At 47.1% G+C, this 576,716-nt stretch overlaps 9 protein-coding genes, 1 long non-coding RNA gene and 2 pseudogenes across 70 annotated transcripts; 2 read left to right on the forward strand and 10 right to left on the reverse strand.

Annotated features, from left to right (window-relative positions):
• Positions 1 to 20,601: 20,601 nt before the first annotated feature.
• On the reverse strand, positions 20,602 to 25,062 carry LOC100613641 (putative uncharacterized protein FLJ45177). Its single transcript, XM_024357511.2, has one exon. The coding sequence runs from the start codon at positions 23,534 to 23,536 to the stop codon at positions 23,045 to 23,047; it is 492 nt and encodes a 163-aa protein (XP_024213279.2). The 5' UTR covers positions 23,537 to 25,062; the 3' UTR covers positions 20,602 to 23,044.
• A 108,877-nt stretch (positions 25,063 to 133,939) lies between these two features.
• LOC472193 (uncharacterized protein encoded by LINC01558) lies at positions 133,940 to 143,041 on the reverse strand. Of its 2 annotated transcripts, XR_010158256.1 has the most exons (3): positions 142,221 to 143,041; positions 138,600 to 138,893; positions 133,940 to 137,031 (listed from the first exon to the last, which is right to left on the reverse strand). XR_010158256.1 is itself a non-coding variant. In XM_009452395.5 (2 exons), the coding sequence occupies exons 1-2, from the start codon at positions 142,459 to 142,461 to the stop codon at positions 138,850 to 138,852; spliced, it is 285 nt and encodes a 94-aa protein (XP_009450670.2). In that variant the 5' UTR covers positions 142,462 to 143,041; the 3' UTR covers positions 137,039 to 138,849. The 2 variants fall into 2 exon arrangements, 1 of the variants encoding a protein (XP_009450670.2); XM_009452395.5 differs by lacking the exon at positions 133,940 to 137,031 and having other exon boundaries at positions 137,039 to 138,893.
• A 1,998-nt stretch (positions 143,042 to 145,039) lies between these two features.
• On the reverse strand, positions 145,040 to 150,227 carry LOC134810396 (uncharacterized). The gene is made up of 2 exons (XR_010158257.1): positions 147,882 to 150,227; positions 145,040 to 147,186 (listed from the first exon to the last, which is right to left on the reverse strand). It is a non-coding gene; the product is annotated as an uncharacterized LOC134810396 (long non-coding RNA).
• Positions 150,228 to 176,036: 25,809 nt separating this feature from the next.
• On the reverse strand, positions 176,037 to 178,469 carry LOC129144349 (putative uncharacterized protein AFDN-DT). The gene is given in 2 exon segments (XM_054686508.2): positions 176,037 to 177,395; positions 177,397 to 178,469. Coding segments are annotated over 2 exon segments (765 nt in total). The 5' UTR covers positions 178,105 to 178,469; the 3' UTR covers positions 176,037 to 177,338.
• Positions 178,470 to 178,527: 58 nt separating this feature from the next.
• On the forward strand, positions 178,528 to 324,505 carry AFDN (afadin, adherens junction formation factor). Of its 37 annotated transcripts, none has more exons than XM_016956634.4 (35): positions 178,528 to 178,879; positions 217,769 to 217,964; positions 223,594 to 223,709; positions 225,429 to 225,589; positions 228,552 to 228,712; positions 233,585 to 233,742; positions 242,477 to 242,588; positions 244,127 to 244,294; positions 247,124 to 247,168; positions 250,143 to 250,237; positions 251,467 to 251,729; positions 257,264 to 257,333; positions 262,120 to 262,238; positions 266,056 to 266,117; positions 266,239 to 266,444; positions 268,371 to 268,391; positions 269,137 to 269,282; positions 269,609 to 269,703; positions 270,133 to 270,398; positions 272,055 to 272,198; positions 273,696 to 273,894; positions 277,795 to 277,898; positions 279,943 to 280,029; positions 297,615 to 297,680; positions 297,888 to 297,961; positions 298,427 to 298,545; positions 299,238 to 299,432; positions 300,381 to 300,472; positions 300,821 to 301,006; positions 303,707 to 304,708; positions 306,977 to 307,012; positions 314,955 to 315,089; positions 318,270 to 318,789; positions 321,634 to 321,718; positions 322,306 to 324,505. In XM_016956634.4, exons 1-35 carry the CDS (start codon positions 178,775 to 178,777, stop codon positions 322,457 to 322,459), a joined length of 5,763 nt encoding a protein of 1,920 aa, XP_016812123.3. In that variant the 5' UTR covers positions 178,528 to 178,774; the 3' UTR covers positions 322,460 to 324,505. The 37 variants fall into 37 exon arrangements, with proteins under 37 accessions (XP_016812123.3, XP_063669753.1, XP_016812135.3 ...); XM_063813683.1 differs by having other exon boundaries at positions 178,532 to 178,879; positions 223,597 to 223,709; XM_016956632.3 differs by having other exon boundaries at positions 178,533 to 178,879; positions 225,426 to 225,589.
• A 4,104-nt stretch (positions 324,506 to 328,609) lies between these two features.
• LOC104007081 (SUMO-interacting motif-containing protein 1) lies at positions 328,610 to 329,131 on the reverse strand. The gene is given in 3 exon segments (XM_024357514.2): positions 328,610 to 328,722; positions 328,725 to 328,887; positions 328,889 to 329,131. Coding segments are annotated over 3 exon segments (519 nt in total).
• A 120-nt stretch (positions 329,132 to 329,251) lies between these two features.
• On the reverse strand, positions 329,252 to 330,000 carry LOC112209533 (mucin-2-like; annotated as a pseudogene).
• An 866-nt stretch (positions 330,001 to 330,866) lies between these two features.
• Positions 330,867 to 331,908, reverse strand: LOC112209535 (salivary glue protein Sgs-4; the record flags this gene model as incomplete). Its single annotated transcript, XM_054686582.1, is given in 4 exon segments — positions 330,867 to 331,145; positions 331,147 to 331,304; positions 331,558 to 331,687; positions 331,690 to 331,908. Coding segments are annotated over 4 exon segments (786 nt in total), but the record flags the coding sequence as incomplete, so codon positions are not given.
• KIF25 (kinesin family member 25) lies at positions 331,655 to 404,568 on the forward strand. Its single transcript, XM_024357516.2, is given in 18 exon segments — positions 331,655 to 332,154; positions 338,129 to 338,132; positions 341,574 to 341,639; positions 347,101 to 347,183; positions 347,185 to 347,221; positions 349,706 to 349,763; positions 349,766 to 349,843; positions 352,542 to 352,645; positions 355,736 to 355,824; positions 362,139 to 362,175; positions 377,035 to 377,102; positions 389,670 to 389,744; positions 392,778 to 392,927; positions 397,537 to 397,713; positions 399,044 to 399,195; positions 400,953 to 401,135; positions 401,545 to 401,700; positions 404,309 to 404,568. Coding segments are annotated over 18 exon segments (1,755 nt in total). The 5' UTR covers positions 331,655 to 332,086; the 3' UTR covers positions 404,479 to 404,568.
• On the reverse strand, positions 351,814 to 352,493 carry LOC737088 (putative uncharacterized protein KIF25-AS1). Its single transcript, XM_003311588.4, has 2 exons — positions 352,208 to 352,493; positions 351,814 to 352,105 (listed from the first exon to the last, which is right to left on the reverse strand). Exons 1-2 carry the CDS (start codon positions 352,459 to 352,461, stop codon positions 351,814 to 351,816), a joined length of 546 nt encoding a protein of 181 aa, XP_003311636.1. The 5' UTR covers positions 352,462 to 352,493.
• A 10,861-nt stretch (positions 404,569 to 415,429) lies between the features above and the next one.
• FRMD1 (FERM domain containing 1) lies at positions 415,430 to 462,582 on the reverse strand. 24 transcript variants are annotated; one of them, XR_010158270.1, is made up of 15 exons: positions 439,715 to 440,068; positions 438,349 to 438,423; positions 436,239 to 436,329; positions 428,798 to 428,877; positions 427,498 to 427,574; positions 425,613 to 425,799; positions 424,345 to 424,500; positions 422,742 to 422,807; positions 422,519 to 422,587; positions 421,658 to 421,832; positions 420,611 to 420,907; positions 419,021 to 419,085; positions 418,521 to 418,589; positions 417,151 to 417,349; positions 415,430 to 416,983 (listed from the first exon to the last, which is right to left on the reverse strand). XR_010158270.1 is itself a non-coding variant. In XM_054686529.1 (13 exons), the coding sequence occupies exons 1-13, from the start codon at positions 439,925 to 439,927 to the stop codon at positions 416,741 to 416,743; spliced, it is 1,794 nt and encodes a 597-aa protein (XP_054542504.1). In that variant the 5' UTR covers positions 439,928 to 440,068; the 3' UTR covers positions 415,430 to 416,740. The 24 variants fall into 24 exon arrangements, 5 of the variants coding, with proteins under 5 accessions (XP_054542504.1, XP_054542507.1, XP_016812150.2 ...); XR_010158271.1 differs by having other exon boundaries at positions 418,510 to 418,589; XR_010158258.1 differs by having other exon boundaries at positions 420,334 to 420,907.
• Positions 462,583 to 526,211: 63,629 nt separating this feature from the next.
• Positions 526,212 to 529,356, reverse strand: LOC129144350 (NADH-ubiquinone oxidoreductase chain 1-like; annotated as a pseudogene).
• Positions 529,357 to 576,716: the final 47,360 nt, after the last annotated feature.

Below are 576,716 nucleotides of genomic sequence, written 5' to 3' on the forward strand. Positions count from 1 at the left end.
TAATCCCAGCACTTTGGGAGGCCAAGGCAGGCAGATCACGAGGTCAGGAGTTCAAGACCACCCTGACCAACATGGTGAAACCCCATCTCTACTAAAAATATAGTAATTAGCTAGGCGTGGTGGTGCGTGCCTGTAGTCCCAGCTACTCGGGAGGCTGAGGCAGGAGAATCACTTGAACCCAGGAGGTGGAGGTTGTGGTGAGCAGAGATCACACCACTGTACTCCAGCCTGGGTGACAGAGCGAGACTCGTCTCAAAAAAAAAAAAAAAAAAAAGAAAAAAGGAAATTATAGACTCTACTGGGGATAACATAAAAGAACATGCATTCAATGGGAGAACTGATGGCGATGAAATGAGCCAATGCCACCTGCACGCCGCAGAGTAGGGGAGCCCCCAGAACACAACCATGCATCTGTCTCCATCCACACACATGGGACCCTGTGGACCGGGGTGCACAGCACAGGCAACACACGTGAGGAAGGGTAGAGAGATGCTTCCCATTGAGCCAAGGACCATGCCTTCCTCCTGCGGGACAGTTTGTGATCACCATCACCCACAGGACCGTCTATGCACTGACCTGAGCGGTAGTAGTGTGGCTCACCTTGAGATTGTATTTTCTACATTTTTACAAAGCAAGTAAAAATAAAAGAATAAACATAAACAGAACATCTGGCGCCAGAGAAAGAAATTCAGACAATTCACAAAGTTGTGAAGGAGGGGAGACAGACACCTACAAGAATTTGTTACAATTGTTATAAACTTTCTTAATATCTCACTGTCTGGACACTTGAGTCATTAATTCACTTTTTATCACAGAAAAGTTTAATATTGGACTTTAATTTCTTCAAGTCTTTTTGATCAAGAAACCTCAATATTACATCACAACGTCAGATTTTTATCAATCCAACTTCCTGTAAGCCAACAAAGAATATTAGAGAATTCAATGGAATTAATAGTAAAAATCGTCCAAATGAGATTTTTAACTTTCCTCCAAATTTTAGGTCAAGCTGTTTCTTTAGTTTCACATTATTGGGGTGCCAAAGAGCCAACTCGTGAAGGCATCAACACATCTGGAGTATCCTGCACGTTAACGGGAATACCATGTCCACACTTCACTTCCACCTTCAGGGCTCCCACGGTGACTCCCAGTCATTGCTAGCCCAGGATCAGAAGTTTATATTTCCTCAAAAAACCAACACTGATCATTCAAAAAATAGAAAAGATTCAAATTTTGACTGAGTTTGGTAAGCCATGCCATGACTCCAAAACCGTTTTTGCATTTTGTGACCAATTTACAGAAACAGGAAGGAAGCACAGTCACATTCCTCCAGATGACTCAAGGAATAGAGTTTAACAAAACTCCCACAGTAGGGTGTGATTTTGTCAGAATACAAAAAAGCTGATCAACGGCTGCTTTTTCATTTGGACCTAAATAGGACTGGGGCCAGCGATTAGTTCTGGATTCCAGGGGCAGAGGAGAGCATGCTGACCGGTGCACACATTATTATTGTCCAGGGGCAGAGGGGAGCATACTGACTGGTGCACACGTTATCTCTGTTCAGGGTTAGAGGAGAGCATGCTGACCGGTCCACACATTATCACTGTCCAGGGGCAGAGGAGAGCATGCTGACCAGTGCACACACATTATCACTGTCCAGGGGCAGAGGAGAGCGTGCTGACTGGTGCACACATTATCACTGTCCAGGGGCAGAGGGGAGCATGCTGACCGGTGCGCACACATTACTGCAAGGAGAGCATGCTGACCGGTGCACACATTATCGCTGTCCAGGGAGAGAGGAGCATACTGACCGGTGCGCACACATTATCGCTGTCCAGGGGCAGAGGACAGCATGCTGACCGGTGCACACATTATCGCTGCCCAGGGTTAGAGCACAGCATGCTGACCAGTGTGCACACATTTTCGCTGCAGCTCATTGTAGTTATGGGGAGTTTTTCACTTTGCTTTTCATTTTGCAGCTGAATGCATGTGAGACAAATGTCCCTACCTGAAGGCTCCTTGAACTCCTGGCCCAGACCCTTCGATGACCACCGCCGTGAAGGTCATTGGTCTTCCAGGAAGGGAGCCAGGCCCCCTGGGCCTCTTTCTCCTGGGGTGTGTGGCTTAGCAGCCCCCACTGGAGCTCATTACTGAGCAGCTTCTCCCTAAGCCTGAGGCACCCCTCCCTTCCTTTTCTGTCTCCTCCTGTACCCAGTGATTGGCCACCTCCACTTTTTCTTGGGAGTTGGTGGGCAAGAAGGGAGGAGGAGTTAGATCATGGCCAATTCAACTCCTTTTGAGACATTTCAATAAATTTGAATAATTTATTTCAATAAGGAACTGTGCCCTCCTCCTTTGCAGCTCAGAAATGCTGAGATTTGAGAGTCGGTCTAGCACCCAGCACCGAGGCCACTCTCCGTTGGGTCTAAGAATCCCTTCAGGGCCTGGGAGACGCCCGAATGTGTCCTTTTCCAGAGTTCTTTGTACTGTTTTCCACTCCTCTTCCCCCAACTGTTCTGGAAACAAGTGCCAAAGTACATGCCACATGGAAGTAGCTGATAACCAGCTCCGTGTTTCCTGCTAAACTGGGACAATTGAAAGTTAAATTTTCACATAAACCATTGCCCCAGCTGGGGCAGACCCCAGGCCTGCCTGAGATTTATTTCTGCAAAGTCCTGGAAAACCCAGTAAACAGTATGAGAGTCCCCACAGTTGTGCGGTTGTGAGGAAAGCAAAAATTATGAAGCTGTCCACCAATAAAGGGACAGCCAGACACCCCTCTCTGCTTCAATGTCATGTCTGACTCTGCCCAGTGTGGCTACGTCTTTGGAAGTCAGTGCATCACGGAGCTGTCGCTGCAACAGGCTGTGGGACAGGTGACTCCAAAACTCCAACCTATGCCAGGAAACTCGATTCTGTGCTCACAACCTGCAGGTCCACAGTGGTTCATGTGATTAAAACTGGCCCTGGATAGGCCGGGCACGGTGGCTCACACCTGTAATCCCAGCACTCTGGGAGGTCGATGTGGGCAGATCACCTGAGGTCAGGAGTTCAAGACCAGCCTGGCCAACATGGTGAAACCCCGTGTCTACTAAAAATACAAAATCAGCTGGGAATGGGCGCGGTGGCACACGCCTGTAATCCCAGCTACTGGGGAGGCTGAGGCAGGTGAATCACTGAACCCGGGAGGTGGAGGTTGCATGAGCGGAGATCAAGCCATTGCACTCCAGCCTGAGCAAAAAGAGCAAAACTCCGTCAAAAAAAAAAAAACCCGAAACAAAATCAAAACCTGGCTTGGGGCAGGTGGCTGTTTTGTAAGCGAGGTTTGCCTGGTCTTGGGTGCAAGCTGCAGGCTGGGTTTAAGTCTTCTCCTAGTGCCTCTCATCCTCCTTAGACGCATTCTTCTCAGGAGCCCAAGGTCCGAGCCAAGCACACGATTCATTCAGAGCTTCTGATCACATCATGGCCACCCACACTCCATTGGCCAAGGCCAGTCACATGACCAAACCCAAAGTCTGTAGGGCAGGGAAGGGGGAGCGGAGGGCAGTATCTGCTGATACTCAGCTCAACACAGAAGGTCTGGTACAGCAGCTCCTCACTGGCTGGAAGGTTGAACATTGGTACACACTGTGAACTAACTACAAAATAAAATACAAATCTCGCAGGAGACGTGATCCCGCATGAGACGGCTATTCTACCCTCACCCACAGTAACAAGGCTGGGAAGGTCATCTTCAGTTGGCAGTGGACGAGGAACGCAGCACAGACCACGGCAAACCACAAATTCCCAGAAGATGATCTGAGTATCAGAGAGAGGCCCTTGGGAAGGCTGACGCAGACGTTCACAGAAGCTACCTAGGGTGAAAGGCAGGATCATGTCACGTAAAATTCTACCGGGAAAATGACACCAAACCCCCAACGACCATTTGATTCCTCTCTCATTTCTTTTAAGTACTAGTCAGAAGTGAAAACTTAATTTTCCTGTATATGTGAGAAAATACATTTACGTGCCTATCTTCTGATTTTCACCTTTCAAGATAATGTCCCAAACCAAACTGGTTATCACTATTTTTTTGATTTTCTGGTACTCTAAGCAAATTCACCGTAAGTGAATAACAAGGACCTTCCGAATACAGGTACAGAGCACAGGCTCTGCGACCAGGAGACTTTGGTTCCAATCCCCATGCGTCTTTGGTCACTGTGTGATGTCTGGTGTGTTATTGAACCTCTCTGGCTGTGTTCTCACCCATTCCTCATTGAAAGGATTAGATGGGGCGATATATTTAAAACAGAATTCCTAGCATGTGGTAGCACTCAGTAAATGCTAGGTGTTACTGTTAAGATTACTAGACCATTCTTGGCACTTAAACTTTCATATATTCTCTTTATTATTTTAGGACATCTAATTGTAATAAAGTTTATATAACTGAACTAAACAAATGTCCTGAACCAAAGCTGCCTACACGTTTCGCAGGATACCTTTACCGGGCTTTCTGAAACTTTTTTATGGAAAAAGATTTTCCTGGAACTTTTTCATGGAACTTTTGCTTTCCATAAGCAAAAGAGGATAAAAACACAGCAGAAATATGTTATTAATGCAAAAACTTAGCATGCACTGACAGGATATAATTAACTATCCTCCGAAGTTCCATGCAGCTGGGTGTAAAACACACGTGCTCTGCAATGCTGTGGGAAGCAGAAAGTGCTGTGACAGACAGAAGGGGGTGCTGGAATTCAGGCCGCCAACACGTGGAAGAGGGTGTCCCCCAGCCCTCCCTGCACTCCGTCCATCCCCCCGTCACCTCCACGTGTGCTCAGGACGGGAGCAGCTGTGGGCAAACACATGCTGTTGTGAAAAAAAAAACAGAGGGAAAGGAAGAAGTGGAGGTGGGGGGGGGGGGCCACTGCTTCTTACACCTTGCTACTGCAAAGACATCAGAGTCTATTCTGAATTTTTCAGCATTTGAAGTCAAACCAGTCAAAGTGCTAAAGCTAATTATGTGAGCAGGTGGCTGTCGACACTTTTCAGGGAGAAAAATATGTGTGTGAGTCCTGCCAGCCTTCACAGCCAGCGGGTCACCGAGAAGCTATGTGGGTGAGGCTGAGAAACCCACACAGGCAGTGAGACAGCTCAGCCCTGGGCAGGAGAGGGATCCCAGGCAGAGGGGGCGGCCTGGACAGAGCCATGGAGACACAGGAGAGCAGGGGTGTGAGTGTGAGACGGAGTGTGTGGTGTGTGCCTCTGTGTGAATGTGTGAGTGTATGTGGTGTGTTTGTGAATGTGTGTGTTGTGTGTGCCCTTGTGTATGTGGAGTGTGTGTGTGTGTTTGGTGTGTGCACGTGTGTGAATGTGTGTGGTGCATGTGTATATGTGTGTGCAGTGTGTGTGGTGTATGTCTGTATGTATGTGTGTGAGTGTATGTGATGTAGGTGTGTGTGCATGTGTATGGAGTATGTATGAATGCGCATGTGGTGTGTGTGATATGTGTGTGTGTGGTGTATGTGAGTTTGTGTGGTATGAGTGTGTGGTGTATGTGTGAGTGTATGTGTTGTGTGTGTATGTGCATGTGTGGAGTATGTATGAGTGCATGTGTGTGCGGTGTGTGTGAGTGTATGTGGTGTGTGTGCATGTATATGGAGTATGAGTGTATGTGTGGTGTGTGTGTGTGGTATGAGTGTGTGTGGTGTATGTGTGTGTGGTGTGTGTGTGTGGTGTGTGTGTGGTATGAGTGTGTGTGTATGTGTGAGTGTATGTGGTGTGTGAATGTGTGTGTTGTGTGCCCTTGTGTATGTGGAGTGTGTGTGTATGCGTGTTTGGTGTGTGCACATGTGTGTGTGTGGTGCATGTGAGTGTATGCAGTGTGTGGTGTATGTCTGCACGTGTGTGAGTGTATGTGGTGTGTGTGCATGTGTATGGAGTAGTATGAGTGCGTGTGCGGTGTGTGTGATATGAGTGTGTGGGGGTGTATGTGTGTGGTATGAGTGTGTGTGTGTGTGGTGTGTGTGGTGGGTATGTGCATGTGTATGTAGTATGAGTGCGTGTGCGGTGTGACATGAGGGTGTGTGTGGTGTATGTGTGTGGTATGAGTGTGTGTGTGGTGTGTGTGTATGTGGTGGGTCTGTATGTGCATGTGTATGGAGTATGTATGAGTGCGTGTGTGGTGTGTGTGGTATGAGTGTGTGGTGTGTGTGTGGTATGAGTGTGTGTGGTGTATGTGTCAGTGTATGTGGTGTGTGTGCATGTGTATGGAGTATATATGAGTGCGTGTGTGGTGTGTGTGTGCATGTGTATGGAGTATGAGTGCGTGTGTGGTGTGTGTGGTGTATGTGTGTGTGGTATGAGAGTGTGTGTGTGGTGTGTGTGAGTGTATGTGGTGTGTGCGTGTACATGTGTATGGAGTACGTATGAGTGCGTGTGTGATGTGTGTGTGGTATGAGTGTGTGTGGTGCGTGTGTGATGTGTGTGTGGTGCATGTGTGATGTGTGTGTGGTGTGTGTGGTGTGTGTGTGTGTGGTATGAGAGTGTATGTGTGTGGTGTGCGTGCGTGGTGTGTGAGTTTATGTGGGGTATGAATGTGTGTGTGAGTGTGTGTGTCTCTTGACCTGCAAGTAGCCCAGCGTTGCCTACACGTATGTTGCAAGATGGAAAAGAGCAGAAATGAAGTGGAGAGGGCAGAGGGAAAGTTAAAGGGGCTGTCCTGGAGGTCAGCGCTGACATGCAAGGCAAGGGATCAACCCTCTCCGAATTGGATGACAACGGGCACTCGTCCAGGAAAAGCACACGTATGTGCACATTCACACAGAGGCGCGTCCAGCATAATACAATCGGGGGTACTCACATACCACAAGCAAGCAAGCAGCTCCCGCGTTTTCGCCAGGCAGAGGGGCTGCGGGGAAGACAGCGCACCAGTCTGTCCCCACGGTGGGATGCAGAAGGGGACTCCCAAGGGGAAATTGAGAGGAGGATCCCAGGATGGCCAAGAGTGCCTCACCCCCACGACCACTACCATGAAAACAGAATGCACACTCCCCCCTCCGCCTCGCCACAGGCCCCCCATGACTTCAGACAATAGAAAGTGAGTTCATGGCAAACGCCCACGACTTAAGTTGCAGCTCAGAGGAAGCAGGCGTAAGCCGAATGGAAGGGGAAGAATCCACACCGTATCAGAACCACCAGGAGGGCTGGACGGGGCTGATAAGAAATCAGAGGGCCACAGGGAAAAGGAAGAAGGCGGCTCGGGGCGCTAGACCACAGCCCAGCCTGGGAGCAGCTAACCCATGGCCAGGCGGAAACCCCCACAGGCACTTCCCCAGCTAAGAGGATGTGATTGCCATCGGCCAGGGGAGGGCAGGTGAGGCGGGGCTGTGGTGGTGTTGCAGGAAGGGACGGAGAGGCCCCATAGGGAAAATGGGTAGAGCCCTCAGAAGGCAGCTGTCAGGGAAATACTCCTGCCCACAGGGGCGATGGTGTTGGCAACGGCATCGAGACCTGAACAGGCTGTGGTCCGGCAGAGAGGGGAGGTCGTGATGATACTGGCCGGACAGCGGCTCTGAATATGGCGCATTTGTGAGACGTCGTGGGCATCTATGGCATGTGTAGGACAAAGGCTGGTCATTCCTCCTCGCCTTCCCACTTTGACTTCAGATACGGCGTGTCATCTCCCGTCTTCCCCTTGCATATCTGGACGCCCGTTCTTTACTTTCTCCCCAACTTGTGCTCCTCTGCCTGGTGTTACATGTCAGAACTGCTAATGGCTTGATCCCAGGCTTTCTTCTCTCCTCATCCTACGCTGCTGAGAAATCTCACGGTGACTCCAATTACCCTTTAAGTGAAGGTGACTCCCCGACTCCTAACTCTGGCTGCAGCCTCTTTGGTAAGCTCAGGGTCTGTTCATCTAACCCTGATGTACAACCCGAAGTCAGCATACCCACGATGGAAGTGCTAACCTTTACGTCCCCCAACAGACGGTCTTCCAAGGTCCCGAGTGGGTACCTGGTGCCTGCAACCGTGCAGCTCTGCAAGCCAGACTGGGACAGCACTTTGGACGACTCCTGCAGCCTTGCGCCCAGCCCAGCTCGTGTCTGCGTGTTGCCTCCCAAGCGTCTCTGGAATTCGACCATCTCTCTCCAGCTCCACAGCCACCATGCTCATCCAAGCTCCCATGCCCATCGGTCTTCGTGAAGGTTCCTGCACCTTCCCAACTGCTCCCTCCACATCACTCTGCTCCCCGTGGAACACCTGGTGTGCTGCAGCCCGAGCGAGTTAGGAGAAACACGCTGCTCCCGCCCCACGCCACTGTCCCACTTCCTCTAACACCCGATTGCCCTGCACACTCGGGATGTGCAGGGCCCATGGACATTTTTTCAAGGTGGGGAGTCATCCAAAGAGAAACCTATAAGATTATTTAAACTAAACTCTGAGATTAACAAAACAAAAACAAACAAACAAAAAAACTCTCAAGAAAGCAGACTCTTTTCCACTGGCCAAGAACAGCAAAGCACACAGCCCAGACAGTGACCTCGGACAGCAGGACCATAGACAGGACTCCAAGAAGCAGAGCCCAGAATTAGAGACAGAAACCAGGCCACATTGTTTACAGCCTGGGACAGGCCCTCTCCTGAGGTTTGTTTAGTTACGTGATCCAGTAGTCCACCCACCTTGTTTTTCCTAAACCACGTTGACTCAGGTTTTCTGTAAAATAAACTAAAAGAATCACATTATACTTAACATGTAGCTGATCACAGCATTGACCTCTTGGCAAAATGTGTCAATAGCTTCCCATGACCCATGGTTCTTAGGATAAAAACTAAAACTCCTTAAAATGGCCGCCAAGGCCCTGATGGATCTGGGCCTGTTTACCTTCCCAGCCAAATGGCAAAGCTCTCTGTGCCTGCTCTCACCTCCAGTAACATTGAGCTTGCCTCTGGGCCTTCACACAGTCCTCCTCCAACACGGTCTTTGCTCCGGATGCTCCTCCTCACTGCTTCATCCCCTACCTCGTCCTAGTCATTCACCTTTTCCTCCAGAGAGGCGATCCACATGAGATTCCTGTCCCTTGCTTTCATAGAATCATGCTCCTTTCCTTCAAAACAATTTTCACCATTTATAATTAAATAATAGTTAGTGTGATTATCTGATTGTCTGCCTCCTCAGTTGCTAGACAGCAAACTGAGCAATGATTGTAGATATTTGTTTCTGCTCAAAACTGCATCCCCAGCACCTGACATACATGGTGGGTGCTGGAAAATGCCTAGTGGGTGGGTGGGTGGGTGGGTGGATGGGTGGGTGGGTGGATGGATGGATGGATGGATGGATGATGGGTAGATTGATGGGTGGACAGATAGATGCGTGGATGGATGGATGAATGGATGGACAGATGGACAGGCAGATGGATGGATGGATGGATGATGGGTAGACTGATGGGTGGACAGATAGATGCGTGGATGGATGGATGAATGGATGGACAGATGGACAGGTAGATGGATGGATGGATGAACTGATGGATGGACAGATGGACAGGTAGATGGATGAATGGATGGATGGATGGGTGGATGATGGATAGATTGATGAGTGGACAGATAGACACGTGGATGGGTGGATGGATGGAATGGATGAATATATTGATGTGTGGACAGATGGACAGGTAGATGGATGGATGGATGGGATGGATGGATTAATGGGTGGACATATGGACAGGTAGACGGATGGATGGATGGGATGGATGGATTAATGAGTGGACATATGGACAGGTAGACGGATGGATGGATGGATGAATGGATGGATGGATGGAGAGATTGATGGGTGGACAGATGGACAGGTAGATGGATGAATGGATGGATGGATGACTGCATTGATGGATGATGGATAGATTGATGGGTGGACAGATAGACACGTGGATGATGAATGGATGGATGGATGGACTGATGGGTGGACAGATGGACAGGAAGATGGATGGATGGATGGATGATGGATAGACTGATGGGTGGACAGATAGATGTGTGGATGGATGGATGGATGGATGATACATTGATGGGTGGACAGATAGATGGATGGATGGATGGATGGATGGATGGATAAATTGTCAAAGAACTTTGGATGGAGGAGTCAGAGACAGGAGCAATGAGAAGTTTCCGGCTTGAAATACCAGGTAGAGATGGTATCTAAGCTAGAAGGAGGAGAAAGGTGGGTAAGGAGGTGTTATTTGCATGTTACTATTTAAATGGAGGGGAAACCAAGTGAAATGAAAGTTTGGAGACATGTTTCCCTCAATCACTGAGAGAATCACTATTCTATCACTCATCCTCAAGTAAAAATATATTCAGATAATTTCAACCAGCCACAGTCTTTTCTCCACTGACTCCACAAACACACCTGAATCCAGATATTCCCAGGCCCATCTTTGTCGCTAGCTCTACCTGGCTCCTGTCACTGTGCCCCCTTTCTGCACCCCCCACCAACTTCACAGCCCTTCGAGCTGCCTGCCATTAATAACTCTGCACACAGAGCAATCCCTCTAAAACTTCACTAGACCCAAACAAGAAATGTTTATAATTTTACTTAATAAAGATAAATGTGAAAATCTAGCATGTACACAAATGAATGACTAAAAAGAGTGCTTTTGCTCAAGACTGAAAAGAACATATTGCAGTCTTGATGTTCTTAAAGATGAGTGCGATCACACAGAACCATGTATGTTGCCAAGTTAAGGTGTAATTTGAACATAGCATACCAAGATCTAAGTCAAGTCAGTGGTATTTTCAATGTAACCTAACTAGTTAATTTTAATTCCCCTTGGCAATATCTTCATGGTATATTATTTCTGATTATTCAAAAACAGGTGATTACAAAGACAGATTATTTTAAATATTCCATACAATGGGAAAAGTGTTTATTTTATGTTAATTGTTTAATTTCGAATTATGATTGAAGCTTTTTCTCGTGACATTTTCATCTTGGTAATGGTTGTTTTTAAAATATGGAAAGATTATGTGACACACCATTACTTTTAAATATAGTTTATACTGATGTTTGCTAGATGTAGACACAGAATTTATACTGGAAAATAGAGAGAGAAAGTAATACCTCCAAATAATTCAATTTTCTATAATTTCATGTCATCAGTATAGTTATACCAGGATCTCTAATATTGTCTTCCTAATCCAGCTAAGTAGTTTCTCCCTTAGAAGTCACACATTTAAACAAAAAAATAAAAAGAAAAATAAACAAAAAACTCCTAGTAACTGAAAATATGTACGGAAAGGCATTTGGCAACTCCACTTATGGCTGGAGCATAGAAATTGGAAAATGTTTAATTAAAATTAATTAATTAATTAAAATAAACAAAAAACCATGCTGCTCCATTCATCCACAAAGGGAGAGTTGGGACTGCACCCAGAGGGGAATGAAGGTGGAATTGCAGACTCACAGGATTACAGCTCCCAGGGGCCACCTGTGGAGCCTCGTTCTTCCTTCTTCCTTAATACTCAGGTTCCATAGCGTAGCTGAACACATGGCATCCTGGAAAAGAAGACAGCTCGCTGACATGGTTTGGATCTGCATCCCTGCCCAAATCTCATGTCAAATTGTAATCCCCAGTGCTGGAGGTGAGGCCTGGTGGGAGGTAATTAGATCGTGGAGGTGGATTTCCCCCTTGGTACTGAGTGGTGATAGCGAGTGAGTTCCCGTGAGATTTGGTTGTTTAAAAGTGTGTAACACCTCCCTGCTCCTCTCTTCCTCCTGCTCCTGCCATGTGAGGTGCCAGCTCCCACTTCACCTTCTGCCATGATTGAAAGTTCCCTGAGGTCTCCCCAGAAGCAGAAGCCGCCATGCTTCCTGTACAGCCTGCGGAATGGTGAGCCCATTAAACCTCTTCTCTTTATGAATTACCTAGGCTCAGGTATTTCTCTATTGAAGTGTGAGAATGGCCTGACACACTTACCCACCTTCCCTGCAGCTAAGGGCTGTGGACTGAACTGGGTCTTCCTAAATTCCAAAGCTCAAGGCCTACTCGCAGTGGGATGGTGTTTGGAGGCGGGCCTTTGGGAGGGAACTAGGTTTAGATGAGGTCGTGCAGGTGGGTCCCCACGATGTGATTAGGGTCCTTATCAAAGAGGAAGAGTCCGGAGCTTGTCTCTCTCTCTCCGCCTTCCTGAGGAAAGGCCATGTGAGGACACAGCAGGAAGGCCGCCATGTGCAATCCCAGGCAGGAGAAACGGACCACCTGATTCTCACCAGGTTCTCACCAGACCATGCCAACATCTGGATCTTGGGCTTCCAGGCTCCAGAACTGTGAGAAATAAATTCACCTTGTTGAAGCCACCCATCTGCAGTAATTCATCGTGGCAGCTTGAATTGACTAAGACACTGAGTGTGGTCAGAGGTGTGTGAAGGTGTGGTTAACAACTACAGTAGTCCCCCCACCACAGATTCAATTTCCAGTGTTCCTGTTAACTGAGGCCCCAAAATATTAAATGGAAAATTCCAGAAATCAGCAATCCACAAGTTTTAAATTGCACACTGTTCTGAGTAGTGTGATGAGGACTCTCACTGTCCCTCATCTCCTGCCCCAGAGATGAGTCCTCCCTTTGTCCAGCGGATCCACACTGTGGACGTTCCCTGCCCGTGAGTCACTTTGTAGTCACCTTGGTTATCAGATCAACTGTCAGAGTCTCCCAGTTCAAGTCTCCCATTGTTCAAGTCACTCCTGGTTCACTCAGTAATGGCCGCAAGAGACTGGCCATTTGGTTCTGCCAAGAAGAAGCCATAAAGTGAAAAGGTGTCAGTTCTCAATAAGCAAAGGAAAGAATCGTATGCTGAGGCTGCTGAGATCTACAGTAGGAATGACTCTTCTATCAGTGGAACTATAAAGAAGGAAAAGAAATTTGTGTTGGTTTTGCTGTTGCATCTCAAAAGGCAAAAGCTACAGCAGCAGTGCATGGTGAGTGCTTAGTTAAGTTAAAAAAGGCATTGAGTTTGTGGGTGGAAGACATGCACGGAAGCGTGTCCTGATAGACAGCAAGTGGGTCTGGGAGTATGGCTGTGTCAGGAGTCCACAGCGGGTCTTGGAACGCACGCCCCAAGGATACAGGGGTACCACTGTGCAGGGGTGTCCTCAAGAATGGCTCCCAGGGCTTACCTCCCTTCTTCTGGCTGCAGTGCCGGAGTGCGGGCCCCAGCTTGGGCTGTCATTTCAGACTGAGAGCTGGAAGCCATTGAGGTTGACTCAGCAGTGAGACAAAGGAGCCTGTACCCTGAAGCTCATATGCAGTCCCAGGCTGCTGCCCTATGATTGTGTTTAAGACAGTGGGGTGTGTGTGTGAGTGTGTGTGCGTGTGTGTGCAATGACCACTTGCAGCCAAACTCAATCCTGATTGACACATGGCCTGAGGACTGGGGCCTGGCTCCTTGCTCCTCTCCTTGGCCCTGTGTTCAGTCACTGCTCTGGAGCTGGTCTGCGAAGGGGCTCAGTGCCCTGGGAGGACACTTCCTCTTCCTGCTCCTGTGTGATGAGGTTTACAGGATGGCAGAGCAGCTTGGCAATCGAGCTGAAGTGTAGATACACACACACACATACACACATACACACACACATATACACATACATATGCACACACACACATATATTCATTTATACATACACACATATACATATACATACACATATGCACACACGTACATTCATTTATATATACACATATACATATACACACATGTTCATACATATGTACACATATATGTTCATATATACACACATACATACATATATACGCGCACACGCATATATTCATTTATATATACACATATACACACATATACATACACACATATACATACATACACACATATTTATATATACACATATACACACATATATACACACATATACATACATATGCACACACATATATTCATTTATATACATACACTTAAACATACACACACATACATATGCACACACATATGTATTAATTTATATACACACATACATATATTCATTTATATATACACACATATATTCATTTACATGTATACACAGATATACATACACACACATATACATACACACATATATTTATATACACACATATGTACTCATTTATATATACACACATACAGTTATATACATATACACATACCCACATACACACACATACATATATATACACACATGTTCATTTATAGACACACATATATTCATTTATATATACATGCACACATATATACATTTATGTACACACATGCCCACACACATATATATTTATATATAAAACCATATAAAATAATATATAAGTAATATACATAAACAATGCTTATATCGATATTTCTATTTCATTTCATTAATTCATTGGAAACTTTGTTCATCTGTTAACAGAAAGCAAGGTGACAAATGTCTGTGTATTCCAAATGAATCAGATTTCAAAACTGACTGATTCTATAACAAAAAGTCAAAAGGTAAACTGTGGCCACCTGAGACTTCCCCAGTTATGGTGAAGGTGGGTAATTGTGGGCCCAGACAGGGTGTTTACAAAGAAAGAGAAGCCAGGGGCTTAAAATAACTGCACGTGGGCTCCAGGCGTATTCTAAACTTGTGAAACAGCATGCTAGTCAGATGAATTTGGGTTGTGTGGAAAAAGAAATATTTAAATTCCTCTCTCTTCTCTGAGTGCTGTGGAATTCTATTTAATAGAGAAAGAGTAAAGCGAATGCCAGAGGGGTTGGTTCCAATATGAATATTAATTAAATGAACTGAACAATGTATACTGGGTCAAAGGGGCCCCCGATAGGTCCATTCTCTTTGTAAATCGTAAGAAGGCCCTTTCAGTTAAAAATTGTGAAGAGTTAAACTAGAAAGGGAACCATAAGGTCAGTCTTTTTCTGATGTCCTAAATCCATCCAACATCCTGAGATGTGCACTGTAGCCAACATGCTCCTCATCTCCTGGACATCAGTGATGTCGTCTCCAAGATCAAATGAGTCCAGAAAATTCCGAAATCAATTTCTAACGGGGCAACCCTAAATTGACCAGGGCATTCTATAACAGCACTGGTCCCAGCCTGGCCACGCACCCCAGGATGTGCTGGAGCCTGCTTGCACCAGCTCCTAAGAGCCAATTAGTAACTTCTGGGGAATGTTTCAAACTAGTTAGTCACAGCCATGGTGAGAAAATGCAGAATTAAGGACCGTTCCCACCCCTGCAACTACACAAAAAGCTAAAGTGGGCCAATCACAGTTGGTAGTGCTGAAACTGACAGCTTTCATTTAATCAATAAAATTTGTATGAGCTGACATGAGAAACCATTTAGGAGATCGTATCAGCTTAACAATGAATGTATGGAGAAAAGTGAGCAGGTTGAAAGGAGCCCCATTACCACACCATGGGTGGATTGTACCCAGAGACTGTCTGCAGATGTGAAAGCTGGGCAAAAACCACCAGAATGTCCTGTGGGCATGGGCTGGCTGCTCGGAGTGTGCAGTGAGTGTCCTATGTGGCTTTTTATTTGGAACTTGTGCAACTTGCCTCCTTTCTATCAGAAAGATTTATAACAGATATACAAAGATCCTCATAGGTACTTTTTTTTTCTGGAGAGCCAGTTGTTAAACATTTACCAGCACTGCTCCACCGCCCAACCCTCCTTCCCTCACCTCCTCCCACACACGCTCCTCCTGATGTAAAAATGCATTTTCTAGTATCAGCCGGGGACTAATCCCATCCAAGTTTGGAGCATCTTGGGGTGAAGGGTCCCTTGTCTTGCTTTGGAAGTCCTTCAGAGCCAGAAACATTTCACTTTTCATGGCGTGCCTGGAGGCTGGGAGGGTCACCGGCTGCCTAGAAACAAGGTTGAAGTTTTGGAAAAAAGCCTTATTCCTGCAATTGTTGATCCACAGATTTCCAGTGTTTCTTTAATGGGCGTTCTCCGGCCCCAGCAGCCTCGCAGGCGCTTGCTCACACCAACCCCACTCCAGGGCTTCAGACGCTTTTGAAACCGCCTTTTGGACTCATGCTCAGGGCTGGTGTGTGAGCTAAAGAAGTAACCCAGTCATATTTCAGAATTTTCACCAAAAATGTTATTACCCAGCATTATTTTTTATTTCATTTACCTGAAAAGCTCCAGACGATGGTGGCCTGTTTGTGCAGGAAAAATACAACTTCAGAGCTGAAAAGCAGACGCCGTGGAGGGCGGGGGCATGAAGGAAGGGGAGAGACGTCTTCATCTCTAGGACGCATCGTTCAAGCCACAGAGCTAACACACGGCAAACCTGGACCTTTCCCGCAGTCACGATCACTGGAGCACGTTCAGGGCCTGCAGGTGGTGATGGGCTGCGCAGTCGAGACCCTCGAGCTCTTCAACGTGCTTCATGGCGCTGTTTCTCAACCTGAGATTCAAGGCTCCAGAGGCCCCACTGGCCACTCCGCTTCCGGGACCCCTCACACCTCCCAGCCGGGACCTGGGGAGGCACTTGCGGGAGGCTGCGTTTGCCGTTGTGCTCTCTGGAGCTGGAGAACCACTGGGCGACTCTGCGTGACTCCTGCACCCACTGTCAGGACCCCGGAAGCCAACCGGTTTGGAGAAAAGGGCCCACTCCTCACCGCGCTCTCTGCCCGCGGCCTGGCGCAGGGCCTCACGGGGCTGAGATCCTGATCACCAGGAGGAGCCACACCTGGCGGAGCCCCTCCTTTACCGAGCCCATCTCAGGTGGCTGGTGAGGATGCGTGAAGGGGTAAACCGAGGCACCAGGAGGGCCTCCCAAGCGCTGGCTGGGCACTTTCCCATTCTTGTTTAGTCCTCAGGCCACCCGCCAGTGAGGCGCACCCCAGGCCATCCCCTGATGAGCCTCAGAGGTAACCAGGGAGATGCCCCTGCCCGTTTCATCCGTGCTGTCACTGCTCGCTGCCCCGTGAGCCAGCCTGGGTTCTGGGTGGCACCAGCGGCAGTGGCTCTGCCTTTGGGAGCCTGGGGACGGTGCTGGCTGCATGGAGCGCGGGCCTCTGCGGCTGCCACTCCTCCAACAGCCTTCAACACGCAGCAGCTCACACCAGCCCCTGGCTCCCAGGCCCCCTAGGCTCTGGAAACCTGTAGCCTCTCCCAGAGAGGAAGGGAGGTGCCTGAGGCTCTGCGGGACCACCGTGGGGGCCGTGTACTGTGCACAGTGACTCACAGGAGTCCCCTAAGAAGGCATGCAACTCCGCAGGACAGGCAGACCAGCCTCTGTCCTTTGCCCGAGGGAAGGAGACAGACAGCGAGGAGAGGATGCAGAGGAGCTGAGCTCAGAGCCACGAGTGTGTTATTGGAGATGATGTGTTGTGTGGTGATGGAGATGGTGTGTTTACAACACCTGAGGAGGCCAGAGGCTTTTCCTCACTCTGGGCACTCACTCCTCAGGGCCACATCTCAGCAGCCTCCTCAATAGCAGACCCCATGGGATGCATTTATCCCATGGCCTTGTACTCACCGTTCATCCTGTCTGAAAGTCCTGGGTGTGGAGTGACTGGTTGGTGGCTGGTGGGTGGGGTTTCCACTAGCAGTGGGTGACAGCACTCTCCACCAGCCGGGAACAGCCGTGTCCACACTGACCAGGCCTGTGGAGACTGCTCAGCCTAACCTTAGAACACATTTGTAACTGAATGCACTGTTTTCAATTTGTAAGGAATAATTAAAATATTAAAGTTGTGAAATGTGAACAACAACAACAAAAAACCTGGTGAGGTTATGAAGGCTCAACTGCACCAAAATCCTGGCCTCGAAACCAAAATCCTGACACTGACTCTCTTAGCGATGTTATGGGGGCTCTGCAAAGCTGAGAAGCTGAGTCCCACATGAAGACAAAAGGCCGCGCCCGGATGGCTTGTGTGCGGCAGACGGGGAGGCTCCTCCTAGTCACGCCTGAACCTTTGGTCTGAACTGGAGCTCCACGAAGTGACGCTGCCCTGGGATGCGGCGAACATCCGCCTCCCCCATGTGGCCGCTGCATCCTCCGGGGTGTCCTCAGGTGGAAACGCACCTGAGCTGACAGGTGCAGGATGCTGAGGGCTGAGTGTCTCTGGGAGCATATCAGATGCGAGAATAAACAGACAGTCAGAGATTGCCCTACCCCTGCCTGACGAGGAAAATCTGGAGTAAAATACATCAGTGACTCCTGCCAGGTCCGTGGGAGAGTCGTGCCAGGCGTTTGCAGTGTTTGGTGACAACCAAGAAAGAGCGGCTGTGACAAAGTCAATACTTCTCCACCCTCGGGTCCCCGCCCATCCCTTTCTGGAATCAGTGACTAACATTTCAGGGAGCCCTGAGGTTGCGAGCTGATCTCTCCTTTACATGGGGCCATCCCCTTTTAGAATGAGCTTAAAGCCAGGTACTTCATGGACTGCCATGACGTACAACCTGTTGCCATGGGACCCCTTTCCACTCTCGGGAGAGGACAATCCATGCTCCTGGATTCTAGAGCCATGCCTACCACAACGTTACAGAGAAGACGTCTCTAGGATTCTAGCCCTGCCTTTCAGACACGGATAATGTGGCCTGCAGATACCATCAGGCTCTTGTGAATACAATCATGAGGTCATAGTGTGCCCAAACAGACATGTCTCAGACAAACAGGAACCTGGGAAATGGCCACTGACATGGAGTCAGGTGCAACTTGCTCTCAGGGTGCAGAATGATTCTAGAGTCTGTGTTACGAAGAGAAGCCCAGATAGAAACTGGGGAACAGGTCCAGGGGGAGGTGACCAGGTGAGCAGAGCAGAGAATCCAGGACGGTGGCCAGAGGCAGGAGCAGAGCTGGGGAGCAGGCTTCAAGCTCATGCTTCCAGCACCTCTGCGTGTGCACATGTTATGTACGTGTGTGTGTGCATATGTGTGTACTTGTGAGCACATGTGTGTTTGCATATTCGCATGTGTGTGCACATGCATGTGGGTATTGTGTGCTTGTGTGCACAAATGTCTTCCTGTGTTTATATGTATGCATTGTGCATACTTCTGTGTGCATATAAACATGTGTGTGCATGTGTGCATGTCTGTGCACGTGTGTGTGTGTTTCTGGGAGAGAAGATCAGGCCAGCTCAGACTGCCTGAGTGAGCACTGTAGAGAAAGGCAGGGAAAATAGCCTTTGCCAGCATTCTTGTTTGTCCAAAATAAGGGAAGCGGTTGGATTCTGAAGGGCGTGCTGCTGTAATTCTCATCACCACTGTCCCCATCACTGTCTAATTCATGCAAACACTTGCCTGCAGCTGCTTCAGGAAAAGGCCTTTATTATCCCAGGCCCCTCCTCCCCCGCGCCTTCTGACCCACGTGCAGAGCCCTCAGGAGCCCACGTTTCCTGCCTATGTTTGTGGGAGCCTGGTGATGGGTTCCTCAACCTGGCCCTCCATGAGCCTCTTCAATCACTTCTCCTTCAGAGAATGAATAGCCTCCCACACAAACATGAGTGATTGGGAACCTTGGGAACTGTGGAAGTTTCAGCTTAAATTCTTCTCTGAAGTTTTTCCAAAGCCCAGCTGACACCGAGCGTGCGGATTTGAGGAGAAAAGGACTTACGTGTTTCACTTGAAACTTGCAAGCTTAGTTTCCTTCAAAACGTACAACACGTAGGCTGGATTCCTCCTCCACTGCTGATCCCCATCCCCCAAGCCACCACGGTTCAGATCCTGGAATTTAAAGGGGTAGTGTGCGCACACACACACACACGGATATGCAAACACGTGTGTGCTCACAATTACACACATGCACACACGTACATAACATGTGCTCACATACAGAGGTGCTGGAAGCTTGAGCTTGAAGCCTTCTCCCCAGCTCTGCTCCTGCCTCTGGCCACCGTCCTGGATTCTCTGCTCTGCTCACCTGGTCACCACCCCCTGGGCCTGTAATTTAAAGAATTTCTCATTGGCTGTGTGACGTTGGGCAACTGAATTAACCTCTCTGTGCCTCAGCTGTAAGATGGACATAGTAATAATAATGCCCTCCCTCTCAAGGCTGTGGTGAGAATAAAACAAGTAGATGCATTTGAAGTACAAGTGGCACCCACCGTGTGTCACCTGTGTACGTGCATGTCATTCTCCCCGTGTGACCACTGGGAACGTCCAGGCCCACGCCGATCTCCAGGAGGAGGATTGGGGCCGAAGTTGAGTCGGTCACCCATGGCCAATGATGTAATCAATCACGGCTCTGTAACGAAGCCTCCATAAACACCCGAGAAGACTGGGATGGAGGAGCTTCAGGGTAGCTGGCCTCATGGAGGGTGGCACCTGCGGCGGGCAGGGAAGCTTCACCCCTCCCCCAGCCCTCACCTACACATCTCTTCATTGACCGGTTCATCTGCGCCCTTTGCAATAAAGGGGTAAACGTAAGTCGAGCATTTCTCCGAGTTCTGTGAGCCGAGCTAGCGAATTAACCAAACCCAAGGAGAGGGTCTGGGAACCCTGATATACATAGAGCCAGCCGGTCAGAAACACACGGGCTTGCGATTGGCACCTGAAGTGGGGGCCTTCTCCTGTGACTGAGCCCTCAACGTGTGGGTCTGGAACTCATTCCAGCTGGACAGCGTCAGGATTGATTGAACTACAGGACCCGGGGCCCCTCCTGACGCTGCCCCTTTCGGAGGTGGGGACGCGCTTGTCTGGGTGAGCACCTGCTGGGGGTTTGACACTGGAAGACCTTCGAGGCAGCAGGAGGCTCAGGACCTCCCCAGAAGACCCTTCCCCTCTGACACTGGAAATACAAAGTTTCATTTCCACAAGCCCATGGTTTTGTGCTCACTCTGCACTAGGACGCAACACGGGGTCGGGAGAGACTGTGTGGAAAAATAAAACATGGCCAGACCCATTTTCTTACCAATTTTCAAGTAGATTTCAGGTATCAAACTATCATCTTTGTTTTTTTGTGCAGCAGGATATTAATCAGTGTTAGAGGGAGGGAGATTCTGGGACAGGCTGCGGCGCAGATGAGTCTTCAGGGCCGCTGAGTGACGCGAGCCAGCCACAGAGGACAAATCCCACCCAACTCTACTTAGGTGGGGTCCGAAGAGTTCTCAGGTTCATGGAGACAGGAAGGAGAAGGCAGGTGCCAGGGGCTGCGGGAAGGGAGGGAGTGTTTACCGACGACAGAGTTTCCGTTTGGGAAGATGAAGAAGCTCTGTGGGTGGAAGGTGGTGATGATGAACACACTTATTGCCTCCAAACTGTACAATTAAAAATGGTGACAAGGGCCCCAGTGTTACGTGAAGCACATTTCACAATGAAAATCACGCCTCATGGGGCCAGCCCGCTCCACTCAGAGAGGAGGAAGCTGCTCTTCCCCAGAGTGCGCGTTTTCAGGACAGCATTTTCAGATGTGCTGCGTTGCATGAGGACTGTGGAGAGTGTGAGAAGGGGAGGCCAGCCAGGCAGGGCCCACAGACAGCAGGGGTCAAACCATGGACATCTTTAGGGCATTTGTCCCTCCTGGTCCTTGGGAACAGCCCCAATTGTCCCCCTGGAGTGTGTCTGTGGCATTGAGCCCCCCTGGAGCGCCAGGGTTGGGGTGGGCAGAGTGCCGTAAGCTGGGTCTCTCAGTGGCTCCTCTCCTTCCAGCCAATGCACAATGCAGTCCAGCTCAGTCTCTGCAAGCCCAGCCATGGAGGACTCCACACAGGTACAGACCCATGACTGTCACTCCAGGTCTGCCGTGAGCCACTCCAGTTCACCGGCCAGCACCCCATCTTTAGACAGCGGGTGCGTAAGTCAGCCAGGTCCTGTGTCGCTTAAGCCTTCCTTCCTTGATATGTCCCAAAACGGCCTCTCGAGCTGCGGGGCAAGGCCTCCAGTCCTGCGTCTTGTGTTTGGGGAGCACATCAGCTTCCAGCGCAGCAAACTCGCAGTGCTTCCTCTAAATGCTTAGACTATGGCACAAAAGATCCAGGAAATGCCAGTGGCATTCGGTTCCCTCACTGTGTCCTCCTGGCCCTTTCCATGAACCTTTTGTTCTGACAGGGAGGACGGCCGGTGACCTGGGTCTCACACTCGGCCACTTGAGTGCCCCGTGGGCCTCTGCAGCCTCCTCTGTGGGCCACATGTGTGTGGTTTGGGCAGAACGGGAGACTTCACAGGCCTCTGCTGGGAGCTCGCTTGTTTATTTTGGAAGAATTGTTTGTCTCCGCTGCTGACAGTGCAGCCTGAATCCTGTTTTGTTATTTCGCCGTCCGCGTGTTCTGTCAAAGACCAGTGGCCTTCTGCCCTCATCCGCTGCCTGTTTTGTTATTTCGCCGTCCGCGTGTTCTGTCAAAGACCAGTGGCCTTCTGCCCTCATCTGCTGACCGCCTGACTGCACTAAGCAGCATTAGATGACATTTTTCCGTCACTGAATTTTTAGGTCAAGCCAGTTCTATCGCTGCAGAATAGATAACTGAACGGCAGCGTGACAGCCTTTGGGGCAGGGGGGCCGTCTATGGATAAGACACGTTTGTCTTTTTCCCAGGCACGCAGCCTTTGCCGTTACAGAGCCAGGGCTTCTCCTGAAGACTGCATTTCCATCAGCTGCACCTTGTGCAGGTCCCACCCCCTCATGCCCCTCCCTTACTCTAACAGGTGCAGAAGGGGAAGGAATGTCTGTGCTTTTCCAGGTTGCGTCCTTTCTGTAATGTGACTCACCTGTTCCGCAATCTTTTTTAAGCATTTACAGGCTGCGCAGAATTGCGGAGGATGAAAGTTTGACAGAGACGTGGGCTGACCTGAGGGAGTCATGGGCAGCAAGGCCAGTGACAAGGCAGAATACAAGAATAACTGCAGCGTAGGGACCGAATGGTGCACGCTGCAGCCTCCCGGGGGTGCAGCCAGTGGGGGATGAACACACCCGTGGTCCTCCACACAGAGGTCAGCACACATCCAGGTGCATTTCCAAACACACCAGGTTGGTGTGTCTGCCAGGAGCCCTGAGCAACCAAAGCCCACAGCGCCCCTCCCTGCCCCCAGCCCACCCCGTCCAGGACCCTCACCGACTGCCTACAGCCACTGAAGGGTAGAAGGGACCCGAACTTGGTCGAAGAGGAGGAAGCTGCTCTTCCCCAAAGCGCACATTTTCAGGACAGCATTTTTAGAGGCGCTGTGTTGCATGAGAGCTGTGGAGAGTGTGAGGAGGGGAGGCCAGCCAGGCAGGGGCCACAGAGAGCAGGGGTCAATCCATGGACGTCTTTAGGGTCTCTGCCCATCTTGGTCCTCAGGAACAGCCCCAGTTGCTCCCCATGAAGTGCATCTATGGCATTGGGGCCCCCCGGAGCACCAAGGTTGGGGCGGACAGTGGGGTCGGCAGAGCGCCGTGAGCTGGGACAGGAGGCGTCCCCTCTCCTTCCAGCCAATGCACTGGGCTGGACCCCCAGGTTTACAGAAAAGTGGGGCAGACCCTGGAGAACTGCTTTGTCATGAGATGGGGTGCTCACCCCCACCAGGCATAGCGTTCCTCCTTGCCCATGGTAGTGCAAGGACCAGGCCGTACCCATTGCAGTGTGGAAGCTGAGTCCATGCAGTGTCCGGTGGCGAGTGCTGTGCCCACTGGGAGGCTCGCCGAAAGCCATCCAGGAGGTCTGGGCTCCTCTGAGGCTGACTCGAGGGGGCTGCCCAGACAGAAAATCCTGGCCTTGCGATTTCAATCTCAGACCAACCCACCTGTGAACACTGCCTTTTCATGTGGACGTGGGGAATGAGGAGGAGACACGGCAAGCTTGGGATCAAAGGAAGAAGAGGCTGACCTTGAAGCCTCCTCCAGTAAGGGACAAACAGTCACGGCCTCAGCTGGCAGAAGGTGCTTGATAAACCACAGGCTCCTGCCCCCAGCACTCTGGCCCCAGGGACACTCAGACGTGATAGAGTCCAGACACATCCCTGAGAGCCACACCACACACCTCGCGCCCCTGTTGTCCCATAAGAAGAGCCCCTCCCGGCAGACAAAACCCTCTCATGTGTGACTCAACCACGCCATAAGAGAGGCTCAGGTGAGGAGGTTTAACCGAGAGGCCAGTCGGGCAGAGTCCTGGGGGAAGCCAGCAGCATCTGGCTGGGCCTTCTCCTGGCTGTCCCTGCCCCTCGGCCCCCAACTGAGACAGAGGGAGGCTGGGAGCCTGGTCCCCCGCCCTGGCCTTTTGGTGCAATCTTATCAGGAATGCGTGTGCCCTGTTTTTCCTCAGACACTCCACGGGAATGTGTCGAAACGCACAGCAACATGGCGTCCCCAGGGCTGGTGACACAGCCCCTCTGGCAACCTGGCTTCTGCGGCAGCTGGTGACGCCGTCTGCCCTGGGCCTCCATCCTGAGCAATATCACAGCGTCAGTTCACTGTCCCTCCCTGGAGGGACCTCCCCCACATGAAACCCTGCTCCAGAAGCATGGGTGGTCTCAGCCTGCATTCCCCAGGGAGAATGAGGTCTCTCCTTCTCCGTCCTGGGCTCCCTGCAGCCAGAGGGGTGATCAAGCGGCAGGAGAAGCCAGGAATGACCCCAAGGACACATTCGGGTGACCGGTTATCACCCTGGACACAGGAGGCATCCACACAGAGACGGGTGGACGCAGAGCCAGGCCCCCCAGGATCCTCATCCCTTCTCTTCCTCCTGTGGTCACTGGGGACGTGACCCAGGGACAGGCCCTTCCCCAGGAAGGCTAAGCACGAAGTCCCACCCTTCTTGCGATCGAGGCCAGCAACATTGGTGTTCATGATGTCAGCCAAGGATGGAAGCTCCAAATCGCTCACTGCCCAGACTTGTGAAAACTAAATGGCTGCCCTTTTCCTTGGAACCTCTTTTCTGAAAGCACACAAGAATCTTCAGTTTTCCACGGAGACCTGGAAGGAACTGAAAACCCAGGTTTAGTACAAGGAGAGCATTAGACATTAGAGATCTTACTAAATATTTAAGAAGGCTAAGAGTACAGCAGGCATTCTGTCTAAAAATCACAGGCTACAAAAGGAATCAGCGACCTTTGGTCCCAGTGACCCAATCAACGCTGAATCGCAGAGTCGTGTTGAGGGAGTTACAGACTGATGGTTTCTCCAGGACAGGCTGCATCAGAACGTAGAATACCAGTGTGACCGACCCAATGCACTCCTGTTCTTTTGAATTAAAAAATGACAAAATCCAAGTTGCTGTTCAAATCAGTAGGAAACCCAGCTGCTAAGGTTTATGGCAGTTGGGCCTGCTTGGAAGTCACAGTTCATGTCAATGCAAACTCATGGATACAGTGCAGGCTGGCCAGATTAAATAAAAGCTTTCCATTCCACTTCTATTCTGCAGTCTCATGCAGCCAACACTTTTCCTTGTTTAGTGTGGAAATGTTAGGTGCTCAGACCTGAGGCACTACAGTCACACTACAATCTACAGTCACACTATCATCTTCCGTCACACTACCATCTACAGTCGCACTGCCATCTACAGCCACACTGCCATCTACAGCCGCACTGCCATCTACAGCCACACCGCCACCTACGGCCACACCGCCACCTACGGCCACACTGCCATCTACAGCCGCACTGCCACCTACGGTTGCACTGCCACCCACGGCCACACTGCCACCCACGGCCACACTGCCACCCATGGCCACACTGCCATCTACAGCCACACCGCCACCTACGGCCACACTGCCATCTACAGCCGCACTGCCACCTACGGTTGCACTGCCACCCACGGCCACACCGCCACCCACGGCCACACCGCCATCTACAGCCACACCGCCACCTACGGCCACACTGCCATCTACGGCCGCACTGCCATCTACAGCCACACCGCCATCTACGGCCACACCGCCACCTACGGCCACACCGCTACCTACGGCCACACCGCCATCTACGGTCACACTGCCACCTACAGCCACACTGCCACCCATGGCCACACTGCCACCCATGGCCACACTGCCACCCATGGCCACACTGCCGTCTACAGCCACACCACCATCTACAGCCACACCGCCATCTACAGCCACACCGCCATCTACAGCCACACTGCCATCTATGTCCACACCGCCACCTACGACCACACCGCCACCTACAGCCACACTGCTACCTACAGCCACACTGCCATCTACGGTCACACTGCCACCTACGGCCACACCGCCACCTACGGCCACACTGCTATCTACGGCCACACTGTCATTTACACCCACTGCCACCTAAGTCACACTACCATCTACAGCTACACTGCCATCTTCAGTCTCACTACCATCTACAGTCGCACTGCCATCTACAGCCACACTGCCACCTACAGCCACACTGCCATCTACAGCCACACTGCCATCTACGGCCGCACTGCCACCTACAGCCACACTGCCATCTACGGCCGCACTGCCACCTATGGCCACACTGCCACCTACAGCCGCACTGCCATCTACAGCCGCACTGCCATCTACAGCCGCACTGCCACCTACGGCCGCACTGCCATCTACGGCCGCACTGCCATCTACAGCCGCACTGCCACCTACGGCCACACTGCCACCTACAGCCACACTGCCACCTACAGCCACACTGCCACCTACAGCCACACTGCCATCTACAGCCGCACTGCCACCTACAGCCACACTGCCACCTACAGCCACACTGCCATCTACGGCCACACTGTCATTTACACCCACTGCCACCTAAGTCACACTACCATCTACAGCTACACTACCATCTTCAGTCTCACTGCCATCTACAGCCACCCTGCCACCTATGGTTGCACTGCCACCCACAGCCACACTGCCATCTACAGCCACACTGCCATCTACAGCCACATTGCCACCCACGGCCACACTGCCACCCACGGCCACACTGCTGTCTACAGCCGCACTGCCATCTACAGCCGCACTGCCATCTACAGTCGCACTGCCACCCACGGCCGCACTGCCACCCATGGCCACACTGCCGTCTACGGCCACACTGCCATCTACAGCCACACTGCCACCTACGGTTGCACTGCCACCCACGGCCACACTGCCACCCATGGCCACACTGCCATCTATGGCCACACTGCCATCTACAGCCACACTGCCACCTACGGTTGCACTGCCACCCACGGCCACACTGCCGTCTACGGCCGTACTGCCGTCTACAGCCACACTGCCATCTACAGTCGCACTACCACCTACAGTCGAACAGCCATCTACAGCCGCACTGCCATCTATGGCCACACTGCCACCTACGGTTGCACTGCCACCCACGGCCACACTGCCACCCACGGCCACACTGCCATCTACAGCCACACTGCCACCTACGGTTGCACTGCCACCCACGGCCACACTGCCATCTACGGCTGCACTGCCGTCTACAGCCACACTGCCATCTACAGTCGCACTACCACCTACAGTCGAACAGCCATCTACAGCCGCACTACCACCTACGCCATGCTGCCATCTACAGCCACACTACCACCTACAGTCCCACTGCCACTTACAGCCGCACTGCCATCTACAGTGGTGCTAACATCTACATTCACGCGGCCATCTACAGTCACACTACCATCTACAGCCGCGCTGCCACCTACAGCTGCACTGCCATCGTTATCACGTGGGGAGGGACTGCAAGGCCACCCAGTGCTCTCCCACCACACTTCATGTTTTCCTTCCTTCACATGCCTCATTCTTGCATGAATGAAGTTTTCACACTGCATCTCTACTTCAAGAGAAACAAAGAAAAACAGTCTCACTAAACAAAATCACCAACTTCCCTGGCTGAGAGCTCAGAGCACTTAGGATCTAAATAGAAGACTGTTCCATGGTTGCTGTTCAACAGTGACATGTACCTGACACTACCCTACTTCGGGAGGTCAGGGTCCAAGGTAAACCAGAGAGGAATCTAATTAAGACTTGTTAATCAGTGAATAATCAATTATTGAAAATTAACCATTACATTCGTAGGAGAGTCTGGAGAGCAGTTCCCTAGGTGTGATGGCATGCTTTGACGGCAGCCTGCAGTACTGAAGACCTTGATCCCTGGTGATGGAGTCCCATTACAGTGAATGTCCCTCCAGCCCACACTACAGGGTAGGAGAACAAAATGAACAAAAAATCTAGATAAATCAGAATTGTTTCAGACTTTTCAGGAGAAAAAAAATCCAAGAATCCCAGAGACAGATTCCAGTTGAATTGGAAAATAGCAGGGCAGTCTCTCTTCTTATCCATCTGTCCCTCATTTACTCATGTTTGCACTCAGGAAACCCCCATGAAACAGCTTGCAGGTATCGAGGCTGCAGAAACGAAGGTGCATAACACAGAGGACTTGCTCTCCAGAAGGGCACAGTCTGAGGGCTATGGGGAGATGGACGAGGAAGAAGATATTTGCAAAACTAAACAGAAAAGAAGGGCTAATAGTCGCTGAACACTACATTTTTCTCCCAGCTCTGTCCTAAGGATTTTACTTAGAATATTTCATTTAGGCCGGGCGTGGTGGTTCACACCTATAATCCCAGTACTTTGGGAGACTGAGGCAGGTGGATCACCAGGTCAGGAGATCAAGACCATCCTGGTTAACACAGTGAAACTCCGGCTCTACTAAAAATACAAAATATTAGCCAGGTGTGGTGGCACACGCCTGTAGTCCCAGCTATTCAGGAGGCTAAGGCATGAGAATCGCTTGAACCCAGGAGGCGGAGGTTGTAGTAAGCTGAGATTGTACCACTGCAATCCAGCCTGGGTGACAGAGCGAGACTCTGTCTCAAAAAAAAAAAAAAAAAAGGAACATTTCATTTAACCCCAATAAGGTGGGTAGTATCATTGGACCCATTGTACAGTAGGAAAAAGGGACAGAAGGTGTGGGAGCTGGACCAAGGCCTCAGATCTAGTGGTTGGTGGAGATAAATTCAAGTCCAGGGCAGCCTGGATCCAGTACCTATGTCCTTGCCCTACACTCTCCTGTCTATAGAAAGGGTGTTTTCCATTTATTTGCTCACTTACGGGTGGCTCGTTGAGCTCTGGGTGGATAGGGATGCATATGTTATAATAGCCATGGTCCCTGTCCTCATTCTGCTTACAACTTTGATCAAAAAAGCTTCCAGAGATGAGGACATGCTGGAAAAGGACCCAGTCAGCCTCCTTCCCTGGAATTCCCCTAAGACATTCCTGGGTTTCTCATCAAGCGTTTGCTGACCGTGTCTGCATTTAGCAGATTTCAGGTTTTGGAGAGATTTCCTGCCACTCACAGTTAGTTATCTATTTGAAGGCAACTGCAACTGGGGAAAAGTTCCTTTTTGTATGAAGGTGAAATTTCCCTACAATTTCTACTCGTTGGTTCTTGCTATCTCTGCCCACGAGGACTCCATGGAAAAGATGTCTTCCTTCTTTTGTGCGTAACTTTGGGAATATTTGGAAACATTTCTGAGGTTTCCCGTATACCCTTTCTCTAACTCCTCCAAGCTAAACCTCAGAAATGCCCTCTCCCTGTCATCCAAGAAGTGATATCAGAATCTTTATCATTGTGGCCAGACCCTGGGGGTGGACTTAAGGCTAGTAAAGTAAAAGGAGATCTAAGCGTGGCCCGTGCTGAGCTTCCGGGGGTGGGCCACGCATGGCATGCATTCATTTGTGGACATTTCCCTGGGAACCTTACGTATTGGGTCCATGTGACATTCCCAGGGCTGCGGCTCACTACAGAGGGCTTGAACCTCATACTGACATTAAAGAAAGCTGAGTCCTGCCTTTGTATTTATCAGTGCTTTTTAATGATGGCAGAGCAGGCTATGGAGTCAGACTGCCTGAATTCAAAGCATACTGTGTAATCTTCAGCAACCTGCTCACTCTCCAAGCTGAGTTTATGCCTTTGTACGTGGGTTGGGAAATTAAAAGAGTTATGTATTAGTCCATTTTCATGCTGCTGGTAAAGACATACCCGAGATTGGGTAATTTATAAAGAAAAGGAGGTTTAATGAACTCCCCAGCTCCTCATGGCTGGGGAGGCCTCACAATCATGGTGGAAGGCAAGGGAAGAACAAAGGCACGTCTTACATGGTGGCCAGCAAAAAGAGAGATCTTGTGTAGGGGAACTCCTCCTTATAAAACCATCAGATCTTGTGAGACTTATTAACTGTCACGAGAACAGCACAGGAAAGACCCACCTCCATGATTCAATTACCTCCAACCAGGTCTCTCCCACAGCACATGGGAATTACGGGAGCTACAATTCAAGATAAGATTTGGGTGGGGACACAGCCAAACCATATCAAGTTCCATATATTTGTGGATGTGCATGTGTGTTTATATATACAGTATATAAATGTATATATGTGTAAAATACATACATATATAGCACTTATTAAGTGCTTGGTTCACAGTATGCACTCTGAAAACATTAGATATCATTATTATAGCACAAAATCATTCTAACTCAGTCGGCCAGACTCCAGACCTTGCTGCCTGTGCACTGTGCTCTGTGGCTTTGCTGCTTGGCCTCCACTGCTGCCTGACCATTTGATTCCATTGGGTGGGGTCAGCTCAGCTTTTCAGGTCATGCTGAAGTTTGATTTGTTATTCAAGTATTAACTCTGCCTCTAAGACTACATTTGAAAAGCATGTATTATTCATCTTTTTTCAAATATTGCATTTTCTTGATCTTGGATGTACTGTTTCATATTTTCATGTTTGTGGGGAGAAGGGTGCATCTCACATTACAACATGGGCAGTATTTTTTTTCCTGGAAAGTGATGATTAAGTCCTGGCTCTGTCTTACACCTGCTGATATCTTACAAGTGAGAAAATGCAGTCAGTTACAGTATTCACTGGGACAGGTAAAGGTTCTAAATGACAACACTTCTCTACAGCAATGGTTCTCAAACTTGGTTCCACAGCAATAGTTCTCACATTGGAACCACCTGGTGACCAGCAGTAAAATAAAAAAACACTGGTGCCCAGGGCTCACCCCCAAGAGATTCCGTGACTAGGAGCTGGGATGTTAAAAAGCTCCCCAGGTGATACGAAGGTGCACTTTGCACTAGACCCAAGCCAACTCTTCCCCCATCTTCCCCCTTAGCTTCCTTCAGAGCATATGTAAGGACCGTCAATAATTGCTGGCGTGATTAGCCGTGTCTGTGCCCCATCTCTTGAGGATAGGAGCATGCTGCGGCCAGTGTTTGGTGCATAGAAAGCACTCAGCATGCACTGCCTGGATGACCGTGTGGACTTTGGCCACTCACCAGCACTGTTTGCTGCTTTTTGCCTGTGTAAATGTGCGTGTTTACTGTTTCTGCTATGGCAGCGACTGCAGGACTGTGAACTTTGCCCTCATTTTTCACCGGCTTTATGTCCGCGAGAAACAAGCAGAGGAAGCAGCTGGGAAAGGCTGGACGGGAAACCGGAGGCCACAGTTTCCTCCCAACACCACTGCCGAGTGAAGATGTTTAGGATGGCATCAAACCTGGGGACCTCATCTGCACAGTGGGGGTCCTATCCACCAGAGGATATATAAGCCCCCTTCCAATTCGAAATCCTTTCATCACGTAGACTCGACGGCATGGAGTTAGCACCCCATCACAGCTTTATGACAGACCCGGTTTTTTACTACTTTGTGGCCATATCTACACAAAATGAGATACATAAAATGCAGTTGTAGGCTTGGTGTGTCAGCTCACACCTGTAATCTTAGCGCCTTGGGAAGCCAAGGCAGGAGGATCTCTTGAGGCGAGGAGTTTAAGACCAGCCTGAGCAACATGGCGAGATCCTGTCTCTACAGAAAAGTATGAAAAAATTAGTGGGGCATGGTGGTGGGCACCTGTAGTCCCAGCTACTTGGGAGGTTGGGGCAAGAGAATGGCTTAAGCCCAGGAGTTCAAGGTTACAGCGAACTATGATCGTGCCACTGCATTCCAGCCTGGGCAACAGAGCAAGACCCTGTGTCTAAAAAAATTTTAAATAAAAAGTTAAACCAGGATTACAGGTAACATGATCTTAGACAAAGGCCACTACCTCATCTCCAAAAGCCAGGCAGTGGCCCCAGGAAAGTGCCCTGGTCAAGTCCTCCCCTTCACAGGCAAGCCAGGCTGGTTTGGAACAAAAGGCAGAAGCTTTTCCTCCTATTTCTATTTTCCTATTTCTCCTGATCTTGACCCTGCCCAGGAATCCGAGCTGCCAAGTAGACGCCCTCCATCCCTCCCATTTATTCTGTCATCCACCCACACCCTGGCTTTCTTGCAGCCAGAGAGCTTCTTCCTGCAAGCACCAGCTGTTGAGCAGGACTGTGACAAAGAGCAACAAAGAGCCACAAAGAGCAGGCTGCGGGCGGGACCATCGGGACCATCACAGAGGCATCAGCCCTGCCCCGGAGTGGCTGCAGATGCATCCCTGAGGGAGGGGGCTGGGGTGCAGGTGCTCCCTCCCGAACAGGGGGTTTGTTAGCTTCATCTGCAAGGCCCTGAAGCCAGACTCTTTTCAAATCGTCATCATGTGTGCACCGTACACTCCCTTCTGACTCTGGGGGCCTGGGCGCCTGCTTAGTGCAGCCTTAAATTTTTTACGTACCAGTAAAAATACTGCATGTAAGATTCTGTTCCTAGGAGGATAAAAGGAAGGCCAGGGCTGGCTAAGTGGAGTCTTGACGGACTAAAGGTATGGGAAAATGAAGACGTGGACCTACCACGTTCTCTTCTACCTGGAACTTAGGATTTGTAAATTGCATTTAGATGTCATTTGTCACATTGGTAGGCTGTGGCTTAATACACTCACAAAGAGGATTTTTCCAAGTATTTAAACTGTGTAGATGCTGCAAAAAATCAGACTGAGGCAAAGCCCTGCAGCCAACCCCAGCAGCAAGAGGTGAGGACCCCTTGTCTGTCCTGGGCCCCACTCAGGCACTATCCTCATCTCTTAGAATAGTTTGTTACCTTTTCTTTCCTGAAGCCTCATCAAATGCAACTTTTTCTATGGCATTCAACGGACTTTTCCTTAAAGCAAAGATTACAGAGAAATTCTTATGCAAGTCAGAAAATCTGCTTATTATGGGTTTGATAAACCAAATTGTGTTACCTGTTTATAGACATAGATTTCTATCAGCCAGACGTGTGCACAGCACAGCACAAACGATAGCTACCCCTGTCGAAGTCTCTTTCTGTACATTTCCCAGCCACGCCCCCAGCTTGGGCCCCTGGGGTCACCTCCCACTCCGGCTAGAAAGAGAGAAGGAGACAGTGAATTCCTCGGAAGCCGCTCGCCCTGCACCCAAGCGGGGCTTGCACCACAGGCAGCCCCAGGAAAAAACTCTCCATTTCTTTCTCGTGGAGGCTCCAGAAGAAAAGCTGCGCATTTACCCGGCGCATTCTAACCGCCTTTGAGGTTCCCTCCGGCAGCCATGGGAGCCGTGGTGGGGCAAAGCCTGGGCTGGGAGACGCTGCAAGGCTCTGGGGAGCAGTGAGGCGCCGCGCCAGCTCCTCCGTTCCCGTCATAGCCTCACACGGGCTTCGCTGGACACGTCCAGGACGCAGCGCCGGTGGGCACCAGGCGTTGAGCGCCTGCCCCGCGTCTGTGCTAAGACCTCCCTTTGCATTATTGCATTTATTCCAACAATGGGGTGAGGTAGGTATTCTTATTTCCATTGCCAGAGTGAAACACTGAGGCTCATCCAGGGGCCGGTGTGGAAATCAGGGCTCAGCCCTGGGCCCCTGCTGCTTGGAGCCGGTGCGGTGGCCACCGTGACCTCACGCTTTCCCTGCCAATCGCTGTCCGCCGCATCCCGGCCTCCCGCCCCGCCCCCGGCCGCTTTCCAGGGACTGAAGCCCGAGTTGGTGCTGCGTGTCCCCGCGGGGATTATTTTCAAACAGCTCCTCCTGCCCAGGCTCCCACAGCGCGGCCCCAGGCCGCTGCACCACTTTCTCCTCTCACCAATTAAAGCCGAATCCAGGGCTCCTTAGCATATGAATTGAGGCGCATCGGAGCCCTCACTGCTGGGCCAGCCCCTCCCGGGCTCCTCCCGTTCCGGGAGGTCCACAGCCCAGCAGCAGCTGCCCCTGCACGTTGTCCCCTCCGTCCAGCATCCCGGGGCCGAGGAGACGGTGCCCCTGGCCGGGGGCTGCGCTGGCGTCAACTTCGCATGGGCAAAACGGGGTCCCGGGTCAGTGTTCACAGAGGGTCTCAAACCCTGCAGGACCCTGAAATTGTCTGGGATCCACACCAGTTGGAAGAAAAAAAGAATAGAAAACGCAGGGATTCACCTCCTCTGCAGGCACCCTCATGCCGAACACTAAAGAGGGTGATGTTGAAAAGGATTTGGAGATTTATGCAGGTCACGAGCTTGAGGAATTTTTCCATTGAATGCACCATGCCTTGGGTTTCCCGTTTCCCACTGAAAATCCCATGGCTGACACTTTTTTTATATCATTACCTTGGGAGATGAAGAAAAACTCATCTGTTAGGGCAGCTCTGTGAATGCAGATGCTTTCGGTTGTTTTGAATGAATGACTGAATGTTCTGAAATAAAGCAGGAAGGTGCCTGCGGGATAATGACTGGTTTCGCAACTCTTGGCCGGGAGCCTAGACCCCTCTGATAATCAATAGAAATGGATGTATATTAAATTTAGCAATAGAAAAAGTATAGATAGTTGAGTGTGCTACATTATTTTCCTATAAATTAACCCGTTACCACAGTCTTTAATTATCTTCCCCTTGCGAGGCATAAAGAAGAGACTGCTCAAGGATGGAGGGTTTTTGTGGTCTGAGGTCTGCAGACTGGCCGAGTATTCCAATATTAGTTACCACCCATCCTGGCCGTAGGCTCACCCTGCTGACCTGAGCAGACCCGGTGAAGAAAGCCACAACTTCTGCTGGAAATTGCTCCACTCTTCCATTAAGTGAGGATTAGAAAGCCCTTTGTGAGAATTTTGCCCAGAGTCTAAGTTGAGCACTTTGTCGCTTGCACGCTTCATTTTCCAGCATACCGTTCGCTCAGCTCAGTGTCTATCCGGGCACTGAAGGTTCGGATGCAAGCGCTCTCCAGCGTAGGGGCTGACCAAGTGAAATGCACACTGAGCAACCGTGCAGCTCCAGGTTCTGGCGGCTCTTCACAACCAGACATTCTCCCTGGAGACCCTAAGCTCCTCTTCCTCTGTTGGGGGAGCACAAAATACCCTATAAGGGCTGCTTTGCTGCCTCTGGCACTTTCTTCATCAGGGGAGTTACATCCAGATGTAGCTGACAGGTCAGGGCCCCTTCTCCTCCACCATGTCTCAGGGTTATCTTTTCCAAATGTAGGAAGTCAAGGGTATGCAGGCGCTCCAGTTTCCCTGCCTTACCCTACATATCCATAACAGACTTCAACACGAGAACCAGCGTTTCAGATGTGTCTAGCAGAGTGCCAAAGTCAGGCTGGAGTGTGCCCTGAAAGTCAGGGCCTTCTGAGGGACACAGACACGGTTTGTCTCCAAGGGGGCTGTGTATAAGGCAAATGCTGAGGCCTACAACCATGTGTTCTGAGACGGTGGCCATTACAGAAACAGGCAGTCCCCAGACAGAAGCACAAAGGGCAATCTCAAGGAATCAAGATCCGTAGGCAGGGACCCACACTGCACAATTTGGACAAAGCTAATGCAGAATGAACAGTACCGCCGCTACCCAGCGACAGTCGGGCTGATGTTCTAGGAGAACCACACGCTTCACACAGCAAGGGAGAAATTAGGCCGTATTTTAATCCCTTCCAGCTTCGTCCAGGAGGTGTTGTGATCTGAGTCACTCTCTTCCTCTAACTCCTAGCCCATCCGCAGTAATAAATAACTTTGCAGTGAATGGATGGTTTTCTTAGACCTGGGGGAACAATCCTAGTTTGATAAAGCAGCTCAGGAGCGTGAATGCTGAGGGGTCCGCCTATTAGCTGCCAAGCTCGGTAGCCAGGTCAGGCCCCACTGGAAGGGAAGGGGCAGTTGCCCAGGGTGCCTGAGGAGCAACCTGGCCCCTGTTCTCGGGTGGGAGAAGGAGCACCTGGCACTGACCAGCCCTGGAACTCCGCCTGCTCACTGGACATCACAGCACATGAGCGGGTGCTATGGATGGAATGTTTGAGTCCCCCAAAATTTGTATCTTGAAGCCCTATTTTCCAAGGTGCTGGTATTAGGAAGCGGGGCATTTGGGAGGTGATTAAGTCATGGGGGGCCTTGTGAATGGGATTAGTGCCCTGATAAGAACAGAGATGACCCATCTCTCAGCCATGTGAGGACACAGCAGAAGGTGCCATCCACACACCAGTCTGGAGCCCTCCCAGCCACGGAACTGCCTGGCACTTGGATGTGGGGGTTCCTGCGTCCCAGCCTCACAAGAACTGTGAGAAATCCATTTCTGTTGTTAAAACCACCCAGTCCATTGCATTTTTGTTACAGCAGCCTGAACTGACTAAAACAGCTTGAATAACAGAAATGGCAGGTTAAAAAAAAATCACTGTTCCTGGGCTTGCTCTAGACTAAATAGTTGGGGGAACCTAGGGATTAGGGAAGAGTCTAGAGAAAAGCCGCAGTTCAACGCCTGCCCATCTCCTTGCTTCTAGTGAAGGGGCTCAAGGAATATGACGCTCTTATTTGGGAAGGAATTCTGGGTCATAGAAAAAAATGGGCGGGCCAGTCCAGGAAGCGTGGAGAGAAGACAGTGAAACTGCTCTGTCGAGAACTCAGGAAGTCCCCCAAGAGAGAACGGGGGAGGTGGGAGGTGTGGGGTAGGTGGAGTGAGCCCCAGGGAGGAAGACCACAGTGATCCTTGTGGCAGAAATCCAAAATGTGGGGGTAAAGGAACATGAAAGCAACAATTTCCCCTTATGTCCTGCCCGATGCTATATAGTTGCTTCACGGCAGCCTCTTCACACCAGCCTCTCATCTTCATACCTTCTCTGAGGGTCTTGCTCACGGTGGCTTTGTCGGGAGATGCTTTGGGGAAGGAGGAAGCAGAGCAAAGCCCACCAGTGACACAGAGTGAACCATAAAGGTGAAGACAGCCATGCCCAGAGAACCAGGGATGCAGAAGTTCATGGAAGCTGGAGTTTGGGGCAGGAAGCATCTGGAAAAACATGAGTCTCCTCTTTGCCCTCCCTCGCCATCACCCCCAAAACATGGATATCCTCAGAAATATCTGGGAGGATCCTGGATTTCCCACATGCAAAGATAGGGGCTCAGGTCCAGAAGGCACAGCTGTGCTCAGGGTGCCTGTGTTTTGTGAACTAACTCAACAACAGACAGCACGAGATACACAGAGCCACGCTGTGGCTGGGAGCCCTGCCGCCGTCTTCCTGATCCCTGGGGCCGATGGCCAGGAGGGCTTTCTTACCAGGTGCTTCCCAGGAGCCTGGGAGGAGGTGACGCTGAGCACAGACACCACATCCTGCAGCCGTCCTTGGTCCCGTCTCAGCAGGCATTCCCAACAGAGACCCCACCGAGAGCTGCTGGGAAGGCAAGGGGATGTGGGCCGTCGTCATCAGCTAAATGGAGGGTGGCATTCTGCTTCTACCATCCAGCCAGTGCCACAGATCAAAGAGAAATAAGCTCGGCAATTTTCCTGCCATCATTTTGTTTTGAGATAAGGAAATTATCCACAATCCAATTATGAGGTGTAATGTCACATTCTTTTTTTTTTTTTTTTTTTGAGTGGGGGGGACACGGTCTCACTCTCTTGCCCAGGCTGGAATGCAGTGGCACAATCTCAGTTCGCTGCCACCTTGACCTCCTGGGCTCAAGCAGTTCTCCCACCTTGGCCTCCAAAGTAGCTAGAACTAAGCAATCCATCTACCTTGGCCCCCCAAAGTGCTGGAATTACAGGCATGAGCCACTGCACCCAGCCCATAATGTTGCATTCTAATGTGATAACAAATTGAGTCAAAGTGTGTCCATTTCCTCCAAATTTGTTTGGAACAAAGAAAGTCTTTCATAACTTGGTCATATTAGATACTTGGAAAATACAGGTTTGATGAACACAACCCTTAGTGGCCCTTCACGGAAGTAGTTGTGGCTGACAACAAACTCAACATCCCTGGGAATTTTGCTCAAAGAGTTGCCACAGTGCCAGGATGAGTTTAGGGGAATGCCACGCTGGCCACGCCTGCTCACCTCTGTCCATTCCACTGATAAAGGGCCAAGTCCAAAGGATTCCTGCCTTCTGTAGCTGAAATCTAAAAATGGAAACGCTCTGTGTGAGTCAGCATCAGACGTACAATTGGGATGTGTTCGCACAGCCGCTTCATTCCGGCCTGAGAACAAGAGCACTTTGTTTCCTGTTTGCTTAGGAGGTCAAGGTCCCCTGGCCGTCTGCGTGTGGGTTTCCCTGTCTCAGACAACTGTGCTGTGAAAGTTTCTTCAGTGCATGATACTGGCCCCCCTCCTGCCTCTGGACAGAAGCCTGTCGTTATTTTCACCGGTGAGGAGACATTTGTCCCCCATCACGCATGAGGGACAGAGAAGAGAACTCCTGGCATTCCACAGGGGATGGAGGGATGGGGGTGCAGAGCCACCCGCTGGCCCTCAGCCCTGACTCCCAGCCTCTGAAAAACAACTCTACGACAAATCCTCCTTCTGAGCCTCCACTCAGTGTGCACATGAGTGGCCCCTGTCAGCGGGAGCTCCATGGGATGCTTCTAAATATGGAAAAAGTGGAAATGGCATGTTGCCATGCAAATGTGGCCCCACTAGACGTTTGTCCCAAAATGGAGCATCCTAGAGTACCCATTCTTCATCTCTGCCTTGGGAAGATGTTCGCCCAAGCGCTTGCTTGATTTGCAAATAGAAACGTTGTCCCCACTCTTGTGTGCAGTTGAAAGACTTCACACTTGACAACTGAGAGTCCACTAAAGGGAGAAGTCGGACCAGCCCCCAGCCAAACACGGGAGAAAATAAGGACTTAGGAAAACCAGCACTGAGGCCTGGAGGCCTGGAGCTCCAAGGGGCAGGTCCCATGAGCATCCCGTTCCACGTGGTTTTCACCAGCCTAAGTCCCACCACTGGCACATTCCTTTCTGGAAAAAAAAAATCAATTTTCATGGCAGCTAAAGCACGATGCATAGTTCAGGATTCTGTGTCCATCCAGTGCTAGCTGCAGATCCAAGCCCGAGTCCCCTCCCTTCGGTGTTGAACATCCACACTGCACTGGAATGTGGTCAGCAGCATTCACAGTTGTATCTTTAAATGAATCTTGTTTCTGGCACTCAGGAGTTCATGTCCAGGAGGGCTCTGATGGGAGTCAACTCCATCTAGGAAAAGTAGAAACACCTGAAACATAGCACTTTGCAAATTTTAAAAAGAAAAGACATACCTGTATTAATCCATTCTTGTGTTGCTATAAAGAAATACCTGAGACTGGGTAATTTATAAAGAAAAAAGGTTTGATTAGCTCATGGTTCTGCAGGCTGTACAGGATGCATGACTGCGGAGGTCTCAGGAAACTTACAATCATGGTGGAAGGCAAAGGGGAAGCAGGCACATCTTCGCATGGTGGAGCAGGAAGAAGAGAGGGAGTGAAGGGGGAGGTACTACACACTTTCAAATAACCAGATCTCCTGACTCACTATCAGGAGAACAGCAAGGGGGGAATCTGCCCCCATGATCTAATCACCTCCCTGCAGGTCTCTCCTCCAATATTGGGGATTACAATTCAACATGAGATTTGGGTGGGGACACAGAGTCAAACCATATCAACACCGTTTACCCGACCCTAGCCAGATTGCAGCAGAGTCCAGACCCACCGCAGTGTTTGTTCAGCCTCAGGCCTTGCCACTGCCTCTGCCTGCTCCACCCTGGGGTGCTTGCCAGATAACGGGCAAAGGCAATGAGCACGGAGCCTGGAGGAGGGTCCCCGGGGAGTTCCCCTCAGCCACACCTCAAATAAACCCCACAGAAACCACCACCGTCTGGTTCTACCCACCTGGAATGTTTTCCTGCTCTTCTCTTTTTTGGCCCTGTCGAAACCTATCCCCGAAGCTCAGTCCAGGTGCAGTTTCCCAGGAGTACAGAGGAGGGACACTTACCTGCCAGGGGAGGGATCGCCTGAGCACACCTGCTCCCAGCTGCCCCGCATGGCCTCCTTCTCTCTGTGGCGACTTGTCAGTTAGCCATAGACTACCCGCACACAGCAGTGCTTGCATTGTGGTTCTAAGAAATGGTCTCTTTTTACTGTTTAACTTCTTTAATGCTCTGTATCTTGTGTCTAAAGTGGTATCTTGTGTTTTAAGCTTCTGGAGGACACAGCCCATGCTTCCCGAATCTTCCTGTCTACCCCACTTCCTAGGGTGCACCTAGCACATATGGGAAGTTCAAAAATTCTACAGGCTTCATTTTTCTGTTTTTTTTTTTTTTTCTGTCACTGAAATGTATTCCCGAGGGGCACACTTTCCAGGCACGCTTTTGACCTTAAAGGGAAAATTTCATCTTGCTGTTGCTCTCTGAGTTCTATTTTTCCCTGGCTTCCTCCTCAATGGGAACTTGGTAAGAAGCGGAGACAGCAGGAGCACCTCCCTTTCCTCCCAAGAAGTTAACATGGTTAACAACAGCGGCTCCATCCTCTGGTGTAACCTCGAGAGCAAGTGAGGAGCTCTGGCAGTCACCACAGCTACTTGAGCCTCACGGAAGAATCTTGCCTTTGGGGTGGCAGTGGCCACATCTCGGATGTCTCTTCCCCAAAGGCCAGGGTGGGGTGAACCCATGCACATGCCCCCCGTGGCCACCCCGTGCCCCAGGGCTCAGGGAGGGAGGGCTCCGGGAAGATTTTGACAGTGTAAGTTAGGGCAGGTGAGGGGAGAAAGGACCCGGAAGTCGGGGACACCTTTCTCAGGCTCTGCCCTGCACAGGGAGCTGCGAAGGACCAGCCTCCTGGCATCTGTGTGTGATGGTGCCCGGCACATCTGCTTCCTGCCCCAGTGCACCTCACCGGCCTGGGCACAGAACTGCTAAATGTGACTCAGGAAAAGGAACTTTCCCACATTGCTTCACCTCATTGATTTTCAACAGCAGGAAAAATTTTGCTCACTGGTCTGGCAAATAAATAAGTGGTTATATCTGAGCGTGTCTGTGTGTGTGTGCAGGTGGGTATACAGGTGAGTGTGTATCTAGGCATGTGTACATGCGACTGTGTGTGTGTGGGTGTGTGTGAGGGTATGTGTGTGTGCGTATGTGAGGATGTGTGCAGACTGAGTGTGTGTGAGCATGTGAGTACATAAGCATGTGTGTGCACATGTGTATACATTTGTGTGTGCTTATGTTTATATTTGTGTATTTGTGTGCATGTGTGCATGCATTTGTGTGTGCACACATCTGTATATACATTTGCGTGTTCACGTGTGTGTATATTTGTAAGTGTGCATGTTTATATTTGTATTGCATGCATTTCTGTGCATGTTTATATGTGTGCACGTGTGTATGCATTTGTGTGTGCATGTTTATATTTGTGTGTGAGCATGTGTATATGCATTTCTGTGAGCGTGTGTGTGCACGTTTGTGAATGTGTGTGGATGCATTTGTTTGTGCATATATGTGCATACAGTTGTGTGTATATTTGTTTGCACATGTGTGTATTTGTAGGTGTACATATGTGAATACATTTGTGCATGCACATATGTGTATGCATTTATATGTATTTATGTGTACATATGTGTATACGTTTTGTGTGTGCATGTGTATTTGTGTGTGCAAATGTGTGTATACATTTGTGTGTGCGTGTGTACATGTTTGTGCACATGTGTGTTAAAATCTGTGTGGGCACATGTGTATATGCATTTGTGTGTATTTGTGTATAATTCTAAGCATGTGTGAGCATGTGTGTGTGCATGTGTGTATATTTGTGTGTGTATACATTTGTGTATGTGTATTTGTGTGATTGCATGAGCATATGTGTGAGCATGTGTATGAGGGTGTGTGTGCTTGTGTGTGTACATTTGTGTGTGCATGTGTATATATTTGTGTTTGTGCACATTTGTGTGAATTTGTGTGTATATTCACGTGCATGTGTGTATACATTTGTGTGTTTGTATACATTTTGGGGTATATTTGTATGTCATTGCATGAGCACATGTGTGAGCATGTATATGTGGGTGTGTGTGCATGTGTGTGTACATTTGTGTGTGCATGTGTATATATATTTGTGAGTGTGTGTGCATGTGTATATTTCTGTGTGTATACATTTGTGTGTATTTGTGTGTGTTGCATGAGCATATGTGTGATCATGTGTATGAGGATGTGTGTGCATGTGTGTGAGTGGGTGTGTATGTTTGTGTGTATATTAGTGTGTATATGTGTAAGCATGAGTGTGTGTGCATGCATGTGTGTAGACGTTTATGTGTTTGCATGTGTGTATATTTGTGTGATTGTGTGTGTGTGTGTGTGTGTACACCCATCTTGTCCTTTGTCCCCCACTCGAGGACGGAGTGTGGCTGTGGCCTCCATTCTGACCCTGCTGCCTGCTGGCTGCCCTGGGACGATCAAATGGCAGCAGATGTCCTGCCTCGTTGTTGGCATTTTGCTCCAATTTGCTGGGCTTGATTGAAATCACTTCTTTTTATAGCAGTGTGAGATCTGGATTTTGTGATTAAGTGTGAAGCAGATTTCTCTCCTCAACGGTGAGAGATGCCCCGAGGTGCTGCAGAGTTAACTCAGATCCAGGCCCTTCTGGGGGCCAAGCCGCCCGCACCGGGAGAGCTGCGTTTCTTTCTTCAGCGTCCTGCCCTCCGTGGCTGCAGGATTTTCTTGGAAGGTGAAAGGCAGACATTTCGGGAGCCACTAACAGACTTCCTGAACCTTCACTGATGAGGAGTCAAACACTTCTGAGAGAGCGGCCGTGTGATCCAAAAAGAGGAGCCAGGATAAAGGAACAGATGGAGGCATGAGGTAAGTGCTTCTTAGCACTCGAAGAATCAGGAAGATTTTCAGAAACAGGAATTAGCAATCTGGAAGGAAAGCTCAGAATAACACGGTTGTTTCCTGCGCAGTGGAAGGCCTTGGGCTGCGCCTCCCTCCACCTGTGATCTGCATTAACGGGCCCCTTGCTGCAGGTGTTGGCAGTGGTAGTTTTCTAGACGGAACCTCACACCCCCGAATGGCTGTCAGTGTGTGTGTGGAGACTCAGGAGTCACCTGTGCAGGGCTTGTGAGTTTCCTAGAGAAAGAGACGGACCATGTTCTCAAAACTGTGCCTCGAGTCCACTCCTTCTTCATGGGTGTGCAGGCGCAAAGCCACAACCTCCACCCTGCTCTCCCTCCTGTGTCTCTTCCCCCGGAGTCTGTGCAAATACGGGTGTCTTCGCATCTAAGTGAGAGAGTCTTCGTGGGTCGACAGCACATCTGAGCTGTTGGTCACCTACAGCGTGCATAACGGCTGGCACTGGTCTCCCCTTTCTTGATATGCAGCAGGTAAGCATCTTCGCTGGAGACACACTGCTGTCAAATGGGAGTAGGACCCCTGGCTCTAGCAGCCCTACTGGCTGGAATCACCAGCTTTGTGCCTGGAATTTGGCTGCAGTAAAACACTCTTCTCTCCCGCAGAGAGGGCGGGATGGTGCCCACAGCCAGGGTGCCATGCAGCACGTTCTGCTTACACCTGCCCCAGATCATCTGTGGATGGAGTGTGGGTGCTGATCCTTCACGGGGGTCCTCCTGGAGGCACTGCTCACAGCAGGGGATGAGCTCATTAACTTAAATGCATTTCACGGGTCGGTGCTTGGATTCTCCAACCACGTGACCCTGCTAATGAAGGCACCCTGCAATCAGAACAGAAGCTCTGGGTTTGGACTTGATGACTGTCATCCAGAGTGAGTGCCATCACAGGGGAGCAATGGGCCTCTTTGCAGGGCACCAGGGAAGTGGGACGATGTCAGAACCAGGAGCCAGTCAGCTCCCACTGCACCTTCTTCTCGCTCGCACATTCCTGCACCTTTTGCTGGAAGATATTTGTCATTTAGCTACCTGGAAGGGATGAGATGAGGACAAATGGGGCTTATAAAAGAAAAGTTAAGGCCGGGCACCATGGCTCACACCTGTAATCCCAGCATTTTGGGAGGCCGAGGCAGGCAGATCACAAGGTCAAGAGATCGAGACCATCCTGGCCAACATGGTGAAACCCCGTCTCTATGAAAAATACAAAAATTAGCTGGGTGTGGTGGCACGTGCCTGTAGTCCCAGCTACTTGGGAGGCCGAGGCAGGAGAATCACTGGAACCCGAGAGGCGGAGGTTGCAGTGAGCCGAGACTGTGCCACTGCACTCCAGCCTGGGTGACAGAACGAGACTCCATCTCAAAAAAAAAAAAAAAAGAAAGAAAAAAGAAAAGAAAAGAAAAGAGAAAGAAAAGTTAAACTGCTTTTTTCTTTCCTGTACTGCATGGCTTTCTAGCTGACTGGTCTCCGGTCAGTGAATGGGTGCTGAGCTGCCACGATGGGTGTTTACCCCCCATTCAATCATCCTGCCCCTCGCTGTGTTCCTTTGAAAGCTTCCTTTCCCCTTCATCCAGGCTCTGATGGTGAGACTTCCTCTTAACCAGAATCCAGAATGGTGGAGCGAATCTCCCAAAACCATTCAGCACTAGCCCAGTGGTCCCTCAGAAACCCTCGTTTTGTAGGGACAGCCTCAGCCTTAAGGACCCCCAACAGTCTCAGAATCAGAGGGGGTGCCTGGTCTCCCTCTGGGGGTGCTGCCGTCCTCACCTGGGAGCCAGGGGCAGCCTGCAGCTCCACTCTCAGTGGAGGCAGCACGGAGTCATTGTGACGCAGAGTGAGGACACAGCCCTTGCCCTGTAACTCACGTGTTGAGAATTTTACAGATTATAAGGCCACGTCTCTACATCAGAGCTTCCACTCAGCCCTGGGGAGACCCTGCTGCTGGGGCCAGATCCAGCATGAGTGCCCACTCAGCACCCTGCAGCCAGGGGAGGCAGCAAGACTAAGCAGAATCCCATGGGCTCAGGCCAGTGGTTTCTAGGAGCAACGATCCAGGGCTCCCTCAATATCTAAGAACAGAGAATCCCCCACATCACCAAAGGAAGGCAGTGCTGGCTTCTGAGCTTCTGTGCATTGGGCACAGAAAAGAAGGCATGGTTTCCCTGCTCCTGCTTTTCGAGGTGGTCACCCAAGACCTGGCACAGTCCCCATTGTCCCTGAGGGAGGAGACAAAGCTTTACGCTGAGCACTTCCCAGCTATGTGCACTAGTGCGTGGCCCACCTCCTGACCCCACAGGCCAGAACATGGGAAAAGTCGGTATCAGGCAAGGGGTGTTTCCTCCCCAGAAGTGGAATGACGAGCCTGCCATTTGGCTCAAGAGTTTCAGGGCTGCAGTTGACTGAGGTTATCTGTGGACTTCATCACTGCTGTTGCCAACTGAGAATGTTTTGCAAGCTTGACTTTCACTGATCACTTAATATCAGACTTTCTGGGCCAACAGTGAATAAGAAGCTTTAAATGAGAAATCACTTTCTGTGTTTTTGAAGATGATATTTTGTTCTGAGTTTAAATGAACTCTTTTGACATTTGGTTCAGCAGAGAGGAAGCAGAGATGTGTGACAGGACAACAAATCTTGGGGCACCAAAATCACTAAGCTAAAGGGAAAAGTCAAGCTGGGAACTGCTTAGGGCCAACCTGCCTCCCACTCTATTCAAAGTCACCCTCTGTGGCTGGGCGCAGTATCTCACGCCTATAATCCCAGTACTTTGGGAGGCCAACGCAGGCAGATCACCTGGGGTCAGGAGTTCGAGACCAGCCTGAACAACATGGTGAAACCCCATCCCTACTAAAAACACAAAAAATTGGCCGGGCATGGTGGCGGGCACCTGTAGTCCCAGCTACTCAGAAGGCTGAGGCAGGAGAATCACTTGAACCCGGGACACGGAGGTTGCAGTAAGCTAAGATCGCACCATTGCACTCCAGCCTGGGTGACAGAGCAAGACTCTGTCTCAAACAACAACAATGATGACGAAACAAAGTCATCCCTCTGCTCCCTGAGATAAATGCAGATCTGATTGCCTCCTTTGGAGAGGTTCATCAGAAACTCAAAACAATGCAACCATTTGTCTCTTATCTACCCCTGACCGGAAGCCCCCTGCCTGCTTCCAGTCTTCCCGCCTTTGCTTCCAGTTGTCCCACCTTTCCGGACCAAACCCATGCTCATCTTGCATATATTGATTGATGTCTCATGTCTCCCTAAAATGTATAAAACCAAGCTGTGCTAGGACCACCCTGAGTACCTGTGGTCAGGACCTCCTGAGGCTGTGTCACGGGTGCACGTCCTTAACTGTGGCAAAATAAACTTCCTAAATTCACTGAGACCTGTCTCAGTTATTCAGCATTCATGGATGTGTGATGTCTCCTGGGTTCTCTGCGTTCCTACTCACCCCCTCCCCACGCCTCTCCACTGGTCTTGCTAGATGATAAATGATTGGCCTGCTCTAAGTCAGAATTTGCTCCCAGCCTCTGAGAGTTCCTCCCTCTCATCCACATGCACACTCTGAACTGAATGAGAGTGCCAGGACCTTCCCCCTGTTGTGTGGCAGTCTGTAATAGCAGTGTGCCATCTGCACCATCCGGGGAATCGATTTAAGGACCCAAAATAACCTGGTGTCATTTGCACTGTCATGATGTGCTGGTTGAAACTGCTGTGAGCTCTAAGCTTGGCTTCCGGTTTAAATAAAGCACCAGATTGAAGCATCTTCACTTTCTTTGCATTTACTGTCAATATCTCTAAGGGCCAAAGCTCAAATTTAAAATACCACACTTGGTCTGAAATCATCTTGATAGGATTAATTCATGTTTTTATCACTCTAAAGAAAATAATGTTGAAATATTCCAAATATAAAACTTAGGTAGAGAGAGAGGACCTTATTCACATCATCTTCCTGTTTCTCTGGGTTTGTTTTCTAAGCTGTGTTACATCCTTGAAAGGGCCTTCCAATGTCTGATCGCTGAACTGCCTGCCTTAAGTCTGTAAGACTTTCGTGAGATACTGTCATCCTGATCCTTCACAGGCAGTGGGCGTATGGCCTGAGAGTCCATTTGCAGAAGCTGACCACAGTGAACAGAGTGGGAATGCTGGACACTAACTCACTCAACTCAAGTGTGAGCCAGGGGCCCCGCGTGACCCAGATGTCCAAACTGCAAACCTAGGAGATCCTCTAGCGCACACCTCCTGGGACAAAGGAATCCAGAAGCTTAAGGACTCTGCGGGAACTGTAGCTTCTGCCTGCTACAACAAATCCCAGCAAGAGTTGGCTTAAAAACACAGATTAGAAATTATCAATATGCACCCCACGGGCCTTGATCTAAGAGGACAATTCAAATCTGACCCAGGTAAACAAAAGGCAGTGGCGAAGAATCCAGCAGTAAAAGCATTCCTAGGAAAAGACAGGCCAGAGTAGAACCTCCCCGTTCAAAGATGGATCCAACCCAGCAAGGAACGTGTAGAATGTTCCTGATCGGAAACAGAGGGGGGTGGGGACGGAGAGAGGGAGGGAGCAAGAGGGGGGAAGAGAAAGAGAAGGAAAGGGAAGGAGGGAGGAGAACAGAGGGTATCAGTATGACATGACAAACACAGGAATACAAAGTACTGTGGGAAAGAAGAGATACTTTTAAATAATACAAACATCAAGGCATAAGAGACAGAGTACTAGAAAAGGGAAAATTAAACTAGTTTCAGACTTATCCTCAGCAATCACAATTGCCTAAAACAAAGAAACAAGTGGAAAGAGGGACCGTAACCTCAAATCACACAGGCCGCCTGCGTGATTTGCTGCATTTACATGAGAATGCAACAAAGTGACCTGATCAAATACACAAAAACGTGGGTATTATAGCACTCATGAAACCCTTTAAAACATCTTGATTTGAATAATGAAGTCAAATAAAACGAGTGAAAACAAAGAAGTTCTACTTTTTTCTTCCTCTTCCTTTCTCCCTTTCTCTCTCTCTCTCTGTCTCTCTCTCTCTCTCTCTGTCTCTCTCTCTCTCTTTAATATTTATTAGTTCAGGCTGGGTGCAGTAGCTCATGACTGTAATCCCATCACTTTGGGAGGCTGAGGCAGGAGGGTCGCTTGAGGACAGTAGTTCAAGACTTGTCTGGGCAACACGGCAAGACCTCGTCTCTAAAATAATAATTTAAAAATGAATTAGCTGGGCATGGTGGTGGATGCCTGTAGTCTCAGCTACTCAGGAGGCTGAGGAGAGAGGATAGCTTGAGCCCAGGAGTTTGAGACTGCAGTTAGCTATGATCATGCTACTGAACTCTAGCCTGGGTGACAGAGCAAGACCCTGGAGACCCTGTTCTAAAAAATATTTAAAAATAGGCTGGGTGCAGTGACTCACACCTGTAATCCCAGCATTTTGGGAGGCCGAGGCAGGTGGATCACGAGGTCAGGAGTTCAAGACCAGCCTGGCCAACATAGTGAAACCCCATCTCTACTAAAAATACAAACAATTAGTCAGTCGTTTTGGCAAGCACCTGTAATCCCTACTCAGGAGGCTGAGGGAAGAGAATCACTTAAACCAGGGAGGCGGAGGTTGCAGTGAGTGGAGATCAAGCCACTGCACTCCAGCCTGGGAGACAGTGCGAGACTCCACCTCAATATAAACTCAGAGTTCCCTTACCTTCCTTTTTCTTCCTTGACGCAGTCAGGGTCAGAGGGCCTTGCAAAGCCGGAATCTCAGAGGTAGTCAGGACTAAGGAGAAGGTTCTAAGACCTATCAGACTTTTCTAAAAGACCAAAGGCTGTAAAAGGAATTCCATTTTAGAAGTGACTGAGATTGCTACCAAACCATTATCTTCTTCTGCCATGGGAACAGAGCTGGGGACAGGACCTGGCTACAGAACTAGGATGCATTTCCCAACCCCCTTGCTGCTATGGGAGATCATGGTGAGAGGCAAAGCCAGCTGGACTTACGGACCAATCAACACTGTAAAATGGACCAATCAGCGCTCTGTAAAATGTACCAATCAGCAGGATGTGGGCGGGGCCAAATAAGGGAATAAAAGCTGGCCACCCCCGCCAGCAGCGGCAACCGGCTCTGGTCCCCTTCCACGTTGTGGAAGCTTTGTTCTCTTGCTCTTCACAGTAAATCTTGCTGCTGCTCACTCTTTGGGTCCACACCACCTTAAAGAGCTGTAACACTCACCGCAAAGGTCTGTGGCTTCATTCTTGAAGTCAGTGAGACCAAGAACCCACCGGAAGGAAGAAATTCTGGACACAATGGAATCCAGTGCTCACAGTGAAATACGAGGGAAGCAGTACAACCTCTGCTCACTTCCTTAAGAGGGAGGCTCTGGCCTTCCCATTGGAAGCCACGTGTTGAAGGTGGTGGAGCTGCCATCATCCAGGTTGTCTTGATGACTTCTGGGAGCAGAGCTACCTGCAATTCTAGAACATTACCTTGGACTGTTCATTGAAATGTAGATATTTTTGTTACTGTTGTACTTTAAGTCCTAATTGCGGTAGATCATTTGATTATGTCAACTTTAATTTTTACCCTATATAGAGGAAAAAAATTAACACCATAAACTGCACATGACTTTTCTCTTAATCCAAGGGAATTACACCCAGGAACTTAAACATGTCACTAGGTTGGAGGAGAGCCCCTAAAGATAATTCTCCAGATTTACATTTTTTTCCTTGAGAAAACATCGTTCTTCCATCCTCTGCTTTGCAAACATTTTTGGATAGATCCAGCCCCTGCCCAGGAGAGTTGGCCAACTCCATGACTCATGTTCCCAGATCTGACTGATGGCACCTAAGAAAAATTCTAGTGCTCTTGTTTAACAAAGAATAACTACATGTCTAGAAATACATAATATAGTCAAGGTGTCTAAAGACTCAATGAAGGTATTAAATAGCAGATTAGCCAAGCAGCTCAGTGAACTAGAAGACAGATTAGAGGAGATTACTAAGAATGTAGCACAGAGGTAAAAGAAAATAAAAGACTGAGAGATATGGAAGGTAAGATGAGAGGGTCCAATGTATATCATGCATTCCATAGGAAGTTGGAAGATGAGAGAGAAGAAATTAACTAGGAGTTAATGGCTGAGAATGTCCCCAAATTAAAGAAAGTCATGGGTCTCAGATTGAAGGAGGTCATGAAATACCAGTCGAGATCCATTAAAATAGAATTATACCTGGACATATCAAGGAAAAACTGATTAGCATCAAAGACAAAGAAAAATCTTAAAAACAACCAAAGGCTGGGAGTGGTGGCTCACGCCTGTAATCCCAATACTTTGGGAGGCTGAGGTGGGAGGATCACCTGAGGTCAGGAGTTCAAGACCAGCCTGGCCAACATGGTGAAGCCCCATCTCTACTAAAAATACAAAAAATTAGCCGGGCATGGTGCCGGGTGCTTTTAATCCCAGCTACTCTGGAGGCTGAAGCAGGAGAATCGCTTGATCCCAGAAGACACAGGTTGCAGTGAACTGAGTTCACGCCATTGCTCTCCAGCCTCGGCCACAAGAGCTAAACTCAGTCAAAAAAGGAAAAAAAAAAACCAGAGAGAAAAGGCATATTACTAGTACAACAAACGACAATAATTTTTCTGGCAATTGGACTGACACCAGATTTCCCACAAACTATGTTGAGCTAAACTACTGTTTAATAGGGAGAGCAAGAAAGACATTTTTAGATGATGACTAGAAGAACTTACCACTTGTGGAGCGCTGCTGAAATGACAACTATGGAAGAGTTTCCTGAGTAAGAAGCAAATTAAAACCAGAAAGAAAAATGGGATTCACTAGGAATGTTGAGTAATGCGATATACAAAAATATTAGTAAATGTGAACATTGATGATAAAAAAATCAATAATAATAATAATAACAAAAACAACAGTGGCAGCCATGAAGACTCTAAGGGCTTAATAACAGCCTGAAACTACAATGCCAGCCCAGTAACAAAGAAGGTCAGTCAGGGCTGTAGATACTAAAGTGTTCTGAGGTCCGCCTGTTCTTCAGAGCAGGGAATGGATATTGGTTTTTTAGGTCTTATTATGTGCAATAAGCTAAAATTTTTTGAGTAAGCACTAAAATAATAGATACAACTTCTAGGCCCTGAAGGAAAAGAGGGAATAAAACACAATCATTTCAATCAAAGACAAAAAACTAAATACTTAAAAAAAAAAAAAAAAAAAAGGCAAGGAAAATCATGACAAATGGAGAGAACAGAATGAGGTGGTGGTGGGAAGTCCACAAACACGAAGAACACGAGAAATACACGCCGTCGCCACTCACCAGGTGAGACCGCCGTGGTCTCCTGTCACTGCACACAGAGGCACCGTCTGGAAGGAGCTTTCTGGGCCTCATCACAGATTCGGCAGTGGCAGATCTGACTGGGAACCTGCGAAATCATTGCCCCGGGGTTTCTCACTCAGACGGTCGAAAGACCATGCTTTGAGAAACACTGCTGAAACATGAAAGAAACAGTCTCTGTCCTTCGTTTGCAAGGCCTTCCACTCACAATAAAATCCGTATTTCACACAATTATGCAGAATGATGCTCATTTAATGAGTTAATTCTCACCCCCCTCCCAGTAGTGTGGCCCCATTAGTCTCAATGGGCCTGTTGGGAGTAAAAGCCGTGGCCTCCTAAAAGCTGCAACCATAGACCAAGACCAAGCTTTCTGCTTCCTTATAAAGGCCCATCTCAACTCCCCCGCCCCTTCCCATCCTCTGATGGGGGAGGGCAGGGCAAGGTGGGCGTGGAGCCTGGGGGTGCACGCTCACGCACATCTCTATGACCAAGCAACTTCACTCCTGAGGATTCGTCCAAAGAAATATTCACGAAGTCCACAAGGATTTACAGACAAAGATCTCTATTGTATCATTGTCTGTAATAGCAAAAATTGGAAAGAACCCAAATGTCAATCAACAGGGATTTGGTTAAATAAATCATGGTAGAGCCATGCAAGGCAGCCATTAAAAAGAATAAAATAGATCAATAGGCATTGATGTGCAAAGAAGTCTGAGACATATTATTAAGTTAAAAAAAATGTGCCAGAGCCATATGTAGAGCATGATCCAGTTCTTATAAGGATGAACTCATGTGCCCCCTTTGTCTCAGAACAGGCAGCGAGAAACAAAACGTGAAGGGTGTTTACCAGGCACTGGCTCGAGGGGCAGTGGAGATGATGGAAGTATTTAATTTCTGATCTTTTTCCATTTCTCCACTGTTTAGGTTTTTTTGTTTGATATTTTTAACTAGGCTGTATTTCTTTTACGGACAGGAAAAAAGCAATAAAGAGTTTTTTAATGTAAAGTTATCTTTATATGAGTTTTTAAAATTGCTATTGTTCTTTGTAATAAGAAGGGATTTATCCTGACACTTCTGGCTATATGTGATCTGTTTCTCTACTGAGAATCTTCATCTTCAGGATTATTGCTGTTACACGAACCAACAGGGCCACATTCTCCCTTTCTTTTCTCTCTTTTTTTTCTTTTTTTCTTTTTCTTTTTTTTGGACTTTTATTTGTAGGGGGAGGAGTATGGGCTGTGAAAGACACATTTGGCAAAGGATTCTTTTTGTTTTGGCAAAGAATTACTTTTTATCATATACTACAGGGTATCTTTTTCAGACAAAGCACTCAGAAATGCAAAACTAATTTCATTTATTATAAGATTTGTGCACACATGATTTATACTGACAGGAAACACTGAGATAATCGAAATAACTTCTTTACATCCTTCACAATCCTTACACAACATTCACATCCCACGAAAAGCTTTGTTTCATGAATGAATCACAGAATATTCTCTCGGTGATGGCAAGTCAGTGCCGTGGGTCCGTGAATGTTGGCAGAGCTGCACCTCTGAGGGCTGTCTCCAGGCGGCCACTCTGGAACTGCTCTCCTCCTTTGAATCACACCATCTGTGCACTCGGAGCATCTGTTCTGAGCTGCAGCCTCAGGGCGGTGGCCTTGCCCCTACCATCGTGGTGTGCCATCTCCTCCTGTCTGTTCTTTTAATATTTTAAAGAGAGCCATTGATTTTCAGCAGGAAAAGACTTTTTGCTTTTCTACTTTCCTGAGCAATAAGCTAGATGCAAGGGCAGAAATTTCTTTAAAGTGAGGTTCGAAGGTTGTAAACAGGTCTGTGTCCAAACTACCAGCCTCCAGTTCCTCTGCCACCAGAGTCCATCCTACAGGTCAGGGCAATGAGGTCTCAGGTGCCTCAGAGCTCACAGACCCTCGCAAGGAGTTCCCCGGCCTGTGCCCATCCCTACCCAGGGAACTGCAGGAGGGTAGAAATTGTTACCCATTTGGAGCTCTTATCACCTCCTAGGCACTTTGTGGTCACTATTTAATGTAACACCTACACCATAAGATAATTACAATTTCCCCCTCCTTTCCAGGTGAGGGAGTTGAGAATTAGGGCAATTAGAAGGCTTGCAGAGGTCATATGGTCAGTCTACACCGCAGCTGAGGTTTGAACCCAGGCTGCCTGTTTTTGGGTACCAGATGCTTAACCACCAGGCCCCGGGGATGGGTTGGTGGGTAGCCTGGAAGAGGACTAGTAAAAAACCACTTGCTCTCAGACAGGGATGCTCCAGCCTGGATCAGCCACTAAGCGACCCAAGGCAGAAGCAAGAGGCACCTTTAGGAGAAACACGCGAGTCCCAGGAGATGTCATGGCACCCGTGGGAAGAGCTGGGCGGTGTCATGGAGACCATCACAGCACTGCGACGGCAGTGTGGGGAGCCCAGCATGTGGGGGCTGCAGTGGCCCCCATCGCGTCTCCATCTATGTCACTCAACCACCATGATGGCCTGCGTGTCAGGCAAGAGCAGGCGGGGAGAGGAGAACCCTCTGTTGGTAGAGGCTCTGACATCAACAGGGCCACACGTCCCCCGCCAGGCAGCAATATTCCCCACACAGGCAGGAGCAGGCTGTGTGTGCCCGCAGCTGAGTACCCTGGGGCAGTGTCCAGAACCTGTCCCCACCAGCCCGGATGCCGTGCCTCCAGCCCCTCCCTCTGCAGCAACCAGGTCTAGGGTCTAGGACACAGTCCATCCCCCAAGCACTGGACGGCCTGCAGGGCAATACGACGTGGAGCCTGCTCTGCAGAACCAACTCTTCCTGCAAGCAGCCCAAAGCCTGGAGCTGGGAGACTGTAGACGGCCCCCTCCCTGGCTGCTGTCTAGATTCCCAGATCCAGCATGAAAGCAAGGCCCCACGCTGGGGGCTCTATGGCCCCAGACGGAAAGGCCCCACGCTGGGGGCTCTGCCACACTTGCCCTGTGAGTAGAGCTGGGTCCCCAGCCTCCACTGTCCGCTTCTTCCCCAACTAGAACACAGACGGAGGGGATGTGAGAAGTCTCCCGCCAGCTCCAGCCACAGGGACCACTTCTTCCTGCTGACAAAACCAAGACTGTGTTCAAATTCCTACCCATCCTCGCACCCTCTCATCTTGTGGGGTTTCCTCCCCCAGCTGCAGGGAGGCCAGCTGGATTAGCCTGACTGGCTGGTCCCCAGCCTGGCACACATCAGAAACATCTGGGGACCTGGCTTCAAGTGGACTGCAGGGCCCGCTCCGAGCTCTGCGGTGCGGGGGCTGCGGTTCTAACACGCTGTGCTCTGGGAGAGCCACGGCCATGCAGCTCAGCACCTGACGGTGCCTCCTCTGAGGAAAGTGCCGGGTCCTGGGTGAGGACGAGGCTCACATCAGCCCAGTCGGGCTAGAGAGGACTCAGGTTCCCCGTGGCTGGGGCTGAGTCCTGTCTCTGACACCACCCAAAGCTTCTTCTCATCTCTGACTGCAGGAGCCAGCCTGGGGACAAAGCTGGCCCTGGGACAGCAAGGGTGGGGACAGGAGCCCAGCCTGATGCCACGGCTCAGCCCTGGCTCATCCCCCTCCCACGGTGACACCCGCCCTGCGCTTCCTGCTTCCTGGTGTGTGAAGTAAGACATTTCCTCTTTTCTTTTAAAAGCAGCTTGAGTCAGAGTTTCTGTCTCTTGTAGCTGAAAGCACCACCTATTTCCTTTCATGGCTAAAATCCATTTACCCGCAGTCCTAGAACCAAAAAATCCAGCACACGACCGCTGGAGGAAACTGGAGTCAGCCACAGACCTTCCTCCGCACCTCGCAGTGGAGGGGACCCTGGATGAGGGGCCGTCCCCAGGGAGCTTCCAGGAGCCTGTGTCATCGGGAACAGAACGCCAGGCAGGGTCGTAAACCCTCATGTTTTTGTTTTAAGTTGTCCTTCAGAACCATTAGTACAAGGAAATGTTATCTTCTAGGCCTATTAGGAGATTAGGGGGAACAAAAGTACTGTATTTTAAAAGAAAGTACTGCAGGTCCATGATTTGGTAGTTATTTTTACTTAAGAAAAAATGTTATACTGAGTTTTTAAGTTGAAAAGTGAATTAACTTAAAAAAGTATAAGGTAAATAATGCTGTATGTGGTAAGAAAATACAGCTAAAATTATGGTGATGGAAAAAAAGACTAAAGTTGGGGAATTGTAGAGCATGAATAACACATCATAGATGATTGTGTGTCCCCTGTGGAAATGAGACTAGGAGCTGCCAAATAAGGAGCTGTGGAGAGCAGTGCGAATGCATCTCGCCTCGCCTTTACCTATCCCAGAGTCAGTGTGAGGGAGCGACTCGCAAAATACTCTCAGCACTCAGGAGAAAAGAGTCACACACAAAACATGCAGGTGAAGATGGCCTCAGGTTTCCACTGTGCAGTGCTGGGCACCAGAGCCCGATGAACAGCAGAGTCCAGAGAGGAGGGAAAATGTGGTCCTCAGGGCCCAGCATAGGCAAATCTTCCTCCCTGTGTAGACAGGCTTGTATGTTTAACATCGCGTTCTTGCCTGCTGGTCAATAAAGAGAACTTAATCAAAAGCGTAGGGATTACGTCAAATATGCAAGAGCATACAAAGTATACACCTTCCTGGGAAAATGAACTGCAAAATACATTCAGTCAACTGAGATAAGAAGCAAAGATTAGCTCAAAAATGTAAAAGTCCCGCTATAGAAATGTTGGCCAAGTCCCCGGAGACTGGTTAAAATAAGTGGCATAAGAAATTTCTACACATAAAAATTAGCCGGGCGTGGTGGCGGGCGCCTGTAGTCCCAGCTACTCGGGAGGCTGAGGCAGGAGAATAGCTTGAACCTGGGAGGCGGAGGTTGCAGTGAGCCGAGATCACACCATTGCACTCCAGCCTGCGTGACAGAGCGAGAACCCATCTGAGAGAGAGAGAGAGAGAGGCAGGGAGGGAGGGAGAGAGAGACAGAGAGAGAGAGAAAAGGAAGAAGGGAGGAAGGGAGGAAGGAAGGAAGGAAATTTCAAAATCTATTTATGATACTCAGTTCCTATAAAATCTACAAAATAAAAATTTGGCTAAAGAAACGATCAGGAACAGGAACCCCGGATTAAATGAATGCAAGGCCAGACGGGGAGCACGGGAGCGTGAGGAGAGTAAATGTCCCTCCGCGGCCTTTCTCCCAAAACACACACACACACCGCGTCTCATGGAGTGGTATTTCACAAATATGTTAGGTAATTATTTTGAAAAGCTTAAACATACACAGTCGTGTAACTTTAAATAAGCTGTGTGATGTTGTAAAATGACAAAGATAGTGACGGCAGAGAACATAGCCCATTCACAAATGCCAGAGTAAGATATGCCACATGGTACCCTAAGGAAAAAAGACCCAAAAAAAGATGCATGATGTGGAAAATAAGCTCTTTGGTTCGAGAGTATGTTTGATTCATGCTCTCCAATTCTCAAGCTTTAGTAATTGTTTTCTATCACCATACTTTTAACCATGTTTTCTTACCACATATAGTGTTATTTACCTTATGCTTTTTTTAAGTTGACTCATTTTTCAACTTAAAAACTCAGCATAGCATTTTTCTTAAGTAAAAATAATTACCAAAGCATGGGCCTGCAGTACTTTCTTTTAAAATACAGTACTTTTTTCCCCTAATATCCATTAAAATCAAACTATTCTGCATGCATTACCTGAAATGATTTCTCAAAACACCAATGATATGTCTTCCACACCTGGGAAACACTTGTCAAGCACTTAATAAATAGTACTTAATAAGTTTAACTTATTTGCTTTCTATTTATCATAGATCACAAAGAACAATGATGGCCAGGCACCATGGCTCATGCCTGTAATCCCAGCACTTTGGGAGACTGAGGCAGGTGGATCATTTGAGGTCAGGAGTTCAAGACCAGCCTGGCCAAATGGTGAAACCCCACCTCTACTAAAAATACAAAAATTATTCAGGCAGTAGTGGCACACACCTGTAATCCCAGCTACTTGAGAGGCTGAGGCAGGAGAATTGCTTGAGCCCGGGAGGTGGAGGTTGCAGTAAGCCGAGATCACGCCACTGCCTGGGTGACAGAGTGAGACCCTGTCTCAGTTAAAAAAAAAAAAAGAAAAGAAAAAGAAAAAAGGAAAACCATGGTTTTAGCAATTATGAGGCTTTTGAAATTTAAAGCTTTAAAAGCAGAGCCGACAATCAACCATTAAGAAGAGTAAGATGCTAAAAATTCACACACAAACACTTATACTGAAATATAGTCAGGTGTCACCTAATGATGGGGATCCATTCTGAGAAATGCATCATTAGGCAATTTCATCAGAGTGCACCGACACACACCTGGGCGGAGCAGCCTGCTACACACCTGTGCTGCGTGGTGGAGCCTGTTGCTCCAGGGCTGCAGACCTGTGCCCCATGTGACTGTGGGGAATACTGTGGGCAACTGAAATACAATGGTAAGTATTCGTGTATCTAAACATAAGAAAGGGACAATAGAAAATACAGTATCAAAGATTAAAAATGCTGCACCTGTTTAGGGCACTTAGCATGAATGGGGCTTGTAGAATGGGAAGTTGCTCTGGGTGAGTCAGTAAGTGTGTGGAGCGTGAATCTGAAGGCCCAGGTCGTGACCATAACTACTACAGGCTTTATAAACACTGTACACTTAGGATATATTAAATTTATGCAAAATAGTTTTCTTTTTGAAATAGTAGATTAACCTTAGATTACTGTAACTTTTTAATGTTATAAACTTAATTTTTTTTAACTTTTTGACTCTTTTATAACACTTTGCTTAAAACACAAACACATTATACAGCTGTACAAAATTATTTTCTTTCTTTATATTCTCATTCTATAAGCTTTTTTCTATTTTTTCATTTTTTTTTAACTTTTAAAATGTTTTTGTTAAAAACAAAGAGGCAAACACACAGTGGCCTAGGCTCACACAGGGTCAGGGTCCTCGGTGTCACTGTCTTCCCCCCCACATCTGGTCCCACTGGAAGGTCTGCAGGGGCAATGACACGCACAGAGCCGTCACCTCCTGTGATGACAATGCCTTCTTCTGGACACCTCCCACAGGACCTGCCTGCAGCTGCTTTACAATTAACTTGTTTTTCTAATTAGTAGGAGGAGTACACTCTAAAATAACAATAAAATGTATAGTATAGCACGCATCATCATTATAAGTACAATGTGCTGTGCACAACTGTACGAGCTATACGTTTATACAACTGGTAACGTAGTAGGTTTGCCTATACCAGCATCACCGCAAACCGTGAGAAATGCATTGTGCAATGACATCACAAGGCAGTAGAAGTCTTCCAGCTCCACGATCATCTCAGAGGCCCACCGTTGTCTGTGCCATCCGTCATGGACTGAAACGTTGCTAAGCGACTCACGACTACACAAAGAATAAGAGCCTCACTGCTTCCTTCTGCTGCCTGCTGGAGCCCCCATTGAGTGTGTGGTCAAGGGCACACTCCACGGTGAGTATGGGTCATCACTGCACAGTGTGTGTGTGGCCATGGACCCACTCCACGGTGTGCGTGTAGCCATGGAGCCCTCCACAGGGCGTATGTGGCCAGTGAGGAAGGCAGGCATGGTTCAGCTCCTGAAGGCCTGGGCTTAGCTCTCAAGGAACCGGGCTTGGACACATTTGGCCTGTGGAGGGCTGACCCTCAGCTCCTGGCTTCACACTGCCCCCATGCCCCACAGTCGGTAGCCTTTGAAGACATTTCAGGCCCCATGTCTGCCGTTCTCCCAGGCCCATGTCCCAGCCACGCCAGCCTCCTCTGTTTCTGAGCAAACCAGGCTCCTCCAGCCTCAGGCCCTCAGTGTTCCACGCTGTTGGTAGCTGCCCCCACCCATGCGATTCTTCCCTCCTAGGATGGTCTCATGCAGGTGTCTCTGTCTCCCACGCAGCCCAAATGCCCAGGGAAGGCTGAGCCTCTCTCAGTGGAGGGAGCCAGCCTCTGGAAGGCAGCCCCAGCTCCTGGCTGGGACACTGACTCAGCCCTGGGAGGGGAGGGGGTTCCAGGGAAACTCCTCCCAGCTCCGGAGAGACTCCTCCCAGTTCCGGAGAGACTCCTCCCAGCTCCGGAGAGACTCCTCCCAGCTCCGGAGAGACACCTCCCAGTTCCAGGAACGTGTCTGAACGTGGTTGGCTTGTTTTCCTCTGGCCACTGCCAGGACCCTGGGCGAAGGTTTGGCCAGCAGTGGAAGACATAGCACAGTGGCCCCAGCAGACCCCACGGTCAGCACAGAGCTCCTGCCCGGGGTCAGCCTGAGGCCCACCCTCCTCTGGCAGCTGTCGCTGGACCTGCTGCTTCAGACCACTGTACTCCAAGCTCCTGGTTTTACTGCCAAATGCACAGCACCAAGACAGCTTGAAATACTCTTTCACTGGTCTTGATGAGAATTCACCCTTCTTGAAGTGAATTCCTTCTCTCTCTTCACATGGTAGGTCCAATGTCTCCTCCTCAGAGTGGCCTTCTCTGAATCCTCTTTATTTCTGTCCCTCACAGGGAAAGCCCTGTTTATTTTGTGTCTCCACCACCCACACAGAGAAGAAAGGTCTTGAGAGGGGTGTTTGGTAGGGCCTCTCTAACCACAGCATCCTCAGAGCCCCTGAACTAGAGCTGGCCCAGGAAGGAGCAAACCAGAAATCTACTTTTTCTTCTTTGTTATTTCTTTATTTAATATTAATTGCAAACAAATTTGTAATTACAAGCATGCTAAAAAATCTTTTATTAAGAGGCACATACACACTTTGCAGCTTCCAGGTGTCTGAGTTTATTGTTCCATTTTTCAAAAGGCCATCACACGACCCTGGAGAGAAGCCCCCAGCTGCCGAGCAGCAGTAGGAGGAGGGCGAGGCCACAGGACGGCACGCGGGAGGCGCCAGCCACAGAGAACACGCACACGCCTGACGGCTCGAGCAGCACCACGTGCATATCCTTAAAGAACAGAGGTGCAGATCCGGGCAGGGCAAGCACGGGGTTGGTTAGTTCAGGAGCTCTGCGCGTGTCAGGCAGCCAGGCCCCTGGGTCGAGAGAGGCTGCGACGGTCCCACCGTCACATTCAGATCTGACCATCGCCAGTGGAAGAGGAAGAGATGTGTCCTCTTGGGCTGTTTTCTCGGGGACTAGCAAACTTTGCTCGGGCCCTGTCCACCCACGTTCCCACAAATATCAATGCCAGAATTGGGCCACACAAGCCTCCCGTGCTGGTGCCTGCGGCTGGCGGAGACAGACACGCACCACAGCAGGTGAGCACCATGCAAGTGGAGTTAAAATGAAAACACCTTTCTTCTAGAAGCATGAAGGAAACATTTCAAATGATGACGCTTTGTGCTGCTGATGGTGAGTGAAACAGAACTCTCCATCCATGGGATGTGGGCACACGACCCAGCTCCAGCTTCCTAGAAGGCAGCGGGATGGGTACAGGACGGGGACGCTGCCACCTGCCTTTGGCCCAGGACTCCCATCTCTAAGAATACATCTTAAGGAAAGAAGTAAAGTGCATATGAGCAAAAATATTATGTACTGATATGTTCATTGCATTAATATTTTAAAAATTCAAATATCCAAAATTGGAATGCTTATACAAATTTTGAACTATACAAATAACCCAATATTTACATGCTATTACACTGATATTTAAGAAGAGTGTTCATTAAAATGAAAAACAAACTTTTACCATTAAATGAAAAAAATTAGATACCGTATAATGTCTACACTTGAAAAAGGAGTATATAGAAAAATAAAGGCACCCCTGCCAAGTGTTAATAATAGTTTTCTCTGCAGGGTAGGCTTCCGGGTGATTTTCTGTATTTACACATTTTTAGCCCTCTAAATATTCTATCGTGAGGGCGTCTGTAGTTGCTATTGTTTCCATTATCAGTTATCTATTGCCACAGTGGTAACCACAAGAAACAACCACAAACCTCTGTGCACGTAACCACCAGCACTGGCGCCTGCTCGCCGTCGAGGTGGTGCTGGGGCAGGGCTGCGATCTGAGCTGGGGCGGAGGAGAATGAATGCATCTGCTCAGCCGGCTCGGCTGGGTGGCTTCCCCGAGCTTTGCCGAGCCCCCTCCCACGCCAGCTGGGCCCCGCAGAGACTCTCAGGGCCCCAGGCAGATGCTCGAGATGCTCGTGACAGTACAGGGCTTCGTGGGAACTGCAAGAGCTCACGGCGTCTTAGGCCTCGGCTGGGCAAGGCCCCCTTCCTACCGGCCAAAGCAAGTCAGAGGCTGCGCGGCCTCCAAGGGTGGGGAAGGAGCCCCTGTTGATGAGGGGAGCTGCGGTTCGTTGCAGCGACGGGACAGCAGGATGAGGACCTACAGCCAGCTTTACTTCAGTCCACGATTGAGACCCGGCTGCTGTTCTCAACAGCTGTTCCCACCATAGCCTGAAAACCCAGATATTTGCTGCCTCAGTTTCCATGGCCAGTATGGTAGTCACGTGGCCAGCTCTGGCCAATGAGACCAAGGGTAAGTCCAGAGGGGTGAGATTCTGGGAATCACTCTTCCTTCATGATTTAAAAAAACAAAAACAAAGGAAAAAAAAGAGGGAGAGAAAGAAGCGCACGAGACACCCCCAGCCCCCACCACAGAAGCCTCCCTGCACCCGGCCTTCCCATGTGGCCCTGTGAGGGAGGCCATAAGGCCCAGATGCAGGTGTGAACACACACCTGAAGAAGCCAGGAGAACAGCCCCGACGTGTCTCCTCCAGGGTTTTAGGGAAGAAATCAATGCCCACAGTTGAAGCCACGGTGAGCATGCCTCAGTGACTGGATTCCCTGTGCCTCTCAAGACATAGCACAGCCGGCATGTCCATCCAGGAAAGGCGTAACTAAAGAAGAAAGCATTTAAGCAAGAAACAGATAAGTCAAAGTCTTACAAAAATGAGAAGGCTCTAAATGATTACAGCATAACACAGAAGCTGCTTGGCAGTTTAGAATTTCACTCCCAGACAAAACTATAGTCAACTGAAGGGTATGACCTGGCTGACATGTTGTCCTGATTATTTCATGCTCTAAGTTTGCAGAAAGTGACTGTACATCACCCAGACATCTTACACAGCCCCTGGTCTGTGGAGTTTCCCGTGAAGACACAGGTGGCCTGGCATCAGGGGCACACCAAGAAAGTCGGCAGCAGGGAAGGGGGCTTCGTGTCTTTCTCTCATAGGAAAAAAGGAGCAAAACAACTGTCTGAAACTGAAATGAACACGGTGCCTTAAGTTCACTTTATTGTCAAGCAGAAAATGGTCTCAAGAATTGCAAAGGGAAAGGAAGGTAGGATTTGCTGAGAGGAGTATCACATCAAGAAACCCAGTCATCCGGGGAAAGTCGACACTTCCCGAATTCCTGTGTAATCAGTCACTGAAGAGATGGCATGATGAGCGAACTCTGGTCTATCCGAGGCCTGGGAAGCTGGCTCAGAAGCAGCAGCTGGAGAAACACACGTATGACAGCTGTGGCATTTTGCTAAATATGTTGTCACGATGCCCCATGGCAAGAAGGAAAGAGCTTAGCGTGTGATGGGGAGGGTGGAAGACACCCCACAGTGCTCGGGGGGAGGCTGAGCCTCTGCAGCCAGGTAGACCTCTTGACGGGGCAGAGCCAAGCCTCAGCTGCTTACGTCCAGACAAAGCAGGGGGAGGTGCCTGTGTTGGCCTTGGCCAAATGAGCATGTTTTATCTGAAACAGAATCCATAGGGTGGAGTTGCTTGACACTGGCCTCCTTCCTGAATACCCTCCAGGCAAGAGGCTGCATCTGGGCTGGTCCGGGGCCGCTGGACACCCACAGTGAGCCCAGCGAGGCAGCAGGAGCGCCAGTAGGACTCAGCGTTGGTCTCCCGGATTCAGAAATGACCAAGAATCGTGAAACATCTACGTATTCACCAAGGACACAAACAAGGCTGCAGCCATCTCAAGGAAGCTCCTGGAAATCTTCCTGCAGCCTAGAAAAATGTTACCTGAAGCACTGCAGGAAGATCCTGGGGCCAAGACAGGATTCCTGCTCCACTGAGACCCCAGCCCTGCAGGCTCCCATCCACACCCCTCCCTAGGCTGCCCTGGACCCATGGCGGGCCCAGGCACACCCCACAGCCGCAGGCACCCCACAGCACGGCGCCACATCCAGGGAGTGCCTTCCTAGGCCAACATCCTTGGGTGACACCTGTTGAATTTCGTTTTGATGATTCTTTCCTTTCAGGGTAATAACTTCTATACCTTTTTCTTGGCATGTTTCTGTAGCCCAGGTCCAGGAATAGATTAAGCACGAGAGTGTGTGGCACCTGCTCAGCAGCCTGTGTATAGCTTATGCTTTCTCTACTGTCCCACAGGAACCGTGTGCACCTCTGCAGGATGCAGACCCACAGGGGTGGGGACAGCAGGAAGAGCAAGAAAGGCACAGAAGGGAAGGCCAGTGGAGGCCCTCCAAGCCATCCCAAGGCAGTCTCCATTGTCGCATTCAGGCTGGGAAGGGAGGGACAGTGGACAAGGAAGGGGTCCTGGGAATAGCAGCCACAGGGGAGGAAGGAAAGGATGCAAAACTTCCAACAGAGCTGCTCAGTAGGGGGAAGATGTCTTTCCTCACCCATCCTAGGTTCACGGCTGAAGCTTCTATCACAAAAGACAGATGGACAAAGGAAAGTGCACATTTTACTTCATTTAAGTTTTATGTGACACAAGAGCCTTCATAAGGAAATGCCAACCCGAAGAAACAGGCGAGCCTGAGTGTGTTTCACGGGGGGTTTGGTGAAAATGGGACGGTGGAAGGAAAGAACAGAAGGAAGCAGCGTGATCTACTGGCAGCAAAGCGGGGGGACCTGGCAGGCCTGTGTGGCCCTTCAGCTCCCGAGCTAAGGACACTCCACTCCACATGATGGGGTGGCCACTTCTCACAGGCGGGGCTCCTAGACCAGCTTCCCGGGAGGGCCAGAGAGTCCTGCCTGACTTTTATGACCCAAGTCAGGAAAGGAGGAAGGAAGGTGAGTGTGGCTTCCTGCTTCTGCACTTTTCTCAAATAGCTTCAGCTGAAAGTATCGGGGGGTGAACCTCATCACCCATCACACCCCGCAGCCTATGAACCAGCCTGGCATCACCCATCACACCCCACAGCCTGTGAACTAGCCTGGTATCACCCATCACACCCCACAGCCTGTGAACTAGCCTGGCATCACCCATCACACCCCACAGCCTGTGAACCAGCCTGGCATCACCCATCACAGCCCGCAGCCTATGAGCCAGCCTGGCATCACCCATCACACCCCACAGCCTGTGAACCAGCCTGGCATCACCCATCACACTCCCCAGCCTGGCATCACCCATCACACCCCACAGCCTATGAACCAGCCTGGCATCACCCATCACACCTCACAGCCTGGCATCACCCATCACACCCCACAGCCTATGAACCAGCCTGGCATCACCCATCACACCTCACAGCCTGTGAAGCAGCCTGGCATCACCCATCACACTCCACAGCCTATGAACCAGCCTGGCATCACCCATCACACCCCACAGCCTGGCATCACCCATCACACCCCACAGCCTGTGAACCAGCCTGGCATCACCCATCACACCCCACAGCCTGGCATCACCCATCACAGCCTGCAGCCTATGAGCCAGCCTGGCATCACCCATCACACCCCACAGCCTATGAACCAGCCTGGCATCACCCATCACACCTCACAGCCTGTGAACCAGCCTGGTATCACCCATCACACTCCACAGCCTATGAACCAGCCTGGCATCACCCATCACACCCCACAGCCTGGCATCACCCATCACACCCCACAGCCTGGCATCGCCCATCACACCCCACAGCCTATGAACCAGCCTGGCATCACCCATCACACCTCACAGCCTGTGAACCAGCCTGGCATCACCCATCACACTCCACAGCCTATGAACCAGCCTGGCATCACCCATCACACCCCACAGCCTGGCATCACCCATCACACCCCACAGCCTGTGAACCAGCCTGGCATCACCCATCACACCCCACAGCCTGGCATCACCCATCACAGCCCGCAGCCTATGAGCCAGCCTGGCATCACCCATCACACCCCACAGCCGGTGAACCAGCCTGGCAGTTGCCGGACAGCACAACTCAGACGCCAGGGTTGCCAGTCCCCATTCATGTGGAGAGATGGCTCTAATGGGAACGGGTGGGCAGGTGCCCCTGGGGGCAGCCCCGGCTCCTGACAAGTGTCCATCTGGGGGGCGGCTCTTGAGTCCAGGGTGCCGCTGGGTGCCCGACACAGAGCTAAATCCTCGATATTCATCATCCTGATCCAAAGCTCTCCCACCTCCAAATAACCTCCCAGACGCCCTAGTGAAGGCCCTGGGGAGACGGGACGAGTTATTTTTAAAAAGAAAAGGAAAAAGAGAACCAGGAACATTGAGGGCAACGTCATCATCAAAGACGTTCTCTGGGGCTCCAGCAAGCCATGCTGGCCTCGTTGTACAGGCATCCCATGGTGACTTCAGGCTCTTCAATATCCTGTCTTCTCTCATGGAAGCTTACCACAGAGAGAGCGCGGGCGAGCAATTACCTCCTCCTAATTTCCATCACATCTTGGCACCTTCCATGCAGCTGGAGTTATCTTTGTGATGCACGCTTTTTATGAATAATGAGAGTCATCGGGAAGCAAGTGCTCACCAGGGGACAGACGCAAACAAGTTTCCATCCCTTCTCCCTTTCACACACGGATGGCAACCCCAGTTCCTTCACTGGGTCTTTCCTGGTGGGTTTTGCGGTCACACAGCCTGCGCCGTAGCATGTGTGCCTGCAGACCCCGCACCCGCCGGAGAGAGCCCAGCAGAGCCGTCTTAGTGATGCTGAGAGCCAGCTCCTTCTCTGTGTTTCAAGGAAAAGTTCCCAAAGAGACCTTGCCAAGGAAATGAAGCCTCACTACCTGGAATTTTCATAAAACGAAGGAAGAAACATAGAATTCTAGAAAGTTGGTTGGAAATGTAAGTATAATGACAGGTTTCAGGGGAGTTAGGGATCGTTCTGAACTTTTATAATTCTCAATATGATGGCATTATTATATACTAGGGGAAAAAATCAATGTGACAAAACCAGAATTAAACAGAAATGTCACGTGTTGATGTGCAAATTGGATAATGTGCACAATGAAGTCAGGTCATTAGAATTTCTCCATAAAGGGTAGAAAGCTAAGTCCAATCAATGTTTTTAAATAATTACTTCAAATTCTAGTAAGTGATGGCCTGTCCCTCTGGGTCACCTAAGTATGATCTATTAATAGAAGTTCACAAAAAAATGAGGAAGTGAAGAGTAATGATATCAGAAGTAATGATCTGAATATTTCATTTGTATGTTTTGCAGTTGAGGGTTGCTGCGGCGTAGGAGAATAGGCCGCGCATTTGAGGGGAAAAGAAGAATTTGGCTCCAGACTGGCTTCTCAAACAAGCCGTGTAATTACCCTGAGCCTGTGTGCATGTGGAGACGAAGCTGGCTGGGAGAGGAGCTGAATGACATGCGGGGGGCGGTGGGGGTCCTCTTTGCCTCCTTGGGGGTTGACTGCAGCTGAGGTGACTGAACAAAGTTCTTTATTTTTCCTGTAACCCACTATTTATAAAGCTTTCCACTTCTGGCTATTTTCTGAGCCCAGGTAGCTACTTAATTTATGCACTAGACATAATCTGGAAGTGGATTTTCATTTCAGGTAACCATGGCAGGCACATTGCCACCATCATTCAGGCTGGTAGCATCCCCACCTGAGGGGTAAGAGACCGAATCATGGAGCATTTGCACGAGTGGTGGACTCAGGATGGGACCCCAAGCCTTTTGCTTCTAAATCCACAGCTTGTTTCCATGAGAATTCACTTACTGAACTTGCACTGATGTGTTTGTTCACTGCATGTGTGTTGTCTACTAGGTGCTGGGCACAGTTGTGAACTGAAGAGAATCAAAATCCTTCCTTCGTGGAATTTGCATTCCAACAAGAGAAACAGATAAGGAGCAGGAAATAGGAACACAGTGTAGGGTGTGAACAGTGACAATAAAGCTGGCGGAGGTGCCAGGGAGAGTTGCAATTTGAAATGAAGTGGCCAGGGTGGGCCTCACCAGAAGCCGCAGCTGAGCAGGGGGGCTGAGCAGAGATGTGCTTCCAGGAGGACCCTTCTAGGCAGAGGGAGGTGAGAATGGAGAGATAGGGCCTGGGGAACTGCCTGTTATTCTGAAAGAGAGAGTAAGCCATTGTGGGTATCCCCTTCCTGAGAATAAGCAGAGGTTAAGCAAGGAGACTGAGAAATAGAAGCCCGTTGCATAATGGAGGGGGAATGAGGGTGGCTGGGACTGGTGAGGAAGTTGGAGCGGCAGCGGGCTCTGGGTCTGAACTGTGAAAGCGGAGACAGAATTTTCTGACAGCCTGGATGTGGGTGTGGAGAAGGAAAGGGGCCAGGGTGGCTCTTGGGTTGGAAGTTCCTCCCCTGGACAGGCTGGGATAGGGAGGCTGCAGGTGGCGCGGGCTGGGTGAGGGTCCTCGGTGGGTGCCAGCACAGCCGTCCCTCTCCCATGGACCCGCTGCCTGCTGGCTTCTGCCCGCCCCGCCTCACCCACCCCCAGCACTCAGTGCTCTCCTTGCCTCAGAGCCGGCCTGATTCTGCCAGGCCAGGTGCACTGCCAGGGCTAGGATGTGGATGGCAGGTGGCACGGGCTGGGTGGACAGGGAACACCTGTGAGCCCTCCCATCAGGGAGGCTGAGATGGGGTTCGGAAGATAGGTCCGGAAGAGACAGGCATCAAGGTCATCAATGCATGAAGGGGTTTAAACCCACAAGCCTGGACAAGACCACCAAGAAGGGAAAAACTAGGCCCCAAGGACTGACGCCTGGACCACGGCCACTGCGAGAGGTCGAAGGACCCAAAGGGGCAGCAGAGGAGGCAGACGTGGGCACGCTGGTGGGGAGGCAGCAAGAGCCCTGGAGGGTGGGGCACAGGAAGCCACACAGGCAGGAGGTTGGAAGCAGGCTTGCCAGGCACTGGCCTCCACTTCAGCCCACGGTGTCCTGGGCTGCACTCTTACTACTTACCCAAGTCCAGGGAGCCAGGACCCCTCCCACACAAGCTACGTGAAGCGGGTGACTACTTACAGATAGGCATCGAGGAACCGCAGGAGCCCAGGGCTCATAGCCAGGCAGTCCCCCAGGCTCAGGGAAGTGGCTGGGGCAGAGAGGTCTCATCTGAATGTGCTCTATTTGCACTGTGGCTGAGGACCCCAGAAAGCATCCCACCCTGGGTTTTATACCTTGGCGTTCCAGGACTCACTGGGATAAAGCAGGCAAGGCCATCCTGGTTTTGGAAGGGCTGGAACAGAGCGAGGCTATTGCAGCCAGCCCCTCCCATCTCAGGACCATGAATTCCCAGCATATTCTGCAGTGACTCGGGGGAGCACAGTGAGAGGTAGAGAGGGCTGGGTCTGTCTGAGGCCATGCAGGGGTCTCCAGGGGCAGAGACCTGTGTGTCAGAGGCTGGTGGAAGACACCTGGGAGGAAGCCTAGGAATTGAGCATTGTGGAAATGACCTTTACATTTTACATTATATTTAAAACACACTAAGGGTCCTTCTCCAAATAAAGCCAGACCACAGAAACATCCTGCAAAACCTAATAAAACGGAACAATAAGCAATCAGTGAAAACCAGTTTTAAAACACTACAGTAACATCCAGAAAAGAAAGACTAGCTTCATGTCATCATCTTTTAAAAGTGAAGTCCAGGAGGAAAAAGTGTGGGAATCAGCAACAGCCTCCTGTCCCTGAGAAATAGAACCTTGGGGAGGAGGGTAAGCGGATAGCATTCTGAGCTTTTTCACGAATAAACCTAAATTCGAAAAGAAACAACCGGTCAGCAGTTGAAGGAGAGTCTCTGGAGTTAAAGCCCTCACCTACCTCTTACCTCCGGGGAACCCCAGAGATGAGCAGGAGGAGGAGCTGGAGAGGAAAATGAGAGGACCGACTGACCGCAGTTGTCCAGGGCGGAATATTCTATAGCAGCAGTTGTCCAGGGCGGAATATGCTATAGCAGCAAACACATTAGGATGGAGGGAAGGAATTGGAAAGAGAACAAGACCCCTGCAGGCACAGGGATCCTCAGGACATCCAGGGGCAACTCCCCCCGCCCCATCCCCCTCTTTCTCTGCTTCCATGGGGATGGGAGGAGCCCACACAGGGGTCCTTGTGTCTGGCAGAGAACAAACTCTTTCCTAAATCGGGGCAATAAGCGGACACCCAAGGGCATCGCCTGCAGAACGGGCTGTGCCCTGAGCTTGCAAGAGTTCCTCCACCGTCCCAGACTACTAACAAAATTGCACAAAGATGAGAGCTTCCAGCTGTACCTTCAAGCCCCACCAGAGCAGGGAGGATACAGAACCCAACAGTCCCAGGGAAGTTTCACATTCTGTTTAGGCAGAGAGAAGACTCACAGGGCTTCCCACGTTGAGTGAGCTGAAAAGGAAGGAAAGCAGGAAGTGAGGGAGGGCGGCTAGAAGAGAGAAAGGCAGGCAGACAGGCACAGGAGTATCTAGACATAGTACAGCTGAGAAGAAAAAAAAAGAGAGAAATTGCATGCAAAATACAAAGGTTAAACCTACTGTTGCAGCATATTGCAAGAAATTTAAAAAAGCTTCCAATAATAAATAATGTGAAAGTTAGCTAAAAATAAAGAGAGTAAGAAGTCGCTGACAAAAGAATTCAAAAATGAAATGAGACAACTGGAATAAAATGCAAAGAAAAATTGAAGAGATAGAGAAACAAATGGAGGCTACTAATTCTTCATTAGATAAATAATACCTATATCAGAAACCACAAGGAGCCGGATAAACACAGCTAAATCCTGATTAGGTACATGCAGAAAGGGCTTATTGATAATCACAGATAATGCAATGAAAGAAAGGACAAGGGAAAAGAAAGGAATTTTAATTGGAACCACAAGAATATTTGAGCGGCTTTCTCTGAATTTTTATAGGTTTTAAAAAATGGTCAAAAATAACAATTCCATATGATTCAACCTAATTAAATATGAAGATGAGCCCAATACAGGGACAACTGGTATATCTGAAACAGAAATAAATAGAACGAAAAGAATATATAGATAAAATTGGAAAGATGTTCCTGAACAAACCAAGTCTGCATCTGCAGATTAAAGGGACATTTTTCTCCTGTTCTAGGAACAACCGGCTCACAACCATTCCTCATCGAGACACGCCCGAGTGGGGTCACTGAGTCTCCAGGGTGAGAAAATGTCATGTGAGTGTCCAGGCTGGGGAAAAGCCTCCTACGAGGCAGAGGTGTCCCCTGCCCAGCTACGCTCACACCAGGCATTCCAGGTCAGGTACCGGCTCCTCCTGAGGGAAAAGACACCCAAGAGTGACGGCGGACCCTTGAACAGCTCGTGGGGGAGCAGTGTCAACCCCCCATGCAATAAAAAAAAAATCTGCTTAACTTTTGACTCCTCAAAAATGTAACTCCTCATAGCCTACTGTTGAGCAAAAGCCTTGTTGATAACATACACAGTTGATTAATACCTATTTTATACATGATTTATATCATATACTGTGTTCTTAAAGTGAGCTAGAGGAAAGAAAACGTTATTAAGAAAATAGTGAGAAAGAGAAAAGACATTTACTATTCATGAATTGGGGATGGATCATCATGAGCTCTTCATTCGCATCGTCTTCATGCTGGGGAGGCTGTGGAGGAGGAGGAAGAGGAGGGTGGCAGAGGGGGAAGAAAATCCACATATAAGTGGACCCTGTTGTTCAAGGCTCAGCCATACATAGAACCTGCTAAGGTGTATTCTCAACCACAGAAGAATCCCATCACTATAGCACCCAGGAGCCCTTCTCGAGAAAAAAAATACTTGATGACAAAAATTTAGCCATACAGCAGTTGAATCATAAAAATGTTAAAATTCAGGCATGAAGAAGCTGGAATGAAAGAATGCTGAATGCATTTGAATATGGAAGGGTCTCAAATGAAATACATGGTAATTGTGGCACAGAACAAACTGTAGATGATATAAAATGCAAGTCTGTAAAAATAGTCTAGCGAACAAAAGTCATGGGGGAGGAAGAAAAGTGGGTAGGAGATATGAATTGTGCAAATTCAAGGGGAAGAAATCAACAGATCTTTATAAAGTTATAACATTAGATTAAAAAAAAAAAAAGGTTGACCCTAACCCCAACTTTGTAGCTTAACTTTTTGAATTTTAGATTTTTAGGAAAAATCACTAATATCACTTATAAAGAAAACACACATCTTCACTTATCCATTTCCTTCATGTTCAGTTTTAGATTCATTTTCTTTAGTTAAATACAAGTAATGTAAAATCGAATACATGATGTATTTCATTTGTGTAAAATTATTTCTATCTACTCTTCTGGGAGAATATACACATGGCAAAAGCTCTAAAATGATGTTTATGAAACATTAACCGTAGTGATTTGCAAGAAGTGTGGTGATTCCTCCAGAGCTAAAAACAGAACTACCGTTCAACCCAGCAGTACCATTACTGGATATATACCCAAAGGAATATAAATCATTCCGCCATAAAGACACATGTGCACCTATGTTCATACCAGCACCATTCACAGTAGCAAAGATATGGAGTCAACCTAAATGTCCATCAATGACAGATTGGACTCTAAAGATGTGGTATGTATACACCATGGAACACTACACAGCCAGAGTAAAGAACAAGATCATGTCTTTTGTAGGAACACGGATGGAGCCAGAAGCCATTATCCTTGGCAAATTAATGCAGGAACAGAAAACCAAACGCCACATGTTCTCACTTAGAAGTGGGAGCTAAAACATGAGCACTCATGGACACAACAAGGGGAACAACAGACACTGGGGCCCATCAGAGAGTGGAGGGTGGGAGGAGGGAGAGGAGCAGAGAAAATAACTATTGGGTACTAGGCTTAGTACCGGGGTAATGAAATAATCTATACCACAAACCCCCATGACAAGTTCACCTACATAACAGACCAGCACATGTACCCCTGAACCTAAAATAAGAGTTAAAAAAAAAAAGTAGTGATTTCCAGATGATGAGACTGGGAATAAATTTTTGACTTTTTGTACTTTCTGTTTTCTTGATCCACCCCTGTCCCCGGCCAACAAACAGATAACATTCTCCTAAGCAATAGTTATTTCCTAATGAGAACAGAAGGAGGTTCTCCAGCAGCAGCCCCGCTCCACTGCTCCTCGTGCCCACCTGGGCTCATCTCCTCCAGGATCAATTCACTCATCACCGTGGTTCACGGCTGGGCTGCTCCTCCCTCTCCACCTTCTTTTTTTAACACAGACCTTGTCCTCTCCAGCAAATTGACATAGTCTGGGAAGATACTTCTTAGTCAAAAATGTCCTTTTGTTAAGCAAAAGACAATAATTACACCAATGGAATACTGATCAGTGAAGAGGTGGCCTGGCTAAATTACAGTGTTTAGAACAAAACTAAACACAGCAACCAAAAGGACTTCGGTAAAGTAATTATGATTATCCACAGAGGTCTGACCTGGACACTGGACAACTCTTCCTTCTGCCTCCACCTCACCTGGGTGCTTGCGCCCGAGGGCACCTGCATAGAGCAGGCAACGCACGCGGCACTGAACCTTCATCCCCCAGGGTCCTGTGGAAACCTTGCTATGTGCCAGGCCCTACACTCAGCTCTGGATACACCAGGGCAAATGAAGCAGTCTAGCTAGGCAGACAACCAGACTGTCCAGGTAAACGGGCTGCCGTGTGGAAGCATATAACACACACGGAGCCAAGGCGTCTCGCACTGGGCCAGTCTAAGATGAGTCCAGGGCTGTGGAAAGAGGGTGGAGTGGAGAGAAAGAGGACACAAGGCAGATGGAACAAGGGGAGAAGCTCTGTACCTCACAGTCAGGTGCTCTCTACCGTGTATCCAATAGCTATTCTTCTCTTTCAATCACAAAACTCCTATATGTTAGAAACAGTAAGGTGCCCTTCTTAAGAAACTAAATTTCCTGGCTCCCTAGCAATAGAAAGTTGTTGGGTGGGGCTCCCAGGAAAGCCACTTGAAGGGGACAGATTCAGCTAGATGGAATGCAGATGTGATGGCTACAGCTGCAGCGCCATTTTGCAACCATGAGGAAATTTGGAGGCTAGAAGCTACACATTAAGGATTATGGAGCAGAAAGACAGAAAAATCTGGATCTCTAATAACAAGCAATGGGAGTGAGATGAAGGGCAACAAGCCAACCCCAGACTGCCTACCTCTGGGTTTCTTCTATGTAAAAGAAATATCAACATTTATCCAGCTGAAGACTCTCTTAGGTGGGATTTCTGCTACCTGCAGCTGAACCTAATCCTGAGTGATCTAGCTTAAAAGCCGTATTAAAAAGTTAGCTATTTTTAGCATGATCACCGTTACCCTAACTCCTCATCTATTTCCCTTGCCCTAGGCTCCTACAGAATTTATACTTTGCACTAAATAATTTACTCTGGAATTATTTGTATATTTATTATTTATTAACTAACTGCATGATGGAGTATTCCCACCCTACAATAGGCTCATAAACTCCATGCATGAAAATAAACATCATTTATCCAAGCCTACCTCAGGGCCAAGCACATGATAGGTGACATGGTGTGGCTGTGTCCTCACCCAAATCTCCTCTTGAATTATACCCCCATGATTCCCTCATGTTGTGGGAGGGACCCAGTGGGAGACAGTTGAATCATGGGGGCAGTTTCCCCCATACTGTTCTCGTGGTAGTGAATAAGTCTCTCAAGATCTGATGGTTTTATCAGGAGTTTCTGTTTTTGCCTCTTCCTCATTCTCTCTTTGCCTGCTGCCCTCCATGTAAGACAGGACTTGCTCCTCCTTGCCTTCCGCCATGATTGTGAGGCTTCTCCAGCCACGTGGAACTGTAAGTCCATTAAACCTCTTTCTTTTGTAAATTGCCCAGTGTCGGGTATGTCTTTATCAGCAGAGTGAAAACGGACTAATACAATGAGCTACTCCCTAAGTGCTGGCAGGACTGACACCATGATTCCCCTTCCTTTATCTGTCCTCTTGGTCACAGCTGTTTTGCTAAGAGGAGGGAAAGCATGTCTTGTGATCCACTCACCAGCCCTGTGATGAGGGTCTTATATCCACGTGGTAGAGATGAGGAAGCTGAGGCTCAGAGATGTCAAGTCACAGACCCAGGGTCACTCGGCAAGAAAGCAGCAGAGCTGAGTTTCACAGCCCTGAGCATGCTGGCCTGTCCACACCACCGCAGGGGCCTCCTGGAATTCACGGTGTCCATGTCCCTAAGGAACTAGTTTTACTCTGAGGAAGAGGTTTGGTGGGTGCACATTTCATTAGAGGGTGGGAACATGAAGATTATTTTTATTTTGCTATTTTATGTTCAATCTAAAACAGATGGAAAGTCTAATTAACTCCCACGCCTTGCCTTGCCAGCCCCAGGCAGTGGTCACCTCACGGAGGAACAAGAACCTAAGACCACATGGAATACTATGCAGTCATAAAAAAGAATGAGTTCATGTCCTTGGCAGGGACATGGATGAAGCTGGAAGCCATCATCCTCAGCAAACTAACACAGGAACAGAAAACCAAACACCACATGTTCTCACGCATAAGTGGGAGTTGAACAATGAGAACATGTGGACACAGGGAGGGGAAGATCACACACCGGGACCTGTTGGGGTGGTGGGCAAGAGGAGGGAGAGCATTAGGACAAATACCTAATGCATATAGGGCTTAAAACCTAGATAAGTTGATCAGTGCAGCAAACCACCATGGCACACGTATATCTAGGTAACAAACCTGCACGTTCTGCACGTGTATCCCAGAACTTAAATCAAAATTTAAAAAAAAGAACTGGGGACTTGCATCTCCATCCCTCCTGCCTGTCGCCTGGCAGACCCCGTCGCTGAAGGCAGCAGTTGGATTTGTCTCGTTTAGTCGCTGCCTTTCTCCTCTTTCTGAAGGATGAGCTGAGAGTTTCGAGTTCCACTGAGGCCTGACTGCCGTCTGGCCGCCTTCCTGGGGATGCACGCCGCGTGGAACCAGCTGGGTTTCTCTCACCGTTCCCCAGCACTGCCCAGACCAGAGGCGCAGGGAGAGGAGGGGTCAGCGGTTCCGCGACCACTCCTCCCGCTGTCCCTGCTCTCCAGCCTCTGCCTCTGCAGGAGCCCGCGGGAGCTGCCCCAGGCCCCCTGTCCCCCCCTGTGGCTCCCGTCCTGGTCGCCTCCCGGGGCCGCGCCTGCTCCCCACACAGCGCTGCCAGTGCTGGAAGGCGAGACTCTATCTGCTGTCTCTGCAGGTCTCCACTGTTCGCCTGTAGCAATGGCTTAACAAAATATCTGCTCTTTTTAATTAAACTTTGACACACCCTAAAGAATGCACCAAGGCCCAGTTGCCTACAGTTCTGGGCTCTGCACTTCCCCGCATGGTTTGTCTCTGACCCTACAACACGTTTTTTAAATTAGTATCATTATTAATGGTCATATTAATTTCCAGAACGGTCAATTTTCTGCCAAGCTTAAAATTTAGTAATAGCCTTTGGAGCAGAGGTTCGAATTCTTTCTCCGCGTCCTCTGGGACCGCTGACACGGACGCCCCAGGCCCGTGGACTTCCCTCTCCCACTCTCTTTCCTCCTGGGACCGCACCCGGGGCCTGTGGGCAGATTTACAAAATGAGGGAAAGGAATGTTATTGCTGACCCAGAAGAATTCTGTTCTAACACAAAGGAAAATAACTGAAATGGCAGAAAATCTTTCGACAGTAAGAGGCCCGGTCTGGGGACCCTGGCCTCCAGCACAGAGCTGCTTTGGGGGTTTTACATGGATGGGATCTTGTCCTCCAGTTGTCAGGCAAGGAGGGCGCACCGTGGCCCAGCAGTCCGCGTGGTTTTGTCCAGCCAGCGAGGTATCCCTTGCACTGTGTCCTGGCAGGAGAACCCTCTTCCTGCAAGGAGCACGTTGCGAGTCATTTGAGTGGGGCCAACTCACTCCCCCCATCACAGCCTTCTACCGGAGAACCACACGCTCCATTTCCCAGCACCCGCTGTGAGTTCAGGGGTGGGCACAGGCCGGGCCCCCTGAAATTCAGCACACAGCCCCGAGAACAGAAGAGACCTCTCTTTCTCTAGAAAGGTACACAGCACGACCACAACTGCAGACGTGAACAGAACAAAAGCCATCCGGCCGGGAGAAGCCTCCGAGAGAGGAGTGAGAGGCAGAGTAACGATTACCTGAGCCCTCAGATTCAGGTTGCCAGATGAGATACTGGGTGCCCACTTAAAGTGGAATTTTAGATAAAGAATGGAGAGGGGGCATATTTGAACTAGAAAAAAAATCATTCTTTATGTGAAATTCAAATTTAATTGGGTGCCCTGTTTCTTTTTGTTTTTTGTTAAGTCTGGCCATCTTAACCTGGATTCATCCGCGCCTGAAGCCAAACACACCCTGGGCGTCCCAGGAAGGAGCAGGGTTTCCTGCACTCCCAGCTGAAGGACCGTCGCTCCTGGGTCTTCTCTCCACAAGCAAGCAAGGGAAGAGAAAATGGCCCCAGGGCTCCATGAGCGCCAGCCCGAAGCAGCAGCGATGGCAGGGCATTGCTGCGTTGGTTTTCTCATACCTGAAGAAGCATTAACTCCTCCAGAAGCCTTTTGCAGAGAAGTCAAAGTACTTTTTTAAAAAGAAGAGGAGACAGGAAGACGGTCTTTAAAGTGAAACTCCTAATCTAACCCTATGATAAGAATGAAACCTAATTTTCCTGTCCACTGCTACCTGCTAGGTTACGTGCTGCATTTTAACTCCTTGTAATCCCCAGAAGGCAAAGGATATTAAAATCAATTTTTAAAAATTGTATTTGCAAATCACTTCCTTCTCTCAAGTGTTTCGTCACCTCTGTGGTCCCTGAGCAAACACACAGACAGCCCCCATGGTGATGGCAAGTGCGCACTGTGAGCGCCGGGTGTTTAAGTCAAATATTGATTCCGCCGCGTATTAACATGAATGCCGCTTTGAGTACCTCACTGCCCTCTGCCAGCCTCGGTTTCCTCATCTGTACAATACAGTGAATAACATTACCATTGTCATTTTGTGTAGTTCTGGGATGTTGTGCCTGGCCTGTGACAAGTCAGTACATAGTATTTATCGTTAAATGGCAGCTGCGCACACCTGCCACCACTTGGGAAGTTCTTGTCATGCTCAATATGACCTGAAGACTGGGGTGGAGTTGGGCGGCTGGGAGAGAACCGGACCCAGTTGCTTTCTGAGTTGCTGACGCCTCTGCTGACAGAGCACACCAGCCCACAAGCCGCCCCTCGCTCAGCCTCCCAGCAGCGCCGGACGTCTGCGTCATCTGCAAATTTGATTTTGTTTGTGGCACAATTTCTATTAGTTGGACATTTCAAACGTTGTCATTCTTTTATATCTTTTATCAATATCCTATTAAAAAACCAAAGCACTGACCCACCCATTTCACAGAGAATGGAGACAAAGAGTGAGTGTCCAGTGCACAGACAAACCACCTCTTTGTTTAATAGGTATAAATAGGGCGGGATCCCACTCTTCCACATTCTCATTCAGGCATTTGAGATAAAAACTCAGCCTTCCACTGCCTAAGTTCAGAGGGGAACGTGTTGCCCCATACACCCTGGGAACCAACTAGGGTCACCTGGAACACGCGGCTCCACAGAAGCCGCCAGGGTCCCGCCTCTGCGTCTCCCTCTGCTCTGTGCACCTCCCTTGGTTCGGTTCTCAAGACAGGCATCTGCAAGCACAGCCACGGGCTCCCCAGACTCTGGCTCCCCAGGGCAGAGGGGCCGCCTTTCCCTGAACCCCCCAGAGGACTGACCCAGGGGAGGGCTCCAATTGCTCCTCCTGGATCACACGCTCAGCTGCAGCCGGCTCTGGGACCCAGAGGAGGTGGCAGGAGTGACCCACCGGGACCTGGGTCGGCCTTGCTCTCAGAAAGTGCTGGTAGGAGGAAGCCCCACCCTAGCTGCTTGAGGAAGCTTCCTCTGGGGAAGAAAGTCCCTGGTCTTGGAGGACAGGAGGTGGAGGTGGGGCCTGGATAAAGGATGGCCGCTACCCGAGCAGACCCGGGCAGGTATCGAGGGACATCTGTTCCTGGGCACCCGCAAGAAAGTTTTTATTACGCAAGTTTCATGGAGTCATTTCCTTGTCAAAAGAAAACCTCACTTCACAGATGACTGACAACGTTGGTTCGCCCCCTACCCCGCCTCCACGGCTCCCCCAGCGCTGCGGCTGGTCTGGTTCGCTGTGTCTTCACTACCCCTCTCCACACTCACACACAGAAACCAACAGGATTAGAAAATAAACAGCACCGTGCTGGGGCTCGGTGCTACGTGTTTTCAATACATTCAGACTAAACACATTGCTCTGAAAATTACTTTATTTAATAAAAAATATGCTGGGGTTGTTCCTTGTCATAAATACTTAGGTTGTTTCCAATTTTTCACTGTTCAAAAAAATACACAGCAATTAATATCCCTGCATATAATTCACAGTATACATAGGGCAATCTTTTTGTCTATGACAGATATCGACAATAATTTCTGGCTTATATAGTATATATTGTTAAATAAACTGACTTTGTAATTTCAACTCAACACAGAGAAAGCTCCAGGCCTTGATGGCTTTTTTAATGAATTCTACCAAACATTTAAAAAAGAAACAACACTAAACTTACAATAAAACTCTTCCACGAACAGAAGAAGAGAGAAAACTCCTTTTTTCTTGTTGTTGTTGTTGTTGTTTTGTTGTTGTTGAGATGGAGTTTTGCTGTGATGGAGTTTTGCTGTTGTTGCCCAGGCTGGAGTGCAATGGCATGATCTCGGCTTACTGAAACCTCCACCTCCCAAGTTCAAGCAATTCTCCTGCCTCAGCCTCCCAAGTAGTTGAAATTACAGGCGCCCGCCATAGCCACCTAATTTTTTTGTATTTTTAGTAGAGACGGGGTTTCACCATGTTGGCCAGGCTGGTCTCAAACTCCTGACCTCAGGTGATCTGCCCACCTCCCAAAGTGCTGGGATTACAGGCATGAGCCACTGCGCCCAGCCAAGAAAACTTCTTAATGTGTGCTTATAAGGCCAGCACAGCCATTACACTAAACATCTGGTGAGAATATTACAAAAAGAAAAATCACAGGTCAATGTCTCTTTAAAACATAGACACCAAAAAAGAACCTGAATGTAACAACATAGAAAAAGAAAATACATGGCAACCAAATTAGATGTACACCAGGAAGGCAAGGCTGGTTTAACATTTGAAAATCAATGAATATAATTCAACCTATTAGTAGAATAAAGGAAAAAGCCATAGCATCATCTCAAATGTGCAATAAAAGGAATGTAATCAAATTTAGCAAACATTTATAATTTAAAAATTCTTGGCAAATTAGAAATAAAAGGGAATGTCCATAATCTGATAAAAGGTATCTACAAAGGAAAAGAGCAGTATTCACCCAATATCGCAGATAATACGGAATACTGAAAACTTTCCCTCTGAGCCTGGCAGTGAGGGAGATGCCTCTTTTGACACTTCTATTCAACACTGTCCTGGAGGTCCTTGCCAGTTCTATTAAAAAAAAAAAACAAACAAACAAAAAGGCAACCGTAAGGATTAGAAAGTAAGAAAAAAAAACCCTCTAGTTTTGGCAGATGACATAATTGCATATTCAGGAAATATAAAAGGAATAAATCAAATAAAATGTGCAAGAACTCTACATAGAGAACTTCCGCATGTTACTGAGATAAAGAGATCCAAGTAAATTCTGTGGTATTGGTGGACTGGAGCAATGGAACAGGAGAGTCCTGAACAAGACTCTCCTTGCGATGCTTGGTTTATGATAAAAGTGATTCTGCACAGCCGTGAAGAAAGAAGTATTTCTGTTATCTGTTGTGCATAACAAAGCATCCTAAAACTTAGCGGCTTAAAACAATAAGGTTTTACCTTTATTTTCTGAGAGTTGGCTCCACTGCACTAGGCTGCAATCCTAGGGACTAACCATGCTAGAAAGTTCAAGATGGCGCACTCACATACAGGAAGCTGGATACTGGCTGGGAACTCAGTGCCTCAGTTATCCTCATGAGACTTGAGTTTCTCAGTTTGCTTTTAAGAGGGAGGATTCCAAGCCTCAGGTAACAGAAACTGCAGATATCCCAAGCCCTAGCCGTGAAATCACCTAGCATCAGTTATGCACCATCCTGCTAGTCAAAGGAAGTCACAGATTTGTGTTCTTTTCTGCTTGTATATGACACTCCAATAAAAGTTATTTTTAAAATTTTAAACATCAAAAATTTTAGGAGATCAAATTTATCAATCTTTTATTTCTTTGTCTTTTGGGATCTTAAGAAGACCCATTCCCACTTCTGAAAACTGAAACATATTTTCATGTGTAAGTTTTAGAATTTTTGATATAACATTCAGTTATCTGAAAATTATTTTTGTCAATACCGTGAATTGGGATCTCTTCTTCCCAAACACATAAATGATTGTCCTGACAGCATTTATTAAATAACCCATAATTCCCCTTACTAATTTGAATGAGTCCGGACTCTTGACTTTAAACAATGAAAATGATTTTTTGAACCTGTATCACACAGATTCCAATCACTTCTCACTGTGTCTTGATATCTGATAGGGCCAATTTTTCACCTCAGTTCTTTTTCTTGACTATTCTGGCAACTTAAGTGTGCCTTGTCTTTGGTTTCACCAACCTTCAGCAACAGCACAATAGAAAAATATTTCATCATATGGTTTTACCTTTAATGTATATATACTTTGCGTAGAGAGTGTGACTCCTGCAAAGTGTTTTCAGGCCTCTGATCTTGTTTGATTTTCCGCAAACAGGGCATCATCACAGTCCTCAGGTTCACAGGTGGGAAAACAGAGAGAGAGGCTGCATGAATTGCCTGTGGTCCTACAAAGGAGACTCAGGACTTTGGGCCATTTGGTGGGTTCATGCTCATGGCAGAGCTGCCCTTCCCCACCCTCTGTCACATGCTGGTCAATGTAGCCCAGCTCTGCTTCAGATTGAAATGCTCACCAGCATCAAATTTTCTCTATCTTGGTAAATTGTACTTTGCTCTGTGTTCAGCTGGTCTCCAGGTAGGAGTGCCCTGATAGAGCATTCTCATTCCATACCACTGCTTGGGAACTGTACAAGTCTGCAAGATAACATGGAAATCCAGCCCCTGGGTCGCAATGCCAAGAGCCCTCTGAGATGCTGTTTGACGTTCCTCTTCCAATCCGTTTGAAAGGACCTGGCCCGTACTGACACTGTAGGTTCCTGAGCCAGCGCGGAAGGTTGCTCAGCCATTTAAAATCTGTCGGTCTCGATAGGAAATACAAAGAGAAAATGGAGGGTGATTGGCAGAGCAAATTGGATCTTCACTTGCCAATTCTCTTCTCATTTGCAAATATGCTAGTGAAAAGCCCAAAGCAGCCCTAAGCCAGTTTCATGAATCCAGCACTCCTGCCTGACAATTAGAGGCCCTCATCTGAAAATACTAACAAAGGAGTTCAGGCTTCTCAGCTGTTCACTCAGCTAGAATTTACCTTGAGTTCAAGAGAAGAAAATAAGTCCTGCTTTGGAAATGACAATTTGAGAGAACGACACCTTTCCAATTGTAACAAGACAGTGTTATTGACCCGGTTTTTGATATTATTATTATCAAACATAATTTAAGGCTGACCAAGAGTTCAGCTGAGGACACGTCCTTGCTAGGGTGGCTAAGTTTTCGTGTTTAGATAATCTCTTAAAGTAATTTCTAGAACATATTCTTTAAGTAGGATTGACTATAAATCAACACTGAAAATGCTGAAATAGAGTTGCGATGTGATACTAAGACCTAGACATTCTGAAATCTCAGCATCTTTCCCAGCTGTGGCACCAGCAAGCCAGACCCCAGGGGCCACCGGAATACTGGGGAAGGGACAGTGGCAGGAGGCAGAGGAGGCTGTGGGAGGGAGATAAGGAGACAGAAATAGGTCCTCTTTCTTCCCTTTTTTGTCTCTTTCTTGCTGTCCTTTTTAAAGAAGAAAAGAAATGGAAAACACTCACAAAGTGTTTCTCATAAATCAGGTAGTAAAGTTCATTCACTTATCCATAGCTCTGAGGTTCTGGAGACATGGCAGGAGCTAACAGAGCTGATGTCTCTCAGTACAGAATTAAACCAGATGCAGAAGGCCAACACAGGAGCGTTGTCCCCAATCCCAAGCTGTCCCTGCCATGAGGGCGCCCCAACTTAGTCGTCCTTCCTCTGACACCCGCCCCTACTGCATTGGTACCTGAAGATGAAGCTCTTCAAAGAAGGTCTGGAAAAACAGGCCTCTTGGTGTTTTCCACCCCACACTCCAGGGTGGCTCTGGGGCCTTTCTCTGGTTTTGTTCTTCATCTGAAACTGAAGGGCCATAACCATGGACTCTGGACTGCACAATGCATGGAAACCTCACGGTGATGGTGCCTTAACCAGCTTTGAACATGAACTCGATGTAATACCTTTTATTCAGCTATTAAAAATGATAACTGAGATAGATGAGAACTTCCCTCAACTTGATAAAGAATATCTACACAAACCCTACAGCTAACATCACACTTACTGGTGAGAAACTCAAAACTTTCCCCACTAAGACCAGGAATGAGGCACAGTGTCGCCTCTCCAGACTCCTTCGCAACATCATACTAAAAGTCCCAGCTAATGCAATAAACAAGCAAATAAAATATAAGGTATATAGATGGGAAGAAAGAAATAAAGTTGTCTTTGTTTACAGATGATGTAATTGTCTATGTAGAAAATCTGAGAGAAATGACCACAGAAAAAACACCTGAAACTAATAAGCAATTACATTAATAGCAAGGTGGCAGACTGCAAGATAATATCCAAAAGTCAATCATTTTCCTACATAACAGCAATGAACAAGTGGGATCTGAAATTAAAAACATAATGCCATTGATATTAGAGCACTTGAAAAAAAAGAAATACCTTAAGAATAAATCTAACAAAATATGCAAAAGATCTATATGAGGAAAACCACAAAACTCTGATGAAAGGAATCAAAGAAAAACTAAATAAGAAGGAAAATATTTCATGTCCCTGGATAGAAAAACTCAATATGGTCAAGCTATCAAGATTCTTCCCAACTTAATCTGTAGATTTAATGCAACCCCAATCAAAATCCCAGCAAGTTATTTTGGGGATATTGACGAACTGATTCTAAAGGTTATAAAAAGCGGCAAAAGACCCAGACTAGCCAACACAATATTGAAGGAGAAGAACAAACTTGGAGGACAGACACTACCTGACTTCAAGGCTTACTCTAAAGCTACATCTTACTCTAAGAACACTCTGGTATTGGCCATATATATATATATATGAGAGAGACAAACAGCTCAATGGAACAGAATAGAGTCTGAAAATATATCCACACAAATATAGCCAACTGGTCTTTGACAAAAGAACAAAGGCAATAAAATGAAGCGAAGCTAATCTTTTCAGTAAACAATGCTGGAACAACTGAACATCCTTCAACGAATGAATCTAAACACAGATCTCACACCATTCACAAACATTAACTCAAAGTGGATCATAGACATAACTGTAAAATGCAAAAAACTACACAACTCCTAGAAGGTAACATAGAAGAAAACCTAGATGACCTTGGGTTTGGCAATGACTTTTAGATACATCAAATCCATGATTTATGAAAGAAATAATTGATAAACTGGACGTGATTCAAAAACTTCTGGTCTGCAAAAGACACTGTGAAGAAAATGAAAAGGTAAGCCAGAGGCTGAAAAAAATAATAATTGCAGAGACATATTTAATAAAGGACTGTTATCTAAAATGTACAAAAACGTTTAAAACTCAACAATAAGAAAATAAACACCTCGATTAAAAAATGGGCCAAAGACCTTAACAAGTACCTCACTAGAGGAGATATACAGATGGCTAATAAGCAAATGAAAAGATGTTCAACCTCACGTGTCATCAGGGAAATGCAAATCTCAACAGCGACACACTTTACACATGTTCTAAAGCAGCCCAAATCCAAAACGCTGACAACACACGGATGTAGAGCGAAAGGAACCCTTTCATTGCAGTCTCGCGAGTTTCTTACAAAATGAAATGTACGCTTCCCATGCAATTCAGCAGTCCCACTCCTTCGTATTTACCCAAAGAGTTGAAAACTGATGTCCACACAAAAACCTGCGCAGGGACGTTTATACTGGCTTTGTACATAATTGCCTAAAATTAGAAGTAACCAAGATGTCCTTCAATGGGTGAATAAACAAACTGAAATACATGCAGACCATAAAATATTTTTCAGCACTAAAAAGAAATGAGCTATCAGTTCATGAAGAGACATGAAGGAAACTTACATGCATATTCCTAAGGGAAATAAGCCAATCCCCAAAGACTACAAACTGCATGATTCCAATTGTATGACATTCTGGAAAAGGCAAAACTATGAAGACAGTCAAAAGTGGTTGCCAGGGCTTTCAGGGGAAGGAATGAATCAGCAAAGCACAGACGGTTTTTAGGGTGGTGAAAACACCCTGTATAATACTAAAAAGATAGATACCTGCCATTATCTATTCATCCAAACCCATAGAATGTACAAACACCAAGAATGAGCCCTAATGTAAACTAGGGACTTGGGTGAGAATGATGTGTCAATGGAGGCTCATTGACTGTAACAAACGTAACCCTCTGGTTGGGGATGTGGATAGCCAGGGAGGCTGTGCCTGTGTGAGGGCAGGAGGTGGATGGGAATTATTTGCACCTTCTGCTCAATTTTGCTGCGAACCTAAAACCTTTCCTTAAAAAAAAAAGTCTTTGCCGGGCGCAGTGGCTCACGCCTCTAATCCCAGCATTTTGGGAGGCTGAGGTGGGTGGATGACCTGAGGTCAGGCATTCGAGACCAGCCTGGCCAACATGGTGAAACGTTGTCTCTACTAAAAATACAAAAATTAGCCGGGTGTGGTGGCACGTGCCTATAATTCCAGCTACCCAGGAGGCTGAGACAGGACAATTGCTTGAACCTGGGAAGTAGAGGTTGCAGTGAGCCGAGATCGTGCCACTGCACTCCAACCTGTGTGACAGAGCAAGACTCCATGTCAAAAAAAAAATAGTCTTTTAAAAAATCTGTTATTTGTTTAAGGCCTATTTTGTGCAGGCCACCAGGAGAGAACTGTGCATGCAGCATCTCAATTAATACGCACTTAGTCTGATAATATTAGATACCCTGTGTGTTTTGCAGATTGGGGAATTGAGGTTGAGGGACATTAGATTCGGTGTCTAAAGTGTGCCTGTTCATCATTCCTTTTGCGGAGCCCCTACAATGCTATGCGGAGCCGTCACCACACAGGTTTGTGGCTCCGCTTCCTCCACTGAGGATATCACAAGCAAGATCCAAGTAAGACTCATTTGGAGAGAGTTTCCTCTTCTTTCTGGTGTGAAGAGCGTGGGGCCCTGCAAGGCTGTGCCCTGGATGGTGGTCTCTCCCCAACGCGCAGCAAGGCTGCTGAGAGCAAAGTCAGTGTAGAGGCAAGAAGATGGCGAGAGACAGACCCTGTGATCTCCTTGTCTGAGCCCACGTTACAGGGATCAGACATGAGCAGGGCAGGAGAGGGCTCTCCCCCACCTGCCAGGAATGTCAGGCGACCGTAGGGTGATGGTTCACCGTTACCGACCGGGTGCGGTAGCTCACGCCTGCAATCCCAGCACTTTGGGAGGCCGAGGCGGGCACATCACGAGGTCAGGAGATCGAGACCATCCTAGCTAACACGGTGAAACCCTCTCTCTACTAAAAATACAAAAAATTATCTGGGCGTGGTGGCGGGCGCCTGTAGTCCCAGCTACTCGGGAGGCTGAGGCAGGAGAATGGCGTGAACCCCGGAGGCGGAGCTTGCAGTGAGCCGAGATCGCACCACTGCACTCCAGCCTGGGCGACAGAGCCAGACTCGGTCTCAAAAAAAAAAAAGAAAAGATAAGATAAATGGCAGCTGAAGCTAGGCAGAGACAATCTCCTGAAGGTCTGCAGCTGTCACACTAAAGTGTCAATTGAATGCAGGCACCAGGAAGAAGCAACTTCCCAAACAGATAAAAAGGGCTTCCAATAAAATCGCAGGCAGTGGGCAAGTGAGCCTGGGTGTGAGCAAAGAGACAACATGGCGGAGTCTGACCTTCCCGGGACACTCACCGGAAGAGGGAAGAAGGCCTCGGATGGGCATGCGTCCCACTTCCTAGCCCACTGCGCACGCTCACTTCCCAAGCGTGAGGAGGGTTCTGCGCAGGCGGGCAGCCCACCCTCAGGGAAGAGTCACGGGAAAGGGGGCGCAGAACGCCGAAGGTGGACCAGCGTAGAAAGTCCTAGGGACCAAGGTTAAACACCGCCCTTGACCTTCACGGTACCTGCTTGGATCTCTTCCGAATGTACTTTCTTTCCTGCTCTAAGGCTTTGTAATAAACTTCCACTCCTGCTCTGAAACTTGCCTCGGTCTTTTTCTGCCTTATGCCCCTCCTTCGAATTATTTCTTCTAAGGAGGCAAGAATTGAGGTTGCTGCGGACCCGTGCGGATTCGCTGCCAGTAACTCGGACACCTTCCACCCCTAACACACGGACACAATGGGCCTGCAACCACAATTCTCCTCCTGGCATTCAGTTGCACGAGCCACTAAAGTCTTCCCTTCTTGAGCTAGTTGGAGTTGGCTGCTGTGTCTTGTGCCCATGCTGACTAACACTGCTCCTTGTGCAGCAGCCAGAAGCAGAGCTGGCACCTGCACCAAGCCCGGCCCTCTGTGCCCAAGATTGCCACCTCTCCCGGGGGCACTTGGTTATTTGACCCCCTCCTCACCCCACGGGCTCTGTTACTCAGTGAACTCTATTTAATCAATGGATAATTTGCATTCACAGCTTTTCTTCATCAGCCTTTCTAAACTAATTCAATGAGTCCTTTAGCGGCACAGGCTCAGATCGCGGAACACACCAGCGGACTCGCCGTAGCCAGATGAAGCCGGCCATGGCGGCCTCGATACCGCAACTCTGCGGGCAGCTCTGGGGCTGCCGTGTCAGCAGGGGGACTCCCCCCACCTCCCGCTCTGCGGCTTGCTGTCCCCCTGACCTCACTGGCCCATTGTCCCCACTGTATCCCAGCCTCCTCCAAGAGCACCCGCCTCTTCCCGTACCTCACTCTGGGAGTTGGTCCAGGGCTAACTTCTATCCCTGCCTCCTGCTTCCTCCCTGCCTGGTCTCCTCTCGCCCCTCTTGAACTTCCTTCTAAGGGCTGCTGAGTCTCAAGTCAGTAACACTCGGCCCCATCCCTGCGAGGAGCTTCAGCCTCACACGCACACCTGCTACCTAACCATCCTCTCAAGCAGCCCACGATGCTGCAGATTCCACCAGGTCAAAACCGAACCCATCATCGTCCATGACCCCAAGTACCTTCCGCCTGTGCCCGGTGTGTTGTCCTAAACCGTTTTGTTGCTAGAAGCAGAGGATGCCCCTAACTCACCTTCTCCTTCACCATCCAACCCGATCAGTGGTCAAGTTTTATCATTTCTGCATCTTAACAATTTAAATGCATTAACTTGTCTTTATTCCCATAGCCACTGTAGGGAATGATCTCTACCACCTCTCACCTGCGTTCCTGTCTCTCCACCTCTCGCCTGAGTTCGTGTCTCTCCGCCTCTCGCCTGAGTTCCTGTCTCTCCACCATCTCTCACCTGAGTTCTTGTCTCTCCACCTCTCACCTGAGTTCCTGTCTCTCCACCTCTCACCTGAATTCCTGTCTCTCCACCATCTCTCACCTGAGTTCCTGTCTCTCCACCTCTCACCTGAATTCCTGTCTCTCCACCATCTCTCACCTGAGTTCCTGTCTCTCCACCTCTTGCCTGAGTTCCTATCTCTCCACCATCTCTCACCTGAGTTCTTGTCTCTCCACCTCTCACCTGAGTTCCTGTCTCTCCACCTCTCACCTGAATTCCTGTCTCTCCACCATCTCTCACTTGAGTTCCTGTCTCTCCATCTCTCGCCTGAGTTCGTGTCTCTCCACCTCTCGCCTGAGTTCCTGTCTCTCCACCTCTCGCCTGAGTTCCTGTCTCTCCACCTCTCGCCTGAGTTCCTGTCTCTCCACCATCTCTCACCTGAGTTCCTGTCTCTCCACCTCTCGCCTGAGTTCCTATCTCTCCACATCTCTCACTTGAGTTCCTGTCTCTCCACCTCTCGCCTGAGTTCCTGTCTCTCCAACTCTCACCTGAATTCCTGTCTCTCCATCATCTCTCACCTGAGTTCCTGTCTCTCCATCATCTCTCACCTGAGTTCCTGTCTCTCCACCTCTCACCTGAGTTCCTGTCTCTCCACCATCTCTCACCTGAGTTCGTGTCTCTCCACCTCTCGCCTGAGTTCCTGTCTCTCCACCATCTCTCACTTGAATTCCTGTCTCTCCACCATCTCTCACTTGAGTTCCTGTCTCTCCACCTCTCGCCTGAGTTCCTGTCTCTCCACCTCTCACCTGAGTTCCTGTCTCTCCACACCCTCACCTGAGTTTCCTGTGTCACCTGTTGTAACAGTCCTCTCTTAAGAGGTCAGCTGGTTAGGAAGCTCCAGTGTGAAAACCGTCCATAGGCATTGGTGGTTCACGGGACATTTTCCTTGGCAGAAACTTCAGTTTTACTGAGAACTGAGCTGGAAATGTACGTGTAAGCACAAGAGGCCTCCCAGAGCATTTGACCCAAATCCAGCACCAGTGTTGCATCCTCTTGCTGTAAAATAGGACATTTTTTCAAAAGGAGTGTGAAGTAAGTATTGATTCACAAAGTGCCCTGAAGTCCTTGGATACTCCTGTCCCTGAATTCCCTCAGTGGATTCCCCACCCCATCTCTCAGTGTTTGGACAAGCGTGGGTTTTCTGACCAAACATTTTATTCTAAACAATGGCCTAAATTCATCCCTGAGAGGCTGGCATTCAGCCTTCTGTTTTCAATCTTTTTGAACTCAACTGTGTACTTGGACTGAGATTTTACATTGTGCAACTTCCTGACAGTAACGTGCCATTACCCTGGGGGGTAAAGGGCTATTTAAGTCCAGACTCAGCCATTCCCATCAGCCACAACAGAGCCAGACCTCTCCGTGCCCCGGGAGGGTGCCCTGAACTCAAAATGTCCCTTGGCGATTGGGTTTAATAACAACATTTTCAAAGGCACTCCCCAGTCCACCATGGAATGTGGAGGCTGCCTCCTCTCCTGCCTCCGCTTTGCGGCACAGCTGTGGCTCTGGGTCCCACATGACTGCACAGAGTCAATGCCACGGGCGTGACCAGGGTGCCCGAGACCTCGCTGTGGTCTGGGTGGAGCCCCAGCACTCAGGGTGCAGCTGCGCAAAGATTGCAGGCGCCTCTCCTGGGGCCTGAGCTTGCAAGTGTCCTTTGGATGTTGGGATGGGACACCTGGCTCCTCAGCAGGGCACAAGGGGCCACTGTAGGAATAAAACTCAGAAAATCCCCCTGCTCACACTCAGCAACAGCCAGGCCCCCTTCAGTGTGATGCTGTGGGTGCTGACCTACAAATCCTCACCCAGACACCTGCCAGCCCTGGACCCCACAGAACGGGCAGGACGAAGATCCTCCTGGTTTGGGGAGAGGAAGTGACACCCGGGTCCCAGGACATCTCCGGGGTCCTCTGTCAGATACACACCCTCACCAAGCTGGCAAATAGTATGTGTCTCCATTTCACAGATGAGGAAAGTGGAGCCCAGAGAGCTTCCACGATTTTCCCAGGGTTGCAACAGAGCGAGGAGGGTCAAAAGGAGGATGGAATGGGCGTGGCCCCCAGCCCGTCCTTGGCCACCAGTTCCTTCCTCTGTCTCCAGTTCCAAAGGGGTCATCACAAAGCACTTTGAAAACCCCAGGGCTTCCCCCACCGACCTCCCCCACTGACCTCCGCCGCTGACTTCCCCTGCTGACCTCTGCCACTGACCTCCCCCTCTGACCTCTGCCACTGACCTCTGCCGCTGACCTCCACCGCTGACCTCCCCCGCTGACCTTCTGCCAACCTCTGCCGCTGACCTCCCCCTCTGACCTCCGCCACTGACCTTCCCTGCTGACCTCCACCGCAGACCTCCCCCGCTGACCTCTGCCGCTGACGTCCCCCACTGACCTCCCCCTCTGACCTCCGCCACTGACCTCCGCAACTGACATCCCCCGTTGACCTCCCCCGCTGACCTCCCCCACTGACCTCTGCCACTGACCTCCACTGCTGACCTCCCCCACTGACCTCTGCCACTGACCTCCACTGCTGACCTCCCCCACTGACCTCTGCCACTGACCTCCCCCTCTGACCTCTGCCACTGACCTCTGCCGCTGACCTCTGCTGCTGCCCTCCCCCGCTGACCTCCCCCACTGACCTCTGCCACTGACCTCCCCCTCTGACCTCTGCCACTGACCTCTGCCGCTGACCTCCACTGCTGACCTCCCCCGCTGACCTTCTGCCAACCTCTGCGGCTGACCTCCCCCTCTGACCTCCGCCACTGACCTTCCCTGCTGACCTCCACCGCAGACCTCCCCCGCTGACCTCGGCCGCTGACCTCCACCACTGACCTCCCCCTCTGACCTCCGCCGCTGACCTCGGCCGCTGACCTCCACCACTGACCTCTGCCGCTGACCTCCACCACTGACCTCTGCCACTGATCTCCCCCACTGACCTCTGCTGCTGACTTCCACCGCTGACCTCAGCTGCTGACCTTCCCCACTGACCTCCACCACTGACCTCCCCCTCTGACCTCTGCTGCTCACCTCCCCCGCTGACCTCCCCTGCTGACCTTCCCCACTGACCTCCCCCACTGACCTCTGCTGCTGACCTCCCCCACTGACCTCTGCTGCTGACCTCTGCCACTGACCTCTGCTGCTGACTTCTGCCACTGACCTCTGCCGCTGACCTCTGCTGCTGACCTCCCCCGCGGACCTCCCCCGCTGACCTCTGCCATTGATCTCCCCCGCTGACCTCTACCACTGACCTCTGCCACTGACCTCCCCTGCTGAACTCTGCTCCCTCTATTTGTCCAGCTCCAGCTGCTCAAGAGACCCTGCAACCCTGAGACCACCCCCTCTCCGTCAGCCCCATGGACAAAGTGAGCTCCTTCCCCAGCTAGAGAGGCCTGCACCCCCACCTGGCTTTGTGTCTGCTTTCTTATGTGTTTTTGTTTACTTTTCTCTCCTCAGTCTTTCTCGTGGATATTACTCATATTCCTTAACTCCGTTTCTAGTCCCTAAGACACTCTGGAAACATATTATCCTCGTCTGAAAGATTCCACTCATAATAAATTGCCTTGCCCTGAATGTGCTGTTAGAATCACAGGAAAACAGGTGTCACTGGAAGCTGCCCTGCCGGCCGGAATCCTGGAATAGGGCAACACCTGGAATGGGCCTTTGTTGGCTCCAGAGAATAGAAGCTGGTGGCTGTCGTGTGTGCCAGTCACCACTTACACTTGGGCATCGGCGTCTCACAGCAGTGGAAGATGCGTGCTTGAAAGTGAACGAACAGTCTTTCTTTCAGCCTTCTACTCCTTACCCCCTTCAGTAGGGTCTGTAATTTGAAGATCCATTTTGTATTTCACATGGCTGCTTGGTGGGTTTTGTAGAATGACCTGAATCTTAACCTTTTCCAGCCAAAGAACAGGCATTTCTAGAAGAGCTTATTGATGACAAAAAGGAAGAAAAAAAAAAAACCTTCAGCAGGATATTCCTCCTGAGGAAAATGACTTTTTAAAGCTTTTGCAACGCCAAAAAAATACAAATGTGTGGATATCACTTACACATCCAACAAAAGATGACAGCAACGTGGACTCGCCAAGTGGACGCCGTGGTCTCCAGGTGAAGCCACTTTCTCTTCAGCAAAAGAGAGGAAATGGAGGGTGATAGCTGCCAGCACCCACAGTGCTCCAGATGCGGCCTGGGGCGGGTGTATGCTCCCTTGCAGCTTCACACTGACCGAGGCAAACACTGCTATTGCAGCTCTTTTGAGATTAAACCACTAAGAATCTAAGAAACTAGATGACTGCCAAGGCAAACTCAGCTCCTCCTCACATGAGATCAGGGCGGAACCCAGACTGATTCCACAGCCCGCGCCTTCCTTCCCTGTCACGGCATCTTCTAGAGTTCTCTGGAATCCCTCTACTGAAGCTGAGCCAGAAATCTCTCTTGAGTGGAAGTGGAGCTGGTCCCAGGTGTGCCAAGCACCAGGCGAGGTGGCTGGAAATAAGAATTAGGTCACAGTCTCCCAGGAAGCAGGTGGGGAGGCTGCTCCCTCCTGACTGCCATGTGCACCCCGACTCCAGGGAATGGACAGTGCCGACCGTGTTCTGAGGGTGCCCCGCTCTTGGTCTGGTGCCAGCGCCTGCCTGGGCCTTGCCCTCTGCCTGCTGGGCTGGGATCTGATGCTGCGACCCAGCCCAGCACACCCAGTTCTGCTGCCCGCATAGCCAGAGGACTAGCAGACTTTGTGTGATGTGGCTGCTTCGCGACCCCCACTCAGAGAGGCTGACGGAGTGCGAGGGGCATGGCCCACGGGCCCACCGTGGGGTTGCAGGGCCAGGGCGCCGCCTGGCCTGGGCTGAGTAACGATGAGCTGCTGGGACAGTGGGGGCTGCAGCAGAGACCCAGGGTGGCTCTGAGCGTGGCTGCTGCACCTTCTCCCAAGCCTGGCCACTGCAGGGGACAGCGGTGGAGACCCTTCCATCCTGCAGCATTCCCAACACTGCACCTGCTGCCACTGGCGCACGCAGCACGCCAGGCAACAGGGACAGAGCCCACTCAGACAGAGCTTCCATCTCAAGCTTCAGCCTGGGACTGCTAATGCTAAAGTTGAGCTTTCACCATCAGCCCCAGTGCGGAGCCCCGGCAGGCTGCAGAGTCTGCCCAGCACCCCTAGTCAAGCAGGTGCCCAGTCTGGGATGAGAGCCACCCTGCATCTCCACGCAGCCCCACGTCCCCAAGTGTCAGGGTCTTATGTGGGCTGCGTCCTCCCTCTCCCAGTGCACCCCGCCAGGCTCCCCCCGTAGTCCGTCCTCCACAGGTTGTGCTGTGAGCTGGCCCCAAAACAAACCCTGCAGTGGGAGGAGCTGGAAGTCACCTGGGCTCCATCTCGCCTCCTCGTCTCTCACCCTCCACTCCATGCTCCTGGAGCTCTGGGCCCTCCTGGCCCTGCCTGCTGCCCCCTTCATTTGCCAGGCTGGCTTGGTTTTCATTTTTCATGTGTCCATGTGTCTATCATTTTCTCCGGGGGCTGCATGAGCTGCCCCTTCTTCTGGGCTCTAGAACATTTCTCGTCAGTAGGCTTGTGTGCTCATCTTCCCTATGGGACTAGAAATTCCTCCAGAATAAGGACCAGGAAGTGTTCATCTGTGTATCCAGAACCCAGACCTATGCTGAGAAGGAGATAGACATCCCATAAATATTTACCAAGCAAGCGAAAGAGAACACCGCCTCTGACTGGCTAGCAGACATACCTTATGTTCTTCTTCCAACAGGTGTGGATAATGACCAGGAGAGGTTTCCCAGGAACAGGTCCTCGGCGATGCTTCTCATCATCAGCCTCTTCCTCCCCATCATGACAGCCCTTTTGGTCCGGTGGGCCATCCTCTTCTCTTACCTCACCAGCATGGAAGATTTGTTGAGATGTATGCACTCTAGTTTTTATTATTAAACCAAGAGTTGCTTATGTTTCTAGATAGAAAAGTATAATTGTTGGATAGATTTTTCAAAATGCATTTTCCTGCCCAAGGGAATCACCGACCCGGAGGGTGTATTGCCGCCTGACAACGACCCACGTGTGCCCAGCACTGGGCTGCCTCTCGCGTTTGGCAGCCGGGTCCTGCTGACGCCTCTGCCCAGGGCTCTCCCACCCAACGCCAATGCCCACCCGGCCCATTCCTCCCAGGGCACCCTGAAGAGCACCCCCACCCAGCATGTGCTAGCACCATGGGGTGGCACACGAAGGGAAGAAATCAGTGTCTCATTCCTTAAGAGGCGCTTTAAAGTGTGTGAAAAGCATGCACTTGTGAGAGGAATCGCAAACAAAGCAACACAATGGGGCCTCTGCCTCCTCTTGCCAGAGAAACGTGTGCATGCACACGCAAACACACTTTTACAGATGCTGCAAACAAATTTTCATCAGCACAGATTTAGCTTAATAAATTATAGTGTCTTCCTATGACAGAACGTCATGCATTGAATCGTGTGGAGAAGTTTTTTCAGTATATGTTGAGTGGAAAAGCATGGACATAGTATGTACATGGCAGTCACAATTTGGGTGGAGTGAAACAGCCGGGAATACCTGCGATGACGGTGGGAGCTGTCTCTGGGGTCATGGGCACCTGTAGTTTTCTTCTTGTGCTTTTGTGCATTCAAATTTTTTTTCTACAATGAATTTGCACCATATAAAAATTAGGACAATGACCATATCACGTGAGAGACAGAGTGAGCCGACTTCCCTGTCAGGCCCAGCACCGCACGGCTCCTTCAGGGTATGAGTCAGGTCTTCATATCTTGGTATCTGCAGGGCTCAGCCCAAGATGTGTTTTTGAATAAATATATGTATTCAAAGGTCATCCTCTAAATATACCAACAAAATATGCAAAGAAAGTCTTACCTCAATTAACGTTTGGAGAAACTTTGATTCAAAAGCACTAGCTCAGGGCCAGAGGGAGCAAAGCTGAGAGTTCATGAGGGACTGGCCCAGAGAGGTCTTTCCTTGACTGGGAGATTGTGGTTTCCAGGCCACATAAGGAAAAGTCGTCTGGAGTTGAACCCAAAGATGACAAAAAGAGCAAAACACTCATGTGTTCTTTTTTTTTTCCTTTTTTTAATCAATATATAATTGATGTAAAAGGAAACATGGAGATCACATATGTTCAGCTCAATGTGTTCTCACGCTTGCCCAGGCCCATGTCACACCACACAAGGAAAGGCATAAAACACACTTTTCACCAAGCCAGAAAGTTCCCTTGGGCCTTTCTGATCAAATGCCCCGATTTCTATCCTTATGGCTTCATTTGCCTGTTCTTGGACTTCCCACTAATGGAGTCACACAGTGTACCATCTTTTGCCTCGGACGTCTTTTGCTTACCATCATGTTTCGAGGTGCGTCCACCCCGTTGCCTGGATCGGCATCCATCCCCTCGCTACTGGGTAGCCCGCCATGGTGTGGCTGCTCCCCAATTTGTTGTCCACATCCCGTGATTTGACGTGTGGACGGCTCCCGGTCTGGACTGCTTTGCACGTTCCTGAACGAGTTTTTCCAGGGAGGTATATGTTCATTCCTCCTGAGGAAGTGAGTACCCAGAAGGGAATTGCCAGGTCATAGGGAAGATGTGTTTGAGTAGAAACCACAAACAGTTCCCCAAAGCAGCTGTCTCACTGTATGCTCCCCACAATACTTCAGTCCTACTAATGGGTGTGAAATGGTATTTCCTTATGGCTCTGATTTGCATGTCTACGGTAGCTTGATGCTGAGCATGTTTTCATGCTTGCTACTCATGCACCATGCTCAGGTCTTCTGCTCATTCCCCGCCGGCTGTTCATGTTGTTCTGTTGAGTTGCAGGGTGCTTCACGTTGGACACAAGTCCCTTGACAGCTGCATCTGCTGCAGGTATTTCCTCCCAGTCTGTCGTTTGCCTGCTCCTTTTCTTAATGCTATCTTTCCATCAACAGAAAATTTTAATTGTCATGAAGTTCAATGTATCGTGTTTTCCTTTTATATTTAGTTTGTTTATGTCTTGTCTAAGAAATCTTAGCTTATCTCAGGGTCATAGAGATTTGTCTTCTATATTTTCTTCTCGAAGCATTAGGGTTCTAAAATTTGTGTTTAGGTCTATGCTCCATGTCAATTAATTTATGTGTAGAGAGAAAGTGTTCAAAATTCTTTTCTGTTTCCATACAGATATCTAGTTTTCCCAACAACATGTGTTTTAAAAGACTTCACTTTCTTTATGTAATTGACTTGGCACCTTAGTTGAAAATAAATTGGCCTTACATGCATGGGTCTATTTCTGGACTATTTTGTTCCAGTGATGTATAGGTCCATGTTTTTGCCAAACCCGGCTGTCTTAATAATTGTAGCTTTATAGTAAGTTGTAAACTCAGGTAGGCTAATGCTCCAACTTTGTTCTTTTTCCAAAATGTTTTGACTATTTTAGGTCCTTTGAATCTCCAAATAACATTTAGAATCATACTGTCAATTTCTACAGAAAAAACCTTCCAGAATTTTGAAAAACATTACATTGAGTCTATATCAATTTGGAGAAATTGACATCTTAACAATATGGAGTCTTCTGATCCATTAACATAGTCTACATCCCATTTATTTAGATCTTTTTCAATTTCTATTGGCAATGCTTTCTGAGATATTACATATATTTCACTAGATTTATTTTCAGGCATTTAATGTTTTTGATGCTATTTTAAATGGCAGAGTGGTTTTTAAATTTTATTTTATAACTGTTTATTCTTAACGTATGTAAATACAATTAATTTTTATTATTTATTTTGTACACCATGACGTTGTTAAATTCATTTATTCTAGAGAAGGTTTTTTGTACATTCAGTAGGGATTTTTACATGTGCCATAATGTGATTTGTGAATGATGACAGTTTTACTTTGCTTCTAACCTTTATTCCTTTTTACCTAACTGTCTAGATCCTCTAACATAATGTTAAATAGAAGTGATGAGAACAGCCTTGTTCCCAGTCTCAGGAGAAAACAATTGTTATTTCACAATTAAGTAGAATGCTTATTGTAGATTTTTAAAATATTATGGTTATTATTATTATTAAAGATGGGGTCTTGCTATGTTGCCCAAGCTGGTCTCAAACTCCTGGGCTCAAGCAATCCTCCAGCCTCAGCCTCCCAAGTAGCTGCGATTACAGGCGGGCACCACTGGGCCTGGCTCATGGTAGATCTTTAACAGATTCTCTTTATCACTTTGAGGAAGTTTTCTTCTATGTTTGCCAAACATTTTTATTAGGAAGTTTGCCAAATGCTTTTTCTTCATCTGTGATAAGATTGTATGGTTTCTCTCTTTTATTCTGTTAATTTATTTCCTTTACTTCAAGTAAAAACATATTGTTCGGCTTCTTAAGGGGCTGAGATAAGTTTTGGTAAGCTTGCATATCAGACCTAAAGTTCCTGTCAGAAACATTCTTTAAGGAGAGAGGCTAACATACAGCTCCAAAAAGATGGTATTGCCACCATGCTGGAGTTTGCCCTTTCTTGCTGGCTGCATTTTCTTTCAAGTAAAAGTGGTGGTGAGAATGAAGGCCTCTCTTCCTTCCTTTCCCTGTAGATCATGGGGTCAGAAACCTAGGGCTACTTGGCCCACCATGTTCTCTAAAATGGACCCAATGATGAGCTCTATGAGGGCAGAGTTATTTCTGTGCCTTGCTCAGAGGGATGTCTCCTGTACCTAAAACAGTGCTTGGCATGTTGTTTGGTTTAATTAATATTTGTTAAATAAATGAATGTGTGAATGAATGAGTTAGCGATTATGTGAATGAAAGATTATGATTAAGTGGGTAAAATGCAAATTATCCACTTGGGACACAAGCATGTGACTGAATAGATCCAAGCACCATATGCACGTGTGGCTGGGAGACCCAGGAGAGTCACCTCGCAGTTAGATGCAGGGAAAGGCAGGCACCCAAAGGGCTCCTGTTGCCTTCTTGGGTTTGAGGATGTCCACATGTCCATTAGTTTTAGTTAACCCTAACTCTTTCTGTTGCCTTCTTGGGTCTGAGGGTGTCCACATGTCCATTATTTTTAGTTAACCCTAACTCTTTCTGCCTTAAGAAAAAATAAAGGTCAAATGTGCTTATTGTCATCCACAGCAAGAGAAAGGGCAGTCGGGGGACTTTCCTGCTTCACACCAACAGAGTGGAGTAGGAGTGACTCCACTCACTATCACCCCTAGTGACTCACAAGTAAAATGTTTGCTTCTCAGCTCTGACCTTAGGCTCTGCCAGACCAGAAGTTCTCATTCCAGGGGGAGGAGGGCTCCCACCAGCAGACACAACAATGGTTCCATTGAACTGGAAGTTAAGACTGCCTGGCTACTCTCAGCTCCTGATGCTTCTCAATCAACAAGCTAAGAAGGGGCTCTACTAGTTGGGTGACAGTCCTGAATACTAGGAGAAATTGAGCTGCTACTCCACAATGGAGGGAAAGAAGAGTGTGTCTGAAATACAGAAAATTCCTTAGGGCATCTCATAGTACCACCATGTCCTGAGCTTAAGTTAATGGAAAACTACAGCAACCCAGTTCAGATAGGGCTACTTGATGGCCCAGACCCTTTGGGGATGAACTAGTAAAGAATCGTGACCAACTGAGGTGCTTAGTAAGGGTACAGGAAATACCGCCTGGGTAAAGGACAAGAGCTGTTACAAATACCAGCTACAACCTTGGGACCAGTTACAGCTAAAGGATAAAAGGAGTCTGCGTATTTCTTCCTTATTTTGTTATGAATATGTTTGCATGTATGTTAACACAGTATTTTTGTTTTCTTCCTTTCCGTCTTTTTTTTATAATGTAACATAAGATGAATTAATAATAATAAACTTCACTTGACTGTATTTAAGTTACAAGATGTCAAAAAAAAAGTGAACATCAACCAAGAACTTCGTGTCCTCTTCTGGGGAAAGAGCTAGTGTATTGTTGGTTGTACGAAACTGTACCACTGGGTGCAGAGGTATGATTTCTTGTTGTCTTTATATGGAAATTAAGTATGGTTTAAAGAGGTGTGCATGAGTGCCAGGTTGACAAGGGGAGGACTGTGATGGTTAGTTTTCTGTGTCAACCTGGCAAGGCTACCATCCCCATTAATTCATTCTATCAAACAACAGGTGTTGCTGTGAAGGAAGCCAATGTGATTAAAGTCCATAATCAGTTGACTTTAAGTAAAAAAATTATAACAGATAACCTGGGTGGGCCTGATTCAGCCAAAAGGCCTTCTGGGGAGACCAGGGGCCTCTCAGGTGAGGAAAGGCCCCTGGTGGACGGCTGCTCCAGCCTACTCAGCCTGGTGTCTGCCCTAAGATGCCGGACTCACCTCACCCCTTATTGCCCAGGCCAGCTCTCTGTGCTGAGTCAGTGTGTGCTTCCTACTGGCTCTGTTTCTCTCGTTGAACTCTGACTGACACAGATTTTGGCACCAGAAGTGTAGAGAAAAGCAAAATGACTGAAAGCTGAGAACCCATGGCAAAAAAGAAAGGACACTGAGCTCCATTTCACTTCAGAGAAATAGACCTGGGGACCCCCAAGCAGTAGGGACGGGGAGGTTTTTGCATCATATGGCAGAACGATTTTGGAACAATGTTTAAACATCCCTGTTATTGAAGCCACAGTGGTCAATAGCGCTGGACTCAGGCGGTCTTGAACCTGCACCCGGGCTCAACTTGGACAGAGGCACCGTCTCCAGCAGGAAGTACTCAGTCGGTGATGGCTGCCGTTGGTGATTGGTATCCCCCAGGGATACCATCCATACTTGTTCTGTTGACAGGGGCTTCTGAAGACCAGGATCTGTGACTCTCTAAAGAGACATGGAAGGTGGCAGAAAAACCTCCCTGGGCTCCCTAAACCACCCTCAGCTAAGCCCGCATCTTCGGGAGAGTCTGCTGTGTGGCACCTCTTTCAAGTGAGCCCCAACCATGCTCCCCAGGAAGCCTCTGCGTAGCCACCCGTTCCCGAGGCTCCTTTTGCTTGAAGAGAAACTTCCAAAGCCGTTAAGTATTCAGGAATGGGTGTCCTAAAGTCCGTGAAACTTGCAGGTTTGAATACAGAATTCAGTTTGTGTAAGCATATGTGCCTCTTTCCGGGGCAGGTTATACAGTTTTCGTCACATCCTCAGTTGGAACTGTGAAGTTGCCCAAGCCCCAGGAAAAAAAGTGAAGAACTGTTGTTGTTTATTCTTAGAGGGAACATGATTTGCCCAATTCCCCACCCACAAACTTCAAACCCTTCAGACTCTTCTGTGGTTTCCACTGTACAACACTAAAGTTTCCAGGCAGGCTTAGCCTGTCCTGGTGGTTGTGAGTTTTCAAATCCTATGCATCTGACTGCCACCTTAGATCCCAGGCTATTATTCTGCCGTCAGTTTTTCTTTGGGGCAAGAGCTGTGTTAGGTGACGACACACCGTGGAGGGTAGGGAGCTTATCTTAGGAATGCTCACATTATCTCAACGAATCCTAACAGGATTATCTCACCGATAAGAAAATTGAAGGACAGAGGGGTTAAATAATCTGCCCCGGGTAACATGCAAGCTGGGACTTCAAACCAGGGCTCCAAGATTCCAGAGATGATAGGCTTTGGATCTGGGCGAGAACAATCCAGCCTTCTCATTTTAGAAATGCCGAAGGCTAAGGACCCAAAACCGTCCATACACAGGACGTCACCCAGTGTGACATAGACGAGGCTGTGACCAGAGCCCCCCATCCAGAGCTCTCCCCAGCCAACCACTCCCCATGTGGGCAGCTCCAAGCTGGCTCCAGGCTTCAGGAGAGGAAGCACTTGCTGACTCTCTCCTTAGACGTGGACATGCTGAAGTGAATTCCAGGCATGTTTTCGAGATCTCCTCGGACTGCCTGGATCAGAGGCTGGGGTAGTTATCTCTGCTTGAAGTATCAGTGGTGGAAGCCTTCCATCGGCTCCTCCCTGCATCTTGAAAGAATCCCGGGGCATCTGGTGGCTGGCCTCGCTCCGAAGATGGTGGGGACGAAAGCCTCTGGCATACACATTTTCTTCAGGGGCGGCCAGCTGTAAGAGACATCGTCCAATCCAAGGGGTGGCAAGTTCATTGAGCACAATAACCCAACTCCGCCACTGAGTGTGTAAGTTAGAACCCTGCCCCCACCAGGACACAACTGTCTCTGAGGATGGTTGTCAAATGGCACTGTGGGAAGACTTGGGGACTGATCACCTGGAACTCAGATTCATGTCCCAGCTTCCCCATGAAATGCCTGCGGCACCCTGGACAAGCCGTTCTGCACACGTCTGTCAGATGTGGGACTGGGCTCGAGCACAAGCTAGGAATTCCATCCCACTGGTTGACTGCATTGCCAATATTTTAAATTATGAAATTTCGTTTAAAAATCCAAATTGCTGGTTTCTGCTTTAAAACAAGAAGCAGGAGCAGCTCCAGCAGCCCAGGCCCTTCCCTCCTGCCTCTCCCTCTGGGCAGTCCAGCCCCAGAGCCCTCCCAGGCTCCACACTCATGCCTGCTGGGTGCTGGCAGGTCATACCCATCAGACTATTGTCCACACATCCTCAGCCCTCCCGGCCAGAGCTGGGCTTCACGACAGACTGGCGTCGGTCCCACACAGCGTCCAACCCCTGCTGAAGAAAATGTTCCCTTGGCTTTGGGGAAGCAAAGTTGCTCAGACTAGCAAAAAAGAGCAACTCTACTTTCAGGGGAAATATGTACCCTGTCTTTTCCACATTCAACCATAAAAATGTCTGGATGTACTAAAAGTCTGCCACTAATCCATGGAAATGGAGCCAGGCATCTCTTGAATGACACAAACCAGGAGACATCCTCATGACTTTGCGTTTCCCTACGCTTTTCTGAAGCCAGACACCAATGGCGTCTCCTCATGGGATGGTGATAAAGGCAAGAATCTCAAAATGGGACCCATAACCGCAGCCTCTGCTGAACAAGCCCCACCCCGGCGTTTCTGTCTCTACCTGGCCTCACCTCCCCCAACCCCGAGCAGGCGTCTCGGACGAAGACGGACCCTGCCACTGTAGAGTGGCAATGTGTGTGCCGTGCCACACCTCCTTTCTCAAAACTGGCACAGGCCAGGGGAGGCTGGAAAGATGGCAGAGCCGTTTTAACCTGACTCGAAGAGACTCCAGGTTGTTTAGATTATTTTAATAATTGGATTTTATAAGACTTGTGCTCTGGGGCTTTTTTAGTGAAGAACAATAATTTTTAAATGAACCTTGAAAACTTCTATAATAGGTGGATAGAAAAGAGTCAGCTCTCCAAGTACGTTCCTTTTCCTGCCTCATCCTGTACAACCTAATCCTGCTGCTGTGCTTCCTCCTCGAGTCCTTCCAACAACACATGACAAGATATTTATCCACAAAGGATCTTAATCCCTTTTTGAGATTGCTTTGCAAACTTCCAGTCTTCAAGAGCTAAGTCTCTTATGTTTCTTGTTTGCCACAAGCTGGGCCCACAACGTACATGGAATCCTTGGGGAGCCGTTGCTGCCAGGTGGGCTGGAAAGGCACAGGGACTGCGGTGTTTGGGCCAACCTGGGCTGGACCTGGCGTCATGTCTTTGGACTGACTCAGGGAACATATTGATTAGGGAATGGAGGACCGGGAGGAGGGAGACACTAAGCCAGGTGCTATTAGCTGCAGTAAATTAACGTCCTCCTGCTGGATCCATTATTGATGGCCACGCCATGCATTTTTAAACAAAATAATGTATTTCAAACAGTGTCGATTTGTGCCTATTTACCGATTGGATAGGTGAATTGTTGTACTAAAACAATTTGAAAATACTTTTTTTGAATTAACGCAATGTTTCAGTAAAGAGACAACAAATTCTTACGTTTAAACACTTCTTATTGTGTTGTGTGTTATTGCGTTGACTCCTGTCCATGCTGTGGAAGGAAGGGAGGGAGGGATTGAAGAGGGAGGGAAGGAAGGGAGAAAGGAAGGAAGGGAGGGAGGGTGGCAGGAAGGGAGGGAGGAAGGAGGGAAGGAAGGGAGGAAGGAAAGCAGTAAAGCAGGAAGGAAGGAAGGGAGGAGGAGGAGGGGAGGGGAGGAGGAGAGGAAGGGAGGGGAGAAGGAAGGGGAGGGAGGGAGGGAAGGAGGGGAGGGAGGGAGGGAAGGAGGGGAGGGAGGGAGGGAGGGAAGGGAGAATGGAGGGAAGGGAGGCAGGCAGTCACACTTAATTTCTACACTCAGACTTGGCTTGGTGGTGTGTGTTCATGTGTGTGTATTGTGTGCACATGTGTGTACATGTGTGAGTGCTGGGAAGAAAGGGGAATGCATGAAAGAGACGGTGCCCAACTCCCTCTCCCCAGCAAAGCTCTCCCTCTCCCCAGCAAAGCTCTGCCTCCCTCCAGGTGGAGAACAACCCTACCCTATGCCTATGGGTACTTGTCACGACCCCGGTGCCTGGCACTGGGCAGACCCCAAACTCTTTCTCTGCTCGGCTTTCTCGTCTGTACCCCGAGCCTCACCCGTGAACCAAACTGAACTCACCACACACATCCAGCAAGTGCCCACTCCTGACTTCCAGTCCTGGCTGGGGTGATGCGGTTTTACTCACTTCACTGAACATGAAAATGTAGCAATGGTGTGCCAGGCGTGGGTGCACAGAAGGAAGTGAACCAGAGCCAATTCTGTGCTCCCGGAGTGGAGCCCATCAGCTCCAGGCACGGGGGAGACAACGACCTTGTGCCAGTGCTGTAGGGGACCTCCCCAAACCACCAAGACGCTGAGGTCCCCAATGCCAGGACTGCAGGGGACCTCCCCAAACCACCAAGATGCTGAGGTCCCCGATGCCAGGACTGCAGGGGACCTCCCCAAACCACCAAGATGCTGAGGTCCCCGATCTGAAGTGCCCAGCCTGAGCCTGGGGCTGGGGCTCCAACGGGAAGGGGATGCCCCAGGGTGTTCCCTCTCAGAGCCCTCTGACCTACAGGCCTCTCCCGGGAAGCGAGGAGCCTGGGGTTCCCTCTGGAATGGGAAATGCTGAGACCCCTGCAGAGAGTGGACTCTGAAAGGCCGAGAAGCATGTGTGGGTTGTTGCACCAGCCATGTGTTGCATCCTCTGCAACCAATGCTCTTAGCCATGGAGCAGAGGCCGTCGGGTCGGGCCCCACTTACAAGCACTGGCCACGTAGATGAGCAGGCACGGGGTCAGCGCCGCCACAGCCCCAGGCCCCAGGGAGCAGAGCTGGCCTGCCAGGGTCACGCTGCAACCAGCTCCCCAGGCCCCAGGGAGCAGAGCTGGCCTGCCAGGGTCACGCTGCAACCAGCTCCCCAGGCCCCAGGGAGCAGAGCTGGCCTGCCAGGGTCACGCAGCAACTGGCTGCAGCCCTTTGCTCCCAAACACCATTAATCACCCTAAAGACAGCCTTTCTTCCACTTGGAAAGATGAATCATTTTCAGGGCAGTGGGAAAAAACACTCCCTCAGTTTATTTGATTACTTGAAAACACAGGCGAGGCTTGGCTGATGAGAAAATGCTCAGGGAGTAAACCCAACTTCCATGGGCACAGCAAGGTACACCCGCGCGGAAAGTTATTACAGAGGAGGCCAGGGCCACGCGCTCAGGGCGGGTCAGCGTGGGGCTCGGACAGGCTCCAGGCGCACCTGGAAAGCCCCTGCAAGTTGATGTACAATGATGCTGTTATGTTTGTGTACATGTTTCTGGAGAGAGGGCCTGCAGCTTTTCAGATTTTCAAAGATTTTTGCCAACCCAAAAGGTTAAGAACCAGTTATAAAACATTTTCTTATGTTTTATGCAACAGGGAACATTTTAAACATACAGAAGACATATTCTTAATTCTAAAAACATTTCAGAGCAGACTTCTAAACAGTCTCCTGTAAGGAGCAAAAACGAAGCTGCCAGAGAGCATCTGTGTACACAGAGGTTCGTTAAAAATCACTGTCATATTCTTAGAACTTTGAAGGAAGAAAACTTAGAATTCAATTTTTTTTTAAATGACTACATAAACAGCCATATGATTTCATTTTATACTCACCTTGGGATGCCCAGTTTATATTGAAAGTTTCCTTGTCTTTCCTTTATATTCTACTGAAAATCCCCATCCGCATTTATCCAACCACATGCAGTGCTGCAGCTTCCAGACTCACACATACTGCTGCAACAGAACCTGTATGTTTTACTATATTTAAATGAAATGTCATATTGGTAACCTATAAAGTCAGTTTTAGTGTGTGTATATATGTATATATACACACATTTATTTTTCTTTGGGATGGAATTTTGCTCTCTCTCCCAGGCTGGAGTGCAATGGTGCAATCTTGGCTCACTGCAACCTCCACATCCTGGGCTCAAGTAGTTCTCCTGCCTCAGCCTGCCAAGTAGCTGGGATTACAGGGGTGCACCACCACACCTGGCTAATTTTTGTATTTTACTAGAGATGGGGTTTCGCCATGTTGGCTAGGCTGGTCTCGAATTCCTGACTCAGATGATCTGCCCGCCTCGGCCTCCCAAAGTGCTGGGATTACAGGCGTGAGCCACCGTGCCCAGCCCAGACTTAGTTAATTTTTTATTAACAATGCAAAATGTTCAGCAATATGTAAGCCACTCAACCTCAGGAAAATGACTTGGCCTCCCTGAATGCTGCCTTTTGTGGAAAATGAGGGTGCGCCTGCCTCCTGGGGTTGGTTCTGAGGCTAGATCGGGTGTGACTGGCGTGAGAGCCTGACACGGCACACAGCCGATAAACAGAAAATGTTTGCTTGCGTTCCTCATGAAGCTGGTAATTTTCCACCTTTTCTCTAGGAATGTTAGACTCCACACTGCTGCAACAACCTAATTTTTCCATCTTTTGTAAAGTTTAAATGCATAAATAAAAAATAAAATGTTAAGCTCCACCCCTCCCAACCATCTGAATGAACCCGGCAAAGGGCACTCCAGAGTTCAACTGAAAAGCTGGTTCAGGCTGTGATGGGAAGAGGGGGTGGGACAGGCTTCATCACGCCCACCTCCCTTTTGGAATTCAAGGAAAGCTGACCAGCATAAACATCAGTACAGACCTGAAGTTTGATAAGAAACACTGACCATCTCTTCTCTCTGAAGCCTGCTGCCGGGAGGGAGGTTTCATCCGCATGATAAAATCTTAAGTTGTCCCGACTTTCTGGACCGAACCAAGGTATTTCTTAAATGTATGTGATTGAAGTCTCACATCTCCCTACAATGCGTATAACCAAGCTGTGCTCCAACCACCTTGGGCACATGTCACAGGCCATGATCCCTCATATTTGGCTCAGAATAAATCTCTTCAAATATTTTACAGAGTTTGACTCTTTTCACCGACAAATGGGCAATGTGTTGTGTTTGCATGAGGAGCCCCTGGTTGAGAGCAAGTTCCCTGCCGGTTCTGCCCTCAGGTTCTTGGTGGCCGGAGACACTCCCCAGGGCGGGCAGCCAGCCTAGTGCTGGCCAGGGCTGTGCTGCTCAGCAAGGCCACAGAAGGGACAGAGCTGCCCTGCCTGCCAAGCCTGGGAAGCCTGCTCAGGTTGTTTACCGCTGGCCTTTCAGGAAGTGCTTTGGGAACAACCTCACACCTCTCAGGTCATCTGACTCTCAGTCCCACTGGGAGGGCAGCTTAACCTGTTTGTCTGCTTGTTGCTTGTTGGGCTGTGCAAGCAGTGAGGCTGGATTGTTGCCTCAGGAGTAAGTTACATAAGAGACTCTACATTACATTACATTACAGCTCTACAATGCACCAGACGGACCCATCTGGATTCTTTCGGGGCTCTTAGCCCTGGAAATAGCATCATTTCTTCAAACTGGTGAGTCCTCCTGTCTAAAATCAGGATGCAGAGAGTTGATGCCTGGCATGGCACAGGTATATTGTGGGAGCAGCCCTCTCCATTCATGCCAGAATTCTGGGCATTTAATTCAAGTCTCTCCAAAAGAGTGTTGACAGCTTTGTTCTCTCCTTATCCCTTTTCTCTCTTCTTCCTCCTTCTGACTGCAGGATGCTGGGCAAGGCTGGCAGGCCCGGGAGAGCCGGTGGCCAGCCTGGGTCCAGGAAGTGGGCAGCTGCCACACAGGAGCCTCCGAGGCTAGCTGCCTCCTAACTTCCTCACAGCACACCATTCTGCCGTCCTGAGTCTTCTCAAGGTTGGAAGGTGCCCAGATCCAGGGAGATGGTGCTGGCTCTTTGGTGGCTGTGGAGTGTCCAGACAGATGAGCTGGAATCCTTCAGTTTCTCTGCCTCTCCTGTCAAGTTGGGGTAGCACTGCTTGGACTCTTGCCCCTGCTGCATTGACCAAGCCTTGATGTTGCCTTGACCAAGCCTTGATGTTGCCTTCTTTGCCAAACCACTGGCCACGATGTTGCTGGCACAGCAGCCCAAAGGCAGCTGCTTGTCCGTCTCAGCCTGGCCCAGCCTTCATGCGGGCTCCATCTCAGCCATTGTAAAGCAAGCTCCTAGTTCTAGTTCTCCTCCCCCACAAATTTTGTTGCTAAATAAACAATTAAGCTACCCCTTTAAACAGTAAAAATATGTATATACAAACAAGATCTAAACCCATCACAAGAACGTATCAACCAAGCCAGGCACAGCGGCATGCACCTGTAGTCCCAGCTATTCAGGAGGCTCAGGCTGAAGGATCAGTTATGCCCAGGTTGGAATCCAGCCTGGGCAACATAGTTGTATTAGTCCATTTTTATGCTGCTGATAAAGACACACCTGAGACTGGGAAGAAAAAGAGACTTAATTGGATTCACAGTTCCACGTGGCTGGGGAGGCCTCAGAATCATGGCGGAGGACAAAAGGCACTCCATACATGGCGGCAGCAAGAAAGAATGAGGAAGAAATAAAAGCAGAAGCCCCTGATAAACCCATCAGATCTCAGGAGACTTACTCACCATCACAAGAATAGCATGGAAACGATCGACCCCCATGATTCAGTTACCTCCCCCTGAGTTGCTCCCACAACATGTGGGAATTCTGAGAGATACAATTGAAATTGAGATTTGAATGGGGACACAGCCAAACCATATCATTCTTTCCCTGGCCCCTCCAAATCTCATGTCCTCACATTTCAAAACCAATCATGCCTTCTCAACACTCCCCCAAAGTCTTAACTCATTTCAGCATTAACCCAAAAGTCCACAGTCCAAAGTCTCATCTGAGACAAGGCATGGTGGAAGTTTCTTCCACCTATGGGCCTGTAAAATCAAAAGCAAGCTAGTTCCTTCCTAGATACAATAGGGGTACAGGTATTGGGTAAATACAGCTGTTCCAAATGGGAGAAATTGGCCAAAACAAAGGGGTTACAGGGCCCATGCAAGTCCAAAATCCAGCGGGAATGTCAAATTTTAAAGCTCCAAAATGATGTCCTTTGACTCCAGGTCTCACATCCAGGTCATGCTGATGCAAGAGGTAGGTTCCCATGGTCTTGGGCAGCTCTGCCCCTGTGGCTTTTCAGGGTACAGCCTCCCTCCCAGCTGCTTTCATGGGTTGGCGTTGAGTGTCTGTGGCTTTTCCAGGCACACAGTGCAAGCTGTTTGTGGATCTACCATTCTGGGGTCTGGTGGACAATGGCCCTCTTCTCATAGCTCCACTAGCCAGTGCCCCAGTAAGGACTCTGTGTGAGGGCTCCAACCCCACATTTCCCTTCTGCACTGCCCTGGCAGAGGTTCTCCATGAGGGCCCCACCCCTGCAGCAAACTTTTGCCTGGGCATCCAGGTGTTTCCATACATCATCTGTAATCTAGGTGGAGGTTCCCAAACCTCAGTTCTTGACTTCTGTGCACCCTCATGCTCAACACCACGTGGAAGCTACCAAGGCTTGGGGCTTCTACCCTCTGAAGCCACAGCCTGAGCTGTATGTCGGCCCCTTTCAGTCATGGCTGGAGCATCTGGAACACAGGGCACCAAGTCCCTAGGCTGCACACAGCACAGGGACCCTGGGCCTGGCCCACAAAACCACTTTTGCCTCCTGGGCCTCTGGGCCTGTGATGGGAGGGGCTGCCATGAAGGTCTGTGACATGGCCTGGAGACATTTTCCCCATGGTCTTGGGGATTAACATTAGGCTCCTTGCTATGTATGAAATTTCTGCAGCCAGCTTGAATTTCTCCCCAGAAGATGGGTTTTTATTTTCTACTGCATCGTCAGGCTGCAGATGTTCTGAACTTTGATGCTCTGCTTCCCTTTTAAAATGGAATGCTTTTAACAGCACCCAGGTCACAGTTTGAATGATTTGCTGCTTAGAAATTTCTTCCACCCAATACCCTAAATCATCTCTCTCAAGTTCAAAGTTCCACAAATCTCTAGAGCAGAAGCAAAATGCTACCAGTCTCTTTGCTAAAACATAACAAAGTCCCCTTTACTCCAGTTCCCAACAAGCTCCTCATCTCCTTCTGAGACCACCTCAGCCTGGACCTTATTGTCCATATTGCTATCAGGCTTTTGGTCAAAGCCATTCAACAAGTCTCTAGGAAGTTCCAAACTTTCCCACATTTTCCTGTCTTCCTCAGAGCGCTCCAAACTGTTCCAAAATCTGCCTGTTACCCAGTTCCAAAATTGCTTCCACATTTTGGTGTATCTTTTCAGCAGCACCCCACTCTACTGGTACCAATTTACTGCATTAGTCTGTATTCACACTGCTGAGAAAGACATACCTGAAACTGGGAAGAAAAAGAGGTTTAATTGGACTTACAGTTCCACATGACTGGGGAGGCCTCTGAATCATGGAGGGAGGCAAAAGGCACTTCTTACATGGTGGCAGCAAGAGAGAATGAGGAAGAAGCAAAAGCGGATAAAACTATTAGATCTCGTGAGACTTATTCACTATCATGAGAATAGCATGGAAAAGACTGGCCCCCGTGATTCAATGACCTCTCCCTGGGTCCCTCCCACAACACATGGGAATTCTGGGAGATACAATTGAAGTTGAGATTTGAATGGGGACACAGCCAAACCATATCAGTAGTGTCCCCTGTCTCTCAAAAAAGGAAAGAATTAATCAACCAAAGGAGAAATCTGAGTGGCTGTGGCTAGTGCTCTGGGCTGGGCATGGACAGTAGTCCCAGGGAAGCCTCCCTGTCACGAATTATGGTGGCCAATTAACCATGTCAGCCGTAGTTTCATCATAACCAGAGTTTCAAAGAGAGAATGAATCATAAAACTTTAAAGCTTAGAAAAGATCTCAGAAATTAAGACCCGTATCTTAGAGTGGAGCTTCTCAAATGTCATCGTGCATGCGATCCCCTGGGCATCTCGTTAGGGAGAGTTCTGAGTCGGAGGACAGGGGCAGGGCAGGGGGCAGGGATCAGCATCTCTAACCAGCTCCTGGGGAGGCCGCTGCGGGGCCATGCTGGGATGGCGAGGCCTCAGAGGACCCAGGGCTTCCAGTGTAGACTCAGCTTCACCCCGCAGAATAAAAGGAAACATGTTAGAACTCATTTTTCTGTATTTTCAGGTATAGAGACCCTCGGGGAGGGTCCAACCCTGCTGCGCTTAGCGTAGCTTGTCATGGAGAGGTTCCAGTGTGTTTACACCTTTGAACCATCACAAGGCCCAGCATGAACTCTTCAAACTTTTGTATTCATGGCTCCAAATGTTGAAATTTTAAAAATGACTTTAGGGCTTTTTATTTATTTTTAATTTTTTTCTACAACTTTAAAGCAAAACTCAAGTATGAGCTCAGAAGTATTTTGCTCTTTGAAAATGTTTAAAAAAAAATGCTGCAGGTAAATGAAGCTGTTTCTTTGGGACCAGCCCATGGAGTGCTGGAGTAGCTGTGAGGTGTGCGCCAGGCCAGGGGACTCACCCCATTTGTGCTTCCATGTTCTTGTAAAATGTGGATTGTAGTGGAGCCTACCCCAGAGGGCTGCTGAGAAAATTAAATTAGTTACTGCATGTAACACTTAGAAAATACAAACATAAAGCGCGTTTAATACCGAATGCCCTCACTGAACGTTCATTGATAATGTTATTGCTGTTGCTGTTTCTCACTCCACCTCTCTCACTGGGGCCTGGGAGCGGGGATGCCTGCAGGTGTGTTGGAATCCGTCAGTGCAATGCCAGGGGCACGCAGGCAGAAGCGGGTGGGACTCGTCCTGGTAGTGGGGGCGAGTTCAAGGTAACGCAGCAGACAAGGAGAAATGGATTTTCGTTGACCGGTAAGTTTTAAATGGAAAACGATCATTCAAAAGAGGCAACTTGAGGACACGGTGAGCCTTCGTCTGCACCCCAGAGCTGCAGGGGCTGCTGCGGCCCGAGGACAGGCTCGCTGCTGTGACCTGGAAAAGCCCTTCCTGTCTCAGATCAGTTCCATGATCTGATTCTCATGAATCATTGAGTAAAAGGGGATGCTTCCAAAGCTCCCTTCAATTTTACCCAGCAGAGGCCCTGATATTACCGGGCCACCCCGATACCTTAAGGCCAGGGAGACAGAAAGGTGACATGGGGACCCCAGTGCCTGTCCGCTCTTTACTTCCTGCTTTCAGCCTCAGGGAGGGAAGCCCTGTTGGGATGCTAAGGGGTGTCATTAGACGGTCGTCAGTCTTAGCACCGGCCACCTTCAGATGAGCCCTCAAGGTCCCCCACTGCTCAGCAGACAGGGGCTGTGTCAGCCTGGGGTGATAACACCCACATACCCTGGCTCAGCCTGCACACAGTAAGTTCCCCCAGTAAGAGCTTCTGAGTGCAAAAGAGATCCGTCAAGTTGATCAAACATGGATCAAATCAAATGTCTCATTAATTATTCTTATTAATTTTCATTAGCTGAGCTTTTTTTTTAATTGACGAAATTCTTCATCTATTTAGCATTGTGTAGACGCATTGTGTCATTTGGAAAAGTGGAATGCAGAAAACGTCATTGACTTTGCACTGGACATCAGAATTTTCGTTCCCCTGACACAGGGATGGGACTTAACTAGTAAAGTGAGCCCCCCTCCCCCCAATCCACAGCTCCCCCAGGACCAGCAGAACATGGGTCTGAAGGAGGCCTGAGGATGTCCATGGCCAGTCCAGAGACTGTCATTTGCTCCCAGAGATCCTCAGGCACCCCAGTTCATCCTAGAGAGAGTCCCAGTCCCTAACAAAGTTCCAGAACCACCTACTGAAGATGTGAACCTTCTTGGGAGTCTCTAAACTACTCATTCATTCAACAAATACCTGTGGAGTCACTCACTCTGTGCAAACTGCTGTAATGAGCAGTATGAGAAACTTCCCTCCACGAAAGGCATAATTTAGGGGAGACAGGCAGGTTAATTACTAACTATCACGCCAGGCTGAATGCCATGGATGCTATAATAAGTGTACAAACTACATGGTGGGGATGCTGGGTCAGGGATTCAATCTGATGGGAAGCTTCAGGATGAGCTGGGCTTCAAAAGACATGGCAGGCAGAGGAGAGAGAGGTAGAACCTTAGTCACGAACTGTTACTTAATCTCTAACTTTCTGTTTAGCCAGATAGTACTTTCCATGGCTCAAATATTTAAATGATATTTAAAGATGTGTTCAGGAGGTCTCACTCCCACTCCACCCCCATCCATGTGGGTCCCTCGTCACACCTTCTGCTGTGCCGCGTGCACTGGGTCTGGCTCGCCTGTCTATGTCTACGAAGATGCAAGCAGGGCCCATTCGTATTCTTATTCCCCTTCCTTGTGCACACAGCGCAGCATATTGCTTTTTTTTGCTGAACGTCATATTCTGATGATCTTTCCTTATCCATACACGGAGCTCTTTCTCATTCTTTCCCTAGAGCTGCATGTAATTCAAGCAGCCCTGGATGGATTTACATCTGCTCCTCTCCCAGCCTTGTGCTGTTACAAACACACCACGGTGAGTGGTGCACAGATGTCATTTTGCACATGGGCTGGTATGGACAACACCAGATTCCCTTCCCTAGCTGGAATGCCATTTTGCGTATCTCCCGACAACACACGAGTGCCTGCTTTCCACAGCGCCTCCAACAGAATGCATTCTCACCCCTTTCAGTTGTTTGCTTATCTCATCCCTGAGAAATAGAATCTCAATTTAGTTTCAGTTGCATTTCTCTTACTGGGAATGATAAAGAGCCACTGAAATGTGTATTCTTAAGAGAATGATCATTAGGTATTGCATCCAGCGTCCCTCTAAACAGTCCATATCAATTTTAGAGAGCTAGAGAGCCAGCAGTGAGACCAGACACCAGGCGGAATATGGCTCTTTATCTGACTCCAGGTCATTCTCCTTCGGATAAAATTAAACCTGTAAGTATGGGAAGACCCACTGTGCGTATGCAGAGATTTGCCTGTTACATAGTGATATTTAGCACGGTGGAGTGGGGAAGGCTTTGCTGGTGCTGATCCTACAGTCAGGTTGTCTGGAAAAGAGCGTCTTTTGGGAGACACAAGACAAGCACCCAGAGGCAGCGGTGACGTGTGAGCAGGCGGCCCCAGCTCATCCCTACCGGGCCTGGGTGGAACCTCTGTCCTCTGCAGACGGGGCTCCTGTGGACGTCGAAGCCCCAGGCAGTCCCGGTGCCCTGCGGAAGAAGCTCCAGGAGGTTCCTTTCCTCACCATATGTGGAGCCTAAAACCAGTTTTGCCATGGTTTCGGCGCCATGGTTTCGGGTGAGCTGTGGGTCTCTTGCTCACTGACCCCACATCATCCTGCAGGGACTGGGAAGGGGAACCGAGGCTGCCACTAACGGTGACAGTGGCAGAGAGTAGGAAGTAAATACATGTGCTTAGTGCGCTTGAAGTAGTGTCAATGGACTCAGCAGTGAGGATTTGGCTGTGGCACAGCAAGGCTAGGGGATGCCCTCTATGCCACGGCAGCCGGCAGCTCCTTCAGACCCCTGGGCCAGACCATTTGCCATGGTCTGAGGCAACCCGGTGGAGAGGAGGGCATAACTGTGTCGCAGGATCCGTCCCTGGGCAGCCGCAGGCTCCGCTGGGCTCCATGTCCGGAGCCTGTCCCTGCAGACGGAGCCCCCCGAGTGATGGCCCGGATTATTGACCACCAGGAACACCTCAGAGGGCAGAGCCCACAGCAGGGCCCACAGAGGCCTTCAAAATCCCTTTGTCACATACCCAGCCCATGAACCGAGCCAGGAGAGGGCCCCAGAAGCCTGGCGACTCTTCCCAAGGCTTCACTGGGATGGCCCCTCCTAGCCTGGGACGCTTGCTCAGAATCCCTCCAGGACAACAAGGCTAAACTGGGGGACTGATGTCCAAACAGCCTCCCACTCCCCTCACAACCACTCAGCCATAGGAGGGGAGAGCCAGGCGTGCAGGCAGAGGAGAGAGGGGTTCTGCGTCAAGTCCTCCGGGTGCCCCCACCCCACTTGCACAGAGCCTGCTTCTGCGGCCCCAGCTTGGGGCACTCCATCTTGACATTGCCCTCCTCCCTCTGCCCCCGTCTGAGCTGGATGAGGAAGGCAGGCCGGAGCTGAAAGGGCACAGTTCTGCCCCGCTCCAGGGCCTGCTGCCCTGACAGCCCCAGGGCACGGGAGGTCACCAGGACCCTCACCTGTGACTTAGGAAAATGTCTAAAGAGCTTTGTGAGGATTTGGCACAAAATGCCTGCAAGTGATTCTGTCCTGGATATATTTGGAAGTTAGAGCCAACCTAATTTACTGCTGGGTTGGATTTGGTGGTTGAGAGATAGAGTTCCCCAGGGTGGCACCCAGGGGAGGCTGGCACACCTGGAACATCGAGTTTACCAGGACGGGAGCGGAGTGCCAGGAGCAGGTTCTGCAGGAAGGGATTTCAACTTGGGACATGGCAATGCTGAGATGTCTGTTGGGCAGCTAAGTGGAGGCTCCCAGGAGCCCTTTGTGAGTCCGAAGTTCAGGAGAAGGGACGGAGCTGGAGCCCAGATGGAGAGCCATCAGCTCAGAGATGACGCTTGAGGCCCAGAGCCTGGAGGTTGAGTGGAGAGAACAAGATCCCAGGTGGACCTCTGGGCGCGCGGGTCTCAGGTCAGGAAAGGACCCAGGAAAGGGGGCTGAGAAGGTGCAGCCTGACCAGGCGGGAGATGGCCAAGGGAGGGGTGTCCCTGATGCTGGTGGAACGGGGGCTCTGGGGAGGCCGTGAAGGCTGGGCAGGATGAGGGAGAGTTCAGGGAGAGGATGGAGAATTCAGAGCAGCTGTGGAGGAGGAGACCAGGCTCAAGGGAAGATATAGCGCAGGAAGATTCCTGGTCATCAGATTTAGGCGACCTGAGAAGGAGTCCGCTGCAAGAGGATGTGGGAAAACGGAGTGGATCCGGAAGGGAAAAAATGGGCCAAAAGGAATGTTTTGGTTTCGTTTTCCCGAGATGGGAGAAATAGTAGCACGTCTAGGCACTGGTGAGAAAGATCAGGGAGAGAGGGCGAATATGACGATGTGGGCGGGAGAAGGAGGCGCCACAGGGCTTCCCAGGCGGGTGCAGGGGGAAGGGTCTGGCCTTTGACAGGAGTGAGACTGGCTCATCCCCTCCTGAATGTGATTGGCGGCAATTCCCAAATGAAGATGGAGTCAGCATTCTGGCAGGGTGGACTGGGGTGGGCTGGATGACATGTTCAAAACCTGCAGGCAGACACGTGCATTTTCAAAAGCTGCCCAAGAGATGTTTCAGGGCCCTCCTGCCTCCCAGCCTGCCTCGCCTCGGGCTTTGGGGATGCCGACACGCAGGTGCAGCTTCTGAGAGACAGAGGGGCCTGTTCTGTGGGGGGGACAGCCTGGAGCTCAGGTGCCATTTCAGGCGCCAGGGGCAAAGGCGAGGAACAGTGCCTGGTGTGGAGCTGGCGGAGAAGATGGTTGTCACTGTTCACTCCAGGAAGGATTTCTTGACCTAGCTCTGCTCTGATTCACTGATTGCGATATTATAGTCCATTTTCTATTTCAATGTGCAGTTTAACTTTCCTTATTTCCAAGTCTGCAGAAATATTTCCCCACGGACCCCATGGACATGTAAGAGTGGGCTCCTCCCCATCCTCCACACTGCTCGTCGGCTTTGGGAACGGAAATCACGTCAAGGCCCAGCCCAACAAAGACCCCGAAGTCAGGAAAGCCTTCCCTGCAGAGACTGCCTGTCTCTCTGCTTCAGATCAGTTTACCCCAGGTCCAGACAGGGTCATTCTGGTATAAGGGGCATGGAATGACCCAGATGGTCCCACTCCATTCCTGGCACCCACCCACCCCACCCCACCCAACCCCACCCCACCCCACCCACATACAGATAAAGTTGTAGGACAACTGCACACCCTCATGATAGCCATTCTGCTCACTTGAGGGCTCAGTGGGATGTTCAAGTTTTCCTTCCAAAACCTTCTAATGTCCCATATCACTCTTTATACCCTCCTCAGGAAGTTCACCCAGATCTGGAGTTAAGGAACCCTAGGTTAAGGGTGAGAAAATGAGGTTAGGTATGAGGAGGGGAGAAAATCAAGAGCCATGTTGTAATCACTCATTGTTACCTCCCACACCGTTCTGGAAGGTTCCAGGCTCATGCCTGCCAAACCCAACCCTGATTCCCTGGCAAGCATCAAGACCACACAGTGCAGAACAGAAAGATAAACATTTCATAGGAAAAGACCTGACTCAGAACGAAGGTAGAGGTGGCAGACCCCAAACCACACGCATGCGTATGGTAGGTGCTTAACAAATACTTGAGGAACAGATGGATGCACAGAGGGGGCCTCATGAGAAGACCCTGGCCCTGAAGGCCTTGAGCCTTAGGATGTGTGCTGAGCCAAGGTCGCCCCCGGGCAAGGCGGCTGGAGCGCTCCTTAAAGATTCCATTCACTCCCTGCCAAGAGCGGCATCCACATGGCTGCCTTGGAGGGCTGAGGTCAGAGGTGAGGAAGTATTTTGAAACTGTGAAAGCTTTGAGCTGACTCTCTGGTTCCCAGGCCTCTGTCCAGTGCCCATGTGACGTGTGCTCTGGATGGGAGTCTGCACGATCGTTCTCCAGCCCAGCTCTGCCACAGAAGCTCAAGCAGCCAGGAGGCCAGCCACTGAGTGAGGAGGGATTGGGGAGATAGTCACGGTTGCACAGCAGACGCTGAGCCAGGCACTGCTCCTGGATTAACTCACTCAATCCTCACCACGGCCCGTTATTATTGACATTTTACAGTTGGAAAGACTGAGGCAGGGGGCCATACGGGGAGGATGCTGGGCACAGGGATTTAAACTCAGGCTGTGCAGCCCTGAAAGGCTGGTTCTTAGTCACCAGGCCATCCAGCCTCTCTCAACCCAGAACACCGGATTACAGCTCTCCACTGTACACCCATCCATGCCTCCCTCCCTTTTTCCCTCCCCCCATCCCTCCATCCACCCATCTATATATTACTAACAAGCCCATTGGTTTGGCAGCAGACCAAGCTGGGTGGTAGCAAAGAGAAGAAGAGCTGTGGACACACACTGTGCACCTGCTACCACATGCATTAGGCTGTGTGCACAGAGAGGGCTGGCGCAGAAGGCCGAAGCCGGATGGGCATCTTTCTGTGACCAAGAGGAAACATCCCTAGATGCCTCCCTGCTCACCCCCACTTCTGGGTCCCATCTTTGTACTCCCTCTACCTTTCATCTCCACCCCTCGCTAACCTTACACGCCCCCCAGGAAAGCTTTTCTTCCCGTTGTTTGCCCTTCCTAAATGTCACCTTAGTTCTGAACAATGCTGCATTTTATACTAGTGAAGCATAAACTTCACCTATGGAAGGAAAGTAACTGGAATGTCCATGATAAATTACCCGGATAAGAGTAGCATAAGGGGTTGATTGCATTGATTGATTAGTGAAATTATCACCAGATATACCCAGTCTCCCATAAGCTGGGCAACAGACTCTGTGGCAGGTGAAACTCACACTCCTGGGACAGGCTCCATTGCAAATGTCCTGACAAACTACGAGCTGTTTCTCAATCATGTTATCAGCGGTGCAAAATCCAGTGTCAGCACACAGCCACTGCCAGGAGACAGTGTGAGCACCAACACACAATGCAGTCTTTGTGTTTCCATCTGGTGCAAAAGAAAGGAAAACAGCTTTGGTCAATAAATAATACGCATGGCTGTTGCGGTTTTTCAATAAAGCCAATAAACACAATCTTAAAATTGAGTTATATAATGCTACATTCATCCTTCATTTCTTTTTATTGGACTTGATCTACCTAGAGCTTCTGTAAAGTGGCTACCCACAAGAACATAGTTGAAAGCCAAAAAATAGAGTGAAATAAATCAAAAATAATCTCGACTTTCCTTCAGATTTTAAAACAAAGACCCTGTGTATAGCATCCATGTTACATGACATACCCGATGATCCTCTGTCCCCTGCTGAGTAAATGTTTTCCTGGATAGTCACGGCTAATAGTTTTGTTTTGTTTCATTTTGTTTTTGAGATGGAGTTTTGCTCTTGTTGCCTAGGCTGGAGTGCAATGGCACGATCTCGGCTCACTGCAACCTCCACCTCCCGGGTTCAAGTGATTCTCCTGCCTCAGCCTCCTGAGTAGCTGGGATTACAGGCATGTGCCACCACGTCCGGCTAATTTTGTATTTTTAGTGGAGATGGGGTTTCTCCAGGCTAATAGTTATTCAGTGCTGTGTTAGTAAGCAGTGCTGCTCACCGATATCCAATCTCTTCTCTCCAGCGCGTGGAGGATTGGCCTTCCTGTAGCCCCACAGTGGGCGTAGCCTCGTGGTGTGGCCTGGATGGGAGGTGTGTGTGCAGCATCTGCACAGAGCATGGGACCTGCTAAGATGACACCCTCCAGCCTTCTCCTTCCCTCTTCTCTGGTCGTTGGCTGATATGGTTTGGCTGTCCCCACCCAAATCTCATCTTGACTTGTAGTTCCCATAATCCCCATGTGTCGTGGGAGGGACCTGGTGGGAGGTAACTGAATCATGGGGCAGTTACCTCCATGCTTTTCTCATGACAATGAGTGAGTTTTCATGAGATCTGATGGTTTTATAAGGGGCTTTCCCCCTCTTCACTCTGCACTTCTCTTTGCTGCTGCCATGTGAAGAAGGACACGTTTGCTTCCCCTTCCATCATGATCGTAAGTTTTCTGAGGCCTCCCCAGCCATGCAGAACTGTGAGTCAAATAAGCCTCTTTCCTTATAAATTACCCAGTGTTGGGGATGTCTTCATTAGCAGTGTGAGAATACACTCAAATGCTGGCTTTGCCAGGCCTGGTCCCAGATGAGGACAATGCAGCCCCAGAGTACTCACAGGTGGCCCCTAAGGGACACTTGTAATGAGCAGGAACCAAGACACCAGGCTGCTGGATTCTGCAGCATCCAACAGGATAGTGAGGCCTGTCCTATAAACTGGTCAGCACAGCCTCTCCTATGGTCTGTCCTGCAAATGTGCACACTCTGTGCCGGATGCTGTTCTGAAACCTGCAGCTGTGGTCACTGCCGCTGTCCTCAGAACAGCCGCTGAGGCTGACCCCACTTCCCCCCATTTGACAAATGCAGAAACTGAGGCCAGAATGGAAAGTAACAAGAAATGAAACTGAAGTTTATGCTACTCTATTAAGGCATTTTTTAAAGCCAGATTCCATTTTTATGGCCTTAAATATTCCTTTATATACACAACTCTGGCTGACAGCAGCAAGATTGTTTTCCCTACCTTCTCGCTAGAGGAGGGACATAAAGATTGGAAAAAGACAGCAGAACACACCCCATACCATCAAGAAGGACTGCATACATTAAACTCGTACCAGAATCATCACACAACAGTATTGGAATCCCGAGGAGTTACTATGTCATGGACATCCAGTTCCCAGGACCTTGCTGGGCCAGGTGTGCCATCAGTGGCCAAGCACAGAGACAGAAAGGATATAATTCCTACGCCTTCTCAGCCGATGAAGAGTTGGAATAGGTTGTTAGCGGTGACTAGGATTAGTAGGTATAGTAGCAGTGCACTTCCCTGTCGCCCTGCTACTCTCAGCTCGGTGCAGTGAGGTACGTGCGACTCCAGTTGTTTCCGAAAACCCAAGGAGGAAGAGTGAGGGCACCACAGAGGCCTGGCCCGCATACCCAGCCCCAATTCCTAGACATACAGACTGGATTTCCATTTTCAATCTCATTTGAAGAAACAGTTCCCTGACTTTAATAAATGTTGAAACCAGTGGGGTTGTAAAATAAACCTGAGCTGGGGAACCAGAGTGGGCTTGGATTCCAGCCTCCCGCTTCCAGGTCACACAGCCGTGGGTGAGTAGTTTAACCTCCCTATTACTTTCGTGTCCTCGTTTTAGAAATGAAAGACATTAGGGTGATTACGCCTACCAGATACTGTTGGGAACAACGCCAGCCCTCTGTGAACTGCTAGGGGTGGGAGAGATGTCAGAGGCCTCCTTGAGACAGGACTGGGGGCAGCAGCCGTCCTGGAAGAGGTGACGTCTGGGCTAAGGGAGCAAATGGAAGGCGAAGTCTGTCCCCCACTCACGAGGTGAAAAGATCCCGCCTGCTCAAATGCTTGTGTCTTTCGTGCTCTGCTTCAGAGGGTAAAGAGGAGTGTGTCACTGGAAAAACAGAGTTCTAATCAAAGGTGCTTTGAATTCTGGCCGAACCCCTGCTTGGTTTTTTGCTCAATCCCAGTGGACTTCGACTCCTATATTAGTTACTGCAAATGTCATCTTCAAAGAAATTCGCTGGCCCAGGATACTTAAATTAATCATAAAATCAGTCTCTTAGAGAAAAATCTCCCATTCTGGGCTGTCCCCTCCAGACTTTAAAGCACTGTGACAGCCCTCAGGACCGAAAATCAAGATTTTAAAATATACCTTGGCCTCAATTAAGAAGAATAATTTGCACATGAAAACAGAGCCAAGCTGAATCAGAATTTTCTATCAAATCTCTTCATTAGGGTTCGAGCTTTGCCATTAGGAATGTGGGCTCTTTGGGGATGAATCTAAATTCCAAGAGTTAAATCAATCCCTGAGTTGGGTACAGAGGGTCTTTATTTCTGGACTTCAACCCTGGTTGACATGGGCGGACTGACATGAGTTCATTTGCAGCTCCATGCATCACAGGTGAGCCGCAGTGTGACATAAATCATCAAACTCATGAGGATTGCCCGGCTTTGCTTGTCATTCTGTGTTTTCTTCCCAACAGAGACAGAGTTGCAGGGGCTACAGGACTGTGTATCTGTGTGGTCTGTGACTGAAAGTCTCTGGGCTCGAAGATGGATTCAGGCCGACATGGGGCAGCACACTTGGCATAGAGGAGACCCCCCTGTCTGCAGCGTCTGGAAATCCCTCCCAGATCTGACTTTTAACCAGTAATAAATACTTCACCTTCATGCATGTATTAGTCCGTTTGCATTGCTATAAATAATCCCTGAGGCTGGGTGATTTATAAAGAATAGAGGTTTGTTTGGCTCACAGCTCTGCAGGCTGTGCAAGAAGCATGGAACCAGCATCTGCATCTGGTGAGGCCTCAGGAAGCTTCCGCTCAGGGCAGAAGGTGAAGGAGAGCCAGCCTCACGTGGTGTGAGAGGGAGCGAGAGAGACAGGAGAGGAAGTGCCACTCTATAGTTGAAAACCAGGTCTCCTGTGAACTAACAGAGAAGTCACTCATTACTGCAAGGACAACACCCACCCATGCCTGAGAGATCCCAACCCCTCCCACCAGGTCCCACCCCCAACCCTGGGGACCAAATCTCAGCATGAGACTTGGAGGACACAAGCATCTGAACTACCTCGTGCACTAAGTGAATGATTCGTCCTCCAGTTTTTCTCCCCAAGGGCCCTGAGTGGGCTCACTCGGCGATGTGTGAGTGTGGTCTGGCCTGGGGTCAACTGATCTGAGACTGCGTTTTACAGATTTCACTTAATCATTTTGGTGATTTGATCCATTTTCCCAATAGAGGATCAACCTCACAGCACCACAAACTATGATCTGTGGCTCTTGTTAAGTAAGCTTTTTGCACTTAACCTGCTGTGGTCTGGCTTTTGCTCAGCAGCTGTGAAATATATATCTGGACCCACAACGGCTCGTGGAGTGCTTTCCCATGGAGGCTGATGGCGTCCTTCTGCCATACACTTGCCCATGCCCTAACTAGAAATGGGCAGAAACAACATCTTTCAGTTTGTTGGCGCAGGTTCTTTGAAGTCAGACTAACCTGCCTGTACCAGATGCTTAAAGCCCCGAGACCTATAAACTGGAAACAGGAACACCTTCCCCACGTGCTGCTATTAGATTTAGAGGTAAAGTGGCGTGTCGCACCCAGCGGGCATTTTATTTATGATGGTGATGATCGGCTGACTCGCCGGACAACATGCTTTTCCACTTGCATTTTTGATAACCCTGTACTAGTGGACTCTTCAGATTGCAAGGATATGACATTCCTAGATTTCTGGGGTTCTTTAAAATAAAACATTTGTTTAATGAACCAGAAAAGCAAGCAGAGTCACCTTCCTTGTTAAAGGTGAGACTTAGCAAAGGAAGGATGTGAAGCCTTTCCTTACTATTTGCAAAATGCCACTCAGAGTGAGGCAGTCACCTTCAGTAGCTGGGGAAATGTCTTTTCCGTGAGTTCATGGAAAAGTACCTTGAGCTGGCTCAGAAAGGCCACACACTGTCCTGGGTAAGGGAGACTTCCTCTAAGGGAGCACGAGAAAGACCCAGTCTTCTGTTTCTTCACGTGTAGCCTCGTCCAAGGGCCTGTCCAGTACAGGCACCAACGGATGACAGGAATGCTCCAGCTACAATCAGTCCCCAGCTTCATCTCTCTCCTTTAAAGCAGCAGGCAGTATTTCTTTGGCATGAGTTCATGCAGGCCAGCCTGGCTCTGGACTCAATCACTCGGGGGGCAGGAAATCCCACCTGAGCCGCACCGAGGTTCTGCTCCAGCAGCTGGTCCAAAGGCACCAATTTTGGCATCCCGCAGAGCGTCAGAGAATCTTTGTTGCCATAGGTGAGAAGTGCGTCTCCTGAAATGCCAGGTGTTTTCTGCTGACGGCTGCACACGCTCCTTACTAGGGCCGTGCCATCCTGCTCCATGACACACTCCATAGAGGGATCGCTGCACTACAGGTGGTGACAGCAGGGTGGCGTGCGTCGTACTGAGAGAAGGTGTCCACGGAGAGTCCGTCTGCTCCTCCTTGCCTTCAATGTGTCCTCCTGAAGCACGGGAGCTCTTTGCGGATGCTCCCATCATAACGTCCGCATCCTCGGATCCAGGCTGAGGTATTCCACAGCAGCTCAGCTGCAGGGCCCGGGCCCCCGTGCTGTGAGCCTCATCCAGATGCAAGGATGCCTCGGGTTTCTTCTTGAGGGCAACCACTTCAGGAAGGTCAACAATACACTCCTCATGCCGTATGTTCCTTCCACAAGGATTAGAGTCTTCTTCCGGGGCCTTCGCATCCGAGACTGACCGTAAACAACAGCATCTTTCAACAGCTCGCCCAGGCCCTGCCTGCCATCGTGTCTGGCAATTCGAGTGGTTGCTTCTGGCAGCGTGGCCCCTAGAACCAGTGATGCAGGGCTCAGTTCCTCATTCAGAATCGGGCGCCGCTGCCCACAGGAGCAGGAGCATTCACTGAATTTGCTGCAGATCTCATGCCACATGCCACAGAACCCAGAACTGCGCTACAGGCCTCTCTAGTTCTTCGTGTTGCCCAGGCCTCCAAAGTCCTGCCGAGGGCTGCACACTCCAACTCCGTACTTCCCTGGAACTTGCCAGCTGCTTGTTGACATGATCCAGTGTTCGGTGCAGGTCCAAGATAGCCGTAGGGACCCACATCTCTGGCACCTTTAATTCCATTCCCTGTATACCTGGAGGAGCAGTTATAAACAGGAGACTGTCTCTGCAGCATGTCAACCCTGGCTTGCTCCAGACTGTTCCATTCCCGCTGTCTCTTAGCCTCACATAGAGGTTCCGTGTATACAAGTTTTCAAATCCTGATACAATGGCACAACGCCCTTGTGTTCTTCTCTTTCTGTTGCATGGTGATGACTTTCATTTCTCCAATGCCTCAAGAAATCAAAGATTTTCAAAGCAGGCGGGTAGGTACGCCAGACCCCTAGTATGTAGGTGAGCACAGCACCCAGGACGTGTATTTCTCCTATAGCTTCATGAAATGCTCTTTTATGCCATTTACTCTGTTCTGTGTAACATGACGGACCCCTCTGCTCAAGCCTCCGGGTGCTCTCAGCCAGGTTCCCTCTCCCTCCTTGAGACGCAGAGACGGCGCCTCAGGGGCGCTAGGGGAAGCCCCTGGCCCAGAGCCGGGAGTAGTGGCAGCTGGACTGGTAGTCCCTCTGCACTTGCCCCTGTGGCCACCCCAGGTTTCTTTTGATACGGGGAGGTTTTCATCAGGGGAGGTGGGAACCAGAGGTGGCTCAGGAACTCCCCTCCCTGTCGGGCCTCCCTTCCAAGACAGGGGTGCACCACAGGCCCCACGGAGAGATGAGCACCTGGGGGCCAGCCAGAGAAAGAAGGGTCACCGTCTCCATCCCCTGCCCCGGGAAAGACCTGCCTGGGTCAGTGTGTCACCAGCTGCCTGAGTTTCACAGCAGTCCCCCCAGGAAGATGCCCTCACCCACCAACAGGCTGCACTTCTGACCTGGGCACTCACCCCGGTCCCATGTGTCAGGGTGCAGAAAAGTCCGAGCACAGCCCCTTCCTTGGCCCCTCACTGCCTCCCAGGCTTCCCTCCAAAGAGTGACCCATTTGAAAGGCCCCAGAAATATTCACTAAGCCACGCAGGGCTGGGAGGGCTGACGGGAGTCATGGTGGGGAGAACTTACCCCTGCCCCATGCACGACGCATTCACAAAATCGACGTTCGCCTTCTTGAATGTTCCTGGACTCAGAGCCCAGTCTCCCAGCCTCCCTCTCTGTTTTATCAAAATAATCTAAAAACGCACATATTATTTTTCCAGTTTCCCTTCTTTTTTTCTTCAGGTTAAATTTTGACTGTAATTAGTGTGTGGCTGTATTTGAAACAATCCTAAGAAAGATGTTGCTGCTACCATTTTCTGTAAAATGGTCTTATTTTTCAAGAGATGGTATCTCTCACTCCTCAATCCTCCTCTGTGATAGGCAGCACAATATGCCAAGATTTTATTTAGCTTTGTTCAGAGACCAAGTTGTAGCCGAATAAATAGAAAGAATGACCAAAGGTAGACTAGAGAAATGCAAACTCGGCTCGTTTTTACCACGAGGGTGGTGGTGTAAGAAACCCATCTGCTCCTAAGCTGGCTTGAGGCTGACATTTCTTCATTGCAGTGGAATATTTTACCCTGGAACAGTCTCAGATTTTTCACCTGATACACATTCCAGAGATCCCTGCACACCTAGAGGGTTTCCTGTCACCCTTCACCAAGAGGATGTGAAATGCTGGGAAGACAAAGGTGGACAAAGAGGAAGAGGAGAGAAGTGAGGCTTCTTCACAAACATGGTCAGTGAGGCTGGCCTGAAGTATCATTACCCTGAGAGTGGCCAGGACTTCCAGCCCACCTGCTGAGAGCCGCCCAGAGCTCGGTCTTCCCATGGGGAGAGCATTGCACAGGCAGGATTGTCCAAAGGAGGCCCCTGGTGTGGATGAGGCCACCATGCTTCCATCCCACTGGCTAGGAACCCTGACTCCGGGTGCCTTCCCCCAAAGATGGAGATTGTCACAGGGAGAAAGACAGTGGAGGGAGAGGATGGGCAGCTCCCGTTCCTCATGCCTGGACTCCCATCCCAGAGGTGAGAAGTGAGCTTCGTGGTGGGATCACCACAAAGGTCTATCACCTAAGGGTCCATCACCTACTGTCACTCCCCCACCTGCGGAGACCTGACCGATGGATGGACGGCCTTTCTCACCCTATGTGTCTCCTTAACGATTGGCCAGACCTTGGCCAGCAGTTTTATGTTCCCTGATGGTGAAAGTGTGGCTTCTAATAGAATCTCCCTCTGTTTTGTTCTCCAAACTTCAACTCTCTCCTACAGGCTGACTCCGTCCATACCCGTCTCTGCCTTTCCCAGTGGCCTGGGACCCAGCCCAGCTCCTCTGTCCTCACCCGGGTGCCTGCATGGGTGCTGTGGCTCCTTCCCCCCTCCCTTCTCCTTGGCCTTGGTGTCTATTCCTTGCAGCACCAGGGGCGTCTCCTCATGCTGCCCCGTTCCTGCGCCTCTGTGGAGCCTCAGGCCTCACTGCCTCTTTCCTGTGCCCACAGCACCTCCTGTTCCTGCCCAGCTCGACACACCCAGGCCTGATGACTCCCAGCACGAATTCCCATGTCTCCCACCCCGCGACCCAAAGTCCCGAGCTGGTGCTCAAAGCTTTCCAAGCATTAGCTCTTTTCTGCCTCTCCAACCTCATAATTTGAGTTGCAGCTTCAGAGCAGCCACCCCCCAGCCTGGGAGTGCTTCCTCCCCCGGCTCCAGCGTTGCTCAGGGTTAGGGTTAGGGTTAGGTCAGCCTCCGGGCCCCACTTCCCTCCATCCAGACAGGCCCCACTCCTCACTCTAATTCCCAAGTCCTGAGACCTCGCTGGCGCTCATGTATCACCTGCATCTCTGGGCCTTGAACATCCCAGACCAGGATGGAGTCTCTCTCCTCACCATTTGGGTGCCATGTGGGGCTCCCTCCTTAATGCTGCACGCCTCTCTGGCTGGACTACGTCCGTGAAGATGTGAATGCCTTAGGAATGGTAAAGACCTGCCCTCCGTGTCTTTATAAACTGGATAGCCTGGTCCCAGCCAATTTCAGCACTCAGCGCCATAAGCAAGAGTCAAAATAGTTAACAACAGCACAGTAAAACAAATATGTCAATCAATATAGCCTTTAAAAATGGTAAAATAGATCCCCTTTTTTAAACTCTATTATTATTACATAAACATGCATGCCTAGATAGCCATTTACCAGGGTATAGGAATCATAGCACGAATTTTTTATCAGATCATTCTAAGAGCTTCCAAATCATCAATAAACATCCCAAAATTATTGGCATATGATTTGTTTGGCACGGCTCTTCCTGAAGATGGCTCTGAGTTAGCCATGATTAGACATGGAAAGTCCTCGAAAATTCTCCCAAAAACTTCCTTATCCATTACACGGTCATTAGGTGACTATGATGTATTCTAACACTTTAGAATAGTGTTTATTAAAGCAAATCTCCAAATGTTTAACCACTCCCATGACACAATTTTAAAGTCTCCATAAAGCCACCTAACCTAAGTCTCCAAAAAGAACTTCTTTTAACATTATTGCCATTACTCATGGTGCAAAGACCTGTGTCAGCCTTTGCTGCACTAACATTAATGACACATAAATATCCAGCCCTCCTAACACTGTCTGACATTTAGCTATATGTGATTTCTCTACTACTGGACTGTTATGAAAATTGGTTATTAGCTCACTATATTTAATTAGTCGGCTGAATTTTCTTTATCCACAGAGATTCACCAATGTCCTCTGACCTAGTTTCAGAATTCAAACTACTTAAACATCTTAACATTTCATTGTTTAACTTTTCTCTTCAAACCAAAAATGCATTTTCCAATAACTTATTACACAAACTGATAGTTTTTTCTCTTAGAATAGCTACTTAGAATAAAATAAATGTTTTTATTTCAATTTTTATCTTATTTCTTTACTTAAATACTTTCTACTTTTCCTTCACTATTTTGTTTATTTATTTTATATATTCATTCATTCAAGAAACATTTATATATTGACCATCTACCAGGTAGAAGGCACCACGCTAGGCACATCAGTGACCAAAATCAACAACAACAAAAATCTCTGCCCTTCATGGACTTACAGTGTAGAGAAAAGGAAACAAGTAATAAACATAACCAAACAATTACAACGTATGATTTAAAGCTGATAAATGCTTTTGCAAAAGAACTAGACCAGGGAAGGGAATCTGGAGTTCTGTGGGACAATGGGAGTTTCGTTCCTTGGAATTTTTAATAGTCAGGGTAGGACTCACCTAGAGGAATACACATGTGAAAACCTTTTTCATCTTTGCTTTAATAACTGAAATATGTTTTTCTTGTCATGCTAACAAAGCATTAATGGTGTTTATTAAAGCCACAGTCTTCAAATGTTTAACCACTCCCATGACACAGTTTTTATCAGAGGGACTATGTGAATCTTGATATACTTTTTAAAACGTTCTAGGCTGGTGTGGTGGCTCACGCCCGTAATCCCAGCACTTTGGGAGGCCAAGGCAGGTGGATCACCAGGTCAGGAGATCAAGACAGTCCTGGCTAACATGGTGAAACCCCATCTCTACTAAAAATACAAAAAAATTAGCCGGGCGTGGTGGCGGGTGCCTGTAGTCCCAGCTACTCGGGAGGCTGAGGCAGGAGAATGGTGTGAACCTGGGAGGCAGAGCTTGCAGTGAGCTGAGATCGCGCCACTGCACTCCAGCCTGGGCGACAGAGACAGACTTCGTCTCAAAACAAAAACAAAAACAAAACAAAACAAAAACACTCTAACAAGCTCTAGCCTGCACAGGGTACCCATTACAATCTCAGCTATCTTCCAGTTTTTGTTTTTATTCTAGCTCTTCAGACACAGTATTTAATTCTCTCTGCTGTTTACTTGATGTATAATACAAACATAAAGCTTATTGGGAAAAGATACAGTGATTGATTTACAAATTTTATTGCGCCATTCAGATATAATTGAATACAGTCATTTCAGACTATAAATTAGTCTAAATTGAGTAGACAATCAAAATTAGACAACTTAAATTAAAACATGTTGAAACTTTATAAAAATTTGGCAGAAATGACATTTTCTTCACACAATTACACTGACACTGTTTATACATACCTAATGTATTCTACATAAGAAGTTTCTCATGGAAATTATTTTTCTTCAACACTAAAAAGAATGATTGACATTTAATTTTATGACGTTCACAAAATCAAGAAAACCATTAAACTGTCTTCAAAGTTCTGAATTTTGTATTTCAAATAAATTATTACAATAGTCTTATGTGAAAGTAATGAAATTTGGCTGATAATGATTGAAATGTACTGCCTTGACTTGTAAGCTTCCTTAAAACTTGTTTTCATATTTCAATGGATGTATGTTTTCAAGTAGACGAGTCAAAATTCTAGATTATGGCCAGGTGCAGTGGCTCATGCCTGTAATCCCAGCACTTTGGGAGGCTCAAGCAGTAGGATCACTTGAGGATAGGAGTTCAAGACCAGCCTGGGCAACACGGGGAGACCTCATCTCTACAAAAAAGGCATGGTGGTGTGCACCTGAAGTTCTAGCTATTCAGGAGGCTGAGGCAGGAGAAATGCTTGAGCTCAGGAGTTTGAAGATACAGTGAGCTATAATTGTGCCGCTGCACTCCAGCCTGGGCAACAGAGCAAGAACCCCAACTATAAATAGATAAATAAATAAATCTAGATTACAATAATCCATCTATATTAGCGTTATTCTGTTTTTGAAGCTCTAATGACTATTTATAGGCTGGGTGCGGTGGCTCACACCTGTAATCCCAGAACTTTGGGAGGCTGAGGCAGGCAGATCACCTGAGGTCAGGAGTTCGAGACTAGCCTGGCCAACATGGTGAAACACCATCTCTAGTTAAAAAATACAAAATTAGCCGGGTGTGGTGGCACACGCATGTAGTCCCAGCTACTCAGGAGGCTGAGGCAGGAGAATCGCTTGACAATGGGAGGCAGAGGTTGCACTCAGCTGAGATCACACCATTGCACTCCAGCCTGGGTGACAAGAGTGAAACTCTGTCTCAAAAACAAAAACAAACAAACAATAAAACTATTTATGTCTGAAATGCCTGGTTATTTTTAGCCACAGAGTAGGTGGTATAAAAGATTATAAAAGCAACACTTCTAAACATTTTTTCAGTTTCTTCATTAACACTCTTTAATAAATTTTAAAATAATTTTTTATGATTTGAAATGTTTACATGTGAAATTGAATTACGAATTAAGAAAATCATTCTTCTAATTTTTTTCATTAATTTTACACATTTCCATATGGAAACCTGAGTCTTTTGCATGATGTGGTTATCCCTGCACTAAGTGTGTAGATGGCTGGCAACTTTAACTTTTGACATTACACAGTTGGCACCACTTGCATCTGGCATTTGTGTCAGTATCAATAATAGGTCATTCAATTTTGTTGAAATAATCAAGTTGTTTTTAATTCCAGCAATGCAGCTTTTTCTAAAAAAAAAAAAAAAAAAAAAAAGCAACAACAACTAATTCTTGCCAATCAAACCCTGCTCCAGGCCAGATTGGTGTTTCCAACACCAGAGGATGCTCCAGGCAGTAGATCGGATTCACACTCTCTCAGAATACGCATGTTTATGAAATTTAAAGCAAGCATTCCTACACTTATCCAGAGTGATTTTTTTACAATATTTTATCTTAGATTCTATAGCTACCACTTACATAAAAAATGCAATGCCCCATAACAATAAAACCAAAAGTTTCTCAGAAGACAGTGCAACAGAAAGCCCATGTGTCTATACTCGTCGCAATGGTCAGTATCAGTGTGACCCAGTGAGCTTACCCTAGAATTTATATTATAATTAAAGATTGCCCATTATCACAGCTACTCTTATACTATTTACTACGTACCAAGCACTATGGAAATATTTCAGTGTTTTCACCAACAGTCCGGCCTGACGGCGTGTTAATGCACGGACATCGGTGGGAATGCTCGCCTGGCACGAGGATTCTGGATCGCGTTGGATGGAGTTCATTATCATTCTTAAGGGCTATCCTTTTTAATATGCACATGACTTTTCTAACCAACTTCTTGTGATATAATTGACATACCCTAAATTTACCTATTTAAAGTGTATAATTCAGTGGTACTAGTACATTCACGAGATTGTGCAACCATCACCACTCCCTGACTCCTGAACATTTCCAGTCTCCCAGGAGAAACCACATTCTCCTTAGCAGTCCCTTTCCATCCTCCAGCCCCTGGCAGCCACTGCCTGACTTTCTCTCCCTCTGGATTTGCCTGTTCTGGACTTTCATGCACATGGAAGTAGACAGTGTGTGACTTTTTGTACCTGGTTCGTCCCCTAGGCACGTTTTCAAGGTACACTGTGTTGGAGAATGTGTCTGTACTTCTCTTTAATAGACTTTGTTTTTTAGAGTAGTTTTAGGTTCACAGCAAAACTGAGCAGAAGGTACAGAGATTTCCCACCTACCCTCTGCCCCTCAACACACACACAGCCTCCCTCACAACCCACATCCCCACCACAGCGAGCATGTGTTACAATTGATGAACCTACAGTGACACATCATTGTCACCCAAAGTCGACAGTTTACAGGAGAGCCCCCCACTTAGTAGTGTGCATTCTATGGGTTTGGACAAATAATAATGACACACACCCCCGTTGTAATATCCGCCTACTGCAGATGATGTCTTCACCTAATAGAAGGGCAAGGAGCTGCTTACAGCCATTGTCCCTCTACCACCATCACCAAGCCTTAGCCCCGAGCCCTGCCTACACCAGCTGTTCTGAGGTGTTGGTGTATTAGCCCTGCTGTGTCCTGATAGACTTTACCTCTGTCATGCCCATTCCGGCCCAGTAACCAGACTGCATTGTTTGTTCTGCATATGAGGCTATGCCGTAACTTTCCGTGTGTTTGGGGGCTTAGTCATCGTAGCATTAGATTAACAGGTTTAGGGCCGGGCGCGGTGGCTCATGCCTGTAATCCCAGCACTTTGGGAGGCCAAGGCGGGCAGATCATCTGAGGTCAGGAGTTTGAGACCAGCCTGACCAACATGGTGAAACCCCATCTCTACTAAAAATACAAAAATTAGCTGGGTGTGGTGGTGCGTGCCTGTCATCCCAGCTACTTGGGAGACTGAAGTGGGAGGATGGCTTGGGCTCAGGAGGTGAAAGCTACAGTGAGCCATGATCACACCAGTGCACTCCAGCCTGGATGACAGAGCGAGATCCCGTCTCAAATAAATAAATTAATTAAATATTCTGATTCTCTTCTTTCTTCTGATGTTTCCACTTAGACAATTGTCCAGCATCCAACTAGAAGGCAGCTGGAAGGAGAATACATAGTAAAGCTGTTCTCATTAACTGTATCATTTGCTGACTATTATTGCCATAGGATTGATGAGCACGACAATTATTACACAGAAGAGGGATTTCTTGCTATCCCTCTCAACTGTCTAAATATTTAGACATGTGGTATCTGAGCCATACACATTTCTCTTCCCAATTATTGAGTTCCCAGCTTGGCCCACAAACAGCATGAGGGTTTTGTTTAGAGTGGAGAAGAAAGGCCTTTTTAGAGAGCTAGAGAGCGGGGCTTTCTAAACCAGCTGCGATTCTTTCTGAAGGTGGGAGAGTTGCTGGAAGTAGAGGGATTTGTTGAAGTCGGGTGGGGAGCAGGGAGCTTTTATCAGCCCAAGGGGGTATTTCAAGGCTGAGACTGGCGCTCAGTCTCCACATCAGACCGGCACTCACTGCTCCGGGACTTCCAGAGCGATGTTGCCCCACCTGCCAGGACTCTGCAGACCATGAGGACGGCAGTCCTGACTCCTACAAGTAACCACATTTAGAGCAGACCCCTGAGCCCCACTTCCTCTCCAGCAAAAGCACCAGCTCTGAGGCTCTGCCAGCCCTGAGTTCCGAGGCCCCTGGCCCAAGGAGGACTAGGAGAAAAGAACAAATGAGCTGAGTATAGACGTGGCTGCCATTCATCCCTAAGGCTGGAGAGCAAAGGGCAGTCTGGCAGCTCACCCCAAAGCACAGAGAGTGCAGGGAAAGGGAAACGGAAGCATGGGGAAAATGCAGCTCAGACTCAAGAACTTAAAAGTGTCCTCCCCAAAATCAATGCGAGTTAACTACGCCACCAGCTATGACACTAACCGTCTCCTGCCTACCCCCTGCAGTTGCCTACATTTTGATTTTGGTTTCATAGATCTGGAATCAATCTGCTTGCAGTCAGAAATGTTAGTGAGGTAATCCCAGAGAGAGAAATATCTGCCGCAGTCATTTAAACATCTGGTGCCGCCTCCACCCATGACCCCATCCATGGCTCGCCTGGCCTCGCCTCATCTCTGCCAACCTATATTCCTCTTGCTTCGAGTGAAGCTCTTTCCCTATAATTTTCCTTCATCTCCTGATCAATAAAACCTGGATTTACAGGCCAAGAATAAGCAAACAAAAAGTACCCGTGAGCTTGTCTAAACTAGCTTTCATCGAGAAATGCAGCACAAATAAAATGAGTGATTGGTGAGGGGTGAGTTTTGTTTAACTGGGCTTATTCTGGTTGAGAAGCAAGCTCACATCAACTTGGCCATGCAGGAGTAATGTGACTGTCCCCAATTCTGTCAAAAACAACAGCAGACTAAACTCCCTGGCCTCACAGCTAGCCACTTCTGAGGATGAGGCTTACCACGCACTCAGGACTACGAGCCTTTTCCAAATGTTCTCTTGTCTACAACCCTCTGAGCGTGGTGCAAATATTAATTAGTGTTTCTAATGTCACCTTGCACTGTCATTACCCGTTGATGAAGAGACAGACGTGTCTCCGACAACATCCAGGCCAGCCAAGGTGACATTGCTTTCCTTTGCTCTAAAGCTGTATTCAGCTGCCCTAGTTGGAGTCATCCGCATAGAGTCATTACCATCTCACTTTTGGAAACACTCCCACTCCACTCTGTTGCTGTCCCTAGCACTGTCACTGCAATAAGATAAGAGCCCCAGGCTGGGCACGGTGGCTCACAACTGTAATCCCAGCACTTTGGGAAGCCGAGGCGGGCAGATCACCTGAGTCAGGAGTTCGAGACCACCCTGGCCAATATGGTGAAACCCCGTCTCTAAAGAAATACAAAAATTAGCCAGGCGTGGTGGCTCACCCCTGTAATCCCAGCTACTCGGGAGGCTGAGGCAGGAGAATCGACTGAACCCAGGAGGCAGAGGTTGCAGTGAGCCGAGATCGCACCACTGCACTCCAGCCTGGGCAACAGAGCAAGACTCTGTCTCAAAAAACAAACAAAAAGAGCCCCAGTGCACCTCCAGCATCCTGGGATCCTGCAGCTCCCGCCCTCCTGGGTGCAGGTCCCTAACATCCCCCCCCAGGCCCACCCACCTTCACCCCCACCTGCCTGCTCCAGCCTCTTCTGCTTCCCAAAGCCATGGCCAGACGCACCTCCCCAGACATGGCCTGGCCGGCCCTTCTCTGCTCAGGAATGCACTCGGGCTGGTAATTACTGGCCACGCCAGGTCACCAGCTTGTTTGTCTTGTTCTGGAGACTTCCATGTGATCTTGGCTCCCGTGTGAGCTTGGTCACCTCTGAGCCTCTTCCACGCCTCTCTCCTTTCCCCCAAGCCGTGGCTCCGGCCACCAAAGCAAAGCCATAGCAATGTCCACTGTGCATGGTGAGAACGCTGCCTCCAGAGCTCTGCAGTGCCTCTTACCTCACCCGATCACCACACTCAGCCACACGTGACAGGCAAGCTCAGTTCCCATTTCACACACTGGAAAACAGCCTCAGAACAGTCTAGCAGTTTGCACAGGATTGCGTAGCTACAGCCTGGCCCACCCTTCCTAAGAAGCCTGTGGTTCCTCACGGCCATAGCGTGCAACCTCCTCCGAAGCCCGGAGGCCTCGCTCTCTTCTAGTTCCTGGGGCAGTGACAAAAGCCTCCGATGTGCAGGATGTAGACTAGACATGAGGCGGGGTCCCTGGCTTAAAAGAGCTGGTAATGAATTAAATCAGCAGAAAATACAGAAGTAATATAAAGAATTGTCATTAATATAAGGTAGCAAATGATTAATACCAAAGAAGTGGCAAAGATAGTAGTTGCTGTGGAAGACGGAAAATATGTGTTTGAGGCTGGCGTGGTGCAGAGACAGTTTCTTGGAGAAGGTGGCCTCTGAGCGAGGCTGGCGAGTGGGCATGCCCCCGTGTCTTTGTGACCCCGGGGGACAGGCCTCCACTGGAAGGACCACAGCATCATCTCAAGCCCTGGGCTTCAGCACTGTGTTTCTGTGTGTTGCTGCCTAATGGTTTCCTAAGATTCAGTCTGTCTCCCCGACAACACTGAAGGTGTTATCTTACAAATATAAAAATGCCCACATTTTTAAAATATACACTTTCACTTCCTTCACAGCCAGGTTGCAGTGTGACTGAGAGGGCTGGCATGGGACTTGGCAGCTCCGGGTCCCCAGGGAACTCGGAATTGCACTGGGGCCTATAGCAAGGGACCCATGAAGAGCTGACGGTTGACTTGGGCCTCCCTCCAAACTCTGGGTGAATGGAAATAGTAACAGCTGCCTGGCAGGTGCATTGATTTAACTCAGTGCAGCGATTAATAGGTCTCAGCCTGTTTACGTGATTATAACAAAATATCTGCGGCTGGGTCATTTGTGAAGAATAGACGTTGATTCTCACACTCCGGAGGCCGGGTCTGAGATCAAGGTACCGGCAGGTTCAGTGCCTGGTCGGGGGCGGCTCCTCTCAGACAGCACCTTCTCCACGTCCTCACATGGCAGGAGGTGAGGAAGGAACAGACTCGCCCCTTGAGCCGCTTTCTAATAAGGAGCTAGTCCTCCTGCACATCCCTCCTCTCAGCACCGTCACACTGCTGACCACGTCTCCACATATGAATCTTGGTGGACACATTCAGGCCACAGCAGACGCAATGGGAAGGATAGTTCAAAACATAAAAATGGCACAATTTTAGTAGCAAAAGGCCAGCCTCCTGTCTGGACTGACATTGGGCCTTCTGCTGTGGGTTTCCTGAGAGCCTCACGCCCCTCTTCACACGCGGGCCTCCTTCACTCTCCCTGGGGTCCTGGCTAGGAACTTCCACGCCCACCACCCACTGCTCATCTTCTGCTGCCCCCACAGCTTACATGGCCCGTTCACCCAGTGTTTCTCATCTGCCTGCCTACACCATCTCGTCATATCTCAGCTTAGCCACGACCGTCTCTCGGAGCCCTCCGGGCCTTCGAAGACTGGTCTAGGGGCTTTCCTATGCACTTACAAGGCAGCCTTTAAGCCCCAGTGGTCTTTCTCCTCACCAGGCTGTTTTCCTAAGGCAGGAGGTCTGTATTTGGTGGCATCATACACTGGGCACTGACCAGGCTGACCAAGCCTACCCTCGGGGACTGTTTGTGAATAGCTGAGCAGCAGGGGCCGGCGGAGAGACCTCGGCTCTGGGTTATCCATCCACTAGCAGCCATCCCCTTGTCTGCTGTGGTAGAACATGAATCTTAGCAGAAATGCACAAACCACCCCAACCATAAGACTGCATGCATTCCTACTCAGCTCATTATCAATCAAGATATGAATTTATAATCCTGGTAATTACTAATCAATAAAATTAGACCAGATAAGTCCCTGAATTGTCAAATGTAAAAATGAGAATGTAAAAAGAGCTAGTTGAGAGGTCAAAACACAGAGGAAGTCCTGGTGTGGCAGCCACACGTGGAACCCCAGCACTTTGGGAGGCTGAGGCCAGCCCAGAAGCTCGAGCCTGGGCAACACAGTGAGGTCCCATCTCTCCAAAAAAATATTTAAAATTAACCGGGCGTGGTGGTTGCATGCCTGTGGTCCCAGCCACTCGGGAGGCTGAGGTGGGAGGATCACTTGAGCCCAGGAGTTTAAGGCTGCAGTGAGCCACGATTGTGCCACTGCCCTCCAGCCTGGGCTATAGGGCGAGACCCTGTCTCAAAAATAAATTAATACTTTTAAAAGCACACGTACCGAGGAAGAAGGCCTGAATGATTCTCAAAGCCCATCCTGCACCTGCCCTCCCCCCAGAATGACTCCAGCTTTGCCTGAGCACTCACAAGGAGAGCCAGGCCCAGGCCCTCCTCACAGTGATGTGCCATCAGGTGGAGAAGCCACACCCTCCGCCTGTCCACTCCCACACTCACCGTTGCTGCGTCACACGTAGGCAAAGGAAGAATCAGAAACTAAAGGTTGTCAGTTACCTTTTCAGGGAAATACATGTCCCCATTTGTTTTCTAGAATGAAAAGAACAGCTTCAAGGTGTTTAGAGGCTCCTGTCAATGCCCCTCATGCCTGGAAATGAATGCGAGCTGCAGATTCGGGTTGCCTTCTCCACCTGCTGCAAATGCACCTTTAATTGCTTGTACACATCACGTTTTCCCGGGGAGCTGATGAGTCACCTGCCTTTCCACTCATAGGCTCACGCCCACCTCAATCCATCCTTCTTTATGTCTCTACAGGTAAAGAAAATTGCCTGCATTAGCTGCCCTGACAGCCACCCACTACTCCTGAGGGTGAACATCCAGAAGAGAGAAGGCGCACCTCTCAGAGTCGGTCTGGACCGTAACAACGGGAACGGTTATGCTCTTTCAAAAGGCTCTTTCTCTTTTATGCCCACAGATAAAAGTTAGGGACTTCTTGCTGAATCCCAGGAGGTAGTAAAAAAACCATGAATCTCCATCCAAGGATCCCTGCACCTAGTCGGTGCCTCCACGGCACTCCGGTTTAAAGACCAGGGATCTTAGTCGTCACTAAGTAACCTATTAGGAGCTCTTAATAAATATAGCTCTTTATGTTGTTAGCAAGTGTGTTTGATTTTTGCCACTCTAGGAAGTGAGCTCTGTCCATGTTTTCAGAGTAGAAAGTGATCTATGATACAATGAACTGTTTTTAGCTTCATGAGTTAGAAGTAGGAAGAGGAGAATGTATGAATTTGTTAACTGCCTTTTCCTGTTCAAAAAAAAGCTTTTTCAGCAAAACATAGTCCTTAAGTTTAAAAAGTCAGTGTTTATTATCTGACAGATATGTTTAAATTAGTAAAGAAAACATTACATTTCCATAAACATTGAATGAACATTATGTGAACATTGAGTTTAACTTTTGGTTGTCTCTTGGGACATTTTTGTCAATTTGAAAAATGATGAAAAGCATCAACAAAAGATGCAAGCAATTGTGTAATCTCAATGTGCTACCGAAGTGGCTCTCTGCTTGGGTATGAGAAAAGCTATCAAAGGAAAATTTGATTTAAGAAAGGAAATCTAGGCCAGGAGCAGTGGTTCAGGCCTATAATTCCAGCATTTGGAGAGGTTGTAGTGGGAGGATTACTTTAAGCCATAAGTTTGAGACCAGCCTAGGCAACATAGCAAGACGACTAAGCTTTTATTTGAACAGGAAAAGGCAGTTAACAAATTCATACATTCTCCTCTTCCTACTTCTAACTCATGAAGCTAAAAACAGTTCATTGTATCATAGATCACTTTCTACTCTGAAAACATGGACAGAGCTCACTTCCTAGAGTGGCAAAAATCAAACACACTTGCTAACAACATAAAGAGCCATATTTATTAAGAGCTCCTAATAGGTTACAATAAATCAAGTTAAAATCAGTTAAAAATAACATGTGTTCCCTTTCTGCTAGGATCCAACTCATCATTTAGGACGTGGTTGGAATAGGAATTGCTCAGTAGAGACTAATGCTAATTCCTTTGTGCTCCTTCTTTCCCTCTTCATACTTTCTGCTTTCTCTTTCCCATCTGCACTGATACTGCATTGCCTGTTTTGTCTCTTAATTGAGCCTGAGATCTCAGGGTGCAAGGTCACAGATCTCTTTCACAGCACAGTCCAAGACAGCATGTGATTGAGATGTCTAACCTTAACCGACACTATGAGCTACAACACTTACAAACCCCAAAGTTACTGAGATTTTAAATGTGCTCAGCTCTTGTCACATATGTTTAATGCACTAAAGAGCACATTCTTGAGATTGTTCAAATCAACATCGGCCAGCCTGCTAAATACTTACCTGTGCACTTCTGGATCAAGCTCTGTGGGCATAGCAGGTCATTTGAACTGGGATAGAAATGTGTTTTGTCTTCGATAACCTTCCCGCTGTGCCTAACCAGTGCCTGCTGTCCCCATGAATCTCCTCCTCTGTGCAATGTGCATGAAGCCTGTGCTCTTCCTCACAGCCCTCTCCCTGCAGTCCCAGCACCAAGGCCGGCTTCGCGGGCAGGCCACCTCCTCTGCACACCGCTCCCTGTTCCCTGCTGGGTTTAAGTAGGAATGGAGCCTTCCCAGTGTTGAAATAAACCTGTGTCTGCAAAAGAAAACAAAAACAAGACAGAATTCATTTGTAATTTGGTATTTGTCTGACTTTTCCTATGAACTATTAGGATGCTTTTCTTATATTTCTCTGCAAACATGTTCCGTTTTCCACACATGATTACAAGTTGCATAGATGATCTACTTCCCTTTCGAGATTGTGACATCTTTGAATGTAGAATCCGTTTCTGTGTATCTGGTACTCCCTGCCGGAGTACTTGCTGCACTGTGGCCATCAATGGGTGTTTGTTCAACATTTAATAATGGTGCAATTTAACAAAATTCTATTAAATTTGTTTCTGTCTACATGGAAATGTAATTTTATCTTATTAGAACCATTTCACTTTTAAATGCCCTAAAATAGCACTCTTGGAATGAGGAAATGAATATAAACTAAGAAGACACCTGTGGGGACCTTTGTCCCAATCCCCATCAGTTACTCTTCCAGCCACCTGGCGAGGATACAGGCTCAAATGCAGGTGTTAGGCTGAGGTCGCCCAGTCACCAGCTCCAGGGCTCTCGGATGCCCCGCTCTCACCACTACCACGCGCAAGAGCAGAGCGAGAGCTCCTTAAAGCCAGTTTATTTAGCATTTTGATCTTTTCATTTTCTGATTTCTTATAATTTATAAATTTGAAGAAGGCCTTCTTCCGCACTGGTGGGGGTGTGTAACTAAAGCCTGGAGGCTGCTGTCGCGACGCCTTTGTGGCTAGAGCTTCTTTTACTATCCTGAGTTAGAGCCTCCCGAAGCCACGGAGGAACGCCCACGGGGCCGGGGGGTGGGGTGGGGACACTGCGCATTCACCATCTGGGGACCCAGTGTGCTGTGGTGCCCTTGCTGAAGCAAGGCTAATTGTCCTCATGTGACCGAGAGAGCCTTCTCACGGCCATGCACAAAGACAGAGACCGTGTCAACAAGCATCCCAAGGTAGGACAGAGGCAGAGTGTTTCGGATTCTCTTTTAGAATTTGGTGGCAACTGCGGGAGAGGCTGGTCTAATTTGTAACAAGTTAAACAAAGAGCCTTAGGAAGACAAACAGAAGAAAGACCCTTGGATTTATTATAGAATCCAAGGCCTGGCTTTTTGAGCCAGGCTTAGCTTTATTAGCATACAGCATAATGCTTGGCACCGAGGAGACACTTAATAAATATTTATGCACAAATGAATGAATTTTCAGCATGTCACTTAACCCTTTGTACACTCAGTCTCCAAGTCTACAAAATAAGATGATTCAACTGGATAGTTATCATGATTGTAAAAATGTCTTGATTTAGAGATACCTACTTTTCCCTCATTCTCTACTTTCACACGTGACTAAAGCAAATTATAACCAAACCTCATTAATTTAGAATTACACTAGTAAGCCTCATCTAATTCATTAAAATCTGAATTACAAAATATATTAAGAGAAATACAACATTACTTTTAAAAAATTCAATAAATAGGATGAAGATATAAGTGAATAAGATTAATTAGATAAAATGATTTGTACACTTATGTTCCAGATTGATAAATCCAAACTTTAAAATGTCCTAACAATAAAATATAGTTCTGAGTTTCAAGGTAGCTCCTTTGTGCTTCTTTCTCTTTCTTTCTTCTTCCTTCCTTCCTTCATTCCTTCCTTCCTTCCTTTTTCTTTCTTTTTATTTTTGATGTTTACTTTTGTTTTTCCAACTAGAAACTAAGCCTCTGAAGTCAGGGAATATGTAGTATAGAGCTTGTGAGATAGCTTTTGAAAATGGACAGAAGTATTTCAGAAACTTCTACTCAACAGTTGCTATGGACTGAACTGTGCACTCCCACCCTGCAAATTCCCAGGGGAAGCCCCACCCCTCAGCATGGAGCAGGGGCCTGTAAGGAGGTCGTTAAGGTTAGATGGGGTCATAAGGGTGGGTCCCCGAGCCAATAGGATTGCTGTCCATATAAGAGCAGCCACCAGAGAGCTTGCTGTCTCGGCACACAAGCATAGAGGGACAGGGGCTGCTGGGCAAGTCTGGAAGCCTCAAAATGCAATCTGCCTGCTGCCCCCTGGATCTCGGACTTCCAGCCTCCAGAATTGTGAGGAATCAATGTATGTGGTTTAAGCTGAAACTACCCAGTCCACGGACAGCAACCCAGGCAGAATAATACAATAGCAATGTCAACACCACACAAAACTCTCCTGTCTCCTTATAGATGAAGCAGCTCCAACCCACAGGCTCCAGTCTCACTCAAGGCTCACCAGAGATGCAAGCCTCACCCTCCCCATCCACCCCTGCATGCCACCATCCACCCCCATGCCCCCATCCACCCCTGCACACTATCCACTATCCACCTCTGCACTAAACCAGCCACCCTTACACCACCCCCCACCCCTACCCCCACCCCCATCATCCATCCCCACAATACACCATCCATTCCTGCCATTCACCCTTGCATGCCACCATCACCACCGCACTCAGCCATCCACCCCTGCACTCAACCATCCACCCTTACCCCTCACCGTCCACCCCATACCCCGTCATCCACCCCTGCACTCAGCCATCCACCCCTGCACTCAACCATCCACCCTTACCCCTCACCATCCACCCCATACCCCGTCATCCACCCCTGCACTCAACCATCCACCCCTGCTCCCCACCACCCACCCCACCCCTCACCATCCACCCCATCCTCAGCCATCCAATCCTACCCCTCATCATCCATCTCCCCACCATCCACCCATACCCCTCACCATCCACCCATACCCCTCACCATCCACCCCATCTCAATCACCCAATACTAACCCCCACCATCCTCCCCTACCCCCCACCATCCACACCTACCCCTCACCATCTGCCCCTACCCCCCACCCCCCACCCTACTGTCTCTTACTCAGGACATCCACCCCACTTCAGGCATCTGTCCAAAGCCCATGCATCCACCAACCTGCCTGAGAGAGCAAAGGACCCTCCACCTAAATTCTTATCTGCTCTTCAAGGGTTTCCATCCATTCCACTCACCCTCTGAGTTATCGCCATTGCAGTGGGTGAGACATTTCACTTGAGGGAATGAAGGGTTTTTTTGGTCCCCTCTCCCTTAAAAAAATTTCAGGGAGTTGAGCGATGAAAAGCTGCCCTTCCCTTAAGACACACACACCTTGGCCCAGCATAGTGTGCTAGGCAGTACCCTAGCATGCAGCAGGCAAATACAGGGCACCTGGGTCCACCTGAACTTCAATCAACCATAGATAATTTCTTAACTTATACTAGATTGAGATAACACTATATACAACCCTACTCTACTACCATGTATTAGATTATGCCAAAAAATAATCCATGGTCATTGTAAATGCACACTTACCTGGCACACTGTATTTTACTTGCTCTATCTGGCAACTCCTTCCATTAGGGAAGTCTGAAGTAAGCAGTCGAGCTGGGAGAGCAGAGTCATGCAGGGCAGGGGAATGATGGGGTCCCACAGCCATGCCCATCAGCCAGTTGACCACATCTGCATGGCACAGGGAGAAGGAGGGGAGGACAGGTGAGTCCCGGCACGGCCACATCTTCATCAGCCCATCAACCACAGCCTGCACGGCACTCATCCCATGAGCTGTCACCCAGCACCCACCAGGAACTGAACAAGAAGGACATGGCTGTGTCCTCAGGGAACTTAGGGAGGACAGTTATCTCCCCCACAACACAGTTCAATCAAATGTACCACGGGGCAGGTGTTAGTCTAATATTAACCAGTGCTAGGAACACTGCGTGATCTTAGTTCCTTCTTGAAAAGTTTGTTTTCAAAAAGCTGAAGGAAAATACATCACAGTGATACAGAAGTTGAACCAGCCTCTGGCCCTGAGCACCAGTGCACCAAGCAGGTGATGGGGCGGCCCCAGTACAGGCAACAGCACGTGGGGTCTGGGGGCAGCCGAGGATCCAAGCTTAGCCTGGGCAGCATGTGAGGTGAGTGGCCAGCAGCACACCCCAGCGTCACCTGGTGCCTTGGTAAACGAGGCTGCCAGAAAAAGCATGGATTAAGCAAATTTATTTTGCCTGGGGTCATCATTTTAGCAACACAAACTTACGTCATTAATTTGCATTGGCATCTGACCATTTTGTGGAATGTGGAGTTTCTGAGGGCGGCAAGGCACCTAGAGTCCAGCGCCTTCTTGTGCTGCCCACTCTGGCAGAGGCCCCAGGCAGAGAAGAAGGCGGCAGAGAGGTAGACTAGCTGATGAAATTTCTGATTTCATAACTCAAGCCTTCTTTCTCATTAATTTTTTTCACTTCTCCATTTTTATGGAAATAGAACATACATACAGAAAGTACACTTAAAGTATCAGCTTGATGAATTTTCACAGCCTGCGCTCACCCTCATCAGCAGAGCCAGATGAACAACCTGAACACACAGCAGCCCTGAACCCTCTGTGGGCCACTCCCAGGCACCAAGCTCTGGCACCCTCACTTCTGAAGGCAGAGAGTGATGTGCCTGTGTTTTTGCACTTTATACGAATATATTTTGTCTTACATCTTAATTGCATATGTTATTTATCCCCAAGTTCCCTGAGGACAGAGCCACATCCTTCTTGTTCCTTCCTGATCAGTTCCTGGCGGGTGCAGGGTGGCGGCTCTTGGGATGAGTGCACGCTTGGTAGTGAAGGGGTGGCCGCGCCTGGACCCACCCGCTCTCTCTCTCAACCTCCCTGTGCTTGACAGGCTGCTGGGCATGGCTGTGGGACACCATCAATGATTACTCTCCCTTTAACCCTTTCAGAATCAGCAACACAAGCAGTGCTTTAAACCCAAAAGGTCCCTTAGCACCAGGCCATAGAGATTTTGCAAAAGCCGTGGGATACGGAGCTGGTACAAGTGGAGTCTCTCTTATTCGAAATGCCTGGTACCAGAAGTGTTTTGAGTGTTTTATTGTTTTGTATTTTGGAATATTTGCGTATACATAATGAGACATCTTGGAGATGCTACCCAAGTTGAAACACAAAATAAATTCATGCTTTATATACACATAGCCTGAGGTAATTTTATACAATATTTTTAATCGTTTGTAAATGTAATGAAATTTTGGTTACATTGTGACTGCAACCTGTCACATGAGGTGATATGGTTTGGCTGTGTCCCCACCCAAATCTCAACTTGAATTGTATCTCCCAGAATTCCCACGTGTTGTGGGAGGGACCAAGGGGGAGGTGATTGAATCACCGGGGCCGGTCTTTCCTGTGCTGTTCTCCTAATAGTGAATAAGTCTCATGAGATTTGATGGCTTTATCAGGGGTTTCTGCTTTTGCTTCTTCCTCATTTTCCTCTTGCTGCCACCATGTAAGAAGTGCCTTTTGCCTCCCGCCATGATTCTGAGGCCTCCCCGGCCATGTGGAACTGTAAGTCCAACTAAACCTCTGTTTCTTCCCAGTTTTGGGTATGTTTTTATCAGCAGCATGGAAACAGATTAATACATGGGGTCAGGTGTGGAATTTTTCACTTGTGGCATGAGGTTAGTGCTCTAAACATTGTAGATGTCAGGGCATTTGGGATTCCAGGTTTTTGAATTAGGGAGGGTCAGCCCGTATGGCAAAAAGCCAGGTGCAGCAGCCTCCAGTCTGCAGGCCTGAATATTGGGCTGCTAATGCAGGAGAAGGCAAGATTGACCTGATGTCAAATATTGAAGCTGAAATGTGTCAGTGCCCATGTGGATCAATGTTTCATGTGAGGACAATGCTGACATTTTTCTAACCAGCTGGATCATTTTAAACCATTGTGCTGAAAAAAAGACAATCAAAGAATTATGATTTTTTAAAAAAATCTCCCTAGCCTGTAAAGTTTAACACTGAAACACAGTCCTTACGAATATCTTCTTCTAAGTGTGGTGTACAAAGTCCGTTTCTGCAGTGGTTTGAGGCTAATATGCTTCTACAAGATGGTGTTGTGGTCTGGCCTAGCTATGCAGATCCTTTTGTTTCTGTTTCTGGAAATATGTCAGGCATGTTGCCCTGTTGGTGTAATTTCCTTTAATTCATCCTCGGTCACCGTTTTCCAGGGCCTCTGGGCATGGGCGTTGATAACCTACGCCTGGTAACACCAACGTCTGTGAGCCCAGCCTGACAATGATTCTACCACCTGTCGATGGAGCAGGTTTCAGTGTAAACAAGCGTGTGAATAACTGCTGAAATATTGACGCTTTATTGCCTCCACGGAGGCCACAGTTTCCTTTATTTTATGATGGTACTTGAAATAATGTTTGATAAGAACCTGCCCAAAGTCCTCCTCACATGGAGCATCTTAGAGTTTCAAAAGAAAATTGTTGAGGTTTCTGTTCAAATTCCAGAAGATCCAACTAGATCCTGGGAGTCATCATCATGCTTCTGGTGGATTTTCTCCTGCTCACATCACAGAGTGTGATTCTCAGACCCCTCTAGCTGTCCCAGTCCCCTATGCCCAAATTAATTCATTCACTTCAGTGCTTCAAAAACTGTCTTTAATTCTCACAAGCCCCAAGTTGATGCATTCTTCTGAAATCCTTGCTTGATGACACTAAGTATCCATTCCCTGCCATTCTCTGTCACCACACGCTTTATATTTTCTCATTGCACATAGTAAAATATGTAATTTTATATTTGCTTTTCATTTTACTTTCCATCTCCTTCACCAATATGGAAGCTCCAGGAAGGGAGAGGCGATGGACTTTCTTCCCCTGTTGTTTTGCTACCATCACGCACACAACGCCTGAATTATAGTCGCTGCTCAATAAACATCTGTTAATGAATAGATGGTAGTGGCACAGGGGCCCGGCACAGGTGAATACCTCCCTGTATTCCTCTTTAGCTCAGCACTCAGGGCACATTCCTTCCTGTGCACAGTGGAAGGTAACTCTGCTGAGTCCTCTGTCACCGTAGCCTCTGCAGAGGTCCGGGCACACGGCCACCTCAGAGCCCTCCTGCAAGCGTAGCAGCCTCGCACGCCACCTGGAGAATGTGCACATGTGTGGGACTGGCCCTGGTTCCCACCGCACTGGGAGGTGGCCTTTGCAGAGAGCTGTCATATAACAGCCCTGCCAAGGGGAGGGTGGGACGTCATGGTTTCACATGGATAAGGTTCTTTAAGGCAGGCTCCCTACAACACTTAGCAAATAAATAGTGTTTATTCGTGTGCTCATCCACACATTTGTTGCCCAATGCAAATTCACTAGAATCATAGCGTCAAACAGCTGGATGATCGCTCATCATCACACATAGGCTTGAGGAGTCCCAGAGCTAACGTCAGCAAGATGATGGATGGACGGATGAGAGATGGATAAATAGATAATAGGTTAATAGAGACAGATAGAGGGTAGATAATGATGATAATGAACTTAGGTATAGATAGACAGTAGATGTGGATAGGTAGGTAGTTAGTAGGTAGATAGATAACAGGTTAATAGAGATAGATAATAGATAGATAATTAATAGATAGAGATAGAGATAGATGAGAGATAGAGATGACCCTGGCTTTATCATTTATTAATATCATTTCGACAAGGCAGAGACCCCAGCCCATGGAGAAGCTGTTGGTGGTGTGGCTGGGGTATGCAAATGTTTATGCACACTGTGTTTTTGAGGGGGAAGAGAGGAAGGAAATGGAGGAGAGGAAAGAAGAAAAACAATGGGACAAGGCACCCAGGGCCGCCATTCACGGGTCCATGTGTTAAACAGGTGGTTATTTGAATAGTTGCTGCTGAAAGCTTCTGCTACCTTCCCCAGGTCAGGAATGAAACACACAGGCCCTGGTGGTGGCTCTGGTTTTTTCTGGAATTGTTCTACTGGAAACTGCTCTCTGTGAATTGACGGCTAATGAGACAAGCATCCGGAGCGAATGAGGGGCAGCGCCCTCCTCCCGTGTCCACTCGTGGGCTCCTCCCAGGCCGAGGAAGCTCGCTGCCCAGGCTTCGACAGACCCCCGAACAAAGGGAGCTGACAGCTCCACAACACTCAGCCCATGGGGACTGCAGCAGGTGAGTCTCCACCCAGCCTCCCTCCTTTGGACCAACATGAACTCCGGAGACGTCTGGGTGCAGCTGCCTCAGGCCCTGCTGTCTTCAACGGGGACTGAGGTTGCGGTTTAGCTGGCTTTCCTGTTCCTGCTTCCCCGGGTCCCCCTCAAAGAAGCCGCCTGCACCCCGTGCCACCTCACTCCGGCATAGCCCTACTTCTCCAAACCACCAGGCCTGCCCTGCCTTGTCCACGCAGATCTGACAATCTCCACAGTGCTGTGCAGACTTCAGCTCCAAGAAGTTGCAAGTGATGGAGATAAAATCCTTTCCCGAGAGAGTCATGAACCGTGGCCTGTTTGAGGTCAAAAGAAGAAATGAGAACAAAGACAAGCCAAGGCTTCGGAGTGAGCCCTGAGACACCTCTCAGCTGGCCGGGTGGCCAGAGATCCACCCTGCAGGAGCCGCACCGAGGCAGGTGGGCCACATCTCCCAACAAGCGGCACACAAGAAGGCCCCTCGCAAGAGGAGGCATCTGTGGTCTTCCCAGAGCAAAGGCAGCAGCCCCGGGAGCCCAGCCAGTCACTGGCCACCTGCACGCCTCTACACAGCAGACCTGGCCAGGCGGGCAGTGCCCCTGGCCCCTTGCGAATAGAATGTTGTGGAACAGGCGGAACCTGGGCAGCTGTCCTGCACTCTGGCCAGCCAGTCCGTGGATGCTCCTGCCAGGCAGGACTGAGCCACTGCCAGTCTGGCCGGTGCCAGCCTTTTCTCAGATCCAGCCACGCCCTCTCTGGATACGGTCTGGACACTGGCAGACCAAGCAGGCAGTTGCCTCCCTGGCTGGCTCTGACCTCCTGCAGCACACGGAGAGGATGCACTGCACTGCCCGGCCTCCGGGCACCGAGGGCCGCTGCTCCGCCATTTCTTTCTGCTACCACTAATTCAAAACAGGGCGGGGAGCAGCTAGGCAGCAGCTGGGAGAGCGGCGGGCTCCTCCACCCCGTTGCTGGTGGGCTCCATCCGGCCGCACCGCCCGCGCATGCTCACCTCCAGCTGCCTCGGCCCAGCGGCACGGATGGACTCAGCGGCGACCACCGCGGCAGCTCCCCGGGGCCTCCTCACAGGTCAGCTGAGCTTTGCTTTCAGTCAGCGAGCACGGTTCCCACACGTCGGTGGTGATTTTTGTAAGAGGTGGAGGTCACCACAGGAAGAGGGGGCGGCAAACCTCCCTTCCCGCTGTTTCCCGCCTTTCCTCCGGGCGGTTGCGTTTCCACGCCGTCCTCGCTGCTGCCCGCCCCAGCCCACACCGAGCAGGAAGGTGGGGTGTGGCGGGGAGGGGAGTGGAACTGACGGAAGCAGAGAGGGTGGTGCCATCGCCTCCGGCCTAGCTTCTGTTTGATCATTAGTTTCAATTCAAGAAAACGTTCTTTTGAGGGAATTTTAAAAATAAATCACGTGCACCTCTTGAGGTAAGAAAACCAAGTGTCACAATCGTTGTTACCACGCAGGGGAGGGGAGAGGAGGGAGGACGGGAAAGGGAAGGGGCGTGAGAAAGGCGGGTGGGACTGAGCATCACGGCTCACTGGCCGCCGCGCACGCGCGGGCCCTCCCCGTCCACAGCACCCGCGGCGTCTTCCCCCCGCTACAGCGAGGAGGTGGACGTCGCCCCAAGGGGAGGAGCGTGTCAGGGTGGCTTCCGGTGCAGGTTCTCGCGCAGGCCCCAGCCTTCATAGGTGCATTCTGCTCTAGAACATTCCTGTTCATGCGTGGTCGTCGCTCACGGGTGGCCGCTTAGGTGCACTTCTCAATGGCAGCGCCCAGCACGGAGCAATGCCTCGGAGTGGCAGTTTCTTCAGTACGGTCCCCACGGCCTCTCCCAAGGCGGAGGATGCTGCCGCCACGGAAACTGGCTCACCACGGACGCTGGTGAGCTGTGGAGCTATCAGCGAGGTGTGGATTTCTCAGGCCTCTGGCAGGAGCCGGAGTAAAGGCCCTGAGATTCTAGACCAGCCAGAGTGTCTGAGTGTAGGTCAGCAAATGCGGGCAAATGTCTAGGAGGTGGTGTCCTGCAGGGAGCCGAAGGCCCGTGGGGGACGTGACCAACTCAGCATTCCGCTGGAGGCTACAAACAGCAAACTGTTTCTCATGAATGCAGGATGTGGGCAAACTCACACTGCCCTGCCACCAAAAGGTTTGCTAACAGACATCACTCCCTAGCTCCGGGCTCCTTGAAGTTATCTGCCTAAAAAATCTAGTGCCTATTGTCCAAAAAATGCAAGCCTACTGTGAACCAAACGGCAGACTGACAATCACCCCCTCCCCCAGCTTTCTCGCTATCTCTTTTTGCCTAATAAATACGGAGGGCTGTGTAAAGCTCAGGGCCCTTGTCCACTAAAGGCAAGGTGCCCCAACCCCTTCTTCCAAATATACTCTTTTGTCTCCTCTTGTCTTTTATTCCCGTGTTGCCCCCCTTTGTTCAGTCCAATAGGTCCCCAACAATGTCCTGAGGGTATGAATCCTGAAAGACTACTCTCCACGAAGCAGGTGTTTACCAGGTTAGTGCATGTTTCCTGGGTATTAAGGGAAAACAGTTAAATGTTCTGTATGGGGGTCTCGGTTCTGTGTCGCACGAGAAGAGTGTGTGTCTTTTTACTTTTTAAATATGGCTCAATAAAATTTTAAATCACATATGTGACTCTCATTGTATTTCTATTACACAATATGTTTTTTACCATGTCAAAATATCGGGTGGTTTCAGTCAAATTGGTTAGTTAGCACCATGTTCAAGAAAAACTCATCTTTTAGGAAGGTACTAAATGGTTCCTTGGTTGGGTTTTTTTAATGGAATTATATAACGTGTTATCACTAATTTGGCTGCAGAATAGGAGTCTGGGGGTTGGCTATAATGGCCTCTGAGGTCTTCTAAGCCTTATAGCTCTGTGATATTAAACTTGGTAAAAAGATGCCAAGAGATTCCTAGAGGACAAGCCAGAAAGTATTCGCAGCCCATAAAGTAGAGACAACTCAGCCGCTGTGAAGAGAGAAACATCTCCACCGCCACGTTCGTAGTCTCCTCCTCAAGGCCTCAGTTTTGGGTCTGGTGATCTGGCTCTAGTTCCCCACTCCAGGTGGGAGCTTCGCAGGCATGGGCTAGTTACTCGAGTTCCGGGTGCCGGGGTGACCCATTTGTAACATGGAAATAGCAAAAGTCCCTCCCCAATGCTATCAAAGGGTAGTGATGCGAGACAGGAGAAGTGTGAAGATGCTTTATAAAACTCAGAGTGCTAAATACTGGGGCTTTTCCCCCTCTAGGTAGAAAGTTATAGGAGAAGGTGGCATTGACTAAGAAACAAATAATCACATTAATAAATAAGGCAGGAAAGATTTCTGAGATTAAATAACATTTTCATAGATTGATTTTTTAATTCCATATTTATCATCAAAGTCAAGCAGAACCCAAAACTGATCCTTGCAGTTCCGAAAGCGGCCTTCTGTGGCATGGAGTTGTTGAGCGGAGTCTAGTTCCGCGTGTGTATCCTGCTGGGTTACACCTGTTTAATCTTTGCCTTTCTTTTGCCCAAAGAGTCAGCGTGTGAATTTGTTTATGAGGAGAACGACTCAAATTAATAACGAGGTGTTTTTGGTTGTTTTTTTTTTTTTTTAATCTTTGGAATGTGCCACATCAAGTTCTGCTCCATTTCCTGGTGATTCAGATTCTAATGACGACCTTCACTCTCCCAGAACGTCCTCCTGTGACTGGCAGCAGGCCCTCTCCGCCATCCACAGGAGCGGGCGCTGCTCCAGGCACACAGCCAAGGGGGATCAACCCTGGGGAGGGGGCCGCAGTGCACCTCCGCCTGGGTCTTTCTCCCCTCATGGGTCCACACTCCCTGACACCATCTGGCTTCCCTCCTGACAGCCCAATGCAGCAGACAGATGGCAGCGTTTACAGTTTCCACAGTGATGAGCGAGCCAGGGGCCTCCAGCCAGTGCAGGGTGACCCAGGCGCGCCCTCAGAGCCTGGCGTGGCCGGACTCTGGCTTCGCAGTTGCCCCTGGGTTGTCCCCGGACTGACATCTCTGGGTCTCTTCCTCTGCTTCATTTGGGAATCCTTTGTTGTTCAGTGACCAGGGAAATTGAGAAAATAAGCAATGTGCTGATGTCATGGAAACAGTATGTAGCAACTAAAATACACCAGCTTTCCTGGTTTTCCAGGCCCATATTCTACCAGATCAACCAATCCATGGCTTTGAGTATCAGCTGCCCACAGCGCGCTCAGCACCATGCGAGAGCCCACGAGGAAGGAGGGAGGCAGGTGTGGGCACCATCCTTTAAAAATTCAGATGTGAGACCAGGAAACACACCTAGCAGAAACAACAGGAGTAAAACTGAAGAAAGGAAAACAATGCCAGCGTGAAGTTTTCGAGAAAAGCCTCCTTAGAAGAGAGAGGACTCTCATCTTTCCCCCCTCACTGGGAGTGCCTAATGCCTAGTGTCAGGGCAGGGCTCTGAGCTGTAATTATCTTTCCTTACACCTACTAGTCCACAGAGGAAAATTAAAAGGCAAAACTGTTAAGATCAACCGGGCGCGGTGGCTCATGCCTGTAATCCCAGCACTTTGGGAGGCCGAGACGGGTGGATCACTTGAGGTCAGGAGTTCAAGACCAACCTGGCCAACAGGGTAAAACCCCGTCTCTACTAAAAATACAAAAATTAGCCGAATGTGATGGCACATGCCTGTAACCCCAGCTACTCAGGAGGCTGAGGCATGAGAATTGCTTGAGCCTGGGAGGTGGAGGTTGCAGTGAGACAAGATCGTACCACTGCACTCCAGCCTGGGTGACAGAGAGAGACTCTGTCTCAAAAAAACAAAAACAAAAACCCTGTTAATATTGGGCCCATTCGCCACAAGAACAGTTAAATTATTTAGTAACAAACCAAAGCAAGTTTAAAGTTATTTCAGTTGGCAAGAACACTAGCAACCTGGGTTGCCAGAATTCGTTCACCCGGGTTCACAGGTGCAAACTATGAGCGATTCTAGTTCATTTCCTAAAAAAAAGAAAAACTTAGAAAAAGAAGAGCACGGGATAGCTTAGGAAATCACAGGGTTCCAGCCGTGAAGCTGGACAGAAGCTCCTGGGCACCGAAGCTGCAGCCACACAGAACACGCCAGCTCGGCTCTGATGCCACCAGCTCCAGCCACACGCACACGGCCGGTTGCATCCTACAAGTGTGCACTGCCACACCTCCAGCAAATATTTCATTATCCTGACCATATTCTCACACTTTATTTGGTTGGCAATATTGGAGACTAAACTGCTTCTTATAATTTATCTTTCTAAATAATGGAAGTTGACTCCTTTAAAACTTTTAAACCATTTTAGATGGCCTGTAATATATGAAACTTTTTTTTACATTCTTCAACAAATAGCAATATAATGTGTGTGTGCGATTCAGTGTGAGTGTTAAGAAAGTAAATTTTGGAGCGATTATATCATTGGGTCCATTGAATTCTAGAAGGATTTTTGAACCCACATTAAATGTTCCCAGGCTTTAATTACTTTAACTTCATATTTCTACTTATAGTTTTTCTTCTTCTCCTCCTTCTTCCTCTTCTTCTTCACACTTCTTGCTGTATTTTCTGACAAATCTTGGGATAAGAAATGGGTTGGCTAACTAATTAGAAAAAGTTAAAAAAAAAATACCTTTCAGAACAGAGAAAACAATAAAGAGGTGAGAGAAAATATCAAAAGAGCGATGACTTGTTGCTGATGTTATAGACCCTCCAGGCTCAGAGTTTTTCTGACCCCAGACGCTTGTCCTTGTCCCTGTCCTGCCCTTTCCCTCTCCTCTGACCTTCCCCAGCACCATCAACACATATGTTTCCATCACCTGCAGTCTTCAGTCCAGCTGCCTTCCCTCTCCTTCCTCTACCAACAAGTTTCCCAGTAAACACCTTACACTCTCCCTTTCTACTTCCTCACTCTTCATTCACACTTTTAAAAGCTGAAATTTCACTCCCCAACGCACCAGGAAAGAAATAAAGTTTGCCAAACACCACTCCAGTGGAGAAACTGCCCTTGCTGAAGGTATTCACACAGCTTCCTAACTGATAAATCTGGTGCATACAATTCCCATCTCAATGCCTTTGACCTTTCTTCCACATTTAGTACAAGTGACTACCCTCCTTCTTGAAACTGCGTTTCTCTCAATTCCACAAAAATTCTCCTTTCTGGATTTCTTCCTATATCTCTTATGACAGATTCTTTGCCACGCTCTTTTATGGCTTTCTCTTCTTCTGCCTGCTCCTTAAGTGTTGGGATTTCCCCAGAGATTAATCTACAATCTTCTTCCAACTCCACACTGACTGAGAAGTGTTACTAACGCGCCAGGGGGCCTATCCTGGTGTTGTGGTTTGGATGTGTCCACTGAAGTTCATGTTTTGACAACTTAATCCCCAATGCAACCATGCTAAGAGGTGGGACCTTTGAGAGGTGATTAGGTCATGAGGGCTCTGCTTCATAAATGGATTACTGTCATCATTACATCTGGGGAGTGGGCTCCTGATAAGTGAATGGGTTCAGCCCCCATCCCCCTCCTTTGCATTTCCGCCTTCCACCACCCACCATGGGATGTCAGAGCACAGGGGCCCTTGCCAGATGCTGGCAACTTGATATTGGACTTGTCAGCCTCCAGAACTGTGAGAAATACATTTCTGTTCATTATAGATTACCCAGTCTGTGGAATTCTGTCATATTAGCATGAAATGGACTAAGACATCTGTTGAGAGGTTATGGTTTTGTCCATCTGATTGGTCACCTTTACCTCTCTCTTTGCAAATACGATTCTCCTTGTGGTCAGGCCGGAGCCAGCCCTCTGTTGTGAAGAATCAGTGGGGAGACAGGCCTGAAAAGGTAGAAGTACCTGGGAAAGGGAAGGGCACTGCAAATGTTCCGGAAGACACCAGCCGCTGGGCCTATGGAGGGTGGGGGAGGTGGATGGGGATGCTCCCCTGGGGTGCTGACATCTTCACATTGTTCAAGGGGCACAGAGAAGCAGTCGGGTATTTGTGGAGTCTCTCTTTGTCCAGGGCTCAGCCTCTTTGGTGGTGGTAGCAAGAGCTTAATGGTTCTACCTGCATCCCTGAACTGTACTTTCATGTGTCTACCTGCCTGGTAGACATTCTCCCCAAAACCCCTGTAAGCAAATTGAACCTGCTGTATTCCAACAGCACCCACTGTCTCCTCACCTTCAAAAATGCTCTGATTCTGTCTTTCTGATCTTTGTGAATGACATTACCCATGACCTAGTGGCCAAGGCTGGGACCCCATAAGGTCTTGTCTCCTCCTATTCTCTGTCCTCTTATTCTTCACATCCTATTGGCACACAAGTGTGAATCAGCCAGGGTCCTGGCAGGACAAGGTGGCCCACTTAGAGGGTTTAACTGAAAAGAGTTTTATGAAGGGACTATTTACATGAGTGTGGGCGGGCTGAGGGAACACAAAAGAGTAGACAAAGTGTTGAAATTTGTTCATAGAACATGTCCGGATAGGCAATCTAGAGACAGAAGGCAGACTGGTGACAGCCTGGGGTAGAGGGGTTGGGGGACATGGTTAGTGGCCACTGAGGGGTATGGGTTCACTGGTTCATTTGGGGATGACACTGCAGAATGTTCTAGAATGGACCGTGGTGATGGCTGCACAACTCTGTGAATGTGCCAGACACCAATGAATGGCACGGTGTAAACCAGTGAACTGCATGTACATGAATTACATCTCAATAAAACTGTGAGAGTTGTTTACAGGGAAGAGGAGGAGGCAATGGGAGCATTCAGACTGAGCAGTAATAGGGACTGAGGAGCCAGCAGCCTGTGGGCCTGGAGGCAGAGGGGAGGGACCAGTGGTTCTGAAACCTGGAGCCACCTGCTTGAGGGTCACCCAGGCAGAGAAGAACACAGTCACAGCCAGATCCAGAAAGCTAGGGAGTAAACAGGAAGAAAGACCCCATGCTCCCTCCCCTAGCCCCCAGGCTCCGGCCCAGACCATACTTCCGAATCAGAGGAAAGGTGGGTTCCTGGCTTTGGCAGAGCCAGCACAGGAGAGCAGCCATTCCCCAGCCCTGCTGGCTCAGAAACTGCACATGGCCATCTCCCTGTCTCTACCGTCACCACCTTCTCAAGATCTCCATGAAATCCTGTCTCCAGTCTCTCAGCAATCCACATCTCCTCACATTGGGGCGACTGGGGTGCTGGGGTCGGGGGCACGTGCTCATCAACAGGTCAGTCCCCACAGGCTGTTCCCAAGAGGAAATGCTGACCCAGGGTGGCCAGGTTTCCCAGATTGTAGATACAATTAAAAATAATAATAAAAGACGTGGCCTGTCAATGCAGACCATGAAGCGAAAGCATTTCTACAGCCTGAGGGTTGCCCATTGACCACCTCTGCCCAGTGAGAGAGCCGGGGCGCAGGAATGCAGGGCTCCCGGACCCACTGCCATCTGTGTCATAACGGGGTCCTCTTGGGTAAGCGTTGTGCTGGGGAAGAGAAGGACACGGAGGACCCCAAACACAAAGCTCCCACCTCCCGGCGGGACATAGCTTCTGACTGCTGACCTGTGTTCCTTTAGGCTGGTAGCAAGAATCTTCAGAGCTTTGTCCCAGCCGTTTGCTTTCCTCTTTTTTTTTCTCAAACCCAGAACCAGTCACCTCTTGTTGGGCTTTGTGGGGTGGCAGATACACACCCGGCTTGTCCTCAGCCCCTGACTCTTCTCTCAGGCTCTTGCCGTGCACAGTGTCCACGCAGCCCCTTCGCTGGCCGTTGTCACTGTCTCCATCACAAGTAGAATGAGGATGCTGGGCCTTGCAGAGCTGTGCCGAGGGCAGTGGCTTCTCCACGAAGGGCCCACCTGTGGGCCAACAGACCTCAGCATGTGGCTTTCGTGATGTCCACACCTGTGGCACCCATCCTGTCAGTCCCACATGTGGCAGCCCTGAGGTGTCCTTGCCCTGCCCCATGCAGGGGGGCCCTGTACCCCACTCCTTGTGCACGCCATGGGTTGATCTTCCCTGGGCCCACCTGCAGTCCAGCCTGGTGCCAAAAAGAACATCAGTCAAAGGAGGGCAGAAGGAGAGAGAGTGTCCTGGAAACATCCTTGCGACCCGCACCCCATCACCTGCTGCAGCAGAGCCTCGCGTGAGGCGAGGAAGGCCACGCGGGCAGGAGGCGGGCGGAAAAGCAGCCTCAGTGCCAGGCACACCAGGCCTCACACACATCACCAGGAGCTGTGTTGACATCTCTGTTCCACAGGTAAGGAAATGGCCACGAGGCTCGGAAAACAGCAAGGTCACCCACCCCTGTCAAACTTCAAGAAAGTGCGGTCTTAGGACTGCCTGTCCCCCAGAGCTCGCCACTCCAGGAGCCCGAAGTCTTAGGAAGTCAGCAGCACTCACACAGCAGTCAGGACAGGCTCCTGACTCAGTCACCTGCTGCCACCAGGCCCGGCTCAGGTACAGTGGCCAAGACAGCGCACCCAACCACCAGGCGTCTGGACACATAAAACAGGCTGAAGTTTTGGGTTCCTAGTGTTTATTCCCCAACAATAAAACACAAGCATCATCAATGTGGAAAGGTTAGCGACAAGCGGTTTAGATTGGGAAATTTGCCACAGACAAGAAGGAAACTTGAATCTTCTTTTTTCCCAACAAACTGAAGACGACATGCAAGGACATATCTTCTGGGAGGAGAGCTTGAAAATAAAAGCCTCCAGAAACATTTCATAAAGACATTTTTCAGAGAAAGTAAACATCAGGGAGAATGTGGTGGTTTGGATTCTTTCCTTAAACAGAAGTTAAAATAAAATGTTTTGACAAAGAAGAAGTGCTATCTTGATCTCTCTGTGAAATTTTTACAAGAAGCTCTGGTAGGAGTTTTTAAACACAGTAAACTCTTGTTTGGTGGCAATGTTACTGTGTGTGATTGATATTTCATATTGGCAGACGGCCGGCAGGTGAGGAGGAGGTAAAGGTTAGGAGGATTCTGCTCTTTATTCCAATAGGAACTAGAAACAGAAGAAACCACTCCAGTACTACTGAATCTCCAAGCAGAATTTACTACTGAAAAGGTACGCATCATCACTGATACAGTGTCAGAGTTCTACAACACGGCTAGCCTGAAGAGCCAATTTTTATCTCTCAGTGAAATTGATTTTCCATTTTTCTTGTCATTCTCTATTCATAGTCTACTCTCCTATTTCCCATAAACTACAATAAGAAAACACAGTAAGTTAGAATCATTGAGCATTCTTTAGTCTTTTTTCTTATAAGCAGACACTGTACCGCACAACACAGCAGAGCTCTGATAACATTTTAATATGCGCCCATGCCAGATATTCAGGCTGCCTACCCAAAAGTGAAAGTTTTAGTTGCTTGTTTGGAAGTATCTGAATAGCTGACTTGAACTAAGAGGAAAATGCTGGAAATGCATTAACCTTTCATCTGGCTGTTTGTTATGTAGATATAATCAGACTGGTATTTGTTTATAATTACAAGTACCATCTGAAACTGAAAAAAGGTTGGTGATGTGTTGACAAATACTTACATCCCCTCCCCCAAATTCTTAGTGTCAAAAAGAAAAAAAAAAAGCATATTTTTGATGGACTGCCATCTGCCAAGCTGCTTGGCAGATGATACAGCCTCTGCCTATTCTCTCAGTAACTCTGAAAGTTGGGTGCCAGGACTCTGAAGGCTACGGGGTTTTACCCTACTTGCAAGCCAACAGGTGGGCCTGCAGTGGTTCCGTACACACTGGCAGCAGACCTGAGTCCCCTGAGCTCAGGACAAGTAGCTTTATTACTCCCACACAGCAGGCAGAGGAGTTGTATGTGTGCCTCAGTTCCCCTTGCTCTCCAAGTCCCATGGGGGTGAGGTGGAAAGTTCCAGTTGGATCCTGCATATCTGGTGGGTGTGTGTCACAGCTGACAAAGTCCAAGCTTGGGAAACCCCATTTTTTTATGATGGGCTGCAAGCAAACCTGACCTTTGCCCCAGAGGGAGACATTATCTCTATCTCCCAAGATAGTGTCACAAAGGGCTGTTGATGGCTTTGCACACACGATGAGTTGCAAGTGGAGACACATGGAGAATTAGCTCTCAATGGCAGGCAATGTTATTCCACTTATTACAGATTCATAAAGTAAGCATTTGAAAAGGTAACCAGCCTGCTCAAGTCACAAAGCTTATTAAATTGAAGAATCAGAATTCAAATCCGGGTGGGTTTGACTCCAGAACTCTCCCCTCTGTATCTTACAGCCAAATAGTAGTCCTCCACATTAGAGCATGATTAATCAATATATAAAAGGCATTATGGGCCAGGCGAGGTGGCTCACACCTGTAATCCCAGCACTTTGGGAGGCTGAGGTGAGCGGATCACTTGAGGTCAGGAGTTCGAAACCAGCATGGCCAACATGGTGAAACCCCGTCTCTACTAAAAATACAAAAATTAGCTGGGTGTGGTGGCATGCACCTGTAACTCCAATTACTCCAGAGGCTGAGGCACAAGAATCGCTTGAACTGGGAAAGCAGAGGTTGCAGTGAGCCAAGATCACGCCACTTCACTCCAGCCTGGGCGGATCACTTGAGGTCAGGAGTTTGAGACCAGCCTGGCCAACATAGTGAAACCCCATCTCAAAAAATAATAATAAATAAATAAGTAAATAAACAAAAGTCATTATGACCACAAACTCCTGAATTTACCACACTGGCACCTTGAATATTTAGAGCGTTTCAAGAACAAACCTATGATCACCGGCCCTTTAACCAGGCCTCGCAATCTAGCATTATGCATTTTAACCTCACCCCACAGTCTAGCAATATGAATCCTTCATATGCAGAGCATGAGATATAGAAAGTCAAATCAGAGCCATTGCCCCTGGAGGGCACAGCCTCCATGTGCTTGGACCCACCTGGAGCAGGGCGGAGCAGGGCCACCTCTGTCCCGACTCACCACCTGTTCAAAACAGGCCACCCTCAATGCCATAGTGTGTGGTACTTGCATTTGGGCACACTGTGAATTTTTTTTCTTATAAAGACAATAATATCATATTCATGCATTTTGATAATATGGTAATTTAATTAAGAAATAAATTGAGTTTCTGAAAAAATTTTATGTCATTATTATATATGCATTTCTGCAGAAATTTACTAGAAAATGCTTTCTAAAATTGTATTTAAACTTAAAAGATTATAGTTTATTTCTAGACATACAAAACAATTTTACACAATTGAAATGTATGATTTTTATTCTCAATGATTATCTATTTAGTGCTAAAATATTTATACCATATGTGTCCATTTAAAAAAAAATAGGAGGGAGTGAAATGCCAAAATTAAATGTCTAAAAAAGGATCAGAAAGAATAAAGTAGCCACATTTTTGCTAAATCTAACCACCTCAAGAAGTGAAAACCACAACGGGAACCACTCTGCCCAGGCGTGAGGCATGGCTATATATAGAACAGGATTTGATTTGCACATTGGGTAAAATCTTGTTCTCCAGCTTTACTGAGGTATAGTTAACATATAATAACCTGCATGTATTTAAAGGGTATGATTTGTTGAGTTTTAACATATGCATACACCCATGAAAACATGATCATCAAGATAATGCCTCAGGATCGATTGTAATTCCTACTTCTCCCCCTTCCCTGGATATATGGTTTGCAAATATTTTCTTCAAGGCTGAAGTAGAATCCTGATAGCTCAAAAAAAAACTCAGTCATAAATATTTCCAAATTAAAGCTTCTAAGATGGCTGTGAAGTTTTATATTATTAATTGGTATAGAAAAGGAAGATACGTTATACTGCATTTTTAACTAAAGCTGTTCAATTTGATGTTTATCCCACAAAAATATGTTATATTATTTTTGAAATTATGTTTAATAATTTAAGAACAATTTTCTATTGAATAAGGATCTATTTCAGAAATATTAATTGTACAACTAACATAATGCTGCAGCTTGATTTTTTCCCTTCAGTAAAATGAACCAAGATGAGAATATTTACATCTAGAAAATGTATTATAAATATTAGCACCTCGTTAAGCATACTGAGTAGGGATAACAAAGTCTAATACTGTCCTGTCCTGTGCAATAGAATTTATATACTTCAATCACATTACAGAATTCATGTTAATTTTTTTCACTTTAAAACAAAGTTGGGCTGGGTGCGGTGGCTCATGCTTGTAAACCAAGTGCTTTGGGAGGCCGAGGCAGGAGGATCACTTGAGGTCAGGAGTTCGAGACCAGTCTAGCCAACATGGTGAAACCCCATCTCTTACTAGAAACACAAAAATTATCCGGGTGTGGTGGCACGAGCCTGTAATCCCAAGCTACTCGAAGGCTGAGGCAGGAGAATTGCTTGAACCCGGGAGGCAGAGCTTGCAGTGGGCTGAGACTGCGCCATTGCACTCCAGCCTGGGCAACAAGAGCGAAACTCCATCTCAAAAAAAATAAACAAAACAAAACAAAGAACAAAAAAAGTTGTACTACAACATAGATGAACCTTGAAAATATTATGCTAAGTGAAAGAAATCAGTCACAAAAGACCATATATTTACATTTGAAATGTCAGATGAACTGAACATAGTCTTAGAAAGGTGAAACTTACCAATACTGACACAAGAAGAAATAGGAGATTTTAAAAGTTCTGTAAATATTCAGGAATTATCTGTACTTCAAGCTCTCCCACTCTGACCCCACCCATCCTCCCACAAAACAAAAGTCCCAGCCCAACTAAATGTTTAAGAGAGTGTGGGGAAAGTTAGAGAGTAAGAAAGGGTGGGCACGTCCCAGCAATTTTAATAAAATCAGTACAATTTAAGCATCAAACTAACAAGGACGTTATAAGAAAAAAATAATAGGTCAATCTTCCTTGTACATATGTATGTAAACTTTATAAATAAAATATTAGGAAATTAAATATAGCAATGTACAAAAAGGATAATGTATCACACAATTTGGGGCTTATTCTTAAAAGTAGTGTCTTAACATTATAAAGGAAAGGAAAAGTAAGTAATCATACAATTGATAAAGAGAAAGCATTTTTTAAAAATTTAAATCCATTTATGTTAAAAAAAAAAACCTCTTAGCAAGCTAGGAAGAGAGTGGAACTTCATCATCATGATACAGAGTACATTTGTAAATAGCTAGGAATAGAAGGCAACATCATTATTATAGTAAAGAGTATTTTTAAAAACACACTTAATAGTGAAATGTTGAAACCTTTCCATCCGAGATTAGGAAGTAAACAAGAATATTTTATATCACCACATTTATTCAGCATTAAACTAGTAATTCTAGCCAGTGCAGTAAAGAGATGCAGACTGGCTAAGAGACAATAAAACTACCACTATTTGTTGATAATATTTCGATGTAGAAAGCATAAATTATTAGAATTAAGAAGTTAGTTTAGCAAAGTTGTTAGACACAGGTGAATATTTTTAAAAATCAATTATATTCCTATGTATTAGCACAGTTGGAAAATGAAATACTAAAACAGATTCACATACAAAAGCATAAAATATTAAATATTTAACACTAAAACTTCTTTAAAAGATGCACAAGGGCTATGCAGAAAAAAACTACATTTTTTAGAAAAATTCAAGATAATCTAATTAAGTGGGGGGATATGCCATGTTCATAGATTAGAAATGTTATTATTGTAAATATATTCATTTTCCCTGAATTGGTCTATAAATCTAATGCCATGTTGATAAAAGCCTCAGCAGGATTTTCTGTGGTAATTAACAAAATAATTCTAAAACGTATGTGGATGCACAAAGGGCCAAGAAAAGCCAAGAAAACTTTAATGAAAAGAACAAGGCAGGACTTAGTCTACTCGATATCAGAATTTATTATAAAGCTTCAGTAATTAAGGCAGTTTTTTGTGCAATGATAAACAAATAGACCGAAAAAATAGAATAATTGGTGCATACAGACACACACATATAGATATTCCATTTCTGGTAAAAGTAATAGCACCGCAAAGTAGTGGAGATTTTGTTTTTTCAGTAGATGGTGCTTGAATAATTTGGATAACAACATGAAAAAAAATTAAATATAACCCTACCCTGAAGAGTTATACACAAAAGTTAATTCCAGGTATACTGCTTATTTAAATTTGAAGGGTCAAATAACAAGACTTTGAGAAAATTATACAAGAGAAAAGCCTTTAAGATTTTGGGATAGAGAAAATTAAATAGGAATAATGCTCTTTTGAGCACTAACCATAAAGAGAAAGATTGATAAATTAGACTATATTAAAATTAAAGACTGTTTTTAAATTTAAGAGTAAAAGATAATACTATGAGAGTGACAGGCAAGCCACTGAGTGGTAGCGTGGTTATATCAAGACAAAAAGTCCTATCCAGTATATATCAATAGTTTCTACAAATCAATTAAGACAGACAACCCAATAGAAAAACAAGCAAGAGACACTAAGACTTCGCAAAAGAGGAGATCCAAATGATCAACAAATATGTGAGAGGATGGTCATTCTCATTAGAAATGGGGAAAATCTGAATTAAGGCAATAGAATATCACTACACATCCACCAGGATGGCTAAAGGCTGACAATACCAACTGAAATCCCACTATGCTGGTGATGAAAATGTAGATTGGTTCAACCTCTTTGGGAATTTGACAGTATTTACTAAGTGTGTGTATGTGCATACCCAATGCCTCAGCAATTCCACTCATAGGCACGTGCCCAACCAACATGTGAGCTCGTGCTGCACATCAAGACACACACGTAACTATTCACGGCAGCATTCTTACGGGCAGTCAAACATTGGAAGCAATCCAAATGTTCACTAACAGTGGACATCACAGTAGCCAAACAATAGGACATTAAACAGCAATTTATATGAAATAACCGTTGCCTCATACAACCAAAGGATGAATCTTTCATACATACACAGTCACACTCAGTTCTGAGGAAAAGAAGCCAAACATACCCACAAAAATATATACTGTAGGATTCCATTTTCACAAACTTCAAAAACAAGACAAATGAGTCTGTGATGTCAGGACAGCGTTTAACTTGAGCAGGGAGTGAAGGGAGTGACTGGGAAGAGACACGAGTGGGGCTCCGGGGTGTTGGCCTTATTCTGCTGTTGTGTTTAAACCTGGGTGTGTGCACAAGTGTTCATCAAGCTGTATAATGATGGGGCATGCACTTTCCTGTAGGTGTTCAACATAGAAGAACAGGAATCAATTAGGTTATCATAATAACTTAATCAGTATGAAGAGGAAAATGGATGAGGTAGAAAGTATAGCAAGAGCTCAGAGGAGAACATATTATCAGCTGCCATGGTTGGCCTGGCTTCTTGCCAAGGAAAGAACAGAGGAAACAGAAGATAGAAAACAGGAGTTATGTTTACAGAAACCTCCCATGAGGGGGCTGAAGGGAGATCTCAGGATGACAACTCATACAAGATACTGAGTCCTAGTCCAGATGGGAGCAATGTGACTCCAGAGATGGAATTTTTCACCAAGATTCCCAGTGCCATGGTGCTGCCTTCTTCCCCGGAAGACAGCATGCCCAGGTGAGCCTGGGTTCTTGCTTTTGTGTCTTCACATCCCTGCCCTGTTCTCAACGTTCTTCTGCCTGCATCAGTGGAGGATGCCCATTAATCCATCTTTGTGATTTCTCCAAGGATATTTAGAGGTGAATTCATAACTATCGTCTGTTTCCATCTAAGAAAATACAACTGTAAACTAAAAAATAATGATTCAGCTTTTTCCCTAGAGCTGTTTCCTCAGGCAACCTAATTAAGGATTAATCCTTTCACCCCAGTGCCCTCCCTAGGAAACCTCCAAATGACTTCAGGGGAATTTCATGTAGTTAATGGTTGCTGGATCTTTCTGAGTGAGTTATCATTAAAAATACATACGTGCAAATACCTAACCCTAACCCTTATCCTAACCCTAACCCTCATCTGGTTTGCTAGTAGAAAACCTTGAGAATCATTTTAGACTGAAACACTTTCTTCTGGGTTAATTACCATCGTCCTCCAAGAAAAGCCATCAACTCTGATGTCCATTTTGGTTTCGGCAAAGCAAGTCTCGTTTAAATGATTCTTCACTGATAAGAATTGGATGCTTCCCTCCTCTTTTCTGTCTGTAACTTGTTTTTTTGTTTGTTTTTTTGTTTTTTTTGAGATGGAGTCTCACTCTGTTGCCAGGCTGGAGTACAGTGGTGTGATCTCGGCTCACTGCAACCTCCGCCTCCCAGGTTCAAGCAATTCTCCTGCCTCAGTCTCCCGAGTAGCTGGGATTACAAGCGTGCACTACCACGCCCAGCTAATTTTTTGTATTTTAGTAGAGACGAGGTTTCACGGTGTTGGCCAGGATGGTCTCGATTTCCTGACCTCGTGATCCCCGCCTCGGACTCCCAAAGTGCTGGGATTACAGGTGTGAACCACTGCACCCGGCCTTGTCTGTAACTTAATATCTGTTTTGTCTTGTTTTTAAACTGATACCTTATATCTAGGCTTCAAAATTAATATTTTGCCACATTCACCTCTCATTCTGATTTTTTTTTTCCAACCATTTACAAATGTAAAGAAGATGGTTAGTTTGTGAGCCATACAAAAACAAGAGGCAAGAGGGATTTGCCTTGCAGGTTGTACTTTGTCCACCCCTGGTCTAGAATATTAAGGATTTTCTACATATTAATTCATAGTCTAAGGGATCCCAGAAATAGGAGCTGCTTGAGAAGATGTAGTCTGTGGTGTTGAAAATGACATACATCTAAAAGTATTTAGAATGTTTTTAATGATGGAATTCACCCTGCTGTGTCACTCTTTTACACAGGTTGAGTATTCCCAATCCAAAAATGCAAAATGCACCCAAATCTGAAACTTTTTGAGTGCTGACAGGACATGCTAATGAGTTGCTCACTGGAGCATTTTGGATTTCAGATTTTTGGATTAGGGATGCTGAACTGGTAAATAGATCATGCAAAGATTCCAAAATCTGAAATTTGAGACGTTTCTGGTCCCAAGCATTTTGGATAATGAATACTCAACCAGCCTTACAACAAATAAACCAAACAATTAAACAAAAATAACTAACATTTTGACATTAATCTTTGAACAAGCATCTCTTCATGAATTTTCTATGTTTAAACAAATAGTTTTTAGCTAAAACACTTCTCTTACTCATAATTGAATATCTATACTTTGGATATTTTGTCATCTATACCCTTGGCTACAGCTCATTTTAAAATTATATTTTTTACTCTATTGCCACTTCACTATATTTAGACATTGAAATTTAAACTGTAATCTTATCTTTATTTAATGGGAAATAATGTATGTATGGGAAATTAAAAGTTAAAAATGACTGTGAAAAAATAATTGTATTATTGAGCTGAAAGGGTTCATTTCTGGAGTCTCCATCCAAATCCAAGCCTAGAATCATATACAATTCCCTTATAATTATCTTCTGAAATTTATGGTATAAAAGATGCTAATAATATATTAAATTTCTTATAGGAATTATAACCACAAATTATTGAAACTCCCCAGTACCTAACACTGTTGTTAATAAGGCATTTCTCAGCACATTGTAGGTTTACTTTAGCCTAATGAAAAAGCTGTGATTTCAATATGTATTGATATATAATTATTTAAATAATTTAGTATCTGGCCAGCCCTGTAATCCCAGAACTCTGGAAGACCGAGGTGGGTGGATCACTGAAGGTCAGGAGTTCGAGACCAGCCTGGCCAAAGTGGCAAAACCCCGTCTCTACTAAAAAATACAAAAAATAACTTGGCATGGTGGCCCAGTTGGGAGGCTACTTGGGAGGCTGAGACTGGAGAATTGCTTGAACCCAGGAGGCAGAGGTTTCAGTTAGCTGAGAAAGAGCCACTGCACTCCAGCCTGGGCGACAGAGGGAGACTCCATCTCAAAATAAATAAATAAATGAAAGAAAGAAAGAAAGAAAGAAGGAATTTAATAGCTAAACAATAAATTGGTTTCTTCTAGTCTAAAATGTGAGTTAATATATAATGAATGTATATTTATTCATTTCTTGATACTGAAGTAAATCTCTATTAAACAATACACATAAAAAGCCTTGAAACCAAAAATGGTCATTTACTTCAAAATAGTTAGATATGCAGGTCAAACGTTATTGGATATATATTTGAATAACTTTCAAATTCCTTATTCTAGCAGGCGTGGTGGCTCACGCCTGCAATCCCAGCACTTTGGGAGGCCGAGGTGGGCGGATCACCTGAGGTGAGGAGTTCAAGACCAGCCTGACCAACATGGGAAAACCCTGTCTCTACTAAAAATACAAAAATTAGCTGAGCTTGGTGGTGGGTGCCTGTAATCCCAACTACTTGGGAGGCTGAGGCAGGAGAATCGCTTGAACCTGGGAGGTGAAGGTTGCAATGAGCTGAGATCGCGCCATTGCACTCCAGCCTGGGTGACAGAGCGAGACTCCGTCTCAAAAAAAAAAAAAAGAAAAAGAAAAAAATTTATTTTTAAAAAGACAAGAGTGTTACTATGTAACAATTTAATCAAACTATGTACATAGCTATGTTTTGCCTCATTAATTATCTTAAAAATAAATATACATCTGTGTCTTACTTTAAAGACATTATACTTTGGTAAAAATATTAGGCAGAGAAATTTGTCTGTGCAGTCCTGTAATGGCAGAAAAATAAAAAGAAAATGTTATTCTTTGAAATTGCTTTAAGTTTTGTAAGTTTTCTACACCGAGAAAAATATATCAATATGAAAGGATTTAACAGTGAGCACTACAGATGTATTATTGCAGTGTTCATTTTTCTTTGACAATTCTATGAGGCATCACATCAATCATTTAGATTAAAAAATTGAGTTTCAGAAAGATGCTTGGCTATTACATGGCCGATGGCAGTTTGACATTCGAATTCAGGTCTGTGTGGCTCTAACCCAACAGATATTTCACCGCGCAGGGGCCTGATTGTGAACCAGAGGAACCGACACGTGGCTCTAGAGGGTTCAGCAGAAGGGTACCCTCCTGGCGGTGGTAGAGAGGTGTTGGAGCTGGGCCTTGAGTCGATGATATTTGAGCTGATGGGCCAAGTTTTCCTGCTGCAATAGGCAACCCTGAAATTTCAGTGTCTTAACACCAAAACTTCTGTCTGGTAAACTGCAAAACCCGAATCCCTCCGTGGGACCCAGCGCCCCTCCAGGGCAGCTGTCCGGTAGGCGGCGGCTGAGACCCGGCTGCTGGACTTTCCAGTTTCTCCACACCCCCACTGGCGTTTCCACAGGCACTGAGGCAAGGAAAGACGGGGCTGGACTGTCGCTCCTGGCTCCTGCACACTTCCATACGGAAGTGACACGCCGGCTCCTCTGCCATTGCATTAACCAGAACTAGTCACGTGGCCACGCCTGCCTTCACAGGGCGGAAGGTGAGATTCCGTGTGCTTAGGAGGGGACAATTGAAACGGGTGTCCAGCAGAGATGGTCAGGATCTCAGCCCGCAGCTATGAGAAGGGGTCCTCGGGGTGGAGGGAAGAGTCTAGCCCCGCAGGCAAGGGCTGCGGAGAGGCGTGCTTCCAAGACGTCCAGAGGCGCCATCAGGTGAACTCAGAGAGGGAAAGCAACTGGGAAGCAGGTCATGGGGAGGGAGACACAGAGCACTTGTCTTCTCCTTCCTATAGAATATGTAGTTGAAACACTCACAACATATAATCTACCAAATTCATCATAGATGACTTATTGCAATGAAAACAATTATAATACTATATTGCTGTGGTTTTTTTGGGGGGTGGGGTGCTATGTAGTATTACATATATGTATGGCTTTGAAAGCCTCCAAAGACTTTAGAGGTTTACTGCAATATTCTGAACAAATGGAAGCTCTAATGTAGTGCCCTTTAATAATTAAAAATATGCATAAAATGTTAAAATTGAATGATTTTTCTTTTTTTCCAGAAGGGTGAATACTTCTGTATGGTTTCCGACATGCAGGACTACTTAAAAAAAAAAAAAAATTTCTGGACTTCCTTTTTTCTCATATACATTTTTAACCCCTGCAGTGCCAACATTCAAATGAAGAATGAAAACATTTCTATGTGAATGCATACTTGGAGAGAACATTCATATGCCTTACTTTAATTTTATCCTTATAACAGCTCTGTAAGGTGGGCAGTGAAGGTCTGTTGCCATCATCATGTTTCTTTTTTCTTTTCTTTTTTTTTTTTTTTGAGACAGAGTCTTGCTCTGTTGCCCAGGCTGGAGTGCAGTGGCGCTATCTCGGCTCATGCAAGCTCCACCTCCTGGGTTCATGCCATTTTCCTGCCTCAGCCTCCCAAGTAGCTGGGACTACAGGCACCCACCATGACACCTGGCTAATTTTTTTGTGTTTTTAGTAGAGACGGGGTTTCACCATATTAGCCAGGATGGTCTCGATCTCCTGACCTCGTGATGTGCCTGCCTCGGCCTCCCAAAGTGCTGGGATTACAGGCTTGAGCCACCGCGCCCGGCCATCATGTTTATTTTTCACATGAGGAAACTGAGTCTCAGACCTGTACAGACCCTTCACTGCCCTACAATTAGTGTAAGAGATGGAGCTCAAGGTTGGGAACTGTGGCGCTTAACCCAAGACTACTTTCCCACGACAATGTCTCTGACCACAGAGAGTCGATCTCTGTGCTAGTTAGGAATTGGTGGAAAGTTTCCCCTAGGAGAAAGGAGGTGTGTGACACTGGGAGAGTCTCAAGGTCAAACCTACAAGGTTATCTGAGCCAGTGATTCTCGAACTCAACTGAACATCAGAGTCACTCAGGGAGACTGAGAATAAAAGATTGTTGGACTTGCCCTGAGACTCTGATTCTCTGTGTCTGCCACTGAGTTGAAGGGATGTGTATGCTGAAACAGTTTTCTGAAACTTGAACAGTGTCTTGATATTTGATGACTTTAAGGAATTATTGTCATTTTTCAAAGTATGAAAATGATATGAAGAAAATATATTTTTAAAGAGTGTCTTCTGAAGATACACCTGCAACATTTACTAATGAAATTATGTAAAGTCTGATTTGTGTTTAAAAATAATCCAGGAGCGGAGGGAGAGGGAAGGGGATAAATGAAACAGGCTGTGACAACTGAAGCCAGGTGGTGAGTGGGGAGTGGAGACAGGGACTTCCTCTGGCATTCTATTCGTATTCGATACTATTCGTATCACTGCACATTTGTATAACAAAAATGTTGCAAGAAAAGCTCCCCAGGAAATTCTGATGATCACCCATTGGATCATTGATCTAATCCAACCACATAACTATAATTACAGAGGTTCCCTGTACACTGCCATGTCTGCTGTATTGCTACATTCTAGCTGTGTTGTTCGAGGTCACTCACCTGTTTGCCCTTCTCTGCAGTGGTGGTAAAATCAGGAAATAGTTTTACCAAAACAGGGCATTGGAATATACACAAGTGTGAGTGAGTCATGAGCAGGGGACACTTCTGGGCCTCAGGTTTCTCATCTGTGGTTTGTCTCAAACTCAGAGACAGGTTTTCAGGTCCCCTCTTGAGTCCACTCTCTTTCCTTCTTTTACAGGAACTTTCTCTCTCAGGCAATTTTCTCCTTTTCTTTCTCAGGTGACTTTCAGCATTTCCTTTTTGAGCTTTACCTTAGAGTTGCCTTATGGTTTATTCAGGTGCAAATTGACTTCCATGTGTCCTGCTTGATATTTGAAAGCACTTTTAATTTGAAGACTGTTATGCTTCTTACATTCTGGAAAATTCCCAGCGATCATCTCTTTAATTATGCCTCTCCATCATTCTCTCTAATCCTCTGGAATTCTGACGAGATGAGATTAACTCCCTTAGCCTACAGCGCTTGCTCCTTAAGATCTCTCGCTTTTATAAATCTTTTTTTCTTTCCACTCATTTTACTTTCCAGATGCATTTCTCTGCTTTTTTCTTTTCGATTGGATTTATGTTCTTGTTTTATTATTTCTGCCAGTCCTTTTTTTTTTTTTTTTTTTTTTGAGACGGAGTCTTGCTGTTGCCCAGGCTGGAGTGCAGTGGCACGATATTGGCTCATTGCAACCTCTGCCTCCTGGGTTCAAGTGTTTCTCCTGCCTCTGCCTCCAGAGTAGCTGGGATTACAGGCACACACCACCACGCCCGGCTAATTTTGTGTATTTTGTTTTTTTTTTTTTTAGACAGAGTTTTGCTCTTGTTGCCCAGGCTCTAGTGCCATGGTGTGATCTCTGCTCACTGCAACTTCCACCTCCTGGGTTCAAGCGATTCTCCTGCCTCAGTCTCCCGAGTAGCTGGGATTACATGTACGTGCCACCATGCCGGGTTAATTTTGTATTTTTAGTAGAGACGGGGTTTGTCCATGTTTGTCAAGCTGGTCTGGAACTCCCAACCTCAGGTGATCCGCCCACTTCGGCCTCTTCGGCCTCCCAAAGTGCTGGGATTACAGGCGTGAGCCACCGTGCCGGGCCAATTTTGTGTTTTTAGTAGAGACGGAGTTTCACCAGGTTGGCCAGATAGGTCTCGAACTTCTGACCTCCCGCCTCGGCCTTCCAAAGTGCTAGGATTACAGGCTTGAGCCACTGTGCCTGGCCCCTACCCCCCCTTTTTTTTTTTAGAGTCGGGGTACATATGCAGGTTTGTTACGTGGATTTACTGTGTGATGCTGAGGTTTGGGCCTTGATCGAACCCATCACCCAACGAGTGAACACAGTTCCCAGTAGGCAGTTCTCTCCTTGCCCCTTTCTCCCTCCCATGGACCCCACTGCCCACCGTTTCCATCCCTCTGTCCCTGTGTCCACAGTATGTAGCTCCCACTTAGGAGAATATGCAGTATTTGGTTTTCTGTCTCTGTGTTAATTCAGTTAGGATAATATATTTCTGCCAGTTCTTCATAACTTCTTATCCCTTTTGATGCATGTTATTCCTGCATACATTTCTTCAAGGTTTCCAAACATGTTTATTTTAAAGCTCTTTTCAGAATGGTTGCTGATTCAGGTGGCCCCTTAGCATTTGCTGTGTTCACGTGCATGGTAATTTTTTCTTTGCCACCTCATCGTAAGTGGGAGATTCTCTCTCTACTGTCTATCTTTCTCAGTGTCTCTCTGCTCACACCTCTGCTTAACAAAGGCACCTCGTCCATGTGGGGCCCTCGTCCGGGAACAAGCTGTGTTGCCGTGGTTGAAGGCATCCGATGCAGTTACTCGCTGCATGGCAGTTCCTGGCAGGGGGCCACATGCACGTTTTCTCTTCCCACAGACACATGGCTTCATGTCAGTTGTGCCGGCAGCTGCAGTTGGCAGCAGCTTCCTCTCCTCCCATGAGCACTTGTGGTCCCCATCATAGTCCCCACTGCCCAACAAGCGCCCCGCTCCTCGCAGGATCTGCCTTTGGGTTCCAGACTCCAGCAGGACATTTCCTTCAACTCCTTCTCACCATCATGCATCTCCATCCCAACACTGATCCTCAGCCGTGCCCATGCTGTTTCAAGTCTCCTACAATTTTACGTTTTCCCTCTTTATTTGTCATCTACCATTGGCATATATTTAGAGCAGGTATGTGTGTGTGGTAAGGGTGCTTCGGGGTACATGTTTATAGAACCATCTTAGCGGAAGTCCTTAGGCCAGGTTTCTCCTTTCTCATAGAACTACTGCAAATGTTGAAAGCACTTGAAAAAATGTCTAAGCTGCACTCTATTTTCAAAAACAAGCAAAACCCTGTAACTTGGTAATTTTTATTTCCAGAGACACTAGCGGATAAAGAAAAGATTTTTCTTGGGAGAAGTCCTTGGGTATTCCATTCATTGGTTTGCCATGAACAACACATTTTTCAACACTTTTTTTTGTTTCTATTATTTTTACTGCTGGTAAATAGCATGTTAATAGTACATTCCCCTTCATTTGGTATCTGTTTTTATTTGTTAAAATAAAATTTAATGGGAGTTTGCATTTCAAAATATTAGTTTCCTAGCAAAATTTATATATTCAGCATATATTATATATTATACATATAATTTTCTAGTAGAAAAGGTCATAAGATGTAAAAAATAATAGTTGATATATTTGTACCCTTTGCTCTTCTCAGGTGTATAAAGTTCCTTCTCTTTTCCCTAGTACTTTCTATATTATAGAACCTGTGAAAACTGGGGAGGGAATTAGGTTTATTACATTTAGTTCATTTTAGCACCCGGTTTCCATAACGCCTCCTAAATGTTTCTGGCCTTTGTTCTATTAATGACAGCGAGATCATAGAGTCATATTAAAGTTGCTCAGTAGGTCAAGCCCTCTATTTTAGGAATGAGGCAAGCACAATTCTTTCTTCTTCTAGACCCATTGTTTAGAACTGTACCTTTTATTATCAAGAAAAAAGGTGAAAGGCTGGATGGAAAACCTCCACGGCCTCCAGACTGTGGACTCTCTACCCTTGTAAAGACCACTCACCTGAGTAAAGTCTAGTCTCAGCCGCTGGGACTAGACTAGCTGTAGAAGCTGTGTGCTGGGTACCCCTACCCCGCCCCCCAGTACATAGCCATCTTAATCTAGCCAAAGAGCGTTTATTAAATATCCACTAGGTACACAGAACTGTGCTCTCTGCTAGAAGCGGGGCACGGAATCAAACATCAGTAAGATGGGTCCCCAACACCAAGGGGAACAGAACTCGTGAGGAAAAAGGCACATTCAGAATTTCAAGTCAAAACCAAATTCAAGGTAGCAGCTAAAATCAAAGTGCCAAGTGTTAAGGGATCAGGAAAATATGGGGAGATGGCAACAAAAGAACTAGTACAGTTTAGTTGATCGGTTTTTTTTTTTTTTTTGAGACGGAGTCTCGCTCTGTCGCCCAGGCTGGAGTGCAGTGGCGCGATCTCAGCTTACCGCAAGCTCCGCCTCCCGGGTTCACGCCATTCTCCTGCCTCAGCCTCCGGAGTAGCTGGGACTACAGGCGCCCGCCACCACGCCTGGATAATTTTTTGTATTTTTTAGTAGAGACGGGGTTTCACCCTGTTAGCCAGGATGGTCTCGATCTCCTGACCTCGTGATCTGCCCACCCTGGCCTCCCAAAGTGCTGGGATTACAGACGTGAGCCACCGCGCCCGGCCAGTTGATCGGTTTTCAAAGTGGGAAACCGAAACTGACGAAATGGGCCACTGGACGGAGAAATTCTGGAAGTGAGAGCACTTCCAGAGCAGCATGCAGCGACACCTCGCACGGCTGAGGATGGACAGAATGCGGAAAGGAGGACAAGGAGGCAGGCAGGGGAGACACCCTTTCACAATCTACTCACAGCCTGATATTCTTTCATTATTTTCAGGATATATATGATCACATTTTAACTTAGTCTGCAACATGTACTGAATAAAAAGAAGATAGTGCAAAGCAATTCTCCAACACAGTAAAAGGTAAGTGACCCATGTTTACGGTATAATCCCCTTCTAATACCTTCCACACACACACACACACACACACACACACACACACACACATAACCATTTCATTTCTTTGCATTCAGTGTGTATTAGTCCATTCCAGTCTTGCATTGCTATAAAGGAATACCTGAGACTAGGTAATTTATAAAGAAAAGAGGTTTAATTGGCCCATGGTTCTGCAGGCTGTACAGGAAGCATGGCTGGGGAGGCCTCAGGAAACTTACAATCATGGCAGAAGGCAAAGGGGAAGCAGACATGTCTTACCTGGCTGGAACAGGAGGAAGCTGGCGAACGGAGATACCACACACTTTTAAACAACAGGATTTAGTGAGAACTCTATCACCAGAATAGCACCAAAGGAGGAAATCCGCCCCCATGATCCAATCCAATCACCTCCTCCTAGGCCCCATCTCCAACATTGGAGATTACAGTCTGACATGAGATTCGGCTTTGGCATACAGATCTAAACCATATCACAGTGTAAATATGTTTGTGTATTTCAGATTTAGCTTTTTCCTTCCAGTAGCATCTTAGTTTATAAAATGCCAGAGAACATGTCTTTCTGGGTTGGTAAGATTATATACATATATATTTTAAATAAGTACGATTAAATTCCTATTTTAAGGGCTGTTTATAGCACTAATTTCTGTGTAAAAACTCACTTCCTGAAAGTTCTAACCTAAAATGTGACTAAATATTAGGAACACGGGAAAGCAATGAAGGAAGCAGAGTTGAAAGATATATTTCTTCATTTTCCAATACAGTAGCACATACCCTACTTATGAAAAACTCATCCTCTAGAGTTTTTTTTGCTTGTTTGTTTAAAAAATGAAATTAACAACACTGGCCTTTCTAGCAATGGGTTAAGCAAAGGAGAGTTTGGTTATTTAACTTTATAGATCAACTAATTAGATTAACTTTCACATGCACGGGCTACTATAGAAGGCTGCCTGCCCTAGAAGGTCTGCTATTGGACCTTTATTAAACCCTTTTCCTTTACTTTTTTTGCTAAAGACCATCCTCTAAATTGATATAGCTACTAAAAGGACTTGTAAGATGATTTATACAGTAATATTGACACTTTTCAAAATTTTTTTTTTTTTTGAGACGGAGTCTCGCTCTGTCGCCCAGGCTGGAGTGCAGTGGCGCGATCTCGGCTCACTGCAAGCTCCGCCTCCCGGGTTCACGCCATTCTCCTGCCTCAGCCTCCCGAGTAGCTGGGACTACAGGCGCCCGCTACCACGCCCGGCTAATTTTTTGTATTTTTAGTAGAGACGGGGTTTCACCGTGTTAGCCAGGATGGTCTCGATCTCCTGACGTCGTGATCCGCCCGCCTCGGCCTCCCAAAGTGCTGGGATTACAGGCGTGAGCCACCGCGCTCGGCCTCAAAATTTGATTAATTTAATAAAATATGGAATTTATTGGTGGCTAGAAAATTAAATGACCTAGGGTACTAAATATAGTTGATATAGTTAAACATAGTTGATATATTTGTATCTTTTTTTTTTTTGATGTATTAATCTTTTCCCTGGTACCTACTATTTTCTAGAGGCTGTGAAAATTGGGGCAGGAAAAGGTTTATTTCATGTGGCTGGTCTCAGAACCTGGTTTTCATAATATTTCGAAAAAATTTTAAAGTGCAAAGTTTAATCAGAAATTCAAAAATATTATTACTTTCTGTCCTCATATTTATTCCTATTATGTGATACTTCTTTTTTTAAGAGACAGTCTTGCTCTGTTGTCCTCTATTACCTGGTACTTTTAGGTTTTACGTAGATTTTGGTTTTAGATAGGAGATACTTAAAAATATTAGTATATCAGTGCTGATTGAAATAGAAGCTGTAAAACTTTTTGAACAGTGCAACTAACAATAATATACGTTTAAAAGGAAAACTAAAATTATAAAGTAGAAACTTAAATTTTCAAAAACTGACTTATAGATTAAAAAGGTCTTTTTCAACCTCGCCCAGTGCAGGTTTGTTTAGCTTCAGTCCAGTCCTTTATCTTGCATTTCAGTCTCACCATGTATAAAATGGAATTAATAACAGAAAAGCCCATTCTTTTATTTATTTATTTATTTATTTATTTAGAGACAGAGTCTTGCTCTGTCGCCCAGGCTGGAGTGCAGTGGCGCGGTCTCAGCTCACTGCAACCTCCGCCTCCCGGGTTCACATCATTCTCCTGCCTCAGCCTCCTGAGTAGCTGGAACTACAGGCACCCACCACCATGCCCGGCTAATTTTTTTTTTTTTTTTGTATTTTTAGTAGAGACGGGGTTTCACCATGTTAGCCAGGATGGTCTTGATCTCCTGACCTCGTGATCCACCCGCCTTGGCCTCCCAAAATGCTGGGATTACAGGTGTGAGCCACTGCGCCCGGCCCTATTTTGTTTTTATACAGCATTTCTTGGATATCATTTAAGTACAATTTTTAGATGTACCAGAATCCAGTGGTGCAATGAGAATAGAAGATGGTAGCATGTTTACCTTTTATTGTTCTACGTGGTTATCAAAATTAACATATGGCTCAGAATATCATCCCGGAGTCTTGACCGATGACAGCGAAATGATTTGTCAGCCTGGAAATTTTCATGTCCTAAACATATACCAGTTATGGGCGTGTTCATGACTTAAGAATCATAGGTATTCTATGAATTTTTGGCTGCTCTTAAACATTTGTCAATAAACTAATGTTGGTTGGGACCTACAATGAAGTGTAGTTTAGATATTGATATACCACTCATACATAATACAAATGGGGACTTTTAATGACAGTCAGAAAAACGAGAATGATTCACATTAATTTCGAGCCTTCTATGTGTCCTGCATCACCCAGTAGGTATTTCACATATGCTATATGTTTTTTATTACAAAAATAACACTGCAGAGAGCCCATAACTGTTTTCCAGGAATCCTGAATTTTCTCTTTAGTGATGCTACACATACTTACTTTGGACATCAGCAATCTAACTGCAGGCTTTGCAAACTCATTCTTCAAGAGGCAAGTCATTCTTGGTAACAGCATCCTCAGGAATGAAGCTTCTGCAGTTGAGGTTCAGTGAACGCTGTGTCAGGGATCTGCGCAGCACGTGTGGAACCCAATGAGAGTCCTTGCTGTGCAGGCACGGGGATGCTCACATAGTAAAAACTCGAGTCCATCGGGAAGCCCAGGAACTGAAAGGCATAAAGAAACCGAGTGCTAGAACACGAAGATGCCATTTAGACACAGATGCTTTTCTGCAAGTCACCACACTTTAAGAAAGGAGACTAGCGATCTATTGAATAATTCATTCCCTCATGGCACTGGTTCAACACCCCAGGCTCCTCTGCTGAGAAGCCTCCTTATGTAGCTGTACTGGACAAGTGCGGTAGAAAAGACAGAACCCAGTGGGGATGACAGAACTCTCTAATTGTCTGCAAAAGAGGAAATCCAGTTGGTGGAGAGAAAAATTATTTCCACATTGGAAAAAAAAGTAATGACAAAAATAAAAAGGCTTTGTCAAATATAGTTCACTCTTCTCATTACTTGCCTTAGTGTTTCAAAGATAAACGCTTTTTGTTACAACACATCACAGATAACGCAACTTCGCCTGACTGAACCCGGCGTGGGGAGACTGCAGATGCGCTCTGCAGCCAAAACAAAGGGTGGGGGAGGGGAGGGGCAGTTACAAAAAAGACACCTAATGAAAAAAAATCCCTACAATTCACAAAGCTTGCTACTGAAATTAATTTCAGGTTTCCACGTCCACGGGGACACGTACAGGATTTAAAATGACGCTCACGTGGCATCTCTCAGGGCCAACTGGGGAGCATCAAAGCTTCCCCTCGACGTTTATTAACTCTGCAGTCCGTTCTCTACGTCTGCGAAGGATTGGCAGATAACAATGTGTCTGAGAGAAGAGGCGTTTTCTAAGGAGACACACAAAGGCAGTGGGACCCTCCAACCTCACTCTGTGAGAGGAACACCGCACAGCAGTGTGGGGGCTCGAACACCCCAAGAGCGGCGGAGCGCGGTTCAGAAAACATGACCCTTGAAATGCACACAAAGCCTAACAACGTGTCCTCCGCGGAAGAAAACAGCTTGAAAAGGTCGGCTTTGAAGTAACCCCAGCGGAAAGGAATCACCCTGGAAGAAACACGCAGCAGCCCCGGGGCAATGCGCGGGCGGGAGGAGCAGCGAGCGCGGGGAGCGCAGGGCCCTTCGGAGAGGGCGCTGCACCCGCCCTGCGCTCCGTACCTGTGCCGCCACGCCCACCGGTCCCCTGCTGAGCCTAGCACCGCCCATTTAGACCCAGCACCACCCGTCCGGACCGAACCTAGCACCGCCCGTCCGGACCCAGCACCGCCCATTTGGATACTGCACCGCCCGTCCAGACCCAGAACCGCCCGTCCAGACCCAGTACCGCCCATCGGACCCAGCACCGCCCATTTAGACCCAGCACCGCCAGTCCGAACCGAACCTAGCACCGCCCATGGGACCCATCGCCCGTTCGGACCCAGCACCGCCCGTCCAGATCCAGCACTGCACCCCCATTTGGATCCAGTACCGCCCGTCCAGACCCAGACCCGCCAGTCCGGACCCAACCCCGCACCGCCCATCGGATCCGGCGCCGCCCATTTAGACCTAGCACCACCCATCCGAACCGAACCTAGCACCGCCCATCGGACCCACCGCCCGTCCGGACCCAGCACCGCCCGTCCGGACCCAGCACCGCCCGTGCACAGATCCATCACCACCCATTTGGACCCAGCACCGCCCGTCCCCGCCCGTCCGGACCGAACCCAGCACCGCCCATCGGACCCAGCAGCGCCCATTTAGACCCAGCACCGCCCGTCCGAACCGAACGTAGCACCGCCCATCGGACCCATCACCGCCCGTCCAGATCCAGTACCGCCCATTTGGATCCAGCACCGCCCGTCCGGACTCTGCACCGCGCGTCCGGACCGAACACAGCACCACCCATCGGACCCAGCACTGCCCATTTAGATCCAGCAGCGCGCGTCCGAACCGAACCTAGCACCGCTGGTCGGGACAGAACCCGGTACCGCCGGTTGGGACCCACCACCGCCAGTCCAGACGGAACCCTAGCACCGCGCGGGGCCCGCCCTCCGACACCTCCCTCCCTGGCGGCCGCGGCAGCAGCACCTAGTGGAGCGGCCCGGAGGTGCGGCGGCGACGCGCGGGGCGGCGGCGCGCACGGCGGGCGGGGGCGCGCACGGCGGCGGGCGGGGCGCGGGCGGGTGCGGGCGGCGGGCGCCGGGCGCACACCGGCCGGCGGGGCTGAGGCGGCGCGGCGCGGCGCGGACTGAGCCCCAGGCGGAGGCCAAGTCGGACGACGCGGCGTGGCCGCGGAGGCGGAGGCAGCCGCGGAGGCGGAGGCGGCCCGCGGGGGGTGGCGAGGGTCGCCGGGCCCCCGCGGACCTGTCGTCCTCGGCCCGTCCTCCGGCCCCGGCCCCGCGCGGCTGAGGAGGCGCGGCCAGGACCATGTCGGCGGGCGGCCGTGACGAGGAGCGGCGGAAGCTGGCCGACATCATCCACCACTGGAACGCCAACCGGCTGGACCTGTTCGAGATCAGCCAGCCGACCGAGGTGAGCACCGCCGGGCGCGGGGCCTGCGCGACCCCCGCCCGCCGCGCCGCGCCCGCCCCTCCCCCCCTGCCGCCGCCCGCCAGCCGAGGACCCGCCCTCCTTTCCCCCTCCCCCCACTCCCCCCTTCTTTCCCCTCCCCCTCCCCCAGGCCCACCGCGGGCCCCGGCGTCCTCCGCAGCCCCCGTCCCCCTGCCGCGGTGTATCCCGGGGTCGCGGGGGCTGGCGGGGCGCGGCAGTCACCTGTTCCCCTCTCCGGCCGCTCACCTGGTGGCTCACCTGGGCCGCCGCCCCCACCCCCGCGAGCGCGGCGCGGCCCCGGCCTCATCCCCGGCGGCGCGGGGGGCGCGGCGGCGCGCGGGGCCGGCGCCCTCCACCTGCAGCCCGGTCGTGGCTCGCGGCGCCCCTTCGCCGTGGCCGGGATGGAGCCTGTGACGCGCGCTGTGCTTCGGGTTCATAAACTTGCAGGCTGCCAGCTGGGAGGGGAAAGTCAGTATCACAAAGTTCGGGAGGTGCGGGCTCCCTGATGGCACAGGCCCGGAGTCGGACTCCTCCGAGGAAAGGCGCGCCTTCTCCACCTTCGGGGCCGCGAGGAACGGCCCGTCCTCTGCGGCGGCCTCTGCCCGGAGGGAGGCGCCGGCCCCAGGCTGGCTCCCTGAGAGGAGGAGGAAATCACGCTCGCTCCTGGCCTGGTAACAATGGGGGTTGTTTATAACAAAGCTGCTGAAAGCGTTCCGAGCAGCTCTTAAAAAAATGTTTGAGTCCAAGTCCACTAGGAAGGGCTCCGTGGAGAGGGGAGGGAGGTGAAGGGTCGGGGAGCAACCCTGTAAATCGCTCCGCAAGGGTCGGTTCCGCGCTCTGTTCATTCGGTGGCTGCACAGACTTTAACAGCATAAAAAAATTTCACTCAATATTTGTGCCCGTTTAGGAAATCATTTTAATAGCGTCTATTTTTGATTTGTTGTAATAGGTAATTTGTAGTTAATACTTGCTATAAAATACTAGCTCCTAGGCAACAAAACATGTTTGGCAAATTTGAACATTCTTACGAAATTTAATCCTTTTATCATTGAATTCCACTTTATGTTTTTGAGAAAATTTGACTATTGCTTCTCTGATTTCTTGAGTTTTTGGCAGTCATGGGAAGGACTCTATTCTGTTTTCATCTGTACCTGTGACTGCACTTGACGTGGGTAGCTAGCCATTTGTCTTAATCCTTAGTTGAATACTGACACACGTCATTAGGCTCAGGTTGCCAATTTGAGCATAGATGTTACGTTAAGTTACTCCTGATTCATTCATCTTCTGTAATGATTTTATGAGTTAGGTTCTAGTAAGCGAGTTAGTACTATGTACTTAAGTGTTCGTTCATAGACTAGTATATCTTTAGAAAGGTGCCATGATAATTTAGTTTCAGGATTATGTTTTCTTTTAGAATAATGAATTCATTTTTCTTTTTATCACAAGATAAAAAAAATTGACCATAAAACATCTTGGTGTGTAGTTTTTTTTTGTTTGTTTGAATGGATTTTTTTTTTTTTTTTGAGAGATTTCTCAAGTCTGGTGGAAAGGAATCTTTTTTCAGTTTAATAAAGAGAATTCAGCTTTTTGGGATTTTGAATTGAGTTAGCATTAAAAAAATCTCAAATCAGAAACATTATAGTTCATTGATTTAATTAAATTCTATTTTAAGCACTCAATTGAAACTTTTTATTTCTTAGTGATATGACTAGTTTTTAAAATTGGCCTGTCATTTGGAAAGCTATTTTTTCAGTTATACTGTAGGTGAAAGTTTGCTTTGTACATACATTGAAGCAAAACAAGAATTGAAGGACTTGGAAAAAAAGATGATATATTTCATTTCCTAATTTTTCTCCCTACTTATATCTGAACATTTCTATTTTTAGAAATTATTCTTCAGAATTGTATTAGAAGCCTTTCATAATGAAATGAATTGGTTTTTAAGAATGTCCATATATTGGTTTTTTAGCTTTTTCACTATATAGTGGCTGGCTCACATTTCTATTTTGTTTTCTCGAGAACTTTCCTGTACTATTAAATTTATTCTGGTCCTAGTTAAGCTTTGCATTTAACATATTGTATCTTTTATTATGATGTAGGTAAACTTAATATGAGTAATTCTCTCAGCCAGTATTTCAAGGCCAACAGTTTCAATTTGCTTTGTCTAAGCTCGTGTGAATTTTTTTTTTTTTAACCATCTAATGATTATTTTTACTCTATTTGGCCATCACAAGTCCAATTTTTTAGTTTTCTGCAAGAACAGAAGCATTGTACTGGTCCTTATCAGATGTTCAGTAAATGTTGAACAAATTCACTGCAGGAGTTGATTTGTAGAAATAAGATTTAAGCCTTGTATTTATTTACTTGGGTAATCTTTTTATGTGTATGAGAGTATAGTTGTGGGTTTTCTTTTTTTTTTTTTTGGGGGGGTACAGTGATAAGTATCTGTTTTCAAATTTTATAACTTCATTAATCATCTATGATTGGTGGTTTCAGGCAGCTTTGATAACCACTGATAATTTTGTGGTTTCTGTGTTTAGGAAGATGATAAACTTGGTTCTTTGGATTACATTCTTTTTTTAAGAAAACTAGAGTATGTTTTAACATCATCCTGGCTAAGTTTGCTTTTTCCTTTGTATTCACATTTGTGTGTAAAGGAAAGGCTTACGAAGAATAAGCAGGCTATCACTGGAGTATTTTTCAGGCTCTTTGTCACTTGGATCCTAGATTCATTTGGAATTTGTAAAATGAGAGTTGATCTGAACCTGATGTTGTTATTTTATAACCAGAAGATTGATGCTAAGCTAACTTAATGTCTTGATTACTATGAAAAGCTGTAGCTCACAGAAACTCCTTAAAGTATGTATAGTCCCTCCTTTGCTTATTTTTAATGTTACAGCTTGTTTTCTTTTAGGGATTCCTGGATAATTACGGCAGCAGAGTCCTTTTAATCTTTCCTGTCACCTCCTCAGAAGAGGGCTTCTCTGGTTATCCAAAGGTCTCCCTGTTGGTTTTAACTTACCAGACTTGTCATTGCCATTGGTATGTCTGTCTCCCTCTTATTACACGAAGGCAAGAGTGTAGAATTTTCTTGAATAATTGTTCTGTGTATTGCATGGTAGGAGCTCAATAAATATTGTGTGGAAAGAATGTCGAATATGGCCTTCATTGTATATACCTTTATTCATGACAAAATATGGGATATATGCTTTCTAAAAATGTAGTGAAGAGTGTTTATTAGGCCAGTGAGTATTTATGTTTTCATGTCTTATTCTTAGTTTTGCAAGAAGCTTACACTTAAATGCAGAAATTATGCTAGGTAATTGACTATTTAGCTTCACGAGATACTTCTTAAAGTCATTTATTTTTTATTGGATTTATTGCCTCCTTCTTGCCCTGATGGTAAAAATAACCCAGAATTTATGTGGACACCTACATATGCTTTATTACAGGTGAATACATTACATTTTAATACTCTGATTAATCGAGAAGTAATGTGGTGATTCATGTTTTCCAGAGATGTGTGTAAGAAATAACTTTGTCAGCAGAGGTAGAGTAGGAAGTCTTCAGGTGAAGTGGTAATAATTGCATAACTTATAGCTACATCTATATTCCAGACTAATATTAGCTTGTGACTATGCTTTATCATACAACTGAACTATATTTGAAACTTTTCTTTTTTTTTTTTTTTTTTTTGAGTCAGAGTCTCACTCTCTCGCCCAGGCTGGAGTGCAGTGGCACGATCTCAGCTCATTACAACCTCTACCTTCCAGGTTCAGGTGATTCTTGTGCCTCAGCTACCTGAGTAGCTGGGATTACGAGCATGTGCCACAACATCTGGCTAGCTTTTGTATTTTTAGTAGAGACGGGGTTTTGCCATGTTGGCCAGGCTGGTCTTGAACTCCTGGCCTCAGGTGATCTGCCTGGCCTCCCAAAGTCCTGGGATTACAGGCGTGAGCCACTGTGCCTGGCTGTCAATAGTTGTATTTTTAAATATTGGTACTGTTGAAGATCTGTTTCTGGTGACTGATGTTTTAATGAGATGGATGATTGCCAATGATGTATTTTTAGTATTTATAGGCATCCCTATTTTTTATTTTTGATAAGTTGACTCTCATTGGTGGTTATAACCTTTTAAAATCTTTTATTTCCTTTAATAACTGGTTAAGTTTTATGTTTGATTCGGTGTGTTCTTGTAAGTCTGAGGGACAGCTCTTATCTAACAGTGTTGAGTCATCTTAAGTTGAAACTACATCTAGGCTAGTTTCAATTTGCTATCTTCCTGCCAGTGAAAAATAATTTTATTTTACATAATTTGCAGACCTGATGGAAAATAAGTGTTATAACTGTAGACTTTTATAACACTATCAAACTGTGATTGTGGTTAAATTAATAGTGACAGACTAGCAGAAGTGGGTCTTTCATATTCTTGAAAAACAGGGATCATAAATGATTAGGATATGATACCAAATTGGTGGGAAGCTTAAGAAACGTTTATGATTGTCATTAAGGATTTGATTGAGCAATTGTAGTGTATAAAGCATTATTTCTAGGTGTTGGTTAATCTGGTGGCATAGACTAATTTGTTTATAAACAGTTTTACCAGACTTGAATTTTGGTATAATGTCAGACAGTATGTACTAATAAGTAGGATAACATTTATTTTGATATAAACATGTTTCTTTATTATAAATGTATATGCAGGTAGCAGTTATTGAACATATGAGACTGAACTCATTTGAAAATTATTTTCAGGTTAGATTGAGTCTTGATTTCTGCTGTTGTTCAAATGTTTGCTATTTCTGTTAGTTTTCTGGCTGATAGTATATAGGATATACCCATTCACCTTGTAGATACTTAAGACAGGGATCAAATGTATCTGTCTGACCTACATTTACACTTGTAAGTTGGATACTGAGCAGTGTGCCAAATCCCACAGACCCTTTAACCAGTTCTGGGCATGTCGGAGTTGGCTAATGCTGATGTGCTGATAGGGCCTGAAAAATCGACCGGTGGGCTTCCAGTCCATGTCTCTGTATGTAGGAGTTCATAGCAGGTGTGTGCATGTTCTAAGAATTGTACCGTCCTTGTTCATGAGTAGGAGATTTTTCTGAACATTTCTCGTTGCGTGTAACTGGGCCAAAGCAGGCCGAGAGGTGGCAAGGGAGATCTTTGCCTAGCTGAAGTCATCTGGTTGAGATTTTATTCTAGCAACCATAAGAACATAAAATTCACTAATCATTTTGATGTATGTGATTGACCAAAACCATATTAGAATTTAATTTAGAAAGTGAATGTGCTTAATAAAGTGAGAATAAGCATATAGAGAGGTGGTTCAAATATAAGCAGGAAGGTATTTTCCCAGTATATTTCCAAAAAGGATAATTTGAAGTTTTATACTTACAAATTTATGCATGTATGTCATGAGTGAAACTCTTTTGAGGAACTGAAATGGAATAGTTTACTATGGCTGGAAAAGAGCCAAAATTTTTGTGCTTTTGCTCACAAGAAATTTAATGTTAAAATTGTACGGCTTACAGAAAATAAGAAATGTCAACCTTGGTTGCACATGTTTACACTTTGCTGTGTTTTTAGGCTGAATATACACAACTTGCTTTACCTTGTAAGCGTCACTCCTTTCTAGTTAGAGTGGCCATGTGGAACCCTGTGAGTACAAGTGGGCACTATTAATAATTATACCAGGACAACAGCCATAAACTGGAGTTGTCTCCTTTAACTCTAGGTATTAACAGGGTGGACTTGCTGGCACTGTTTTTTCAGTTTCTGCAGTTTCAAACTTCCTGAAGTTTATTAGTGCCTGATTGACCTAGGCTGACAGGACAAGACCATTTTCACAGAATATTCAGACTTTTTTGTGGGTGTTTTAAAAACCATCTTCCTCTTCGGTAGGGTGGAAGCAGGCTGAAAAGTACATATTGCAGTTGAGGCTAGCTCTAGTCTAGTTCTGCCACTGACTATAGTAACAACAGCAGGATAGGTTGTTTCCAAATTAGGAAGTCATGCCTTGCCTCCTAAAACTCCACCTGAAAGTGCCTTTGATTTTCAGAATAGTAGAAAGGTTGACCCAACATTATGATCCGTGAAAAAAATGCTCATTTGTTTGTTGTTTGGGGGATGTTTTATTGGCTGAGTGGTGCAGTGGGCTGTTCTATTCAGAATCCTAGCAAGTTCTCTTGCTTGAGTTCATACATGTTCTATTAAAGGAAAATCAGGCGGTTTCTGCTCTTTGCAAACTTAAAACTTTTGGTTCTTCCAAGAATTTGCTTTCTCTTTATTCTTGTTTGCTCATAGTGGTACTTTCCATTGTGGTCTACTTATTATTCTAGTTCCTGATTTTTTTATAGGAGAACCAACAAAAATTCTGTCAACTTTTTCACTGTTACCAGCTTTTGGTACTGAGATTTGAGATTGCCAGTTTCCCTCCTCCTCTTTGACTTCGGTTCTGTATGTTAAGTAGAGAAAATGAAATGGGAGTAACAATATGGTCACTCTCAGACACTATCCACTGTTTTAAAAACATTGTATTTTTAAGTTTTATAACCTCTTATAAACATGCTTAGTATAAAATTCATAGATTGAGAACATATCTTTCAAATATGTTATTTTAAATATTGTTATTATTATCCAAATAAAATTCTGAGTGCTGCAGACTCCTAGATGCTCATACAGTATACCATGATTTTACATAGGTTGCAAAGAACATTTGTTTTTCAATAATATGATTTTACACGAGCTTTTTAATGAGTTATTAGGTTACATTACATTACACTTTTTACATTAATTTCATTGGGAAAAACTTGGAATTTTTTTAAAAATTTTTTATTTCTGTAGGTTTTTGGGGAACAGGAGGTATATGGTTACTTGAGTAAGTTCTTTAGTGGTGATTTGTGAGATTTTAGTGCATCCATCACCCTAGCAGTGTACACTGAACCCAGTTAGTAGTCTTTTATCTCTCATCCTCTTCCCACCCTTTTCCCCGAGTCCCCGAAGTCCATCGTGTCATTCTTATGCCTTTGTATCCTCATAAGTGCTCGCACTTAGGAGCGAGAACATATGTTTGGTTTTCCATTCTTGAGTTACTTCACTTAGAATAATAGTCTCCAGTCCCATCCAGGTTGCTGTGAATGCCATTAATTGGAATGATTTTTGTTGTTGTTGTTTTGGGTTTTTTTTTTTTTTTTTTGGAAAGGTATAAAATGTGATAGATGGAACACTGGACTACATCTTGAATAACAAGTCACGGTGCATCACACCATGAAAACACCCCTCCTGCCACCCATGGAACGATTCTTTTTAAGAGGCATTGGGAATAAAATCAGTTGTGTCAAGGATTCTAGTTTGAACTTACTTTATTTTCATTTCTGCTATCCTCCTTTGGAAGATTCTTTTAAATACTTTTCATAATCTATACAGTGGCTTATCCCTGTAATCCCAGCAGTTTGGGAGGCCAAGGCAGGAGTATTGCTTGAGCCCAAAAGTTTGTGACCAGTCTGGGCAACACAGTGAGATCCCGTCTCTACCAAAATTAAAAAAAAAAATTAACAAGCAGGGTGGCACATACCTGTGTTCCCAGCTTCTTGGGAGGCTGAGGCAGGACGATTGCTTGAGCCCAGGAGGTCAAGGCTGCAGTGACCTATGAAGGAGCCACTGCACTGCAGCCTGGGTGACGAAGTGAGACCCTGTCTCAAAAAAGAAAAACATTGGTCGGCCTTGCACTTTGAATGGTTCTTTTACTCATGTGTGATTTTCTTCCCTCTTGTTGATTATTAGGAAAATACTGATTCACTGAGTTATGCAGATCTACTAAATGTTGATAAATTTCCTTAAACAATAACAAAATGTTAACCTTTGTTAATATCACCACTGATCTCATCAGAAAAATTGTAAGTATAGGGAAGCTCTCAAACTCTCAGTAGTGGATACAAGTTTTTTAAAAATTTTCATTTCAGAGCTCAAATTTTATTATTGACATCACTGTCATAGGCAGCACTTGAAGAGATAAGCTTGCGTTATTCATTTTTGACAAAATGTCTGTCAAATATCTAAGCCTAAATAAGCATAGTTGTTCTTTCAAGTAAAAAAATGGTGTTCCATGAAAGAAGTGACTAATTCAATTCACAACTTAAACAATTGCTCATATATTTTTTTTTGAGACAGCTGTCAAGCTGTGGTATGCAGAAGGGCTTTATGTATGCCTCCCATTTTGGCACATAATTGAACAAAGAAACATGTACTCAATTTTCAAGGAAATCAATCATTTTTTTCTGTTGTATCAAAGACATTCTTAAGTGAAACTGGCTTTTTAAAAAAGTTTGCATAGTAGTAAAAAATACGTTTTGTATATAGTGCATTTTGATGCTACTGCCTTGATTTGGTGCTAAGGTGCCATCAGCTATACTCATCATTGCTTTGACCATTCATGCAAATTCCAACAAAATGAGAAAGGCTAATACTGTCAAAATATTATTAAGAAAATAGTTTTGATCTCACAGATGACCTGAAAGGGTCTCAGAGAACCTTGGGGGTTCATGGACTGCAGTTTATGAGCTGCTGCCCTAGAATGTTTAGTGATGAGTTTTAGGGCTGATTTTAAAAATATGTGTGTTCTAAGGTAGATATTATGGTGTTTTCCAAGTAAGGCTATAATATAAACGTATAATATTTAAAATGTAAACATAGGGCTCATTATTATGGAAGTATACATTTCAACATTTATTTTACGCATTATATATTTTCTGTATTTATAAATGCCTCCTTTTAATTTTTAGTTATCAGTGCTAAGATGCACACATTTACATTTTTGTGACTTGAGAATACTGGCCACAAGCTATTAGAGTGATGACCATCAAGTTTTATTACTTGAATTCACTCGGGATGTGACCTAAGCCACACCTACTTATGGGACATTTTCAAGTTCTACTTATAGATCTTGTAGTTCAGGGAGCAGTGGCGTCTCATGTATTCAGCACAATGTGGAGTTATGCTGTTGTTTAATGTGGCTTAGGCCTTCTGGCACTTGTCTGCCCCTTCAGTCTCCGTCTCCCAAATATAAACTCTTGAGTTAGCCAACCATCGGCTGTGTAAAGACATCTTTTTCTCCTACTATGTTTAGTTGTATTTTCCCTTGGCTTATTTCCTGAGAAACAGACACACAAACACAGACAGTATTTTATGTTCTAAGACCAATCACGCACATATGGATTTTTAATACTTCAAAATAATATGTGGATATATTAAAAAAAGTGTAGTAAAAACAAAATATGAGAGTACTGCATTTATATTTAAGATTAGCATCACTTAAGATTAGTTTTATTTCTACGTAGTGGCACCTCGTTTTGCAGAAAATATATTGTGTTAATTTATGGATGAGTGCAAATGCATTTTGAGTTTTTAAGTCACCAATTTAGTTATTATAGATAGCATTACCAAACTATTATGATGGTACACAATTTTTAACCATTTAGTGCATCATGCTTATTAGCAAACATTGTTTTAATTTATCAGAACAATATAATACAGATAAAAAATCATAGTTGGTGAATATATGAATTTGTAATGATTCTTTTGTAAATCAGCTAAGCTTTCGTTTATTCAGAACTCTGCCAGGAGTACCATGGACAGTGTTTTTACTGAATTTAATGTTTATGACCTCGAATATTTAAAAATGTGTTTTTAATTTAAGATTGGCAAAGGTGACTTCAGTGAGTTCATAGTACAATTAAAGTGGTTTTTGTGACAAACTTGCTGATTTTAATTTATAAAAAATATATTTTATTACCTTCATGACATTGTTAGTTTTGAGAATATGAAGGACAGTGAAATTAAGACTAGTAAATCAGGAAAAACATTAAAAAATATTTATGATATGGCTGATTTTTAAAGTATATTCTTGCAAATGTGATTAGACATGAAGGAGCTAGTATGTTTGCTTCACTGTAGTAAGATACATTTAAAAAATATTTGCTTCTTTCCATTATTCAAATATGCTTATTTTAGAGCATTTGGAAAATACAAACAGAAATGAAGGTAACAAATTACCCAGCGTTCTGCCATCTGAAGAAATGAGTTGCTTTTCAGGCTTTTTTTTTTTTAGCATTTTATTTTATTTTGGAAAAAAGTTTGTGTGTATGTTTAGCTGTATCTGCTTATTAGTTGTTTGCATCTTTAGTACTGAATCGTGTTTCTTAACCAGCCATGCGTCTGTCAGGAATCTAGTTTTTAAAGTCACCTAAGTTATTCTGATAGTAATTGTAATACATCACATGTAGTGAGCACATGTGATATGTACCTGACATTAGTGTAAATGCTTTGTGTATGTTATCTTTTTACGTTCTCCTGTGAGGTGTGTCCTTTTGCTGTTCCCATTTCTGGATGAAGAATCCAAGGCACAGGGAGATTAAATAACTTGCTTAAGGGTATGCAAAACTAGTAAGCCACAGAGCAGTGATTGGAACCCAGATCCTCTGACTCTGGAACCTTCTCTTAAGCACCATGTTTGTAAAATCCAAAAATTTAAGGTCACTGCAATGAAACCAGTGTTTGGAAGTTTTATAGGAAAATAATATCCAAGTAGAAAATTTGGAACATAATTTTCAGGAAGAACCACAGGCATAATGTAATAAAACATCTCTTCTGTTTTATTTGGATCATATACTTATGTGCATATATATTTATTTTATACATAAATACATGATGTATTGATTTTCATCTAGACTTTTTAAAGCCCTATTATAATTTTATCATTGTGATAGTAGATTCTGTGTTTTGTAGCCAAGGTGACACATGCCATATTTTGTTTTGTAACTATATACAAACCTTGTATCTTATATAGCAGCCAGAAATTGGAATATGAATGAGGAGTTCAGTGAAGAAGTCTTGACAGCTTCACTGATGACTTTCTTAGGCCTATAGGAAAGAAAGGAGGTCAAGACCTACCCAAGGTTCAGATGCCTTTTTGACAGCATTGGCTGTGATGCTGCGTTTGTGGAGATCGTTGTGCCTGCCCATGCCATCTCGCCATCTCGCTTAGTCCCTGTCCTCTTACTGGGCTTCCTCTTGGTGCTGCCTTGCCTGACTCTGCTCTGGATGTTGCCCTAGCCCTTCCCTGGTCTGTGCTTACAATTAAACAATAAACAAAATGTGTTTATTCTGTGACTCTTGGAGACTCTGGTTCTCCTTACTGCCATCACTCAGTTAATTTTGTGTCATAAAGTTTTATTTACACATTAACTAGCAATTTTTCCCCAGATAACATTTGAATTTTAACAGTCTTCGAGAGGTTATTCTTTATTACTAACAGTTCCTCAACATCTATTGAACAAATACTTGCATTTCCAAATGAAAAGGGGGAATCTCAGACACAGTGGCCTGTTGTACCTTCTCACATCCTACAGCCCATCTTCTCTGGTGATGAGCCTTTGTTTTTTCTTCTTGTAAGAAACAGTGAAGCTTGGCGAGTAGCCCTGGAGGAGGTTTCTAGGTAGGAAGTTAGGAATATTTTTCTTTCATGAATCATGGGTGCTCTGAATATTTGATTTTAAGAACCACATATTAGCCTACCTGATTTTGTGATGAGAATAAACTAAGACTACTCACTCTGCTAGTGTTGTAAGATGCTTAGATTCAGGTAACTTCAATTGCTCACCCATTATATTTTCCTTATTTCTGTTGGTTTAATGTAGCATTTGCCTTTAGATTCTTGTGGCCAATATTCTTGCATAAAATATAATTTAACTTCAAAAACTTTTTTTTTCAACCAAGTGGCACCCAACCATGAAGTGCTACCTGTTTATAATTTGTGTAGCTGCTAAACAGTAGCTTCTGATAAATCAGTAATGTTAACGTATTATTAGTGTAATGGCATCTTAGACATTTTATTTTAGTATGTAATTACAAATGCATGTTTTTGAGAAACACTTCAGATTTTACATTAAATGTAATGGAAATTATTGTTTTCATGAACTGATGCCTATGAACAGCAAACGTTTCGGAAATAGTTATGTGCCTGTTTCATGGGCCGAGAAGCATGGGAAATTGTTTCTGTTGTTTACTTTTTTTTTTCCAGTAATGGCTTAGCCCTATTAAAATTATGGACATTTAAACATTTTTCTTCAATTGTAGGGATTTATCTGAGGATAATGTACTTATTCATTCAGACTGGTATTTATTGAGAGCCTGTTAGGAGTCAGACTTTGTCAGAGATGAAGGAATGAAGTAATCTGTGATCTCAAGGGAGGAAGTGAACAATTACCTAATGAGCTTGCTGTGCCTTAAGAAGAGGGAGCGGTAACTGGCACTGAGATCTGGGGCTTGACGTTGACTCCTAGCCCTCCCACTCAGTACATGTGTTCCTTTCTGTCTCCGTTTCCACGTTCACTCATTGAGTGGTCATCCACTATATGTAAGTTTTGCTGAGCATGCGACACTTAATTGACACATGGTCTTTTTCTCAAAAAGCTCCCATTTCAGTATGGGAGATAAATTGGGGAAAAATGGCAGTAGTATGGTAAATACTCTATTTGGGTGGTGGGAATCAGGCACATGGTTACAGACTGGAGTCTTTAGATGAGAAGGAATATTCTATGGGGAAGAGGGGACCAGCATTCCTGCAGCAGAGATGTGTCCTCTTTGTACCCATTGTGTGTACACACTGTACTAGCACAGTGGTGCCGCGCTGAGCAAGAGGAGCACTGCAGCTGCGGCAGAATCTCATTGTGGTGGAAGACAGGCACAGCAAGCAAGCGGAGTGTGTTCAGGGCTGTGAAGAGGGGAGACCTGGTAGGTGGCTCATGGGCAGTGGACCTTTCCAGGATTTGTCAAGTCAGGGAAGCTTAACTGAGTTCATTTTAGGAAGTGATGTTTATTCTGAATCCTGAAAAATTTGTAGGAAATAGCTGAGCAAAGGGGTAAGGCTTGAGACCTTATTTAAAAACATTCAATTTGGTTGAATCTGTGCGCAGACGTGTGAATATGCAGGCCCATTTTGTGGCTTGCAGATTGTACTGTTCCTCGTTATTCACTGTCCTCCTTGTAAGAGGATTATATGGCCTTTGCCCTTTTGACATCAAGTTTGACCATGTGACTTTCTTTGGCCAGTGACAGATACGGTTTCTGAGCAGAAGCTTGAAGTCCATTTCATGGTTCTGTCATTGCCTTTTTCTGTCATTCGTGAATCAGTGTGTCCCATGCTGGGGCTCATTCTTGAACCATAGTACCAGAATGCAGATGACTAGATCAGAGCTCCAGCTACTCACAGAATGATATGTTATTGTGAGAAAGAAATACAGCTTTGTTGTTGTAAGCTGCTAAGATCTTGGGGCCATGTGTTTTCACAGCATCATGTTGTGACTGAGAAGAGTACTATATGTGTGTCTGTGTGTACATGCAAGTGTACATACTAGTTGGTTTGGGGCTGAGGAGCCAGTTGCCAGTTAGGAAACCAAAGGTGTAAATCATGGTCAGTTCTTATGGGCCTTGTAAGCCAAGTTAAGAACATTCAAGATGGAAGAACATGAGGAGGTTGACAGTTCAGATGGACCTCCCTGGCAGCCGAGTCTGTGGAGTGAAGGGAGGGAAGTTAAAAACATTTGAGATGAAAGAATGTGAGGAAGTTTGCAGTTCAGCTGGACCTCCGTGGCAGCTGAGTCTGTGGAGTGAAGGGAGGGCGCGCTTGGAGGCGGGGCCTTCAGGCCTTCTGCGCTTGTGCCTGTGAGATAAAGGCCTGAACTAAGGTAACAGGGAAGGAGAAAATGAAACTGAAGGAGGTAAACTGGAATTTGGAGACTGATGAGGAGAGAAAGGAAAGCAGTCCAGGGAAACCCCAGTTTTTTGCTTGGCTACTTTGGGTAGGTGATGGTGTCATTAACCAGAATCAAAAATGTCAGTGGTAGATTAGATTTGAGTGGGGAAATAAAAAGTTCTCTTTGAGATACACCAAATTTGAGGTACTTGTGGATTTCCCAGAGGCATCCTACATAGGCACTTAGGAAGAGAGCCAGGGGATTCAGGGTGATTGTGTAGGTAGCAGGTAGCCAAGGCGTAGAGGAGACTACAAGGAAAAAGTTGTGTGAAGAGAGACAAGAACCTAGGACAGAAAGCCTGAGAACAAAATATCTTGTGGGCTGGGGAAGGGGAACTGGCTAAGTGTACTGGAAGGGAATGGGCATAGAAGTCCAATACAGGAAAAAAAAATACTGTACAACGATGTCAGATCAGGAGAGGAAAGTTTAGAAAGTGTCACCTACTAAGCTTCGTCCTTCATGATCTTGCTTTAAAGTTTGTTAAATTGCATTTAATTTAATTTCTACTCTCTGATCTTGCTTCATAGTTTTTTCGGTATCCTCTTAAATGCCCCCCTTCCTAGCATTCTGTAAAGATTCCTATCTTTGATCATCTGTGATGTCCGTAATATATCAGTTAGAGTGTTTCAATTTATGTTGCTAATTTTTTTTTCTACTACTGGAAACATTTTATAATTGTTATCTATTTTATTGCTTCAGGAGCCCTCTGGATTCTCACCGATGCCTTTCTTCTTTTGAGATCCCGTTCCTCTGGGACTTTGCAGCTGCCCTTTCATTCCTTCTGCCTTACTTCCCTTCTTCTCTGTCCTTTCTTCTTACCTCCCATTCACTCATCTTTGGGCTTTTCTCTTCTGTTAAAAGGCACTCAGGTTTTGTTTTTTAATTTAAAAAAAACTTTGCTAAAGTTTTGTAACTCTTCATGTTTTGTCTCATCATTCATTCAACAAACATTTCTACTCCAACTTACTGCAGGAATTATCCCTTTCCCCCATCTACTCCTGACTCATTTAACCCTTGCCTTTCTTGCTTCTATCCCAGAAACACTGCTAGAACTGCTTTCTTGATAGCCTTGATTTCCTGATTACCAAAACCAGTTGCCCACTGTGGGACCATAAAAGGCTTTATTTACCACCCTTTTTTTTTCTTGGTAATGATACTAGCCTCTTTCTGGAGCTATTCTTTCCTTATCTCCCTTAGTTGACTCCATTTTGCTCATCTCTCAGGACAGTGTGTATTGTAATGCTGGATTCTTGATGTTCTTCTACTCATTCTCTCAATTAAAAAATGCCCCATAATTAACTATGGGGCCACAATCCTGAGGTCAAGGAGGCACATTGATAATGACTCTAGCTGACATAATATACTTAGCATTTATTGACTCCAAACTGTGTATGCTTATTTAGATATTTAAAAATTTTGCTGGCATTCCTGGGTCACAGTATCCTCTGCAAGATGGGTTGATGGAGAGCCTGATTTCATGGTAGCTGCTATTTACTGTGCTGTCTTCCTTCCTCTCCCCCACTAGGATGTATTATTTCACATACTTGGTTTCATCTCACTATGTTGACATATTGCTTTCATCACAGAATCTGGACTGCATATTTCTAGGTGAAGTAATCTAGGTGATGGTTTGCCTATACTAAAATCCAGTATTGATTTCCAATTTTAGATTGGCAGTCAATTGAGGATATTGCTCAGGAAATGCTGGCTTTTGCAGTTTTTCAAGTCCTCTGCCTTGGTGGTTGTCTTTAGCATCTCCAGTAAAGTTTTATAAAAACACATGAGCTTTTAGTCATTTGCTACTATCTGTAAATAAAGGTCTAGAAAACAAAACTAAAACTATGTTTGATTTTGGTGGCCAGTCTTGGAAGAGAGGAATTGAGGAAATACAGTAGTTAATGAGTAGTGGCATAGGATAGGGGAGGAAAATAAATTGAATCCTGGAGATTCAGTAGGAATCAAGTGCACTTGGGTAGCTGACAAAGTTGGGATTTGACTTATTGCTCCAGTATTCTCTCTCAGATTAGCCTATGTGAAAATATTACCCCCACGTCGTAAACTTGATTGGTCTCTTTGCTTCTAGTCCACTTTATACTCAAATTTTACATTAATTTCCCCAATATTTCATCACCTGGAGGACTCCAGACTGCTAAAATGCCCCTTTAGCAATTCCTGACCTCTTCTCCCTACAATATGAGAAGAAAAAGTTGCTGTAGGGAAATCTACTTAAAGTCAAGGATGTGACAGTATTCCTCACTGAATTAAGCACTAAGTATAAGAGAGCTATTTTATTGCTAAGATTGATGAATGGGCATTAGTACATTGTTAATGCACTTAAAAGGGTATTGCACTAAACTTGAGCTCTTTGAGGACAGAGACCAGGCTGTGTGGTCTTCCAGAGGAGGACACGATGTGCACAGTGGATAATTGAAGAATGCATGCATTAAGAAATTAATGAAAGTTGATCGGTAAGGACATAACTGTCATACACAAACTCAGCACAGTAAATTTGAAGCCTTTTATTTAAAGCTTTAAAAGTCTGGCCCCTTGCTGGGCTTGTGTAGATTTCTTTAGAAATTGGATAACTTACAGCAAAAATTTATTAAATATAAGTAGCTCATTGCAGATATTCATGATTTGGTAGTACATTGTAAGAAATAATAGATTTATTCTGAGAATATGCTGCTGCTTTTCACCTGGTACTATAATCTGCTCATATAATTAGAACCTTTTGTGTTAACATTTCAATATCTGACTAAAGGAGAAACACCTTGGGATAGTTAGGCTGTTGAAGACTAATGTAAGCTTTTTCAGGTGGGCAGTAACTGACCTGTTTTACTCAAAGGGAAACTTAAGTTTTATAGCAAGAGATATGGAGAGCTTGTATTTATTAAGATTTATGTGGATAAAATTTAGTTCGTGTTTTTTGAATTGAGTCTAGGGTAAATTTGAAGGTCTCCCTTTCGCCTCTGAATTCTAGCTATCCAGACATAGCCACTGTAAGGAATTTTTACAGTGTGTCTTTCCCAATTTTGCTCTTGTAGACTCAAAAATGAAGTGTGTGTGTGTGTGTGTGTGTGTGTGTGTGTGTGTGTGTTTTGAGATGAGATCTTGCTGTGTTGCTCAGGCTGGTCTCTTAAATCCTGGGCTCAAGCAATCCTCCTGCCTCCCAAATAGCTGGGATTACAGGAATGCACCATTGTAGCACAGCTGTATTTGAATTTTATTTTACAAAAATTGGATCGTAGGATATATACTTTCCTGCAACATACTTTATTAGAGAAATTCTCCCATATTTATATAAAACAAAAGTATGTATAAATATAATTCTATCTTTTTAGTAGCTGTATAATCCATGTAGTAATCATTTTCTTAACTATTAATGAACACTTTGACTATTTCCACAGTACACTGTTTCAGTAATGCTGCTATGAACATTTTTATACACATATCTTTCTATACTTGCGTATTTCCATAAAATAGATTCCTATGAGTGCAATTTGAGTCAAAGGCTATACTTGTTGAAAATATTGGTAGACTACCAAGTTATTATTCAAAAGGTAGGGGGCCCTCCAGTTTATGCTGCCACTGTTGTGACTATGACCCTTTACCTAACACTGCATATTATGAACTAAACTTTTCCGTCTGACAGGTAAAAAGTAATGTGTCATTGGTTTTAAAATTTGTAATTCCTTATTCATTGTTGAGAATGAGCATCCTTTTCTTTCTTTTTTTTTTTTTTGAGACAGGGTCTCACTCTGTCACTCAGGCTGGAGTGCAGTGGCGCCATGATAGCTCACTGTAGCCTCGACCTCCCAGGCTCAAATGATTCTCACGTCTCAGCCTCCTGAGTAGCTGGGGCTACAGGCATGTGCCACCATGCCCAGCTAATTTTTAAGAAATTTGTATAAAGATGTGGTCTCACTATGTTGCCCACACTGGTCTTGAACTCTTGGGCTCAAACGGTCTGCCTGCCTTGGCCTCCCAAAATGCTGAGATTACAGACACGAGCCACTGCACTTAGCAGGGCATCTTTCATGAATGTTTCTTGCCATCTTTATTTTCTTTCTATGCGAAGTGCCTGTTTTTCTGTCAAGAAATTTGTTTTATTCTCATCAATTTTTATGGAAAATCCTTTTTAAATAAACATTTTGATGTTTTACTGTGTTTATAAATAGTTTTTCCTACTCAGTCATTTTGGTCTTCTAATTTTATGATATTTTTGCTATTAAATGAATATTTCTTTTCTTTTCTTTTTCTTTTCTTTTCTTGCTTTTTTTAGACAGAGTTTCACTCTTGTTTCCCAGGCTGGAGTGCAATGGTGCGATCTTGGCTCACTGGCACCTCTGCCTCCCAGGTTCAAGCGATTCTCCTGCCTCAGTCTCCCTAGTAGCTGGGATTACAGGCAGATGGTATTTTTAGTAGAGACAGGGTTTCGCCGTGTTGGTCAGGCTGCTTTCCAACTCCTGACCTCAGGTGATCCGTCTGCCTCGGCTTCCCAAAGTGCTGGGATTACAGGCGTGAGCCACCACGCCTGGCCTAAATGAATATTTCTTAATACTTTGTTTTCTTATTTTTAGGGGACTTGAAATTTAACTAAGAAGACTGAGTGAGCACTTATTTTTTAAAACCCAAAATATCTTAGTGTATTAGTCTGTTTTTACACTGGTATAAAGAACTACCCAAGACTGGGTAATTTATAAAGGAAAGAAGTTTAGTTGACTCACAGTTCCACATGACTGGGGAGACCTCAGGAAACTTAACAGTCATGACGGAAGACAAAGGAGAAGCGGGCACCTTCTTCACAAGGTGGCAGGAGAGAAGTGAGTGCAAGCAGGGGAAATGCCAGATGCTTATAAAACCATCAGATCTCCACTCACTGTCACGAGAACAGCATGGGGGAAACTGCCTCCATGATCCAATCACTTCCCTCCCTTGACATATGGGGATTATGATTCGAGATGAGATTTGGGTGGGAACACACAGCCAAACCATATCACTTGAGTTACAGCTGATAGCTTGGACCCCATTCCTTTTACATCTAGTAGGTAGCAGTTTATCAGAGCTTGGGCGGTCTTTTTTTTCCTTAAATGAGGTTCAAATCTATTAAACTCTCTATGACTGGACTGCGTGGTATCGAAAGAAGCCTTGAATGTAGGTTTGTTAATGAGATCTTTAAATGTTGACTAGTTTAGATGTTTTAAGTTCCTAATTTTTCATATAACTACAAAAATACTAAAATAATTTTACTTCAGTGACATTTGAGAAGATTCTCAAAATGAACTATAGGGGTATTTTTTTCTGTTTTGGGGATAAATGAACATAAACAAAACTCCCCGAAAACCAGTGCGTGAACTTTTAAAAGTTCAAAAATGAGCCATGAGCTTTGTAGAAATTAGCCTTACTGATAGTTGTAAATAGTTAAGGTTGTCTGATTACTTAAAACTTCTCATTAACTTTTTATTTGTTGTGATGTATATTTATGAAATGGCTTTTTTTTTTCAGTTTATTTCCACAAACATCACAGTAAAGAAAATAATTGAAGATTGAAAAAAGTATAATATTTTTTAAAAAATCAAGTTTTTTTTTTTTTTTCGATGTATCTTAGAGAATCTTCTATGAGATTTGGGGGAGGAGTATAGGATGTCTAGGAAATGGCATTTTCAGGGGAGTTAATCTATTAGAAAAGTCATGATTAAAACTCTGAGTAGAAATCAAATATTGTTTAATATAATTCGTCAACTGAATCTGCGTTAAGACATTCAATAATTGTATTATTGTTTTGCCAGTTTAGTTATTTGATTGATGCAAACCTGTCATCTGTACAATAAAAAAATAGTGAGGTATGTCTATACTCTGTGTTTGTTTAATTTTAGAGATGAAAGTTAAATTTTAGAACCCTTTTCATTTGCTTTTTTACCTTAAGTGGGAGCAGCTTTTAACTTCATGAAAACCACTCTCCTCAGTCATTAAAGACTTTTATGCTGCCACATCCAGTCGTTTATCTTCTGATGCAGCAGCAGTTGATCACATCTTCCATCAAATTCTTCCTTCACTTGGTCTTCAGGACTGGCCTGTTGCCCAGACCTCAGGGTCTGATCCCAATACACACTCTTTTCTCCACTTATTCCCTAGGTGAAATATTTCATTTTTGTGGTTTTAAGTGCTAATATATTCCAAATTTACATCTCTAAGTTTGGCCCTTGTTCTGAACTTCAGCCCCATATAGCCAGTCCCTCATATCTCTATTTAGGTGCACTCTAGGCATCTCAAAGTGAGCCTGTCCAAAACTAAACTCTGATTTCCCACCACTGCACTCTCATCGGCACCGCACTCTCATCTGCTTCTTCTTCAGCCCTCTCCTAAGTCTTAGTGAACAGCAGCTCACTTTACCAGTTGCTAATGTCCACAGCCTGGCATTCTTCTGGATTCCTTTCTTCCTCTCAGACCATGATCATATCTAATCTTAGCAGCAGATTCTGTCAGCTCTACTTTCAAAATATTTTTATAATTTAACCACTTCTCACCATCTTTGCTTCTTACTACTGAATTAATCCAGGCTAACTTCATATCTCCCACCTGGGTTGTTCCAGTAACCTCTTACTTAGTCTTAATTTATTTCCCTTGTCTGCCTTTGCCCCCTTACAGTCTGTTTCCTACACAGACATACACTTCTAAACCTTAAGTTAAATAATGTAATGTTTCTATTCAGACTCCCCAATTTTTTTTTAATCACTCAGTGTACCTTGACCTACAAACCTTACTCCTAATACCATTTTTTCGCTTTCTCATTCTGCTGTAGCCACAAGGGGTCTGCTTGCTATTTGTCAGTTATGCCAACCAGGATTCTGCCTGGGATCTTAGTACTTGTTCCCTGGGCTTAGAATGTTCTTTCCCTACAATTAGGCTTTGCTCAAGTATCCCATAAGTCTTTGTTGATTTACCCTATGTGAAACTGTGGGGGTAGCACTTTGGTGAAACAGGAGCTCCTCCCTAAATGGCAAGCTTTTTGAATACCTTGGCTTGAGTTTATTCGTAACTATCATGGTCCCATTTCTTTGACAACATGTTCCATGCCTAGCAGTGATGCAGGCACTACAACCGGTCTCTTATTTCATTTGATTCCCACATCAGCAAAGGATATATTACTATTATTTACATTTCTTTTAGTTAAATAGCGTCCAGAAAGTTTAAGGAATTAAGAGTTACAGACATAGCGAAAGGGTTTTCTTTCTCCCTTTCTGCCTCCCCCAAGAAAACTACTGACGTGAAACTTCATATGAGTAGATACAGTTTATTTAACAGCTTTGCATTATTCTGTTGTCCGTATTCTATCTCTGTCCCTATCCAGAGATTAATAAATTGTATATACTTTTCCACAGTTACAAATGTGGATTTAATGAACAGTCTTGTCCATGTTTTCTTCTGTACTGATGTAAAATTTTTAGGATGAATACCTAGAAGTGGAATATTTAGATTCAGATTTTTTAGGTCCTGCAAAATTGATCTTGGAAATGGTTCTACCAATTTATATTCCAAACTTCAGTCTTCACCCTCCCCAATATATTCAGATTTGTTGATATGCTTTAAAGTATTTGAAATAATAATTTCAATTTGTTACCCTGATTTCCGTCGGTGAGCGTGTTTTCATATGTTCATCTAGCCTTTACTTCCCTTTAATTGGATTTCTCTTTTTTACAGACTCAGCTGTGTATTAAACAGAATGTTCATTTTGTATTCTTTATTGTATAGTACAATGATTACTGATTGTTTAGTCTGCCATATTGCTGGAACTGGGTGTTTTCCACCCTTATTTTTATACAGCAGGATGAGACGCAGTGCCGCATAGTGGTTGAAAGTGACTTGTTTCAAAATTGCCAGAGTATGAATTCTGGCCCACTGGTATTAGCTCTGTGAACATGGTCAACTTACTTGATCTTCCTTAGGCCCCGTTTCTTCATCTGTAAGACAGGAACAGTAATAATACCTACCTTATGGGGTTGTTGTGAAAATTGGAGTAGATAACGCATAAAAAGTACTTAGCACAATGTTTAGCATAAGGCAGGCATTTATACTGTTGTTATTTGTAGTGCATTGTCATCATTACTATTTGTGGTTTTTTTTCTTTCCCTTGATTTTATATGTTTATCTTTGTATCATGTAATGTAACTTGTGGGGGAGGAGAGATTTCCAGCAACATGTTTAGGTTTAGTATTGTATGTTCTAGGTTGACTCTGCATTCTTGTTTGTTGCCGTTTCTTATTTTGTGTTCAATTATAGCTAGAAATGATAGTATCTTCTTCAAAAGTATCCTTATATGAGATTTCTTGAACAGTGTAACGTTATAAAAACCCAATCAGTGATTTTGAGGTTTTTGTTTCATGGAACTTTACACATCTTACCATATTCTTATCATATTCTGTATCCCTGTCTTTGAGTTCATGCCTATTGTGTATTCCATTACTTACCTAAAGAATTTGTTTCAGAATGTACTTTTTAGAAATCTATATGTGTATGTGTTAGCCTAGGATATTTATTTAACAGTATAGAAGATTCTCAAAAACAGGAGTTGAGAATATTATTCTAGTGAACAGAGTGTTTCCATAAAATTAAATGAGAATCTACTTCACTGATTGGTTCTTTTCACCATAATTCTGTTTTGCAAAGAGAATTAATTAAGAAAACTTAATTGAACAGTGAGCTGCTTTCATTAGTGTCACTTTTCCTGTCGAGGTTCTAGGTTCCTTTTGTAAGTTACTACTGATAAGAATCCTCCTAAACAGCTTGACCTCCTTTCAGAAGTCCCTGTGCTGATTTACACAGCTTACCTTTTTGTTTTTCTCATGCCTGGTACTAAGTGACATTCCAATCTGCTGTAGTCATTTGGTAATGCAAAGAGTGAAACTGGAAGGGCAGGCAGGAGGTACCGGTTGGCACCAAATATGCAGTTCAAGATCACTCATGATACCAGGGAGAGAATGTCAAATTCTTGAACCATAACAACATATTGTTTTAGTTTGTAAAATTCCAGTTATAAGGCAGTAATAGTCATGTTACTCTACCTCAAAATTATTTTGTTTCTCATTTGTTCTTTTCACCTCTGTCCCAACCCCCCTCTCTCTCATGGATGTGTTTTGTGTGAAATGTGAAAGGTCTTAAGATAGTGGAGGCTTGAAAAAACTGCCTGTGTTTTAAAATGTGCTTGCGTTTGTTTCCTAATGCAGTACTTTGAAGATATTTTAGGTTTAGGTAAGTTGCTTTAAGTTTTTTTTTCTTAATTGGAGTAGGTTGAGTGCTGTGAATTCAATTTTTAGTGTACTATAAAAAGATAGATGGAAGCGCTTTGATTATAGGAAGTTTCTTTGAATCACTTGCTATAGTTTGAGTGTTTACTTTGATGTGAAACTCACTGTAAATCCAAGTAAATGCTGATCTACCAATGTTCATGTATATAATTTGTATGGTACATTATCTTCATCGTTCAAATTTAGAACCTTCTTATTATTTGACATACTTAAAGAAGAATCTTAGTTGCAGATTCAAGATGAAGATTATAAAACATTTTCTTGGGTTTTCTTTCAGTATTATAATTTTGAGGCTGAATTTAAGAACATGGTTATTTTCTGTAGATACCAAAACATTTTATAATTTTGTATATAGGTTGATTTGGGTAGATCAGTTATATTATTGGAAATGATTTCAACTCTCAGAAATTGTATTTCAACAATATAATTTTTTATTGTGTGTGTGTGTGTGACAAAGTCTTGCTCTGTTGCCCATAGCTGGAGCCGATCTCGGCTCATTGCAACCTCTGCCTCCTGCAAGCGATTCTTCTGCCTCCTGCATTCAAGCGATTCTCCTGCCCCAACCTCCTGCTGGGGTTACAGGCACCCACCACCATGCCCAGCTAATTTCAACAATAGAATTTGAAATATGTGGGGGCACAGGCGCGCCCGCGCCGCCCGCTCCAGCTGGGCTAGTGCAGCACATTCCGGCCAGCCCCTCCTCAAGACCCCATTCCCAAGCCCCTTCTCAGCTCCCTCGGGCCGGCAGAGCGGCTCTGATCAGTAAAATGCTGTTGAAGGCCCACGGGCATGACTGCACCCCTCACTAATTGGTCATTGGTTTGGGGAGGACACCACTGTCCCAGTGGAACCTTGAGCACACCTTGGAGCCCTCCTCTTCCTCTCCGGACCTGCGCCAAACTGCCATCCTGCAGCCACCAGAACCTTCCACATGAAATGAAAGGCTCACCACTTCATAGGCTTTAAGGAAATTCTTGGCCAGGTGTGGTGCCTCACTCCTGTAATCCCAGTGCTTTAAGAGGCCAAGATGGGAGGATTGTTTGAGCCAGGTGTTTGAGACCAGCCTGGGCAACGTCGTAAGACCCCATCTCTACAAAAAAAAAAAAAAAAAAAAAAAATTGGCTGGGTGCGGTAGCTCATGCCTCTAATCCCAGCAATTTTGGAGGCTGAGGCGGGTGGATCACTTGAGGTCAGGAGTTCGAGACCAGCCTGGCCAACATGGTGAAACCCCGTCACTACTAAAAATACAAAAATTAGCCAGGCATGGCGGCAGGTGCCTGTAATCCCAGCTACTTGCGAGGCTGAGGAAGAAGAATTGCGTGAACCTAGGAGGTGGAGGTTGCAGTGAGCCAAGATCATGCTGCTGCACTCCAGCCTGGGCAACAGAGTGAGACTCCATCTCAAAAATAATAAAAATAAATTTAAAAAGTTAATAAAAAAAAAAAAGAATTTGAAATATGTATAGTGCCATTCTATTTTTTCTGCAAAGTTTGATGGTTTTAATTTTTCACGTCATACATACAGATCTTTAATATATACTGTTATTTTTTGCTTTTGTATTTAGTTTTGCTAAAGATAGGTTTTTTTATACACATGCACATAAACACAAACACACACCTTTCTTTTTTTAACTTTTAGGTTCAGGGGACATCTGCAGGGTATGCAGGTTTGTTACATAGGTAAATGTATGTCATAGGAGTTTGTTGTACTGATTATTTTATCAACCAGGTATTAAGCCTAGTATCCATTAGATATTTTTTTTCTGATCTTATTTCTTCTTCCACCCTCCAGTGGGTCCCAATGTGTTGTTCGCCTCTATGCACACCCACCTTTTCAACTAGTCCTTGTGTAAGTGTAGGCAGTTGAGAATTTGTAGACAGGAAGTAATATTTATCAAGTGCCTCATATGTGGCAGGTTCCTTTATATAGCGTGAATCAGTTAGTAACCACCAAACCCTGTGAAATAGTAGCCCCTCTGCTTTATAGACAGGGAACTTGAGAGAACTCAAGTGTTTGGCACAGAGTCATGTGGGTATTAAGTGAAAGTAAAATTAAGTGGGATTTTACCCAATGTCTGGCTATTTCCAAGGCTCTGCCTCACTTGCTTTTTGTATGACACACCTGTTGCTTGTTGAGTGTAAGCAAGCTATGTTTGGCTTCTGATGTTAAATAATTCATTATCCATTTTCAGAACCAAAGTTCTTGAGTTTTGTAGCGCATTTTTAAAAAAAACAAGTTTATTTTGCACTTAATAGTTGGTAATTATAACTGAATTATTTTCATATTACACATTTTTTAGCGTGAAAATTTTCAAACACAAATGAAACTCCTTCCCTAGACTTCACAATTTTCAGTTTGTCATTCTTAATTTTGTTGTTTTTAGGTGCACTGTTTTTTAAAGCAGATCCTAAAACCCGTCATGTTATTTCTTCCCTACTTCAGTGTGCATCTAACAAGAATTCAAACATCATGCAGTAATCTCATTAACAAAATTAGCCAGAATTCTTTGTTATTATCTGTTATTTGGTCCATACTGAGATTCCCTATATCTCTCAAGAATGTGGTTTTGCAGTTAATTTATTTCAATTGGAATCCAATCAAGGGCCACACATTATATTTACTTCTCCTACATCTCTTTTAATCTAGAGCATTTATTTCATGCCATACACTTTGAAAATATTGGGCTACTTTTTCTGTAGAACATCTCTGTTCTAGACTTACCTTTATCTTTTACAGGGTGGTAGTGGTTTGACATGTTTCTCTAGCTGTAAAGGCTTGAATGGATTCAGGTCCAATTGTTGGACAAGGCTTTATAAGCAGTGCTGTGTATTTCATATTGAATCACATTAGAAGGTCAAGTGGTGACAGCCCCTGTGCTGTCAAGTTCCTTATCACTGTTTCATTCAGAGATCTTTGTCTAAATCAGTTAGTGGCTACAAAATGGCGTTTTTCTAATTCCATTATTTCTCTTTACATTTATTGGCTGGAATTCTTTAAAAGATATGTAGACATAAATTCTGAGCTCCTGTATTGCTTATTTTCCAGAGTAAGGAGTTGGTTGCTCTAGTTACCTTCAGTGCTAACATTGATTTTGTTTTGTTGGTGTTCTCATTTTTCTTTGGTATAATGAGCTGGTGGATTTTTATGTATTCCATGTTTCAGTAACTTGAGGTCATTTCTGCTGGTATTCAGATTGTCCCAAATTTGTCCAGCTGCAGTTTTTGGTTGGCTAGAGGTTTCTTTTGATACGAGTTAGTCTTTGAGAACTTCCTTGTTTTCCAGCATAACAAGATGTCCCAAACTCATCTTGTACATTTTCTGACCTAGACGTGGATTAAGCCATTTCTCCAAGTAGCTGTGGTTTCTTTTAGTGGTATTTAAGAGACTACAGTCTAAGTGCTAGAGATGTTCATTTTTACAGATTGTTGTTTGCTTCTGGGCCTTTTCAGTGGGAAAAACTAGGAGATATTTATATTTTGTGGGGAGAAAAATATGTATATTTCTACTGATGTTTCCAATTCAGAATGGCCTTGTATGGCTTTTACTTATTTAATTTTATATCTCTTTTCTCTTACATTGAAAACCTTGTCACTGTATAAACACAACTACCTGTTGGCTTTATTGTATCATATAGTTATTGTTACAACATATTGCCAGTATTATTACTAACAACAGGATATCTGAATGGGGATTTAAAAAATTCTGCAAAATTCTTTGCAGATACTGACTTGTCAGTAGACTAGTCTGCTGGCAATTTAAAGTCAAAAGCTGTTGTCCAAAATCACTCAGAAAAAAATCTTTTTTCTGTATGCTAATATGACCAACTTGATAGAGAGTTAAGACTCATTCATTTCAGTTTGTTTTATGTTTACAGCGATTGTCTTTTTTTGTTAAATAGTTACATGGTTCCAGAGCTGAAACTGTGTAATAAGGTACATTTAGAAAAGCTTTGCTTCCATCTTGATTATGTTTTGGTTTGTTCATGCATGGAAGGCATCTTTTTGAAGATATAACCAAATACAGGTTGTGTGTTTGTGTCCTGTCTTTTCATATAATAGATGCTTATGACACATGCTGTTGTGCGTTGTGCTTTTTTCACTTAACTATGTATCTTATGCATCATGCCATATCACAGTATAAAGAGTTTTGCCTTAACTCTTAATGGCACCGTTTTATTCCACTCAATGAATATACGAGAATTTTTTCAACTAGTTCCCTACTGCTGGATCATTTTCAAACATTTGCTTTTATAAACATTGCCACAGTGAATAGCCTTTCGCATTTCATATGTATTTTTTTTAGTGTATCTTTGGTATAGATCCACAAAAGAATTGCTATTTCAAAATGTACATGAGTATCTAATTTTACCAAATGTTGCCAAATTCTGGACCTTGGGTATATACTTTTTTTTTCCCTTCAGCCCCACAAAAAGACTGGTTTCAAACCTTCAGATTTTTGCCAATTTGGGTGTTGAAAAATGGCATTTTACTGTTAGTATTGTCTATTTTAAAGTTGTTTTATTGTGGGTGAGGTTGTTCATCTTTTTGTATATTTAAGGGCCGATTCACTACTTTGTATGCTGCCTGAAGGTTTTTTTGGGTGCCCATTTTTCTATTGCGTTATTGGTTTGTTCTTCACAAATTTTAGAAACTCTTTATCTATTAAAGAAATTATATATTTTTCTGTGAAACAAGTTGGAAATTTTTTTCCCCCAGTGTGTTACTTGTCTTGGTACTTTACCTATTGTGTGCTTTTTGAATTTTTTGTGGTATCAAAGTTTTACATTGTCAAACTTATTAACATTTCTTTAATTGACTTTGGATTTCAAGTCATGGTTAGGAAGCTTTTCTTATTTCTAAGTTTTCATGGAGTTTATCCATTTTTTCTTGTACTTGTGTTGTTTCTTTTTTGTATCCCTTGACCATTTGAAATTTATCTTAATGTACAGTGTGATGTATAGATCCAGTTTTCTCTTTGCCGTCTGTCTGTCTGTCCCAACACATTTATGAAGAACTTCGTCTTTTCCACACTGATTTGAGACCCACCTAAAAGTCTAGACTTTTTCTTTCATTTATGTCAAGGTGGTGTTTTAAATAGAGATTTTTATAGTTTTTTTAAACATCTAGTAGGCTGACCCTTCATATTTATAATTCTTCTTTTCCTGGATTGCTCTGAATTTCTTGCTTATTTTCCTCATAGGAAATAAAATCTTTTAAATTAGCTTGTTTAGTTCCAGGAAAAAAAGGAAAACCCAACAAAACCATTGTATTTTTAGTTCCTATTTTCTTAAATTTATAAATTAAGCGTGTAACTTGAATTTTTTCAGAAGAAAATAAGCAAAAGGTTTTGTTAATATTACAAGAGAAATTCTGTTTTGAAAAACAAACTGTTCAATGATGATATTCAGTGTAATTTGACTTCAAATTTGTCTTCATGTCCTTGATAACTATAATTTTTTGTTGAAATTGAGTTTAGTTGACACAGTTTTCAAGGTATTCTAGTTTACTTAAGTATTTGAAGTGACATGGAATTCATAAATTAATCTTTTTTAAAACTATTAAAATGAATACAGTTGTGATAAATTGTTTTTCGTGTCCTTGACAATACTGATCTAGTTAATTGGACAGTTGAACTACTGGTTGAAATGAGCCAAGTTGTCTCCTGCCTCCAGGAGTACGTTGGCAAATGTCTTCTTTCTTAAAATATTTTTAAAAATTATATATCAGAAGATAAGTTTAATCTTACAAAACGAAGTAGTAAGTCTGGCCACATTACTTAGTGAAAAAAGTAGGTGAGTTCAGAATCCACTCTGCATTACTGACCAAAAGTTAAGTCTTTGTGAATTGAACTTATTCTTGCAGTTTGGTCAGGTCTGGTCACTTTTCTTATTTAATTTAAAATGAGGATTCCCCCCTTAGCTAGCATTCATTGACTTTGAGAGTACTAGAACAGCCTGGTTTATTCTAGACGGTAGGAAGATAGCTTATAGCTTTAACAACTGTGGTTGACTTTTCTCGGAGCTGAAATAACATCAGGAATTTTAGACTCCATTGGTCACAGCTTCACCAAATAGTGACCTGAATGTTTAGACAAGAGCCTGTATTATTTAAACCTCCGGATTGTAGTGGATAATACAACACTTTTAGGGTAAAATTCTGCCTTAAGCAAATTGTGTTCACTTGTGATGCATCATTACTTTTCTGAGAAATGATAAGTCATAGTACAGTAGTCCCACCTATCCACTGGTTCACTTTCTGAGGTTACAGTTAGCCAGGATCAACTGTGGTCAGAACATACGAAATGGAAAATCCAAAAATAAACAACTAATATGTTTCGAATTGCACGACAGTTTAAATAGTGTGATGAAACCTCTGGCTGTCCAGCTATGTTCCACCCGGGATGTGAATCATCCCTTTGTCTATCATCTCCATGCTGTATATGCCTGTTAGTCACTTATAGCTGCCTCATTTATCAGATAGACTGTTGCGCTGTCACAGAACTTGTGTTCAAGTAACGCTTATTTTACTTAAAGGCCACAAAATGCAAGAGGGGTGATGCTGACATATTGTTATACCTGTTCTAATTTATTATTGTTAATCTCTTACTGTGCTTAATTTATAAACTTTATTATAGCTTTGTATGTATAGGGGGAAAAAACCTGTAGTATATATAGAGCTTTGTACTAGTTGCCATAGCAGACGTCCAGTGGGGTGGGGGGGGTCTTGGAACATGTTCCCTACAGATAAGGGGGAACTACTATACACATTATGGTTGGAAGGCTTTGAACTAGAAAAGTGAAGTATAATTCTTTATGTGCACATACTCTTAGGTACTATTAAATTGGTAATTAAGTCTTGGCCTACTCTAATTTACTATAGTATTTGGCTAGAAATTGGATAATTCACTCTTTTATAGAAAGAACTATAGGTCACTGGATAGCCATGTATTTGAAGAAAGTAACATACTGATGAAATATGTAGTGCCTACTGTACTGTGCTAGGTGCTTTTGTGCATATACTGTCTCATTTAATTCTCCACCGTAGCATGGAGAAGTTGGTACTGTTATCTCCATTTTATACAAGAGGTATCAGGCTGAATACCAAACAAGGCTAAAACAGAAACTTTCAGTTTGTGAAAAAGGAGTGTTTTAGTGTCATATATATCAAGTAGTAGTTTAACCAAATATATTTATTTAGCCTGTTTTATGTTTGAGGGAAATTGGGTGCATAAAAAGGACTATTTATGAGCTTTTGTACATATTTATAAAATTGCATAGTTTTCTTGTCACATATGATGGCATATATTTATATATCTTAATGGATAATTTTTGAAGCATCACTTTGTAAGATGTTTACTACACAGTAAAAAGTTTAAAAGCAATGTTAACCTCGTTATTTATACTCACACTGTAAAAAACTGAACTGTTCATGGAAATGTTTGCTATGATTACGGTAAGATGGAAGAGGAAAGTATCTTGAGGCTTAAAAGCTGTGTAATTCCATTCGTAGGAACCAGCATGGCTTACTAAATACAGTGTTGTCATTTCCTGTGAAAGAGAGAGGGAGAGATAGGATGAGGGTGGGGATAGTTGATATTAGAGAGTGAGAGAGAGGGTTACCAGGTTTGTAGTTCAGGGAAGTGCCTTAGTCATAATGTATCTGGACTATATCAAGGACTTCAATAATGTTTTTCACCACGTTATTGTGTTTAAGGACTGGATCTAAAATAATTAGATGAAGTAGAAACCAGTTGATTAGTTGTACTCAAAGACTGTTTAACAGATTTTTGCCAAGCAGGAGAAATGTTACTTGGTAAACTAACATGAAAATGACTTGGGAATTTTAATTTTACTGGAAACTCTTATGAATCAACAATATTATGTGGTCACTAAAAAGCTAGTTTAATCTTAAGTTGCATTAATTACAGGTATAGCATGTAGAAGTTGTGTACTTACTGCTGGTCAGACCACATCTGGAGTTCTGTGATCAACTCCAAGAACTCTTTTAGGCTAGGAGGGTGGAACATGAGGAGATTCAGAGGGGAACTGATCAATATAGGGCGTGGATTTTAAATTATGTCACAGGAAGGAGAACAGTTGAAGAAACTAGAATTAGAACATCATTCTGAAGAGGTTCTGACTTGTTCTGAATCCATGGTTTTCAGCTGGGACAATTTTGTTCCCCCAGGGGCCATGTAAAAGTGTCTGGAGACATTTTTGGTTATTACACCTGAGGGTGTGATGCTACTGGTACCTCCTGCACAGAGGCCAGGATGCTCACAACGTCTCACAATATGCAGGACAGCCCCCATAAGAATGATTCAGCCCTGAATGTCAGTAGTGCTGAGGTTGAGAAACCCCTTTCTCAATCTAAACTGGTTTAACTGTGATCCATAGTAAGAAAAAAAATTGTATTTTGCCTTGCAGCCCAGGATGTACACAGGAATAACTGAATTTAAAATTTCGTGAGATAGTGTTTGCCCTGTTTTCTTACCCCAGAGTGCATTGTACCTGGTAGAAATCATCTGCCCTGATCCATTTCATGTATAAATAGAAAAAAAATGATGATCAAGAAGCCCTGGTTTGAATATAGGTCTAAATGATACCAGTGGGTAAAACTAAGCCCAGTCGATCAAGCTGTGTGAGAAAGATTTTGCTTTAAATAAAAGGCAGGACTTTCTAGCTAACTGTCTATACCAAGAAAGAATATATTGCTTGGCTAGATAGTTCCCTGTCACTAGATTTTTTTCAGGGGGTTCTTAAGTTGAAGTCTGTGAGTATCATTCATGGGGCCTTTGAACTTGGATGAGAGGGGGATTACATTTGTATTTCCAATAAATACATCCTTATTAACGATAATATAGCATTTTCTTCACTCATGAGTTTATTATACTCATTACTTCAAAATCCGAGCTGTATGAACCTGAACCAACTGTAGATCTTATGTAATATGTTAATAAAGAAGCACTTATATTACTACATTATAGGTTTTACAGATATTTTAGTTACATTTTAATGTAGTCCTTTGAGAACCAACTCATAGCCTTCACTAGATGTCCAAACAGTGCATGGCAAAATCAGTTATACCCCTAGACTAGATAGTTGGCTTTAGGGTTCTGTGTTAGGTACATGTGTACGAATATAGTATTTAAAGATTACGATTGAGTTATAAACATAATCTTTAATCACAGATGTGATAATTGCTTTTTTGTCATGAGGGTTTAAAATGTTTTTAATTGATTATCTTTCAAATTTCCAGTGTATGTCTGTGTGGGTAGTTATTTAAAACTAGTTAAAAATTTTTAAGAGTACTGTAGGGAAAACTTTCACTTTTTGATCCCCTTTCCATAATGCTGACTAAGAGTTTGGGTAGATTTCTAATTCCAGTGAAGTCCAGCAGCAGAGCACTGATTTCACTTGCTTTGAAAGTTGGCAGGGTTATGGCTTACAAATGTGTAGCTGCTGTGAGCAGATGATTGTTAAGTAGATAATGTTGGCAGTTATAACTGGGGCAATTTAAAAAGTATGTTGGCTTGTTGGTTTTCACAGCAGGCTGTGTTTTCTGGCAGAGAATTTTGTTTTATTTATAACATTTAGGTGTTTGGGTACTGGATGGATTTTTGTTAGAGTTCATAAAAAGGGAGATCTGTGCAATCGTGTGCTTTCTCTCTGTTTTGTTAGTTTTCTTAAGTCCAGAAATATTTTGTTCTTTGCTTGGAAGATGACCTTTTCCCACTTTCAGTGAACTTGGTCTTTCTCAGATTTGGTGAATAAGCATTAAGATGTACTTCTAGTACAGTGGTTGGTTCACATTACACAGTTGTGCATTGCTGTGTGTTAAGCTTATGCCTTTATTTTCAGACAAAAATTTAACGAAGTCATTTGATTTTAAAGACCACATGTACACATGAAGGTGTAAATTCTTTTTCTAGAATTGGATTGTGTTTGCTAAGTTGCTCTCAGTTGCTTATTTGCCAGTTTACATTGCCAGCAACAGAATAATAGTGCCCTGTGTAAGTCCATACTTTACTGTGCTCATTTTATAAATGAGGAAACCAAGGTTAAAGACAAAGCAAATTGATTGAATTTCTAGAGAAAATTATTTTGTGGTCGGGAACGTCAGAAAATTCTAAGGTAATGGAATTAGTGCTAATAGAAAACTGGGTTTCTAGGAGCTTTATAGGAATGAGGAGTGGGAGGAAAGGGCTAGGAAGACGGTTTCTTGGGAATGAATCCAGTGGAAAGAATGTTAGCCTGGTGAAGAAATTTTATGGCCGTTCTTTTTTTTTTTTTTTTCTTTTTCAATTGCTTCCAGGTATATTATTTGTCTTGTAAAAATTTTAGGTAATGAAATGTATTTCATTTCAAATAGTGTTCTTGAAGTATTAGTATTTAAAAATAGTGTTCATAGAAAAGATTTCAAAAGCCCATATTCAAATATTTCTTCTATCCTCTACCTAAAGCTGTTAGTTAACACCTTAATGTTAAGTAGGTCAAATGGCTATTGCCGCCAGGTTGTTTTGTGTACTAGCAACTGGTGTGTGTTGAAGGCACAGCTGTATTTTTTTTAACCTTTGCACATATTTTGTAGACACCAGCCTAAGAAATAAATTGGTTGTGTGCATGTGTAATAAAGTGGACAGTCCGTCAGTTTCCTCCATGGGGAGTAGGAATTGATGATCTGTTTGAAGTTAGCATTGTTTTGCTACTGGCTAGGACATGGGTTTCGTCTAAGTGCTAACCATAGAAGAAAAGTAAATTGTGCATGGTTGACCTATTTAAGTTTTAGAAAGAATGATTCTGATTAGCTTTATCAAAAGGAGGTTTAGGGTTGTCCTGGTGAATTTCTGCTGGCTTGGAGAATACAGCCAGTTGATTGTCAGTTTTATTAATGAAATACTGATATTTAAAAGAAAATCTCCGCCTTTAATTCTTTATTTCTTGTATTGACTCTAATAATTTCACAGTGTAGCTTGGTTTTGTTATTGTTGTTTTTTTTTTAGTTTTGGATCATTGTATTCTTTTGATAAGCATGAAAAGAATTTTGTTTTGGAGTTGACCTAAAGCAGTTTTTCTGTTTCAGTAATCATTGGTGATAATATTTCTCAGGGAAAAGTGTGTATCAAGGTAAATATTTACCAAACAAACTTGTTTTCCTGGCAGGAGAAATAACCATTAAGGAACGGAAATGTGATTATTATATTTTTTCCTTCCCTTTGAATTAAATTATTGAGACATACTGAGATGAGCATTGTACGCTGACTGTACTGATGAAGTGATCATAGGCAGTTATTATCTTACCTATTCTAAATCGAAACTTCTTTCTGAAAACATGCTGCTTGCAAGTAAGCTCTTCATTTAGGTATTAAGTACCTATAGCAATGCTTTTTTTTTTTTTTTTTTTTTTTAAGAAACCTTTGTCTTTGTAAGATTATAACTAGGTTGGCTGCAACATATTAGACTATTAATTCTGCCCTTGAGACTTTATGGCTGTTTATTATAAATTTAAGTTTTGCTTTCCAGCATTCTTATCAATTGAGAACAGACAACCACAGCTGGCAGAATTAGATCTTGTTATTGGGCATCTTGACTCATATTTGTTTTTATTGTTATATGCAGAGCATTGTATTGGATCCTGAGGGAGGACCTAGAACAGTGAATAAAAGAGGTTTCCTTGTCCCAGAAAAGCTATATTCTAGTGGGAGAGACTGTAAAGAAGAAAACTTCTCATTGTTGAGCACTTACCTGTGTGTGAGGTAGCATGAGTTGCTTTATATATTTTGTTTAATCCTCAAAACAAGCTTGTTTTCATTTTATAAAGTGGAGATTTGAGTTCACATAGACTTTAAATAACTCACTCAAGGATGTGGCTGTCATGTTGAAATGTGAACCTGTTCATGTCCTGTTGCAGCCCCCCAGATGTTTCCGCTGCACTGTAGGACAGACAGATGTCTAGACGTGGTGGATGAGGTTGATTAGGCACTGTGTGGGGCGTGAGCTGCCTCGGAGTCCCTCGTGAGCAGTAAGAATACTTGTATTTGAATGCCAGGCCTGTCTAGGTAGGTGATGGTCTCAAGTCACCAACAATTTCTTTCTCTCATTTAACCATTCATTCATTTGTTTCTTCTGGAACTTTTCTTGTACCTGTTGTAAGATCAGAGAAAAATAATTAGTGTCAAACTCCCAGCAGAGCATGGTGATGTAGGCAGGTCTGGGGCCAGTTAATGCTGGCTGTACCTCAGCCCTGCTGCTGGGCAAGCTAGGTGTTGGTGGTCAGTGTACTTCTTTGGACCTCCCCTCCTCTCCCCTCCCTTCATACCCAGTTTTCAGGTTTAGGAACTTGATTTTATCCATTTGACTAGTTTTGATAAGATTCTGTGGAATTATTCACACCAGCCAAACATGATTGGCAAAATAATTGAGCAGAATGTTAATCTGTTTATTAAGGGAATATTCTGGGAACAGGTATTAATACATTCTTGTGTGATGTCAAACTAAATTAATATTTATTAACATGTAGTGCACATGAAATGTAATAAAACCTAGTTTTCATAGGCTTTATTTAGGCTTGGTAGAACCTGGAACATTGTTTCCAGGAATACTCTTACTTTTCTATACACAGGAATGCTACTGCTTGATGAGGACACCAGTATCTCCTTACTCCCTTGGGTTTCTTTTTTTTCTCTCTTTGATCTCTTAACATTTTATGTAAGGTAAGTAGCTGGGCCACATTGGTAATAAAGATTTTATGTTTGCAGTTTCCTTTTTTACAGTGAAGGGCAGTAATTTATATGTAAGGAATTTTCATGAAGATGGCTAAGTGGATTCTCCTCTTTTCCCTGTTTGTCTTTATCAGCTCATTCTGGATTCTTTCCTTTGTGTTGCTGATGTTAATGGGCATTCCCTCTCACCCTTGCCAGCCACAGATGATGCTTCTGTTTTTCTTTTGGTTCTTTAATATCTGGTAATTTGGAAGTATTTGTTGGCAATTCTCAGGGAAACTGGTGCTTTTGTATTTCTTGTCATCCTTTGGTACATCTGGCCTGTTTTATTCTGATCACAACTAATGTAAAACTGTTTTGTTAGCAAAATGATTGAGTACTATGGAGATTAATTGCTTTTTTGCTTTAACTTCTTGTATAAGGGTGAGCCTTTGGAGAAGCCTGGGGGTAGTTTTGCCAATGAATATTTTAGAGACTATTAGGTTTAGTATAAAGATGGTTTCAGGGTGGTAGTGTGAAAGTATCGGAATCCTGGAATAAAAATACAGCTCCCATGATAAAATCTTAAATTTATACAGCTAAATTTGTATAGAAATTTTTGTTTTCTAAAGTGCCATTTTAGGAGTCCGTGGAAGGGGGTAGCGGCAGATGCTTGAATGATTCCAAGAGGTACAGCCAGCAGATGTGGGGAGAACGGAGGTGAAGGGAAGCTGGGGAGACAGTGCATAGGACGTGGTCAGCACAGTACCTGGCACATAGGCGGTGAGCGTGGCCTGTCATTAATATTACCTAAGACTCACAGGTTTATAGTGTAGGAGCATGTTTCGCATGCATTTTTAGTTATAAAGGTTTGGTTTTTTTTTTTTTTTAGATGAAGTCTTGCTCTGTCACCCAGGCTGGAGTGCAGTGGCGCGATCTTGGCTCACTGCAACCTCCACCTCCCGAGTTCAAGCAGTTCTCCTGCCTCAGCCTCCTGAGTAGCTGAGATTACAGGTGCCTGCCACCACGCCCAGCTAATTTTTGTATTTTTTGTAGAGACAGGGTTCCACCATCTTGGTCAGGCTGGTCTCGAACTCCTGATCTCAGGTGATCCGCCCACCTCGGCCTCCCGAAGTGCTGGGATTACAGGCATGGGCCACCGTGCCCGGCAGTTATAAAGGTTTTAGGGTTGCCAGACTAACATAGAGATGGACATGTTTAAAAGGATGTCAGGTTTGCTTTGTTTGTTACTTGACCCAGACCAGACTAAGAGGTTGTTGATAGAATTTCTGAGAGACAGCAGGACTCCTACTCATGTAGCTCCCATTTTGCCAACTCTTTAAGCTTTCTCAGGTCTTGCACCCAAAACTATGGCCCTCCTTTACTCCAGAATCTATGGGTAAGTGTTGTTTCTGAACATACATGCTCATTTGTTTTGTATTTTCTCTTGGTATAGTGGGTAACAAGACACCCTGAGCAAGCACTGTAAAGTTTCAGGGCTAGAAATGTGCCTTACTGTCTCATTTTTTTGTTTTGATTTTCATAAGTTTGTATAGTTGTTAACCCTGTTCTAATACAGGTTAAGTGTCTCTAACTTGAAAACCTGAAATATGACATGCTCCAAAATCTGAAATGTTTTGAGCGCCAACATGACACTCAAAGGAGAAGTGCATATTGCAGCATTTCAGATTTCAGATTCTCAGATCAGACATGCTGAAGTGTATCATGCAAATATTCCAAAATCTGCAAATACTCAAAATTCAAAATAGTTCTGGTTCCAAGCATTTTGAATAAGGTATTCTCAACCTGTATCCCATTTCTCCTATTTTTCTTCAAATAAGTACTTCTTAGTTCATACTTATTAGTCAAAAAGAGGCTAGTGGATTGGGGAAAAGTAAAGAAAGGCTTCATTCAGTGTGATGGGCTTTGAGGACCAAATGGTTTGACTTTTGAGAACATGAAAGCCATTGCAAAATGTAAAGCCAAGGAATGATGTGTTGTGACTTAGTTTGAACAGGACTTTGGTTGGATTCTGGGTGTATTTTGATGGATCAGATGTGGAACCAAGGATGACTTTAGTTGAACAACTGAATCTTTAATCTTGCTTGAGACAGTAAAAGTGACCTAGGAGTTAGAAATATTCTCTGGAATTTTTGTTGGGAGTTGTGCTTTTTCTGTGTGCAAGGAAATAATGGGAAAGGACATCCCACAGTTGTGAGTGTCAGCCCACATTGCAGTAGATGATACCTGTGGAGGGGATACCTTTGGCTGGAATTCCAATGTGCTTTTTCTCTAGAGGTAAGATTTTGAGACAAATCTAAAATGCGTTCATTGATTATGGGCAAGTAGTTCATTTAGAAAATTAGTTACAACTATTAGGTTGGTGCAAAAGTACTTGTGCTTTTTGCCATTGAAAATAATGGCAAAACCCACAATTTTGCACCAACATAATATATTCTTCAAAAATTAAGAGTTTTCATTTATTCACATTAATGGTTGGGACCAACATTTCCCTCTTGCTTTTTAAAAGGAACTTGTTCATTTAGGCTTTTGACCCTTGGAGCTGGAAAGGGACCTCACGGGCAGTACAGGCACGGACTTTGGAGTCTGGTGGATCTGGGTCTTAACTCTGGATCTGCCACATACCAGCTCGAGCACCGAACTCAACTCTATGAGTTTGGACAACTAGATCTTGAAATAGGGTTAAATCATAGTATCTGTTGAGCTGCATTCTTATAAATATTGAGTGTCATGGTGTGCCTACCACTTGCCAAGGACCAATAGATGTTAGCTGTTGATAACATCATCTATTTGACAGCCATTATTTCATACGTGAGACAGGTGAGGCAAAGAGAAATTGTTAGTAACTTGTTCAAAGTCAGAAATGAAACTTGAAGACTAAAAACCCATCTCTCTACGTTAGTCTCAGATGTTTATGATGAAGCATTTTTTTAAAAAGTGAACAGACTTTCTCATTTATTATTACAAAAAGTGAATCCTTTTCAGAATGTTGTTTTCCAAAAATGTACCATTTTGTTTTCTTTTAGGATTTGGAGTTCCATGGAGTGATGAGATTTTATTTTCAAGATAAAGCTGCTGGAAACTTTGCAACAAAATGTATTCGGGTCTCTAGTACTGCCACCACTCAAGATGTAATCGAAACGCTCGCGGAGAAATTTCGACCTGATATGCGAATGCTGTCGTCTCCCAAGTATTCACTCTATGAAGTGCATGTCAGCGGAGGTCAGTGTATACAGGAAGGGTTTGCTAGAGGCGTGACCTGACCTGTGAAGAGACAGCTTGTCCAGGGTCATTGTGGTCATGTCAGGTTTACTGCTCGTCTCCATCTTTCTTCTCTTTTGGTGGGTAGGAGAGTAGCTGGCAGGCTGAGAAAACTGTTTTATGTCTGGGAAGTGTTCTTATAAATCCCGGCACATGTATCTGTTGGAAGTTAGAATGAATATATTAATTTTGCATATGCTTATTTCTCCAAAGATAAGTAGCGTTACATTTATCCAACATATCTGGGTGTCACATACATTGTGTAGTATGCTACCTGCTTTTTGAGAATGTTTTATGTGGCTCTTATGTAGAGATTATAATATTATAATTGTAACACAGTTAAATATTATATGGGTATGAGTCATCAATCTTGCTGTAATATTTTTGCCTTCTGAAACAATACATTTTCATTATTCTTTGGGAATAATTTAGGGTATGTATCTTAAGGAAACCTCCTTATGTATTTAGTAATTTCTGCTTGTATTAACATTAGAAATTTCTGAAAATATCTTATATAGCAATATCAAATGACAACTAAAATTAGACTGATTAAGAAATGTGGAAATTTAGGTAAGTGCCATGGCTTATGCCTGTAATCCTGACACTTTGGGAGGCTGAGGTGGGAAGATTGCTTGAGGCAACATAGTGAGACCCGTCTCCACAAAAAAATAAAAAAAAAAGTTAGCTGGGCATGATGGCACATGCCTGTAGTCCCAGCTACTTGGGAGGCTGAGGCAGGAGGATCACTTGAGCTCAGGAGTTTGAGGCTTCAGTGAGCTAGGATCGTGCCACTGCACTCCACCCTGGGTGACAGAGTGAGACCTTGTCTCTAAAAAAATTAATAAAATGAAATGTAGAAATTTTAAAATTTTTTCATTGGTGTTTTGGAAATGTTGAGTAACCTGTTTTAATAAAATACAGATTACAGTTGGTGCAGCAAATAAAGGATTTATGTATAGCACAAACCTAATTTGAATACCTCTTTTAAGTTCCATCCACAGATCTTTTTTGAACCTTTTTTTTTTTTTTTTACTCAAAAAATACATATGAAAATAGACTAAAGTGTTGGTAGTATGTGGGATTTTCAGGTGTGACTAAATCCTTTTTCCCTCAGTATTATGTAAGTCAGGCCATTTTGTTGTTGTTGTTGTTTATTTACTTTTTTTCTTAAGGTTATCATCTTCATCATTAATGCCAAAACTAAATTTAACAATAGAGGGTGTTCTCAATTTTGAGTGATTTTTCTGAAGCTGAGTTTTTCCTTTACCTTAGAATTTTTGTAAATAGGTTACAAAGAAGAATAAAATCTCTCTCACTTCCACCTTTTTTTCTTTTTAGTCTGTGCTGTTCAGTTAGTTGAATACTGTTGAGTGTGAAGTCTTTGAATAATATGTAAGATTGGAGTTTGAGGTCTAAAAATTGGATGAATTTGATTTTTTAAAGAAAAGGGCGAAAACAAAAAGATGGTTAAAGAAGAAGGAAATAGTGTCTTCCCCACTCCCTCAGGTACCCTTCCACACCTTTGGGCTTAAAGTGCTGGGTTTTTTTCACCAGTGCCTCAGGTATGAGGAAAGCCCTAGCATGCAGGTTCTCAGTCTTTTCTGGGTTACAGAAACCTTAGCGTCTCAGTAATTTTTTAATAATGGCACCGCTAGGCCAGAGGAAATACCTAATAGTCCGTTTCATTAAGTAGTTAGATTCAGACAGGTTTAGTAAGTGTTTAACAGTGAACAGTTAGGTAGATGTTTGAAAAATAGTACACATAAAATGATGGAAAACTGAAGCTTTCATTTTATTCTTAATCACAGCTGCTGTCTGCTGGGACAGTTGTGCCTCTTGGGCCTTTCCGAGCTCCTCAGACCCTGGGAGCCCTGACTTCTTGTCCATGTTGATTTTCAGAGAGTACTGCTTGTTTATTACAGCGTTACGGAAAACCCAGCTTTGTATGTATGTGATGCCGACAGAAGAGACGCTGTGCAGTTTGCTGTGGTCCAGCAGCCACCCGAACCAGTTCTTTTGGTGTCTGGCACATGGACCTTGTTTCTCTTGAATATTTAAATGCTCCTCAGTGCCCTGGGGTCACCTCAGCACGTTTGCATACCGCAGCCCTAGTGAGCTAAAGCCCCAGCCCCAAACCTTCAGCCACCAGGGAAGCTCTGCATCTATTCTTTTTATATAGTCCAAGTCTTTGTGTGAATTCAGTAGGAAACATAAAAAAGGATCATGCTACTTTAAAAATGTGAATGAAACCACTAAGGCAGAAGAGATCTTAAATGCGTAAAGATACAGTAGGACCCAGTTCCCTCTTTACCTTCAGTGCCTACTCACACGTGCTTTAGAATATCTCAGCCCTCTTCTTGCTTTACTTTTATGATGTATACATAATTGTTAATGGTAGTTTTCTAAAAGTTGCACTCTGAAGGATTTTCATCTAGTAAAAATTTTGCAACGAGAACGATTTGGTAATTTTGGTTTATGGAAGGAATTCAGACTTACTGTTCTATCCCTAATTTTTACTGTGGTTTTAACTTCTTATATTTTCAGTTGATAAAATAATTATCCAAAATTTTTTATTTCTGTATTTTGATAACTAGCATTTCTATTGTTTCCATTACGGACTAATTCTTTTTTTTTTTTTTTTTGAGACAGAGTCTCATTCTGTCGCCCAGGCTGGAGTGCAGTGGCATGATCTTGACTCACGGCAACCTCCGCCTCCCGGGTTCACGCGATTCTCCTGCCTCAGCCTCCTGAGTAGCTGGGATTACAGGCGCACACCACCACACCTGGCCAATTTTTTGTGTATTTTTAGTAGAGACAGGGTTTCACTGTATTGGCCAGACTGGTCTTGAACGCCTGACCTTGTGATCCACCTGCCTCGGCCTCCCAAAGTGCTTTGATTACAGGCGTGAGTCACCGCGCCTGGCTACATGATAATTCTTTAGCTAGTCTCATGGCCTCCTATTTTTACCAGCCTCCTTTTAGCATATCCTGTATATAATTACCTGGATAATCTTTGTCAACACTATTAGTAGTACTGTCAATATCATCGTTGTTGTCATCATTATGGTGTCATTTTTTATGGGGAGGGTGGTGGTAAACTATTGCTCATTTAAAATTTAAATTTTTGGCATAGCATTGAAAGTGCTTTTTCAAATTAATAGTTCTCTTCCCCTGCGTGAGGCTGTAGTAAGACCCTTGTGCCCTCACCATGCTGTTACTGCCTCTCTTTCTGACAGTTTTCTGGAACAACCTATGCTTATCCTTTCCTTCAAGGGCTGACCTGGTCATATAGTCTCTGGGCATCTTTTCGTTGAATAACCTAACCAAAGTGATCGTTTGTACTGCCTCACCTAGTGTTTTTATTGTAATATATTATTACTAATACAGCAAAGTACTGTTTTCCAGAGATAGTATCTGTAAAAGGCCCCTTAGAAAAACACATTTAAAACTAGGATCAAAGCTGAATGTGGTAGCATGTACCGATAGTCACAGCTACTCAAGAGGCTGAGGTTGGAGGGCTACTTAAAATCAGGAGTTTGAGATCAGCCTGGGCAACATAGTAAGACCCTCATCTGGAATCAAATTTTATAGTAAATGGTGACAGCATTTGGAGACCTTTGTTAGAAAAACAAAGTGTATCTCATATTTATCATTTATTGCTTCAAATATGGACTAATTGAAAAAACAAAGACTTAATCTTGGGTTGTCTTTCTTGACTTTCTGTGTGACTGTTGGGGTGTGATTATGAAGAGCACTTTGAGTTTAGGACTTGAACCAGTATTTCTCAGAACGTCTTCCAGTCCTTGGAAAATCACATCTTTCTCTTGCAAGGAGTCTATATTATCATCATCCTTATCAGTTGTCTCTTTAGTTATTAATTGGTCTGTCTGATCCTCATTTATCATTGGCCAAGTTTGTGCTTGATGGAGTTTTTACTATCACTTTCATCAGCATTGTGCAATCTTTTTTTTTTTTTTTCTTTTTTTTTTTTTGAGACAGGGTCTCACTTTGTCACCCAGAGTGGAGTGCAGTGGTGCCATCACAGTTCACTGTGGCCTCAACCTCTTGGACTCAAGTGATTCTCCCACCTCAGCCCTCCAAGCAGCTGGGACTGCAAGCACACACCACCACACCCGGCTAATTTCTTCTTCTTCTTTTTTTTTTTTCTGTGGAAATCGGATCTCGCCATGTTGCCCAGGCTGGTCTCAAACTCTTGAGCTCAATCGATCTATCCACCTTGGCCTCCCAAAGTGCTGGTATTATAGGTGTGAGTCCAGCCAGCATCGTGCAGTCTTGTCCTTTTCTGCAAAGTATGGCAGTTTGCAGTTTGTGTGACAGGGCACTGTCATATGCATTCTGACTGTGAGGTGATGTGACTGATGGGGTGCTGGGCAGTGGGCAGAGCTGGACAGGGAGTGATGTTTGGATAGGGAGTCAGTGATTTTATTTTATGGTGAATTTTACTTTCCTTACTCAACTCCGAAAGTGCTGGGTCTTGTGTTACTGATATTCAGGTTACAGAGCATTCCTGTAACAGATGTTTCTGAAAGAGGCATTTCTAAAAAAACTAAAATTCTGCCAAATTGTACACTAAAAGGTAGGGACTTTAAGATAAAGAAAGATTTGGGTAGGTCACTCAATACCTGTTTAAATTTGTAGCAATGGCTCAAAGAACAGTTGAAGGTTTGAGCAGAGTGAATGGATTTCTCCGAGCGAAAGGAGAATTCCTGGGGAATGTAGCCTGACTTGTGTGTGGGGCTTGCAGCCTCAAATCTGTTGCCAGCTCCTGCTTCCTTAGTCTTCTCCAGCCTAGGATGGGTGTCTTGGCCAGTAGGAGCAGGTCCATCCTTCAGTGCCGCCTTTTTTCCACAGCTTCCAGCGACTGTAGGCCTCTGTGAGGTGGTCAGGCTGTGTGAGGCTCTCACGGAGACCCTCCATGGAGTACCATGTTCCTGATAAGTGTGCCTGGGAGGCTTGCTAATGAAAGAAGTAATATACCAAACATAATACTTTACATAAGAAAAGTGATGGTAACTTTATGGTGGAAGGAGAGGTAAGTGTTGAAGTGGGCAAATTTTGGAGACAAGGATCAGATGCACAGAGATAGGAAGAATAGTGCAGTCATCACTTCCAAGACTGGTGAGGGCTGCTGCCATCACTTTGTGTGGGGTATAACATTAATGTGATGAGAACAATCTCATAGAATCAGTGGAACTTGTGTGTGGTATTAACATTATGTCCTTATTTTCCAGTTGCAGATGAGATAATTTGATTTACAGAAATAAGCTTTTAGCAAAAACCATGTATACTTTTTTTCTTATTTCATGTATATTTCTCTTATTTTCCCAGTTAGATCTAAATGAGGGAATTGCCTCTGTTCAGTGTCTGGCACTGGATATGTGGCAATAAACATACAGTAGCAACAAAATGTTGAATTAATTAAAACAAATGATTTTACATTTTGAACAATACATTTCAGTCTGCAAGTAGGTGCTTTGTCTATAAAATTAAATGTATATCAGAATGCTTGTATTAGCTAGTTCTATGAAATAACCATAGCTTATTCTTTTTTTCATTTCATGTTTTGAAGAAGAAAGAAGATTGGATATAGATGAGAAACCTCTAGTTGTACAACTGAATTGGAACAAAGATGATCGGGAAGGCAGATTTGTTCTTAAGAATGAGAATGACGCCATTCCTCCTAAGGTAGGAACCCTCAGTATTTTGTGCCGGTCTTGGTCCAGGGCCAGGTCTGACTGATAAACAGGAGACTGATGTTTTGTTACAGGAGTTCCTTCTGTTTTTTGCTTCTCTTTATAAACCCTTTTACCCTCCTCCCAGAAAATAATTTCAAAGAAGCCTTTTTCTCCCTACTTTATCCTTTATCTCAACTAGTAATTCCAGATATTGTTTCTCACCTTTTCAAAGAATATTTATGTAAACTCATTACTGTGAGATTTAATGATCAGGTGATCAGCTGCAGTTATTTTTTTTTTCCAAAATATAAAATCAGAATAGTTCTAATAAGGATCAAAAGGGAAAATAATGCTTTTATATCTATTTGTGAACTTTTAGATGCAACTTTGGTCATTTAAAACATTTTCATTATGTGCAGGGTTAGGAATTAGTAAACTTTCTTGAATGATGGAATAGAGTGATTCTACAACTTCCTAGGTGGTAGGATATCTGGAATTCTGTGCTGCTATGTTTTATTTTGTGCTAAATCAAGTGGCATCTTACACAAGAATTCATTATGGACAAGTGATAGCAAATGCAAAGGTTAAGAATATTTTTATGAAAAATCTTCCATTTCATTCCCCCCCGCCCCGCCCCCCAACAGATTGGGAAAAGGCTGTCGTTAATCACTTTTAGCAGCAGAAATTTTTTATTTTGTGTGATGTCACTGTTCCATGTTGAAGAGTCATGGAGATGTACAAAATGTATTGACCTTATTTGTTACTGTGCTTAGTGATGTGTCATATTTGCAGCAAATACAAAAAAAGTTAAGAATGCATGTCCATTGTTTTGCTATACATGTTTTATTTCATTTCTGCTCCACAATTTCAGCAGATGCTCTTTCATTCTGTATATTTTGCTATGGACCACAGACCCTCATTGACATGTATTGGAACTCCTAAGACCAGTGCAGTGCTCCAAGTATCTATGAATCAAATGGCAGTGTTCACATGCTTTTCTCCCATAACTTATAAAGCAGAAGGTAGTTTTCTTTCCCATCACAATAGCCATTCTTTTCCTTATTTTTCATAGTTATTTTCTTATTAAGTTATCTGTAAAAATAATGCATCTCTGTCATCTGCTAGCAGGCCATTGTTCGAGGTTAAAATACAAATTAAGAAGAAGCAAGCAAATAAATCAGATCTGGAAACGAAGTTAGAGATTTTTGCACAAACATAATACTTACAACAGTTTCATAAAAGCCAATTTATTATAGCTACTCTTAACAATTCCTTTAAAGTTAAAAACTACTATAGGCGATTTGTCTATAATTCACTCTTTGTTTTTATAATTTTGTTAGGTTTCTTTTATTCAAGTTACTTTATGTAAATTACTTGGAGTTTTATTTACTGAAAATCAGATTTCATCATTTCTCCCCCAGTTTTCTAACTGGCTTTGATTTTTGTTTCTTAGCTTGCTTGCTTGCTAGTTTTTAAATGAGGTAAAATATAGATTCGGTGAGACGCACAGATCTTGAGTGTGCAGTTCAATTGATTTTGATAAATACACCCATGTAACTGCCAGCTGAATCAAGATGAAGACCATTCTCATTACTCCAGACCTTCCTGTGTTTCAGTAGCTTTGTTCACATGTTCGGCAGCATGTGAGATGAAGTTACCTAAGCCGTAGGCAATTTTATGTGATTCTGTATAGTAGTCAATATGGTGATAATGTTACTTTCATCAGAAGGCTCAAAGTAATGGACCTGAAAAGCAGGAAAAAGAAGGGGTTATCCAGAACTTCAAGAGAACTCTCTCAAAGAAAGAAAAGAAGGAAAAAAAGAAGAGAGAAAAAGAGGCATTGCGACAGGCATCTGATAAAGATGATAGACCTTTCCAAGGGGAGGATGTGTAAGTCAGTTTTGGAAATGTTCCCCTTTCTTTGTGCTCCAAATCAGATGTTTTTGTTGCACCAAAATTGTTAAATTTTCAGATAAATTATGAAAAGGATGAGTATCAGTCAGGAAATGTGTTTGGGTCTACTCCCAGCTCTTCTGTGTGGAGGGAGGATAGAGGGTCTTACCTAAGCAGGGTTCATTGCTGGCAGTGCCTGTCTTGCTGTGCTTGGGAAGAATCTCTGCACCCACAGTCTTGCTAGTCTTAAATAAGCAAACTCTAGTTAACATTATTATTTTTCTTTTTCATCTTCAGCTGGGTTTTTTCCTCATTTCTGTGGTTTTGGCCATGAGGCAGCAGTTGTCTCATATGTACCTCAGATACACTTAATGCCTAGTCAGAGGCTGACAAGGTGAAAAGCAGGTTTTCCCTTTTAAGCTTCAGGTCACCATCTAGTTCCCTCCACTCCCACCTCCCATTTCTTATTGTGTCACACCAGTTCCATTGTAGATGGTTACCTATTTTAAGTGTTTGAGGATCTGACACAGAGCTGAGGGAATAAGTTAAATCATTGCATTTTTACTATAACAGAGTCATTGGGAGAAACTAGACTTTCCCCTTAATGTGGAGTTTCTAGTTCCTGTTTTCACCCTCAGCAGTTTTTGGTTTTTTAGTTAGTGCATTTGGTTATCATATGCCTGTTCTTAGGCAGCTTGCTGTTGCCTTGGTCTTGACTACATGGTATTCTATACATTACTTTTCCGTAATCAAATAATGTATACTCTTTTTAGAAAGTCAGAATACATAGATTTGCCAAAAAGGGTGAAGAACGTAAAGAACTCACCTGTCATCACATGAACCCAGAGAGAATCATAATCTAGTTTGTTTTTTCTCTATAAATGTTTCTATTTCATATACTTGTCTGGAGAGGCTTTAAACAGAAATGTAACCACGGTTTCTTCAACTGGATTTTCACTTGATATTTTTTCCACTAAGATGTTTATATTTCACAAAAACATTTTTAAATGATTATACAGTATTATATAGTTCTTCCATAATTTATGTAACTAGTCCATTTTTGGTGTACTTATAGATTGTTCATAGTGGTTCTTTGTTTTGTTTTTAAATAAATGTTCCAGTGAATATCCTTGTTATACGACTTAGGGAACTCATCTGATTATTTTCTTAGAGTGCATTCTAGAAGAATGGTTGGGTGACAGGGTTCAGATACTCATGTGTTCTGAACCCATCGGCAGACTGCCCCGTACTGTCATGGAGCCCAGGAGACTTCTCTTTTCCTTACACCTGCAACTCTTAGGTGTCACAGAACAGTATATTATCTCTACAGTATATAATACCTTCCATAAATTGAATTTGTTATTAATAAGGCAACATCTTTCCACATATTTATTAACCATTTATATTCTTTTGTTGGAGTGGCCTGTCCAAGGCTTTTTCCCATTTTAAAATTGATTCTAAGTGTCCTGTATGTATTGAGGATATTAACCATTTGTCAGTGAATAAGGTATACTTTAAAGTGGAATTTGAGCCTATTTTGTGTTGCATCAAAAGGGGGTTTAGATATAAATCTACTAGACAGTGATGCCTATGTAATCACTTGAGTCTAGTATTACATAATAAGACTCTATTAAATGCAGTTATGCAAGAGAAAAAAATGTACAAAGATACGTTGCTCATACATGAAAAAAAATCAAAGAAAAGGAGAGTTTAAAACTTAGGCTAGGTTCATGCCTGTAGCCTCAGCTAGTCAGGAAGCTAAGGTGGGAGGATTGCTTGATCCTGGGAAATAGAGGTTGCAGTGAGCAATGACTGTGCCACTGCACTCCAGCCTGGACTACATAGCGAGACCCTGTCTCAAAATAAACCAAAACAAACCAAAAGCTTCTACTTTATGACTCGCTCTATTTATCATCTTGTTTATGGGGTGATAAATTATTTAACTTAAAATGAGTTAAGTTGTTCAACTTGATTAAAAGCTTGACTATTTTTAATTAAATTATTTTTTATGATTAAAAATTGTGTCTTTAAAGTATGTTTACCAAAATTTAGTTAAGTATGTCAGTTACTTAGTATTGTTTTCAGCTCATCATTCTGTACATTTGACTTCTTCACAGAAACTGTTGGAGCAATTAATTCTTTTTGAAAATTTAACTTCAAGAAAGTTAATGCTTTTAAATCTTTTAGGTGTTAAAAAAAAATCATTCCATTCAATTAATTTGGGCTTTTCAAAATTTGCTATAATTTTTTTTTTTTTGAGATGAAGTTTTGCTCTTGTTGCCCAGGCTGGAATGCAGTGGCACAATCTTGGCTCACTGCAACCTCCGCCTCCTGAGTTCAAGTGATTCTCCTGCCTCAGCCTCCCAAGTAACTGGGATTACAGGCATTTGCCACCACGCTCGGCTAATTTTGTATTTTTAGTAGAGACGGGGTTTCTCCATGTTGGTCAGGCTGGTCTCCAACTCCCGACCTCAGATTATCCACCCACATCAGCCTCCCAAAGTGTTGGGATTATAGGCATGAGCCATCATGCCCAGCCTAAATTTACTGTAATGTTAAGACAGATTTTTGCAAAATTAAGTATTCAGTCCTATATTTCTTTCTTGTGGTTGGAAGGTCATGGTAAAATATTGGTCTGTTTTAGGGTAACACTGGTGGAAGTTACTGAAATGTATAATCAATATATTTTTCTTTTAACATTATTCATGAATAAACTCACTATTAATGTAAACTTTTAATGATAGATGTCTGCTTAGTTCAATATATTAGTTTGTGTTGAGAGAAACTATATTCTTTATCATATAGTAATTAGCATGTGGTAAATAGTACGTAACAGACCTCTTAGGTACAGATGTAGCCAAATAGCACCTGCCATTTTGATTTTTGTGCGGTTGCAATGTGTCTATTTCTAATAAGAAAACAGTGTTTAAAATATTTTTGGTATTTTTTTTTCTTACAGTGAAAATTCTCGACTGGCTGCTGAGGTTTACAAAGACATGCCGGAAACCAGCTTTACTCGAACCATTTCTAATCCTGAGGTGGTTATGAAACGACGGAGGCAGCAAAAATTGGAAAAGAGAATGCAGGAATTTCGGAGCTCAGATGGGCGGCCTGATTCAGGTACAACTTGGTATTTTTTCTCTGTTCTACCTGTTACAAAGAGCATTGTTTAATTACACTGTACGTGCGTGAGACTTGCTTTAACTAAAGCAATGGGTGGTGTAACCTTTTCATAACAAATGTGTACCATATACTTCTGGTACAAAATCAGCCTACCCTATGTACAAGAGTCCTGTTCACATAGGGATATGTTTAGTTTCATACTTTTCCCCAATACAGCTCTTAAAAAAAAAAATTAGAAAATTTCAAGTATATACAAAAAAAGAGAAAGATAGAATAAACTCCCGTGTACGTATCACTGAGGTTTCTTCTGTTCTCCAAAATACGTTGCCTCCATTCTCAAACTATTATTGGGAAGCAAATCCCTAACTTCTCATTCTTTCAACTATAAATATTTTGGTATATTTTCCTGAAGGATAAAGATTCCTTAAAAACAAAACAAAATATAACCATAGTATCATTATCATATATAAAATAATTGATAATAATTCCTTAATACTATCAAATAACTAGTCATTGTTTAAATTTTCCTGATTGCCTCAGATGATTTTTCTGTTTGAGATGGGATCTAAATGAGACGTAACACATTGAATGCATGGTCACTTGCTTCTGCATCCATCGCAGACACTGCTCAGGACTCTATTTCTCCTGAGCATATTTCAGCCTAGTGTCCAGACAGCCACCATCTGGGGGGAACGTTGGCCCACCCTAGTGTTAGTGCTTATTTTGACCCTTAGCACCCTATAACTGAGTCGTAATTAACATATTTCACAGGACTTGTAGTGCCAGTGATTCAAAAAAGATCTCAGAGAGTACGGGACTTCTTGGTTCCATAAATATTCTAATAGATTACATTTGAGACCCAAGTGATTCTTTGTTTATATATATTTTGTCTTGTTCTGTCAAGAATTTGAAATAATTTCTAAATATATGCACCAAAAAAGACAAAATAAGGAGTCTGAAAGAAAATACAAAGAAGAACAGTAGTAAAAATTTTTTAAAAGACAAGAGGAATGCTAAGAAATGGCTACATGTGCTAACCACATACCAGACCTGAGGGCACTTTGTATGCCGTAAGAAGGAGTTTGACATTATTACTGAAATGAATTTCTGAATGTATTCTGTGGTTCCCTTAAAGAATACTCAGGTATGGGCTAGAGGTAGTGAGTCATGGTAAACATAGCTAGCTTAGAGTATCAATTTTTATATCTAACTTTAAAAAATATTTGTTAGAATGAAATATGTTTTAATGTGGTTAGAATGTAACATTTGCATGTTTTTTTTACGATAAAATAGGAAGTTTTTGTATGTCAGTTAGCTTATGTCCCCAGATTCCCCCATGTATTTTGCACTGCTGTTGGGGGTATTTTGATGGAAAAATTTGATATGCTTTGTTAATAAGCTGTTGAAGAGTTTTAAGCTAGGGGTTTAGAAGGCTTTCATTGTAGCCTAAGCTTTATATCTGGAGAGATGACTGTGGAAGCAGAGTGGAAGATGGATTTGAGGGAATTCTGATTAGGAGCAGGCATGCCCATTAAAAGTATTGCTTTGGCCATATAAGGAATAAGGGGCCTCTGAGCTCTGTCATTGACAGTGGGACTGTAAAGAGAGAAGGGTCTGAAGAAATATTTAAGAGGTAGAATTATCAGGAACTGGCAATAGACTGGATTTTACTGAGGAGGGGAGGCATTTAGGATGGCCCCTCTGCTTTTTATTGGAAAGATGTTGATGGACTGTAGAATGAAAGAATGTTTGGGGGTGGAAGGTAGGTTTTGTTTATGTTTGTCACATAAAGTGCTGGTAGGATATGGGATATATTTTAGGCTAGTGTTCCAGTGGCACATGGCGATTAGGGTTTGGGAGTGATCAGTGTTAGGAGACAGTGTATAGGTGATTCAGAAACTTAAGGGAAAGCCATTGATTGTTAAGAGGAGTCATCAAAGCAAACAGGAAAAACCGCAAAGAATTAGGAGGAGAAATAGCAGAACATCAAAGTACAGCTTGTCTGTTAAAGGGGTGATTGGGGGTAGAAGGAGCATTTTTCTATATGTAGACTCTGAGGAAACTCTTAACTAAATATTGATAACAAAAAATGGCCCTTTATGGTTAATACTAAGGAAGCCAAAAGTATTAATGAAGTCCAAGGTTTTTATTTGTTAGTTTTAACAAATGACTTCCTCTGAAAAAATATATCCTTACAGCCTACTGCAGCTATCAGCTTAGCTATCAGGTTAATTCTTTAGTGTGGGCTGGAGACAAGGGCACCTGTGAACACCACTTCTCTGAGAGTGACAGCTGTGTCTGTTATTTTTTTCTCTTTTACCCCAAGGATTAGTTTCTCAAGTTCTGATGACAGAACCTGCATGTCCTCCTTAATTTGTTTTTGTTAAACTCACCGCACAGCTGATCAGGCATCATAATTCATAACAAGCTTTGCCCCTGAACTTTGTGTTTTTGACACTCAGTTATATTTGCTTCATGATGGCTTCAAAATGTAATTGACCCCAAAATGCCCTATATATCTCAGTTAATTCATTTGTGGTACAAATACTCTACTACCATTTATTGTTATGGGGTTTTTTTTTTTTTTCACTGATAAATTAACAGAATTGTAAGAGAAGTTTTAGTTGATTCTTCCTCTTGGGTTTTTTAGCACGCAGTCTTGTGAGTAGCGGGGCACTGTGAAGTGCAGAAGAACATGGACCTGGGGTCAGGGTGCAGTTGGAACCACTGTGTACAAACCAAGAGCCACAGTTTCTTCATCTTCAAAACGGGGCACTAACCAAAATCATATAGATGTTACTGCAGTCTACCCAATTGTTTGCTCATCCTATTGTACGTCTTTTTTTTTGTGAATTACTTGAGGCCTGTATTTGGATGTGGAGTGTAATTAAATAAGGAGTGTGCCTTCTGGTGTCATGGAAAACACAGTTTAAATGGACTCCACTCCTGTTGCTAATGTCCCTATCTTCATCCAAAAGCCAGGATCTTCTTTGGAAAGCACAAGTGACATTTTGTCCACCTCCTTAGACATATGCACGCAGACACAGTCATACATGTGCACTCTTGCATGCACGCACGCACCCACACCCTCTCTCTCTCTCTCTCTCTCTCTCTCTCTCTCTCTCTCTCTCTCATACACATAGAACTTAAACCCTTCCAGTGGCTTTCACTTTAACTAGAATAATTCAAACTCATGATGTGATCGTGGTCTGGGAAGTCCTGTATGATCTGGTCTCAGCTGGTTCCTGACCTCATCTGCCCCTTTTCCCCTCGCTCTATCCGTACTGGCCAGTGAACCCAACCAGACTTACCCAGCCCTGGGCCTTAGCAGTTGCTGGTCCCCTGCTGAGACAAAGCCCTTCCTTTAGATTTTCACATGGCCACTTCTGTCTGGTTGTTCAGGTCTGAGTTCAAATGTTTATTCTTCAGAGAGTTCTTGGCCAGTCACCCAAGCTTAGGATGCTCTCGGTCATGTTCTTTCTCACAACCTTATATTTTTCACAATGTGTGTCACTATTTTAAAGGTATTTATTTGTTTTCTTGTTAGTCTTCTTCCTCTGCATCCTACTTCCCAACCACAGGATGTAAGCTGTTGAGGCAGGAATATCATCTGACCTGCTTATTGCTGTTCCTCTGCATTGGAACAGGAGAGCCCCTGGGCAGTGTGAGTGGGCACATGGTAAAGATGTGCTGCAACCTGTGATTCCCCTGGTCTGGCTTAGCAGGTCCATATTCTAATACTACTGTGGACTAGTTGGTTTCTTAAAAGACCAACATGATTTTACTGTGAGCTAAGTTATCAAAATGCAATTCATGCCAGACTTGTTGAAAAAGAGAGTATGAGAAATATTCCGTAACTGAAATAACTGCATTAGAATTAAAAAGTAATAGAATCATGGAAATTAAGAATTTGCTTCAAGAAACCCACAGATTTTCTAATCTAGCTCTCTTAAATTACAGGTGAGAAAATTGAGAGTTAGAGAAGCCAGAGTGCATACCTAGGGTCACAGTGTCATAATGGGACTGTGGAACCTATCTTAATTTCTTCCCTCAGTATCCTTCCATCTGGACTTCAGATTTCAGGTTATATTAATCTTGGACCATAGGTAGAAAGCAGGTTATGACACCTAAAGTGACAATATTATGACATACACATGTAGATTTCCATTAAAAAGAAACAAAAGAAAATGTCAGGATATCCAAATTGCTCTGCTGTAGTTGGTTTTCTTTTTTTCCCCTAAATAAGTTCACAGCTATAAAGGACATTGTAGTTTGTAGTGCCTGGAAGTAAAAATAGAACTCTGCTCTGTTGGCAAATCTCTTATGAAAAATCTTTGGCCTTGAGCACCTGAGATCTCCTGGTTCCTACTTCACTTTTTAAAAATGGATTTATTTAGTGGGTTAATATTTAACTTTATCTGGGTTTTTAGTTTTTTTCAGATTGATGATCAGGAAGTAGGAAAATGGGAGAAATAGGTATATAATAATATATAGGTAAGGAAATCGCAAAGCAATTGAATAAAGAGCAGCACCATAGAGAAATTCTGGAGTTCCTTTCTTTTCTTTCCTCACTATAGATACGGAAATCAGTTCATTGTTTTTAAAAACTCCTTTAGCTTGAAGAGAGAAGATGAAAATGATCTTTGTCATGCTGGATTGTTCATGGTTTCTAAGTGTCACTAGATCAACTAGTTACTGCTATTATATGTTATCTAACAGGAAATGAAACAATAGTTATTAGGCAGATTGTCTTTGCACTCATTTTAGCTAGAATGCAGGTACCTTTTTCTCAAGTGACTGTAAATGTTAGCTATCTCTGTTATTGGCATAAAGTAAGTTGTACTCAAAGATGTCAAAATGTTTTTTCAGGTGGAACATTGAGAATTTATGCAGATAGTTTAAAACCAAATATTCCCTACAAGACAATCCTGCTGTCTACTACAGATCCTGCAGACTTTGCTGTGGCTGAAGCTTTAGAGAAGTATGGTCTGGAAAAAGAAAACCCTAAGGATTACTGCATCGCCCGGGTAAGGAACTTTATCAAATCAGTAGTTCTTTCTACTTCACATTTAAATGGTAGATTTTCTTTAAATCAAATTAAACCTAGATTTTCAGCCTACCATATCATTTAGAATCTGATAATTTACAAATCATGTGCTAAATATATATTTTTAAAAAGCAGTCTCCCTTCCATTACAAAAGTAATACATATTTCTATTATAAAATAAGAAAAATATTAAGAGGCAAATTAAAGAAAATGAAAATTACCCCAAAATCAATTGACCACATATACTTGTGGTTCTTATTCTGGTCTCTTTTCTGTTCCATTGATACATATGTCTATCTTTTTACCAATACCAAGCTGCCTTAATTACTGTAGATTTATAAGTCTAAAATTATGTAAAGTATGTGCCAATTTTGTTCATGATTTTTAAAAATTGCTTTGTTTATTCTAGGTTGTTTATGTTTCTCTATAAATTTTAGGATCAGTTTGTCAGTGTCTACCCAAAACCTTCTGAGATTGTGATTGGGTTTGCATTGCCTCTGTAGATCAACTTTGAGAGACTTCTCATCCTAACAATATTTTGTCTTCCAATTTGTGAGCAGAGTGTATCTCTTTATTTACTTAGTGCTTTAAATTCTCTCAGCAGTGTTTCATAGTATTCAGTGTAGAGGTCTTGTGCCTCTCTGGTTAGCTACAGGTAGAATTAAATAAAAGGGTGTGTTGTTTGAGTTTTATAACTTTTATGTTTTTGCTGAGAAGCTAAGAAGTTGAGTTGGAAAAACTAGTGATTTGAAGCTTATGAATACAGCCCAACTTTAGCTGACAGTAGATGGGAAATCATGTTTTTCTCACATTAAAATGACAATAAAGGAATAAAAATTTGTTTAAATGCACAAGAACAAAGAGAATGAAAGATGAGATGACCAGAGATTAGTCTGTGGAATTTTGCAGATGTAAATGAGAGGTCTCTGACTTGCCAGACCAGAGAAATCTTGCTGGGAGGACATCAAGACAAAGCAGGCAAGTGTATCCCAGCCCCAGGAAGACTCAGGAATTAGAGGCTTTGGAACTTTCTAAGGCAGTGTTGAAAGTTGGGCTGAAAAGAAGAAATTGGGCTGAAAGTTTCTGTAAGAAGTGGCAGACTCCACCGGATTCACTTCCCTACCCTAACTGCTGAAGGCTAGAGTAAAACTGATGGGAGGTGGGTGGGTATTGAATGGAGTCCTTGGATTTGGAGGTAACAGGAGTAGCACAAGGTGACAAGGGTCTTCACTGAAAACAGGAGGATGAAGTGAAAGACTGTACCCAGAATACTGATGGCTAGAAGATTTATGGATCCCTCTCAGAAGGCACTTGTTGAAAGAAAGATCTGTATAAAAATGGACCTTTGAAAATTCTGGTCTAATAACATCACTCTGAGACTTAGCAACAGTAACCCTTGCCCACATATATAGCCTTTACATTCAGCTTTCATGGGACTTGCTGTCAAATGTTGATAGCCAAGGTTCAACAGACATTTGAAAAAAGTACCTTTAAAACGGGGACAGATAACAGAAACATTAAGAAAACTGGAGCTGAAAGGGAGAAACTGGAGAGAACAGATGGAAGTTTGACAACACTAAGACTTACAGAGATAAAGAAAATAGTGCATCCATGAAATAAGACTAGAATGCTGGAAAAAGAAACAGACGGAGAAAGGACTCTTAGAAATAAAAAATATATAAAGTAAATAAGTGATAGAGGGGGGAAAATGTTAATAAGATAGGTAGAAAATAAGGAAATCTACCTAAATACAGATCAAACAGAAAAAGAAGTAAAACAGACAAGATATTTAGATTATTAGTGTAGAATATTTAACATATACTAAAGGGGGATCAAAAGGAAGCCGGGCGTGGTGGCTCACTCCTGTAATCCCAGCACTTTGAGGTCAGGGGTTTGAGACAAGGCTGGTCAATATTGCGAAACCTTGTCTCTACTAAAACTACAAAAAAAAAAAAAAAAAAAATGAGCTGGGCATGGTGGCACACACCTGTAATCCCAGCTACTTGGGAGGTTGAGGCAGGACAATTACTTGAACCCGGGAGGTTGCAGTGAGCCTTGATCTCACCATTGCATTCCAGCCTGGGCGACGGAGCGAGACTCTGTCTCAAAAACAAACAAACAAAAAAGAAAACCAAAGGAAATGGAGAGACGGAAGTTATCAAGGAAATACTGCTAGAATCTCTCAGGACTGAAGAAGTTTAGTTTCTAGGTTGAAAAGGCCCACTGAATAATGGTATAATTGCTTTGACAAAGACCCAAACCAAAGCTTATTATTTTGAAACTGCAGAAAACTAGTATTAAAAAGAATGATTCAAAAGAAAAAGATTCAAGTTGCATATAAAGGTTTGGGGAGTAAGGCTGGTGCTAGTCTTCTCAACAGTAACTATGGTATCTGGCATGCCGTGTACTTTCAAATGCAGAGTGAAATGATTCCCCATCCAGACTGTCAGCCAGGTGTTACGTGGATGGAATAAAGACATTTCAAAACATACAAGGCAAAAATTTACCTCCCATGTGCCCTATCTCAAAAAGTGCTGGAGGACATTGTCCAGCAGAATGATGGAGTAGGCCAAGAAAGAGAGAGAGGGAGAATTCAAGAATAGAATCTATCAAGAGAAGGGAATTCCAAGGATGATGGGGAAGGAAAGTCCAGAAGATTCCTCTGCAGTAGTGCTGAACGGCACGCACTTGAGATTGGAGATAATGTCCAAGACTGAAGGTAAATAGCAATAAGGACACATTGTTTAGAAATATGGTGGTAAATACTAGTTGTGACATCTAAAATAAACAAATAGCCAGTAAATTCCTGAGGATATTTCTATGAGCATTTATTTTTGCAGTATTCTGTGCATAGCAATAAAAAAGCAGACAACAAGCCCAGCACTAAGGAATGCTTCTACCACTCAGTGACGTGTTGCTCTGCAACGTCAGTTAAATCTCTACCAGTTGACCTGGAGGTATATACAGGCACACCTCAGAGATGTTGCAGGTTCGATGCCAGAGACCGTCACGGTAAATCTGGCATCGCAGTATAGTGAATCACAGGAGTGTTTTGGTTTCCCAAGACGCATAAAAGTTATGCTTTTAGTATACTGTAGTCTATTTAAGTGTGCAGTAGCATTGTGTTTAAGAAAAAATGGACCTACCTTAATATAAAAATACTTTATTACTTAAAAAATGCTAACAGTCATCTGAGCCTTCAGCAATTTAGAATCTTTTTGCTGGTGCAGGGGCTTGCGTGGATGTTGATGGCCACTGACTGACCAGGGTGGTGGTTGCTGAAGGTTAGTTAGGTTGGCTGTGGCAACTCCCTAAAATACAACAAATGAAGTTTGCTGCATTGATTGACTCTTCCTTTCACAAAACATTTCTCTGTAGCATATGATACTGTTAGATAACATTTTATGTACAGTAAAATGTCTTTCGGAATTGAAGTCAGTCCTCCCAACCCCTGCCACTGCTTTATCAACTAAGTTTATATAATATTTGAAATCCTTTGTTTTCATTTCAACAGTGTTCACAGCATCTTCACCAGGAGTTGATTCCATAAGAAACTACTTTCTTTGCTTATTCACAAGAGGCAACTCCTTGTTTGTTCAACTTTTATCATGAGATTGCAGCATTTCAGTCACATCTTCAGACCCCATTTATAATTAGTTCTCTTCCTGTTTTCGCCTCATCTTCATGTACTTCCTTCACTAAAGTCTTGCACAGCTCCAAATCATCCATAGGGTTTGAATCAGTTTCTTCCAAACTCCTTTCACTATTGATATTTTTCCTTATCCCGTGAATCATGAATATTCTAATGGCATCTAGAATGGTGAATACTTTCCAGGTTTTCACCCCAGATTTATCAGAGAATCACTATCTATGGCAGCTATAGCCTCATTAAATGTGTTTCTTAAATAATAAGACTTGAAAGTCAAAATCACTCCTTGTTCCATGGGCTGCAGAGTGAGTGTTGCTTTAGTAAGCATGAAAACAATGTTAATCTTGTACCTCTCCACCAGAGCCTGGGTGACTAGGTGCCTTGTCAGTGAGCAGTAATATTTTCAAAGGGATCTTATTTTTTTTTCTTCTTTCCTCTGAGCAGTAGGTCCCAACAGTGGGCTCAAAATAGTAAGCCATGCTGTAAATAGATGTGTTGACATCTAGGATTTGTTGTTCATTTATAGAGCACAGGCAGAGTTGATTTGTATAATTCTTAAAAGCTCCAGAATTTTCAGAAAGGTAAGTGAGCATTGGCCTCAACTTAAAGTCACCAGCTGCATTCGCCCCTAACAAAAGAATCAGCCTGTTCTTTGAAGCTTCGAAGCCAGGCTTTGCCTTCTCCTCTCTAGCTAGAGAGTCCTAGATGGCTGCTTTTTCCAATAGAAGGCTGTTTCATCTTCATTGAAAATCTGTTATTTAGTGTAGTGACCATCAGTGGTCTTAGCTAGATCTTCTGGAGAACTTGCTGCAGCTTCTCCATTAGCTGCTTCACCTTGCACTTTTATGGAGATGGCTTCATTTCTTAAACCTCACAAATCAACCTCTGCTAGCTTCAGACTTTTCTTCTGCATCCTTCTCACCTCTCTCAGCCTTCATAGAATTGAAGAGAGTTAGGGCCTTGCTCTAGAGTAGAATTGGCTGTAATATTGTGGCTGATTTGGTCATCTATCCAGACCATTCAGACTTTCTCCATATGAGCAATAAGGCTGTTTCTCTTTCTCACCATTCATATGTTCATTGGAGTAGCACTTTTAATTTCCTTTAAGAAGTTTTCCTTTGCATTCATAACTTGACTGGCACCAAGAAGCCTAGCTTTCTGCCTGTCTGGGCTTTCGACATGCCTTTCTCACTATGTTTAATCAATTTTTAGCTTTTGATTGAAAGTGAGAGATGTGCAGCTCTTCCTTTCACTTAGAGGTCATTTTAGGGTATTAATTGGCCTAATTTCAATATTATGTCTCATAGAATAGGGAGGGCCAAGGAGAGGTAGAGAGATGGGGAGTGGAACATTCAGAACACACACATTTATCAGTTAAGCTTGCCATCTTATATGGGTGCAGTTCATGGCACCCCAAAACATTAGTAACATCAAAGATCACAGATCACCATGACAGATTTAATAATAATAATGAAAAAGTTTGAAGTATTGTGAGAATTAACACAATGTACACACAGACACGAAGTGAGCAATGCTGTTGGAAAAATGGCATCAGTAGGCGTGCTCAACGCAGGCTTGCCGCAAACCTTCAACTTACATTTGTTTTTTCTTAAAAGAGCAATATCCGTGAGGCACAATAAAGCAACAAGGTATGCCTGTACATTTACGAATACCCTGTCTTTGTAAAAGCAGTCATCATAAACAAAACCAGATAACACAATGCTGTGTATATGTTTACATGAGCAAAGAGAAAGTTAAATGCCTAGAAAAGATACTAGCTTACAAACTAAGTGAGGGAACGAGGGAGGAAAAGACTTTTAAAATGTGTTATATGATTAAGATCTGAATCTCATTATAAAATAAACGCATAAAGATAATTATTGAAAGTATGGTCACAAAAATATAGTAATCTCACAGTAGTTTTTTTTTTTTTCCCTTGTGCTTTTTCTGTATTTGAATTTTTTTTTTTTTACAGTGAACGTGTGTTATTCAGAATCAGAAAGAAATACAGCAAAGCTCATTTCATTGGGATGGGAGAAGAGAGATAAGCATGGGTATTTGGTAATTTGGTGCATCTTTTTATTTCTTTGGCCTTTAGTAGGAAGTAGTGAGAAATAGTATCAATAAAATTGAAGGAAAAAAGTCTTCTCAGAAGTGAAATTTTAAAATTTATACTTTAAATGAGAATTCATAGATAAACAGTGTCATGAACTAGAGTTCTGCCATACTCTGTGGGGCATTGATGGGGTAAGGGTGTAAGGTTGTTTAGTCAAGGTAATTGTACATTCTCTCTGAAGGAAAAATACCTGAGCTGGAGGACATTGTGGTGTGTTGCCCTGACAGTTACTTGAAGTACAAGAGAGCTCTGTTACAATCCTGGGCCTTAGAAGATAATCCCTTACCATTCACAAGAACTATGTAGCAAGTATGATTGTATATATAAGAGAGATAATTTACCCATAGAATAATTAAGTCCATGGATATGATGGGTTTTTTAAGTGGTCCGTATACTTACAATTGATTAGTAACTGCTGTACAAAGTTTTCTAAGTCAGAATACTATTAGTAAAACAGCAGTGTACATAGGGTCTGTACTACTGAACAGAGGCCTGATGCTTTCTGAGCTGTGTCCCTCAGCTGTTGTGGTGTGAACACTGAGGGCAGGAACTTGAAACCCTGTCTCTACTAAAAATACAAAAATTAACTGGGCATGGTGGTGGGCACCTGTAATCCCAGCTACTCGGGAGGCTGAGGTAGGAGAATCACTTGAACCCGGGAGGCGGAGGTTGCAGTGAGCTGAGATCGCACCACTGCACTCCAGCCTGGGTGACAGAGCGAGACTGTATCAAAAAAAAAAAAAAAAAAAAAAAAAAAAAGAATGCCTGGTGTTGCATCTGATACCTGGTGTTGCTCCAGTATTTGCCAAGGGAATGTTGATGTTGATAAGTGTATATAAGTCTATTTAATAATAAACTGTTCTATAAAATTGCATCTGATAAACTTTTTAACATCTTTTTCTTTTCAGTAATTTTTGGCTGATTTTTACTGATGAAAATGAGAAAGTGAAAGAGCACCTTAATCAGGGTTTTAAAGTTATAAAAGCCTATCTTGGGATTTTATTGACAGTCCCTTATGAAGTCATTTGATAATTTCCATTGAGTGTTTCTTCTAGTTTTGGTTTTCTGTTCTGTTATTTCCTAACCAGTTTTCTTTTGCAAGATTAGGCAATACAAATCAGGAGGTAATTATTGTTTTACCTTGAAATTCTTTATCTTCTCAGCTTGCCTTTTTTTTTTTTTTTTTTTTTTCCTTTTGGAGATGAAGTCTCGCTCTGTCACCCAGGCTGGAGTGCAATGGCACGATCTCGGCTCACTGCAACTTCCGCCTCTTGGGTTCAAGCCATTCTCCTGCCTCAGCCTCCCGAATAGCTGGGACTACAGGCGCACGCTGCCATGTCCGGCTAATTTTTTGTATTTTTTAGTAGAGACAAGGTTTCACTATGTTGCCCAGGCTGGTGTCGAACTCCTGAGCTCAGGCAGTCCACCTGCCTTGGCCTCCCAAAGTGCTAGGATTACAGGCATGAGCCACTGTGCCTGGCCCAGGTTGCCATTTTATAAATTGTTGCTGTTTTCGTATTCTTTATTCATTATTTTATCTATTTAATTATTTAATAAATTTTCTCCTTGTTAGATATTATCCTGGGATAAGAAGAAGCTGCCCTTAGAGCTTATAATAAAGGGAGACAGAAAGACTAAGAAATAGAAAACAGGGAGCTTTTCTATTAGAATGAAAATCATTGAATGCTTTCTAGAGAAGTTGTACTTAAGCTGAAGGATGAGTGGATGTTATTAGACATGAAAGTTGGGGCAGGAGGGATCATGGAAGCATAATATATGTCGCCGAGTGTGAGGATTCTGGTTCCATGTGACTTGGCTCTAAATGTTTGATAAAGATTGAGACTAAAGAGATGAGTGAAGGTCAGATCCTGAAGTAGTATGTGTTCTAAGCCAAGATACTGAATGTAATATGAAACACTATGAAGAAAGATTGGTTAATTTATGAAAAGGTGTGTTATAGTCTATTTGTCTTTTTAAGGTAATTGAAGCAGTGTAGAGAGAAATTACAGGGTTCTGTAGAAGAGTCTAACCCATTTGGTATGTGAGCATGAGGATACATTTGGGTGGTGAGGTCTATTAAGATAACATCATTACATTAATTACAGGTTGGAAGTAATGTTCACATGCCAGTGACTTGGCCTTCTTTTCTTATTCTCTCTAATCCTGTTTTGGTTCATGTTAGCAGTGTGTTAGAGTGAAGATGGAGCACTAGCCCAAAGTCTAGAAGAATATTGGACAACCATCATCTCCCACTCTCCTCCATATTACAGTGTTTTGGGGGCTTTCTTAGATTATTAAAAAAATTGTTTGGCTCTAGTAAAAATGTAATAAAAAAGTAATACAGCATTATGAATTTTTAGGAGTTCAGTGAATACAGTATATTGAAACAGGTGGTTAGAAGCATTTGTTGAATGAATGACTTGCCCTGTAATATATTTAAATGGTCTGATTAAAATTTAATCATAAAGAGATTATTTCAAGAAAACGAAAACTATTCTGGCTTGTTGTATGGTGGTTATCCTAAGATATCTCATATTGTATGAGCCCACTTTATAAAAACAATTGTTTGAATGTGAAAAGGTGGGTTAAGGACTAGAGAGATTGAAATTTGCAATAGTGAAGAAATTACGCAGAAGTTAACCATTACGTACTGCCGTACTGCCTTTCCATATAAAAAGTTGTAAAAAAAAAAAAAAAAAAAAATTTAGTCTACCTCTTTTTAGGGACCAGGTGATTAAAAGCAGCCAAATCAGCTGGCTTAGCTTTTTATTATAGACTGTTACCTTTCACTTTCATTGATGATTATTTTGATGATGAGTGAGAATTGTTTCTAGTGCTTAATTCTATGGTGACATTTTATTCATTCAAAAGCAATAAATGTGTTCTTTTAAGTACTTGTTAACTTAGTTACTTTGGCACATTCATAGTTAATTATTTTTGTTTTTTTAGGTTATGCTTCCTCCTGGAGCCCAGCATTCTGATGAAAAGGGTGCTAAAGAAATTATTCTTGATGATGATGAGTGTCCTTTACAAATCTTCAGGGAATGGCCAAGTGACAAAGGTAGTAACCTTATTAAAGGATTACTTACACCAGATTCCTACGTGATATACCAGGTGTTCACCTTATCACATGATGTAGGAGATGTGTACGTAAATGTTTTTGGATGGCCTTGTTGTTGTTGTTGTTGTTGAGACAGTCTCACTCTTGTGGCCCAGGCTGGAGTGCAGTGGCGCAATCTTGGCTCACTGCAAGCTCCACCTCCCGGTTTCAAGCGATTCTCCTGCCTCAGCCTCCCGAATAGCTGGGATTACAGGCTCCCGCCCCCATGCCCGGCTAATTTTGTATTTTTAGTAGAGATGGGGTTTCTCCACGTGGATGGCTTTTTGCTGTAGAGCTTTCTGCCTCCTTCATTAACTTGCTTGATGATTCCTGAGTGTTGCCATTGTCCCTAAGACCACACTCAGCTTATCTGAGTCTCATGTGTTAGACACTGAACAAATGGTGATACTGCAGGTAAATCACACATCTCATTAAGAAACCAGAATATTAGCACTACAGCAAGAAGCGAAAGATCACTGGTATCTACCAGTAGTAGAAAACACATTTCATGCTGACTAGATTAACTGTGTGATGTTTGGACAAATTTGTTATGATAGAGAAAATGACTTCTGTAACCCTATAGATTGTCCAGTGATTTAGTCATTTCAAATAATGAATTCACACTTTGCACTACTGAAACAATTTTCCCTTATTATTTCAAAGCAGTCTTGTTTAAAGCTGTGTTTTTAAGAAAATACGGTTTTCTTTCAAATTCACATCATAAGTTAACTGTTAACTCCATAGAGGGCCTTGCATTAATAACGACATAAAAATGTATTGCCATTTAATCGTGTCAATATGGAATGTAGATTGGTAGTTTTAAAACACTGAAAAAATCTTTCTCAGCAAGCAAATTTCTATCCTCCTTAAAACACTTGTTTAGTACTTTTTAAAAACAGTGTAAAGTTAAAAATTTATTAAAGGCAAATTGCCTAAATTCTTTAAGTTGAATTTAATAAAAATCAGGTCAACTAAAAATATACATATATATTTTGTTAGTAATAGAATTGTTGTTTTATTTCAATAGGCTTTTGCGGGAACAGGCGGTATTTGGTTACATGAATAAATTTTTTCGTGGTGATTTCTGAGATTTTGGTGTACTTATCACCCTAAAAGTACATTTTTATATGTGTATTTGTGTGTGAATGTGGTTTTTTATATGTATGAATGTATTTACTGATCATAGAGTTGTTTACTAATGTAAGCATTTATTCTTAACCTGGTGTGTTTTTTTCAAGCTTATGATGTCTTTCGGTAGCTGTTAATTTAGAGTAGTCTTTGGAAATTGCTTGCTAGAGCTTTTCAAACACACCAAGAGGCTAATATTTCCTCTGTTGAGTAAAAGTATGAATTGGGTAAGCTGTACACAGTGATTCCTTGGCAGATGTTCCTAAATTACATGCATCTTTTTGAGAAAGTTTTGCACAGTTGACTGCCAGTCAGCGGGCCATCCTGACCAACCTGAGTCTGCCTGATGATTTCCCATGCTGCTGTTCTAGGGATTTTAGTCTTTCAATTGAAGAGGAGGCCACCAGACCACATCCCAAAGAAAACCAAGAAACACTTGGAAGGCAAGACACCCAAGGGAAAGGAGAGAGCTGACGGGTCTGGCTATGGCTCCACCCTTCCTCCGGAGAAGCTGCCCTATTTAGTAGAGTTAAGCCCAGGTGAGAAAACTGGTCACACCAGCACACATTATTAATGTGCATTTTTAGCTTCAAATCTTTGTACTTTCTAATGCATCTTCAAGTAGTCTCCTGTTGGCTGACTTAACATTTTTAGCCATTTATTTTTTTAAAAGTAACTCTCGTAACATTTATTTCTCTTAAATTATTAAAACTTAAGGTTGTAAAATACGTATATGTTTACATAAAAATGGTTCACATGGACAAAGATGAGTATTCAGAAACAAAATTTAGTGTATGGACAATTTTAAATTATTTTAATCCCTAAAATTTTTTTTTCCAAGATAACTTTAGTAAAATAGTTACTCTACCAACAATGACAAATTGGTATTTACCTAGGGCAGATTTCATAAAGGGGTGTGTGTGTGTGTGTGTGTGTGTGTGTGTGTGTGTGTGTGTGTGGCTGTTGTTTCTGATGCATGGACAGTGTCTAAAAAGAATATCTTTAAATTTTATATCTAAGAAACCCATCTTAGTAAGAGGAAGGCTATTTGATTTTAAAGTAACAGACTACATTTATTTTCACATGAGTCCTCTAAGTTTTTTTTGTAGAACTCTTAATACACTAAAGCTGTCGTTTCAGGTTAGCCATTGAGTAGAGAAATACGTGGGCATTCTTAAGGAAATGTTTTACACACACATTCCTAGGTAGAGTGTATATTTGCACATATGTATGCTGTGCATGGCTGTACATGACATTTATCATTCAGTTAACATTACTTCATTTCTTATTTCATTATTAAATGCTATTATGTGACCTGCATTATACAATACTGTGAAGATCAGAGTGGTGCACCCCCATCCCAAGCTGCATCGAAAGAAAGCCCGAGTAGTAATCACAGAGCAAATTAGCAGAAAATTGAACCAGTTATGTGTATGATATATGGCTCCATGAACGTGAATTACATTTTTTCTTCTTTGATTTTTGAGAGTTTATTTTTATTTGCAAGGTTTGTTTAGTTTCTTACAGCTAGGTTATTGCAATTAACTAATGATTACATACGATATTTGTTGTCCAGCAGTCTCATGGTACAGTAGGTTATATAAATACAGGAAGTGATGGTATCATTTTGATGCCACAGTTAGTGGCAGTGTGGCTTTAGGTAGTAGCTTTTATACCTAATTATGCTTCAGGACTTTAAAAAAATTAATTGATTAGCTATTTGTGAGGAATATATTGGTGTTGCTAACCTCAGTTCTCTGGGTGGAAAGTTTATTTGAAGTTTTATTATCTCACTGTAGCTTGGAAACACATCCCAGTATTGTTGTGTGTCTATAATGTGTGTGAGAGCATTGATGTTTGGTTGTCTGAGGTAATGAATGGCAACTATGAAGCAGCCATTAGTTTTTGAACTTAAAATTTTTTAGGCTCTTTTTTGGGTATTGGGTCTGCCCTTTAAAATTTTATATTAAATTCTAGAAACTAATGATTGTTTTCTCCAAATCCAAATTTTTGAGGATCTGAGAGTGTTGAGTTCTTAGAGAAATTGATAAATAGCAGCTGACAGAATAATTTTCAGATGAGTAATGGACAGTTTATTTTGGTAGATAGCAGGGACAGGATGAGAATTCATTCATTCACGCATGCATTTGATAAATATTGACTGAATACTTGTTGTGTGTCATACCGTGTTCTGGGCCTTGGAGGTAGAGCACCAAAACAGATTAAACCCCTTCACCTTGGGGATTTCTCTTCTAGTGAGAATTGTTATTTCGACTGCTTCTTTCATACTTGTAGTCTCTCAGGTAATCAAATATATAGAATTTTTTTTTGTAGGTGTGGAGTAGATCACAGTTCTGTACTACTTTTCACCAAATATTGGCAACAGCATTTGTTACATGGTTATTAATACACTGCATTCCTCATGGCACTCTGCTGCCTTCAGTCAGCATTCACTGACCCTTCTACTTTAGGCAAAACAATGGATACAAAAGGATTAAGTTCCTTCCTGCCTTCAGGTAATTCACACAGTGGGAGGGAATCACAGTGCCATGTGACAAGTGACTCTGCCTCTAGTCCCGACTTCTCCTGAGCCCTGTGCCTGTGGGATAGCTTAACTTGTTCCACAAATGTCTGAAGTTCAGGTCTGGTGCCACTATTTTAAGGGTGACCTAAGGGTTGGTGGCAGGCCTGAATGCAAGGCCAGGGTCTTCCCTGCACCAAAGCCGTGTTCTTTCACTAAGTCATGATGTCGTTTTAGGTTTTCATTATTATGCATTGCTCACAGTCAGCATGCTGAATGAAATTGATCTATTTTCCATTTATGAGAAAATAATATTCATACATAATGATTTGTTATGAATGGATAAGTACTGTATTTCCCCTGGGCACATTGTCAGCCAAGCATTATATCCTCAATGCTGAGGTTCTGCTGGGTGTGGTTAAGAGTTTTTTGAGATGTGGTCATGAGCTCAGCATTGTCTTTTGGAGAAATGGGGAGAAATACATTATTTCGTTCTTTGCTTTGGATTTGAATGTGTTCTTTAAACAGAAGCAATCAGCCCAGTGGGGTGGTAGCCCTCTGTATGATTAACTCACTGTTGCTGTCCTGCTGCTTGGTGACTCACCTGTTGTCCTGTGGTTTCCCTTAACAGTCTGCATTGGTTTCTAAAACACTGACTGGGGCACTAGTATAGTCTTGTCCTCACAAAAGCTGATGGGTGAAGTGTACCTTTTCTTCTTTGAAACGTGTCTCACTGAAGTTCACCCTCTGCGTCTCTTCTCCTCCTTCCCTATTACGCGTGTTCTGCATGGTCTCTCTCCTGCTGATGCTGCCTTCACCTGGGTCCTGGCATGTGTCTTAACCCCAGGGAGAAGGAATCACTTTGCCTACTACAACTATCACACTTACGAAGGTAATGCTATGCTTACTACTACTTTTATAACTAAAGCACTAATAGAACCTCATGGGCAGAATAGTGTTGAATGACCAAATATCTTATGTATCAGTTTTTTAGTTGATATAAATAACCTATTTTGAGAAATTTAATGTACTGTCATTTTATTTGTACCTAGTAAGTTTCCATATCTAGAACTCATTTCATTTACTGGAAGCTTGTTTTGTGTCTTTATTTTCCCAGGTTCACCCTGGGAAGGAACTGAAGGCAAAAGCAGCAATGGCTGTGGAGGGATGCTGGGGAGTAAAGACAGAGTGCTGTTTCAAAGCACTCGTTGGGCGGTGCTCAGCCAGTCTGCCTCCCTTCATCTGTAGAATAGGAAAAACTTTCTGGTAGCAGTGCTGTTACTGTCTGTTGTGGGGTTACTTAGATTTGTCTCTGCTCTTCAAGGTGCTCCAGATTTATTGTCATTATCTATGGAGAAGAAAGAGACTCAGGCACTTTGGGCAGAAATTGACTATTTGTAGAATACTTGTTGAGGAAGGGGAGAAAATTTGGGATTTTTGTTTTTGGCAACAGTTTTATATGTTACTCCCTGTGAGATAACTGTCCTTCTAATTTGGAGAGGGAATGGACTACTGCACTCTCCCTTTCCTCCCCAGCTCAAACCAAACATCCCTTTATCCACTGAATCCTGTGGCCACCATTTAGGTTCTTCAAAATCTGTAACAGCTTTAACTATGGTTTCCTATTATTACTGTGAAGTAATAAGAGAGCCTGGGAAGGATGTTTATCTCTCTATCTGTTGACAAATTTCTATTACCATGGTGAGGTGAGGAGAAGGGAGAGACTGAGAAAGCAGCTTCTGTCTCTCCCTTTCTCTATTTTGAAATCTGTTGATGTAGAAAGGTGTGTGATAGCTCTTTATTGTCTCACAAGAGACCTTTCAGAAGCATTCAGAATTCGGAAGTATATGAATGTGAATTTTTCTTTCATCTCTAAACACATTTTTCATGTTCTGTTTTTAACTTTGCGTTGAAATGTTCTTGTTTCACACATGATTACTTATTTACTGCTTTTGCTTTCTTTATAATTTATTTGTGTCATTTCTCTGTGACTATATTGCATTCAGTTTTCTTTATTTTTATATAAGTATTCACTGCTGACACATCAAGTCCTTATTGATTGCTAACTATGGACCGTATGTGGAGTGATCAGTGCCAGGGTAAAAATGTTTTTTTTTTTAAACCTAGCCACCAGGGAGCTCAGAGATGAGGGAGATAAGTAGATGGAAATGATCATACGATACGGTTAGTGGCACAATTAATGCAACAGATGGGGTGCTCTGGGAGTAGATAAGGGGGACACATTTCTTAACTAGGGGGGTTCATTAGAACTGCCTTTGGTGGTTAAAACACACAAAATAGTAAACATTACTGGAGGATTTGGACTCAGCAGGTCTAGAAGGAGCTACCTATGTCCAGGAAAAGCCCCAGATGATTTTGATGTCTTGTTCAGATCAGGACTTCAGAGCAGTTAGAGTTGAAAATAAATGTTTCAACACGATGTGAAGCAGCACAGATGATGAACAGTTTCTTAATGGGTGTTAGGCATTAGTGTCTCTCAGGTAATTCAGTCTCATCTTACCTTTACTCGATGTCATAGATTTCTGAAGTATTTCAGAAATAGAAAATTTTGTCATTAGAATGTAACTTTGTGTACCCTAAAATTAACATCAGTTCTAACAGGACTTGCATTTTTATGGTGTCTTTTGTCTGTGAGAGTTTAGCGGTACCAGTGCTGAGAGATTTTAGCAGTCTCAAAGTCTGTGCACGCTCATACTCCAAACTGTTTAACGTGTGAAACTCTCAAAGCTTACATTCCTAATCGCAGTGACTAGAGATTTTAACAGGTAATGGAATCAGCAGGTTTGAAAGTTATAAGGCACTCATAAAGCAGATCATGGAGACTCTTACTGGTTTGGCCTTTTCCTAAGCTTTGGTGGGTGGTGTGCTTGCCACACTAGACTGACTGCCATGGCTGTGGTGCAGGTGCTAAGCTCTGCAGTTACATCATCATTCATGGGTTCTAGAAGGCACATTTTCTCATATGTCAACTCTGAAATCAGAATACCTCATTTTTAGTTAAGGTAATGAAGTGACATTGTCCTCATCTGGGATACAGTAGGTGAAGAGTGAGAAAACATGTCTAGGTGTATTGGGACTAGAGGGCTTCGGCAGAGCAGCTTCCTCCTCCTCCTCACCCCTTCCCTGTCATGGAAACACATGCTCATATAAATTAAACATTCCAACAGTTCATAAAGGTATCAAATGACAAAAAAAAAAAAAAGCCAAAAAACCCAGTCTTCCTTTTACTCCGGTTCTACTCCAGGGAGCTAACCACTTTTAACAGTAATTCTTGATCAGTAATGGACAGCAGAATTACTTGGGGTGATTTTTCAGAGGACACATGCTTAGGCCTCATCCCCAAGGATTTTCATCCAGGAGGTCTGGGGAGAGCTATGAGAACTGCACATTTAAAAACCTCCGTCAGTGATTTAGCTGTGCCCTCAACCTGTATTGTGTTGTGTGCCATAAGGGCAGCAAGAATACTGCAGGAAAGATCTGGTCCGAAGGGAAGGCCTGTGTGTCTTTGATGAGCTTCATATTGCTACTACAGTTGCTCCTCAGAATCATTAACAAACGTCCAGGGCAGTGCGGTAGAGAAGGCTTTTTCAGTGTAATAAGAATGTGGTGGAGTTAATGCTAGTGTTAGCACTTCGTGTTCATCAGAAACTGATACGTTTATTTCTTATTTTGAATTTTCTCTATCCAGTTTGTTAAATTGTGTTACATAAGTTTGGAGAATTCTTTGAAAAGAAATCCTGAGAAATGAGAACTGTAGTGCCTGAGATAACTTTTTGTTTGTTGGAAATAACATGACAGTAATATTAGACTTTGCAAATAGAGCTGTCTTCCTTCTCTTCTCACAGATGGTTCTGACTCTAGAGATAAGCCAAAGCTTTACCGCCTTCAGTTAAGTGTTACTGAAGTTGGGACAGAAAAGTTGGATGACAACTCTATCCAGGTACGTAGTCTGAGCTTCCTGCTGCAACTCTGACATTCCAGGAGGCATAACGTATTGTACAGAGCCTGCCACATGGTAATGAAAGAAGGAATTATAATTACCGACTTTGTATTTAAATATAAATAATTTATCTACTCTGGGTCACTTTTCTCTGCTTTAGTGTGGAAACAGCAGAATGTGAGTTTATGTTCAAGTTCCACCTCTAGAAATTTGGGCTGGTGATGACATTGCTCTGAAAGTGCTTCCTTTTCTCTAAAAGATGGTGATGATACTTTTATAGGTCTATTTCAGGATTACAGGATATAACCTATGCAGAAGTGCTTATCACTGGGTCTGACACATAGCAGTAGGCATTCGGTAAATTCTAATTAAATTTAGCTTAATATGGTTCTCAAGTACTTAAAACAGAGCTTAACACATTATTTGAATAAATGAAGTCAGAATTTGTCACTTTGAAGTTGAATTCAGGCGAATCACCCTTGCTCTGTACTTAGTTCTCAATTTGTAAGATGATGGGTTCAGATTGTTAATATCATTTTCAATTCTACCATTTCTTCTTTTTAGCACAACACTAAAAATAATAATAGGAATCTTTAATGCTAATGATCTGTTTAGATTTGTCCATTAACCATCTAACAAATATTGGTTAAGATGACTGTATGCCTTTTTTTTTTTTTTTTTTTTTTTTTTTTGAGACAGTCTTACTCTGTCAGCAGGCTGGAGTGCTGTGGCACGATCTCGGCTCTCTGTAACCTCCAACTCCCTGGTTCAAGCAATTCTCCTGCCTCAGCCTCCTGAGTAGCTGGGGTTACAGGCACGCGCCACCACGCCTGCTAATTTTTGTATTTTTCGTAGAGACGGAGTTTCACCATGTTGGCCAGGATAGTCTCGATCTCCTGACCTCATGATCCGCCCATCTCGGCCTCCCAAAGTGCTGAGATTACAGGCGTGAACCACCGCGCCTGGCCAACTGTATGCTTTTTAATGCAAAGTTACAGTATGCCTTAAGTCACTGGGTACTAAAAATAAAAGGTCTGATTGGTTTGACTTTTTTTTGAAAGTTTAATTATTTTTATACTATTGAGGGAAATCCACTTTAAAAGGCACTAAAAATCCAGAGCTTATTAGGTTATATTTGTCATAAAAGGGGTACTCACGGTTTTAACATTCTGTGTTTAAATGCTGTGAACTTCATGATGGGAGTTTCTTTGGTTTCCTTCGGTTTCCAGTTGTTTGGCCCAGGAATTCAGCCCCATCACTGTGACCTTACCAACATGGATGGAGTGGTCACTGTGACGCCCAGAAGTATGGACGCAGAAACCTACGTGGAAGGCCAGCGCATCTCAGAAACCACCATGCTGCAGAGTGGCATGAAAGTGCAGTTTGGGGCGTCCCATGTATTTAAGTTTGTGGACCCCAGTCAGGATCATGCTCTTGCAAAAAGATCTGTGGATGGAGGCCTGATGGTTAAGGGCCCAAGACATAAACCTGGGTAAATAGATTAACCCTAAGATTTAAAATGTTTTGATTATACTTAAAGTAATTCAGATTATTCATAGATATCTTGGCTTTTTATTTTTGTTTCAATTTTTAAAAAAATATCAAAGTGAAGTTTGTGATTTTGGTTCCTATTGTTAACTTGGGTTGGTTTTAGAGGAAAGAAGAAAGGTCTTGACTTTGTCTTAAAATTGGAATTTCTCACTGGTTTTAAATTGTTTATATTTAAACTTTGTTTTTTAGCCAGTATACTAAAACAGTACCTTTTCTTTTGTGAAAAAAAACGTGATGTTCTTTGTAATTATTCAGTGTAACTAAGATTATAAAATTTTTTGAAGTATTCTTTTCTATGACTGATAATGAAACACATTAAGATCTCTTAAGGAATTCAGAATATTTTAGCTCCACCTAGTGCTTTTCTGAAGACTTGCATTGTGGGCTTAGTAAGGGAAAACAGAAAGCCTTTCTTAATGACTATCTAGTAAAATTTTTTTGTAGGTAGGGAATATGACTTCTCCTTTGGTTTTACTTTTTAAAACATTCTGTTAAGCCACTTCATTGTCTATTTTTCATGCTGCTTAAAACAACTGAAAACTCCCCTAGAGTGTAGGCTTTCTTCCTGAAGCACAGACATGAACCCGCGTGGTCTTCCCTGCTTGGCCTTTCCCATTGTTTTGTTCTACGGCATGCCTTTGATTAGCCACCCAGACCTTACACATTGGGCCACATATGACTATTTAGAATTAATGTCTTTCTCCAAGATGAATAGTTGGTGGGTTATCACATATATATATTTTTTTTTTTATTGATCATTCTTGGGTGTTTCTCGCAGAGGGGGATTTGGCAGGATCACAGGACAATAGTGGAGGGAAGGTCAGCAGATAAACAAGTGAACAAAGTTCTCTGGTTTTCCTAGGCAGAGGACCCTGCGGCCTTCCGCAGTGTTTGTGTCCCTGGGTACTTGAGATTAGGGAGTGGTGATGACTCTTAACGAACATGCTGCCTTCAAGCATCTGTTTAACAAAGCACATCTTGCACCGCCCTTAATCCATTCAACCCTGAGTGGATACAGCACATGTTTCAGAGAGCACAGGGTTGGGGGTAAGGTCACAGATCAACAGGATCCCAAGGCAGAAGAATTTTTCTTAGTACAGAACAAAATGAAAAGTCTCCCATGTCTACCTCTTTCTACACAGACACGGCAACCATCCGATTTCTCAATCTTTTCCCCACCTTTCCCCCCTTTCTATTCCACAAAACCGCCATTGTCTTCATGGCCCGTTCTCAATGAGCTGTTGAGTACACCTCCCAGATGGGGTGGTGGCCGGGCAGAGGAGCTCCTCACTTCCCAATAGGGGCGGCCGGGCAGAGGCGCCCCTCACCTCCTGGACGGGGCGGCTGGCCGGGCGGGGGGCTGACCCCCCACCTCCCTCCCGGACAGGGCGGCTGGCCGGGCAGAGGGGCTCCTCACTTCCCAGTAGGGGCGGCCGGGCAGAGGCGCCCCTCACCTCCCGGACAGGGCAGCTGGCCGGGTGGGGGGCTGATCCCCCCACCTCCCTCCCGGACGGGGCGGCTGGCCAGGCAGGGGGCTGACCCCCCCACCTCCCTCCCAGATGGGGCGGCTGGCCGGGCGGGGGGCTGACCCCCCCACCTCCCTCCCGGACGGGGCGGTTGGCCGGGCGGGGGGATGACCCCCCCACCTCCCTCCCGGACGGGGCGGCTGGCCGGGCGGGGGGCTGACCCCCCCCACCTCCCTCCCGGATGGAGCGGCTGGCCGGGCAGAGGGGCTCCTCACTTCCCAGTAGGGGCGGCCGGGCAGAGGCACCCCTCACCTCCCGGACGGGGCGGCTGGCCAGGCGGGGGGCTGACCCCCCCACCTCCCTCCCGGACAGGGCGGCTGGCCGGGCAGAGGGGCTCCTCACTTCCCGGTAGGGGCGGCCGGGCAGAGGTGCCCCTCACCTCCCGGACGGGGTGGCTGGCCGGGCGGGGGGCTGACCCCCCCACTCCCTCCCGGATGGAGCGGCTGGCCGGGCAGAGGGGCTCCTCACTTCCCAGTAGGGGCGGCCGGGCAGAGGCGCCCCTCACCTCCCGGACAGGGCGGCTGGCCGGGCGGGGGGCTGACCCCCCCACCTCCCTCCCGGACGAGGAGGGAGGACGCTCCTCACTTCTCAGACGGGGTGGCTGCCGGGCAGAGGGGCTCCTCACTTCTCAGACGGGGCGGTTGCCAGGCAGAGGGTCTCCTCACTTCTCAGACGGGGCGGCCGGGCAGAGACGCTCCTCACATCCCGGACGGGGCGGCAGGGCAGAGGTGCTCCCCACATCTCAGACGATGGGTGGCCGGGCAGAGACGCTCCTCACTTCCCAGATGTGCCCGGCCGCCATCCCATCTAGGAAGTGAGGAGCGCCTCTTCCCAGCCGCCATCACACTTGGAGCCTTTTTTGAGCGGATGCGGATTGGTATCACATATATTTATTTGTAAAGTTCACAGCTGTTTAAGATCCATCCCCAGCTGCTCACCTCACCTTGCACCCCAAGTGTCAGCAAATGACCATACCTGTGGCATCCAAGGAAACCAGCATGTGCTTTTCCTCCCTGCTTCCCAAGAAAATCCATTTCTTTCTAACACTTTCATCTTTAAACTAGTGTATTTAAACCCATCCTTCCGTTCTTCACAGCTTTTAACTGTTTCTTTCTGAAGGTGATGTTTTTCATTGATCAGCCGTGTCCCTATTTCCTGTCCCTTGTCATTCATTAGCTTTACATGGGCTCTTTCCTTCAGTAGCGAGTCATGATTTCATGCTTAGATGTTCATTTCAATCATCAACTTTTCTTCAGCCCTGTTTCTTCCCTTCAGCATCAAAAATCTTGATCTGGTATATCCTGACTCCCTGTTTATTTTTTAGGCTCACTGAGGTTTGTCCAAAGAGATTATGTATTGTCTGAAACAGTTTCTTCCGCTGCGTGTTACATGTGGTCTCTCAATAGTACCTATAGTTATTGCCCCTTATATACAAATGCCCTTTATTCTTGAGTTGTAATATATTTCTTGTGACATGTGTTACTCCTAGTGTTACTGTCCATCTCTGTTCTCTGTATAAACACAGTTCTAGTAGCAGCCTGTGTCCCACACCTAGTCTGCCCTTCGGTTTTGCTTGTAATGTTTTTATATGTGTGAGACAATCTCCTACTGTATTTTTGCCATGTGGATCCTGCTTTGGAAGCCTGCAGATGTCTCTTCCTACCATATTTCTGGCCAACAGCAGAGATCATTGAAGAACATGGCTTAGGTTTCAATGAGGAGAATGTGCTGTGAAATTTTGTTACTATTGTTAGGTATTTTTCTGGCAAATCTGGTAAAAGCTGCTTGGCGGCTGAACATACCATCCATAAATTAGAAAGGACTCTTGTTTTTTTAGGAACATTAATTTTGCTCTAGTGTCAAACGATTGTGACAGATTCTGGCTAGATAACTCACATACCCTCCAATGCAGATTTCATAGTGTGTCTTCAAATCCTACTGATGGTTATAAACGAGTGGCAAAGTTTGATATTGATAGTCAGTTTGGGAATTTTAGGGCCTCCTGGTGATACACTGACTCATTAATTGATTTGTTAATCTAGTTTACAATTATCAAGTACCCAGGGCATGAGTTACTATTCTCTGAATGCTGGGAGGAGTGACACATGATTGTTACAGTCAAAGGTCATAGTTTGATAATTTCAAAGTCATGTTATAAAGTCACTTTGGTTGGTCTTGTCCACATATCCAGCCTGCAGTAAAAACGAGCCATGTTAAAGCTTGAAAGAGGTAGCTTTGGTGGGAAAAGTTAAAGAATTTTGCATGGTGGAAATTTGTTGTTCTAGGATGATAATTGTAAGTGGAATCAAGAAGGCTTTGATTCTACTCACATACTACCCACAAGAGGAAGTTAGGGGTGGACACTGCTGTGTGCAGCTTTGGTAGGTGGCAGAGAAGCTGGCCTGCCGTCATTGTTACTCCTGTTGTCAGAGCCGATAGCTGGACTGAATCTCCCACTCAAACTGATGGGAGCCAGCAGGGCATTTCCATGTTTTTGTGAATATCTTGGTGATAGATTATGAGTATTTAATTTCAGAAAATTGGTAATATAGTGCAGAAAGTTGTGTGCAGAAAATTGACAATTATTTGGCCTTTAGTAAAAACTTTTACTCTTTCAAAAGTTACTATTTTAAAGCATGGTATTATTTTGCATTACAAAATGGTTTTATTTTCTTAGTGGTGAGATAGAGGAGAAATTTGTACCTGCTCTTCTAATCTGAAAAGTTGTTTTCAACTTTTACATTACTTCCTTGTTTCTATTGGTTGAGTGTAAATAAAAGTTTCCCATTACCATGCTGCTTTGAAATTAGACCATATATTAATATTTTTCAAGTATTATAACGGGACATTTCATTCTTTTTAAATTATGTTTTACAGAAATCCAGGAAATTTAAATACTAATTCATCCTTGTTGGTTTCCAGGTGTTTTTAGGGCTTTTTTTGTGGAGGTGGGGAGGGCACTCTCCCATGAGCTGGGACCAGTGAGTTGCATTCACCCTTCATTTGTGCTGAAGAATGTAGTCGGTCCCAGCTTGTTAGACTCTTCAATCTTCATAATGAGATTTTGCTTATGAGTTAGTTTTTCAAAGTGACATATTTAGAAATTTTGATATTTTGAGATATTTGAAGAATCAGTTTAAACTAGGATAATTTTTGATTTGCTTGCTAACATTATCAAAAATGTCCCACTTTTTAATTTGTAGCCTAAGTAGTGATACTCATGTGCTTTACAAAAATAATCAGATTGACTTTCAAATAGGAGAGAAGCTCACCCCTGTTCCTCATGTGTCACTTTCCCTGTGTCCATAAATAGGGCCGCTGGCACTTCAACCTTGTACACCTCATTTATATGCCATTTGCTGCCTGGATAGACTTACATAATGAAATAACCTGGTTTTTTATGTTCCGTTTCTTGTATAGTTAAAAAAAAAAAAATACGATCGGGCCGGGCGTGGTGGCTCATGCCTGTAATCCCCAGCACTTTGGGAGGCTGAGGTGGGCGGATCACCTGAGGTCAGGGGTTCGAGACCAGCCTGGCCAACATGGTGAAACCCCATCTCTACAAAAAATACAATAATTAGCCGGGCATGGTGGCCCTTGTCTGTAATACCAGTTATTTGGGAGGCTGAGGCAGGAGTATCACTTGAACTGAGGAGGCAGAGGTTGCAGTGAGCCGAAATTGTGCTACTGTACTCCAGCCTGGGCAACAGAGTGAGACTTCATCTCAAAAAAAAAAAAAAAAAAAGATCCTGGGAATATTGAGTATATACCAGTAAAGAAAGTTCATAAGGTGGTTTTTTAATTCTGTAAGTTCATGTGCTGAAAACAGAGCAATTTCTTAAAAATCTTTGACATTTGGTATTTTAGTTCTTCCTTGTGTATTAAGAAGAGACTATGCCTGTCATTGGAATGTTATTAAGTCAGTGTGTTTCTTGTTTTATCCCATCAGAATTGTTCAGGAGACAACTTTTGATTTGGGAGGAGATATTCATAGTGGGACAGCATTACCGACAAGCAAGGTAGGTAATTATGGATTACCTGATAGAAATGTGCTTGCTATAGGACACCATGGATGAATACAGTAGTGGTGGGGGATGTGTTCCCCTTATTTGTGGGGGATGTGTTCCAAGACCACCGGTCAATGCCTGAAACCATAAATAGTACAGAGCCCTATGGATACTATGTTGTTTTCCTGCATATATGTACCTGTGATAAAGTTTAATTTATAAAATAAGCACACTAAGACATTAACAACAATAACTGAAGATAAAATGGAACAATATATATTATAACAATATACTCAAATAAGAGGTATGTTAATTTGGTCTCTGTCTCCTCTCTCAAAATATCTTATTGTATTGTACTCACCTGTTTTTGGACTGCAGCTTACCACAGGTAGCTGAACTGTAGAAAGTGAAACTGCAGATAAGGGGGACTCCAGTAAACTGGTAATAGGTGCACTTATAAAACATCTTTGTAAAAACAGACTTCCCAGTGGCCCCAAATGTGGGTTGTCCTAATCTGCTGTGTTGTTTGTTAGTGATACATAAAAGAAAGTTACCAGATCTTTCTTTTCTCTAAGGCCAGGTTGAAGCAGAGCCTTCATGTTTGCTAGGCTTTCTCCTGTGTAGTTAGCCTTGCTCAGTCAGAGTACCCTTAATACACTCCTTTTATTAACCCTTCAGTTTAGGTACTAAATCCCATTCATCAGTTAACTTCTCAGACACTTTGCTTCCATAATGATCCCTTATCTCTGGAATAATCAGTTCATTTCCTTTCTCATTTTCATTCTCTATTACTGGATAACAAACCACTCCAAAACTTTGTGGCTAAACAGCAGCCAATTTATTTGTTTACCATTGTGCAATCTGGTTTGAGCTCACCTGGGCAGTTTGTTTGCTGGTCTTGCTGGTGGTGACTGGTGTGACCACCTTCACCTAGGAGATCAGTTGGTAGCCAGTGGCTGGAGTGCAGGGCCCACTGACCCTCTCTCTGTGCTATCTCACGTCCTCTCCATGGGACCTTTAGCCCCATTGGGGCAGCCAGAAGTCGTAGTGTTGTGGGACCTCACAAGAACCACGGAGCTTCCAGGCCTTCTTGAATGTTAGGCCCAGAACTGACACAACCCCGTTTCCTCCACCTTTCATTGGTTAAAGCAAATACAGGCCCAGTCCAGATTCAGGAGGAAGGCACTACTCAAGGTGTGATTTATTGAATGCCATGGTGCCACAAACTCCTATGATCCTGGAGTGTTCTCATCAGCATCAAAACACGTTACAGTGTCTTCTCTTTTAGAAAACTCTTTATACCCCTCCAGTTTTGACCCCATTTTTCTACTCCTGTTTGCTACACAGCTTCTTGGGGAAAAAAAAATCATCTATGCTTGCTCCCTCCACTTCCAAACTCCATGTTCTTTCCTCTGCTCCTGTTCATTCTTGCCCCTCCCTCCACAGGGACTGTCTGTCAGGGGGACTGATGACCTCCCAGGTCCCAAATCTGGCACGCATTTTGTCCTGTCTTACTTGTTGCAGGAGTTTTTAGCCAGGCCACAACCACGTACTTGATGCACTTTCTTCTGTTGGCTTCTAGGGTATATTACCCTCCTATAAACCAACTAGTAGTGGTTTCTCCTTGGTTTGATTTGTTGGTACCTCTTCCTCTTATGCTTCACTCCTAAAGTTTGGAGGGCCAGGGTTTCAGATGTAGGGCACCAATCTGTTTTCTTCCTGCATCTTTCCTAGGTGAGCTTACCCTGTTGCCTGAGTTTAAATACCATCTAATGTTAATTATCCACTAATGTGTACCTTTGGTTCTGACCTCTCCAGACGCATATCTCTCTCTCTTTTTTTTTTTTTCTTCCTGAGACAGAGTCTGCTCTCTCTCCCAGTTTGGAGTGCAGTGGCATGATCTCGGCTCACTGCAACCACTGCCTCCCAGGTTCAAGTCATTCTCCTGCCTCTGCCTCCTGCGTAGCGGAGATTACAGGCACCTGCCACCATGCTTGGCTAATTTTTGTATTTTTTAGTAGAGATGGTGTTTCGCCATGTTGCCCAGGCTGGTCTTGAACTCCTGAGCTCAGGCAGTCTGCCTGCCTCGGCTTCCCAAAATGCTAGGATTACAGGTGTAAGCCACCGCACCCAGCCCCTATTCATATCTCTAAAGGTTTACTTGACATATCCACTTGCATATCCTGTACATATTTCAAATTAAATCTAGCTAAAAGAAGACTAGATTTTCTTTCTTAACAAACTTTCCCTGATCCTTCCCCACCTTAGAGGACAATACTACCATCTGCAGCGTTGCTCCAGTGGAAACCTCTTCCCCGTTCCCAGTTGGTCCCTTCCTTCTCTCAGCCTCTGCGTGCAGGGGTTCGTTCCTCTGCCTCTCTGGCTTAGGCTGCAGCCATCACATGGCGGGAGGACCACACGGCCCCAAGAGCAGCCTCTTCCATTCTACCCAGCTCATCATTCTCCTCACATTTAAAAAATGTAAATTAGATTCTAGTTACTGTTCTGCTTTCGAAGCCCCTGGTGGCTTCCCAACCCATATATCAGTCTTCACCCTGACTTGCTCAGCCCCTATGCCCTGAGCCTGCTTCCTCTCAGCGTGTCTCTGTTGCTCACTCAGGCCACACGAGGCTTCCATCCTGTGCCCGTGCCTGCCTCTTTCCTCCCATTGGAAGGCCTTTCTTGTGCTAGTGTTTGTGCTTTTGTCTTTGCTTTTCACACTCTGGCCTCTTCTTGTCTCAGACCTCAGCTTAAAGCCACATTCCTGAAGAGGTTGTCCCTGAGCATCCTGTCACTGTCACAGCACCTGATGTAAGTTATTTATGTGGTCTTTATTACCATCCAATACCTGCTGTGTTTGTTGACCAGCTGTAGAATGTGAACTCTGCAAGTGGGGCTCCTGTTTCATACGTCATTGCTGTATTTCTATTGCACTTTTCTTAAAAAATGCCTGCTGTGTAGAAGACTCTTTGGAACCATCTCATGAATAATTGAATGAGCCGAAGAAAACTGTCTTTATAAAAATTTTCGTTTCTTAAAAAAATGTGTAGTCCACAAAGAAGACTTGGTAAATAGAGGAAAAAAGTAAAAATGAAAATCTGTCATCCACAATTTATAGTTGACCTTTGATTGTAATGTTGTGAGGGGTCCTTTTCTGGACTCTGGTATGGGTCTATATGTTCATGTATGCATTTTAACACACTTGGATATATTTGTCTCCACACACACCTTTCTTGCTTTCTTCAGCTGTTACTCTGTGAGCATTTTTTAGTACTTAAAAGTCACTTAAAAACAAATGAAAACCATTCTGTAGTATGTAAGCATATAAACATACTCCAATTTCTTTATCCATTGCCCTATTACTAGTCATTTATAACAATTTTTTAATATTGTGTAAATAGTATTGCCATCCATTGACCAGCAATTGTGTTTCTATAAATCTGTCTTATGGGCTGGACGTGATGGCTCACGCTTGTAATCCCAACACTTTGGGAGGCCGAGGTGGGTGGATCATGAAGTCAGGAGATCGAGACCATCCTGGCTAACATGGTGAAACCCTGTCTCTACTAAAAATACAAAAAGTTAGCCGGGCGTGGTGGCAGGCACCTGTAGCCCCCAACTCAGGAGGCTAAGGCAGGAGAATGGCGTGAACCTGGGAGGCGGAGCTTGCAGTGAGCTGAGATCGCGCCACTGCACTCCAGCCTGGGTGACAGAGCAAGACTCCCGTCTCAAAAAAAAAAAACAAAAAACTCTTATGGAAGGATTCATTGGGTGTGTATATAAATATATTTACAAGCATAATTGTCTTGTCACTCTGTACGGATGAACATTTTAAATGATGTAATAAAGCATTGGTTTAATGAAGTATGATGAATAGACAACAAAATGTTATACAGCCATTACAAGTCTGTAATATAAAAATAAGTGATATTGTAAGATGTTTGTAACATCTGAAAAAGTGTTTTTTTATCAAGAAGATTGTAAATCCCATTTATGGAAAATATGAAAAGCTGGAAAGACGTACAGTACAGTAATAATCGCTAGGTGATAAGAGAAACATGATTTTTTATTTACTACTTGTGCCCAGTTTCTGTAGTAAGCAGATGTAATAAGAAATTTTACATGAAATTTTTTCTACAGTGAATTTCATTGTATAAAATTTTTTCTTTTCTGGTGATTTTCTTAATGTAGGTAACTCATCCTTTTGTCTGCCTACAAATTCCATACAAATGGTTAGAATTGTATACTTTTTAGAAGTATTTAAATATACCTGATTGGGTTACCATATAATATGTGTTTTCCCCGGTGTTGATTAAGGGCAAGAAAGAAGCCACTTTCTGTACTGAATTCATTAGGTATTGAGCTATAAGGAGTAGGATTTCTAAATCTGTTCCGAGAAGTAATAAACTTTCAAAAGACCCTGCCTCTTCATGTTGTACATATTTTCTTATCTCTTATCCTGATTTTAAAATAACTTGTTGGAATCGAATTACTATTAATGTACTTTTAGAAAAATCATCGTGTGTGTGTTACCAGCTTTGCCTGCCTGTGTTTTAAAGGCAACTCCTAGCTCTTTGAGAATGAAAGTGGCTGGGCGTCTTCCTGTGCTTTAATACCAGTGTGCTTTGGGCACTCCCTTTGGACATAGTGTCCCCAGCATTGCTTTGTTATTTCCTGGTCTGTGTTCTTGCCTGCCCTGCTTGGCAGCCCTGTATCAGATCTCTGCTTGCAACGCTGAGTGTCAAGCTTGGTTGGTCTGTGTGAGGTTCTAAACCCATTGTGCTTTCTCTCCACTTAGAGCACCACTAGGCTGGACAGCGACAGAGTGTCGTCTGCCTCTAGCACAGCCGAGCGGGGAATGGTGAAGCCGATGATCAGAGTAGAACAGCAGCCAGATTATCGCAGGCAAGAAAGCAGGTAGGAAACACATCATTTTTCAGTGGTGAAAGTACTGAAAGTATTCCTAAAAAAGGGTTGGGATAAAGATTGTTGAATTTATAAAGGTTCAGCTGACATGTTTACAATGTTAGCAATAATATTTTAAGGGCATTTCCTTTCTGTGTTATTGAATTGAAAGAAATGCTTTACCAATAATTAAATCCCTCACTTATATGCCACAGTGTTATCAAATTGAAATAAGAATACATTGAATTAAAATGTTGCCATTTAAAATTTGCTACTTTGTAAAAACATAGAGAAAGGGAGTTTTTATAGGATTTTAATATTTGATGATTTTTGTATTTAGAAAAATCTGGTCATTTCACTCATTTCTAGAAGAAATCTTCATCTGTTTAAAAATACGTAAGACCAAAAATGATTTTGAAACAGATTTTAAGAATTATAAATGCCATATTATGTCTTGTGCTCTAATGTGATGTGTCTCCCTGTGGAGATAGATGGAGGATGAATTATTTTTTTTTTTCTGACATTGTTCTTGCCGATTTCTCTGGGCAGAGAACTGTCTTTTGTTATTTCCTTGTCTTATGATTTTTAACGTGTCACCTTAATCAGAATCCTATTTCCTTGTGACCTCTAGAATTATTTAAATGTTGCAGAGTAATATCTTTGCATTAAACATGGTGGATAAATAACAGATACTGACTAGTGGAACCAGCAGCATGATTTGGTGCTGAACACCTCTACCCCAGAGCTCTGCGGGAACTCAGACAGAAATAGAGAAAGACTGCATGCCTTCTATGGCATTCTCATTATCAGCAGTGAAACTGGCAGCATTCCCCCTTTGGGGCTTTTCAGATAGATTTTTGAAGAGGCCATTCTGTTTCCTTCAAAGATCCAGTCAGTGAGGCAGTTAGATGAGGCAGGCGACTTGCCCAGGGTCACCTATCAGTTCAGTTGCAGGTGACGAAGACACAGTTCTTCAGTTTCCCAACTTCCAGCAGAGGGCACACTGGATATTGCAGGATTTTAATATCATTCATCACCAGTTATACGTGTGTAGACTCATAAGGGAATCCCAGGTTTTAACTTTATTTTTATTGTGGATTTTTGGTTCTAATGCAAGATTTTTATTGGCTATGTGAATCTTATTACATGTGATAATAAATAGTTTACTTTCCGTGTTTGTACTTGTTTTTGTTGGTGGATTATGGAGTAGGATGTTCAGAATGGTAAATTGGTATTGTAAGGAATACCTCTATGTATTTCTAAGGTGTGACTGAGAAGTATGAATCATAGTTCTTAGCTCATAAATATTTGAGTAAATGAATTCACACGAGGGAGTGGATTGATTAGGATAATGCTTTTAATATATGCAAAATTAGTGATTAATATAGTGTCAAAATAGTAATATGGTTAATTGTATGTCAGGAATTATTTTTTACCATAAACACATAATTTAATTTTACAAGGTAAGATTAGTTTGCAGAGTTATTAAAGGCTTTATTTTAATTATAAACTATGTTGTTTTGTTGCTGTTACTACAATGATGAGAACAGATGAGCCTTTCTGCTCCATTCTTTGTTTTTCACATGGGCAGTGTTGTAATAAGCACTACTTAATTTAACTGATGCAGTCATGAAAAATTTAAACATGTTTAAAATGCTAATATTAGTGAAGGAAAAAACCCTTTTGAATGGAGGGGACGACTTTTAATTGTCACTAAATTTTTTTTTCTTTTATCAATGACAATGTAAACACTTTTTTACCAGATTTGTTAAAATATAATTGGTAAAGTTTACTCAGGTTCACTTTATGAGATATATAACTGCCTAGCTACAATTTTAGATGTCTGTAAATATGGGAATATAAGGGAGATGTGTTAAAATAATTGATCATTTAAATTACATTGTTTATAGAGGCATTTTTCTTTTCCTTAATTGTTGAGTTAAATCATTAGATCATAAACTAAATAATCAACTCTGAAACGTATAATTTGATAAAAAGAAGATTTGGGTTATATTTATTATTAGTAAAATATTTGGTTATATTTTTATTATTTTGTATAAACATATTCATTTCTCTTTATTCATTTTTTGGTGCATGGAGAAGGTGAGGATGGAGGGAAGAGAATGGTTTGCTGTTGAAAAAAAAATTAGTTAGCCAGTCTGTAAACTATTATAAATCTGTAATCATCATAAGTTATTCCTTTTTATTTTTGAAGGAAAGTTTTTTATTATCTATATTAACTTATTTAATGAGTGGACCAGCAATTCCAAATACTTAATTCTGGCCGTACAGTACCAGTTGTCTAAGATTAACAGACACATTGCTGCTGAAATGACTGTTGTTGAAGTCACTAATGAGTATTTCTCATTCCAATATCAAGATAACTGTGTTGACTTTCCATTTCACCAAATAAGATTTATTTGAGTAAGTATTAGTCTCAGTTTAAGTCAATATTTAACTCAAGTAGAGATGTTCATCACAGTTTAAGTCATTAATATCCCCACAATTTCATTTTTCATTAAGTTTGCGGAAGGCAAAACACATGTTCCCTGGCTCTTACTGTCAATTTAAATTTTCTTATTTTTTCAGAGACATTTTTGAGAATTCTTCCTGGTTATCTCTGTTAAAGTTGAACTAAAATGATAAAGACATTGAAATGTTCAGGAAGCTAATCACTTGACTATGTGTTTCGTTGGTTTTTGGTAAATATTGTATATAAAATACAGTGGGTAGCAAACTTAGAGTAATAAGTAAATGGCTTGAAGTTCTAATCACATGGCTAAGTGAAAGAATAAGCTGAGCATTATTCCTTGAGAAAAGCATAAATCTACAAAGATAAGGAAATCTAAACTGGATTTGTAATTTATTATCTTACACATTTAAAGAGTCTGTGCCTAGCAATGGCTTTCAAAATGCTTTTGAACTGTGGTTATAACACAAGATTATATCTTACGTTGTGCTCTGGTGAACACACATACAAATGTATATTCAACTGAAAGAGTAGTTTCACAAAACAGCCTTCTGCCCTGCCAATGGGTGATGACACACTGTTTGAAGAATATTTTTATAGAGATAGAAATGAACCTAACTTTTGAATTAATTTGATCTGAATACCTGGAAATAGATAAACATCAGCACAATGCTAGTTTTTATAAATGTTCCAAATTATAGTTTCTTTGTATTTATAATTTTTGACAGTTCCTTATTTGTGTAGTGTCAGGCTAAATGGTGGAAGGGACCTGGAATTTATGTGACCATAAGAAGAAATGTGAGTGAGTAGAACATCTCTTTATAAGGCATGCATCACTGTAAGCATTGGAAAATGATGATGGTAATGGCCGAAGGACACTTGCTGTGGTCAGCTTGTCTAACCCTGTGTCAGCAGAGAAAGACAAAGTCCAGGTCTTAGGAAGCTTTTCCCTTTCAGTATAAGAACTCCGTTTCAAGCTTGGCATGGTTAGTTTTTCTTTGTGTCACTTAGTACTTTCTTTTCAGTGTTACCTGAGCCATAGCTGTAGCAGATGCAAGACAGACCGATCCCTGTATTAGACATGAAGTGTTCATTAATAATCCAGAATCACGTCAGATCTGCTGTCATGGCGGCGGCATATACTTCAAGGAACTAACCTTCTTAGAGGAGTCGTGATAAGATCACTCCCAATGCATTATTTGATTAGGCTACATCTGAAAACAAGGGATATTTTATTATTTTACATTGGAAAGATTAGTATATAGATTTAAAAAGTAGTTGCGGGAATCTACACAGGTTGTCAGTAATATTGTTAGCCATGTGACCTTATTTTAAGTGATGTCAGCTTTCTTCTTTTAGAACACAGGATGTTTCTGGGCCTGAACTGATACTACCTGCAAGCATTGAATTCAGGGAAAGTTGTGAGTAATTTCAGATTTCATTGTCAATGAATTATTTCTTGATCCATTTTACTCCATCTGATTTTCACATTCGTTTTTATTCTTTTTTCCTTTTTTCTTTGTTTTTGAAATCTTTCCACAGCTGAAGATTCATTTTTGTCTGCCATTATAAATTATACTAATAGCTCTACAGTCCACTTTAAGTTGTCCCCTACATATGTATTATATATGGCATGCCGGTATGTATTGTCCAACCAGTACAGACCTGACATCAGCCCTACAGAGCGCACACATAAAGTCATTGCAGTCGTCAACAAGATGGTGAGCATGATGGAGGGCGTCATCCAGGTACGTTCCAGCCGGCCAGCCATGCTCCTCCAGTGATTGTGGTTGTAATTGCTAAGCCAGTGAATTCAGCTTCTTTAAGGCTTCTCATTTGGTTACATGTTTGACTCTAAAGATTTTTTTCTAAAATAGAAGTTATGTAAATATTATAGGAAAATGTATAACTTTAAAGAGTTGAAAGGAAATGCAAGCTTTTTTCTATTTTGTTTTCCCTGTAAAACTTCAGCATAAGTGAAGTTAACTTGTAGTAATAGTTGTGAGAAAGTGCTGAGACTGTTGTGGGCTTTTGTAGAATTTTTTCTGTGAATAATTTGTTGAGATGAAATTCATATAATATTAACCATTTTGATGTGAACAATTCAGTCACATTTGGTGCATTCACAGTGTTGTGCAGCCACCACCCCTGTCGGTTCCAAAACGTCTCCATCACCTCAGAGTGATACCCCTCAAGTAGTTCCTGGGGTTTTTCTTTTCCCCCGTTCCCTGGTAACGCCTTCTTAGACTTTTTAAAAATGGTTCTCAAAAGTCACTTGCTCCTGTGTAATGAGCCTAGACGTTGGTAGTAATTGGGCTTTTTGATAGCACATGTGTAGGTGTAATGGACATTGTAACATACTTCTCACTTAAAATGAAATTCCATCATAAACCTGTTTTCAAAATTTCAGAAGATAAAGGTATTTTGTTGGTAGAATGGTTTGACTGCTTTACGTACTTTCTGTCCCGATCTACAGTTGATAAAATTTTCATAGCAATTTTTCATCTACAGATGATTTGAAGATTTAATCTTTAAAGTTCTTAAAAGTAAATGTACAGATTTTTTCAGTTTTTCTGAATCACTTGTCAATGTTGTTATTTAACTTAATAAAACTCTAGTTATATAATGTTAATAACATAGATAGATTGGTTGCTTTTCTCCTGGCAGGATCATTTGAGGGAAACTAAGATCTTTTAGTTCCTTCAGAATTGTTTTCAAAGGCCAGAATTTTTCAAGAAATGTTTCTTTTATATTTGAGTGATTAGCATGAGTTTGATAGGGTTATGCTTCTTTTACCCAAGTTAGGAAATAGGTAAAAAAGAAAGTCATTTTATTTGGATACCGTTTTGTTACTTTCATATCATTATTTTATAAACAAACATGGATTTCCTTTTCAGTTGTCATTCAAAGCCATTGTCTGTCTTCTATCATGTTTGGACTTACTAAGCCTGTTTCGAATTGTGAGACACCCGTCATAAAACTACCCTTGATAGCCTTTTCGTTATTGATGTGAACTAGTCAGTGAAATCACCATTATCAAACAAGTCTTTTAAACTTCAGATTTAGGTTTAGTATCCAGTGGGGAGAATCTTAAAGTAGTGGAAAAGAACTGTGGTAGTGAATAATTTAAATTCTATTTTCAAAAAACAAAGAATTTACTCCTTTTAGTATAGGTATAAGTTATTTATACACTTTTAAATTCGAATCTTCTCAGCTTTTATTTTGATTGTTTCTTGGTCTTTCCTGTCTCTTCCATTCCTATTAATTAATCTAGGGGAATGGACTTTCACCTTATTAGGTACCTTTTAAGTAAGTAGTAAGCACACCATATCACTGAAAGATGTTCGTTCACAAGTCCTTCCATTGTAAATCTTTTAAAGAGATCAGTGTGTTCATGTGTGTTTATTGTAACATCATATTTATTGATAAACTCTAAAAATGCAGTTAGTTATTGTGCCAGTGGTAAGAACATAAAACTAATCCTTTAGGTCGTATACTTCTAAAGGTGCTTCAGAACCATAAATGAAAATGTTATTTTGGAAATAACATAACTAAATGTCGTACCTTCATGTCGTACCTTCATATTAGTGTTTTGATTTTTTTAAACTATCATGATTGTTTACAAGTTTCTTTCTCTCGTTCTGCTTGATTTCCCCTCGTCTGTTTTTCTCCAGGAAGTAGACCAGGTTGACCAGGTAGGACATCTGCTGGGAGCTGATCCTAGCTGTGTTGCTTAGCCAAGTTTCTCATGCTGCTCCCATGTCAAATACAGTAATACAACAGCTGGACTGAACAGCTCATAACACTCATTCAGCAACTGAGACATGCAGTACTAAAACCCTTTTTGACTGTGCAACCTTTATCGGCATTTCATAATTTCTGCTTAATGCACTTCAGTGTGGATATGAAATGACAAAAGTTCTGTTTCTTCTCTTTATTATTTATCCTTGGTTCCTATTCTTTGGATCTCATCTGAGGTTGCCTGGCCTGCACATGTGGTCGGGAGAGGATGTGATAGATCAGTACTTGATACTGAGTTGCATGGTGTCCAAGCCAGTGACTACAAGTATCAGGGTGGCTGTGGGTAACCATGGATACATGTATGTATACTGCACAGACTACCAGATAATGCACGGTCTACAATTTGGTGTTATATTATTTGATATCTCCATTTCTCCGCTGATTCCATCTATAAATTGTAGCTAACTGAATCCATATGTCTATGTGCATGAATCCTAAGAAATAGTTGCAGTGGTTATTTACTTCCCATTGCTATGTATGCACCCAAATTATTTTGCAAATATCTGGTATCTGTGGTAAATACCTTGGTGAAATGGGAAGGTACTGGTCTATCTTCAGCAGCTTTTCAAGAGCATTCCTTTATATTTTTATTACTTTTGTTTATTCTCTGTTGCTTATGGAAATGTGTTCTGTCTACAGAAACAGAAGAATATTGCAGGGGCACTTGCCTTCTGGATGGCAAATGCATCTGAACTTCTCAACTTCATTAAGCAAGACCGAGACCTTAGTCGGATCACACTGGATGCTCAAGATGTTTTAGCACATTTGGTTCAAATGGCATTTAAGTAAGGAACACATTTTTGAAGGCGGCACTACTCTAAATAATTAAGTCATTTGTTTTCTTATTCAGTTTTCCAAACTAATTTTAAGATTTATATTTACCTTGATTGAAGGTGAATATAAAGAAGCATACATTTTTGCAAAATGTATTAACTACCTATAGTTATATCCTTAATATAGTTATACTGAATTCAGTGAGCTATGTTTCAAGATTCCACATTTTTTTTTTAATGGAAAATATTTTTTAAGAGTCCAGATTGCTTCCCATGTGATAACATGTCTGACAATAGCTGTCTGTCATGCTAAGATTAAATTGTCTATGTATTTTCAGATACTTGGTTCACTGTCTTCAATCAGAACTTAATAATTACATGCCAGCCTTTCTAGATGACCCTGAAGAGAACAGTCTGCAAAGACCAAAAATAGGTTAGGATGTTTTCTGACTCTCTCCCTCTATCCCGCTTCCTTCACGTTTAGCATCATTTTAATGCTTAGCGTAGGTAAGTGGAGGTGTTTTTAAAATAAATGGGATGTCCTTTTGGGTTTGGCAATCTTTAATAAATTTTAACTACTATTTGTTTTGTTTACAGATAGTTCTTATTTTGGTGTGTCATGCTGGCCATACTCTTTAAAAACTCTCTTAAGGCCAAACTAATGATGTTAAGTGTAATTAGTTAATAACTATATGTAGTTTAAGATCATGTCACTGTTTCCTCTTGGAATGAAGTTGATATTTTTAAAGTAATTAAACAGCACTTACTACCATAGGTACCATTATCTAAATCTGCTGCACATTCAAAGGCTTCTTCCTGGATGACATTTTGCTCCTCTTGTCCTCTCATCCTGTCTGGGCAGATGATGTGCTGCACACGCTCACAGGAGCCATGTCCTTGCTACGACGCTGCAGAGTCAATGCCGCCCTGACCATCCAGCTCTTCTCTCAGCTCTTCCACTTCATCAATATGTGGCTGTTCAATAGATTGGTGACCGACCCAGATTCGGGGCTGTGCTCCCATTACTGGGGTGCAATTATCCGTCAGCAGTTGGGCCATATTGAAGCCTGGGCTGAGAAGCAGGGGCTGGAACTGGCTGCGGACTGTCATCTGAGCAGGATCGTGCAGGTGAGTGCTGGTGCCACTCCCCAGCTCATGTGCTTTATGGTAAAGGCATCTGATCTTTATGATGAGCAAGAGCTTCAATGCAGCAAAACCTCAATACCCTCTTTTTGGGGTTTTTCGTATGTACAAATAATGAAGTAGTGCTATGTGAGTACTTGGGCTGCGGTTACAAAGTACAGATTAGTTTTTCACTGTATTAATTGTATGCCATAATTGTTACTGTTAAGTACTTAAGCCTGAATAAATCTAATAAAATGATTGCTTATAGATACATAAAAATTCAGAGTTAGAAATGGTGGTGACACCAGGCAACTGCAGATTGTTTACATGGTTTGTTTTCTGATAATTTAATGTACACAAACTTTGTTTCATGCACAAAGTTATTTCAAATATTGTATGAAATTACCTTCAGTCTGTGTGTATAAGGTGTATATGAAACAAATTTCATATTTAGACTTGGGTCCCATCCCCAAAGGTATCTCGTATATGTCAATCTTCCAAAATTGGAAAAACTCCAAAATCTGAAACACTTCTGGTCCCAAGCATTTCAGTTAAGGAATACTGAACCTGTGTCAAAAACTGAGTGGCTTAACAGTTGCTCCACAGCCCTGGAGGCCAGAAGTTGAAATCAAGATGTCAGCAGGGTTGATTCCGTCTGGGGGCTCTGAGGAAAGGATCTGTTTCAGGCCTTCCCCCTAGCTTCTGGTGGTTTGCACGCAGTTGGCATTCTTTGGCCTGTAGATGCATCATCCCAGTCCCTGCCTTTGTCTTCGTATGGCATTCTCCTCGTTTGCCTGTCTGTGTCCGAAAGACTGCTTTCTATAAGGACAGCCAACATTGGACCAGTTGATCTTGTTTTAACTTGATGATTCCCTGGAAAGATGCTGTCTCGAAAAAAGATAACACTCTTGAGGTACTGAGGGTTAGCCCTGCAAATTTTTAGGGGACACAGTTTAACTCATAAGTGGTAACCAGTGGACTGTAAATATCCTTAAAGGGATCTTTATATTGAGATCAGTAAGATGTATTTCAGAACACTTTACAGTGAAAGATGAGTACCAGTTTTAAAATGGATGATAATTAACCCTCAAGAATACAAAGCCAAATAATATCCCAGTGGCTTAACCAGCTCTGAGGAAATTTTTTAGGTATGAAAAACTAGGAGGTGATGTTTTGCAATTAACGAAATGAGTCATCTACAGCTTAAAAACCTAGGACTTTTTTTTTTAGTATTACGTATAATTTTTTTCTCCATTTTTTAACCTTTTTTTAAAAGAGATTTAGTATAGAGGCTAGACAGCTGGTTATGAAAAGTCAGGACGATGAAACTATTCAAACACCAGTAATTGGTCATCTGAATGGTCAAGTAAATGTTTAGCTTTGGAAGAGAGTTTTTAAAATGCTTTATGAACATAAATCTAATTATACATGCATGTCATAAAATTAAGAGGGCATCTAAAAAGATGCCCTTTACAAGATAATGCTTTTAGTTCTATTTAATGTATATAGTTACTGTAAATGGAAGTCTGTTTCCTGAAATCATTCTGCATTTCAAAGTTAAATTAGCAAGTTATATTTTTATAAATATTACATAAAGGATAATATTTTTGAAATAACTTTACAAGTGTGATATTTTATGTCCTTTATTCTTTTACATAGGCAACGACTTTGCTTACCATGGATAAGTATGCACCTGATGACATTCCAAATATAAACAGCACCTGCTTTAAGTTAAATTCACTACAACTTCAAGCCTTATTACAGAACTATCACTGTGCACCTGATGAGCCTTTTATCCCAACGGTGAGTGGATGTTGCCACATTACCACACAGTGCGGGACATGTTTGCACGGGGACATTTGGATGAAAAAACAAAAGGAAATCTTATTTAATACGTTAACTTATTTATTCTCATCTTACAAGATCATTTTTGTGTTGCTGTCCAAGAGTTCAATGAAAAAACAGAAACTATACTCCTAAGTAGAAAGGGATTTTATTTAGGAAATTAGGTTCTTGGGAAGTCATCAGAAGGACTAGAGGAGAGGAGGTTAGGAGGCTGCCCAGGACTGTTGGGTTCCAGTGTGCGTAGCCACAACTGAGTGTAGAGGGTGGGTGCCTCTGTCACAGATCACCCTCTTACAGCCTAGCTGAAATGAGAGGCTTGTCCCTTCTCATCCAGAATGGAGCCAGGAGTTTTGGCATGCCTGCCTCTCAGTAGGAGGAACAGAGGGTGAGAAATAGTATCTACCACTGTTAGCTATTTATAAAGAGAAATACTGTAGACTTAAATATGAGTCATGAGAATTATGTATGTGGATGGATGGATTGACCAGCATTGAGTTTATGCTAACAAGACATGCACAAAACAGCCAGAAACTGGAAATCACCAAATCAAAAGCATAGCATATACATAAATCGTGTCATAGTCATTTAAAGAAATATGTGAGAAAGAATGAATTACAGTTACAACAACTGGGATGAACATTATGACATAATGTGAAAAAAGGCAGCCCTGTGCAAAGTGCATAGAATATGCTTCTATCTGTGTACACTTTAGGAACAGTCAAAATCACACTCTGGTGATAGAAGCCTGAAAACCATGTCATTCTTTTTGAAGGAGAAGGAGGGGACAGTGATGGGGAATGGGGTGGCTACTCAGGTGGCGATGTTCTCTTTTCTTGAACAGAAGTGAACCTGGTGGTTGAGCTGGTATGTTCATCTTTTTGATCTGTACAGTTAGGATTTATGAACTTTCCTATATGTGGGTAATACATCAATAAAACGTTTCTAAATAAAAATCACCCATAAACCCATAATTCAGAAATAACCTCTATATATTGATATATTTCCAAACTGGCAAAAATACTGTGTAGATATTTGATTCCGGTCTTTTATATTTTACATTGTGTGGGCTTTTCCCTATATCATTAAACATTCTATACAAATATAGTTATTAACAGCTGAAAATTAAAGAATTGTGTGAGAAAAAAATGATTAGAAAAGAAACTTCTTGTGATTGAACAATTTCTTTTTATTTAAAGCTACACGTTACTTAAAATTAGTAATTAAAATCTTGGTTCATCTATAAAATGTGTGCGGCCCAGAGTTGCTGGCTTTAGAAAACTGATGATGGGGGTACTCCTGGGACCTGTGCTCCCTCCGTAACCCTGCATCTGTCTGTGTCTGTGTGTCTGTGAGACAAGCTGTGCTGCAGTGAGCAGACAGCCTTTGAATAGTTGTTGGTCACATGCGCCAGGCAGTGAGCATCTCTTTTTAATTTTGCATTTGTTTTCCAAACAGGATCTTATAGAAAATGTAGTGACTGTGGCTGAAAACACTGCCGATGAGCTGGCCCGCAGTGATGGAAGGGAAGTGCAGTTGGAGGAGGATCCTGATCTGCAGCTGCCGTTTCTTTTGCCAGAAGATGGTTATTCTTGTGATGTTGTCAGAAACATTCCAAATGGTTTACAAGAATTTTTAGACCCTCTGTGCCAGAGAGGTAAATTAGTCTACATGCCTGAATCTGAGCTACGCCCCAGGTTGAAGCGAGCATTTTATTCATTGTCCATCTCATAGGGTAGTCCACTTGTGTGGGAGTGCACCCTCATGCTGTCTGGAGAAGTCCGTGTTCCACTGACTTGGAGAAATATTTCATGGTGATGTAAGGTCAGAAGTGTCGAGACACAGAGCCCTTGGGCATGTTTTGTGACCCTGTAGTGAGCATCTGCTCTGCGCACTTGATGTCATGGTTACATTTTCTGCCTGGGCTGATAACAAGGAACCGTTTATTGTTCTCCCTTCTTGGTATTTTATGAGCGTAGTAGGTTGATTCATTCCTTTAGCACTAAATTGTAAACTTTGTTGATACCAGCATAGCAGTTAAGAGCAACGCAAGCTTTGGAAGCAGACTGCCTGCATTCTAAACCCACCTCTGTCACCTACAGGCTGTGCTGCCATTGGCAGGTGACTTTGGCACCTCAGTTTCTTTTCAGTGAAATGGGCATGTTGATAGTACCCAGCTAAGAGATTCTTGGGAGGACTGAATGGGTTCCTGTGGAGCATGCAGAACTCTAGCACAGAGCGAGTGGGTGTGAGTGCTGCTGCTGCTGTGGCCAGCACTGCCAAGCTGGCTTGCGCCTGTGTGCTGGTGAGACCCAAACTCCAGCATGTTGTGTGCTTTTCTGTGTGAAGGGCTTATTGCCCTGAAAGGTTCGAATACAACTGATTGCCTGGATTTTATTATGTCACTTTTACTACATTTTCTTGTGATCTGTACTGATCAAAAACACCACAGTTATTTCTGATGTATGAGGTTTTGTATTAGACCAAATTTTAATCCCAGTCTGCCACTTTTTCATAAAGTGGAAAACAGCTCAGATGAGTAGAAAGTTAGACTCAAAGTGTAGGGGTTTGTTTAAACACATAAAAGTAATAACGATAGAGGTTTTATGCCCGTAGGTATATAAATCTGGTGAGTGTGATTTTTAATTTCAGTGAATGTTTCACTCCCCACAATAAATACGTTTTTATACCTTTCAAGATATCTTCAGAGTTTCTGATAGTTAAAAAAATCATTTTACAAAGGCTGCTTCTTTAATGAAATGTGTTTGCAAAACAGTTACCTCTGAGCCTTTCCAAAAGGTGCTCAAGGCTCAGTGCCATCCTCAGAGACGCAGAGAGAGGCCAAGGTGAGATGAGGCTGGGGTGAGGTCTTTTAGGAAAGTGTGTGTGAAGGAAGAGGAGTAGGGCAGGAGTAGGCAGGGAGAGCCTTCAGTCTTGGTAGAGGTGCACCTGTGACGAGGTTGGGGAAGGAGGAGGGCTGGGTTTCAGTGCAGGTCTGAGAAATGGAGTGGGCCTGAACTAGCCCCAGAGCATTAGTTCCGTGCTCTGCCATTCCCTGGAAAAAGCCTCATGCCACACACTGGTGGACCCAGAGGCAGCAGCACAGCTTCCAAGCGGCAGGCAGTCGGCCACCACGGGACTGCTGAGAAGTATCCTTCCCAGTGTGCTGCATCTCAGCAAGTCAGAAAGCACAGCCAGCTTTCCTTCCCACAGGCTTCTTCCCCACACACGGGTTACTTAGAGCGTTAGTCCTCGGACGGTCTCCTCACTCCACTTTTTCATTCTGTTCTATTGTTCATATTGCCATGGTATCTTAAAACCATGGTTTGCGGATGGCGCTCCTGCCAGGAACTCTTCCTCTGTCATGTGTGGGATTAATTTAAACTGTTGAGCATGACATCATCTTCCAGCCTGCCTTCTTCACCTTGAAATATGCACACTATAGATGTCATTCATATTGAACTGTATATTATTAATATCTGTGCTGTTATCGTTGTCGGTACTCTACTCCTGCTGTTGAACTTACACACTTACTTATTTTCTTAATTCTAATCAGGCGTCCTTTTATCTGGAAAACCTCAGTGTCTTCCTAACACTTAACATGTCTCCCCCAGGAGTGATTCTTAGTTACTTGCTTCTATTTTTGCAGTGGTCACATTGTGTTTGAAACGCGTGCTGCTGTCTGTCCTCCACGTTTAGTGAGGGTGGTCCCTCAGAGCCTGGGCTTGACCAGCTGCACTTTCTCTGATCCTCAGCACCTCACATGGGCCTGCTGTATGTTCAGTGCTCAGTAACTAGTTGTTTTTATAATTAATACCTTGCAAATAAGCATGTAAGGTGACTACTAGCATTTTGCAAATGCGTATAGTTTATAGGTTAGAAGCAACTGCCAGTTTTGTCACATGTGCCATAGGGCGGATCCTCACCAAGTTGGAAATAGTGAGCTCTTGACTTGATGATGGAGTATTCTTTGTGACTTCCCCATAAGCTCTCTTAAATGATTAATTTTAGGACATACGTGATATTTCCGTGGCCGAGGCATCACCACATTACTTCATGTGTGTTAGATGGTCATTGTACACGTAGCTTAGTGCACAGGTGCCTTTAGAAGACTTACAAAGAATCGAGTGTTCTCTTTCATGACATCAGTGTTTTTAATGCTTCACACTCAATTCTTTACAAGCTGATTAAAGAATTACTTTGTGCCGTCAATATATATTCCTTTGTTTCCTTCATACAATACAGTTCTGTGAGAAAAGACTGTACGACCAGCCTGGACTCATTCCTGGTCTGAGATGCATTCCGTAAGCTAATAAAGCCAAACCTCTATTTGTAATATGGTCCAGAGCTTGTTATGGAAATGCGGCCCTTGAAAAAAATAAGAAAATAATTTATAATTGTTCAGATTTCAAAATCATGATAAATTAGTGATTCCCTGAAACATGAGAAAGAGAAGCAAGTTGTAGGTTATATTTCCATGAATCTGAATTGAAATAGTGATTTAAAAAATAAAAAAAAACACTAAGTAAAATTACTTTGTATACTTACTTTAACTGAATATGTTTTTGACATCTCCTTTTTTGCCTACCGTAAATAACCTAATTGTCCACAAATAACGGTCAGAATTTTCTCCTTGTTGAACCACTGGAATGGGTGAGACTGTCAGCTACTGCCAGGGAAAACTCCTCACCAGTCCAAGCCATTAGACCACTTGAGACTGTGGTGAAAAGCTGCGCAGAGTCTGTCACACAGGACGCTCTTGATGAATGTTAGGTGCTGATAGTGGGAAGGAGATGGCAGTAGAGAAAATGTACCGAGGATTGTTCAGGGCCCGTGTGATAGATAGGAGTTGGTCAAAAACATTGCTGAGAAACAAAATAGGATTTGACTAAATGAGGAATGACCTAGTTTGAATTGAAAGGCTTACTTTTACAAAGCATGTCATTTGTCCCTGATGAAAATATCAGAGATATTCTTGAAAACATTATAAAATGATTCTGAACTTTATTTGTAAGAAATTTAAATTAGTATGACCTTAAAAGTAAATTTGGACAGAGTAATGAGGAGGACTCCTAGAATTGTTATACAAGTTACCCAATAATTTGAATGTAAGTAGTTGAACCGAGAGTCTGACGTGCTGGCAGACACCCCATGCTCGTATTGTTTTCTGGCTCCTTCCCTCTTTCCTTTCCCTTTGCTAAGTAGGTATTCTGAATGTTATTAAGGATCTCTTAGTGTAGTGGAGTAAACAGTTCTGCAAGGAAGTAATGACAAGGCTATTTGGTAATTTCTTATAGGAGTAAGAAAAAAGTTCTTTTGGAACACAGAGGAGTGGGAGGCCAATTTTACTTTACTGCTTGGTGCTGAAATGCTCTTGGACCGAAACAAATGGATAATTTTAAATGTCTGGTAATTCAGTTTGCAGAGGGGATTAAAGGTGTAGAGTAAGAAAAATCAATACCGTGTATTGGATATTAAGCAATTGGTAATTAATCTTGCTTCCCTTATCTTGACAAGATGTGCTTTTTCACTTACAATTTGCTTGTTTCCTCCTTAGGATTTTGCAGGTTAATTCCTCACACACGTTCACCAGGTACTTGGACAATATATTTTGAAGGTGCAGATTATGAAAGTCACCTTCTGCGTGAGAACACAGAGCTGGCAAGTATTTTGAGGGTACCATGAAGTGAAATGGATCCTTAGGACTTGAAGATGTGATGCAGATTTGTTTCTTTCTTACACTGAAGATTGGTGTGATAGCAGAGTTTTAAAATCACCGTTAAATACTGATATTCAGAAATTTTCAAGCCATAATTCATATATATGTATTTTTTCCTCCCAAGCCATGTCTATTACAGTTTTGTCTGTAAGCAGTGGTGCTTTTTAAAATAAAGAACACTTATACCCATGGTTATACCGGTCTTAATACATATTTTAAAACATGTTAATATGATAACCTTAAAATATTTTCTTAAAATTCTTTGGCAGAAATATTTCATTCTTTTATAGTCAGTTCTGCCTTGTCTTAAATATATATCAAGCCATTTAGTAATATTTTATATCTTTTTGAAAGAGTGGTAAATCCCAAAATTTCCCAGCTTCATACATGTTAAGAACAATTCTACTTTGCCTCATATAGACAGTTTTAAACACAAACAGGAATTTTTGTATATTCAAAGTAATTAATTTGGCTTCCTGGCATACCTTAGGTTTGAGCATTATATCATGGCCATCTCCAGAAATTGAATTAATTGATGATCGTTCTTTTGTACCAAATAGATGATCACATTGAACTACTGACAAAGTGAACATACCCCCCTAATACTTTTTTTTTTTTTTTTTTTGAGACAGAGTCTCGCTCAGTCACCCAGGCTGAAATGCAGTGGTGCAATTTGGCTCATTGCAACCTCTGCCTCCTGGGTTCAAGCGATTATCCTGCCTCAGCCTCCCAGTAGCTGGGATTACAGGTGCCCGCCACCACACTTGGCTAATTTTTTTGAATTTTTAGTAGAGACGGGGATTCACCATGTTGGCCAGCCTGGTCTCGAACTCCTGACCTCAAATGATTCGCCCATCTCAGCCTCCCAAAGTGCTGGGATTACAGGCATGAGTCACCTCGCCCGGCCCCTAATACTTTTTATTGACTTTACTAACTGCTGTCTGTTAAGTCCCAAATAACAGCAGCAACTTCTGTTTACCCAATTTTGTGGAAAAACAAGTACCTTCTAGGTAGATTCACTCATTCCTCGTCTTTTTAGTTTATCCTAAGATTCCTCAGGAGATTTCAGGTTTTGATTTAAAAAATAATAATAATTCTAATGTCAACTAATTTTATTTTCCTTAAAATAGTCTCTTACAAGCTTTAGTTATTATCCGTCTAAATTAAAAAGCCATATGTATAATTACCACCTCTTGGCAAGGTACCTTCCTGCTTATATATTTAATTACTTAAGTTCCTCCTTAGTGTGTATGCACTGTTAATTTTCTTCTTGAATTTTGTTTACTCTTTGGCGTATAGGAATGACATGTATAGAACACGTAACTTCAATGAGTAATTTCGCTTTCTCATTCTTTGAGTCTGTCAGGAGCTGTCTTGCCTTACAGTCTGTCAGTTTTAGGCTCCTTACCCAGCCAGGCGGGCTTCACTCAATAGCAGCGCGCTCTGGGTGCTGCTGCATGAGTCCTGCAGCGGCCGTGGTGCTGCGATTTAAAATAAAATGACTGCTGGGTTTTCACAAGAGACAAAGATGTTAGGTCATCTTTGTTATAACCATTTTTTGCAGTCCTCCCCGTGGATAGTGTAAAATAAGTTTAAATTTCTTCTTTGAAAACACAAAAAGACTGGTAATTTATTTTGAAAGGTAATAAAGTGAAAATTGAATTTTGTCCTTACGATCAGGCTTTCTACCTGATAGTAATGGGGGTTTAATTTTATTTTATAAGCTAAGTTCTTCAAATCACATTTAAATAGCATTTATGACTAAATTCATCTTTAAGACTTGAGTCAAGAATATCGATTTAGTTTACCAGATTAATACCTGAAGAGTATCTGTATTAATTGAAATTTTTTTTACTGTTTATCTTCTCATCCTTTTTCTTTCCCCATTTGCTCCAGTGAACATGATTGACTAGATCATGAGTTGTCTGACCATACAGAAGCACTTCCATTTCAGTCATAAAATAAACCTTTGTTTTCATCCTTTAGGCTCAGCCTCTGAGGAAAGAACCTGAAATAATCACTGTGACCCTAAAAAAGCAGAATGGAATGGGCCTTAGCATTGTTGCAGCAAAGGTAGGCCAATTAGTCATGTGCGAGTTGTTCTCTCCAGTCTTTCGGCGTTGAATCAGTGGTTGTCAGAGTGGGTCGTGTGGGAGTACTTTACCACCTGTGTATAAGGTGCCTGTTCAGTTCTGTTTCTGCGTAGGAGAGGAATGGTGTTACATGAATGAAGCCAGTGTGCTCACTGGGCCCAATTAGTTGAGGGATGGTCTCCTACTCTGAGAATGTTGCTAGAGTGATACTTTGAGATTGAGCAGATGGTGCTCAGAAGGAAACAATTTAAAGGCATAGTCAAAACTTGCTTCGCACAGTGAGGAGAGAAAGCATTGCTACAGCAGAAAACTGCATCGTGGGAGTGGGGCACAGGGCTGTCACCTCATCATAGTGGGCCACTGGACTCCTTTCTCAGACTCCAGTGCACATAAGAACCACTAAGGACTTTGCTACACAAGGAGATTTCTGGTTCTCATTTCCAGGTGCCTTCCAGTAAGTCTGGCGTGGAGCTTAGGAAATGGCATTCTTAACCTAGGCCTTATATAGTTCTGATAGGTGTTGACTGCTGGACCACCCTCCTGGAATTCTTGGGGTTTGAATCCCTTCACCCGCTAGTTTTGGCAGGATATTTAAAGCTACACAGATCTTTTCTTTGAGTTAAAGAAATGAGTATTGTGACTTGGTGTTACTCACTCATGAGCCTCTTCCAATATGGAATCTCAATTATGTTTGCTTAGAATGAGTTTTAGCTTTGAATCATATTTAGATATTTTCCGTGAAACAAATATGTGTTTAGCTAATATTCAGTAACTAATGTTTCAGTCAACTTTGCTGATATTTTGCTTAAAAATAACACTTTGGCCACTACAATTTGTATTTTTGTTTCTATCTCTAGGGAATATATGAAAAGCTTGAAACTGTTACATAGCAATATGATAGAAGTGCCTTCTGAATTACGCAGTTAATGTGCCTTGAGAAATATTTTAATTGCTAATAGTCAAAAATTTTAGTTTATTTTCTTTATACCAGAATTATATTATCCTGAATATTGATTTGGAAATAAACGGACTATCATTTGAAACCTTGCCATTCCCATTGCCTAGAGACCTGTGATTTTTAAAAGCTTTCACCGAAGCTTTTTCTTCCTCAGCTGCTCTAATTTGTGAAGGGTCCGTTTGAAATGAGGGTATAGGGGCAGGCCATGAGGTCAGCTTTGCAGCGAACAAGTGCAGAAGTATGAGAAAAAATGTTGAGGTCCTGGCTTTGAACCGAAGGCTAGATGGTGAGCTAATAAGTGGTCTAACAAGTACACAGGCTTTGCCTGGCTGGGCATATTTGCATCTACTGTCCCATCATGCTGTGAGACCTTTTTTATTTTTATGTTTTAAAAGAGGCTGGGTCTTGCTGTGTCACTCAGGCTGGAGTGCAGTGGCACAATCACAGCTTTGAACTCCTGGGCCAAGTGATCCTCCGGCCTCAGCCTCCCAAGTAGCTAGGACTACAGGAGCATACCACAATGCCTGGCTAATTTAAAAAATTTTTTTAGAGACAGGGTCTCGCTATGCTGCCCAGGCTGATCTCGATCAAACTCCTGGCCTCAACCAGTCCTCCCACCTCGGCCTCCCAAAGTGCTAACAAAGCTTTTGTGTCCTACTTTGCAAGGACTTCCTGGCAGCTCACTCTGCTCATCTCTGTCCCCTAAATCAGGGTACTTTCAGAACTGGAATTAAATCATGAGTTTGGTATCTTTTTTCCTGTCAGACTGACTCTGTAGCATCTTCACTGTAGCTATCCCCACTCCCAGACACAGTCCCCAGCATATAGTAGGCAAAAAATACTTGTTGAAAAATAGCAAATAAGAACAATTTTTTTTACCGAGTGGGTATTTGATTTGCTGTTACACAAGTTTAATCCTGGAAGTTATTTAAAATAACACATTACCAGCTATATTAGCACAACTCTCACTGAATTAGCTATCAGGAAAATTTGTTATCCATAATCTTAGTCGTAACAACACAAATGCCTACGAAACAATATGTGATTAAGATCTAGTGCAAGTACCATAAAACTTTACCTTTGTGTATTTTGGAGAAATTAAGAAGATGAATGGGCGTTGTAGCGGTTGTGGAGGGCATCTTGGGAGAAGTGGAGTTTCAGCTAATCCTTGGAACAAACATAATTGGAATAAAGGAATAAGGGAGATATATTGTGGGTGGGAGTGAGAGCACAAGCAGAGACAGAAGAAACGAGTCTTGTGTGGGCCACTTTTGGACAAGCTGAGACCTGTGCGATTACTAAGGAGAGCAGAATAAGGAAAGCAGTGCTTAATTAGTTTTAAAACTCTTGATTGACAGGTTAAGGAGTCTGTGCCTTATCTTGTAGGCACCGCAAAGAAATGCAGGATTTAGAACAAAAGAGGAACGTGATGAAACTGACATTTTAGGAGGCTTCATCTGGGTCTGGTGTGCAGGATGGATTAGAAGAACTTGGGAAGAAAGGTGGGCGTCTGTTCAGGAGTTCGTCAGAGGAACCTGAACCCTTTTAGCGTATGGGTCGAAGGTGCCACGTGGGGCATAGTGAGCTGCCTCTCAGAGACCAAGACGTGTGGGGTTCACCTGTGCAGGCAGAGGGTAGTCCAGGGCCCTTCAGTCCACCTCACCATCTAGAATTTCTGCTTACTCCTGGTAAGGGTCCTGCTCACAGGCCGTGTTTCCAGGCTGTTGCAATTTAAGGGACCAGGACTCAAACATTTGGAGATGGAAAAGGGGAACTATCAGCCATAGAGCTATGTTTTCTCTTTGCTTACCGACTGAGTCAATGCCCATTTTCAGGAAAAAATCAGAATCACAAATTACCCTACTGTACTCAAATCTGTGGGCAGAATGTAACCTCCATATTTTCTGTTATGTTCATCCTGTAACCTTATTTTAAATGCTCTTCTTACCTGGGGTTTTAAGAGTGTGGAGGTGGAAGTAGGGGGCTTCCACGATCAGTGTCCACCTCTTCCAGTTAAAAGAAGTATCTTGCAGTACAAAACTATTTGTTTCCTATAGATTCAAGTCTAATTTACTTCTGCATTCAGTCTTTCAGAGTTTTTGGTATTCTCTTTCGCATGATTTCCGGATGTATAAAGGAACCAGCATTACCTTACAGCAGGGCAGAAGGAGCGGAGCTCTGGGTTCACTTGGCACTTTCTCACCTTCTCCTGGGTGGCCTCTGGCCTCTGGTTGTTTGTCTCTGAATTTTGACCTCTGTCCTTGGCAGGGTGACAGGGGGCAATTAGGACAACAAGCCAGCTTGAAAGTCACACCTGAGCCTCTGTTCAGTTTTACTGTGGCAATGCAGGCAAGAGGCTGAGGGACAAGGTGCCAGCCCCAGTGTCAGGTGACAGTCAGATGATGCCCAGATGAGGAGAATCCTCTCACTTCAAGGAGGAGCTCCAGAAGGAAGGTTCTGCCAGTTATGAACCTGGGAGGGAGAGGGGAAGGAGTGCAAAAGGTGTCAGGAAAAGTGCCTCAGCTCAGACGCTCAGGCACGGGTGCAGAGCCCTAGGAGTGCCCGACTGTGCCTGAGTCCAGGGAGCCCATGCTGCTTGAATGGGCTCCACCTGGCCTCTGCCCATTTGTGCATCCATGCTGCTGCCCACACCTGTCTCTGCTTCTTGTTTTTAGATCCTTGCACTTGGTCAGCTCTTCCACACCCAGCCTCTGCTAATCCCTAATCCCCTCTTCTGTGGGGTGTGAAGTCTCCTGAGCTGCTGTATGTCCTCTTTGCATTTGCTCTTACACAAGGAAGCCTCAGAAGAAACACAACCTTCTCTCTGTATCGTCAATGGAAAGTAATTTCGTCATAAAAATAACTGACTCTGGAATCTTTGCTATTACAAAAATATTTGTCATTTGTGGTGAAAAGGTACAGTAGGTATCAGTGTAGTAGAATTACTGGCTTCCGTGAGTCTAATGTGATTTAGGAGTCTGCAGGGGTTAGCTTCAGGGTATATTGTAACTTCAAGACTAGGTTCTTTGTACTTTTACTAGTATTAGAATAAACTTAATATGAAAGTGGTGTCTAATAGTTAAAATAATATTTCAGAAGAGAATATTACTGCCTATCGTGTGAAAAGTAGAGTGTAAATTTTCACTTTTAAACTTTAAATCTCCAGCATTTAAAAAAAAAAATTAACAAAAGATACTTACAAAGATTTGTAAAGAAGACCAGGAAATAACAATGTTAATAGTACTTCTAACTGGGTTGTAGGCTATATTAATAGAATTGGGGCTTAATGGGGCATAGTAACAGTATAGAAGGTTAGGTACATACAGTCAAAAAGATGGACCTTTCACCAGCTGAAGCTAGATTGGGGATGTGTCTGATGTGCATGTCTACACTGCACCTGCAAATTTGTGACTCCTGAATTAAACATGCTTCCCTCCCCCTCCTCAGGTCACTCACACAGCAAGTCTTCCCTGGTAAGAGGAAGGTGAAGGTAGTTGTCCCCTTAGAGCAGGACACTCCAAAAGACAGCCTGAAGAGGTTTTGAGCACCCGCTCTATTTGGCATCCTTGTCTCACTCTCCCATGCATGGCTTTGCTGCCTCCGTGGGGAGTCAGACGGGAAGAGGTAGAGAGTGGCTGGAAAGGCCCTGCTCTTCCCTTTGCTGGGGACATAGACCTGTGTGTCCCTTTCCTAAAGTGGGGAGAGATCCTCCCTAACTTGTAGATGATGTTCACTTTGTTCTTGTTTTTGGTCTTTTCAAATACCTTCCACAGTGAATAATGTGTATAAATTGAAAACTGGAAGAAAGAAAAGGGAGTTCAGATTTAGTTCTAAAATGGTTAACTTGGCCAGGTGCCATGGCTCATGCCTATAATCCCAGCAGATGGGTTTAGGCCGAGGCAGGAGGATCACTTGAGCCCAGGAGTTCAAGACCAGTCCAGGCAACAAGGTGAGACCCCATTTCTACAAAAAAATCAAAAAGTATACTGAGTGTGATGATGTGCGCCTGTGGTCCCAGTTACACTGGCGGCTGAGGCAGGAGGATGGTTTGAGCTCAGGAGGCTGAGGCTGTGGTGAACTGTTTTTTCATCATTGCACCCCAGCCCAGGTAACAGAGTAAGACCCTGTCTCATAATAACAATAGTAAAATGGTTAATCATCAGCTTATAAAATAGATTTAGTGAGACTAAGCGTGGATTTGACGCTCATGAAAGTTTTTTTTACCTAGTGATAAAAGTTTTCTTCTCCTGGTGAGATGTCTGTGATCTTAGTCACTTCATCAGCACATGCCCCTTGACCACTTGAAAGATGAGACAGAATAATATGAGTGAGGAATTATATGATCGATGGTCATTATCCATGGCTGTTTGCACAATGTCTCAACTGCGCTCCAGAGTGGAAGTCAGTGCTGAACTTGAAGGATGAGTCGGTGTTAGCCAGGTCAAGGATGGCAGCGGGCCCTGTGCACAGGCTCAGCCCAGTTTGGGCTGTCAGGGGAAGCCATGTGGGGTGTGTGGAGAGGCAGATAGGACCGGATCATAGAGTACAGTGTCAGCAAGCTTTTTCTGTAAGGGGCCAGACTGTGGAGATTTTCTGCTTTGCAGGCCATGTGGAATCTGTTGCCCTGAGTAGTTCTGCTATCATGGCAGCCACAGGGCAGTTTGTGGCATAGCGTGGCTGCGTTCCAATAAAACTTCATAAAGAAAGGCCTTGTGATGGTGGGTCTGGACAGAGCTGAGGATTTTATTATAGGTGAAATAAGGACCCTTGAGGTTTAAATGAGGCATGATATGATGAGAGTGCAGTTTTTAAAGTTTATTTTTACAACTCTGGAACATGGATTAGAGACGCTCAGAAGTACAACCAGAGACTAGTAAGTAAGTTGTACTAGTTTTCCAGATGAGAGGTCGTGGAGGCTTACAGTAGGGTCGTGGCAGTGGAGATGACGGGATGGTTTGCTCTGTGTGCAGAGGACAAAGGCGTTCTGGAACAGACACCCCGTGAAGGCAGGCATCTTCTCTTGTCCACTATTGAAAGGTTGACAGTTTCTGGTTATGGTAGGTACTGATACATATTTGTTGAATGGCAGTTTTTGGATTGGCTTATGAGTTGCAGTAGCGGATGAAAGAGGGAAGTACGATGAATCTCAAGAAGATGAATCTTGATTCTGTCTTGAGCAGCTGGACATATGGAGGTGTGATTTACAAAGGCAGGGAAACTGAAGGGGGCAGGCATGGTGGCATCAGGAGTTCAGCTTTGAACATGTCACACTGGAGATGTGGGATGCCTGTTCAGGTGAGTGAATAGATTATCTGGTAGATAGCTGGATAGTGAAGCTCAGAAGGTTAGAGCTAGAGATGAAATTTGGATGTCAGCATATAGATGCTCTGAAGGAAATAAAGAAAATGGCCTGTTAATTGGACAGTGTAACATTTTCAGAAATGAAGCATCTGTTAATGCCTTTTCTTGAAATGAGAGAAATGAATCTAGCAGTTCCCTGGCATACTGGATTACTAAATACAGTCCATTTTTTTCCCAGTTTACTTGTAATTTCTGGTACTTGGAAAGTCATCTAGTACATACACACTGCCGAGATAACACTGTATAGTTGATAGGTATGTGGGTCTGCCTACATTATTATAATAGAGTGGAGGTATTTTTGAGATTTCAGGGGTGTATTCTGAGTGCAGGGTAGGGCAGTATACAGGGGGATTTCACCGTTAGCCCTGCCCTGCGTCTTACTGAGCCTGTTGGTGTGGCGGCATCACGTAGGATTCTGTTTATGTCTGGGCTTTGCAGTCACGCTGCTGCTGTGCATATTCTGCTCCTGCCACTGGCAGCCTTGGAGCACGGAGCACATGGCACCCCCTCTCAAAGCCTCAGTTTCCTTGCCTTTAATATAGTAGTAATAGTTATAGTTACCTCAGCTCTTCAGAGAGAGAAGCTGTGTCAGGCATGTTGAGCCTGGTATTGGATAATCACCTGCTGTTTGTATTCTTGTTAGTCTCATGAGTGTGTGGTATATGTTTTTTCTGCAGAGGAACCTATAGACTTGTGTAGTTAAATTTTACCCCTAGTCATTTGTGTGCTTTTGTTGTTTTCTATAAGCTGCGTGGTTTTTGTCTTTGGCCCGTTCTTTTTTCCTTTTCTAAATTGGTGTATGGGTTAGCTGCTGTAACCCTGAACCATGTTTTGATGTTAAGTTCCCTGACTCGCCTTCCACATGGTGGTTACGTTTTATGAAATCCAGATGATTTGGAAGCAGTGTGGGTATGCAGTTTACTTTTTAAAACATTGCTTTTGGGGACGATCAGCAGGCTACTTCTTGGTCATCTGTGGGACAACATGATGCTTCCTGTTTAATTTGGATTTTAAAATTACAAACAATTCCCTCCTTTTTATTTTTGCAAGTCTTTTTAAAGTCTAAAAGTACAAAGCGAATAGCAGTCAGCGTGGACTGGTTACGTAAGAGCCTGAATATTGCGTTGGTTCTAGGTCGTGTTGATAAATGCCATACAGGGTCATAGCATCCAGCGCAGAATGTGGTGATCCCGGTCTTGAAAAACCAGCTGTCTTGGTTGCTGTTGAAAACTGAGAGAAGTAGACGGTTGATTTTCAGTTCATGAAGTTGTTGTGGTCCCGGAAATGAAAATGTGGTTCTCTGTTGTTGGAAGAACACAGGCAGTGGTGAGTTTCTTCAGGGGGCAGTTGTCGGTGTTCTCGTGCTCACTGTGGTCTTGAAGGAATGCTTTTTCTTTCAGTGTAACTTGTTTAAACCTGTCAATAATTAACTTGCTCATGAAGCAACAACCGTTTAATGTAGCTTGTAATTACACACTCTTTGTTTTTGCTACTTTTGTGCTGCAAATTCTTAAGCTTCATAAAAACATAAGCCTTCTATATGCTTCTTATTTAAGAAAACAGCCATGATATTTCATCCTGCTGGGTATAATATGGTGAAGGTTGCTTTAAATATGATAACTGCCGCTATGTAACTTGCTGAAGACATGGACAAGAATATCTATGATGTAACCTGTATTTGGCCCCATTAGGTGGTTTTAACTACAGCCTTTCTCTAAAACCTGTTTTTTCTAAAAGTGAACATAAAAATGACACTTTTAAAAGTACTTAGGATATTTTACTATTTTATTTAAAAATAAATGGTTAATTAATGCCTTAAGTATGTTCAAGTTTATGCTTTTAGACAATGTACTGATTTAAAGTTTTAAAATCTTAAAATCTTAGCTTAAAATATAAGATTCCTATGCCCTAAAAATGAGATGGTAAAGACTGTTTATTAACATGCCTTCTCACTGTTCAGAGAGTCAGTTTCTCGCATAAACTGTAATTTAGTCCTTTGAAGACTTTGCGACCTTCTCTTGTGTTCTTTAATGGCCTAATTATGACCATGTGGGAAACACCTAGTCAAACAAATGAAGTCAGGAAATTCCGGGTTCCTTTTTAGTCAGTTCCAAAGACCTATTGTGCTTACATTTCTTCCACGGAGATGCCAGAAACATCTTTCCACTAAGTTGTATGAAGTGACACTGCCCCTCATGGCTTCTTATGAATTTGGAAACAATATATTTGTGTGTCAAAAGCAAAATAGTAAATTATATAAAAGAATACTATTTTTACCTGGTTTATAATTTTGGCCTAAGTGCTGATTTCTTGGATTGGCTGAAATACTGAATTCAAGTACAACATTAAAATAACTTAATAGGAACATAAAATGTTGATCCTCTAAAGAGCCATCATAGAAAATGATGATAATTTGTCGAGTTTACCTGGATGTAGAATATTGGCTGTGGGGGTAGCCCAGAGGTTCACACTGCCCCGGGCTTGCCCCATCTCTCTCAGTGGAATCTTAAGTGATCCAGACCCATCCTCTGCACAGGCCAGGACTCTGGGGAGCTTTGTCAGGAGTGTCAGGCTCGCCTCCAGTGGTCTCTTGTGCCTGAAAATCTGCTGAGTCGCACACCGCTTTGCGAGGCTAAGGAGAGTTGTGCACTCTACCCTGGTGAAATGCACACACCTGCAAATGTCGCGTGCGGTCTTTCGGGGTTTATGGGCCTCCTGCATCCCATCTGTGGGACCACCTTCGTTCCCTTCATTTTATGGAGAGGGAAGAGAGAGATGTGGTCTGTTGGGTTTGTAGTTGATACAAAGCATAAACGAAACCCAGAGCTGGAACTACAGCCTTGCTCATAGATATCAAGCTCAGTTACCTTGCTCACAGCACCAAACCTGCTGGGGGTAACTTACCATGGACTTCCAAGGTTGCTGAATGTAGAATTCATATACAAAGTGAATTTTAGAACTGATTATTTCAAAATTAAGGTAATTCCTACCCAAGAAGAGAGATCTTTAGAATGTTTTTAAAACCCAAGCCTGGATTTACTTATCTGACTAGAAGTAAAGCAGTTGAAAAGCCCCGAGGAGAGCAGCGAGCGGGCAGAGTGTCAACAGAAGCATGCCTGATGACTGAAATACTTCTGGGCTCTGAGGTCATTCCAGCCACTTATTGTTCTAAAATCACCAGCCAGAGAACCCAGGCTAGGTTTTCTTACCTGAGAACAATAGGGTTGGATTCATGATGATTTGGCCAGCAGATCTTTCTTCCTCCTGCTCTTTCTTTTTTTTTTGGATTGTGTTTTAATGATGTCTTTATGCTGTTTATCACGTTGTACTCCCACACGCACTCAGGGTTTGCTACTGGAATGTTTGAAGCCTAGGCTCTGCCTGAGCGAGCCTCCCTGTGCGTGTGGGGAGACTACCTACACTTCTATAAGCCCTCTTCTGAAAAGGTGCAGTAAAAGAATTAGAGAAGACATTTGGGGAGCAGTCTTTTCCTTGTTGCCATTTCTCATCGGATGTACAAAGCAACTTATAGGTGCGTGCTTCTTTCTCAGTTCTAGGGAAAGTTGAATGTATGGCAGCTGAGTTATTTCTGTTTTTTATTATAATTTTTGATAACTTTTGGTTCATTTATTGCCATTCTCTCTTGTAACTCATTCTACAGGTAAATTTCAGATACAGCTTTGGTTCATCCTTTTTTTTGTCCTCCTTTCTTCTCTCTCCTCTCCCTCATTAGTCCCATCCCCCCTCTGAAACCCCCTTCTTCCTTTTTAATGGAAAGAAAGGCAGTTTCAAGAGGCATTTTAAGATTAAAATGTTAAGATCAAACAGGCAGTGATCTTTGTGTTTCCTTTTTGCCTTTTTTTTTTAAAGGATACAAGATCTAAATCTTCTGCCAGTGTGTGCTACATGTTGGGTATCCTCTGATATGCTGAAATTACATTGAAGGGCACAAAGGCTGAACATAGCAGTTTGGATGCTGTACTGCAAATGTTCTCAGGGGCCTCCAGACGGGGAAAAGTATATTTAAAAATTTACCTCTGGTATTTAAGTTTGGTTAATTAAATTCCAAAATTGTGCTTAATGAAATTTGTCATTCCCGATGCCTTTTGAATCTGTAACTGCTTTTCAGAAGACCTCTGCCTCAACGTTTCTTTAAAGAAACTGATTTGTTAAATGAGGAATGAGTAATCCTGAATAATTAGTTTTGCAAAGAATAAATGGACTAAAATGCAATAGTATCTTTTCAAATACCATATTTAGGTACCTTTAAGCAAGTAATCCTTAAAACTATTTAGCCTTTCTGGAGTTATCTATAATATTGTGTTCTCAATTTTAATGGCTCTTTTGCTTTTCTTTTTTTTTTTCTTTTGGTTGGAAATCTGGATGTGTAATGTTAGCATGTAAATTATAGTATGGTAAAATCTTGTTTTCGCCATATTATCTGCGTAATTGTAAATGTGTTGCTAGTACCTATCATTACTCATAACAAACATACTATGAAAATCTACATTATTGGTGCAGCACTGTCCGATAGAAATATAATATGAGCTACATGAGGAATTTTCAGTTTTCTGCTAGCTGTGTTTTTTTAAAAAGTGAAGTTAATTTTAATACCATATTTTATATTATCGAATACATCAGAAATGTTATTTCAACATGTAGTCAATATAAAAATCATCAATGAGATAGTTCACATTCTTTTTTCCATACTAAGTCTCTGCATTTCCATATTTCAGTTTGGATGAGCCACATTTTCAGTGCTCTGTCACCACCTGTGGCCTGCCGACTGCCATACTGAACAGCACAGTGTTTAATACCGTTTCACTAGTGTTCTTGGAACTGTTTCTACATTTCTGTGATTGTTTTTGGTTGGTAATTACATAGCTAACACTCGAATGTTCTACATGCTGACACACAGCAGCAAAGAACATAGAGCTTCTAGGCCTGGCTGTTCTTTCTTAGTTGGAAAAGAAACAGACTTACCATAAAATGAATTTTAATTGTGTGCGCATGTAAATATAAAGACACTAATTATTTTAATAAATTTTGAGTTCAGCCTTAATAGACTACATAGATTGTCCATTATTGTTTAGAAATAAGACCTAAATTAAGTGGTTTAATATTTCTGAAATTAATAAATTGTTTCATACAGTTTTTTTTTTTAACCGTAGGCAGTACAGTTCTCATTTATTCAAATGAAGTGGGGTAGGTAGTGAGAGCTCCATAATGTTAAGGAATTGTTATTGCTCGACAGACGACAGTTTGCTGAGGCATCTGACCAGCAGCAGAGGCAGGGATGCAGCAGAGTTTCTTTACTCTGCTCTTCCCCCAGTCAGGGTGCACATTCCAGGCCTGCACTGCCATAGCCAGATTGAGAAACCTTGGACAGGTGGACACCTTGTAGTTGGACAGAGACTGTGGTGGTTCGGGTTGAAGGTAATTGCCCATATTGATGTGATACAAATAGACATTTCCTAGAGTTCTTTCATCTCTGGGTAATCATTTCTAATTTTGTTTTGCTAAGATAATTACCAGTAGAACTGTAATTTCTCCATTCAGCAGTTGTAGTTAGAATTTTTATGATCAGTTTATGACTGTGAGCTGCACCTGGAGTATAAGTAGGATCCAAATAACCAGAGGTGATAGGAGGGAAGGGCATGTGAACAGGGCCAGTGGGTCTGCAGGAAAGGAGTGTGTACAGAAGGTGCAGGGTCAGTGGACAGGGAATGTGTCCACGGAAACATCCATGAAGCAGAGCAGTCCGTGAAGTGGAGGCCCGAATGCCGACCAAAATGTGGATACCTGTTACATTATCCAGATCCGTATTCTTTACTTGCACATTGTTTTGTCTTCCTGTGTCTAAGAGTATTTTCAAAATATATTTCGTGATGCATTGTCTTGACTTTTAATCAAATTCCATTTTTATGATCAACCTTGAATAGACCTTTTAGATTTTAATGGGTGTTTTGAATTGAGGTCTCTAATAATCATGAATACTTTTTAAAATTTTTTTGTAGAGACAGGATCTCGCCATGTTGCCTAGGCTGGTCGTGAACTCTTGGCCTCAAGCAGTCCTCCCGCCACAGCCTCCCAAAGTGTTGGGATGACTCCCACCATGCCTGGCCCTATCATGAATGCTTATTTCCTTAAATGAAAACCTCCTTTTGTGACAAACAGATATACTTATAAATTCAGTTTACTTGGAATTAAAAGAAGTGGTTATTACTTAGAATTCGGATAAATTCTGAATATATAAGAAAATAGAATGTGTCTTATTTGTGCCTTTCCTGACAATCATGGATTTGAGTTCCCTTCCTAAAAGGGCACATTGGGTGCCAGAGCCTGAAGTGCTTTTGTATCTGTCTTTCTAAACTAGTAATTTTACAGTTTTATTGCTAACCCATATATAATGGGCATATCAGTTGCTTCTTAACTTACTATTCATTCAGTAAAATTACAGACCTCCTCATCTTAGGTTTTTAAAATAGGAAATTGGCCAAATTCCTTATTGATCAATGTTGGTAAACTATAAGTCAACCTAATTGAGAAGCTCTTCTGGAGGGGACAGAGCTCCTTATATTCAAGAAGCTTCTAATGGAGTTGGAGGAAGGAGCCATTTGCAGAGGTAGCTGTAATGCAGGACACAGTGACTCACTGCTCAAAGAGAACAAAGAGAATCCAATGTGATGAGAACATAAGTGAATGATGATACCTTCCCTGACACTGGGAAGGTGAGTGGGCTGGCAGGTGAGCCTCGGAGGTGAATGATGGAGAGGATTTGGGCATATATCTTGCATCAGAAAGACAGTTGGTGTAGAGAGAACATCAACCAAGTCATGAACATGAGTCAGGTAGAATGGGAAGAGGTGAGGGGCGATTTGGGTGGAGAATGACGAGAGAGGTTCATGGAGCTGTGAATAACTTATGCAGGAAGCTGCTGTGAATTTTTACAGCAGCTGGCAGTTACAAGAGTCTGGTCAGCATAGTGTGAGCTGAGCTGTGCTTCAGGAAATGCGATTGGATTTAGAGAGACCAGAAGATCAGTCATGAGGAGAGCTTCCTCATTTTGCCAGAATTTGTCTGAAATTTATAATGTAAACTTCAACCTATTTAAAGATAGGGAGTGCAGTCAATATATCAGTAGTACGTGATCAGTTTTGCTTCAGGATTTAAATTTAGGCATTAAATTTTCTATTGCATATAGTATGATAAATTACCTACCTTAAAATGGTAGAGGATTTCGGGTTCTTTAAATGCCATGAGCCGTTCATGTGGAGTCCACATGTTCAGCTTGCATGTTGGCTGTCTGCTTGTATAGGGTGGCTAGGAAGGAAAAGAGCCTAGTGGTTGCCCTCAGGTATGTGATTACTGCTCTGAATGAAGGAGTTGAAACATGGAGTAACAGGTGCCACAAAACTGAAGTTTATTGTGAAACTGGAACAAAGACATCTTCCAAAAATGAAAATTGGGAGTGGCAGAAGAGCTGACTGGCAGGCAGCACCAACTGTGTGTGCAGGGGCTTGGGTTTTAGGGAGAAATGAAACAGTCCTGTTTTCATTTCTGGTATCATTCTATTTTATGATTTTAAAAAGGGAGTTTTGTTATTATAGTTTGTCTAAGTAACTGTCATTTTTTTGGTCTGTATTAATTGTGATCATGTAAAACATACCAGAAATGGAGGAAGGAGGCTTGATTTATTGTTCTAAAATATATATTTGGTATTTCCTTGTTTATAAGTGTCACTAAAAATGCTGTATTACTAATATTATTGCTAAACATTTTTCTTGTCAGAGATGATGATAATTGGTTATCTTAGTAAAGGGATGATTTTTATGCTTTACAAGGTCAGTATTACATTAACCGGAAGATAATGCCATGTGAAAATGTCGTGAGGTGCCCATTCTCACTGACAGTTGGCATTCTGATGTTCAGTAATCATTGCTTTTCTGTAGTCAGGTAGAAAGCAGAGGAAAAAATAAGTAGTGCTTGTAGAACTTTTTAAAAACCTGACCTAGGGTACCAGCTGGAAGGGAATAGGCATGCAGCATTTTCAGGAAAAGAAGAAGGAGGACTGTCAGCGCTCCAACTAAAATTATTAGTGGATGACCACAGATAAACTCTGCCGAAGAATAGAAGAAGCTCCCAAATGGCAAGGGTGTTTGTCTGTTTTGTTCATTGATGTGTACGTGGAGCTTAGGACAATACAGGCGCTCGATGGATATTTGTTCCATGAATGAAATTGTCGTTTAAACAGCCGAGTTGTAGAATTAAAGTTATTCATGAATCACATAAAATTATTAAATGTGTGAAAAAATTCAGTTAATTAGATTATGTATGAGGGATTTCCTGATTTAACAAATAGGGGCGGTGAGGAGGGTGCTATGTCTTAGAAGTATTTTTCCGTAGTGTGTCTTAGGTCCCTAGATTCAAGGAAACCCAGCATTGTCACAGATAGAGTGAGGCAAAAAGCATATGTATTATTCTTTTCTAAGTGATATGCTAAAATTCAGAAAGTTGCTGTTTATTGAGTGCCTGCTGTATATTTTATCTTTTATTTTTGAAATTTTAAATTTATAAAAAGCTCAGTCTTTGCCAACTATCCCAGTCATGCTTTTTATGGCAAAAGGATCTGTTCAAGGACCACAGGTTGTATTTGGCTGTTGTGATGTGTGGACTGTGGTGAATGATTTCTAGAGGGAGGTAGCAAGTGGGCCGTGAGGCATCTGGGACTGGGCTGGAGACTTGCATTGAGGTGAGAGTGGAAACCATCCACAGGAAAGATGGGTGGACAGACACAGAGGGATGTAGGGGTGAGGGTGGAAACCATCCACAGGAGAGATGTGTGGATAGACACAGAGGGATGTAGGGGTGAGGGTGGAAGCCATCCACAGGAGACATGTGGACAGACACAGAGGGATGTAGGGGTGAGGGTGGAAACCATCCACAAGAGAGATGTGTGGACAGACACAGAGGGATGTACGGGTGAGGGTGGAAACCATCCACAGGAGAGATGTGGACAGACACAGAGGGATGTAGGGATGAGGGTGGAAACCATCCACAGGAGAGATGTGTGGACAGACAGAGGGATGTAGGGATGAGGGTGGAAACCATCCACAGGAGAGGTGTGTGGACAGACACAGAGGGATGTAGGGATGAGGGTGGAAACCATCCACAGGAGAGGTGTGTGGACAGACACAGAGGGATGTAGGGGTGAGGGTGGAAACCATCCACAGGAGAGATGTGTGGACAGACACAGAGGGATGTAGGGATGAGGGTGGAAACCATCCACAGGAGAGATATGTGGACAGACACAGAGGGATGTAGGGATGAGGGTGGAAACCATCGACAGGAGAGATGTGTGGACAGACAGAGGGATGTAGGGATGAGGGTGGAAACCATCCACAGGAGAGGTGTGTGGACAGACACAGAGGCATGTAGGGATGAGGGTGGAAACCATCCACAGGAGAGGTGTGTGGATAGACACGAGGGATGTAGGGATGAGGGTGGAAACCATCCACAGGAGAGGTGTGTGGACAGACACAGAGGGATGTAGGGGTGAGGGTGGAAACCATCCACAGGAGAGATGTGTGGACAGACACAGAGGGATGTAGGGATGAGGGTGGAAACCATCCACAGGAGAGGTGTGTGGACAGACACAGAGGGATGTAGGGGTGAGGGTGGAAACCATCCACAGGAGAGATTTGTGGATAGACACGAGGGATGTAGGGATGAGGGTGGAAACCATCCACAGGAGAGGTGTGTGGACAGACACAGAGGGATGTAGGGGTGAGGGTGGAAACCATCCACAGGAGAGATGTGTGGACAGACACAGAGGGATGTAGGGATGAGGGTGGAAACCATCCACAGGAGAGATGTGTGGATAGACACAGAGGGATGTAGGGGTGAGGGTGGAAACCATCCACAGGAGAGATGTGTGGACAGACACAGAGGGATGGCGAGGTGAACAGATGGAAAATTCGGATCAAAAGCTGCAAAGGAGAATACTTGATTTTGCTTTCTGTAGAACTTTTATAAACTTAGTTGCCAGATAATGTAACCACATGAAATTTGAAGTATATACTGCTCTCCAAAATGGAGTTGCTTTGTTAAATTAAGAAATACTATACTGTTTTTAAAATGAGATATGTAATGGATGGTTTTATGCTTACAAAATTTGACCTGCTACAGGCATTTTGTTTTGTTTTGGTTTGGTTTGGTTTGGTTTGGTTTGGTTTGGTTTTTCCCTGAGGGGATAAAGGGAGTCAGGATCAACAGTGCTGGCCAGTCAGGCTGTCTTCTGTAAACTTAACTTGTTAACTAAAGGGGACAAATGCGAGTGGTTTCCAGGTGAAAATTACATAGCTCCAGGGTGTTGCAGAAAATCTGTTTTAACTAAGTCATGTGTTGAATCGTATCTTCGTACCTTTCTGTGCTGTATTTTTCCTCTTACTGTACAGTGCCTTGCAGTGATTGAAATGGATTTGTATTTGTCTTCAATCGTTGTGACCTAAGGAATTATGCTCAGTTGTATAACCTTGTCCATAATATCTAAGTAAGATTTCATGCATAGGACTGCTTTCTTTGATAGTTGCAATAAATTACCCAAAATTTTGATTGTTATAGGGTTAGGTTTAGTATAGTCGTGGTATCCAAGTAGAATATTGGTGATTCTTAAAACAATTATATATAGTACTTAAGTCTATCTAACAGAATTTTATTCTTTCATAATATATCAATTCTATGTGAATTGGGTCTTGTTGCTTTGATATTTATTTACAGTTACAGTACATGAGTTATAATACTGATTATTTTCTGTATAATTTTCTCTTACTAAGTTCCTCTGTTTGCCACAAGAAGTTTTTTTATCATTTAAAATCTTTACGTATGAAAAGAACAAGGGTGTAAGGGAGGATATAGGTAAATGGTGAAATGTAAAAATACTGTACTAAGTTGCTTTTTGTATTAAAATGATTGATAGTATATATCATGCAGGTAGTTTTTGGCTGTTCAGAACTATTCTTAAATTAACTTCAGGATTCCAAGTCTCTATTTTAGTCTCATCATTAACTGATGCATGAATAACTGATTTTTCATACTTCTAATTTTCATGTAAAAATGAGAACCAGGACTTTGTTGCACTTATCTGTGTACATGTTGGGTGGTTTTATTTTTGTTTTACTTTCCTGCATAGTGCATTTCTTACAGTATATCTTCAATGCAGTGTTTTCGCCTTGTTTTTGCAATAGGGTGCTGGTCAAGATAAACTAGGAATCTATGTGAAGTCGGTTGTGAAAGGAGGTGCTGCAGATGTGGTCAGTATCATTTTGAAAGAAGTACATTTTCAGTGTGTCATATATTCAGCAAATGATGTGAGAGATTCTGCTGATACTTCTAGTTATGTAGCACTATGGTGCTTGTTGGAAGAACAAATAGGGTATCTACTCATCATTACCTTTTCTTCCTCCCTCTCTCTTTGCTCTGTACCCCTAATCCGTGCACACACCTGTGGATTTGCCTAGGATGGACGTCTAGCTGCAGGTGATCAGCTCCTCAGTGTGGATGGACGAAGTCTGGTTGGACTCTCTCAGGAAAGGTATCATTGATTTATTTGCTTGAAGCTTAGTATTAGCATTTTTAGGTGATTTTTGCATTGAATGTTGAAATCGGAAGATAAAAACTATGCTAAAATGTGCTCATATTACTCTTTACCTTTTAGAGTGTACATGACATTTCACTTGTTATCAAATTATAAATATATATTTTAATCTAGTACAGTTTCTTTGAAACTTGAAAGAAACATACTCAACGCTTCTTTAAATTTCTGAATATTATCTTACTATTCTTAATATGATAACAGGAGATGTGTTTGCCTATTTTCATAGTCAGTTTTCAAAGGAGAAAATGGGTAATGAGTAAGCTGTCTGGAAGTCAGAACCATTACTCAAAATAATAGATGAGGCTGTGTAACATGATTTTCCATTGCTGTGATCACAGCGATTCATGACAGAGCAGGCACTGCGTTTTAGTCTTTCTTACATGTGTAATCTTCTTCTCCTAGGGCAGCAGAACTCATGACAAGAACAAGCTCTGTGGTGACACTGGAAGTAGCAAAGCAGGGTGCCATCTACCACGGTCTGGCCACCCTTCTCAATCAGCCATCCCCCATGATGCAGAGAAGTAAGGACCAGTAGGGAAACAACAGTGTTTTACAGTCATGGCCTCTTTGAATAGTCACAAAACCCCCATGGAGGAGGTACTGGTGTTACTATTGCCCCAGTTTTAAAGATAAAGAAATTGAGGATGAGAGCGCTTCAGCACAGTGCCTGGGATTCCCATGTGAACCTTCTGACCTTGGAGCCCACACTGTGAGTCACCAGGACCCCTCCCTGTCACCAGGAGCCATTTAACTTCACCCCCACAGGGCTACTTGACTGCTGGTGAGCTTCCATAGGCCCAGCACATAGTAGGTGCTCAGTAGAGAATGAATGTGACGTGTTAAGGATGAACTGGGAAAAAAACTAAAGAATGAATGAATGGATTTTCAGTTTTGATAGGCAGACTCAGGTTTTTTATTTATTTTTTTTTAAAGATACTTTAAAAATGGTTAGATTTGTTGCTTAAAACAGTGAAGTTTCAGTTAACGAGAAAATAAGCTTTGAAAGTGTTTATCTTCCCATCATTACTAATTAAGTAAAAATATTTTCTTTATTCTCAGTATATTTACTTAAAAGCTATTTTGTGATTCTGTAGGAAGAATTGACTTTTATCACCTTATTTCTTATGCTAAGAACAATTCTTATGGAATTTTAATGATAATCAGGGTGTTGAAAATAAAATCTTAAGAGATACTGAATATGCTTTGATTCCAGTTTCAGATCGTCGTGGCTCAGGTAAACCCCGACCAAAGAGTGAAGGCTTTGAGCTCTATAATAATTCAACTCAAAATGGGTCTCCTGAGAGTCCTCAGCTGCCTTGGGCAGAATATAGTGAACCAAAGAAATTGCCTGGTGATGACAGACTGATGAAAAATAGAGCTGATCACCGTTCCAGCCCCAACGTAGCAAGTAAGAGTGACACTTTTTTGCTTCCTAAGTACACTTGTGGTCACAGTCTGAAGTGAGAGGAGGCACTTTGTGGTTTGTTAATTATTAAAATTATTCTCTGCAAACATTGGCTAACTAGGATATGGTTTTCATAAGGGATATCATAAGTAACATTTCTCTAACAAAAACTAAGATGGAAAAACTTTAGATTCAGTTGATCCCATAAGCAAATACATTAATAACATCTCTATTTGGGGTTGGTAAATTACCAAGAGAAACTAAAATATGTTTTACTTTTTTTTTTTTTGAGACGGAGTCTCACTCTCTCGCCCAGGCTGGAGTGCAGTGCAGTGGCGCGATCTCGGCTCACTGCAAGCTCCACCTCCTGGGTTCACGCCATTCTCCTGCCTTAGCTTCCCGAGTGGCTGGGACTATGGGCACCCACCACCACGCCCGGCTAATTTTTTGTATTTTTAGTAGAGACGGGGTTTCACCATGTTAGCCAGGATGGTCTCGATCTCCTGACCTCGTGATCTGCCCACCTTGGCCTCCCAAAGTGCTGGGATTACAGGCTTGAGCCACCATGCCCAGCCAATATTTTTTACATTTTTAAAGGGTTGTTAACAAAGAGAAGAAGAAATAATAGAAGGATATGCAGCAGGAGACAAAGGCTCACAAAGCCTACAGTATTTACTTTCTGGCCTATTACCAAAAATGTTTACCAGTCCCTGGCCTGATACACAGAGCTACAAAGGTTTTTTTGTAGCTCTGGGCTCTGATGATTTAAAAGATGGATGTGGATATGACAAGACCTGATTTCTTATCTGCCTTGATTTTTTTTTTTTTTCATCTCTATGCTAGATACTCACTAGCAGTATGAAGATGAATGAGGTCTTTAAGGAAATTTTATGTTATATATAGGTTGTTTATTTAATATTAAACTTTTTTTTTCCCCCCTGACTTGAGCAGATCAGCCTCCTAGTCCTGGAGGGAAAAGTGCATATGCCTCTGGAACAACAGCGAAGATAACATCTGTCTCTACTGGAAACCTCTGCACTGAGGTCTGATTGATTGATAAGCAAAAGGCTTCTACTGCATTTCCATATTTAGGGTTTGCTTTGGACATCTCAGTTATCTAGTACAATTTTTACTCTGAATTAGCATTGATTATAATTTCTAAATTTGCAGTGTTTTATCTTTTGATTTTTAATATACTAGTCAGGTAAATCAGTTTTAAATTAATAAGTCTGGGCAAAATGAAATGTTATTTATTCTCAGTATGGATCAAACAATTTTTAATGCAGTATTTAACATATACTATTTTTTAAATTTTAAAACAGATCATTGAAAATCAAGTTAGTCTGTATGGTTGTAAAAAGCTCACTTTTTTTGTTCTTCACATTTTACAGGAGCAGACGCCTCCGCCTAGACCTGAAGCCTACCCCATCCCCACTCAGACGTACACCAGAGAGTATTTTACCTTCCCAGCTTCCAAATCCCAGGATCGGATGGCTCCTCCTCAGAACCAGTGGCCAAATTATGAGGAAAAGCCGCATATGCACACAGATAGTAATCATTCCAGTATTGCAATTCAGGTTAGAAATCAAAGATTCCACACGCTTTTCTCACCTCTCAAGGAGTAAACACTGAGTTCTGAGACACAATTAATATTTTCTATAGAACAGCATTGTTGGCCTTTTGTTTTTCCTTTAATGGTTTTGTGGTTAAGTTTGAGGAAAAAAGGAGACAGGATAGAATACTTCATAAGAAAAAGGATTATTTGTTCTCTGATGTTTAACAAAATGTTAGGAATATAAGGCCTTACAATTTTTAAGACAAAGTTCACTGATTCTAGAAGTGAGAAATTAGAACTCAAGTGGTATATTTTGCACTGTATCAGGAGCTATCCCTGCCTGTGGGAGCTCATGGTGTGGCAGGGAAATGAGACAGACACATCAGACACAGCATGGTCAGTGCTGTGGGAGAAGAGGCCCCAGCAGGGGATGGAGCTTCTCAGTCTTGGACGAGAACCTGGGCACAGCTGTATGCACGGAAGGGCCTTCCAGGAGGAGGGAAAGGCACAGAGATGTGTAGTAGTTCAACAGGAACCCTGGGTAGAGGGGAAAGGGGTGGCAAGATCTAAGGCAGTGAAGATAGGCAAGGCCAGACAGAAGGGCTTGACATGACAACTAAGGAATTTTGATTTTTGTCCACATTAGTAGACGGGAGATGCCAATCTGAGTAGTTAAGCTGGGGAATGTTATCAAATGTGGTTTTCTTTTTAGAGAGATAACGGTTTGTATGGTGAAAGATTGGGAGAAGAAATTAAAGGTATGCTTAAAAATAGTTACAGTCTAGGATCTGCAACAAATACATGCCCTGGATCGCAAATGCTCTGGAAATTCTGAAGATTAGCATTCTTAGAGTGGTTGGAAAAGACAAAATTCAGAGTTGAGATGGAATTTGAGCTGAGCCTTGAAGAATGAGAACAGTAGGCAGCGGAGAGAGGATTGCACTGAGGAGATGGACACTGTGATACAGATGAGGAGGAGCCTGTTTTCTGAGGGCAGAAAATGCTCCTCAGGCCACAGATGTTGGCTATCAGGAGATTTCATCTTGGCCTTTTGTCTGGTGTGCTGGTCCATCCTGCTGTTTTCCTAGGTGGGCCTGATCACCCGCAACGGCCCAGTCTTGGGAGTTTTGGATGCACTCTGTCACCAAAAGCTGGAGTTATCTGGGAGAAGGTGTCTTTCTCCAAATTTCTCTTTAAAAATTGAGTAATTTTGTGCCCTAATCCTTCTAGTATCTTTTGTTAGAACATAGGAGAATCTGCTTCCCATATGTCAAGACAACCCAATTTGTAGTGCATACATTGAATCCCATTTTTATGCACAGTATTTCCTGTTCTGTGGGGCTGGCATTACGTCTTCACATTTATAGTATACAGCTGCTACTTGTTTCTACCTCACAACATGGATAAACAATACCTAGAGGAGAGAGTTGAGGAACTGAGAGGCAGGCCAGAGTGTGGAATGAAAAGTTATGATGGGGTTTAAGCGGGGAGGTGGAGAGTGCGAGCCAGCAGCCGGGGCCAGTGCAAAGTCTTAAGGGAGCAGAGAAGTGACTCAGGTCAGCCCTTCCAGCAGCAGGGAGCGGCGGTAGGCCCAGTCTCTGTTTTTATGTGGTCCGTAGATTTTATACCCCAGTAATGAGACTCTTTCTGTGTACTAAGTAAAGCTCTAGCAAAATGTTGGGAGTAAATGTTCCATTTTTCTGTGAGACTACTGCTTTTTGAAGTGATACTTCATCTTTGTTGTTGGTTTGCTTTTTAAGGGAAAGGAAATAATTTGTTTTCCCGGTTTACATCTTTAATTTGTATTCATTAACAGGGCAGGAAAAAGATGCTTGATTCAGACCTCATAGTGATCATGTTTATCTGAGTAGACTCCTTTCATATGTGCCATTTCTCAGATTTTAGACTAGCCCTTTGGAAAAAGTATACTCATTTTTCTCTCTCTCTGTGTGTGTGTGTGTGTGTGTGTGTGTGTGTCATTTCTCTCTGTCTCTCACAGACACACACACACATACCCCTACCTTTGTGTTCAACACATTTGTAGCAATACATTTTGGACCTTTCTGGTATTGGAGCGGACGTATCTCAGATGTGTGGGACTTGTCCTTGCATTACTGTGCACGGCTCTGTCAGAGCCCAGAAAGCCAGTCCTTAGCTTGTAAAATGCAGGAAGTCACGGATGGTTACATGGTTAAGATTTAATAATTACTCGTGATAGCAATTAGAGAGGTACCTGTTGTTGATTTTTACGTATTATGAATAAACACACTCATTGCTTTGAAGTCCAGGTCACATGTCTGGCTCTGCAGTGGAGATAGTGCTGGGCACACAGGAGGGTGAGGAGGATGAGGATGGGCACTGGCACTGAAGGGCCTCGATGCAGAGAGAAAGTACAGCTTTTCTTTTTTTTTAATTTTAGTCGAGACAGAGACTATGTTACCCAGGCTGGTCTCGAACTCCTGGGCTCAAGCAGTCCACCCACCTCAGCCTCCCAAAGTGCTGGGATTATAGGCATGAGCCACCATGCTTGGCTGCTTTTCCTTCTTTACACAGATAAATGCACTGTTACTCCACGTTAGCCAATGAGCCTTGTAGGGCAGTCTCAGTCTCTTTCTGTACACTGATTTAACAGTTTTTCTTCTGTCTGAAGATAAAATGTTTGTGGATATTTGGTAATTTCTAGTAAATGGCTGAAATATAATAGTTCTTTTTCTTTTTCCAGCGTGTTACACGTTCCCAAGAAGAACTTCGAGAAGATAAAGCTTACCAACTTGAGCGGCATCGAATAGAGGCAGCTATGGACCGAAAGTCTGATAGTGATATGTGGATAAATCAGAGCTCCTCACTGGACTCCAGTACCTCTAGCCAAGAGCATCTGAACCATTCCTCTAAGTCGGTCACCCCTGCTTCTACACTGACCAAAAGTGGCCCTGGCCGTTGGAAAACACCAGCAGCCATACCGGCCACCCCTGTGGCCATCTCCCAGCCAATCCGAACAGACCTGCCTCCGCCACCCCCGCCACCTCCAGTCCACTATGCCGGTGATTTCGATGGAATGTCCATGGATTTGCCTCTCCCACCACCCCCTTCCACCAACCAGATAGGGCTGCCGTCTGCACAGGTGGCTGCTGCCGAACGGAAAAAGAGAGAAGAACATCAGCGTTGGTATGAGAAGGAGAAGGCCCGCCTGGAGGAGGAGCGGGAGAGGAAGCGGAGAGAGCAGGAGAGGAAGTTGGGCCAGATGCGCACTCAGTCCTTAAACCCTGCTCCGTTTTCTCCCCTGACTGCACAGCAGATGAAGCCCGAAAAGCCTTCCACACTCCAGCGGCCACAGGAAACAGTCATTCGGGAGCTGCAGCCTCAGCAGCAGCCCCGCACGATCGAGCGCAGAGACTTGCAGTACATCACAGTCAGCAAAGAGGAGCTTTCCTCGGGGGACAGTCTGTCCCCCGACCCGTGGAAGCGGGACGCCAAGGAGAAGCTGGAGAAGCAGCAGCAGATGCACATCGTGGACATGCTGAGCAAGGAGATCCAGGAGCTCCAGAGCAAACCGGACCGCAGCGCCGAGGAGAGCGACCGGCTGCGCAAGCTCATGCTGGAGTGGCAGTTCCAGAAGAGACTCCAGGAGTCGAAGCAGAAGGACGAAGATGACGAGGAGGAGGAGGAGGACGATGTGGACACCATGCTGATCATGCAGCGCCTGGAGGCTGAACGAAGAGCGAGGGTAAAGGGGGAGTGCTTTGGCTGCGCCCATCTGTGGTCCCTATTTTAGCTTCGCTATGTTTCCTATGGGGATAGCTAGGCCCCTGATCATGATAAGGATTAAAAGGGCCCCTAGGCTTATACTGTTTTATTGTATGTGTTACTCTTGGCTGATGTCGTAGAGAAATGAGTCAGGGCTATAAGGCTAAATTTTTTAAGACATGCTTTGACAAGCATTAAATACAATTCAAATGGAACTTGATTGTTTTCATTAGCAAACTCATAATTATCCTTTTCCTTAACACTTCCAGTTGAGAAAACAAGTATTTGTTAATGACCAGTAATAATCTTGATCCAGGGTAGGCAAAATTTTTATTCCAGGGCCAGATTGATACTTTAGGCTTTGCAGGCCATGGGGGCTCTGGCAACCCCCAGCTCTGCTGTTGTAGCACAAAAGCAGCCACAGGCACAAGTAAACACATGGGTGTGTCTCTGTACCAATAAAACTTTATTTACAGAAACACAGGGCAGGTGACTGTCTGGCCCCTGGTCTTGTCAGCATTTTGTGGTGGTGAACAAAAGACACTGTTCAGATCATTACATTTACAGTCATTACCAAAGATAGAATCTTCACAGTAGTTGTACTGTTGATGAAGCAAGCATTTGTTAAGGTAATAAACAATTATATTCCAATTGTAACATAAAGATATTGAGAACTGATTTTATTCTTATTTCTCCACAGTATGAAAATGATTTTTGTTTTAAATAAACTAACAAAAGTATAAATTCGTTTAACACAATAAATTGTGATGCAGAAATTTTAGATAAAAGCAAGACTTTGTTACTCTATAAAGAGAACTGTTAAGAGGCATTTACTGCTATTAATTTGGGCATTTATTAATATTAATTTATGGAGAATGCTATTGACCATATTGTGTTCATGAGTTTTAGTGATTTTTTTTGTTTTTTAGACACAGTGCAATATTTTGAGAAAAGATGGCCACAGCCATGTTCTTTTTATCTTTTGGATTCTGTTTCTAATTTCAACTGTTTTTTTATGCTGTTAATGGTAAAGCTCTACCAGGAGCTATTAGGTCAGACATTTTAATCTTTCTACCTCACAATGAAATTTAACCTTAGATAATAATTTGTGAGTCCTTAGATCCTTGGAGCCCAGTAGTGTGATTCTTTTTCGATTTGCTCTGTGAATTTTTCCTGAAAAGTCTCTCTCACACATACTTCTTAATATATACATATCTCAGCCAAAATGTGTGTATATATAAAACTTTGCCCAAAATTCAGCTTGAATCCCCTTAGACACTTAAGTTTCTTAAATGAGGCCAAAGTGTGAATTATTACATGGTTTTACTACTATTTTTATTAGTATTCCTCAAGTCATCAGTAGTAAACTTCCTGATGAGTAGCTGTGTTTACTGTAAGCACTGTTTTATTTGAAAAACCAACCACTACATTAATAGCTATTTTACTTTAAAAGTAGCTTAAAAAATACAGTACTTTAAAAGTACTGTGCATTCCCCTCCCTATCAGAGCTCTCTGAAAGGTGCTGGGCCTGCTGGCGCCAGGTGCATGCTCCTCTGCTCTGGCCAGTGTCGCTCCTGGGTGCACTAAGATGGATCCGTTAGGAACCTAAGGACGTTCACGGCCTTGTGTCACCCACACCCAAAAGATGAAAGGATGTCTTTTCCTTCGCTGCATTTTCAACTCTGAGTATACAACTGTTGTGGACGGCAAACGAGTCAACAGTATCAGCATTTCTTATTGTTATAACTGTATCCTGACAATAATGAAAAATTAGCCTTGTAGTATTTCTGTAAGTATCTTTCTCTGTGAGGACTAAACTTTTATTTAAAGGTCTCTCAGAGTTTTTCCAAATGGGTTAAAACACTGAATATTTCAAAGCCTTTTAGTATGAATTGCGATATTTGGAAAGTTTCTTATGAAAATTTAGTAAAAAATATTTGCTTTTTGCTTAGTAGTTCTGTTACAATTAGTATCTCAGTCTCCAAATAAGAAAGCTAAGGGAAATTTTGCTGTTTTTTGTTTTCTATGTATCCTAATGATGAAACTCATTTAATACCATGTGGGCATTTTTCTGTTTCTGAATACTAGAAGTTAGTCTGTAGTTCTTTACCTTTCTCATCAAGTTGTCGAAACACAGATGACGCATGATAGTGACAAAATATGCCGATGGCAGATTACAGGTCTAAACCTAACTTTTTTTTCCACACTTCATCTTTCTTTTTTTTTTTTCTTTCTCTGTTACCTGCAGCAGACTGCTATGCCAGCAATCTCTGTTCTAGATTTGGTATGTTCTTGTTTCTTTCCCTTTGGTACTTTTTTCCTGTCTTGATTTTCTTTTCTTTCAGTGGTGGCTGTTTTATGTTTTCAGTAGATCCAGTTCTCCTTAGGGGTGTCCTCCATCAGGAGATGGAGCCCCTGACACTTTAGAAGCATGCCTTTGAATGTGCCTAGACTTAGTTACTCTTTGCTTTTCTCCGTTAATTTTAAGTGTTACTGTTTGTTTATGGTTTTGACCTTTTCTCGGTTTCAGTCATAAATTGATTCCGTGTATCCTTACGTAGTCATAAATACATGAGCAAATGAAATAACTTTTGTAATGAGTAATCTATTTCATTTTTTTCACATTAGACATAGATTTTAAATATTCAGTTGTTATAAACTCAGCTGAAAGGGTATTGACATTATTTGCCAGTTAAGATATAACTGTCTGTTGGTAGAGTAAGAGATTTCCAGTGAACATGTATTCTATGTTTTCTTTAATAATATGACATGGATTTTAATTCAGTTTATCAGCCATGCCAATTTATCAGTCTGCTGAAAAATACTTGAGGTTGATGGTCTGTTGTAAATTCAAAGTGTTCATTGTCATATTGGGGAAGTTTGGCTCATCATTTAGGGCCCATTATGCTTGCGTATGGTATCTTTATCACCTGCTAGACAATTATACTCTGATATATTTATATAAACTTGAAGACAAATTCTAGTCAACTTATAAAGACAAAAGCCAATATCAGACGGTACATTTAAAACCTGTGAATCAAGGTTTGACTTTAGTGGCCTTTTCACCAAATAATAGTCCCCTTTTCCTTCCCCCCTCAGTTTAGCACGGTGGCAATAACACCTTAGAGAGGAACCTTTCTTACAAACACCTCCCCTGCTTGGTGATTGGAAGGCAAATTTTCTGAGCTTTGCATTTTTTTTTTTTTACATGAAACAAAGATTTAAAAGTTATACATTTTTCTCCCTACTTCTTTGTGTGTTTTGGTGTACATAAGTGTAGCTGGAAGATATTGATCAGAGTCACCTTAGTGTGAGATATTCATTCAGCAAATACTTGCTCAGCATCCATGACACGGTGGGCACTGACCTGAGGCATTGAAGATACCAGCCAGCTCTCAGGCCCAAAGAGAGTTTCTTATACTATGAAGAATTCTGTGACACATGAACAGTAAAATAATGCTTGCAATAAGGTTTTTGTTCCATAGAAATAATTCAGAGAGTTTCTTTCTTTAGAAGATAATTATTTTGAGTATTAATATTGATCTTAACCACATGTTTCTGAGCATTTCTTAGCCCAGTTCCCCAGTACATATTATTAACAGCACCTCATTATTTATAAAATTCTTGGGTGGGCACAGTGGTTCATGCCTGTAATCCCAGCACTTTGGGAGGCCGAGCAGGTGAATCACCTGAGGCCAGGAGTTCAAGACCAGCCTGACCAACATGGTGAAACCTCGTCTCTACTAAAAATACAAAAATTAGCTGGGCACAGTGGCGGGCACCTGTAATGCCAGCTACTCAGGAGGCTGAGGCATGACACTTGCTCGAACCCAGGAGGTGGAGGTTGCAGTGACCAGAGATTGCACCACTGCACTCCAGCCTGGGGAACAGAGCGAGACTTTGGCTCAAAAAAAAAAAAAAAAATATAGAATTCTTTTTATGTAAGAATTGGCAGGTTACCCTAGGAGACCCTCATCTGTGAAGATATTAGCCCTCTCCTTAATAAGGATAAGGGCAAATATGTGACTATATAGGGAGTGACACTACCCAGTATGGTTCTTAAGATATTTTCTTAGACACATCACAGGATTTTCAGGTAGGTAATTAGAGAAATGAGACAGGTCTTTTCCTGTTTGGAAGCAGCTGAGTTTCATAAAGTTGGGAGGCTGCCTGCACTGGTTTCTGCTCTTCCCTCTGGTCTCTTTGTGACCCATCACCCCTGTCAGTCCAGGGCCTACCTTCTCCATCCTCTGTGCTCACTTCCGACCTGAGACGGTAGCACCACTTTGATGCCAGCAATATCCTCATTTGATTTCTAGTCCAAACTTCTCGCACACTAAAGACTCAGATATCCACCTGCCCATGTAACATCTCCACATGGAGTCAAGTAAGACTTTTGGAATGCAGCATGCTCAAAGTGAAATCTTTGTCTGCTTCACTCACCTTGCACTGCTCATCATTCTGCCTTCAGCCTTCCCCATTTCAGCTGATGCTTCGAGTTGCTCAGGCAGGAAACCTCACAGTCATGCATGACCCCCTTTTTTCTCTGTTCAGAAACTCTACTGGCTTGACCTCCTCACAACCTGACCAATCTCTGTGCCCCCGTGACCAGAGCCTCTCTCCTTTTGCTGCCGGGGTCACTGCGAGAGACTGGCAGGATCCCTCGGTACTATCCCCCAGTCCCTTCACAGGACAGCCTTGACATAGCATACAGCAGTCTCACGAGAATGTCCTCACAGCCCTCCTAAGTCTCTCCTTTCACTTAGACAGGCGGTCTGAGTTTGCTGGGATCTCATCTCCTCTTCACACCTTTGCCCACTGGCCCTCCAGCCTGCCTGCCTGCCTTCTAGTGACCCTCCACATGTTGGGCTGTCGGGAGGGTCCCTGCCTGTCTCCATGGCTGACCCTCTTGGCACATGCAGGTGTCTCTCAGATGCCACCTTTCTGGGGGGGCCCACCTGCCCCCACTGCTTCATATTGGTGGGGGGGCCCACCTGCCCATGCAGCTTTGTATCAGGGGCCCACTGGCCTCACTGTGTCCTGTGTGTTTCTCTGTGGACATGCTATACATATTACTCATCATTAGGCATGTTTGTCTCTTCTGGGTAGCGCCACCTCCATGGGAACAGTGAACTTTGTCCAAGTTTCTAGAAGAGTTCTGGAGTGTGGTAGGCAGTCGAGTGAGTGGGATCGTATTCCAGGCCAAGGTCCCAAGCTCTCGAAGGTGTGTGACCTTCCTGACTGTTAGCGTCTCAAGAGTAAAGCTGTTACTAGGTTTCCTATTTTAATGACTGAGATGGTGTGTAAGTCATGTTCAAACCAAAGTCTGACTTGCTGGAGGGATCTCCTTCAGCACTAGATTATGATGAAGCCCATTGTGTCGTTAGGGCTTTTCCTTTATATCCCATGGGCAAATCCAGGACACCTGGAATTCGTCAGGATGTCTGCTTTCTCCCGGCAGAGTACTCTGTCCTAGCCTTGGAACCTGTCTCTAACTTGAGTAGCCGGTTAGTTAGGACCATGGAGGTGGCCGTGACTGTGGCTGCAGCTTTGCCTGGCTGCAGCCTCGAGAAGTAGCTAGTCCTTCCACCTGATGACAAGGTGTGGGACTCGTGCCTTCATTGCTCCAGGTTGCCACATAACTGCATATATTCCTCTCATTTCCTCATGACAAAGCTATTCTGTGGCAGAGCACAAGGGCCTAAGCCAGCATGGAAGAGATTGACCCAGTATCACACAGAGCACGTGAGAGCCAGGGTCCCCAAACCCACCATGGGAGAGACTTGGCCAGTACATGTTGAACATTCCTAATCTGAAAATTCAGAATCCAAAATCCAAAACTCTTTGAGCACCGACATTATGCCACAAGTAGAAAATTCCACACCTGACCTCAGTGAGAGGTTGTAGTCAAAGCTTCGTTTTATGTCCAAAATTATTTCAAATATGTTATAAAATTACCTTTAGGCTATATATATAGTGTATATGAAACAGAAATCAATTCATATTTAGACTTGGGTCCTGTTTCCAGGAAATCTCATTACATATATGCAAATAGTCCAAAAATAAAAAATCCAAAATTTGAAACACTTCTGGTTCCAAGCATTTTGGATAAGGGATACTCTGCTTTGTATCACATGGATCAGGTGAGAGTGAAGGTTTTAACGAGAGTTTTCTGAATTCATATTACGTGCCCTTTCTAGGACACAAAAATGCCTCTTTTTGTAACACTGTAGTGGCAGGAACCATTTTCTCGAAATTTACTTGGTTTGACAAATCTCTCAGTGGCTAAGCTCAGGTTTGTCTTGTTAACACGTTTTAATGGATCATCTGCTGACTCAGAAAACATGAGAACTCACAGGAGAAATTCCTCCCCCTTGGGGTAATAATACCAGTGAAAAGATGTTTTCAAAGAGTTCCGTGGTTCTGCTGCTTTCCTTACATGAAAGCCCAAGCTAGGTCTTCCCTCCTCTTCCACTTTCTTGTTTTTGTTTGCTTGTTTTTGCGTGGAACTGTAGAAATTGGACATGCCCCTCTTGAGCATCCCAGGTATAGAAGGGGTTGAATTAAAAGCCTTATAAAAATTTCAAGCAGGAATTAGTAGGAAGCCTAATTTCAGAATTGTTTCTTCAGAGAAATCTATGTGTGGGAAGTCAGACTGTATTTTGTCTATTCAAATTGGAGTGCCTCTAGAATGAAAATGGGCCCTGCCCAGAATATCAGAGCCACAGTGTAGTCACAGTGCATCTTCAGGAAGTCTCAGTTTTACTCAAGGAATTAGGAGAAGAAATATGTTTGTATTAAAACCAACATGTATATATTACAGAATGGAATACAAAGTTTGTATGATTGCGTAAAACAGTTGCCCTAAAAGAACTTCAAGTTTCTGTTGTAGGCCACTTTGAGCCACACTGTCTTACTTGTGGATTACGCTGTTAAGTCTCTGCCACAAGGGCGTTTCACCAGCTAAGCTCTAGATCTTACAACTTCTAATAAAATGGTCATTTTACTTAAATCTGAAAAAAGTGTGTGGGCTGTGCTACAGGAAGGGAGCTGGAGCTAGCACTTACTGAGGACCAGGTGCTACAGTGGATGGTTTTTCCTGTGTCATTTAATACATTCTACCACTGTGAGAGAGGACTTCAGTTTCCTAATGAGGAAATCGGTCCCTAAGACATAGAGTAGACTTTTGCTTGGTCTAAAAACCAGGTGTTATGTCACTTACCAGAGGTACTCCGATTCAATCATTAATTTGTAATAAATGATCAGGCGTTTTCTTCATGTTTTTGTCCTTAAAATTTTTTTAGGGTGGACATTTTTAAAGGGAGGGAGCATACGCAGAAAAAGTCTGTAGAGAAAAAGGCTTTTTAAGGGCTTTAACAGAGTCGTGTTTTCAGTAATTTGTCAAAAAGTAAAGGGTATTATGACCCCATTTTATGTTCAGATACCAGTTTCATTTTCATGATACAAAATTATAAACACACAGATCTCAACATATACACACACACATATATATATGTATATAAAACCTGAAAATACCTGTTTTGGGGAATGTGGACTACCCATATAGCAGAACCTTGGTTCAAGCTTGCTACATACTGGCTTTCAAATCCCAGTGTAGTTCTCGATTTAGAACAACTTTCAGTCTGCATGGTCTTGATTCATCGGGTAATAGTTATTTTTTAATCTATTCTGCACTCTCCTCAAAGATCACTTCCTGCAAGGCTATTTTGGTAGCATGTAACTTTTCATTCTTTTAATCAAAGTGCTAATCTAATAGGCAGTTTGCCACTGGATTGCTGGGTGATTAAATTTGTAATTTAAGTTAAAATATCCTTTAACTGTTACTGAATGTGAGTAACCCATACAATTCAGTGTACTGTTTTAAGCTATTATTTTGAGTAAATTAAGAGATTCTCGTTTTTCTCATTAATGCTTTGTGAATGGTGGGAGTAAAGCAACATAGCTTTGAAGAACAAAACAATTTATATTTTGGAGATGGAAATACGTGAGTTAGCCAAAGAGTGGAAAGAAACTGCCTTGATGACACTGGTGCTGGTTGATTTGCCTTCCTTTACGAATAGTAACTGATGAGCTGAACACAAGGGGAGGCTCCTTGCTGACCGCATTCCAGATTTAGAAGAATAGAGGTTTTTAAGAAGAAAATGCCTGTTTACAGATTTATAAAAAATTATGAAAATGATAATTGTTCTGATTTCTTAAAATATACTTCTGTTTAAAAGAAGTAATTGGCTCTATCATTGTGTAACACTTTCTTGCTCAGCACTTATTTTTAATTGAGGCTAGAAAATATTAACATAAATTAGTTTGTGCTTTGTGGGATAAGGAAAAGGCCCATGTTGCATTAATGCAATTTTACATTCTACCCTAATTACTTTTCTGTAGAATATTTAATATTCTCACTTGCTTTATTTTGCTATTTTTGTTTGGCGCTGTTTCTCCTAGTTCTCCTAGTTTTTCCTGACCCCTGAAATCCTTGCTGAACGTTTCCATCCTTTGCTCTGGCCCCTGGTGCAGGAAGCCTGTGGGGAGCTGTGGCTGGTTCTGTCAACTCAAGGGCAAGGCATCACCGACGGCTTCCTTGTGGGTTCTTAGTGGCATCTACTCCTGCTATAAGCCCCCTAAAAGCCAGTCATCCTAACATCCCTCTTGGGGTATGGATAGGTTGTCCTAAAGAGACAGTTCAATTATTTGTCTCTTTGAGAAGACAATTTTAATTTTTTTCTAAGATGTTTTATTATTGTTTATTGACATGAAAAAGCCTAGTAACACAGGTTAATTTATTCTTTCTCACCAGATAGAGTGTTTTCTTCACAGAAATCAAGGGAGAGTGAAGTTGATTTTTATTAAAAAAAAAAATACATACAAAATTAATTCAAATTCCAGCACTTAACATTGTTATATTTCTGCTACAAACAATTTATAGACAAACTGGTAATTCTGTAGAAATTGAAACACGTAGGAATTTTATGTAAGGGATTCCTGCAGTGGTTAGAGATTGAACTAGATGGCTTTAAGTTTCATTTTAATCCTATAAATATTGATTACTTCTTCATGACGTATGATAATACAGCTGTGGGTGTTCCTGTAGCACAGGTCTATACCAGATAAGAAGTAAATGGAGAACACAGTTTTCAAAGTTACCATTATCTTAGACTAGAATAACAGAAGCTGCGTGTATCCTGGACCAAAAGGGAGAGTCTTTCTGTTCTGCACTGGTTGTTAATCTAGGGTTCCTCTTTGGAAAAGGTATTTTCAACCTATAGTGCATAGAGATGTGAGCAGAAGGATAAAGGAGCTAAAAATTGAAAAGAAGGGACTTAGGTATTTGAAGGACATCCTTAAGTATTTGAATGATATGAAGGAAAGGTATCTTTCTGTGTTGTTTCAAAAAGGCAGAACTGGAATGACCAAAAAGAGAAACAATGAGGTAATGAATTGTTAACATAAGAACTTCTTGACTAGTGTTACCTGAAAACAGAATGGATTGTATTGACTGAGAGGTCAACATTAGGTCCAGACAGAAGAGAGCTGAGATAGGGCTCCTTCCCATCTCAGGTTCAGAGTCCATGGTGCAGAGTGTAGGGTAGTCCTGAGTCGGGAGGGAATTCTTGAAGTCCAGGGTGGGATCTGGAGGGAGCTGATGGTAAAGGGCAGAGGAGAGAGAGTGGCGGGTCTTGGTCCCCAGGAAAGATGGACGACTGCCCGGCCCACTGGAGTCACATATGCTGCTTCTGTCCCACCTATGCAGAGGCGAGTGGGGGCCTCCCTCTTCTACAAGATATTCATAGTGGAAATTAAAAAGGGAGAGGAAAGGAGGTGTTTCAGTGTGTTCTGCAGGTCCATCAAGTGGGGCCTGTTTGAGCCTGTTAATTTACATGAACGGGTTAACTAAATTTGTTCCAGTAAAAGAATTGTGCTTGTTGAATGTGTGAATGTAGATGATAAATTCCATCTTATAGCCATGATTAATGGAGGAATAACTCTGGGATTTGTGGCAACCGTTTTTAGATAATTTATTTTAAAATTGTAGAGCTAAAAAATTGTAAAAAGTTTTATTTTCCAGCAGTGATTTTAACCTGGTATTTTATATTTAACTTTCTGTGTGTGTGTATGTGTATATGTGTGTCTACTTGTCTTAATGTGTGCATTTTATGTCTTGTGCTGGTGGAGTTTGTGGAGGGAGATTAATGTCAGCCTGTTGTTAGTTGCAGGACGAGGAGCGGAGGCGGCAGCAGCAGTTAGAAGAGATGCGCAAGCGGGAAGCGGAAGACCGAGCGAGGCAAGAGGAAGAGCGCCGGCGGCAGGAGGAGGAGCGAACAAAACGAGACGCTGAAGAAAAGGTTATGGTCCTTTAAGGGCAGCTAGAATTTTACCAAGTTAGCCTGAACGTAATCGATTGGCTGGGGCAGAGCGGGCTGGAAGTTCTGTGTTTCTTAAGAAGCACGAGGCAGAGCAGGGCCTGGCTCCCCCAGCTTTGTGATTGGACCAGCAACTTTACCCCATCTGGCCCACCTACCTCTCTTCTGGACTGTCTCCAGACCCCCTTACCTGCCAAGTTTTGTCTCCTTCAAACTTCTGAACTCTTGGGCGTGTGTAGCAGTGAGCCTCTTTGCAAAGGGTTCGTTTCCTCGGGCACTCATCTTTACTGAACATGGCCCAGCTTGTCATTGTGAAGGTGACATTTGTTCAGTGATTGCTTAAATGGCATGTGGACCGTGGGAAGCAGTAGGAGCGTAGTAAGACAGTTGGCTGCCATTCAACATTTCAAATAGATGGTTTACTCAAATCACTCACTTCTGGTTGATGGTAAAGAGAGCAGATGGCTTAGAAAACATGATACAGGAAAATTTAGTATGTAATCCAGTAAATATCCTAAGTTATTTATTTTCGTGTGTGTGTGTTTTTAAATCAAGTAACCCTTTTAATTGAATTTTAAAATGACAGCGAATTTTGACATTCTGAGAAATGGGGATTTTGAGATGTTTCTCTCCATATCTCCCTTTGTCCTGTGTGTGTGGCCGATGCCCTCTGGATGAAGAGGCTGTAGCCATTGAGCTCCCTGTGGGGGCCTGTTTCATCCCGAGGGGACTGCGTGTTGCTCTGTGTGGTTTGAGAGAAGCTGCTCTTCTCTGTTACTTCCCTTCTATGAAGGTAGAAGCTTTCAGTGTTACAACTTCTGATGGCGGAAAATTTAGTTTGTATTAATAATTCCTTCTTTGATAGTCTAGTGAACTATATTAATAGAACAGTGTACTGTTCACAGAAAAGAACTTGTAGGGAGTTTTTTGTAGTGATATGCTCTATTAGGATACAGAACAATCTAAGAGTAAGCTTGATAGACATGATGTGACTTCACTTAAATGGAGTAGAGTGAATAACGTAAGGACACTCACCTCTGTTGAAATTGGTGATTTCTGCATTGTGTAGACCTTTGCCCTCTAAGTTTATCATCATATTATCTGTTGAATCTGAACAGCATTTGAAGTCCTCAAAGAGTTTGGCTTTCAGGATTAGGTTCCCCTGTGAGTCTTTCACTTGTGTAATGGTAAGTCAACATTGATGATCTTTCTAAGGAAATCAGATTTCCAAAATGCTGAGCAGCTTGATGTCTAAGTGTTGGTGGTGTTTGCTGTTGCTTTGCTGTTCCATGAAAGCGCTCCCTGGCTGCTTGGAGGGCTGTGCTTTTCCAGGTCAGTGCCAGCTTGGCTGTCCCAGGCCGTGCACAGTGCCCATTGCTATAGCTGGGCCCAGTCCTGGCCACGCCGGAGCCTCGGCGGGGGCAGCTGGGTTGTCATGGCAGCACAGTGCACATGCAGAGAGGACCAGGCCATGTTTTTCCTATGCTGAGAAACTCTTGGGTTATTTAATTTTTCCAATGTGTTTTCATAACTCATGATTATGTGAAATACACTTGTGTTAGTAACTGCTTCTATAATTAAGTGGTCACTGTAAAAAGGCGAATAACCTATTTTTATATCAGAATGTCCAAAACTCATGGGTTTGCTTTGTTATAGAAAAATGTGCCATTCATTTGTTGGGTAGAATAAAGTCGTCTTGTAATTGTATCTGCTCTTGGTATAACTAAAAGAGGATATTTTGATTTCTTCCTAAAATGTTACCAAGCAACTGTTCTTCATGTTAATACTAAGATTCTTGATAGTTCCATTTAAAAGCCACAAGAAGTCATTCTGGTTTATTCCTCACTCCAAGGGAACACTTACTTTTTGTAGACAAGAAGATGAGAGTCTTTCCTTCAGGATTTCTAAACATAGAGCAAGAAGATTCAATGAAAAATTGGGCTCAGGGCAGTAATTGGGGCTGGCATTTATTCTTAAGAGTTTTCTCCCTCAAAAGGTGAAGGAGTGACATTGCGTATTCACTCTGTGTGTGTGTGTGTGTGTGTGTGTGTGTGTGTGTGTGTAGCTCTAGAGGGAGTAGGGAGAAAATACAGGATGAAATTGAAAACAGGGACTAACAACTTTTCACTGAATGCCAGCAAGGTCTCTAAAATTAGTTTTCTTTGGTTGAACAAATTTACAATTCATTGTACTTCATTTCACAGCATTAAACATTTACTCGAGGCAGTTTATTCTGTTTGCTCTTTCATCCCCCTTCTTATTTACTTTTTTCTTGTGCTCTAAAACTTTTGTCAATCTTTAACAAAACTGTGCTGTTACCTTTTTTAATGTTAAAAGAATTTTAACACTGTCAACTGTAGTTTGTGCAGATGTATGTCAGAAAAAAATGTACAGTATGTGTCAAAATATATTTGAATATCTTGTTGCTGTTGCTGTTAATTCCTGGCTCTCTAATTTTCTGTCTGTTAGGGAGTTTCTTAAGATTTGAAATACAAGTTAAGAACTATGGAAAGCATGTTTGTTAGATTGTTACTTTGGGAGAATGAGTGTTTTTTTTTTTTTTTTTTTTCATTTCTGGTTTCCTGTTAATCTCCTTCCTGATAACTGAAGTAAACAGGGTGGTTCACTCATGTCCTCCTTGTCCAGGAAGGACTGCTCTTCTGCATTCATGGGGGCTCAGTGAAAAAGAGTGCAAGTTTGCCTTTTGGAAAGTGCTGGCCATAGAAAGCCAGTGACAGCCTATTTTTAGTTTTGCATTATCTTTAAACACAGCAGTAACAGGTAAGTTAATATCCTGCCAAAATCAGAAGAGGAGAGAGAGAAGGAAGTAACAGGAGCGTGGAGGAAGGAAAGAAGGAAAGCAGAGGAGAATTCAGTCCACTGGGATAATGGAAAGGCATAAGTGACTGGGAAGCAGGAGGCTGAGAATCCATTCCGTGCTTCTGAGCAGTTTTCTGTCAAATAATCCAGAATAGTATTAATGTACTTGTAAGTCTAGGGAGAAGACTCTGGATTGACCTGCTGCTTCTGTGACATTGTAATTGTAACTATTAAACTTTGACGTCAGTGTGATGATGAGGATTGTTCCCTTTGAAGGCCCAGTGGGTCGGCTGTTCCCTTCTCACCTCTGACCTTTGCACTCTTGTCTATTCCCGCCCGCAGAGGCGACAGGAAGAAGGGTATTACAGCCGCCTGGAAGCCGAGAGGCGCAGACAGCACGACGAGGCGGCGCGCAGGTTGCTGGAACCCGAGGCGCCCGGTCTGTGCCGCCCTCCGCTTCCCCGGGACTACGAGCCCCCGTCCCCGTCCCCCGCGCCCGGCGCCCCTCCTCCCCCGCCTCAGCGAAACGCCTCCTACCTCAAAACACAGGTCCTCTCCCCCGACTCGCTGTTCACTGCCAAGTTTGTTGCATACAATGAGGAGGAGGAGGAGGAGGACTGCAGCCTAGCAGGTCAGGATAAGTACTCCAGCACAAGAAAGTCTCATGGGGACCTTCTTCCTGCCCCTCTTAAACCACGGCCACCCCCCTGCCAGCCACGCCCGGCCTCCGATGGCATCTTTCTCTCCAACTCATTCCAGCCACCCTCAGCCAAAGCCAACAGTACTGCTCACAAAAAAGGCCAGCCCCCGCCCCCTCCAAAAAAATCCAGCTCCTACCATCCCAGCCACTGCAAAGGTAGAGGTAAAAGAGTGACAAATCAGCTCTCTTTGTCTTAATGATTGGAACCTCAGCATCTCTCTGCACACTTGCCCTGTAGTATGGTCCATGGCGATCATACTTGCCTTGGAATTTGGATGTCATGTGATCACTGGTCTCGGCATGGTGATCCTCCTCTGCCTCTGATTGTGATGTTCTGTGCTAATACTCTTTGGTAGATATCTTAGTACTCCGATTTCTTTTACACTTTAAAAAGTTCCATTTCTTTGATCATCTGACAATCAGTCCTTCTCTGTTGTTCCCAAATCACTTGAAGTACTGTTGGTCTTGGCTTTCATTTTCTCTCTCTACAAATGATCTTCTATTTGTTTGAACAAGTGCTTTTCACACACTGTAGTGTCTCTAGAGACAAAGGTTATAATTCTATTATAAGTTTCCATTATTTAATGTTGGCAGAACTTTCTGTTCTGGATTAAGTAGCCTGTGGAATAAATCATGCGCTCTCATGGTGGTTTGGTTGGTGTGGCCGGAGCATCCGCTAAGCTGGTTCACTGTTGGCTTCATGACCTCCGTGCAGGCTGCCTCACGCCAGGGTCCAGAGACCCCAGTTACAGGGAAATTCCTCTCATCCCCTTTTCCTCTAACTGGCTTCACTCCTTCCTGTTACTTGCACTCTTAGCACCTAGTAACACCAGCAGCCAGACCTTAGCAGGCGTGCAGCTGCCGTTAGGGAAACCCCTACGCTGACTGTAGAGCAGGACAGTTCTGCAGGGGACAGGGCCTAGAGGCTGTCACAGGCGTGGGTTCAGTAGTCATTGTTTTCAAGACAGCATGTTTAAAATATAGCTGAATTCATAAGGATTCAGATTTCACACTAATCTTACCTTAAATGAAACTGGAATTCTGGTACTAAATATCTTCAAATACAGGAGTATTACTTTTAGTGAGTGTATGAGAGTCTTCTTCTAAATCCTGCATCATTCTGCATAAGCAATGCATGGGACTCGACAATTCTGAAATTGTCGAATATTCTAAGACTCAGTGTAACTGTCACCCTTACAAATAACAGATTAATTTTGCCAGAATTCTGTCTTTCCCTGCCCCCCTGGATCAGAGCTTTGGTCTACTTTGAAGGTTTAATATATAATAATATTTAGGTTGAGTCACTTTGGAAGCCAGGATTAAATCATTTTATGAAATATCTGTTGTAAATATCTACAGTTTGGTACCTTTTAGAGAAATGTACGGAATAATAGTGAATTTTGAAGCAGGATGCCATCAGTCTCCTTGTATTGAATTTTATAAGCTGAACCTAAGATTTTTTTTATGTGTCATGACAGAAATGTGAGGTTTGGTAGCCAAGTATTATAGTGAGGTGTCACTACTCACCATCTTGGCTCTCAGTCCTACCACTAACCCTTATTTTACTGCACACATGAAGTACCTCACAGGACCAGGTCATAGCCGACATCTGATTGCTCCACCTCTTTGAAGACTTCTTCGTAATGTACAGAGCCGTCTGCACCGTGTGCAGAGCGCATTCCGACCTTGTGTCCTCCTCATTTCACTAGCATGGTCTCATTCCTTGCTCAGCTCTGTTTGTGTCGCGAGCGCTCTGGTAAAGCATGCTTCTGCAGATGGACTGGGCTTCTTCCACTGGACAGTGAGAGGAGCAGCATTAGGATGTGAATGAGTAATGCCAGATTTGAACATAGCACTATATGAAAGATTCATTACTAAAGCTTTTTGAAAATGATCTGTGATTTGGAGTATTCATAGAGAGTCAGCTGAAGGTATTTGATACTCTTAAGTCTAAAAGTTCCGAAAATTCAGAAGAATTAGTTTTACCAGTGGAAAAAGCCAGTATCATTCTTAAAACAAAGCTCAAAAGATATAATACAATGTTTTTAAAACTAAGCAAGATAAAAAATTTGGAACTAAAATTGAAAAAAATGTCTCCATGCGGTAATTTATCTAAAGGCCCGCTATAAATTGTCATAAGGTGGAGATGTGTTTCTGTTGAATCTTTTGAGTCTTTGCTGAGGATGGCGCCCTCTGCAGGGTGGTGGGAAACCTGAGTGAAGGTGCAGTGCAGAGAGGCGCCTTCAAAAGGCAGCTGTGTCCCGTCTGCAGCACATCAGATGAGTTCTGCACAGCAGGTCCTTTTGTAGAAGAGGAGAAACAAAAATGTATTTTTGTGCAAGTTGTTTGAAAAAGAATTTTAATGTGAAAATATTGTACTACTTTTGTGGCCTGTTTAATCCAATATTCATTGCTGTCAGTATTTGCTAAATAGTTTGAGCATTTATTACTGCAGCCTGAATTACACTGTCAGATTTTTCCAGTGTGAATTTTTCTAATGCTACAATTAATAGAAATACATTAACACTGATTTACTGCATTATGATTTTAACAATATAACATTGATTGTTACTTGGATACACTTAGTGACATTATTACTTGGATACATTGAAAACTTTGTATCTGCATCACATCTTTTGATCCTCAACAATCCACCGAAGCCAGTAGGAACAGGGCAAATGTTGCCGATGGGTTGATGTTACACTCACCCAGAGTTGCTCTGCCAGTCAGAGGCAGAGCTGGGCCAGTGGGCAGTATTCCTCCCTCATAGTGAAGGGCGTCAGGTCAATATTTTAGCACCTCTTGAGAGTAGTAATTGGATTACTCAGGCCACCAACAGGGATGAATTTCAAATTGATGAAACTTTGATACAATATGAAGGGTCTTTTACCTTCCTACTTACTCAGTAAAGGTATTTTTGTATTCTCTGAGCACTGCATCTTTATCATGAGTAAAGCTTAGAAATAATCAGGTACTTTAACTTGTACTGTTTCTTTCATGGAAAAGGACCAAACTCTTACCCAGGATCTACTGGAGCAGCTGTTGGAGCCCATGACGCCTGTCGAGATGCAAAAGAGAAGCGCTCTAAAAGGTATGGACGGTTGCACTAGATGAGGAACTTCATCTGTACCTGATGAGCCCTTTCACTCTTCACGGCACCTTGAGATTATGTAAACAGACTTCATGGTTTCACTCTGTGACCTCACCTGGATTGTAATTAGGAATGCTATTGCCCCAAGTGTTCTTAAAACATGGAATTTGAACTCACCAGAAAAATCATCAGTACCATTCTATAACTTATTATTAAATTTGGCATATTTATAGATGCCTCTCAGGTACATGTAAGATGCCTTAAAATGCTGTATTTTAAAACTGTACCCCTCAGGTTACACTTGTTTAACTGGTAAGAGTCGCCTGCTTGCTAAAATCTAACTTACAAGTTTTTCGAGAGTTGACTATGACCGGGAAAAGTTAATGTTTTAGCCAAGAGAACATGTTGCCCTTTTTTTCTAGATGGGTTTAAATACAGCCCCTGTGATTTCGATTATAAGAAAGGTTATAGCACAATTTAACAAAGAATGAGTGAAAATTTTAATCGCCCATTTTGCAAACGTGTGTAATTGTTGACAGGTTGTTTCTAGTTTGTCCAGTAATCTTTGATATTGCCCTCTTCTGCAGCCAAGATGCAGATTCACCTGGAAGTTCTGGGGCCCCTGAAAACTTGACATTCAAGGAACGCCAGCGTCTTTTTTCACAAGGTCAAGATGTATCCAATAAAGTGAAAGCTTCTCGTAAATTAACAGAACTGGAGAATGAACTGAACACAAAGTGAAAGAAAATGAGGAGAACACTTTGTATTTACCCCAAAATCTTTTCAGTTGTGGGTTTGTAGGTGCGAGTTTGAAGAGGAAAGAGGAAGGGGGTTATATTTCTAAGTGATTTACAATTTCTGTTTCTAAAATTGTTGGGATTTAGAAATGTTTCAATTCCAAGAAATTTTATTTTACTTTACCATGAGATTGCCATTTATGTAATTTAAACACTGTCTAGTTTCTTAATTATCTAACTCACATGAGGGTAAGTTTTTTGTTGGTTTCTTTTCTGGAGTCCTGAGTTCAAAGGGGACAGAACTAAGGGCAGGAGAAGAGAATGGATGTGTCTTCTCTCCCATCTTCCCCTCATCATCAACCGAGGAGCACAAAGAAGTTCTGTTTCTGTTTTTTTCAGAAACTTTATTTTAGCTGTCAAGCAGAGAATAGCTTGAACTATTCAGACTATTATTGGCACTGTTTAGTAGTGACCACACACTCTTCTACCCGGGAAGGAACATATGACAACATGCTCCTCCCATGTCCCCTGATGGTGTCTGTTCCCACAATATCCTTCTAGTCTGCATCGTGAAGTGGCTTAAGCCAAAGCTTCCTGTGCGATGACGCACGTCCGAGACTGTTCCATCTCATTCCTCGCAAATTTGAGCTCTTCTGATCAATTCTAAATATTTGATTAATTTTAATTCTGAAAGAAAATTTTGAGGATTTAAGCTTAGGGGATTTTATTTTTATAAATACCAGATTATTGTTAGACTTAATAAATCACTGGTAAATTTAAAGATGACAGTTACCTTGGAAAGTTCACTAATACTTCAGCTGCTCCAAGGCGTCTGTAAAAGAAGATATCTTTATTGGAGCAATGTTCGTGTGACTGGGAATGACAGAAGAATGGGAGATGAGTAGGGACCCCTCAAGCACAGCTGTCACTCAGAAATTTTAAATTTGAAAAAGAAATCGATTTTCATCTGTATGCCGTCAAGGAAGGAATTCAATTACAGGGCATCTGTAACTTAAATATTGTAAGAATAACTCATATGGAAGTTCAAGCTATTTTTATACTATAATAGAGTTATTTAATTTTAATTTGTTGAATTATTAGTTACCACTGTCATTTCTTCAGCTATGGATATGTGGCTGATGTTGGGGAGACGGACCTCAGTGTGTTTTATATTGTCTGGTGTTAAGATGATAAATTACTTTGTGATTACAAGCAAATTTTCTATTTGACAAAGCCCTTGGTGGAGTCCAAATGATTTTTCTGTACCATATTTTTCTCTTACACATACGTATGTTAGGAAAATAGGCACACTTTCAAAGAGAATGTTCTCTTACACATACATATGTTAGGAAAATAGGCACACTTTCAAAGAGAGGTATAGGGGCTTTTTACTGCCTTCGAAATCACTTTTAATAAAAGTTGTATGATAAATCATTAAAAATGCAAGTGTAAATATTTTTTTACCTCTATCAGGGTTTTTATTTGAAAGTGTGCTCTTACCATTTCCTTGTTTGAGTAAGAGAGTGAAATGGTTCTGAGTGTTTAGGAAGGATTTGCTTGCTTGCAGCAGAAGTTCTAGGAAAAGCAGGCACCTCCCAAATATCTTGAGGACACTGGCAGCCTTATGGTGACTAAATCCACACTTTCTTTAAAGAGATGCAGATGAATTACTTTTCTGTTAATATATAGAAAAATACACAGGAGAACATGCAGATACATGTAAATATCTACATACAGGGATATTTGTATGTGTGGTGGTGAAACCCATACACAAGTGGATTTGGCCATCTTTGGGCAGTGAGGTCAAATGTGAATATGTGTAAAAGTGCTTTTCAGAACTGTGCATTACTATGAGAAAACATCAAAACTGCTGTAGTTTTCCATTTCTACTGTATTTCAGTTGCAACCTATTTTTAATAAACTTTGTATGTATTTAAGTGTATTTGCTATTGTTTTGAAAGTGCTGACAAAGTTTATATTTGTAACATCAGCCTTCTTCACCCGTCTCTTTCCATCTGTCTCTTCTTCATTAAACACTTACTGAGTATGATTTCTGTGTCAGGCAGTGGTTTTCATTTGTGGGGACGTGTCGTGTGCCTCGTCACACAGCTCACGGGTGGTGTCTGAGTCTCATAAGCCGTTCTGCTGCCCGGGCTTTCCTGATGCTTCCTTGATCCCAGCAAGCTCAGGTGGGCATTCAAGCCATTTCTCAGTGACACTGTCTCTTGGTGGCCCCTTTGAAATTCCTAAAATATCCGTAGTAATAAGTAAATGGTGTACATAAGGCATCCTGGTGAGAAGCGTCCTAGTGCAAGAACCCACTCGGGACGGCCTCGTGTAAAAGGGTATGTTTGATTGTAAAACTACACGAGTCACATTGTGAGGACCTGGGAGCTGCGGGAGGCCTGGGCATGTGCGGGCGGGACCTTCTGTGTGGACAGGGCTCAGCGCTGCCTCTGCGCCATCTCCTGCCTCTGCCTATTTCCAGTGGACCTTTTAATGGCCTGTGAGCAGGGGGATGGGACAGGGCAGGGATAGAGAATTTTTAGAGCTTTTATGGGGGGAGAAAAGGATGGGAGGTTGTTGGTTGAAGGATGCAAAGTTTCAGATAGACAAAAGGAATAGGTTTTCAGATCCATGTGCTGCACAGCAGGGTGACTGTAGTCCATGTATTGTAAAAATAAGGACGTTCATGAAGGAAGGAGTGTGTCTTAGGGTTGTAGAAACTTGTGGAGACCTTTTTGATAGAACGAGATGTTTGTGGATTAGAACTATAGTATTCACTTTTACTATATTTTAGTGCTTGAAAGGGGACTTTAATGTTTGGGGATACAAAAACTTAGGAAGCCTGAGTATTATTACAGATTCCTTTTTCTTCTCAAGGCTTGTGTTTCTGTTGCTGTCAGTGGAAATAATGGTACTGCCCTACAGTGGTCTGTCATACGGACCAGCAAGCACTTAATCATTTTCTGGTGTGCGCCGTTGGACACAATTTCCTCTATCCTTTATTGAGTGGAAAACTGATTTCAAAGATTTAGTTATATTTAGTAAACATTAAGCAAAATTTAATTCGAGTGACTTGGAGGAGGGAAAGGATGTACAAGAAGTGATAGTTTTGTTATTTCCAGTATTTCATCCAGTTTATTCCAAAAATCACATAACCTCAAAAGGGACATACTGGACTTGAGATTGGGAATTGAAGCCGGTTTCTTCTTTAATTCAGCAGATGTTTATGGGAGCCTGCGGGTGCCTCCTGCCTCGGTGACGGGTCTCACAGCGCTTACCTGCTGTCCTGAAACAGCGTGGCTCTGCACCCAGGGAGCATCACTCCAGGAAGCACATGTTCCATTTACATATGCAGATACATAGTAACTGTTAACAGTAAAGAAGTGCAGGGGACACCTGGAGGTCTAATGAAGTTCCTGGGAGATGGTAGGCTGTTTTGAGAAAGTGATGCTCTTGAGAAGCCTTGCAGATGGAAGGAGAAGCCTGAGGCAGGTAAGCTGGAACCTCAGGAAGATCAGGGGAGCCCAGAGCCAGAGCCCCAGAACAGGAGGGTGCAGGCAGGGGCTGGAGAGAGCCAGGGGCCACCTGGCACTACCCGGTGGTAAAAGAGTGTATTTTCTAAGACCATGGCAGGAAATGTGACTTGTTTTCTTCACGCAGTGCAAAGCCTCTGCAGGGTTTCGAGGAGGGGCTGGGGCCACCCAGGTGATGTCAGTGGCTGTCTCTCTGGTTGCCGGGATGGGAGGGGAAGGAATGGAAGCCCGGAGCAGGCTTCTGCAGGAGTTGGAGGCTTTGAGGAACCAGATGGTGGTGTGGCCACCCAGATAGGAGAGCATGGAGGCATGGGCTGGGGTGGGCACAGGTAAGCTCTAGAGTTGTTTGCATAGCTACAGAGATGCCAAAGAACAGATTAGAAAAGAGGACAAAACTCAGCTTGGCTTTCAAACAAATTGGTAACCATGGCTTTCAGTTTGAAAACTACTTTCACATGTCTTCAGTGGGTTAGATCTTATTTTTCTCTGCTCTTCTAAATCTTACGTTTTATTCTTTTATAGAGACTACAGGCTTAAATGAATGTTAAATTGGAGACAGTGGTTCCAACTTCAACTTGGAACTTTTAAAAATGATTATAAGATATTAAGTAATCTCAGCCCAAAGAGAGACCTGGGAAACCATAGGGTCAATTGTATGGCTTTAAAAATGTTCCACCTTCCTCCCGTCAATCTTTTTTGTATGAGAATAGATCCCAAAATATGAAAACAGCCTAGCTCAGTTGAGCAAAATACGTACCATGTTCTGAACAGGCGAAGCATAGCTAGGGAGTCTCGGGACTTTGGGTTTGTCTGATTTCTGTAACTGCCATTACCTAAATATTGGGAAATTGCTGACGTCGATGCAGAGACTGTCCAGAGCCCTCTTAAGTCTTTGTGGACAAAGAGTGACTTATTTAATGAAGCAGCCTCTCCTTCCTGTGATGTGAGATGTTTATTTCTCTTTCCAGTTTTTTAATTACACGTCACCCATTGCAGACTAGGCACCCATAAATATTTGTTGGGTAAATTCTTCTCAATCTGAAGTCTAGTATGTATCTTTGGGGTTGTGTGACTTTTTGGAATAAACTGCATGAAATCGTGGAATTAAAAATTCACTTTTTGCATATACTTTCCCTCCTGCAAGTCATCCACTTACATCTTGCTTAGTGTTACTAAATATAACTTTCTGAAATTAGCTTTCCATGCAAGAAAACATAGAGGAATGCTATCTTCAGTACAGTAGACGGATTGCTCACAGACAGCTGGAGGCTGCAGTCTATAAATGATTTGATCAGATCTCTCTCAAGAATTCTTGTAGCAAGACAAGAAAAGGGATTGGTGGAATACAAACAAAAATAGGAAATGAAGGAAGAGGAGAGTGCAAAGGTGAGGACCACACAGGCCGACTGCATTGCGAGGGCGTGCTGCGCGGGGAGGCTCGGTACCACATACCAGTTGCATGTATTCAGAAGAGCAAGACGCAAGCACCTTCCAGAGGGAATTTGTCTCAGCCTCATATTCTAAGAGGAGTTTCTCAGGCAGCACTGGACATGGGCCGCCCTGAATATTCTTTGCTCCTGAGGACACCATTTGCGGGGCTGACTTGTGTACATACACGGGGCCTCTGGCTGTCTCAGGTGGAACAGATTTGTCACACCTCTTGGCAGGGTTTCCAATGACACGGGCAGAGCCAGAGTCATTAAAGTGGTAAAGCAGGTTGTATTCCAGAACTTTGTAATAGGGGGAAGAAAACACCGCAGTTTGGAGCTGGACTCAACTCTGCATACAGCAAGGCTGGAGGGCACTCGGGCTAAACTGACCCATGGGGAGTCTTCCTAAAGTCAGGCCTGGGGAACCCAGCATCACCTGGGGATTGGCGGGGGACGCAGAACTGATCAGATGTCGGACGGAGGCGTGGGGGATTCTCACGGCGATGCAGACTTAAGGCTGAGTTGAAAAAGGGCGTGGAGAAGCCCAGGGTCTGGTCAGGGAGGGCGTCCTTGGCACTGGGGCCATGAGAAGCTGGTGTCCATGTTCCCAACCAACGATGCCACACGGTCGCCGCGATCACGTCGCACACCGTGTCCTGTCACCTCTGCCAGGCGTGAGCTGGCCTTTTCGCCACAGTTCTCCTGGCCTATGTGCATGCCTAGCCAACAGCTGCTACGTAAATAAGCTTGGAAACAAAGTCAGTGATACGGACCTGATGTATTACAAACACGCTGCAGCAGGAGACGAGGCCTCCGTCCACCACTGCCACCGACTCTCCTGGAACCTTTGGCCACATTCTGTGACACGGGACAGGCCCGGAGCATATCAGTCCCCTCAAGACCTGACACCAGCCCCTCCAGAGACCATCCGTTTTCTAGGAGTCACATGAAAAAAGTAGAAAGAGGTGTAATAAATTGTGATATATTTTATTTTGCCTAATATATCCCAACAGCATCATTTCAACATGCAATCTATACATAAAATGCATTCAGATTCTCTACATTCTTTTTCATGCAGCGCCTTCAAAATCCAGGCCGTCTCATACCCACAGCATTTCCGCAACTGCTGCGTGCTAGTGCTGGACCGTGAGTGACCAGAGAAACCACTGCATTAAAATATGGGGGTCACTCCCCCTGCAGTGTGTGTGTGGGAAGGAGGAGACAGTGGGGGTCATTCCCCCTGCAGTGTGTGGGGAGGAGGAGGCAGTGGGGGTCATTCCCCCTGCAGTGTGTGGGGAGGAGGAGGCAGTGGGGGTCATTCCCCCTGCAGTGTGTGGGGAGGAGGAGGCAGTGGGGGTCATTCCCCCTGCAGTGTGTGGGGAGGAGGAGGCAGTGGGGGTCATTCCCCCTGCAGTGTGTGGGGAGGAGCAGGAGGCAGTGGGGGTCACTCCCCCTGCAGTGTGTGTGTGGGGAGGAGGAGGCAGTGGGGGTCATTCCCCCTGCAGTGTGTGGGGAGGAGGAGGCAGTGGGGGTCATTCCCCCTGCAGTGTGTGGGGAGGAGGAGGAGGCAGTGGGGGACATTCCCCCTGCAGTGTGGGGGGAGGAGGAGGCAGTGGGGGTCACTCCCCCTGCAGTGTGTGGGGAGGAGGAGGCAGTGGGGGTCATTCCCCATGCAGTGTGGGGGGAGGAGGAGACAGTGGGGGTCATTCGCCCTGCAGTGTGTGGGAGGAGGAGGCAGTGGGGGTCACACCCCCTGCAGTGTGTGGGAGGAGGAGACAGTGGGGGTCATTCCCCCTGCAGTGTGTGGGGAGGAGGAGACAGTGGGGGTCATTCCCCCTGCAGTGTGTGGGAGGAGGAGGCAGTGGGGGTCATTCGCCCTGCAGTGTGTGGGAGGAGGAGGAGGCAGTGGGGGTCATTCCCCGTGCAGTGTGGGGGGAGGAGGAGGCAGTGGGGGTCATTCCCCCTGCAGTGTGTGGGAAGGAGGAGGCAGTGGGGATCATTCCCCCTGCAGTGTGTGGGAAGGAGGAGGCAGTGGGGATCATTCCCCCTGCAGTGTGTGTAGGGAGGAGGAGGAGGCAGTGGGGGTCATTCCCCCTGCAGTGTGTGGGAAGGAGGAGGCAGTGGGGATCATTCCCCCTGCAGTGTGTGTGGGGAGGAGGAGGAGGCAGTGGGGGTCATTCCCCCTGCAGTGTGTGGGGAGGAGGAGACAGTGGGGGTCATTCCCCCTGCAGTGTGTGGGGAGGAGGAGGAGGGAGTGGGGGTCATTCCCCCTGCAGTGTGTGGGGAGGAGGAGACAGTGGGGGTCATTCCCCCTGCAGTGTGGGGGTAGGAGAAGGAGACAGTGGGGGTCATTCCCCCTGCAGTGTGTGGGGAGGAGGAGGAGACAGTGGGGGTCATTCCCCCTGTAGTGTGTGGGGAGGAGAAGGAGACAGTGGGGATCATTCCCCCTGCAGTGTGTGGGGAGGAGGAGGAGGCAGTGGGGGTCATTCCCCGTGCAGTGTGTGGGAGGAGGAGGAGACAGTGGGGGACATTCCCCCTGCAGTGTGTGGGGAGGAGAAGGAGACAGTGGGGGTCATTCCCCCTGCAGTGTGTGGGGAGGAGGAGAGAGTGGGGTCATTCCCCCTGCAGTGTGTGGGAAGGAGGAGACAGTGGGGGTCATTCCCCCTGCAGTGTGTGGGAAGAGGAGGAGGCAGTGGGGGTCATTCCCCCTGCAGTGTGTGGGAGGAGGAGGAGACAGTGGGGGACATTCCCCCTGCAGTGTGTGGGGAGGAGGAGGAGGCAGTGGGGGTCATTCCCCCTGCAGTGTGGGGGGAGGAGAAGACAGTGGGGGTCATTCCCCCTGCAGTGTGTGGGAGGAGGAGGAGGCAGTGGGGGTCATTCCCCCTGCAGTGTGTGTGGGGAGGAGGAGGAGACAGTGGGGGTCATTCCCCCTGCAGTGTGTGGGAAGAGGAGGAGGCAGTGGGGGTCATTCCCCCTGCAGTGTGTGGGAGGAGGAGGAGACAGTGGGGGACATTCCCCCTGCAGTGTGTGGGGAGGAGGAGGAGGCAGTGGGGGTCATTCCCCCTGCAGTGTGGGGGGAGGAGGAGACAGTGGGGGTCATTCCCCCTGCAGTGTGTGTGGGGAGGAGGAGGAGGCAGTGGGGGTCATTCCCCCTGCAGTGTGTGGGAGGAGGAGGAGACAGTGGGGGACATTCCCCCTGCAGTGTGGGGGGAGGAGAAGACAGTGGGGGTCATTCCCCCTGCAGTGTGTGGGAGGAGAAGGAGGCAGTGGGGGTCATTCCCCCTGCAGTGTGTGGGAGGAGGAGGAGACAGTGGGGGACATTCCCCCTGCAGTGTGGGGGGAGGAGAAGACAGTGAGGGTCATTCCCCCTGCAGTGTGTGGGAGGAGGAGACAGTGGGGGTCATTCCCCCTGCAGTGTGGGGGGAGGAGGAGGCAGTGGGGGTCACTCCCCCTGCAGTGTGTGGGGGAGGAGGAGACAGTGGGGGTCATTCCCCCTGCAGTGTGTGGAGGAGGAGGAGACCGTGGGGGACATTCCCCCTGCAGTGTGTGCGAGGAGGAGGAGACAGTGGGGGACATTTCCCCTGCAGTGTGGGGGGAGGAGAAGACAGTGGGGGTCATTCCCCCTGCAGTGTGTGGGGAGGAGGAGAGAGTGGGGGTCATTCCCCCTGCAGTGTGGGGGTAGGAGAAGACAGTGGGGGTCATTCCCCCTGCAGTGTGTGGGAGGAGGAGGAGGCAGTGGGGGTCATTCCCCCTGCAGTGTGGGGGGAGGAGGAGACAGTGGGGGACATTCCCCCTGCAGTGTGTGGGGAGGAGGAGAGAGTGGGGGTCATTCCCCCTGCAGTGTGGGGGGAGGAGGAGACAGTGGGAGTCATTCCCCCTGTAGTGTGTGGGAGGAGGAGGAGGCAGTGGGGGGTCAATCCCCCTGCAGTGTGTGGGGAGGAGGAGACAGTGGGGTCATTCCCCCTGCAGTGTGTGGGAAGGAGACAGTGGGGGTCATTCCCCCTGCAGTGTGGGGGGAGGAGGAGACAGTGGGAGTCATTCCCCCTGTAGTGTGTGGGAGGAGGAGGAGGCAGTGGGGGGTCAATCCCCCTGCAGTGTGTGGGGAGGAGGAGACAGTGGGGTCATTCCCCCTGCAGTGTGGGGGGAGGAGAAGACAGTGGGAGTCATTCCCCCTGCAGTGTGTGGGAAGGAGACAGTGGGGGTCATTCCCCCTGCAGTGTGGGGGGAGGAGGAGACAGTGGGGGTCATTCCCCCTGCAGTGTGGGGGAGGAGGAGGAGGCAGTGGGGGTCATTCCCCCTGCAGTGTGGGAGGAGGAGGAGGCAGTGGGGGTCATTCCCCCTGCAGTGTGGGGGGAGGAGGAGGCAGGACTGTGCTCGCCCCTCCTCTTCCTGCTCCTGGGACTCTGCTGCGCCTCTGGGAAGGGCCGGTCCAGGAGCTCCGCAAGTTGCGGGAGAACCTGGCGGGCCCGTGGTCCAGCGAGGCCTGGGATTCAGAAGGGATGAAACGTTCCTCTACGCTTGAATACCGGCCCCCTGCCCCTGGGTCTTCCTGCTATTTCTTCCTGCCCCTCGCTCCCGCCTTGAGCCACCGCCTCGTGCTCCCCAACGCCCGCTCCTGTGCTGGTCACTGGGGGCAGTGAGAGGAGGCCAGAAGCAGAGGCGATGCCGGCGGGGAGCGGGCGGTGGGGGGGCTTCTGGGAGCGACGGACCCGGCAGCTGCAGAGCCAAGTGTGGCTGAGTGGGGGGAGGGAGGAGGGACCCCCCTCAGAGGCTCCACGCGGAGGCCTGGGAGAATCGGGTGGGCTTGAGACTTTCACTGGATGGTAGCCAGCTTTGGACGCAAACGTCCCACGTGATCTGTCCCCTCCCGTCTAGGCTTCCAGGACCTAGGGGTGGTGGACCTGCTCTGTCCTCCCACCACTGACCTCCACCTGAGGCCCTGGACTTCCCTGTGATCTCCTCTCCCCTCCCACCAGGGACCTCCTACCCCCTTCCCCCTCCCCCCTCCCACACCGGAGCCTTCTCTCCCCTCCCATCCGGGGCCTGCTGTCCCCTCCCACCCGGGACCTCTTCTCCCCTCCCATCCGGGGCCTGCTGTCCCCTCCCACCCGGGACCTCTTCTCCCCTCCCATCCGGGGCCTGCTGTCCCCTCCCACCCGGGACCTCTTCTCCCCTCCCACCTGGGGCCTCCGCGGCTTTTAAAACTGTCTGCTGGGTGCTGTGCACGTGCTGGGAGCACAGTAGTGAAGCCGGGACAGATAAAGTTCTAGTCACTGCCCTCTTGGAGTATACAGTTGAATCCGGGAAGTAGATCAATGAAATAAACACAGAATGGTTGTAAAATACAGAACGCTGGGAAGTGGAGGTGCGTGCTCTTACACGTGTTTATAATTCAGCCGTCGCCTAATCTGAGAAATCAAGGATTTTCTGCATCGTGCGCGTGCCCGCTGAGCTGAGCTCTGCTGGGATGGGGAGTCCTCCGGCTGGAGGCTGAGGGCAGGAGCTCTCGGTGAGAGGCTGCGGCCAGCAGTGCTGTGTGCGGGGCAGGGGTCAGCGCAGGAAGCAGCTACTGCTTGAGGCTGACAGCTCAGCAAGGGGCCGAGCTCCCCCGGGTCAGGCGGGACCAGTAAGGGATCATCCTTCTTTTGAGGGCACGGAGCCACCGTCGGAGGGATCGTGAGAAGTGTGGGAAGATGAGATTAAATTCCTATTCTGAAAATGTCACACTGTGGAGGGCAGTGGTTCAAGCGCAGTAATGGCCATGGAGGGAGAACACCGCCCGGGGACACCCGGGGTGGCCGGAGCCCCGGAAACCTGAGCAAAACGCGCAAAATGGGGACAACCACCCAGGTTTTAATGGAAATTGTGCGAACAGCTGTCAACGAAGAGTCAAACTCTGGAAAACATTTGAAGAGATTTATTCGGAGCCAAATATGAGTGACCACGGCCTGTAACACGGCCCTCAGAAGGTCCTGAGAACGTGTGCCAAGGTGGCCGGGGCACAACTTGGTTTTATACAATTTAGAGAGGCAGGAGACATCAATCAAATACGTTTAAGAAATACATTGGTTCTGCCCAGAAAGGCGGGACAGGTCAAAGGGCAGGGGGAGGGCTTCCAGGCTCTAGGTAAATGTAAACATTTTCTGGTTGACAATTGGTTGAGTTTCTCTGAAGACCTGGGATCAGTAGAAAGGAAATGTTCAGGTTAAGATAAAAGACTGTGGAGACCAAGGTTCTTTTGAAGCCTCATAGTGGCTGCCCTTGGAGACAATAGGTGACAAATGTTTCCTATTTAGATCTTTAAAAGGTGCTAGACTCTAGTTCATTTCTTCAGGATTGGGAGGGCCTGGAAGAAAGATCTAACCATGTTAACAGAGATTCTTTACAGATGTACACGTCCCCCAACAACGGACAGCTCTGCAGGACCATTTCAAAATATGGCAAAGAAACATGCTTTTGGGGTAAAATATTTTGACTTTCTTCCTTGTCTCGTAATGTTATGCGCGAGTCAGGTTTGGAAAGCAAGTCACAATATATAGGGTTAAATAAAACCCATCTGATAAGAATTTATGATTTGTAGGGCATGACTCCCCAGACCCCTTAGATAGGAATTTGAGTAAGAGTTAAAAAAAAATCAGAGCATAGTCCTCACAGCATACATCAGATGACAAATATTTATTCAAGAAAGTCTGCTGAAACTCCGTAAGAATAATGATCATCTGTGGCTCCCTCCTTCCCCCACCCCAGCTCATCTCGACAGAAGCCCCACTCTTGGTGGTTGTGGCCAAGGAGACAGGGCTCGCTCTCCCCTCAGCTCCCGCCCAAGGGTCCCCTTATCTCACCAGGAGGGACAGATGCCAGCATTTCTCACCCCAGCACCCAGTTGAAGAGGCTAAATTCCTGGTGAGCATGATGGACAGCCCCCTTCCTCCAGCCAGTCCCTACTCATCGGATGGGGCTCTAGCCCAAGAACAGCAGGCTAAGAAGGCTGGGATCCAATTGCTGTGCCCAGCTCCACTGTAGGACACAGTTCTGTAAAAAGAGGCAAACTGAAAAGACCAGAGAGCAGGGCAGTCCACAGGGAAGAAAAGGTTGCTCTGAAGCTCTTCCCAAAGGAACTGGCTTTATTGGAAACAGCGTGGAACCATTCAAGCCTGAAGGCACGCTCTGAAATGATTGTTCCTCTTAATTAGGAGCAATGAATTGGTCTGTGAGGGCTGCCAGAACAAAGCACCACAGACTGGGGGCTTAAACAACAGAAATTTCTCCCTCACAGTTCTGAGGCGGAAGCATCTGAGCTCAAGGCATTGGCAGGTTTGGTTGCCTCAGAGGCCTCTCTCCTTGGCCTGTGAATGGCCACCTTCTCACTGTGTCCTCACGTGGTCCTTTTTCATCCCTTGTGTCTCTGTGTCCAGATTTCCTCCTCTTGTAAGGACACCAGTCACATTGGAATACGGCCCACCCCCATGGACTCATTTTAACTTAATCACCTCTTTAAAGGGCCTATCTTCAAATAGAATCATGTTCTAACACGCTGGGGGTTAGGACTTCAACATACGGATTTGAGGGTAGAGACAAAACTCAGCACATCATCAACAAACTAATTCATAGCCCTGCTAGGTTGCTAGAGAGAACCAAGGTGACACTAAGAAGAGCCCTTGGCTGGGCACGGTGGCTCACGTCTGTAATCCCAGCACTTTGGGAGGCCAAGGTGGGTGGATCATGAGGTCAAGAGATCGAGACCATCCTGGCCAATATGGTGAAACCCCGTCTCTATTAAAAATACAAAAATCAGTTGGGCGTGGTGGCACACACCTGTAGTCCCAGCTACTCGGGAGGCCGAGGCAGGAGAACCACTTGAACCCGGGAGGCAGAGGTTGCAGTGAGCTGAGATCGCGCCATTGCACTCCAGCCTGGTGACAGAGCAAGACTCAGTCTCAAAAAAAAAAAAAAAAAAGCCCTCCTGGAGCTAAAACAAACCTCAGAGACTGGCCTTAAAAAATGTTCACTGCTCCAGTTTAATTGGACCAGACATTGAAGAAATGTATGCCCAGGTCATTACTGAAAATCATAGAGCAATCAGTTAGTAATTAATGGAGCTTAACAGGTAGATGTGATACCGCATGAGGTAGATAGCTTAACAGAGGGATCAAGGAAAGAGATAGCCAGTGTCCCCACCAAAACCACCACAACCCAGGCTGGCTGCGTGCATGCCCAAGGCTGAGTCCTCCAAGGAACTACCCCAGAGGCTTCACACTGCAGGGGAAATAAGCTTCACTGAAATAGTCTAGCCAAGTGACTCAACAAATAAGCAAAACAACAAAACCAAGCTACAGAGAGGGAAGAGAGGAATCAGCATGTAGTTTGTATACTGTTACCTAAAACATCCAATTTTCAACAAAAATGTAGACATGCAAAGACATTCAAAGAAACAGGAAAATGAGACATGAGGAAAACACAGGAAACAAAAGCTGCCTTGTGAGGGCCTAGATTTTTTTTTTAATTTGACTCTGACTAGCAGGAGGGCCTAGATGTTGAGTAGACAGAGACTTCAAAGCAGCCATTACAGCCATGTTCAAAAAACTAAACAACACTGTGCTCATAGAAGTGAGGGAAACCATGACAATGTCTCATCAAATAAAAAAAAATACAGAGATTGAAATTATTTTTTAATGATAATCCTGGAGCTGAAAATAACTGAAATGCCAAAAAAAAATCTGGCAGGGCTCATGAGTAGATTTGAACTGAAAAGTCAGCAAACTTTAAGATAGATTGGTAGAAATTATGTTATCTTAAAAACGGAGATAAAAATAGATTGAAAAAAAGGAATAGAACCTCAGAGAAATATGTGAACCCTTTAAGCCCCCAGCATATGCATAATGAAAGCAAAAGGAGAGAAGAGAGACAAAGGGGCAGAAAAACATTCAGAGAAATAATTGCTGAAAACTTCCCAAATTTGCTTAAAAATGTGAATCTCTCAAAGAAGTTCAATGAATCCCAAAAGTAGGATAAATACAAAGAGATTCACACTCACACATGTCATAGTACAAATGTTTGAAGCCAACATGAAAATCTTGAAAGCAGAAAGTGTGAACGAGTTGCCTTATGCAAGAGAACCCAAAAGGACTGATGGCTGTCTTCTCCTCAGCAATGATGGAAGTCAGAGGGCAGTTGATACGGTTTGGCTGTTTCCCCACCCAAATCTCATCTTGGATTCCCACTGTTGCGGGAGGGACCCGGTGGGAGGTAATTGAATCATGGGAGCAGATATCTTTCCCATGCTGTTCTCGTGATAGTGAATGAGTCTCACGAGATCTGACGGTTTTAAAAGGAGGAGTTTCCCTGCACAAGCTCCTTCTGTCTCTCTCTGTCACCATGTGAGGTGTGACTTTCCCCTTCTGCCATGGTTGTGAGGCCTCCCCAGCCACGTGGAACTGTAAGTCCAGTAAACCTCCTTCTTTGGTAATTTGCCCAGTCTTGGGTTTGTCTATATTAGCAGCATGAAAATGGATTCATACGGCAGTGGAGTGACATGTTCAAAGTGCTGAAAGAAAAAAAAGCTGTCAATCGAGAGTCTTATATCTGGCAAAACTGTCTTTCAAAAATTAAAGCAAAATAAAAGCATTCTTCAAAAAAAAAATCAGAGAGAATTTCTTGTGAAAAGGAAATCCCTCAGGCTGAAAGCAAGTGAAACCACAAGGAAACTCAAATCCACAAAGAGCATCAGTAAAGGTAATTATGTAATTATAAAAGACAGTAGACATGTATATTTCTTCATTTTCGTTCTCTTAACTGATTTAAAGAACAGTTGTATAAGACAGAGTGTGTATAATTGTACTGTTGGCCCTGTAACATGTAGAAATGTAATGTATTTGACAAAAATAACACAAAGGATGTGATGAAGGCAAAGTTTTACTGGAGTCAGGAAAGGACGCCAGTGACTTGAATCCACAGGACCAAATGAAGAGAAACAAACATGGTGAATAAAAAGAGAAATAGAACTTGCATATAAATAAATATGTATCCTCCTTCCTTTTCTCGCCTCCTTTAATGAACATGAAATTATGTAAAGTCATAATTATAACAATGTATTATATTTATAACATATATACATATAATGTGTATAACTATAATAATATAAAAGGAGGGAAGAATACACCTAACAACAGGGCTCCTGAACTAGTGAGACAAAAACCAACAGAATGGAAGAGAAATAGGCAATTCAAAAACAAGGATGGCAGACTTCAATACTCTACCTTCAATTATGGGTAGACCAACTAGATAGAAAATCAGCAAGTAAGCAGAAGACTCAAAGAATGCGATAAACTGAACAGACCTAACAGACATCTGTAGAACACGCTACCTAACAACAGAATTGAAAATTCTTCTCAAATGCGCATTGAACACGCTCCAGGATAAACATGCTAAGTCATAGAACAAGCCTGAATCATATATGATTTATATCCTTTAAATGTATTCAGGCTTGTTCTGTGACCTAGCATGTTTATCCTGGAGCGTGTTCAGAATAGAGTTAAACTCACTAAACAAATTCAGCAAGGTTGAAGAATATAAGATCAATATACAAAAAGCAAATGTATTTCTATACTGTAGAAATGAACAACTGAAAATGAAATTAAGAAAACAATTCCAGCCAGGCATGGTGGCTCATGCCTGTAATCCTAGCATTCTGGGAGGCTGAGACAGGAGGGTTGCTTGAGGCCAAGAGTTCAAGACCAATCTGGCCAGCATATCAAGACCCTGTTTCTATTAAAAAAAAAAAAAAAAGGCTGGGCACGGTGGCTCACGCCTGTAATCCCAGCACTTTGGGAGGCCGAGGCGGGTGGATCACCTGAGGTCAGGAGTTCAAGACCAGCCTGGCCAACATGGCAAAACCCCATCTCTACTAAAAATACAAAAAAATTAGCTGGGTGTGGTGGTGGGTGCCTGTAATCCCAGCTACTTGGGAGGCTGAGGCAGGAGAATCGCTTGAACCTGGGAGGTGGAGGTTGCAGTGAGCCAAGATTAGGCCATTGCACTCCAACCCAGGCAACAGAGTGAGACTCTATCCAAAAAAAAAAGAAAAAGAACAAGAAAGAGAAAACAGTTTCACTTACAATAGCATCAAAAATATCAAAACATTTCAGAATACCTTTAACCAAAGAAGTACAAGGTATAAGACTTAACAAGACTTTTACACTGAAAATGATGTTCACCATTATTAGCCACCAGGGAAAGACAAATAAAACTGCAGTGTGACACCACTGCTTGCCACAAAGAGGACTATAATAAAAAAGAGAGATAATAACAGGTGTTTGAGAGTAGGTGGAGCAATCGGGATCCTCATGCAGTTGTGTGGGAAAGTAAAACTAATGCTGCTGTTACTGGATGGGACGTCTTGACTGTGAGTTGTTCAAGTTCTTAGTGCGTTGAACAAAGAATTGAACAAAATTGAACAAAGAATTGAACAAAATGTACAAACAAAGCAACAAAAGAAAGAAGCAACAAAAGAAAAAAGCAACAAAAGAAAACAGCAACAAAAGCACAGATGTATAGAAAGTGCAGATTTACTGAGGCGAAAGTGCACTCCACAGAGTGGGAGCAGGCTCAAGCAAGCGGCTCAAGATCCCCAGCTACAATGTTCTTTAGGGCTTTTCTTAAGCGAAAAGAATTTGGTAACACCCCTGGGTGCCCTTTAGAGGCCTGTGACCAATCAGAGGCTGAAGCAGAGATGTGGCCCATGGTCAGTCCGAGGCTGACGTGCAACTTGTCTGTCTTGTTATCACTGGAGGGAGGCTTGGCCTGTGTGCTGCCCAGTCCTGCCTGGAAGTAGCTGCACCTGCTGTTCTTCTGCTTATGCCTTCACCCTTGGTTACCCTAATTCCCTATCCTCCTGCCTCATAGCTGCTTTGGAAGACAGTCTAGCAGTTCCTCAAAATGCTAGGTATATGCACCCGAGAGAACTGAAAACACTTCCCCACAAAGCTTGTACGGGAACGTCCTGGCAGCATGACTCTTGATAACCAAAGAGAAAACCTCAACGTCCGTCAGCTGATGAATGAATAAACAAAATGTTGTACATCCATACAATGAAATACTATTTGGCAATAAAAAGGAATGAAATTCTGATATTGCTACACATGGCTGAGCCCTGAAAACATGCAGAGTGGAAGCCAGACACGAAGGACCACGTGTTGTGTGATTCTATTTACATGAAATGTCCAGAATCGGCAAATAGAGACAGAAAATAGATCAGTGGTTTCCTGGCACTAGGGTAGGAAGTAGTTAGGAGTAATGTTTAAGGGTTTCTTCTGAGGAAGATGAACATATTCTGAACCTTTCTGGTGAGTTGCACTAGAAGGACACTAAAGCTTGCTGAACTGTGCACTTGAGATGAGTAAATTGTCTGGCGTGTGATTTGTACCTCAGTCAGGATATGGAAACGTTTTCAATTAATTCCAGAAAGAAGAAGCTGGCAGAGAGTGGTGGTGTCCACTCCTGCAGTTGTCCATGAAGAGAGGGTGCCCTTTTGGAATTAAGTGGATTGGAGAGGAAATATTCCAGAGATTTCTTTTTAAGAGCTTAAATGGACTGCATATAGCAATGGATAGCGTAGATCAGGGGTCCCCAGCCTCCATGCCATGGACTGGTACTGGTCCATGTCCTGTTAGGAACAGGGTGCACAGCAGGAGGTGAGCAGGGGCCAGTGAGCATTCCCTCCTGAGCTCCGCTTCCTACCACATCAGCAGCGACATTAGTCTCAGAGGAGTGCGGACCCTCTTGTGAACCGCACATGCGGCCATCTAGGTTGCGTGCTCCTTATGAGAATCTAATGCCTGATGACCTCAGGTGGAAGAGTTTCATCCCAAAACCACCCCACCCCCAGCCTGTGGACAAACTGTCTTCCACGAAACCAGCCCCTGGTGGCAAAAAGGTTGGGGACCTCTGGTGTAGATGACTCCCAAGGCCTCAGGTCACGTCACCAGTCCCAAAGAGTTTGGAGTTACAAGTAAGATTGTCCTAAACTCATCACAGCTGGTTGTGGGCGTGTCAGCAGGCGTGGGGGAGGAGGAGTCCCTGGCAGAGGACTGAACCCCCAGTAGGAGGGGCTGCACCTGAACCCCCTTCCTAAGAAACTGGTGGTTGTCTTTGCAGGAAATTCTCTGGTCACTGGCTCTCTCCGTGTTCACTGTTGATAGGGTGATATGTCACTGCCCTACGTCAGACCCTCCAGTGCCCTCCCGTCTATGTGGGATCAAACCCGGGCTTGCACCTGGCTTGCACACACCCTGGCCGTGCCCCGGCCTCCTTCCCACCCCAGCCTCCCTCACTCGCTCGCTGACCTCGCAGGCCTCTGCCCCGTCCTCAACACGCCACGCTCGTTCCCACCTCGGGGACTTCACACCGGCTGCTTCTGTGCCCCAGTGTTTCTGTGGCAGCCCTTAGCCCTCCCAGCCGGCCTCTCTGAGTCCCCTTCTGACAAGGAGTGGGAGGGTCCAAGCCCCCAGGTTCGGCTGCCACTGCTGGTCAGGGGCCACACTGGAGGCTGGAGAGGTGGTGGATGTGAGCGTGGACGGTGGGAGGGAAGCAGGGCCTGTCGGGGGTGGAGATGGCCTTTCCTCCCTGTCCTGCGGCGGCAGCGTCATCCGAGCCCAGCATCGGTCAGTTCCCATACAGTCAGGCATCGCTTAATGGCGGGGTTGTGTTCTGAGAAATGTGTCCTTGGACGACTTTGTCATTGTGGGAACATCATGGGGTGCGTTTCCACGAACTGGGAAGGTCCCGCCTGCTGCTATCGGGTGCGGCCGTTGCAGCCAGGCCACAGACCTGTGCAGCGCGGGACTGTGCCGCACACCGCGGGTGGCTGTAACACAACAGTGAGGAATTGTGCATCACGACACAGAAAAGCCACAGTAAAAATAAGGCACTACCATCTCAAGGGGCCACTGTGAGGTACGAGGCCTGTCATTGACTAAAGCACAGCCGTGCAGCCTAGGACAGCAGTTCCTTGCCGAGGGCCCGTGTGTTTGTGTCTGGTGTGCGCTGTGTTCCAAGGATGAAAGTGATGGCCGATTAACAGAACTCTCGTGTTGTCGGTGCGACCAGGTGCGTGCTCTGTTGTTCACTGTCCTTTTTGCATCCTTGGTTGTAGGCCAAAGAAGACAAGATAGCAGAACTGGAAACAGAAAACGCTGTCCTTCTTCTGAAATTGGCACAGGTAATATTTTTACATGTCCTGCAGGCTGAGTGGAATCGTATCCAGTGGGGAGTGATTTCGTGCTGAAGTCAGCTTTTAGCCCTTGTGGAAGAAATACATTGGGGGTGACTCCCTGGGACCTTTTCTTTTTGCCATCGAGTGAGGTGACAGGGAATCCTCGGTTGCTGTGTGAAGTGTCTTCTGACACTGTATCAAGGTTGAGCTCCAAATTCCTGTGTGTCTCTGTGCTCACAGGTATTTAATGAGTAACAATTCATCAGGAACTCACGCTTTTTCAAAACAGCTCTCTTGAGGTTTAGTGTACCAGGTGGGTGTACCATAAATTTACCCATGTTAAGTGTACAAGTCAACGTTTAGGAAATGAGTAGTTGTGCAACTGACTTAGTCATTTGTGCTGCTGTAACAAAATACCTGCAACGGAGACATTTATTAAGAACAGGAATTTATCACTCACAGTTCTGGAGGCTGGAAAATCCAAGACCAGGTGCCGCGGGGCCATTGGTGAGGGCCCTTCTTCCTCACCGATGGTGCCATCTCCGGCACTGTCCTCGCCTGGCAGGACAGCGGGGAGCACAGAAGGCCTGCGCCAGTTCCCTCCAGTCTGTCCATGAGGCACAGGTCCGTCCCCAAAGGCCCCACTTCTCAACGCCACCACATCGAGGGTTAAGCTTCCGCGTGAATTTTGGAGGTGGCTCATTCAAACCACAGCAGCCACCATCACCACAAGCCAGGTGCCCAGTGTCTCCATCACCTCGAAGGACCCACAAGCCAGGTGCCCAGCATCTCCATCACCCCGAAGGGCCCCCGCCGGCGTGTTTCCACCCCTTCCCACACCCCGTTGTTCCAGGAAGCCGCTCTTCTGGTAACTCGAGTGATCTGTCATTCTGGGATCAGCCCCAGAACACTTGAACAATGCTACGCATATGATCTGTCTGCCTCACCAAAGAAAAATGTCTCTGGAAGATGACTGCGCTCAGTTTTTCTTGCAGGTTTGTTCTCAGAATTTGAAAGGAAGGGAGCACAAAGGGACAATGCCCTTGGCACACACGGACTCAGGTGGTTCTTTTCTACTGTTTGCTATTGCTACTTGGGTTAGGCTGAGAAGCGGCCGCGGAAAGAAAGCAGGCCTGAGTCCCTGGACACTTCTCATCAGGACGTGAACTGGTTTGCAGATGTGGCTAAATTAAGACTCGGGATGGGAGAGTGTCCTGGCTTATCCTGGTGGGCTCTAAATGCCACCGTGAGTGAGTGTCCTTACAGGAGGGAGGCAGAGGAGTTTCCACACAGAGAGAATGCCACGTGGGGATGGAGGAAGGGAGCATTCCAGATGTGACTGTGTGTACTGGGCAATACAACCGCAGGCCAAGGATTGTAAGCAGAGCCAGAGGCAGGAGGAGGCAGGAGGGGCCCTCCCCTGGAGCCTTCAGAGGGAGGCCCGGCCACACCTTGGGTTTGGACTTCTGGCCTCCAGAACCATGAGACGAGAAGTTTCTTTTGGAAGCCCCCAGTTTCCCGTAATTTGTAACGGTGGAAATAGGAAACCATTGTGTTCTCATCTTTAAATTATTACCCCTTTAGAATTCTTGGAATCTTCGCAGAATCAGGGCCAAGTGGGCTTCCACTCTTCTTGACTGTCCTTGAATAACCCTGTCAAGTTTCGTTGGAAAAAAAAAAATGCAGTTGCACAAAATTTGCATATTAATTAAGGGATATTCATACTACTTCTGAAATGAAGTGAATATTTTCTGCGTTCATTTTTAAGCTCGTTCTTTCCTGGGGCGTTGAGGCCCGGGTGTGAGTGCATTATCATGCCCTTCCTAGGCACTGAAGACACAGGCGGCAACACCAAGGCCCAGAGAGGTGAAAAACGTTCCCACATTCACAATGACAAAAAGCTGTGGGACTGAGCATCAAATCTCGTCACCCAATTCCAGGCCACATCGTTCCCTGGGAGTGCACAGTGTCATTCTACAGTAATGAAAACAGCTGGAAATAGTAACCCCGTCCAGCCTGAGGGCCTCACAGCATTTCGTGGCTTTATTAGAAGGGTCAAGACTCTTGGTCAACAAGGTCTCAAGGAACCTGAGGTGTCGCTGCTCTACAGTCACACTCCAGTCTCCATCTTTGGCCAGGGACACGGGTCCTTCTGTGGAGGAGGGACCTCAGACCCCTGCCCGTGAGTGCCTGAGCTTGCAGAGGTAACCCCTCGCCATCACATTCCACCAAAGCCTTCTCCAGCGGAACGTGGACGGCCCCCGCTCAGGGTCCCTCAGGATGAGTGGCTCTCCAGGACGTCACAGCCTCTGCGGCACCAGCAGCCAGTCAAGCAGTGGCTGTCGGTGTGGCCGCTGACCCCCAAAGTGAGTCGAGGAGCGGCTGTCGGTGTGGCCGCCAACCTCCAAAGTGAGTCGAGGAGCGGCTGTCGGTGTGGCCGCCGACCCCCAAAGTGAGTCGAGGAGCGGCTATTGGTGCGGCTGCTGACCCCAAAGTGCACGCCCAGGCTTCCCATTTGGGTCTGGTCCAGAGCCTGGTGCTGTCCACCACGCACTGTTGGTGAGGGTGCTGCCCCAGCCCGCCGACTTTTCCAGTATCATGTAGAGGAGCTTCTTAAAGGATCTTTTTTAACACGTAAGATCACTAGGCACACAGTGTGAAATGAAGCCCTGGAGCCCTGGCGTCTGCACTGTGAGCCCCTCGTGGTGGTTCCGGTCACTGGAAGGCCGATCTCCACGTGGTGGCCCTGCCTGCTGCCTCCCCGAGGCCAGCATGTTCCACTGCCACGCAGACCGCGGCCTTGGTGTGTGATGTGCTTGGCGTCAAGGGCCCTGCAATGAAACGGCTTTTCCACTGGGACTCCTGGGCCGGGACGCAGGCGGAGCACCATCCACCACATGCACCTTGCAGATCTGGCGGCTGCACAGGCCTCCAGGACCTCCTGGCCCTCCCGGCCTCTCGCCCTCCCCAGAGTGGAGCTTCCTGCCCGTGACTCATGCCCCTGCTTCCCATGTCGCCCCCACCTAAGATAAGTCCCATGTCCTTTGCCCAACAGGTGGTGACTTTATTTCCATCCAACTCCATCCCTCAGCACCCCCAGCGCAATCCGGCCTCCCTGTACCCACGCAGGCCCACTCCCCCGTCTTTCTGTTGCCCACGGCCAAATCCCCCAAAGCCCAGGGCGGCCCCACGTTCAGCGCAGACCATCCTGGCGCCATGGATTTTCTCGGAATTTCCGTTCCACGCCCGGTGAGTCCTGGAGGCTCTGGAACCGTGGATTTTCTCGGAATTGCCGTTCCACGCCCGGTGAGTCCCCAGGGCTCTGGAACCGTGGATTTTCTCGGAATTGCCGTTCCACGCCCGGTGAGTCCCGGAGGCTCCGGAACCGTGGATTTTCTCGGAATTGCCGTTCCACGCCCGGTGAGTCCCAGGGCTCTGGAACCGTGGATTTTCTCGGAACTGCCGTTCCACGCCCGGGGAGTCCCGGGGCTCTGGAACCGTGGATTTTCTCGGAACTGCCGTTCCACGCCCGGGGAGTCCCGGGGCTCTGGAACCGTGGATTTTCTCGGAACTGCCGTTCCACGCCCGGGGAGTCCCGGAGGCTCTGGAACCGTGGATTTTCTCGGAACTGCCGTTCCACGCCCGGGGAGTCCCGGAGGCTCTGGAACCGTGGATTTTCTCGGAATTGCCATTCCACGCCCTGTGAGTCCCGGAGGCTCTGGAACCGTGGATTTTCTCGGAACTGCCGTTCCACGCCCGGGGAGTCCCGGAGGCTCTGGAACCGTGGATTTTCTCGGAATTGCCGTTCCACGCCCTGTGAGTCCCGGAGGCTCTGGAACCGTGGATTTTCTCGGAACTGCCGTTCCACGCCCGGTGAGTCCTGGAGGCTCTGGAACCGTGGATTTTCTCGGAACTGCCGTTCCACGCCCGGTGAGTCCCGGGGCTCTGGAACCGTGGATTTTCTCGGAACTGCCGTTCCACGCCCGGGGAGTCCCGGAGGCTCTGGAACCGTGGATTTTCTCGGAACTGCCATTCCACGCCCGGTGAGTCCCGGAGGCTCTGGAACCGTGGATTTTCTCGGAACTGCCATTCCACGCCCTGTGAGTCCCGGAGGCTCTGGAACCGTGGATTTTCTCGGAACTGCCATTCCACGCCCGGTGAGTCCCGGGGCTCTGGAACCGTGGATTTTCTCGGAATTGCCGTTCCACGCCCTGTGAGTCCCGGAGGCTCTGGAACCGTGGATTTTCTCGGAATTGCCGTTCCACGCCCGGTGAGTCCCGGGGCTCTGGAACCGTGGATTTTCTCGGAACTGCCGTTCCACGCCCGGTGAGTCCCCGGGGCTCTGGAACCGTGGATTTTCTCGGAATTGCCGTTCCACGCCCGGTGAGTCCCCGGGGCTCTGGAACCGTGGATTTTCTCGGAATTGCCGTTCCACGCCCGGTGAGTCCCCGGGGCTCTGGAACCGTGGATTTTCTCGGAATTGCCGTTCCACGCCCGGTGAGTCCCCGGGGCTCTGGAACCGTGGATTTTCTCGGAATTGCCGTTCCACGCCCGGTGAGTCCCCGGGGCTCTGGAACCGTGGATTTTCTCGGAATTGCCGTTCCACGCCCGGTGAGTCCCGGAGGCTCCGGAACACGGTTTCTAACGCGCAGGCTGATGATTTCTAACACTCACGTGCGTGGTATTTCTTTCTTCCCCAGAGAGGATCTGAGCCTTTGGGGGCCGGGGACTGAATGTGGCTGCAGCGTCTTCCTCAGTCCGATGAGGGTGGGAGAGGCTTCCCGGGCCCCCGCTCCGGCCCCACGGATCCCCCGGTGCTCTTGGCGGCCTCTTCACCCTCCCGGGGCTCTCGGGAGCCTCCCTCCTCTGCAGTTCTCTGTTAACACCTTTCCACTTCTGAGGAGCTTCACACGGAGAATACGGCGATTTTCTGACCTAACCTCACCCCCCTCCGCGGCCGTCTTTGCTCCACAGTTAGTTTCGGTGACTTTGCAGCCTCCCTGCCCCGCTGGGCCCGGCTCGCCCCCGTCCCTCTGCTCCTGAGGCCCTGAGCTTGGCCGTCTCTGTGCCGGGACTCGGGCCTGGGCTTAGCTCCCCCGAGTCACACGCGGGCATCGCCGAGTCACACGTGGGCATCGCGGGCCTCACACGCAGCCCCTCTTCCAGGACGTTCTGCCTCCCCGCACCTGGCCGGGACCCTCAGGCTCAGCCCTGGGGATGCCTCCCCGACGGCTCCTGTGGCTCCGTGCCCCGCGCGCCCCTGGATCACCTGGAGTTGTCCCCACCGTGTTCCCTGCTGCAGTGAGTCCCATGCAGGGGTGGTGTCTTCTCTTACGTGGGCAGGTGCACCTGGGACAGTCAGCAACCATTCTCTTCTCAGAGGAAAGAGGAGAGGTTCAGCTCTCCTCTGCTTCAGCTTCGAGGTTTTAAGACTTTAAATTGTCTTTGATTATTTTCTATGCAATAGTACAAGGGAAAGATTAAAAAGAGTCGCAGTGAGGCCACGCGGATTTCCACCCTGTACAACAAACAGCAGTGTCTGCAGAGAAACACGCTCAGCCTTGAGCCAGCTGGGTCATGTCATTCAGGTAAAAACAGCTTCACCAGAAGCCAGAGTTTTAATTGATGCAGTGAATGTTTATGTTTGTTTCTGGTGAAATGGTTTAAATTATGCTTGTCAAAAGACATGTAATCTTATGGAAGTAAAAGAAGCCTTCATTGAAACCAGGAAAGCCCCTCCTGTGTTAGATACAAGTTTCCATCACAGGCCCAATCTGGTCTTCTTTAAAAGAGTATACCATCGTTACTATTTTCTTTTAAAAAAAAAAAAAAAAAAACCAGAGTCTCGCTCTTTCGCCCAGGCTGGACTGCAGTGGCGCGATCTCGGCTCACTGCAAGCTCCGCCTCCTGGGTTCACACCATTCTCCTACCTCAGCCTCCCGAGTAGCTGGGACTACAGGCGCCCGCCACCACGCCCAGCTAATTTTTTCTATTTTTTGGTAGAGACGGGGTTTCACCGTGTTAGCCAGGATGTTCTCGATCTCCTGACCTCGTGATCCGCCCGCCTCGGCCTCCCAAAGTGCTGGGATTACAGGCGTGAGCCACCGCGCCCAGCTTATTTTCTCTTTTTTTCTTTTCTTTCTATTTATTTATTTATTTATTTATTTATTTATTTATTTTGAGATGGAGTCTCACTCTGTCAACCAGACTGGAGTGCAACGGCAGGATCTTGGCTCACTGCAACCTCGGCCTCCCCGGTTCAAGCGATTCTCTTGCGTCAGCCTCCTGAGTAGCTGGGACTACAGGTGCCTGCCACCATGTCTGGCTAATTTTTATATTTTTAGTAGAGGCAGGGTTTCACTGTGTTAGCCAGGATGGTCTCCATCTCCTGAATTTGTGATCCGCCTGCCTCTGCCTCCCAAAGTGCTGGGATTACAGGCGTGAGCCACCTCGCCTGGCCAAAATCGTTACTATTTTCATAATCAATTGCAGATGGTGTTCACTCTGGGAGTTCTGCTTTCTAATACACACTAAACAGAAGACTAAACCTAAAAACAAAACAAAACATAGGATTGGGATTCTGAGCAAATATCAGAAGGAAAAATACATTTTGGCCATGAAATGAATTATTTCAAATAGCTGTGGTAGCAGTTCAATTTTCTGAGTCAAAATTCTCATTTTAGTTAATCAAATTAAATCATTAAACTAAAATCTTACTTTAGTTAATCAAAGTTCTCAATTTAATTTTAATGTTAAATGGTAGAAAACATGTTTATACATGTTAGACTAAATAGATCTGGTACAGCATGTCATCAGATGTGAACAGCTCCTGTTAAACTACTAATAATTTCTAGAAAGTTAGAAAAATTGTTATTCCCTATAGTATATTTGGCAATTCTCCCGGGTGAGCCTGTAGGAGGATATTTTTATACCTTTGGTTGAGAACATTGTTTTACCTTTTGTTTTAAACAATGTGACCAGCATAATTACTACAACAATAAAACATCTGTAAACAGGATTAATCTGTTCTCTTTGTTAGTCAGAATTAGAGATATCCCACCCCCTCGTAAGCTGCATTAGTGTATTTAGAATAGATTTATATAAAATTAATTTTCATTCTCTTCCAACTGAATAAAATTAATTGAATATGTTGTATGTATAACTTTATCTGTACTCCATATAAGAAAAACACTTTAGTTTTGATATTAAAATGTTTATTAATTCATTATTAAAATGTTTCCCAAACATATGAAAGCCATCTCCATTTTATAGAAAAAGAGATTTGACTAAAGAAATGAAGAATACTTATTTTAGTTATGCTCTTGTGATTTAAGAGTGTCTGATATTAAATATTAAGCAGTAGTGTCCTGGTTCTGTCACATCTTCCCATGGAAGATCCTTGAGATAATTGGGGAGAAGAGGACTTTCCACGCAGGACATCAGTTGCTTTGCTCCCAAAGTTCTCTAAAAGCGTTCATATGTATTGTGCCTGGAATTTTATTATGTACATTTACATGTTAAGTTGTTTTCACCGGCCCACGTTTTCCACCATGTGCTTGTGATAATTGAGCTTCCAGAAGGCAGGTCTGGATAGTAGATTAGGAGGGTGGTCCCCATGTCACAGGCGGTGATGAGAGGCTCTGAGCCTGAGCCAGCATCGTGAGGAAGTCAACAACAGACGGAAACGCGGCTCGTGCCCAGCATCGCCCCACCGTGCAGTGAGCGGCCCTTCCTACGGAAATTGGTGAAATACTTGACTTTCTGTTTCTTAAATACTTTAAGGGCATAAAATCACATGTACTGCTTTGAAAGTACAAATCCCAGATGTACTGAGTCAGAACTTCTGTAAGTGAGCCGAGGCACAGGCAGCATGAAAACAGTCCTGGTGGGCGTTGACACGCCCGGGCCGAAGAACTTCTGCTTTAAACCCTTCCAGTTAACAACATATCCCTTATATTAATTGTGTGGGTGTGTTATTATTCTATAGAAACATATATAACAAATTCTTATGTAATTATACTGTGATCATTAATCATATAATTTTATGAATCGTGTATGTTCTTATTTTATAGAAACTTAACCAGGATATACGGGCGTTTCATTCTTCTTCTCGGGCGCTCTTGAGAGATTATCAGATGCGTATCAGGACCGTGTTTCTGAAATAGTGACCGCGGTGCAAAGAACACAGCAGAGTGCCGAGACCCTGCTAGGTAGGAGGGCGCCTTTCACCGAAGCCGGGCCAGTCCACGCTCGGGAGAAATGTTTGCGGTTTTAAGACAATGACCGGCTAGAATTCAAGTTTCCATTTCTTCTTCCTTTTAGCTGACACCAAATTCCACAGGCAAGGGCAGGCACTGTGTGACTCGGCCACGCTGGCGGGTGCACTGCTCCCTCCCAGCTCCCACTGCAGCCCCGCTTGCTGGAGGAGCTCCTTGTTCTCCTGGTCACCACAGGGCATTTCCCCAGTCCTGACGGTCACTGCTGAACTGGCACCTGTGTCCACGTTGGGCGTTCTGTGTCAGAGTTTCCTATAATATGACGTGAGATTTTTTTTTTGTCTTGTCAGTTCAGTTATTTCTTCATTTCTAAGAATGCCACAGCATTTTGGCTACTCTTTTGTTATAATGGATTTATTATCTTCAGCTACTGTGCTTGAAGCCTGTGGAAGAGGTTACTTTGGTTCTGCAGTTTTAAACTCATCGTCCAAATTGCACTAGCCGGCCAGGCCCAGTGGCTCATGCCTGTAATCCCAGCACCTTGGGAGGCCGAGGCGGGCAGATCACATGAGGCCAGGAGTTTGAGAGCAGCCTGGGCAACAGGGTGAAACCCATCTGTACTAAAAATACAAAAATTAGCCGGGTGTGGTGGCACATGCCTTCAATCTCAGCTACTTGGGAGGCTGAGGCAGGAGAATTGCTTGAACCCGGGAGGCAGAGGTTGCAGTGAGCCGAGATCGCACCATTGCACTCCAGCCTGGGCGACAGAGCAAGACTGTCTCAAAAAAACAAAAGAACCAAATAGCACCATCCCCACGTTCGTCTCTTGCTCACAGCTTCTGCCCAGTGTTCAGTGTGTCCACAGGCCAAAGAGATGATGGTCAAGTTAGGAACTTGGTCAAGGGTTGTTCTGCTGATATTCCAAAATAGGTGTGTGGAAACTTTGGAACCTGTACTGATCTTCTGCGAGGCTACATGATGTTTTATTGAAATCACTGCTGTAGCCTAGTTTTCTTCAGTGCACTCTGCTCAGTAACTCCCCTGAGGCTGTGTTTGTAGGAGTGACGTGTGCATGCCTGTGTTCTTTTTTGGGGGGCGGGGGGCGGCGAGGGACAGAATCTCACTCTGTCGCCCAGGCCGGAGTGCAGTGGCGCCATCTCAGCTCACTGCAACATCTGCCTCCTGGATTCAAGCTATTCTCCCGCCTCAGCCTCCCGAGTAGCTGGGACTATAGGCGCCTGCCACCACGCTTGGCTCATTTTGTATTTTTAGTACAGATGGGGTTTTACCATGTTGGCCACGCTGGTCTTGAACTCCTGACCTCGGGTGATCTGCCCACCTCAGCCTCCCAAAGTGCTGGGATTACAGGCACGAGCCACCACAGCCGGCAACGCCTGTGTTCTTATAAGCCATGTGCTCCAGGGAAAGGGACAATCATGTTATTTTGTGAAAAGCAGTGTACTTAAGCTTTGAAAAGGTGAAACTCAAAGGGAGAAGCAGGGAGCCACCAAGGCTCTCCCGCAGAGGGAATGCTGACGTGTGAGGAGGCAGGGCCTGCTGAGACCCTGCCTGTGGGAGCCACGGTGCAGTCCTGCCACACAGAGGGGTCCCCAGGTGGCTTATTTGTGCCCAGGCGTTAGGCTCAGGGGCTCGGGGCCTCCTTACCTGGCTTCCCTGGGGGCGCGACTTCTCCCCTCGAGTTCCATGCTCCTCAAAGATGAGCCTCGGCCACCTCAGGTGCCCAGGCAGCTCTTTTCAGCCGTGCTGACAAGAGGGATACTGGGGACAGGCTGGTGGCTGGGGCCGGACACAGTCAAGGCTCAGATGACCAAGTGACTGGGAGGGTCTCTCTCTCGCTGTGGGGGACCCTTCCCGCTTTCTTAAGCCCGCATTCAGTCTGGACCCGGTAACGGGTGTTTCTTTCAGAAAGGGAGCGTGCGCGGTGCTGCAAGTCCAGCTTGGTTTCAGGCCTCATGAGAGCTGCATCTGCGCTGAGGGGGCCTTGTCCCTGCAGGTCCTCGGGCCTGGGGTAGAAAGCCCCAGGCCGGGCTGCATCCTTTGGCTAAGTGACATGCGGAGGGGTCCCTGGCTATCATGACGCGTACAGCCGCGAGGCGTCCTCTGCAGCACGACACCGAGCTCCATGTCACCCTCACGCTGCCTCCGCGGCAATGGCCAGTCTGGGGATTGGAGTGTCCACGCTCGTCCAAGGCCCCCACGCGGTGCCCACTCATCGCCACATCACCTGGCACCATCTTGGTAGGACAGAGGCGGGAGTAGAGGCCCAGGCCACTGTAACAATCCGCAGCAGCAGAGCTGGGCCCCAGCATCTCCTTCCCTGCCCCACTCCCCCCTCACCAAGGGCTCCCAGGTGCTTTAGGAGCGGAGACCTCCTTGGCTTCCATGCAGACGATGGAGCAGCATTCACGGGCTGATGGCATTTCAGGCTGATGACGGACGGGGTGACTGTGGGGCCAGGTCCCCCAGGCGAGCTCTGTGAGTCCCTGGTCGTGGTGGAGACAGGGCAGCCTGGGTCCAAAGCGGTCAGGAGCACAGGCCACAGCACGCAGCCGGCCCTGGAGGACTCCATTATTTTTAAAAATGTCTCCCATACTTAGAGAAAGGAATTTGACCTGCTGGGCCCCATGGATGTCCTCTCCGGTAAAATGCCTCCGTCCCTTTGTCCTTTCAGCATGCCAGTCAAAGGTGGCGCACCTGGAGCAGGCCTTGCAGGGCGTCAGTGCGCGTCACCAGCTGGAGAGGCAGAGAAGGAAGGTCCCGCACAACAGCCTGGTGGTGGGTGTGGGCGTCAGGGGAGACCTGGGGCGGCCCCGGGGAGAGGCCCACGCAGAACGTGCAGAAGCCTCCTCGCCGGAGGGACAGCGGGAGGGACAGCGGGGGGACAACAGGGGGGACAGCGGGGGGGGGACAGCGGGGGGGACAACAGGGGGGACAGCGGGGGGGGACAGCGGGGGGGGACAACAGGGGGGACAGCGGGGGGGACAGCGTGGGGACAGCGAGGTGGACAGCAAGGGGGACAGCGGGGCGGCCTGGCCGGAGGGCAGAGGGGCAGAGCTGCGGGGGCTGCGACCTGCGTCTTCACCCAGGAGGCGATGGCAGCTGGAGGACGGGTGAGGGCGCCGCAGGCTGATTTAGGCTTTCGGGGTCACTCTGGCTGCTCGGTGGGGAGGCCACGACGGGGAGCAAGGGGGATGACTGCAGTGTCACGGGGGCTGGTGGCCTGGGCCACATTGGTGGCGATGCAGGAAGTGGGACCGGCTGCTGTGAGGCGCAAGGAAAGAGCTGTAGCGGGCAGTTGGGGGCGGGGGAATCTGCAGAAATGGGGGCGGGGGAATCTGCAGAGATGGGGGGCGGGGGAATCTGCAGAGATGGGGGGCGGGGGAATCTGCAGAGATGGGGGGGCGGGGGAATCTGCAGAGATGGGGGCGGGGGAATCTGCAGAGATGGGGGCGGGGGAATCTGCAGAGATGGGGGCGGGGGAATCTGCAGAGATGGGGGCGGGGGAATCTGCAGAGATGGGGGGCGGGGGAATCTGCAGAGATGGGGGCGGGGGAATCTGCAGAGATGGGGGGCGGGGGAATCTGCAGAGATGGGGGGCGGGGGAATCTGCAGAGATGGGGGGGCGGGGGAATCTGCAGAGATGGGGGGCGGGGGAATCTGCAGAGATGGGGGCGGGGGAATCTGCAGAGATGGGGGGGCGGGGGAATCTGCAGAGATGGGGGGGCGGGGGAATCTGCAGAGATGGGGGGCGGGGGAATCTGCAGAGATGGGGGGCGGGGGAATCTGCAGAGATGGGGGGGCGGGGGAATCTGCAGAGATGGGGGGGCGGGGGAATCTGCAGAGATGGGGGCGGGGGAATCTGCAGAGATGGGGGCGGGGGAATCTGCAGAGATGGGGGGCGGGGGAATCTGCAGAGATGGGGGGGCGGGGGAATCTGCAGAGATGGGGGGCGGGGGAATCTGCAGAGATGGGGGGCGGGGGAATCTGCAGAGATGGGGGGGCGGGGGAATCTGCAGAGATGGGGGGCGGGGGAATCTGCAGAGATGGGGGCGGGGGAATCTGCAGAGATGGGGGGCGGGGGAATCTGCAGAGATGGGGGCGGGGGAATCTGCAGAGATGGGGGGCGGGGGAATCTGCAGAGATGGGGGCGGGGGAATCTGCAGAGATGGGGACTTGCGCGGGAAAAGCAAGGATTCTGCTGTAACTGGAGATGCCGGTGGAGAATGCCCTGCGCCTGCCCCGCCCCTTCCTCACCAGCACCTTCCAGCCACATCTCTCACTGCCCATTAACAAGACCCAGAGGCTCTCGTGCTTACTTGGTCGAAGGTATGAGACCTGAGATCCCATGAAATTTAATGTAAAGTCTCAGGGTTTGATTTTACAACACGAGGATGCCAAGGTGCATGATTGAGTGGGTGACCCTCGCTTCTGTGAGGTTTGATTTTGATGGTTGCACTTTGGCCAGTCTCTCCGAATTCCACCTGCCCGAGGCCCACGAAGCCAGTGTTCCTGCGAAGCTTCTCTTCCCTGGCCATGCTGAGAGGTTCTCCAGCTGTTAGATGTGTCAAAGAATAATTCTCATTTTAAGCATCTACTTATGTAGTTCAGTGCTCCCAACATTGATATAAGAGAACATTTATTGAGTGCTTCCTGTGTACCAAGTACTTTTGAAAGCATTTGGTGTATTTTCTTATTTAATCTTCACAATAGCACCACCTCTCTGGGTTGCTATAGACAAAGGGAGATATCAGTGAAGCACCTGGCACTTCAGAAAGTCTCACTACGCTGCAGCTTTTTTTTTTTTTTTTAATCTGGAGCATGAAAAAGATAATATGAACCTTCCTAAGATGGAGTCAAGTCCCACAAGGAAGAATTGGTTGTGGAAGTTTCTGAGTGTTCCACCTCAAGCCTGGTCTCCTGGTCTAGCTGAGGAGCGTGCAGTGTGCGGCCCATGCAGAATATGCAGGCAGAGGCTGATCCCAGCTTCTGTGGGTTCATAGAGACCAGACGGAGGCTGTAAATCATTGGCCTATGACACCCACTTGGTTTTCAAAATGTAGAAGGAGCTGCTCAGCATGACAGGGTGGATAAACTTGCTGTGAATCCAAGACAAGATTTCAGAACGGATTTGGCAAGTTCTGAGCACGTACGGAGAAGACGTGTTGCTCACTGGAAACCAGTGGAGTTTATGAGAATAAAAAGCTTCTAATTTCCTTCCAGTCATTAAATCAAGGAAATATGACAGATACTGAATTTCCGAAATCCCCTCTAAAATGCCTAAAAGGTCGAGCCCAGGATGCCATTCAAAGGGATTTTCCTTGGTACTTATTACCAAGGGATACCCCTTTGCCAAGTGAACACATTTGTGAAGTATGAATCCAGAAGTTTAAAATAACTGTTCATGGCCGGGCACGGTGGCTCATGCCTATAATCCCAGAACTTTGGGAGGCCGAGGCGGGCGCATTACCTGAGGTCAGGAGTTCGAGACCAGCTTGGCCAACATGGTAAAAACCCTTCTGTACTAAAAATACAAAAATTAGCTGGGCGTGGTGGTGGGCACCTGTCATCCCAGCTACTCTGGGGGCTGAGGCAGGAGAATCACTTGAACCTGGGAGGCGGAGGTCGCAGTGAGCTGAGATTGCATCACTGCACTCCAGCCTGGGCGACAGAGCAAGACTCTGGCTCAAAAAATAAATAAATAAAATAACTGTTCACTACCCTGCAGGGGTCTTTCGAAGTGGAGACGGGTGCTGCAGATCTCACGGCCGCATCTCAGGAGCTGGTGCTCGGTGCACGTTCAGTGGGGGATGCTCCGCAGTGCAGGCTCGCGCCCGGGTTGACACGCAGACCTCTTGATCATTGCAGGAGCTGAAAGGAAATATCAGAGTTCACTGTCGGATTCGTCCTTTGTTGCCTTTTGATAGTGAATCCGAGGATCCAGTTTTGCAGAGCAGGTAACCTGTGTTTGCACGGTGTGTGTATGTCTGTGTGCTCAGGGAGAAGACAGAGGAGTGGCACAATTTTAAATGCTGTCTACTGTCCTGCCCCCGGTCCCAAAGCAGGACATTCTCGAGTTGTGGGTGGGGGCTCTGTTTAAGGATGGCGCTGTCTTGCTGACAGTGGACACTCTGCAGCCCTCTGTAATACGGCCTGCAAAAGGCCAAACTGCCTGAGCAGGCCTCTCGTGCGTGGTAGTGGTTCTGCACCTGAGAGGGCGTCCGTCTTTTCGTGGTTTGCCTCTGCGGGGTCCGACCGAACAGGGACAGGCTTTGAATGGACTTTTCCCTTTATGTCACTATATCAAAAAGGGAGCACCCTGCCTTTATGAACCCCAAAGACCACCCACTCCGCCATGCAGGCAGTCAGTGAGTATTGACTCAACTGATACTTTTGACTTAGAGAAAGTTTTGATGGTATTCATGGATACAGCAAAATTATCTGAAGTTCATTTACTCAAATGCTTACTTGAAAACCATACTCAATGTGACTTACTTCCTTCCCCATGAAACAAACCCCCTGGAAATCCCCACTCCCATCCTGACCACACCTGACCCTCCCCACTCCCATCCTGACCACACCTGACCCTCCCCACTCCCATCCTGACCACACCTGACCCTCCCCACTCCCATCCTGACCACACCTGACCCTCCCCACTCCCATCCTGACCACACCTGACCCTCCCCACTCCCATCCTGACCACACCTGACCCTCCCCACTCCCATCCTGACCACACCTGACCCTCCCCACTCCCATCCTGACCACACCTGACCCTCCCCACTCCCATCCTGACCACACCTGACCCTCCCCACTCCCATCCTGACCACACCTGACCCTCCCCACTCCCATCCTGACCACACCTGACCCTCCCCACTCCCATCCTGTCTACACCTGACCCTCCCCACTCCCATCCTGACCACACCTGACCCTCCCCACTCCCATCCTGACCACACCTGACCCTCCCCACTCCCATCCTGACCACACCTGACCCTCCCCACTCCTATCCTGACCACATCTGACCCTCCCCACTCCCATCCTGACCACACCTGACCCTCCCCACTCCCATCCTGACCACACCTGACCCTCCCCACTCCCATCCTGACCACACCTGACCCTCCCCACTCCCATCCTGTCTACACCTGACCCTCCCCACTCCCATCCTGTCTACACCTGACCCTCCCCACTCCCATCCTGTCTACACCTGACCCTCCCCACTCCCATCCTGTCTACACCTGACCCTCCCCACTCCCATCCTGACCACACCTGACCCTCCCACTCCCATCCTGACCACACCTGACCCTCCCCACTCCCATCCTGTCTACACCTGACCCTCCCCACTCCCATCCTGACCACACCTGACACTCCCCACTCCCATCCTGACCACACCTGACCCTCCCCACTCCCATTGCCGACCACACCTGACCTTCTCACCCTTCCTCCATAAACCTGCCCCTCCCCACTCCCATCCTGACCACACCTGGCCCTCCCCACTCCCATCCCGACCACGCCTGACCTTCTCACCCTCCCTCCATAAACCTGCCCTTCCCCACTCCCATCCTGTCTACACCTGACCCTCCCCACTCCCATCCTGACCACACTTGACCCTCCCCACTCCCATCCTGTCTACACCTGACCCTCCCCACTCCCATCCTGACCACACCTGACCCTCCCCACTCCCATTGCTGACCACACCTGACCTTCACACCCTCCCTCCATAAACCTGCCCCTCCCCACTCCCATCCTGACCACACCTGCCCCTCCCCACTCCCATCCTGACCACACCTGGCCCTCCCCACTCCCATCCCGACCATGCCTGACCTTCTCACCCTCCCTCCATAAACCTACCCTTCCCCACTCCCATCCTGTCTACACCTGACCCTCCCCACTCCCATCCTGTCTACACCTGACCCTCCCCGCTCCCATCCTGACCACACTTGACCCTCCCCACTCCCATCCTGTCTACACCTGCCCCTCCCCACTCCCATCCTGACCACACCTGACCCTCCCCACTCCCATTGCCGGCCACACCTGACCTTCTCACCCTCCCTCCATAAACCTGCCCCTCCCCACTCCCATCCTGACCACACCTGGCCCTCCCCACTCCCATCCCGACCACGCCTGACCTTCTCGCCCTCCCTCCATAAACCTGCCCCTCCCCACTCCCATCCTGACCACACCTGGCCCTCCCCACTCCCATCCTGACCACACCTGGCCCTCCCCACTCCCATCCTGACCACACCTGGCCCTCCCCACTCCCATTGCTGACCCTCCCGCCACTCCAAGGTGCTGTGCTTCCCGGCTGTCCCGACGCCATATGGGGTTGGCTGTATGCACCAGTTTGCTGGGGGCACTGGGTCCCACTCCTGACTCTGTAGCTTTGCTCAGGCTGTTTTTCTGGTCTTGGTTTCCTCCACTTAATCTGTCCAAATGAGCTTTCCCTGGAGGGCCTGGCTTGAGCCTCACCGTGTTTGCATCCTGCAGTTTAGCACCTGACTTGAGAAGGTCTTCAGAAAGCACTTGGCCGGTTCTACAGTGTGAAACAAGAAATTCGGATCTTCTGATAGTCATTGAAACTTTTTCTTTTCAAAGTGTTTAGACATGATTGTGCTGGCTCTAGTACTTTCTGCACTTTTTTGACTGGTGGCCACTTGTCACTTGTCAAAGGACTGGAAATTGGGCCTGTCGGATACGTCAGTGTGGCGCGGGACAGGCCAAGTGGCCCTCATTCAAAACGTGTGGGACCAGAAGAAGTGTTTCTGATGTTGAATTGTTTCATATTTTCGAATGTTCGTGTTTTGTATGGACCGGTTCAGCAAGATAATCCAGTGGGCATTTTCTTTCAGCGTCATCTCAGTGCTCAAAACGTTTTGGATTTTGGAGCATTTTAGATTTCAGGTTTTTGGATGAGGGATGCTCAGCCTGTAGTTAATGGCCCCCAGCGGTGATCAGCTTTCCTGAACTTGCCTTTTACATGGCACTTCCAGACGGCTTTTGTTACACACCAGCCTCCCTGCGAGCCTCCCACCGTAAGAGGCACATACATGCAAATGAATGCAAATGAAATCCCATCAGAAATGGGGCTGCTCAGCTGCAGTAGCCTCATCTGAGGCATGGCCTCGGGCAGGTGAGAAGACACCTGAGGCGTGGCCTCGGGCAGGTGAGAAGACACCTGAGGCGTGGCCTCGGGCAGGTGAGAAGACACCTGAGGCGTGGCCCCGGGCAGGTGAGAAAGACACCTGAGGCGTGGCCCCGGGCAGGTGAGAAGACACCTGAGGCGTGGCCCCGGGCAGGTGAGAAAGACACCTGAGGCGTGGCCCCGGGCAGGTGAGAAGACACCTGAGGCGTGGCCCCGGGCAGGTGAGAAGACACCTGAGGCGTGGCCCCGGGCAGGTGAGAAGACACCTGAGGCGTGGCCTCGGGCAGGTGAGAAGACACCTGAGGCGTGGCCTCGGGCAGGTGAGAAGACACCTGAGGCGTGGCCTCGGGCAGGTGAGAAGACACCTGAGGCGTGGCCTCGGGCAGGTGAGAAGACACCTGAGGCGTGGCCTCGGGCAGGTGAGAAAGACACCTGAGGCGTGGCCTCGGGCAGGTGAGAAGACACCTGAGGCGTGGCCTCGGGCAGGTGAGAAGACACCTGAGGCGTGGCCTCGGGCAGGTGAGAAAGACACCTGAGGCGTGGCCCCGGGCAGGTGAGAAAGACACCTGAGGCGTGGCCCCGGGCAGGTGAGAAGACACCTGAGGCGTGGCCCCGGGCAGGTGAGAAAGACACCTGAGGCGTGGCCCCGGGCAGGTGAGAAAGACACCTGAGGCGTGGCCCCGGGCAGGTGAGAAGACACCTGAGGCGTGGCCCCGGGCAGGTGAGAAGACACCTGAGGCGTGGCCCCGGGCAGGTGAGAAGACACCTGAGGCGTGGCCTCGGGCAGGTGAGAAAGACACCTGAGGCGTGGCCTCGGGCAGGTGAGAAAGACTCCTGAGGCGTGGCCTCGGGCAGGTGAGAAGACACCTGAGGCGTGGCCCCGGGCAGGTGAGAAAGACTCCTGAGGCGTGGCCCCGGGCAGGTGAGAAGACACCTGAGGCGTGGCCCCGGGCAGGTGAGAAAGACACCTGAGGCGTGGCCCCGGGCAGGTGAGAAGACACCTGAGGCGTGGCCCCGGGCAGGTGAGAAAGACACCTGAGGCGTGGCCCCGGGCAGGTGAGAAGACACCTGAGGCGTGGCCCCGGGCAGGTGAGAAAGACACCTGAGGCGTGGCCCCGGGCAGGTGAGAAGACACCTGAGGCGTGGCCCCGGGCAGGTGAGAAGACACCTGAGGCGTGGCCCCGGGCAGGTGAGAAAGACACCTGAGGCGTGGCCCCGGGCAGGTGAGAAGACACCTGAGGCGTGGCCCCGGGCAGGTGAGAAGACACCTGAGGCGTGGCCCCGGGCAGGTGAGAAAGACACCTGAGGCGTGGCCCCGGGCAGGTGAGAAAGACTCCTGAGGCGTGGCCCCGGGCAGGTGAGAAGACACCTGAGGCGTGGCCCCGGGCAGGTGAGAAAGACTCCTGAGGCGTGGCCCCGGGCAGGTGAGAAGACACCTGAGGCGTGGCCTCGGGCAGGTGAGAAGACACCTGAGGCGTGGCCCCGGGCAGGTGAGAAAGACTCCTGAGGCGTGGCCCCGGGCAGGTGAGAAGACACCTGAGGCGTGGCCTCGGGCAGGTGAGAAAGACACCTGAGGCGTGGCCCCGGGCAGGTGAGAAGACACCTGAGGCGTGGCCTCGGGCAGGTGAGAAAGACACCTGAGGCGTGGCCTCGGGCAGGTGAGAAAGACACCTGAGGCGTGGCCTCGGGCAGGTGAGAAGACACCTGAGGCGTGGCCTCGGGCAGGTGAGAAGACACCTGAGGCGTGGCCTCGGGCAGGTGAGAAGACACCTGAGGCGTGGCCTCGGGCAGGTGAGAAGACACCTGAGGCGTGGCCTCGGGCAGGTGAGAAGACACCTGAGGCGTGGCCTCGGGCAGGTGAGAAGACACCTGAGGCGTGGCCTTGGGCAGGTGAGAAAGACAGGCAAGTTTCCACAGTCCCAGAGGCTTCTTTCTCCTGGATGGTGCGGCTCTGGGCTGTTCGGCTTCTCAGAGCTTCCTAAGAAGCTCCATAAACGTGTGTGTGGACTGTCACATTGTTTGTGTTCATCGGCTTTTGGTTTTGAAACATGTTGCATTTTTTCGGATTCATGATGGCTTGCAGATGCTTGATTTCCTGAAGGGGAGAACCTGATGAGCTTGTCTTCTAGATCAGTGGTCCCCAACCTTTTTGGCATCAGGGACCAGCTTCCTGGAAGACCAGGTTTCCACGAACTGGCGGGCCGGGGCAGGGATGGTTTCAGGATGACTCAACTGCATTTCATTTATTGTGCACTTTATTTCTATTATTATTACACTGTAATATACAACAAAATAATAATACAACTCACCACAATGTAAAATCAGTAGGAGCCTTGAGCTTATTTTCCTGTAACTAGAGGGTCCTATCTAGCGGTGATGGAGACAGTGACAGGTCATCAGGCATCAGAGTCTCATAAGGAGTGTGCAACCTGCATCCCTCGCATGCACAGCTCCCAGTAGGGTTTGTGCTCCCAAGAGAATCTAATGCTGCTGCTGGTCTGACAGGAGGTGGAGCTCAGGCAGTGATGCCAGTGATAGGGAGCGGCTATAATTCAGAGAAGCTTTGCTCACTTGCGCACCGCTCACCTCCTGCTGTGCAGCCTGGTTTCTAACAGGCCTCCGTGGCCAGGGGTTTGGGACCCTTGTTCTGTATCACCACCGCTCTAAACTGCGCATGAAGGAGATATTTAAGCGTTATTACTGTAGTATGGATGACTCTCCCATGCAATGCAGACAGGGAAGATGAAAACAAGAAATAAAGAACGGGTATTGGAGTAAAAAAATCAAGAGAAGACAAAAGGGGGTGGGGAAGAGAAGAAAATAATACATACCAAGTAAAGAGTCAAAAAAAATAAAAAGCATAAGGTCCAAAAGGACGAGTGGAGTTTTAGTAAAGGATGGAAGGGTGGATCCATGCACACAGGAAGAGAGGGAAGAGGAGCCAAGCCAGCGTCCTGGGAGACCAGGACAGAGACAGAGATGATGGCAGAGAAGCAGAGGGGTGTTCTAGAGTGACCAGGACAGAGACAGAGATGATGGCGAAGAAACACAAGGGTGTTTTAGAGGCTGAATGTTAGGAATTCAGAAAGCAATTTCTTCATGATGTGTATTTTCAATGTTGTTTCATTCCCTCAGCTCCATCTCTAGAGAAGCGGCCCATGCTGTTGATGACGTGAGTCTACAAGTTTCCTCACAAATTGTATTCAGAGAGCAGCTTCCTGCTTGGTGGGTGTCCTTAGTCCCCACAGATCCCTACAATGGAGAGCAACTCAGAGACTGAATAAATAGAAAATAATTTATTTTAGGCTTTCTTAGTTAAGAAGAGTTGTTTTTGTTCCTTGATTTCTATTGGAACATGAAATTAAGAATTTGACATGCTTTCCTTGTGGGAAACCAGCTCCTGACCCGTAGTTCTATGTGAGGAAGTTACTTCACTTCCGTTTATTTTCCAGCCCAAATGATCAACCAGTGCAAATATGAGCAAGTTCTAAAATTTAGAGCACCAGGAAAAGAGATATAAATATAAAATCAGTGATATCATGGGTGAACTTTGTGATTCTAAACTGGAATCAAGCATGATTTTGTTTCTCCTGAAAGCCTCCTTGCTTTTTAGTTTTATCCACAAAAAGGCCGAGAAGTCAGAAGGAGCAGCCCAACACCCAGGGGTGTCTGAGTACCAAGCCCACTGCAGGAGAAAAGCTCATTTGACACCTCGCATCTGGGCCAGGAAAGGAAGTGGGTGGGAGGAGCCTGGGGCACCTCGGGGGCTGAACAGCAAGGGAGGCCTCAGAACCGAACGGGGGCTGTGTCCCAGCGCATGGAGCCCACGGCAGGCACTCCCTCAACGCGGGATGGAAGCCTGGGGATTAAGGAGGGACTAAAGCAGATTGAAATATATAATTATATGTACAATCTTGAGTTCATAATAATGAGTTTTTAAAAAGACCTCACATTACTTTTTTGGGTGCTAGAACATCAACTCATTATTCCAAAAAGTGATAGAAAGAGAAAAGGGTTATGATGTCCTTCCTGTAGGAAACATACTCAGGGCAGATGCATGGTTTTTGAGGGAACAGAAGATTATAGGTAATAAACTCAACAAATGATAAAACTGGAAACCCATCATTTGAAACCCCCAATGAAATAGTGACTCTAGACCCTCAGAGGATGCTGGTCAGGGGTTGATGGGATCGTCACGATGAGGGTTCAGGGTTGCCTCAAACCCTCTAAGCACTTGCTCCTGAGTGGACGCTGCTCAGGGGCTGATAGGATCTTCACGACGAGGGTTCAGGGTTGCCTCAAACCCTCTAAGCACTCGCAGCTTCCCTGAAGTTGGGATGCAGAGACATGATGTCCCGAGGTGGTGCAGCAGGTGGGACACAGTGGGACTGATGAAGCACTTTTGCTTCAAAATCAAACCAGCATCTAATCAAGTCTTGGGGACAGTCATTTTAAAGGAGAGAAAACCATCTGCCAAGCCAGAATGCGGACATTTCACAGAACAGACTGCCTGGCTTCTCTAATAATAACTTTTGTTTTTAAAGGCAGGAGACACAGTAGAATGAGATGTGTCAGCCTCAGTGTGTCCTGGTTTGGAGCCTGGCGTGCACGAGCCACCTGTCACAGGCGAGCCTGGCGTGCACGAGCCACCTGTCACAGGCGAGCCTGGCGTGCACGAGCCACCTGTCACAGGCGAGCCTGGCGTGCACGAGCCACCTGTCACAGGCGAGCCTGGCGTGCACGAGCCACCTGTCACAGGCGAGCCTGGCGTGCACGAGCCACCTGTCACAGGCGAGCCTGGCGTGCACGAGCCACCTGTCACAGGCGAGCCTGGCGTGCACGAGCCACCTGTCACAGGCGAGCCTGGCGTGCACGAGCCGACTGTCACAGGCGAGCCTGGCGTGCACGAGCCGACTGTCACAGGCGAGCCTGGCGTGCACGAGCCGACTGTCACAGGCGAGCCTGGCGTGCACGAGCCGACTGTCACAGGCGAGCCTGGCGTGCACGAGCCGACTGTCACAGGCGAGCCTGGCGTGCACGAGCCGACTGTCACAGGCGAGCCTGGCGTGCACGAGCCACCTGTCACAGGCGAGCCTGGCGTGCACGAGCCGACTGTCACAGGCGAGCCTGGCGTGCACGAGCCGACTGTCACAGGCGAGCCTGGCGTGCACGAGCCGACTGTCACAGGCGAGCCTGGTGTGCACGAGCTGACTGTCACAGGCATTGTTGGGACAGTGGGGGAAGTCCGAATGTGTCCTGGGTATATAGGGGGGCAAACCTTCTCCTCTATCCTCCTAGGGTCCCTGGTGGAGCCTGAGAATGGAATTGGCCTAAGGCAGGTTGACGGGGAAGAGCATCGGATTTGTTGAATGTGGGGTCTACCTGACACGGAGCCCCACGGAAAATGAAGAGTTGAGGAGTGGCACAGCCTGCACCCTGCCCTGCGGGGTTGGGCAGAGGCCACTGTGGACAAGCAGCCAAACGAGATGGGAGACAGAGGGAAGGCGAGGGCTGTGCTAACAGGTCTGTCTGTGCAGAGCTGCTCAGCTTCGACCCTGTATTAGCCAGGGATCTCTAGAGGGACAGAACGAATGGAATAGATACATATGTAGAGGAGAGTTTATTAGGTATTAACTCACACGATCACAAGGTCCCACAATAGCCATCTGCACGCTGAGGAGCAAGGAGAGCCAGTCCGAGATCCAAAGCTGAAGAACTTGGAGTCCGATGTTCGAGGGTAGGAAGCATCCAGCACGGGAGAAGGATGCAGGCTGGGAGGCTAGGCCAGTCTCTCTCTTCACATTTTTCTGCCTGCTTTATATTTGCTGGCAGCTGATTAGACGGTGCCCACCCAGATTAAGGGCGGGTCTGCCTTTCCCACCCCACTGACTCCAATGTTAATTTCCTTTGGCAACAGCCTCACAATCACACCCAAGATCAATACTTTGTATCCTTTAATCCGCTGATCGAGTTGACGCTCGGTATTAACCATCACAGACCCCATCTACTGACGAGAACATGCTTTGCTCCTGGCCCAGCAAGCGCGGCTCTCACGGGAGGGTCAGGTCCTGCCTTCAGTGCAGGAGGAAGAGGGGAAGCTGGAATGCTCTGCGTGAGCCTCCTGCTTCTCAGGAACATTTAAGTAAAGATAATCCTGATGCCAAAGTGGCATATTTTGGGGTGACATGTTCTGCCACTCTCCATGTGACATTAATTTTATGAAGTGTGATGAATGGCATGGTGATTGTATTCTATTTCTTTTTTTTTTTCTAGAGATGGGGGGGGGTCTCACTATGTTGCCCAGGCTAGTCTTGAACTCCTGGCTTATGTGATCCTCCTGCTTTGGCCTCCCAAAGTGCTAGGATTGTAGGCGTGAGCCACCACACCGGGCAAATTGTGCTTTAAAAGTGTTCTCATCATTTAAAAATGCAGCCGGTAATACTCAGCGATACAACGATCTGTTGTCTGGTTTTGAATGTAAAGTATGCTGAGGAAAGGGAGGTGGGTTTTGCAGGAGTGTCTGTGAAAGAAGACTGGCCGGATATTCCACACTTGTGGTGACGGGCGATTGCACCTGAGGACGTCTTGTGCTGTTTCCCCCATTTCTGTGTACGTTACAAAGTCCCCAGTGAGAACAGTTAAAAAAATGCTGGGCCTCTCCTTCATTCAGCTTGTTATGGTGATCACAAGATGAATTTAGAAAGCACATGAAATGCTAAACACTTCACTAACATTGATAATTTTGAATTCAGGAAAATCTCAGGTCATGTAGGACACAATGGCCATTTTGAAGATGATTTTGTGTCACGTTGATTACCATATGTCTTGTTTGCGGTTCTACAAGGCCCGTCACCTGAATCAGTCTGATGATGGTTACGTATTGTAAACTTTAGAAACTCTTTTTCAAAAGGTAGTTTTAGTTAACGGACTGATAGCCTTATACTTTTTAAAAAGGCCAAGAAAATTGTTATAGCCGTACTTTAAAATTGCTCTTACTATGTCCCCAGAAAGAAAAACTTTTACAATTCTTTATTTTAAAGTATTATTGATTGATTGATTGATTCAGCTTTATTTAGGTAAAATCGACAAAAATTGTATACATTCGACATCTACAACATGATAATTTAATATACAGATGTATATGATTACCATCCATCTTTGGATGACACATGTGGTAATCAGTTTTACAACTGAGCATGGTGGCTCACACTTGTAATCCTAGCACTTTGGGAGGCCGAGGCAGATGGATCACCTGAGGCCAGGAGTTCGACACCAGCCTGGCCAACATGGTGAAACCCTGTCTCTACTAAAAATACAAAAAATTAGCTGGGCGTGGTGGTGGGCGCCTGTAGTCCCAGCTACTTGGGAGGCTGAGGTAGGAGATCGCTTGAATCCGGGAGGCAGAGGCTGCAGTGAGCTGAGATTGAGTCATTGCACTCCAGCCTGGGCAACAAGAATGAGACTCCATCTCAAAACAAAAACAAAAACAAACACAAAACCATACAATCAGTAAAATGATTACCACAGTCAATGGTAATGACTACCAGGATGGCTAAAGAGTAGAAAGGGGGATTTTATCAGTGATATCAGTTTGCAAACTGAGAAGAGACAGTCTCCAGCTCTCTCTGTTAAAAGGTGAACTCCAGGACACACAGTTTGTGCACAGTCTGTATAAGCTGGCCGAAAATAGCTGGAGGTCTGCAGCTGCTTCTCAGGAAAGAATTGTGCAAGGCTGATCCTCTGCCTAATCAGGGTTGCAGTGGTCTGGGTTGTGAATCAGAGTTAGGGATTTTCCTGATGGCTCCCATTGTTAGGGAGTTTAGCAAGAGTGTGGTTTTTCTTGTAGCCATAGGAATTTAGGAAGCTGTCAGGCAGCCAAGCCCTGAACCCCTGACTCACAGGTACCTTTTATTTCCTTAATCTTGGGATCCATCTTAGTTGATAAAGAAGCATCTATTGGTCTCTCAGATCACATTTCCCTGTTGTGGTCAGTCATAGCTTGGATTTCTGTGGGCCCACAGGCCCTACTGCATCACTCTTATCTTAAATGGCCTGAGAGAGAACTTCATGGATTTGTTGTTCTTTCCTTTAATAGAACATTCTCTTTAGTTTACTTTATGGATTTGGCCTACCTTATGAAGGAATACTGTATGGATTTGGCCTACCTTATGAAAGAATTTCTTCCTTGAAGCCAAAAGAGATTCCCATAAAATCTTTTCCTGAAGCATTTCCTCTGTGTTTTCTTCCAGTAGTTTAATCACTTTGTGTCTCACATTTAGGCCTTTGATCCATTTTGAGTTGATTTCTGTATAGTGTAAGAGGTGGGGGTCTAGTTTCATTCTTCTGTATGTGGATTTCCAGTTTTCCTAGTACCGTTTATTGACGAGACCATCCTTTCCTCAATGAGTGTTCTTGACATCTTTGTTAAAAAATCAGTTGACTATAGATACGTTGGTTAATTTCTGGGTTCTCTATTCTGTTCCACTGGTCTATGTGTTTGTTTCTATGCCAGTACCATGCTATTTTGGTTACTATAGCTTTGTAATATATTTTGAGAGCAGGTAGTGTGATTCCTCCAGCTTTGTTCTTTCTTCTCAGCATTTCTTTGGCCTTTTGGAATCTTTTGTGGTTCCATACAAATTTTACAATTTTTTCAATTTCTGTGAAAAATGTCATTGGTATTTTGATAAGGATTGCATTGAATCTCTAGATGGCTTTGGGTTGTATTGTCATTTTAACAATTTTAATTCTTCCAATTCTTGAGCATGAGATGTCTTTCCATTTGTTTGCATCCTCTTCAATTTCTTTCATTAGTGTTTTCTAATTACCCTTTTAGAGGTTTTTCACCTCCTTGGTTAAATTTATTCCTAGGTATTTTAAATTTTTTGCAGCTATTGTATATAAATGGGAGTGCCTTTTAAATTTATTTTTCATTTAGTTCATTGCTCATATATAGAAACAATACTGATTTTTTCATATTAATTTTGTATCCTGCAACTTTACCAAAGTTGTTGATCAGTTCTAAGAGATTTTTGGTAGAGTCTTTAGGATTTTCTATATATCAGATCATGTTATCTTCAAGCAGAAATAATTTGACTTCCTTCTTTATGATTTGGATGCTCTTTATTTCTTTCTCTTGCCTAATTGCTACGACTAGGACTTCCAATACCATATTGATAAGAGTGGTGAGACTTGGCATCCTTGTCTTATTCCAGTCCTTAAAGAAAAAGCTGAAAGATGTTAGGATGTTAGCTGTGGGTTTGTTATATATTGTCTTTATTATATTGAGGTTGTTTTTTTCTATACCTAATTTATTAAGAGTTGTTTTTTATCATGAAAGGATGTTGAATATTTTGAAAAGCTTTTTCTGCATCTTTGGAGATGATCACATGATTTTTGTCCTTCATTCTGTAGATGTAACCCAATTTGTTTAGTGATTTGCATATTTTGAACTGTCCTCACATTTTGGGATAAATCTCACTTCATCATGGTGTATTATCTTTTTGATGTGCTGTTCAATGCAGTTTGCTAGTACTTTGCTGAGAATTTTTGTAACTATGTTCATCAGGAATGTTGGCCTATAGTTTTTTGTTATTGTTTTGTCATTGTCTGGTTTTGGTATCCCGGTTATGCTGGCCTTGTAGAATGAGTTAGCAAGAATTCCCCCTGCTTCAGTTTTTTTTGCAATAGTTTCAGAAGAATTCGTATTAATTATTCTATAAAGGTTTGGTCGAATTTAGTAGTGAAGCCTTCTGGTCCTAGACTTTTCTTCGTTAGAAGACTTTATTACTGACTTGGTCTCATTACTTGTTATTGGTCTGTTCAGATTTTTTATTTCTTTTTTGTTCAATCTTGGTAGATTATATGTATCCAGGAATTTATCTGTTTCTTCTAGGTTTTTGAATTTATTGGCATATGGTTGTTTATAGTAGTTCTGGATGATCCTTTGTATTTTTGTGGTAGCCGTTGTGACATCTCTTTTTCTGTTTCTGATTTTATTTGGGTCTTCCTTCTTTTTTCTGTTAGTCTGGCTAATGGTTTGTTGATTTTCTTTGTCTATTTTAAAAATTAACTTTGTTTCATTGATCTTCTGTATTTTTTGTGTCAATTTCTTTTATTGTGGTTCTAATCTTTATTTATTTTCTTCTATTAATTTTGGGTTTGATTTGTTCTTGCTTTTATAGTTCCTTGAGGTGCATCATAATGTCATTTATATGAATCTTTCTAGTTTTTTAATATAGGCATTTATTGCTACAGACTGGGCTCTTAATACTGCTTTTGCTGTGTCCCATAGGTTTTGGAATGATGTATTTCTATTTTAATTTGTTTCAGAGAATTTTAACTTTTTTGCTGTGTCCCATAGGTTTTGGTATGATATATTTCTATTTTAATTTGTTTCAGAGAATTTTAAATTTTCATTCTTAATTTCCGCCTTCATCCATTGGTCATTCAGGAGCATGTTGCTCGATTTCCATGTATTTGTGTATTTTCAAATGTTCCTCTTGTTATTGATGTGGACTTTTATTCTGTTATGGTCGAATAAGACACTAGATGTGGTTTTGATTGAAAAAAATTGTTGAGGCTTGTTTTGTGTCCTAACATGTGGTCAATCCTGAAGAATGTTCCATTTGCTGATGAAAAAATGTATTCTGTAGCTGTTGAGTGAAATGTTCTGTAAGTGTCTTCTGGTCCATTTGGTTTATGGTGCAGTTTAAATCCAATGTTTCTTTGTTGATTTTATGTGTAGATGATCTATCCAATGCTGAGAGTGGGGTGTTGAAGTCCTCAGTGAATATTGTATTGGGGCCTATCTTACCCTTTAGATCTAATAATGTTTGCTTTATATATATATGGGTGAAAATATATTTACAATTGTCATATTCTCTTGCTGAATTGATCCCTTTATTGTGTAATGTCCCTCCTGTCCTCTTTTTTATGGCTTTTAACTTGAAGTCTGCTTTATCTTACATAAGTAAGGCTACTCCTGATTGCTTTTGGTTTCTCTTTGCTTGGAATATTTTTTTCCATCCCTTCACTTGCAGTCTATACGTCTCTTTACGGTCGAGGTGAGGTGAGTTTCTTGTAGACAGCATATAGTTGGGTCTTGTTCTTTAATCTGTCAGGCAGTTTACATCTTTAAAGTGGGAAATTTAATTTGTTTACATTCAAGATTATTATTAGTAGGTGAGGACTTACTCTTGTCATTTTATTGACTGCTTTTTGATTGTTTTGTCTATCCTTTGCTTCTTACTTCCTCTCTTATTGTTTATTTTTTGCATTTAGGTGGTTTTCTGTAGTGAGTCTGATTCCTTTTGGTATCTTCTTTTTGCATTGGCTATACAAGTGACTTTTATAGTTTTGTATTTTTTATGATGGTGGTTATTGTCTTTTCACTTCCACGTGTAAGACACCCTTGAGTATTTCTTGTAAGTCCCGTCTTGTGGTAATGAATTCTTTTAGTTTTTACTTGTCTGTGAAAGATTTTATTTTTCTTTCATTTCTGAAGGATAGCTTTGCTGGGTATAATATTATTGGCTGAATTATTTTTTTCTTTCAGTCAGCAGTTTGACTATATTATCCCATTCTCTCCTGGACTGCAAAGTCTTTGCTGAGAAATCCACTGTTGGTTTAATGGACTTATATGTGACTTAATGCTTTTCTCTTGCTGCTTTTAAAATTATTTGTCTTTGACTTTTGACAATTTTCCTACAATGTGCCTTGGAGAGGACCTGCCTGGGGGTTCTTTGAGCTTCCTGGACCTAGATGTCCATTTCTCTCACAAGACTTGGGAAGTTTTCTGCCGTATTTTTATTAAATATGTTTTCCTCAGCTTTTCTCTTCTCTTTCTGGAATGCCCATAATACAAATATTGATTCACTTAATGCTGTCCCATAAATCCTGTGAGCTTTCTTCATTATTTTTTATTATCTCTCTTTCCCTCTGTCTGCCTGTGTTATTTCAAAAGACCTGTCTTCAAGTTTAGAATTTTTTCCTTCCTATTTGGTCTAGTCTGTTGTTGAAGCTCTCTATTGTATTTTTTATTTCTCTATTATATCATATATTTCATTGAATTCTTCAGCTCTAAGATTTGATTCTTTTTTATAATTCTGTCTATTGTATTTTTCATTCAAATTATGAATTGTTTTTCTATGTTCATTGAATTGTCTGTATTTTCTTGTATCACTGAGTTTCCTTAAGATTGTTATTTTGAATTCTTTTTCTGGTATTTCATATATTTCCTTATAATTAGGTTCTGTTACTAGAGGATTATTACTTCCCTTTGGAGGTTACATATTTCCCTGCTTTTTCATGGTTGCTGTGTCCCTAACATTGACTCCTATACATCTGGTGAAAAAATTGTCTCTTCCAATTTTATGGAGTAGGTTTCAGGAGGAAAGACTTAGGGTGCGTGGTTCTAGATGGACACAGTAATGTAGTCTCCATATTGTTCCTTTAGCTGTCATACACACTAGTGGTGTTTGTGAGTTTCTCAGTGGCCGACAGTGAGGGAGTCTGTGGTAACAGTGATGTGGCTTTTCCAAGGGTAGGCTCTCAGGCTATATCTCGGGTTCGGGATACACACGTGCACACGGTAGGTCACCCAACATGGGATCTGGCTCATTGGAGTTGGAGCCACATGGCTGTTCCTCCAGCCAGAAGCATGGGCACACAGTTGCTTAGCTGACCTGGGAGTGTGCCTGCCAGGAGTGACTTATAGGGTTGTTTCTCTGATCCAGGACACCGACACAAGGCTGCTCAGCTCGTCTGGGGTATGTCTTCTGGGGCCAATTCAAGGGGCTGTTTCCCATGTCTGGGTCACAGCTGCGTGACTGCTTGGCTGGCCTGAGGGTGTGTTTGCCAGGGGCTGCCCACAGGGCTGCTTCTCAGGCCTGGGACAAGGGCACATGGCTGCTCAGCTGGCCTGAGGTATATCTGCCAGGGGTGACCTGTGTGGCTGTTTCGTGGGTTTGGAGTACAGGTTTCAGGCTGTGTGGCTGGCCTGGGATGTGTCCACTAGGGTTGAACTATGCGGCTGTTTCTTGGGCCTGGGGTACAGGTGCAAGGCTGCATGCCTGGTTCGGGGATATGCTTACTGTTGGTGGCTGAGAAACGGGGCTGTTTCTCAGGCGCTTATTGGGCAGGTGAGGAGCATGTCTGTAGGGTGTTGGGGTACTGTGGGGCTGTTTCTCATGTCCTGAGCACAGGTGCCCAGCCCCTCCTCTGGCCTGGAGGTGTATTAGCCACTAGGAGGCTCAGGTGCCTCTCCTGCTTGGGGAAAGGTGAACAGCAGCTTGGCTAACTCAAGGGCAGGGTTGCTGTGGGTGGGACTGCCAGGTTCCTCCAGCTGGTGGGGCAGTGATGGGGGTTGGTTTCCCTGCTGTGCAAGGCCGGAGTCACAGCTGATCCTGGGCCCGGGCTCCATGCAGCTGGGGTTGTGACGTTCAGCCACCCGTGTAGGCTTGGAGTCATGAAGATGGAGCTCCAAGGCTGGAGAATGGCTGTGGTTTCCATTCCCCAGAGCAGGGTATGCTCCAGAGGTGGCTCTGGTCTCAAGATGGGGCTGTGCTGCAGCAGCTTGGCTCACAGGGATGGCTGGGGGGTGAGCAGTGCACACCTTGTGCTCCTAATCTGGGGCCATGGAGCTGTGTCGTGAATTCTCTGCAGCTCCCAAATGGCTCAAGGCCTGTGAGGACTGCAGGATTCCCCTGCTGTAAGGACTGTAGGTGTTTTCTGTGGGGGCTGGTGGGGATCTGCTGCTTCCCTTTCCCTGCAAGGGGAAGTCCCTTCTGACTCCAGGCAGATCTGACCCAGGCAGGGGAGATGGGGCTGCAGAAGCCAGGTGCCTCCACTCTGCCCTCCTGGACTTCCGGTCAACACAGGTGCCTCTCCACTCCCATGTTGCACTGCACACTCTGCCAGATCTTAGCTCTCTCCCTTCCACGTAGTCCGAGCTCAGCTGTGTAGTCATTGCCTTGGTCCTTTCTTGGGCAGAGGGAGCTGAGCACCAGCTCTCTCTCGTCAGCGTCTTGCTGACTTTGCTCCCACCATGCAAATATATATATATATATTTATCTCACTTGATGCCTTAAGCACCAGTATTCTTGAGTCAAACAAAAGGAGACAGATTAAATCCTCATGATCAGGACTTCGTGTTAACAGGAGCCCTTGGGACCTTATCAATCCCCTCCTATTATAAGTGAACACACAGAGTATTTGTGGTTAGTAATTGCCTTTCTACACTTCCCTGTTTGCATCCTGGTTAACCTGAAGGAGTTTTTCAGTGAGGAAATGCATCCTGAGGCTGAGGCCTGGCCCCAGCCCCTGGGGAAAGCTTATTATGATTATTAACATCACTGTTTGTTGTTACTGTTCCTTGTTACTTTATTCATTCTCTTGGCAGTCCTCTCCCATTCCTGCCAAAGTTCCATCGAATCTTCAGATTTGGATATTTGAGGTTTTCTATCTTACTCGTCAAAATAGAATAAAATTTTATTGGGGCATTTTGGATTCTGTTTTTAAATCGGAATCCAAGATGTTGCTTTTTAATTTGATAGGCCTGTTCATTGAAGGGCTTCATGCCATCAAATCTGCTGAGAAAGCAAATGATCCATTTTGTGACCTTGTATCTCCTGGCTCCCACGTTATGTTTTTATTTCCAAAAGTCTAAAGAGAGTTTGAGTTTGTATTGGACGTGTAACACGGCACTTCATTTCCATTTGCAATCTAATTCAGCATTTCATTGTTTGGATTCAATCTATTAATAAAGTCGATCTCAGATGGAGAATCTGGCTGCTGCCCTAGTTCCTGGTAGCTGTCTTAAAGGCTATTTATTTTCATTTTTCATTTAATTTATATCCACTCTGTTGATAATCAGACATGGGAGAACAGATTTCTGGCTTTGTGTCAAGTTCTTGTTGAACTGTCTTTGTTCGTCCCTGATTCTCCCTTATTGTTAAGTTTGACAGTTACTGACCTGAATGTCTGAATGTAGTCAACAGAGCCTATGTATCAGATGACACTTATTTAGTTACATGCAGCCAATGTAAAGCATATTTTTCTGGTGGTGCTTGGCAGGACTGATAGATTTGATACACCTGAGACAAAATTTTTAATGGTCAAAGACTGTATGGTCCTTAATACATTACTTGTTCTTTTTTAACGTGGGTTCACTGGGCCTTGAACCACCATCCACAGGACTGTTGATATCCACAGCAGGCAGCCTTGGCTTGCACGGAGCTTATAGATGTGCAGTCCCTCCCTCCTGGCTGTTTTGTGTCTGCCTCTGGGAGAGTCCCTGACTCTGTCTGCATGTTGCTCACGGGTCTCCTCTTCCTCTCAGGTTTCCTTAAAATGGAGAGGGTGAATTCAATGTACTTTTAGCTCTGAAATTTGATGGCAAAGAATTTTATGCCCCAAGTGCTTTTAAAGTTATCCTAGGAAATTGGATATAAATAAAAAACTAGATGCTACAGCATGTAAATGTAAGGAAAACAGTTTTTACTGATCATTGCCTCTGAGCCAGGTGCTTTTCACAGGCTGTTTCATGGGAACCTTGTGATTCCTGAGGCAGGGGCCATGCGTCCCCCATGCAGTTGTGTTCAGGCCTCTTCAGGGGAGTGGCTCCAGATGGGCCGTCCCATCTTGAAAAGAAGGATGCTGTCAAGAGCTTGAAAATTTGGGTAAAAGAAAGTTGTTTAAAAAGCCAAGAGAAATGAATCCTTCTTGTGAGATTAAGGGTATTTAGTATCATGAGTGGGGAGAGTTTTTGGACAGGCAGGAAAGCATTGAAGCTGTTTGGAAAAACTAAACTTTGCTGTGGAATAATTTCAGATGTTTAAAATCGAATGATCTCACTGTGGAATGAAGTTCTAAATAGCATGGGGACCCTTTGGACTCAGGCTTGTTTTTATGGCTTTGCACGTTTCTTGTATGGTGTCCCTTGAGCTTCCGGGTCAGACATTGTGGACCTTTGTGTTTTTCGTTTGCTTTTCTTTATGGTTAAAGCTTGGACACTTGAAGACAGCAGTAAAACACTCTGGGGTGTGTGTTCCTGTACGGTTCATACTGGAGCACTAGGATTACATTCTGGCATAGCATCAAAGGAACGGTCCCCGAAGTGGACAGCAGAAAAATGAAAATATGCCGCGAGAAAGGAGCAAGGGGCCTAGGCTGGTGGTTGGATTAGGGACTGGGAGGTCTGTTCTTACGGCGAGGCCAGGGGCTTGGTCCTGGCGGGTGTCGGAGTTTTGCTTCGGTGTTTTGAGCGTGAAGGGAACTGAAGAGCTGCTTCTGGCGTAAGGGATGTGACATTATCATGTAAGAACATGCAGGTTCCGAAACAGTTTCTGGTACACGGTGACTGCCCAGTAAATACTCAGCAGAGACATAAGCTTCTTCTGTGAAAGCCGTGCCGGAGCACGAGCACGCGCAACCTCCACATCCTGGTGGTCGTTTCTGTGCTGCGATGGAGACCACGGACCGCCCCAGCCACCGGCTGCTCCTCCCGGCATTGCCAGAGCCACTGTGGTGGGGCCTGCATCCCCACCCACTCTCCCAAAAGTCATCCCAGGAAATTGGATACAAATCACGGTAGCAAGTGACCTCCCAGTCTACCAAATCCAATAAAGAGTTTTGAACAAGGACCCAAGCGACCTCTCCGCAGCAGGTGGCATTCTGCATCACCCACTCCCTCCCTCTTCACTTTCTTTCTTTGGCTTCGGTGACTTCATCTGCTTTCTTCTTTTCTAATTTGCATTTGAGAAAAATTTCTACAGCAACAACATAAAGGACAGGTGGGAGGGGTGCTGGACTGGAGGCAGAGGCCAGTTAGGGGATAGCCAGGGCGCTGTTTCATTACACTGGACAATAGCAGTGGGCATGGGGCAGGGAGCAACCCAAGGCTGCCTCCGAGGCACAGCCGAGGCTCTGTCCCCAGGCAGCGTGGGGCTGAGGCTGGCGTTCCGTCATTGCTTCCTGAGCTGCCCCACTGAGAGAAACGCCGGGGATTCCCGCGGCCTCTCACCTCTGGCAAGACAGTACAGGTTCACTATTTGATTATATCAGCATTTCACATCGGAGACCTCACAGAATCCAGAGGCAGCAATAGTCCGGCAGCTGCCCACGACTGCCCGTCCAACAGTGAGCGAGTAACAAACAGCAACAACAACCACAAACAGCTGTTGAATCTCACAGCTTTTGTCTTTATAAAATAGGCCACTTCTTTGACATGTTATTGCAGACACACACACAGACACACACACACAGACACACACACTACTAAGAAGAAGGTGTGGTGGTATCATCCTAGCATCCGCTAAACACTGTTATGGAAAAAATCCAGTGCCTCTGGGTTATTCGCCACTGCAGTTGTGGTTTTCATTCTTCCTATCACCCCTGCTATTTCATGAATACACATTTTGTTTTAGAACTGGAACCAATCCAGGTTCATCTTTTCTTTGCTTAAGTGAAACTAAACTAATTTCAGATTTCTTGCTGAAAAATGCCTTTGCTTCCCTTACACAGGATATAATTTAAGAATACAGTCCAGCAAGATCGAAATTTGTTTTTGAAACAGACATGTTAGTTCCACTGGTTACGATGGACTATAATGATGTTTGAGATGTGATTTTTTTGCCATTTGAAAACCTCTCCTGCGAACTGTCAAGGGCCCTTAGAGTCAGTAATTTGGGTGTTGAACCCTCAGCCTGTGGCAGATTGAGGAGCTCTGTTGTGTGTTCCTCAGTAGATGCGACTTTCTTCTTCTCTTTATGGGGGTCGGCAAACCTTTTTGGGAAAGGGCCAGGGAGTTAATATTTTCGTCGTTGAAGACCACGTGGTCTCCAACTCAATCATCCAACTTTGCCCTTGAGGAAGAAGCAGCCATACACAGTCTGTAAACAAAGGACAGGGCTGTGTTCCAGGCAAACTTTGTTGTTTACAAAAACAGGCGGCAGGCTGGGGTTGGTGGGGCTTGTGTTTAATTAACGCAGCACACAAAGTCTTATGACATCGTTTTACTCTTTTCTCTCAGGAAACAGTTCTGGTGAAATGTGATCGTCCTGGCCACCCTCTGATTAATAAGACATATCATTTTGAAAGGTAAGTGCTTTTCAAGATGTCCTATAAAGCAAACTTCCACATTAAAAATACAAATTTTGCATTGGGGTTTGAGTAATGAAATGTGCAATTTATCCTATCATTTGACTAATTGTGATTATAAATACAGACGGTCCCTGAGGTAGATTTTTCAACTTTAGGAAGGTGTGAAAGAGATAGAAATTCAGTAGACACTGTGTCTCGAGTGCCCATTACAACCCTTCTGGTTTTTGCTTTCAGTACAGTATTCAGTAAACTACGTGAAACAGTCAACACTTTAGTGTACAAGCTTTCCATTTGGTGATTTTGCCCACCTGTAGGCTAATATGTGTGTTCTGGGCACACTTAAGGCAAGTTAGGCTGAGCTACAATGCTTGGTAAATTAGGTGTATCAAATGCATTTTCAACTTGCAATATTTTCAACCTACAATGGGTTTCTCAGGTCACAACCCCATCATAAGTCGAGGGACATCTGTAATCCATATGTTCATCGTTTTAAGTAAATAGACATTTTTTATATATCCAGTTTGTTGATAGTAATTTCGTTGTGATGATAGCAACTAACAATAAGGCTTTCTGTCAGATGCCTTCCTCGGCACTGGGTCGTGGTGTATTCCCAGGGTGGTAGGAAAGCCCCGGAAGGCTCAGAATCAATGCGCGTGGCCTTTGGAAAGCCCTGCTCATCCTCCTTCAGGTACCAAGGGCTGGCTGAGTGGTCCTGCTCCCAGGCTCTGTCCTCCTGCTCCTCGGAAGGACGTCAGTGCCTGAGGCCTCTTCCTCTCCCCAGCAGCAGCCTGTATCGCTCGATAGGGTCACATCTGGAGAAGGGCAGAGGGTTCCCCTCAAGCCTCTGCTGAGCACTGACCAGCACAGGAGCGGTAAGAAGGAGGAGGCCAGGAAAGAACCACCGGGGAGGAGCCCGGGAGAAAGTCTGCAGAGCTCACACAGGCCTGGGAATTGTGAGTGCTCCCGCCGGGGCAGAAATACCTCGTGATACACAAGGCCTTGGGTAGAGTGAGAAGTTAGCCCTGGAGTAAAGGCTGCTGGTGCCATGCGGCAGAACTTAAATGCAAGCCTCGAGGGGTCAAGTTGTTTCCAAGTAACTGCTGGCATCCCATAATAAAGCCGAAGAAAAATTACTGGGATTGGAGGGTCAAAACATGGCGCACCCAGTTAGGAGTAATTAGCAAAGTCTGACATCAAAAATTACCAGACATGATTCAAGGAAGTAGGAAAATATGACCTCTAATGAGAAAACTCAGGCAACGGAAATAGAGCGAGAAATAACACAAATGATAGAATTAGTAAAGAAGGTGAAAACAGTTGTTATAAATCTGTGTGTTCAAGGAAGTAGAGGAAAATGTAAACACGTTGAGTGGAGATATGAAAAATTATAAAAAGACCCAAATAAAACATCTGGAGATGAAAAAAATGCCATAGAGGAGACGCGAACGTACTGGTTGGGATGCAGGAGAAAGACGGGTGAGCTTGAGGCCGCAGCAACAGAAATGACCAACGTGAAACCAGGGAGACTCCATAGCGAGTGGACAGAGTGGGCTCCGGGGACAGCTGGGGCTGACGCAAGCCCCACAGTGTGAATGAGCTTGAGGCCCCTGGACGGCACGCTTGAAATGGTGAAAATGTCCATTTCGTTATATGTATTTTTTACCACAATTAAAAAGGAAGTGAACAGAGCATCATGGCGCCATGGGACCGTGATGTATTGGCTTCCAAGAAGCCAAATACAGCGGGAGTTGCAGTCCCAAAAGGTGACGGGAGTGGGCGCTCAGAGAACATTTGAAGAAGTCGGCCGGAGGTGGGTCACGGTGGCTCACGCCTGTAATCCCAGCACTTTGGGAGGCCAAGGCGGGTGGCTCACGAGGTCAAGAGATCGAGACCATCCTGGCCAACATGGTGAAACCCCGTCTCTACCAAAAATACAAAAATTAGCTGGGTATGGTGGTGCACACCTGTAATCCCGCTGCTTGGGAGGCTGAGGCAGGAGAATCGCTTGAACTCAAGATGCGGAGGTTGCAGTGAGCTGAGATTGTGCCACTGCACTCCAGCCTGGTGACAGAGTGAGACTCCATCTCAAACAAACAAACAAACAAACAAACAGAGAAACACCAGAGATAAAATGACCAGAGTGAAAAGACACGTTGAAGACTCAGGGTCAGACATGAAAATGACCTTAGGCTTCTCCACAGAGCAATGCAAATCAAAAGATACAGGACCAGCACCTCTAAAGTACGGAAAGAGAAACAGTCCATCCAGAGTTCTGTGCCAGTGAAAATGTCTTTCAAATACAAAGACATTTCCAGACATGGGAAAGCTGAGAGAATTAATCGCCAGAGACACACCACAAGGAGTGTACAATGGATTCTGTCCTGAAGGACATGTGGACATATGCAAAAGACGCTTTTTCTTATTAAAAAAAAAACTCTTCCAAATCTAGTTAAATGATTAAAGAAAAATAACAATGGATTGTGGAGCTCATGACACATGCAGACATAAAATGCACGTGAGCAACAGTGTGAAGGCTGGGAGTGGGCGTGCAAGTGTACTTTCGTATGGTCCTTATTTGGTATGTTAGGCGATAGAATCTGATTGCAGGCAGCCTCTAAGTTACATATGGTAAACCCTAAAACAACCACCAAAGACAATAACAAGCTAGAGATACATACAATAAGCTAACAAAAAAGATAAATGGAATTATAAAAAATCCCCAATCAAAAATAAATGTCAGGAAAAAGGGAAAAAGGATTTAAAAGATGGAAAAAGGAAAGGGATGGAAAAGATATATTTACCTGAATGCTAACATTAATCAGAGGAAAGCTGTTCTATATCTCAATAAAGCTATTTTAAAAACAAATAAAGGCTGTCAATACAATGGCAACCCAAATCATAGCAGGATGTTTTGTAGAAACGAAAAAGCTGATGATAAAATTTATATGGAAAGGTGAAGGAACTATAATAGCCAAAACAACTTGGGAAAAGGACAGAGTTGGAGGACTCACACTACCCGATTTAAAGACTTAAAATCACTAAGACAGCGTGATAGAGGCAAACCAACAGACACATCATCAATGGAACGGAGAAGAGTTCAGAAATAAACCCACACAGATGCAGGCAGCTGACTTTAATAGTTTTACTCTTTTAATGGTGGGGGCTGTCCTCTTAATTTATAGTATTCTGAGATATCTACCTTCCATGTTGTTAAGAGAATTTTTCTGGAAGAGCAGGAGAAACCCATTTTCTATAAAATATCTGTCCCAACATCAAAGTCATCAAAAGAAGCAGCAAGAACCGACCCTCCCTCCCCAGCTTCCGCTGCTTCAGAGGAGAAGCTCCCTCGAAGACAGATCATGGTGAAGTTTTCCCCTTTCTCTCTGCTTCAAATGACGCACGAGTTTACATACTGTGCTAACCTATTTCTGTTTATACAATTCATGTGCTTTTATATATAAAATTTATAATTGTAGAAAAATATACCTGACATAAAAGTTTACCATTTTAGCCATTTTTAAGCATACAGTTCAATGGGACAAAGTATGATCTGGTGCAACCATCACCACTATCCATCTTCACAGCAAAATTGTCATCCCATCCTGAAACTCCAAACCCATTAAACGCTGAACTGCCCGTCTCCCCTCCCTCAGCTGCTGGTAGCCACTGTTCCATTTTCTGTCTGAGAAGTCTTATCTAAGGCATCTGCGCATTTTATCTAAGTCTGGTAGGGAAGGGATGTTCTTTGCAATAAGCCATTCTGGAAATTACAGATAGTGCTGGGATTTCTTAGCCTTTGCGGTTGTTCAGGATCTCAGAGCATGGGTAAAGTTCAACGTTATCAATTTTTTCTCTAGATGCTTTTAAGAGTTTTCTCTCTGACTTCGGTGTTCCAAATCAAAGTGAAGCTGCACTGTTTCACTCGGCAGTTGCTGAGTTTTTTGTTTGTTTTATTTTATTTTATAATACTGCTTGGGACTTTTAATCTTTGAATTAATGTCATTCTTTAAGTTGAACAATTATCAGGCAAAATCTTTTTAAAAGTGCTTTCTCTCCTTCTATCTATACCCTTTTAATGAAATTCCTATTAGATATAGATTAGCCCTTTTCATTCTACCATCTGTGTCTCTACCATTACCCGCTTTTGAGATGATCGCCTTCCTTGTATCTCTGTGCTGCATTCTGGGTAATTTTCCTGTGACAATCTTTTAATTAATTCACGTATTCTCTCTTCATCCATGGTTAAACTTCCATTTAACCCATCTGTTTTTCGTGCTTGTAAATTATTTGGCTCATTTTTAAATCTTCTTATTCTTTTAAAAATAGTCTTCCATTTTCCTTATGTTTTGTATTCCTTATTTTGTATCTTTACTGATTTATTTTTTATTTTTTAGTGACAGACTCTCACTCTATCACCTAGGCTGGAGTGCAGTGCTGCAATCATAGCTCTCTGCAGCCTTGAACTCTTGGCCTCAAGTGATTGTCCCACCTCAGCCTCCTGAGTAGCTAGGATTACAGGCATGACTTTATTCATGTTTAACATTGTTTTCTTAAGTCTCTTTCAGAATGTTCTATTGTGTCTGGTTCTTGTGGCGGCTGCTGTATTACTTGTATCTTTGTTGCCACTGACTGTAGTGATTTATTTATTTTGTGTTTTATAAGTTTTTACTGCGAACTTATCTTTGGTGAGGAGTTTTTTTGATTGTTTCTTTTTTTTTTTTGGTAGGAGACTTGTGTACTCTTGGCTGTGGGTTTGCAACTATGATTTTTCCTGCAAGGGCCTGGGGTTTCACAAAAGTTCTGAATCAGTTTTCAGGTAACGTTTGTGGTTTGTGATTTCTCTGCCCTGTGGGCTCCTTGCATTTGGATTCTGTGCTCACTTGCGGTGCAGGTGTGAGGCTTTGATTGCTCACAGGAGACCTGACTCGTCATCTAGACTCTGAGGCACGTGGAATACTTTCTTACCACTTATCTGGACCCCCTTTTCAGGGACTAGGCCTATCTTTGAGTGCCCTGGACTTGCACAGCCATGGCACCTCCATGTCCTGCCTCCTGTCTCCAGAGGGCAGAAAACCCTGCCTTGTAAGCCCTGTTGCTTCTGTCTGGATTGGTTCCTCAGCCTGGGTGCTTGCAGTACCAACTCGAGCCTTCTACTCAGCCTTTTTCCACTCTTCATTTCTTGCACCTAGGAAGTTTCCTTCTTCCTTTTTTTTTTTTTTGAGGAGTCTTGTTCTGTTGCCGAGGCTGGAGTACAGTGGCACAATCTCAGCTCACTGCAACCTCCACCTTCTGGGTTCGAGCGATTCTCCTGCCTCAGCCTCCCAAGTAGCTGAGACTTCAGGCATGCACCATCACATCCGGCTAATTTTTGTATTTTTAGTAGAGACAGGGTTTCACCATGTTGGCCCAGCAGGTCTTGAACTCCTGACCTCAAGTGATCGGCCCACCTTGGTCTCAGCACGCACGTGCTGAGATTACAGGCGTGAGCCACCATGCTGGCTAATATTTGTATTTCTAGTAGATACCGGGTTTCACCATGTTGGCCAGGCTGGTCTTGAACTCCTGAACTCAAGTAATCCATCCGCCTCAGCCTCCCAAGGGCTAGGATTAAAGGCGTGAGCCACCGTGCCCAGCCAGTTTCCTGTCTTTCTTCCCTTCAATGTCAGTAGCATATTTTAAAACACATTTTGTTTCTATTTTATCTGCATCACTTACATGTTGGTTAGGGGAGAGAAAGGGAGTTGTAGTATCTTAGCCACCATGTGTCGTGATCTGGAGCTTCAGAGACAGTGCACTTTGCAGAATGTGTTTTATTACTCAAGGATTGCAATAATATTAGAATCTGTATAGTCTCATGCATTTTTATTATTTATTTACTGAAAAACATTTTATTTGTGTATCTAAAACCAAATAACTTGATTTTTTTCCCTAAAATAATCATATTTAAAAATCCCACTATGAATACTCAAGAAAATTTTCATCAGTTTCACATGTAATAAAGTAGCTTCCTGAAGAAACTTCCATACACGGTGCTGGTGGTTCAATGGATTTAATTTGTAAGAGCAAAGCCAGTCTTCACGTGCAAAAGCTTTTTCTCATGTCTGTGCACTAAAAACAGTATAGAGAAAAATGATACTTTTTATCAGTGTAGAAAAGAAGCAAATTTATGAGCACTTTGGAGTAATAGCCCCATGGCTTAGCTTCATCATGTTTGTTTATGCAAACACTTGTGGAACTTCGCTTCCTCGTGACACATGGTTTTTTTACAATCCTTCACTGGGCTGACCTTTCTTCCACTATTGATTTTGTCCTCTTTTGGTGACTCAATTATGCAGGGGAATAATCTTAGTAAAAACCTCTCTCTCTTTTTTTTTTTTTTTTTTTTTTTTTACTGTGCTTCAGAGTAATCTGGCGTTGGGCTAGGTAAAGAGGGAAATGGGGTTGGCCTGACTCCTTCCAGGAGTTTATACCCTAGTTGAGAACTAGGCTTGGGATGGGAGGCTTGGGAGATCTTTACAATGATAAGTAATATCAACGTTGGCAGAATAAGGTGAAGCAATCAAAATAGGTGACATAATTGGCCAAGGATGGAGAAGAAAGGAATGTTCGGGGCCGGGCGCGGTGGCTCACACCTGTAATCTCAGCACCTTGGGAGGCCAAGGCGGGTGGATCATCTGAGGTCAGGAGTTCAAGACCAGCCTGGCTGGCTGGGCGCGGTGGCTCACGCCTGTAATCCCAGCACTTTGGGAGGTCTAGGTGGGTGGATCACCTGAGGTCAGGAGTTCGAGACCAGCCTGGTCAACATGGTGAAACCTCATCTCTACTAAAAATACAAAAATTAGCTGGGCATGGTGGCACACACCTGTAGTCCCAGCTACTCGGGAGGCTGAGGCAGGAGAATCGCATGAACCCGGGAGGCGGAGGTTGCAGTGAGCCGAGAATGTGCCACTGCACTCCAATCTGGACGACAGAGTGAGATTCTGTCTTCAAAAAAAAAACGAAAAAGAAAGAAAGGAATGTTTGGAATGGAACAGGGTTAATGAGGGAAGCACCTCTGGGGAAGAGGCCTTGAGCCTGGACTCAGCTCTGGAGGTTTAGGTGGGACAGGCATCCCAACAAAGGACAGAGACTCATCAGAGACGCGGGGACGCTCACTGATGAAGGACCTGGGGGTGTGGCTCGGGAATGTCTCCTTCGTGATGAATTCTTCTCAGTTTCCCTGTGTCCCTCGGTTGGAGGCCGCTGCTCCGACTTCTCATTTCCCGCTCCTGCTTCATCTCTTGGAATAGTGTTTGGCACATTATAGTAGCTGCTTCTACTGTGGTCTTCCCAACTGGAACAGGAGCCCCGCGGGGCTGGGGACAAGGTCTTACCTTGCATCCCAATAAATGAGCATTTCATTTAAATTGTGTTTAAAATCGTGGCTTGCTGGATGATGGCTGGACCGTGTCAGCTGGCGTCGGTGGTAGATACATTGTGGTAAAAGCTTTTTCCTTCCTCCCGACCCCACCTCCAATCCTTGCACTTTACTGTTACACACCCTAGACTTGACTTGGGAAGTAAACAGCGCCAGTTTAAGGAAGCACGTGGCCTATTGATAAAGGACTGGGCTGAATGTTTAGAGCCAAATGCACCCTTCGGTTAAAGTGCTGAAGGATTCAATGCGCACCTTCGGGTGCTTAGCACAGAGCTGCTGAGAAGGAATAAAGTAGGGTCGGATTAGGAATAAAAAGTTTAAAGTATGATCCTTTCCCCACGCGGCTTACACACAGGCTGTGGGTATCGGTCATCACCGCAAAGCAGCCAGAGTCCCACAGAGTGTGCGGCCGAGTGCTGAGCGACAGAGAAATTCCTGTGGGCAAGAGAGTCACAGAGTGGCTAGAGCTTGAGCTGGGTGGAGTTTAGTTACATACGTCACCTACACGTAGCCCTTGGCAGTCTCCAAGTACTTTCAGGCCGTTGGTCGTCCCAGGAGGACCTGAAGAGGAAGCTGCGGGGGGCACCACCGCCCAGTCTAGTTAAACGATGGCTTTTAGTAAGCGTTGGATTTGGGCAGAAGGTCTCAGTCTTTGGGTTACACCAGGCTGCTGCTCAGGTCAGTGGAGAAGCACAGGCAAGGGCACTGTGGTGGGGAAACCACCCTCGGGGATCGTGTGACCTTGTTTTGGGGAAGAAGGAAGTGGACAGCACAGTTCATGCCGACACATGTCTTCTCAGAGGGCCCTGTCTCAATATGAATACGCTGAGGGTCGAAGGGAAACGTCAAAATTGTGCTGTTAGAAGTGAACAGAAAAATGGAAGAATTTGTGCAACTTGCTGTCTATCTATAGAGCTAGGGGAGACTTTAAATATAAATCTCTGCAAGAATTCATTCTGGGGTAATATTGTTTAGCATTCAGGATCATCTTGTTTTTATAAACAGTGGAGCATATGGTTCTTATGAAATCAGAACATTGTTGGTTTTTATAACAGCTTTTTATGGAACTAACGAATGTCAAAATATTTTATTTCCATTCTAAAAAAAATTCCAACACTTTCAGCCCTTAACTTATTTTAAAAATAAATTTGTATGAGGGGGAAAGTTCAATTTTACTATTCAGAAAAAATATTAATAGGTCCAGGGTCAGAAGAAGGTTATTTTCTAAGTGAAATAAAAATATTATTTAAAAAAAGACAAACTAAAAGTAATGCCACTGATCCAAAATGCAAGGAGAAAAAGAATAAGTCATGTTCACTGTTTTGAGAAGAATTCATTTATCAGGAAGCTGAAGGACTGCTGGCCGTGTTCTTGTAGAACAGGATTTACAATGTGATATTCCTAACTGACACATTTGTGTGAAATTTCTATAGTCGTTCAAGTTCAAGCATTTTTCTGAGCACCTATTATGTGCCAGGCACCCTGTTAGACACAAGGGATGCAGGTGAGAGGAAGGCAGCATTTTTGCCACCAAGACCTAGAGCTGTAGGGACCGTTCCCAGGAGGCTGCGCTGAGCTCAGAAGCCACCAACACAGCAGTGGGGCGGGCGGCAGAGATGGGGGAGGCCCTCAACCTGGGGCTTGACAGCTCAGCTAACCAGGAGTTAACCAGGCAGAGAAAAAGGGAAAGGTGGCCGGGGGTGGCGGCTCACGCCTGTAATCCTAGCACTTTGGGAGGCAGAGGCGGGCAGATTGCCTGAACTCAGGAGTTCGAGACCACCCTGGGCAACAGGGTGAAATCCCGTCTCCACTAAAATACAAAAAATTAGCTGGACGTGGTGGCGCACACCTGTAGTCCCAGCTACTCGAGAGGCTGAGGCAGGGAGAATCGATTGAACCAAGGAGACAGAGGTTGCAGTGAGCCGAGATTGGGCCATTGCACTCCAGCCTGGGTGAGAGAGTAAGACTCTGTCTCCAAAAAAAAAAAAAGAGAGAAAAAGAAAAAGGGAAAGGAGATTCCAGGTTGGGGGGAAAATGTCAAAGTTATGAAGAAAAAGAATGAGAATGACAGGCTCCAAGCACAGGAGCCTTGGGTGTGGCTGGACATGACTGTGGGAGGCCGGTGCTGGGGGTGCCAGGTCCCAGGGCCAGCTTCCCACTGGCACTGGGACCGCCCCTCCTCCCTGGACAGCTGCGTGGGCAAGGCCGGCTTCCCTCCACATCCCCATGGAGCACGAGGTCAGATGCATGGGTTGTTCCGGTCCGTGGGTGAGAAACGGGTTCTCTGTGTCGCGTCTCTTCAGAGCGAAGTTGAGTCTTTTCGTGTGCTTCTGACATTCGCATCTTTTTTTCTGTGCATTCTTCACTTCTCTGCAAGGACTGACCTTTCCCTTCTCTATTTCTAGGAGCACTTGATAGAGCAGAGATATTTAAGCCGCCGCTACTTTCTCAGTCTGTCGTTTGCTTCTGGTGTCTTTGAGCCACACGAACATGTTTACATGATCGTAGGTAAAAAGGCTGCCAGGTTCTAGAAGAACCCACCCGTGGACTCTGCTGGGACACGCATGGCCGGGTGGTTTTCATTAAACTCGTGGTCTGTTGGGAATGTGTCCTAGTCCATTTTATAAAGAATTGACCCCATTTTATCTTTTTAAATCTATTCATTTACTGCAACGCCACTTATTTTTTAAAATATTAATTAAAAATAATATTTTAAAATTTATTTATTTAAAAAAAGGATATAGAGATGGAGTTTTGCCCGTTGCCCAGGCTGGTCTCAAACTCTTGGGCTCAAATGATCTGTCCACCTTGGCCTCCCAAAGTGCTAGGATTACAGGCGTGAGCCATCGTGCCCAGCCTGTAACACCACTTATTAAAACACCTCTCTCCCCACTGACCTGAGATGCCCCTTTATCTGACAGCCTGTTGCCACATGGAGTTGTATCTGTCTAGCATTTCCCCCTCTTCCTTCGGCCTACTTACTAATTCACGCAGCAAGACCAAGCTGTCATAGATAGAGTCTCAGAGAAGGTTCCAGTGTCTGAGCCCGTCCCATCCCAGTTCCTCTATTTTCCAGGGCTTCTTTCTATTCTCGTTCTTTTATTTTGCCAAAAAAAAAATTGTAACAAAACTTTGGAGCTCCAGGAAAAAGCTGACAGCATATATAGTATTTTGGGGGGGATTGAGGTAAGTTTATAAACCAACTTTGGAAAAACTGGCATCTTCATGAGTTGACTCTTCTATTCAGGAACATGCCGTGACTTTTCACTTGTTTGAGTTTAATCATGTATTTTCAGGAGCCTTTTTATCATTTTCTTCATGAAGGATTAGAACATTTCTTATTAAGTTTATTTCCAGGCATATTTTTGTTGGTATCACTGATAGAGTCTCATCTCCCAGCATGTCTTCTAACTCTGTTTGTATATATAGAGGCTATGGATGTTTTCACATTAATTTTATGACCTGCTGTTTTGTTAAATTATTTTATTGATTTAGTAATTTTCTTTGTCTTTTCATTTTGGATTTCTCAGATGTATGGCCATATTAGCTCCAAGTAGAGATTCTTTTGCCTTTTCTGATTCTTATGTCACTAATTGATTTCTTTTGTTCAACTGCATAAGCCAATCATAGCTCGATGCAATATTAAATAGTATTGCAGGTAAAGAGTATTGCAGGTAGTTGGCATCTTGGACTTTTCCCTCCTATTACTGGGGAAAACTCCAGTATTCTTTAAAGGTAAGATGTACACAAAGCCTAAAATATTTACGATCTAGTTTTTTCAGAAATAGTTTGCCAACCCTTGCCATAGATTAGGAAACTTAGAAGGTGGCAACCCTGTGCAATGTAGATGCCATGATGAATTATTATTTCTAAAACACCAACTGGAAAAAGTAACTTAACTAGACAATTAAGGAAATGCGAACACTGACTTTTGGATGGTGTTAAGGAATAACTAACATTCATGTTAAGGCATGGTCATGGTAATACTGTTATGTTTTCAAGTCATGATCCTTTACAGATATACTGGCCTTCCCAGGTGACATGGACCTCAGGTCAGCTTCAGCGTGAGAAGCAGGCCAGGCCTGGGTCTGGAGCCGGGTGATGTGCACATGGGGCTCACTTTTCTATTCTTTCTACTTTTGTATCTTGGTGTATTTTCTGAGTGAAAAGTTAAAAAAGATCTCAGCCCTGAGCATCTTCCCACACAGTGCTCACCACACCCTCTACATCATGCATGTGGAACACCTCATAAGGGTCCCCTCCCCCGTGTCAAATTAATGCCGCTGCTGGAGGCGACGTGGATCAACTGAGCGTCAGGACACACTTGAAAATGAAGGAAGGAAAAAACTTGGTTCCAGCTAAGTCAAAACCTGTCGTTCAGGAAACTGAGGTTCACATTAAAGCCTACCTGACCAAGTGCAACCAAGCACCAGTGCTGGGCAGCTGCCAGGGAGCCTGTTCTCTCACCGTGCTCCAGGCTTCTTTCAAACTGTGCAGGAAACGGCATTTTTTGGACGTTGCTTCCTGTTTTATTTGTACCTGTTTACAGACCCAGAACCACACGAGGTTTCCTTTTCAGAGCGGACATCCAGTCCCATGATATCGATTCAAGTTCTGCTGAACTGACCTGGGGCCTAGGAAAACAAGATTTTTAAGAGCTTGAACATAAAAATCAAATGTTATATATCAAATATTGCTCAGAGTGGGATTTTTACATTGCGATTATTGGGCCCTCTAAAGTAGAGCTAATTTAGTTATGGGATAATTATATCCTCCCTCTGTCCCTCTCTCTCTCCCTCCCTCCTCCTACTCCTCCCTCCCCTCCCCTCTCATCTCCCCTCCCCTCTCCTTTCCCCTCCCGCTCTTCCCTCCCTTCCCCTTCCCTTCCTTCCTTCCTTCCTTTCTTGCAAGCATCTGTCACTTCATTTATACTTATTACATTTTCATAGCAGAAAGTACTATCTTTACTCTTTATTAACCTCTGTTATCTTGAAAAATAACACAGATTAATCTTTTGTTGAAGAATCCTGATGGCGTTGGGGGGATGGGAAGTACACGGGGCGTTGTGTTCCCAGGTTTCTGAGTCTGCATGCTAGAGCAGCTTTCTGCTGCTTCTATTAATGCAGCATTTTCACTTTGTCTCTCAGGGTTTATGGTCCAGCAGAGTCTCAGAGCGCGGTCTTTGGAGATGTGTGCCCCCTACTCACGTCTCTCTTGGATGGGTGAGTTAAAATATTTTTAAGGCCAGTCATCATAGTTACATTTGAATATAAAGAAGCTTCACTGTGCTGTGGAGTAAGAATGTCGCATTAGAGTCTGAGCATTCTACAGCACTGCAGAGCATGCCCATGGGTCACCCAGCATGGACTCCGCTTGCATCCGTGGAGACTATTTCCGCACCCTGGGAAAAGGAGTGAGAATGATTTGGAGAATGCTTGTTAAATGAGCATATCCACCTGGGATTCCAAACTCCACTTTAGTTACAGTGCATGTGGGCTTAAGCCTGTGAGTGCAGCTGCCATTCTCTCTGGGATTCTAACATTTCAGAATTTAAAAAAAATCTGTAAGGAATGTTAATGTCAGATTTAGGGACTTTTCCCTTTGGGAATCAGCCTTCTATTCTTGCAATATACAACTACTGATGTCAAAGGCAGCGGGCTGTAATTTAGGAATGAAGAATTTTTTTTACTTAATGGAGACACCTTAAGCCAATACTTTCCACTCCGGGGCATTTTGAAGAATCTCAGTTTTGTGGCAGAAGTCCACATAAAGTTCCTGACGAAGACTTACTTGCATTGTCCAGCAAAGGCTTCTGCACAGCCAACCTCAAGGAACCTCAAGGACCTAGAAACTGTAATTACACAGTGTGCTGCACATCCAAAGGCACATGATCCGACGAGTAGGGTCAACTCAGGAAGCTCCTATATCTGACCACGCACGCACGCGGGGCCGCTCCGCCAATCATGATGCAGTTGCTGCTTCAACTCTTCCTCCAGAGGGCTGGGATTTTTATACCCATCTGAAAAAATGGTTTTGAAAATGATAGGGGAGTCTCTTTTTAAGTAGGCATCTTTTAAGTAAGCAGATTCCAGAAATAAAAAAGACATCGTGGTCACAGTGATCACTGCCAGAACTGCCTTTCCAGGATAATGCGAAACAGATGGAGTTAGTTTGAGTTCTGAGTCTTGTCAGCAAAAAGAGTCAAACTCTGTAAAATATTGGGAGAGATTTATCCTGAGCCAAATATGAGTGACCGTGGCCCATGACACGGCCCAGGAGGTCCTGAGAGCACATGCCCAGGGTGGTCGGGCGCAGCTTGGTTTTGTACATTTCAGGGAGACATGAGACTTCAATCCAATTCATTTAAAAAATACATTGGCTCCGGAATGTCTGGGTTAAGGTAAAGGATTATGGAGACTAAAGTTCTCACTTGCAGAGGAAGCCTTTAGGTAGCAGCTTCAGAGAGAACAGAGCGTAGATGTTTCTTATCAGATGTAAGATCTGTGTCGATATTAAGGCTGCAGGGTATCGTGAGGCCTGTCCGGCCCCCACTTCCCGTCATGGCCTGAACCAGACTCTGAGGTTAAATTTTAGAGTGCCCTGGCCGAGGAGGAAGTCCATTCAGATGGCTGGGGGGCCTTAGAATTGTATTTTTGGTTTACAGCTTCCTTCTCCAGGAAGTTTCCTTTTACTGTTCATTCTTAAATGGTTGAAAGACTCCTGTAAGAACCCATTTATCTGTTGTAGTCAAAGATATTCTCCACACAAAGAAATGCATGTAAATGAACTCAGGGAAGCTGGAAGAGACATAGCCTATAGTGGGGTTTTGTTATGAATGCCTTGAGACTTTTTAATCCTGGAAGGAAAACTCGCAGGATGGTAACGCAGAGGCCTGATCAGCTTGGTGGGAGCTTGTGGTTTCCAGGCTCTTGTGGCTGGAATGTAACAGTCAACCCTAGCGACTCAAACCGTCAGCCCCAGGACTGGGCTCTGCTGCTTTTCCTGTCCTTTTCTAGGGGAGACTTAGATGTCAATCAGAACACTGTCTCGCAATCATTTTGTCAAAACAACAAGCTTTATTTGTTGGACTTGTGGTGGGTACACCACGTTAACCGGTATTGATACATCGGAGTCACAGTTGACCAGTTAAGTCAGAATTTCTGAGTGCAGGACTTGCGGAATCTCCCCTGATGACTCGGACGGGGGGTCAGGGCTGGAGATCCTGCTCTGAGGCGTGAATCCACTCAGCATCAGGCCAGGTGGACCCATACCTTTACAACCATGAACATCTTAAACATCATGACTAAGAGGATGATTTTCTATCATACTTATTTTAAATATTCTTCCAAATATTTCTGATCCTCCCATTGATATTTTGGGCTAAATAGCACAATTGGAAGGAAATGTAGGGATGTTGGTAGTTAACTTCTCTGAAATAAGCTGCAGTCAGCTAATTGAGAGTCTTGGGACCGAGAGGCAGCAGGTGCTACTGTCACAGAGAGGACCTCAGCACATGTGAATTGACTGTGGACATGAACACCTCAAAGTCGCTTCCAATTACAAAATACAAAATTTTTCTTTTGTATGAAACATATGCAAAAATGGCTCATGCTTGTAATCCCAGCACTTTAGGAGGTTAAAGCAGGAGGATCTCTTGAGTCCAGGAGTTTGAGACCAGCCTGGCCAACATGGCGAAACTCCGTCTCTACTAAAAATACAAAAATTAGCTGGGTGTGCTGATGCATGCCTGTGATCCTAGCTACTTGGGAGGCTTAGGCAGGAGAATCGCTTGAACCCAGGAGGCAGAGGTTGCAATGAGCCAAAATTGTGCCATTGCACTCCAGCCTATGTGACAGAGCAAGAATCCGTCTCAAAAAAAAAAAAAAAAAATAGATAGTTACAGTGAAGGTGTGGGGATTTAGGAAGGCCTTGCTAAGGTCAGAATCCCTATGTGAATGCTGAGCTGGTGGATGGGGAGATGAAAACACCCAGGAGAAACCGGGATGGATGAACCCACGCTGTGTGTGTGTCAGTGCAAATACCGTTTAATCCAATGTCGTACAACAAGATAGCAACAAGGATAGATTATGCAAAAAATAGTTGTAGTTAAATGAAAACCTAATTTATAAGAAATGGAGTAACAGGGGAATAGGAAATGAAATGTATTGAAGTTTCTCATACAAGTGAAAATTTTTCCTGGAATCTTCTTGGCACCCACGTGTGTTTTGCTGGACTGAATCTGCTCTGAATTTTAGGTACAATGTTTGTGTTATGGCGTATGGACAGACGGGCAGCGGAAAGAGCTATACCATGCTGGGACGCCATTCGGACGATGGCCCTGTTCTGCCGCTTGACCCACAGAGTGACTTAGGAATTATCCCTAGAGTGGCTGAGGAGCTCTTCAGGTACTGCCGATGGTGATGAGTGGGGCAGAGAAATATGGCAGGGAAGCCAGGCGGTCAGCACCTTGGTTATCACGTGGGAAAAATTATTACCATTTGAAGAAGGTGATCAAACCCCATAATCTCATCAGATACATTCAGCACTATGAAGTGCTTTCATACTTCTGGGCATTATTGCTACCAATTCCTGTGATGAAATTATGTTGAAATTCTATCATTAAGACTAAACTTTATTTTTAAATTTTTTTAGAGACAAGGTCTTGCTTTGTCACCCAGGCTGGAGTGCAATAGTGTGATCTCAGCTCACTACAACCTCCACCTCCTGGGTTCAAGCGATTCTCCCTCCTCAGCCTCCCGAGTATCTGGTATCACAGGTGTGCGCCACCATGCCCAGCTAATTTTTGTATTTTTAGTAGAGACGGAGTTTTGCTGTGTTGGCCAGGCTGGTCTCAAACTCCTGACCTTAGGTGATCCACTCGCCTCGGCCTCCCAAAGTGCTGGGATTATAGGCATGAGTCTCCCTGCCTGGCTAAGACAAAACTTCTTGAAAGAGATCCCGAGTTACAGGGTTCCTTAGGCAGGGGTGGAGGTGGGGGATGGTGAGGGATGGAGGTTTTCTGTCCTGGAATGGGAAGCACAGAGGGAAAACTCCCGTCCTTCCGTCGCCCTTCCTCCTGCCGCCATCAGGAGTGTATGCATCCGCTTCTCTTTAGGGGTCCAGCCAACATGGCCTGCGAAGACGCTCCCGACCCGTTAGCACATTCTCGAAAGAGACCCACTGCCCGTGTCATGATTTCACCAACATAGTTAGTTCTAGGGAAAAATAAAATAGTAAAAAGTCGTCTCAGTGGTCGGGCGCAGTGGTTCAAACACCTGTAATCCCAGCACTTTGGGAGGTCGAGGCGGACGGATCACAAGGTCAGGAGTTCGAGCTTGCATGGATGGTGCATGTCATTAAATATTCAACCAGTCATTTTTCCTTCTGCTAAGCAAACTCTTTAAGTTCCAGAAACAAAGGCTCAGGCAAGAGCACTGGGGAACTGAGGTAGAAAAAACAAAGGCTGAGGCAAGAGCACTGGGGAACTGAGGTAGAAAGCGGGAGAGAATGGTGGGAGTTTCAAGACCCCTCACTGCGTTTCTTCTCGTCTGTGAGAGCGGGGACACCACGGTGGAAGGGGGCGATGTGGTGTGGCAGCACGTCCCGGACGTCGGCTTCGCAGTGTTCCCAGTGTGAGCTGCGTGCGTGCTTCCGAGGCCGTTTCCCCCTCAGCTGGGCTTAGGGATGCACGATGCACAGCCAGTGAGAGCAGGCGTCGTACATTCCACGGCTGCGTTTCCGTTTGGCTCTGGAATTTGCGGACGGAAGCATATCCAGGGCGGCAAAGGGCTGCCGGGGCTGGAACGGCGCGGCGGAGGGGGCGGGAACGGCGCTGCGGGGGGGGCGGGAACGGCGCTGCGGGGGGGGCGGGAACGGCGCTGCGGGGGGGGCGGGAACGGCGCTGCGGGGGGGGGAGGCGGGAACGGCGCTGCGGGGGGGGCGGGAACGGCGCTGAGGTGGTGGCGGGAACTGCCCTGCGGAGGAGGCGGGAACTGAGCTGAGGCAGCACTGGGAAGGGCTGTTAGCTGCCTAAAAGTGTTAGGGAAGATCCATCAGGAAGATGGCCAGGCGGCTGCGCCTCTCCAGAAACCGGATAATCAGCGTTACCAATGGGCCCATCGCATTACTGGCAAGCGTTTCAGTCGCCTCGTTTCTAAAATGGTTTTCCCGTTTTGCTGTTCTGAGTCTCGGGTGCTGTGCGTCTCCCTCCAGGGCACAGTGATTTGCGGCACTGGAATCCCTCAGTCAGAGTCTCAGAATCTCTGCTCTTCCAAGTGAGTGGCCCCGGGCAAGGCCGTACTCTCCCTAGACCTCACCTTCGTCGTTTGCAGAAACGAGAATCGGAGCAGACCCGGACCGTGTGCTCCCTCATCACATCCACACACGACCTGGAGAGGGGTGCGCTGGGCCAGGGCTGGGGGTGAGCTTGGGTGTTCGTGACTCAAGTTGCAAACGGCCCTCTGCCCAAAATGATACAAAACCACAATGACATCAGTGCTGATATCAGAGATAGTTTACAGGAACCCTTTACCCTGAAAAGGACTACTCTTAGATTGCTGAAGTCACCAGATAAGCCATTTCCTGTCGTTTTAAAGTAAATAAAATGCTACTGCCTGGATTCCTTGGCTCTGCACGCCTCTCTCCTTTCTTCTAAACCTGGTTGTTGACACCGCCTCCTTCCCGACTGCTCTCTGCTGTCATCCTTATCAACAGGAGTGTGTGATGTTTCTCCACCTGCTACACACTGTCAGAGGCACAAGGGATCCAAAAGTGCATGTGATCAGTTTTCTGCTTTTAAAAAGTCTAGAGTGGAAACAGGTAATTATGACCCAGTAGAAAATGGGCAGGAACAGATGGCAGAGACAAAGCACGGCCCCGCCCCTCCCCGCCCCAGAGAGTCAGCGGAGCTGCGTGCATTGGAATCACACTGTTCGTTGCAGGACCTGGAGTCCTTTGCGTGTGTGTCTCACCTTCTCAACACGTTGCTTCTTAAAGGCTAAGACTGAAGCTTGTGGTTTTCACCATTGTCCCTAGAATCTAGTCAACAGCCCAATGATTACTTGTGGGAAATCTCTCAAATTAACTGCTCGGTAGTACGTAATTGAGAAATCTCTAACTTAGGTTTTGTGACACTCAAAGAGACAAACTGACACGTAAATGATGGGCCCAAGTGTGGAGGTTAAGTTTCTGGATATTTGGTGCATTTTGCCTAAGGTGTGGAGAGGAGGAGAATGTAAAAACTCTGGTTTAGGCTGGGCATGGTGGCTCACACCTATAATCCCATAACTTTGGGAGGCTTAGGCAGGTGGATCACCTGAGGCCAGGAGTTTGAGACCAGCCTGGCCAACATGGCAAAACCCCGTCTCTACTAAAAATACAACAATTAGCCGGGTGTGGTGGTGCATACCTGTAATCTCAGCTACTCAGGAGGCTGAGGCAGGAGAATCACTTGAACCTGGGTGGCAGAGTTTGCAGTGAGCCGAGAATGTGCCACTGCACTTCAGCCTGGGTGACAGAGTGAGACTTTGTCTCAGATAAATAAATAAATAAATATAAAGTAAAATAAAATCTGTAGCTTAGCTAACTTCCTGTTTCACTGTTGCACACACTCAGAGTGTTCTCAGCAAACCCCAGTGCTGAACCTGTCTAATCCAAATCTTGATGCTTTGCCAATAATGATTTTTACCTGAGAGTTTTACTTACTTTCTCTTTCATTTTAGTCTTCATCATTTTCTTGACTGTTCGACATTAGAAGACAAAACTCCTCTAGATCTGGATGAAAAACTCAGCCTGGCAGCGCCTGGGTGGGAAACATTCCTGCTGGATTTTCCCTCGAGTACAGATAGCATCCTGTCACTCAGGACTTCCCGCCCGGTTCTCAGAATAGCCTTAGGAACAAGAAAAGCACAATGCTCACCATCGGATTGACATCACCGTGCAGGTGGTAGAGAGGCGGTCACCTCCAGCAGAAAGAAAGAGGCCTTTGTTATTTGGTGACGAGGTTGGAAGGGGAGTTTCGTCAGAGACAAACCAGAAAGCCAGAGGGAGGAGAGAGGAAGGGAGGGAATCCAGGGTTAGCACTCACCCATTTTTTGTTGTGGGATTAAGATTTTATTTCTCTCTCTCTCTGTAGTATCTTTATTTAAAAACATTCCTACAAGCCAGCACATAGTTCTTTAAAACATGGAGCAAAATAAGATGTGCAGCTGCTTTTTGTTTTTTTGAGATGGAGTCTCGCTCTGTCTCAGCTCACTGAAACCTGCACCTCCCAGGTTCAAGCGATTCTCCTGCCTCAGCCTCCCGAGTAGTTGGGACTACAGGCATGCACCACCACGCCCAGCTAAGTTTTGTATTTTTGGTAGAGATGGGGTTTCACCAGGTTGGCCATGATGGTCTTCATCTCTTGACCTCATGATCCACCCACTTCAGCCTCCTGAAGTGCTGGAATTACAGGTGTGAACCACCGTGCCCAGCTGTGCAGCTGCTTTTTAAAGAGCCTGAGCTGGTTTTACGGGTCTTGCAGGAAAGTTGCAGTTGGAAGGCATAAGTGGAATTGGAATAAACTCTGGACTCAAGCTTCCCTGAAGTGGAAAAGTTTTAAAATAAACAAACCCCATCACTGGAGAAGTGCTAGAGGCCCGAACATCCTTGCAGCTTGCCTTGGGTGTCTGCAGTGATCGGTCAATGGGGCATGGTAATTTCTAGACCACAGCCATGTGATATTCAGGCTTCTTCGCCCTGTGTGTTTAGAATCCTCAGTGTACTGGTTGCAAAGGTGTTGGTTTAAATATAACTCTGATAAAATAACTGCTCCCAAGACACGTATTCACCCTACAACCTAAATGGCACACCTTATTTCCCTGAGTGATCTTGGGGTATGTAACGTGCAGCCCTCTGCTCGGACCCCAGCAGTCTTACTGAGCATCCTGTAGGGCGTCTGGGGCTGTGATTGGCTTACACTGAAAATCACTCTGTGAGACTTTCTGTAAGTTTCTCTTGTGTGTTTTCCCGCAGGCTCATTTCGGAAAATACCTCAAGAAGCCCAAAGGTTGAAGTCTCCATAGTGGAAGTTTACAATAATGACATTTTTGACCTTCTGGCCAAAGACAGCATTGCAGCAGTGTCGGGGGTCAAGCGTGAGGTGATGACAGCCAAGGATGGACGGACAGAGGTTGCGCTGCTGGCCTCTGAGTGAGTACTGCACCTGCCCCGTGCTGCTGGCCTCTGAGTGAGAACGGCACCTGCCCCTCCCACCTGGTCAGGAGGCTGCACGTCTCTAAACGAGCTCCCCACGCCCAAGGATCCCAAGGAGAATCGGCCATGGTGGCCCAATCAGTGCTCCTTGTCACTGAGTGGTTCCTTGTGTGTTTTCATGCTTCGTATGTGTTGCACAACTCTCAATTTGCTGTAAGAATGATCTTTCTTTAAAGGTGGCTATGTCAGGATGATATATTTGTTAATTAGCTGGAATGGGTGATCATTTCACAATGTATTCGCATATCAAAATATCAAGGTGTATACCTTAAACATACACAATTTTCATGTCATTAATATCTTAAAGCTGTTAGAGATAAAAGTAAAAAAAACACAAAAAATATTTTTTACAATCAAAATTAAAATAAATAAATGTATCTTTAAAAAAACCTTCATAAGAGCCCCTCAGACGGGCATCATCCCATCTCACAGATGAGGAAGCAGACTTGTGGAGGTGAAAGAACTTGCCCACCCCACTCAGGCTAGGAGAGATGAACTCATCCACATTTGTAAATATCAGTATTTCACAGAATATGATAATCCTCTTGTAAAAGTGAGGATCCCCCATATTAAGTATTTTCCTCAAAGTTCCCTATTGTCAAATCCACATGGATGTGCTGGGTTTGCCCCAGTGGGGGTACAGCTGGGAGGTGACAGAAGGAACCCTCCCCATGAGTGAGGGCCCGGTCAGGCTGCCCATCCTGGGCCCCGGAGGCAGCAAGGGAAGGGCCTGCCAGCCATGCTGAATGTTTCACAGAGCTGAAGGAAATCATCCATGCAACCCTGATACGGTCACACAAAGTCACCCAAAATTTGAGCCTTTGACTGACAGACTGTGATGGAAATGTTATCTCCTGCTGATTAAGAGCTCTGATTAGCAGTCATATCTCATCCACTAACATGGGGAAATGGGTTAAACCTTTATTTCATAAATCAGATTTGATACACAAAATATTTTTAAAACATGGTTCCTGGAGGCTCTAATAAATAAAGGAATAGGTGATGTTGAAAAGGTTAGCAACCTCTGATTTTGTTCTGAAACAGTCCATTATTTCAGGGTCAGCAATTAGAGATGCTATAGGTTGGTTAGGTCTCAAAAGGAAAAAGTTTGCTTTACCATGTTTTATTGTGCCTGAGACTGGCTTCAGTACCCCATTGGCATGCGTGGCTCATGTGAGAGGCTTCCCTGAGCCGAGGAGGCTTGGAAGTTGCCTTAGGTAAGGGGGGCCGCCCTCACTGTGTTCCCCACTGCTTGCCTTGTCTGTAGGGCTGTCGGCAGCGCCTCGAAACGGATGGAGCTCGTTCATGGAGGTCTGCAGCTCAGGGCGAAGCACCCCACCCTGGTGCACGTGGATTCCTCCAGGTCTCACCTGATAATTACGGTGACTCGAACCACAGCCTCCTGCTCTGACAGCACTGGTAAGTCACCATTTGTGCTTGGTCAGTGGCAAGTAATAGAAAAACCCACTTAAGAAGAAAAAAAATCAGGCCAGGCGCAGTGGCTCACGCCTGTAATCCCAGCACTTTGGGAGACTGAGGCGGGTGGATCACCTGAGGTCAAGAGTTTGTGAGACCAGCCTGGCCAACATGGTGAAACCCTGTCTCTACTAAAAATACAAAAATTAGCTGAGTATGGTGGTGCAAGCCTGTAATCCCAGCTACTCGGGAGGCTGAGGCAGGAGAATTGCTTGAACCCAGGAGGCAGAGGTTGCGATGAGCCGAGATTGTGCCATTGCATTCCAACCTGTGCGACAGAGCAAAAACTCTGTTAAAAAAAAAAAAAGAAGAAGAAGAAGAAGAAAAATCAGCATGCCTGCAGCATCCAAGGCCTCTCATAGGACCCAGCATGGGAACAGCAGCCACACCTTTTCAGTATCTGCATCCCAAACCCAAAAGTCCACTGGGATCCCAGGCTGAGAAGAAAAAGTGAGAGTGGGAGGGAGGAAAACACTCTGCTGAATAAAATATAATGCAGAAAGAAAAGCAGGGCATAATACACCTTGGAGTACATGCATTTGTCATGGAAGAAACAATGAGTGTAATTTCAGTTTAAAACCAAAATTTCAAACTATGTAGTATATAAAATGATTCCAGTTATGTAACAGAAAGAACACAGGCCTGTGAAGCCTGGGCTGCAACTCTCAAACTTGAGCTGTGTCCAATTCCCTGCAGCAGGTGGTGGGAACTAATAGCAGACACCACCCATGCTCAGGTTCAGCAGGGCTGGGACTGGACCCAGAGTGTGCGTTTCTGCAAGGATGCGGCTCCGGGGACCACACCTGGAGAGCCATGGGTCTGGGGCCGGAACATGAGACTGTAGTCCCATCAAAACCTGGTCTCAGTGGGTTGACACTGGAAAGGCCATTTCTCACTCGTATTGAAGGCCAGTGTGGCTGAACATTCCCCATCCTTCTTGCCACCGTGGCACTTGAAACATTTGGCCTCCAACGTTGCTCAGGCAAGGGAAGGAGAGGTGATGGGGAGGTGCTGACAATAGCCCCTGGCCAGCCCAGAGTGGGCCACAGCTGGGCACACGGCCTTGTACCGCAGGGGCTGGAAAGGCACAGGCATGTGATGTTTAGGGAGCACCAACAATCTCTACCAAAAACACTCCGGATACAGGGGCGGTGTGGCTGCCAGTGGTGGTGGGAATAAGACCGGATTTCATGTCCTTTAAAAAAAATTGTGTATACTTTCTATGTTTTGCACAGTGAATAAATGTTATTTTGCTTTTTTAAAAAACCTAAGAAGTTTGTTTAGGAATAACACACTACAAAGACATTTGCATTAAAATTAAGAGCCCTTTTGTTAGGATTTGTGTGGAAGATTATCGAACAGATTGTAGAATTTATTTCTAAAAGGGCTCATAGATTTTCTGAGTGGGATTTTAATTAACATGATTACCAAGTCTTCCTAAGAAGCATTATTTGATTTCCTCTGGGCCAATTAGGCATTAGTTCAACCTTCCACAGTGAAGAAAGCTGCTTTCTAACTTGTGTTTTCCCCCAGAGAAGCCACTATCCCCTGGACCTCTGCGGAAATCCCACTTCTTACTGGGTGGGAGGTGTGGGCAGGAGGGTGCAGTTCAGAAGCTTCTCGGCTCTGATTGAGGCAAAGCACAGCCTCATGGCTTCATGCAGCTGTTTTCCTCCTCATCGCTCCTTGGTCCCTTGCAGCAGACCAAGCCTGCAGTGCCACCCTCCCCAGGGAGCAAACAGAGGCAGGAAGGGCAGGAAGGAGCCGCAGAGCTTCTCAAGGGGCCTTGGCTCCACAGCTGGTTCCTGGGAACCCCGCAGGGCATGCGGAGCAGGTGCAGGCTCGACTACAGCTCGTGGACTTGGCCGGCAGCGAGTGCATTGGTGAGCAGGGACAGGCATTTCCCTGGGGGGTGGGTGCTGCAGAAGCCTATGATCTGATGGAGCTGGATGTGCAACCAGGCAGCCCGGGAAGCTCTGGGCGAGCCAGGCATTTCTCCCTCCACAGGTGAGTTCCAAATCCAGTTACGTTCTCAGGGATTGGTTCTCTTACCCCGGCAACCTGAGAGTCGTGTTCCTCACACTGGCCCTCTGGGAAGAGAAAACCTGAGTTCCCAGCAGGAGCTCGCTTTGAGCTGTGAGCAGAGCCATGAAAGACCCTCACTCTAATGCCTGTCCTGTCCATGGCCTCCCCTCTACCTGCCTGAGAGCCGCTCCTCCCAAGGAGCCGGTTTTGCTTTTCCTGCCTCCTTTCTTGGTGCAAACGGTGATGGTGCGTGGCGGTCCTGTCCAGGTGTGTCTGGAGTGACCGGGTTTGCCCTGAGGGAGACGGCGTGCATCAACCACAGCCTTGCGGGCCTGGCAGACGTCCTGGGGGCTTTGTCGGAGCACCGCAGCCATGTCCCGTACCGGAACAGCAGGCTCACCCACCTCCTTCAGGACTGCCTCGGTAACCATTTTCCCCAAAATGCCCCAGGATGGGGGACCACGTACCCCAGGACACGTGCACACACGTCTGGCCTGCACGTCCTCGAGGGCCACCCATGCACCCCCTGCACCTCCTGTGCCCTCGCTGTGGCTAGCTGGCACTCCCACGGCACGGTGGTCATTCTCCTGCGCCGTCTCACCTTGGCCTGGTTGCGTGCTTGTTCGGTCTGTGTGTGACTTGCCTCCTGGTCGGGGCTCAGTTTCTCAAGGGTGGCAGCCCTGGCCTTTCTCTTCACCAGGGGTCCACCAGAGCAGCTGAGGGCTCTCTAGGCTGCTGCTGCGTGTGTGGCCTGGGTCCCTCCGGCTGTGTAGACCTGCTTAGGCCCCAAGTTCCTTGGGTCTTTTGGGGGCAGGTGCCAGAAGCCTGGACGCAACAGATTAAGCACCAGTGCCAGGTGGAGCACAGGCGGCCCCTGTGTGGAGTCATCCAGCTGTGGCTGGATCTGGGCTTTGCGGTTTTTGGGGAGCTCAGTTAGTGCCCCCTCCCCCGACTCAGACTCCAGACTGGTTGAAAGGGAGGACCCGAGGAAGCATTGCGGCTCTTCCTGACTCAGGGTGCAGGCAGAGTCCCCCAGAGGTGGCACTGGGCCCTGTAGGCCGTGTCCTGAGAAACGGCCACTGCAGGACGGCAGGGGCACATGGCCACCACAGTGGGGGGGGCTCCTCCTTCCTGGGAGGGCCACCCTGGGAGGTGGTGGAGGGGCCGCTGGTGCTCGGGACTCGGGGAGGCTGGAATGTTCCAGACACTCCCTGTCTCTCATTGTGGGGTATTTCCCGCTCTCATGGCAAACTGGCTTCCTCCACACGGTGAATAACAGGGCTGTTCACAGGAGCATATTTTTGGATTCTGCCTTTAAGAGAGAGACCACCTGGTACTCTTGGATTCCAAAGTTCGCAGCCCCAACAGAGAGACAGGGTGACCTGGGTCAGGTGCACAGCCCACCCGTGATCTCAGGGGCGGCACCGTGGGGCACACAGTACCCAAGAGCCAGCAGGTCCCTCATGGAGCCCCGGCCTTGGCCTCTGGGGTCTGCACTTTTCCTCCCCCTTAGCTCTCCCTTCCTTCTCCATTGTTTTTGGTTTTCATCTGTAATTCTTAACCCTCGTTACGGGTCCTGAAAAACAGGAAGAGACAGCATTCCCCAGGAGGAGAAGTCCTGGGCACACGGCCCCTGCCCCAGGGGGGCCTGAGGGAGCCACAGGGCCATGGGCCGTGAGCAGCAGGTGTGGGCATGAGGGAGATCTGGAAAGAGCAGCCCCAGGGGGCTGAGCGTCCCGCAGGGTCACGTGCAGACTCAACCTAGGGCTGACTTCATACATCCCAATTCCCGGGACACAGGAGTGTGAGTAGAAGGCCTGCAGCTTCCCCAGGTGAGGGGCGCTAGTGACCAGCTGCTGACCCTCCCGGACCAAGGTGAGGGGTGCTAGTGACCGGCTGCTGACCCTCCCGGACCCAGGTGAGGGGTGCTAGTGACCGGCTGCTGACCCTCCGGGACCCAGGTGAGGGGTGCTAGTGACCGGCTGCTGACCCTCCCGGAGGGTGAGGGGTGCTAGTGACCAGCTGCTGACCCTCCCGGAGGGTGAGGGGTGCTAGTGACCGGCTGCTGACCCTCCCGGACCCAGGTGAGGGGTGCTAGTGACCGGCTGCTGACCCTCCCAGAGGGTGAGGGGTGCTAGTGACCAGCTGCTGACCCTCCCGGAGGGTGAGGGGTGCTAGTGACCGGCTGCTGACCCTCCGGGACCCAGGTGAGGGGTGCTAGTGACCGGCTGCTGACCCTCCCGGAGGGTGAGGGGTGCTAGTGACCGGCTGCTGACCCTCCCGGACCCGGGTGAGGGGTGCTAGTGACCGGCTGCTGACCCTCCCAGAGGGTGAGGGGTGCTAGTGACCGGCTGCTGACCCTCCCGGAGGGTGAGGGGTGCTAGTGACCGGCTGCTGACCCTCCCGGACCCAGGTGAGGGGTGCTAGTGACCGGCTGCTGACCCTCCCGGACCCGGGTGAGGGGTGCTAGTGACCGGCTGCTGACCCTCCTGGACCCGGGTGAGGGGTGCTACTGACCTGCTGCTGACCCTCCCGGACCCGGGTGAGGGGTGCTAGTGACCGGCTGCTGACCCTCTGGGACCCGGGTGAGGGGTGCTAGTGACCGGCTGCTGACCCTCCCTGACCCGGGTGAGGGGTGCTAGTGACCGGCTGCTGACCCTCCCGGACCCAGGTGAGGGGTGCTAGTGACCGGCTGCTGACCCTCCCGGAGGGTGAGGGGTGCTAATGACCAGCTGCTGACCCTCCCGGAGGGTGAGGGGTGCTAGTGACCGGCTGCTGACCCTCCGGGACCCAGGTGAGGGGTGCTAGTGACCGGCTGCTGACCCTCCCGGAGGGTGAGGGGTGCTAGTGACCGGCTGCTGACCCTCCTGGACCCCCTGTCCCAGGAACCTGCCAGACGTGGCCACTTTCCCGCTGGGGCGCCGGGCGGCCCTCTCTGCAGCCGCCCATCTCGGGCCCTGGTTGCCGGCACCTTGGCACTTTCAGATGCTGCTCTTCTTTCCAGCTTGCAAGTTGTTTTTCTATTTTAAAGGAGGCGATGCGAAGTTACTGGTGATTCTCTGCATTTCTCCCAGCCAGAGGCACCTGGCACAGACGTTGCAGGGCCTGGGTTTCGGGATCCGAGCTCGGCAAGTCCAGCGAGGCCCTGCCCGAAAGAAGCCGCTCAGCTCCCAGGCGGAGGGGAAGAGGAGGCCGGATTGAATGCATTAACGAGTTTTTCTCCTAAAACTGTGTTTCTTGTCCTTGCTTTCTAATGCATATGTGCTTAGAAATAAACAGGTTTCACCTGGACTCAATAAACCTGGCTTTATTCCAAAGCACCCTCATGAATGTGGATGGAACCTCCAACTCCTGCCAGACCATCAGGCAGGGCAGGCTTCACAGAGGAGCTCCTTGCAGTGCGGCGGCCACCAGGTGTCACAGCAGGCACTCGCTGTCCTCATCAGACTCTCCCCAGAGGCCACCCTGGGCCCTGAAGGCTCTGCCCCGGGAAACTCGGGAGCCGGCAGAAGTAGCTGTGGGCAGGAGGGCAGGAGGCGTGAGTGCCCCACAGTGGGAGCTGGTCAGCCTGGGCCCAGTGCGGATCCGACCCGTGAGCTGGGGAGGTGCTGCTGGGCACGTACGGCCCTGGAGCCACCAGGCCTCACACAGAGCTGCCACCTGCGCCTCCTCGAGTTCGTGCTTTTCCTTTCCCCCCGGGCTCCCTCTTTCTTCACCACTGTTTTTGGTTGTCCACCACACTCCGCATGAGGAGCTGTGCCAGGCAGGGAGGGGGTGTCTGGGGCCAGCCTCACGAACCTGTCGTCTCATTTGACACAAACGCGGCCCCCAGGATTCCCCACCACAGGCTCCAGGACCAGATGGACTCTGGTTTCCATGGTGGCTCCGCCACCTCCCAGCTCTGCATCCCTGGACGGTTTGCTTGGCCTCTAAAGCCCGGCTTCCTCCTTGGCAAAGCCAGGCGAAACCAGAGGGTTGGGAGCCTTAAAGGAGACAAGGAGCAGCTCTGGAGACTGGCCTGTGACTTCCCCTGCCGTGGGGCTCAACGGGCACGTTTAAGCCCCACCCCACCACAGGGCTCCTCTCCGCCTCACAAGGGGATGCATGGTGACAGCTGCCCACCGCGTCCTCTGCTGGAAGGGTGCCCCCTGGGGCTGCCCCCATTTCCACCGGGCCCACAGTGACAGATGTACCCTCTCGGACCCAGCAGATCCAAGAGCAGGGTCCCAGGAGGAACGCATGTGTGGAGGAATGGGGGGTCACAAGCACAGACCAAGAATACCCCATTTCTTACCAGCAATCATTTTGGCTCTGAGAATTGGCTGGGAAGCAGGTTTTGGAGAGGAGTCACAGCTGGTAGCTTTCAGATGATTTCAATGCCAGGAAAATGTTTTTTTTTTTTACTCTATCCTGTTTATGCAAGAGGGAGGTAAAATGTCTTTTCTAGTAGTTAGCACAAACCAAGTAAACCTGTGCCCACATGCGGCTCAGGTGAGGAGCGTGAGCTGTGGTGGTCCTGACTCATGGCGGGCAGAAGGGTAGGAACCCCTCCCTTCCTGGGAGCCCAGAGCAAGGGGTGGAGACAGGCAGGGGGTGTTCAGAGCCCAGTGTGCTAACGGCCTTTTCCTGTACTCCTTTTCCCAGGGCGGAGCATTCTGCCTCATTGGGAGTGGGGACCTGGCCCAGGCTGCTGGGGTCCAGCTTTTGGTCAAGGTGGCCAGGAGGGCAGGTGCACGGGGCATCATGCGCTGAAGACAGAGATGCTGGGCTTCTCCCTGCCAGGAAAGGACTCAGCCAAACAGTGGGGCTGAAAGCAGAGACATCTGCTTCAACTCATGGTTTTTAATATAATTGGGTAGAGATGATAGACAGTAGATAGGTGAGATGATGGTGAGATGGTAGATGATCAGTCAGTGAACAGATGGCAGATCTGTAGATCCATGGATGATAAACTCATCAGCAGATAGATCAGATTTAATCTCATATATAAAAAATATCATTTCAATGTGTAATCAATATGAAATCAATATAGAGATATTAATGAGATATTCAAGATTCTTTGTCCACACTAAGTCTTCAGAATTGGTGTGTTTCCCACTAACTGACAGCGCCCCTCAGCACAGGCTGGCTGCGAGCTTAGGGGCCACAGGTGGGCAGCCCACCTAGCCCTGTGCTGAACCCCACAGACAAATGCCTCCATTTTGTAACACCACCTATTTTTAAGGATCCCTTGATTATCCTAAAGTGAAATTATACATGGATTATATAATCCTAACAGAGCATGACTTTTTAAAACAAAAACAAAAGAATCAATATAATGATGTAACTATAATATAATGGAGAAATAGGCCAGATGCGGTGGCTCACACCTGTGATTTCAGCACTGTGGGAGGCCGAGGCAGGCGGATCACTGGAGGTCAGGAGTTTGAGACCAGCCTGGCCCACATGGTGAAACCCCGTCTCTACTAAAAACACAAAAATTAGCTGAGCATGGTGGCAGCTGTAATCCCAGCTACTCAGGTGGCTGAGGCACGAGAATCACTTGAACCTGGGAGACTGAGGTTGCAGTGAGCCGAGATCGCATCACTGCACTCCAGCCTGGGCGACAGAGCGAGACTCAGTCTCAAATAAATAAATAATAAAAATAAAAATATAATGGAGAAATAAAAAGATTTTTTTTCTGTGTATATACACATAAGTATATTTCAATTTGTAAAACTTTCAAAACAACTACATCTGAACACACAGCGAAGTAAATGAGTTTCGGTATAAGAAGGAAGACGATATTCAATTTATGTATATTTGACAATTTAAAAATAAGGGCCAAGTGACTGTATCTGTGTGTGTGTGCACGCACGTGCATGTAAAATCTCCAGGAATGTGGCCGCTACAAAAAGCAGACACACAGACATGGAATTGTCACAAGTGTCCCATTTGTGACTCACATGTCACCAGCAGTATAGCAACGTGATATAATTTTGTACATGGTGAAAACCTCTTGGTAATGTTACAAAGTTTCAGCTTCTCTTGGTTTACACAACTGTTGCATTCCTGACACATAATGTACATTAAAACTGCAGAAATAATCCTTCCTGATTTTATGGAGAGCAGTGTGAGGTTTCAGGCCTGGATCACCAAATGCAGGATTTCCACCTGTGAATGTCTGACGGGGGCTAAAGCCACGTGGCCCCCGGGACAGTATTTGCTGGGTGGGAGTGTCCTGTGCCTTGCGGGGACCTGGCGTCCTTGGTGCCCGTCTGCTCAATGCCACTTGTGTCCCCTCATCATTGTGATGACTTGAATGACCCCACAGGTTCTGAGATGCTCCCTCAGTGCCCAAAATAAAATCAAACTTCTCTTTAGGGTTGGCCCTTAGGCAGGCAGATGCCCCTGGCTCAGGAAGCCCCTCACCGGCTTGCTGAGGTGCGAAGTTCCTTTAGTAGGACAGAGACACCAACGCACAAATGATGGACTCAGGAGGTGGCAGCTCTGGTGAGATGGAAGCTTCTCTGTGGAGCCCGCACTGAACAGCAGTGCCAAGCAACAACTGCCGCCAGGCCCTGCCATCCTCCTTCTGACCTTGAAGGGTCCGAGCTGCTGCCAAAGCGTGACCGAAGGGACAGCCTGGCTGAGCCGCGTGACACTCGACAAGCCTTCTTTGTGTGTTTGATGAAGTTCCTCTCTGAGCAAGGCCGGCATTGTGATAACCAAGCTGCCTTTGTAGAGGATGCGTGGACGCCTCGCCCCACAGCCGCGTGGGGCCCACAGTGGTGCCCCCGAGACGGGCACCGTGTGAAAATGGCAGAGCTTCCCTCTGGGGAAGTGTTGGACGGGCTCTGGCCAGCCTCTACGCGGGATGGCAGAGGCGCGAGTGACTCAGGAACCTGCGAGTCACAGCCTAGAGCAAGGGCGTCTACAGAGACTGGGAGTTGGGGCAGTGGGCGTGGGGGGCGCTTGGGCCCCAGGCGCCGGACCCCACTGCCTGCCACCCTCGACGCCCCCACGCTGCAGACTGGAACCCTCTGCCCCATCACAGGGCGTGCAGCTGAGTCCTCGCTTCCCAGGTTTTCGTCTGCCTCTCACTCCCAACTCCTCATTTCCTAGAAGGAAGCCTGAGTCCAGTCTTCACCCTGGTCCACTTGGCCACACCCAGAGTGCCAGGGTTTCAGAGCAAACCAGCCCAGTCTCCAGGGTGTGGGGCTGCAGGCACTCACCCCACCGCTGGCCACCACCAGTGATTTCAATGGCCCATCACCGTGGTGCTGACACGCTGCCCCTAAGAAGGGAGAGGGAGGGACGGACCCAGGAAACATACAGAAAAAAAAACCAAAACTAGTCAGTGACTAAAACTCAAAGACGTCCCATCAATTAACAGCTCTGCTCTGGGGTTACTATCTTCATGTTCATTAGCTTCTTCCTCTTGGCTCAGGGCCTCTGAAGGTGTTTAGGATCAACCCATTTGAAAAGCAAGGACGCTGAGGCTGTGGAAGTCCGCGTACTTACTGACTCGCAGCGCCTGTGAGTGGGCGGGAAGGAGCGTCTGCCCCTCAGTCGTGGTCCGGCTCCTTCTCTCACAGAAGTGGACCTTGGAGGGCAGTCCCAGCGCCACGGAGAAATGCATCTCCAGAAACACTCGTGGCTTCCGCAAAGCGAGCACAACCAGAGCTCCTCAGCGCTGACCTAGGGCACAATTGTTCATGCACGAGAGCCGCCTTATGGGGTGAGCGCGTGACTCTGATGCGAGGTTTATGTTCCCAGGGCTGACATGTCTGGGAGCTTCACAGCTGGACGAGGCATATTTGGAGGGGCGCCTTGAACCTGGACAGCACCCCCTCCTTGCCTCCTTCAGGCCGTTTGGCCACAGAACCTGTGACATGGGCAGGCTCAGGAGAGGAGAGGAGGAAGGGAAGGAGCCCAGGCCCCGAGGAGGGAAGGTTGCCGGGGGCCAGGGTGGGGGTGGGGTGGGGGTGGGGTAGGGTGGGGGGTGGGGTGGGGTGGGGGTGGGGTGGGGGTGGGGTAGGGTGGGGGTGGGGGTGGGGTGGGGGTGGGGTAGGGTGGGGGTGGGGGTGGGGTGGGTGTGGGGTGGGGTGGGGGTGGGGTGGGGTGGGGTGGGGGCCCAGGGCCCAGGGCTGGGGCAGCTCTGGGTGCCAAATGCGGTTTCATCCAGAGGACACTGCAAGGCTGGAATAAAACACCCTGTCCTCTTCAGCTTGTAGCGGGTCAGAGGCCGCTGGTTTTGAAGAGATTTGCCAGTGATCTGTGGGAGGAAACACTCAGCAGAGGTTTAGGTGGCACGTGGAGACTGCGCGGGGAATACAGCCCAAATGGGGAGGACAGAAGACACCACAGCCACTGAGGGTGCGAGAGCTGCGACAGGCGCCTGTTAGAGCGGAACGACAGGGGCCCGGCCCCATCTCGGGGTCTGGGGTGGCTTCCCTGTGGGGGCAGCCTCTGTGCAGAGGCCTGAAGGGTCCACAGTGGCAAAGGGGGAATGACAAAGTGTCTGCCTGTGCCGGACTGAGTGATCTGTACTGTAATTACCCTGTGAGGGGTGCACGCCGCCGTCCTAGAGCTTCACAGACACCAGCCCCCGGGCCTGCTGGTACTCGCCGGAGGTCCCTGCGTGCCGAGAGTCCCGCCCTGGCCATCGTTTAGTGTGAGGCAGGAGGGGGCCAGATATGGTGGGGACGCCTGGCTCCCCCAGATCTCTCTTGCCTGCTCTTTCCTCTGCAGGCTGCCTGTGCCCCTCCCCCGTAGCCAGGAACAGGCCCTGGGGAGTGGTGGGAGGCCGTGCAGTGAGGCTTGCGGCCCTGGATGCTCCCTCAGGACTGTCTGGGACCAGGCTCGTCTCACAATCCGAATTAACTGCAGACCTCACCTCGAGAACAGCCTGGCCCAGCCCTGATACTCGGGGAAAGAGCAGCGGTCGGAGGAGGCAGGAGGAGCGCACGGAGGGCAAGCCGGGGGCCCACGTGTGGCTGGGGCAGCCGTGGCCTCCTCAGCACAGTGTGAGCCCAGCAGCCTTGCCGTGGCCAAGGCCCTGGGCCTGGGAACTTGTAATCCAGTCGCTGACTTTGCTTAGTTAGCAGAAATGGAAGACACCTCATTTGTGGAGAGACCGAGGTGGTGGAATGTTGACCCTGGGGGTGTTGCCGTGGGAGGCCAGTGAGCTGTTAGCCCAGTGGGCAGGACCTGGGTGACCGACGCCCTGGGGGTCTCATAACTCCCTGGACCTTCTCCTTTCTTGGTGGAGCTTGGCCAAAACCCACGGATATTTTACATCTGTTTCCCTGAAGTGCTAGGGACGTTCTATAGTTTCAGCCACGCTCCTCGGGCAAGCCCCGGGATGGGGTGGGGGGGCCAGAACAATGTAGGGTGGGCGTGGCCGGACGCCAGCTGCCCCTCAGCAGGGGCTTCAGCTCCATCACAGCCATGTGGACTCTGGCTCAGCCTGGGTGGACAAGGAGGTGTATACAGTTAGCACAGCCAGAGCAAGCCAGCCCTGCCCACTGAGGTGCACAGAGCACCAATCCCCTGGCCCTCCCTCCCTCTTTCACCTGTTCTGTGCCCATTTATTGGCTGCCTCCTGTACCGGGGTCTTGCTTTGGCACCGAGGAAACTGCAGTCAAGACCGGAGGCTCCTGCCTTGAAGATCCCAAGACCGGGATGGAGACCGATGAGCCGGATGTGTCCCAGCGTGTAATGCAGGGTGGGCTGAGTGCGCCCCCCGACGTCTGTGTGGGAATCCTCACCAGCAAGGCCATGGTGTTAGGAGGGGGGGCCTGTGGGAGCCGGTGAGGTTGTGAGGATGGAGGCTCACGGGTGGGATTAGTGCCTTTGTAAGGGGGGCCCTGGGAGCTCGCAAGCCCCTTCCGCCCTGAGAGGACGTAGTGGCCAGGGAGGGGGCCTGGACCAGGAATGGAACTGGCCGGCACCTCGATCCTGGACTTCCAGCCTCCAGAATCGTGAGGAGTGGGCAGAGTGAGGCCACACGGCCTATGAAGATCTGTTGTAGTGATCAGAGGGAAGACACAGTGCAGTGGACACGCCGGGGCTGGTGTGTGTCCTGCAGCCTCTCTGGGAGCCCAGGGCACCTGCTCCCAGGAATCACATGTGAGAAGCAAAACGCAAGGACAGGCTGCGGGGAGGCGGCCCCGGACCCCCCACTGGATGCCTCACTTCACACACCTGCCACCAAGGGGGACAGTGCCGGCCTCCCAGACCTGCACCCCAGCCCACAGGTGGGCACTCCACCCATGCACTGTCAGGGCTGCCAAAGCCTCATGCCCTCCCACCACCTTCTGCTGGGCAGCCCCTTCCTCAGAGAACAAAGAGCATTTTGGTTTTTTTTTTGAGACAGGGTCTTGCTGCATTGCCCAGGCTGCAGTGCAGTGGCATGATCTCAGCTCACTGCAGCCTTGACCTCCTGGGCTCAAGTGATTCTCCCACCTCAGCCTCCCGAGTAGCTGGGACCACAGGCGCCACCATGCCCGGCTAATTTTATTTCTATATTTTTTGTAGAGATGGGGTTTTGCCAGGTTGCCCAGGCTGGTCTCAAACTCCTGGCCTCAAGTGATCCGCTCGCCTTGGCCTCCCAAAGTGTTGAGATTACAGGTGTGAGGCACTGTGCCTGGCCATAAAGAGCATCCTGGAGGCTCCTGAGGCGCGTCCACCTCCCAGCCCACCTCCTGCAGAGGCCCCCATTGGAGGCCGGCCTGTTCCCACTGTTACGTGTTCCCATGTCCGCTCAGGAGGGAGCCTGGCCCGCACCCCACAGGACACACTCCTGCATCTGGCTCTGAGGACATGCTTCTTCCTCTTCTCCCACTGCGCCAGGCCCTGCCGCTGCCCCAACACCGTGGATGTCCAGGGCTGTGGGCGGACAATGGCCCTGATGTCCAAGGACAGACAACAGAGGGTGCAGCGAACAGGTCCCCACTTGGTGACGGTGACGTCCAGTTCCTGCTGCGTGCACTGGTTGGTGACAGCAGCAGTGGCTGAATGGAGAGAACCACACCCCTGCCAGTGGGAGGCCTGGCTGGTCACCTGAGCACAGACGCCAGGGCAGAGCCAGGAGGGGACTCAGGATGAACACTGCCACACTGGGGCAGCTGGAGAACCAGGCACGGGCCGGCGGCGAGCCGGGAGGGAGCCCCAGCCTGTGCCCAGTGGCCCGGGGGCCTCATCCGTAGCCAGGGGATGTAGGCAGGGAGTGGCAGCCGCTGTGTGACCCAAGGTTCCGAGATCAGAGTCCCCACCCTGGGCCCTGTTTTGAGGCCTGAAACGTCCATGGTTAGATGGTGATGGGGAGCCCTCCTTCAGGGAAAAAGATAAGGTTACAAATTCTAAAGTATGAAGATAAATCTAAATACAGAAACAAACATTAAAAAACCACCACATCGCAAAGTTTAAAAAGCTGAAAAACACAGTAACACAATATTTGGTGACGGTTTTATTGGTGAGCTGCCTGTGATTAATAAACAACCCATGCCATTTTCCCTACTGCGTGTTCGCCTCTTCACGCGCCTTTGTAGAATACCAGCTTTCTCCCGGCAGGGCTGCCCGGGATTGGTTTTCTAACCTTGGCACCTGGAAGGCAGCCTCCCCATCACAGCTCGCCGCCGTGAGAACGGTCATGGGCCCGGATGCAGGACCGGCATTGCCTACCACGTCCAGCCTCCCACTGCCAGCTCTGTTTCTCTTGCAGTCCCCACACCTCCCAGGTTGGGAGTACATGTCCGCCTCACCAGGTGACCTCTGGCCCTGGCCATCCTGTCCTGAGACTCCCTGCTGCTCCTACAGGTAGAGACGACATGACTGGGAACCCCGAAACGTCTCCCAGCAGACCGAGCCAAGTGTGTGTCCAGTTCAGCCTCCCCTACGTGGGCCCCACACACCCACAGGGCCCTCAGTGCCCCTCAAGGCGAAAGGAGTGTGATGGATGAACCCTGAGTGGAAGGGGCCGCCTGTCCCAAACACGGACGGCTGAGTTTTCTGCAAGTTTTACAAACTGATAAAACTTTGTGAACGCACTCGCAGGGCCGCAGAGCTCAGCTTTCCCCGTGGCTCTGGCACATTTCCCCTGCCTGGGGAACCCAGAGTCCATGGGCCATGACGGGCTGATGCTCGGCTTGGGAACCCCCTCTCCTGTGAGATCCCAGACGCACAGGCAGTTGCTGGCTGCCCCGGGCCTCCCAGATGGGCACCTGAGGACCCCGGCCTCCTCCTGCTTGGGGTTCAGCCCAAGAGCAGAGCTTCTCAGGCCGTCAATTACTGCAGATGGAGCAGGCTTTCCTGGAGGAAGGATGAGCTTTGTCTGGAATTCTCCATCTTCCGTGAGGGAGGCTGGGCTGATGGCTGAGGGCCCAGAGGAGTCCATGCTTCAACACAGGCAAGAGGGAACCGGCCACACCCTGCCCAGGGCCACCCTGTCACCACTCCAGACCAACTGCCCCCAGGAGCAGGGTCTGCCGCCTCCCACATCCCACCCAGCAGGGAGAGCCGCGCCCTCAGACCCAGACCCCCGCAGCAGCAATGCAGGTTCCGGGGCCCAGCGAGACCCACAGAAGCAGACGCAGTGGGGGGCTGAGAAACCCAGCCTGAACAAGCCCTCTGGGTCGTTCTTGCGAGTCTGGACCTGCCAGCTTGACCGCTGACCTGGCCCCGGTCACAGGACCGGCCACCCCAGCCGGGGTCATGCGAGGCTGTGATGCTGGAGGTCCTTGGCCTGCTCCTTGGGGGTCCACAGGGACTGGGACAGGTGGGTTTCTTTTCCTCTCCACTGACAGGGTAAGACAGGGATTGGGGACTTTACCCTGTGCCCCTCCCCCACCTGCCTGCCTCATGCCACCTGGAGGCCACAAGCCCCCCTGTACACAGCGGCTTCTGCTGTTTGCAGGCCACCCCCAGCCCTGCCCCCTACCCTCCTTCTTAGGAAACATCCCTGTCCCTACCAGTCAGTGTCCATTTTCCTGGAAAATAGCTGTATTGCCTAAAAGACCTCTGATCTCAATCTGTGCAAAAAGAAAGGTTGGCTTCCCCGATTCCCGCAGCCCCGCTCTCTGCTGCTTTCTGTCTGGGAAGGAGCCCCTTCCCAGGATGGCCTTCTGCTTCCAGCTCCGCTCCTGCCCCTCCAGGTGTGGGTGACGTGGAAGGGGGCTGTGGGGAGGGGCGGTGAGCAAGGCTGAGGCTCAAGCCTTAGGGGAGTCTGCCCCGGCCCCGGCTGGGTGTGTCTGAGCTGGTAGCCCACATGGGCTTCATGTGGCCTGCCTGGCCGTCCCCTCTTGGGCAAGTCTCAGGGCAGCAGGCCTTTAATTGTCCTCTCCACATACCCTGAACACCAGAGATTAGAGTCTTTGGAGCAGCCCTACCCGGTAGTTAACAGGCATCTGGCATAATTCTCCATGTCTGTCCACAAGGCCCAGAGGAAGGACAGAAATAGGAATCCCCAGTGGGGCCAGAGAAGTTTCTCGGGTCAGCCAGGGGTCATGGCTGCCTCGCCTCTGCCAGGACAGAAGGCGCCGGGCCAGCTTCACTGATGCTTCCACAAGTTAGGGGTGGGCTGGCCCAGCCTTTGCTGCCCCTGGGGTCTATGGCGTGTGGCGAAGGTGACTGGCAGGGGAAGCCTGGACATGGGGAGTGTGCATGTATGGATGTGTGCATGTGTGTGTGCACATGCAGATGTGTGCGTGTGTGTGCATGCATGTGTGCAGATATGTGCGTGTGTGTGCATGTATGTGTGTGCATGCATGTGGATGTGTACGTGTGTGCGTGTGTGCATGTAGGTCTTGGCTCAGACCCTGCTTCATGGTGGACACCGCCTGCTGTGTCTCCCCAACACTGGTGTGTGCCTTCCCTCATGGTCCATGGGACTGGGCTCTTGCTTCCAAGTTTCTTCAAAGGAAGAAGACAGTCATTGCCCCGGACCAGGGCAAATCAATCATCTTGTACTAATGGAATTAGCCTTGGGAAGTGCCCACATGCTCACATCTGAGCCAGCACTAGGCGCCCCTCCCCTGCTGCACAGGAATTGTGGGCAGTCTTGCCCTCGGCAGCACTGGGGCTTGTGGCCATCTACAGAATGCAGCCTTCCGTGGCCGATGCCCCTGAGTGAGTTACAGCCGGCATCTCACCAGCCCCCCAGGCAGGCTGGTACTGGTTCAAGCAGGAGGCATCTGCTCGGGTTCTTTATTACACATGCCTGGGGCACACACACGATTCCCTTTCACAGAAAGGAGAGGGTCCCCCTGGATGGACCCGTCAAAGAGGCGGCCTCAATGCACGCAGCCCTGCACCAGGCCATGGGGCTCAAGCTCATGCTTGTCTCCAGTGAGCTGGAGGGTGGTGTGGCGTGGTCTTCACCACACACAGACAGTGAAGGGGGCAGTGGTGTTCAGGGCACAGGGCTGAACGATTGTGGCCTCTCAGTGCTCTGGGATGGGCCTGAGACTAGCAGGGATGCATGGGCCATTCCTCTAAATGCAGAGGACAGCAGGTTTGCACGTGTGCAGGAGTGTTGTGCAGGGGGAGGAGCCTTGGGGAGACCCTACCCTGGTGGCCTTCCAGAGCCCACAGAACCGAGGTCGCACTACCCGTGGAGCCCACCAGATCAGAGCAGGTGCCAGGCACAGCTAGTCCCCACTCTCCATCTGTCACCGAAGCCTTGCCCCTCCGCCAGCTGGGCTGCACCAACCCAACCCCCGCCAGGGCAATGGCTTAAGGAAGCCACCTGTGAGCAGAGTGGGTCCTGAGGCCTCATGGCTGAGATGGGAGCAGAGTCGGCTTCAGCTCCGGGGCAGTGGGGTCTTTGGAAGCCCTGGCTTGGAAGGGAAAGCACAGCCATTGACTGTGGATGGTGGAAGAGGGTCTCTGGCTGGATCTCAGGTGACAGAGCTGGGCTTGCACCACAAGAGGGGCCTCTGTCTGGCAGGCCCAGCGCTTGCAAACAGGAGTTGCAGAGAGGGGTTCAGGTCTGGGAGGAACCTGGGTCCTGCACAGTGATGACGACTGTGAACTCCAGCTTGGGAGCTCTGGCAGCCTGTGCCCATCGGGACTGTCTCTTGGGGAGCTGGTAGTGTGGGAAACTGCAGAGCTCTCTCTCCAGGGTCTGGCCCAGCTGTGTCACCTTCTCTCCCAGATTAGGATGGGTGACAGGCTGCCTCAGGGGCCAACACCATGGCTCTCTGGACACTTGACAGCCAGACCTTGAACCGGCTCCCTGAGACCCTGAGGGAAAGAGCTCCCGGGTGCATGGCAGACAGGCATGAGGTGCGGGACCTGTTTGTCACCTCCCAGGTTGATGTCAGAGCCAGCTCCACACCTCTTACAGGTGAACCTGTGGAGCGTGCTGGCTGCGGAGGTGCAGGCAGCATCTGGCGGGCAGGAAGGGCCGAGGGCCATGTGGAAGTGGGGTGGGCAGGGGCTGAGCCTGGCGGTGCAGACGGTACTGCTGGGTGGGTGGTGCCTACACCACAAACTCCTGTGGTGGGGCCTCTCCGAACAGGTCCAGGGCGAGACAGTTGCTGGACCTCTTGCTGGGGAGAGTGGCCCTGGTCTCGCAGGGGCCTGCCAGCCTGCAGTCCAGGGCGCGGTGGAAGGTATGGCTGAGTGAGGCGGGCGCTGGGTGCAGGGCCAGCTGGTGCAGCTGCATGTCGTCCAGGCCGTGGCTGTGCTGCTCCTCACTGACCCCGGCTTTCATTTCCTGGATCTGCAGGGAGAGGCCATGGGGTGAGGCCTGCTGCCCCCTCTCACTCCCACCACCGCACACGGTGGTGCGGTGTGCTTGTGGCCACAGAGCCACGCTCCTTGCCAATGCCCACCCTGCGCCGCTGTGCATGGCCAGCCTGCCCCTGGACGGGCTCCCCCAGCACATACCTCTGCGAGAGAGGCTTGGCATCTTCCTTTGATGCATTTCAGGAGGCCCCCACCTTGCCCAGCTTCTTTCCTGGGGCTGCTTTCTGCCTTTTAACTCAGTGGACCTGGACTCTTAGCGTTTGGTGTAATTTGGGATCAGGTCTGAGTGTGGGCCTTGAACACCAGCTCTGGAAGCACCTCAGTGGTCAAGAACGGCCTCCTATTTTATACGGGAGGAAACTGTCTGGGTTCAGAGGTGACTGTCCAAGGTCCCGTCCAGGTGGGCAGCCAGCGGGCAGCGTCATCGCCCTTAAGTGAAGCCTCCAGCCCGAGCTTCTCGGCTGCCGTGGCCCCTCAGATCTGCCTTGGACCACTGTGCTCCCAGGAGGCAGATGAGGCCCCTGGTGGCAGGTGGCAGGGGCAGGGGCAGGCCACGCCGAAGGTTGCCCAGCACCAGGGTCTGACTTGCCCTTCTACGCGTGTTTCCTTGTTTTTAATCAATACGTCTTTCAAGAGTGACAGTCCCTGGCCCAGAGCTCAGGCGGCTTCGGGCAGCCGTCTCCTCCACTGAGTGGGCTGACCTGGGTTTCGGATTGCCCCCACTGGGATGGGCCCGCGCCTGCCAGGACTTGCAGCCTGCCCTCCCTCCTCCCGTGCCCAGCCCTGTTCTCTCTCCATCCAGCCTCCCCTGCCCAGCCCTGTTCTCTCTCCATCCAGCCTCCCGTGCCCAGCCCTGTTCTCTCTCTCCATGCAGCCTCCCGTGCCCAGCCCTGTTCTCTCTCTCCATCCAGCCTCCCCTGCCCAGCCCTGTTCTCTCTCCATCCAGCCTCCCGTGCCCAGCCCTGTTCTCTCTCTCCATGCAGCCTCCCGTGCCCAGCCCTGTTCTCTCTCTCCATCCAGCCTCCCGTGCCCAGCCCTGTTCTCTCTCCATCCAGCCTCCCGTGCCCAGCCCTCTTCTCTCTCCATGCAGCCTCCGGTGCCCAGCCCTCTTCTCTCTCTCCATCCAGCCTCCCTGCCCAGCCCTGTTCTCTCTCCATGCAGCCTCCCGTGCCCAGCCCTGTTCTCTCTCCATGCAGCCTCCGGTGCCCAGCCCTCTTCTCTCTCCATCCAGCCTCCGGTGCCCAGCCCTGTTCTCTCTCTCCATCTGCCTCCTGTGCCCAGCCCTCTTCTCTCTCCATCCAGCCTCCCGTGCCCAGCCCTCTTCTCTCTCCATCCAGCATCACGATAACTAATCAGCCACAACCGATTTTCTGTGTCTTTCCAGGGGGATTCTGAACAGGGCTGACCAGAGGGGGCCTCACCCTCCTGTGGTGGAGCCGGGGGCGGGGGTTGGGGGGTGAGGAGGGCAACTCGGAGCCTGGCTGGGAACCCTGAGCCCACCTGTTCCCCACCTGGGCATCCAGGAACCACTGGCTCGCTTCTCCTCTAGCTCCTCTGGGGGATCCTAAGGCTCAGTGGCTCTACAGGAAGTGGGGGAAGCCCTGGAGCAGCCCTGCACACACAGGACTAGGCCCCGGGGTGGAGGAGGTGGGCGAAGGGGACGGGGCAGCCAGTCTGCTGCACGGCAGGTTGCAGGGCCCAGGTGTCCGGGTCCTGCCTACAGTGGCCCGGTGACACTCAGGGACCGGCCACCACAGCCCCAGGCAGGACCCCTCCCTCCCCACAGTGAGCCGACTCACTCGGCCCTGAGGCTGAGGCCTCCACCCACGTCCACCTGCCCCAGTGCCCAAGAGCCTTGCTGCTCCCTGACTTGCCCGCTGCGTCTCTGGGGGTGTCAGTCGAGGGACCCTCTGATAGGCCTAGGAAGGTCCCCAGGGCCCCTGACAGGGGACCTAGGAGAAGGGGGTGGAGGAGCAGGGCCCGGGCTTCTGGCCCATGGTGGGGACTCTACCTGGTGCACGGCCTCGGCGCTCTGGCCTCTGGTCCTGACCTCGGTGCAGGGCTCCTGGTGAGTGGCTATGGGAGGAGGCAGCCGTGAGCATAGGTGTCTGGGTTCTGCCCGACATGGCTCCTCCCCAGGGCAGTTCCCTGCACTTCTGGGGCCCTGGTCTCGGGACCGGCATCTCCTGAGGCTCACACCGCCCCCTTGCTCTCAGTGCGGTGACTGCTTTTGCTCCATTCCCTGACATCTGATAAAACGGCCCCTTGCTGTGCAGATGCGGGATTAGCATGGTGATTCCCGCTGGGTTACAGGCCACAGAGCTTGCATACATCCTCAGAGATGGAGGCCAACCATCCCTTACTGGTGGACCAGACGCTCCAAGGGCAATGGTGGACACAGTGGCGTAGTGACAGGAATGCCTGGCCCTGGATGGCCCTGGGTGACTGTAGGTGATGCTGGGCGGTCCTGGGTGACTGAGCCCTAGGGCTGGTCCCACCTGATCTCATCACATCCACCGTCAGGGCCGTGGGGACACTCAGAGACCAGCAGAGCTGACGTCCCCTTTCTGGGGCAATGAGGAAGCTCTTCAGGGCCTCATACACAGGGACTGGGCAGGACGCATCCCTCAGGACAGGGTGCTGCGTCCTGGGCCAGGGGCGCACACGGTCCTACACACAGGGAATGGGCAGGGTGCATCCCTCAGGACAAGGTGCTGCGTCCTGGGCCAGGTGGACACATGGTCCTAGAACACTCTGAATGGCTCTGTCTTCTCACTCCTACTCAACTGATTGTAAAAAGACATGAGTCTAACCCAGGCTTTCTGATGGGAGGGAAGCTGGTAGGACAGGGCTTCCTAGGAGTAGGGGGCTTCCTAGGAGTCAGAAGGCTTCCAAAGAGTTGGGGGAGTTCCTAGGAGTCCACGGGGCTTCTTAGGAGTGTGGGGGGGGCTTCCTAAGAGTTGGGGGGTCTCTAGGAGCCCAGGGGGCTTCCTAGGAGTGAGGGGACTTCTTAGGAATGGGGGGCTTCCTGGAAGTGGGGGGGCTTCCTAGGAGTGGGGGGTTTCCTAGGAGTGGGGGGCTTCCTATGTGTGGGGATGGGATTCCTGGGAGAGGGAGGGGCTCCCTGGAAGGGGAGCTTCCTAGGAGTTTTGTGGGGGGGCTTCCCGGGAGGGGGAGCATTCCTTGGGAGGGGGGTTCTTCCTAGGAGTTGGGGGGGTGCTTCCTAGGGGCCAGGGGCTTCCTAGGAGTGGGAGGGGCTCCTGAGATGGGCTTCCGAGAAAGCTAAAGGACCTGGACTCATCTGCAACCCCAAGAGGACCCCACCTCTCCTGTCTCTGATCCCAGCCTGCGGCTGCCCCTTGGCAGGAACAGGAGACTCGGGCACAGCAGGATGCAGGCAGCTCCTCCCTGCCATCTCTGTTCTTCCGGCATGTTCTGGCATATTTCCCGGGACTCAGGTCACAGGCAGCCCAGCCCCTCACGTCTGGCCACTGGAGGGCAGGCCAGGGCTTTGCTGCCTCGGTGTCCAGGGTCAGCCAAGCTGGGGCTGGCTGGACCGCACTCACTGTCCCTGGGGCCTGGGCATCTCCCTCGGGCCCACCTTGGCTGTCACCACGTGTGCTGGGGTGGCTGCAGCTGGTCCTGGGGCTGGAGGACGGCTCCTTCTCATGGAGCCCGTGGACCTCCAAGGGTACGTCCACAGACATCTCTCTGGATTCCCTGAGCCAGGAGTTGGCCTTGATGCCTGACGTGTAGGAACTGCCGTGGCTGTCGGCGGAGTGGCGTGAGAGGCAGCGGGGGCAGTGCTGGCTGCTGACCCCACTGCCCGGGAAGCTCCTGCTGGCCAGGTCCAGCTCCAGCCCATCGCTGATATAGGACTCCCGGTAGTGCTGCTTCTCTGTGGGGAGTGGGGAGCACAGTGAGGGCGAGCTGGAGAGGGATCAGCCCTGCTGATGCAGGAGGAAGAGCCCGGGAGACAGAAATGCACACCCACAGACCAGATGAGGATGTGGAACAGAGAGGGAAACCAGGCCTGTGGGTAAACACTAAGGCCAGGCCTTGTGCTCAGGTGAGGATGTGGAACAGGGAGGGAGACCAGGCCTGTGGGTAAACGCTGAGGCCAGGCCTTGTGCTCAGGTGAGGATGTGGAACAGGGAGGGAGACCAGGCCTGTGGGTAAACGCTGAGGCCAGGCCTTGTGCTCAGGTGAGGATGTGGTACAGGGAGGGAGACCAGGCCTGTGGGTAAACGCTGAGGCCAGGCCTTGTGCTCAGGTGAGGATGTGGAACCGGGAGGGAGGCCAGGCCTGTGGGTAAACGCTGAGGCCTTGTCGGAACCTGCATTTCTTGCTCTTTGTGGGCACATGATGGGAGGAGAAGTGGGAAACAGACCAGGAAACTGAGAAGTGGAAACCTAAGGTGGCTCCTCAAGCTCCCAGCTTCCCCCAGCCCCATCTATAGAATTCCACTCCAGGCAGAGCTGGGGGGCCACCACCTCGCCCTTCGACCTGAGCATCTGGGGGACGTGGGAGTCAGGAGGCCACAACAATAAGAGACAGAAGGCACAGTCCGGCCAGAGCCCAGTGTGCCCAGCCTAGCCCAGAAGGCGCAGTCCGGCTGCGGAGCCCAGCGTACCCAGCCCAGCCCCACCTTCCGCCTCCTCCCGCTGCCGCAGCTGTTGCAGAGTGGGCCGCACGCGGAGGTGGAGCTGGTGGCTGGCGCGCAGCAGCTGCAGCAGGTGCCTGGACCGCCAGGTGCAGCCCGTGTAGTAAACCAGCTTCTGTGCTGCGGGCAGCCCATCCAGCTGGATCTCTAGCTTCTTTCCCTGAGCAAACAGGAGAGAAGTTGCCACTCCACAGGTGGAAAACCACGCTAGCAACAGGAAAGGATGATTTTAAATGTCAGCCATGGCCCCCAGGGGGACGAGGCCCAGGTTTTCACTTCGCAGTGCAGATGGCTGTTGGCGGACACTGTGCGAGGACACTGTGCTCTGCTCCGCCCTTGCTTGAGAGGACACAGCCCTCCTGGCTAGAAAGTGCCCGCAGCAGTGTGAGGGGAGTGGAGGTCTGGGGTGGGACGGGAAGACCTCGGTCTGGCTGTCCAGAGCAAGCCTGCTGCCCAGCAGCCCCCACAGTCACTGCCTTTTTATCCCTGGCACCCGGGCTGTGGGGTGACCCTGGGTGACAGTTCTGGGGCCGGGACGAGAGGAACAGAGGCCACACAGGTGCGTATCTATGACCTGCTCTTCTTTTCTCCCTTGATTTTCTCAATTGGGAGCCAGAAGTTTTCAAGCGATAACAACTAGACCTCACCGGGCAGCTAAACACCCCACGCCTGCAGGGCCAGGGCCAGGCGCAAAGCCCGTGAGGCCAGGACGGCCCTGATGCCCCCGAGAGGCCGGCAGGAAGGGACCTGCACCTTGTCGGGTGCAGAATTGTCCAGAAAATGCCCTGAGGATGAAGCTGCATCTGCCCAGGCTTTCCAGGGCACAGGGACCCGCCAGACACCCACCAGAAATGCCAGCTTCCCAATGTGGGGCCAGGGGAGGTCGTACAGCAGCTGCGGAGCACGGTCCACCTCCTGCGGGACAGCAGAGGCAGGGCGCGTCCAGGCGGGGCCAGCCAGCGCCCATGACCGCTGCAGGGATGCTACACGGCCCAGACTCCAGCGGGGAAGGGAGGAGGGGGTGGGGGCAGGACGAGGGGCTCTGTGAGGCTGGAGCCCCTTCGGTCACCTGGTAGATGTGCACTCCCCTGAGGGCCAGTCCCAGGATCATGGTGGGACGACCTTCCTTCTTATCCTAGAGGACACAGGTCAGAGGTCAAGTTGCGGGCCTGGAGGTGCTGGGCCTCACTGATGGCAGAGTATGGTCAGTCTGGCTAGGGGCCGAGGCCTCCATGGACCAGGCTGAGCTCTGGGGCCCATTTACAGACAGTCTCATTCACTCCAGCATCAGATCAAAGGCATAGTTGTCATAGCACAAGCATTGCCGGCCCCGGGGTCCTGGTCCCACTCTTAGCCACGGGGGCTCCATCCATCCCTGCCCCGGGGTCCTGGTCCCACTCTTAGCCACGGGGGCTCCATCCATCCCTGCCCCGGGGTCCTGGTCCCACTCTTAGCCACGGGGGCTCCATCCATCCCTGCCCCGGGGTCCTGGTCCCACTCTTAGCCACGGGGGCTCCATCCATCCCTGCCCCGGGGTCCTGGTCCCACTCTTAGCCACGGGGGCTCCATCCATCCCTGCCCCGGGGTCCTGGTCCCACTCTTAGCCATGGGGGCTCCATCCATCCCTGCCCCGGGGTCCTGGTCCCGTCCCACTCTTAGCCACGGGGGCTCCATCCATCCCTGCCCCGGGGTCCTGGTCCCACTCTTAGCCACGGGGGCTCCATCCATCCCTGCCCCGGGGTCCTGGTCCCGTCCCACTCTTAGCCACGGGGGCTCCATCCATCCCTGCCCTGGGGTCCTGGTCCCGTCCCACTCTTAGCCACAGGGGCTCCATACATCCCTGCCCCGGGGTCCTGGTCCCGTCCCACTCTTAGCCACGGGGGCTCCATCCATCCCTGCCCTGGGGTCCTGGTCCCGTCCCACTCTTAGCCACAGGGGCTCCATACATCCCTGCCCCGGGGTCCTGGTCCCGTCCCACTCTTAGCCACGGGGGCTCCATCCATCCCTGCCCCGGGGTCCTGGTCCCACTCTTAGCCACGGGGGCTCCATCCATCCCTGCCCCGGGGTCCTGGTCCCACTCTTAGCCACAGGGGCTCCATCCATCCCTGCCCCGGGGTCCTGGTCCCGTCCCACTCTTAGCCACGGGGGCTCCATCCATCCCTGCCCCGGGGTCCTGGTCCCACTCTTAGCCACAGGGGCTCCATCCATCCCTGCCCCGGGGTCCTGGTCCCATCCCACTCTTAGCCACGGGGGCTCCATCCATCCCTGCCCCGGGGTCCTGGTCCCACTCTTAGCCACGGGGGCTCCATCCATCCCTGCCCCGGGGTCCTAGTCCCACTCTTAGCCATGGGGGCTCCATCCATCCCTGCCCTGGGGTCCTGGTCCCGTCCCACTCTTAGCCACAGGGGCTCCATCCATCCCTGCCCCGGGGTCCTGGTCCCACTCTTAGCCATGGGGACTCCATCCATCCCTGCCCTGGGGTCCTGGTCCCACTCTTAGCCACGGGGGCTCCATCCATCCCTGCCCTGGGGTCCTGGTCCCGTCCCACTCTTAGCCACAGGGGCTCCATCCATCCCTGTCCTGGGGTCCTGACCACTCTTAGCCATGGGGGCTCCGTCCATCCCTGGCCTGGAGTCAGAGTCCAGCCCATCGCTGGCCGCCCTGGGTTCGACCTTGTGCAGCCTGAAGAAGTGCACGGGCACATCCTCCAGCCGGCAGGCCTCCTGGATGAAGCACAGCATGGCCTCCTTGGGGCTCAGGCCCTGGCGCTCCCCGTGCAGGGTAGGCACGTGCCGGAGGATGTAGTCAATCCCCCTCTTGGTGATGATCTGAGGACAGAGCCGGGAGGTCAGCTCAGACCCCTGCTGGTCCCCCCTTCCTCCTTGCCGGCACCCTGCTCCGAGAAGCTTCCCCAGACTCCTGCAGCTGGTGCCAACCTCAGTGGGCAGGGCCAGGGCCTGGCTGCTGAGCCCAGACCCAGAGATGAAGTCTCAGTGCCCACTGTGGCCCTGGGCCTGTCTGATTTCCTGTCCCCCTCGGGTCCTCCCCAAGGGGAATGGCAGCAGCCAGCCCTCCTCAGACGTCTGCAGGTGGGGACTCCACTCCCAATGAGCCCTGGCTCTTGGGAACCTGCCCAGTGACGACCGGCTGGGGCCATCACCGGGACTGGGGTAAGAACCACAGTGGAATGGAATCACTGAGGGTGGAAATGTGCTCAGAGGCCAAGGGCACGTGTGGCGTCCACAGCGCTGGGAGGAAGCCTGGCTGGGCCCCACCCTGACCTCAGCGACTGCCTCAGAGCAAAGGTGAGAAGGCCCCAAGGTGCACAGGATAGAGAGGTACACAGGGATGAGCGGTCAGGAGAGAAACCTTAAAGTTCACCCGGAACAGGGCCTGCATCCCCGGGGTGACAGCCATCAATCCGCGCGGCCATCAGGCCAGACAGCACCTGGGACTGGGCACACAGTGGCACAGCCCACGCCTCTCCATGGCCCTCCTCCCGGGGGGATGCCACTCCTTCCCTTACAGGTGAGGAAGCTGAGGCTCAGAGACTCCTACGCGTCCCAGGATACTTAGAGAGAAGCAGGAAGGTTCATAGCCACAAGGCCCGTGTGGGTCACATTCCACAGCCAGGCAGCCGAGGGGCTCAGAGAGGTGAAGCCAGAGAGCAAGGCCACACAGCTGGCTGGGTGTGTCAGGAGCACAGGCACCCGCACCTGCCTGCTCAGGGCCACTCCTCCCACACTGCCTGCCTTTGGGGGTGGTAAGGACCCTTGGGCCTTCAGGACAAAAGGACAGGTGATTGCCCTGTTTCCATCCCTGACCCTTGCTCCAGCAGCCCCTGCCAGGCCCTCAGTCCCCTGCTTCCATGGACGGGACCCGGTGGAGGTGGACAGGCACCAGGCTAGCGGTGCTGGGAGGAGTTGGGCCCTGACCTTACCCACTGTGGGAAGTAGGAGTGTGGCTCGAAGTACCTCCCGGCATGGGCCGACTCCCGGTGCTCGCCCAGGTCAGCCTGCAGCGCGCAGGCAGCCAGCAGGAAGTAGGCTTCCTCCCGGTGAGCGCACTGTGACCTCAGCACGCGCTCCTTCAAGTGGCAGTAGTACAGGTGCCGTGCCCTGTGGTCGCTGGAAGGTGGCAGGGAGTGAGTTCCAGAACGACCGGTGTGGGGACTGCTGGCCCCTCTGGCCCTGCCTTGTCCTTCCCCACACCAGCTCCCAGGGCTGTCCTGAGCCCCTGGTACCTAGTTCCTGTCTTGTTATACCCACAGCTGTGTCCCTGCAGGGCCAGCACAGCACAGGCCCGCACTCTTCCTGGAGCGGGGCACAGGTGACTTGCTGCCACCAAGGAGCCACTAGATGAGGCTCCACCTGCCGAGGTCCCACTCCTTCCCCAGTGAGCTCGGCCTTCACCAAACCAAGCCCCAGTGCAGGAGAGGTGCACAGAGCCTGGGCGACTCGAATCCCTGGAGGTGCACAGGGCCTGGGCAACTTGAATCCCTGGGATGTGGACAGACCTGGCTCCCAGAGCTCACCGCCCAGCATGGGGCTTGGCCATGGCTGGTATTCATTAATCACAGGCCGGGTGGAGGCTCACCCAAGATGCAGGTGCAAGATCTTCTCATATAATTCCCCCGAACTGGCCCCATAGCACCAGGTAGCTCCATCCATCAACCCAACACCTTCCAGACCTCCCCTCCAAGGCTATCCAGAACCGTCCACATATTCACACACCCCTCACTCTCCAGAACCTGCCACACAACCACACACCAGTGTCTCCAGGACTCTCCACACAACCACACACCTTTCACTCTCCAGAACCCTCCCACACAACCACACACCCCTCACCCCCTAGAACCTTCCACACAACCGCACACATCCCTTTTGGAACTGGCGGGGATTGTGCCTGCTTAGGGAATTCCTGGGAAACCCCCTTAGGTTTCCCCCAGGGTAAACCCTGTTCACGCACCCCTGAAGCTCTGTTCTGGAAGTAAGTCTCAGGATCCTCCTGAGGGACGTCTTTGTTACCCTAGAAGCTCTAAGGCAGCTCTGGAAGAAGCAGCCCCCGTTGGTTTAGAGTGCAGCCCACCAGATGTACAACTTACCCACTCCTGTCGGGGAAAGCTTCCCACTAGACACCTGCAGAGTGGGCAGTGAACAGTGAGAACCGCCACGCAGCAAGCGCAGCAGCCCTTAGCCCAGTGACCTCCAGAAGCCTCGCCCACCCCCAGATGGTATACCCACCTTAGAGAGTACGAGTCCTGGCATTTGAGGAAGTACCACTTTAGGCCGGGCACGGTGGCTCACACCTGTAATCCCAACACTTTGGGAGGTCGAGGCGGGTGGATCACCTGAGGTCGGGAGTTTGAGACCAGCTTGACCAACACAGAGAAACCCCGTCTCTACTGAAAATACAAAATTAGCCAGGTGTGGTGGCGCCCGCCTGTAATCCCAGCTACTCTGGAGACTAAGGCAGAAGAATCGCTTGAACCCAGGAGGTGGAGGTTGCAGTGAGCCGAGATTGTGCCATTGCACTCCAGCCTGGGCGACAAGAGTGAAATTACGTCTCAAAACAAAACAAAACAAAAAGAAAAAGAAAAGAAAAAGAAAAAGAAGTACCAATTTATGACACAGTCTGTATACCTTTCGATTAAATAGAATTCCTGTGTTAACCCCAAAGTAAACAGCCGATATAGTGGGGTTGTTTGTTTGTTTTTTGTTTTTGGATAAACTCAAATGTAATGTGTGGCCTTCAGGGAACTTCGACGTGATGCGGCAGATTTTCAGTATTCCAGGAAACACCCCTTACAGTCCGCATGCCGTTACCTTATGACCCTTCCGTTTTCCACGTAGTGCTGCACTCGGAGGAAGGCCACGAAGGGGGCTCTGGGTTTCTCATTTCCCTGGTGGGGAAAATGCAAGAAAGAGCAAGTGAGCCACAGGGAGGTGCCGCTGGCTGTCCTGTCTTCCCAGTGGGGGGGCCTGGATTGCTTCACACTCAGCTCAAAGTCGAAGCTCAGGTGTCTGCAGCCATAGCTGACAGTTCGACTCATGGTATTTTCTACCCGGAGAACCCTGAGTGGGACGTGGTCTACAGCGTTCAAGAACATCTGCAAAGGCGGGCTTCGGGCGGGCACACCTGCCTGCAGCCTCAGGGCTCACCGCAGTCCCCCTGCGGACAGCCCCTCTGGACGGAGCAGCTGCGTGGACAGAAGGCAGCACATTGGTCCAGCACAGTCCACCGCGGTGCCTGCCCTCTCCCACCCCACGCATCCCACCACAGTCCACCGTGGTGCCCTGCTCTCTCCCAACCCACGCATCCCACCACAGTCCACCGTGGTGCCCTGCTCTTTCCCAACCCACGCATCCCCGCGGTCCCGCACAGCCCACCGCAGTGCCTGCCCTCTCCCACCCCACGTGTCCCCGCCGTCCTGCACAGCCCACCGCGGTGCCTGCCCTCTCCCACCCCACGTGTCCCCGCCGTCCCGCACAGCCCACCACGGTGCCTGCTCTCTCCCACCCCACGTGTCCCCGTGGCCCAGCACAGCCCACCGCGGTGCCTGCTCTCTCCCACCCCACGTGTCCCCGTGGCCCAGCACAGCCCACCGTGGTGCCTGCCCTCTCCCACCCCACGCATCCCCGCCATCCCGCACAGCCCACCGCGGTGCCTGCCCTCTCCCCCCCCCACGCATCCCACCACTGTCCACCGTGGTGCCCTGCTCTCTCCCAACCCACGCATCCCCGCGGTCCCCCACAGCCCACAGCGGTGCCTGTTCTCTCCCACCCCACGTGTCCCCGTGGCCCAGCACAGCCCACCGCAGTGCCTGCCCTCTCCCACCCCACGCATCCCCGCCATCCCGCACAGCCCACCGCGGTGCCTGCCCTCTCCCACCCCACGCATCCCCGCCATCCCGCACAGCCCACCGCGGTGCCTGCCCTCTCCCACCCCACGTGTCCCCGCCGTCCCGCACAGCCCACCGCGGTGCCTGCTCTCTCCCACCCCACGTGTCCCCGTGGCCCAGCACAGCCCACCGCGGTGCCTGCCCTCTCCCACCCCACGTGTCCCCGTGGCCCAGCACAGCCCACCGCGGTGCCTGCCCTCTCCCACCCGACACTCTACACTTACTTCATTTCTTTCTTTCTTCCAATCTTTTGAGAAGTACTTGCTGAGCTTTTGCTCCAAATCCATAAATATATACTCATTGTCTGAAAGCAAAACAAAAGGCTTCATCAGAGCAGTCACCATGCTTCTCAGGTGTCACCGTTTGTTCAAAACTGAGTGTGGCTTGGAGAGAAGAGATGCACAGCTGAAAACTGTGCGTCTGCAGCTGACGCTGCATATGGGGCTTTCCTTGGCTGACAACGCAGAAAGCATCTTAACACACATGCAGGTGTCAAATGCTTGCTTACTAAAACAATGTTCCAACGTGCAGGAATATTACAAGCTGATATTCAAAACTGGCACATGCTCCGGGCACGCCCTTTGGGAAAGCAATTTAGCAACACGTATCCCTACCCTCTTCCTCTGCAACCCAGGCACCCCTCTCTCAGCTATGGAATGAGTCGTTTAAAAAATAGAGATGTCAGGGTTGGATGCGGTGGCTCAAGCTTGTAATCTCAGCAATTTTGGAGGCCAAGGCAGGAGGATTGCTTGAGGCCAGGAATTCAAGACAAGCCTGGACAACATAATGAGACCTTGTTACCACAGGAAAAAAAAAAAAAATTAGCTGGGTGTGGCGGTGCATGCCTGTAGTCCTAGCTACTCAGGGGGCTGAGGCAGGAAGATTGCTTGATCCTGGGAGTTCAAGGCTGCAGAAAGCTATGAACGCGCCACTGCACTCCAGTGTGGGTGATAAGAGTGTGACCCTGCCTCAAACAATTAAGCAATCAATCAATAAAAATAGAGATGTCTATAATCTAGTACCAACGTGATCAACTTCAAGTCAATGATCCCAGCTTTACCTGTTAACCTGGTTTCCCTGGAAACTACAAGAGACGCTTCTTTCTAAATTAGGTGTTTCTATATTTTAAAAATATTTACCAGCATGTGTTTTCTTTATGGCCTGGAAAAATTAAACAATTTTCCTAGAGAGGAAAATAAAGCCTAGAGAGACACCCTTCCTGCTGCGACTTAAAGCAACGTACAATCCCTCCGTGTCGGCTGGGAACTGGTTCCAGGACTCCCCTCGGATATCAAAACCCGGGAATGGTGTAGAGTTTGCGTGTACCCTATGCACATCCTCATGTACACTTTACATCACCTTGAGATTCCTTATAATACCTGATGCAATGTAAATGCTGTGGAAGTCTTTGTTGTACTGTGTTGTTAAGCTCATATTATTTTATTGTTGTACTATTTATTGTTATTATTTTGAGTATGTTCAACATGAGGTTAGTTAAATCCAAGGATGTGGAACCCGTGGATACAGAGCACCGTCTACTCTTATTTATATTAGAAAACCTGTAGTCCTGAGAATAAAAGCCACAGGGAAAAGTTAGTCCCTGATAAGGCAGTACTCCCTTACAGCCACCTGCATTACATATGAAGATACTCCATCCCCAAGTGCTAGCACGTCTGCAGATAAATGAAGACACCAGTGAGGAAGACTTACCCACAGAGGCCTGCAGAAAGGGCATCACAGGGCCGGGTGCCTGGCTCGGCCCCTCTCCGCCCTGCCTGTCTTTCTAATCCTTAGTACCCGGCTCTTCTAGACGGCGTTAGACCCAGGGGGAGGCTCCAAGGTGTCACCAGCCCCAGTTTACTTTTGTGTCAGGGAGGATCAAACACTTGGCTCATCGGTAACAACCACAACAACTCACTGCTTAGACACTGGGTGCCATGCTCTGTGCTAAAGACTCTGAACCAATCCCTACATCTTCAACCTGATGGCACTGTTATCTACCCCCATCTCACAGACAGGGAGGCCCAGACTTGCAGAGGCCATTCCTAGGGGAGTCCCCACCCCACCCCATAACAGGCCAAGGACCCTCAGAGCCAGGGGTTAGCAAACCAGGGCCCCAGGCCAAACCCCAGCACCCACTCGCTCTTGTTAATAAAATCTTGTTGGAAGACAGCCACAATCATTCTATTACATCATGTCCATAGCTGCTTTCGTACTGCAAAGTCAAAATATTTACTATGTGGCCTTTTACAGAAAAAGTCTGCCAATGCCTGGTCTAAGCAAATGCCGAGTGAAAAGGTCTAGATCACCATTCTCTGGTCCTGACTCCCCCGAATTCACCATTTGGGTACTCGAGCTTGAACTCAGTGTTTGCAGCATGAATGGCAGATGTTTAGCAATGTTTGCTAAAGGATCTGGGGTTACCTTTGCCTCGGTAAGGTCAGCAAAAGGCCTTTTATTTGTACATTCATTACCTAAATCACCCCACTGTATCCTTACCAACTCCATCTCAAATCATAATAAGCAGGACAGAAAATGAACTCCTTAAGCTTAGTACTTCCTAGGACTTAACCTCAAACACTACGAGAACAATACTTGCGGCAACACCGATCTAGAAGATGAAACCACTTGTTTCTCAAAATCATCACTGTCCCCCTAAATCCCTGCACCCCTAGAAGTGGGACAGCAGACATCATCACCTCTGGTGATGGGCGCACCCTTCTTAGCCTGGCCACAGTGCCCCGCTGTATGGTCAAAGCAGTCTAGATGTCACTGTGAAGACATTCTTAAGATGAAGGCAACACTCAGGCTGGGTGTGGTGGCTCATGCCTGTAATCCCAGCACTTTGGGAGGCAGAGGCAGGTGGATTGCATGAGCCCAGCAGTTTGAGACCAGCCTGGGCAACATAATGAGACCCGACTCCACAAAAAAATACAAAAGGCATCTGGCTGTTGTGGTATGCATCTGCAGTCCCAGCCACTCAGGAGGCTGAGGCCAGAGGATCCACCTGAGCCATGACCATAGCACTGCATTCCAGCCTGGGTGGCAGAGTGAGATGAAGGAAGGAAGGAAGGAAAGAAAGAAGGAAGGAAGGAAAGAAAGAAGGAAGGAAGGAAGGAAGGAAAGAAGGAAGGAAGGAAAGAAGGAAGGAAGGAAGGGAGAGAGGGAGGGGAGGAGGGAGGGAGGGAGGGAGGGAGGGAGGGAGACATTGACATCAGTAGACTTTGAGTAAAGCAGATGACCTTCATACTGTGGGTGGGCCTCGTCTAGTCGGTTGGAGGACTAACAGGGAAAGACTGAGGTCCCCTCTGGAGGAAGGAACTCTGTCTCCCGACGGCCCTCGGACCCAAGATGGCAACAGTGGCTCTCCCTGGGTCTCCAGCCTGCCCTGCAGATTTGAGACTTGCCAGCCTCCAACAATCATATGAGCCAGTTCTTTACAATAAATCAGCTTCTCTCTTTCTCCCTCTATGTATCTATACACACACACACTATCTGTAGAGAGAAATGGGATCAGAAGAATACGTGTATACAGACATACACATACGCATACATCTGTCAGGAGTGTGCGTGCGCGTCCTACTTGTCCTGCTTCTCTGGAGAGCCTTGACTGGCACATGACTGTCTGCTGGAGGACAGGCATCTTGCTGCTGGAAGGGGAGATTCTGGCGTTGGCTACAGGCTCCCCTGAACCCAGCAGGGTGGGGACCACATGCACCCTCCAGAGCCTCCTCACTCTCTTCCCGGTGAGAGTCGTCCTCTCAGCTCCCGGCAGGCAGATCAGGACACACCATGGAGTCCACAGGTGCCTGTTGATTGAACAAAAGGCCTGAACTTCCCCCACTGTGCCCTGCTACCCTTGACACTGGTGTGACAGCACGAGACTCCTGCAGGGCTGGCCAAGGGGCTGGACACCGGCACCCTCGCTCACTGCCACAGGAGCAATCTCCAGGCAGCGAGGGCCAAGGCCAGGCCAGGTGGAGCCCACTCTCTCTCTATTCCTCTCTGTCTCTGTCTTATTTTGCCTTGCCTCTATATCCAAGCCCCAAATCGCATCTCTTGTTTTTTGCTACAGGCCTCAAAAATGTACACAATTCACAAAATGTCTCAAAAATGTACACAATTTACAACTTAAGAGATAATTAAAGTAAGAAATCCAAGCACTTCCCATTTAAAAAGTCCAAATCTCCAAAGCAAGGGCTCTGGCCAGAACCAAGAAGGGTGTCCTCGGGTCGAGAAGGCCCTGGGGCCACAGGGCTCTGCTGGGTGGAGGTGCCAAGCCGCAGCGCCAGGGAGGTTGAGGGGCCGGTTCTGAGTCTGTCCTCCTGCAGAGGCGGATTCCTGGATCACCAGGAGGAAAGGTGACCCCAGATTCCTTTCTTGTCCCTGAGGCCAGTGAGCTCGGCCACAGGCTGTCTCAAATGTCCAGTGTCAAGGGGACAGGGAGAAAGGGTTGGTTGGCAGGAGTCGGAAAGCCCTCCCACCTGGGAACTCCCTCCGCAGGGTAAAGACAAGGCAAACACTGGCTGATGAGCCAGTAATCTCCCTTTGTGTGCACCTGCCTGGCCGCCAGTGGGAGCTGTTCCAGGCCACCCTCCCAGCCCCTCCTGTTGCTCAAGGCTGTCCCAGCGCTGCAGGCCCTCATCCTGCGCTGACCTTCAGGACTCAAGGACCCCTGCCTCCTGCCTCCCGGGCCTCCCCACTGCTGGCCCTTGTGCTCAGACACACGGCAAATGCCCGTGAGCTCTCCCCTTAGCATCTGGGCAGCTGATGACACGGACACTGTGCCTCAGTCGAAAGGGAAACAGGGTTAGAAGCCAGCCGATGGCGTCCAAGCCGGGGCTGCCCGCTTCATGACCTGTCTGCAATTCCCCAACACCGAGGATCATCAGCACATAAACCGGGAGAATCCTTGGCCACCGGGAACCTGCCCCGCCTGGGTGATGGATTCCTGGGCAATAGGAGAGACACCCTGCCCCGCACCCCCTGCTGGGAGGGGAGGTCCTTCCCCAAGGAGCTGCCACTGGACCTCTGGGGGACCCCCACACTCCACCCTCAGAACCCCCCAACACCACCTGCTGTCTCTAGGTTTCGGGGACATCAGGGGCTGTGCCTGAACTCCGGATAGGGCTGAACTCCCCGTGCCCTCACACCTGCGGTCGCCTTGCGAACCACGTCTCCCAGAGGCCCTCTCAACCACAGCGACCCGCCCTGTGCAGGGCCTCCCATAGGGAGGGGGATGCCCTGGGGCTTTTCTCGCCTTGGGAGAGCAGGGAAGCCTCAGTGCCGAGAACTTGGGCACAGATGAAGCAGAGTGGAGCACGGACCAGAGCTCGCCCCCCAAACACGGCGGCTCCAACATGTCGGTGAACGTCCGGCGGTGATGAACATGATGCACAACCAAAGCGATGGGTCCTGGCCCGGGTTTTGCAGGCAGCCCCTGAATTCCCCCCAATCCCCGCCCAGCCCTCGATTTGTTTTTTGGCTGTTAAAGAGACTTTAAGCCTTTAAGAAATAAAAGATGCCAAGAACAGGGTTGGGACGCTTGAACTTTCTTCCCTCATTCCGTCCAGACTAATTTTCTTTTCATTTCTAAAATCACAGTGAGTTGACACCAACCACAAAACCGAATAGCAAAACTGGACTCCCCAAAGTCAACATCCCGCCCTCCCCTGAGTGACTCTCACTGTGATTAAAAGTGGGGCCTGGAGACTTCTGTCCACAGCCCTCAGATGGCTCAGGTTCCCCTGGGGGCACGGGGTCTGGGAAGCTACGTGTTTTGACTGGGCTCCTGCACAGGGTGGCATGAATGGCAGCTGTGGACAAACATATTAACTGGGCCAGAACTTCCCTGAAAACTGGGAAAAGTCCACCAGTATTCAACCTTGACAGCAAGACTGACATCTGCTGCTTCCGGGTGTAAGCCCAGTGCTGGGTGTAGTTTCCCACCTCCCCACCCCCAGTCACCCCCCCGCAACACCAAGTGAAGCTGCTGGAGACTGGAATCAGGTGGGGGCTGCCTGACAAACACAGCAGCAAAGGGAGGCGCCCTCCAGCTCTCCCTGCTCCCCACCCTGCCTGGAGAGTCTGACACAGGAAGCCCCAGATCCACACCTGCCCTCAGGGGCTCATGGTGCCCACTCAGAGTCCCCTGGGGGACTCAGGACTGGGTCTAAATGCATGAGATCACATCGGAAAGGCTGGCCTGCTGGACCCCATCTTATTCCCTCTGCCCCCCAGGGTCCTCCTTCCACACCGCCCAGGGGTCCCACAGCCCCCAGAGCAGCCCTGAGATGGAGCTAGGGTTCTGCTCCAGGCAGAGATTAGGGAAGGAGGAGACTGAGACAGGGGCACTCTCGCCTCTACTTTGAGGCACAGAAGGGGCCGGGGCCACCTGCACTGAGGGAAGGGCTGGCTCCTGTCCACACTCACGATGGTCAGAAGAGAAACTTGGGATGGAACCCCAGGGCACCACGCGGGACGGTCGCAGCAAGACGGCTTCGTCCAGAAGGATCCTAAAATCTCACGCTCCCTTCACAGCCCCTGACAAGGCGCTGCAGACACTGGGAGGATGGAGTGTGGGTCCCAGTGTCCCGTGCAGGGTCCCCAGCTCACTCACTCCCCTAGACAGAGGCCGACTTGTTCTGGGGAGAGCTTGGGAGAGGTCAGCTCAGCCCTGTCCTCCCCAGGCAGCAAGACGGGGATATTCAGCCACCGCTGGTCAGCACTGAGCTTCATCTCCATCTGTCCATGCCCCATGTAGCCTCCCTCAGCTTGGCTGGGGAGAGGGGGCCAGGGCTTGTCTGTGCTGCCAACCTCAAGCCCCCACTATAGATGAGAAGCCACCAGTCCTTAGTAAGACTGGATACAGGCACTGCCACTCACTTCCTGGGGCAGCAAAAAGTGCACATGAAGCACTTTGGGTTCTCACGGCTCTTCCATGTGACACAATCCAGCTGCAGGGTCTGTGGAGCCCAGGGGGCCGGCCCCACTCCCCTCCACCTGCCGTCTGCATGTACTAGAACTCCAGGTAAGAATTCACATAGATCCAGGGTCCTGCTACTGCACAGAGGTTTCCAGAAGCCCCTGGAGCCAACTGCCCCCCAGAACAGCACAATCGGCATTGTGCAGGTGTGGTGTGTGCATGTGTACATGTGTGAGTGGTGTGTAACTGCATGTGTGTGGTGCGCGCATGTGTACATGTGTGACTGGTGTGTGTGTGCATGTGTGTGGTGTATGTATGTGTACGTGCGAGTGGTGTGTAATTGTGTGCATGTGTGTGGTTTGTGCATGTGTACATGTGAGTGGTGTGTAACTGTGTGCATGTGTGTGGTGCATGCATGTGTACAAGTGTGAGTGGTGTGTAACTGCACGTGTGTGGCGTGTGCATGTGTACACGTGCAAGTGGTGTGTAACTGTGTGCACTGTGCATGTGTGTGGTGTGTGCATGTGTACATGGTGCGAATGGTGTGTACCTGCACGTGTGTGGTGTGTGCATGTGAGTGGTGTGTAACTGTGTGCATTGTGCATGGTGTGTGCATGTGTACATATGAGAGTGGTATGTAACTGTGTACATTATGGATGTGTGTGGTGTGCCCACCCCCTTGACCTCCAGCAGATGCGGCCCCTGGACATTCCTGCAGGTGGGGACTGAGCGATGCTTACTTCTGACCACACAGAGGCCAAAGAACTGGGCGTCTCTGATGCTCGCCACGTTGCACACTTGCTGGAAAAGCTCGCGGCCAGTAGCCTTCACCTGCAAAAGAGGTGGGGAGGGGTTCAGGGAGGGGCCGGCACCTGTCCCCAGGGAGGCCACCTCAGCAAACGAGGCCCAGCGGGGTACCAGGTGGACGACCCAGTCAGGCATCCCCTGCAGGTAACAGGTCTGGGTCTCTCACTCTCTCCCAAAGCTAAACACGGCTGCATGCCCATCAGAGTGCCTGTGAGTGCCGGGAAGTGAGGGTGGAGGGGGTGGGGTGCTCTGGATCAGGGTTGCCCTCCATCCCTGTCTGTCTCTGGTGTGAGGATTTCCCAGGACCAGTCAGGGACACATGATGCAGCGTCACCTCCAGGGCCGCCCTCTGGGCTCTGTCCTCGCACGGCACAAATGAATGCTTGGTTCCCCATGAGCGCGAGCATCGGTGTCTCACATCATCCATCGCCCAATTGATGCGAGTGATCCCAACAGTGTTCCTATAGCTGAGCCTCTCACGGCAGCCTCTAAACACCCAGCGTCTGGCGCGCGTCCCTGTTTCCGGCGTCCCGTGTCCACATTTCCGGTGCCCGGTCTCCACATTTCCGGTGTCCCGTGTCCGCATTTCCGGCGTCCCGTGTCCGCATTTCCGGCGTCTCGCATGTGACACTACTTCACGCCTGTTCAGCCCCGGCATGGATGGGATTGGCGGGCATCCCCTGCAGAGCTCTTCCTGAGTCCTGTCTGTTGCAGCGCTGGGGCCCATCCCTGGTCACCGGGCAGCAGAGGCCGCGTTCTCAGGCAGAATCGCAGGGCGCCAAGCCTGTGACGGAGGGTGCAGGACAGTAGCCGCGCGCTCTGCTCTCAGACTCTCCCGAGGACCCTCACTTGGGGCTCCAAGAGGAACCCTCACAGCAGGGCACAGCTGGGGCAGCTGGATCTGCAGGAGGCCATTTTGAGATTCTTCATTTGCATGTTTCAAGTCAAATGAGTATCCAGCTTACTAATCCTGAGTTAATCCTGAGTTACTGTAAGACTGACTTCCTTATTGATTTGGTTTGGCTGTGTCCCCACCCAAATCACATCTTGAATTGTAGTTCTCCTAATCTTCCTGTGCTGTGAGAGTGACCCGGTGGGAGGTGACTGAATCAGGGGGGTGGTTCCCCCATCCGGTTCTCATGATAGTGAGAGAGTTCTCATGAGATCTGATGGTTTTATAAGGCACTTCCCCCTTCGCTGGGCACTCAGTCTCTCTCCTGCCACCCTGTGAAGAGGTGCCTTCTGCCATGACTGTAAGTTTCCTGAGGCCTCCCCAGCCATGTGGAACTGTGAGTCAATTAAACCTCTTTCCTTTATAAATTACCAAGTCTTGGGTATGTCTTTATTAGCAGCGTGAGAACAGACTAATATGATTATTGTCTGCTTAACGTGGTGAGGGGCAGGCCCCACAATGACGGTAACACAGATCTTCAGTGAGGGTCTTCCCAGCCCATCCCTTTCTAATAACTGGGCTTGACACATATTTGGTTGAATACAGGGTTCCTGTCTAACTGCAGACACAGGCGTGCACACACTCCAATAGAGCATTCCCTGTCTAACTACAGATACACACGAGTATACACCCCAATAGAGGGTTCCTGTCCAACTGTAGATACGGATGCGTGCACACCCCAACAGAGGGTTCCTGTCCTACTGCAGACAGAGATGTGTGCACACCCCAACAGAGGGTTCCTCTCCTACTGCAGACAGAGATGTGTGCACACCCCAATAGAGGGTTCCTCTCCTACTGCAGACACAGATGTGTGCACACCTCAATAGGGGGTTTCTGTCCAACTGCAGACACAGATGTGCACACACTCCGATGGGGGGGGTTCTTGTCTAACTGCAGACATAGACGACTGCACACCCCAATGAGGGGTTCCTGTCCAACTGCAGACACAGATGTGCACACACCCTGTGGGGGGGTTCCTGTCTAACTGCAGACATAGATGACTGCACAACCCAGTGAGGGGTTCCTGTCCAACTGCAGACACAGATGTGCGCACACCCCGATAGGAAGTGGCTCTGTGGTTGCCAACTTACCGGGCCCAGCAGGGGCCACAGGAGTTGCAGAGGCACTTCAGGGAGCTCCGTCAAAAGCAGATGAGCACGATTCACCTGTTCAGAACAGGCGGTTCACTATGTTCTGGCTGCATGATCCCTCAGTTAAAATCTTACCGTGAAGTTCAGTGCAAGAAACCTAAAAGTTCCAGCTCTTATGGGGTAGGGGGCCAAAGCCCCAGCATCTTCCCCGCAACAGGTCCTCTTATGACCCCTCCCCCAGCCCGAGGTACTACTGGGGACCCCAGGAAACTACAGGACATCCCCCATTAGCTCAACTCCAGCTTCTCGTTGCTGGGTGGGGACACAGAGTCTTGGGGAAGATTTTGCCACAAACATTGATGTGGGCGTTTACGTAAACACAGAACTCTATCCCGAAGCAGACAAGAGACTCCCAGATTCCCAGGGGACTTGAACCAGGATATTACTAGCAAGTCATACTCCATTCCAGGTAGCATTGATACATTAGCTATGCAGAAAGTCATCGTTCTTCAACAAACCACTCTCATTTTAATTGCCACATTTTCATTATCCACATTAATCATTAAAATGAAAGTACCATCTCAACTCCTGTCGCCACAAACTCAACTAAAACAGGTAGACAAAATGGGGGAAAGGGAAAAGAAAAGGAAATAGAGAAGCATAGAGATGGTGACGTCTGAACCCAAGACAGGAGCTGCTCCTTGGAAACCGGCTTCCTGGTGCTCTTCCCTCAGCGCTCCCTCCTGGGAAGGATGTGCTGAACCATAAACTTATTTCTCACAGCAACGTCTATCAGGGATGTTTCCTTCACGGGCCCAGTGAAAGGGCTGGCCCTTGACACCTCACAGACACCTGGCCTAAGCAGAGTGAGGCGGTCCAGGGACTTCCCATACACAGGCTGTGTCCTGAGGCTCTGCTCACCCCATACCCCTGCTCACCCCTACGGCCCTGCTCACCCCCACGGCTCTGCTCACCCTCACAGCCCTGCTCACTCCCATGGCTCTGCTCATCCTCACGGCCCTGCTCACCCCCATGGCTCTGCTCACCCCCACGGCTCTGCTCACCCTCACGGCCCTGCTCACCCCCATGGCTCTGCTCACCCTCATGGCCCTGCTCACCCCCACAGCCCTGCTCACCCCCATGGCCACCCAGGGCCCTGCTCACCCCCATGGCTCTGCTCACCCCCACAGCCCTGCTCACCCCCATGGCCACCCAGGGCCCTCCTCACCCCCATGGCTCTGTTTACTCCCAAGGCCATCCAGGGCCCTGCTCACCCCCATGGCTCTGCTCACCCCCACGGCCACCCAGAGCCCTGCTCACCCCCACAGCTCTGTTTACCCCCACGGCCACCCAGGGCTCTGCTCACCCCCACGGCCAGCCGCAGTTGCTCCCGGCTGGGCAGCAGCACGAGGACATCCCTGTGTTCCGAGGCCATTGCGTCCATTCCCAGGGTCGGCTCCTGCTGACTGCATGCAGGCCTCTCAGAACTGGGTTGCATACATCGCGCCCCTGAAGGAGGGAACGTGTCAGGGTTTGTCCGGGCGGGGTCTATGCCCCTCCCTCTCGGGGGCACCGCCATGCTGTCGTTACTCGGCCCTCCCCCGCCATGGGTCGCAGGTGGGTGCTCAGCACCTCCCAGATCACAGCTGTGCTTTCCGGGACCCGCCCTTGCCGAGCTTCTCACTGGGAAGGGAATTGAGAGGGAAGCCTGGGCTGGGAATCCAGCATGGCCAAGCCAGGACAAGGGTCAGAGCTGCAAATAGCTGGGTGTGTGGAGGGCGCCAGGAATGCAAATAAACAACCTCAGGCTGGGCACCCGCCATGCAGCACTCCCATGCAGGGTAGCTCAGCAGCCAGCCTCGGTGTGGGCCCCGTGAGAACCAGGCTGGGGGAGACAGGACCCAACTCCCCCACCTGACAACCCCTAGCTCCTCAGGGTGCCTGCTCCTTCTTCTGTAATGTGGAGAGGGCTATGCAAACCCCATGGGCACAGATGCCAGAGCCAGGGCTGCTGGGGATGATGGAGCAGCAGCAGGGGAGGACGAGGAGGGTGGGAGGAAGGCAGCCTGGGTGGGCACCCTGACCCACACACCTCCTGTGGCACCTGTTATCGACCTCAGGAAGCAGCACAGCTGCCGTTCCTGGACAGGTTCTGCCAGGAGGGACCCTGGCTCCCTTTAGGGGCTGGAAATTGAGGATACTTCCTTCCTTGCCCAGGGCCAGCAAATCCCTTCCGGCCTGCAGCAGCTGGAAGGCCAGGAAGGGGGTCCTGGCTTGCGTGGACAGCAGCCGGGTGCATCAGCACGAGGGGTGGGGACATCTCCCGCAGAGCCTGGAGCCCCTGAGGCCGCTCAGCAGAGATGAGCAACGCCTTCGAGCTCTGTGGCACAGCGTTAGGTGGGGAAGGGACCCCAGGATCCTGCCTGGCCCTGGGACCACCCAGACCTTTGGGCGCTGCAGGTCAGGAGAGGCAGTTCCCACGGGCCTGGGCTGTGGAATTCTGTCCTCAGCCGTGAGTTCCATCGGTTTCCTGCCATGGAGTCTGGGATGCTCTGGGACCTTCCTCTAGTAAGGGGTCTGGACCTCCGGACGGGCCGTTGTTCATCTTAGGAAATTCGCACTCCAGCCGCCTTAAGGCCTGGCCCGGTGGGTTTAGGAAATTCGCACTCCAGCTGCCCTAAGGCCCGGCCCGGTGGGTTTAGAAGATTTAGGAGGCTCAGGCCTCAACTTCCCCAGACCCTGGACTGACACTGGCTCCCCTCCCTCCCTCCGCTCAGATCCAGGTCCTTCCCAGACCCTCGAGGCCACACATGTGTGCCCAAGACAGCAGTGGTGGTCTCTTTTCTCTCCACAGCAAATGTAGAGCTGTTCACTATGGAAGATGTGGGGATCCCTTTAGCTGAGAGCACAAAAAGTTTTAAAAATGGCAAAAAAAAAAAAAAAAGCCCCAGAGAGCAGAGGCTGGATTCTCATGGCCCTGTGCCACTGGCGCCTGAGCAGCTCGTCCCCGTGCTGGGTGCCCTCAGCCGCTGCCTGGAGTCACAGTGCCGGCGTATCAGGAAGGGCGGCAGCAGCTGCACCTCTCAGGATGCCTGGGCGCAGGACAGTGGCAGAGGGCAGGCAGGGGCCAGGGTTGGGGGGTGGCAGAACACCACCGGCACACACAGCACAGAGGGGACAACAGGCACCAGGACCCCTCGGTGGGGAGAGCCGGGGACACGGTGGGGAGTTGTGCTGGGCGCACTAATGATCAAAGCGATGGTTCCCCACGTGTGTGCAGGTGCTGGTGTGTGTGGGCACTGGTGTGTTACAGGTGACCGTGGGCCAATGAGCTCCAAACATCATTAGTGAGAAGAAAAGGAAAAGGAATGGAAACTCCACATTTGTATTGATAAACACAATAAATGGATTCTCGTCAAAGCAGGACGTCCCTGGCCCCAGCTCCTTCCTTCCCACCCAGAGTCTCAGGGCCACACTGTTGAGGTTCAGTCCTCCAGTGAAGGCCGCCATCCATCCGAGTGCCAGGGAGAGCTGGGCTTGGGAAGCCCCCGTTGTATTCCTGGGAGAGCGCGGCTTTTTCCTGAAAACGTGCTGAGGCTCCAAGGCAAGGGTGGTCGCCATGAGTACCTCCCGCCAGGGCACTGAGGGGACACCAGAACCTCTGTCCTCAGCTCATCAAGAAGACAACTTTGCACCCTGAGAAGGCAGAGGCGTGACCAGGCCCCAACACTGACCCCACCTCTGAATGTCTTGTCTTCTCGACTGGCCTGTTCGTGATGGAAGAGGCTGGCCTGCCACGTTCGTGATGTCAGGGCCGGGCAGTGGACAGGCAGAGGCCAGGCAGAGGCCACGAGGAAGATGAGGCCACCGCCCGGGTCTCCTCATGGCTGAGCCCTGGAGTCCTCCTCGGCCCAACTCTCCCTTCTTCTGGACGGCTGGTTTCCATCCTCTATCATGAGATAGATAGAGGCCTGCTGAGAACATTCTAGAACTCAAGCTTCGGAGCTCTAGGTCCACAAAGCACAGGTTTTAGAAAACAATGTGGGAATGCTGTTCCGTGGTGAAAAGGAAGGCAGAACTGACACAGGCACGGGTCTAAACATCCCACTGCGAGGGAGAAGCTGGATGCAAAAGGCCTGGCTGCATTCTGAGACATCCAGCAAAGGCAGCATCTTTGGGGCCAGGGAGCTGGCAGCAGGGACTGCAGAGGGGCGAGGTTTCCTCTGGGGGCGGTCGGATGGCAGTGATGGCTGCACAGTTCCTAAATGCTCTGAAGTTTATGAAACATTTCGCTTTAGAGGAATATATTTTACAGTATGCAAACTATACCTCAATAAAGCTGTTAAAATACACAAGTTATAAAACAGTCACGCAAAAAGCCTTCAAGATACGGCAGGAAGTGCAGCCGTGTGCCATAGCTCAACCCATTCCACCATGTGGGCGTGAGTGTGAGACACGTGGGTGCTGTGTGAGGGTGTGCCTGTGTGGATGTGAGTGGGCACACATGCACGTATGTTCACATGCAGCCTTCATGTCTGGGAATGCTAGGGCTGCCCACCCCTCCTCCACGTCCTCCTCTGCACAATCAGCAACACCGACTGATCCCTTTCTGCACGTCACAGACCCAGGCGAGGCCCTTTACCGACTCGGCTGCGATGGCCGCAACACCCAGTCTGTGGATGAGGAGTCTGGGCTCAGAGGCCAAGCTGCTCAGTGAGTGGCCAGCCGGGGTCTTGCTCCATGCTCAGCCTCCACCCCCACCATCGAGCCTGTACTCTGCTCTCTCCCTTCGGCCACCCGACCCCGCCTGGCTGAAATCCAAAAAGAAACCCGGTGTCTGCTGGAAGGAGCCCAGGGGTGCCCGCTGGGTCCCCGGGAGGTCCCTGCTGTCCGTCAGCACTGCGAGGGCTTCTTGCCGCGCTCAGTAACACACTTCCTCTCCTCGCATGTTTTCCCAGAAAAGAATGTTGGCCAGATGCAGCACATTTTACTCCTTTGGTAAGTAGGGAAACTGAGGCACACAGCAGCTAAGTGACTTGTTCAGGGCCCCAGGCTCCAGGATTCCTGAGACCCACCGCAAAGCTCCTCCCCGAATCTACTGACCCCCTCTTCGGAAATCATCTCAGAAAAGAGAGTTCATTCTTAGGAACCACGAAAGCCTCGTCTTCTGGGATGACTGAGGCTGGTACCTGGGAGATGCATCATCTGACTTTTGCTGCTCTGCCCAAGCGGATAGTGCAGGGCCTGGGTTGGGGTGCGCAGCAGGGTACAGGGCCTGGGTTGGGGTGTGCAGCAGGGTACAGGGCCTGGGGCAAGGTGGGCAGGGTGCTCCCCACCCCAGTTCTTCCCCAGGCACTGCAGGGTCCAGGTAGGGTGGCTTGTGAGTGTCCCAGGCAGCCACAGGAGCTGAGGAATCCAAGCCTGGCCCAGGGCAGATGCTCTGAGGAGCCCCTCACCCGTGGCGAGTTTACATGTGGAGCGCCGGAGGTGCTTGCCAGAAAGGAAGGAAAAGGGCAGCTGGAGACAGCCCTGCGGAAGCCACGGGGCCGTATTTATTCACCACCTGCTCAGACCTCGTAAGGTCCACGAACACCCTCAGCCCAGTAAACAGGGTGGGAGGGTGCAGGGCCCAAGCCCATCACCCGTCTCTGTGGTGCTAGCTTCTTGGTCTTCCAAACTGACCTTTGGCTGTTGAGAAAGGTCAGTGATGCACTACAGGGTGTCTCTGCTGTCTCAGACAGGATGGGCGCTGGAAAGGCCGTGACCTGCCTGCCTTATTTATCTGAGCAGCAGGAAGGGTAACGCATTCCTGCAGGTGAGGCAGCGGTGCCGGCGGGAACCGCCCCAACCGAACTTCAAAAAGTGATTCAGAGAAAGGAGCCGCTGTGAACTAAGTGCCATGAAACCAGAACAATCTCCCATCGACTTGAATGAGAGGTTAAATCAACAAATTAACCCCAACGGGAAAGATGACGGAGAAGTCTGCCTGTTAGGACACTCCATGGGAGGAGGGCATGAAGGGCAGCTGTGCACTCCCCATCAGGTGGCTGGGCACAGAGCAGACTCGAAAGGCCCCTCTGCCCCTTGGGAGACAGGGTGGCCAGTCCCAGGGAATGGGGCCGGCAGGGCTGGGGCCCCAGCCTTCAGGTGTGGACAGCCTCCCTGGCAAACACACATCTATCTGGGATCTGGAAAGTGTGACTTTCATCCTGTCCCTGGCGGGGGAAGACAGCAGAGCCAGGAGGGCAGGAAGATGGCTTACTGATGGCTTATTTCCTTCTCTTTTTGATGAGATGGGGAGGAGATCTCTCCCTTTCCAGCCTTTAATGTAAATCAATTTACTTTTTACAAAGTCTCATCTTATTTAAGGCTTCCTAAATGAGGGTCTCCCACACCTGGCCCCTCTACTGAAGCCTCACTGCGGGCCTGGGGACAGAGGGTACCCCGAGTCCTGCGGGTCCAAACTGAGGAAGAATGGCCTGCAGCTTCTAGCAACCCCCACGGCCCCCCAGGTGCAAGTTGTGAGGTGTCTTCTTGGGAGAAGACTAGAGACGGCAGGTGGGGTGAAGGAGAACCCCGTTTTCAGGGGTCTGCCTCTTCCCATTGGAAACAGCTCACCCCTGGGAGCTCCCCAGCTTCTAGGGATTAGATGGAAGCCTGGGGCATCATGAAGGCATGAAACCCACGCTTTAGTTAGAAAGGAAAAAGGATTAGGAGCCTCCAGGGCAGGTGGGGAAGGTAAGTTATTTCTTAGCGCTGCGCGTGTCGGATTATGATGGACAGTGTATTTGTGTGTCTTCAGTTAAACACATTAACTGCTGAATTAAAAAAGCCATAGAAAGCCAACAATTACAGAATGCCCCTGACATGCTGCTCCTGCCATCTGTTAGAGGAGAACAAATCCCACAAAGAAGGGGACTGGACGGCAGGGTTTTGGGGTGCCCCTGGACCAAGAAGAAAACCCCAGAGATGCAGTCCCGTGGGGGAGGTGCATCGAGCTTGGTCCCCAGACTGCCTCTTCCCGTGGGCCCTCCCTGTGCTGCTCCCAAACAAAGGCAGGCGTGCAGGACCCGGCTCCCTCCGTGAGAGCGCCCGCAGCCCCGCTGGCTCAAACTCACCTGCCCTTTGGAATGACAAGTGTGCGGAATTTTGTAGGGAAAAAGCCCTCTTGTCCCTTCTGTGTTATCCTCCCAAGACCAAGACTGACTCTGAGACCAGGAAATAGCAGGTGTCCCATGGTCGAGAGGTCCCGCCTCCCACCTCATTCCTCCCCATCACAGGGAGAGAGCAAGGCCTGCCCCAAATGAGGGTGGCAACCAAACGGCCACAGCAGGGGGCTGGCAGCAGAAAAGGTTGAGGGGCTGCAGCAGCGGAGTGGGCTGCTGGGGGAGGGCGGGACCCACTGCAGGCCCCGTGGACATGGGTGTCACTCCCTCCCATGTTCCTGGTCTGTGCCAAGCAGGCACATTCCCACAAAGGGCTGGAAGGTCCCTCCACCACCACTGAGCTCCACAGTCCCCAGCTTCCGGTTATAAGGAATATTTGGGGCAGTCGGTTGGCCCCGAATAGAGTCCCTGAGCCAGGCAGTCATTAACTGCAGACCAGGATGCAGGGGTGACCTGGATCCTAGAGAACTAGAAAGGCCCCAACCTGAGGGCCTGTGGGGAGCCGGGCCATTCTCACCTGACGCACAGTGTGGAAGCTGCAGGAAGTGACTCCACCAGGCCTTCCAGAAAGTGGCAGCCGCCTGGCTCAGGATGGCTAACACTCCAGCCTCCCTCCACATGGCCACAGTGAGGCCGCCTGGAGGGAGGGAGACCTTGTGGCGGGGACATCGGAGGAGCCCTCTCAAAGGCTTGGGACAGCTGTGGGGGGCCTCTGGGCACTCCAGCCCCTGGGAATGTGCCCCTCTTGCCATTTCTACAAATGGCCACCCACAGCCACACGCCCCACCGTGGCTCCCCAGGAAGGGCCACTGGTTTCCAGGGGGTGTGCAGAGGAGGTCGGTCACTTTCAATGAAGCCACAACCTCTGTGAGAACAAAGGGACCAAGGAGGCCTGGACGGAAGGGCGTGGCCACCAGCATGGCCACCGTGAGAACTGCAGGGGGATCTGCAACTGCCTCCCAGGTGTCCCTGCTCCAAAGCCTTCCATGGCTCCCTATCGCCCAGCCACAGCATCCAAAGCTTTCCATGGCTCCCTATCGCCCAGCCACAGCATCCAAAGCCTTCCATGGCTCCCTATCGCCCAGCCACAGCATCCAAAGCCCTCCATGGCTCCCTATCGCCCAGCCACAGCATCCAAAGCCTTCCATGGCTCCCTATCGCCCAGCCACAGCATCCAAAGCCCTCCATGGCTCCCTATCGCCCAGCCACAGCATCCAAAGCCTTCCATGGCTCCCTATCGCCCAGCCACAGCATCCAAAGCTTTCCATGGCTCCCTATCGCCCAGCCACAGCATCCAAAGCCTTCCATGGCTCCCTATCGCCCAGCCACAGCATCCAAAGCCCGTGTGGTCCCTCGGCACACCGCAGAGCTGCAGGACTAGGGCAGAACTTCTGGAATGTTGTGCTGGGTGCTAATGGTGAATCACTTCAAAATTCAAAGTTTGGCGAAAAAGTGCAAAGAGTAGAACATAGAATTCACACACATTAAACAGAGTGGCCCCGTACCTCCCTGTCATGAGGGCTCCGTGGGATGCTGCCTGCCTTCCGGCCCTGGAGCCACCCCATCCCCAGCAGGGACGCCAGCCATGTCCCCAGCGTGGACACCTATACCCCAGCATGGATACCACCAATGTTACAGCATGGACACCCACATCTTCAGTGTGGACACCCGCGTCCCCAGCATGGACACTGCCCACGTTCCAGCATGAACACCCACATCTTCAGTGTGGACACCCGTGTGGACACCCATGTGCCCAGTGTGGACACTGCCCATGTTCCAGCATGATGCCCACATCTTCAATGTGGACACCTACACCCCTAGCATGGATGCCCATGTCCCAACATGGACGCTGCCCACATTCCAGCATGGACACCCACATCTTCAGTGTGGACACCCACGTGCCCAGTGTGGACACTGCCCATGTTCCAGCATGGACACCCACATCTTCAGTGTGGACACCCACGTGCCCAGCGTGGACACTGCCCATGTTCCAGCATGGACACCCACATCTTCAGTGTGGACACCCACGTGCCCAGTGTGGACACTGCCCATGTTCCAGCATGGATACCCACATCTTCAGTGTGGACACCCATGTCCCCAGCATGGATGCCGCCCATGTTCCCTCTGTGGACATGAGGCCACTGGCTGTGCCTGATCACGCATCCCTTGGGCCCTCGTCTGTCACGCCCCTCGGCATCCCCATACTGCTGTCCTTGTGGAACAAGCTGGGCTTCTCCCTGTCTCCCCACACTGGATGGCACGATGTTCCATGGAAACTGTGGGGGCCGGGATGAAGCCCATGTGACCCCGTTCTGCCCTGGCTTGTGCCCTTGGGCACCTGTTAGCCAGGACCTTTGCTCTTTGCCTGGAGTGAGCCACCCTCCTCCTTGAGGCCTGATGGAGTGACCCAGCCGCCTCAGAGAGCAGTCCCCGATTCTGTGGTCACCTCAGCCCTGCGCTCACCAGCCACTCACCTCTCCCCGCTCACACTCCCTTGGGCCTGGTTTTCAACTACTGATTTCAGTCTTGTTTCACTTCTTTTTTGCTTCATGTGGTGTCTTGCTCTGTTGCCCAGGCTGGAGTGCAGTGGTGTGGGCTTGGCTCACTGTAACCCCTGCCTCCTGGCTCAAGCGATACTCCCATCCCAGACCCCTGAGCAGCTGGGACCACAGGTGGGAGCCACCATGCCCAGCTAATGTTTTGTATTTTTTGGTAGACACAGGGTTTCTCCATGTTGCCCAGACCGGTCTCTACCTCCCGACCTCAAATGATCTGCCAACCTCGCCTCCCAAAGTGCTGGGATTATAGGCATGAGCCACTGTGCCCGAACTTATTTCACCTTTTTATGTGAGAAATTTTGCAGACGGTGCAAATGATTCCTCCTACAGAGTGGGGTACATGTTGGTCAGCAGAGCCTCCCACTCCAATAACAATGTCAGTCAACCTAGGTGCACAGAGAGGTTAAAGGGCCCTGTCAGCCGCACATCGTGAGACGGCTCTGTGGGGAGAACGCAGGCTGCTGCCCAGGTGAGGGTGCAGTGGCCCTCCTCCCACCACTCAGAGCTCTGACCTGCGTGGACTGGCGTGTGCAATGCGTGCGCTGGCATGTGAGATGCACGGGCTGGCGTGTGGAGCATGTGAGATGTGAGGACATCCCACTCCCAGGCTCTCAGGCTACTCTCCGGGGAGATTGGGCTCCTGGGTCACGTCCCTTAAAGAGGGGCTGAAGCAGGACCCATTCCTAGGTCCATCCCCTTCTACTGCTGTTCCCAGGGTCCCCAAGGACACTGACCTCACCACCTGTCTGGGCACGGAGACCCCCGGACCCTCACACTTCCACCCCTCTCATGGTGCTTCCAACCCTGGCCCCAGATCACAGATTGAGAACCTCAGGACCGGGGAGGGGCAGCATGAGCCAGCAGGTCAGACACAGAGTGTCAGTGAGGGCGGGGCTCTATGTGTGCTCCCAGCAGGGCCTCTCGGCCCCGGGACCCTGCCCCGAAAAGGCTCTCTCCCTCTGGTTCCGAGTCTCCCCTGCAGGCCCTCACCCCACAACAAGCTGGGGGTTAGGGCGCTCTTCGTTCCCATCTTAGAGATAAGAAAGCCGGGGCTGAGAGAAGCTGGCGGGGGACGTCAGGGCCCATGCTGCCTCTGGGATGCTCCGGCTGGGGTCTCAGGGTGGGGACCATGTGAGCCCGAAGACTGCAGCCACCACCCTCCCGCCGTCACCTGCCCCTGCTGGGAGGCAGAGGCCCCTGGGTGCTCGGGTTCAGTGCCTGCTCTCCAGAGTCATTGGATTTTATTCTTGGAAAGAAACTACGGGCGGGGGAGTGGCCGGGAGGCAAGGCGAGCACAAGGCCTCTCAGCTGCTACTGCTGCCTCAGCTCTGGACTTTTCCCCTCCACCCAGAGGGCAGATGCTTGGAATTCTCCCTGCTGCCTCCCCCGGCATCTGATCTTCTCGGGCATAAACACTCGCCTTGTGGGACCTCAGCTGCTGCCGCTGTTAACTCAGCACTTAAAAGCGCTTTAACCTCCCGGAAGGAAGACAGGAGCTGTGAACCCATCAGGACCAGAGGGCCAGAGGCTCAGGCGGGCTCAGCTGCAGCCAGGCAGATGGGAGGGCTGTGTAGACAGAACCCCCAGGCTACCCTCCTGTCCCAGGCAGGAGGGCTTTGTAGACAGAACCCCCAGGCTACCCTGTCACTCCTGTCCCAGGCAGGAGGGCTTTGTAGACAGAACCCCCAGGCTACCCTCTTACTTCTGTCCCCTGCACACAGCACCAGCTAGCACAAGCCTTCCACTGCAAGGCAAATGTTAACTCTCATAAACACGTGCGCTACTAACCAGGTGTCCGTGTGACCCATGGGCCTGCCTGTCAACCTCCCCACTCCTTGTGTCCGTGTGACTCACCGGCCTGCCTGTCAACCTCCCCACTCCTTGGGCCTGCTCTCAGACACTGATCACACGTGCCCTGCTGGGAGCCCAAGTCCTCCCCGCCAGTTTGGCTCCTGGGGAATGGGAGCTGTGGCTTAGGGGAAGGGGACAATTTGGGAAATAAAATAACTTCATCCCAGGGCTGGCCCCACACCAGGGCCATACACAGGGGCCAGCAGCCCGCCTGGGGGGCTGCACTGGGTGGTGAGAGTGGGCCCTGACACCGGGCACAGGTTCAAACCCGATCAGCCTCCGCCAGTGGGTCCCTGGGGGTCCCTGGATTTCTGTTGCCTTTGCTCCCTCAGCTGTATAGGGAGATCCTTCTGCTGCCAGTGGGTGAAGGGGCCCAGGGTGTGTCACAGCCCCTGGGGCACAGTCACTGTCAGCCTCACTGTGGTTTTTAGAGAACGTTTTTGTGGAGCAACAGCAGCTCCTCCTCGAAGGCCCGTGGCCCTGGAGGGACTCTCAGGAGGCTGTGGCCGCTTCCTCCTTCGTTCAGGGACCAGCCTTGAGAAGGCGGCTGGGGTCTGGTCGGCTGTCTTCTCCCATGGGGAGCAGACCTCCAGGACACAGGTGGAGGAGGACCGAGGCAGGAATGGCTGCCTCCAGGCAGCTGTGTTTATCACGCACACTGTTTACCGTCACTGCACAGATAATCGACCATCAGCAGCTTCACTGCTGCTTCTGAATTCTCTATGAGGGTGCACCCCTTCCAGCAGCACTGGGGCAGGCCCCGTCTGTCCTCAGGTCCCTGGGAAGTTCCTGAGGGCCGCCCAGCGGGGAGCGGAAAATCGAAGGCGGACGGGCACAGCAACTCTGTTTTACACAGAGACGCTGCTCAGGTTTCACTAGAAAATGGAACTCTGCTCCTAAAATAAGCGGGAAGCCGGGGCAGGTGAGGGAAAGCACGTGAGCCGCAGTGAGAACAGACGCTCCCATGGAGGGGCACGAATCCCGCTGGCGCTGGTGGTGCCCCGTCATCTGTTTATTTAAGGGACGTGCTACCCTCCTCGCCGGCAGGAAAAGCAGCTGCTCAGCACTCGCAGCCCATCCTCCACCTGCTCAGGCTGTAGGACGCGGGACTCAGTCTCTCAGTCTCAGCTTGGCTCTCCACCCCGCATCCAGACAGTGAGCCAATCCCGGCAGCGTTACCCCCAGAACCCACCCAGCCTCCGTCTGACCCCGTTCCCACCTCCACGTCCACCACTGGGACCCACCCCTGGTTGGCTCGTCTCCCTCCTGAATGGTGGCAACGGGCTCTAGAGTCTCCTCTGCCATTCTTGTCCCTCTGCCCCCCACGCTCTCAGCCCCATGATCATGCTAAACAGAGATCACAGCAGAGAACACCTGCTCAAAGCCCACAGACGGCTCCCACCTACCTCCTGAGCAGCTAGAGGCCTGAGAACCACCACAGCCTCAAGTCTCTTGTGGGCTGGACTTGTTCGCTCTCTGGCCTCACCGTCTGCTCCCACTAAGGGGTCCCTGGGCTGTAGCCACCCCAGCCCCTTGCCTCCCTGCCCCTGGGCCTTTGCACATGCTGTCTGAGGAGCTCTTTCCCAGCGTGGCTGCCCAGCCCATCTTCTCCCTGTTCTCACTGCCGGCTCTGATGCTGCATTCATGGGGAGGCCTGTCGCAAGCCTGCATGTTCATGGCTGCATACGGCGTTTAGAGTAATTTGACCTGTGCCTGTTTGCCTGTTTGTTGTCTGTTTCTCCCTGGAAGGAAAGTTCTGCAAGGTCTTACTTGCTGCTGTTTTGTTCCCTTCCATCTCCCCACTGCTGAGAGCAGTTCTTGGCCATGGCGCGTGCTTAGCAATGTGTGCTGCGCTGAAGTTTGGAGGAAACAGGTGACACCCAGGGCACACGTCCACCATGCACGGTGCTTCCACGTGATTCTCAGCCGCCCTCTTGGGGGCTACTCTGTCCATTTTACTGATCTGCCAATCGGGGCTCACGAAGCCAGCTCCAAAATCCAGGTCTCCTGGTTTCCATTCGAGGCTTGCCCACCGATCCAGGCCATTTGCTGGAGACCTCAGGTCGGCAGGAAGCCCTCACTGGCCACCCAAGCGGACTCCCGGCTCCGCTCCCTGCCCTGGGCTCCGTGGGGAGAAGGTGCCTGTAAACTATGGGGGGTTATGAATGTGAACCACGAAAATGATCATGAATGTGAACTGCAAACTTTTCAGAGCTTAGTGCAAAAAGACAAAAGATAGCCCACACCTTCTTCCTGGTTCCACACAACTTCCTGGTAACTAAAATGGTTACTGCCAGCCGATAATAAAAGGCCGAGGAGCCGCGGGGCTGGAGACCCCGCAGTGTGCGCCTTCCCGATACAGGGCCAGGCTGCAGGTGGAGATGCCCCTTCTCTGAATCCTCTTCCACGGACTCTGCTCTCTGTGCCCCAAAACTGCTCCAGCTGGTTTTTCTGCCTGGAATGTCCTTTCCACCTGTGTCCCTGCCCAGAGCCATCTCTGTCCCCCCAGGCCCCCAGCAGAGTCCTCCTCAAGTCCTCGCCCCTCCTCTTGTCTCAGGGTCAGGCTCCTGGGGACTCCGTGGCCTCGGTCAGGTGTCAGCAGGATGGCTCAGGTTGGATCTCCACTGTGCGTCCTCGCCCTACAGAGCAGTGTCTCTGGAGCCGGTGGGCGGATCTTGATGCAGAAACTCTGGGAGAGGCCGGCAACTGCATTTGGCGGGGCCCCAGCATCTGTGTATCTAGCAAGTGCTGGTGCTGCCGGCCCAGGGACCCTGAGAACACGGCCTCCGAGTGACACATGGGCCCAGTAGAGGCCCACGGGCTGGAACCGAATCATAGCTCCTCAGACAGACAGGCTGGGATGCTACTCCGCGGAAGCGAAACGCAGTCACCCAGAAACAAAACGGCCTCTGTTCTGCGCCCCCAGGTCCCAGACTAATAGACTCACTACCACGGGCCCAGCCATGCCTTCATTCCACTCACTCCGGATCAGGTGTGTCCCTAGGAAGAAATGGTCAAGAGTGGCCAGTGACCAGTAGCCCCACGTTCAGGTGTCCAGCACAGGCCAGTCGGCCTCCCCATGAGGTCCTTGAATGAGCCAGGCTCTGTCCAGCCTCCACAGCGCTGCACTTCCTGGCCCTCTGCTGGGCTGCTGCTGGCTCATCTGTTGGCTCAAATGTCATCTCTGTGGACAGAGTGCTGCCAACCACTCAGCCAGGGGCCTCGCCAAGGATGCACCCGTGTGCCACAGTGCCCCGTCTGCTCTGAGGTTTTGATGGGACTAGGATGGTCTTCCTTATTTGTCTATCATGTGTCCTGCTCAGTGTCACAGCAGCTCCTCCACCCCACAGTCCTTGTGCATCTCCAGGACTTTGCAAAATGTTCTCGATAAAGACTCATTAAACAAATGCACACTGGGCTGCTCTGGACTGAAGGTCTGTGTCCCCCAAATTCACCACGTGGAAATTCTCACCCGAGGGGGATGGTGTTAGGAGGCGGTGCCTTTGGGAGGTGATGCGGTCATGGGGGTGGGGCCTCAGGAATGGGATTAGTGCCCTGTATAAGAGAGACCCTCCGCCCCTCCATCATGTGAGGTTTGGGAGGTGATACAGTCATGGGGGTGGGGCCTCAGGAATGGGATTAGTGCCCTTTATAAGAGAGACCCTCCACCCCTTCATCATGTGAGGTTTGGGAGATGATGCAGTCATGGGGGTGGGGCCTCAGGAATGGGATTAGTGCCCTTTATCAGAGAGACCCAGAGAGACCCTCCACCCCTTCATCATGTGAGGACACTGCAAGAAGGTGCCGTCTGCAAGGAAGCGGCCCTCACCACACACCAAATTGCCCAGTGCCTTGATCTCAGGCTTCAAGCCTCCAGACTGCCAGGGCTGAGTGTCTGTTGTTTAAGCTCCTGGTCTGTGGGATTTTGCTACAGCATCCTGAAAGGACTAAGACACTGTCCCAATCCAGTCACCACCAGGGTGACCTCTGCGGCAGCCACCCTGTGAGCAGGCCTGGCCAAGGACGAGAGGACAGAGGCAGCCTTGACCCTGGACATGCACACAACGTCGGTGTATCAGTCAGTTCTCACACTGCTCATAAAGACATGCCCGGGAATGGGTACTTTATAAAGGAAAGAGGTTTAGAGGACTCACAGTTCCACATGGCTGGGGAAGCCTCACAATCGTGGTGAAAGGTGAAGGAGGAGCAAAGAGATGTCTTCCATGGCGGCAGGCAAGAGGGCGTGTGCAGGGGAACTCCCCTTTATAAAACCATCAGATCTTGTGAGGCTTATTCACTGTCATGAGAATAGCACGGGAAAACCCGCCCCCGCGATTCAGTGACCTCCCACCGGGTCCCTCCCACCACACATGGGGATGATTACAGTTCAAGGTAATAACCTTGGGTGGGGACACAGCTCAGCCATATCAGTTTTCATATCACTGAAAACAGGTCCTGGGATCCAGAGCTCTCAGAACTCAAGGTCACGGTCATCATTCATCAAACATCCACAGCCTGGCCTGTCAGCAAGCACCACCGATGGCTGTGAGCTGACCGGCCCCACCTCACACTCGGCCATGCCAGCCCTGTGGAAATGTCGCCCCAGACCTGACAAGCAGCCTGCAGTGTAGACATTTGCTGAACTTTCACAGGAGACTCAGGCTTCCTGGACCGAGCCTGGGGCTCCCACTTGCCGGGCAGCATCCTAGGAATTTAAATCAAGGCAAACTCAATCTTTGTAAGGAACCTCTAATGAGGTAGGCAGACCATGGGGATTAGAGGCCAGAAAGACTCTGGAACTATTCGGAGACTGTCCACTGAGCACATGTCCAGAGCAGGATAAACATGACCTTTATGATTAGACCCTCTGAGCAGCTGAGGGACAGCGGCTCCTCAGAAGTGATCAGCACCTTCTGCCTCTTCCTTAGGAAGCAAGGTGGGTTCTGGCACAGGTGGACTCCAGCAGGGAGCAGCTTCTTTGGTTCGAGGTGAAATGAGATCTAGGTTTCTTTTGTTTCTTTGCTCTGTGGTTGGTTTGGAGTAGTGATTCTAAACAGCAGCCCTCAGGGCTTGGTGTTCAGTGTGGGATGCTTGTAAGGGACCCTCGCCCTCGGCTGACCCCTGTGCTTCTCCAGACTCTCCCTAGTAGATGACCCGGGAGCCACCCCTCTCTAGGTTGGCCAGCTCGGGAAACCCTCCCTGCTCAGCAAGGCCTGGCCCACTCTGTTCTGTCCACCTGCCCCTCTTCCCAGGCAAGCTGTGTGTTTTTAAAAATAGATTTTATATTTTAGAATAGTTTTAGGTTCATAGCAAGATTGAGAGGAAGGTGCAGAGAGCTCCCATGTGCTCCCTGCCCCCACCCGCACACGGTCTCCCCCACCCATGCACGGCCTCTCCCCACCCACATACCGCCTCCTCCCACCCGCGCACGGCCTCCCTCACCCACACATGGTCCCCCCACCCACACATGGCCTCCCCCCACCCACACACGGTCTCCCCCCACCCACACATGGTCTCCCCCCACCCACACATGGCCTCCCCCACCCACACATGGTCTCCCCCACTTAGTGGTGTATGGGTTACAATCAATGAGCCTGTGCTGACTCGCCACCGTCACCCAGAGTCCATGGTGACACCAGGGCTTACTCTCGGTGCCAGCCATTCAGAGTGGTTCCACTGTCCCCAACTCTCAGCCAAAGCAGAACAGCTGGGGAACGGGGTGAAGGTGCTTACACCTTTTCCAGATGTGTTCACACACAGAGTCACATCGAGCAAAGGGTTTACATTACCCCCATTTCACAGTTGGAGTAAACCGAGGCCCAAGAGGAATAAAAAAATGGCCCAAGACGGGTGCCTGTAATCCCAGCTACTCTGGAGGCTGAGGCAGGAGAATCGCTTGAACCCAGGAGGAGGAGGTGGTTGCAGTGAGCTGAGATAGTCATTGCACTCCAGCCTGGGCAGCAAGAGCAAAACTCTGTCTCAAAAAACAAAACAAAACAAAACAAAAATTGCCCAAGAAACAATTACAGAAACGAGAACCAAAGTACCCGGCCAGGTGCTACTTCTACCGGACCCTCCCTTGCGCAACCCCTTCTGTAACTCACCAGGGACTGGAGCCCCAGGGCAGGTCCAGTGTCCCCAGGGGCCAGAGCAAGCTCTGGGCCCAAGGATGCCCTGGTGCCTGCACAAGGGGTGCAAGGGGTCAGAGGTGTCCTGGACCCTCAGCAGAGAGTGGAGTTACCCCTGTGTGTTTAGAGGGACTTGACAAAGCTCACCTAACAGAAGGGAGAGTGACTGTTTTTTCTGTACTTCACATCATGAATTGAAAAATCAGGGGTCAAACTGTAGAAGGGGCACCGAGTGACCACAGCAATGTGGTGCCTGAGCCGCCAGGGACAGAGTACGGAGCCCACCTGGCAGGATGTTGGGGACAGCACTTGCCTGTCCCAGGTTCTGTGGCAGTTTCCGATGCCCAAAAGAGGCATCTTCCGCTGACGGGCACAACGGACCATAGTGCTCCCTCCCTCCCAGGCAGCGGGAGCACGGAGCTGACCTGTTAGCTGCTCACAGAGGTCAGTGAGATGCAAGCCTGACCTGGGCCTTCCTGTCCTCGTGGACAAAGCAAGTTGCCTCTCAGCCTCTACACCCACCACAGGGCGAATGCAGCCACCCAGCCCCCGCCAGACCCCTGGCAGCCCCCGGCTTTGGACCGGGGTCCTCTGACTGTCCTTCTGTCTGTGTGCTCAGCCAGAACCCCAGAGGGGCCTTTGTCACAGTCCCGAACTGCTCCCTACCAGGCCTCCTGGGACCCGGCACCTGTCGCTGGGGAGCAGGCCCAGGGCCCAGGGTTCAGACACAAATGCTCAGTGACATCGATAGAGTAATGGGCCTCGTGCCTGGTCTCCCTCCACAAACCCTGGAAGGTGCCCTATACGTTTCCAGAGTCTTGAAGGAAACCATTGGCCCAAATTGTGTTATTCATGGAAAGGCACCAAAACAATTTAAAATATGTGAACCTCCAATCAGCACTACCCGGTTGATTTAAAACCCCACACGCCGCCATCCATTTAATTTTGCTACATTTAATGACAACACAGCTGTTCGGGGTTGGGGGCCGGCGGGGGCCGGTGCCTTCCCTTTATCTGAAGTCCACAGGCCTGGTCCACTTTCCAGGCACAGATGTGGTTTCTCCAGGCCCTTGAAGTTTGCAGAGAACTGTGCATCTGGCAGCACACGGAACACCGTGAGGACGGCCCAGCCCCAAGAGCTCCCATCTCCAGGGCCAGCACTGAGAGGCAGGCACCCTCTTTCCACAAGAGCCCAAATGGAAGAGTTCTAAGACACAGTAACTTCAACACATGCACCTGGATGAAGGAGAAGCCATCAGCTCGGAGCAGGCAACGCTGGTAATTCTAGGCCTGAGACAAGGACAGTGGAAGAGGAGGACCCCTGGCTGCTTTCAGGTGGGGAAAGGCCAGCCCCTCACTCCCACCTCCCACTCGGGAAGCCTGGGCTGCCTGCACCTCTAAGCAGGACTGGTTGATCAGATGAACAAGCCAGTCCCCTGGCAAGACCTTGGGCACGCAGCAGCCACTGGGCAGACAGACAAGGGCCCAGGCTGACCCTGACAGGGGGTCCGGGACAGTGTGCTGCCCACATTCAGATGCCTGGGTCATCGGGTCATCGCTGGGCACCCTGCAGATGGGAGCAGATGTGACTCTAGGGGATGTCCAGGCCACACAGGGCTGGCCCACCAGGAACTGGGGTGGGTGCCCTGAGCCCGGCTCCCAGGAAGGGGAGAGGTGGCGGCTGTTGCCTTCAGGGCTCCTTGGCCTTATCAGGAATGCTGGCCAGATGCTCCGAAGCCTCCTGTTAGGATATGTTTCCCTTCCTAGGTGGCATCAGAGCAGTGGGCCAGCGGCTCTGGCCATGGAGGCTGGTCGAGGGATGGAGGGGGCGCGGCTTTTGAGTGTATGCTGCCAGGTGGAGGCTAGGACCTAGCCCATCTCTGACTCGTTCACTCACAAAACAAAATTGTGCACTGACTCTGGGACACAGAAGTCTCCAGGCCTAGGGGCACAAAGGCAGCAAGAGGAAGATTCATCCTGTGAGTTCAGCGCCAGTGACAATCGCCTTGGCACCTGTGCGGGGGTTGGGGAAGCTCCCTGGAGAGTGGGGGGTGGGGGGTCCCACACAGGTAAGACCCCGGAAGAGGCTCCATTTCCATGTATTTTGCATCTCCTATGTGGGGCAGAGCTGGGACAGGTGCTTTACTGTCACCTCTTCCTAATTCCTGCTGTAACCTGCAAGGTTCTTGCACACTGCCCAGCGTCCCAACACCTCTGTGAGCCGAGGCCAGAGCCCAGCTCAGCCTGCTGAGCCCAGAGCACCTGGCCACACTCCACCGGCTGCTCCGTGTGTTCGACCACCACCATTACAACACAGCTCACACTGTGACTGGGACACCATGCCCCAGTGTGTCCATAGTAGGAAGTGCGAGGCCGCCAGGCCACCTTCCCTGCACAACACCATGCACGGTGCTGGCTTGGGATGTGACATTTTGGCAGCCAGTGCTGACCAGCGCACACCTCCATGATGCACCAATGGATGGCCGTGGGTCATTGGTGGGGCACACAGCCCTGCACCAGGCAGCCCTAGCCCCGGTGACGGGACAGGAGGGGCCAGGTGGGCTCCTGAGGCTTGGTTGGGGGCACCCAGTGGAGAGCATGTGGGAGGTGCCTGCGCCTCTGCCCTCTCCAGAACCTGGAGCCCAACAGGGGCAAGACCGCCCTCCCTTGCAGCAAAGCCCTCCCTGGCCAGTTCCACTGTCCACCCTGGGTCTCTGCTGTCCCCGGCTCTCCTGCTGGGCTGCAGACACAGCAGCCTCTCCCTCTTTTGACTGTGCCCTCCCTCCCATCTGCTGCCCCAGGGGTCTTGAACACATCATGAGAGGCAATGGCCTATTTGGAAGTCTCCGACTGGGCCCAGGCCCCTCCGCTGTCCACCCCCAGTCCGTCTGCCACCGTGTGCTGTGCTCACCGTCCCGGGCCCAGGACACCCCAGCAGGCAGCCACCACTCCATAAACACAGATGGACTCTGACTAATTGTTCCACTTAGGAAATTTGGACTTGACAATGGGTTTATCAGGGAATCAAATGCATTTCTGCACCTAGAATATGTTTGGCTTAGGAGGGGTTTATCAGCAGGCCCCATTGTCATTTGAATGTCTGACCTTGAAAGGCAAATGGTTCCACATGGCTCCCAGAGCACCTGGCGCTATGCCGTGTCACTCATGCCCATGATAATCTGCTGCAGGCTGCCTGCCCACCGGGCAGCAGGTGGCAGGAGACACAAGCAGAGATGGCGCGCTCCTGCTCACTGCCCGCCCTGGCTCTATAAATATTTGTTCAAAGAAAGAAGTGACCTTCCAGCCTCAGTGGTGCCTTCCAAGTGGCACTCCCCCCACCGAGCCTAGGCCTGCTCTCCCTCCCCGGGTGGGGTTGGGATGGAAGAGAGACAGGGTCTGGGTGAGCCACCGGCTCTAGTCATGGCTAGGAGGAGCAGGAATGCCTGCCTGGGGCAGGGGCTGCACCCTGTAGGCCATGTGGACTGAAGGAGCCCACCCGGCCGGCCCTCAGCCTTGTGGGCCCTCAGCTTCTGGCACCCTGGATGATAAGTGTGGGGCTGGCAACATCTCTCCCATGGATAATGACCCCCCACCAGCCCTGGTGACCGGGGCCCAGGCAGATCCTGTGCTGAACTCAAGGGTGTTCCCAGCCCAGGCGACACCGAAAGGACTCCTGATGTTTGATGGGACCCCCAGTACCATTCCACCTGGGGCCATGGCCATTGTCACCTGGTGCTCCTCCAAATGTTCCCGGAGGGGCCCTAGGAGAGGTGAGGTCTCACTGACCCCGCCAGCAGCAACAGCAAGAGCCCCCGCTGCCCCTGGCCTGGCCCACATGCTCAAGGGGACGGGAGAGCAGCCCAGGCAGGGTGACCGTGGCTGCAGTGATGGCTGCACTGGGACAGGCACCACCTGAGATTGTCCCGGGCAAGACAGGCCTGGGGTCCACCTATGAGGAGGGGAGACCTGAGCCTGTTCAAAATACAGCCATTTTCAAAACTGAAGGTAAAATTCCTGTCAAATCCAAAGCCCTGGTCTGCATCTCAGTGAAGATGCTTCGGACAAAGCTCAAGGCAGTGACTCTGGGTGGGGAAGTTTGTGTCCTTGGGAAGCCACTGTACTTTTAGAATACTGAGCCTTCCAAACAGACACCTTGTACATGTCAATAAAATGACCCTATTGCTTCTAAAACAACAAACAAAATTGTGAAACATCAGACAAAATCTGCATTGTAAACAACCTTGCCCTGCCACCTCTCCCAATACCGACTTTAAAAGCTTAGAAGCCCCGAGTGACAGCGTGGATAAGCAGACCAGCTCTAGTGCCTCCTTAGCTATGCGAGGCAGTCGCTGTACTTGCAGGAAGTGACTGAACCCCTGCAAGGCCGAAGCCTCTCCCTTAGCAGGGGCCGAATAGAGCTCCTCGGAGGGAAAGCAGTGATCTGTGAGGCTGAGTCTGGGAATCCCCCTCTCCAGAAGAAATGAGATGCAGCCGCTCTCCAGGTGCTTAGGAGGAGCTGTGGGGTCTCAGCGGAGGAACTTCACCAAAGACAGTCAATGCAGAGCCGATACGTCCTGGCTAAACTGGATCTCCGTGGCAGGCGGCCCCGCCCGGCCTGGCTTTCGGGGAGACATTTCCTGCTGCATCCTGCAGAGAACACCCTGCAGTCCTCAGGTTCCTGACTTCCTTAGTCTTCTCGGGGCCTAAGGTTTCCTGAGTTCAAGTTCACGTTCATATCTGAAGGGGTCTGACAGGCGCCAGGCCAGAATCCTGGAGAATTGGCACCCCAATGACCACTCGGCTGTCTCTGGAAACTTCTCCATGGGTCTGGACCCCCTGCTCACCTCCGGGGTATGTGTTCCCAACTGTGGAGCTCATACAAGCCCACCAGGCCATTCTAGCCATGCCCAGAGACTGGAAGGGGCCCTGTAATGCACCCTGAGTCTCAAGAGGCCTCCCCATTGTGTGACCAAGCCCAGGGTGCCTGGTGACCTCTTGTGCTGCAATCCTGGGCACCAGAGAAACCTTCTAAAGCCCACGGGGGATAAAGGAGACACAAATGATGCTGAGTGGGGGACGACTAACAGAGCCCCCTGTGCCCCCGGCCAACCAGGCTGCACTCCCCGCCCCACCTGGAGTGGCTGGTGCTGGGGACGGCTCCTCCCCAGCTCCTGTTCTGTCTGCGTCTTTCTGCAGAAAGACAGACTACACCTGCCCTGGCCCGCGGGAGCACATAGGGTAGGTGAAGGCACAGCCCACTTTGGTTTTCAGTCGTCTTTTCCTTAATACTTAATGGGGCAGGGGGTGGGGGAGGTGGGGCTGGGGCGGGGAGGTCCCACAGAGAAGGGCTGAAGTCCTGAAGAGGCATGGGTGGGGAGAGGCGGCATGGGTCGGGGGAGACGAGATTTAGGGCCACCCAGCGACGGCGCCCCTTCCCCACCACCCCTGCTCAGTCTACTCAGGAAACATCACCACCTAGGCTCTTCCAGACCCTTCCGGACCCTTCCAGACCCTTCTGGAGGTCCTGCTCCCACGTTCGCTCACCTCCTACGCCAACCTTACTTTCAAAGACGGGAGAAAGGGGGAGCTTTGGACGACCTCATGGAACCAAGGTGAGGATGTCTTCACTTTGGTAATTAAATGCTTAGATGTCATTTTGTGACCTGATGTCTGTTCCTGCCCCTGCAGCACACAAATCACTCAAACCTGCACCCTGGCCAGGGTCTGCACCTCCTGCTCCGAGCACTGGCGGTACCTCATCTCAGGTGCCGGCCTTTTGGCTCTGGAAGCAGCCACAGCTAGGACTGCCGCTGGGAGAGGAGAAAACTTGGTTTGTAGAAGGCAGGAGCAGAGCCTGACTCCAGGATCCTCCAGGCCTGTGTGGGCACCTTTTAGGGTCCAAAGCCCTCTAGAAACACGCTTCAAAAACCAAATTCCAGCCCACACCAGGGTGAGGGTGGGGTGGGGAAGGGGGTAAAGGCAGGCAGAGCTTCCGATTCCCTTAGCCAGCACCTGCTTCTGAGCGCAGAGCCGCGGGGAGGGCAGACAGGAGGCTAGGGGAGGGGACAGGGGAAGGGGGGGTGTTGGACTGGAGGGGAGGTGGGGAGAGATGGGGGAAATAGCGGGAGGTAGGGAGGAGGTGGGAGGAGGTGAAGGGGAAGTGGGGGCGGGGGGGTAGGGCCAGGGCTCCTTCCAGAAGGCAGGCAGGGTGCACTTAGCCCGGGGCAGGGACCCCCATGGGCCGGCGGGTCCTCCCAGACCCGCCTCAGTCCTGGAAACCCCGAGGGGACGACAGCGGAAGCCGCCTGGGCCCTGCGCTCTGGGCCCTGGGGCGCAACCCCTGAAACTCGACAGTTAGCGCCACTCCCCGCCTCCGGGGTCCCCTCGTCTGGTGGCGGCGGCTGGAGAAGGGCGCACCCCGTCCGCGGAGACCCACGCGCTCACCTTCCGGGGGCCGAGGTCCGGCTCGTCGTCCGGCTCAAGGCTCCGGGCCGTGGTCCCGCCGGCGGTGTAGAAGCGGCCGCCGCTCTTGTGCCCTCCGGGTGGGACCACGTGGGGAGGCAGCGGTGATCCCGGAGGGTGACGCGGCCCGGGCTCCGGATTGGCCGGCGGCGCCCGCCCCCTCCCCGCCCAGCCGACTCTCCCCGGCAGGAGCGCGGGCCGTGCAGGGTCTCGGGGGTCGAACCGTCCTGGAGGTCACACGGCCCCAGAGTTGCCTGTCCCAGGGGTCGCCCAGTCCGGAGGGTCGCTCCATCCCCGGGTCACACGTCCCCCGATTGCCCGGCCCAGGGCTGCAGCATCCCAGCCTTGCAGAGGCGATCGCGCCACCCACCCCAGACGGGCCGCTCCCTGCGCGGACGCACCGGGTTCCGCGCCTTGCAGGCTGCTGGCGACCCCGCTGCCGGGTTTCTCCCCGGACCTCACGGCCTGGACAGCACACTCGGAACGGCGGCATGCATTTGAAGCCATCGCTGCCTGCGTTGTCGGTGGATGCGGTGGACCCGGGGCGGGCAGTGCGGAGCGCGGAGGGGAGACCTGCTCTGGGGGACAGTGGCGGGGAGGGGATGGTCCTGGGGTTTGCATGGGTGATGGGACAGTTCCAGCCCCGGGAGCGGGAAGACGACGCGGCGGTGGAGCTCTAGGAAGGGGTGGATGTTATCACCCTGCAAAACCAGACCACCGCCCAGGAGGGCAGTTGAAGCTTCACTGGCCCAGGGCGACTGGCCCAGGGCGATTTGCCCCGTCTGAGGGTGACATTAGGGCAGACACCTTTAGGAGCGAGGGAGGAGGCCTCTTGGATATTTAGGGGGAAGTCGGGGGTCCCAAATTGAGGACCAGCAAGTGCAGAGGCCCCAGGCACGCTGGGGGTTGAGAGAGCAAAGAGAGGGAGAGAGGGCGTCATTCCTGACCCCTGAGGCTGAGCGCCCAGAACCCAGCCTTGGCTGTGTTCTGAGACTCTGGGGAACCAGGTTCCAGGCCGCCCAGCATCAGGGCTCGGGGCGTTTCTCTACCGTCCTGGTTTGGATTTCTCCTTCCCCTTCCTCCCCCTGCCCCAGGCCTCATATGTTCCCAGTTTTCCTTCAGTGCTGATCTTCCAGCATATAATACTATTTAGCCATTCATTTTGACAGCCTCCCCCAGTTAGAATTTAAGTGCCAGCAGGGCAGATATTTTTTATCTGTTTTGTTTACTGCTGAAACCCAAGCACCTCCAAGAGCTGCTGGCACTGGAGAGTTCTTGGCGGAATGAATAATTCATGTATCAGGGCCCAGATGAAATACAGCAGCTCAGGTAGAGTCCTCCCACTCCATTCAGTCATGTCAGCGCACCTGGCACCTTGCCTTAGGGGAAGTAGCTCCTACGTGGATTTAATTCCCTTCTCCTCCTCTTCCTTCTGCACTCCAGCAGGAACAGAGCAATGCACCATTTAAATGAAGGTGGTTCATGCCATCCACACACTTGCACAATAAGGACAACTGGGTGGCAAAGAGCTCGAGGGTTGAATCAAGAGGTCACAGACCAGCAGGACCCAGAAACTAAGACGGGCTTGATGTTGTGGTGCCTGGGTGTTGTGTATCTGCCCTGGGTGATTTTTGCTTTTTGTTTATTTATAAGCTGGTAGCAGACAGGTGACGACTTCTGTATTCACCTGCCCGGGTAGTCTGGAAGCAGCCTCTTTGTCACACCTTTCACCCAGGCAGTGAGCCCACTCTTGGTCCACTCTGATCTCCGTGGGGCCCTTGCTCAGTCGTTGCGTCTGGTCCTGTCCTCTGTGGAGATGGACTCGGCCCTCCACATAGCCCCGGATGACAGCCTGCCTGCTGTTTGGAGCTGGGTGTGATCTCATCTTTGAATCACATCTCAGCGTTGCCTCTTTCCCTTGTAGACCTGTTTATTCTCTGCATTGCCACAAAATGACATCCATGTGAGTATTATGAGGTTACTTTGTGAAAAGGGTGGTGAAATGCCAGGTATTGCTGATGTCCAGTACATAAGTGTGTCAGTGTATGCAGAGTTATCACACGTGGCAGCAGCGACTTGATGGAGAGAGCGAATTGGGATTTAACTCAGGAGCCTTTTCAGTGTCACAACGACGCGGCAGCAATGGCCCTGCCTGGTCTAACTTACAGGACACACAACTCGTCAATCCTCATGTGTCCAGAAGGTGCTAGAATGACAGCTGCTGGTGCTGCCGTGATGCCACCCACCTGGAGACGTGGTTCCCTGGCGTGAGGGGATGTTTTATGTGACATTTGTATAATAAAACAACAAATGGCTCTTGACTGTTCGGATTGGGAGTTTAATGCTTCTTTCTCCCTAGAAAAAGATAAAAAATTTTATGTCTGGGGAAGAGGAAGAGGAGGAGGACAAGGATATCACTTCGAATTTTAATGGAGAAGACAAGGAAGACAATTTGAAAAAACCATGTTTTAATATTTACAGAGAAAAGTGTCTGGAGGGAAATATAAATATATTAAAATACATCAAAAGGAGTAAGATGTCCAGGTTTTTTTGTTTTTTTTTTTGCTTGTTGATTTTTAAAAACAAATAGTTATTTGTATAATAAGAATTAACAACAACAAAAAAAATGAAAACAACCTTGCTGAAAAGTAAATGTTTTAATTCTAGGAAACAAGGTGGTTTCCCTGTGTTTGATTTCTGGCTGCAAACGGAGCAGAGCTTTAGGACCAGGAGCCAGCAGCCTGGCTCTTCATACCTGCTGCGGCCAGGAGAGGTGCAGCCTCTCACTGTCAGTCATCTGGTCTCCAGCAGCTTCTTGAGTTACTCGCCCCAAAGCACCTGTGTCAGTTTCTCCTCGGGGAGCGCTCCTGCAGTAAAATTTGGCCCCAGGTGTGTTGTATTTTGTGGCTTTAAAAGGCTCCCGTTGCCCTTCTCTGAACGTCAGCTTTGTCTTTGGACCACACCCGCCTGAAATCCATGTTCCTGACACTGGCCTTGGCTGCCACGCCTCACCATGTGAGTTTTCTCTTAAATGGAACAGTTGTGAAGAGATTTTTTTCTTTGTTTTTGGTGTCTTGCTTTTTAAAGGGCAGCTACAGGAACTCTCACTCATTGCTGGTGGGAAGGCAAAATGGCACAGCCACTTTGGAAGACAGTTTGGCAGCATCTCACGAGACTAAACGTACTCTGACCACAGGATCCAGTAATCACACTCCTTGGTATTTACCCCAAGGAAATGAACACTTAGATCCAGCAAAACCTTCATGTGGCTGTTTATAGCAGCTTTATGCATTATTGCCAAACTTGCAAGCAACCCTGATGCCCTTCAGGGGGTGAATGGATAAACCGTGGGATCCCCCAAAAAATGGGGTGCTGTGCAGCAGCTGAAGGGGCGGAGCCACGGAGCACGGGAAGGTGTGGAGGAGCCTTCCAGGCAGGGCCCACTCAGTGAAGGAAGCCGGCCTGAAAATGCTTCCAACAGCATGATTCCAAGGACGTGACGTTCTAGAAAAAGCGAAAAGATGGAAATAGGGAAAAGATCAGTGGTTGCCAGGGACCTGGGGAGAGGAAAGGATGCATAGGTGGAGGAGAGAGGATTTTTAGGGCAGTGGAACTCTTGCCTATGACATGGTCATGGTAGAGATGTGTCATCGCATGTTTGTTGGAACCCAGGGATGCGCACACGGAGACTGAGCCCCAGTGTGTACTGAGGACTTCAGTCAGCAACCGCATCCCAATGTCAGCTCACCAGTGAGGACAGCTGTGCTATAGCCACACCGGATGTCAAGAATAAGGGAAATTGGGGTGTGGAGAGGGGTACATGGGAACTCTGTACTTTCTGCACCATTTTTTCTGTGAACCTAAAACTGCTCAAAAAAATAAAGCCTATTGGAAAAATGGGAGTAGGATGTTGTACTTTTAGCTACCAAGGGTGTGTGTCCCTGTGAATAAGTGTTAGGGAGGGAGGAATTGGCTGGGTGTGGAGGCTCACGCCTGTAATCTCAGCACTTGGGAGGCGGAGGCAGGTGGATTGCTTGAGCCCAGGAGTTTGAGACCAGCCTGGTAAACATGGTGAGACCCCGTCTCTACAAAAAAAAAATATAAAAATTAGCAGGGCGTGGTGGCTCACACCTGTAGTCCCAGCTACTCGGGAGGCTGAGGCGTCGCTGCACTCCAGGTTGGGCGACAGAGCTGCCAGGAGAGGTGTCAGAGCCCCAGCATCAGAAAAACAGTCAGCTCACGGGTGGTAGGTAGTAAGAAGAATTTACGGACAACGGCATAGGTTTGAAAAAGGAGAAAGAAAGAACGCTGCAGAGGAGTGCAGTGAGAGTCTCAGTGAGGGGACGGAGCGTGCGATGGTCGATTTTTCTTAGGGGCATTTATGGACCTTAAAGCAGGAGCTGAGGGCAATTTGGGCCACACTAGCCACGGAGTACGTGATAAACTGAGGGTAATTTGGGCCACAGTAGCCACGGAGGTCGTGATAAATGACTACATCTTTAGAGGTTCAGTTGCCCTGACGTCAGCAAGGGTTGCCCAGTGAGTTTCAACATGCATGCGTTCCAGAGATGTATAGAAACCCTAGTTACTGATGACTTGTTGGAAAGAGGCTTGGAACCAGATGCTGGCGTTAGATAATAGGGAAGCCTAACGGCTTCTGAATTTCTCAGATAAGGAGTGCTGTCTCTGGATGGCCTGCTTGATGCCCACCAGGCGATCTTTGCTCTCCTCAAGAGCCAGACCTTGTCTCAAAAAAAAAAAAAAAAACCAAAAAAAAAAAAAGGGTGGGGTGGGGGAGGAGTAGAGACGGGACATTTTGAAGACTTGAAGACGAGTTAGTAGACAGTGATGGGGCTGTCTGCGGGTTTTGCCTGATGGTTGCTCCCTGGGCCATAGGCAGGTTCCAGCCAGGCAGAGGGAGCCCAGGCAGGCGGCACCCTTGCTCCAGGGGTGGAAGGAGGTGTGAATAGCAGAGGCTGCCATGCTTCAGCTGGGGCTGATCTCTGTGGGAGGGAGGACACGTGAAGGAAGGAGGGGGAGGAATGGAGGACGGAGGAGGGACGAGGGTGGGGCTGTGCCAGACACTCCATGCGGGTGCTGGGTCAGGTCTGGTGGCTCCTGGGAGAAAATTTCCCCCTTTCATTTTCAAAAGACGACGTCAAAACAACTTAAAGTCTTTCCAAACACAGTTCCGTGCACCCACCACTGAAGGCCATGATACAAGGAGAAACATATGAAGGAAACATGTTCCTCTCACGCATCCCTAACAAGCAGGCTGTAGGAGCTCGTCTGTTGTGAGATGGAGCAGGTCCTGAAGTCATTCCTGATGGCTGGAATTTTCACAAAAGTTTCTCACAGCATAGCACTAACAATCCAGTAATTTGAAAAATGATGAGTTATTTCCTCAACAATTTGCAAAGGTCAGAATTATTATTTCTTTGCCATTCTTTTGGTAACGAAAGTTTTCTTACTTGTCATCTGTGGGATGTTTTTGCTGGGTGACAGGCAAGTAACATGACACCACCCTATGAGCTGTGTTTAAGCAGAATTTAAAAACAAAGGGCTGGGTGCAGTGGCTCACACCTGTAATCCCAGCACCCTGGGAGGCCGAGGCAGGCAGATCACTTGAGGTCAGGAGTTCGAGACCAGCCTGGCCTACATGGTGAAACCCCATCTCTACTAAAAATACAAAAATTAGCTGGGCATGGTGGTGGGTGCCTGTAATCCCAGCTACTCGGGAGGCTGAGGCAGGGGAATCGCTTGAACCCGGGAGGCAGAGGTTGCAGTGAGCTGAGATTGCGCCGCTGCACTCCAGCCTGGGCGATAGAGCAAGACTCAGTCTAAAAAAACAAAAACAAAAAACAAGGTAGTTGGGGAGCGGGAGAGGACCATGAGAAGTGAGAATCTGCAGCCCCCTGAGGCCTGGCCGGGCCAGACCCCGTCCTGCTCCCGAATAGCTGCTGGCAGGATGCCCGATGCACCCACCCTGATCTGAGCATCCCCTCAGGGAACATTTGCAAATTGAGTCCAACAAGAACCCACTTGCCATCAATTCTGAATTTTTGTGTTGTGAGTCAGGCATGCTCTCACCCCAACGCAATAAGGCTTCTGTATGACAAAAATCCAATTATTTGCCTAATAATCTCTGAGAATATTTCATGCTGACGTTTCTTAAAAATAAATGTGGAAGCTGGTGGGGGTTTGAGAGAACTCTCTTCCTAGCATTGGGTCAGGTTGACACAGTCGTGATGTGGAGTGTCCTGGTGATATCTGCCTGCTTATATTTATATTACCCACCTGCAGTTTGTCCCAAATGCTGTCAGCATAGGCCAGTTCCCTTGGTGACTGAGAGAGGCTTTGAATATTTGGAAAACATCCAGCCATGTATTTCTGTTCCCAGGAAATATGTAACAAGTGTTTTCACCATTTCTTCATTGCACTAGGTCTGGAAGATTAAAAATTTTGTGTGAGTTTAACATTTAGTAACAGAATGTGAGCAGTGTTTTCTTTCTAATTACTAATTTTTTAATCTCACCTCAAAATTTAACTGTTAAGCAGACATTTAAACAAATCAAAATTAACATTTAAGCAAATCAAACTTAAGATTAAGATTTTAAATCTTAAATGAAGCAAGATTTTGCAAACTCAATTTTGATTAGTAAAGTAAAAAATATTTTTATTAACTACAGCAACCTTCTGAGTCTTTGCAAATATTGCCTTGAAAGGTAGAGGCATGCCTCTAGAACACTGCACGAAGATAATTTTCGTAGTGATCCAGCTTTGAAAAGGCTCTCACATTTTCCCCGGTGTTCTTGAGGAAGAGAGGGAGGGAGGGAGGGAAGGAGGAATACAGGAGCTCTGGGACCCTTAGGGCCAGTTCACTCTGTGGGACATGGGCCAGGTTCAGTGATGGTCCACTTTGTCTGGAGCCATCAGCTTCAGGAGACTGCCCTCCTCATGTGTCCAAGGCCCGTGGAGGGGAGTTGCTCAGGGTGGTAGTAGGCGCCTTGGCCAGCCTCCAGTAGACAGCTAGGGTGTGTCTTAAACTGGAGAGAGAGGGGGTTACACTTCTAATTCCAAAAAGTCAATAAACAATGCCCCTTCCTTGAGTGTTCCAGGGGACACCTGGCCTTGTGCGGAGGGCTTGGCTTTTTGCCTCACAGACACAAGCCGCAGCAAGTTGCCCACGACATCAGTTTCTTAAGGGCTGCGATGACAAAAAGTCACAAACCTGACAGCTTAAAACAGTGGAACTCTACTGTCCCACAGCTCTGGAGGCTGGAGCCCAAAGCCACGGTGTGGGCAGGACTGTGCTCCCCGAAGTCTCTGGAGAGGATCCTTCTTGCCTCTTCCTGGTTCCTGGCGTTGCTGGTGATGCTTGGTCCTCTCTGGCTTGCAGACACGCTGGTTCAAGCTCCGCCTTCCCATCACGGGTGGTCCTCTCTGTGAGTCTCTGTCTCATTTCCTCTCTAATGAGGACACCATCATATTGAATTAAGGACCCACCCTATTCCAGGTGGCCTTGTCTTAACTAATTACATCTCTGAAATGATCCCATTTCCAAGCAAGGACACATCCTGAAGTCCTGGGGGTTAGGACATCAGCTCTTTTGGGAGAGGACAGAGTTCAACCTATATGATACATCCCTAGGACAAGTGATTCTTTATTTCGAGATTGGGGCTGCTGTCACCAGGGCCAGGGTCAAAGGGAGGAAGAGCAGAGCAGAGGGAGAGAGGAAAGACCGTTTTCCAGGCTAATGTGATGCTTGCTGCTTGTTTCTAGGGTAAATGCAGGAGTTCGTAGCACTGATCCACGGGTGGAGGGCCCTGGGTTCTCCCAGAGTAGATCGACTTTCTGGCCATATTTTCTAGGAACATACCTGCCTTCTGACCTACCTGAGCCAAGATATTCAGTGTAAGAAGACTCTGCCGCCAGCCGACGGCACTCAGGCCTAACAGGCAGCTGGCCCTGCATCGGTGACGAGGGACTCCTCACTTTACCTTTTCTATGGGCCCCATAAGCCATGTAGGGTGACAGTTCCAGCTCAGCAGCAAAGTGACATTATCAACGCCATCAAATACTGTTAAGTGCTCTTGTTCCAGTGGAAAGAGCTCAAAGTGAAATTTAAGCACCGCATTAGGGAGATGAAGCCAAGCTTTCCACATGCCCAAGGTGGAGTGACTGGGAAGGATGGAGACCCCACTGAATTGTCTTTCTATCAAATAAAGAATAGCAGGAAGTGGGAACCAGTGTCTGAGGTTTCGCTGAGCTCGGAATCAAGCCAGATGGAAATTGTCTCTATGCTGAGATCTAGAGTGGGGAGATTTCAGTAACGCAGCCTTGGGAAGTCAGCAAGTGCCCAGGTAACAGATATGCAGTCACTCAGCTGCAAAGCTTTAAGAGCACTGTCTGTGATAGACAGGCACCTCCGTAGTATATGCACCGTGCCTTTCTGGCTACCTCTAGTATAATGACTATATTTTACTTTTTTTAATTGATGGAGCTAAGTTTTTAAGATGTGCTATGTTGCACAGCGATGCCTTCAGGATGAATAAGGTGCCTGTCACTGAATGCTCCCACCCTAAGGGCTCCAGATGCTGTTACATGAACAAAAATTCCTATTATCTTTCATTTTAACTTTCTTCTCCATTCATTGTCAGCCCATCAGTTATCACTTCTTGACATGATCAATATTTCTTCTCTTGCCCCCTTAATTTCCTTTTTCCAGTCTGCCATGGCAAAGCAGCTCAAGAAAGGCTGTAAGAATGGAACCTTAGGTAATGGTCAGCTGGCTCTGCATAAATGGCCAGCCATTGCTAGCTGAGGAAAATGAATGACTTTTCTACATGAAGTTTGGGGCCTTTAGAAAAATTATTCAGGGAGATCTTTTCAGCCCACTTCTTAATTCTTTGTTGTGTTATGGACAACTGAGCTTCTCCAAGAAGGGACTTTCAGATAGGATACATGTCACCTACAGTGTCTCAAAAAAGACTCAAATCCAACCTGTTATGAAATGCAGGATTTAAGCAAGTGAGCAATAAAATGAATTTAAAGAATGATGTCTCAGTAAAAGCCAGACATTTTTATAACAGATTATTATATCCCAGTGACTTAGACTTCCCAATTACTGTGGTTAAAAATTAAAATTTTATATTGTTTTCTATTTAATAACTCTGTAAACTTTATACAGCATGACTAAGTGTCATACTCAGATGTCATCATACTTAGGAAGGCGTGTTTGGGAAAACAGAATGCAATTTTGGGTGAGGTTAAGCATTTTCCCATCCAAATCCTACATCAAATTGAAGATTCATTCAATTCAATCAACAATTATTTATTGAGTACTCACTGTTTGCCACCGTGTCCCCAGCAAAAGGGGCAATATCTGGACCCCAGACCATACACATTTGAATGACAGAAGGTTGGCATAGATGAACTAATGAATGTATTATTGATAAATTGTGATGCTGGGAGGAAAATTGGTAGAAAGTTACGATGGAAAGTAACTGTTGGAACTTACTTAGATTTGTTGTAGAAAATGGGTGTTTGACTCTGGCTGTGAATGAGTTCACCAGTCTAATCAACATGAAATTGTGTAGACCACTCTCATAGAGGACCAAAGACCCCGGATCTAATCAATATGAAACTGTGTAGACCACTCTCATAGAGGACCACAGATCCCGGATCTAATCAATATGAAATCGCGTAGAGTACTCTCGTACAAGACCACAGACACCGGATCCAATCAACATGAAATTGTGTAGACCACTCTCATAGAGGACCACAGACCCCGGATCTAATCAATATGAAACTGTGTAGACCTCTCTCGTAGAGGACCACAGATCCCGGATATAATCAATATGAAATCGCGTAGAGTACTCTCGTACAAGACCACAGACACCAGATCCAATCAACATGAAATTGTGTAGACCACTCTCATAGAGGACCAAAGACCCCGGATCTAATCAATATGAAACTGTGTAGACCACTCTCATAGAGGACCACAGACGCCGGATCTAATCAATATGAAATCATATAGACTGCTCTCTAGAGGACCACAGACCCCGGATCTAATCAATATGAAACTGTGTAGACCACTCTTGTAGAGGACCACAGAACCCGGATCTAATCAACATGAAATTGCATAGACTACTCTCTAGAGGACCACAGAACCCTGGAGTCTAATCAATGTGAAATTGTGTAGACCATTCTCTAGAGCACCACAGACCCCGGATCTAATCATCATGAAATCGTGTAGACCACTCTCATAGAGGACCACAGACCCCGGATCTAATCAATATGAAATCGTGTAGACTGCTCTCTAGAGGACCACAGACCCTTGATCTAATCAATATGAAATGGTGTAGACCGTTCTCTAGAGGACCACAGACCCTGGATCTAATCAATATGAAATCATATAGACCACTCTCTAGAAAACTACATACCCGAGAGTCTAGTCGCTTTCCTGTGGGCCTCCAGCAGACATCAGTCCAGCCCCAGGAAAGGCTGGTCACCAGGACCCACTGAGGGGCTCAATCCATGGGGGTCAACAGGGAAGAAGCCAGGATGAGTCAGTTTTCTAAATTCAGTGATGGGGCGACCAGTAGACAGCTATTCGCTGATGTGAGGAACACATGAGGAAGACCAGGTGGGTGAGCATTCCAAGATTGGAGTTCACCTTGGTTTATGTTACTTTTAAGACATTTGTGAGATATCCAATAACTCAACTAGAGGCAGCGTTCAATGTTCTGGGTGGACCCCTGGACCACATACATTTTGATGGGAGAAGGTTGGTAGTAAGGGCCTGGCTGGGGAGGCCTCATCACCCCACGACTGTTCCCTCCATGTGGCCAATATGGCAGTGGAGGTGGCTGCTACCCCTCAGATGTTCCCTGAGGAGCCATCAAAGGGGGCAGAAGAGGCAGGGAAGCTTCTGCCAGGAGAGGACTTAGGCTCTCAGGGTGAGCGGGAATCGCCGGGCCTCGGGGGAGTGAGGGGGACAGTGGTTCACAGACATGGGAGTCCTGTGGAAGGTGTCTCGAGGGGAGGCCTATGCAGCCAGAGAGGGAGGGGTCTGTTCAGTTCCTGGGGTTTGTGGAACTTTCCCTAAACCCTGGCTTCAAAATGAAGGGGGTTTCACCAGATGTGATGGAAAGAGAAAAGCTCTGGTTTAAACCTCCAGTTGTGACAGATGATAAAGAGGCAGGCGAGACGGTGGAGGGAGCAGTCAGAGCTGTCCCTCTGTGGCTGAACTGTCCTAACCCCTGGGACCTCAGGATGCAGCCTTGTTTGGAAATAGGGCCTTTAACGAGGTGATTAAGGGGAAACGAGGTCCTTCAGATGGGTCCTAGTCCAATGACTATCATAAATTTTAAAACACTATATAATTTATAATGGATAATCCTATACAGTTATAAAAGAGGAGGTTTGGACCACACACACATAAGTGCACACACATGTACATGCATATGAGCACATAAGCACACCCATGTGTACACACGACAACCGTGTGCGTGTACATACACACACACAGAGACACCTGCTACAGACTGTCCTCCCGCCAGACTGAGAGGCAACCGCCCTCAATGAAGTGTCTGTAAGAACCCTGCAGTACATGAAAAGAATTACTAACTAGGCCCATTCTAGGATTATCTATGTGGCTTAATATTGGGAAATCCCTTAACCGAATACAGTTTCTCAACAGAGCAAAGGATTAAAGTTATAGGGTGTTTTGACAGTTGCTCTAAAATTACTTGTAAGAGCTCCCAATATTTTCATGACAGAAATATTTGATAGAGTTGGAATAGAATGATGCTTTCCTAAACAGAAGATTCTTTCAACCAACAAACATCATTCTTGACAGGAAGACACTGGCCATAGACCAATAGACCCATTAAAGTCAAAATAGTGTGCCCCTGACTCTTACTGGTATATTACATTGTTCTGGAACTTCTAGAAACACCATAAAATATGAAAAAGAAGTTATTGGCACTACTGTTAATAAGGAAGACACAAAAATATAACTGATTGCAGGTGATATAATCATTTATTTAAATAAAAACCTAAATATGGTAAGGAGTTCAATTCTTAAAAAAAATAATTTGTAGGTATACTGAATTTCCAACTAAAATGTCCAATTAAAACATTTAACGATGAACACACAGATGAAAATAGCCAAGGAAATGCTGGAGGAGGTGGACAGGGCACAACATCAGCAGAGGACAGACAGATGGGGCGGCAGCTGACGGGCAGAAGGTGCAGGTCCTGAGGTCAACGAATCCACTGTGTGGAAGGTCATGACAGGCGAAGTGTTCAGAACGGGGTCGTGCAACAGACAGTGCCAGGAGGCCCACTGAGCATAAGAAAAACTTAGATTCTTACTTCTTGCTGTACACTAAAATAATTCCCATCGTAGTCAAAGAGTTAAAGATGTAAAAAGTAAGCCACAGAACAATGAAAGGCAGTTAGGAGCACTAGACATTGTTCAAGGCCTTAACATGCATTCACCTGGATATTTCCATGGAATGCTTCTTGCATTGCTGTTTTTATGATTACAGAGGTAGAGAAAATATTGACAACCAACAATGGAGAATTGGTTTTAAAGTACTACTTTGCATCAAGATGATAGAATATTTCTGTAGATTGTAAAAACTGTATTTTATAACCTTGTTTTCACATGGGAAATTTTTATTTTATGAAAGTACAGGATATAAAAGTATCATACAACCCAAATTTTATGTTTAATAAGTGGAAAGAAATACATTAAAGTGTTAGCAGTCATGATCAGAGCATAGAATTTTGTTTTCTGTGTTACTTTTATAACAAAGGAAAGTCCTGAAGTCAAATCGGTCTCCTTCCCATTAAGGTGTTGAAAGTTTCCTTTGGGCTTAAATGGATGACTGATGGCCTTGGATCTAGAATTCTCTACGTGTGTGTGGACCAAACAATTACTGTCAAATGGAAATGTGGGTATTGACTTAGAGACCTTTCTATGTGATTTCTGCCGAACCATGGCTACAGCAAACCTGTGACAACTGTGTGCACATCGCCGTGCCGAGACTCGGCTCAGAAAATTGGGCAGTGCCTGATCCTGATAACCAGGGCACCTGCCACGGCCCTGCCGCGGCTCTGGGATGTGTGCTCTGCCAGCTTTTGCCTGTAAGTAACCAACAGAGGGTTGCCCGAGCTTGTGAGGAGTGCAGTGTTTAACCTCATCAGCAGGAACACTGGCGAGCGATTCTTATTTACCAGTAGAGATTTTCCATCTCTCAAAATTTTGTATTTATGCAGATTTATTTACAGTTTTACATAAGCCACAAGATCTGCTTGGATCCCAGAATGACTTCTGTTCATTGTGGCAGGAAAGGAAGCCTTTGGACCCACGATGTGGGGTGTGTCAGAGGAGTGCAGAGACACACACATCATTCTCAACCTTCGCTGAGGCCTTTTACGTTTTACCTTTTTTCACCCTGAACAAAAGTGAGTTTGATAGAAGATACAGAGAAGATCTGTTAAGGATGAAACAAAGTAAAACAACAACAAGAACCAGCCCTAAACCAAGACCTCATAACATCGGTGCAAAAACCAGATGAGAGAAACATACAGCGCGTGGTCACAATGCCCCAGCAGCAAGTGTCTCGGTGCCATTTGGACAATTTCATGTCAATTTCATATCATCTCCAAAACGGGAAGAATTGCCCTTGGTATGAGAGAGTCCACGTCTCCAGTGAAGGAAGACGGCTGGCAGACACTGCATTCTGGGGAAGGACAGGTACCGCTGCGCTCCTGGAGAACGGGATGGGGATTCATTTCAAGACGTCTAACCTGGTGATGATACCAGGAATAACTGTTCTCTGGAAGTGTTGTGTTTGTCTTCCTGTTTGCCACCTTGTGATCCGGGAGACCAGGTCAGGAAAAGAGAGCGAGAGACAAAGACTGATGGGCAGCCTGCAGGGCCCATCCACCCATCTACCCACTCATCTATCCACCAATCTACCCATCCATCTATCCACTCATCCACCCACCTACCATCCATCCATCCATCCATCCATCCACCCACCCACCCACCCACCCACCTATTCACTCATCTACCCATCTAGGCACCCATCTATCCACCCACCCATCCATCCACCCATCTGTCTACCCACCCACCGACCCATCCACCTATTCATCCATCCATCCATCCATCCATCCATCCATCCACCCACCCACCCACCCATCCATGCATCCATCCATCCATCTATCCACCCATCCACCTATTCGTCCATCCATCCATCCATCCATCCATCCATCCATCCATCCATCCATTATATGTCATCTATCTACCTATCATATATAATCTATGCATCAATCTATCATATGTCCTCTATTATCTCACCTACCTAGTCATCTATCATATATCATCTATTCATCTAGTCACCTATCCATCTATCATATGTCATGTATCTATGCAATTATGTATCCTATGCCATTTTTTCATCTATATCATATGTCATTTATCATCTATCTCTTATATGTCATCTGTCTGTCTAACCATCTATAATATGCCATTTATCTATCTAACAATCATATGCCACCTGTCTATCATACACCATTTTAAAAATCTATCTGTCTATCATATACCGTCTGTCTATCATATGCCATCTATCATATACCATCTATTATATACCATCTGTCTATCGTATACCATCTGTCTATCATATGCCACCTGTCTATCATATACCATTTAAAAAATCTATCATATGCCATCTGTCTATCATATACCATCTATTATATACCATCTGTCTATCGTATACCATCTGTCTATCATACGCCACCTGTCTATCATATACCATTTTAAAAATCTGTCTATCATATACCATCTGTCTATCATATGCCATCTGTCTATCATACACCATCTGTCTATCGTACACCATGTGTGTATCATCTGTCTCTTTGTCTGGGAATTCATGTAGGATCTATCCCTTTGGATCTAACATAATCCACAGGATTCTGGAGTTCATGTGGGTCTCCAAATGTCTCTGAGGCTGAAGGGAAGGACAGGTGTGATTACCCCCACTGTTCAGGAGGTGTCAAAGCCAGGGGACCTGTGCTGCTAGCCTGGGTCATGGACACCCCCACTCTTGTGAGGGAGAAAGTCAGGGTCTTCTGTCCAGTGTCCTCTTCCCTGTGGTCATGGAACATTTGCTCAAGCAGGCAGGGGCAGCACCTCCCTCCCAAGCCGGATGCATCTCTCTCAGGGAAGCCCAGACTTCACTCTTGCTGTCTCTCTCAGGGAAGCCCAGACTTCACTCTTGCTACAAATGACCAAGTCCCTCTTGACCCAGACAGGGCTTCCACTGGAGCGATATCAGCCTCTCTCTTCTGGTGGGGGACCCACAGGGTCCTGACACTGGTCCTATCTTCAAGGGGGATACTGGTGGTGTCCCCAAGCACTGTGCTCCCTGGCAAGGCCAAGCCCGTGGCTTCAACGTCTGCCTCCTGGAGTCCAGGCCACTCGAGGAAGGCACTGTCTTGGACGTTCATCACCCACTGTGGGCAACCCAGGAGAAACCTGGGAGAGTGTCCCCCAACTGGGCCCAGCAGCCCACAGAGCTGAGAAGACAAGGCGTTGTTCATGGTCTCTGTCCACGCTGGGCCCGGCAGCTCGCAGGGCAGAGCTGAGAAGAGGAGGCCTTGTTCATGGTCTCTGGCCACTGAGATGGTGGGACAGAGGTGGAGCAGGTGACTTTGCTGCCATTCCATGATGCTCAGAGCTCATGAATAGCCAGTCACACTTACTCCAAGCACGAATTCTGGTGGTTGTTCCGCAGTTTTCACTTTGTGGATGACAGAGCCAAGATTTGGGGCTGGAGCTCACAGTGCCCAGAGATGCACAGCGGGATTTTCCCGCCACGCCATGCATTCTCCACAGGCCGAGAGTGTGCTGTGAAACCGCGAGGCTGAAACCACCTTCACGCTGGGAGCAAACGAAAGGACCCGAGGGCGAGGAATCGGATCGGTCCCCCAGTCAGATGTCAAAGGTCAGCTCTTCAGAGTGAGTCAGCCGTGAGCAGCAGCGGCTGATGGGCAGAGTCCACGAGTGAGCCCGGGTGCTTGTCAGTCCCTCCAAGGCACAGGAAATGCCCTGTTTTTCAAGTGTGCACATACACTAAGTTAGTAGGATAAGTTACGTATTCCCACGTTGTTTTCCAGTGGCCTGTTTAGGGCTGGGCTTCACGTGTTCCCTGTGCTTTCCGCGTGCTGAGGGATGCCTGCGTTTCCCTCCGTGGCTGTCAGCCTTGGATCTGATTGTGGTATGGGAGGGGCCGGCTGCCTGTGAGGACTCCACAGCATCCCCAGCTCCATCTGCGATGTGATGGGAGCTTAGGAGAGCTGCTGTGGGGCCAGAGGGTGCTGGGTTCCAGCCTGCCCAGCATGTCTAGCGATTATTGACAGTTTTGTGTCCTGTTTTCCCATGGATCCAGGACAGCAGAAGACAGAACCAGGTTCTCTTCCAGAGGGGCAGATTCAGCCAAGGGCTGGCCCCATCATAAGCAGGGCAGGGGTCAACTCCTCCACCACCGTCCCGACTCAGCCAGGCACCTGGGATTCCTGGGACCACAGACCATGCAGGGCAAGACAAGAAACTCCCAGCACATGGGAAGTCTCCTGAGGGCAGCAGTTGGAGCTAAAACATGTTTTATTCTGAGGTCGAGTAGAGTGATCTGGAAATTGAAATGAAGACAGTTTGAGAGTCTGAGTGACTGAAAATAAAATACAGATTGCCATTGAATAAAAAAATCACAAAAAGTGCATTTTAATCTAGGGTCACAAAGGTATGTTTTTCAAAAATAATCACTTTTTTATGGAATTATGGGATTTTGAGACAAGATTGTATCACACTGAGGTCCGAACAACTGAATTATCAGTGCCCTGTTACACCCAGAAATTAATTATATTTTAATTTAATTTTGCAAATTACCTGGAGCCACCAAGCTGGGTGGGCTCATGGCGCCCTCTGTTGGTCGCATGCAGAGCTGCCCCATGTGTTTTTTTTTGACTCCTTTCTTTGGGTTGGTGTCCCTGTACCAAAATCTTCTTTTCCTCCTCTCCACAATTCACAGTGGAGTCATTTTCTGCCGGGCAATGGCATTCTCCTACTTGTCCACATTCCACCTCTTGTCATGCAGAATATCTGAGCCAAGAGAAAGGAAAATAGCTCTGAAAAGAAATAGCTACACTGGCAGAGTGAAGGTGGTTAAAAGCCTCTGAACCCTCGGCATGCCTGCGCCTGCTTGCGATTTTGGTGGCTTAGATGCCGTATGAGCAGGCCTGCTTCTTTTCCTGGCCTGCAAAATAAATACGCACTTTGCTATCTCTATATTTTCTCATTGTAATACTATCATTGTTGTAACATCAGCTTCCACTTTAAATAATCTCATCGTGTATTAAATAGGTATCTGTAAATTAACCTAGGACTATGCTGTGGGCTGAATGTCTGTGCCCCCCAAAATTCATATATTGAAATCTTCACCCTCAAGGGGATGGTATTAGGAAGTGAAGGCTTTGGGAGGGGATTCGTTCATGAGGCCAGAGCCCTCGTGAATGAGATGACTGCCCTTACGAAAAAGAACCCAGAGGTCTCCCCCATCCCTTCCACCCACACGAGGTTACAGCAAAAGGACAGGAAAAAAAGGAAAAGTCTAGGAAGCAACCCTCCCCAGACACCAAATCTACTGACCCCTTGGTCTTGGACTTCCAGCCTCCAGCACTGTGAGAAATAAATCTCTGCTGTTTAAGCTGCCCAGTCCATGATATTTGATTACAGCAGCCAACACGGACGAAGAGAGACTGCACCCACAGCTTCACAGCAGCCCATGGGAACGTGTTTGGGGAGCCGCCTCTGACTCCCTTAGGCCTGTGGACCGGCACACTACTCCTGCACTGCACTGCCTTCCAAAGAGAGTCGCCAGCTTCGTGCTCACTTCACCCTTTGGCAGCCCAGGAATGGCTCCCACCCCAGCTGAAGCCTGCGCAGAAGACTCAGGTATGCTGTAGTGCAGTCTGCATTACCCACAGTCAGGGAATTGGCCTCTCCAATTAGAGCAGCTCTTTTCAGGCACAGCCAGGTGGCTCCAACCAGAGATGGTAAGATAAGCCTGCCTACTGCCGTGGAAACCATCCATCTGTTGGACTGTTTCTCACCAGCAAAGCCAAGCGCTGGGAAATGTACACGTGCCCTCTGATGGTGGTCTGTGTTGTCCACCACGCATGTCACTTGTAGGTACCTTTATGTCCAACACTGATAGAGCTCTGCTTCTTGGTCCAGACATCTTCTTTGCTAATATTTTATTCTTTCTGGAAAGGTTCAGTAATGTTCTTATACCTCTGGTCAGTAAGTTTTCCCAGGAGCACAGTGTCTAACTGTAACCATCAGCTTTCATTTCAAAGCAGTATCATCACTAATCATCACCATCATCACCACCATCATCTTCAATATACCATCTTTACCACCATCATCTTCAACATACCATCATTACCACCATCATCTTCAACATACCATCATCACCACCATCTTCACTACTACCATCATTATCTTCACCACTGTCACCATTGACTTCAACATCACCCAACATCACCACCATCATCTTCAACATACCATCATCACCACCATCTTCACTATTACCATCATCATCTTCACCCCATCACCACTATCTTCAACATCACTATCATCACCACCATCATCTTCAAGATACCATCTTCACCACCATCTTCACTATCACCATTATCATCTTCACCACCATCATCATTATCTTCAACATCACCATCATCACCACCATGATCTTCAACATACCATCTTCACCACCATCTTCACTATTACTATCATCACCACCGTCACCATCATATTCACCATCACCATCATCACCACCATCTTCACTGTTACCATCTTCATCATCATCACCATCACCATGATATTCAGCATCACCACCATCACCATCATCATCTTCACCACCATCTTCGCTGTCACCATCATTATCACCACCATCACCATCATATTCTCATATTCGACATCACCATCATCACCACCATCATCTTCAACCTCCATCCTTACCACCATCATCTTCAACCTCCATCCTTACCACCATCATCTTCAACATCACACTCATCATCTCCATCATCTTTACCACCATCTTCACTATCACCATCATCATCATCATCCTGATCACCATCATCACCACCATCATCTTCACCACCATCTTCACTGTCACCATTATCATCAACCTCATCACCATCACCATCATCTTCAACATCCATCACCACCATCACCATCATCACCATCATCATCACCATCATCTTCAACACCATCTTTATCACCATCTTCACTATCACTATCATCATCATCATGATCACCGCCATCACCATCGTCTTCACCATCACCATCATCTTCAATATCACCATCATCTTCACCATCACCATCATCATGATCATGATCATCACCATCACCATCATCTCCACCATCATCATCACCACCATCACCACTACCATTATCATCATCATTATTTTTATCAAAAGAAAGCTTATGAATCGTGGAGCTTAGATTTAAGCTTCAGTGGTGGCTTCCAGAGTGTACACTCTTCCTCACTGCACTCTCTTGTACTGCTAACTTTATCTGCCTCAGTTTCTCTATTTTTAAAATGGAGATAGGAACAGTGCATCCCTACTGGAGGCTTTGTGCAGTTGAAGTGACACCGTGCATATAAAACGCCTAGCAGGATGGCTAATATGCACCCAGTCAGTGTTAGTCTGTGAGCCCCAGTGGTTTGTTTGATAAACCCTCTATGGAAACAGCGTGACGTTGGCTCTTTACTCAAATTTAAACCTTTTATTTAATACTATAAATTCACTTATTAATAGAATTTTTGTTCATCTGAATCAGAAGATGTGTATTGTGGAACAGAAAGAGCACTGGCTGAGGAGTTAAGCATCCTGGGTTCTGAGCCCCAGGCCTCTTGTTCTGTGATTGGCAGGTGTGGTCCCAGACCAGCAGCATCAGCACCACCCACGAAGGTAGAATCAGAAATGTGAATTCTCAGGCCCAAGCCTGGATCCTGTGAATCAGGCACCTGGGTGTGGGCCCAGCAATGTGTGCTAGAACCAGCCCTCTTGGGGGCTCACTCTCTGAAGCTGGTCACGTCACTTAGCCTCTGTGGCCCTGCCTGTTCATCTGTCAAATGAGGAGTTTGGAGCAGATCAAGCAGGTCCTCCCCACCTCCCTCCCTGCTGTTCAGATCCTGTCTGGAGCTGAGTGTGACAGGGAGGGCCATGGGGTGGTGGGACTCAGCACACAACACAGCAGCTCTGCCTGAGGTGGTGGTGCTGAGTTCCAGCCCCAGAGGCCGTGGGTGGCCATGACACTGTGGCCCTGCCTGAGGTGCTGGTGCTGGGTTCCCCTCCAGCCCAGAGGCCGTGGGTGGCCAGGGGAGCCCTGGGGTGCCTCTGAGTGCCCCTGCCCTCAGCTCCGGTGACAGACGCTGCCTTTGTATTTCCAAAGTACTGGGATGATTCGATTCTACCACGGAAACTGAAAGAAATGAGTAAGAGGAGAGAGAGGTCTAAGAATGGAAGCCAGCCAGGAAGGAGAGGAGCATCTGTGTGCTGTGAAGGGAGGCCGGGCAGATTCTACACCAGGCCTCAGGTCACCAGATAACCTGTGACCTGTTCAGCACCAACTGTGGACACCGTTCATTCTGGCCCACTTGTGTTCTGCCTAAGAAATGCAAATAAAATCACAGCTCTCCCACAAAGCCCTCCCTGCAGGTGGGTGTCTCTGTCCTGGATCCTGCAGAGAGAGACCAGCCCCACCTCCTGCCTGTCTCACCATGGGTGTCTTCATCTGTGGGCACCCTTCTGTGGTGACCTTTGGGGCGGGTGGCCTGTGGTGAGCCTGGGCTTGCCGCTGCATCAGGGTGATTTCCCATCCGTTGGAAACTGAAGCTTCTTAGCCCCTGACAGCGGACAGGCCATGCAGTTCACCATGAGGGGAACAGAAGTGTCCCGCACCCCCTTCCTTCCTAGATGGAGAAGCCTGACGGTGAGATTCTGCAGCCGAAAGGTGAAACCACCTGGGGCCAAGGTTGCTACAAAAATGAGTTTCTCCAATTTCACTTGTCCCCACAGTAGACTTTGGTTGAACAAGAAATAAGCTTGTAATGATTCAAGCCCCTGAGAATTTGTGGTCATTTTTAATGGCCTCATAAGCCTACCCCATCTGGATTAATAGACAGGAAGGGTTGGAGAGAGGAAGGGGCAGGGTAGGTAGAAAAGGGAGAGGGGCAGGAGGGAAGGAGAGAAAGAGGTAGGGGGAGGGAGAGGGGGAGAGAGGGAGAAGGAGTGGGGAGACGGGAGAAGAGAGAGAGATTCTCTGTTAAATGCCTCAAGGAAAGGGATCAATGCATATGCAAAGCCGAGTGTGCTGCAAAGGATTCCAACAGGTCTCAGTTTCATTAGCGACCAACTGAGGCCATGATTTTAACCCAGTCTTTGGAAATTAAACCATCTCTTAGAGGAGAAGCATTTGCGTCAAGCATTGCCGAACCTCCCAGCAGGGATTCACACAGGGTTTACGTTGCCAGCTGGGTCTGGGTCCTGCGGCGGCACTGCCGCCTGTCTCAGGAGGGCTGCGGTTCAAGTTGGTGCTGTCGCTTTGAAGGCCACTCATGGCTTCATGGATGTCAAGAGGGTTGGGCCAGGCTGGAGAGAGGTTGAGGCTGGGAGAGAATCACAAGAATCTCCCACACCTCCTTGTCTGGGAGACTTTGTGCTTAGACTCCATGTTCCGCTTATAGGATTTTTCTAAGCCTCACGTGGAAACACCATGTCACACTATGGAAGTGGCATTAAGCTGCAGTCAGGGGCCTGGGGCCTAGGTTCTGGTTCTAACCTCTCGTGGCCACTCACTGGCACACTCCTGTACCCAGGACGACCACTGTTGTGGTGTGCCCTCCACGAGCTCACCTCTGTCCCCTTCTCTGAGGTCATTCTGATTTGAAACGTTCTTGATGGGCGGGAGCTGGTTGGATGATTTGAACACTTAATGCTGCACCCTGTGCTGTCCCTCTTTGTCCAGAGACGCATTTGACACAGCAGCCAGGAGCCCCCTTGGCCGCTGCTTATGGCTGAGTCCTGACTCTGTGGCCTTTTCTGTGCTTGGGGGTGACTCTTACCCTTTCTCAGTCCGAGGGTGATGGCTGATCTGATCACTGATTGCATTGCCAGCTGGGAGCCCTAGAGACACACCAGCTTCCATGGCCGTGTTTGGGACGGCCCCCAGTTCTTCAACAGCTGACATTGTTTGGCTCTGTGTCCCCACCCAAATCTCATGCTGAATTGTAATCCCCATGTGTTGTGGGAGAGACCTGGTGGGAGGTGATTGGTTCATGGGGGCAGTTTCCCCCATGCTGTTCTTGTGACAGTGAGTTCTCATGAGATCTGGTTGTTTGAAAGGGGATAGCACGCCTTTGCCCTCTTCCCTGCTGCCATGTGAAGATGTGCCTGCTTCCCCTTCACCTTCCACCATGATTGTAAGTTTCCTGAGGCCTCCGCAGCCATGCCTCCTGTACAGCCTATAGAACAGGGAGTCAATTAAACCTCTTTTCTTTATAGATTACCCAGTCTCAGGTAGTTCTTCATAGCAGTGTGAGAATGGACTCATACCACAGCGGACAGCACCCCAGTGTTCTCACCCTTCCGACATCATGGTGCACTCAGGGAATGAAATGAGGACCAGACTCCTGCTGGCTCAGGGTCACCCATCCACTCAGTCCCAATGCACAGCAGCATGGGGGAGTGATCACTAAGTTCATTTACCCCTTAGGGGGAGTGAATTAACCTCACCCAAGCTTTCATCTTAGCCTGATTCACTCAAGGGATTAAACCCATCTGGGGATTATAGACTGGGGCTTGTGAGTCCTCTTAGGTGTTACAAACTGTCTTTTCACGCCTTCAAATTGGGAGGATTTTTATCACTGATGAGTTTTGCCACTGAAAGTGTGGTCTCAGGACTGGCAACCTCAGCTTCCCTGGGAGCTGCTTAGAAATGCAGACTCTCAGGTCCACCCCAGACCCAGTCAGGATCATCCTAACAAGCCCCCACTCCTGGGGCTCCTATCAGGTTCAGTGTGGGAGGTGCTTCTCTGGATGGTGTTTCTCCAACTTCAGCCTGCAAGAGGGTCACCTGCTGGGCCTGTTGAAGTGCAGATGACTAGGCCCACCCCAGAGTGGCTGATTCGGGAGGTCAGAGGGCTGGACGGGGCCTGGGAATTTGCCTTTCTAACCAGCTTCCAGGTGAGGCTGATCTGCTGGCTTTGGATCACACTTAGAGATCCGCTATTCTAGCAGGTCTCCAACTTTTTGATCTCAGGATCCCTTTGTCCTCTTCAAATGCATCAGGGACTCCAGAGAGCTTTTGCTTATGGGCTACAGCCACTTATATTTGTGGGTTTTACCCACTTACTTATACTGATACATAGATGTATTTATATATGGGATGATATGTACATTCTATTCTCACCAGGTATTGAGCATTTGAGGCAATTTACCTGAGCCTGTTGACTTTCAAGATAAAGAGGCTGTTGATTTTCAGAGCACTATGTGTAAACGCTGATGGTTGGCTCAGGCATTTTTTCCTAATCTGATGGAGTTTTTCTAGAAAATTGTATTTCCAGAAGAAACACAACAGGAGAGTGAGCTGGTTATTGACACTTTGCCCTGTGCTCTCCATGGTGTGGTTTTCAATTATGCAAATGAACCCAGAGGTTTGGCAATGTGCAGCTGCTTTGCATAAAAATGCAGATAAACAAATACGCCTACCCCAGCTTACGCACACACATTCCGCCAACGAGGATCGTATTGCCACCTTCCTCACCTTCAGAATCCACACGGGCCCCAAACAGACAAGAACCAGTTTGTATAAGGTGATTATTTTAACAGGATTAAAAAATAATTTAATGTTTGAATAGGTAATATATTCATGATTCAAAAATAAAAATGATATTAATGATACACATTGTGAAACCCCCCTCACCTGCCCCCCCATCCCTAGAATAACCGCATTTATTAGTTTCTTCTGAACCTTCCAGGGTGATTTATACAGGTATAAGGAAACACAAACACATACTCTTGTTTTCAGCATTAACACAATCTTAGAGGTATTTTTGTATCAGTGCATGGGCTGTGTCTTTGTGAATTTGATGGGCATGTGGCTCGTATCCACCTTGAGCTGATGTAAATGATACTGCAGTGATTCACCTGAGTCATACATTGTTCACATGGTACAAAGATGACAATGAGAGCATGGGACCCACGAACTGCAGATGCAAAGGGGTGGCTTTCCACCGGTCTGTCTCCATGCATGGGTTTCCGATGTTCAAATGGCCCCGGGATAAACAATGCCTCCCATCCCTCACCAAACATATTTGGGGGTACCCTTCCCTCACCCAGGGGATGGAGTGATCTGGTGGAACTTCTACTACCCACCTCAGACGCAGGCCAGGAGTCCATGGATGACCCCGACCATCCACCCTGCCTCTCCTGGCTTGGCGAAGCCACATGTGAGTCCTCAGGCCTCCTTGGCTGTGGCTGGAGCTGGCGGGAGGAGCATTTGGAAGGGCAGGGTGGCCAAACGTGACACTGGGATATTCAGAGGAGACCGTGACTGGGATTCCTACTTTATAGAAGGGGAGTTCATTAATTCGTGAGGGAAAGAAAGTGAACAAGAGTTTCAGGTTATTTGGACGGAGGGAGTCACTGTCCCAGGCCCTGACAGCTCTCGGTGCCCAGCACCCCCACCCCACTATTCACGCCTCCCCTTTCTCTTCCCTGAGCAGGGGCTGCGGCTCCCCGGGGGAGAGGACATGGGTCCTGGCTTACTGGCCCGATTGTCTCTGGTTCTCACATCCCGAAAGCCTTGAAAAGGGAAAGAGGCTCTTTTAGGAGCACCCCAGAACCCCACAGTTCTCTGGCGGAGTGGTGACGCACTGCACACATTCACAGAGAGAATCGTGAGCGCCGGGGCAGGTGCGAGGTAGGGAGAGGTCACAGCCAGACAGTGCTTGCCTCTCAGGACCTCCAAACCCTGTGTTTTTTCTGAGATAGGAGTTTCCTATCCAGCCCCCCGGGGTGAGCGTGGCCGCACCTTCATGGTTCATTGAAAGCAAAGGCGGGACTGACTGGAAGATTCCAGAGGCACACACAGGGCACAGGAGGCTTGACTGAGAAAAACTCGACAAAGATGTGAAGTCCCAGGTCGGAGGGCATCAAAGTGCACGTGCCAGTCACCGTGACCAGACGGCTCACCAAAATCCCTGGGCCCAGGAGTCCTCACGCTTCCTGGAATCTGAAGGTGGGTGGCAGAGCCAGGCCAGGGCTGCAGAGTCTTCTCGACTTTGTGTCTGCAGCTCAATCCTGGCCCTGGGAGGCCCCTCTAGGAAGGACGCAGCTCTGAACTCACAATGAGTAGTGGACTTGGCTCAGGAGGAAAGGGAGGGAATTCGCCAGTGGAGAATTCTTGGCATGACTTTTCTTTTAACTTTCTGCTCGTGTGGTGAAATGTACATCGCTTTGCCATGTTGACTGTTTTACGTGTGTGACTCAGTGGCATTAAGTACATTCACAGTGCGGCGTGGCCCTCACTGCCATCTCTTTCCAGGACATCTTCGTCAGCCTTAATAGGAGCTCCATCCCCATGGATCCTGACTCCTGCCCCTCCTGCAGCCCTGGGAACTTCTGTTCTATTTTCCATCTCTAGGACTCTGACTCTTCCAGGTGCCTGTGTGAGTGGAACTACACAGTGTTTGTTCTTTTGTGTCTGGCTTGTTTCATTCAGCGTAGAATGGCTTTTATCAAAAACATGGAAAACAGCGAGAGTTGAGGAAGATGTGGAGAAGTTGGTGACCTCACACATTGTTGATGGGAGCAGAAAATGGAGCTGCCACTGTCAAACAGCTTGGCAACACCTCAGAATAAAGTATAGAGTTACCATAGGATCCAGTAATTCCCCTCCTAGGTGTGCACCCCAAACAATGGAAAATAGAGGTGCAGAGGCTTGCACCCCGTGTTCACAGCAGCACCATTCACAGCAGCCGAAAGGTGGGAGCGACCCAAGCGTCCAAGAGGGGAACAGATGAGCCAAGTGTGATGCACACGCAGCGGCCAGTTATCCAGGCAGAAAACGCCGTGACGTCCTGAATCCAGCTGCAGCAAGGCTGGCTCCTGGCATGGCTTCTGAGGAGCTGCATTGGGAGTGACCTGTCTCACCTGGGAGACGGGTGTGTTGCTCTGTTCCGGAAGGCACTGGCTCTAAGCCCCCTGGCCCACCTTGTGCAGTTAGCTCTGCACAGATGCAGGAGGCCTGCACCGCCCACCCCCAGGAGGCTCCAGGGAGACGGCCTGTGTGGTTTTGCTCCCTAACTCCCTCGCTTCGGGTGTGAGTGCCAGTGGAGGTCTGAGGACTTTCAAGGTGAGCAAAGAGGACCCATTCCTACAGCAGCTAGCTCTCAGATGGCATAAGTGGGGGAGCTAGGTGGTCAATGGCATGCTCTGGAATGTTCCGGCCTGGGAGAGCACTCTGAGGGATGAGGGGTAGGCAGTGAGCGATGATACCTCTTAAAGGGGGCTCCTCTTTGGTGGGGCCTCATCTGCTCCCCTGTTTGCTCCCATTTTAGGTGGAGGAAGGTCTAGGGACTCCCCAGCTGATGCAGGCCGGGTGCTAGTCCGCAGGGTTTCAGAACTCACAAGGAAGCGCGTCTCCAAGGGCTTGTTTGACGTTAGGGCCTCCAGCAAAGCTACAATTTAAATTGCAAGTTTAAAAACACCTCCTGCCAAGGTGCATAGGCAGCTGCCCGTCACTCTAGATGGCTGGCTTGCTTCCCTGGAGCACAAGTGTGGGCCTGGGTGGAGATTAAAATGTGCCTTCAACAAATGCCAACGCTGGCTCTGGGCTACACGAGTGGGTGAAGACAGGGACATAGCACCCTGTGCACCACACTCATCAGGGTCAATACGGCACAGCCAGGCCTCCAGCAAAGACAGCCATGCGGTGTGCATGCATGGGACCATCACAGACTCACAGGCAACATTCCCCCCGGCCCGATGGCAGGGGAGCTTGGACCTCCTTGCGGCTGCTTGGCCCCGGGCTGGTGTCTCGCCTCTGGCTTCTTCCAGGCGTGAGAAGTGACCTCCCTCTAATTTCCTCATCTATGAAATGGCTCCTCCAGAAGGTTGATTAAAAGCTGCAGTGGTGGCTGCACAGCTGCGGTCAACCCATCAGCTCTCTCGTCAGCAGTTTCTTCCCGGGGTGCCTCCTGGGCATTTTGACACAACGGGATTTTCATTTGTCATAAAACCTTAGCCCCTAAAAACACAGGGAGGCCCTCAGAGGACTGGAAATGTCAGCAAGGCCACATCGTACAGCTGATGTGCAGTGACCATGCCCGGGGCCTCACAGTGGGAGAGGGCACTTCCCATGGTGACAAAAGCAAAGGGTCCCCAGGGATGGCTAGAGGGGCCCTGGGCACACGCCATCCGTGCAGACTCCGTGTGGAGCCTGGGGATCCCGGCCTTGGCGGTGCTGGGGGGCTCTTTTGATCCCTTTATTCCCAGAGACAGCTGCCTGGTGTCTGAGAGCCTGGAAGAAGGCAGAGGGTGACTGGAAGACCAGCCAGAAGCACTAGATGAAACCGAGGGCTGTGGCGGGAACAGGAGGTTCTCGAGGAGCGTGAGCTCCCATTAGGATGCCTGCAAGAGCCGAAGTCTCAGAACCATCATCCCCAGCAGTGACCCTGCCTCTGGCCTCCAAGCGCCCGGCTGAGCCCGTCTGCTGGAGAAGGGACGCTCCTCTAAGCAGCAGCCCAGAGGCATCCCCAGCTTGGGATTCAGAGGCGCTTTACCCCCAGGGTGGGGGTAAAATGGGGAAACTCTCCACAGAGAGGGTGGCATGGGGGGCTGAGTCCGGGGGAATTTAGGCCCCCTCCCTGGTCCCACTTGCTCTGAGATGAAAATGCAGGAATAGTAGGTGGGTGGTTTTCCAGGTGCAATGTGAGTGCAGAGGCTGCTGGAACAAGCTTTGCCTGCAGCAGATGTCAGGCCTAGGGAAGCTGGTGTTTGCCACTCAGCCCATGCCCCATTTATAATCCTCGCTTCTCAGAGAGAAACGCGGGAGGACAGTGCATATTGACGAGCAGCAGTGGGAACAAAGGGGAGGAGAAGCAGGGTTGGAGCACAGCTGCTGAGCGCGAGTGCTGGTGGTCTAGGCTGGCGGCCGGCGGCGGCGTGCTCCAAGCCTGTCCAGCTGAGCCCTGTCCAGCTGAGCCCTCTCCCGCTTGGCGCCCCCAGGCAGTCAGACTTCCCACACCTGAAGGAAACTAGGTGGAAGCGACTTGGCCTCTCCGGCCCCGCCTAGGCCTCGGAGGTCAGGTGCCCTCACCTCCCCTGCGGGCACCAGCCAGCTGCTAAGGCCTGTCCACGAGGAGGGTGGGGTGTGGGACACAGACTTCGCCTCTCATTGGGAAGCGTGTTCCGACTCTGCCACGTGCCTCTCACTTTAGAAAAGTGAATCCATCTTTGTTCCAGTTACCTTGGCCTGCACTCTAACCGCCACCAAGTGCCACGGCTTCAACACGGTTCATTAATTGCCAGCGTGTGTGTGGCTGGTCTGGCCACAGCGGCCGGTTTTCGCTCGAGGTCCTTCATGTGGTTGCCGTCAGATGGTCAGATGGCGGCCGGGGCCGGGGCTGGGGTCGCTGGACACTTGACCCAGCTGGAGGCCTACGGGGAGGCCTTGGTTGGAGTGTCTGAGGCCTCAGCTGGGCCCCTGCCTCCACGCGCCTGACCAGCACTTTCTTCTCCTTTGCCTGGACGTCCTCACGCCTGGTAGTTTCCGCACATGGGCTCCCCCGAAGACAGAGTTCCAGAGGCTGGGCAGGGCCTCTCATGTCTTCATCTCCAAAGCGGTTTTTGCTGCATTCTTTTTGTCAAAAAGCCAAATGAGGGGGGTGGCACAAGGGCACCGGTTCCACAGGGCGGGGGCACTGAGGGCCGGCCACCACGGGGGTCAGGGGTGGCTGAGGGCCGGCCACCACGCGGGTCAGCTTTACCGTCCAACCGTTAGTGGTCATCAGTTATTTGTGACGCATGGTTAAGTGTCGCAGGAGTTGAAAGAACAGCTACCCTGGAAAATACCGAGGAGCAAATTCCTGGGCTTCATTTCCAGGTGGCCCCAGCTCTGGCTGAGGAAGCTGATCGTCGAGGCGGTGCCCCTGTCTGCCTCTGATGGAGAGAAGGGGTCTCTGTCTCTGTCTCTCTCTCTCTCAGAGTGAAGGAGAGCTCGCCCAGGCACCACCAGCAGGCTGCGGGCAGGGTCCTTCTCTCCCCAGAGACAGGTGCGAAGAGACTGTCTCTCCCTTTCCTCTTCCACGTCAGGCTTTGATGACTTTAACCTGGAGTTCTGAGGAGCAGGGGTTGGCCACTCTCCTTGATGGAGGCCTCTGAGCCAGCTGATGGTGTCTGGGTGTCTGACGCAGTCCCCGTGCTGAGCTCCGGTCTCTGCTCCCTCCCTGCATCGATGATGCCAAAAGTCCCAGAGCCAGGACAGGCAGCCAGGCACTGGCTGGTCTGACTCCAGCTCTCTGGCTGCTGCCCCCTCACACCATGCACGAACCTGACCCAGGCAGGCATGCCTGGGCTGACCAATGAGATCAGATGGGACGCATGTGAGGGTTTGCCCCAGAAACTTGCGAGGCCAGAGACCCAGGAGATGGCCTCTCCCAAAGCACCTGGCTCAGGAAATGTGGACATATTGGCGGCTGAGTGTGGGGGGCACACGGTCGGCCACGAGAAGACCACTGGTTGGCAACCCTGACAGCATTGACACCAGGGGCCATCCCGGCTGGGACCATCTGGTGACGTGGCTGCGATCAGCCTCCCCTGAAGGAAACTGTCCACCGGCACCTGCCAAGGCCTGTGAGGTGGGGGTATGTACAGCCCCCAGACCCTGGCATTTCTTCCCAGTTCTTATCTGGCCATCTGTGTGCTCACAGCAGTTAGCGACAAGGGCCATGATTAACTGGGCTCCACAGCAGGCTCAGGTGTTTCAACTTCAAAGACTTCAAAGACCCGAAGCAATTAACCCCCAGGTCAGCATCTGAGCTGGGGGAGAGGCAGGCGGGGGCCTGTCCTGCCTGTGCTGGGGCAGCAGGGGCTTGGTGGGAACTTCTGCACGTTGGGCCTCACACTGCAGCTTGGAGCCTCCCCAGGGCTTCCTACCGTCTTTCATTTATTCATCAGGCAGTGAGCGAGCACCTGTAATGCTCCCCTGTGCTGGGGAAGTGAAGGTGATTCCCGCAGGGTCCCGTCCCGTCCTGTGGGGAGTTCATCTCCTCAGCAGCAGCGTGGTGCTAGAGGAGCTCCAGGGCGCAGGGGAGGTGCGGAGCAGCGGTGGGAGCTAGCAGGGCTGCGCCTGTGAGAAGAGCAGCACCTGACCGGGTGCCAGCAGCTGTGCCATGCTCCCTATAGACATAGCATCATGCCTTGTCTGTGGGAGACATGCACCCTTGTCTAACCATAGCCCCACTCTCCTCAAAGGAGACCTGCTGAGATTTTGTGGCTGGAGGGAGCACAGGAGGCAGCTCTCACAGGAGGCCAGAGCCCAGCTCAGGACCTGTGTCCTGGCTCCAAAGCTCATCTCCAGGTCGACCCCATGTGCCTTTCACCCAGTCTTCCCAGTTGCTCCTACAGCACCCTCCCTAACCCCCACCGTCTCACACTGGGCCTGTCCTGCCACTTCGTTTTCTTCACTGCCCCTCCTGTGAGCAATGAACTCCTACACATCCTTTAAAACCCAGCCCAAACATCCCCTTCTGTGAGACTTCCTGCCCTGCTTCTCCACCTGTGCTCCGGGCCCGTCACACTGCCTGGGAGCTGCTCTGCTGATTGCCTGCCTCCTGTGATCGTAAGCTCCCAGGTCAGGACCGAGGTCTCACACTGTGCCCGGCTCGTACTCGACGCTCCCCTCGCCATTTTACAGCAAAGGCGTTTAAATGGAAAGGAGGCTCATGGAAGTGGCTCACTGAGTGCAGGCATCAGGGCAGAGCGGGGAGGAGCTCTGGGTCTCCAGGTGGAGGCGAAGCTTGGTTCCTTCTGCAAGCAGGAGGGTGGGATCTTCTGGGGCAGCTGAGACAGGTGTGTTTTGGGGAGGAGCCAATGGTCAGCAAGTGGGAAGGTAACCAGAGGTCACATAGATGCAGACAGAGAGGCTTCTGCTGTAATGAGAAGGTCACCGTGACCTTGATAGCAGCGGGTTCAGGTGGGCAGGGGGCTGAGGCCAGGAGTGGGTTGGGGAAGAGTTTGGAGGAGAGAAGTTAGGAGATTCCTGTGTCCGAGGAAGGGATAGTTGTCTGCCCTGTCTCTCTGCCTGCCTTGCTCCTGCTGCTCTCCTCCCTGCCTGCTAAGCTCCGGCCGCACTGGCCTCTGTCTGGCTCTCCCATCCCCCCACCTGGAAAGCCTTCTTCCTGCCTCCTTCTCAGCCAGCTGATCTGAGTCCCCAAGTCTGCAGTTCAGGTCACCTGGCTGCTGGAGGAGGGCCCACTCAGTGTCCTTGACCCTGCATCCTGTCTCCTAGAACTGACTACACCTGGAGTTACCTGTGGGCTGTCTCACCTTCCCCAGTGGTGGGCACCAGGGCTGTTCTGCTCACTGTAACCCCATTGCCAAAGCTACCTGGCATACAGCAGGCACTCAATAAAGATGCATGAGGGATACAGGATTCTTTAGCAGGAGTTGGCTGTTGGTGGCTCAGCTTCTTTTCCTGTAAGATGCAAACTCGTTTCCTGTGTCTTCCTGGGAATTTCTCCTTTCAAGACTGGAAGGGAACAGGGACCTTCACCTCAAGCTGCGCTGGGATCCTAAGGTTTGACCTCAGTGCTTTTGCATCACAGAGGGCGACTTAGCACCTTCCGCCTGGAACTGCTGTACCCACTCGGGGCTGTAGGCACTCCCCAGAATCGGGCTTCCTGTTGAGGAGAAACAGCACGTCTGTGTTTTCCAGTCGTGGCTGATCCCTGTAAGATCAGCGTGTCCAGCCCATGGGTTGCACCGTTTCATCCTGCTTTGCGGCTGTTTCTCAAACTTCAACGCCGGGACTCAGGGCTTGGGAACAAGCTGGGAGGATTTGCTGAAAGCTGCACAGTATGAATCACCCCTTGCCTGCCTCAGAGACATTGGAGCCGCCTGGTGATAAGACGACTGGTGGGATGCGAGGCGATCGGACGCCTGCCCGGGCCGCAGGTGCAATGCGGCGCACATCAGGGTGCCGGTCACGTCGCCTGTCTGGCAGCCCCTGTGCCCGGTCCTGTTCGTCGACTCAACATTGCCATCTGGTGGCTGTTCGGTGCTTCTCCACTTACTGGGTTGTCCCGGAACCATTGTCTGATGCCTGAGATTCCAGGCGAGCTGGGGTCCCTTTCTGCCATGATACTGACAATAACTCAGGAAAAGGGACTTTAGAAGAATTAATTAAAACATTTAAAATATAATCGCTCTGATTTGCAATTGGTCTCAAAGATAAACTCTGAACGTGCCTTGTAAATACTGCATGGTCACTGAAAAAGAAGGAGTTAAAGAAGCAGCTGTGGGGTCAGATGGAGCTCACTGGCAGGGCCGTCAATCCGGCGCTGCTCACAGACTGCAGGCCGCCATCCAACAGCTGAGTCAGGAAAGCGCAGCCCGCTGGGCCTGCCGGCAGCACCACCGTCCGGAGCTGGCTAGGAAGCCAAAGGCTCAGGGCCCCCCTGACCCCCTGGATAAGCCTGCAGATGCCTACACGCAACTAAGAGAGGGTCAGGTCTGCAGGCCAAGCTGTTCTTCTGACTCAGATACCCAGACCTGGAGGCAGCGCGGGAAGAAGGCTGTGGAACCCAAGCTGCAGTTTCATTTTCCGCAGGAAGAGTAATTTTCCAATAATAATTGCCTGGGTGACATAGCAAGACCCTGTGTCAAAAAAAAAAAAAAAAAAAAAAAAGGAACCAAATCTCAACTGTGTAGAACAGCTTCTGTTGGCAAACTCTAACCTGCACACTCTCATCTGATAGTGAATACTGGGAAAGCATGTCTAGGGTCCAATGGACGTTATTGCTGGGGACACTTGCTCATGTCCTCAGGCAGAGCGGATGAACCTGCAATGGTGGCTCTCTGTTTCACGTGTTCACTGTGCCGTCGGAGCTGCCCCCTGCTGACCTGCTGGTTCTCAGCTCTGCTTCCTGCACCAGCATCCGTGAAGGAGTCCACTGCATGTTCCTCCTGGCTACTCAGAGCTGGAGTCCCTGCGGGCATGGCCTCCTCCCGGTGTCACATCCCTGCTGGCTGCCCCTGGGTCCATGAAGCCATTGCTGGCCGCTGAGTGTCACGTGCCTGGAGAACTCAGTGACACGTTGAGGTCTCAGACCAGATGCCCCTGAACCAGTAGGCATTGAGTGGAAATCCAGCCCCCATCTGTCCTCTGGACACATGGCTGGGAAGCTAAGCAAAGAGGGGTGAAGATGACACAAAGTCCCATCCTAGAAAATGCCCTGAACCCTGGAAAGCATGGTGAAGCACAGCCTCAGGTACCTCTCTAGGGTGTCACAGGGGCCGAGCCCCTCAACCGGACACTCTCCTCTCTTCCTTCACACTCTGGACAGAGGCCAATGTGCAGCTGTGTCCGCACGAGGCTCTGGGACGTGGGATGTGGACCAAGTGAGGGATGGACACTGCAGCTGCTGGTACGTGGACCGAGTGAGGGATGCACATTGCAGCCACTGGATTGAGGCCACAGGGATTGGAGAAGTGTCTGCACCTGCAGGGCTGACCTGCACGTGTTCTCTCCACACATCCCAGGACCCAGGAGCACCCAGGGGAGGGCTTTGCAGCTGCTGGGGATAGGGCAGGTACATTTCTAAAGATTGCTGTTCACACGATCGTGTTTGTTCCTAAACACTGGCAAAGCCTGGAGAAGTTTGGGTTAGGCGAGAACCCAAATTGGTTTACAGACTGCTTTTAACCAGAGGCCGGCTGTGGCCTTGGTGCGAGGTCCTGCAGCTGTGCTCCCCCCTGCCAGAAGCAGTCCCTGCAGGAATGGTCACATCCTCCATTCCTCACCTCTCGACGAGGCAAGTGAAATCCCTACAGAAAGGAGAGCAGGGGAGGCAAGAGGGTGTGCAGGAGGGTGTGCATGCTGGCGCAGAAGAGGAGCCCTGTGGCGGGTGATTGGAAGGAGGTGCTCCAGTGTGGACGTCCAGCTGTCAGATGCAGCCACTTGGTGGTCAGGCAGGCCCCATCAGTCCCTGTGATGACCGTGCAGCCCGCTGCTGGGCCTGATCTCAGGGCTGGAGCCTGAGAGTCCCTGCTTCTCCGACTTTGGGCCAGAACTGTGAGTGGGTCAAGCCCGCCCAGCCTGGGTGTATGTACAGGACTTGGGGGTGCAGGGGTGAGTGGGTCAAGCCTGACCCAGCCTGGATGTATGTACAGGACTCGGGGATGCAGGGGTGGGAGTCATACAGGGTTGGGTGTGAGGGAAGTGAAGTAAGTGAAGTAAGTGATGTGTATGTCTCCATCCATTCCCACTCCTAATACATTAGACTGGGTAATTTTTAAACAACAGAAATTGATTTCTCACAGTTCTGGATGCTGAGAAGTCCGGGATCAAGGTGCCAGCAGGTTCAGTGTGGGGTGAGGGCTCCTCTTTGCTTCTGAGCTGGCACCTGTGGTTGTGTCCTGACATCAGAGTGGGTGGAGGGGCAGAGGGGGGCGAACTCTCTCCCTCAGGCCCTCCTACGAGGGCACGGATCCCACCCATGAGGGCAGAGCCCCCATGACCTAATCCCCTTCGGGGGGGTCCATCTTCTTTTTTTATTTTTTAGACGGAATCTCGCTCTGTCACCCAGGCTGGAGTGCAGTGGTGTGATCTCGGCTCACTGCAAGCTCCGCCTCCCAGGTTCACGCCATTCTCCTGCCTCAGCCTCCCGAGTAGCTGGGACTACAGGTGCCCGCCACCACGCCCAGCTAATTTTTTTTGTATTTTTAGTAGAGACAGGGTTTCACCGTGTTAGCCAGGGTGGTCTTGATCTTCTGACCTCATGATCCACCCACCTCGGCCTCCCAAAGTGCTGGGATGGCAGGCGTGAGCCACCGTGCCCAGGCTGGGGGGTCCATCTTCTAATACCATCATCTTGCGGCTTAAGTTCCAACATCTACATTTTGGAGGGACACATACACTCAACGCTTAGCAGTGTGTGAGCAAGGAAGACCCAAGCTTCCCTTGAAATCCCTGTAGTGTTACAACTTTATTTTAGGGGAGGTTTATGACCCTGGAGAGCAGGTGGCAGGCCCTGAGTACAGCTTGGCGATTGGGACTGAGTGACGCACTTCTCCTTCACAGACCAGTCTCTCCCACACAAGGCCACATCCTGGGCACCACTCAAGTCAGCACGTCAAAGAGACACCTGCACTCCCCCGTTCACCACAGCACCACTCACAAAGGCCAAGACACGAAATCAACCCAAATGTCCAACACTGCAGGAGTGGGCAGAGATAATGTGGTGGATACGTATAGACAAGAGAATACTACTCAGCCGTAAAAAGACTCCACTCCTGTCATCTGAAGCAGCACGATGAACCAGAAGGACATTGCGTCATGTGAAATAATCTAGGTACAGAAAGACAAATACCACATGATCTGACTCACATGTGTAAGCTAAAAAGTTGTTCTCATGGAAGTGGAGAGTAGAAGAGTGGTTGCCAGAGCATGGGGAAGGTTGCAGGGAGCGGGGACGGTGGTGGGGAGGGTCGCAGGGAATGGGGACGGCGGTGGGGAGGGTTGCAGGGAGTAGGGACGGTGGTGGGGAGGGTTGCAGGGAGTGGGGACGGTGGTGGGGAGGGTTGCAGGGAGTGGGGACGGTGGTGGGGAGGGTTGCAGGGAGTGGGGATGGTGGTGGGGAGTGTTGCAGGGAGTGGGGACGGTGGTGGGGAGGGTTGCAGGGAGTGGGGACGGTGGTGGGGAGGGTTGCAGGGAGTGGGGATGGTGAGAGATAGAAGAGTGGTTACCAGAGTGTGGGGAGGGTTGCAGGGAGTGGGGGTGGTGAGAGATTAGCAAGGGCATAGAACTACAGTTAGGAGGAATAAGTTCTGATGTCACGTGGTGGGATGGCTAAAGTTAACAACAGTGTACATTTCAAAATAGAAGAGAGGGTTTTGAATGTTCTCATCATAAAGAAATGATACATGTTTAAGATAATGGGTATGCTAATTACCCTGATTTGATCATTGTACAATGTATACATGTACCAAAATACCATGTTATGTCCTATAAATATGCAAAATTATTACATCAGTTATCACAAAAATTAAAAAATTGTGTATCTCTCAATCTAAATACAGTCAGGAGTCACTTCATAATGGGGATATGCTCTGAGAAATGAATCATGAGGCAATTTTGTCTTTGTGGGAAGACCATGGAGTGCGCTTACACAAACCTGGGAGGCCCAGCCCCGCTCTATACACCTAGGCTGTCCGGTACAGCCCATTGCTCCCAGGCCACATACTTGTGCAGGGTGTGGCTGCTCAACACTGTAGACAACTGTAACACAACGGTAAGTACTTGTGTATCTAAACGCATCTGAACATAGGAAAGGGACCGTAAAATGCGGCGTATCATCTTACGGGACCGCCATTTTAAATGCAGTCCATACGCCACCAAAACAGGAGGTGGCACCTGACTGTATTGCTTTAACAATTTCACGGACAATTCCATTGCTACTGCTTCAACAGAGCACCGTTTCTCTATGATAATTAGCAAAATCCATCTAGAATTACAATGGTTCCATAAATGCTGTCTAATTTGTCGTTACTCTCAGTGGAACACAGATTGTGTGAACATCTTAATTACAGCAACTGAATTAGTATTTGTTGAAAGAAAGGCAAGAAACAGTATAGAATAAATATATAATTATTATGTTTATCTGCCCCCATGTTTATCCATATCACCAACTGCTCAACAAAATATTCAGATTTGTGCTATAATAACTAAATTCAGTCATTTTTGATATTTATCAACATTTTAATTATATGAAACCTATATCTTTAAATACTTTTTTAAAATGTTGTTATTATAAAGGTTCATCTGTCAAGATTTTAAAAGGAGAGAGTGCGGCTCGTTTGCTTTTCTTTTCATAACCTCTAACTCTTTACAACTGTGGCTTGTGACCTTACGGAACCCTTGTCTGAGACACGCCCCTCCTAACCCTTCATGCAGCTGGACTGAAACTTGCATGACAGAGCTTGGGCTGCTTACTCCCTTGTAACACATATTTCGATGTCTTCCCAACTTCAGGATTGCACCTGAGCTCTGTGATGTGCCCGTTTGCTGGTCGGGCACCTGAGCTCTGTGATGTGCCCATCTGCTTCTCTAAAAGACATGGACTTTTTCTTGTACAAACAAATTGCTATGATCACACCTGGTAACATTATCAATTCTTTTATATCTAGTAATTCGTCCATAATCAACCTTTTATTTTCTCTTCTCTTTTCTTTTTTTTCTTTTTGAGACAGAGTGTCACTCTGTTGCCAAGGGTGGGGTGCAGTGGCACGACCTCAGCTCACTGCAACCTCTACCTCCCAGCCTCAAGCAATTCTCCTGCCTCACCCTCCCAAGCCGCTACAGGTATGCACCACTACGCCCAGCTATTTTTGTATTTTTGGTAGAGTCTAAGTTTCGCCATGTTGCCCAGGCTGGTCTCAAACTCCTGAGCTCAAGTGATCCACTCGCCTTGGCTTTCCAAAGTGCTAGGATTACAGGTGTGAGCCACTGTGCCCGGCCCATAATATATCTTTTTTGATGAACTAAAAGTGTCTTTTAACAATTGTATTCAGTTTTTAAACTTGATGCTGAGAAAGAACAAAAGCAGCTGGAAGCACCCAGGAGCTGCCCCGGAGCTCCTAGCTGAACCTGCTGCTTTGGTGGATGGGCAGAGGCTCACAGAAACCCATGTGAGGCCCGGCCACTCGGCAACCCACAGACATCAAATGCTCCTCTCTGATTAAATGAGTGCTGGCTCCAGCCTTACCCTTACTCCACTCTGCCCTCCTTAGGAGGAGGTTCACCAGCCCCCCCAACTCATAGACTTGCCTCCACTTCCTGACAGCACCTAACCTAGTGGGGAAGGGCCTCATCTTCCTGAGACCCTCCCCAAATTACTCCAGCAAAGTCCCATCCTGTGACAGGTTATTTCTAACACCCTTTCACTGAGACACTCCCACCCCCAACCAGTGAGAGGTCACCCTTCCTGCAGGAAGTAATAAACTCATTTTTCAACCACAGTGTGTTCCACGCATCTTTGGCTGAAAACTGTCTGGATGTTGACAGCCCTCAGGTGCATTAACGTGAAATCTTACAAGTCTCTTTTCCTCTCGAGCTGCCCTACCCTTTTCTCCTTTTTTTCATGCCATGCATGTGTTGATAACTGGTCAATTGTACTGTGGAAGTTCTCACTTTCTGGATCTTTCTGTTTGCTCCCTTTTTTGGGGTCATTCAGCTTGTTCATCTATCCCCCATTTCTGTAACTCCGATTTCTGGAAGTTAGCACTAAAGGCTTGATGAGACTCGGGCTGAACATTTTGACAAGAACGCCTTCTGGTGGGGCCGTGATCTTCCCCTGTGCCAGGGTGGAAGCACCCTATGTTGGGTGGGCCCACTCTTAGGGACGCTGGGGCTGGCACTGGGCTCTTGGGACAGCTGGAGCTCTCTGCTATGAGGCTCTGTGTCAACCTATTGTCCAGTGGTTTTATCTATAGATGAATGAATATTTTTAAAATTAGAAGTGGAAATATTTTATTTCTGTTATTCCTTCAACATCGTTATTAGTTGGTATTAATTTTCAAAAAAGATATAGTGTTATCATCCAGGGTTATTTGGTTATGTTGAAGTACAATTTGTGCAGGAAAGGCAGGAAAATCACTTCTTACTCTATTTGCCAATTTCTGATAATAATCTTGCTTATTTATTACACTTTTGTTTATTTTCTCTTTCTTTGCTAGAGAGGAGCTCCAAGGGGCAGATATGACTGCTCTGCTCACTGGTCTATCCCAAATGCTGAGAACACGTGGAAGAGATTGCTGCACGACAGAGTGAATTCTTCTGAGGCGGCCAGGTAGCTACATGGCCTCAAAGCTCGGAATAATTCTTCAAGTCTCATATTCTCCATTATTTTCTTTCAAACATTGGGTTCTCTCCTGGAATATAGGACACTTGTTTTTATTTTTTATTTTTTAATGATTGTGGGTACATGGTAGGTATATATATTTATGGGTTACGTGAAATATTTTGATACAGGCATGCAATGTGTAATAATCACATCAGGGTAAATGAGGGTATCCATTCTCTCAAGCATTTACCTTTGTATTACAAACAATCCAATTATACTCCTTTAATTATTTTTAAATGTACAATTAAATTATTATTGACTATAGTCACTTGTTGTGCTAGCAAATACTAGGCCTTATTCACTCTTCCTATTTTTTGTACCAATTAACCATCCCAACTCCCCCTGCCCCACCACCCCACCCTCTCACTACTGTTCTCAGCCTCTGGTAACCATCCTTCTACTCTCTATCTCCATGAGTTCAATTGCTTCAATTTTTAGCTCCCACAGATATGTGGAAACAGGTGAAGTTTGTGTTTCTGTGCCTGGCTTATTTCACTTAAAAATGACTTGCAGTTCCATCCATTGTTGCAAATGACAGGATCTCATTCTTTTTTAAGGCTGAATAGTACTCCATAGTGTATATGTACCATGTTTTCTTTATTCATTCATTTGCTGATGGACAACTTGATTGCTTCTCAATGTTGGCTATTGTGAATAGTGCTGCCATAAACATGGGAGCGGAGATATCTTTTCGATATGCGGATTTCCTTTGTTTTGGGTATTTCCTTTGTTTTGGGTTTATACCTAGGAGTGGGACTGCTGGATCCTATGGCAGCTCTATTTTTAGTTTTTTGAGGCAATTCCAAATTATTCTCCATAGTAGTTGTACTAATTTACTTTCCCACCAACAGTGAAAAAGGGTTCAATTTTCTTCACATCCTCATCAGCATTTGTTATTGCCTGTCTTTTGGATAAAAGCCATTTTAACTGGGGTGAGATGGTATCTCATTGTAGTTTTACTGCATTTCTCTGATGATCAATGATGTCGATTGAGCACCTTTTGATATGCCTGTTTGTCATTCGTATGTCTTCTTTTCTATGTCTACTCAGATCTTTAGCCCACTTTTTAATAGAATTTTTAGATTATTTCCTATAGAGTTGTTTGAACTCCTTATACATTCTGGCTATTAATCCCTTATCAGGTGGGTAGTTTGAAAATATTTTCTTCCATTCTTTGGGTAGTCTCTCTGTTGATTGTTTCCTTTGCTGCATAAAAGCTTTTTAACTTGATGTGATCCCATTTGTCCATTTTTGCTTTGGTTACCCTTGCTGTGGGGTATTACTCAAGAATTTTTTGCCCAGACCAATATCCTGGAGAATTTTCCCAAGGTTTTATTTTAGTAGTTTCATCGTTTGAGGTCTTAGATTTAAGCCTTTAATTCATTTTGATTTTTTTTTTTTTGCATATGGTGAGAGATAGGGGTCTAGTTTCATTCTTCTGCATGTGGATATCCAGTTTTCCCAGCACCATTTATTGAAGAGAATGTCTTTTCTCCAATGTATGTTCTTGGCACCTTTGTCAAAAATGAGTTCCTTGTAGGTGTGTGGATTTGTTTCTGGGTTCTGTATTCTTTTCTGATGGTCTATGTGTCTATTTTTATGCCAGTACCATTCTGATTACCACAGTCCTATCATATAATTTGAAGTCAGGTAATGTAATTCCTTCAGTTTTGTTCTTTTTACTTAGGATAGCTCAGGCTGTTCTGGGTCTCTTGTGATTCCATATAAATTTTAGTTTTTTTTCTATTTCTGTGAAGAATGTCATTGATACTTTGATAGGGATTGCACTGAACCTGTAGATTGCTTTGGGTAGTATACATATTTTAACCATATTGATTCTTCCAATCCATGAACATGAAATAGCCTTCAATTTTGTGTGTCCCCTTCAGTTTCTTCCATGAATGTTTTATAGTTTTCATTGTAGAGATCTTTCACTTCTTTAGTTAATCCCTAGGATTTAAATTTTATTTGTAGCTATTATAAACAGGATTGCTTTCTTGATTTCTATTTCAGATTATTCTGTTAGCATATAGAAATTCTACTGATTTTTGTATGTTGATTTTGTTGTATCCTGCAACTTACTGAATTTCTTGATCAGTTCTAATAGTTTTTGGGTGGAGTTGTTTCTTTTTCCTTACAAATATAAGGTAATATCATCTGCAAACAAGGATAATTTGACTTCTTCCTTTCCAATTTTGATGTTCTTTATTTTTTTCTCTTGTCTGATTGCTCCAGCTAGGACTTACAGTACTATGTGGAGTAACAGTGGTGAAAGTGGGCATCCTTTCCGTGACCTAGATCTTAGAGGAAAGGCTTTCAGTTTTTCCCCAATCAGTATGGTGCTACCTGTGGATCTGTTGTATATGGTTTTTGTTATGTTGAGGTATATTTCTTCTATACCTAATTTCTTAAGGGTTTTTATCATGAAGAGAAGTTGAATTATATCAAATTCTTTTTCAGCATCAATTGAAATGATCATACGGTTTTTGTCCTTCTTTCTGTTGATCTGATGTATCACATTGATTGATTTGCATATGCTAAACCATTCTTGCATCCCTGGGATAAATCCCAATTGGTCATGATGAATGATCTTTTTAATGTGTTGTTGAATTTGGTTTGCTAATATTTCGTTGAGGATTTTTGCATAAATATTCATCAGTGATATTGGCCTGTAGATTTTTTTTAAATCTGTCTGTGTGGTTTTGGTATTAGGGTAATATTGGCCTCATATGATGAGTTTGGAAGTATTTCCTCCTTCTGTGCTTTTTGGAAATAGTTTGAGAAGGATTGGTATTAGTTCGTCTCTAAATGTTTGGTAGAATTCAGGAATGAAATAATCAGATCTTGGGCTTTTCTTCTCTGGGAGACTTTTTATTATGGCTTCAATCTCATTACTTGTTATTGGCTAGTTGAGCTTTTGGATTTCTTCATGGTTCAGTCTTGGTAGGTTGTATGTATCTAGGAGTTTATCCATTTCTTCTAGATTATCCAATTTATTGGCATATAGTTGCTCATAGTAGCCATTAATGATACTTTGAATTTCCGTGGTATCAATTGTAATGTCTCATCTTTCATCTTTGATTTTTCTTATTTGGGTCTTCTCTCTCTTTTTCTTTGTGTGGTTAAAGGTTTGTCAATTTGTTTATCTTTTCAAAGACCCAACTTTTAGTTTCATTGATCTTTTGCCTTGTTTTTTTCATTTGAATTTCATTTATTTCTGCTCTGATCTTCATTATTTCTTTTCTACTAACTCTGGGTTTGGTTTGCTCTTGCGTTTCTAGTTTTTAAGGTGCATTGTTAGGTTATTTATATGAAAGTTTTCTTCTTCTTTGATGTAGACACTTATAGCTATAAACTTCCCTGTTAGTATTGCTTTTGCTGTTTCCCAAAGGTTTTGGCATATTGGGTTTCCATTATCATTTGTTTCAAGGAATGAATTATTGAATTTCCTTCTTACCTCTTTATTGACTCCCTGGTCATTCAGAAGCATATGGTGTTTGTATAATTTCCATGTGTTTGTATAGTTTCCCAAGTTCCTCTTGTATTGATTTCTATTTTTTTGTCCATTATCATCAGAGAGAAGATGCTTGATATTATTTCCTTTTTTATTAATGTTTTAAGACTTGTTTTGTGACCTAACACATGATCTATCCTTGAGACTGATCCATGTGTTGAGGAAAATAATGTGTATTCTGCAGCCTTTGGATGAAATGTTCTGTTAATATCTATTAGATCTATTTGGTCTTTAGTGCAGATTAAGTCCAATGTTTTCTTTATTGATTTTCTGTCAGGAAGATCTATCCAATGATGGATGCGAGGTGTTGAAGTCTCCAGGTATTATTGTATTGGGATCTATCTCTCTTTATCTCTAATAATATTTGCTTTATATATCTGGGTACTCCATAGTTGGGTGCCTATATATTTAAAATTATTATATTTTCTTGCTGAATTGACCCCTTTGTCATTATGTAATGACTTTCTTTGTCTCTTCTTATAGTTTTTGTCTCAAAATATACCCGGTATTTCATGTAAGTATAACTACTCTTGCTCTTTTTTGGTTTCCATTGACACAGAATATCTTTTTCCATCCATTTATTTTTAGTCTGTGTGTGTCTTTATAGGTGAAGTGTGTTTTTTTTTTTCAGGCCACAGATCATCAGGTCTTGTTTTTGTTATCCATTCAGCCAGTCTATGTCTTTTGATTGGAGAGTTTAATCCATTTACATTTAATGTTATTATTGATAAGAAAGAGCTTACTCCTGCCATTTCATTGTTTTCTGTTTCATTTCTTTCTTGTTTTCTCCTCTGTAGTTTCTTTTCCCTCTTTCGTTCCTTCCTGTCTTCCTTTTAATGAAGGTGACTTTCTCTGGTGGTATAATTTAATTTATTTCTTTTTATTTTTTGTGTATCTGTGGTATGTTTTTGATTTGTGATTACCATGAGGCTTGATATCTTATAACCCATTATTTTAAGCCAATAACAACTTAGCACTGCTTGCATTAACAAATAAACTAACAAGCAAAAAGAAAGCTAATAAGAACTCCACACTTTAATCTTGTTCCCTACTTTTTAACTTTTTATTGTTTCTATTTATATCTTACTGTCTGGTCTATGTCTTGAAAAGTTGTTGTAGTTATGATTTTTGGTTGATCTATTTTTTAGTCTTTCTACTTAAGATGAGACCACAGTTACAGTGGTATAATATTCTGTGTTTTTCTGTTTACTTACTATTACCACTAAGTTTTGTACCTTCAGGTGATTTCTTATTGCTCATTAACATCCTTTTCTTTCTGATTGAATTATTCCCTTTAGTATGTCTTGTAGGACAGGTCTGGTATTAATGAAATCCCTCAGCTTTTGTTTGTCTGGGAAAGTCTTTATTTCTCCTTCATGTTTAGAGGACGTGTTTGCTGGACATAGTATTCTAAGGTAGAATCTTTTTCTTTCAGCGTTTTAAATGTGTCACGCCACTCTCTCCTGGCCTGTAAGGTTTCCACTAAAAAGTCTGCTGCCAGATGCATTGGAGCTCCATTGTATGTTATTTGTTTCTTTTCTCTGCTGCTTTTAGGGTCCTTTCTTTATCCTTGACCTTGGAGAGTTTGATTCTTAAATGCCTTGAGGTAGTCTTTAGGTTAAATCTGGTTAGTGTTCTATAACTTTCTTGTATTTGGACATTGATATCTTTCTCTAGGTCTAGGAATTTCTCTGTTATTATCTCTTTGAATAAACTTTCTACTCCTGTCTCTTTCTTTACCTCCTCTTTAAGGCCAACAACTCTTAGATGTTCTCTTTTGAGGCTATTTTCTAAATCTTGTAGGCATGCTTCATTCTTCTTTGTTCTTTTATTTGGTTTCCTCTGACTGTGTATTTTCAAATAGTCTGCTTCAAGCTCACTAATTCTTTCTTCTGGTTGATTGATTCTGCTGTAAAGAGACTCTGACACATTCTTCAGTATGTCAATTGAATTTTTCAACTCCAGATTTTCTGCTTGAATCTTTTTAATAATTTTAATTATTTCAAATCCCTTTGTTAAATTTGCCTGATAGAATTATGAGTTCCTTCTCTGTGTTATCTCGAATTTCTTTGAGTTTCCTCAAAACAGCTATTTTGAATTCTTTCTCTAAAAGGTCACATATCTGTTTCTCTGGAATAGGTCCCTGGTGGCTTATTTAGTTTGTTTGGTGAGGTCATGTTTTCTTGGATGGTCTTGATGCTTGTGAACGTTCATTGGTGTCTGGGCATTGAAGAGATAGGTATTTATTATAGACTTTGTTGTCTAGAGACAACAAAGGTACTGCCTTTGTGGTCTTGGATAAGATCTGGAAGAACTCTCTGGTTACCAGGGCAGAGACTCTTATTCTCTTCTCTTACTTTCTCCCAAACAAATGGAGTCTCTCTGTCTCTGTGCTGAGGCACCTGGAGCTGGGAGGAGGGTGACACAAGCACCCCTATGGCTACCACCACTAGGACGGCACTGGGTCAGACCTTAAGCCAGCACAGCACTGGGTTTTGCCCAAGGCCTGTTATAACCATTATCTGGCTACTGCCTATGTTTGCTCAAGGTCTTACGGCTCTGCAATCGGCAGGTGGTGAAGCCAGGCAGGCTTGTGTCCTTCCCTTCAGGGCAATGAGTTCTCCCAGGCTCCGGGCAGATCCAGAGATGCTATCCAGGAGCCAGGGATTGGAACAGAAAACCTTAGAAGTCTACCTGGCGTTGTATTCTGCCGTGGCTGAGCTGACACTCAGAACACAAGATGCAGTTCTTCCGCCTCTTCTTTGCCCTTTCTGCAGGGAGAGAAGCTGCATCCTATGGCCACCACCACCACAGACCCACGGGAATACTGCCAGGCCGCTGCCAGTGCTCCCTTCAAGCCCAGGAACTCTTCAGTCAGCTTGTGGTGAATGCTGCCTGGCCTGGCACTCACCCTTTCAGGCAGGGGGCTCCCCTCTGGCCCAGGACAGGTCCAGAAATGCTGCCTGAGAGCCAAGGCCTGGAATTGAGACCCCAAGAGCCTGCTTGGTGCTCTGTCCCACTGTGGCTGAGCTGGGACCTAAGGTGCAAGACAAAGTCCCCTTTATTTTTTCTCTGTTTTTCTCAAGCAGAAGGAGTCTTGCCCTGTAGCCACCACAGCTGGGAATGTGCCAGGTCACACCTGAAGCCAGCACATCTCTGAGTCTCACCCAAGGCCTGAAACTCCTGGGTATCTCTGCCGCTCCTTCAGGGCCCAACGGCTCCTCTGTCAGTAGGTAATGGCTCCTACTTGGACCACATCCTTCAACAGGGCACTTGTTTTTTTGTTTTTTTTTTGTTTTTTATCCTAAGACAGGGTCTTGCTCTGTTGCCCAGGCTGGAGTGCAGTGGCATGATCTTGGCTCACTACAACCTCTGCCTCCCAGGTTCAAGCAACTCTCCTGCCTCAGGGCTGTGCTCTTGTGCTGAGATAGCTCTGGAGAGTGTGGAGTTTCCAACTGGCCTGGGGCTTTTGCGCAACATGATCAGGCTGAGCTGGAGCAGCCTTGATCTCAGATGTGGGTCTATTCAAGGGCAGGTTCACCACGGTGCCAAGGAAAGATGCCTGAGGACACCTGAGTGGCCTCATTCTACACCTTCCTGACAGCAGTGGCCTCATTCTGCACCTTCCTGACAGCAATGCAGCCCCCAACGGTGATCCATTTTTTCTGAATATGCAAAAAATATCAACTCCATAAAAGACTCGTGTCTAGTTAATAATCCAAACAGGATTGAGAAGTCCTGCTTTGGAAATGAGAAGAGAGGAAGTGTCCCCAGGGCTTCGGTCCTGGCAGGCATATCCATTATGGCTCCACTCGCTAAATGAACAGCCTGGCTCACAGCAGGCCCTAAACCATCCTAAACCCTTCCATTAATCAAATTGCTTGGATTAAATAGAACAGCAAAGCAGTGATCTTGAGAATGATCTAATAATATTGTGATTGCTTTGAAGATTAAGTGAAAATATCAAAGGAGGTTAACCTAATCTCCTTCCCACCCCAAATGTAAATATACAGTATTGGATTCCCACTGAGAACTGGGAACATTTTGGGAGGTGGCTCCACTAATCACTCTTCCTGTGACAATCTAGAGAGCCTAATTAAAGATTCTAGGGGCTGGAGAACATTGGCTCTTGGGAACATGTGGGCAGTAGGAAACTGAGCTCTTCTGGAGTGGCTGTGATGGGCGTTCCCGGGCAGGACTGCCCACTTTCTCTGGGTGGACTGGATGGAAGCTTTGATAACCACATGTGAAAAGCACTGCATCTATTTTTCTTCCTCTATACATTTTCTACCAGAGGTTCACGCAGACTCAGGGAGGTGGTTTCTATCGTGGAAGATCAGGTTTCCCAAATGGTGTGCAGAATATCCGGGGCTCATTCTTCCAATCCTGCCTCATACAGGCTGAGAACCTCTGATTCAAAATGCTTGGGACCAGAAGTGTTTCAGATTTCAGAGTTTTTTCAGACTTTTGAAATATTTGCATGTACATAGTAAAATATCTTGAGGGTCCAGCACAAGTCTAAACATGAAATTCATGCATGCTTCATGTACGCCGTGTACACATAGCCCAAATGCATGCTTCATGTACACCTTATACACATAGCCTAGAGGTAAATTTATACATTTTACATCATTTGAGACATAAAACAAAATTCATGTACATCAAACCATCAGGAAGCAAAGGTGCCACTATCTCAGCCACATATACGGATAAGCTGGGAATATTTCACATCACCATCACTCCTGGCTCTGAATTTATCTGCTACCAATAAGCAGTCCTTTCCTCATGCTTACTTACACAGAGTACGTGACAGTAAGGAACACTCCATCCCATTAAAACAGTGAAGAGTAATGAGTCCAGGGTTAGTAGCAGCATGGTAGCATCAGCCATCAGACAGCAGCTGCAGGGAACAGCGGCATCTTCAGTATCCACCAACAGTGCTGGGCTTGGTTAAAAGGTGACCGTATGCTGGAACCCCCTTGCTGAATAAACGGTGTATTTTGCACCTGTGTTTTGACTGTGACCTGTCACATGAAGACAATGCAGAATTATTTGCTTGTGGCGGCATATCTGTGCTAAAAAATTTTGGGATTTTGAGCATTTCGGATTTTGAATTTTCAGGATGCTCAGCCTGTGGTAGACACTAAACTAATATTTGTCATGTTGAACACGCATGTGGTGAGTGCCGACTGCATCTGAAGCACATGCACAGACCACATGGGAAGTCTTGCCGACTTCAGAGTTCAGGAGCCTAGCAAGAGGTGAGAGAAACACAAACAACGTAAGTCAAAAGTGACGTGATACGAGGTCAGGAGTTTGAGACCAGCCTGGCCAACATGGAGAAACCCCGTCTCCACTAAAAATAGAAAAATACAAAAATTAGCTGGGTGTGGTGACACATGCCTGTAGTCCCAGCTACTCAGGAGGCTGAGTCAGGAGAATCACTTGAACCTGGGAGGCAGAGGTTTCAGTGAGCCAAGATCGCACCACTGCACTCCATCCTGGGTGGGTGACAGAGTGAGACTCCATCTAAAAAAAAAAAAAAAGTGATGTGATAGAAATACAGATTCTAAAAACGGGTTCCTGGCATAGGTGCTTTTTCGTCTCCAAGTCGAGAGTATCATGTTCCTTTCCAAATCACACGGATCATAGGAGTTTAACACAGGCTTAGAGGTCTCCCAGCCCTGGAGTCTCCACGTGGAATCTCAGAATCACTGGGGGAGCATGGAGCAGCCGCTGGCCCCAGCCCCACCCGGACCTGGCCCTGCTGGATGCATTTCCCACGGCTGTTGAAACAAATCACCTCAAACGCAGTGGCTTCTCCTGACCAGATGGAGTGGCGGATGTAGATAAGACATAGCACTATAAGCCTCTCACACTGGAGGGGATGTGGAACTAAGAAATGTGTTATGTGCTGTGCTTTGAAATGGGGAGAAGACTAGGGAAGCATTCTAGAACGAAATTCCAAATATCTCTTCTGAAAGAGAACAATGTGTGAATCACCCTAAGTAACAGAAGTAAGAATGCCTTTCACATTCGGCTTTGAGGGGCATTCTGTAATTTTTGCCTTGCTTTGAAAAAATATCTTCCATAATTTCTTCATTGGTTTAATATTTGAAGCCTCATTATTCTCTGAGCCACACATCTATGGAAAGTATAAGATGTCCAGGATTACATTTGGCAAAGGAATGATTAAAATGGCTAACCTCTTGCGGTCACTCCTAGATGTGTGTATCTCAGGGTAAAGGTCTTAATTTCTTTACGGCAGTTTCCTCATTGGTAAAATGAAGAGAATCACAGGGCCACCTCCTTCATAGGGATGTTACGAGGTTTAAATGACACAGTATATGTCGGCTGGTTGTGAGAGCACTCAATGAACAGAAGCCGTCTTTGTCACCAACGTCATTTCCATTGTCATCAGCACCGTGCACTTAATCGCAGCGTAAGGAGGGAAGGCTTGCTGGGGGTTAGCAGATGATGGGATTGTGAGCCTCTCTTTGAGGATATTTAAAACATCTCAGTCTCACAGCAGATTGGACGCAGAATTGAGCGATGAGGAATTGTTGGGAGAATTAATACCTGCGCATCTGTCCTTACACTTGGGTGGGGCACGTGCTCATCTGACACAGGGTGATATTCCCCTTGGTGGCAAGATTCACTCAAACATCGGTTTTCTCCCCAGCATTTCCATTTCGGAATGGGATCTCTGTGTCCTTTGACATGGTGTTAAATGTTAAAATACAGGGTTTTGTGGCATCACAGAAAGTCTCTGAGGACTCCGAGCTGGGTCCCCATTGAACCCACCTACAGAGGTTGCTGTGGAGCCGGGAGAGTTTTTACCACAGTGCCTGGCACATTGTAGGTTTCAAAATACAAAAAAATGGAGTTTCTGGATCATTTGTTAGCTCTGTTTTTAATTTTTTGAGGAACCTCCATATCGCCCTCCCCACAGTGGCTTCATCAACAGTGTGCAAAGGTTCCAATTTATCCAAAAAATGGGAATCAGGATCTCAGAAAGATGTCTGCAATCCCATGTGCAATGTGGGACTGTTCACAGTGGCCAAGATACAGAATCAACCTGCGTCAACAGATGAATAGATCAAGAAAACGTGCGGACAGAGAACGCAATATGCTTCGACCTTAAAAGGGAAGGCCGTTCTCACCCACGTCACCTGCAGAGGTGAACCTTGAGGACGTTCTGCTTGCTGCAATGCGCCAATCACAAACAGACCAACACTGTGTGATTCCTCTTGCGTGAGGCCCCTAGAGTCCCTGGAGCCACAGAGGCAGCTGTGGAGTGGCGGGAGCCGGGCAGGGGCAGGGAGGAGAGGGGCTGCTGTTCCGTGGGAGTGAGTGTCAGGGACGCTCTGCGATCTGCTGTGCAACGTTGTCCCCAGAGCGAACAGCACCGTGAGGTCAACACTTACAGTTACGTGAGGAGGGTTGAGCCCATGCTAAGTGTTCTTACTGCAAAAAAAATAAAGCAGAAAAAAACCTTAGAGGTAGTGATGATTTCTATCTATAATCAAAGGTGTTCTAGGCGAAACCTGTTTTGGTTCGGCTTGTTTTTGCCTGTGCACACAGCAGGTGGCAGTCTGAGCCTGCAGATGGCACCCTGAGGCAAGGCTGGACGTCGAGTTGAGGAGGGGGCGTCTTGAGGCCTCTGTCATGCCCTGGGTGCCATGTGGGCGCAGATCCCTGCCCAGGCTCAGCTCTGAGTCCCATACGCGGGTGATCCGCACCTCCCAGGGTACCGTGTAGACAGGACTTTTCTTAGCAGGAGGGAATTGTTCATTGAGTTCTCTGAGTTGGTTAAAAGGGAAAAAAATCTATCATAGAAAATCTGTAGTTTCTTGGTTTTTTCCTTTCAAAAACTCACAGTTTTCTTGACACTCTTACAACTGCAGGAAGTGAATGTTATAGTTCCGATAACGCCTCAGCATACTTCATTCCTTGCACCAAAACTAAGTCCGACTGGATCACGGTGTAACTTTTAACAATGAAACCATAAAATCCTACAAGGAAAACAAAAATATACGATTAATATTGGGGTAGAGAAGGTATGACCCAAATCCCAAAAAACATAAAAGAAAAAGTTGACAACATTTACCATATAAAAATAAAAACATTTCTGACAGGAAGAAGTGTGTAAACAAAGTCAAACACAAACATTCAACTAGCAAAAGATATTTTAACAAATAAGAAAATAAAAGACTTATGATTCCAATACACATACATATTAATAAGGAAGGAAATATTGAAAAATGGCCAAAGATACAGAGAAAGAGACCAAGAGCCATTAAATATTAAAAATATACTGAACCTCACATGATTAAGGATAGTTTGTTCAAATGACGTCAAGTCAGTCTTCATGCATCCATTGGTAGATAGGTAAATCCTTCCCATAACTGGCGAGGGGAGGTGCAAGCAGGGACTCTCATTTACCATTGGGGGAGGGTAAATTTGCCTAATTTTTGGAGCTCAATTGGCAGTATCTTTTAGAATGATGAACACTTTTGCTCTTTGACTCAGCAACTCAGCCCATTTGCACAGAGATGTTTATTGCGGAATTTGTCTGAAATAACAACACAAAGTGTAGAGACTCAAAGGCAGGTGGGCTATGATAACATGTGGCCTCCTTGTCTACAGACTGGGAAGTGGAGGCAGGGAATGCTGCCTCGTTCCTGCTCTGTTGCGTGGCAGAGAGCTTCCAGGCAAACCAGAATGGAGGTGAATGGTGAATTAGGCCTTGGACTTGGGGTCTAGACCATGCAACATAATAGTGGGTCACATCATTTCACACCAACGACATGGGTCATCGTCTCTCCTTAAACTTCAGCTTCATAGGGCTCCCACGAATTAGTAATGTCACAAAGCAACGTGTGGTCTTACTTGGGACAGACATAATGCATCTTGAACCATGGAAATGGGCTAAGTGCTAAATCTTATAAATATTTGTCCTGCCCTGGACGTTTAGGGCAAGGAAAGGAATGTTTTCTCTCTTACTGAATTCCACATCATCTCAGCTCAGCAATCAATCAAAGCTCTGGCTTTCATCCTGGGATTTTATGACCTCAGATGGGAAGCATGACAAGCAGAGAATTTGCAGCTATGTGGGGACCCCAAGCTGAAAGGTTTCTAATGCATGTTGGAGGGTCTTCCGGCTCCACTGCTGTCTTGTGGGTTGCTTTCTCTTCTTTGCAGTTTTCCTGGCAGAGTTGCTCGGATTACTTGATGAGGTTCTTGGGGTTATCTTTTCAGGAGCATCCCTGAAATCACAGGTGTTGTTGCCAGAGGCGATGCCCTCTCTTCAGCTGGCAGAAGCGCCAGCGGCAGGAGCGTGTCGAGGGAGGTTTTGTGTCTCTTCTCCCCATCCTCGGCCTGCTTACCGAGGCCCGCTCCGTGCCAGAAAACACACTGGTGTTCATGTGTCACCCCAGCTCCATGATCATGACCTGCTGCCTGTCTCAGGTACCACCAGTTGCATTTTCTCAGACAGAATTTTAACTTCATCAAATTGTGGTAGGAGGAATCCTAGGGACCACGTAAAATGACTCCTTCATTTTCTAGGTGAGGATCTTGAAACCCAGCAGGGTTAAACGACACTGAAGAGGAAACACCCAGCCCTGGCCCCACAGAACAGCGTGAGCTTGCTAATGAATAGCCCGAAGACCACACAGCACTAGACAGAGCATTTCAGCTTTGAAGAAGTGAGTTCCTGACCTTGAGCTTTGGAACAGATGCTCTATGAACCTCTGCAAGTGACCAGCTTTTAGGGCCATCCTTGAAGACAGCGATTCTAGTGAATGGACAGTGTGTAGCTCCTGCTCACAGCTGGGAGAACTACTTAAAGGGAGCACATTAGGTAAGGATCCAATTTACACTTTGATGTCTAAGTCTCTTTCTTTGCCTGTCAGAACAAAAGTCACTGCCATGATAACTAGGGTTTGCTAGTGCAATGCAGTGTATTTTAAATTCTTACAAATATTTTAGACTTGTTTCCACAGAGGCACCATTGATATGTACGTAAAACAGGGCCTTTCAGCAAAGTGTTAAGCTGATCATCTGCAGGGGTGAACCTACGACAATGAAATGACACGTGCGCTCGTGGATTAGACGGCAGTGAATGTGGTTTCTCTTGAGAACTTCGTTCTAGTGGAAAAATGAAGCATCTCTCCCTCGTGACACGATTCTCACCACAGCGGTTCTGGCCCCTCCTGTTAGTGATGAGCAGGTTGTGTAAAAGAAAAAGAAAAAATATGGCCTCCTAAGCACATAAACCGCATGTTGTAAAAAAGCCCAGACTATCCCAGTGAGATTATAATGAACGTCTTATTTCCAATTAAGTTTCACTTCATATAATTGGATTTTATGCTTCAGAATGATGTTCCTAATTATGGGTGTTATGTCTGTGAGACAACTGTTAAAAGAAAAACCTTGGACAAGGCCAGGCACGGTGGCTCATGCCTGTAATCCTGGCACTCTGGGAGGCTGAGGTGGGAGGACAGCTTGAACCCAGGAGTTTGAGACCAGCTTGGCAACACGGCAAAACCCTGTCTCTCCAAAATTGTTTTTTAAAAAAGCATTATCGTGGTGTGGTGGTACATGCCTGTAGTCCCAGCTACTTGGGAGGCTGAGTTGGGAGGATCGCCTGAGCCAGGGAAGTCGAGGCTGCAGTGAGCTGTGATTAGTGCCACCGCACTCCAGCCTGGGCAATGGAGTGAGACTCAGTCTCAAAAAAAAAAGAAAAGAAAAATCATAGACAAATTAAATTTAAGAGAGTAATTGAGCAAAAATGCTTCACCAATCAGGCAGCCCCTGATCAAGAATAGGCTCAGAGAGACTCTGGCACTGCCTTGGGGTAGAAAAAAATTTATGGACAAAAAAGGAAAGTGAGGCACAGAAAACAGAGAGGAAGGACAGAAACAGCTGGTCGGTTACAGCTCAGTGTTTGCCCTTTTGAACACAGTTCGAACAGTTTGCTGCCTGTGATTGGCTGAAACTCGGTGATTGGTACAAGAGTGGGTTAGGTCTGTTTCCATGTCCAGTTAGGTGACAGTTCGCTGTGTACACAGAAACCTTCAGGCCAAACGTAAAGTGTGTAAGAAGGCAGCTTTAGGCTAAACTTCATTCAACACAGTGCAGAGTGTGTAGGCAGCATCCATGAATGAGAAAGTTATAGCGTGTGAGTGTGTGCACGCAGGGCAGCACCTGTGGCTGAAAAAGTCACAGCAGGCGAGTGTGGGCATGCACAAGGCAGAAGGATGGGACAGCATGGCCAGCCAGTGCATGGTCACTGGGGATTTGCATGGCAGGCCAGCTGGATGGTTTCTGGGGGATTTGCATGTCGGGCCAGTGCGATGGTAACTGGGGATTTTTCATAGCAGGCCAGTTTGATGGTAACTGCAGGGTTTGCATGGTGGGCCAGTGCAATGGTAACTGGGGGACTGGGTGATTTTCAGATGCAAGAACTCTTCCCATTTCTTCAAAGCGGGTACTGACATGCTGAGCTGTTCATCTGCATGACTGCAACCTCTGTGGGAAGTTGGGGAAGCCACAGACAGAGGCATTTTCTTTTCTTTCTCACAGGTCTGGGGTATGGCTGCCACTGTGTTACTCCCTCCAATGATTAAGTCCTACAGAAGCCAAGCCCTTTTGGGAATCAGGCTCAGAGTGGGCTGTGTCCTCACCTTAGTAGCTTCCCTTGTCCAGGCCCCTGACAACAGTCATGGGTGGCGGGGCCTCCAGTTTCAGTGAGCTTTGGGGATTTTCTGCAGCGCACCACCTTCCGCTCCTTAACCTGCGTGAACAGAGATGACCATGGCCCATCAGAAGATGGAGAAACTAGACAGGGGGGCATGTGTGCCCCCTTTTCCAGAGCCTCACAATGACTCAGCATTTGGGCAAGAGATGGATCCCAGGACTCCCAAACATTCTTCCAGCCTCGCACAGTTCACCAGAGAGGCACAGTGACTCATTCTCATCCTCAAAGTCTTTTCTCACTCAGGTGTCTGGTAAGAAGCCTGGTTAGAAGCTCCACTGCAGGAGGAAGGACATCTTGCCACGTGTTTTGAACACATGTTGTCTTGTTATATGTTGTGAACATAGATGTTTTCAATTGATTTTAACAAAACACATTATACATTCCATTAAGAAAAAAAAAAAAAATCAGTGTGTTTGCTTTGCTGTCTGTGAAAGATGTTTCAAATGAAGTGGAGTGATCTAATTTCATTGTCAGCTCCTGAAGAATTCATACAGCAGAGTGAAAACATCCATCAGTATTTGGACATGTACTCCTTGTGGTTTAAAATAAGGGCCAAGCATGCCTTTTATTTGGTGATATTCAACATAAAGAAGGCGTTTTCTATGTTTTTGTGATCTCATTTTGCTTTCTTTGAAGATGAATATCATTTTTAGAACAAAAAAGATTGTAAAATAATTATGTCATCAGAATTCAATGATAATTCACAGGAAAACAGGACACTGATTGTGTTGGTCAAACAGCCCATGCGCACGGTAAGCCGAATGTGACTTTGTTTATCAAATGCTCATGTGGCGAGACCGATCTCTGGACTCTGTCCTGGGTTCCCGGGCTCCACCCAGGCTGCATCTCGCATTCCCCCCGGGGCACACGCTGTGTTGCTGCATCTCGCATCCCCCCGGGGCACACGCTGTGTTGCTGCATCTCGCATCCCCCCGGGGCACACGCTGTGTTGCTGCATCTCGCATCCCCCCGGTGCACACGCTGTGTTGCTGCATCTCGCATCCCCCCGGTGCACACGCTGTGTTGCTGCATCTCGCATCCCCCCGGTGCACACGCTGTGTTGCTGCATCTCGCATCCCCCCGGTGCACACGCTGTGTTGCTGCATCTCGCATCCCCCCGGTGCACACGCTGTGTTGCTGCATCTCGCATCCCCCCGGTGCACATGCTGTGTTGCAGTTCTTGCCTCGTAGGAGCCGTCCATGGCAGCTGGCAGGTGGAGGATCCTGCCTTTTGAGTACTACGTTCCTGGGTCAGTGCAAAGTCAGGTGCACTGGAGCAGGCTCCTATCAGCTAAACATTCAGGAAGTTTGAGAGGCTGATGTTAAGGTAGCTTGAAGTGGTCATGAGAGAAAAATTTGCACCCTGAAAGTTGACAAATGCTTCAAATCAGGACTCCTCCTCCATCCTGCCCCAGCTGAATACAGAGAAATGATTCATCTTTTGCCGACCTCTGTTGCCTTTTGGCAAAGTAAAGTCATGAGACTTCAGGAAGCAGTTCAACTTCTCAAAATGAATTAAATAGCTTTCATGAGCTTGCAAATGTCTGCCTTTCTTATAGGAGGAGGCAGAGGGTTCAGCCTCCCTAGAGAAGTGATATTATAATCTCCACTTCTGTCTCCTTTTGGCAAAGTGAAGTCACGAGATTCGGGAAGCAATTCCAGTCTACATTCAGCACCTGCAATTGCATTAAAGGACATCCCGGGCAGAGGAAAAGCAAGGCCACGGGCACAGGGCGGGGCGGTGGCAAAGGTGATGGGGAAGGGTGGCTGCTGACATGGTGGTCAGCAGGCTGCAGCCACCTTGTGACCAGGAGGTATGCCTTGCTCAGAAGCCCGGATGCTTGATGCATGTACCGTCCAGATGTTCTAAGCCATGTGCACAGAGAGCCCTCGGGCCTAACAACACATACATCACTGTCAATCCCGAAGCACCGTCATGGAGATTTATCCACCCTCCAACAGCATCAGTGCCCTGGAGTCCGCCCAGATGAGATGGGTTCCAGGAAAATGTTGTCCCTCAGGAGTCCTGGGCTTTACTTTCAGATACACTACTCTCTTCAGGTATGAATTCCATAGTCATTTCCATGTTAAGCCTCAGCCTCTTCAGTGTAAAATGGCAGTTCCAGGGGGAAATGTTGTACAGTAGGATAAGCCAGACTCAAATTACTGAAAACATCCTGAATTAGTAGCCACATTTCCACGTTTCGGTGGCCCCTGGCAGGTGGAGGTTATCAGAGCATCTGGCAGCCCTTTCATTCCCAGGCTAAAACGAGGTCTGACTGCAGCTCACACAGCGGGAGTGTGGCCTGGTGAGGAAGGGTTTAGAAGACCGAGAGGAGGCTAACATCCTACAAAGTACAACAGTCACTTCCTGAAACGTACCTTAGGTGTGATTTTAAACTTGACTCACTTGACGCACTTTTTCTGGCACTTACAGAGATGAGGCCATCTTCTCTTGTGACTGCTTTAAGCTCTTGCCAGGCGTTGCCAAAAAAAAAAAAAAAAAAAACCTGGGGACGAGCCGCCCACCCAGCAGTAGTATTGATCCGTGCTTGCTAATGGTCCTTTGCTTTCGTGTCTGTAAGCTGTGGCTCCCTGCGGGTCAGTCTTCCTGACTCAGAGGAGCAGACACTTCTGCATTACTCACTGTTCTAAAACATCCTTGTAAACACCAGAGATTTATTCTTCAGCTTTGCTGTCAGATGGCTAATCTCTCATTTATGGGTTTGTGCTGACTAGTGCATAGCCAGCACAGCACGGGCTGCCACTCTCCACTCCCCCAGAGATGGGCCCGGGGTCCCCCCTGCCCCAGCTCCCAGAGCTCAGCTCTGGTATTCAAGGCAGGACCTACCCACCTGCCTGAGGGCTCGCCAACAGTGTTACATGACGACCTAGAATAAAAGCTGCAGAGACTTCAAAAGAGAGGTCTCCTTTAAAGGCAGTGAAGTGTGCGTTTTAGAGAAAAGATGTCTATGGTTGCTAAACACTCACATTTTCAGGAGCCTTGGTAAACCTGGAGAAACTGTTTGATTTCTAAGTCAACACACTTCACCCAGTCATCCTTCCATTGGGTTAAACTGCATAAAGCTCATCACTGTAACATCACTTCACTAGGGGGCTGACCCCCTCTGTCTCCTTTAACAAAGGCAGATATTTGCAAGCCCGTGAAACACAGTGGGCTGAACATGTTCCTACGTTGTTATATTGGAAGTGGAAGCAGCTGCTCCTAATTTGGTCATCTTCCCTCAAGCAGGAAGGGGTCGCCAAGCAGAGGGTCCCACGGAGCCAAGACTCCACAGGCTGCTACGTGACCACAGGGATGGGTTAGACCCGCCTCCAGCTTCTGCAGCTAAAGCAACAGCCCCCACAGGGCAGAGGAAAGCGACAAAACCAAATCCCAGCGCTTCTGAAATGGACACATCTGCCCTCTGGAAAAAATAAATTGGCGTTGCCGTGACAGATTCTGCCGCCCAGCAAGACGCGAAGTGATTTAGTAATCTAGTTGTTTTTTGTTTTTGATTAAGCAAACAGTTTTCCACAAAAGCAGCTAATCCTCTCCTATCATTGCCGGAGCATGGGCTTGGTAAAGGAAGTAGGTGCAAAATGCTGGATTTTATTGATTCTCCAAATGAAGTGTTCTCACAAGGCGAAGAAGTGGAGCTCCGGAAATGCTTACCGTGTCTGTCTTCTCCCTGGCATGGTGGGGCTGGCTGCACAAACACTCGAAGAAGTCGTTGAATGCCAGCCCTCAGCACGTGGGGCAGGTGCAATGGTGCCTGGAGTCTCAAAGCTGAGTCATGTAAGAATCCCCTTAAAATGGGTTCAATGTTGACAAACACTGACTTAAAAAAAATTTTAACACTGACTTTAAAAAGCCAGTCTATTAAAATGTCTTTCAACTGTAAATGTTTACATCAAGTTTCATCTTTATAATCACTAATTTTAAAAAACTACCGGTGAAGTGAACACACACACACGCACTCTCACACACATGCATGCGCGCACACACACACGCACATGTGTGCACACACAATGCACACACACGTGCGCGCACACACACAAAGCACACATGCACACGCACACAAGGCACACATGCACACACAGATACACACGTGCACACACATGCACACGCGCACACACACACGTGCGCACATGCACACACACCCGCGCACACACACGTGATTATCTTCTTTCTTTTTGAGATGGAGTCTCACTGTATCACCCAGGCTGGAGTACAGTGGTGCAATCTTGGCTCACTGCAGCCTCCGCCTCCCGGGTTCAAACCATTCTCCTGCCTCAGCCACCGGGTTAGCTGGGACTACAGGCATGTGCCACCATGCCTGACTGATTTTGTATTTTTAGTAGAGATGGGGTTTCATCATGTTGGTCAGGCTGGTCTTGAACTCCTAACCTCAGGTGATCCACCTGCCTCAGCCTCCCAAAGTGCTGAGATTACAGGTGTAAGCCACCACGCACGGCCACGTGATTATCTTCTCACTCATCACTCTGAGTGCTATGTTTGAAGACCCCGGCTGAAGACCACTGATGTGATGTAAAGATCTGGGCTTTGCCAAGATGGATTTAAGTTTAAATTCCAGCTCCGCCACTCAGCGCCTCTGTAAATTTGGGCCATTTAAGCTCTCCAGTCTGCTTATACACAAAGAGAGCAAACAGCATCTGCTCCACAGTGGCTGTGAGGCCTGCACGGAGTGTCAGGAGAGCATCTGGTACACAACAGAGAGACAATTGCAAGCTTCGCTCCGCTTTCTCCTGTAACAAATATTGATTGAATTGGTTGAATATTGATTTGGAAGCTCCATTAGCAGGTGAGTTTCCAAATGCTCACCTCCATTGAGGTGAGCTCAGGGGCTCCTCCAGGACAAAGCCAGTGGTGTGGGGAAGAACACTTTCTTCTGGGCCATTTGGGGTGAACTCCTGGGGTTGGGAGCACTGGCTCTAGGCAGCCTGTGTGTGACACCAATCTCGTTCAGACCTGGGACTTTATGCAAATGGCTTACTTCCTCTGTGCCTCAGTTTCCCTATCTATAAAATGAGGAGGGTAATAGTGCCTTCCTTAGAGGGCTGTATGAATGTTAGTCATGGTTGTTATTATAGGAAAATGCATTTTTCCCCTCGGCCTTCTTTTGTTCAATCTCTTCACTTTTCTTCCTCTCTGATACGTTTGTTATTTTTATCGTGCCCCCTTTCCTGGACTAAAGGAGAATATTCAATTAAAGTAATGCAGTTTGAAAGCTCTGAAGGAGGAGTCTTTTCTTCCTCAGCCCCTAATTACTTTGATAATTGGAGTGAGTCCTACATATGACTGCAGCTAAGAGCCATCGATGGGGAGATGGACACCACAATTTCCTATTTCATTATAAAAAATGGTGCCAATTAAATCGAGTCAAATCTGTCTTACCATTTAGACTTTTTACATTTTTTCTTACAGAAGGAGTAAGGGCTAATTCGGGCCCAGATTGTCAGATGTCATCCTTGTGAATGCATAAAAAGGAAACTGTAGTGGTGGGAACGGAAGGGTTCCCTGAAGCATGGTGGGAGACCCTGTCCTCATTCCTTAAAGTCACTGATGACAGAGTGAGCAGCCGTCTGGATTGCCTGGGACAGAGGAGCTTTCGGTGCTAAAACAGGGACAGTCTGGGAAGCTGGGAGGCTGCGTCATCTTGGGTGAGGGCTGGTTTCTGCACACCGTCCACCATGTCCCTGAAGGCTTGGTCGACACACACTTCTTAACAGAGCACCTGCCTGACCTCCAGGGTTTCCTTCCCGCCCTGACAACAGTTTCGCAGGTGTGATGTTCGCTTTCTTCGATCTTACCTGGTGGCATCCACTGAATGCTTTCAGCCAACAACCAGGACTTACATTTTATTTCCTAAACCTTAAGCAGTTTACGGGTGAAAGCACTGGGGGGCGTGGTTGTCTGGCAAAGGAGTTATGGGGTAACAACCATGTCACCTGTTCCTAACTTGGGGCCAAGACCTTGGAGCACCCAGAGGGCAGAAGTCTTCATCCCAGACGCTCCAGCCCAGGGGCCTGTGCTGGGCCCCACCCCGTGGCTCTTCTTTTTGATCTTCAAGTGCCTGAGAGGCCCCTTCCTCTGCGGGCTGAGGCTTCTGCCAGGCGAAGCCCATGGCTCAGTGGCGGTAACGGCAGCATGGCCGAGGTCACTCGTGAGGAGGCAAGGATGTCCAGTCACGACCGCCTCCCCATCGTCCGTAACAAGCAGCCTGACTCTAGAGAGGCCAGAATGTTGGGAATGCCGTAGATTTAATAATCAATGACACATGGCAACTCCACCTGGTCTGTGAGGAGCCTCACTGTCACCCTGGCCGTCCTCCCATCCCCCAACGGGGCGGCTTCCTCGGTGGGCTGTGCCTCTCCCCTCCCCATGCTGCTCCTCCCCAGTGTCCCCAGTGCCCCCCTTACCCCCCAGCCTGGCAGGCCCTTCTCTGGGTGCGGGGTGGGAGGAGCAGCCCCTGCCAGGCCCCCCAGCGACCCTTGCCTGCCTCAGCTCTGCACTGACACTGGGGTCAGGTCTTCGTTTTGGAATCCTGGGCCGGGTACTTGCTTCGGTCAAGACTGCTTTTGGTGCCTGCTGCTTTCCCATGTTGAACACTGACAACCGAAGCGTGGGGCATATCAATTATTTAAGCAATGATGAGGAATTATTTTTATTTTCAAGATAGTTTCGAAGTTCTCTTTGAGTCCTGAACCATGAGCCTTCCTCAGCCTGGCAACTTTGCTTCTGATTTTCCGTGAATGTCGTTAGAATATGAACGAGGAGGTTCTTTGTGTCTCAGGCAATGCCAATCCCAAGAACAGAGCTTCCTCCTGCCGCACGGGTATGCACCATGTTCTCAATGATGACTGCGGTTTTCCTCTCTCTGAGGGTCTATCCACCCCACCTGTGGTGAGGACTGAAGGCTTACAGGTTAAACACAGCTAACCCTTCCAGGCAGAAGTGGTAATTTGTGCTCTGATCTCAGTGATGTTTTAACCATTAGAGGATGATTTTTAACACCTTAAATTCCATCAGTCGGGATGGAAACTTGAAAAGGCTATGGGAAATACATTATTGCTCCATCTAAAAAGCTCCCTTCAAATAAGAATGAAGGAAAGGAACGAGCTACTGAATGCACCAGGCAATCTTCTTGCCCTCACTGTTAGAATCGCCCTATCCTTTGCCTCTCCTGATCACTCAAACATAAAAGATATTAAAATATTTTTTTCCAGGTAAGACTAGTTGGCCACCGTTCCACATTCTCAAGAGGAAAGTGTGATGATTTCTTGGTATGGCTGGTGCAGATTGAACTGAAAATCTAAGCCTGCCCAGGTTGAAGTGGCTCCAGCCCTGCGGTTAGCAGGACACTCATTTAGATGGAGGTGAGCAGTGGGGCAGTTCCCTCAGATGCAGCTGTGACGCTGAATTCCTGGCTCAAGTCTCAGACCTAGTGAGGTTGATATGTTCACAAACACTGATCTGTGTGCACTTCCGTTTGTCTAACACAAGATAAATTCAAGCGTGTGTTTGTATGTTTGTATTTCCAACACAGAATGAAAGTGGCTCTTTTCTGCTTGGATATATTACACATTTTTGTGACTTTCTTTTTAGACCTCTGAGCTCAGAGGCACCTCTGCTTATTCCTAAGGTTGAGTTTTTTTCTTTGTGGCTCTGTTTTCCAGAACTGAGGAGCATGGAATGTTGAGAGTTAGGGAAGATATTGGGAGTGGAAAAGGAACGAGTGGGTTCACCTTGGGTCAGTCAAGAGTTGGCCTGTTTTTATTTATTTACTTATTTTTTGAGGTGGAGTTTCACTCTTGTTGCCCAGGCTGGAGTGCAACGGCACCATGTCAGCTCACTGCAACCTCTGCCTCCCAGGTTCAAGCGATTCTCAAGACGGGATTTCACCATATTGGCCAAGATGGTCTACGAACTCCTGACCTCTGGTGATCTGCTCACCGAGGCCTCCCAAAGTGCTGGGATTATAGGCTTGAGCCACCACACCTGGCCTGCTTGTTTTTAAGTAAAATTCAAGTCAGTTGGTATTTGTTGACTCAGGGCCTCGTATTTGACACAGAAAGGTGTCGAGAGGCGAGCAGAATCTCACTGCTGCACTGAGGGGCTCGCTGGCTGATGGTGGGAGGAGAATGTCTAACAACCTACCACACGCAGCAGATTCTCCTGGAAAGACGGGAGAGGCAAACGTGGCTACTGGTGTTTGGAGCAAGAAGAGATTTCAACAGCGCACGGTGAGGACTGGGAAAGGCTAAGTTATGGAAAACAGGGCTTTTTAATGGCTTGACACATCAGAACCCTCACATTGCTTTTAGAGTATGTAGGTCAGCTGGTTCTTATGGCGCGCATTTGCTGTGTCCAGGGCTGGCGCTCTGACAGCTGGAGATTCCCCAGATAAAGGCTTGCTGCTGGGCCGCACAAACAAGCTGAGGTCAAAGCACTGAGGAAGCTGCTCTGTGGCAGTGCCCTCGGCGGGAGGCAGGAGAGAGGCTGGCGTGGAGAAAACAGGGCTCGGGCAACATCAGCTTTGATGTAACAAAGTGCTTCGTAAAACTCCCAACTTCCAGTGATTTGTTGATTGAAATATAATAGTTTCTGTACAGTTCTTAACAGAACTGTACAACTGTTAATATCTTAGGGCTGTGCCCAGGACTCCAGCTCATGCGCCGAATAGTAGGTATAGTGTTCCAATATCTTTGTGGTTTGTAGAGAATAGTCAGCGGTCGGCGAACATCAGTAGGGTGGGGTAAAATGGCTGAGTGAAGCATTGGACTGTAAATCTAAAGACAGGGGTTAAGCCTCTTTTTACCAGCTCTGAGGTGGTTTTCATATTGAATTGCAAATTCGAAGAAGCAGCTTCAAACCTGCCGGGGCTTCTCCCGCCTTTTTTTCTTGCGGCGGGAGAAGTAGATTGAAGCCAGTTGATTAGGGTGTTTAGCTGTTAACTAAATGTTTGTGGGTTTAAGTCCCATTAATCTAGTAAGGGCTTAGCTTAATTAAAGTGGCTGATTTGCGTTCAGTTGATGCAGAGTGGGGTTTTGCAGTCCTTAGTTGTTGCAGAAATTAAGTATTGTAACTTACTGAGGGCTTTGAAGGCTCTTGGTCTGTGCTTAACCTAAATTTCTATAAGATTATTAGTATGAAAGGGGAGATGGGTAGAAGCAGTGTGGTAAGGGTGATGAGTGTAGGGAGGAAGGGGGTGGGTTTTGTATGTTCGAATTGTCATTTTATTTTTACGTTATTAGATATAGGAAGTAGTGTAATTGAGGTGGAGTAGATTAGGCGTAGGTAGAAATAGAGGTTGAGGAGAGTGATGATGGCTATGATGGTGGGGATGATGAGGCTATTATTTTTTGTGAATTCTTCGATGATAACTCATTTGGGTAAGAAGCCGGTTAGTGGGGGTAGGCCTCCTAGGGAGAGGAGGGTGGATGGAATTAGAGGAGTTAATCATGTTAGCTTGTTTCAGGTGCGAGATAGTAGTAGGGTTGTGGTGCTGGAGTTTAAGTTGAGTAGCAGAAATGCGGTAGTAGTTAGGATGATGTAAATAGTTAAATTAAGAATGGTTATGTTAGGGTTATATGGTAGGACTGCTATTATTCAGCCTATGTGGGTGATTGAGGAGTATGCTAGGATTTTGCGTAGTTGGGTTTGGTTTAGTCCGCCTCAGCTGCCTGCTATAATGGACAAGATTGAAAGGGTGAGGAGAAGGTTTACGTTCAGTGATGAGGAGATTTGGTATATAATTGAAATAGGGGCTAGTTTTTGTCATGTGAGGAGGAGTAGGCCGGATATTAGGGGGGTGCCTTGGGTGACTTCTGGAACTCAAAAGTGAAAGGGGGCTATTCCTAGTTTTATTGCCATTGCTATTATAATTATTAATGATGAGTATTGATTGGTAGTATTGGTTATGGTTCATTGTCCGGAGAGTATGCTGTTGGAGAGGATAGCTATCAGGAGAATTATGGACGCAGTTGCTTGTGTGAGAAAGTATTTGATGGCGGCTTCTGTGGAGCGGGGGCTTATTTTTTTGGTTAGGATTGGGATAAAAGCTAGTATATTTATTTCTAGGCCTACTCAGGTGAAAAATCAGTGTGAGCTTAGCGCTGTAATGAGCGTGCCTGTAAAGATGGTAGAGTAGATGATGGGTTGGGCTAGGGGATTAATTAGTACGGGAAGGGTATAACCAACATTTTCGGGGTATGGGCCCGATAGCTTATTTAGCTGACCTTACTTTAGGATGGGGTGTGATAGGTGGCACGGAGAATTTTGGATTCTCAGGGATGAGTTCGATTCTTATAGTCCTAGAAATAAGGGGATTTGAACTCCTATTATTTACTCTATCAAAGTAATTCTTTTATCAGACATATTTCTTAGGTTTGAGGGGGGATGCTGGAGATTGTAGTGGGTATGGAGATATATCACATGAGTGATGCTAGGGTGAGTGGTAGGAAGTTTTTTCATAGGAGGTGTATGAGTTGGTCGTAGCGAAATCGGGGATATGCTGTTCGAATTCATAGGAACAGGGAGGTTAGAAGTAGAGCTTTGGTGACAAAATATGTCGTGTAGAGTTCAGGGGAGTGCGTATTGTATGTTGTTCCTAGGAAGATTGTAGCAGTGAGGGTATTTATTATAATAATGTTTATGTATTCGGCTATGAAAAATAGGGCAAAGGGGCCTGCGGCATACTCGATATTAAAGCCTGAGACTAGTTCAGATTCTCCTTCAGTAAGGTCGAAGGGAGTCCGGTTGGTCTCTGCTAGTGTAGAGATAAATCATATTATGGCCAGGGGTCATGTTGGCAGGATTAGTCAGAGGTGCTCTTGTGTTGTGACAAGGGTAGAGAGATTGAAGGAGCCACTTATTAGTAGCGTTGACAGTAGGATAATGGCTAGAGTGACTTCGTACGAGATTGTTTGGGCTACTGCTCGTAATGCACCGATTAAGGCGTAGTTCAAGTTTGATGCTCACCCTGATCAGAGGATTGAGTAAACGGCTAGGCTGGAGGTGGCTAGAATAAATAGGAGGCCTAAGTTAAGATTGACTAGGGGGTTGGGTATGGGGAGGGGGGTTCATAGTAAGAGGGCAATGGTGAGGGCTAGGGTTGGGGCGGTGATGTAGAGGGTAATGGTTGAAGTGGAGGGTTTTAAGGGTTCTTTAGTGAAGAGTTTTATGGCATCAGCGAAGGGCTGTAATAGCCCGTAAGGACCTACAATGTTGGGACCTTTGCGTAGTTGTATGTAGCCTAGAATTTTTCGTTCGGTTAGCATTAGGAATGCTATTGCGATTAGGATGGGTACAATGAGGAGTAGGAGGTTGGTCATGGGTGTGTTGTCAAGAAGAGGAATTGAACCTCTGATTGTAAAGTTTTAAGTTTTATGCAATTACCGGGCTCTGCCATCTTAACAAACTCTGTTCTTGAGTGGGTGTTGGCATGGCGTTAAATTGAGATAATATCATTTATTGGGGAAGGCGCTTTGTGAAGTAGGCCTTATTTCTCTTGTCCTTTCGTACAGGGAGAAATTTAGAACAGATAGAAACCGACCTGGATTACTCCGGTCTGAACTCAGATCACGTAGGACTTTAATCGTTGAACAAACGAACCTTTAATAGCGGCTGCACCATCGGGATGTCCTGATCCAACATCGAGGTCGTAAACCCTATTGTTGATATGGACTCTGGAATAGGATTGCGCTGTTATCCCTAGGGTAACTTGTTCCGTTGGTCAAGTCATTGGATCAATTGGATGTAGTAATTCGCTTTGACTGGTGAGGTCTTAGCATGTATTGCTCGGAGGTTGGGTTGTGCTCCGAGGTCGCCCCAACCGAAATTTTTAATGCAGGTTTAATAGTTTAGGACCTGTAGGTTTGTTAAGTATTGTTTGCATTAATGAATTAAAGCTCCATAGGGTCTTCTCGTCTTGTTATGTTATGCCCGCCTCTTCACGGGTAGGTCAATTTCACTGGTTGAAAGTAAGAGACAGCTAAACCCTCGTGGAGCCATTCATACAAGTCCCTATTTAAGGAACAAGTGATTATGCTACCTTTGCACGGTTAGGGTACCGCGGCCGTTAAACATATGTCACCGGGCAGGCGGTGCCTCTAATACTGGTAATGCTAGAGGTGATGTTTTTGGTAAACAGGCGGGGTAAGATTTGCCGAGTTCCTTTTACTTTTTTTAACCTTTCCTTGTGGGCATGCCTGTGTTGGGTTAACAGCGGGGGTAATAATGGCTTGTTGGTTGATTGTAGATATTAGGCTGTTAATATCTACAACTGTAATTGGAAACCTAAATTTGTGGGTTACTTTCCGGTACTTTTTAAATTAATTTCATGTAAGCACCAGAAATATGATCAAAACAAACAATTGTAAACTTTGAGACTGCGACTGGACTCAGTCCCCTCACAGAGGAATGTAGGATAACTTTGAGCTTTAGAAAGACCTGCAGGACTGTCTGCAAAACTCCAAAAAGCCCAGGGAGGTCCGCTGGCTGCTGCCCTGACCTCGGATAGGTCACGTCGGGGCTTTGGAGACTAACATGCTAAATGGGCTAGGCTCTGTGAATTCTTCAGGTATCAGTGAATTCTTCAGGGGTCAGTGATTCAAAGTTCTTAATTCTAGGGTTGTCTGCCTCTTGTCGTTATCACTTAGGGGAACTAGAAACTGATTTATTTACTTCAAGAGCCCCTCCATCACGTTTTATGCAGACGTCAGAAAAGCATTGCACATTTTCACAGAGTTTCTTGCCATTTACTTATCACACGTAAATTGGCATAATTGAAAGAATACTTTCTTTAGTTCTGCATGGATGGTAAAATGTTTCTGGAAATTTATTTCATTTTGAGAGTTACTTCCAGGGTTATTTGATGAAATTCAGATTTTTAAAAAATAATTTTAAGATTGCTTTCTAAGTAAGCATTGTTTATCTCATTCATGGGAAAAATGAGTAATCAAATTCGATTACAAATCATTTGATAGGTAAATAAAGCCTGATTTTTTAAAAAAGCACTTGGCTTTTTAAAATGAAGAGTTGAAATTATTTCCATTCAGCCATATTAGTACAGCTTTTCTTTCTAGATTTTCTTTGCTGCCAGGACTCCATTGAATATTGTGAAAAGAGTTACGATGCTGGAAGGCTAACACTGATGATGACGACGACGATGATGATGATGATGAATAACTGATATTTATTCATGACTTGGCAAGCATCAGGCATCATTCCAAGTGCCTCATATGTCTGAGCGCATTCATTCCCTTAGTACCTCTATGAGGCAGGGACTATTATCCCCATTTTACAGACCAAGAAGCTGAGGCAGTGAGACTGAATCTTGCCCACAGCTGCAGAGCTGGAATGCAGCAGAGCTGGGGGTGGAAATCAGGTTTTGAATCTTCAGCACTACACTCCCAGCTCCCTTGTTAAAGACGAGACGTTTGCAACTCAAGTATCACCCTGAGGTCTGGGACTGTGTTGTCTTCTCGACATGGTGTTTCTAGAGTCTAGCCCAGAGCCTGGCACATAGAAGCTACACAGAAATATTAGCTGAATGAACATCGATTTACCTGAAGGCGGGTAGGTCCATTTGGTGCATGTCATAGAGGATTTCCAGAGTTTGAAATGACATGTGTGACAATACAGCTTGGAAAACTAAGAGCAGAGTATGTTTTGACAGAGGAGGTAGCAATTAGGCACCTTTGTTTTTGGAATACTAAATAGGATTTGGCATTTTGTGGATTTGGTCTTATTTTTTCAGACCCCAGGGAGGAGAAACAACATCATGCGTCTCTTCCTGTGGTCAGGTGGATCTTGTCTATTTGGTGAAAGCTTCTCTGCCAAATATAAGCTTTTATTTGGGTTACTGTGAAAGCACTGACTCTCTAATAATTATTTTCCCTCTTTTAACCTGCTGTCATATTTGCTAACGAGGCCATCAGCAGAGCAAATTTAATTAAAGGGTGGATGGCAGGAGATGATGGGCCATGACTAATGTTTCCCGAGAGCATGGAAGAGTGTTTGGAAAGAGAGTCACTCCCTTCAGCCACCAGGACCACATCATTCTGTTATGTCATTTTTATTTTATGAGGGATGTTTTCTCGCTGGCATCGTATGTTGAAACTCCTCCTGCCGCTCCGGTGAGGAGGGCTGGGCCTCGTCATCCTCCTGGACCCAAGAACTGACCTCATGCTTGACTTTCCTGCCCACTCCCTGGGTGGGGTGCACGAATCTCCACAGCGTGCGGTCACCACATGGAGGGCTCAGTGTGTGGCGTGGTGTGGCACATGGGATGAAGCGCACACAGAAACCAAAGTGCTCTAAGAGCCACCTCTGTCACTATATTGTGATCATTTTGCCTGAGTTTGGTGTTGCTCCTAATGTTGGCTCCTTATGATAAATGTGTCTTTTTATCTGTCCCCATGTCAATAATTATCTAAAAATAAATCAACAACTAAAGTCTGCTGAAGATTGTTGATGGTTTGTTGCCTCAACCACGCAATTAATTTCCTTTCATTTTGATTCAATTCTCATTAAAAAAGCAGAAGTGAAGAAACACGGCAGACCATCCACCACACAGGGGCTTCGGCAGACCCTCTGCCATGCAAGGGCTCTGTGATTGGAGAGCCCTGTTTGGACGCTGGCACCCACTCAGCCTGGGTGGCTGTGGGCAGGGGTCTTACTTCAACCAGAGTCTGTGGCTCATGGTGGCTGTGTGTCTTCTGTATTCCAAGTCCAGGACAGACCCAGGACTGCCAATGGGACCACACAAGGCAGCCAGGTATGCTGTGAATTGTACGGCTGTACAGGGCTTCAAACAGCTCAGAACATTTTTGCAACATTTATGAATCTGTCTTTCCAATCGCATATAATAGATATATTTAGGCCTATTTTATATAGGAGAAACTGAGACAGAGGTACTGAGCTCAGAACTGAAATCCAGGCCCTCTTGCATTGGGGTATTATTACTGTTATTATGCCAACCTTGTGATGGGTTGAACTGTGTCCCCAAAATTCATATGTTGCAGTTCTAACCCCAAGTATCTCCAAATGTGACCTTATTTGAAACAGGGTCTCTCTACAGAAGTAATCAAGTGACAGTGAGGTCATTAGGGTAGACCCTAACCCAGTACAACTGCTGCCCTGATAAAAAGGGGATATTTGGACACACGCAAGGAAGAGACACAGGAGAAGATGCCGTCTACACATCAAGGAGAGAGGCCTGGAACAGATTCTCCATCTAGGCTCAGAAGGGGCCAACCCTGCCGACACCCTGATCTGAGATTTCCAGCGGCCAGGACTGTGAGGCAATGGCTCTCTATGGTTTAAGTCACCCGGTGCACGATCTTGTGTGAGGACAGCCCTGGCAAACTCAGAGAAGCAGGCTTCAGTGCCCCGCACAGGCATCTGTCCTAGCTGGGTGGCCTTCTTAGGATTATGTCTTTGTAAATCCCAACGTGAGGCACATGGCCCCATTCCCCATGCTGCACAGGTGAAGCCAGAGGCCCAGAGCGCCACTGCCTGTGACCTCAACCTGCAGGCAAATCTGCATGAGGACGTAAAGTGGCTTTTTACTCAACGGAGTCTTTGCCTTGACTCATCCCAAGGTTGTGTCTCCATAATGTGAAAGCAACTGATAAAACTATTTGTTTTAGTCCCTTCTGCCACTGCTATAAAGATACTACCTGAGACTGGGTAATTTATAAACACAAGACTCACAGTTCTGAATGGCTGGGGAGGCCTCAGGAAACTTACAATCACGGCAGAAAGCACCTCTTCACAATGTGGCAGGAGAAAGAGTGTGCAGGAGAAATGCCAGACACTTATGAAACAACCAGATCTCGTGAGAACTCCCTCACTATCATGAGAAAAGAAAGGGAAAAACCGCCCATATGATCCAATCACCACCCCCAGGCCCCTCCCTTGACACATGGTGATTACAATTCAAGATGAGATTTGGGTGGGGACACAGAGCCAAACCATATCACCATTTTAATAAAACAGCCAAATGAATTGTCCAGCCTTGTGGAGAGGAAGGGAGAGGCCACCTCACAGAGACCTTTCTCCTTAAACTCAGCTAGGATATCCCAGGACAGAGGGTCATAGAGTAGCTGAGCCAGCGGGAATCAGAGTCAGGATGAGATACATGTGGTGCGCTGGGGGCAGGTGCAGGGGAGGTGAGTGTGCCAGGGGTGAGTGCTCTGGAAGCGAGTTAGAAAGCATTTCCAGGGACATTCCACCCAGCCTCCACCTGTCAGATGGGCCATTCAGGTCCCAGATGGAGTCACATTAGCGTATCCATTCTCTCTTGCACGGCTTCTAAAGGCAGCGACGAGGGGGGTGATGATCAGTCCAACAATTGTAGGAACAGAACGATAACCCACATATTAATGGAGCTCTTCCAGGGAACCCGAGGCTGAGCCCCAGGGAAGCAATGGTGATGTCCTGGCTGCTGTGGTTGTGCAGTCTAATGGGAGGAGACATTCTAGACAAATTGTCAAAGCTCAGTACATAGAGGGTGAGTAACAGGGGCAGCCTCCCTCCAGGGGTGACAGGGGCTGTGTGCGAGGGATAGGAGGTTGCTATGCGGGGGTGCAGGAGGATGGGCTGGGCTGGGTCATCCTGGGGTGGGAAGGGACAGAGCATCTGAGGAACAGAGATGAGGCCAGTGAAGCAGCCAGCAGCAAGGGGCGGGACAGCCAGGGGCAGGACGTGCCACCAGAGCTGTAGGCAGGAGACCAGCCTCAGGGGACCCAGGGGGGTTCACTGAAGGGCTGATTTTCATTGAGAAGGCATTGGGGGACATGAACAAGCCTCTGTACAGAAAGTTTACTCTTCCTACAACATGGGAAATGGATTTGAGAGGGTTCAGCTGGGACCTTGAGGCCTGGGGAGCTGCTGCGGTGGCTGCAGCGTGGCCCTGGAGCTGGAGAGTGGGGGCAGATTTGACGGAGGGCTAGGAAGTGAAGTCCAGAGGACGTGGGGATCGATGAGTCATGGGGGTGAGAAAATGTAAGCTCCACAAAGATGATGATTTTGTCGACATTCTTAGCTTTTGTATCTGCAAAGCTTGTATAAGGGTTGCTCATAGAAAGCGCTGAATACAGTCATTAAGCGAGGGACTTCCTGAATACAGTCATTAAGTGGGGGACTTCCTGAATACAGTCATTAATCGGGGGACTTCCTGAATACAGTCATTAAGCGGGGGACTTCCTGAATACAGTCATTAAGCGGGGGACTTCCTGAATACAGTCATTAAGCGGGGGACTTCCTGAATACAGTCATTAAGCGGGGGACTTCCTGAATAGTCATTAAGCAGGGGACTTCCTGAATACAGTCATTAAGCGGGGGACTTCCTGAATACAGTCATTAAGCGGGGGACTTCCTGAATACAGTCATTAAGCGGGGGACTTCCTGAATAGTCATTAAGCGGGGGACTTCCTGAATACAGTCATTAAGCGGGGGACTTCCTGAATACAGTCATTAAGCAAGGGACTTCCTGAATACAGTCATTAAGCAGGGGACTTCCTGAATACAGTCATTAAGCGGGGGACTTCCTGAATACAGTCATTAAGCGGGGGACTTCCTGAATACAGTCATTAAGCGGGGGACTTCCTGAATACAGTCATTAAGCGGGGGACTTCCTGAATACAGTCATTAAGCGGGGGACTTCCTGAATACAGTCATTAAGCGGGGGACTTCCTGAATAGTCATTAAGCGGGGGACTTCCTGAATACAGTCATTAAGCGGGGGACTTCCTGAATACAGTCATTAAGCGGGGGACTTCCTGAATACAGTCATTAAGCGGGGGACTTCCTGAATACAGTCATTAAGCGGGGGACTTCCTGAATACAGTCATTAAGCGGGGGACTTCCTGAATACAGTCATTAAGCGGGGGACTTCCTGAATACAGTCATTAAGCGGGGGACTTCCTGAATACAGTCATTAAGCGGGGGACTTCCTGAATACAGTCATTAAGCGGGGGACTTCCTGAATACAGTCATTAAGCGGGGGACTTCCTGAATACAGTCATTAAGCGGGGGACTTCCTGAATACAGTCATTAAGCGGGGGACTTCCTGAATACAGTCATTAAGCGGGGGACTTCCTGAATACAGTCATTAAGCGGGGGACTTCCTGAATACAGTCATTAAGCGGGGGACTTCCTGAATACAGTCATTAAGCGGGGGACTTCCTGAATACAGTCATTAAGCGGGGGACTTCCTGAATACAGTCATTAAGCGGGGGACTTCCTGAATACAGTCATTAAGCGGGGGACTTCCTGAATACAGTCATTAAGCGGGGGACTTCCTGAATACAGTCATTAAGCGGGGGACTTCCTGAATACAGTCATTAAGCAAGGGACTTCCTGAATACAGTCATTAAGCGGGGGACTTCCTGAATACAGTCATTAAGCGGGGGACTTCCTGAATACAGTCATTAAGCGGGGGACTTCCTGAATACAGTCATTAAGCGGGGGACTTCCTGAATACAGTCATTAAGCGGGGGACTTCCTGAATACAGTCATTAAGCGGGGGACTTCCTGAATACAGTCATTAAGCGGGGGACTTCCTGAATAGTCATTAAGCGGGGGACTTCCTGAATACAGTCATTAAGCGGGGGACTTCCTGAATACAGTCATTAAGCGGGGGACTTCCTGAATACAGTCATTAAGCGGGGGACTTCCTGAATACAGTCATTAAGCGGGGGACTTCCTGAATACAGTCATTAAGCGGGGGACTTCCTGAATACAGTCATTAAGCGGGGGACTTCCTGAATACAGTCATTAAGCGGGGGACTTCCTGAATACAGTCATTAAGCGGGGGACTTCCTGAATACAGTCATTAAGCGGGGGACTTCCTGAATACAGTCATTAAGCGGGGGACTTCCTGAATACAGTCATTAAGCGGGGGACTTCCTGAATACAGTCATTAAGCGGGGGACTTCCTGAATACAGTCATTAAGCGGGGGACTTCCTGAATACAGTCATTAAGCGGGGGACTTCCTGAATACAGTCATTAAGCGGGGGACTTCCTGAATACAGTCATTAAGCGGGGGACTTCCTGAATACAGTCATTAAGCGGGGGACTTCCTGAATACAGTCATTAAGCGGGGGACTTCCTGAATAGTCATTAAGCGGGGGACTTCCTGAATACAGTCATTAAGCGGGGGACTTCCTGAATACAGTCATTAAGCGGGGGACTTCCTGAATACAGTCATTAAGCGGGGGACTTCCTGAATACAGTCATTAAGCGGGGGACTTCCTGAATAGTCATTAAGCGGGGGACTTCCTGAATACAGTCATTAAGCGGGGGACTTCCTGAATACAGTCATTAAGCGGGGGACTTCCTGAATACAGTCATTAAGCGGGGGACTTCCTGAATAGTCATTAAGCGGGGGACTTCCTGAATACAGTCATTAAGCGGGGGACTTCCTGAATACAGTCATTAAGCGGGGGACTTCCTGAATACAGTCATTAAGCGGGGGACTTCCTGAATAGTCATTAAGCGGGGGACTTCCTGAATACAGTCATTAAGCGGGGGACTTCCTGAATACAGTCATTAAGCGGGGGACTTCCTGAATACAGTCATTAAGCGGGGGACTTCCTGAATACAGTCATTAAGCGGGGGACTTCCTGAATACAGTCATTAAGCGGGGGACTTCCTGAATACAGTCATTAAGCGGGGGACTTCCTGAATACAGTCATTAAGCGGGGGACTTCCTGAATACAGTCATTAAGCGGGGGACTTCCTGAATACAGTCATTAAGCGGGGGACTTCCTGAATACAGTCATTAAATGAGGGACTTCCTGAGTCACTCATCAAGGCTGATGCTCAGGCTTTAGCCTGCACTGCTAGCGCGTGGCTGTGTCACCCACTGAGGCATACGGCACAGGACAAGGACTGAAATGGGAAACTGAATCCACGTGGGGCATTGCCCGTTACATTACAGAGCAAGGTGTTCCAGCGGAGACTTCCCAGAGCCAAGTCTGGCACAGACGTCGCTTCTCCATGCAGAGTTCCCCACACCCCAGGTTGATGTAGCCTTTTGTAGCTTGGCTCTCAGGACACCGGTCCACATTACTCCTGTGGTTACAATCACACTTTGCTTTATCACATTTCAACACTGAGCAATGAATGTGAGCAGGTGAGATTGCTGGACGTTTGCATTACAGCCTGGGAGGAAGAAGAACAGGGGGGCAGAGTGTGGTGCACTTACAAAATATTCGCCTTGGCGGAGGAAATGTGTGCTAAGAAAAAGATCCTCATTTTGGAAAAGCTTAACTGCTTTAATGAAGTAAATGTAAAGTTTTCTTCAGGTGAACGTTAAGATTCACTGACTTAAAAATAAAGCTTCGGCAGGGCCAGTGTGTGTCCTCTGTCCCCATGAACCACTCTGTCTCAGGAAAATGAATTCCACGTGGGATGAGTGGTGTGTTGGTGATTTTCTACGAGGGTTGAGTGGCGTGTTGGTGATTTTCCACATGGGTTGAGTGGTGTGTTGGTGATTTTCCACGTGGGTTGAGTGGCATGTTGGTGATTCTTGCATGTTTTGGGGGTGTTTATGGCCTGCGATTTTTCTGCAGAATCCCTGGGGTGTAGCAAGGGAGGCCCAGGCCACCCTGGTCCCTCCTTCTTTGGACAAGGTTTACTCTTGGGCTTCTCTGATGTGACAGTCCAGAGCTGGATCCACTCCCAGGGTCTCTCCCAATCACCCACGACGTTCTGCTTAGATTTAAACAGACAAGGGTCAGAGATGACACGTGGAAGTGACGTGCTCACTAAGTTGTGTCTTCAGAAGCAGTTCCCCTGTGAAAGTTGTCAGAATCAAAATGGAGTCACTTACGTTAAAACCCTGAAAAATAGAGCCAGGAAAGGCTGTAAAGGGAGGGTTCTTATATATGAATGCCTGACAATAGGAACTGTCACAAAAGACTCTGCAAAACCCACGGCTTCATACAAGAGCATCTCGACCTTACACAAAAGTACAGACATCTGCCCAGCAACTGCCTGTCCAACCCGGGACTGGCACCACCCTTGTTATTATTGATTCTTGTAGCTAAGAATAATTATCTCAAAACAATGATGTGACCTCCATCCTCATTTTTCCTTTAAAAACCTCCATCTTCCTTTACCTCCCTGAATATGCACATAGTTTACTATAGCAGACTTATTCTCGTTGCAATGCCTATTCCCAAATCAACGTCATTTTCTTTTAGAGAGCCTGTCTCTGTTTGTTCTTTAGGCTGACAAAGATGGTGCTCAGTGCAGGAGCTGAAGAAACATCACGATTGGAAGGATGGGCAGTTCTTGGACCTGTGTGCAGTTCTCACTGGACCCCGTTGAGCTCTCTGTTTCCACGGGGATTCCATCACCTCTTCTGCCTAGGTGAGTCCTCTCTCAGGCTGAGCCGCCCTCATTTCGGTAGAAGCTTTTTTACTCTGTCTGGGATTTGGTTGGGTTATAAGACCACCTGAAATAAAAGAGCTCACACCCCTTCTGGGATAATGGGGGACTTTTTGCCTTCTTGGCAAGTTCTCTTGGGTATAAAGGCCAGTGCCCCTCTGGTTTGAGTGCCATGCTTCCTGTGGATTTTACCTTCTGCCTCCGAGTCTCTTGTCTTCTCGGGTGGATTGACTTTGGACTCTTTCTGCCCAACATAATGTTTTGTTGGATCGGAGTGTCTGGTTAGAATTTTGTGAGTGCTCTGATGTTGGCTCATTTTGGTTTAGTTTTGTGCATCTGTAAATAATTTGGCTCTTTTTCCCCTTGATTGTTTCTAAAAAATCTCCCCAGAGCAAACACAAACATTCTTCATGGTGGGTGTGGGATGGCTAACTAGAAGCCACTCAGCAGTTGCCGCCATCTAAGACACTGACCCAAGCTCCTGACACTGCTCCACAGGATCTATGGGCTTTTCTTGGCTCTTGAAGAAATGAAATGGAATTCTCAAATACTAAGGCCACCGAGCTTTCCGGGACTCCAAATGGTTACAAGCATTTCCCGGTGCGTGTGTTTACATCACTGGTCATCATGGGGACCATTTTTTCTTTTTTTTTGAGATGGAGTCTCGCTGTATTGCCCAGGCTGGAGTGCAGTGCCGCAATCTTGGCTCACTGCAACCTCTGCCCCCTGGATTCAAGTGATTTGCCTGCCTCTGCCTCCTGAGTAGCTGGGATTACAGGCGCATGCCATCATGCCCAGCTCATTTTTCTATTTTTAGTAGAGACGGAGTTTCACCATGTTGGCCAGTCTGGTCTCGAACTCCTGACCTTGTGATCTGCCTGCCTTGGCCTCCCAAAGTGCTGAGATTACAGGCGTGAGCTACCGCTCCAGCAATGGGGATCTTTTGAACTCCCCAAGCTCATTTTTCCTTCAGGCTACAGCTACAGAGTTAACTTGTAGAGTCTTTTAACTTTTCTCTCTCTCTCTCTATATATATACATATTTTTTTCTTCCTACTTTGCATTTGCTGACTCTTCTGCAGATGTTGAGATAAAATTCATTGCTTATGACATGCCAGACAAGGTTTTAAAAAAGTCTTAACGGGCTTTCAAATTACTGACTTTACAAATTACCACACCTCCATGGCAACCAACAACAACCAAGACACCTTTTGGAAATGTAAATTTAGGTTTGCCTGACTAACAATTGCTTAGAGTAATGGAACAGTTAACTGAAGGAATGACATTACAAAAGAAAAAGTAGTAGAAATTGTTTATAAAAGTTAGGCCCTAAGATCAAACAGGTCAAAATCTTGAGTTCACAGAAAAAATATAAAAATATTTCTGTCTGGCATAAAAGTTGTTTTGTCTTGCCATGAAGGGGCAGAAAAGTAAAAAACTCTGCTAAAATGGTTCCCTGCCTGCATAGACTAGTCAACCAAACCAGACTGGTAAAACCAGATAGATTTATTGCGGGTCCAAGGCCACCTGGAGAATTTATTGTATATAATTCAGCCAGCCCTAGCAGAAATGTCAACACTGAAAATTCAACCCTAAACTCATTTGAAACGGAACAAACGGTAAAAAAGAACAAAGTTTTCTTTAAAAGTCAAACTGCTATGGAAACTGCTTTACCCAAAACGTTGGTCCACCACCTTCATTAGATTATCTGTCAGGGAAAAAAAAGTTTAGCCACGTGAAGGTGTCCCAATTTGTCGGAAACATAATTTGGGTCTAACTGTCTTTTCTATACTGATGAATTGGTATGTTTACCGTGTCATGACTAAAATCCTAAAATGCAAACTGTAAGATCTTTGTGTGTACATATGTGTGTTTAGGTGTACTTACATGTATCCACGCATATGATGTTATGTATTACGTCTACATGGTAAAATCTGGCATAATCAGCTAAAAATTCCTTAAGAAAATTTATTCAGTTTGGCTTAAATAAGTGCTCATAGAAGTTGTTAAACTATATAGTAATTAACTTAAGTATCTTTTAGTTCACATGACTTCAGTAATTGATAAATAAGCTGGTTTTAAAATTGTTGTTAAAATAAAAATAGAAACGTTTTTAAAATTGTCAGCACACATTTTTACCTGAGGTTGCTGGTCAGACAGTTTTATATTTGTCTTCACTTAAGGTGTCACGGTTTGACACCAAGGTTATAAAACTATAAACTCAGCCTAAAAGCAGAATAATATTTGTTTGTATAACTCTTTGATAAATAAGGCTAATATAATGTTATTGATTTAAGAAAATTAGCTGTATCTTCTGAGTCATCACCAAAATATCCATGTATTTTACTTTAAGTTGCTTACTTAGGTGAAGTACATTATATTCATAGGCTAGAAAAATGGTTACTAGGAAAATAACAAAATGATTAGCTTTGTCTAATATCTTAGTTTTCATAAGTAATATAGGTAAACCATTAAAAATAAACAAATTAGGTAAATTTAAATGGGATAAACATTTATGAATGAGCTTTGCATGTAAAGTCTTAACGTCATGTTAAATTAAGTTGTGGATACCCATAAAATGTCTGGGTGATTCTCAAATAAGATAAAATGTTAATATTGGACAGACAGTTCAAAATTGCTTTGGTTTTAACTAAAAATTAAAGTTACTAAGAGTTAAAATTTAGATTTATATATTTATGTGTGTACGTGTGTGTGCATATATATATGATTCTATATAGAAAGTGTGCCAAAAATTAAGATGTGCTTTTAATGACAAAAATGAGAAAGGCATAAAGTGTGTTTTTTATTGAAAAAAGAGCAATTCTGTCTAATTCAGAGCTTATTTTAAAAGGTTGTTTCAAAATATGGATTAAAGAAAAAAATAGAAGCAAGACAGAAACTGGTAAATAGGTGACAAAGATATGAAAACAGTTTTAAACATAAAATTGTATTTATGGTAAAAAAAAAGTTTAAAAAGAGAGTAATTTTGTAGGAGAAAGAATCTTGAGTGGTGCATTTTCGTCTTAAAGTAAAATAACTGGTTATGTAAGAAAGAGGATGCATGGGGCAGAGCAGAAAGTCTAAGTGTGTAGTGGAAAGTCTGTGCAGCTCACAAATGGTTCATGAAGGATAGATTTATGAAAGGAATGTGTGTGTAATCAAGTTGGCTATAATTAAAAGAAAATTATTTATATGTCCATCTAAAGATTGAGATTTGATATTAAAAATACACTGATACAAAACTTGACCAGCCTAAGCAACATAGCAATATCTGTCTCTTTTTTTAACTTGTATTTTAGGCTCAGGGGTACATGGAAGGGTTTGTTATATAACAGGGGTTTGTTGTGCAGATTACTTCATCACCCGGGTATTAAGCCCAGTACCCAATAGTTATCTTTTTTGCTCCTCTCCTTTCTCCCACCTCTTTTTTTGTTGTTGTTGTTGTTGTTGTTGTTTTTTTTACGAGGGGGAAAGAAACAAAAATACACTGATACAAAGCTAAAATTTTCCCCCCCATGTTAGAACAACAAGATTTTAAACAAAAATATTGATCTGCTCTTGGTAAATATTGCAGAAGGTTTTGATGTCTAATTCTGAAGTCTATTTCTTTACATTTTCAACCGTCTCCTGAAGGGCAGCTTCTTCCTGTTTTAGTTAATGTTTCTGCCAATTTTTTTCCTGAGATCCATTTAATGTCCCTAGTTTCAGCTTAGGAATGCTGTTTTCTTCATTGAGAATAATGATTTTATTTCTCAGGGTGGAATTTCTCTCCGGAAGCTTCTCAGATTCCTGTTCAGAAGTTTCCCTTCTGCTGTTTCTTGCTGTATGTGATTTGCCAGCCATGCACCATTGCCTTCAGCTCTTTCTCCCCTGAGAAGGCTCCTGTAGTGACTCTCTCCTTTAATTTTTTTGTCAGCTCCTATAACTTTTTTCTCTGGTTTTGTCTGCTGTTATAACCTGACACTGAAAATTCTGTCTTGAAAGCCTAGAAAGGCATATAAATTCAGTACAACTTGAACTCCTGGCTTTTCTCAGTACATCTGAATTTTTCCGTGTAACAGGAAGCTCATCATGCTGTTACTAGAGGCCATGTGTTCCCGTGCTCAAGATACTAGCGATGTTGTTCATGTTCCATGGTCTACACTAATGACCTTGGACACACACTCTTGCTGTGTCTTATTAAATTCAAGTAGCTTTTCCATCAGGTTTGACTTCTAGTTTATCAAAATGGGCTTCCAAGAAGCCATCACATTGCAGGAGGATTTTCTTTAACTTTTTGGTAACATGCCTAAAGAAACAAAGATTTTACATGTTATCAAGATAATTTCCTCAGTTGTCTTTATTAGTTTTTGATTACTTAGACAAACTGTGCTTTGAAAGGGTTAAGGTTTCTTTATAAATCCATGTAACTTTCTGTATTGCTATTAAAGTCTCTATCACGAGGGTTAAATGAATGACTATTACTTCCACAATGACTTGTGATTCTGTTTTTATCAAATGTTTCAACACTTTTGGTATCTTTGATGGGCTTCCCCAATATCAAAATTCTAAATTAAGTAGTTTTGACCTAAAATTATAGATTGTCCATTCAGGCCCTTAGGGAGTCTAAAAAGATGTCTCTCTCATCTTGTAGAAATATTAAATGATAAGGCTTTTTTGGCAAATTGCATGGTAAGCACTGTCAGATGGTGAGAGATGCTAGAGATTCCTTCAGTTACATTGATGGGTATGTTATTGATACGAATGTTCCAAAATTGCACAAAACTCTGAGAAGTGTAGGACATCATCAAGTCCTAATTCTGTTTTTTTTAATGCTGTATGCCACAAATTAACCAAGTTTTCTTGTCAATTTCTGATAATGGTAAATTTTCATTCAGATTTATAACCATGGCTATTCTAACTCTCTGTCATTCACAGTTACTGTTTTAAGTCTCTGTCTGAAAGCATCTGCAGTCAGATTCATGAAAAGACTCTAACAAGTACTCTTAATTACAGTTTTCTTATAACTTTAAGATCAATAGACTAAAGATTTTTAGAACGTTAATGAGGAAATGGATGGGTTCATGAAGCTGATAATGGAGATCAAGCAGAACAAAAATTAATCACATAAGCTGAATAACTGATGGAAATAATATTTCTATGACTTTCATCTGGGACATTGTTGGAAATTTTTTTGTTTTCCAGACTTAAGGAAATTTTCTCTCTTAAGCTATCGACAGCTTATGGTAACTTGGTGAAGTATACTTCTGTGAACAAAGGTGGAAGTATTTCCTTTTTCTCCCTAATTGATTCTGCCAGGAGTGGAAACTGTCAGGATGTATTCTTATTCTCATTACTTTTTGGCAATATGGCTATTCACATAAGTTCAACATGAATTCACTCTCCCTTGAAAAGAGGATACAATTGAAAACATCGATTATATTGCCAAGGTTTTGTCTGAAATATCACATTTGGGGATGTGCATAGAATGCCTGTTTGTAAGGGTTAGCAGGATCTTATAGTCACTAAAATTGTCACTTTCTGGCAGGCCCAGGAACCTCGAGACAGTAGGTGGAATCTATACTCAGTATTAATTTGACTTTCTAGCCTCAAGAGATTTTAAAATCTGAGATTCCTGTGTGATTAATGTAGAGAGAAGAAGTTATGTTTCTGAGAAAACCTGCCAATACACCTGTTATTAGATTACAGATCTGTGCATTGTTTTAGAGTTCTTGTTTCTTCCTATAGACTAGACTAAATCCTAAATTCTAGGTTCCTCCAATCCAATTTTTTTCCATAAAGGTACTAAAAATGGAAACCATTCCTGAAGTCCTGTAAGCTGAACCTAGGTTAATTTTAAGGAACAAGTCTGATACCCAATGTATAAGTCACAGAAAAAATTCACCAAACCTCCTGATGCCATAACCAGAGACATTCAAATTGTAAACCAACAGAAGTTGATGGTTTCACACTATAGATAGTCCTTCATAAGATTATGGAAACAAGACTCTATGTTGCAATGACACTCTTACTTGTCTTAATGCCTTTTAAACTTGACCGAATAGTGGTCATTTAATGTACTTAATTGGTGGCCTTTCAGCCTACGTTCATGTCTCAAAACCATGATATAACCTGGGTTTGAGAGATTACTCTTAATTTTACTTTCTACTGTCCTTTTTACATTTTGTCTCCGTTGCTTGTCAAATTTCTGCAGAAGGACAACTCCTAACAGAAGGATGCTGGCCCAGCACTTTGAGTTGATAGCCAACACCCACAGAACAGATGAAATTGAGCTTAATAACAACTTAACAAAATTGAACTCCAAGCAGGCTTAGTCTGAGGGCCACTCCCTCCAGGCCTCCCTTCTTGCTCAAATGTGGCTGAATGGATTTCAACACTGACTCCTTGTCACCAGTCACTCCTTCCAATGTAGAAGCAGACCAGACCAAATCAAGACAGGTCCATCCTTACACTGAGGGAAAATCAAAACCTAACTGCAGGATGGTTGATCAGAGAAAGATCCTGATCAAAAGAGGAATGTGAAAGTTACCAGAACCAAAATGGAGTCACTTGTGTTGAAAACTCTGACAAATAATACAGGAAAAGGCCATGAAAGGAGGGTTCCTAAGCATGAAAACAATCACGATAGACTCTGTGAACGATGCGAGCCTGCACAAAGTCCCACTGCACCTTACACAAAAAGCACATCTGCACAGCAAGTGCCTGTTCAACCCTGGACTGGCCCCCTCTTTTTATCGATCCCAGTAGCCAAAGAGAATTCTCTCAAAACAATGATATAATCCTTCTCATTTTTCCTTTAATAACTTTGTCTTCCTTCATCCTTCGGAATACACACATAGTTTACTATGGCATGCTATTCCCATTGCAGTGCCCTATCCCCGAATAAATATCATTTGCTTTTAGAGGGCCTCTCACTGTGTGCTTTTTACGTTGACACACCTTGATCTGTCCTTTGTCATTAGGGGAACCTGAGTGCTATTTGATACACTGAGGGCAGCAAGATAACCCCATTGCCCGGAGTCCTGCCTGGCTGCCCCATCCGGCGGCTGCCCCATCCAGCGGCTGCCCTTGGCACACCTGCGCCCTACTGCCTCCTTCCCCACGCAGGCTCCTCCTTCTCTCCTGCACCTGGAGCCCAGTTTCTCAGACTGTCTCCACCAAATGTCCTCTGTGTCTCTACCCTCTCTCTTCCCATTGCTCCTCTTCTCACCTGCTTGCATCTCTTCCTCCAAAAGAAAGAAAGATACCTTCTCCCTGGGGCCTGGCGTTATGATCTATGCTGCCCCAAACTCTTCTTTTCTTACAGTCAAACATCTTCTCTTTTTCTTTTCTTTTCTTTTTTCTTTTCTTTCTTCCTTCCTTCTTTCTTTCTTTTTTTTTTGAGACAGTCTTGCTCTGTTGCCCAGGACGGAGTGCAGTGACATGACCTGGGCTCATTGCAACCTTCGCCTTATGGGTTCAAGCCATTCTCGTGCCTCAGCCTCCCGAGTAGCTGGGACTACAGATGCACACCACCACGCCCGGCTAACTTTTGTATTTTTAGTAGAGATGGGGTTTTGCCATGTTGGCCAGGCTGGTCTCGAACTCCTAACCTTAAGTGATCTGCCAGCCTCAGCCTCCCAAAGTGCTGGGATTACAGGCGTGAGCCACCATGCCCAGCCCAGCTTTTTCTAAGCGTGCCCTGACCTGTGGGCCCATTCAAATCGCAAACCAGGAGAAGCTGATGGTTTCACACTATAAGTAACTTTCCCCCCTGACCCTCCCCCTGGGGGCCACAGCAGATCCACGTGGCGAAGCTCAGCAGCTTTTGGTCTCTGTCTCCTTAGACTCCTCGTGAGCATCCAACGGTGCCGACCACAAGCGCTGTGCACATCTCTGGGGTCAGACCGTCGGGAATCTGCTTCCCATTCTACCACTTACTCACTGTGTGCTGGGCAGATGACTCCAATCCTCTGTCTCCTCGACAGTAAAGCAGTCCTGGACCTCAGCTAATTCGTGGGAGGATTCCGTGAAATAATGAGGCAGTCAGCCCAGTGGGGGAAGATTATAAGCTCCCTGTAAATGAAGCGGTGGTTGTTGTTATTCTTTTATCTGACCCACAGAGTCACGTCTGCTTGCCTGCTCTTGTGTTTCTAACGCAGCGCCTGCCTGCGGCGTAGTGAATATTTGGGCATCAGATTGGCAGTATTTCCGGGTCAGCCTCATTCCTGAGCTCAATACCCACAAATCCAATGGCTTCTAGTGCATCTTCATCCAGATGTTCCTTAAGCAGCTCAAAACCAGTGTTGCCTGCAAATGGAAATCACCCTTCTCTCCTCTCCCTGGCCTGCTGTCCATCTAAACCCGCTTCTCTTTCTATAGCTTATCTCTTGGTCACAGAACAATTCTCCCCTTTGCCCAAAGTCTCAATTTGAAAATTAGCTTGGACCTTCTCCTCTTCTTAACTTTGACATCCAATTCATCACCAACGAATTTGAATTCTACCTATGAGCTTTTCTGGGCTTTGCCCTACTCTCCCTCTGCACCGAAGCTCTGTCAGGCCGTCCTGGGCCCCCGCAGTACCTGGTTCCGGGGTTGACTTCTGTTCCCTTCTGCGGTGGATAAATACCCTGTGGTTGACGCCAGAGGGAGTTTTTGATGAGCAGCTTGCCCTGACTGTGGGAGAATGCGCCCCTCCACCGCCACTGAACTGACAGGGGAGGGACCCCCGATAGGAGTCACAACTGAGGCGAGGACCACCTGCGGGGGCGGGACCCTCGAAAGGAGTCACAGCTGAGGCGAGGACCACCTGTGGGGCCACCTGGCCAGGGAGATGGTACGGTGCCAGCTTCTCTCCTCTGGGAGGAACGCGCCCCTCTGGGTCAAACAAAGAGCCTTCTGAGTCCCAGCTGCGAGTCCCAGCATCAGAGCTAGAGAACAGGCCTGGGGGAAAAAAGGACCTTCCGAGGTGTGCAGTGAAAGGAAAGCTGTCTCTTCACCCTCCGAAGGTTCACTGGAAAATCTACTGTCAAAAGGCAGGTGAACTGGAGAACAGGCATACAAACTGATTAACTTGTACACAGAGGCCTTGGGACTGAAGACCCAAAGACACAGGCGAATTGGAGGGGAATTGGCCATCTCTATACTTGGGCTCAAGGCAGTGCGGATGGCCGTGTAGGAATGTGCCTGGATAGAAAGGGCCCGACCTAACGCCGATGGGCTGAGGGGGCGGCAGGGCCTAACGCGGGCGGGCCGAGGGGGCGGCAGGGCCCATCTGTCCAGGTTCCTCTTGGCCCCTCTGGGGAGCATCCCTTCCCTTTGTGGGGCGGGGCCCTCCCTGGAACGGGGGTCTCACGACCTGCAGTCAAACAAGGTATGTCCGATAATTTCCTCACCGCCAGTTTTTACAGAGAAAGGTGGAGGAAAGTGGGAGTCCTATTTCCAGGTTTTATGGCTGGCTTTGGAGAGAAGGGTCCTGGTTCCTATGACTCTCCTGGAGGAACAGGGATTCTTGTTTCTGTGGTGCCTCAGGGGAGAATGGGGCTGAGAGGCAGGGAGGGCAGGAGAAGGTCGGGGAAACCTTTTGCTTCTGAGGCCGCTGCTGAAGCCTGCATTTTGGGGGATTGTCTTCTGAGTCCCAACAGCAGCTAAGCGATTATTTAAGAATATTTTCAACTGTTAATAGTTTCCATCTATTCAGCCTTTTAAGCTGAGTTGGCCAATCTAATCCTAAAAATTGTTAAACTGTATTTAACTTAAATCTATTTAAATATATGTAAATTATTGTAACTATTTGCTCCAGCAGAGTTGATGAGAATACCTAGAAATTCTAGCGTGTGATTTTTCTGCTTTTAAAGGGATTTCTTTCTTAATCAGAATGCCTGCTGAGAAACTATTCACAAAAGAAGAGTTCCTACAAACGGGGCTGCCTCCTGCCTCCAGGGAGACCCAGGTTTCAGTGGGCTGTGGGTCCCAGTCGATGTCCTAAAATAGCCCCGGCTGAGATCCTAAAATAGCCCCTGGCCGACGCTTTGTCTCCGTTCAACAGGCAGGTGCAGATTAAAACTGGTATCTTGCAATCAGGGCTGAGGCCATGTGGACAGAATCAGAATTTGCCCAGCAAGCAGGTGAGTCATTTCTGGACTTGAGCTGGCTTCACGTAAATCCTACGGGCATCAGAGCCTGATCCACACATGTCCCCGGCCCAAGTCCAGGGAAGTCCCTCCACCGAGACGTGCCTTAGGCCTCTAGCCTGTGCCTGGGACAAAGCGGGCCTCGTCTTGGCAGAACGGTTAGAGGTGCGCCTTTGTGGAAGGCGATCCATAGTCGTGCTCTGGAGAATGTGCTGGGGTCACGGCTTCTAAGATGCCTCTGCGCTAACAGTCTGCGGGGCCAGCTTTCCTGCGAGCCCCACACTTTTCTCTTGCTGATAGTAGTGATCAGCTACAGTTTGACGAGCGCTCATTTTTTTGTCTGTGTATTTATCCACTTCACTTAAATCCTGATTACCAGCCTACGATGCTGGTATCACCCGGATTTTACAGCTAAGGAAACTGGTCCAGAGAGGTTGACTAACTTGCCTGGGATCCCACGGATATGAGGGGCCAAGCTATGACTTAGAGAGTTTTGGACTTTGAAGCCTGGGTTTTCCCTGTATCTCTCTATGTCCTGGGGCTGGGGAAGTCCCATGGGAGCAGGATTCTCAGACCTCAGGCCATGGGGACCCGTGCTGTGGACCCCAGGGATGTGATGTCCCTGGCTGTTCATTTCCCCCCTGGCTCCACTTCCCTGCTTTTTAAATCCTGGGATTGAGGGAACATATGTCAAAGATGTGGCACACGTGTGGCTGTGGGGCAGTAGCACAGATGATCCACAGTGAGTGAACAGCAAGGCCCCTGTGTGCGCTCAGGACAACGGGGGCAGCAGCCCCTGGAGAGAGGAACGCCCCCAGGCCTGTGCTCCTGGGCTCCCACCTTGGGTCCCTGGGGCTGCTTTTCTATAACCGAAAACCTTTCTGTTAACTGCTGAAGTCCAAGGCTGGTCCTACATACCTGGGGGAACTCACGCCAGGTAAAGCCAGCATTTACTGAGCACCTGCACAGGTGGTGAGGAATAAAAATAAAGTTCTAAGCCCCACAGCTGACGAAATGAACCCCCCTTGGCCAGGGGGATCCCTGAGAAACCTTATAAGAAATGCCTTGCTCTGCCCCCTCCCTGCCCCACTCTCTAACACCATCAGGCTTCTTAAGGACTACATAGAAACTGGCCCCTTGGAAAGCCTCCCCCACTGCGAACTTAAACATCTGACCAGCATCCCTTCCCGACAAGAGACCACCAACCTCGGAGTGGCTCTGGCCCTCTACGGAGGCTGTGTGCTGAGTATCTTCCTGTCCCCGCTTCACCTTCTGATGGACAGGGTCTGATTGAAGTACAGTTAAATGTTAAGTCTCCACACACAAATGAGCATGGGTCTCATGTAACATACGTGTTAGCTAACTGCGCACGCTTGCAACCCCCCCTTCATGAATATCCATGGCTCTTCCTGCAGCCTGGTGAGAATGTGCACCCAGCCAGCCTGTTCAGCACGAATTCCTGTCTCCTCCTTCCCTCTCCTGAAGTGCTTGCTTTTTGGTTTTGGTTGGAGGCCTTGCTTCTGGCCCACGGGCTGAGCTACCCTTGTTTAGAAGTAAAGCTCTGTCGTCTAAATTTATAGATTCTGTGACTTTTCCAGTCCACAGTGGCCAGTGCTTCACGTTGCCTCAAAGGTGACAGTCCACAGTGGTTCACATGCAATTTTTCTTTTTACTCCTCAGAATCATGTTAGAACAAAACTCCTGTTATTTCTCACTTTGTGTTGAGGAAATGAGGCTTACGGAGGCGGAGGAGGTTGCCTCAGGCCCTAACACGAATGGTGGAGCTGGAACTGGAACCAGGGGCAGTGAGACTGGCGCAGGGGTGTTTCTCCAAACCACCAACGCTGTGTGCTTGGGGGAAGCGGAAGAAAAGGGAACAAAAGAGCAGCAGGAGAACAAATTAATCTCGTTAGTAGAATAATACTTCCATCCTAATGTGGAAATTGAACACAGAAACATTTTCCACCAGTTCCCAAAATCCCCTCCGAGTGGTTGCCATCAGTACCTAGACTGTGGGGGATCTCAGGGGAACACGGCCCCACATCCCTGAAGGATGAGCCTCCTTTGAAAGTCCTGAAATCAAGGACCCTGTAGAGCAAATGGGGCTCCCTATCTGATGCACTGGAAGCCAATACTATGACACTGGATTTTTGAGAAAAGAAACGTTTGCTGTTGAAAATCAACTCCCAGGGAGACACGAGTCCACTCAGATCTGTCTTCCTGTGCTGGCTTCATGGCAGTGATTTTATTAGAAAAGGCTCAGGGGCTGGATCCTTGGATTAGCAGGTGACTGGTGGAAAGTCCGTGGGCCTGGGCAGTAGCTCTTCACACTGCCTCAAGGGTGGCATGTGCAAACTCGAGGGTGTGAGCATGAAGCCTGCGGTGGAAATTCAGGCTGTGACATCAGCAAGTACATTCCCTGCGGACTCCAGTGGGCCGTTTGGTTATAGCTGATTTTGGCTACTTCTTTCATTGCATACATGGAGGGAGTGGCAGCGTTTCAGTAAGTTGTTTCCTTTTTTATTTGCCATCCCGTAAACTCAAGAAGTTCTTTTAGTCGTTGGTTTCTTTAACTCTTTGGGGCAGGGTTTCAAACGGATGGCCTTTGAAAGTGAGACTCAAGGACGTACTGACACTGGGCCTGAAAAGTTTTAGGCCGCATCAGCCTAAGAGGCACATGGGCTCCAGGATGTGTGAGGTCCAGGCCAGGCCGTCACCTAACCGAGCGCACTGGAGTGACCCCGGAGCGTAGGCGCACGTGGAGGGAAGGACTCACGGAAGGACGGAAAGGGTGGGGGTGAGGAGGCTCTTCTGAGCCTGCTCTGGCAGGGGTGCCACCCAGGCACAGCCTGCTGTGAAGGTCGATGCTGCCCAGCCTGACATCACTGTCACCCAACCCTCAGGCAAATTAATTGCAAGTATGTGCCAACATTTTATGTCCAATTTGCTGATCATTTTTTTTAATGGTTAAAGTTGTTTCTTTTTGGAAGAGTATTTGTTTTTGTCTTTTGGGAGAGACTTGGGGGAGGATGTGGCAGGATGACATTGTTAGAATAAGCACAAAAAAAGGACTTCCGGCCACAGTCGACCGCCAGGGATGCCCAGGGCGGCAGCAGGTGTCAGCACTGGGCGTGGAGAGATGGACTGGATCAAGCACTACGTTCTCTTCTCACCGCCTTTTGCTTAGTTTGAGAGAATTGCGTTTCTTATTTCTAAATGTTTAAATCATGGAACTTTCCACATAGCTCTGATTCATTGCACAGCCAGCAGTGTCCTGGCCCCACGCGCTCTGATGGCCACCTTCCGTGAAGAGCGGCTGCTTTATTTCTCCAAGTGCAAAGGATTCCTCTGGAATTCAGTTCTCCACACCAGGCTTCTGTGTTGGGCTAACGCCAGTCTGCCTTTGAGGGGTAAATCCACTCCAGTGCTCATTTTTCAGGCTCTGGGACCAGAAGGATGAAGGTCCGACCCTGGACTGGGGGGAACTCACCACCCATGGGGCCCCACCCAACTGAATGAACCCTTGCCCAGAGTTCATTCAACCTCTCCTAAAAATGCGAGAGAATGTTCTGGCTTCAGCCCTTTAGTTGAAGCAGTGGCTATTCACCAAGTTGTCTCTGCACACCCCTGGATAAAGAAGTGGATGTTTAGATCAGTCAGTGCTGAGGAGTTGTTAATGAACTCATTCAGGATAAAACATGAAAGCTGTTGCTGCCACTTTCCCCCTCCCATTCTGTGGGGGAGGAATTCATTTCTCTAGGGAATATTTCTGTCATCTGTTACTTTTTTTTTTTGAGACGGAGTCTTGCTCTGTTGCCCAGGCTGTAGTGCAGTGACACAATCTGGGTTCACTGCAACCTCTGCCTCCTGGGCTCAAACGATGCTTCTGCCTCAGCCTCCCAAGTAGCTGGGATTACAGGTGTGCACCACCATGCCCAGCTAATTTTTGTATTTTTAGTAGAGATGGGGGTTTCACCATATTGTTCAGGCTGGTCTCGAACTCTTAACCTCAAGTGAACCACCTGCTTCGGCCTCCCGAAGTGCTGGAATTACAGGTGTGAACCATGGTGCCCGGCCTGTCTATTAATATTAATGCTCCATTAAAGTGAACATTTCCCTAACTAGCTGTTCTACAGCGCATCTGGTTCAAGCTGGCCTGTTCCTGCAGAGCCAATTTGTCCACACTTCCACCCTCCATGGCAGGAAGAGTGAGCCCAGCCTTGCTTCCCCTCATGCATGGGAGCACGGCCTCCTGTCTCCTGGCAGGTGCATTTCTGACATCACCTTGTGATGGATTTGTGTTTCTTGTTGTCAGTCTCACATTTCCTATATAGGACAAGACAGGATTTCCAAATGAGATTGTCAGAGGGACAAGACCTTTTCATTTTGTTATATACAAAACAAACTGAATTAGTTGACAAATTATTTCATATAATTTTGTGCCATGAAATTGGCTCTTTTGCTTTCTGTAAGTTTCCTACTATTGGTATCTAGTAAAAGGGGTTCATTGCATGATGTGCTAGAAGCCAATACTATGATGCCGGGTTTCTCAGAAAAGAAAAGCTTCATATTGAAAGTCGTCCAGCTCATATCTGCCTTTCCGTACTGGCTTCATGGTGGTAATTTTATTAAAAAAGGTTCACTGGGTGGATCCTGGGATTAGCAGGTGACTGGTAGAAGGAAAAGGGAGGTCTGGAAAGTCCTTGGGCCTGGGCAGGGTATTAGTCAATTCTCACACTGTGTAAAGAACTGCTGGACACTGGGTAAATTATAAAGGAAAGAGGTTTAATTGACTCACAGTTCAGCATGACTAGGGAGGCCTCAGGAAACTTACAATCATGGTGGAAGGTGAAGGGGAAGCAAGGGACTTCTTCACATGGAGGTGGGAGAGAGAAGTGCTGAGTGAAGCGGTAAGAGCCCCTTATAAGACCACCAGATCTCATGACAACTCACTATCATGAGAACATCATGGGGGGAACCACCCCCATGATTCAATTACCTTCACCTAGTCTCTCCCTTAACATATGGGGATTATGGGGATTATAATTCAAGGTGTGATTTGGGTGGGGGCACAAAGCCTAACCATATCATTCAGCCCCTGACCCCACCCAAATCTCATGCCTCTTTCACATTTCAAAATCAATCATGCTTTTCCAGCAGTCCCCCAGAGTCTTAATTCCTTTCAGCATTAACCCAAAAGTCCAAGTTCAAAGTCTTATCTGAGACAAGGCAAGTCCCTTCCGCCTATGAGCCTCTAAAATCGAAAGCAAGTTAGTTACTTCCTAGATAAAATGGGGGCATGGGCATTGGATAAATACACCCATTCCAAATGGGAGAAATTGACCAAAATGAAGGGACTACAGGCCCCATGCAAGTCTGAAATCCAGTGGGGCAGTCAAATCTTAAAGCTCTGAAATGATCTCCTTTGACTTCATGTCTCACATCCAGGTCACACTAATGCAAGAGGTGGGCTCCCACAGCCTCGGGCAGCTCTGCCCCTGTGGCTATGCATGGTACAGCCCTCCTCCCAGCTGCTTTCATGGGATGGCATTGAGTTTCTATGGCTTTTCCAGGCACATTGTGCAGCTGCCAGTGGATCTACCATTCTGGGGTCTGGAGGACAGTGGCCCCCTTCTCACAGCTCCACTAGGCAGTGCCCCAGTAGGGAGCCTGTGTGAGAGCTCTGACCCCACATTTCCCTTCCACACTGCCCTAGCAGAGGTTCTCCATGAAAGCCCCACCCCTGCAGCAAAGTTCTGCCTGGACATTCAGGCCTTTCCATACATCCTCTGAAATCTAGGTAGAGGTTCCAAAACCTCAATTCTTGACTTCTGTGTACCTGCAGGCCCAATACCACATGTACATCTCCAAGGCTTGGGACTTGCACCCTTTGAAGCAACAGCCTGAGCTGTATGTTGGCCCCTTTTAGCCACAGCTGGGATGCAGGGCACCAAGTCCCAAGACTGCACAAAGCAGCAAGGGCCTGGGCCCAGCCCCCAAAACCATTCTTTCCTCCTAGGCCTCCCAGCCTGTTATGGGAGGGCTGCCATGAAGACCTCTGACATGTCTTAGAGACATTTTTCCCATTGTCTTGGCAATTAACATTTGGCTCCTTGTTACTTATGCAAATTTCTATAGCCGACTGGAATTTCGTCTCAGAAAATTCTTTTTTACTTTCTATCCCATTGTCTGGCTGCAAGTTTTCTAGACTTTTATGCTCTGCTTACCTTTTAAACATAAGTTCCAATCCCAAACCATCTCTCTGAAGTTCAAAGTTCCACTAGGGCTGGGCAAAATGCTGCCCATCTCTTTGCGAAAGCATAGCAAGAGTCACCTTTATTCCAGTTCCCAAGAAGTTCCTCATCTCTATCTGAGTCCACCTCAGCCTGGACTTCATTGTCCATATCACTATCAGCATTTTGGTCAAAACCATTCAAGAAGTCTCTAGGAAGCTCCAAACTTTTCCACATTTTCCTGTCTTCTTCTGAGCCCACCTCAGCCTGGACTTCATTGTCCATATCACTATCAGCATTTTGGTCAAAACCATTCAAGAAGTCTCTAGGAAGCTCCAAACTTTTCCACATTTTCCTGTCTTCCTCTGAGCCCTCCAAACTATTCCAACCTCTGCCCGTTACCCAGTTTCAAAGTCATTTCCACATTTTCAGGTATCTTAATAGCAGTACCCCACTCCCAGTACCAATTTACTATATTAATCTGTTCTCACACTGCTATAAAGAACTTCCTGAGACTGGGTAATTTATAAAGGAAAGAGGCTTAATTGACTCACGGTTCCGCATGGCTGGAGAGGCCCTCAGGAAACTTACGATCATGGTGAAAGTCAAAGAGGAAGCAGGCACCTTCTTCACAAGGTGGCAGGTATGAGAAGTGCTGAGCAAAGTGGGAAGAGCCACTTATAAAACCATCAGGTCTCATGAGAACTCACTCACTGTCACCAGAACAGCTTGGGGAAAATTGCCCCCACGACTCAGTTACCTCCCTTGACCCGTGGGGGTTATGTGGATTATGGAGACTATAATTCATGATGAGATTTGGGTGGGGACACAAAGCCTAGCCATATCAGACAGTTACCTCTTCATGTTACCTCCTCGGTCACATGTGCAGATTCACAGGAGTGAGCATGAAAGCCATGGTGGAAATTCAGGCTGTGATGTCAGCACATGCGTTCTCCACAGACTCCAGTGGCCATTTGGGCTCAGCCCGTTTTCACCAGCTCCTTCATCTCATGAGTGGAGGGAGGGCTTATATTTCTCAAGCTTTTTTTTTAAATCTGTCATCCTATAAAATCAAGAATTTCTATTAGTCATGTTTTTTAGCTTTTTGAGGCAGTTTCATTATTTCATACACTATTGTTTTTTTCTTTCTTGAATGAAAATCTTTGAAAGAAATGTCTTTTGTTTCTTATTCAACTTCCCATAAAAACCTATCTATCCCTAGACTTTATGTGCAAAAGGATAATAATTATGTAATAAGATAATACATAATTATCTTAATTAATATAAATATTATGATTCTAAAATAAACTATAGAACTATTAGCTGTGTTTAGGTGACCACATTATTGGTTATTGTAAATGATCTATTTTCAAGATTTATGAGATGTTATGTTACATTTGTAAATTTAAAAATGCATTCAGCAACTCTTGCTGATTGACTGCCAGGAGCTGGGTGTTGTGCCTGGGCCCTGTGGCTGCAGAAACGTCCTGAGAAAAACCCATTGCTCTGTTTCATGCTTGGCAGGGCTCTTGGGCCATCAGGTGGCTGGGCTCACTGTTGTCAGAGGATGTGAGCTGGGGCGGGGGCGGGCACATCGGGGGGACGTCTGGGCTGGTCTGAAGAATGATTCCAGGTCCGTGGTGTTAGGTCTTCTTGGTGAAGAAGGGGCTGAGCTGGGGAGGCCGTTTCAGGTGAAGGGAGAATAATGAGGAGCTAGAAACGCAGGTGCAATTCTGAAGAATCCTGTGCATCTTAGGCTGGCGACAGACATGACGTGCCCCGCCCTCCACGGGGCATGGCCAGCAAGCGGGGATGGGTGGGGGAGCAGCTGAAGGTCAGATTATGTTAAAAGCCGCAGGGACAGACTCAGAGCTTGCTGGGAAGAGGCATGGAGTGGACGCCTCAGGCTGCTTTTTCCAGTCACTGATGTGGAAATCACAAGACTGGGTCACCAATCATATAATTAATATCTGCAGGAAAAATGTCAGCAGTGTCCTCAGTGGGAGGATGGAGGATGGCCTCATGAATTGAAGGAGTAAATGATGTAATTTGAGGATCATTGGAAAAGTCCAAATTGTTTACACACCAAGCTTATACAATTCTAGAAGTCATCCCAAATAAAGTGATTTCTTTGGTGTAGACGTGTGAGATGGAAACGTCCTGCATGGCATTTAGGTTTCCAGACACCTGTGAGCAGCGTCTTATAGACAAAGATGGCTCAGAAAGGTCCATGCCAGCTTGCTCCTGGCAAGGCCTCGGCCCTGGAGGAAGCAGCCCCTCAGTCCGTCCTCTCTGCCCCTTCTCCTCTGCCGGCTCGCTGGGTGCAGAGTTCCCTGGCATTTCTGGTGCTCCCTCAGTCTGTCCCAGTAGCCAGATGTCCTTCTGGTGTAAGGGAGCCATTTCCAGGGAAGAAGTCACTTTCCCTGGTCAGGAAGCCCACCCTGGAGTTCTGTGCCTGCACTCAGAACCACAGTTCAGTTCTGACTTCCCCAGCTGAGCGGTGCCCCCTCCCTTTACCCAGCCACCAGTGCCTCCTGAGTTCACAGGTGGGAGCACCAGGGTGTCCTAGTCTAGGGGGTACAAAATGACATCAGGCTAACAGTCTCACAACATTGCTGACACACAGATGGGGTGCACCCTTGGCTTGTTGCTTGCCAGGCATCAGGGACCAAAGACAAGTCAGATCCTCCCTGCTCTCAGCTGCCCACGAGTGGGTGCTGCAGACAGAGAAGTAACTAGAGACTGCGGTGTGGACAGGGCAGCACAGAGCACACACAGGTGTGGATATTCAGCAGAGGCCCCCCCCTCAAAGGCCATGCCTTGTGGCCAGGGACCTCAGCAGCACAGTGAAGCTAGGTGGCCCTGGGCCCAGCGTGCCCATCCAGGGTGAGGGGATCCACGTCCAAAGGCCATGCAACCTTGGCTTGACCTTGACCTGGGCTAGCACTGCCTTTGAGGGGATATGCTGTTGCAGGCAGGAGTTTCGGGGAGTGGGGACCCGTGATGAGTATGTGTGCGGTGCTTCACGGCTGTCTGGATGGGCATGGAATCCAGCTACTTGCTGGGAAGGTGGGAGGCAGGAACCTGGGCAGATGCATTTGTCCTGGCATTAGGGGCTCAGGACGGAGCTGGACACACTTCATGAAACCCAGGCAGAAGCCCCTTCCCATGGACTGGGGTGTGATAGAAGCTTTGTGAGGGTGCTGCGGGCTGGGGTTCTGCCCAGACTTCACACTGGCTTTTCTAGACCTTCTCCCTGAGGCCCCGAGGCTGTGGTTACACTGCCTAGCTGGCTCCGGAACCTCGTTCAGCCCTCACTCCCTCCTGGTTGTCATACTTCTGTGCTGTGCACCTGATGTCCCTCCGGCGAGGCTCTGCCCCCACACGCATCCTGCACTGTGCACCTAACGTCCCATCTGTGAAGGTCAGCCGCCTCACATGTCCTGCGCTGTGCACCTGAAATCCCGCCTGCAAAGGTCGGCCACCTCACGTGTCTTGCGCTGTGCACCTGAAATCCCGCCTGCAAAGGTCAGCCGCCTCACGTGTCTTGCGCTGTGCACCTGACGTCCCGCCTGCAAGGGTCAGCCGCCTCACGTGTCTTGCGCTGTGCACCTGACGTCCCGCCTGCGAGGGTCAGCCGCCTCACGTGTCTTGCGCTGTGCACCTGACGTCCCGCCTGCGAGGGTCAGCCGCCTCACGTGTCTTGCGCTGTGCACCTGAAATCCCGCCTGCAAAGGTCGGCCACCTCACGTGTCCTGCGCTGTGCACCTGACGTCCCGCCTGCGAGGGTCTGCCTCCGCGTGCGTCCTGCTATCTGTTCAACTTTGCATGTTTGGCAGCCAGTGTTGGGAGGCACATTGCAGGTGTTCAATCAGCTCCAGTCCCAAGGCACGGGGGCTGGGCCGGGTGCAGGTAGGAAGGTTTGGAATTCAGGAATCTTGCAGGCTGGCAGTCATGCCACCATCCAGGAGGGAGACTGATGTGGAGGCAGGTGGCAGGCGGACCTTGAGGTCAGGGCACAGCCAGTTCCCTAGAGGAGGTGATAGTTGAGGCAGGCCTTGAGACAGTATGTTGTTAGCTGTAGGTGCTCAGTAAATGCCAAGAGTAAGGCTGCCAACAGTTAGCGAAAGCATGGCATTTGCCTGGCACTGTCACTTTCTCGTGGAGGGCTCATGCTGGTTCGGGGAGGTGGGATTATCTCCACAGTCCCCCGTGACAGAGGAAGACATGGTGGCTTGGGGGCATGCAGGCAGCTCGCAGGAGGTGGGGCTGGATGTCAGTGGCACCTGCGTGACTCCGGAAGCCACGTGGTTACCCCTGTGCCCGCTCGAGGGGGTAACTGTTAGGATGAAGCGAAAAGAGCCACCACATTGTAAATGGTTTGTGTTTAAGGTGCTGGTTTTAAAACTTTGTGTAAATGTCCTGAGTTGGCTTTTCTGCCCCTGCCCCTCGCCCTTGGGCAGGTCCTCAGCAGAGCTCCAGGGTCAGGCTCCATGCAGGGCTCAAGCCACTGCCTGCGACGGACTCAGGAGCCCTGAACTCTTTTCGGTTTAAAATCACTGGGCTTGTGGAGAGAAATGGGAGGGTTCGCTTTTTTTTTTTTTTTTTTAACTGGAGGATTATTACAAGGTGTGCATGGTCCAGGCATTCTGCCCCTTCAGATACCAAAACTATGGTGAGTGTGTGTGTGTGTACGCGTGTATGAGAGAGACGGAGAAATAGGAACGATATGAGGATAAATTTGAATCATATATTCACCTAATGAATAGCCTCCTTTAATTGGGGTGACTTAGTGCCTGGGGAGGCTTCTTGGGGAGAGCATAAGATGTTTGGGACTCACAGCCTTGAGGAGAAGGTGGGCAGCCATCCACCTGGGGTTTCTGCCCAGCAGGTGTTCTGTGAGCTGAAAGCTGACAGGCCATGGCTGTGTCCTGAGTGTGGGCCACAGTGACACCCCCATACCAGCATTTGGCTGGTGAGAAATCTGCCTTTTGAGGCTTCCCAGGCACACCATATGATTAAATACTGCTCAGAAGGATATAGTCCCTTCATTACAAAAAATTAGAATACATACTAACTCTTCTCCATTGGGAATAAAAAGCAAACTCCACCTCCTTCCCATCCCCACCCTAAGTTCAGGTTTTGCACAGTCCCAGGTTGGGAGGGAAGTGCTGTGACCTCTGAGGGGAGTGCCTGGGGCTGATGACTTTGGGGGCTGCTGTGCCTCTTCCGACTCCTAAAGACAACCTTTTGGTCCTTGGAGGACTTCTGGGGCTGAAGTGCTATGTGGCTTTTTTGTTGTTGTTGTTGTTGTTAAATTATCTTTAAAATATTTACATGTGTGTTTAATTTCCCAGAGTTTCGCCATCTGTTACACGCTCGGTACTGCTGGGGTTCAGCAGCTGTGGGCATGAAGAAGCCGTTCCCTGGGACCCCGCCCTCCCCACCGTGGGCATCGTTAATTACAGTGTACTCTTCCCGCTCCCTTCCACTAAGAATGAGCCTTTTGTTAGCAGTGCTCAGATGATCATCCCACCGGAAATTTGTTTTTAAGCACCCAGGTCTCTAAAGACCGTGCTTCCCTCTCACTGGGAGTGCTGCATTAGCCTAAGACAACTTTAATTATAGGCCACGGAAAAAAATACCAACACCCTAACAGTATATTTTTCTCTTAACAAGAACAAACTTAATTTCCTCAGGCTAAGCCACAAGAGCAGATTTGTACTTGAAAGTCACATGGAAAACAATGGGAGCCTCTGCCCCGGTGCTGTGTGAGGGAGGTGTCACCTGCCTGTTTCCAGAAAGCCCAGGGCGCAGCCCCCAGCGGTGTCCACGCATCTCTGAACCGTTTCTTTTTCCCAGGAAACAAGAGGAACCCTGGAAAGCCACAGCAGCGATGGATTCCAATGCAGTTTATCTAGGAGTTCGGCATTAATTTAAAAAGATAGATGTCTCATCCCTGTTGCATGTTTGAATCTCTAATTAATGTCATGGGAAATATGTTAGTTAACAAAACGTCATAGAAGATGTCAAGGAGCACCCGCCCTGTGACAGCGTAATGCTGGGTGCCCGCGGCCACGCTGGGAAAACAGACGCGCGCACACATTCTCCATGTGGTGGGTCCAGAGCGATACGAAAGCTCCCGAGGGCGCCGCGTGGGGTCGTGCGGGGGCTTCCTAGAGGCGGCGGGAGTGGGAAGGGAAGGATAGCCGGAGGGATGAGTGCCTGGCCTGGCCGTGGGGTGGGAGAGAGCACGGGTGGGACGGGCAGTGGGGCTGCAGGCATCTGAGATGAGATGCCCTGTTGGAGAGCGAGGCCCCTCTCAGCCAGAAAATGGGAGCCACTGAAAGTTTAAACATAAGGAAATCACATGGGCAGCCTCCAACTTCGGCGTGTCCAACTTCTGCGAGTCCAACTTCGGCGAATCCGACTTCGGCGAGTCCTGTGTGGCAGGAGATGGGCTGGCAGGAGCGGGAGGAAGGTCTCCGTGGGTGACCATCAGGACACGAAGGCAGGAAGCTCAGACATGCTGATCCTTCCACATGAAGCAGAAAGGAGGGAGGATCCCACTTTTAACAGAGCAGTGATTCTGAAGCCACGGACCAGATAAGGACCTCAGCAGAGCCGAGGGAGGGGGTAACTCAGCTGTGGCCTAGACGAGCACCGCAGGTGGTTGAGAGGGGCCGGGGTGCAACCAGGGGACGCCCTGGGACGGAACCCAGCAGACAGTCTGGGCTGGAGACAGGGTTTGGGAACGGGGGCAGGAAACGGTCAGGCATTGCCCAGGGAGAGTTTGTGGTGGGAGAAGAGGCGAATCCCTGCGGTGCAGGGAGCTGGTGTTGAAGAGAAAGGTGGAGTTGGGGGACTCCTACAGAAGATATGGGCCTGGTGGGCAGGAGGGCATCCCGGAACCAGGGGGCAGAGCTGCTGGGAGGAAGGAGGGCCCGTGCCGTGGGAGGAGGACGAGGCGCAAAGTTCAGGAAGGAAGGACCTGGGGCCGGGCCGGAGCCTTGGAGGGAGGAGAGAGGGGAGGCCGGAGTTGGAGCGTCCACCACGGTGACCGCTGTTCCCACCAGGCACTGCCCAGGGGCTGCCCATTTTCTTTCAGTCCCCACGGGGGATGTTGTGATTTGACGGGTGAGGAGAGCAAGTCTCCTAGACAGGTCGTTTTCCCAAGGCCGTGCAGTTCCCACAAGTTCAAATGTGATCTGCGTCCGGCAACTCCAAAACACTGCCGCCGTCAGCTCCAGGTCGCCCTGCAGGGAGGGGTCCCCGGTGTCCTCTGTGAATTAGAATCGGAGGCTGACTCCTCAGAGTGTGAGAGGCTGGCAGGCCTGGCGGCTGGGGACGTGCTGCGGTGTGTGTGTATTGGGCTGAGGACCTGCCAGGTTGGACGTCCCTGCCGTGAGTGGTGTCCTCAGAGGCCGCGGTTCTCTGCAGCAGCCCTGGGCAGTCTGCAGCAGGGAAACCTCTGGTCGAGTGGGTCCAGGGGGAGCCTTGGTGGCCAAGTCTGCTGTGTGGCCTCAGTAGAATCCTGAGCCTGGGTGAGGGTGAAGAGCAGAAGTTTCCTTCCCACATTTCTGGAGGCTGGGGGTGCAAGGTCAAGGTGCCGGCGTCCCTGGGGCCTCCTGGCTGTGTTCTTGGAGGCTAGAGGGCGCTGGAGGCTGCAGGAAGCCTCTTGTGTGACGGCCTTGATCCCCTTCACTGGGACGAGACCTGGAGCTAGTCATCTTCCAACACTATCACGTCGGCAACGCCTGGGTCTTGGAGGGGACACATTCGAACCTCAGCCAGGTACAAGCAGGTAAGGCAGAGAAACGGGGGTGCAGCTTCTGGGGGCTCGAGAGCCTCAGAGGAGCTTTCCACACCTCAGTGCCCGGTTCCCACCCGCCATGGCATCCTCAGGATGGGAAGGGTCCCTGCCGATGAGTCACTCTTGCTGGCACAGCCTCTCCCTTTCCCCGGAAGCCGACTTGAGCAAGCAGTCGGCTCACACCACATTCCTCACTACCCCCTTCCTGGGCCTCCTCCTTGATTGCCTGGCACATCTGCCCCGACATCCACCTGTAAACCACAAGGCCAGGCACCCTGGGGCCTCTTCCTGACCGTGCCCCCGACACCTCACAGAGTGTTTGCACGTGAGATGTTTGGTGGCTTGCGACTCCATGATGGCCTCGCCCCATCCCTGTCATGCAGTGTCTCTGCAAATCCACCATGACCCCACCCTGCCATGTGGCATCCCTGCAGCCCCCTGGAGCTGCTCCCTGCGAGGTCCTCAGCGACCTCCTGAGGGTTGGTTAACATAAGGTGAATTCCAGCCCTAAACCCCCCTGGGGTCAGAATCTCCTGTTAGACACGCTCATAGCTCCTGCAACTTTTCCTTGATGTCACTTGTTAACCGGCTTGCATAATGAGTTACTTAGTAAATGGTGATGTGTCCCGTCTTTGCTACAGTCTCTGCTCCACACGGGCCGGGCAACGTCTGAGCGGGTCCCCTGCCTCCCGGTGAGGGCAGTGCCAGGCTCAGGGTGGACCTTGGTCTCAGCAAGTGCTCCCAGCAGCCCTACCATGGCAGCCCCCACTCCTTCCGGTAACAGAAACAGGCTCTCTTTGGCTTTGCCGACAGCACTCTCTTATGGTTTTCCTCCTTCCTCCTCCCCCTGCTCCATGGATGAAGTGCAGGAAGCCCGAATCTCGTCTTGACTCTGCGTGATATTTCTCTAGCCCTGAGCACACTTCCAGCTCACCATGTAAATGAGGTGGGGTGGGCCACATGGTCTCTGGAACCTTTCTGTGAACCCCCTAAGGTACGGCTTGGAGCTTGTTCCAGGGGTAAGCCTTCATGTGGGGAGTGGTCTCTAAGGCTCCCCATTCTGGATGTGTGGATTATCATAGTTATTGTGTTCTGGGAATAGAGTCTGGCACTTTCATCAAATTCTCAAAGGGTTCTGGCTCCCCAGGAAACATAAGAACTGCGGGTTTGTGGCTCGCGCGAGCCCAGGATCACATCTGCTGGTCACCCCGAGGTCCCCCAGGATCACGTCTGCCGGTCACCCCGAGGTCCCCATCTTCCTCTGTGAGTTAGAATTGGAGGCTGATTCCTGTTGGGGGTATGCAAGTTCTTCAGGGACCACAGCTTCTGTCTGCTAAGACCTTAAAAAGGAGACACAGATCGGGCACCCTCTAGATGCTGAGCCCGGGGATGGGGGCTGGCATCTTCCGTCTCTTTAAGTCCTCACATCTGCCTGGAAGTGGGCACCATCACCCCCTTTTACAGAAACTGAAAGGCCAGGATCAAATGCTTGGTAGAGTCAAAGCTGAGATTTTAATCCATGTCTCCAGATTATTTTAATTGTTTTCCTTGTTCTGCCATAGATGTTAAATTGCTGGCAGATAAAAAAGCATGGTGATGTGATGGGCACGTTCTTATAAAAGCTTTATTACTAAATTTTTAGTTTAAAAATGTCACTTATTTACTGAAACTCTTCAACTTGATTTTTAAACGGATCATGTTCTTGCTATTGCTCAATGGCACCAGCTTTTCTTTAACGTACAGTGCAGATAACAGCCCGTGAAGCTGAGCAATCCGTGCTTGTGAATTTGGCTTTTAGAGCTTTGCTTTCTACCTAGGCAGGATGTGCTATTAGGCAGAGTTTCGAGTCAATAGTGCATTGTGCCCAGAAGACCCAGAGGGCTTTAGATCACTTGAGGTTGTGGCAGGTACGGTTGCTGGTGCCAACATAAATAGCCCGTGTGTTTACCCAGCACAAAGACGTGAAGCTGGCCGTGACTTCCTGACAGCCATCCCAAAGGAAAGGCAGGAAGAGGGCAAGAGATCCACCTGCAGTATCGTGACGGAAGTTTTCACGTTGTTAAAAAAGTATTCAACTTTCTATTGAATTACAATACGAAGAACAATATGCACAAAACTTTTTTTCCCCCAGAAAACTCCCAGACTGAGGAGAAAGTTGTCTCCTTCCCCAGATGAACTCCGCATAACGTGGCTGAGTGCAGCGACCCCATCTCCTCCCCCGAACAGGTGAACGCATCCCCCTGCCCTGGGCTAGCTGGAAACCAAACACGTAGTAACTCTGGATTCAGAGTTCAAGATTCAGAACTGAGTGGACTTTAGACAAGCACAGAGCGATGCTGGGAACTCTCCCACCAGGTTTGGAGCCACGTGGAGGTAGCGTGGGGAGGGAAAGCTGCTGCAAGAAGAAAGGACGCAGGGGAGGAGCAGGGAGGCAAGGGTCTGAGTGGAATGCAGTTGCAGCCAGGGGCTCCGTGGGCACAGGCCCAGGCTGGACCAGGGAATGGGCCGCATGGCCTCCAGTTGTGCTTGGCCGTGAATGCCCAGGTGAGCTTAAGGGCTGGCAAGATGTTGCCAGGAGACCAGAGACACCAGACCCCGGCAAGTCCATGCCACCCCTCTACCTTTTGGAAGCCCCTTCCCCATGCATCAGGTGGAACTGAACACGGTGAGCATCTGCCTGAGGACCCTGTGCTACCTGAACACAGTGAGCATCTACCTGAGGTCCCCGTGCTACCTGAACACGGTGAGCATCTACCTGAGGACCCCGTGCTACCTGAACGTGGTGAGCATCTACCTGAGGACCCCGTGCTACCTGAACACGGTGAGCATCTACCTGAGGACCCCATGCTACCTGAACATGGTGAGCATCTACCTGAGGACCCCGTGCTACCTGAACACGGTGTGCATCTACCTGAGGACCCCGTGCTACCTGAACACGGTGTGCATCTACCTGAGGACCCCGTGCTACCTGAACACGGTGAGCATCTACCTGAGGACCCCGTGCTACCTGAACATGGTGAGCATCTACCTGAGGACCCCATGCTACCTGAACATGGTGAGCATCTACCTGAGGACCCCGTGCTACCTGAACACGGTGAGCATCTACCTGAGGACCCCATGCTACCTGAGCAGGAGAAGATGATTCAGCTGCAGTGAGCTGAGTGAGTGGACCAAACAAACATGCTTCTCGCTGTGATCTGGGGGTGGAGGCTCTTGAGGACCACATGATTCATTGCAGATTTGCACCCTCCATAGTGACATGAATAACCCACTCTCTGAGATCTCACAAGTACAGGCCACAGCCCAGCCAGCCTGGGGGCCAGCAGGGCCCCAGCAGCTTGGTGACCCCTTCACTCCCGAGCAGGGCCTGTTGGGGTGGGGAGGGTGGGAAGGAGCTTCTGTGGTCCCTTCCTCATCCTGCTGAGTCCAGGAATCCCAGGAACAGATCAGCCTCTTCCTGGCTTCAGTGCGCATGTATTTCAGCCTGCTCCACGGTGTGGTGTTCAGCATTGCTACCCACTGCAAGACTGCAAAGCAGAGAACTGGCCCTGTGGGGTCCATGGTCTCTTATATTTCTGTGATTGAGGGGACTCACCGATCTTATTATAACCGGATAACCGGCATTCAGGGAGAGCTGCCCTCGGAAAGCAGGAGAGGGACTGGGTTGATTCCCTTGTCTCATGTCCTGTGAATTTTCTGCAGAAGGGAAGCTGGCTGGAGGTGCCATGGCTTGTGGTGTGTTGGCCCCTTCACTCGTTACAAGTGGCAGTGTGTGCTTTTCGGATAATCCCCGCTGCAACCCTGTGAGGAAGGGCTGTTGTTGTCTTGCCCATTTTTCAGATGGGGAAATGGAGGTACACGTGGCCAGGGAGGAGCCCACTTGGAGCACTGGCCACCCTTCCCACAAAACGGCAGCTGCCCTCCATGGTGACAGCTCATGTGCTGTGCATGCCCTGACCATCACCTCTGGTGTCTCCCCTCACTTCTTTGGAAGACCCTCCTACTGGGACTCTAAGGGCTGAAGGGTCTGTGAGGGACCCCCTGTGTGGGTGGCCCTCGTGGGATTCCCTCAGCCCTGCCCAGTGGCCTCCCTCAGTCTTGTGCCCAGGTCCCTTGGTGCTGTCTGCCAGTGACCATCACAGCTGGTCCTGCAAAGCACTAAGCCTTCAGCTCCTGCCTTCAAGAGCTGCCTGCAGAGGATGCACGGAAAAGAGGTAGAGAAGTTGGCCGTGCTCCCTTCTCCCTCACCGCCAGGGCTCGCCTCACCCCAGACATCCTCTGGGAGTTTAGAATTCTTCCACTCGTCCACACTGCCCGTGGACACACAGGCCTCGGTGCTGCTCTGCAACCCCCGTCAGACACCTGGGGAGGTGATCCCTTAAGGACATATTTTCCTGGACTAAAAGGCTGAGGATTGATGGTGTCGCTGTCTCAGAGGAGGGCTCGCTCCCAGCACAGGTGTCGCTCAGGGATCCTGTGTGAAAGGCAGGCAGGGTGTTTGCTGAGCTTGGTGGCTTCTCTTTGACATCACTAAAGTACAGATATGGCTGTGCTGAGTGGAAGCGACCCCGCCCTGAGACATTCTGGGGTGGAGGCCCTGGCCAGGGCCGGGTGGTGCAGCTCATCCACCTGCCCTCTTTAGCTGCCACACCAGGGGATGGACCAGGGCGGGGGCTCAGGCCTTTTGGGGCTGGAGAAGCCGGGACCCAGCTGCTGGGTCTCCATGCCGGAGAGAAAGGAAGAGGGCAGGCTGCCTTGTGCAGTCAAAACTGGCATTGAGTTAAAGTAATCCTCAGTCAACTGAGACAAGTTAAAACCCACGCTGAGCACTGCGCATTCCTGATGGCATTCAGCTTCTCAGTGTTCACGGAGAGGCAGCCTGGAGGTTGGGCTACACAGGCTGCGGGACAGTGCGTAAGACCAGATGGTGGCTCCTCAAAAAGTTAAATGTAGAATGACAATTTGGCTCAGCAATTCCACTGCTGGGTGTAGACCCAAAAGAAGTGAAAGCGGAGACTCGAAGGATGTCTGTCCACCCGTGTTCACCGTAGCCCTGTGTCCAACAACCAAAGGTGGAAGCAGCCCCGTGTTCCTGGGTGGGTGGATGGGTGGATAGGTGGGCGAGTGGGTGGGTGGATGGATTAACATGGTGCAGTTCACACATACGATGGGGTCTTAAGCAGCCTCAGAAAGGAAGGAAATCAAAGTATTTTACCCCAAAATATATTTCTTTGACAGATGTTTATTATTACCATTTATTTATTTATTTTTTAAGATGGGGTCGCTTTCTGTCACCCAAGCTGGAGTGCAGTGGTGCAATCTTGGCTCACTGCAACCTCCGCCTCCTGGGCTCAAGCAATTCTCCCACCTCAGCCTCCCAAGCAGTTGTGACCACAGATGCGTGTCACCACAGCTGGCTAAGTTTTTGTATTTTGGGTAGAGACAGGGTTTCACCATGTTGCCCAGGCTGCTCCTGAACTCCTGAGCTCAAGTGATCCACCCACCTTGGCCTCCCAAAGTGCTGGGATTACAGGCATGAGCCACTGTGCCCAGCCTCTTTGATATATTTTAAAATGTCCCTGCAAAGCTTTCTCTTGTGGGGAAAGTCTACATTCTCTAGAGAACCCCCCTCCCTTTCCAAGTCTTTTTCCTGATCCAGGAAAGAATCCTCTAAGAGTCTGGCACCTTTTAAGTCTGATAGGAAACACTAACCATCTGTTCTTTCTAAAACCTGCTACCTGGAGGCTGCATCTGCATGATAAGAACCTTGGTCTCCACAACCCCTTATCCTGACCCAGACACTGCCTTCTATTGGTTCTAGGTCTTTGGATAAACTCTTTCAGCCAATTGCCAATCAGACAATCTTTGAATCCACCTATGACCCAAAAGCCCTCTCTACCCTTTGAGTTGTCCCACCTTTCTGGATTGAACCAACGTACACTTCATGTGTGCTGATTGATGTCTTCTGTCTCCCTAAAATGCATACAAACCAAGCTTTGCCCCGACCACCTTGGGAATGTGTTCTCAGGACCTCCTGGGCTGTGTCACGAGCTATGGTCACTCACATTTGGCTCAGAATAAATCTCGCCAAATATTTTAGAGTTTGGCTGTTTTCATTGACACTCCTAAGGCAGGGCTGTGGCAGCTGAGCTGCTGTGAGCTCTGAATCTGAGGGACAGTCCTGGACAGAAGCAAATGGACGACTCCAAGGAGTCTAAGGCAGACAGTGGGAGAGATGCGGCTGACACAGTGCCAGGCCAGGCCCATACGGGGCTGTCCGAGTTATTCCCACCAAACTCCTGGAAAAATGCAAAACATTGCAGGTTACCTTTGAGGCCAGGGCAAAGGCCCTTTGACCTTCTTGGGCAATCCTGCTGCAAGTACGATGACGTATCAGAAATGAACCGTTGGTGCACAGATCATAAGGCACAGTTGTAACCTACCATAAACAGAAAGTATCTGAGACAGGTCTCAATCAATGTAGAGGTTTATTTTGCCAAGACTGAGGATGTGCCTGGGAAAAAGGAACACAAAACCACAGGAACATCTGAGATTTCTGCTTTGTCCAAACAGGGTTTGGGGACTTCAATATTTAAAGTGGAAAGAGAAGGCAGTAGGGGAAAGAGGGAAAAAAAGTTGGGAGGGGATAGAAAAAAGGGGCAATGGCTGTATTCTTTCGAGGCCTTGATCAGCATTCACTGAATCCACATTTTACATAGGAAGCAGCAGAGGAATAGTCAATTACACATTGTCTCACTCTGTGAACCTGCACTAATAGGCATTTGTCTCAGGTGGGCAGAGGGATGACTCCTGGTCCCGTCTTTCTCCTGTACCTGTGAAGATAAACTGGTAATTTACATTGTCGGGGTGAAATTCCACAGAACTCTTTTAGGGTAAAGATCGTGGGGCCCAGAAGGAATTTCCCTGTGAACAAATTGTGAAGGAGGCCCCCCAGGGAGGGACGTGGCCTTTTATCTTTGAAGGTACGAAAATGACAGGCAGTTTTGTGTGGCCAAAGGTCAAAAGCCCCTGCTGGCTGTGGAGTCTTGCATGTATTTTTGTTTACTGTTGTCCTCATCTGGACTCGGCCTGTTTTTATGATGGCCACAAGAGGACCTCAGCACTCAGGCCAGGCTTCAGAGCTCAGAGCCAGGTGGCCACCTGCTGCCTCGCCTGTGTGGACGGGAGATGCCCTCCTCTCAGAGACGCATATGGACCAAGTTGTCTCTGCTGGTATCCAAACTTCTTCTCCACAGGCCCGTGGGGAGGCCTCAAACCCAAGACCCCCACCCAACTCGGGTCAATCAGGTAAGCTAGGAATGGAAGAGAACTGGAATATTCTGGCACCGTTTTCCTTCCATAGCTGACAGCTGAATACTGATTTAGTTACCACGAAGAAAGAGGGGAATGTGGGTGGCAGACCTAGGTGGCCTCCCTGGAATTCCATGTCCCAAGTGGTCCTTCAATTGCAATGTGAATACAGCTGTGGTACCTCAGTCAAGATTCCTGCCTTTTTGTGAATCCACCTTCCTGCACTGCAATGGACGTGTGGCTTCTTGGTGCCTGGCCTCCACGAATCCGACTCCTGGCAGCCCCTGACTTCTTCTGGGGGATTCCTCCTGCTCCCACTCTCAGGTCATGCAGGTTCAGTGGAATGGATTCGGGTTCCATCTCCAGGGAAGCAAGAGGTCAAGCCTGGAATCCTCTGAAGAAAGGGTTTGGTTCAGCCATGAATGTTTTGCTCAAGTTAGACTAATCAGAATCAGGATTTAATTCTGGGGTTTTGGTGTGAACTGAGTGAAGCAGCAGGATGTAGTCCTGCCATTTTTCAGGGACAAGAGAGGCGTGGTCTCAGAAGAGAGCTAACACAGAGAGGGATAATCTAGGGGAGGGAAAGGAGAGATCAGAGCATATCTGAGCACTTGAGGTCTGTCCTGGCTTGCTCAGGCCTCCACAACCAAGTACCATGAACTGGGCAGCTTATCCAATGGTAACTTCCTGTCTCTGTCCTGGAGACTAGAAGTACAAGATCAAGGTGTTACCTGGACCCTGTGGCTCAGGTGGCGGCCTCCTTAAGGGATTTGCTATTTCCTTTGTGATTTATTGATCCAATGGTGGTCAAGAGTGTATGGTTTAATTTCCACGTATTTTGAATTCAAGTAGTGTGATATTTTTCCAGCTCTGTGGTTTTTGCTCAAGATTGCTTTGGTTACTTGGGGTCTTTTGTGGTTCCATAAGAAATTAAGGGTTTTTTTTTAATCCTGTGAAAAATGTTATTGGAATTTTGTTAGGGATGCATTGAATCTTTAATCACTTTGGGGAGTATGGACATTTTAACAATATTAATTCTTTCAATTCATGAACATGGAATATCCTTACATCTTTTTATAAAAACTTCTTCAGTTTTTCTCACCAGTGTTTTATAGGTTTCAGTGTACAGATATTTCACCTTCTTAGTTAAACTTATTCCTAAGTATTTCTCTAGCTATTGTAAATTGAATTGTTTTCTTAATTTCTTTTTTAAATATATTGTTAGTATACAGCAATGCTACTGATTTTTGTGTGTTGATTTTTTATCCTTCAACTTTACTGAATTTGTTTATTAGTTCTAACATTTTTTTAAAGCTATAGTAATCAAAACAATGTGGCAGTGGCACAAAAAACATACATATAGACCAGTGGAACAAAACAGAGAGCCCAGAAATAATCCATGCTTTTACAGTTCATTGACTTTCAACAAAGAACACACAATGGGGAAAGGACAGTCTCTTCAATAAATGGTGTTGGGAAAACTGGATATCCACATATAGAAGAATGAAATTAGACCCTTACCTCACACCAGACACAAAAATCAACTAAAAATGGATTAAAGACTTAAACATAAGAACTGAAACTGTAAAGCTACTATAAGAAAACACAAGGAGAAACCTCCATGACATTGGCCAGGGCAATGAATTTTTTTAATATGAATCCTAAAAGCACTGGCAACAAAAGCAAAAATAGATAAATGGGATTACATCAAGCTAAAAAGCTTCTGCACAGTGAAGAAAATAATCAACAGAGTGAAGAGACAACCTGTGGAACAGGATAAAATATTTGCAAACTATGCATCCAATAATGGGTTAATATCAAAAATATATGAGGGATTCAAACAACTCAGTGGCAAGAAAACAAATAATCTGATTAGAAAATGAACAAGAAACCTGAATGGATATTTCTCAAAAGAAGACAAACGTTTCTCAAGAGGACATATGGATGGCCAAAAGGTATATGAAAAAATGCTCAACATCACTAATCATCAAGAAAATGCACAATGAAATATCACCTCAGTTCTGTTAGGAGAGCTGTTATCAAAAAGATAACATGTTGGCAAAGATGAAGAGAAAAGGGAAGCCTTGTAGACTGTTGGTGGGAATGTAGATTAGTACAGCTATTGTGGAAAACAGCATGAAGCTTCCTCAAAACATTAACAAAAGAACAACCACATGATTTGGCAATTCCACTTCTGAGTATATATCCCAAGGAAATGAAATCAGTATGTTGAAGACATATCTGCACTCCATGTTCATTACAGCATTATTTACAGTAGCTAAGATTCTAAAATCAACCTAAGTGTCTGCCAACAGATAAATGAATAAAGAAAATGTTACTATATATACACAATAGAATACAGCCTTTAAGAAGAAAGAAATTCTGTCACTTGTGACTATATGGATGGAATTGGAGAACATTATACCAAATGAAATAAACCAGGCAGAGAAAGACAAATACTGCATGATCTTATTTATATGTGACATTTATAAAAGGTAAATGCATAGGAGAAGAGAGTAGAATGATGGTTCTTAGAGGATACAGGGGGATGGGGGGCCCTAATGGGGCAGGATGGCAGCACCTCGGTTCTGGCCTGGCATCTGTGCCCTGGCTGATGCAGGAGCAGGGAGGCCCTGACGGGGCAGGACGGTGACACCTCCTCTCCACACCTCCGCAGCGGAAGATCGTGCCTCCTGGTGGGGATGATTATTGATTAAAGCATCTGAATTCAGTCAGAAGCTGTTTCCTGGTCCTCACATGTGTTTTCATTAGGAACAGATGTGACCATTCTCTTTCCTTCCCTCTATTGATTTAAAAAGAGCAGCCTGGCCAAAGAATAAAGAAAGCAGCCCAGCACACACACACACGCACCCCCACACACGCACGCACCATCCCCCCCCCCCACGGACCCCTCCCACATGCACGTGTGTGCGCACACATACACATGCACACACAGGAGCCAACATACTGTAACTTTTCTGTGTTTTAGAAAACTCCTCTGTTTGTTTAGGTTATGGGTAGAAGGACTTGGGAACCTTGATAACCTCTGACTACTGTGTCCCCAGCTGGGTGCTGTATGGTGGCTCCCTGCTGCAAATAAATGGACTCTCCTTTTATTCACGATTCATGCCTCGAATAAAGACAGCAGCAGATAGTACATCTCTTTGAAAGATTTCTTTGCAACATGGATTCGGCCTTGAGAATTGTTCGACCTAAGCATGACTGAAATTTTGACAGAAAGATATTTAAACACAGGTCCAAACATGGAATGATTCAGAAACAAGGATAGGTACAGATAAATCACCCTTCTTGACCGTAGAGATACAAACTATTGGATTCTGAACAACTATTAAGAGTGTTTACCTTTATTTTCTTTGATTTTTGTGAAGACAAAAAACATTGAGATATGTGAATTTATTGTTTTTAAACATGGTTTATCAGTTCCTCAAATATCCCTACTTCTCTCCAATAGGAAGCCAGGATGGTACATTTCCTAGTATCTACTTTCACACGCAGACCACATCCATACCCGTGCAAGCACACGCTCATGCACACACATGAGTGCGGGTGTGGTCCAGGAGCCGAGTTCCAAGTCAGGTGGGCCTTGTTGAAATCTCAGTTCCACCTCGGACCTGCTGTATGACCTTGGGGAACTTGGAATAACCTTTCTGAGTCTCCAGTTCCTTATCTGCAAAGTGGGGTAAAAATAACGTTTTGAAGTAGAGTTGCTATGAATGTTTGCGGGTTAAAATCCCTGGCGGTAAGCGTGAGTTCGTCCTCATGGTACCAAGATCAGACCCCACCAAGGGCTGGCAGCTCTGGAACCAGCACAGAGCTGTACCTTCTAGGTGCTTGTGAGGTGAGAAAAGCATTTGGAGAGAATTTATCAGTGTTTCCTTCTTCATCTTTTTTTTTTTTTTTGACAGAGTCTGGCTCTGTCACCCAGGCTGGAGTGCTGTGGCGCGATCTCAGCTTACTGCAAGCTCTGCCTCCCGGGTTCATGCCATTCTCCTGCCTCAGCCTCCCAAGTAGCTGGGACTACAGGCGCCCGCCACCACGCCCGGCTATTTTTTGTATTTTTAGTAGAGACGGGGTTTCATCATGTTAGCCAGGATGGTCTCGATCTCCTGACCTCGTGATCCGCCCGCCTCAGCCTCCCAAAGTGCTGGGATTACAGGTGTGAGCCACCATGCCCAGCCTGTTTCCTTCTTCTTTAAGCCAGTTCAGCCTGTTTCTAATCCCCGAAGCTCTTTGATTGTGCCCTCAGTGTAAATACTGAAGATACTTTGGTAGTAACAACAACAAAATAAATCATTGAAGGTAGAAGAATGTGTCAGGAGAGGAAAAATGGATAGTCCCTCCCAACCTGATCTCTCTATTTAAGTGATTTGGATCGGAAGAGCAAACAGTTTCTAGCAGATGTTAACACCAGTTAAATAATTAATTCCACGAGCTCAATCATGGTGTTGGCAAGTCAGTGACCTAAGGCCTCTGTCTGAGCCTGAGCGTCGAGTGACTCAAGCATCGATTCAGGCATGAAGTCAGGCTTCATGCTGGGCAGGGACGGGGTGGGGCCGCCTTAGGGTTTCCAGGCCATCTGTAGCTGAAAGCCAAGTGCGACCAGCAGGTCAGCACCCCTGGCCCACCCTGGCTTGCACTTCCAGATGCCTGGGAGGGTGGCGTGGCTTTAAGAGCTCTCAGGAAGGCCAAGGCTAGTTCCTGGCTGGAGACGGCTGTGGCCAGTGTCTTGGAAGCATCCAGGCACTGAAAGGATGACTAAGTTTCTCTCCTGCTTGGACAGCAGGGGGGATGATTACCAGGAGTGGAGAAACTTGCCTTCTTTTGGAAAAACGCAATGAAGGGATTCAATTTCCAGAGCAATTAATCTAGTGCCTCTGGGGATTTTACCTGTGACTTAGGAGCTGCCTTCTGTGACCCCATTGAGGCCTGGGAAGACCACCCTTCCTCAGTGCTGCTCGGAAGAAAGCGTTTGATTCGAGGAACACAGCACAGGCACCTCATGAGTTATGCATGAAAAATCACCAAGGCACACAAAGCCGGGCTGGCAAAGACCAACCTGATGGCACAGGAAAGACAGAGGCTCCAGTCAAAGGAGGCCACGTCCTCAGAGGACCTCGGGTGCTGGGTCAGGATGACAAGGGTTTACGTTTAGAATGAGTTGGGATAATGTCCAGTGACTCGTTTGGTTCTTTGAGTTAAAAAAAAAAAAAACACAATCAGCATTTATGTAACAAGTCTTTCAATTCTGCACGGTTGCCAGGGCCCTCTGCGGCATCCTGCTAAGCAGGCATGACGGATGACGGGTGAGCCAGGGCCATTGGCCACAGCCCTTTCATTTTCCTGCAGAGCTCATCAGGAAAGGCTGCTCTGACATGGAACCAGTAAGCCCTTCCCTCTACCTGCCGGGTGATTCCCACGGGCTCTGAACCAACGTAAGTCCTGTGCTCACTCATGAACAGGAGGGTTAGAACTCTACCTGCTCAGGGACCACTTACTGTGGTCTCCTGTATCTGATCTTTCTAAGGAAGGGAGAGGGGGCAGAAGCCCAATTCTTTCATTTTCTCACTGTGGAGCCCTGAAAAGTGACCCCTCCCAAGATATTTTTACTTCCTAATCTTCAGAACCTGTGATAAATATCTTACATGGTAAGAGATGAGATTAGGTGAGGGATCTCTCGAGGAAGAGTTGATTCTGGATTTGCCTGGTGGGCCCTAAATGCAATCACAGGCCTCGGGGTGGGAGAAAGGCAGAGGGGTTTGGTCACAGACACACAGAGAGGGCAGTGTAGAGATGGAGCCGGGAGGTGCAGCTGCAGCCAGGGGAGGCCTAGAGCCCCGCAGAGCATCAGGAGGCTGGAAGGAGCCTTCCTGGACCTTCAGGGGAGCTCGCCCTGCCTGCACCTGGAAGCGAGATCACAGGTCTCTAGCTGCAGTTCTGTGTGCCCTGCCTGCACCTGGAGCCGAGATCACGGGTCTCTGGCTGCTGTTCTGTGAGCGGGTAGATCTGCTGGTTAAGGCCACCAGTCAGTGCCATTTGTCTCGGCGTCCATGGGAGAGAAATGCAGTCCCTTCCTCCTTCCTGGAGCCCCCTCCCCTGTCCTTGGCTTATGTCCTCTGGCATGTCCTGAGCTGTGGTCACAGCGAGCCTCAGGCTCCAGGCCTTTCTGCCCAGCTTCTGCTATGGCCTAGCATGGTGGACCCTCCCTCACGTCCCATCCCTGACTCCCCTCATCCACCCAGCTGTCCCCGCTCAGCCGCTGTGACCACTCCCAGGAGAATGCTCTGTTCATTGCTCAGCACTGAGGTTTGTTTTATATAAATATCACTCACGGCAGTGGATGCCTCTTCAGGGTGGAACCCGCGTGGCAGCTGGTGTGTCCCTGTGGGCAACTTGCTCATGACTTTGCACCATCACTGGAGGTTTAACAAAAATCTCATTTATTCAATTCCAGGCTGGAGGTAGCCTGCATCATTTCTTCATGTGGTAGATAGTTTTCTTTTTTTTTTTTTTAATTCGGGATTTAAACCCTTTCTAGGAAACAGACATCTCTAGAGAAAAATGAAAGCATAAATCTACCTCTATAAGCTTGAACAAATAAATTACAGTAAAGTCTGAGTGACTCTGTGCCCCAGAATCCCTAGGCTGACCTAAGCCCCAGTGTGGCTGCATTGGAGATGGGGCCTTGAGGGAGATCATTAAGGTTAGACGAGGTCATGGGCGTGGGCCCTGACCCCATGGGATTA

Source organism: Pan troglodytes, chromosome 5, assembly GCF_028858775.2.
Source record: "Pan troglodytes isolate AG18354 chromosome 5, NHGRI_mPanTro3-v2.0_pri, whole genome shotgun sequence".
In the NCBI taxonomy this organism is placed as follows: Eukaryota; Metazoa; Chordata; class Mammalia; order Primates; family Hominidae; genus Pan; species Pan troglodytes.

What these genes read in the sequence shown, in the direction of transcription:
- LOC100613641 (XM_024357511.2), bottom strand. Translation starts at nt 23,536, where the DNA reads ATGGCTTTCGGCGAGCCTCCCAGTGGGCACAGCACTCGCCACCGGACA.
- LOC472193 (XM_009452395.5), bottom strand. Translation starts at nt 142,461, where the DNA reads ATGAGTGCCGTGCAGGCTGTGGTTGATGGGCTGATGAAGATGTGGCCG. An exon ending in AGTAAAATACAGTGTGCCAG is followed by an intron (nt 138,894 to 142,220) that starts GTAAGTGTGCAT and finishes TTTCTTTTGCAG; the next exon opens with ACACAGGTTTATTTCAACAC.
- AFDN (XM_016956632.3), top strand. Translation starts at nt 178,775, where the DNA reads ATGTCGGCGGGCGGCCGTGACGAGGAGCGGCGGAAGCTGGCCGACATC. An exon ending in CCTTTCCAAGGGGAGGATGT is followed by an intron (nt 225,590 to 228,551) that starts GTAAGTCAGTTT and finishes TTTTTCTTACAG; the next exon opens with TGAAAATTCTCGACTGGCTG. An exon ending in GGAATGGCCAAGTGACAAAG is followed by an intron (nt 242,589 to 244,126) that starts GTAGTAACCTTA and finishes CTGCTGTTCTAG; the next exon opens with GGATTTTAGTCTTTCAATTG.
- LOC737088 (XM_003311588.4), bottom strand. Translation starts at nt 352,461, where the DNA reads ATGGGAGACATTTTTAAAAATAATGGAGTCCTCCAGGGCCGGCTGCGT. An exon ending in AAAGCACCTGGGAGCCCTTG is followed by an intron (nt 352,106 to 352,207) that starts GTGAGGGGGGAG and finishes CTGTCCTACCAA; the next exon opens with GATGGTGCCAGGTGATGTGG.
- FRMD1 (XM_054686526.2), bottom strand. Translation starts at nt 439,927, where the DNA reads ATGGCGGTGCCCCCGAGAGGGAGGGGCATAGACCCCGCCCGGACAAAC. An exon ending in ACTCCTACTTCCCACAGTGG is followed by an intron (nt 424,501 to 425,612) that starts GTAAGGTCAGGG and finishes CTCTGTCCTCAG; the next exon opens with ATCATCACCAAGAGGGGGAT. An exon ending in TTGGGAAGCTGGCATTTCTG is followed by an intron (nt 421,833 to 422,518) that starts GTGGGTGTCTGG and finishes CTGTTTGCTCAG; the next exon opens with GGAAAGAAGCTAGAGATCCA.